General features: G+C 40.0%; 2 protein-coding genes across 11 annotated transcripts in view; both read right to left on the reverse strand.

Annotated features, from left to right (window-relative positions):
• Window positions 1-172,655: 172,655 nt before the first annotated feature.
• LOC124142022 (nucleolysin TIAR-like) lies at window positions 172,656-397,480 on the reverse strand. 10 transcript variants are annotated; one of them, XM_046510249.1, is made up of 16 exons: window positions 397,406-397,480; window positions 397,298-397,329; window positions 397,057-397,153; window positions 354,755-354,850; window positions 246,611-246,668; window positions 232,120-232,140; window positions 231,541-231,628; window positions 213,582-213,657; window positions 204,674-204,794; window positions 200,170-200,262; window positions 196,399-196,483; window positions 193,889-194,021; window positions 191,546-191,721; window positions 190,029-190,138; window positions 186,122-186,145; window positions 178,784-178,963 (listed from the first exon to the last, which is right to left on the reverse strand). In XM_046510249.1, exons 1-16 carry the CDS (start codon window positions 397,415-397,417, stop codon window positions 178,944-178,946), a joined length of 1,242 nt encoding a protein of 413 aa, XP_046366205.1. In that variant the 5' UTR covers window positions 397,418-397,480; the 3' UTR covers window positions 178,784-178,943. The 10 variants fall into 10 exon arrangements, with proteins under 10 accessions (XP_046366207.1, XP_046366209.1, XP_046366205.1 ...); XM_046510250.1 differs by having other exon boundaries at window positions 178,796-178,963; window positions 191,546-191,718; XM_046510251.2 differs by lacking the exon at window positions 186,122-186,145 and having other exon boundaries at window positions 172,656-178,963; window positions 190,034-190,138.
• A 112,124-nt stretch (window positions 397,481-509,604) lies between these two features.
• The window catches only part of LOC124142021 (conopressin/neurophysin-like), a 28,574-nt gene continuing 18,842 nt past the window's right edge, over window positions 509,605-519,336 (reverse strand). Inside the window, exons 2-3 of the mRNA XM_046510247.2 lie at window positions 511,098-511,305; window positions 509,605-510,552 (exon numbers count right to left, since the gene is read on the reverse strand). Of these exons, the coding sequence (XP_046366203.1) occupies window positions 510,440-510,552; window positions 511,098-511,305 (321 nt within the window). The 3' untranslated portion in view covers window positions 509,605-510,439. The remainder of the gene's footprint in view (window positions 510,553-511,097; window positions 511,306-519,336) is intronic.

Genomic DNA, 519,336 nt, shown 5'->3' on the forward strand with positions numbered 1-519,336 from the left:
TACTTAAACAATGTACTACATTGACTAGTTCACTTTGTTATGGCCCATAGTTGAAAGTTAGTCAGGCTTAGAACTTTTTGACCAACCCTCGTAGAATGGCTTGTTTTAGCCTTATGAGTATTAGCACACATGCAGCTATCTTCATTAATCAAGGGGTGGTCGGGTAGCCTAGTGGTTAAAGCGTTCGCTCGTCACGCCGAAGACCCGGGTTCGATTCCCTATACGGGTACAGTGTGTGAAGCCCATTTCTGGTGTCCCCAGCCGTGATATTGCTGGAATATTGCTAAAAGCTGCGTAAAACCATACTCACTCACTCACTCACTCACTCACTCACTCACTTCATTAATTAATCATTGCAATATTTCGTGATTCTATTTCAACCGATGAGGACTATAGTACCCAAGTGTAATTGTTAAATATTGACATTTGACATAATATAACGAAGGGGGACTTTCAATGTTACGTTTAAGGTCACCTGTTACTTTGGTTCTTCCAGCCTTTATGTGTCGATCGATGGTTTCCTTTAGGGCATAGATCTGTCATACATTTTTCAGTTTTATCAATCATGTTAATGCCTGTGAATGAAAGGAATGTTCGCCCATCTGCTATCTGCGAAAAGGGTGTTAGCCTTCCACATTTCTGTTTGTTATTCAATTTAATCAACACGAAACATGTCAGGCATTCTCAGTTTTAGCCTTTTAATTTTCTTTGATTGAGGGACGAGAAACTATCATTTTGGGGTTAACAGCTTGATCAAATCTTTCTTAAAATCCGATAAGCTCCCCCTCAGTGAAGACTAGTATTTGAGCGTGTGTTTACCAACGCCTAGAACACAAGTTATATCACGGCGTGTCGGCTTCATGTGGAGGGGAAAGGTTGAAACGCAGGTTTTAGACACTTTGATGTAACGCACGAACGCGGGTGTGATGCTGACAAAGGAATTATCACAATCAAGGACAATCTGGTGTTCTAACGATCATAGGATTATAGGATCATGGCACATCTAAGGGAAGCAACTCTTCTCAGCTACATGGCGGCGTGGACAACTGGGCCACTTGTTGCCCCATGACGAGTAAAACACCACCTTGGGTAATATTACAACTATTTCACATCTTGTAAGTAATCGAGCTTGGGCCAGATTTTTTGGAAAACAAAATTTATATTAAATTGCGAGTACCATGAAAAATAGGGGTAGATTTTCTTCCACCATTATTTAGCCAATATAACGTACAATACGTAGTCGAGAGAAAAATGTATAAACGTAAAGTTTGAGCTGTTGCGCTGAATTAAAATTATATATTTTGAGGATCTGAAAGCGCTAACAAAGAGGGTCGGCAAGCCCTGCAAGCTGATTGGGTGTTACAACCCGCTGAGTACAAAATCTACATGATCGTTATTTAGTTGTGTGGAGACCTCAGTTGTCTCTTTTGAGTGAGTGAGTGAGGCTTTACGCCGCTTTTAGCAATATTCCAGCAATACTACGGCGGGGGACACCACAAATGGGCTTCACACATTGTACCCATGTCGGGAATTGAACCCGGGTCTTCGGCGTGACGAGCGAACGCTTTAACCACTAGGCTACCCGACCGCCCCTGTATATTTATAATACCGGTATGTATTCCATGTATGTAAAGAATATGGCTACTGGGGGGCGTGTCAAATAACTAGATTTAATGTGAATTATATAATTTTAACATTGTTAGATATTTTCCTTTTCAACAAGGCTCCGCCTTCGCTGTATTATCGTTTCAAAATTTGAATACGAGTGAGTGAGTGAGTATGGTTTTACGCCGCGTTTAGCAACATTCCAACAATATCACGGCGGGGGACACCACAAATGGGCTTCACACATTGTACCCATGTCGGGAATCGAACCCGGGTCTTCGGCGTGACGAGCGAACGCTTTAGCCACTGGGCTACCAGACTGTTTTGAATACGATATTTGTATTAACGATCATACAATCTATCCAAATCAGCAAAGCTGTGTATACCCATGAGACCTGCACTTTTAGTTAAAATTGCCTCCTAAAAGTATGTGAACTACATACTCCCCAAATGGGGACGTGTACACGCAAAAATCACTTTCTTTTTTATTTTAAACAAAACGCAATTTTAGAATTAGTTTGTATCAGTGTTTGAAAACATACAACCCGGGAAAACCAAATATAAACATTTCACACATCAGTGACCCAACTTGTATCTGATGCAATTTCCTATTTTGTTTGAACATTTGATGATATTGTATACGATAATGTGTTCGCAGATGATATTTTCAAATTTGACTCATCAGTGAGCAAAATTAAGTGCTCAAATTCCCTATTGTGAATTTTGAATGTCACAATTGACATTCCTTTGTATCTCCACTCTCTGATAGTGATTAAAAAACACAGGCTCCTGATGTCGTCGGATTCGTACACTGGACTTCCTGTTACAGAGATTTCTTATTAATATGGAAGGTCTGTTGTCGCTTTAATCCACAGTAAATGATATCTTTATCATTGCACTTTAAATTCCATTTGATAGAACTAGTTTGGAGTCCATTGAAATGTTCATGTTAGTATATTTGAGTATAGTTTTACTCTCTTAGACTAGACCTGTTGTGGTAGCCTGCTACCAATTGGGACCACAACTTTAAAATCATTATGGATGCTGTCGAAGCATGGGCCAAAAATGGGCCACGAGAGAAGAGGAATCTGTTGAATGGCTTTCAAAGTGGGTTACGTCAGTGCGTGATGTCATTGGAAGAATGCACAAACTAAAGGAGAGGAAACAGAATAGGAATAAATCCCTTTTTTCCAGCTCCCTGTCATCCAAAGTCTGGCTGCCCTACATGCAAGGTGTGTAGTTGTTCCCACCGACAAGGCCTCAAATAACATAAACGTTAGATGTGAGCATCACTACTTTTATAGTTTGATCAAAGAAGGCCAGTATGTTAACTGATGACGAAATCTGCCCAAACCACGCATCAATACTTTTGCCTTGACTCTTAAACCTGAAGACATGTCCATTCCTCTTTGTGCTGGATTCCAAAGCTCCATAAAATCCGTATACAAATCCTTGTCTCAAAGATTAACCATGATATTACAATCAAGGAAGGACAAAAGTATTTGTGACAAGTGGAATAAATACCATGTGGATTCTCCAAAAACCTTTCAGAAAAGAACTTCATCTATCCAACATGACAAACCTAAGGAAAAACTTCATGCCTTGATCCATGGGACTTTAGCTACAAAAGGTGGTGACCATAGACAAAGTGCAAATCTATCTTCAGAGGTTCAGGACGATTTGTAAAAAAATGAAAGCAAAAGCATCTGAAGTGTACAGAGAAAACGATATGTGAAATGCTTAACTTCTTCCTTGATAACATCTATCAAACGTTGGGGCAAGACCCTTTCCAATAGTCAACTTTCCCTTTTTGTCGAGCAGTATTCCAGCAGTTCTAGCCCTTGGTGTCTCCATGTCTACGGGTGGTCCAGTCGTCTAAGGCGCCGCGAATCGCTGTGCAGAGTGGCGTCCCTTGGGCACGCCAGAAACCTATGATTGTGGGTTCGAATCCCGGTTCGGCCCGATTATGTTTCTAGGTTTGTCAGCACCATACCCGTGCTCGTGGGTTTCACCGAAGTGGTAAACGTCTGAGACCTGCATCACTTCGGGCTTTCCTCCCACATTAAGCTGACACGCCGTGATATAACTGGAATACTGTTAAAAGCGGCGTTAAACCAAACTCACTCACTCACTCACTCACTTTCTACCACGATGTCAAAGAGCATCATACGACTCTTGCTCAGAAGTTGTGTGATCAAGGTTACAACATTCAAGGCCTCAGTAAAACTTTAAGAACGTTTATGGTAGACATGTGGTGGACATTTCCATATTTGACGCATCATGCCAATCCCTATTTTGACTTGTACCATATGTACCCGTGTGTTTTTCAGGTGAACAGTTAATTTGCCTTTGCATGTGTTTGTGACGGGTGGGGCAGGATACGGTCACCTTTTCGTGAACAACTGGTATCATCACTATTTGATAGTGATTCCTAAACACGTGCTCCTGGCGTAGTCAGAATCGTACAATCAATAGTAGAGATTTCTTATGGCTATGGAAAGGGCTCTTCGTATATATTAGTTGGTTGGTCGTATATATTATTTACAACACACACCTACATTAATTTACATATTTAATCAATCTATGAAATGGTTTTTGAAAAGGTAAGTCATTAGTAATAAAATAACTGAGACACTGGAGAGATGCTGTATGTTAACCAATTGTAATTAGCCGGCTTTTGGGCTAGATGTATTTTCTCTCGAATTTTGAAGACCCTGTATAATTTGACATTCGTAGGGCTTGAACAGTTTCTAACATGAACTATTCCTTATGGGCTCGCATTACTCATTCCTCCTTTCGTATTACGAACCTAAGAAGGGAGTCATTCGTATCTGAGAGATGGAGCTTTTGATACTCTGCAGCAGTGTTTAAAAAGTCGGCCAGGATGAATCCACACATTTCTTCTTTCTTTGATATTTTTTTATGTCGCTACTCCATTTCGCCCCGCTCTTATGTCAGTACACGTTTTCTTATGTAACGTGTTTGGAAATTCGCCTCGTGTGTCTTCCTGTGAGTTTTGTCAGTTTCCTTGATCATGCATAAAACGTATGGAATACCCGAATAAGAAAAAAAATGAGCAAATCATGTCCTTTGAAACCAAATATGAATTGACTTCAGACAGCTGCAAAAGTATTTGTGAAGCCTAAATTAATGACAAGACTATGTTGTACAGTCAGCGTTATGTTGCAAATACTTTAGGAACTAATCTCATGTCTACATTATTACATGAATGCAAGGTTTATCTTAAGTACCTGCTTTAACAATGCTGTATCAAGCTATCCCAGAAGAGATATCAAAGGAACTCTCTGACATAAAACGGGTCTCCCTAGTTATCTAGAACCAATACAGTTCACCAGTACGAATGTATGAATAAGATCAGTCAAACTGCCACGCAGTGATTCCTTTGATGACAATCGTTTCTGGTCAACCTTTATTAATCTTAACTGAGCTACACGAACAAGGCCACACGAAGTTACGGCGTTCGCTTCCCTCTCTGCATACCAATGTTCTATTATGGCCTTGTGTTACGACGTAAGATAATTTGTCCACATCCAGTTGCCTTTATACCACTGGTTCGCGAGGTATGTGGACCTCTGCTAGCATCGTGACTTTCGATTCCAACAGGAGATTGGGGAAGCTGAATGGCAATCATCTTATGCTATGTAAAATTGACCAAAATGAATGGCGAATGTGGTAGTGGCAATGGTATGTGGCGGTCTCTTCGTTTATTCCCCGAACAACATCCTGATATGAGAAGAGGTTACAGAATGTGTACTTCAAACCTGTATTCTATTGGTCAAACATATTTACTCATGATCAAATATTTACACGTTATCAAACATACTTATATTGAGCAAACATAAATGCATTCGATTAGACATAAAGTCATGATCAAGTATATTTATGCTGTTATATAGCAGTGTAATTTCCTGTAATGATTATTGTAACTGTTTTACATGATTTCTGTTGAGATTCAGTAGAAGTTCGTTGCATTATATTTACACAATGGATAGCTGTCAGGAATTTACTACTATTTACTGTTAGCAGTGACGAGGAAGTTATTATATTTATATGCTCGAATTATCTGTAAACTTCCGGAATAGCATGGATGGATGTCAAGCGTTATAGAAACATGTGGAATATTCTGTGATGTTCAAGTGACACTGAACTGGTCTGGCACTGTGTAGAACGTGTTGAAAGCTGGCCAGACTATATAAGTGGAGCGACCGCGTCCCTGTCTCATCTCACATGTCATCTGACAATACATCAAGACCAGCTTTCGTGTGAGGATCACTTTTCACCCTGGTGTTCAGCCTCGGCATATCTCGGAAGCCTGACCACAGTTGCGCCGAGGTGATTATTATTCTTGTCATTGTCATTTCCACTGCTCTCACATTTCACACTGCCATTAAATATTGTACTACCACTCTATTGTGTACTGTCATTGTAATTCCTGTGCAGTACTTTGTATTGATTTGTAAACCTGGTTAATTTTGCAATACATTTCTTGATTGTATACCATTTATTTATTGTTTGTTGGTTTCACACTAAATTCTTTTTTGTACAGATTTCTGGGTTAACATATTATTTCAATTTCGGAATCGAGACGTAACAATGCATTCTTACGCAAGCATGATCTTTATCAGACATAGGTATTCATGGTCAGGCATATGCACACATGTACCTATCATCTATCAAACATATTACAGGTTAGTTAAATAGTCTCTTGATCACATTTCTATACTGAAGATAAAGGCAATGAAGACGATCTATACATAGTTATCCAATACCGATATATTGTTATGCCTAAAATGGTATATATAAAACACAAACGTCGATGGCTATCTTGATTAAATTCCATCTACTACATGTAACCCGTGAAGATCCAGGTTAGAATTGATCTTTAGCAACCGATGCTTGTCGTAGGAGGCGAGTGATGTGTTAAGTTGTAGTAGCAGCTTCACGAGGGGTACATGGAGTTTAATGCGTCCCGCGTTAGGTTTTATACCACAAGCCGGACGAATTTATCTTACCGACATGTTTTAATATGATATTGTAAAAGAATTAACACATATTCAAAATTGATAGAAAACAGCTGATCGATTGAGCTGAAATTAACATGCGGCTTTTTGCTTTGACGCGGGGTATAAGGGATGTAATCTGTCTCTCAGAAATCCACATGAAGACTGTATTGCTCGTGGCGGGCTATAAGAGATTTATTCCCCCGCTGAGAAATTTATTCCCTCCAAGGCGAGTTACACAGTAGTTTATCAAGATCACGTGGGCCAATCAGATCTCATCATTCTGACATGGATGTCCGACATTTATATTCACTAGAAAAGTGTGTCTTTAATTTCCATTTCCCACTATCCTCTACAAGCAAAAGTAAATTTCCTTTGTTGCGAATACAAATGGGTTCAGAGAATCAATGCGTCACCTTTGAAACGGTGTTCCCCATACACATTAAGCGGAACATATTTTCAATTACACATCAGTTGTTATGGATCCGTTTTCGACGATTTGTAACCACATGTCTGAGTAAAGGTTCATGTTCACGTCAGGTATCCGTTGCCATCAGCCATTAATAGTGTGACAGATTTTGGCAGTTCTGTACTTATTCTATGTGGATTCTTGTTAAGAGCCCTATGAAAATGATTTGCAGACTCTGGTATGTATTCAGTCTGAATGTATAATCCTAAACTTCAGTTGGCCAAAAAGCATGTTTTGTTTTGTTTGTTTGTTGATTAACGCCGCACTCAGCGATATTCCAGCTATATGACGGCAGTCTGTAAATAATCGAGTCTGGACAAGACAATCCAGTGATTGACATCATGATCCACGCAAATGGGATAAGATGACACACATCAACCAGAAAGCCTGACCACATGATCCTGTTAGTTGTCTGAATTATCGCTATTGCAGACTCCCCCATATTTTGAGGTACAATGGAGTATGCTGCATGTGACACGTTTAGGAGAATTCCAAATGTGACGCAGCAGTGTCACAAATGACACAAATGATATTTTATGAAATATTTCCTATTGTGAAATATTTCCGTGTTTGTTCAGGTGAAATTTTTGTTCAGGTGCATGTCTTTGGGACGAGTGCCACCGGCGGGGCAAGATACTATCATCTGTTCGCGAACACCTAGTATTATCACCATTTGATAGTGATTCATTAACACATTCAATCGTACACTTGATCCTGATTTCAGCAAATATTTCGTATAATTCTGTTATGATTATGTTCCCGAGTTTATTCAGGTGAACAGTTGACTTGCCTTTGCATGTGTTTGTGAGGGGTGTTACCGGTGAGAATACGCACACCTTTTGGCGAACACCTGGTAGCATCACTTTTTGATAGTGATTCATAAATACATGCTTGTGACATAGTGGGAAGCGCACTATGGACTTTAAGTACAGATGTCTTTATTTCTTTCATGTACAGAATACATCCTACCATTCCAAAACGTAATTGTTGAAATGCTATTTTGTTCAGAAAGAAACCATAGGTTTTATTTGTTTGTTGTTTAACGCCGCACTCAGCGATATTCCAGTTATACGACGGCGGTCTGTAAATAATCGAGTCTGGACCAGACAATCCAGTGATTGATATCATGAGCATCGATCCATGCAATTGGGATACGATGACATGCATCAACCAAGTCAGCGAGCCTGACTACCCGATCCCGTTTGTCGCCTCTTACGACAAGTCTACTCGCCTTTTACGTCAAGCATGGGTTGCTGAAGACCTATTCCACCCCGGATCTTCACGGGTCAGAAATCATAGGAGCATTTTATTGCATTTCCTTTGTTTACACGTATCACACTAACACCGAGAAGGTTATATAATTCAGATAAGTTATCTATTCCCTTTAACTGTAAAAACTGAACACATCAGAGCATTCACCCGACGGAGGAACAAAAAGTAGTTTTGAAACGTTGTGATAAAGACTAAAAGAAGTTGCCATCCATAAAAAGTCCAATGTTTTCATTTCAGAGCTGTAGCCCCCCTTACTGCAACCTTAATGAATTATTATTTTTATCCCACAACTGTTCAGCTTCACAATTGCATATCACTGGCATTATCAGTGATACACAGTCAGAAAACGGTGGAGCACATCCTGCCCCACTGGTAACAGCAGTCGTTCGTGAAGGTCGGCCTCACGTAGAAGTAATTTGTGAATGACAATATCCTCAATGATTGGAAAGCCTCTGTGCCTAATATACAGTTTTATATTGCTGTCAGGCAAAGATTTCATCCTTTTGGCTTTAGAATACTATCTTTTTGTAGTATTTCCGTGAATGATTCTTTGAATCGATTAAATTGCATCCCAATAAGAGTCAAAATATCCGCCAATAAAATTCAATTGATAACCTTGTAAATATAAAGCGTCAGAGAATAACCGATTATCCGACGAAACAGATTCCATTGCGCGTAAAAGGCAAAATATGAGACATATATGCATGAAACACAGAAAATCAAGGATGACACCAGGTGTTCGCGATTATTATGTAAAAGATGTTTATAGCACTCCACAAGCCCGGGTATGGTGCTGGCGAACAGAGAATCATAATGGGAGCAAATTTGGCACCGGAACGGATCTGGGCACGGGTAAGGATCACGGATATGTTATGTAAGGGACAACTTAACGAATCGGGTGGTCCGGCTCGGTGACTTGGTTGCTTTGCATCTCATTGTATCCGAACAAAGTAGGACGTTGCTCATGATATCTATCACTGGTTTGCCCGGTCCAGCCTCCATTATTTACAGGTCGGCGTGATAAAGCTGGAACATTGCTTACTGCGGCGTGAATCAACAAACAAACAAACAGCTGATGAATCAGAATACTTGCCAATGGTGTTTCAAGATATTTGCATCAACTTATTTTAGTGGTTTCTTCTGTTTGTTTGGGGGCGGTCGGGTAGCCTAGTGGTAGGAGCGCTCGCTCGTCAAGCCGAAGACCCAGGTTCGATTCCACACATACATACAATGCGTGAGGCCCATTTCTGGTGTCCCCCGCCGTGATATTGCTGGAATATTGCTAAAGGCGGCGTAAAACCACACTCAATCACTCTTTTTGTTTGGCCTGAATTGTTCATGTGAAACATATTCGAATGAACTTTTATCTGGTGGGATATTTTTTGCACACAGACGCTCTGGGGTATAAAGGCTCTCCGACTTGACTGGGCCATTACACTGTCTGATATATGGGCCGTAACCTATATTTATGTAATGAACAATCCTTGTATATGTGGCTTGATAGCCATTTTTTATTGTCGCCATCTTCCAAATCATCAATAAATCATGAACTATTAACAAAACCACTTTAGCATTTTTTTCTTCTTATCTATTTCTTTATATTACTTGATGTCGTTTTATATATTTTTTTAGTTATTGCCAAAGTATTAAACACGCCTTTTTTCAATTTATCGATAAATAGTCAATACTTTCGCGTCAGAAATAACTTAAGGAAATAGAGTATGAAATATGGCATGCTACCCTTTTTTATCTTTTAATAAAAGTTGAATGTATTCTGTTGATGCCTGATAGTTAATGTCACAATACGGATATATCCTGTGCAGTGTATGATTCATAACATTAGTTAATAGGTTTTATGCATGCATGATAATTACGTTTGAAGTCAGATTTTTCATGCACGACACATGACTTAAGCTTTATGAATGAATGAATGAATGAATGAATGAATTTCCGCCAAAATCACAAATAGATCATCTACAATACTAGGAGGTGAGGTGAAATGGGGTTTAACGTCGCGTCCAAGATTACTGCGCTTATACAGCGACGTGCGTGTGTGTGGCTGCTTGTTCTAGTCCGGACTGATACTGGTTTATAGTGCCAGATATAGTGAGATACCATGCCGCAGTTTAACATGAACACCCCACTCCACCCCATCTGACTCCGAGTCGACCAGTCTTTTTTTACCCCTTAATGCCAAGCGCCAGACAGGGTAACCATAAATGCCATCGTTTAACGTTTTTTTGGTATGACGCGGCCGGGGATCAAACCCCGGACCTCCCGCTCTCCGGGCGGACGCTCTACCACTAGACCACGGAGGCGGTCTACAATACTAGAAGACACAATGTTGACATTAGTAGACATAATGATATAAACATCAGATGAATATTTAGCATCAGAAGTTTGGATCTGTCATTCTAGTCAACCCCACGCCTGACTACTGTCGCGAACACCAGGTGTAATCATTGATGTTCAGTGATCCATTCATATAAATTCCATCGCTATTTTGCCTTATTGGCCCAAAGTAATCTGTTTAGGCGGATAATCAAGGCATTTCACTCTCTGTCATTGGCGCTTTATATTTCAGAATAACTTCCTCATAATTCGTATTTGTACAATATTGGTTATGTATTCTGACTCTTAATTTGAAAAAATCGAACATTTCATTTTACATACAACTTCGTATGTTTTACAAATATTCTATTTATGAAAATACATATAGTCCATCTATTTGGGGATGAGTACAATATTTGTTATCCGAAATAATGAAAATTCCATGGATTTTAGAATTAAAAAGACGTTAAATATTATTGAGAGAAATTAAAAATTATTTTATCAGCCACCTTCTCATAATACCCGACTTTGTAATGGACTGATTTATCTCGAGTTTTCATGATGATAATTTCAAGTCAAGAACATCGTGGAATCCTTCGTAAACAGTGTTAATCTATATATTGAAATAATAACAAACATCTGGCGTGTGAAAAGAAAACGAGAAGAAAGCAAAAATATCCCGACCTTAAACCTAATCCGTGATAAACACATCACATAAAAGCTATTCCACACGAACACCATAACGCCATGTTTTATAGGATCTTTCCAGTTCGCAAAGATCAATTGTTGGATGTCTTCGTTTGTGTTAATCTTCGGGTAGCGTTCGGTGCCAGAAGAATGTGCTGAGTTATGTTCCCGAAACGAGGGCTGTGTTCAGAAAACAGATGAAATGACTGCAAGATATCAATATCTAAAACGGAGCATCCCTACTTCATTCGCAGCTGACTTTGTGGCTCATTTAACAAGGCAAAGGTGACAGACATTCAATTACTAGAAAAACGCCCTTCTGAAATCGACAATCATGAAATAGAATGATTTACACCCATTTACGTCCATCCATCGAAACTTTTTTTGTATTGCATACTTAAGTTCACGGGCCGGGACTGTACGAGAATGCTGCAAACTAATGGAATCATAAAACACCCAAGGAGACACGAAGTCGGGCAATGGAAGTTCTATGTCCAAAGTTCGCGAATTGTTAATATCGAACAAAGGATGTTTCCACAGATTTCATGTCATTAGGATTCAGGCAATCAATGTCGTGCACATCTAATCGATGTAATGAAGCATCTGTGTTGATGTGATACATGCAGTGCTCCCGAATATGAAGAATCGTATTCAAGTGTTGCCATATTGGATATTGGGCATTTTGTTCTGAAACCGAAGGAATGAGTGAGTATGGATTAACGCCGCTTTTAGCAATTTTCCAGCATTATCACGGCGGGGGACAGCAGAAATGGGCTTCACACATTGTAACCATGTGGGGAATCGAACTCGGGTCTTCGTGGTGACGAGCGAACGCTTTAACCACTAGGCTACCTTACCGCCCCCTTAACCGAAGGAAGATCGCACAGATATAATAACCTTCACATAGACTGAGTAAGTGAATGAGTGAGAGTTTTTTTGACGCCACTCTGGACAGTTTTCCAGTCGTATCACGGCATGCCATCTTGTTGGGGTTGGGAAGCCAGGAGTGATAAAGGTTTTAACACTTTGGCGAAATAAACGAGCACGGGATATTTATTGTTGATATTTAATCATTGTTAAGATTCCTTTTTAACCATCTTCGTCTTACAATGTTATTTTTATATGTAAGTGATAGAAATGCCATGTTTTCTTTAAATAAATTGTCCAAAAATCATGTTCTAAAAGATAACTAAATACCCAGGCTCGCGTTGATGAGGTCTTATCTCAGTCTTCAGATGGCTGTACTTTAACATTACGTGGATGTTGTCTCATTTATTTCCTTTTAGCGACACCTGGTGTCATCACTGATTTTCAGCGATCAATTCACATAAGTGTCACTGCTCTTTTACCTCTTACGTCAAATGGAATCAGTTTTTGTGGATAATCGAGACTGGGTATTCTCTGACGCTAACGTTGTGTATTTTTTTTTATCCCTGTTCAACAAAGCAAATGCAAAACAAAGTTCTGTTCTATAACAAAAGGGCGTGTAACAAATGAGAGACAACCTCTGCAAGGTGACTAACGGTATTTCTGTTTTATCAATACGTGTGCAAGAAAGCCTAGTGTGAAACCGGCTCCATTGGAAGCGCTCGTACAATCTCCAACACCATCATCAACTGAAAGCATCGCAGGACAGCACGGATATTGCGCTGACAAGAAATCGGGATGAAAATATGTCTGGGGTTAATTAGATGATGGTGCGACCCCAAAATTTCAAAGTTAGATCTAACGTTGTCACTGTTCACAGACTGACCATTAGCATCAATACACAACGTGTGGCGACTAGACATATTTTATTTCGATTCAATTTGTCTCTGTATAATCGTAATATTAAGTTGATCAGATTTTAAATGGTATTAATTCTACGTATACATAAACTACACCGATCACACGATGTAATAATAGAAACAGCCAGTGACTCTTAAAATTAATTTACTAAATGTCGGCGATTTTTAATCAACTAAGAGGCAAGTTAACTAAAATACATAATAATAACATATTAATAAAAAACATAAACATTTGTTAAGTTTTTGACATAGTTAAACTGTATACACTCCTAAATGTTAAATGGACTAATTTAAATCCTTAATTTAAAAGAATGATCTTGCACTTGACATCGAGGTTGGACTATGGTTTCAGGTACGTTGGCACTCTCACGTTTTAAAAATTGCAAATGTCTCCAATGAAAATTAAACTCCATTACTAAAGTGACGAGAGGAGTTTAGAGTTATGTACTTCTAAATAATCACTATGTGGTCAGTCAGAATAAGATCGCAGGTTTTGTTTTTGTTTTGAGTGTATTCCATGTTAGAAATTGAACATTTAACCTACATTTGTAAAACAGTGAGTGAGTTGGGTTTAACGGCGCTTTGGACAGTATTCTAGTTTTATCACGGTGTGTCAACTTAATGTGGGAGGAAAGCCTTAAGTGATGCCGGTCTTAGACGTTACCACTTTGTTAAAATTCACGAGCACGGGTATGGTCAGTGTTCGAAATACCTGCCTGCCCGACCGTCCGAGACGGGTTGATTTCAACTCGGGCTGCCAAATTTTCAAATCCCCCTGCCCGACGGTCGGGTTATATTTCATATGTGAAAATATTCTAAATATTTCCCGATGATAAGCATTAATTCACATGTAAAGATGAATGGTAAAATGTAACCAAAAAGAAACCCCACTAGCTTTTAGACAACCTAAATTTTAGCGATGCGCTTATGCTACAAGCAATAAGTTTTCATATTTTGAGACAAGCTATTTGATTGTATTATCCCTGACACGACGACCAATCAGTGACCTTGTTTCTGTTGCTAGTGATATTGCAAATGGCGGTGCCCATTACCCACGTTGCTCTACAGCATGAGTCTTTTAAAGTTTCTTGGTTTACCTGAAGTCAGTGATGACAAGAAAAAAGAGACAGGCTGAAAGAGACAAGATCTATGATAGCACGAAGCGAAAAAGAACGATCGGTTCTTCTTGGAAAACTAAATATGAGTCCGACTTCAGTGACCTCGTTGAAGGAAGTGACAATCACAATGACACTGACAGTGATATGGACATTGATTGGAAGTCATGAGGCCCTATTTAGGAAAAAGGATATTTACATGATGTATCCTAGGATATTAAATACAAATCTGACCTAAAAAGTGTTTGCTATTTCTTTTCTTGCATTACTTCATGTTCAATGAATTCGATTTAAAGTTTTAATTAAATTATCCTGAGAAACATATGATTATAGTGGGCAGGCAGGTTTTGGTCAGGGCTGGCAAGTATTTCAGCTAGCCAGTCCTGTGGTCTGGCTGAAATTTTTGGGAGTTTCATACCCTGGTATGGTGCTGACAAACATAGGGACATAACCATCGATCTTAGGTTCCTGACGTCCCCAACGGGACGCAACTCTGCAAAACGAATTGCGGTGCCTTAGACGACTGGGCCCCGTGTATGTCCTTTGCATATATGCAAAATTATCAGTTTGTAATAATTTGAAGTCGCTATCATCATTAAGATGTACTACACACCACATATATTATTTGTACACTAACTTACATAATTCAGAATGTCAGCCCTTGAGAAGTAAGTTAAACGTTTTTAAGCTTCAACTAAATAAAAACTCTTAAAAACTTCACTATCTTTACTCATAAAACAATGCGGTTGCTAATTGTTCCAAATTACCTATGCTCATGTAATGTGTATTGTACATTTCTATTATGTCAGATTGTATACACTGTAACGTAGATTCTTCATTATCATTACTCTTATTTGCAGGAGTTCCTAACGGCAATCGTCCATGAAAACGGCTGTCCGGAATAACGGGTGTCCGAAATAGCGCATGTCCTGAATAACGGGGTCCGGAATAACGAGGTCTCACCATATCAATAAAGGAAGCAGCAATATATATTTGTTACTGTTAAAAGAAATAATCTATTTAATACCGCCGACGTCCTGCTCTCCGGGTGTTCGCTCTACCACTATACCACGGAGGCGGTCCTGAAATATACTGAAATTGTTATACGTCACTGCAGTCAGCAATATGCAGGATGCGTCATGGTGGACTATAAATAATCGAGTCTGGGACTGGAGTGAGTGAGTGAGTGAGTGAGTTGGGTTTAACGCCGTTTTCAACAGTATTCCAGTTATATCACGGCGTGTCAGCTTAATGTTGGAGGAAAGCTCGAAGTGATGCAGGTCTCAGACGTTTACCACTTCGGTGAAACCCACGAATACGGGTATGTTGCTGACAAACCTAGAAACATAATCAGGGCGAACCGGGATTCGATCCATAGGCTTCTTGCGTGCGCAAGGGACGCAACTCTGCACAGCGAATCGCGGCGCCTTAGACGACTGGGCCACCCGTGCCTCCTCAGGCTAACAAACCTGAACTTGTCCTTTTTTATAAATCCAATGAAATCATTTATATCATTGATTGTTTTCCTTTTTGACACTAATGTGATCGACAAGATTCAGGAAAAACATGGCAAATATGCGGACTTCGCTTTTCCAACTTGCATACCAAGTACCAAGTTGTCCGACTCCACATTTTTCTTGGTACCTCCCAATCCGTTGACTGACATTTGTACCTTTATTTTTCTACCAGGAAAACAGTCCTTCTGACAATCTGGGTAATGCAGAAGGCTGCAGTGTTGGGGAGTCTTCACATTCTCCGAAAAGTTCTGGGTGGGTTTGACTAGGCAGCGCTTCCTGGGAGAAGTCCCATTCGCTGTCTAGGCTGCGTCTAGAGGGGGCAAGGGCCCTGAGCTGATGATGAGCCTAACCATATTGACTAAGCCAGGATCACCCAAACCCTCTTTGCTGCATTATTTAATTTAATCTGTAAATATTAATAACTATAATTAATAGTCACATGACCATATCATCCTACCGGGTACCCATTTACAGCTAGGTGAACAGAGGCATATTTCGAACAAAGTCCCTCACGGATATTTATGCAACTCACCAAGAGAAGACAATGGAATAAATTGAACTCTGACTGGATGTCAACATTGAGAACTGGAACCGCCTCCAATAAACTTCAACTGTCGCCATGACAGACTGTATCGCTCACACTTCCTACAGACTTATCATCCATCAAGATTCAACCTCGACGGTACCACATTAATCCCTCTCCTCTGAGATCACGCGATCTCTACAGCAGACAGCAACTCTGGCAGATGAGTTTCACGGTAGAGTAACCGATAACTTAGTTCATCGGTATGTAGAGGAGTAATCAAATTACTGTCTGGAGCAGTGGTCGATGAAATTCAGGAACCATGCAAATAGACCCTTAATTTTCACTTGTATACGCTTGAATAGCACGTACGAAAGGAAACCGGGTCTTATATCACGGAATGGTGAAACCTACACTTCAAATCACAAGGTAATGTCAACTCAACTACATTATCAGAGGATTTATGCCACATGCACTGATAAACCATCTACAATATAAGCATCTACATGAAACACGCACTTTCCTGTGGGTAGCTTATATCGCATCAAGTGTGAACGTGCTTGACAGTATTCGCAAACGATCATAAACAGGCGTAGCAGACGGTTATTTGCAGACGTGGAGGATGGAGACTGGGAGGAGTGGAAGCAGCAGGCAGCTTTTGACTGTAGTAACAGACGACATTTGACAGTGGTAGAAGACGACCATTGACTGTAGTAACAGACGAGTTTTGACGGTGGTAGAAGACGGTCATTGACTGTAGTAACAGACGACATTTGTCAGTGGTAGAAGACGACCATTGATTGACAGTGGTAGAAGACGGTCATTGACTGTAGTAACAGACGACATTTGGCAGTGGTAGAAGACGACCATTGACTGTAGTAACAGACGACATTTGACAGTGGTAGAAGACGGTCATTGACTGTAGTAACAGACGACATTTGACAGTGGTAGAAGACGACCATTGATTGACAGTGTTAGAAGACGGTCATTGACTGTAGTAACAGACGACATTTGACAGTGGTAGAAGACGACCATAGATTGTAGTAACGGACGACATTTGACAGTGGTAGAAGACGGTTATTGACTGTAGTAACAGACGACATTTGACGGTAGGAGAAGACGACCATTGACTGTAGTAACAGACGACCATTGATTGTAGTAACAGACGACATTTGACAGTGGTAGAAGACGACCATTGATTGACAGTGGTAGAAGACGGTAATTGATTGTAGTAACAGACGACATTTGACAGTGGTAGAAGACGACCATTGATTGACAGTGGTAGAAGACGGTAATTGATTGTAGTAACAGACGACATTTGACAGTGGTAGAAGACGACCATTGATCGACAGTGGTAGAAGACGGTCATTGACTGTAGTAACAGACGACATTTGACAGTGGTAGAAGACGACCATAGATTGTAGTAACAGACGACATTTGACAGTGGTAGAAAACGGTTATTGACTGTAGTAACAGACGACCATAGATTGTAGTAACAGACGACATTTGACAGTGGTAGAAGACGGTCATTGATTGACAGTGGTAGAAGACGGTAATTGATTGTAGTAACAGACGACATTTGACAGTGGTAGAAGACGACCATTGACTGTAGTAACAGACGACCATTGATTGTAGTAACAGACGACATTTGACAGTGGTAGAAGACGACCATTGATTGACAGTGGTAGAAGACGGTCATTGACTGTAGTAACAGACGACATTTGACAGTGGTAGAAAACGACCATAGATTGTAGTAACAGACGACATTTGACAGTGGTAGAAAACGGTTATTGACTGTAGTAACAGACGACCATAGATTGTAGTAACAGACGACATTTGACAGTGGTAGAAGACGGTCATTGATTGACAGTGGTAGAAGACGGTCATTGACTGTAGTAACAGACGACATTTGACAGTGGTAGAAGACGGTCATTGATTGACAGTGGTAGAAGACGGTCATTGACTGTAGTAACAGACGACGTTTGACGGTGGTAGAAGACGACCATTGATTGACAGTGGTAGAAGACGGTCATTGACTGTAGTAACAGACGACATTTGACAGTGGTAGAAGACGACCATTGACTGTAGTAACAGACGACCATTGATTGTAGTAACAGACGACATTTGACAGTGGTAGAAGACGACCATTGATTGACAGTGGTAGAAGACGGTAATTGATTGTAGTACCAGATGACATTTGACAGTGGTAGAAGACGGCCATTGACTGTGGTAACAGACGACCATAGATTGTAGTAACAGACGACATTTGACAGTGGTAGAAGACGGTTATTGACTGTTGTAACAGACGACCATAGTTTGTAGTAACAGACGACATTTGACAGTGGTAGAAGACGGTCATTGATTGACAGTGGTAGAAGACGGTAATTGATTGTAGTAACAGACGACATTTGACGGTGGTAGAAGACGGTCATTGACTGTAGTAACAGACGACTATATATTGTAGTAACAGACGACATTTGACAGTGGTAGAAGACGACTATTGATTGACAGTGGTAGAAGACGGTAATTGATTGCAGTAACAGACGACATTTGACGGTGGTAGAAGACAGTCATTGACTGTAGTAACAGACGACCATAGATTGTAGTAACAGACGACATTTGACAGTGGTAGAAGACGACCATTGCTTGCACTAATAGACGCCATTTGACAGAGGTAGAAGACGACCATTGGTTGTGGTAACAGACGACATTTGACAGTGGTAGAAGACGACCATTGATCGACAGTGGTAGAAGACGGTAACTGACTGTAGTAACAGACGTCATTTGATAGTGGTAGCAGACGACCATTGATTGTAGTCACAGACAACATTTGACAGAGGTAGAAGACGACCATTGATTGACAGTGGTAGAAGACGACCATTGTTTGCAGCATTGATTCGGTCGTTGACCGAATAAGCATCAAACGATTGACAGTGACAGCAGACGGCCATTGAGTGAAGTAACATACGACATTTCACAGTGGTATCAGACGACCATTGACAGAATAAGCAGCAGGCCATTGACAGTAGCAGCAGACGGCCATTGAAAATAACAGCAGACGAGACATGTAAAATCATGCAACACCACCCTTGCCTTCAACAGAACACACGTGACCACACCTTGACTGACAGCTCTCTCACCCCAGGGCTTCCTTGCTAGCCGATGAAGAATTTCATATATCAACGCGATTGGGGGACATATGGGATCTCTGACATTTCGAGGTGGACGCTGAGCTCTGACAAGTTCTTTTAGCATCGGATATCAGAGCACCGTGTCCCCTAGTGTGATTGTTTGATTTATTGCAGTTCAGAGAGTCCGGATCAATTATAACACCTCTGGTTTTACACATCTAAGGCAAACGTATTGATGAGCGCTTGGTTCCCTGTCTCGAATTGATTTCATTAAAGCTTTGTCACAGGCAAAACACGTTGAAATCTAAAAATTCTTGTTCCTTTAATTTACTGGTCGATTTTATTCATGAGATTCAGTTCATAAAAACGCGACAGAAAGACTTTAAACATAATGGATGTTCACCAACTTGTCGTCAACTAGAAAGGTTATTCCGGTACAATTTCAAGCACAGCTCATCCCAAACCCTGTAATTCATCTCCAAGTTTCATCAATTAACATTTCCTGTCTGTTACTTTCAAGATTTTACACTCATTTCAATCACTCTCGAAATTTAATTTCTTCAAATGGACGTACGACATGTAATTGAAATCGGCTTTTTATCAATTTCGAGGCCATAGACTGTTTTGTTTCCATGAAAAGACAATTGACTAGACAACGCAACAATGCAAAGCAAGCAAGGACTAGTTAATTATCATAATACAAATATATGTTTCCTTTTGCTGTGAAATGAATGGATCTAAAAAAATAATGCTAATTTGATCACACGTTGTATATCATTTTAATTGTTTACCTTTTGAATTACCCGATTCTATTAGTTTGTTTGTTTGTCGGGTAGCCTAGTGGTTCGCTCCTTCGCTCGTCACGCTGAAGATCCGGGTTCGATTCCCGACATGGGTACAATGTGTGAAGCTCATTTCTGGTGTCCCCCGCCGTGATGTTGCTGGAATATTGCTAAAAGCGGCGTAAAATCATACTCACTCACTCTGGATTTCTGGTCCATCATGTGATTGTCTGGTTTGTTTACAGGCCGCCGTTGCCTGGCAGGAATCCTTTTGTGATGTCAGGCAGCAAACACATACTTTTACTTTTTTATGCAAACTATGTCAGTGATGAGTGCTACCGATAGAGCAGGTCATCCTCGCCCATTTCGCGAACACCCGGTGTCTGATGACTGATTGTTAGTGATCATTAAATTAGAGAGAAAGGTCTCCCTTTTTCCTAAAAGAAATATTTAAGCCATATTTAATATTCAGTGTTATTGTTACGAAATATCATGCAAGGATATCTATATTTTCAGGCTAAATAGGTCAACTATATTAATTATTTGGATATTTCCTGAGAAAAGATACGATGGAATCAAACACGCTATCCAAAACCCCGCTATTTCGACCCATGTTTTAAAGATTCATAAATACGTTCTTATAATATAGTCGACATCGTACAATGGACTCTGCTTGTAGCAGATATTTCTTGTGAGTGTGTAAATGGTTTTGTCGCCTATATTTACGTTCACAGAATCAGGGGGCACGGGTGGCCCAGTCGTCTAAGGCGCCGCGATTCGCTGTGCAAAGTTGCGTCCCTTGGGCACGCCAGAAACCTATGATTGTGGGTTCGAATCCCGGTTCGCCCCGATTATGTTTCTAGGTTTGTCAGCACCATACCCGTGCTCGTGGGTTTCACCGAAGTGGTAAACGTCTGAGACCTGCGTCACTTCGGGCTTTCGTCCCACATTAAGCTGACACGCCGTGATATAACTGGAATACTGTTAAAAGCGGCGTTAAACCCAACTCACTCACTCACTCACAGAATCACTGTATGTTTGTTAAAGGAAATGAAATAGTCGACCTGAAATATATAACAAACATTTTCTAGATTTTCTGTGTCTTAATTGTAAACAAACCGATTTGGCAATACACATGCTCTTAATAAACACTTGCACATGATAGAGTCAGAATTGTACAATCGACTTCTCATGAATATGGAACGGGTTTTGTCGCTTTTACATACTTTATGTATTCATATACCTACACTGGTATTTTTTAATTATAGTTGCCACGACATTGGATAAAAATTGCCCTTTTATGGTCCTGAAAATGGATCCAATAATAATAATTTAATTATGGATTTAGAAATGACGCATATATTGATTTCACAATTACAGAGAGATCAATTAGTTGTGCACGACATTTGCTTCTGGAATTCTGATGATATAACCTTAGGACACAATATAACTTGCTTCATTGCACCAGCTCATGAAGTGTATTTATGTGACCAATGATTCCCGACTCTCTGTCTCCTTAAGAGCTGGGTTTTATGATTTAATAATTTTACAATGTGGCTTAAATTGGCCCCCGTCTGGTAACTTAAGAATTATACAGAGATCTTTTGCTGAAAATGAACGTGAAGAGTTCTCTTTTAAAATCGTCGATTTTTGTAGAACGTGTTTAGTGATTGAATATATGCCACCCTCTGCCGTGTTAAATGATCCACAATGTACGCGGCGACTGAAGGATCGACCGCTGTGAATAATATTGATGGTGTTTTTGTCCGTTTCCCGAGCACATCCTCGTTTCATAAGCACAGGTCGTTAAAATTAATTTAGCACATGCAGAACGATGCTCAACAGTTAGGAGGAAAAAGACATCTCAGGATTGATCTTCTTCATCCGCAGATCCGACATGAGGGAGGGACACAGTACATTGGCGTGTAAATATCTGTTTTGTTTGTCACTTTGGTTGATTTGTAATACCCTTTCTTTTCCAATATTACCTATTTGGTGGGAAAGATGAAATATTATTTAATATTATACTGTATGATTGATATCGTGATAAAACCTTTCTCGCGAAGCTCAATTAGGATAGACAGCACTCGGAACATTGGGAAGTGAATATTTTATTGACTTATTGAATCAGTTTGCATGGGTTATGTATTTGTAGGACATACTCAATGGACGAAATGTTACTATCACGAGAGGCAAGAAATGTACGACCTAGAATACATGACATGTAACGTCATAACATTATAACTAATGGGTTTTTTTTATTTATCGATTTTTTTGGTAGTGTGACAAAGAGATTGCAAGTCCGCCACATGTTTATGGATGATTAATCACAAACATATAGGTAGCCGCTCCAATATATCTCGTTTTTATTAAATATCGACTCTGTCAGAAGAAAAACCGAGAAACAATATAAGAGCGAGTGAGTTTGGTTTTACGCAGCTTTTAACACTATTCAAGCACCTTTGTCACCAGAAATGTACTCATGCGGGGAATCGAACCCGGATCTTCGGCGAGACGAGCGAACGTTTTAACCACTAATCTACCTAAGAAGAAAACGTTATAAGTATAACGGACTTTGTGCCATTGTAAAATCAAGAAATAGTGCCAATGGTGTATACATAAAGGTTAAATATAACATACATCTCGGTATATAAGATGGAACATTGGACCCGTCCTCCTGTTAAATGTTGCTGAGGTGTGGTTTCTAAGTTGCTGCGTGCAATTTGATATTAACTGGTGATTGTTTTGATGTTTACATAAGTGTGTTGTCTGACAGAAGAGAAACAGAACCCTTGCATTTCTTTCCATCAAATTTCCATGATTTTGTATCAATAATACGGAACACACTATTGTATTATATACGATAAGGGGTCGTGGAAAAATGTCTAAATTTGACGCATCAGTTACAAAAATGATGTCTGATGCATTTCCCTATTCTGACTTGTACCATATGATCCCGTGTTTTTTTCAGGTGAACAATTGACATGCCTTTGCATGTGTTTGTGACGGGTGAAACCGAATTGGGCAGAATACGCCCACTTGTTCGCGAACATCTGGTAACATCACTGTGTAATAGTAATTCATAATCACCTGCTTATGATACAGTCAATGTACTCTTAGGAATGTGAATATAGAAATGGTTTTGATGCTTTTATTTACATTGGATAATTCGACGTATGTCCAAGACAGGAAATGTGATAGACCATGCCATAGTTAATCAAATCATGTTGATTCGATTGAAAAGCGCGTATTCTGGGAATCAGATCTATCAGAAGGTGTCAGTTTGTATTTTTCAAACATTTCTAATGATATTATATATAATATACTTCCATTAGCGTGCCTTAGCTTTTAGCAGACATTTCTTATGAATATGGAAAGGGTTTTGTTGCTTTTATTTATTAACGTATTGTTCATCTTGAACTTAATAATGTCACATTTGTTTGTTGTTTTACGCAGCACTCAGCAATATTCCAGCTATATGACGGCGGTCTGTAAATAATCGAGTCTGGACCAGACAATCCAGTAACTGATATCGTGAGCATCGATCCACGCAGTTGGGATCGATGACATGCATCAACTAAGTCAGCGAGCCTGACCACCCGATCCCGTTAGTCGCCTTTTACGGCAAGCATTGGTTGCTGAAGACCTTCTCTACCCCGGATCTTCGCGGGTCCGATTCTATTAGTGAATGGCACAGAATAAGTATACAATTGTAACGTATTTTCGGCTACTAACGACAGCGTTGACAGATGGAGTTAAGTAGGAGACCTCGATCCCGTTAGTCGCCTCTTACGACAAGCATAGTCGCCTTTTACGGCAAGCATGGGTTGCTGAAGACCTGTTCTACCCCGGATCTTCACGGGTCTAAGTAACTGGATATTGCTAATCAAAAGCGTAAGAAGAGCTCCACGTTAGATGTAAGAGATGTAGCTTTTCATGTTTCCATCAAACGTTGGTTTGTTTGTTGTTTAACGCAGCACTCAGCAATATTCCAGCTATATGACGGCGGTCTGTAAATAATCGAGTCTGGACCAGACAATCCAGTGATTGACAGCATGAGCATCGATCCACGCAATTGGGATCGATGACATGAATCAACCAAGTCAGCGAGCCTGACCACCCGATCCCGTTAGTCGCCTTTTACGACAAGCATAGTCGCTTTTTACGGCAAGTATGGGTTGCTGAAGACCTATTCTACCCCGGAATCTTCACGGGTCCCATCAAACGCAGGACTATGTAAAATAATACTATATTTTCTTCATGTTGACACAAGCCAGCGAACTGATTTTAACAGTTTAGATAATGTGACATTTTAGTATTTGAATTATGTTGTAAATCTTAAACTAAAACTTTCTCCATGGATACCAGAGTTTCGTTTTACGATTTGTCTCATCATGGAAACAAACCAAACGCCCGGCCATGGAATTGAGGCAAACCTACTTCGATAGCACCCTTTAGGACCATTTGAGCAAATTGGATTGTTCAGAAGGATTGACATTCCTGATAGTAAAGGTCGGATCATGCTGATTGTTGGTGCCAGAACGCTAGGTCTGAACTGTTTTTTAAAAAGGAATAGCCTGTCTCTTTGACGGAAAGCACGTGAACACTCGTTGCATTTATCGTCACGTGTTTTCTTATCGACTAGGAGCTGATGAATCAAAAGATGACAATGAGGGATAAAAAAAAATTAAGCATCATATTTATGTTACGAATTGCCGCAAGACATTCATTAAAGAAAATTGAAGCATGTCAGAGCTTTTGTCTCTATCACAAATAATTGATCCAACAAGTAGGCGAACTAGAACATTGCACTACCATATTTGAATACATGTGCGCTCCATCTGTCTGTGCTTGTCAGAAGGCAGTGACGCTTTACCGTCATCGTGGTCACATATTTCCTCTACATCCTGCTGATAAATGAGATATCCCCCCGAGTATCAGCGTGAGTCTGTATTCCAGTCAAGCATTTTATGCTTGTCTGGGGAGTTTTACAATAAAGTTACTTCAATTTGATTAAATGTTAATGACATTTCATGGATACATAAACTTTGAAACGTTGCTTTACGCGAACACCCAGTGTCATCATTGATTGTCAGTGATCCATTTATGTAATTTTCCTCACTATTTTGCCTTTAACGTCCAATGGAATGTGTTTCGGCGGAAAATCGAGACTTATTATCTGGGGTGCTCGTGGGTTTTACCACAGCGGTAAACGTCTGAGACATGCATCAATTCATTTTTAATTCTCCAACGAAGAAAAAATATTTTATATGGCTAGTTACGGGTAGTATATTTTCATACCCCTTTTACACCAATATATTTATGCTGTACATACTGTGATACATTTTATGTCTCTCGTAACCCTTAACGGGTGGCTCACTTTTATGTCCTTTTATATGTATTTATGTAATTATTTCTGAGGTGAGACTCAAATAAACAATCTGTCTGTCTGTCTGCATAACTTCGGGCTTTCCAACCACAGTAAGTTGACACGCTGTGATACAACTGGAATACTACTCAATTCGGCGTTAAAACCGAACTCACTCACTCACTCTCGCGTTGACGTTGTTTTAGTGGTCAGTGGGTGAGTGATTGTTATTTTACTGGACAGTATAGCATGCCATTTAGTAATGTATAGTCCCTTGCATCCTATTGCTTGTCGCAAGAGGAGACTAAATGGATCGGTTGTTCATGTTTAGTGATATGATGTACTGCAGGTCATCGTACGCCAACGGATTTAGACCTTGTTCATAATATCAACCACTGGTTTACTTTTTACAGACTCAAACAGTTGCCAAAAGCAGCTGCTTACATATGACAAAGAATATCAAGACTTTAATTTGCTGTCATCGAGTATTATACATTCAAAATCACAAACGGCTAGGGAATTTTGTAAAGATCAAGTCATATAAGTCAGTTATAACATATTTATTTACATTTTCATAAAATATAAATAGTCAACTACAGAGAATAACCAATCTCGAGTTTTTCTTTGACGAAACGTATTTCACTGGGCGTAAAAGTAAAAAAAGCGATGGAAATTGTGAGTGGATCACTAACAATCAGTGATGACACCAGGTGTTCGCGAAAAGGGTCAGCATGTCCTACTCAACCGGCAACACCCGCCACTATTGGCATAAAAAGTATGTGTTCGTCAGTAATAGGTGCAGCATGCAATAGGAATGTTGCAAGATACACCAATGCATGCAGGTCGACAATTACATGATGCCGTTTGTTGTCATCAAGTGTTGTGTATTGTGTCCTAGGAACGCTCCTGGTCACATAAGCGCAAGGTTTAGTGAGTGAGTGAGTGAGTTGGGATTAACGCCGCTTTTAACAGTATTCCAGTTATATCGCGGCGTGTCAGCTTAATGTGGGAGGAAAGCCCGAAGTGATGCAGGTCTCAGACGTTTACCACTTCGGTGAAACCCACGAGCACGGGTATGGTGCAGACAAACCTAGAAACATAATTGGGGTGAACCGGGATTCGAACCCACAATCATAGGTTTCTGGCGTGCCCAAGGGACGCAACTCTGCACAGCGAATCGCGGCGCCTTAGACGACTGGGCCACCCGTGCCCCCCGCAAGGTTTAGCCTCCTACCATGGGCAACAATTGCTTAGTCACTTCTTGGTTCTCCATTGTGACCTGATTGCAATACTGTTAACAACGGCATTTATACCCCTACTTCTGCTTTCGCGTACATAACCTCGTGTAGGCTATATAGACCATGAATGGCACAAACATGGATCCAGAGTTGGATTAAGACTGCCTTCTGAAATATCGGACACATATCGACCACAGTTTGTCTATAAGAATGAGGCTTGTGGTGATTTTAACATTACAAAGGAATCAATTAGTTGTGCACGGCAATGAGTACTGGAATTCTGATGACATAACCTTTGGACAAACACCATTTGCTCCATTGCATGACCTTTATTCATTCTCTCTGTCTCCTTAAGTGTTGGGTTTTATGATTTTATTATTTTACAATGCGGCTCAATTCGGTCCCCGTCTGGTAACTTAAGTATGCAGAATTATACAGAGATATTTTGCTGCAAATGGATGTGAAGAGGTCTCTTTTTTTATCGTCCATGTTTATAGGACGTGTTCGAGTGGTTGAATGCCTGCCACCTATTGCCGTGTTAAATGACCCACAATGTATACGGCGACTGAAGGAGAGATCGAGCGTTTAGAAAATGGATATGTGATGGTGTTTTCATCTGTTTCCAGAGCATCATCCTCATTTTATAATCATACCTCTTTCAGTCATGTGGCAGATGACCATGTTCAGCGGGTAAGACGAATGGAGGCATCTCGCAGCAACCTTCTTGATCCGCAGAGGAATGAACAGAATGTTTTGTGTGTGTATGCATAGTAATGGCTACTCTGTTTCACTGTTTTGTTTGTTTCCGACAATAACTCTTTGTTGGGAAATATAAAACATTATTGATCGTTTCTTTTAATGATTCGCATTCTGGTAAAAGCTTTCTCGTGAAGCTCAATAACTACAGACAAGACTCGGAAAATTTAAGATTTGAACATTTATCGACTAATTGAAGCAGTTTGTATGTTTTATGCATTTCCAGAACACACTTAAACCACGATGTGATACTATCCTGTAAAGCCTTAACTATATGGCCCAGATTCCATCACCTGTAAAGTGATTTTAATGGATTTTGAATATATCGATTTGCTTGAAGTGTGACCCAAAGATTATACATCAGCCACATGTACAAAAATGTAGGTTACCACCCAAATATCTGGTTTTGTATAAGGACACTGACTTTTTTCCACACAGTAGAGTTGAATAAAAGCGACATAGCCTTTTCAATACTCGCAGGCAGAGTCCGTTGTACGATTCCGACCATGTCATAAAAAGAAGAATAACCACGCTCGATTATACAGATTCAATTTGTATAAGGTGTCATCATGGTGTTGAAAACTGTATGAATGGATCACTGAAAATCCGAAATGACACTAAGTGCTCGCGAAAGGCGAACCCGCTGTTGGAATATTGCCCCAGTCACCCTTCTTGTCAAACAGTCATGTGGATCGTTTTTTTGTCATTCTGAATCTTTATGAAATGTTCTAAATATAAAACAGATGAGGTTTTCACTGGTCTCTTTTATTTCAGGTGGGTACATCATAGGAAGGAAATGGCCATTATAGAACAATATTAGGTCATCTATATACCTGAAGCTTATTAACAAGTTAAACTTCCATATTCCCGTGTTATGAATTTGCCAATCCGAGAATGAATTCCGATTCATATACATGCATAAATAAAGAGGGTAGCACAACTGGAGCCCATAGGCATACCCCCTATTGTAAACATGTCATGTCCTCAAATTTCACAGCGATGTTATCTATGAGGAAGTCCGTCATTTCACGTATTGATTCCCAGTACACTTCAGAGGCTTTCATTTGAAGATAGTCATGTAATTGTATCTATGGACACCAGCTGGATGCAGACAAATTGTCCTCAGACATAAATATGTGATACTTAGAAGTGTAGTGTACAAGAGACCGCCAAGAGCTGACGTCGTGAGTCTTTTGTCTGGGACATTCAGTTGAGAATGTTATGCTATTAACTAAACCAGATCGTCTTCAAACAAAACACAACCCTGATTTCATGTTTACATTTTGTCCACATGCATAGGTTTCAAAGTTGATGAACCAAGTGACGTTACTTCAAGGAGATAAGACAAGGGGCGGTGGAGTAGCCAAGATGTTAACGCGTTTGCTCGAAACGCCGAATACCCAGGTTCGATTCTAGCGTGTGCCAAGCTCGAAACCCATTTCTGGCTGTCCCCGACGTTGCTGGTATATATCAATATGTATACAGTTGTGTATTGGATTGACAGTCATATATATGATGCCTTCATAAAAGGGGATGACCCTTAAAAATGTTGCATCATTTAATATAATATATAATAATATAACTTTTACATATTTCTAAGGGTCGGACATAGCAGAAACTTGTGTGGAACATATACAAGTATATGTTGCATTTTGTATGGTAACATAAGTAACTGATAGTACCTCTTCTTGACGATTACTGTAAAACAGGAAATTAATGCGAGCAGAATATTAATGCGAAATATGCGAGTGAGGGAAGGTCGTATTAATTTTATGCGCATTAATTTTGTACCATCAAAATAAGGAAACAATCAAGAAACGAAATAAATCACTTCAGTATTATTTACTAGTATTACATCAAAAACAATGACATCAGATCATAACAAGTTGATAGCAGCCACTGACAACAATCAGTCACCTAGGTAATAGATAAATAAATTAATAGACAAAATAACAAAGTCACCTACACAAAGTGAAGTTGAGTAGTGGTCAGTTCCCATCCTGACAAGACACACACACACACAAAATGATGCTATATATGCATGATGTTTACATAACTGACAAGAAGAGTAAACCTTCTATTCATCTGGGCAGGAGCCGAGAGAGCCAGCCCTTTACCATCACATTTGCAGGAAATTAAAATTGCAACACTTTATTCATTACATGGTCTAAATAGAAAGTTACTACGGGACAAGACCGCCTCCGTCGTCTAGTGGTAGAGCGTCCGCCCGGGGAGCGGAAGGTCCGGGGTTCGATCCCCGACCGCGTCATACCAAAAGACGTTAAAAGATGGTACTTGTTGTTACCCTGTCTGGCGCTCGGCATTAAGGGGCTAAAACAAGGACTGGTCGGTTCGGAGTCAGTATACTGTGTCTGAGTGGGGTATTCATGTTAAACTGCGGCATGGTATCTCAGTGAGCTAGCACTATAAATCGGCATCAGTCCGGACTAGAACAAGCAGCCACACAAACACACACACACGTACATGCACGTCGCTATATAAGTGCAATAATCTTGGACGCGACGTTAAACCCCATTTCACCTCACCTCACCTACTACGGGACAAGAAAGATAAATAGTTCCTAAATAAACCTAATGAGTCCACCAACTATCTACAATAATCATTTCGTTCACAAATCTCAAAAGGAATGAGTTTTACTTTTGTATGCAAATTGTGTGAGGAGGCGGGTGCTGTCGGTAGAGCAGGACATGCTTACCACCACGCCCGGTGTTTCATTAATCCCTTCATTTGTTTCATCACTATTTGCCTGATACGTTCAACCGAATCTGTTTCGGCAGATAATGGAGACATTAAAGGTAATTTGTTCATAAATAGAAATAACGAGTTTAACAATTATCTGCAATCACATTTCCTTTAACAAATCTAAAAAAACGAATGAGCATAATGCTTATATAATTATGCATTTAGCAAAGAGAAGCACCTCTTCACAACGCATTGCAGCCACTTTCAATCCATTGCAATCTGTGCGCCTCTGGATGGCAAATGAAGAATATGGAAATACATAACGCCAATCTCAATTCAGCAGTAACACTTTTTAATTCCTGCTTTTAGAATCGTATACAAAACAGGTTCAGAAAATGATTCAACCACGTGCTTCATATGGCTATATTCTTGCGATATAAGCACATCGAAAACACGTTCTTTGGCACCACAGCATCAGACGTTTCTGTTTTCAACTCCATGTCCATTATGGGAGCAATATGCATTGACACAACAGATTGTTGGTCTCAAGATTACATTTCCGCATCAAACAGGTGTAATGGTTTGGCCGATACAACTAGAAGATAATATTAGAATATATCCTCCCATTATGCAGAAAGTCCCACTTACCAACCGGAACACTCAACCTCTGTCTTTGTGGTGTCGGACATGAAACAGACACAACCTCTTAAGTACTTTTCATCACATACAGGATTTTGTATCAATAATCCGACCGGGCTTTTATGACATACACTGTTATATCCTACACGGCATTTGATGAGTATTAGTCCGTGTTCTTTCATCTTGATACATGGCTGTATTCTCCATCATGGTTCACCGGGATAGGTGATGAGCATTATGCCATAACGTTTAATAGCTGTCTGGTTTCGATTTGAAAAATGGTTTGGTTTTGGTCATGATGTTATTTTGTGATTATATGATATCAGCGAAGCACCATATTATATCAACAGACACCTTGCAGTCTGTCCTCTGATAGTAACAATCTTGAAGGATGAATTATATGAAAAATGTTACATGCCACGGATTTCAAGATGCTTGACCAACATATATCATCAAGGGGTACAGTGGCCTATTGCACCGCAACTCGCCGTACATAAAACTGTTCAAGTCCTGCATTAGATCCTTTCCATGGCTCGCAGTAGCACCTTCGCCCGTGTTCCTTTTTTCAAATAGATAATGAAATCCATTATGATATTCATAAGTTACTGATGAACCCCAAATCACTCACCCACCTTTATCAAACACAGTTTCAATGTTTCTACGTTAGGTATTTCAAATTAATGTGATACACAAATTTCGTGATAGACAATCTTGAAGGATGTAATTACATGAAAAATGTTACATGTCACGGATTTGTAAATGCTTGACCAACATATATCATCAAGGGGTACAGTGGCCTATTGCACCGCAACTCGCCGTACATAAAACTGTTCAAGTCCTGCATTAGATCCTTTCCATGGCTTGCAGTAGCACCTTCGCCCGTGTTCCTTTTTTCAAACAGATAATAAAATCCATTATGATATTCATAAGTTACTGATGAACCCCAAATCACTCACCCACCTTTATCAAACACAGTTTCAATGTTTCTACGTTAGGTATTTCAAATTAATGTGATACACATATTTCGTGAAAGACCATACAATAATTCTCACCCAATGTCATTTTTATGGGCAGATAATCGAGAAGTCGACGCTTTATATTAATATAATTAAATCTTATCCATAGGGGATCAGCTATTAAAAGAAGAACTCTTGACTTGATGACTTCATATATGAAATTCTCCACACTTAAAATATCGGGCCGTTTATATCAAAATAACGCTACAACGACACAAAAACTAAAATACTGTTCAAAGCAGTGTACAACTCACGCACTAAAATTTTCCTTTTTTATATTTACTGACAAAATATCAGTTTAATAGAATAGTGTATGTTTGTTTGTTTGTTTGTTTGTATGTTGTTTAACCCGCACTCACCAACATTCGAGGTATATGACGGCGGTGTGTAAATAATCGAGTCTGGACCACACGATCCAGTTATTGACATCATGCGCATTCATCGACGCTATTGCGATACGATGATATGGAATCCGCCAAGTCACCGAGGCTCACCATCCGATCCATTTAGTCGCCTCTTTAGCATACATTGTAGGTAGATGGAGACCTATCTTACCCGGACGTCCCACGGTCCAAACAATTGTGAAAGGCAATGCCACGAAACTAGTTTCAAGGTGAATAGTACGAGTCCTTTTTAGGATTATGACCATTCCTTTTTCATCGACTGATCCCGGAGAAATATTGATTGATGGTACTGTTAGATTGGATCTGAACTTCTGCACACATTCCAGACAGATTGTTCTCTGGCTTTGACGTTTTTAAATGAAGTCTTGACACTGAAGCATAACCTTTCTCGCTGGTGGCGAGCAAACAACCAAACACTATGTTTTATAATATCTTGTCGGGTTTTCACCAACATACATCTGATGGGGGAAAAATCAACAGGGAAAAGGATGTATTAATTACTGTTAAATGTAATTCACAATGTGAACAGAAGCTCTCGTCTCTAGCATCATCATCATAACCGAAAGTTGGTCTCAATCAGAACTGAAGAGCACCGACATTCAGTGCCAACAGTTCTTGTCAAAAAGCAGAACACATTCCCTTCATCATCGGTCACATATTCCCTCCACATCCTTACTGATAAATGAGATATTCCTCCGAGTACCAGCGTGAGAAGCTTGTCAATTAAGGAGAGGTAACGTGTGCCCTACTGGCGACAGCGGGGATGCTCGATGAAAGCAAGTGAACAGTTGTCAAAATCGTCTGCTACAACTATCAGTTATGGTCAATTTTATCATATTTGTGACAATTAAGTGTGGGTAGTACCGATGTTTGCTCAAGTAGAAGCTCTGAGCATTGTGTAGAATCCAGATATTGACACTCTGGGACAGGCATGAACAGATCTGAATGTCAGTCGCCCTTCTTTGTAATTAATAACAAATGTCAGAGCCTGCGGGAAACTAATACGCGCATCTCTGATTTGATTGTAAGTGTATTTTATTGTCTAAAACATAATTGAATCGGAGATTGGAGATAAAGTGTGAAACTAAATTTTGTTTCTGGCACAATGATTCTGGTACACAAAAGAAGTGGACAGTTACGTAAGCTTACATCCACTGATCAGTTTCATAAGCCTACTCTCACTGATCAGTGTCATAAGCCTACTCTCACTGATCAGTTTCATAAGCCTACTCTCACTGATCAGTTTCATAAACCTACTCTCACTGATCAGTGTCATAAGCCTACTCTCACTGATCAGTTTCATAAGCCTACTCTCACTGATCAGTTTCATAAGCCTACTCTCACTGATCAGTTTCATAAACCTACTCTCACTGATCAGTGTCATAAGCCTACTCTCACTGATCAGTTTCATAAGCCTACTCTCACTGATCAGTGTCATAAGCCTACTCTCACTGATCAGTTTCATAAGCCTACTCTCACTGATCAGTTTCATAAACCTACTCTCACTGATCAGTGTCATAAGCCTACTCTCACTGATCAGTTTCATAAGCCTACTCTCACTGATCAGTTTTATAAGCCTACTCTCACTGATCAGTGTCATAGCGACCCGTGAAGATCCGGGGTAGAATAGGTCTTCAGTAACCCATGCTTGTCGTAAAAGGTGACTATGCTTGTCGTCAGAGGCGACAAACGGGATCGGGTGGTCAGACTCGCTGACTTGGTTGATGCATGTCATCGATCCCAATTGCGTGGATCGATGCTCATGATAATAATCACTGGATTGTCTGGTCCAGATTCGATTATTTACAGACCGCCGTCATATAGCTGGAATATTGCTGAGTGCGGCGTAAAACAACAAACCAAACCAACCAGTGTCATAGACTACATTCCCTGTTTAGTCTCATAAGCCTACACTCACTGTCAGTTTCATAAGCCTACACTCACTGTCAGTTTCATAAGCCTGCTCTCACTGATTAGTTTCAAAAGCCTACTCTCACTGTCGGTTTCAAATGTCTACCATCACCGATCAGTTTCATAAGCCTACGCACACTGATCATTGTAAAAGTAGGGTATTGACGTCATATGTTCAAAACGGACGATCACAACCTGCTATATCACTACCAACTGTCATGTGCGAAGATGTTGCACTTCGCTATCAACACTATAACTATAGAAACTAACGTAACTGTATTAAACTAGTAATACATTACCGTTTGTACGAAGGATTCTTTTTCGTTTTCCTTGTTCGCACAATGTTGGAAAAAGATAGCAATCAGTCTTAAGTGGCTTTGAAATGTACAGCACAATAATATTCTTCCATCATGGGTTCAACAGTTTCCGGCTCAAAAGTTGTTTGATGAAAGTTACAACATTCAAGGCTTCAGCAAATCTTTCAAAACTTTATATGGTGTACATGTGGAGGTAAACAATTGACTTGCCTTTGCGTGAGTTTGTGTTTGTAACGGGTGCCACTGGTGGGCCATGATGCGAACACCTTCTGGCGAACATCTGGTATTATCACTCTTTGACAGTGATTCATGAACAAATGCTAATTATTCAGTGTGAATTGTACAATGGATTTCTAAATATGGCTATTGAAATGTTTTTGTCCCTTTTCATAATTGCCAAGTTCCCGTTCTGCAACACGTTCCAATCACAAACAGTTGGTGGTTCCTGAAATTTGAAATGATGTGTATACGTTCACCTTTTCGAGTTTTGTCGCCTTGATTTCTATTAGCAAGGTCATATATTTTTCACAGAAACTTAGGTACTCATGAACTAAATTCACATCGACTCAAAAGATTGTTGTCTTGCACAGTACTAAATTCACTCAAATATTCACTAAACACACTAAAACATTCCCCAGGTGACATCCTGACAACACGTCCTTTACGACATCTTCCTGACATATTGCTGAAGAAATTTATAGGCTTTAAAAATAAACATATATTATATAATCGTTTACGACAGCTGTCAACTTTAACATCGTCGTGATGGTGTTAACATTGCACAACGCCATCTAAACCATCCATCGCTATGCATTTTATTGTTTTGTTTCTTTGGAGTTATGAGGTCGCAGATGGTTTTTCAGCTCGACACTTTTTAAATGAGCAGTGAGTCGCAGATGTCTTACACCTATTCAGCTGTAAATGTTCCATGGAACTGATAGAGATCCAGCTGGACATATGTCAGGCATAATCTCCATTATCATTAAGTGCCTCGAGGGTAGCTCTGTTTTGAATTCCGATCAGAAGGAGCTGTCGCATGCTCTGTCTTCAACCTTCGTCTGCTGTCAGAGTTGATCGTCTGCTTTGATGGTCACGTGATTTCACTCAAGAGACATTAATTTATGTCTATTAGGTGTAATTAACGATAGGATGAATCTCTTGAAAGTGGTGATGTGAGACAGGATATAATTATCAGGGATGGTGACATTTAACAATCTTGAAATATCCCCGAAGGCGATGTAATCTGTTTATGTCATTCAGATCTCCTGCACTTACCATATATTTTGTTTGGTATTTGTGGTTAGGTTGGTTGGGTAGCGCCACACTCAACAATATCCCAGCTATTACTTCGGCCTGTAAATAATCGAGTCTGGACCAGGCAATCCAATGACTGATATCATGAACAACTATCAATGCCGAAGGGTTAAGATGACACACAATCACCAAGTCATCGTACCTGATCACCCGACCCATTAGGTCGACACTTGCTAACCAAACCCACAATCCAAGCGCGGTCAATATTTATGTACTGGAATGAAGACACGTTACTGTCGTTAAAATATGTACATAAACAAAAATTGAACACATTCATGCTCTGCACATTAAACAGTGAATCCAGTACGCCTTGGTAACATACTGTGAATATCGTAACACATAGCCAATATACATTCGAGAGGAAGCTCTCAAGCTGATGTCTGATTAATTGTGCTGCAACCCACATTCACTGGTACAAAAAAAAACAAATCATTAAAACATAGATATACTGAACAACAAAAGTTTCTCTGACATTGAATAAGATTTAATGCAAAGTTATGTTTTCTACCAAATCTGAAACAATTTCGGTTTGCAACAGATAAAAGACTCCTGTAAGTGTTCAAATGGTTTAATTTGCCATACTGACTTCAGAAAATGCGTGATTTCATAAAAAAAACCATGAACATGCCAAAATGTCAATTTACAAAACAATAGCGTGTGTGTCCACCTCTGGTTGCGATGCAAGAAACACATATTCGTCTCATGGAATGGACCAGGCGTCGCACAAAGTCCTGTGGGATATCCATATCCGTATTTGTTGTTGACGTCGAAGGCGCCGATCCATCTCATCCCACATGTGCTCGATTGGTGAGAGATCAGGGGAGCGAGTCGACCAGGGGATGACATTCACGTTGTTTTGTTGAAGAGAATCCTCAACAAGTCGAGCAATATGAGGCCGGGCGTTGTCATGTTGAAAGGTAATGCCTGGGCCATGACGACGCGTAAACGGTAGAACAACAGGGCCGATGATCTCGTCGCGGTAGCGCTATCCATTGAGATTTCCCTCTACCACTATCAAACGGGTCCTCTGTCTTGCTGTAATCCCACCCCATACCATAACGCTGCCGCCCCCGAACCGATCTTCTTCCATGACACAATGATTGACGTAACGTTCACCTCGACGTCGGTACACTCGAATCCGTCCATCGCGCTGTGGCTGAGGTGAAAACGAGACTCGTCAGTGAAAAGAAATTGTCCCCACTGCATGGCCGTCCAGCGTAGACGCTGTCTGCACCACTGTAGACGACCTTGACGGTGGTTTCCTGTCAAAATAGGACGTCTGGCGTGTCTTCTGGCGACAATCACTGCACACCTGAGGCGACGACGTACGGTTTGTGAAGATATTCGTCGAAGGCCAGGGATGCTTCTTGAAGTCACTGTTGCTGGCTGGAATCGATTTCGTAGGTGTGTTGTTCGAATCTCTGAGGATGGTCTCTGACTGCATTCTTCTGTTGCCATCGTTGCCATAAACACCAAATGGTGTTTCTGTGGACGTTAAATTGTCTTGCAACATCACATTGACTCGATCTTGCTTCAAGCATACCAATGGCTCGCAGACGCTCATTTTCGGACAGGCGGGGCATTTCGTAATGTTGAATAATTGCGTAATTTTGTTATTTTTCTGAGTGGTTCTTGTCAGCACGATGCTAAACAATGCATATGGAATCCCGTTAACGCACATGTTTTTATACCCATTCTTGGGTAGTGAAATGCATGGGGCTTGCATAAAAGTCAACTTTTGCATGGGATGCATGACTTTTCTGTAGCAGTTTTTGTATGGTTTTACGCCGCTTTTAGCAATATTCCAGCAATATCACGACGGGGGACACCGGAGAATGGGCTTCACACATTGTACCCATGTGAGGAATCGAACCCGGGTCTTCGGCGTGACGAGCCAACGCTTTAAACACTGGGCTACCCCACCGCCCCGTCCACCAAAGGTAAACGACCAACTTATATGTTATTGGCATATTGAATGGCCATATTAGTGCTTTTACAATGCAGAAACTGAGAAAACACAAATTCACAGTACAATTTGATCGGTACATATCGTTAATTTCTCACTATGAACTAGTAACCTGTCTTATCCCAAATGTGTAGTAATGTAGATAAATGCGTATGCGCCACAGACGGTGAGTTCAAGTTTGGCGTCAAACATTCCATTCCGAGGTCGTCGCGTGTGTTTGCTAACAAATGTCAACACAGTCCCTTAAAGGGAATTTGTTACCATACATTCTGTGTTTAATGTTTAATCAGAAGAGATCATGCCCACGAACGCGTAACGTTTACTGCAGTGTGAGCTTGGCGAAAGCGGCGACATTCACAGTACGGTAGCATAAAAACAATAAATCTTAAGTCAAACATATTTTTTTAACTTTTTGTGCACTTCAGAAGAATTTAGGGAAGATTTTGGTTTCCGACTTTGTGTACTCAATAACAATAGTTTCAGTGACATGTTTTACGACAATATACAAACAACTTCATGCTCTGGGGCAGAGAAGCAGATCTTTATTTGGACAAGCAGAAGAAGTGAGAAACAGGAAAAAGTCAATACCATGATCACTCAATGACGTCACAAAGATGAAAGAACAACAATGTCATTTCACAAGTCAATAATGTGCGTGTCCCCCAGGTGCCTGAAAACATGCAAGGCACCTACGTCGCATTGAACCGACCAAACGTTGCATTAAGCCCTGGGGAATGGTATTCCATATCCGAACAAATCCTGAAGTGTATCTGATGCATGGGGTGAGTGTCAAAGACGTCGATCTATCTCGTCCCAGACATACTCAATGGGGGACAGACCGGGAGATCGAGCAGGCCAGTGCAGCACATTCACAATGTTCTGAACGAGATGTTGCTGTCTAGCCATGTGTAGATGATCACGCCGGGTTTGTGCTGGTTAAGGAAAGGTAGAACCACAGGCTGGATGATCTCATCACGGTAACGTTGGGCATTGATATTTTCGTCAATAACCACCAGCTGGGATCTCTGTGTTGGTGCACCATCGACAACGCAGTGGTCGGTGATTATGGGTCAAGACTGGTCGTCTTGATTGTCTACACAACAATGCCATAACGTCGTTTGAGTTGATATTCTACTCCAGGGATTGCGTTGGCAGTAACAGTAGCAGGTTGGAACCGTTGTCGTAGGTGGCACCGGTCCTATCTCATGGTGGCGGTGGCCACAACGAGGTCTGCCCATTACGTGGTTCTTTTGCTGCCATCGTTGCCAAAGGTTCGAGGTTGTGTTTCTGTGACCGTTGAATAGGCGTTCCACCTGACGTTGTGACGTTCCCGAGTCCATCAGGTCAATTGCTCTCTAACGGTTTTTGACAGGCGTGGAATCCTTGTGCAGTACTTCCAAAGAGTGAAAACGATCATAGGCGAGGCCACCAATCACTTCGGTTTAAATAGACAAGACACCCACAACAATTTCATGATTATCACATGCAGATTTTCAATTCCAACTCCTCTAATTACACTCGCAGAAAATAGATATCACAGAAACTTTTGTCGTTGAATAATTTTGGGGCGTTGTATTATGTCGGGAAATAGTGCTCCAGAGTAGCATCCTTTATTCCTCGGTCATCCTGAACTGGCACATATTCGTACAGCGAAACAGATTATCAGCTGCACATGTATATATACATTATTATTGTGAAGATTATGCTTACTTATATCAGGATTTGTGATTAAATTACAAAAGCAATATTACATCACTTTATTTTCCTCTGCGGTGTTGCATTTGCAGTGTGAACGCAACCCGTGTACTTGTGATTGAAATATGAACGAATGAATGTAGGGAAAGTAGTCCCGTTACGGTCAGGGTTAACAATCAACCAATCAAATGCCTAGAATGACTGAAGTGATGTGTGCACATTTGGCAAATGTTAGGAATATGTTTTAGCCCTTGGGTAATTAATTGGAATATGATACGGACTGGAACATCATTATAACCTTTTATGCCCTCTTTAATATAGCGGAAATTATAATTACATGACCAAACAAAATGTGAATATTAAAATAGTGGTAGCCTTGACTTCGCTTACATGATATGAAATTTGACATGTAATTGGACGTTGTCAGGCAATATAGACGATTGTTTGTCTTTGAAACTAAACTATTGATCATGCGAGTTATTCCGTCCGCACGTTTATGATTGCTTAACCTTTACGGTCCCAAATATGGAAACGTTGCCAACAAAACTGTATACTGGCACCCTGAGGTGAAGTAGTCGTCTGCTCGCACCAGACGACATTTATTCACGCCAACAAATCAATCCAGCATCGGTTTCAACCCCTCAGAACTGAGGTCATCAATACACATTTGTCAGATGCTTGCTGTCACTGACCACACTTCATTTATTATCGATCTCCGATAAGCGTGTTGCGTTTCACGGAACCAATTCCACAGACGCTACACTTGTGTATGAACTGATGGCAAATTGATGGCACGTATTTTTTACACATGACAGATGAGTTTCTTGTTAAATTGTGACTGCCGTTCCTGACAGGTGAAATGTATTGCTTGTGTTGAGAGAATGACCAAAACATAATTTGTCTCGAAAATAATTCCAGCCATTGTGACTGCCCGATTCCCATTGCTCTCGTACAAAATGTATGGGTTATTGAGGACCTTTCCCGTCCCGGAACAGCAACGGAGCCACGCATATGAGTTCGGCTTGAAAACATAATAGTTTAAAGCCAGATACATACATCCAGATTTTATATGCCTCTCATACAAATAAATAAAAGCGAAAAAGCTTTTCCATAGCCATCTCTGCTAATAGCAGAATCGATTGTACGATTCCGACTGTAAAATGAGCATGTGTTTATGAATCAACTTGTCATGATACCAGAACAATGCAACAATGTTGCTAAAGTATATATTTCGCCTGAAATATCCCAGACATTGAATAATTCAATTATTATATATAGAGTAATTATATACAAATTATAAAATGAATAATAAATAACACAATTACATTCAGAAATATTGAGAGAGAGAGAGAGAGAGAGGGGGGGGGGGGGGGGGGGGGGGGGGGCGGAATGAAGTAGGGAAGAGAGAAAAAGTGACAAATGAAACAGAATGAGGGAGGGAGAAAGAGAGACAGATAGGAAGGCAGATAGAAAGAGGGAGGGAGAGAGATAGAAAGAAAGAAAGAGGAGACAGAGAAAGCGAGGAAGAAGGTTGCAAGGTGGCAAAAGAGCGAGGCAGAGAGAGATTACACACACAAATTTGTTAATGCTGTAAACGATTAAGTTCCTTCAAACACTCTTAAAAACATAGCAATATAAGATTAAAGCCAATAAAAACGAAGGTAGTCATTGATTCGCAGTTTAAAATATTGTTTAGGAATTGCTAGTTTCCAAATATATACCAGATCCAAACCCTGAGAACCTGTATGTCTGACACTAACGGGTTCTTGTTACGTTGCGTCCCCGTGAAGATCCGGGTTAGAATTGGTTGTCATAAGAAAGCATGTACAAATAAAGTTATGTTGTGCTAATAAGTGGCCTAGTTAAAAATATGAAATGGGATGGGAGTAAGAATCTTACCAGTAGAATATTGATCATAATTTGAAGATGTGTTTTTTTATAAAATCTATCAGAAATTAGGCACAAAGATTTTTGCAATTCATAAAATATATCGTAATCACACACTCCCAGCTGTAGTTTTAGCGTCTCATTAATGGATGTTGTAGAACGTCTATCGGAATTACTTGGTTTGTTCAAACTGTGCGATTAATGATATTGTCAAACAGGGCCCCTTTATCACTAAGATACCCCATAGTTAAGCTGTGACTGAGATATTGCGGAGAGTACAGTCAATAAACCAGTCTGACGGTTGCTGTGTGAATCTATAGTGCCTCTGCTGACTAGAACAAAGCACACATCCTTCGGGAGAGGGCCTCGGAACTAGTTGTTCGCAATAAATTGCCAAGCAATATGTAAAGTGTGTAGCGTTATGTGATGCGTTGTGTAACATAACGTCCGGAGGATCCACACACTAGGATGGCGCGCTCTATTATCTGTTGGTTATACCGAGTCTTGGCAATTTCAATATGTTGCAGTTTATTGCCTATTGGCCATACTGCGTCTTTGCAAGACATTACATACAGTGTTATGTGGTGTAATGGGAAGGCAAATGGGTCCATACCAGAGACTGTTGCAGTGTATTGCCTGTTGGTCACGACGCATGTTTTCAATAACAATATGTAATGTACGTAGTGTTGGGATGAGTTGTGTGACCTGTTTCCAGCCACAACATGCGTACAGTGCACAATACAGTAAACTACGTTTATAACGAACACGCTTATAACGAACTGACGGATATAGCGAACTTACTTTTTTGTCCCGACTATTTGCTGTAGTTATGTTGTATATATGCTTATAACGAACTACGGTTATAACGAACTAAAATTAGTGGTCTCTTTGAGTTCGTTATATCCGTAGTTTACTGTACCATGGAGAATACATAATGTCTGTACCACCGCTACATCAATACACACAATATTACTCTATGGTTCTTTTGGTACGGTGAAATGTATGCATGCATATACATGACATAATGTGACATTATGATGATGTTATAATGTACTGCAATTTGTATGTGACAATATGAGGCACATGTTAATGTAAAGAAATATCTGTTGACTGTATACATATTTGTTGGGAAAATAAAAACAAATAAAAAAAGTAAAAGATGAGTTGTGTAACACGACGTCCGAAGGATCTCATACTGGGATGTTCCACTTTGTTGCCTGTTAGTCATACCACGTCTTAATCTGACTCCGACGTTTGCCACACACACGTCAATATATCATTGTCAGGACCCAAACCTAATTACACCTCACCAGTTGTCTTCTGGCAGAGATGATGCGATTCTTCAGTCAACGGCAACAGAGACCTGAATTCAAGGTGTCATAATGACCCACATGAGAAACATACTGAATTGCACTCTCTAATTAATCAGATTAAAGTGTGTGGCATAAAAGCTGACAAGCAATCATCTTTAATCGTTTCAAAACGTCTCACCGCATGAAGTACAACTGTCACTATTTACACCACCGCCTCTACAGAGGGTTCCCAGTGTCAGTCCATGAGAGCAATACGTCTCCCTGTACATACTTTGCTATCCTGAATTCACACATGGCGTTGTCAGCCGATGGTTTTATTTCTTGCCGTAGCTGCTGGAACTGTGAACATTATTTTTTGGCAATTTGGCTTAATGTTGCAGTGAAGGATTTTTTTTCAATTTACACGTAGAATTTAAGAAGAAAATCTAAATGAAATTGGAAGTTGTTGAATATCCAATAAACCGTAGATCATTTTTAAAAAAAATGTAACACATTGAAATGAAACAAAAAAAATATTTTCCAAGTTTTATATCTTATAGACTTAATATCGATCGTTGCCATATTTTAAAGCTATCATACATACAATGACATCAGATTCTTATAAAAATCTTCTGTACTATGAAACTTTCATTTGGTATACTAATTGGAATTTTTTACATTGAGGAGTCATGATTGATTTTTTAAAGAACCAATTTCCTACGTGCCCTGATGTATGTTTTATTCTCATAATGCTCTTTAACTCATAAATCCCCCTTTTTATACTCTCTACGATTCTCGAACACCTGGCATCATCTCTATGTGATAGTGATTCATTAAACAAGCATATACCATCTAAAGTATCCTGAGAAAACAATACGTGGAATGATGGACTCCCTCATTGATAACATCTATGTGGAAATTGGGGGTAAGACATTTAGGCAAGAAAAAGGCCTCCCCGATGGGCACCAACTGCGCCCCTCTTCTTGTCTCTATGCATTTGAATCAGAAATTCTGTTCGAATGGGCAAAGTCACAACAAGGTGATATGGCCAAGCAGTTTAACTTATGCTTCAGGTATATCGATGATCTGATATCGTTAATAACCATCAAATAGCCAATTCCCTTCCACTGATTTACCCATCGTAACTAGAAAATAAGGATATCAGTGAGACCGCTTCATCTGTTTCATGTTTAGAGCTCTGCATAAAGATTCAGAGTGACATGAGGGATGACTTCAACTTTCCAATGGTCAACTTTAGGTATAATCTTCTGCTATCGTTTGGTGTCTACATTTCACAGTGTTTGAAGTACAATCGAGCACGACTCTCATACGAATCTTGCTCAAACGTTTTTTAATCAGTGTCATAGCATCAAAGGCCCTAGTTAAGCATTCAAAACGTTTAATGGTACACATGTTTAGCACATTTCTAAATGTGACGCATCAGTGACAAAAATTATGTCCGATGCAATTCCCTATTTTTGACTTGTACCATATGTTCTGTGTATTTTTCAGTTGAAGTTGACATGCCTTTGCATGTGTTGTGACGGGTGCAACTGATGGGGCAGGATACGTTCACCTGGTATCATCACTATTTAATAGTGATTCATAAACACATGCTCATGATATAGTCGGAATCGTATAATCGACGCTTTTATTATAATGATATAGTCAGGTTTACACAATGGCCTCTGTTTTTACGACAGATTTCTTATATTTATTTAAATGTTTTCTTATTATTATTCACCGGTAATATTTTAGTGAGATGTCTAATGTAATAATCTATTAAGGACATTGATTTATGACCAGATTATTGATGGTATTGTTATGCAATGACGTTATTCAAAAGAGAAATCTGTTTTTATCTAAACTGACGGTTAAGCAAAGACTTTTGGGGATATACCACTTCACATTCTCGGGTGTTTTAGTGAAAAAATAAACTTCTAAGAAAATTCTTGAAACATTACAGGTTTTTAAAAACTAGTTTTTTAGCTTATCTCCCGTACAGAAATGAGGTGTGGGTCCAAAAAGAATGGTTTCGCTCCTCCTTTCAAATAAATACTGGGGCGGTCGGGTAGCCCAGTGGTTAAAGCGTACGCTCGTCACGCCGAAGACCCGGGTTCGATTCCCGACGTGGGTACAATGTGTGAAGCCCATTTCTGGTGTCCCCCGCCGTGATATTGCTGGAATATTGCTAAAAGCGGCGTAAAACCATACTCACTCACTCAAATAAATACTACGACAAAACCCTTTGCATATTCATAAAAAATCTCTGGGTCGATGCCAGAAAAATGGCTTCAAACAGATAAGGTAAAGAAAGGATATTCTGTCTCTAACATTAATCCTAGGCCCCGCCCCAAGTCCCTTAACAGTATTCACTGTCACAACAGAAGTGCAAAAACAAATCGAAACTGAAATTCAAGAACCTGCACACACGAATCCCTCCAAACATTAACGCGAGGACTCTAAAGTAACTAACTGGCCCGATCTACCGTAGCACAGCCGTATAGGACCAAATAAGGTCAACGTTCACTTTAGAAACATTAACTCAGAGAAATAAGAGGAGGATATGGGTGGCGAGACATTGGCCAATTGGCCATTGTTTGCTTGAAACCGTCGGCGACAGATGGTAATTCTTAAGAGGAACAAGTGGTTGACATCGGCAAAGTGATGGTACCCAAGAAGGCAAAGTTTGTTTCATCTGGACGTGCAAAGGCCCTAGGCCCATGGTTCACGGTAACAGTACACAAAGAGCAAGGCGGGTTTTTGTCATATCGTGATGAAGACAGGGAGTGAAATTTTATATTAAATTAGTATTTATGTTTGACAGAAGAGCGATGCCATATGGCTAGGCAATAACCAACAACCATGTTTGAATATTAATCACATGTTCCGATATCTTTTTTGTTTTACTGGAAAAAGTACCATCCAATTTATCAAGCGTTGTTATTTGGGGTGTTTTTACGAAAGAAGAATGCAAACTCAAGTTAGTTCTTGATCACCCTCGTCCTTTTCGATTCAAGGACGTGCAAGCTTTACAGAATAAATATGAGTGACAAAATCCTTTCCATAATCATAAGAAACCCAGATTATTTTGTCCGATTCTGACTAAACCATCAGCATGTGTTTATGAAGCACTGTCAGATAGTGATGATAGCAGGTGTTCGCGAAAAGGGGAGCGTATCCTGCCTCACCGGTGGTACCCGTCGCAACACATGCAAAGGCAAGTCAATTGTTCGCCTGAACAAACTGGGGAACATGTTGTACAAATCAAACCTTGGAAATTTGGAAATGTCCAAAAAACGTGTATACCATGAAACGTTTTGAATGCTTTACTAGGGCCTTGGATGCTAAGACTTTTGAGCAAGAGTCATATAAGACTCTTTTAAATCTTTGTTGAAAGAGAATGCTCTACTGTACTTCAAAGGTTGTGAAATGAAACGCCAAACGCTATTAGAAGCTTATAATTGGTAGCCCGAAAGCCCCCAAATCCCCGTAAATGTCAACTGTGATGTAGTCCAGCATCTCACATTATGTTTTCTGAGTATCCTTCAGATGACATTTGCCTTTTTTTAAAATAAAATGCTCCGAACCTTCACAGTGAGTGAGTTGGGTTTAACGCCGCTTTTAACAGTATTCCAGGTATATCACCGCCTGTCAGCTTAATGTGGGAGGAAAGCCCGAAGTGATGCAGGTCTCAGACGTTTACCACTTCGGTGAAATCCACGAGCACGGGTATGGTGCTGACAAACCTAGAAACATAATCGGGGCGAACCAGGATTCGAAACCGCAATCATAGGTTTCTGGTGTGCCCAAGGGACGCAACTCTGCACAGCGAATCGCGGCGCCTAAGACGACTGGGACACCCGTGCCCCCTGAACCTTTACAGATAGAGATGTAACTTCATTAATGGTCACCATGTTTAGTAGATAAAAGCGACCAAATATTTTCCGCATTCCACATAATTATAACATAAATTGCCAATGCAAGAGAATAACCAGTGCAGAGTATCTGCGGAAACAGATTCCATTTGGTGTAAAGGGCAACATATCTGTGAATATTATATGAATGGACCACTGATAATCACCGATGACACCAGTTGTACGCGAAGATGGTAAGATTTCATAACAAATCTCTGCTAAAAGAAGAGTTCATTGTATGATCCTGACTGTATCATGAGCACGTGTTTGGGAATCACGTTCAAATAATGATCAAAACAAGTGTTCGCGAAAAGGTGAGCTCATGTCCGTCGAGGGGGCACGGGTGGCCCACTCGTCTAACGCGCCGCGATTCGCTGTGCAGAGTTGCGTCCTTTGGGCACGCCAGATACCTATGATTGTGGGTTCGAATCCCGGTTCGCCCCGATTATGTTTCTAGGTTTGTCAGCACCATGCCCGTGCTCGTGGGTTTCACCGAAGTGGTAAACGTCTGAGACCTGCATCACTTCGGGCTTTCCTCCCACATTAAGCTGACACGCCGCGATATAACTGGAATACTGTTAAAAGCGGCGTAAAACCCAACTCACTCACTCACTCACTCATGTCCGTCGAATCAAGGAATGAAGTCTATCCTTAATATGGCGTATGAGATAGTGGTGTTGAAAATCAAATGTTATGACATATTTGAACTTGGTTCTTTTCTGAGATTGCAAAGGTTCAAGTAAATCCTGTAAGTGTTTGAGAATCCACATCGTGTGATTTCCACTTACATTTTTGTGTATATTAGGAAAGTTGTTTCTTGAAAGTATTAAGGATTATGGTGGTTTTTTGAGACAAGGATTAAGTGGTATTATCATTTCAGTCAGGTATAAACATTATAGTTCATCTCGATCATAACCACGTGACATGATTCTTCATGATGTTTGGAGTGATGCGTCTTTGTTGTGGTTAGAATCGCTCCTTTGTCCGTTATGATTTTCATTGCAATTTTCCTATAAGCAACAGATAACTATGTCTAGCTTCGTAATAACCCACTCTGTATAAATACGTCTGGAAAAAATGAAATATCTGCTTAGGCTAGGTAAATCGGTCGACGTTCTTTAGTCAACAATGTGTAATCATTGTTACACCAACAGATGATGGGCTACGGCATACACGAATCTGGTAACAGACGCAATCGAAATCTACCATAATAATTGTTATTAAGCCGATACACTACAATACAAAACGTCAACATCAGAGAACAACCAGTCCCGATCAAACATTGTTCCCAATCCAATTTTCTATGAATACCAAGAATCTGGTACGTTGCACTTGCCATTATTCTAGCATGTGTTTATATATAAAAGTATAAGTATAAATATAAGTATAATATACAGATATATAGCAGCGCTGGGGGTAAGCTGGACAATGATCTGTTTGGTAAAATCCATATAGGCCCCCATTTGTCAACTCGACAAAATTTACGATCGTCCCAAGGCCCTTGACGCCGTGAAATAATGTTGAAAGCAGGGTTAAACCCACAAAAGTTAACGAAAATATATTTTCATTGGTTCATGGTGAAATGAAATAAATAACTAAATAAATAAATAAAGTAGTGTGTGTGTGTGTGTGTGTGTGTGTGTGTGTGTGTGTGTGTGTGTGTGTGTGTGTGTGTGTGTGTGTGTGTGAGAGAGAGAGTTGCTACGCATGTGCCATGTAACTAAATGTGTAGATGTTAAATACCATGTTACTATTTGTGTTTATGTTAAATACTATGTAACTTTAGGTGTGTTTATATTTCTAACTATGTAACTGGTGCATATGTTATGTACAATATTACGATATGCGTGTTTATGTTTCGTGCTATGTGATATATGTTTATGTTAAGTACCATGTAAGTACATGTGTGTTTGTATTTTATACTTTGTAACAATATGTGTGTATATGTCACGTACTATGTAACTATATGTGTGTATATATGTTAAGTACTATGTTACTAGGTAGCCTAGTGGTCACAGTGTTGCTCGTCACACCGAAGACCTGGCTTCGATTCCTCACATAGGTACAATAAATAAAGCCCATTTCTGGTGTCCCACGCCGTGATATTGCTTGAATAATGCTAAAAGCGGCGTAAAACTATACTCACTCACTCACCATGTTACTATATGGGTGTTACTGTTACGTTCTATGTAACTATACGTGTGTTTATGGTCCGTACCATGTAACTGTATTTATGTTAAATACATGTCACGATATGCTAAGTATATGTAACCCTAAGTGTGTTTATGTTAAGTTCAGTGTAACTAATTATAAATATGTTATATGTTAACTTCTATGTAACTAAATGTGTGTTTATGTTAAATGATATGTAACTGTTGTATGATTTAAGTACTAAGTGTATATTATATGTGTGTATATGTTAACTACCATGTAAATATATGTGTGTATATGTTTCGTGCAATGTAACCATATGTGAATATGTTAAGTAGCATGTAATTCGTGTGTGTATGTTAAGTGCTATGTAACAACATGTGTGTTTATGTTTTGTTGTATGTAACTATATATGTGTTTATGTTTTGTACTACGAAGCTTCATGTGTGTTTTATTAAATACCATGTAACTACACGTCAAATTCAAATAATTCATTCAACCTTAGGTGATGGCGGGGGCACGGGTGGCCCAGTCGTCTAAACGCCGCGATTCGCTGTGCAGAGTTGATCCCTTGGGCACGCCAGAAACCTATGATTGTGGTTTCGAATCCCGGTTCGCCCCGATTATGTTTCTAGGTTTGTCAGCACCATACCCGTATTCGTGGGTTTCACCAAAGTGGTAAACGTCTGAGACCTGCATCACTTCGTACTGTCCTCCCACATTAAGCTGACACGCCGTGATATAACTGGAATACTGTTAAAAGCGGCGTTAAACCCAACTCACTCACTCATGTGATGGCACTCGCAACGTTATTGTTATAACGTAAAATCTTAGAGAAGGGTGACAATTCACATATTTCAGTGGGTATATCACTATTATATTCAATTATATTGGTGGTGCCATTTCTTCATTATATTATATTGTTATACCCACCCGCTTGACGCAGCATCGTCTCCGGGTACTCTTCACACACTGTGTGTAGTTTATGCCCTTCCTTGTAGTTAGGCATTAATTCATTTCAGGAGACAGGCGATCAACTATTTGCCAGCTACCATCTTACATCAAAGGACAATAAACATTCATCTATTATTACAATTTCAGTTGAATGGCTTAAGCACATCGCCACGAACATGAATCAAGCAATGATAAATTCTAGAAACATCTTTTGTCAGTAAGGATAATGTGATATTTATGGATTTTGACCAAATTGTAAATCTTAAAATAATCTTTCTTCGTCCATGGATCCTCTAGTTGTGTTTTATGGCAAAAAGGTTTGTCTCCTCTTGGAAGGAAAACACAATACACGGCGCTGGTATTGAGACAAACCGATTTCGATTACATGCTTTATGCGCATTTGAGCAAATTAAATTGTCCAGAGTGATTGAAATGTGTGTAAAATTCCTGATAGTAATAGACAGAAAATGTTGATTGATGTTACTGGGAGGTGAATTACACGGTTTGGGCTGAACTGTGTTTAAAATTTTACAGGAATAACCTTTCTCGTTGAAGGCAAGCAGGCGAACATTCATTTTGTTTATAGGCATTCCGTTACGTTTTTATAAACTAAGATCTCATGAATAAAATCGATTGGTTAAAATAAAGGAACAAAAAATTGAGAGCTGAAATTTCAATGTGATTTCCCTCTGACAGGACCTTAATGATAATCAATGCGAGACAGAAAACCAAATCTTAATCAATACCGTCTCTCCTACATCTGTAAAATAATTGATCAAAGCTCTCACACTTGCTATATTAGGCCGCAACTGCAATAAATTAAATCTGGAGATATTAGCTTCCGACGTTCAGTGCTAGGGCAGTTTGTCCAAGTGCAGTGCTCTGTTCCTACTCGTTCGCCCTGTGTTGTGACGTGAGCTATCCCTGCTGTTTTCAGAAATGCTCCAGGGGTAGGATTGAATTGTCAGTATATTTGGTGCTACCTGTGGTGACGGTTGTGAAGGTGTATTTCGTGAAAAGTGTGATATAATTGTCATCACTGAAACACAGCCTGGGAACATACATTGACAGTTATGTAATGCAGTAAGGCCTGTTTCTGTATGGGAGGGAGCAAATCTCTAGCAGAATATGCATCTTCAATCTCTCTTTGAACATAGGTGGGTGAAGTGTAGTTTAGTTAAAAATGTCATCAAGCGATACCCAAAGGCTGGAATACCTAAAGTGACCAATTCTCTTTCAGTACAGACACTAGTGTTATGACCACCGATTTGGACATAGGATGTAAGTCTAGTTGTAAGATTAAGCAGCGACTGGAATGAACTTTCGATGACTACCTTTAAAGTGTTAGGTGAGGTGAAATTGGGTTTAACGTCGCGTCCAAGATTATTGCACTTATATAGCGACGTGCATGTAGATGTGTGTGTGTGTGGCTGTTTGTACTAGTCCGTACTGATGCCGATTTATAGTGCTAGCCCACTGAGATACCATGCCGCAGTTTAACATGATTACCCCACTCAGACACAGTATACTGACTCCGAGCCGACCAGTCCTTGTTTTAGCCCCTTAATGCCGAGCGCCAGACAGGGTAACAACAAGTACCATCTTTTAACGTCTTTTGGTACGACGAAGCCGGGGATCGAACCCCGGACCTTCCGCTCTCCGGGCGGACGCTCTACCACTAGACCACGGAGGCGGTCCTTTAAAGTGTTAAATGTAGTAAGCAGTTTATGTTCAGCAGTAGAAGTATCCTATGATGAATGGCTGATACTGAAAAAAGTCTTTTTCTTTGACATGGATAACACGTTGGATTGTTGTTGGAAAATTATGTTTGTGAAGTTACTCAGCGTAATTGTCTCTTTATGTCGACTTATTCTTTCTTACCATATTCAATGCGTGTTATTCCAGACTGTCTGCAACAAAGCCTTGTCCGGGACTAAACACTGATGATTCAAGGAGGTTTGTTCTTTGGGGAAACTTGATAGGGGTGCCTCTTATTGTATAGAGGCAACTGTCCTTGTAATAAATTCATGTAGAAAAACGGCGTTTACGACGAATGGGAAACACATTTGCTGTAAACTGATGTGAATCCCACACATACACTGCTTACATTGCTATTGTTAGATATGTGATATATAGATGAATATGAATGACGTATAGGAATGACGTGGTGAATGATTTGTACGTATAATACGTTATTGTGGTGAAGGGTTCAGATGTCATTAGGGGTCACGGGTGGCCCAGTCGACTAAGGCGCCTTTGCTATGCAGAGTTGCGTCCCTTGGGCACGCCAGAAACCTATGATTGTGGGTTCGAATCCCGGTTCGCCCCAATTATGTTTCTAGGTTTGTCAGCACCTTACCCGTGCTCGTGGATTTCACCGAAGTGGTAAACGTCTGAGGCCTGCATCACTTCGGGCTTTCCTCCCACATTAAACTGACACGCCGTGACAAAACTGGAATACTGTTAAAAGCGGCGTTAAACCCAACTCACTCACTCACTCAGATGTCATTACAAATTCTGTCAACATAGAAGCGAGTGAATGGTTTTTTTACGCCGCGATCATCAATATCCCATCCATGTCACAGTGGATGGTAAATTATCAAGTCTGGACCAAACACGCCAGTGGCTGAAAACAAGACCAACGTTTTGGGTACAATGACGTGACACTGACTTCAGGCCAAACCAGAGCCTGACCAACTGATCCTAAGTAGTGGCCTCGTACGACCAGCAATAGGTAACGCGAGTCTAGATTAACTCGAGTCCCCACAGGGCCATCAACGGTAAAGAAGCTTCAGAGAGACCAGTAGTAAAGTAGATTGTAGCGGTGACAACTACCGTCTACCATCATTTAACGGAATGATGTCCATGCCATGGGTACAGACCTATTGAATTACACATTGGGGACTGTCTACAAGATAGACGCATAGTGTTAATAATGTCTCTGCTTGACTTCGTCAGTGTTTAGTGGTCATTAGGCCATCCTTTGGTCACATCAATGTGTCAAGTCCTTAGCATTTATTCATGTGTTGCTTATATTCTCTCAAATGATAAGGAGGTGCGACCATTTTTCTTTTCTCTTATTGGATTTTGCTGGGCGTGCTAGATGTGCTGAAAAGATTGACTTGCACAAAGAAGAAGAAATGTGCTGCTCAATAACCTCAGTGTGCTGTGCCCTGGGGAGGTCTCAGGTTAAAGCGAGGCTAATGAATGACTTGTTAGTCCCAATCTCATTTGATATTCTAGTGGAAGGGTGTTTTGTGTGGAGGCTATATTTTTGCAAAACCAGATACGTTTTTAATTAAAACTGTGTATTTTTGGTAGAAAATTTAATGTTTTCTTCAACAATCTGAAGCATAATTATTTTTTCACAATTTTGAGGGGTGCCAAATCCAAGTGCACGCACGCACGCACACGCACACACACGCAACCGATATCAAATGGTCTTAAGAGTTCACCGTCGTGCTAAAACGTAAACACTTACGAACTCATCCACGTACCGATGATATTGAAATGCCATGCTGCTAAACCACTTCCCTACTTTCTGTTATAACACGTTGTGTTAAATGTTGTTCTGATCGTATGTAAATATTTTCGTCTTACGCATTCGCTATCCACAGGGTGCAGAACAATCCAACTGTCTTCAGCTTCAAATGATCCCTGAATTGTATACCGTACAGATCGATTTCAACATCTGTCAGTGATTTCTGTTACAGGTGCTATGAGATTGGTCAGAGTGTGTACAATTGTCACTGTTTTGAATACCGATCACGATAAACTGTCGGCTGCTCCGTCGAGAACTGTCGCCTGCAGCCAGAGTTGGTCGTCTGCTGTAAAGGTCACGTGGTATCAGCAAAGAGAGCTTAATGTAGGTAGTCAAGAGTAAATGATGACAGATGGGGTCAGTGGGGTGTAGGGGAGGGATATACGACGTTGGAAATACCGGTTCCAGCATCACAGGTGGTGCCATTTCTCAATGTTGTTTGGTAATCACCACTATGATTAACCAGTGCTGATTATTTACGTGTATTTCGCACTTGTATTTAGTAGAAGAGGTCGTCTGCACTGAATTTTCAAATTCGTGGTGATTCCGATGCACATCAGGTTCCCAGTGTCCAATGCTTGTCGTGGAGCCCCCTGGTGTGGATCGGGTGGTTTATAACGTGCGAACTCACTGATTGCATGTCCCCGTGCCTCTTGTTTGCTTGGCCCAGACTCGATTATTTACCGGCCATCAGGAATATTGTTCACGGCGTCAAAAATCCTCATTCGCGCTCACTCACATCCGGGGGCACTGTGGCCAGATTGTCTGAGGCGCCCCTATCGCTGTGTAGAGTTACGTCCCTTAGGCGGGTCAGACATCTTTGATCGCGGGTTCGAATTCAGTATTCGCCCTGATTATGTTTCAAGGTTTGCTAGCACCATATCGATGCTCCAAAGTGAAGCGTCTTCTTATGAAAGTCATGTGTTAATTCGGGCTTTCTTCGTCCATGACACGGCGTGAAATAACTGAAATATTATTGTTCGTAGCGGCGTTACACAAATCCACTCACTCACACCCCAAATTCACTCATTCACTCACTCACTCAATAAATCAATCATGGAAGTTGCAGTTAGAGTTATGCAGTGTAATGTACTGCGTATCGTTAAGCGTTCGCCCGTGGCCTTGGAGAACCGAGTTTGTGTGTGTGTGAATATGTATATGTGTGTGTGCGTGTGCGTGTGCGTGTGTCCCTCGCCGTGATTGATCAAAGCGGCGTAAAAGCTTTTATATATCAATTTCTAATGAATTAAAATAATTCACAAAATTAACTCACTCACTCAATTTGAATTAGAAAATTGTGAAATTCATATTTAACACCTTTAAAGCTCTGAATATGCCAAGAGGGGTTTCGTGAAACTGATTGAAAAGTCATTTTCATTGCCAGTAACATTGCATTTACTTTACTAAGCCAACTTGTAGGATACTGTGCTTGCACCGAAATACATTATTAATGCGTTCTAATCAAAAGCGGAATAAAAGAACTGATGAAACGTATTGATGTCTGTAAACAACACCACGAGTGTTAGAGAACGGATGTCAGTTACTGACGCGACAGCTGCAATATGGCAAAACAACATTTCATTAACCATCTGCTCAATTTGCTGAATCATCAATAATTAAATCTGGTCATTGTGCTATGATTCAGTGCTGTCACTCACGGCGGGCGCAAGAGAGAAATAATACAATAGGATCGCCAGCTTAAGTGTTTTTTTGTTTGTTTGTTGTTTTATTTGATGTCAAGGATTCGTAATGTACCTTTCTACCATGACTATATCACATTTCAAATTACAATTCTTATGATACTAGCACTCAGGTGAAGGGCTTAATGTGAGAGGAAAGCCCGAAGTGATGCAGGTGTCAGACGTTTACCACTTCGGTGAAACCCACGAGCACGGGTATGGTGCTGACAAACCTAGAAACATAATCGGGGCGAACCGGGATTCGAACCCACAATCATAGGTTTCTGGCGTGCCCAAGGGACGCAATTCTGCACAGCGAATCTCGGCGCCTTAGACGACTGGGCCACCCGTGCCCCCTGAAATAGCTGAAATACAGTTCAAATTGGCGTTATACCAATTCACTTACTATACTACTATACTTTAACATTGATTTACAATAGCTGTAGCGCTAGTGTCGTTTTGTACAGTCTGGTCCTGCATATGTGAGTGACTGATTGCTGTTTCAAGCTATATCTAAGGATTATTTAAATAATCGAGTCTGATCAAACAGCAAGTAACTAGAAGCGTGCTCTCTAGAATATATAAAGGACATATCCAAATGTCAGAAACACCAAAGAAGAAAGACAAAGGGTGTGGATAACATATCCTAGCCCTGACCTGATTGGGCTTACGTCATATGACGTCATAGTCTAACACTTGTTTGTTATATGGCCATACAGTCCACAAGATTCACCAAATAACGCTGCAACTTAAAGTAAAAGGTAACATTAACCACAACATACCCCTTGAAAAACACGGTATTCATCCAAACATTTACATTGAATGGTTTGTTCAGTTCAAACTAGCCGCAAGTTCTATAAACAAATCAAAGTAGGTGAAATTTACGAGTAGTCTCCCCTGGACCAGAGCAACAATCCCTCCGCACATGTTAAATGGTCCTGTCACTGGAGTGAAGGGGCTGATATACAGATGCAAGTGAACAGTTCAAAAGTATGACGTTTGAACGCCTGGAGTTTTTTATTTTATTTTTTAAATATGATCGATAGAAGCGACCTCAAATACAATCACATGCTGTTCTACCGCCTGGAACACCATTAAAAGCTAATGTTGGTCTCGAGTATTGCCCAAGAATAAAGATGATTCTCAAAGGAAATTGTCCTTTTAAAACTAACCATACCTCATGCAAATGGTCATACCCCGGACGTTCATGACTATAACCTTTACGATGACAATTTTAGCAACACAGCACCACAATGAATCGGGCAACCTTGAGGTGAAGTTGTCGTCTGCCCTCAAATCGGAGCCAGACGACATTTATTCTCCCCAACAAATCAATCAGGTATCGGTTTCCTCAACCCCTCAGAACTGAGGTCATCAATATACATTTGTTAGATGCTTGCTATCACTGACCACAGTCCATGTCCGGGCTAGCTTCTGCATAAGTGTTTCGGCTTCGGGGACAGTTAACCGATGCTTGGATTGCATGTCGACGGGTCCATAGACGGTACGGTGTCGAATGGGTTGATGCCAAATTGATGCCGGCATTTTACTTCAAGTTTATATTTGTCGAGCTATTAATACCGATTTAACTTCACCAGACATTTCCGCAGACGGTTCAGTCTGATGGCGAAGTAAAGATAACAATATACGTTAATGTTTTCTTCCAAAAGAAACTCTTTTATTTCAACGCTTTCAATTCACTAGTCATGTGGGTTGATATTGTCGAAGCGGGTTTTTTTTTCTAATAACGGTTGTAAATCTTACTCTACATACTTAAACCAGTACGCTGCCTAAAATAACCAGACAACTTGATATAGCAAATCAATAGTGGTTCTTTCAAGGCAATTCTGTTTTCGTTGCTGTTAGACCATGCTTGAAAGCATAATGATATAGGCCAACACGTGGCGGAAAATGTCCATGTTGCATCTCGTAAGTTGACAGTAATCAACTTTATTGTCGGAGTGTATTGGCCGGCTAAGTGTGATGAGTATGTTTTAGAACATGAGCATATAGATTATAGAGTGAGTGAGTGAGCTGGGTTTAACGCCGCTTTGAACAATATTCCAGTTATATGAGTCTGTGTGAGTGAGTGAGTGTGTTCGGTTTAACGCCGCTTTTAACATTATTCCAGTTATATCACGGCGTGTCAGCGTAATGTGGGAGGAAAGCCCGAAGTGATGCAGGTCTCAGACATTTACCACTTCGCTGAAACCCACCCGTGCCCCCCAGTTATATGACGGCGTGTCAGCTTGATGTGGGAGAAAAGGCCGAAGTGATGCAGGTCTCAGACGGTGGTGACACACCTAGAAACCTAATCGGATCCGGGATTCAAACCCCCGACCTTAGGATACTGGCGTGCTCAAGGAACGCAACTCTGCTAAGCGAATTGCAAGGCGTGGCCCCATAGATTATAGAACTATATACCCAAAAGGCTAAGAAATGAAATGCTAAATCAGGGTAAGGGCCCTCGTTGGCGGAAGAAATATTTAACTTATAATAAAAAAATATTTAACTTTTATTCCAATTACAGTTACATGATGTATTTGTGTAACAAATGTACTGGTATTTTGTAATGTTTGTGGATTTGGGATTACTCTTTATAGTGATTTGTTTTAACACCGCATCGCAATAGTCCAGAATATCACGAAGGCCAGTAAAAAGTCTGGATAAGGCTGTCCAGTGCTAGATATTATTAGCATCTTCTCACCCCGTCAAGCCACGATGACACGCAATTAACCAAGTCACCGAGCTTGGCCATCGGATCCATAAAGTCGTCTCTTACGCCAAGAATAGCATTAGGCTACTAAAGATAAATGGCAAGTTGCAAGTTGTGATGAGAACATAGCTTTAAGGTAATATGAACCGTTCCCAAACATTAACAATACGTACAATTAGTTGGGTGACAAAGGTGCCATTCGTACCTCATGGCTCCTTGATTTGCCATGGGTTTCCTGAACTAAATATAAGATTGAGTATCATTGTGACGACCAACAGAACGTATATGTAAGAACTTGAAATTTGAGAAAGGACGAGGTAGGAATAACAATAATTAGTAGTGGAAACAGAAATATGTATAAATATAATTATTAGACATTTCAACTAGCCTTTTTCCTTTTCTTGACCCGTGAACATCCGGTGTAGAATAGGTCTTCAGCAACCCATGATTGTCGTAAGAGGCGACTAACGGGATCGGGTGGTCAGGCTCGCTGACTTGGTTGATGCATGTCATCGTATCCCGATTGCGTGGGTGGTCATGATATCAATCACAGGATTGTCTCGTCCAGACTCAATAATTTACAGACCGCCGTCATATAGCTGGAATATTGCTGAGTGCGGCGTGAAACAACAAACAAACCCAACCTTTTATTATTCTTGCATGTTTCCTACCTCTGGCGTGGTCAAGTTCATAAGAAGGGATAGATTTAGTGACTTCCAGACAACATATCCCTATGTGGAAGTCCGTGAACCAAGATGTTTGTTTGTCGTCTACCCTTACATCCCAGCCGTAACCATAATCCCAGCCGTGAGTTGATAGTGTCAAAAGGCTAACACACACACACACACGCACGCACGCACGCACGCACGCACGCACGCACACTACTTTATTTATTTAGTTATTTATTTCATTTCACCATGAACCAATGAACCCCGCTTTTAACGTTATTTCACGGCGTCAAAGGCCTTGGGACGATCGTAAATTTTGTCGAGTTGACAAATGGAGGCCTATATGGATTCTACCAAACAGTATCATTGTCCAGCTTACCCCCCGCGCTGCTTAATCCCCAAACGAGGCTAACATTATTGCGTCCAGCCGCAAATCCTTACGCGAGGTGTTCATAAAAAATAAATAACACTGGTGTCGTGTGCAAAACTTTCGGTCTTCCCGTCTCTGGGCATCGCTCACTGGTTGCCTTTAACAAGGTTTCAGTGTATTTATCTTTGTGATTTCGAAAGAACAATGGTTATAAATCTGGATAATTTCTTAGAATTGTCAAACAATCAATTACAAAGTTAGTTCAGCATAAAATTCAAAAAATATTTTATAACAAAAAATAGTCGAATGAAATTGAATACCAGCAATCATAGACAAATAAATTATTGATCCTAAATTGAAAAGAAAAAGTGGTTTACTCTCACTATCTGATGGTGTTTCATGTCAAAAATCTTTGCTTCAAGCACAATCCATGGATCTTGGTATGAGAAAAGAAGATACGAGGTCATAAAGGACGACTAATGGAAGGAGTGGTATTGTTTAATAACCTTGTTGTAATTGATAGCATTGATCTTGTTTGTGTTACTTTCTTAACAAAAAAATCGTGAAGCCAATCAAGGCCGCGGTCTTTGTGAAACCAATCATGGGGAGAAAATAACGGTAAAGGAAATGACTGCCTTTTTTAATCTTTCTGGAAAAGGAAGAATCAATACTTTACATAATTGCACATCGAACCATACATGCAAGTGTACTTCATTTCAATCCAAGTGAAAAGGGGAAACGGGGATGTTTGTGAAGGTGATAGGCCCCTACCAAACTGAATAGTTTGGATTTTGGATTTTTTATCTAAAATCGGGGTGAGGAAAGATTTTCCTGAAGTGTTTTTGGCTAAACACATGCAAAGGCAAGTGAATGCCATCAATGGATCGGGTTCCATTTACACACGCCTGGAACCCATTGCGTTAGATTGATTCATAGACATATGCTTTGATATGGTCGACATCGTACAACGGACAATGATTATATGGCTATTATTCATATATGGTGTATGTCATTTCTTTAACATTTGATTCTGTATTTTTGCTCATTTTGGGAACATATTAACGTACAATGTTGCCGTCTCTGCTGGTCTGGCTAAATGAGGACCAAGGCGCCGGGGTGTGAGACACCTTATTCTTTCTATATAACGTGGCAATTACATGACACTCTGTAATAACAATAAAATAGGCAATAAGTATTCCTGAACAGATCTATCACATAAATATATAAAAATTTTAATCAGTTAAATATTGCATAAAGAACAATTACAATTTCATTGTCAAGTCCCTGCATATTTATATATGATATGCAGCATTAGAATTTCATAATAAGGTAATCACGTTAACTCATAAACAAATAGCTATATATTACCTACCAGCTGAACATCACTGATAGTATACGAAACATTTATACAGGTGTAATTGAAAAAGGCATATATACATATATACATTTATGACATTTGCATCTGGGCCTCTTAAGTTGAAACAAACTATAACAAGGCATACCCTCTCTTTTTGGTCCAGTCCATTTGCCATATATATGCTGTATATATATGCTTATAACGAACTACGGTAATAACAAACTAAAATTCGTGGTCCCTTTGAGTTTGTTATTACCATAGTTTACATAATACTATGGACGTTCTACACAAGTCAAGGTCGTTATGGGGCGGTCGGGTAGCCTAGTGGTTAAAGCGTTCGCTCGTCACGCAGAAGACCCGGGTTCGATTCCCGACGTGGGTACAATGTGTGAAGCCCATTTGTGGAATATTGCTAAAAACGGCGTAAAACCATACTCACTCACTCACTCAAGGTCGTTATGACGTGGGATCCCATGGTGACTGATCACAACGATGCCATGATGTAATTACTGAAAACTGCCTCATCCTGCCTCAAGATTTATTCATTTTCTGCATGTTGTTTTACCTCATTTTACACGTGTTTTACATGTGGTTTATTTCATTCATTTGGTTCTGGTTTTTTTTGCTCATTTTGGGGCACGGAAGAATATCCAAAGAATGACCCAGACGAACAGATGTATCAACAATTGATTGCCTTGCGTTGAGAATAGTTTATTGATGCAAGTTTATAGGTCTCTTTCAAGAATAGAAAACACTGGTAGCAGGATATGTGGACTTTATTGACTTTTCATTTTAGTAAGTTTTTATCGCATCTTTGTTTACCCAATCTATGAGATTGACGCTGCTGACAAAGCGAGTCCTTCAAACAATAAAACATCCCCTAGAAGCACTTCTAACAGTGATAGTGAGGAAAGTAAGTCAATAAACCAGTCTGTCTCTTGCTCTGTGAAACATGTATGATTCTGACGCTGAAGCGTGAAATCATTCTTCCAAAATGCATTGCTTTTACAATCAGACATATGCGTCTTGGTGTGATATGTAATATGACGTCCGAAGGATATCATAATGAAATGTTTTATTGCCTGTTGGTCTTATCGCGTATGAGATTTGTACAGCGTTATGTTGTTTAATAGGAAGGCCAGTGGATCCCTGTTTCAGAGTAATGCCTGTTGGTCACACCGCATTTTTTAAATAAAAAAAGTAACGTAAATCGTGTTAAGATGAGTTCTGGAACGCGACATCCGAAGGATCTCATACTGGGATGTTCCACTTTGTTGCCTGTTAGTCATACCACGTCTTAATCTGACTCCGACGTTTGCCACACACACGTCAATATATCATTGTCAGGACCAAAACCCAATTACACCTCACCAGTTGTCTTCTGCAGAGATGATGCGATTCTACGGTCAACGGGCTACCGAGGGAACCCTGATACAATAATCTATATTGCAAGCGTTAAGTCTCATCTGAGATAAGCTTATCAAGTTGGCAAGCAACGCTTTTAATACCTTCATGACTATGAACATGCGATTGGATTTAGAATTATCGTTTCTCTGTAATGATGCTGTGTATGATCTGTGATGCATTCGTGACCACTTGTGTCATTCCCGGACATTCTGACTTGTGAACAATCATGGCTAGTTTATTAACCGGTTCTGTCAAAGCAATATTTCAGTACAGCGACTATTGATTACATTTTTCAATATATAGTCATATTCTATCACATGCATCAACATACGAACCTTGTTCAGAATGTATAAACATTATGACGTGTAAACACGCACAAACTACTTTACACGAGGAAATATTCAACGTCAACGCCAGAGAACAACCAGTCTCGATTATCTGACGAAACAGATTCCATTGGGCGTAAAAGGCAAAAGAGTGATGAACACTAAATGAATGGATCACTGAAAATCAAAGATGACCCCAGGTGATCGCGAAAAGGGTAAGCATATCCTGCGTTACCGTAGCAAACGCCACTCACACAATATGCATAAAAAGTTTGTGTTTGTTGCCTGAAATCATACAATAGTGCTCCTGTCATGCGACGAGGATATGTTATTCATGCCGTACTATTTTGTTTGTTTGTTGTTTAACGCCGCACTCAGCAATATTCCAGCTATATGATGGCGGTCGGTAAATAATCGAGTCCAGACCAGACAGTCCAGTGATTGGCATAATGAACATCGATCTAAGCAATTGCCATTATCAAAGTTCATGTAGTAAATTAAACAGTTACTGAAAATTTCGATCTGTTATTCAACGCTATGGTATAGTTATCATTCATTTCCCTCTACAAGCTCAAGCAGGTCAATGAGGAACTAGAAAGTCTATATCACGTCTGGCAACTATTTACCCTAAAAGAGATCTTATTTGGCAAATACGGGACACCAGGAATGGGTGTCATACAATGTACCAACGCGATGAATTGAATGCGACCCACTTCTTAATTAACCACTTGGCAACCACACCGCCCCTGCAGGTAGACAAGAAACATATATGATATTTATAAGAATTATGTTTCTTACTGTGTAACATTCATATGCTGTCTTTAAAGTGTGAACGGATAACCCATATACGGAACAGTTTGGAATGCTTTGCAGAAGCCTATATTTTATGTGTGTAAATTCAAATGAATTAGGGTGATATTACAATTTAAAATGATCATACTTTACTCTAGTTTTAATTTGAAGAAGCTCATGTCACATTTAAACCACATTTACTCCAGTTTTAGAATTCCAGCACATCCGAAACACCTTATCAACTGCTTATCAAGTGGAACACATTAGACCAGTTTCGACTTGACAGTATAGCTCTTGATATTGTTTTGGCCAAACCAGTCACAGACTCAACTACCCATAATTAGACAAACGACCGCATGTTTCTGAATTTGAAATTTCATTTACAAACAAGGGAATTGTTATTTTTAACTTCATTAACATCCTCAGACATAAAGGGGCGGTCGGGCAGCCCATTGGTTAAAGCGTTCGCCCGTCACGCCGAAGACTGGGTTCGAATCCCGACATGGGTACAATGTGTGAAGCCCATTTCTGGTGTCCCCCGCCGTGATATTGCTAAGAGCGGCATAAAACCATACTCACTCACTCACTCACTCACTCACTCACTCCCTCGGACATAAATCAGTTTCCCTAAATGTCCCACGTTATTTCAAATTGCAGTAACCACCAACAGTTTTCCTACACAAATACCATTTCATCCAAGTTGTTACTTATTGGAACGTGTTGCAGAAGGCGGACTTGACGGCTCACGATGTAAAAGATAAAGCGACAAAACCATTTCCATACTGATTGGTAATTTCAGGTGTTCACGAAAAGGTGATCGTAGCATGCCCCACACGTGGTGCACCTCACAAACACATGCAAAGGCAATTCAATTGTTCACCTGAACAATCAAGGGATCATACGGTACAAGTCAAATCGGGAATTGCATCAGACATAATTTTTGTCACTGATGTGTCAAATATGGAAATGTCCTCCACATGGACTCAACTACAGTAAACTACGGTTATAACGAACTCAAAGGGACCACTACTTTTAGTTCGTAATAACCGTAGTTCGTTATATGCATATATACAGCACATATACATTAAATGGCCGGGAATAAAAAATAAGTTCGTTATATCGGTCAGTTCGTTATAATCGTGTTCTTTATAAACGTAGTTTACTGTACTTGTAACAGCAAAGATTCACCATACTACAACCAACTTGTTGGTCATATAGGTGACTTCTCTATTGTCAACAACAACAACAACAACAACAACAACATCCTTCACCGTTGATTCAAATATTTTCTTCTTTAATCAGCCCCCGTTAAAAGCCTGTTAGCAATTGGAATCATCATGGAACTATCCAAGCGTATGCCACAAAAAGGCCAATAGAGATAAACCTGTACTATTGTTTTCGCGGACACATAGGTGTCATCACTATTTGATAGTGATTCATTAACACATGCTCAAGATGTAGTCGGAATCATACAACTGACTCTGCTTTTGGCAGAGTTGGTTGGTGGGTTTGTTGTTTAACGCAGCACTCAGCAATATTCCAGCTATATGACGGCGGTCTGTATGTAGGACCAAGCAATGGTACCATCAAATCCATATATCACAGGTTAACTTTAATCCTTAATGCAATAATGAGGAAACCTTATATTCACAGACACTATTTAGCACAAGTGGGAATAATACCATTTAGGTTCTCAAAAACTCAAAGGATTTGATTATATCTTTGCCACTTCAGAAACGAACCAAGTTTAATTCTGTCAAACATTTGAATGTTCAACAGTGTACACCGCTATCCCACGCGCTAAACTTAAGGGAGAACTTCATTCCTTGATTTCATGGGGCATTTGAAACTAAAACGTGGTTATCATAAATAATAGTTACATTTTCTAGATTCAAAGGATCAGGACAAGAAAGCATAAACTCTCCCTAAGTCGAGCAATATTCCAACAGCTCCAGCCTTTGGTGTGTGCATTTTTCAACTTTTGAGATACAATCGTACTTTCTACCAAGATTTCAAAGAGCGTCCTACGACACTTGCTCAAAAGTCGTTTGAATCAGGGTAACAGTGTTCCAGGTCCTGAAGGTCTTGAGTGATCTCGTACACCCGTTTATTGTACACAGATCTTCAGTGCATTTTGGTAGTATTGTAAACATGCAACCTCACCCGTTACACGTGTTATATATTACTTTCTGTTATATTATGAAGAAATGCGGTACCAGAAAAATACAGAATGTGTAAATACTGCAAGTTACAGACGAAATAAAATGCATATTCCGGCAGTTCATCCCCCAAAATGTTATGAAGAGAACAAAGAGCAGTACGTGGTTTCAGAACATTAAACCCATTGCCTTTTACCAGTGACAGCTATATCACGGTTGTCTGTAAATATATGACGTCAATGCCATAGAATAACCATCCTAGATTGTCTGCTGAAACAGATTCCACTGTAAGGAAAAGAAGTGGTGAAAGTCATATGATTTGATCATTGAAAATCAGCGATGACACCAGGTGCTCGCGAGGAGGATAGGTCACGCAGTAATATTCCAGTGACTGAAAACATCAGCAATGATACCAGGTGTTCGCGAAGAGGGTAAGTCACGCAGTAATATTCCAGTGACTTAAACATCAGCAATGAGCCACGCCATCGGGTACACTTAAATCAACCGAGTCTCCGGACTTGACCTCCTTGACCTCCTTGACCTCCTCTTTAGCGGCTTTTTTTTTTGTTATCAAGGAATTATCATCGTGTTCAAGTATACAGGATACGTATATATCATGTGTAAGGTAGAAATCACATGATACGGTCAAATGATGAAAAATAGCTTGTGTTGTTAAAGTAATAAATTATACTGCCTTTCGAAATAATCGATTCCAGTTGCGTGGATAGATGCTCATGATATCAATCACTGGATTGTCTGGTCCAGACTCAATTATTTACAGATCGCCGTCATGTTGCTGGATTATTGCTGAGTGTGGCGTTAAACAACAAACCAAACCAAAAAAACTTTCGCTATAATGAGGTCAAACCTTTGCGGAGAAACACCAAAAGGGGAACTATGTTTCAAGCTCCGTGACATCAATGATATCAATCGTGTTTCAAAGGTTGGGATCTTTAGCTTTCTGCCAGTCGCTAAATATAGGACACATAAACTCTGTAGTTTCATTGAACACTCCTTGTGATTACTTCTGTGGCGATAAATAGGATACAAAACTCGCTTCAATTTAATATCAAACTTGGAAACGCAGGCAAACTGAAAATTACATCACTCGAGACATAAAACTTTATTAAATTGTAACAGGTGTAATATCCTTTCAGTACACATCAACTTCCAATATCTTCCAGAGCATATGCAGTTATATTATCTTTGCCTTCCTAGCATTTCTAATATTAATATTGACATTTTGAAAAGAGCAAGATCATTTTGGATCCCTTGTCCTCATTTATGATGTGAGAGCCATAAAAATGAGGTTCGGGTAGAGTGAATGGGTGACCTTGCTGAAGGAAGCCACCCGTTCACGACTGCGTTAAAGTTGTTCATGCTATCAACCACTGGTACATATGTCCAATTCATTTGGCTGTCGAAATAAATGTGAAAGCACTGTCTAAGACACTATGCCGTGATAAGGGCAAAGGTCTCTTTTCCAATGGGTTTTTGAGAATTTGTCACCAGAGGGTAACTGATTACATCATAAGCTAGTATTTAACCCGTGAAGATCCGGCATGAAATTAATCTTCAGCAACCTATGGTTATCGTTAGTGGCAACTAAAGGGATCGGGCGGTCAGGATAGCTGACTTGGTTGATGCATGTCATCGTATCCCAAATGCGCACATCGACGCTCATGGTGTCAATTACTGGATTGCCTAGCGCATACTCGATTATTTACAGACCGCCGTCACAAAGCTGGAATGTTGCAGAGTGTGGCTTTAAGCAACAAACAATCAATCGGCATTACCAATGAATAATACAACATGTATGCAATATCCGTGAATGAGTGATTTGGGCTTCACGCCGTTTTGTGACAGTATTTTATTTATATAACTTCGTGTCAGCTATTATGACAGGAAAATTCAAAGTACAGACGGTATAGCTGTACGAGCACAGTGCTGATGCACCAAGGGTCCAAATCAATTGGGGCTCCAAATCAAGTGGGTAAAGCGTTTGCTCGTCAGGCCGAAGATCCGGGTTCGTTTCCCGACATGGGGACAATGTGTGAAGCCCATTTCTGGTGTCCCCTGCTGTGATATTGCTTGAATATTGCTAAAAGCGGCGTAAAATCAAACTCACTCACTCACTCATAATCAATGGAATGTTTACTCACTGACTCTTGATCTTTAAAAATCACCTTTTTAATGAAAACTCTATTTTGGGCTTGCTGTTGAGACTGTCCACGCTTAGTTTGTACGGGTAACAAGTTGTACCCCCATGGCAATCGAACTCGTCTTTTGTGCGCGACAAAAGAGCACGCTTAACATATGCCGATCATCATCCCCGATAGACCTAGGATTGTCAGCTGGCTTTTGTGAAAATACGTACACACAATGCCAGTGAAGGGGAAAATGGAACGCCGTTGTTAGTGTTAAAGGTCAGCACCAGCATCTCTGACATCAAACAGGCAGCAAGAACTTTCATTCGATGTCATAGCAACAGATTTTAATCAATCTTATCAATAAAAGTACTTATGCCGCCTGTGGATGAGCCTAATCATACGAGCTTCGCTTCATTCAACTAGAGCACAATAGCAAAAACGTTTTAAGTTAATTTCCCACGTTTGATTTGAATCCATTGACCTTTCTGGCATATCCGTCACATGTGTGTCAAGAGGTGAGGGCGTAGTTGGCGGGTTAAAACGTGCTCAGCTGTAATAGTCGTCGTGCGAGAGGGGCATGAGAAAGAGTGTGTGTGACGTCGGTACTATGATTTGGAAAACTGTCCACTGACAACCTATTTCTGTTGAATATTATTAAGACAATAAATGTCGTATGATTATAGTAACGCGTGTTTCGTTTTAATATTCCGTATTCCCTTTCTAGTATTACCCACAGGTCCGATTTTTAGGCAATGCCCTCAACTGAAACTCTGTGCAAGAATAACATATTTGAAGATACTGTGAAAGTCTATCCGGACGGTACTGTTCACAGTGGATTTGATTAAGGTATTGGTGCTCCCGAGTTACGACCTCTACAGTATGTAGTGAGTGAGTTTGTGCGATTCCATGTCAGCTTAAATATAAGCGGAAAATCCAAAGGGATGCAGGTCTTAAAATTGTACCACTTCGGTGAAGTCCATGATCAAATGTATGTCCTGACAAAACAAGAATCATAATCAGAACGAATCTGGAGTTCGAATCCCCGATCACTGGAACCTGTCACGCCTAGGGGACGTAACTCTGCCCATCACATTGCGGTGCCTTAGACGACTGACTAGGCCTTCAGAACCAGTGTGTTTGTAGCCCGTCATAACAGTCATATATTTTCATAGGTAATCTTCACAAGCATTGGGTGGAATCCATATTGGGACCAGATCCGGTAGTTTCTCTAGTTCACGTGACTGTCATGACTGTTCTATACATGCCGCTTGATATTAAGCTGTAGTCTAATTTCTATTAAGTCTTAATACAAAGTTTTCCTCACGTTTGACCGTCATGTAGTACGAACTACATGCAGAGGGAGGTATGGAGTTTACATTGCAATCCTGCAATATCACTGCTCCCCAGCTGCCCCAGATATTTTAGGTGAAGGAATAAGCCGAAAGGCCCCGAATGAATTCATAACCATGCAAGCCATAAACTGGTGCTGTGACGTACGACATAATGTGACAGTTGATCAGTAAATAGTGAAAATATAGGAAACGTCAACGTCAACGTCTCGATTATCCGATGAAAATGATTTCATTGGGCTTAAAAGGCAAAACAGCGGTGAAAATGATATGAATGGATCACTGAAAATGATTGATGACACCAGGTGGTCGCGAAAACACGTCCTGCCCTACCGGTAGCACCTGCCACTCATCCTTTTGCATAAATAAGTAAGTGTTGTTGCCTGAAACCGCACATCAGTACCACGACCCATGTAACAGGCAACATACATTATGGCAATAAAACATTTCCTTTATAATAAAAAAAAACAGTTAGTGAACATAGAGTCTCATTTACTGGACACAACTTGGTTGAAGTCGATGAACACATTTTGCAAGAGGTGAGGTGAAATGGGGTTTATCGTCGCGTCCAAGATTATTGCACTTATATATAGCGACGTGCATGGTGTGTGTGGCTGCTTGTACTAGTCCGGACTGATGCCGATTGGTAGTGCTAGCTCACTGAGATACCATGCCGCACTTTGAATACCCCACTCAGACACAGTATACTGACTGCGAGCCGACCGGTTCTTGTTTTAGCCCTTGCCGAGCGCCAGACAGGGTAACAACAAGTACCATCTTTTAACGTCTCTTGGTATGACGCGGCCGGGGATCGAACCCCGGACCCTCCGCTCTCCGGGCGGACGCTCTACCATTAGACCACGGAGACGGTCCATTTTGCAAGAATAGGTAACTGAAGGCACCATGTCAAACGCATCTTGAATGTTGATTGGCATTTCATAATAAAAACAATATTTCATGCGAAATGTATTTCACGAAGAGCTGGTCAGTTTAAATATATTTGTTTATGTTGCGTTAGGCAACAACCAAATACTTAAGTTTTATACTAATTGTTTGAGTGGTGTGTGCTACAGGTAGAGCAGTACATGTCTACCCCATTCGTCACCAATCGCCCCTTTCCGTAACCTGCATTCGGCTTGTCCCGGAATAACACGAGTTGATCACGAATGATGTCTACCCTTTTCGTGAACACCTGGTGTCTTCATTGATTTTATATATAATTTTCATCCCCATTTCCAATTTACGCCCAATGGAATCTGTTCTGGCAGATGACTGAGGCGGTTCATTCTCTGGCATTTACGTTTTATATTATATTTGATTTGCTTGGCAGAGCACGAATGCTTAAGCAAAGTAGTGTTATTGTGGTCTGTAATATCTTCAAACATGTTTTATCGGTGTATATCGTTTCAAATGAACTTGAATGTATTTTGTTCCGGATGACAATTTGAAACCGATTAAATAATACTGATGAGTAAAAGATTGCCCAGGGTTGATCATATATCACAGGATTAGATATTTCAACATGCTATTTGGCATTAAGAATGAGAACAGTTGTAAAATTGGAAGAGAAAGGGCGGAATCAATTTGTTAAATTTAACTTGACTATTTTTTTAGCATTGGGCAGAAGCAGAAGGTTTTCCAAATATTTTTATTAGAATTTTGTGTTGTATGACTGAAATTGGAGCAGCATTTTGGCTTGATGGAGTTTCAAAGGCTGGCATTTGGCATTTGTGTTGATGAAAGACTGAGGTTTTTGAAATAGGGAATATTATTTGGATTGTTAATATTCTATTTTTATGTGACTAGACGTTATACATTTTCCCTCCAAGTGCTAGATTTAAGAACCCGTGAATATCCGAGGTAGAATAGGTCTTCAGCAACCTATGCCTGCCGTAAAAGGCGACTATGCTTGTCGTAAAAGGTGACTATGCTTGTCGTAAAAGGCGACTCACGGGATCGGGTGGTCAGGCTCGCTGACTTGGTTGATGCATGTCATCGTACCCCAGTTGCGTGGATCGATTCTCATGATGTGAATCACTGGATTGTCTGGTCCAGCCTCGATTATAATATTGACCGCCGTCATATAGCTTGAATATTGCTGAGTGCGGTGTTAAACAAAGATACAAACAAAGGATATACTTATTGATGGAAAAGGTCTCTGTTACTATCACTGATTTGAAACACGGTAATGTTTCTGTTTGTTGCTAGCCGCACTCAACGATACTCCAGCTATATGACGGCGGTCTGTAAATAATCGAGTCTGGGCCAGACAATCCAGTGATTCACATCATGAACATATATCTTTGCAATCGCCTTTTACGACAAGTATGGGTTGCTGAAGATCATTTATGACCTGCCTTGGCCTGATTGTCTGTCGTGCTATTCGGGTTAACGTTTACTGACACCCCCTTATTTAGTGTAAACCCCATTTCACTCATTCACTGAGAGCACTAGGCGCTGAATGGAATATTCAGAGAACTGCTTCAAAATGAGTTGTGAAATTGTTTGTAAAGCTTTGCCAACAGAAATCGAAGTTCATGAAATGAAAGAGACACAATCCTTAAAAGGAAACTTGATTCAAGAGGCGCCGTTTAGTGATGACAACTTTGGATTGACGTAACACTCAGGAGTGGAGTCACATAGCCTATCATTGTGACAACCATCGGGTGAAGTTCACATATCAACATTGTGAAGTATGAGGCTTTGTGGATTGGTTTAAACTTAAAATGATTAGGATTTGGGCTAATGGCATATTTTATCAAGCTGGGACAATTTGAGTGCATTGAGAAAAGTCAGCAAACGGTCGGAGGGATTTCGAATGGCAGTAACATATCATTGAACTCGTTTCTCGTTGAACTCGTTTGAAAAAGAATCTTAAAGAGTTGTTTTTATCGACGAAGGAAATATAATTGAGGGATATTCGGCATTGTTTGATAACAATTCAACAAGGTGTCTAAATAGTTAAATTGTTGGTGACAAATATTAATCACATCAAATTGCGTGATTATAATTGCAATATTTAAATTATAACCAAGCCACGGGTTGGGTAAGAAATCAAATCGATTGTTTTGGCTGTCGAAGTAAATAAGAATGTGTGTATTAATTCAATGTTTTATTATTGTTCAAAAATGTGTCAATAGAGCTTCATGTTAGTTGATAAATACATTGTTTATCACATCGAATGGCGTGGAAGAATTGAAATATTACAATCATAAACAAGCCACGAGATTGGACACACAGCGCAGTTGCCAGCCAGTGTTCACTGTTTGATTTATCATAAACTGACAGTTTTTTTATTTCTGCGTGATTTTACGTTTAAATTAAATTTACTACTCGTACTGTATTACTATAAAACCCTAAAAAGTTATTTAAATTATCACAGCGTATACTTATTTGTACATAACAGCCACGATTTCATTACATCAGATCAACCCTTAACAATCAGTGTGTTTAACCAACAGAGAAGGATCATAACACATTATAACGTGCCCTCACTTACTCACTCATTCATTCAATAATATTTCACTAGTACTTAGTTATTGTTGGTTTTTCATTGAATAAATGTGTGAAAGTTGACTCAGGTTGTCTTCTGAATCGGAGCATCAGCATAAAGTTTTAAACACATGTAAAATTGAAAACATGAAAACATTGTAATATCAATTACTTCTTTAAAAATACCTTAAATGTTAAACCTGTATTCTTCAAAGGCTTCATACTTTGAGAAAAGAATTAAGTATTTATATTTATTTAAAGTATCATCCATGTCAAATAACCTTATCTGAAGCAAGGAGGTCCTATGCAATGGCTCAATGGATGTGATTGAAATGTATTTTTACAGAACAGCATTAACAGTTTTGCCAGTATGGAATGCTATCTCGGTTAATGCATGATTCACGAGAGCAATTTAAGTTAAAGTTAATAATGCATTGACGTTAAATTTGCATTAAATCTGACTTCAACTATGTGTTTCCTTTGAACCGATGCTATTTTCTTTGGCCATGTTTCACACCAGATTACAATGTGCATCATGCAGACACGGAAAACGTGTAATTGGAAACATTTTTATTCAGTATCGGTTAAGTTTATTCTCGAAAAACAAAATTCAATTCAAATGTAATTAAATTCAATGTGTGAGAAACAAGGTGTTCTCTATATATGTGATAGAGTCAGTGGTTAAATTAACTACTCTGCTTATAAAACAAGATAGGTTTCTGAAGTTACACAGCCTGAAAAATGCATGAATATTTAAACACTGAACGTTTCGAATGTATGAAAGGGAATGTCGCCAGGCCCTCGATGGTTCTACACATTGGTATGAATCATTCATCGTTAATATAGACATGTGTCAAGAAGCACAGTGTCCCTTAAAATGTTGTAAATACTGCTTTTAATCAACGTTCTTGTTACATCATGCCAACTTCAGCTTAATTTGATGGACGTTGATGTTTCCCAATATGTTCGTATTTGCACAAGCAGGTGATCGTTTGCTTTATTCCACAGGTAAGGGTTTATTCCCCCTGACAAAATATAAAACACAAAAAACATAAATTATCTTATTATTGATTTCGATCATATGAGTCGAGGTTAATAAAAAGTTTGAGTATTTCAATAAACAGAATGAATGTTCGCCTGTCCGTCATCAACAAGAAAGGTTATTTCTGTAAATTCTCAAACACTGTTCAGCCCAAACCTTGTAATTCACCTCGGGGTAACATCAATCTACATTTCAGCCCATTACTATCAGAAATTTTACACAAGTTTTCATCACTCTGGACAATTCAGCTGATGAAATGAACATAAAGCATGTTATCGGAACCACTTTGTCTCAATTTCAGGGATTCTATCGGGCAGAGGAGGTGACATTGTTTTGAAGATGAAACGAGGCAGGTGTTCCCGGAATCGAGAGGTGGAGGCGAAGGATCGTATACCATTGTGGCTATACTGAGATGAAGGTGTAATTCTGGTAGGAAGTAGTTCATGATAAAACAGATGAAAACGAGAAGTACTTCCACGGTCAGCCGTCAAAGCTTCATCACTGACTGTGGTTTGGTTTACGCGTACTTTACAGGTGTTTGTTTGAAGTTTAACGCCGCACTAAGGTATATTCCCGTTATATGACAGCTGCTTAAATAGTCTAGTATGGGTTGCTTAAGTTTGTCATTCCAGGTGTGGTTGGATTTTTCTTTTCATGTGACAGTTTAGAATGATGTATTAAATCACAAGCAGCAGTATACCAGCTCTGACACGACAGAATGTAAATAGTCAAGTGGGGGCAGACAAACAGATGGTTGATAGTATAAGCAGCAGGTAAGATGGAGTAAGATGACCAAAGAACTGAAACTCGATCCAATTTAGTTATCTCATATAACAATCCAAATAAACCAATACAAATATATCCGCAATCCAATTTAATTCTGATCTGAAAAAAAGACTTTCGGAAAGGAATACATCCGAAAGGCAGAAGTTTTTAATCAGCCATCAACGTGACAAGATTGCACGACAAGAGGAGTGACTCCAACTTATATATTATAGTAAATGTATTTTAATTATAGAAACATCGACGGTCGTGGGGCTTTCATGAATCAACCACCAGCGAATCCTGATCCACAGAGCGATCTGGTTCTGTTGTCAATCTATGTTAAAGCATGGAAACAACGACGTCCGTAGTGCTGCTCTATGTGTTAAAGTATCAATATAACCACGGTTGTGGCGAAAGAATAACGATTACCGCAGTGCTATAGTTTCTCTATGTTAAATATAGGAACAACCAACGAATCCTGAGGCACAGAGCGATATAGTGCTTAAGCCAATGGATGTTAGAGTGTAGGAGAGACGACAGTCCTAGATCTATCGTCAGTCTGTTAACGCATGGAAACACCGATGGATGTGGTGGACACGTGGTATTAACGATAAGTGACAGAACTTTCATTAGCTAAAAAAGAAACTGCAACTTATAAAACTACAAGTTGTCATATTTTCAACATTTTTAATCCAAAGAAAAAAAACAGATTGTAAGGAATTTATTTCTCAACACTTTCTTTTTTGCTCCAATCTCACATTTCCGAATAACATTAGTCTTTGGTTCAGTGAAAAAGCTATTTCACCAAACAGCATGTCTCTCCTAAAGGTAACACTTCACAAAACTTCAACTATAATTGTAGTCGAGCTGTCTACGTAGGCTGCTAAAACCAACAACTTTCATGTTTTAAAGATTAGATTGTTATTTAATCGCAGACAAAAAAGACTGTGTGATGCAAATTGGTTCCAGGCACTGGCGTATCGGTGGACAGGTGACACATAAAACCGTCCTATCTTAAACTATAATACAAAACACATCTTTACATACACTACAATAGTTCAGCTGAGCAGTTACGCACTTTTAAAATATCATGAGCCAGAAAACACGAACAAAGCAGTTTAATATTTCTATTTTGTTCTTCTTTTCAAGTGTAAGAAAAACTACATTTTCAAAAGTTTATTGAAACTCTATTGTTAGGCGCAAACCTAGGGTGCTGTGGGTAGGATAGTGGTTAAAGCGTTCGCTTTGTGACGCCGAATACCCGGGTTCGATTCCCAACATGGATACAATATATGAAGTCCATTTCTGATGTCTCCGTTGTGTTATTGTTTGAATATTGAGAAAACCTATACCTTCTACGACACTTCAACTGTGGATAGTTTGGGGTTACTTAATTACGTATAAGTTTGTATTTATTTATTATAATTATGTATACTGCGATACCATATACAACCAAAGGAAGATAGTATGTGTGTTTGGATAAAGCTTAAATCCAAGTTACGGTAGGTTAGAAAGTTTTAAATGAAAGTTCTAATGAAGTTTATGTCGACTCATTCATGATCTTAGAGGGAAGTATGACACAAACGGATAAAACATAATCAGTGCCTACAATGGATGTTTCTAAGAGCTTTATTTATAAACGTGTTCTTAGTATCAATGGTGACGTCATTTGACACAGCCCTGCAAACAAAATTTTAAAACACAAAACGAATCCAAACAAACTATCCTTCTTGAATCAAAGAACGCATCCACGTTGACCTGAATCCAAAACAGGCGCCCAGTCTTATAGGTGTACGAAGAGAAGAAAATCATGTTAACCTTTAAACCTTACAGTTAGTGAAAAAAACGTGAAACGTGAAAAATCAGTCATTCATATCTTGGTGACTACCGTGACATACTTTCTCTTTGTATCATGTTCCCAAGGTCCTGGGATCAATGGTTTGACCGAGATTGTGCTGGGCCATGGTGTACAGAAACGTTAATGTTCAGAAAACAGATGAAATAACTCCAAGGTATCAATATGTAAAACGACCCATCCCTACTTCATCTGCAGCCTGCTTCGTGGGCCATTTAACATGGCGAGGCAGAGGACGTCCAATTACTAAACTAGGGCCCGCATATCGACATTTAGCGGAGAGCATCAATCTTAACAGGACTATTTTCTCAGAAAACGATGTTTGTTTATAACAATAAAGTTTGGAAATATCCAAGGACATATTTGTTTTGCTTTTAAAAGTCAAATTGATATACGACATGGCGTCAATGCTGGTATGTGGCATAGATAAAGGGATCAATAAACAGAGTGCATTGATACAAGTTGCAAAGATAAAGTTCAGTTCAGTTTATTACTCTGAAAAACAAGCAACGTGATACAAGAGTATAATATATATGGACACCCACGTGGACACCCACGTGGAAAGGGTTTCACACACAGTAGACATGGTGAAAATCGAAACCTGGTCTTCGGCATGACCTACACGTGACAATTTTAGCACCATTCCACGCAACCTGGGTAAGACACTCAAGGTGCCAATGACGTTTTGTACAATGTGATGCTAGCTAGCGGGTGAACCCCGGACACAGCTGACAACTGGCAGTGAGACATCAAGAATGAACAACGCCAAGCAGCGGCTGTGACCAACCTACATGTATCTACATTTTCACGTCTTTCAAGACGATCATTGTGACCTGGTCTTCTTGTCTGAAAACACCATTCGGAATCTAAGAATAAAATGTCACGGTCTAAAACATTTTATAAAAGCAAACATGGTGATGTGTATTGTAAAATCAATTAGTTGCTTTAAAAACCTTAAAGTGTCAAATGTGCAGTCTTTAAAGGCTTCATAGCTTTAGAAAAAAAGGAAAAGTATTTATTTTTAAAGGTAATTATTGGTAGTTAAATAAAATTTCTCCAAACCAAGGAGATCCCATTTCTTAATAGTGTAATGACTCAGTGGGTGTGATTGAATTGTATTTTTAGGTACAGCACAGCATGAAGAGTTTCGAAAGAATGGAATGCTATCCCAGTTAATGCATGATTTACGAGAGCAATTTAAAGTTAATGTTAATAATGTATTGATGTCAAATTTGCATTCAGTCTGGCTTCAACTATGGTTCCTTAGAACTAATGCTATTTTCTTTGGTCATGTTTCACACCAGATTACAATGTGCATCGGGCAGATACAGAACATGTGTAATTGGAAACATTTTTTATTAAACACAGGTTAAGTTTATTTTCGAAAAACAAAATTCAATTCAAATGTGATTAAATTTAATGTGCGATAAACAAGGTGTTATATATGTGTGTGATAGAGTTAGTGGTTAAATTAACTACTCTGCATTTTAAACCTGGTGCGTTTCTGAAATTAACTAGCTTGAGAATTGTATGTTTCGAAAGACTGAAAGGAAAAGGCCCCTGCAGTTCAACATACTGGTATATATAATTAATGAATAAGATAGACCTGTGTCAAGCAGTGTCACTTAAAATGTTTAACAGTTTGTAACTACTGTTTTCATCAACGTTCTTGTTACATCTTGCCAACTTCAGCTTCATTTGATTGACGTTGATGTTTCCCAATACGTTCGTATTTGCACAAGCAGGTGATCGTTTGCTTTATTCCACAGGTAAGGGTTTATTCCCGCTGAAAAAATATAAAAGACAAAAAACCATAAATTATCTTATTATTGATTTCGATCATATGAGTCGAGTTTATAAAAAGTTGGAATATGTCAATAAACAGAATGAATGTTCGCCTGTCTGTCATCAACAAGAAAGGTTATTTCTGTAAATTCTCAAACACTGTTCAGCCCAAACCTTGTGATTCACCTTGGCGTAACATCAGTCTACAATTTCTGCTATTACTATCAGGAATTTTACACAAGTTTTCATCACTCTGAACAATTTAGCTGATTAAATGTACATGAGGCATGTTACCCGAACCACTTTGTCTCAATTTCATGGATTCTATCGGGCAGAGGAGGCGACATTGTTTTAAAGATGAAACGAGGCAGTTTTTTACCCCATAAAGGAGAAGTGGAGGTGAAGGATCGTATACCATTGTGCCTATACTGACATGAAGGTGTAATTCTAGTAGGAAGTAGTTCATGATAAACATTTGATAGCGTGATGGACTTCCACCGTCACTAAGCACTATTCCGGTTATTTGAAGGTCGCCTGTAAATAGTCAAGCATGAATTACTTGAACCTGTCACTTCAGTTAAGGCTGGATTATTCTTTCTTTTCATGTGACAGTTTGGATTTCGTATGATCTAGCAAGGGCAGCATTATTTCAGCTATAACGCAACGACAATTGGTTCAATTGTGAGCAGACAAACAGGTGGTTGATAGATTGTCGGGGTATGATGACAAGAAAACTGAAACTGACCTCCCCCCTCCCCCTCCCCGATCTAATCTACTCACCTTATACGACAACAATCCAAATAAACTCAATCCACTTCAATTTTCATCTGATAAACACAACTTTTGGAAAGGAATACATCTGAAAATCAGAAGGGCGTTTGACACGAATGCATGACAAGAGAGATGACTTCAACTTTCCAATAGTCCTCTTTCCCGTCATGTATCCAATGGACAGCTTTGAGGTATATTCGGGCATGCTATTTCTATGAAGGTTTCAAAGAGCATCATACAACTCTTGTTTAAAAGTGGTTTGATCAGAGACACAGCATCGAAGGCCCCCGTAAAGCTTTCCAAAGGTTTTATGGTAAACATGACATTGCAAAATTTTACGCACCCGTGGCAAAATGATGTCCGAAGCAGTTCCCTATTTTGACTTGCACCATATAATTCCAGTCTTTTTTTCAGGTGAACAGCTGACTTGCCTTTGCATGTGTTTGTGACAGATGCACCGGTTGGGCAGGATACGTTTGTCGTTCCTCGTAACGCCTGGTTTGATAGTGGTTCATATACAGACGGTTATGTTTTTGTCGGAATTGTACAATGGACTCTAATTTCAGCAGAGATTCCGAGAATTATGGAAAGGGTTTTGTAGCTTTTGTTTTTATGAGTGTGCATTCAATGATTTTTAAAAAAAGACTTGACTTGAAAAGAAATGCTTTCTTGTTGTGATGCTGCAAGGTTCTATCAGTGTGCACAGAAGACAACATCATGCGTCCTTCCAATTCAACACATACATTTACACATCAAATGTGCTTTTCATTATTCTTTTGTCGGATGCACTTGAAAGAGATGACACCTAGATGAGTCCTGAGTTTTCCTAGAGGGCCATTGGCACAGATGTTAGAGCGTCCATAAACAACCCACGTTCATTGAATGAACTGTCAAGAGAGGGCATAATCAAGTGTCACTATGTACATAATGTCTGTAAATACTACTTCAAGAGCGAGTTCTTGTGACACTAGATAAGAACATGTATAAGATCACCACTACTTTGGGTAACTTATTAATGTATTTATTTGTATTTAATTTTACATGTCATGTGATAGCATAATACCAAAATATAGGAAATATCATATTTATTTATGGTAGGATATGGTAGGTTACATAGTTTTGAATGAAAGTTCTAATGAAGTTCATGGCGACTCATTCACGATCTTGAAGCGAAGTATGACAAAGAAAACAACCTAATCACTGTCTACAATGGATGGTACTAACAGCTTTTTTTTTATACACATGGTCTTTGTGTCAATCATAAATTCAGATGATGCAGATTTGCAAACAAAATTAAAAAACCCAGAAACGAATCCAAACAAACCATCCTTCTTGAATCAAAGAACGCATCAACGTCAACCTGAATCCAAAACAGACGCCCACTCTCATAGGGGTTACACTAAAGAAACGAAAATCACGTTAACCTTTAAACCTTACAAATATATAACACTGAACATATCAGTTATTCATACCTTGGTGACTACCGCGACATACTTTCTCTTTGTATCTGGGGTCAATGGCTTGACCGAGATTGTGCTGGGCCATGTTTGTACAATAATGGTCAGAATACAGATGAAATAACTCCAAGGTATCAATATGTAAAACGACCCATCCTTACTTCATCTGCAGCTTGCTTCGTGGGCCATTTAACATGGCGAGGCAGAGGACTTCCAACTACTGATCTAGGCCCACATATCGACATAAGCATCATCCTTAATAAGTTTGCATATAGTAATTGAACTAGAATATCCTAGGTTTTGGTTTGTGGAATTAAATTGATATACTAATTGGTATCACTGCTTGTATGTGACTTACTTAAAGGGACGTTCCCTGCACTAATTATGTGACACTGCTAAAGCACTGTCTGCTTTGAAAGATGTTAGAAGTAGTATAAGCCTAGCATGAATAAAAACACATACACACATCATAAATGAGTGAGTATGGTTCTAGTCCGCTATGAGCAATGTCTAAGTCTACACCTATTATTATACTTATGTCTGGAATCAGACCTGAGTCTCCATAGAGACGAGCAAACGCCTTTTACAAACTTACTTAAATATTAGGCTTCATTTTTACAACAGCTCTCTCAACAAACAGGCACCAAGTCCGGGACGTGTGGTTGACCTCCTGTCTACACCCTCAGTCAGTTTGTTCTTTAAAATCGTCGACGAGAGAAGAAGTCATTGTTTGCGAATTGGACACATCTGGCTAGGGTTAAATACTTCGACAAAGTATGGGTAATGATATACCCTTTTCAGTTATTAGTGGCTCTTTAGCAAACAAACGACACAGTAAAACACAAAATGAAATCACCCGGCCGTAATAATATGAGGCAAATTTAAGAAACTGATCACAAAAAACGATTCTCACAGAATATCATTTTTGGTCATAACATCGTTTATGGGTCGATATTAAAAGCGCACGAACAGACTGCATGACTGAATCGAGAAAAAATGTAATAATAAAGAAGAATGGTAAAGGTGCATGTTTTGCAGTGGCATTTTGGCTGCTATTTTTTGTTTGATTTTCCTATTTTCATTGCATGAGTTTTCGCCTTCTTAAAGTTTGCCCTTTTTTAAAACTGTTTATTGTGTTGGGAAACATTCTAGAAAGCTGGTTGCACCTCTGTAAGAGCAACAAGAGGGCCATTGAAACCTTTTACGACCTGATTTGTGTACAAACCTATTTCGAAACACCCATTTCCTGACAGCTTTCAACACTACTCTGGATGCAAGAAGAGACAGGCCTATTTCGAGACATTCAACAGTGACAATATTCAACATTTGGTGAATGCGCTGATATGAATTTAGGGCCTATTACTCATGTCACCACTTGTTTGATCCACTGTATTGTACATTTTATTGTAAGGTGGGGTGAAATGGGGTTAAACGTCGCGTCCAAGATTATTGCACTTATATAGCGACGTGCATGTACGTGTGTGTGTTTGTGTGGCTGCTTGTACTAGTCCGGGCGGACGCTCTACCACTAGACGGTCATTTTATTGTAAACCTAAATCTTTGTGTTTGAATAATTTATCTATTATTCATTGATCTTTTGTGGTCGTTTACAAATAGGCAAGAAAATTTAATAAACCAGGAAAAAACTTTAGCAAAGTGTTCAAAGCGTTCGCTCGTCACGTCAAATGTTCTAATAAAGCGACAAACCCCTTTCCATATCCAACAGAAATCTCTGCATGAAGCAGAGTCGATTGTACGATTCCGACTATATCATGAGCATGTGTTAATGATTCACTATCAAATAATAATGTAGCCAGGTGTTCGCGAAAAGGCGAGCGTATCCTGCCCCACCGGTGGCACCCGCCATACACACATGCAAAGGCAAGTCAATTGTTCACCTGAAAAAGCACGGGAACATATGGTGTAAGTCAAAATGGGGAATTGCTTTTGACATTTTTTGTCACTGATACGTCAAATTTGGAAATGTCCTCCACATGTTTACCATAAAGGCTTTTACTTGAATGGTCTAACTTTGGTCAAAAAACTTCTGAGCAAGAGTCGAATAGCGCGGATTGAAATCTTGGTTGAAAGATGATGCTCAATTTTACCTCAAAAGTTGTAAACTAAAGGCTGCAGCTGCTGGAATATTGTTCGACATGAAGGGAAAGTTGAAGTCATCCCTCTTGTCATACAGTCTTGTGGAGAGTATTTTGTACATCCACGCTGTCCGTCTCTGTGATATATCTTTAGTACTGCCAAAAGCGGCGTAAAACCCCACTCATTCATTCAATCATATTTATATCGTACTTAATTATTGTCGATGTGCATTGAGTAAGTGAGTGAAAGTTGACTCACTCAAAGTTGACCTCTGTATCTTGCATGAGTAAGTGAGTATGGTTTCGGGCCGCTTTAACGAATGTTATAGTCATATCAGGGCGTGGACACTAGACATGATGAAAATCGAACCCTGGTCTTGAGCATGGCAAAGGAGTGAGTGCATAAATGAGTATGGTTTTACGCCGCTTTTAGCAATATTCCAGCAATATCACGGCGGGGGACACCAGATATGGGCTCCACACATTGTACCCATGTCGGGAATCGAACCCGGGTCTTCGGCGTGACGAGCGAACGCTTTAACCACAAGGCTACCCGACCGCTCCCATGGCAAAGGAACTCTCTTTACACTTGACATTTTAGCACCAATCCCACCAGGGTTAGACACTCTAGGGTCTAATGACTCTGTGTACAATGCTAGCTCTAGGACGGTTGTAAGTCTTTGTTGGAATATGTCTGTTCTAATGCTATGATCGCTTCGTGGACTCTGGACACAGCTGACAACTAGTTTTAACTAGTAGTGAGACATCAAGACTGACTGACGCCAAGCAGGCACTGTCTACAACCGATTCTCAATTTCAGATATTTCAAGTCGAACATCGCGACCTGCTCTTCTTGATTGGAAACTCCATTCGGAACCTAAGCAGAAAATGTCATAGTATGTAACATTTAAAAACGCAAACATGTCGGTTTTTATTGTAATTTCAATTACTTTCTTTGAACGCCTTAAAATGTTAATGTGTATTCTTCAAAGGTTTCATGCTTTAAATAAGAATTAAGTATTTTTTTAAAATTTATCATCGAAGTCAAAACGTTTATCTAAAGCAAGGAGGTCCTATTAATTAGTAGTGAAATGACTCACTGCATGGGATTGAGTTGAATTTTAAGGTACAAAACAGCATTAACAGTTTCGCCAGCATGGAATGCTATCTCGGTTAATGCATGATTCACGAGAACAATTTTACGTTAAAGTTAATAATGCATTGACGTTTAATTTGCATTAAATCTGACTTCAACTATATGTCTCCTTTGAACCGATGCTTTTTTCTATGGCCATGTTTCACACCAGATTACAACGTGCATGGTACAGATACAGAATACATGTAATTGGAAACATTTTTATTCAATATAAGTCAAGGTTTTTCTCGAAAAACAAAATCAATTTATATTATTATTAATATCTCATTAAATTCAATGTGCGATAAACAAGGCGTTCCATGTATGTAGAGTCAGTGGTTCAATAAACTACTCTGCTTTTTAAACAAGATCATTTCTGAAAGTAGCCAGCTTGAGAAATACATGAATACACTGAACGTTTCGAATGTATGAAAGGGACATTAGTTATTTAACGCCGTACTTAACAGTAGTTCAGCTATATGACGGCAGTCTGTATACATGTATAATCGAGTCTGGACCAGACAACCCAGTGATTAACATTTTGAGCATCGATCCAAGTAATGGCATCAACCAAGTTAGGCAGCCTGACCACCCAACAATATTCCAGTAATAACAGGACAGCGTGTAAATAGTGTGGGGAGACATACAGGCGAAATTTCGATATTTTTCTCGTTACTTAGATTCTATTTTTGTTATTTCAATTATTATCCCATTATTTTAAGTATATTTTAAAATACTCAAAAATTCGTGTTTTTTGTGTGGTTACTTCCATTATTTCCTCGTGATTTCAATTATTTTCCCGTAATTTCAATAATTTTCTCGTATTTGAATACTTTTCTCTTTTATGAAAAACATAAAATAACGAGAAAAAGCTCGTAATTTAGAGTTATTAAAAAATTAACGTGAAATAAGGAGAAAATAATCGAAGAAACGAGAAAAATCTCGAAATTTCGAAATATACTTGAAATAACGAGAAAACAATTGAAATGACTAGAAAAAAAATCGAAATTTAGAGAAAATAATGAGAATATAGTGGGGGTAACTAGAAAGTAATAGAAGTAACCAGAAATTTCGAGAAAATAATTTAGATAACGGACAAAAAAAAGAAATTTCGAGTTTTTTATATATTCTTGAACAAATCTCAGCCACTAGAAACAAAGAAAAAGACAGCAAGGCTCTATATAGTCGAAATGGCCATGGACTCTGCTCTTAGTACAACTATTTATGATGATAGAACTGGTTTATTTCTCTTTCATTAACACAAACTATCCTCCGTTTCTTAGACACATTAGCACGACGGTTGCATTTTTTTTTAATTCATACTATGGCCATAACAAAAATACACATCGCTGGAGTGAAGTTGTGTGCTCTGATGTCGACATTTGTTTGTTTTTCTCTGTCTGTAACATTTATTTTGTGTGGCGTTTACTCACACGATCTAGGGAACGGGGGAAATACTCTTGTTCACGTTCCACCGGAGCGCAAGCCACCTTTGTTGAACGCCAGACAGGAAGTGAAGGGTGCAAGGCGTCACTGTAAGGAGCTTGCAGAATTTCACTTGCAAAGAGCTCAAACTGTTGGAATCAGTTGATTAACATCCGTTCTGTGGGAGTCAAACGTATTGAGATGGTTTAAAAATCCATGAGATCTGATAAAGATCATATTATCGCTCTTTCGCCACATGCCCATCAAATGATTTACAAAGTCCCAAGTGACAAACACCTTTAAATTGGTTTTGTAAACACCAAAAATAACCTCTTATTTTGGAGTACCGTTATCTGCCACTCACAGACACGTGTTCACGGAAATGAAATACATGACACATTTGCCCCTTTATCTGTAACCCCATCACCCCATCTTACACACTCAGTTAGCTGCATCTTCAACTGGGATATGAAGGAGGTGAGCTGATGTGGGATAGGAAGGTACTGGGGTTGTGTGCCAAGTAGAACATAAACATACAGGTTGTTTCATTCAGAGGCTATCGGCGTTGATTTCAGTAGACATTTCTTATGATTATGGAAATTTTTTTTTGTCGCATTCATTATTGATTATATTCCACACTGAAACCGGATGCACGTGCTGAGGAGGACACAGTCGACCCTTGACGTCTAAAATGCCGTAGTCAACTGTGCAGAGTTGTGTCCCTCAACCGTGCCAGGATCCTCTTAACATTGTATCGATAACCCAGCTCTCCTTGAGTGTTTGTCGTGCCAGGATTCGCTTAACAATGTATCGATTACCCATTCATTCATTCATTACCAGACTCTGCATGGTTGTCTATTATGACAGGATCCGCTTAATATTGTTTCGATTATCAGACTCGACCACTCATTGTTATACTTGTTATTTTCGGGATAGTGTTTAACGTCTACTGACACACCCTGATAATACATTTCAAAGTGGCGTGTAACCCAATCTCACTCACTCACTCTGAACTAGAAGCATAAAGCGCTAAATTGATTATTCAGAGAACTGCTTTAACGATTGTTTGAAACTGTTTATAAAGCTCTGCCAACAGAAATCGATGGTCATGAAATGAAAAGAGAAACAATCCTAAAAAGGACTTGATTCAAGATGATGACGACTTTTGGATTGACGTAACACCGAGAAGTGGAGCTACATAGTCTGTCATTTTGACAGCCATTGGCTGAAGTTCACAAATCAACATGGTGAAGTATGAGGCTTTGTGGATTGGTTTAAACTTAAAATGATTAGGAATTAGATTATTAGCACCGTGCAACGGCATATTATATCAAGTGGGGACAACGTGAGTGGATTGAGAAATTCCAGTTATTTTCGAATGGCAGTAACATATGTTTGACTCAAATTGTTTGTCCACTGCGATTATCAATGAAACTCTGAAAAGAATCTTCTTGGAGTGTTGCTTTTATTGTCGGGGGAAATATAATTCAGGGATTTAATTAATGTTTCATAACAATTAAACAATATGTCTGAAGAGTTTAGTTGTTGTTGACAAATGTTAATCAAATCAAATTGCGTGGTAGAATTTCAATTATAACCAAGCCACGAGACTGGAAAAGTAATCAAATCGGTTGTTCTTTGTTGTTGAAATAAAGTTGAGTGATTTGTTTGATCAGAATCCAACAATTTGGGTTTTTTAAAAAACGCTCGTTGTGCTGGTCTAAATAACTTCAGGAGACATTAAGATAAAGAGTCTCTATCATGCTATATTACAACCAGATATAAATACAAATCTATTTGTAGACAAAAAATGCAACTATGCCTTGATAAAAATAAAGAAATGGCAGCAAAATGTAGTTCATCTTCAAAGGAGTCTTGGACAGCCCTGAAAAAAACATATATAAGAAAAGAAATGAAAATGGCATAGATATAAATAAATGGTTTGAATATTTAAAAGATATATTTAGTGCGCCGAATCAAGGAAAGAGCTCCGTGGTATCAAATAGAAAATGAATGCACTCCTGCCACAGATATGTTGGATCGGCCAATATCATGACAATACCATCTGCTATTCATGATCTGAGAAACAAAAGTTCAGTAAAAACGATGAATTGATACCAGAATTATTTACATCTTCTCTTGATATATTACTTCCCTGTTTGGAGACTGTATTCAATTCAAATCTCGTAACATCGTATTTTCCAAAAGAATGGAGACTTGTTGTAAATATAACTATACACAAAAAAGGACCAACAAATGATGTGAATAATAGAGGAATAACACTCTCCAGCATATTCGACCAAAAAATAAATTTAATCATAAATAAAAGAAACAATTGAGAGGATAGGCGAAGAACAAGCGGGATATAGGCGGGGGTACTTCACTACAGATAACATGTTTATCTTACAGGCTATTAGAGATAGATATATACAGGGTAAACGTTGAAATTGTATGCAAATTTTGTAGATTTCACTGAAGCATTTGATTCAGTATGTAGAAGTAAATCATAGTTTTTATTTTGTTCTCAAAAGATAAATAACAAAATGGGAAAATTACTATCTATCAAGGCGTAAAATAGTATGTTAGATATAATGGTATATATTCATAGATTGATACTTGTGAGTCTGGAGTGCGACAAGGCTGTGTGTTAAGCCCTTTTCTTTTTTAATTCGTTATTAATGAACTTGCTGAAGAGATAAAACGTAATTATGACGGGGGTATTCAAATCCCAGAAACTATAAAAAATATGTAGGTTACTCTTTAATTATGATATTGTTTTGTTCTCAAGTACAGTAAAAGACTAACAACGGTTAATAAACAAATTAGAATTATATTGTAATAATTGGAGTCTCAATGTAAATATAGATGATACCAAGGTTATTGTGTCCAGTAAAGGTAATAAACTTGCAAAAAACTGAAATATGTTATTTCAAAGGCAAAACATTAGAAACAGTTACTCCTATAATTATTTAGGTGTTACATTTTCAAATAAGCTATCGTAGACACACATCCTAATAATGTAGCGATTTAAGGGAAGACGGTACTGTTCGGTACATGATTTACAAAGTGTAAGTGACCATTTAAGTCATATTTGATTTATAGTATGGGGGCTATGTACATCGTCCCAGTCAGTTCCTCCTTGTGCGTGTAAACAATTTCTAGAAACGAAACAATGTACTTCAAATGTAATGGTGTGTGGAAAGTGCAGACGTTCACCGTTATTTGTTTCACACTATATCACAGTTATTAAATACTGGTGACATGTTACCGATTACCACGAAAATGTTACAATATGATTTTGTTGTATGAACTCGTGGATCTGGATAAATTGTTTAATAGGCATTACTTAGAAGTACACGGATGACAAGAAAGACACAATTTTATTGATAACAACTTGATCCTTGCTTGACAACGGTATAAAGATCTATACCGAAACGTCGATTTTCACAGTATTAAAGAAGTTGTTATCCATAAAATTGTGTCTATCTCGTGGATCTTGGCTTGTCATGTGAAGAACTAACGCTATAAATGTGGTGAGGGTTATGGAGGGAACACTCAATGTGTACCCAAAAATCGTACATCGTTGTGCCTATACTGAGATGAAGGTGTACTTCTGGTAGGAAGTAGTTCATGAGGATCAGTTGATAACGTGATGTACTTCTACCGTCAGTCGAACCCGTGAAGATCCGGGTTACAATAGGTCTTCAGCAACCCATGTTTGCCATAAAATGCGACTATGCTTGTCGTAAGAGGCGACAAATGGGATCGGGTGGTCAAACTCACTGACTTGGTTGATGCACGTCATCGTATCACCATTGCGTGAATCGATGCTCATGATATCAATCACTAGATTGTGTCATCCAGACTCGATTATTTACAGACCGTCGTCATACAGCTGGAATTTTGCTGAGTGCGGTGTTGAACAACAAACAAAACAAACCAACCACCGTCAGGCGAGTTCCTGGCTTCGTCGCCCACTGAGTTTCGTACACGCGTACTTAACAAGCGTAAACGTCGATGTTTAACGCCGAACTAAGCAATATCTCAGTTGTTTGACGTCAGTCTATAAATAGTCAAGCATGGGTTGCTTAAATTTGACACTTCATTTGTACTCTGCTTTTAGCAGAGCTTTCTAATGATTATGGAAATGGTTTTATAGCTTTGTTTTCATGAAGTGTTCATTCAATGTTCCTTCCAAACTTGAACAGAAAGGCTTTCTTGTTTTGTGATGCTGCCAGGCGCTATCATGTGAGCATAGTAAACAACATTACGCGTCGTTTCAACTCAACGCTTACAACATTTACACATGGAATATGCTTTTCATTATTCTTTTGTGAAACATGTCGGAAGGAATGGGATAGGGATGACACCTAGATGATTCCCCAACCTTTCCCAGATGGCTGTTGCCACAGATGTGTTAGAGCTGCCATAAACTACCCACGTTCATTGAATGGGTTGTTAAGCCTGGGCATTATCAAGCGTCACTCTGCACATAATCCCTGAAAATACTCCTTCATGAACACAACTACAGATCGCTGATTTAAAGGGGGTAACCTCCCGTCAATTTGCAGTCCTTTTATTGCTTTTTTTTTTTCTGAAAAACGGGGACAGGGGTGGGCGGCCCAGTCGCCTGATGCGCGTCCCGTGGGCACGCCAGAAAATCTCTGATCGTGGGTTCGAGTCCCGGTTCGCGTCGATTATGCTTTAAGGTTTCTCATTAACATACCCGTGCTCGTGGGTTTCACCAAAGTGGTAAACGTCTGAGACCTGCATCGCTTCTGGTTTTCCTCCTACATAAAGCTGACGTGCAGTCATACAACTAAAATAATGTTTCAAAGCGGCGTTTAACCCAACTCGCCAATTCTCTAAAACGCTATGATTGTTACTTTGGAACACTTACAGAAGTGTCATATATAGGAAAAACAGAAAGATTGGAGTCTGTAGAGTGAGTGATTGGGTTTATGCTCTAATATATCCCTCAAACGCTATTCCAGCTGTATCTCGTCGGCCTAGAAAATTTAAGTGTCTTGTCCAGGATAGCATGATCAACGATACACGCCTTCTTTCAGACACGATGACACAATCTACCGAGTGTGTGAGTGAGTGAGTCTGGTTTTTACTTGGTTTTGTACATTATTTCAATTTTCTCACGGCGTGCCAGCAAACGAAAGTGACACAGGTCTTTATTTAATCCAACGAAACAAAGATGGAAAATCAACCTTGCGAATCTGGATTCAGTGAAATGTCCATCGGATCCCTGACTGGCTGAGTGGCGAACTCAGTGCACGAATGGGCCACCCATGCCTAGACTTTTATCACTTTGGCAATGCCCACAAACACCATGCTGTGAGACCAAGAATCTTGAAAACTACGATGGTCGTAGTGCTATCGCGAATCTCTGTGTTGAAGTATGGGACGAAAGATGTACGTTGGAAATAGCGACAGAACTTTCATTAGCTTAAAATGAAACTGCATCTTATAAAACCACAAGTTATCACACTTTCATTTGTTTTTACCAAAAGAAAAAATAGTTTTGAAGGAATTTATTTCTCGACAGACATTGATTTTCTTCCAATTACAAACTGTTCCCTAACAATAGCCTTTGCTTAAGTTAAAAAATAGCCTACCTCTCCTAAAGGTAACACTTAACAAAACTTCAACTATAATTGCAGTCGTACTGTCTACGTGGGCTGCAGAAACCAACAACAAAAACTCTTTTCAAATTACATTGTTTTTTAATGTAAGTTTTAAAGGAGGTGTGGTGAACATTGGGACCAAACACGAACGGACTGGCGACACATTATATCGTGTCATTTAAAACTCCAATACAAAACCTACATTTACATGTACCATAATAGTTTTCACATTTTGTCTAAGAAAACATGAACCAACAGGGTTGCTATTTTCATCTCATTCTTGTTTTCATGTCCATAACACAATACAAAAGTTTATTAAAAGTTTATTATTAGGCGCCAGCCATCAGACAGGGGTTGTTGGTAGCCTAGTGGTTAAAGCGTTCGCTTGTCACACTGGAGACTCAGGTGAGGTTCCCAACATGGGTGAAATACATAAAATCTATTCCTGGCGTCCGCCGAAATATTGCTGGAATATTGCTAAAACCGACGCCTCCAATGCGTAATGCATGGCGTTTTTTGTTATATCTGTTTGTATTGAATTAATATTTGATTATGTATTATGTGATAGCATATATAGCCGAACTATAGGAAAGTATCGCGTTTCTTTGAGGAAAACGTAAATCAACGTTTGGGTAGGTTAGGAATTCTTGAATGAAAGTTCAGTGAAGTTCACGTCGATTTATTAATGATCTCAGAGGGAAGAATAACAGGAACGGATAAAACACAATCAGTGCCTACAATGGATGTTTCTAACAGCTCTATTTATATACTTGTTCTTTGTGTCAATGATTACGTCATTTGATAGTTTTGCAAACAAAACATGAACAACACAAAACGAATGCAAAAAAAGCAACCTTCTGAAATCAAAGAACGCATCCACGTTGACCTGAATCCAAAACAAGCGCCCAGTCTCATAGGAGTTACACTAAAGAGAAGAAGATCACGTTAACATATAAACCTTACAAATATATAACACAGAACATATCCGTCATTCATACCTTAGAGACTACCATGACCAACGTTAATGTTCAAAAAACAGATGTAATGACTCCAAGGTATCAATATCTAAAACGTCCCATCCTTAATTCATCTACAGCTTGCTTCGTGGACCATTTAACATGGCGAGGCATAGGACTTCCAATTACTTAACTCGTGCCCTTATATCGACAAAAAGCATCATCTTTATAATTTAAAGAGAAGAAAATCACGTTAACCTTTAAACCTTACAGATACAAAACAAAGAACATATCAGTTATTCATACCTTAGTGACAACCGTGACATACTTTCTCTTTGTATCACGTTCCCAAGGTCCTTGGATCAATGGTTTGACCGAGGTTGTGCTGGGCCATGTTTGTACAATAACGTTAATGGTCAGAAAACAGATGAAAGAATTCCAATGTATCAATATATAAAACGACCCATCCCCAGTTTATTTGCAGCTTGCTTCGTGACGTGTTTTCCATGACGAGGCTGAGGACTTCCAATTACCAAACTAAGGCCCACATATCGAAATAAAGCAGAGTATCAACCTTAACTATTTTTCTCAGAGTAAACGAAGTTGGAATATAATGATAGAGCTTGTAAATAACAAACATATTTGTTTTGTTTTTGGAATTCAAATTGGTATACCAAATGGTATGAATGCATGTGTGTGTTATAGTTAAAGGGACGTTCAGCGCACTCAAAATGTGACACTGTGTTAAAGCACTGGTGGATTTGAAATATAAGTGGGGTTTGTCTTAAGGACTTATCATGAATAGAAACACATACCCACATTATAAGTGAGTGAGTGTGGTTCTAGGCCGCTGTCATCAATAAGTTGCGGGGCACTATTCGTTACACTTCTGTGTGGAATCAGACCTGAGTCTTCAGCGTGACGAGCAAACAACCTTGTATACCCGGCACACCCAAAACAAACTCAACTTGCTATGCGTCATCAATTTAAATAATTAGGGTTCAGTTTTAAAGCGGTTTTCTCCACAAACAGGCAACAGGACCCGTGGTTGACGTCCTGTCTTGACACTTACTCAGATTGTTCATCAAATAGCACAACTAGTTGAGAAAAGAAGTCATTATTTTCCACTTGGGCACAGTTGGTTGGGGATAAATACTTCGACAAAGTGGGGACATATCATATTCAAGAATTACTAGCAATTTGAAAAAAAAAGTGACAGTGAAACACTTAAGGAAATCACCCGGTCGTAATAATATGAAAATGAAAAAATTAAACATTCTCTCTGAGTACATTTATGGGTCAATGTCCAGCGTGCACTAATAGACAGAGAGTCTGAATCGGGCGAATTGGCAATAATAAACTTATATTATTGCAGTGGAATTTTGACTCTTACTGTTTGTTTGATCTTTTTTTTCATTGCATGAGGATTTTTTGGCCTGTTAAGATTTTGCTTTTGTTTTTAAATGCGTTGGGAAAATTTGTAGAAAGCTGGCTGTACCTACATGTGACAAGAGGGCAATTCGAAGCCTTTTACGACCTGACTTGTGTGCATACCTATTTGAAAACACCCATTCTGACAGCTTCCAACACCATTTTGGAAGAGTGAGTGAGTGAGTGAGTGAGTTTGTTTTAAATGCCCCTCACAGCAATATTCCAGCTATATGACGGCGGTCCGTAAATAATCGAGTCTGAGCCAGACAATCCAGTAATTGACAGCATGTGCATCGATCCACGCAATGGGGATACGATGACATGCATCAACCAAGTCAGCGAGCCTACCCACCCGATCCCGATAGTCGCCTCTTACGACAAGCATAGTCGCCTTTTACAGCGTGTATGGGTTGCTGAAGATGGGTATGTTGTGGCAGACAGGCCTCTTTCAACCATTTCTTGAACGTTTGAACGTTTCGAATGTGTGACAGGGAAAGTAACCAGGCCCTCGATGCTTCTATATACAGTTATGTATTATTAATGGATAGACCTGTGTCAAGAAGCGGAGTGGCCCTTTAAATGTTTCACGGTTTGCTTCCATCGACGTTCCTGTTACATCTTGCCGACCTGTCTATATTTGATTGACGTTGATGTTGTCTAATATGTTCCTATTTACACAAGCACGTGATAGTTTGCTTTATTCTCTCTGACAAATTCTAAAACACACAAATTCCATCAATTTCACTAACTTTATCTTATTATTGATTTCAATCATATGAATCAAGTTTATAAAAAGTGGGAGCATGTCAATAAACAGAATGAATGTTCGCCTGTCTGTCATCAACCAGAAAGGTTATTTCTGTAAATTCTCAAACACTGTTCAGCCCAAACCTTGTAATTCGCCTTGGAGTAATATCAATCTACATTTTCAGCCCATTACTATCAGAAATTTTACACAAGTTTTCATCACTCTGGACAATTGAGCTGATGAAATGCACATAAAGCATGTTATCCGAACTAGTTTGTCTCAATTTCAGGGATTCTATCGGGCAGAGGAGGTGACATTGTTTTGAAGATGAAACGAGGCATTTTTTCCACAATTATCCCGTCATGGAGAAGTGGGGGTGAGGGATCGTATACAATTGTGCCTATAGTGAGATTAAGGTGTAATTCTGGTAGGAAGTAGTTCATGATAAACAGTTGATAAAGTGTTGGACTTCCACCGTCAGCTGACTTCCTGGCATCATCACTCACTGTTTTCGTACACGCGTACTTTACAAGGTCTTGTTTGATGTTAACGCCGCACAAAGGATTATTCCAGTTATATGACGACGGTCTTTTAATATTTGAGTCTCGAATAGACAAACCAGTGATTCACAGCATGAGCATCGATCTACGTAATCACGTTATGATTACATGCTTCAACCAAGTAAGCGAGCCTTACCATCCGATCCTGCTGGTCAACTCTGAACACAAGCATGGGTTGCTGGAGAGCAATTCTTACCCGATGCTTCATTGCCTCGAGGATACTTTACAAGAGATTTATGAGTGGTTTATATTGAATTTGTCACTTCAATTGTGTCTGTAGTCTGTGTGTTACTTTCCATGTGACAACACTATTCCAGCTGTAACACGACAGCGTGTCAATAGTCAAGTGTGGGAAGACAAACGAGTGCTTGATAGTATGAGCAACATCCCAAGTTATCGGGATCGATGACAAGAAAGCTGAAAGTCGGATGACCACCCGAGCTAATTTCGTCACCTCAAACCAAGCCAAAGACATTGAACACAATCCAGAGCAAGTTTCATCTGAAAAACTCCAATAACTTTTGGAAGGGAATATATACATGTCTGTTTAATTAGCCATCATCATGTAGAACGTGACAAGACTGCAATTGAGTTGCCTAAGCATGTGTTTGTGACGGGTACCACCTCTTTCTCGAACAAATGGTATCATCACTATTTGGTAGTTACTCATAAACGCGATCATGATATAGTTTTTAGCTTTTAGCAGCGATTTCTTATCATTATGGAAATAGTTTATGTCGCTTTTATTAAACACAAACTATCTCTACACAAACTTATTGAACAATTGGCTTGCCCTTGCACGTGCCTGTAACAGGTGCCACCGGTGGGGCAGGAAACGCCCCCCTTTTCTCGAACTCCAGGTGTCCTATTTGATAGTAGACCGCCTCCGTGGTCTAGTGGTAGAGCGTCCGCCCGGAGAGCGGAAGGTCCGGGGTTCGATCCCCGACCGCGTTATACCAAAAGACGTTAAAAGGTACTTGTTGTTACCCTGTCTGGCGTTTGGCATTAAGGGGCTAAAACGATGACTGGTCGGCTCGGAGTCAGTATACTGTGTCTGAGTAGGGTATTCATGTTAAACTGCCGCATGGTATCTCAGTGAGCTAGCACTATAAATCGGCATCAGTCCGGACTAGTACAAGCAGCCACACAAACACACACACGTACATGCACGTCGCTATATAAGTGCAATAATCTTGGACGCGACGTTAAACCCCATTTAACCTCACCTCACCTATTTGATAGTGATTCACAGACACATGCTCGTGATGTGGTCGGATTTATACAATCGACTCTGTTTTGGGCAGGGATTTCTTAAGAACATGAAAAGGGTTTTGTTGCTTTTATTTAAATACACCTGAGAACGACAGTCGCATGTTTCTTGAACCCATACTATCACCGTAACAATATAAATCTCTTAATTCACAATGTTCCACCGTTGGTGTGATGTTGATATCGACAACAATATTTGTTTTTCTCTTTCTGTAACATTTATTTTGCATGGCATTTATATGGAATACTGTAAGGGACATTCTCGCGATCTCGCATTCTCGCGATCTCGACCTTTGGAAACGAGGTAAATATGCCCAAAACACGAGAATGCGAGATTGCGAGATTTTGCATCATGTCCAAATGTCGCATTCTCGCGTTGTCGACTTTTGACAAAAAGTGCTATGTACCAAAAACACGAGAATGCGAGATCGCGAGAACGCGAGATTTTGGCCAAATCTCGCGTTCTCGCGATCTCGCATTCTCGTGTTTTGGGTATATTTACCTCGTTTCCAAAGGTCGAGATCGCGAGAATGCGAGATCGCGAGAATGTCCCTTACAGTATTCCATACATTTACTCACACGATCTAGGAGCTATGTAGCGACAGACAGAAACACCCTTATTCAAGTTTCACCGGAGCGCCTGCCACCTGTGCACACAAGACAGGGAGTGTAGGGTGCAAGGCGTCACTGAAGGAGCTAGCAGAATGTCACTTGCAAAGAGCTCCAACAGTAGGAATCAGTTGATTAACATCCGTTCTGTTGGAATCAAATGAACTGATATGGTTTTAAAATCCATGAGATCTGATACAGATCATTTTATCGCTCTTTTGCTACATGGCATCAAATGATTTAGAAAGTCACTATTGATAAAACACCTTGAAAGTGTTTTTGTAAACACCAAAAGTAACCTCTTATTTTGGAGTACCCTAATCTGCCAGTCACAGACACGTGTTCACGGAAATGAAATACACGAGACATGTGTCCCGTTTTCTGTAACTCCATCACCTCATCTTACACACTCAGTTAGCTGCATCTTCAACTGGGATATGAAGGAGGTGAGCTCAAATGGATTTAGCATCGCGTTCAAGATTATTGCACTATTATAGCGAAGTGCATGCACATGTGTGTATGTGTGTATGTTTGTGTTTGCTTGTACTAGTCCGAACTAATGTCGGTTTTATAGTGCAAGCTCACTGAGGTATCATGTTGCAGTTTGTACTACACTCAGACAAAGTATACTGACCCCGAGCCCACCAGGAATTGTTTTATGACCTTAATTGCGATCGCCAGGCAGGGTAACAACAAGTACCATCTTCTAACCACCAACCTTTCTTTTTCCAGGCAGATGCTCCACCAGACCACGGAGGCCGTCACTCTGATATGAAGGTCCTAGAGTTGTTGTGTGCCAAGAAGAACATAAGCATCATATTGTTTGTTTTATTCAGAGGTTATCGTCTGTGATTGCACTAGATATTTATTATGATTATGGAAATGTTTTTACCGACTCTATCATTAATTATATCCCACAATGTAATTTGAAACGGACTCGCGGACTGAAGAAGACACCTGTGACCCAGGTCACCCACAGTTGGTGTGAAACTGTTTGTAAAACTTCTCCAACAGAAATCGATGTTCGTGAAATGAATAGAGAAACAATCCTAAAAAAGAAATTTGATTATACAGGCGCCGTGTGGTGATGACTGCTTTGGGTTACCGTAACACCCAGGAGTGGAGCCACATAGTCTGTCAATGTGACATCCATTGGCTGAAGTTCACATATCAACATTGTGAAGTTTCAGGCATTGTCGATTGGCGTAAACTTAAAATGGTTAGGATTAGTGTATTAGCACCGTGCAAACATCAATGGCATATTTTATCTAGCGCGGATAATTTGAGTTGATTGAGAAAAACTCAGTAAATGGTCGGAATGATTTTCGAATGGCAGTAAAATATGTTTGTACTTAACAGGACTCAAATTGTTTGTCCACTATGATTATCAAAGAAACTCTAAAAATAATCTTCTTGAAAAGTTACTTAAATTGTCGAAGGAAGTATTATTTAGGGATATAATTAATGTTTGATAACAATTAAACAATCCGTCTAAAGACGTTAATTGTTGACTGATGCTCATTACATAAATGGCGTTGTAAGAATTGCAATATTTCAATTATAACCATGCCATGAGATTGTCAAAATCATCAAATCGGTTGTTTTGGTCGTCGTAGATAATAAGGGTCAGGGATTTAATTCAATGTTTGATCAGAATCATATACAATATGCCATTAGTGCGTCTTTTTGGTTGACATTAATACACTACTTATTACATAGAATCGCTATGTAAGAAAGTAGAATAGAAATATAACAATCATAACCAAGCCACGAGTTTGGATAAACGAGCAACCATAGCGATTTGTATTGTAATATCAATTATTTCCTTAAATGTTAAAAAGCGTCCGCCCGGAGAGCGGAAGGTCCGGGGTTCGATCCCCTGCCGCGTTATACCAAAAGACGTTAAAAGATGGTACTTGTTGTTACCATGTCTGGCGCTCGGCATTAAGGGGCTAAAACAAGGACTGGTCGGCTCGGAGTCAGTATACTGTGTCTGAGTGGGGTATTCATGTTAAACTGCGGCATGGTATCTCAGTGAGCTAGCACTATAAATCGGCATCAGTCCGGACTAGTACAAGCAGCCACACAAACACACACACGTACATGCACGTCGCTATATAAGTGCAATAATCTTGGACGCGACGTTAAACCCCATTTCACCTCACCTCATCTTAAATGTTAAATGTGTATTGTTCATAGGCTTCAAAATTTTGAAATTAAGTATTTTTAAAAATTTATTATCTAAGTCAAATAACCTTCTTCTAGAGCATGGGGATCCTATTCTTAGTAGTGCAATGATTCAACAGATGTATGTGATTGAATTGTTTCTCAAGGTACAGAACAGCATTCACAGTTTTACACGAGAGTAATTTAATGTTCTAAAACATTTACAAACTCAAACATGGTGATTTGTATGGTAATACAATTTATTTCCTGAAAAATTCCTTAAAATGTTAAACGTGCATTCTTCAAAAGGTTAATATGTTGAGAAAAGAATTAAGTATTTATTTTTATATAAAATATCTTTTGAATTGAATTGTATTTGTAAATACAGAACACCATTAACAGTTTTGCCAGTACAGAATGCTATCTCAGTTAATGCATGATTCACGAGAGTAATTTAAAGTTTGAGTTAATAATGCACTCATGTTAAGTTTGCATTGCATCTGACTGCCACAATGTGTTTCCTTTGAACCGATGCTATTTTCTTTGTCCATATTTCACGCCAGATTAGAATGTGCCACCTGCAGATACAGAATACATGTAATCGGAAACATTTCTAATCAATACCAGTTAAGTGTTTCCTCGAAAAACAAAATTCAGTTCAAATGTAACCAAATTCCATGTGCGATAACAAGGTGTTTCATGTGTAGAGTCAGTTGTTATATATACTACTCTGCTTTTAAATTCAATGTGCGATAACAAGGTGTTTTATATGTAGAGTCAGTTGTTATATATACTACTCTGCTTTTAAATTCAATGTTCGATAACAAGGTGTTTTATATGTAGAGTCAGTTGTTATATATACTACTCTGCTTTTAAATTCAATGTGCGGTAACAAGGCGTTTCATTTTTAGAGTCAGTTGTTATATATACTACTCTGTTTTTAAATTCCATGTGCGATAAACAAGGTGTTTTATATGTAGAGTCAGCTGTTATATATACTACTCTGCTTTAAATTCAATGTGCGATAACAAAGTGTTTCATGTGTAGAGTCAGTTGTTATATATACTACTCTGCTTTTAAATTCAATGTGCGATAACAAAGTGTTTCATATGTAGAGTCACTTGTTATATATACTTCGCTGCTTTTAAATTCAATGTGCGATAACAAGGTGTTTTATATGTAGAGTCAGCTGTTATATATACTACTCTGCTTTAAATTCAATGTGCGATAACAAAGTGTTTCATGTGTAGTCAGTTGTTATATATACTAATCTGCTTTTAAATTCTATGTGCGATAACAAGGTGTTTCATGTGTAGAGTCAGTGGTTGTGTGAACTACTATGCTTTTTAAACAAGGTGCGTTTCTGAAATTAATCAGATTTAGAAATGCATGAATACATTGAACGTTTCGAATGTATGAAAGGGAAAGTAACCAGACATTTGAATGGTTCCTTTCACTGGCATGTATCATTGATGAATAAGATAGACCTGTGTCAAGAGGCGGAGTGTCCCTTTAAATGTGTAACAGTTTGTTTATACTGCTTGCTAGCTTGGGCTTCATTTGATTGACGTTGAAGTTTTACAAATATGTTCGTATTTGCACAAGCAGGTGATTGTTTGCTTTATTTTCAAGGAAAGTTTTATTCCCTCTGACAAAATATAAAACACACACAACCCATAAACTTTATCTTATTATTGATTTCATTCAAATGAATCGAGTTTATAAAAAGTGGGAGCATGTCAATAAACAGAATGAATGTTCGCCTGTCTGTCATCAACCAGAAAGGTTATTTCTGTAAATTCTCAAACACTGTTCAGCCCAAACCTTGTAATTCACCTCGGGGTAACATCAATCTACATTTTCAGCCCATTACTATCAGGAATGTAACACAAGTTGTAATCACTCTGGACAATCCAGCTGATGAAATGCACATAAAGCATGTTATCCGAACCAGTTTGTCTCAATTTCAGGGATTCTATCGGGCAGAGGAGGTGACATTGTTTTGAAGATGAAACGAGGCAGGTTTTCCCGGAATGGAGAAGTTGAGATGAAGGATCGTATACCATTGTGGCTATACTGAGATGAAGGTGTAATTCTGGTAGGAAGTAGTTGATGATAAACAGTTGACAACGTGATGTCCTTCCACCGTAAGCTGAGTTCATAGCTTTATCACTGACTGTGGTTTCGTACACGCGTACTTTGCAAGTGTGTGTTTGAAGTTTAACGCAGCTCTAAGCACAATTGCAGTTACATGACGGCCGTCAGTAAATAGTTAAATATGGGTTTCTTGAACTTGTCACTTAAATTGTGGCTGGAGTATTCTTCTTTTCATGTGACAGTTTGGATTTTGTACCACAGACAGCTGTGTACCAGCTTTCAACCAACGGCATGCAAATGGTCAAGTGTGGGCAGACAAACAGGTGGTTGATAGTATTAGCAACATCCAAAGTTGTCGGAGTTAGATGACAAGATCCAATTACTCACTTCACACGACAACAATCCAAAGAAACCAAAACAAAGACATTCCATGCAATCCGTGCAGAAGCAAGTCAGTTGTTCACCTGAAAAACACGGGAAACTATGGTCCAAGTTAAAATGGGGAATAGCATCGGACAGCATTTTTTGTCATTGAGTTGGCTGGAGCTGCTGGAATATTTGTGATGCTGACAGATTCATTTGTCATTCAGTCTTGTGGAGAGTGTTTTGTCACTCTGAATCTTTATGCGTATATCTAAATATGAAAGAGATGAAGTGGCCTCACTGGTCTCCTTTATTTCTAGTTCAGGTGGGTAAATCAGTGGAAGGGAATAGGCTATTGATGGTTATTGAACGATATCAGATCATCGATATACCTGAAGCTTTAGTTAAACTTCTTCGCCAAATTACCCTGTTTTGACTTTGCCAATCCGCACAGAACTTCCGACTCATATACATAAAGAAACAGATCCGCAAGAAGGGGAACACAATTGGTGCCCATGGGGGATGCCTACTTCCTACCTAATGTCATCCCCCAAAGTTATACATAGATGTTATCAATGAGGAAGTCCAACATTTCACATGTTGTTTTTCTCAGTAAACTTCATTTCCTTTCATTTTTGAAAACTTGTCCTGAACGTTACTTATCTGTGTTCACCACGTTTTGTAACAAAAGCCACTTGGATCAAGGAATGAATATTTAGTTTGTCACGAGGGATAGTTGTGTACAAAGTTGGAAAATCAAATGTTGTGACACAATGGAACTTGATTCTTTTCTGAGATTGCAAAAGGTCGAGCAAATGTTTTAGTTTTTGAGAATGGACATGGTAATAATTTTACTTGTCTCAAATACTTTCTGTGAATATATATTAAATCCTTCCTTGACTGTGTTAAAGATCATGGTTAGTCTTTGAGACAGGGATATGGTGGTGCATTTGCTGGACCCAGAAATATATCTCTCTTTAATATGGATTTCTATGGAGCTCTTCAGGTTTGGGAGCCAAGTCAAAAGTTGATAGTAGTGGTGTATGGTTTTGGCAGATTTCTTCCTCACATACTGGCCTTATATGTGGCATTATTTGATATGTCATTTATACCAAGTTCTTTGCAAACAATTAATGTAGTGGTGCTTACATATAATAGTTGTAAAACTAAAAACTTTTCCTGTAGGGCAACCAGACTTTGGTTGACTACTGGCTGGGACAGAATGAGTTTATTTATCCTTTTTAAGTGCATTCTACCAATGACAACATCATGCACTTACTTAACCCACTCTGAAAGATAGTCAACAGGTTCCTCTTCTCTACTCGCCCATTTCTTTGTATGTTTTTCGACAGGATCCATAATGATTTTAAAGTTGTGATCCCAATTGGTTGGAGGCTACTCGCGATATTTGAATAACTGACGAAGGGAAGTATTGTCAACATTAGAGAAGTCACCTGAGGTTACATGACCTCCAGGTTGGTGGCAGGATGATGAGTCTTGGCAGCCACAAGTAGTGGAATTTACATCATGAGCTGTCAAGAAAACGTTCTGCAACATATTCCTATAATTGAACAACCTGGATGAAATGGTGTTCGTATAAGAAAATGAAATTGATGGTGGAACCTGAAACTTGAAATACTGTGTGACGTTTTGGGAAACCGAATGTTACTTAAATTAAAGGCTTCCCTTTTTGCAAATTTCAAATTCAAGAGTATGCAGTCTTGGTCTGATTTACTGGAGTCCGTTTCTGGTTCAGCCAAACGTTTCAAAGGGATATCAAGAACTATACTTTCAAGTCGATACGGTGGGCTCTTACTGTCTTGTTCTTACCTTGTGCAGCCCCAATGGTTCATGAGGGAGAGGCAGCAAGTCTTCCAAATGAGGTGAGGTGAGGTGATATTGGGTTTAACGTCGCGTCCAAGATTATTGCACTTATATAGCGACGTGCATGCACGTGTATGTGTGTGGCTGCTTGTACTAGTCCGGACTGATGATACCATGCCGCAGTTTAACATGAATACCCCACTCAGACACAGTATACTGACTCCGAGCCGACCAGTCCTTGTTTTAGCCCCTTAATGCCGAGCGCCAGACAGGGTAACAACAAGTACAATCTTTTAACGCCTTTTTTTTTATGACGCGGCCCGGGATCGAACCCTGGACCTTCCGCTCTCCGGGCGGACGCTCTACCACTGGACCACGGAGGCGGTCTCTTCCAAATGAAGAATAACTTCAACTTTCCAATAGTAATGGAGAGGTACATTCGATCATGTACGATGATTTCATAGAACGTCATACATTTTTTGCTCAAAAATTGTTTGATCAAGGTCACAGCGTTCAAGGGAGGTCGTAGTAAAAGTAGATGCAGGTTTTATGGTAGACATGGAGGACATTTCTAACTTTGATTCACCCATGACCAAAATGAAGCAATTCCGTATTTGGATTTGTACCATAAAATTCCCATGGATATTTTCAGGTGAACAATTGACTTGGATGTGTCGAATTCCCGGTTGTCTTATTTGGGAGTCCAAATTAAGCATAAAGTGTTCTTGATGTCTCGAACTCCTGATAACTCGAACTTTTTTCATTTCCCCACGAGTTCGACAAAGCCAGGTTCACCTGTACATGGTTATCGTATAATCTTTATCATACAATTGACTCTCCTTTACGCAGAGCTTTCTAAGGATTATGGAAAGGGTTTTGTAGCTTTGTTTTCTTTAAGTGCTTATTCAAACTTGAAACGGAAGGTTTTTCTTTTTTTGTGATGCTGCCAGTATCTATCATGTGTGCATCGGACACGGCATTATGTGTCGTTCTAAATCAACACTTACACCATTTACACATCAAATGTGCTTTTCATTATTCCTTTGTAAAAATGTCGGGAAAATGGAAAGGAATGACACCTACATGATTCCACAGCTTTTCCCAGAGGACTGTTGCTACAGATGTGTTAGAGCAGCCATAAACTACCCATGTTCATTGAATGAGCTGTCAAGATGGCCGCCAGGCTTGTGTCACTGTGAATATAATTCCCGTAAATACTTCTTCAAGAATAACGAGTCCTTGTGGCACAACTACATATGACAGATTTAAAGGGGGAATAGCCCCACGGAAATTGGCAGTCCTTGAATTGGTGTTGTTTTCCCTGAGGCGCCGCAATGCGCCGTGCAGAGTTCGTCCCTTGTGCACGCCAGAAACCTATGGCTGTGTGTTCGAATCCCAGTTCACCAAGATTAGGTTTTTTGGTTATTTACCTTCGATATTACATGTTTTCTAAAAAAATAAATCCTTTGAAGAATACAAGTTTAACACTTTAAAGTATGTAAATATATATTGTCAATGCCAGCCTAGATTTTCTGCCGTAACAGACTCCATTTGGCATAAAGGACAGAATAGATGTGGAAATTATATGAATGGATCACTGAAAATCAGTGATTAAACCAGGTGTTCGCAAAAAGGGTAAGCATGTCCTGCCCTTCCGGTAGCGACCGCCATTCATACAACTTGCATAAAAAGGTAAGTATTCATTGCCTGACGCAGCACAGCAGTACTCCTGCCATTCGACGTCAGCCTTTGAATTAAGTAAACTGTAAAGTGTGCGTGGCCTAATGGTAAAGCGTTCGCTTTTCACGCTGGGGACCGAGGATAGATTCCCCACATGGGTACAATATCCGAAGGCCATTCCTTGCTTGGGTCGCTTTTTATTGCATCTGTATTTTCAAAATCTAGTTTTGATAATATATCATGTGATAGCATATATAACCAAAATATAAGATATGTTTGTTTGGAAATAACGTAAATCAAAGTTTGGGGAGTTTGAAAGTTACAGTGAAGTTCATAACGACCCATTCAGAATGACAGAAACAGATAAAACACAATCCATGTCTTCAATCGATGTTTCTAACAGCTCTGTTAATATACTTGTTTTTTGTGTCAATGATAAAGTCAATTGATGCAGTTCTACAAACAAAACTCAACAACACAATACGAATCCAAATAAAAAAATCTTTCTTAAATAAAAGAACGTATCCTCGTTGACCTGAATCCAAAACAGGTGCCCAGTCTCATAAGAGTGACACTAAAGAGAAGAAGATCACATTAACATTTAAACCTTACAAATATATAACACAGAACATATCCGTCATTCATACCTTGGAGACTACCATGACGAAGGTTAATGTTCAAAAAACAGATGAAATGACTCCAAGGTATCAATATCTAAAACGCCCCATCCTTAATTCATCTGCAGCTTGCTTCGTGGACCATTTTACATGGCGAGGCAGAGGACTTCCAATTACTTAACTCGTGCCCTTATATCGACAAAAAGCATCATCTTTATAATTTAAAAGGATCTTTTCTCAGTAAACGAAGTTTGTATATAATAATAAAGATACGAATTATCCACAGACATATTTGTTTTTTGGGTTTTTTTTAGGGGTAAAATTTATCTACTCAATGCTTGTAGGTGACACAGTTAAAGGGACGTTATGTGCATTAATAATGTAACACCATGTAGTACTCGTTGATTTGAAACATTTTAGAAGTGGGGTTTGTCTTATCATTATACCAATCAATATACTTATCTGTGGAATCAGACCTAAGTCTTCGGCGTGACGAGCAAACTCCTTGTGCCAATAGGTCACACCCTCCAAACCTGACGTTGCTATGCGACATCAACTTAAACATTTCTGGTTCAGTTCTAAAACAGCTTTCGCCACAAACAGGCACTAGGTGCGGGACGCGTGGTTGATATCCTGTCAACATCCTTACCTGTTTGTTCATCTTTAAATGTGTGAAGCTCATTTCTGGTGTCCCCCTCCGTGACATTGCTGAAATATTGCTAAAAGCGGCGTGAAACCATACTCATTCACTCACTCATCTTTAAAGTCAAACGACGAGAGATCTTATTTTTAGTAAATTGGACACAGTTGGCTAGGGTGAAACAGTATGAACAATGATATATCATTTTCAAGAATTCCTGGTACTTTAAAAAAAAGAGACAGTCAAATACTTAATGAAATTACCCGGTCGTATAATATGAGGCAAATTTAACAAACTGATCATGGAAAATATTCTCTCCTGAGTACATTTTCTGTCCTAACATCATTTATGGGTCAATATTGAAAGAGAACTAACAGACAGAACGTCTGAATCGAGCAAATTTGCAACGGTAAACTTATATGTTATGCAGAGACATTTTGACTCTTATTTTTTGTTTGATCTTCTTTTATTGCATGAGTTTTCGCCTTTTAAAACTTTCCTCTTTTTTATTTTTTTTAAATGTGTTGGAATAAGTTCTAGAAAGCTGGCTGTACCCATAAAAGAGTGACAAGAGGGCAAATTTAGGCCTTTTACGACCTAACTTATGCGCATTGGAAAACACCACATCCCCGACAGCTTCTGTAGTTATGCTAGATTCAACAGTGACAATTTTCAACATCTGTGAGTGCGCTAATATTTATTTAGGACCTGTTACTTGATCCATTTTATTGTATTTTTTTATTGTAAACCTAAAGCTTTGTGTTTAAAATATATAAAAAATATTCATTATTAAGTGATCTTGTGTGGACATTTACTAATAGAGAAGGGACAAAACTGATTGGTATAAATAGCAAAAATTGTGGCCTAATGTTTAAAGTGAGTGAGTGAGTTGGGTTTAACGCCGCTTTTAACAGTATTCCAGTTATATCGCGGCGTGTCAGCTTAATGTGGGAGGAAAGCCCTAAGTGATGCATGTCTCAGACGTTACCACTTCGGTGAAACCAACGAGCACGGGTATGGTGCTGACAAACCTAGAAACATAATCGGGGCGAACCGGGATACGAACCCACAATCAAAGGTTTCTGGCGTGTCCACGGGACGCAACTCTGCACAGCGAATCGCGGCGCCTTAGACGACTGGGCCACCCGTGCCCCCCTAATGTTTAAAGCTTCACTCATCACGTCAAATGTGTTAAACACATTCACACCATACGTCTATGGTTAGCGGATTAGGTCAGAAGATTGTTATATTACACGCCAAAGCGAAATTCCTTACGCGTAAAGATTTTGATCAATATGCAATCCATGTAAGTGTACGCGTAAAGCTAATGTCTTTACGCATAAACTAAAAGTCACTACACGTAAAGCCTTTAACCAATGGAAAATCGATGTAGGTTTATGCGTCAAACCACATGGAATTCCCATTGGTCAAAGTCTTTACTCGTAACGATAAACATATGTGTCACGCATAATCATACCTTGAATTTAATTGGTAAAACTATTTCCGCGTAATGAATTTAGCTTTACGAGTAAAACAAACATGGTAAAACAACTAGCTTTACACGTGAAAGAACTAGCTTTATCAAGTACATTACTCCTGAACCTACATGGATTTCCTAATGGTCAAAATCTTTACGCGTAATGAATTTAGCTTTACGTGTAAAACAAACATGGTAAAACAACTAGCTTTACACGTGAAAGAACTACACTACTGCCTAAAAGTTCATTCCCCTAACACGCGTTGAGAACGCGTGTAACACGCATGTGACACGGGTGCTCAACGGGTTGCACACGCGATTCACACCCGTTGCACACCCGTGTCCAACGGGTGTGAATCGCGTGTGCAACCCGTTGCACACGCGTGTGCCACGCGTGTAACACGGGACCGGGTTCCAGTTGAAGTTGACAAATTTATCAAATGAATAGTGAAATAAAACAAAACAGTGAGATGTGAAATTTGAGTTAATGAGCGGCCATTGAGCTGTGTTCACCAGACCGTAAATACAAGGTCGGCCCATCTTAATTAGTGTTCGGTTGCTAGACTTTTATGGCATGAACCATTCCACTAGGGTCCAGTCTAGCCATTGTGGCTAGCCGACAGTAGAACAGTAGTGAATTTAGATGCGAGTTTATTGCTAAGAAACCCCCGTGTTGACACGATTGTCGCGGGTTGGTAAATGTTCGCCATTAATAAAATAATTGTTTGTGGATTGCGAACATATTCATTTGCCCACACGAGTCATTCCATTTGATTGCAAATATAACGTTTTTCGTTCGCCAAATTTATGCTTTAGACAGTTCAATTATGACATAGCCGTCACCACTACTAATGTCTTATTATTTCACGTAGGAATATGTCCCATTTCCCCACACCCAACTTTCTGTGTTGTATTTTGAAAAATAAATAAAAGAAGGTTTTGTGTGGGACACTTTTATACTAATTATAAGAGGATGTTGTAAATGAATATGAACAGCCATGCTGTCTGACAGTTGATAAAATTTGAGATCTTCACAATCACCGGGTGTGACCATGTAGACAGAATCTCGTTAGGGTTTGTGATTTTTACATTTGCCCAATTACCATAGTGAGTATTGCTGGGGATACCAAACGTAACAGTTTATTATTAGAGGTTGTGAGTACCTATACCACGTAGATAGGATATCTTTAGGATTTTAATCCTTCTTTGAGAGGCATTTAGAAGTTGGAGTACTACGTTAGGATAAGATTTATGGGTGACTTTAATCCTTTCTTTCTCTGTGGGTAATCCTTTCACGTTCATTTGAGGAAGTCACTCAACCAGGTCATGACAGGTCGTGAGTTTACTTACTAACTACTGTGAGCGTTTTTGGCATGACATCTTTTCTTGTATAAACATAGAAACGATGCTCACTCACTCACTGTTAATCTTCTGCAGTTTGCTGGCAAAGTGGGGATAAACCTCAGTGTCAAAGACGATCAAACTTAGTTCGAATCCTTGTTTATATGTGACATCTCCCAAATGGGGACATTTTCATAAACTTGGCAAGTGATGATGAATTTTAATATTAATATTATTATAGTTTATGAAATTGTTAATAAAACTTTAATAAAATTGTGCTTCACTCTCACGAAAAATATATTGCCTGTGAGTAAATTTATTTGTCACGTTACATCGGCATTTTTCAGTGATATTGGGACTACATGAAACATGGCTGGTTTTACATTTCTGATACAGGTGCTTGACTGACTGAGTAGTTCATGATCAATAAGATATGTTTAAATCAGTCAAGTTTGCAACAATAGATGAATAAGTTGATACATTTGGACCGCAGTTACCGATTAACAACTTAAGACATAGAGACAGGGAGGAGATATATAACCAAACCTATGATCCTGTTGAGACAGTTGACAGTTAAAACGTTGGATTAAACGACAGTAACTAATTTGAACATTCCCCAGTTATATCATAAAATACATCATAACCCATAACAGTCCGAGAGACAGCTTCCAGACATATACTAGTATTGAAGGGACAATCGCTTTTGACAGTTTAAAAATAAACTCACCTTAAGGTGCTTGGCAAATCAAAACTGACCTCCCTGAATATGTTTTTTAGGTTTGACAGCAACTATGCTTGTGGATTTCAGAGATAGACATGATTGGTTAGCTAGATGTTATTACAATAAGCGAAAATGTCTTAAAAGTCCACAGTTGGTTTAATAGTACAAAAAGTGTGTTATAGATCTATCAACGTTTTCTTTTATTGAACATAATATTTGCACTATATTGCTGTAAGCTGTAAATAATCTAGCCTCCCCATGTACGTAACTTACATATATTTATGTATGGCCAGAACAGCAAATAGAGTTCTGGTAGATAGGTACCTCGGAGATATAACGTGCGCTTTCCGACTTAAGCCTATCTCGCACACGGGGAAGCACTTGTACTATTAGGGTAAAAAAGGGTAATGATTAAATAAAGAAGTGCAATCTATTTTCTATATATATTTGTAGATATGAAGCATTCTAGTTAATTGTGGATGCACCGGGCAGACAGAATTGTGTTTATTTCCAGGCCATCCTGATCGTCGTTTACTACTATAAGGTGTATGGTTGGAGGCAAGATCAAAGGCGCCGCACAGCATTTATTAGATAACAGACGGGGTCGTCCGTTTCGCTTTGAACAACCACCCCACCTGTCTGTAGGAGTTATATAATCGGTGCGCAAATAATTGTGTCAAGTCCACTGCCGGGCTGATGCGGTGTCAGTGTCAGCGATGAACATGAATGCTCAAATTATAGACTTGTAGCACTCACAAGTTGCTTAGCCAAATTATTTGAAAAGTGTATATTCAATTCTCTGATAACAGGAAATATAACCTTAGGAAAAGATTCAACATACAAACAATCAAATGTAGAACACAGTCCTATGCTTATTATCATTTTTTTCTGGATATGATCAACCTGCGGAACCCTCTATCCGATGAAGTAACTAATGCTCGCTCATTAAAAGAAATCAAATCCTTAATTAATCGTTCTGATGCAATTATTAATAATTTTGACTTCAAATATTTTCATAGATCATGCCAAATTGTCCACTGTCGCCTTAGGCTCGGCTGCAGTGACTTAAACGCTGATAAGTTTAGACGACATGTATCAGACATACCAGACTGCACTTGTGGATATCACCTTGAAGATGCAATTCACTTTTTCTATAACTGTTAAAAAATACGATAATATCAGAAACACTGTGTATTTCTACACACATGGGTATGGTCTAAAAATTATATTACATGGCAGTAGTTAAGCAGTTCTACAAACATGACTCTTCTTAAATCAGTTCATGACATCATTGTCAAAAGCAAAAGGTTTGAGTAGCTTAAGTTTATGCATGTAGTAAAGGAAAACTGCATTACCTTATTTCAAAGACACCACTTGCTTGCTTTCATTGGTGCATTTTGTATGTTTATGTTCATCACTCTCTTATATATATCCAGCGGTTGTTAAGTTGTTACCTGGAGAGGTATTACATAAGCATGTTTTGCTTTTTTACCGATACAGATTTCTTTTGAAATAAAAATACGTTTAAGCCAACACAGCTAACGGTAAAACACATGATTGTAAACTATTCAAAAGGGGCACTAATCTCTGGCTTCTTCTCGGGTGTCGGACTCAAACTCATTTATTCTTAGAATAACATGACATACAATTATCTACAATTTTTATTATGTACAATTTAATAAAAATAGGATACGTGGATACTAATACAATTTACCAATTGTATTGTACACATTGTTAAGGAATTTAGATAGGCCTTTAAGATTTCTTACACTGTTAGTGGTCATAATTTTCTTAAATGTTTGGAAACTTAAGATATTGCTTATTTAAGAGTTCATATCGCCGTTGGTGAAAAGCTTCACATCGGATGTAATGCAATTCATCTCCCACGGCGATAGAATCACAGAGTGGACACTGGTTGTCTTCCCTGGGAATGTTCAGCCATCGACCAGTTTCAACTGGTACTCCTTGGTTAGAAAGTTCTGACTTTTAGTATTGGGAGAAATATTGATTTTGAGAGCAGTAGATATTTCGCAAATGAAGGTTGATTCTTCAGGTAGCACGACCTTTGGATTTCCGCTTGGGCTTCCTAGCTGCCGTGAGTCAATTTGCTCGTTAACGCAACCGAGCGTGACAAGAGACTGGGCTACCAGTCTGCAAGGACAGCTAAATAAACTTACGCATTTTTGAAAACTGATTGGTTACCCGTGATCTATGAAGATTTCAACAAAGGGCGCATGGTAATTAATTTCTTCAGCCTAAACAAACAGACAAATAACGGCGAAAGCTCATCGGATGTGGTCATTTGGAAATACCCCTGATTGTTACAGTTTGATAATAAAAAAGTATCCCTGAGTGAAAGCATTTGCGGATTTCGGATTGCGTGGATGATACAATTACTACTCCCTTGTTGTCATCCACATTTTCTGGTATAACCCTACACTTGTGTATTTGTCGTAATTCACTTGCTGCTCAGTTAATGAATTTATAACATGTATACTTAGTTGTAGCACAACTCAGATTACCCGATAAAGGTTCAAATTTGGTCTTTCTTGTACGTGGGGTAATTATTTAATCTAAATCCAGGTTTGAAGTGAGGTGGAATGTGAGTTATGCACGTCGCAGCCCAGCAAGTGATGTATGATCAGTTGCTTTACTTTTTTTGTAAATCAACTGATCATTCCCAGACATGAAAGGATCAACAGGAAATACGTTGATTGATTAATTACTGTTATCTTGCACAGTGGATACGTCAAAAGTAAGTGTTTACATGTGAAGGTAGGGTTACTAATCCTAGGGAATACTCATATCATGGCGTGAAGTACAGATGTAAAAACAACATACAGTCAAGTCTCGTTAATCCGACACTCGTTAATCCGACGCTCGGCTTTATCCGACACAAATGATGGGAACCGATTGATTCAGCGCTATTTAGTCCCGTTAATCCGACATTCTCGCACTCCGACTCCGACACACCTAATTTGCAACGAATTACTGAAATCACTCATTAATCAGTCTCGTTAATCCGACACAGTGGTCAGCGTACTCCGTGGTCATCTGCCCGCGAGTACACAACCCCGTGTTTTGACACGCACCGGCTGCAGAGATTAACTTTAACAGTTAACACTAGATGCCAGGATCATAAAGAATTTCAAGCTTTATTATAAGAAACAAATGAAATTACACCTCAACAATGTTGATGCTGAAGGACCATCGAATGTACTTTGTTCAAAGGGTAACCGATAATACACTGACTAGTTGTTAATTGTTATCTAACTCAATGTATGTTTTTAAGAACCGTGGACATTATAAAAATAGTTGTCACGTGGGCTTTCTCAGCTAACTTGGCACCTATGTGAAACAATTGAAACAAAATAAGTGATCAGTTAAGAAACAAACACGGGTTATACTATTCGATACATTTAAATAACGTTTAAAAACGATATATTTAAATATTTTAATATATTTCATATATATTCCAAATATTGTTTCCAAATATTGTTTCCAAATATTGTTTCCAAATATTGTTTCCAAATATTGTTTCCAAATATTGTTTCCAAATAATTATTATTAAAGTATTTGATTCTCACATAGACATTTTACATCGAATAAGTATTTTTGTACAGCTGCAGACGCAATGGATATTGTTCCTGTATGTTGATATTCCCGGATACATTATAACTTTGGTAGGTTGTTATAATGATATTTGCATTTTGTTTTCATTCATTCGCTGCAGCTTTGAACAGAATCATTCTTGTTCCTTTCCGTTTGGTTGGGAAGTTTTTCGATGCGCGATAGACGGTGTTTTCACAAGTATTTTCTTTTGTAAGCGTGTATATGTTACAGTCAATGTGTAAAATATGATTCACTCAGGCAATTTATTAAATATCTAAATATTTCAGTCATTTTACAAATTGACTGAATAATCCATTCATTTATTTAACCGACTGACTAAAAATGATAAAGACGACCAAGAGAGCTTAAACACATCACAATATATTAATTATGCTAAGAAAAGAAGCCAAACAATACAGAACTGTACTTGGTGATGGTATTAAACATATTTGGAATTCGTTATCATATTAATAAAGATGGACATATTTTTCAGTTAATTTGTGAAATAAACTGAATATTTAGGCGTTTTAATACATTTCCTTAGTGAAATCTGTTTACATTTTGAATGTAAACATATACACACGGTAAAATAAGCAATGTTCAGTGAAATATTTACTCTGTGTTGCAAGTCAAAATAGTGTACACGAAGATTGCACAATTACTAAGCAAGTGACTTATCAAAACTGCATCGCCATTACCGATGCTCCCCACAAATATACCTACATTTCAAAAACTGTATTTCATTTTTGTTGATCAGTGTGACCATACGTCCTTCTACTTTCAATTAAAATGCGCTTACGAATGGCGAGCACAGGTCGCGAACAAGTCTAGATTTCTGCTATATCATCCGGGTACTCACTGGGAAAATACAGTAATGCACAGGTAACAACTACTCCCGCGGAATTGCTTTAGATCAGTGTCCTTTGTACGTTGAAATACTATATATTGTGAAAGACAAAATGATGTATCAAGGATCAAGTAGAAGATACATTGACCGTTGCGCTGGGAGTTTATTCAACAGACCGTGAAAATAACACTGCTGTATCTTATTATTTATTTTAGATGATGCAGGCAAAGCTCACTTCTCCTGGCGGCCATTATCAAACGGCCAGCTAAAACACAACCCCGCGCTTACGTCTACAGGTCTCTTCCTGTAGTACGGTAATTAGTATTCTCTCCCTCAAGTGTATCCTCAATGATATAACCCACCCTCATTAATTACATGCTGCTCTTTTCCAGCCTCACGGCTATGGAGCTGTGATAAAGAGTCCAAGTCATCATAAAGTAATCAGGGTCTAATAAAAACAATGCGCCGCCAAACCTCATACATATTATCACTGAAAGTCGTACTACAGACGGTTAATGTCAAATCACAATAAAAGCATTTCAATTGCAATAACATGTTCCAGGACCATGTATTCTCTTAATTAACACCATCGGATTTAGAAGCAATGGTCGTATAAAACAAAACAGATCTATTTAATCGCAACAGTATTCATGTTATTCCCACAAAATCACATAAAGAAAGGAGACATTAGGAAATACATGTGTATTATCATTTTTCGTCAGGATAACAAAATTTTCTCTCCTTGTTACCACCTCCAGGTTCAGCTTAAGACGGGTCCTCCTTTGGTCAAAAGTTTGTTCCCCCTCTAATGAGTGTGTCACGCGTTGCACACGAGTGGCGGACGGGGTGCACACCCGTGTGCAACGCGTTGCACACGGGTCTCACACGCGTGACCAACCCGATGCACACTGGTTGCGTAACGCGTTGCCCATGCGTGTAAGGGGAATGAACTTCTAGGCAGTAGTGTAGCTTTATCAAATACATTACTCCTGAACCTACATGGATTCCCTAATGGTCAAAATCTTTACGCGTAATGAATTTAGCTTAAGGTGTAAAACAAACATGGTAAAACAACTAGCTTTACACGTGAAAGAACAAGCTTTATCAAGAAGGTTACTTGTGAACCTACATGGATTTCCTAATGGTCAAAATCTTTATGCATAATGAACTTAGCTTTACCCGTTAGGTTTATCACCTTCTAACCCTATCCGCTAACCATATACGTAGCTGTGACATTCCGTGATTACTGCCAAAATGGGCGAATATTTCATAATTGCATATTACAATCGAATTTAATCATTGTTGATTTTCATTGAGTACGTGAGTTAAGGTTGACTTGTAAATCATATCGCCGCTTTTAGCAATATTCCAGCAATATCACGGCGGGGGACTCCAGAAATGGGATTCACACATTGTACCCATGCGGGCAATCGAACACGGGCCTTCGGGGTGACGAGTGAACACTTTAACCACTAGGCTTCCACATCGTCCCTCACAGCTGACAACTGTTTTTCTCTGGTGGTGAGGTATCAAGAATGACCAACGCCAAGCAACCACTGAGAGCAAGTCAAGCAAATCTTATAAGTTAAAAATTGTGCCCAAGTCTTCTTGTCTGGAAACTCCATTCGGAACCTGAGAATAGATTGTCAAGATCTTAAACATTAGAAACGCAAAAATGGTTATTTGTATAGTAATATCAATTATTTCCTTAACATTCCTTGAAATGTTAAACGTTCATTCTTTAAAGGGTTAATATTTTGAGAAATGATTAGTATTTGTTGTACATTTGTATATGAAATATCATAGTTTATCTTAAACTTTATCCAAAGCAAAGAGATCCTATTTCTTGGTAGTGTAATGACTCAATGGGTGTGATTGAATTGTACAGAAGTACAGAAAAGAATTAACAGTTTTGCCAGTACAGAATGCTGTTAACATTGATGTTAAATTTGCATTAAATCTGACTTCAACTATGTGTTTCCTTTGAACCGATGCTATTTTCTTTGGCCATGTTTCACACCAGATTACAATGTGCCACCTGCAGATACAGAATACATGTAATTGGAATTTTGTTTTATTCAATACCGATTGACTGCTTTCTCGAAAAACAAAATTCAATTCAAATGTAATTAAACTAAATGTGCGATAAACAAGGTGCTTAATATATATGATATGATAGAGCCAGTGGTTAAATGAACTACTCTGCGTTTAACACCGGATCAGATGTGACATTAACAGCCTGAAAAATGCAGGAATTCATTGAAGGTTTCGAATATAGGAAAGAGAAGGTAACCAAGCCATCATGTCTATATACAGATAAGTATCATTATTGGACAGTGCAGACCTGCGGCAAGAAGCAGAGAGTCCCTTTAAACAAACTACTGCATTTATCGACGCTCTTGTCACATCTTGCCAACTCAATACTCAGTCAGCCGCAGCTTTAACAGTGATGTTTTAACAGGAGGTGTTTTGTGCCAAGTAGGACATAAACCTTTCACTTGTCGTATCTTTGAGTTTCATAGAAATCATGACTTATCATCACGGACATTTGTTTGTCGTATTTTATTATTCCTTTATCCCACAATGTAATTTGAAACCGGACGCACGGGCTGAAGAGGACACGAGTGAACGAGGTCAGCTAAAATGTCGTAGTTTACTGTGCAGAGTTGCGTCCCTCAGCTGTGCCAGGATCAGCTTAAAATTGTATTACCAAACTCGTCCCGATTGTATGTCGTGCAAGCAACCGCTTAACATGGTATCGAGTACCAAACTCGTCCTAATTGTCTAATATGTTCGGATCCACTTTACATCATATCGTTACAAGTCTCTCCCTAGTTGTCTATCATGAAAGGTTCCGCTTAACTTTGTTTCGATTATCATACTCGACCTGATCATCAGTCGTGGTACTACTGATTTTCGGGTTCGTGTTTAGTGGTGTAATACACCAACTCACTCATTCACTCTGAACTGGGAGCACTAAGCTCTGAATGGAATATTCAGAGAACTGATTTAAAGTTTGTTCTGAAACTGTTTATAAAACATGGTCATCAGAAATCGATGTTTATGAAATGAAAAGAGAACCAATCCTTAAAGAAATTTGATTCTACAGGCGCCGTGTAGTGATGACGGCTTTGGGTTACCATGTCACCCAGGAGTGGAGCCACATAGTCTGTCATTGTGACATCCATGGCTGAAGTTCACAAATCAACGTTATGAAGTTTAAGGCATTGTCGATTGGTTTAAATTTAATATGATTAGGATTAGGATATTAGCACCGTGCAAACATCAATGGCATATTTTATCAAGCGCGGACAATTTGAGTGGTTTGAGAAATCTTAGTTAACGGTCGGAGAATTTTCGAATGGCAGTAAAATATGTTAGGACTTAAAAGGAATCGAATCGGTTTTCCAATACGATTTACAACGAAACTCGAAGAGTTGCTTTTATTGTCGAAGAAAATATTATTGAGGGATAGTATAACAATTTAACAACTTGTATACAAATGTTAATCACATCAAATATCGTGGTAGAATTGCAATATTTCAATTTTAACCATGGCATGAGATTGGAAAGGCTTTGGTTGTCAACAAAAATAAGGGTGAGGAATTTAACTCAATGTTTGATCAGAATCCAACAATATGTCAATGGAGCTTCATTTTAGTTGACAATTACAGTGTTAATCACATGACCAAGCCACATAACTGGATAAAGAGAGCAAACAAAGTGATAAATATAATAATATCAATATTTCCTTATGTTACGTGTCGATTCACAAATTGAAACGATATCTTAACCCAGAAATCTGTACTTAGCAGCCTGTTAGTTAGTTTGTTGGTTGGTTTGTTGTTTTACGCCGCACCAAGCAATATTCCAGCTATATAACGGCGGTGAATATATAAACGAGTCTGGGCCAGACAACCCAGTGACTGACATCATGACCATCAATCAACGCAATTCGGATACGAAGACATGCATCAACCAAGTCAGCAAGCCTGACCACCCGATCCGTTAGTCGCCTTTTACGACAAGCAAAGTCGCCATTTACGGCAAGCACGGGTTGCTGGAGACCTATTCTAATCCGGATCTTCACGCCTCCAGTCTGTAAGTACCAGTCTTGTGTCACTGATCCACGTCCTGCTCAGCAAGATATGTCCGAATGTTTGTTGATACATACTGCTTAAAATCCTCCAGCAAAACCAACTGCCTCAAACTATCAAAATCACCATTGACCTCCTTTGAAGTACACCACCTACCAAACACTATGTTAACCCATACATCTGTAAATAAGAGAACTTGCTGTGAAACCAAATAACCAACAAGTGGTATACAATCAACAAATGTATTATACAAAATAACTAAGTTTACAGATTAGATGAATGAAAGGGAAAGTGACCAGGCCCTCTGTGGTTCTATATACTGTATCATTAATGAATAAGATGGACCTGGGTCAAGAATCGGAGTGTCCCTTTAAATGTTGTAACTAATGCTTTTATCAACGTCCTTGTTACATCTTGCCAACTTGGGCTTCATGTGATTGACGTTGATGTTTCCTCATATGTTCGTATTTGCTCAAACATGTTATCATATGCTTTATTCTCCACCAAACTCTTATTCCCACTGACAAATTCTAAAACACAAAAAACATAAATGGCCGTACCTTTATCGTATTATTGATTTCAATCATACGAGTCGAGTTTATAAAAAGTGGGAGCATGTCAATAAACAGAATGAATGTTCGCCTGTCTGTCATCAACCAGGAAGGTTATTTTTGTAAATTATCAAACACTGTTCAGCCCAAACCTTGTAATTCACCTTGGAGTAACATCAATCTACATTTTCAGCCCATTACTATCAGAAATTTTACACAAGTTTTCATCGCTCTGAACAATTTAGCTGATTAAATGTATATAAAGCATGTTATCGGAACCACTTTGTCTCAATTTCAGCGATTTCATCGGACAGAGGAAGTGACATTGTTTTGAAGATGAAACGAGGCCGTTTTTCCCGTAAAGGAGAAGTGGAGGTGAAGGATCGTATACCATTGTGGCTATACTGAGATGAAGGTGTAGGAAGTAGTTCATGATAAACATTTGTTAGTGTGATGTAATTCCCCCATAAGCTGAGTTCCTGGCTTCATCACTCACTGTCCTTTCGTACACGCGTACTTTACAAGTGTTTGTTTGTTGTTTAACGCCGCACTAAGCACTATTCCAGTTATATGACGGCAATCAGTAAATAGTGAGTGAGTGAGTGAGTTGGGTTTAACGCCGCTTTTAACAGTATTCCAGTTATATCGCGGCGTGTCAGCTTAATGTGGGAGGAAAGCCCGAAGTGATGCAGGTCTCTGACGTTTATCACTTCGGTGAAACCCACGAGCACGGGTATGGTGCTGACAAACCTAGAAACATAATCGGGGCGAACCGGGATTCGAACCCACAATCATAGGTTTCTGGCGTGCCCAAGGGACGCAACTCTGCACAGCGAATCGCGGCGCCTTAGCCGACTGGGCCACCAGTGCCCCCCAATCAGTAAATAGCCAAGCATGGGTTGCTCGAATTTGTCACTTCAGTTGTAACTTGAGTTTTCCTTCTTGTCATGTGACTGTTTATTTTGTTATGACGCCAAGGCCAGAAGTATATCACGCAACAGCATGTAAATGGTCAAGAGTGGGCCGACGAACAGGTGGTTGATAGTATGAGCAACATCCAAGTTGTCGGCGTACGATCATAAGAAAACTTATACCCGATCCAATTAAGGAACCTCATACGGCATCAATCCAAATAAACAAATACAAAGACATCCACTGCAATCCAGTTGATAATGCTGAGACCTGCATCACTTCGGGCTTTCCTCCCACATTAAGCTGGCACGCCGTGATATAACTGGAATACTGTTAATAGCGGCCTTAAACCCAACTCACTCACTCACTCGCTCACTTTATCATGTGTGCATAATAAACAACATCACGCGTCGTTCCAACTGAACACTTATAATAGTTACACATCAAAAGTGCTTTTTATTATTCTTTCGTGAGAAATGTTGGAAGCAATGAAAAGGGATGACACCTTAAGGCTAGATGATTTTCAAGCTTTTCCCAGAGGACTGTTGCTGCAGATATGTTAGAGCGGCAATAAACTTTCTACGTTCATTGAATGAGCTGTCAAGATAGACGACAGGCTGGGGAATTTTCATGTTTCATTATGTACACAATTCCTGTAAATACTACTTCAAGGACGAGTCAAACACTAACGATAGGCACTGACAGATGACGGATTTAAAGGGGGACTAACCCCAGGTAAATCGGCAGTCCTTGAATGGTTGTTGTTTTTTGGATGGCCCTGTTGTCTAAGGCACTGAAATTCGCTGTGCGAAAGTCCATCCCTTGTTCACGCCAGAAACCTATGGTCGTGGGTTCGAATTCCGGTTCGCCACGATTATGTTTCTAGGTTCGTCAGCACCATACCAGTGCTCGTAGGTTTCCACAAATTTGGTACACGTGTAGTCATATAACTTGAGTGAGTGAGTGAGTGAGTGAGTGAGTGAGTGAGTGAGGATTGCAAACCAGCATGGCGAATCTGGATTCGATAACATGACCATCGTATTCCTGATTGAACGAAACTCAATGTTCGACTGGGCCACCTGTACTTTAGACGTTTGTCACCCTGGCGATGCCCAAACACAATGCTGAGACCAAGAATCATGAGATCACGACGGTCGCAGTGCTATCGCGAATCTCCGTCTTAAAGTATGGGCGAAAAGTCGTTGGATGTAGCGACAGAACTTTCATTAGCTAAAAAAGAAACCGCAACTTATAAAACTACAAGTTATCACACTTTCAATTTTTTAACCAAAAGAAAAAAATAGTTTTAAGGGAATTTATTTCTCGACAGACATTGATTTTTTGTTCCAATTTGAAACCGCTGAACAACAATAGTCTTTGCTTTAGTGGAAAAAATAGCATACCTCTCCTAAAGGTAACACTTAACAAAGCTTCTATTACTATTGCTGTCGCACTGTCCACGTGGGCTGCTTAAACCAACAACAAACACTTTTTAAAATTACATTGTTTTTTATGGAAATTTTAAAGGAGATTTTTGCACAAAAAACAGACGTACATGTATCTTACTGTAGTAGACTAGTGACACATTATATCGTGTCAGCTAAAACTTTAATATAAAGCCTACTTTTGCATGCACCAAACTATTTCAATTGAACATTTGCATCTTTTTATGAGTAAGAAAAGACGAAAAAAACGGTTTTCAGTTATAATCTTGTTCTTGTTTTCAAGTTCAAAACACTATATATTTTCGAAAGTTTATCTAAACTTTATCTTTAGGCACAAACCTTCAGTCAGGGGCTGTGGTTAGTCTAGTGGTTAAAGCGTTCGCTTGTCACACTCGAAACCCGGGTAAGGTACCCAGTATGGGTGAAATACATGGCGTCCATTCCTGGTTTCCGCCGTAATATTGCTGGAATATTGCTAAAACCTAGTACGCCAACGAAGTCACTCCAACTGAGGTTGCTTGGGGTCGCTTTTTATTATATCTGTTTGTATTGAATTATTTTAATCATATATCTAGTGAGAGCATATACAACCAAACGATAGGAAGATATCATGGTTGTTTCAAATTAACGTAACTCCAGGTTAGTGTAGGTTAGAAAGTTTTGAATGAAAGTTCCAGTCAGTGAAAGTTATGTCGACTCATTCATGATCTTGAAGCGAAGTATAACAGAAACAGATAAAAAAAACAATCAGTGACTGCAATCGATGTTACTTATAGCTTTATTTATATACTTGTCCTTTGTGTCATTTATATGTCAATTGATACAGTTCTACAAACAATATTCAAAAACACGAACAAACCATCACTCGTAAATCAAAGAACGCATCCACGTTGACCTGAATCCCAAACAGGCGCCCAGTCTCATAGGAGTTACACTAAAGAGAAGAAAATCACGTTTAACCTTTAAACCTTACAAATATAAAACACAGAACATATCAGTTATTCATACCTTAGTGACTACCGTGACATACTTTCTCTTTGTATTACGTTCCCAAGGTCCTGGGATCAATGGTTTGACCGAGATTGTGCTGGGCAATGTTTGTGCAGTGACGTTAATGTTAAAAACACTCCAAGGTATCAATATCAAAAACGACCCATCCTTACTTCATCTGCAGCTTGCTTCGTGGGCCATTTAACATGGCGAGGCAGAGGACTTCCAATTACTAAACTAGGGCCCACATATCGACATTAAGCAGAGAACATCATCCTTAACAGAACTACTTTCTCAGTAAACGAAGTTTGTACATAGCAATAGAGCTAGAAATACCCAAGGACATATTTGTAGTGTTGGTACCATTGATATAATACTAAACAGTGTCAATGCTTGTATGTGACACAGTTAAAGGGGGATTTCATGCGCTAATAAAGTACAACTGTGTTAAAGCGCTGACTGCTTTGAAATATTTGACAAATGTGGTTTGTACCACTAGGCAACCCCGCCGACGCTGATATAAGACGTCACCTCAATTTATACATTTAGGCTTCACTTTTGCAACAGCTTTCCCAACAAACCAACAAAGAGGGACCACTTGTGGGACGCGTGCAACACGTCTGTCTGCTCACTCCTCACTCATCTTTTAAATTAAACAGTAAAAGTCGTCGACGGGAGACCAAGTCATTATTTTCAGATTTCAACTTGGACACGGGGTTAAATACTTCGACACAGTATGGACAAAGAGGTGTCACTTTCAAATACTACTGGCAATTTTTTAAAAATATATGCAGAAAAACACTCAATGAAATGACCCGGTCATACATGTAATAATATGAAGCATATTTTTTTTAAAATGAACATGAATAAGATGACATTCTCTCTAAGTACAATTCTGGTCCCAACATCATTTATGGGTCAATATTCAAAGGGCACTGATAGACAGAGTGTCTGAATCGTGCAAAGTTGTCATAATGTAGAAGGATGGTACTCTAATTTTGTGGCATTTTGACGTCTATTTTTTGTTTGATCTTGCTTTTTTTATTGTATGAAGTTTCGCCTTTTAAAACTTTGCTCTTGTTTAAATCCGTTTAATAAATTGGAGGCCAAAAGACACTTTACCAGAGATTTAAACCACTCTAGTTTAAGAACCAAAAAGATAGATGATGAAGTAAAACGTATTGAAAAGATCAAAATCTCAGCGAAATCAACATACAGCATACAGCATACAGCATACAGCATCTGATATTGGCATGACAGATGCCCGAATTGAGATGGGGTGGCAAAAACAAGCTTTCAACGTAATGGACAAAGGGCACATACATCTAAAATCGCCCAAGTTCCATGACATGTCACATTAATAGCGTGTATGACCACCCACTGCTACGAGACACGCACGAAAAAATCTCTGGCGCACAGAAAAAAATGTCGTCTAAGGACATCACGTGGGATACGTGGTCATTCTACTTGAAAGGCCTGGATCAGTTCCAGTCGGCTGGCTGGAGGTTGTGGTCGCTGTCTAACATGACGATCCATGACAGAGGTGTTCTATGGGAGCGTGCAGGCCACGGCAACACGTTAACGTTGCAAGGAAGTTCTGTACGATTCTGGTTGTATCGGGTCTGGCGTTGTCATTCTGATAAAGGACACCACGTGGCAGCTGTTGACGAAATGATTGGACAATCGGTCAAAGAATATCATCCATGTAACGCTGAGCTGTCAAATTTCCTTTGCGATGACCAGTGGTGTTCTCTCCTGCCCAGAAATTCCTCCCCACACCACAATGCCCCCTCCACCATACGGTACGACCTCCTGAACGCAACATGCCGCCGTTCGTTTTCGTAAACACGCTGTCTTCCATCAGCTCTGAACAGACAGAACCGGCTTTCATCAGTGAAGACAACCCTCTGCCAGTCACGTCGCTGCCAACGACGTACATTCGGGCCCATCTCAATATCCGACGACGATGTTGCGCTGTCAATAACTGTCCTCTGTAAGGTCTGTCAGCCTTAATGCCTTAAGCCCTGAGTCGCCTGGACACTGTCCTAAGGCATTGGTCTTTTTTGGGCGTAGTTACCCTGGGTCTTAGCCTGTCTGATGTCTGCCCGGTCTGTCTGTAACGTTGCATCAGGTTAGTTACAGCAACACGGTAGCATCCAAAGTTCTAGCAACGCCCACTCACGTTGTAAAGGTGTCAGTCTCGGCATTTCCGTGGTGATTTTTTATCAGTGCGAGTGCCGGACATGCCGCCTGTATCATATATATACCCGTATTGCACGTACAGTTTCGACTGCTCAAGCGGCACGTGTTTTTCACGTTTTCGCATTTTCTTAAACAAAATTGCCCTGGACGTATCACATTCTGTATAGAGCATTGTTGTGTTTGGACGATGTGTTTTGCATGAATTTAGTTTGAACTTCTGTTTTTAGATTTTTGCAATTTCATTTTTAAAGTGGTAAAGGTTTTTGGGGGCGCAAATAAGGCAGCCGGGATGTTGCTGGATAAATGAATACCTAAAGAAAGCACACAGTTTCCTTGCCAATTTTTCATATAGAAAAGGGTGCATACAATTTCCGCATGGGCATAATCGCGTGGCGTTTATCTTTTACGTTCCGAACTGGTCGTTTTAAGATTGTTTTTTAGATACAGAAATAATATATGCTTGTCTGAATGCTTCGCTCACTCGTACCTAGAATTTATACAGATTTGCAAAAGGGCAATATTTACAATCTCTCCCAGACAAAATGTTTATTCATGAAAATATGCCAACGATTTATATAAAAATTATACCTTTGAGAACAATGGTGCATTTGAGAACAGTAGCCATTATTAAGTATTGATGCTTCCCGTTATCCCGACATTGATTCTAGTATCGCTACAACTTACTAACACACAGAATAATTACTTTCACATCTGATCACATCAGTTTAGAAACATTGCAAAATGTTGCTATTTAATATCGTGTGGCTAATTGCATTAAGCAACATTAGAATAATCAAATGTCGAGAGTAACACTAACCCTTGTCAAATTTAAATTATTCCCCATTGTAAATATGTCACATTGTGACAAGCGAGCTTTTAGAGCACTCACGTCCACGAGTGATGAGAAAGGAAACTAATATTAACTCAATATATTACATCAAATTTCAATTGTGAATAGCATATTTTCTGTTGTCTAAAACTAATTACCATTTGCGGGAAATATTTTAAAATGCATTTTGACTATGTTCAGGAGAGATGGGTAGCGTAATGGAAGAAGCTTGTATTGAATATGCCAATCATAGCTTTGCAAAACAAATCACAATTTCAAATTGATCCGTTGAAAATTTTAGTTAAATTGTCACGTGTCTTTATTCTTAAAACCGTCAATGTAAAACGTGATTTAAATTAACAGGGGTCTTAAGTTATGAAGTGCAATGATTTTTATTTTAACGTTTCACAATTTCCTTCAAACGAAGTTTCTGAACTTTTCTGAAAATTGAATGAAACGCCACACAAATCAAACAATTCATTTTAAATTTTGATTTGATTCATTTTTCTGATTCAAAAACAAAGATTACCAGCTGCAAATTTCAATATGGCAGATTGCAACATTGGTATGCGGTAGTGTGATATCGTTGATTGATGGGTGAGTGGATGGATTGGGGGATCAGTGAGTGGGTTGATGGGTAAGTAAGTTGATGGATCGGTGGTAAGTGATTGAGTGAGTGAGTGACTGTGGGTAGGTGGGTGAGTGGGGTAGTCGGCAAGTGAGTGAGTGAGTGACGTTGGGTAGGTGAGTGAGTGGGGTAGTCGGCAAGTGAGTGAGTGAGTGACGTTGGATAGGTGAGTGAGGGGTAGTCGGCAAGTGAGTGAGTGAGTGAGTGACGTTGGGTAGGTGAGTGGGGTAGTCGGCAAGTGAGTGAGTGAGTGACGTTGGGTAGGTGAGTGAGTGGGGTAGTCGGCAAGTGAGTGAGTGAGTGACGTTGGGTAAGTTAGGATTAGTTGTTAAGTGAGTGAATGAAGCGGGTAAGTGAGTTGATTGATCGGTGGGTAAGTGATTGAATGAGTGAGTGACGGTGGGTAGGTGAGTGAGTGGGGTAGTCGGCAAGTAAGTGAGTGAGTGACGTTGGGTAAGTTAGGATTAGTTGTTAAGTGAATGAAGCGGCGAATGAAGCGGGTCAGTGAGTGAGTGAGAGATCGTTGGTAAGTGAGTGAGTGAGTGACTTTAGGTGGGAGAACGAGGAAGGGTTGGTGGGTGAGTGAGAACGTGGGTGAATGGGTGAGTATGTATAAGTGAGTGAGTGAGGGCTGGCAGTGGCGATGGATAAGTGAATGAGGGTGTGTAAGCGAGTGAGTGAGTGTTGGTAAGCGAGTGAGTGAGTGAGTGACGCTGGGTAGGTGAGTAAGAAGGTTGGTAAGCGAGTGAGTGAGAGTTGGTAAGTGAGGTGAATGAGTGAGGGTGTGTAAGCGAACGTGTGAGTGTGTGAGTGAGTGCGGGTATGTGAATGAGTGAGGGTGTGTAAAAATAAAAAACTAATCAATGTAGCCTTAAACCAACTCACTCACTCACTCACTCACTCACTTGTCAGTCGACACACAAGATGATATCAAAATTACAGAGTTATCTATTCATAGAAGAAAAAGAAAAAATAGTGATAGTTCCAGTACTGTAACAAATGACAATACCAGATTTGTTCTTTTTTTAGAAATTACTTACAGCAGAGTCTCGTTAATCCGGACATCATAGCCTCCGGGGTCGAGTGGACAGAGCGTCTGCCTGGAGATCAGCAGGTTGGTGGTTCGATTCCCGGCCGTGTTAAAGGAGGGAGCTTGTTACCCTGCATGTAAGACAAGGACTGGTCGGCTCGGAATCAGTACACTGTGTCTGAATTGGGTATCTATGTTACACATATTGTAGATAAAGGGCTAATTAGTGCCCTCTTCCTTTTTGTATAACTGTATTGATGTGGATGCAAGATCCGGGATAGAATAGGTCTTCAGCAACCCATGCTTGCCGTAAAAGGCGACCATACTTGTCGTAAGAAGCAACTAACGGGATCGGGTGGTCAGGCTCGCTGACTTGGTTGATGTATGTCATCGATCCAAATTGCGTGGATCGATGCTCATGATATTAATCACTGGATTGTGTGGTCCAGACTCGATCATTTACAGACCGCCGTCATATAGCTGGAATATTGCTGAGTGCGGCGTTAAACAACAAACCAACAAACCACATGTGCATGCATGTCGCTATGCAAGTGCAATAATCTTGACCGCGACGTTAAACCCCATTTCAACTCAACCACCGGACATACCGACCGAGGGCGACCGCTATATTCATCTAAAAGGACATCGATATGAACCTGTGAGTTGCTTATCCGGAAACGTATCGATCCGGGAGATTTCACTGGGCAAGTCCGGGTTAGCAATGTTTATTATCTCTGGTCACAACAATTATACGCCAACTTGTATCCTAACAAAGAAACGTCATTGAAAGAAAATGCAATTCTTAATCACGAGGTTAAAATAATAATTATCATTCATTAATTGATTATTTTACATATACCCCATCACTTAGATACAACAAATCATGGCCAAATAGGTTAAGTAGAATATTTGCAACTAGTATTTATATGGCGCTTCAGGAAGTATTTCTCGCGCACTCAAAACGTCAGGTAGACAACGCTAAACTTCTGACCAGGGCTTAAACTAGCGCTGTACTACAGGAATATAAATTGACACATATAAAGTATTTTCGTGCTGCATGTATTCCTATACACATGTTGTATATGTCAATGGGTGTCCACGTGACTTGTTATGTGCATCGATTTCTTTGTTGCACGTGTGCAGATGAATGCCATGATGTGTATTCAAATGTAAACAACATCACATAAATAGCAATAGAATTTATTTATAGAATCCGACGGTGTTTAGTGCAATATGCTGTAGGCGATACTCGTGTCTTTGATCAATGTGGCGCATTGGTCTACGACTACACAGTTCGTGCTTGGAGCGGCTGGGTTCGAATCCAAGGTTGGCGCCGACCATGATTCTGGTCGTTGCAACCCTTCTGGACAGTGCCAGGTCGGGCCATCCTCCCACGTGCGCGGTGATACATCGTCCCAGGAGGGGTCAACCACATTCGTGACCAACTCGTGTTATTCCGGGACAAGCCGAATAGCGACTCGTGCCCCTCTCGTGGCCATTTGTGCAACCGGGTTCCGTCTTAGCGCAAACGGGCATACCTAAAACAATGTGTCAACTCGTTGCGCAATGATTCACATATATTTCCCCATATATTATTTATATTTCAGATGCAATTTAAAGCACATCAGGACATGCGAAATTATACAGTATGATTAAATACATTTAACTGCGTCTTGGGTATATGTTTAGATGCAAGATATGTAAAAACAGAAATTATTTCTGAGGGATTCTTTGACGAAGAACTTGAAATCATACGCGCATTCTGATTGGTTTGTCGTATTTTCGCACATAACATTCATCGATAGGGGGACGAGTCTTCTTGCAGGTGACGGAAAGGGGCGAGTGGTGACGAATGGGGTCAACCACTGGACAATGGTTCAGACATGGAAAACGTTAAGTTCATTGTTTTATGGCTACACTAGCGTTAGCTGATAACCTTAACCTGATTCAATGCGGCTCCTGTAACAGAGGGGTGGTGGGGTAGCCAAGTGGTTAAAGCGTTCGTTTGCCACGCCAGAGCCCCGGGTTCGATTCCTCACATGGGTATATTGTGTAAATCCCTCTTCTGGTTTCACCCGCCGGGATGCCGCTGAAATATTTCTAAATGCGGCCTAAACCAATACTCGATCAACCACGTGTCAGAGAAGACAATTAAATACTTTAAAAAGATGAAATATGTTTTTGCTGTGCGTAAGTAAAACAGTCTATCTTTCAATGTTTTGTAATACATGTGAAAGGTTACTTTTGTACTTTTTTGTTGGGAAGAGCTCACGTTCTGGTTTTTTTCCTCACGAACGTCATTATGTAACACATGTTTATTCGGTAGAGCTCCCTTCCACACTGCATCAATCTCGATGAGATCAGCCTCATAGGCCTACAATGAAAAGAATTCCTAATGTCGTGTTTTGGTTCTTTGAAGTTATTTCTGTATAAACCTCTGAAATGTTACACCGGTCTATTCGATAGAGCTGCCTTCCAACCAGATCGTTATAAAGTCAGCTAGATTAAGAAAATGTTGTGCTCTATTCGAAAAAAATGTACTCGAACTCTTTCGGGGTGCTGTATCTGTTTACTCGGTAGTCCTCCCTGCCGCTGCAGCGAGTCAGTGCGCGTTTTATGTCTTGCTGTGACACTGCCAATGTTTCATCGGTAGAGCTCACTTCCCAGATCGTGAGGTTTAAAAAATGGATATGTTGGCTTTTAGTCTAATCTTCATGGGCGTGATGGAGATCTCTGCATCAATAGCGACTCGCAGAGATGGAACAATACTTTTTTGCATTTTAAGATTTTCGGAAAATCGATTTAATGATTTGATTGGGTTTTTTTCTGTAAGTATTGCTTGATGAATTTTGTCTACGTCATAAGTCAGTCTTCAGTATAAACAGTCGGGAAAAAGAAAACCTTTTTTTAAATGTAAAGTGTGTACGCTTTCCAGTGGAAGAAAGATCCTTCACATGACCGCGAAACTGAAGTTCATTTGGAGGCACGGGTGGCCAAGTCGTCTAAGGCGCCGCGATTCGCTGTGCAGAGTTGCGTCCCTTGGGCATGCCAGAAACCTATGATAGTGGGTTCGAACCCCGGTTATGTTTCTAGGTTTGTCAGCACCATACCCGTGCTCGTAGGTTTAACCGAAGTGGTAAACGTCTGAGACCTGCATCACTTCGGGCTTTCCTCCCACATCAAGCTGACACGCCGTGATATAACTGGAATACTGTTAAAAGCGGCGTTAAACCCAATTCACTCACTCACTCACTGAAGTTCATTTAAGAATTGACTTTCACTTTGTGTGAGTTCATTGGAGTATGAACCTTCATAGAGTAAGGGCCAAACTCCACCAACGTCGGAGCTTGCGCAGGAAATAGGCATATACACGGTGTTTACGTTATTTCAAGAAAACAGTCTCATGAAAAAAGTTTGAATGTCAAATTGTGTATTTCATACACTTATGAACGTCAATTTCGCGGTCATCTGACCGGCCTTTCGTCCAATGGAAAAGCCGTATATTGTGTTACCTACATTAAAAAAATAAAAGTGTATGAACGACAAAATTTAAAGTTCAAACGTTTTTTACGAGACGGTATTCTTGAAATGACGTAAACACTGACGGACTACTTCCACATTCCTGGGGAAACCCCTGAGAATTCCCTAGCACGAATAAATACAGAGACGTGGTTTCTTATCATTTAATCTTAAACTTAGAGTTTTAGTATACATTGGGATAAGTCAGAGTCTGATTGCATGCCCGCTGAAAGACATCCTCGCTACGACCCATCCTAGAGAACAAGACGAAGAATAGCACATCCAAACTATCGTAGTATCGACTCGATCCGTGTCTAGACACACAGTGACAGTCTACAGCAATCTATGAATTTACCTTAGTGTCTTTTAGACCCTCCTTAACAAACACCTTTCAATGATCTGCCAATTGATCAATGATGACTGGCACTTGTAATCGCCACAGGTTCATTAACAACTTCGGAAACTGTATCTCTCCCGCCACGTGTATCGTGTCCGCCCACTGTCCTACCCAGAGAATGGTTAACGTTCATTGAGAAAATATCCTAAAACGTAAAAAAAAACTATTTCCATTTGTGTAATTACCCTTTGTTTACATTGGTTGTCGAAGCTCAGAGAGAGAGAGAGCTAGCGATACAGTCACTTTGATGTGTAAAGATATATTGTCATGCAACTCTCTGTCGCAGTTCTGAGTGAGTGAGTTAATAGTTAACGTCGCTTCGGCATTATTTCAGCCATATAGCGCCTGTCTGTCGCAGTTGTAGTAATATATCTATATAATTATGCAAAACAATATGTAAAGCGTACCGAAAGGCTTGCATTACGCCAATCTGTTCTGATTTCAGAATAAGCGCGTTTTTTTTTTTGCGTGGGGGTATTGCGTATGTGTTTATGTGTATGTCTGTTTGAAGTAGGGGCGGTCGGGTAGCCTTGTGGTTAAAGCGTTGGCTCGTCACGCCGAAGATCCGGGTTCGATTCCCGACATAGGTACAATGTGTGAAGCCCATTTCTGGTGTCCCCCGCTGTGATATTGCTGTAATATTGCTAAAAGCGGCGTAAAACCATACTCACTCACTCACTCTCTCACTGTTGAAGTAATCCGGAGTAGTGCCGGTTTTACACGGAGTAGTGCCGGTTTTACACGGAGTAGTGCCGGTTTGACACGGAGTAGAGCCGGTTTGACACGGAGTAGTGCCGGTTTGACACGGAGTAGTGCCGGTTTGACACGGAGTAGTGCCGGTTTGACACGGAGTAGTGCCGGTTTGACACGGAGTAGTGCCGGTTTGACACGGAGTAGAGCCGGTTTTACACGGAGTAGTGCCGGTTTGACACGGAGTAGTGCCGGTTTGACACGGAATAGTGCCGGTTTTACACGGAATAGTGCCGGTTTGACACGGAGTAGTGCCGGTTTGACACGGAGTAGTGCCGGTTTTACACGGAGTAGTGCCGGTTTGACACGGAGTAGTGCCGGTTTTACACGGAGTAGTGCCGGTTTTACACGGAGTAGTGCCGGTTTTACACGGAATAGTGCCGGTTTTACACGGAGTAGTGCTGGTTTTACACGGAATAGTGCCGGTTTTACACGGAATAGTGCCGGTTTTACACGGAGTAGTGCTGGTTTTACACGGAATAGTGCCGGTTTTACACGGAGTAGTGCCGGTTTGACACGGAATAGTGCCGGTTTTACACGGAGTAGTGCTGGTTTTACACGGAGTAGTGCCGGTTTTACACGGAATAGTGCCGGTTTTACACGGAATAGTGCCGGTTTGACACGGAGTAGTGCCGGTTTGACACGGAGTAGTGCCGGTTTGACACGGAGTAGTGCCGGTTTTACACGGAATAGTGCCGGTTTTACACGGAATAGTGCCGGTTTTACACGGAATAGTGCCGGTTTGACACGGAGTAGTGCCGGTTTTACACGGAGTAGTGCCGGTTTTACACGGAGTAGTGCCGGTTTTACACGGAATAGTGCCGGTTTTACACGGAATAGTGCCGGTTTTACACGGAATAGTGCCGGTTTTACACGGAGTAGTGCCGGTTTGACACGGAATAGTGCCGGTTTTACACGGAATAGTGCCGGTTTTACAGTGCTGGCCAAATGAGACATCACCGAGATGAGGCCAGCATGCGGAAACACCTCCCCATGTTAACAATGAGGCTGATTATTGCGTCTTGTTTGTTTAACTCGGATAGTTCGAACAGTGTTACAAATGCACCCAAAGGATTCCACAAAACTAACAAAGACACGTGACACAGCTTACGTAATTTGAACACGTGATAAAAACAACGCAATTTACGTCAAGTGACGCCATTGTTGACGGTGATATTTTTTGGTTAGATTACAGATCTCAAGACCGCGCATGACCATGTGAGGAGTTCTCGCACACCGCTGTTCGGAGTTTAGACGGTCCAATGCATCAGAGACGCCATTCCTTCTAAAAACAACAACCGTATTTATTTATTTGCTCTAAATCTCGTAACGTTGTGAAAATCGATAGTCACACGACCACTATTGTTATTTGTCTGTGAACACGCGGGACCTGATTATGCCTTGAAAAAGTAAAGGATATGGTAGGGGTCAAAACAAGTGAAAGCTATGAAAGGCCGTATTACCAACGCTGTTATTCGCAGAAGGGGTTTCAAGTCCACTGTATACGAATACCGGAATTTTATCAAATTGCTTTTCAATAGAAAAACCAAAAAACTTAATAAACGTTATATTTTTTTTGAAGTAGTGTGACTTTTAACCTTTTTCTATTTTTTCACGTGGAAGGAACGTCGGATAGATGTACAAGTGAAACCCATTTTCTTGCTTCCTGGGAATTAGGAAAGGAATATTTTATGTGTTTTTTTAACGACGGTCTCAATAGTTGAACTGGTTCTTTTTTACAAAATTTCTCGGTGCTCAGTGGTTAATTCAGCTACGTAAACCAAGATTCCACTTTGAGGTATTTTCTTGATAAAAAGAATGTTTAGTTGCAGCAAGTAGGGGGTCGCCCTGGCTATGATATATACTTAGGGTCCTGTAGTCGACTATCCAACAGGAAGCTACCAACTATCCAAAACAGGGTTGCCGACTATACAACAGGAGGTTACCGACTATACAACAGGAGGTTACCGACTATACAACAGGAGGTTACTGACTATACAACAGGAGGTTGCCGACTATACAACAGGAGGTTACCGACTATACAACAGGAGGTTGCCGACTATACAACAGGAGGTTGCCGACTATACAACAGGAGGTTACCGACTATACAACAGGGTTGCCGACTATACAACAGGAGGTTACCGACTATACAACAGGAGGTTACCGACTATACAACAGGAGGTTACCGACTATACAACAGGAGGTAGCCGACTATACAACAGGACGTTACCGACTATACAACAGGAGGTTGCCGACTATACAACAGGAGGTTACCGACTATACAACAGGAGGTTGCCGACTATACAACAGGAGGTTGCCGACTATACAACAGGAGGTTACCGACTATACAACAGGGTTGCCGACTATACAACAGGAGGTTACCGACTATACAACAGGAGGTTACCGACTATACAACAGGAGGTTACCGACTATACAACAGGAGGTAGCCGACTATACAACAGGACGTTACCGACTATACAACAGGAGGTTGCCGACTATACAACAGGAGGTTACCGACTATACAACAGGAGGTTACCGACTATACAATAGGAGGTTGCCGACTATACAACAGGAGGTTGCCGACTATACAACAGGAGGTTACCGACTATACAACAGGAAGTTACCGACTATACAACAGGAGGTTGCCGACTATACAACAGGAAGTTCCCGACTATACAACAGGAAGTTCCCGACTATACAACAGGAAGTTCCCGACTATACAACTATACAACTATACAACTCTGAGACGACAGCGTGATAGTCTGCGTAGAGACATGGAGACAGGTGTAGCGTCTAATCAGCCAATCAGTGTCGATGCATTTTAATTCTCGAGTCTGAGCGAGCGAATCATTCAGAGCAGCATATATCTGATTTCTATATCTCGAAAACGAACATAAACGGACGGTTCGATGGCATTTTAGAAAGCTCACAGCTGATTCGCTCAATAACCAGCGGATACTTCATTCAAATTATTCGGTCAAAGATCATTAAGGGATCACCTGACTCGTCTTCCAATGAAGGGTATCGAATTAAAAGACCTGATTAAATGTAAAAGGAAGTGAACAGCTGTTTCTATCGTCCCGTGCTAAATTTATAAGCGAGTCGGGTATACCAAAATTCTCATATTTCTTGTACCCAGTCGCTTATACTCGTCAACTGACCATACACTCAATCATAGACAGTATAGGGGCGGTGGGGTAGTCTAGTAGTTAAAACGTTCGCTCGTCACACCGACGGTCCGGGTTCGATTCCCCAGATGGGTACAAGCTCATTTCTGGTGTCCCCTGCCGTGATATTTCTGGAATATTGCTGAAAGCGGCATAATCATACTCACTCATCCACAGACAAAATATCACAAGGTAAAAAATCATATTAAAAAAGTTCATTGCTTTTTTATGCAATCCCTTTTTCCCAATTTGGAGATATAAGGTAAAAAACAATATGCGTAACCTCGCAGTAGCAACGACCCGAACGTCTTGAAAGCAGTTTCCCAAAGCAATGAACTACTTATCAATTATGTATGGAAAACCGGTGGTACCAAATTGCTCCGGAAGCAATGTACTCGACTTGGCAATGTCCTGGTCACACGGTCGGTTGAGGGTGATCTCGAGGCGTCACACTGAGTGCGGCCTTAACACTTGCAGCCTACGCCTATTCAATCATTATTCCTTTTGACCAGAACACCTTCCACGATCTTTTTAACGTCTTTATGTAAGTCTAACACATATCGACACATCTAAGGAAACGTGTTTGGACTAAAACATTACTTTGTAAATATTGTGGCACCTTGACGCCTTGGATACCATTCGCCATACATCTCCACTCGCTTCGCCAGGTGGCGTTACGTTAACGCCAACATGGACGGCAATGAAAGGTCATTTCAGGTCAATGTACCATTTTTTATTGGTTGCTTATAACCATGTGTACTGTTGATTGAATTGCGTTAGAAGTTAATGTAGATGAAATGTGTATTTGCGTATGTAATTACGTTATAACAAGCCTGGGTTTTGTTGTAAAAACCACAATCGAACTTTAACGAAATGCTCATGCGTTACAGGATTGCCTACTTAATGTCTGCTTGAATAATTCTGCAAGTTTAATAAAATTATTCAAATCTAAAATGACAGACTCGAAGCTACAAAGGGTTAATTTCCCTGTTCGTTGCTTCAGTTACATGTGCGATTGATTTGCGCCTGCCTAGTGTTGAGTATTATTTGATGCTTATTTTGTAATTTTTGTATTTTTTAGGAGATGAGGGTACGGCGTCGCAGGTTAAAGGCTATAATATGACTATTAGATTTCCCAGTTAGGAAACGAATTAGCGAGCAATGGTATACCTCGATGAAACATACACCACATTTAGTTCATGGTTTATTCATTTCCAGAAGTATCGACTCGGGCTGCAGCTAAATTCGGACCAAACTATAAGTTTTCAACTTGAAACAATACTAACTTCAGGAAGGTTAAAAAACGTGTCTCAATATACTATCTGTCCCAGATACGGTGGGGTGCATAGATAGTGAGTGAGTGAGTATGGTTTTACGCCGCTTTTAGCAATATTCCAGCAATAACACGGCGGGGGACACCAGAAATGGGCTTCACACATTGCACCCATGTCGGGAATCGAACCCGGCTCTTCGGCGTGACGAGCGAACGCTTTAACCACTAGGCTACCCGACCGCCCCGGTGCATAGAGAGAGCTTGGTAGCGTGTTCGTGAATGACTTGGTGAGTGTGTTTGTGAGGGAGTAAGCGAGTCAACAATATAGGTACCGTCCATTCTCTGCATATGTTGTGAACTGAAAAGTGAGGGTCGCTCCCCCCCCCCCCCCCCCCCACACACACATACACACACACACCTCCTCCTCCTCCCAATACCCCTTCTCATTAGTATTGTGAATAGTGAGTGTGAATCTGTTCTGGAAATGATAGAAAATATATTTCCGGTGATCGCGATAGAACTTCTTAAAAGTCGAGATCGATAATTTTTTTAAAAACAAGATCTGAGAACACAAAAAAATTGAGAGCCAGGTGTCCCTATCACTGCCTACACACAGACTGACGATCCGCATTCGCATTGAGATGATTTCACATTTTAGATTCAACTTGCAGCTTGTCAGCTATTCATGTGTGTTTTTAACTGAATAAGCCGACTACTGAATTGCGAACAACCACCATGAATTATTAGTTGTGCAAACAACCTCCAAATGTGCCAGTTAGTGAGCTTGGTTTAACTCCCTTTGAACAGTGATTGTAAGTAGGGCCCATTTCGTCGTCAGGTACCACGGGTACCCACGGCTATCAGGGCCAATGGTCATGGGACCCGTGAAGATCCGGGGTAGAATAGGTCTTCAGCAACCCATGCATGCCGTAAAAGGCGACTATGCTTGTCGTAAAAGGCGACTAACGGGATCGGATGGTCAGGCTCGCTGACTTGGTTGATGCATGTCATCGATCCCAATTGCGTGGATCGATGCTCATGATATTAATCACTGGATTGTCTGGTCCAGACTCGATTATTTACAGCCCGCCGTCATAGAGCTGGAATATTGCTGAGTGCGGCGTTAAACATCAAACCAACCAACCAACCAACCAATGGTCATGGGGAGTCTGTTTGCAGACCAACGCCCGACGGCTCCTCGGCTCCTCGAGCACCGGACCATCATGAATATGATAGGTCAGTCGCAGGAAATGCGTACTGTAACTATCTTTGGAATAATGTAGTTATTGAACATTATTCTGGTCGTTATCTGGCTGGGATACTGCTGATGAAACTTCAGCCTTGGATTCACTGTTCCCACCCCCACCTGAGAAGGTACATAAGACCACGTCATTTTAATTTTCAGCTCAACTTGCCACCTATCGCCACCAGACAGAGTGAGTGAGTTGGGTTTAACGCCGCTTTTAACAGTATTCCAGTTATATCACGGCGTGTCAGCTTAATGTGGAAGGAAAGCCCGAAGTGATGCAGGTCTCAGACGTTTACCACTTCGGTGAAACCCACGAGCACGGGTATGGTGCTGACAAACCTAGAAACATAATCAGGGCGAACGGGGATTCGAACCCACAATCATAGGTTTCTGGCATGCCCAAGGGACGCAACTCTGCACAGCGAATCGCGGCGCCTTAGACAACTGGGCCGCCCCCAGCGCACGGAGTAATGCTGGTGATATTAGATGACAGCGCGGTAGCCATTTTGTCCTTTTTTTTTGTCAGACCGAGTCCGTGGTCTATTGGTAGAGCGTCCGCCCGGAGCGGGAAAGCCCAAGGGACGCAACTCTGCACAGCGAATCGCGGCGCCTTACACGACTGGGCCATCTGGGCCCCCTGTTCCCCTAGAACCCCCACCTGAGAAGGTACATAAGACCACGTCACTTTAATTTTCGGCTCAACTTGCCACCTATCGCCAGCAGACAGAAGAATCGTGTAAATCCTGCTATGGTACAATGCAAGTAGCAGAGGTACCGTTAGTCCCCATGGTCCCAAGTAAGGTGACCTACTTTTGGTTGCTGCTAGTGTTATATTGTGTGGTCGTTTTTTGTCTGTTTAAGAATTGCTTTCAAACTGGTTTTATTTAAAAATCTGGATGTCATTTTACTTCCCCTTGATGACAGGTTTTTAGAAAATATAAATGGATTAATTTAAATTTTAGACCCGTGAAGAGCCCGGGTAGAATAGGTCTTCAGTAACCAATGCTTGCCATAAAAGGCGACTATACTTGTCGTTAGAGGCGACTAACGGGATCGAGTGGTCAGGCTCGCTGACTTGGTTGATGCACGTCATCGATCCCAATTGCGTGGATCGATGCTCATGATGTCAATCACTGTATTGTCTGGTCCAGATTCGATTATTTACAGACCGCCGTCATATAGCTGGACTATTGCTGAATGCGGCGTTAAACAACAAACAAACAAACAAACAAACAAGACTCAAATTTTAACTCGTCCACTCATCCAGAACACCCCAGCCAGTACACGGAGTTTCGACATACACATTGATACAGGACGACGTGCAATCACAACGACGTCCTTGTTATTGTATGATATATTTGTATCAATGCAAAAATATTTTATCAAAGGTTAGAAGAAAAAGATATAAAACCTCAAGATCAATGATATTTGTGACAGATGAACGCTAATCTAGACAGGAGTGTTTTCATCTCTCTGAGTCAAAGGATTAACAAACACATTACCCCGCGTCCCTGTAACGGCCGCACCATGCTAACCAGTGTATCGTTGACATGCGTTCCCCGTGTGGGTGAGTTCTCGCACATGACTTTTATTCATAACCGATTAACAAATGGTTGGACTGACATTCATTGACGTTTATACTACACACGGCTATTTTTTTATCGATTTTAAGGGTTTGAAAAATCATTTTGATTTATATAGTATGCATACACAGAATGTGAACCTCGGGCGGCGATTTTTTTAATGTTTTCAAAGGGTTCCATTATCTTTGGTTATGTTCGGTAAAAAAATCGGTTGTAATGGTTGTTCAATGGATCCCGAGACTTCAAAGAAATTGTAAAATGTTTAAATAAGACGAATTCAGAGAAAAGGACCGCCCCTTGTACTGTTTGTGTACTTTAAATGTTTACCCCCTTCAGGTCTTTGGCTACTTTTTAGGCGGTAACTAAATAACCATCTTGGCCTTTATTGTATAGAAAAATGTTCTTAAACGCGAACACTGCATCTTATCATGATGGTCTTATTGCGCATGCGTACCATGAAGATCCGGGGTAGAATAGGTCTTCAGCAACCCATGCTTACCGTAAAAGGCGACTATGCTTGTCGTGAGAGGCGACTAACGGGATCGGGTGGTCAGGCTCGCTGACTTGGTTGATGCATGTCATCGATCCTGATTGCGTGGATCGATGCTCATGATGTCAATCACTGGATTGTCTTGTCCAGACTCATTTATTTATTCACCGCCGTCATATATCTGAAATATTGCTGAGTGCGGCGAAAAACAACAAAGAAAACCTATATTACTCATGTGAGTTTAAATGTTAACGTGTTAACAAACACTCTCAACAGCCTTGGCTCGCCTCTTGGGGTGAAAGACTACCCGAGTGGAGGTTTACTCCGACGTCCCCACGTTGTCGCATCTCACTTATAAAAGGTTTATAACATACACTCTGAGAGAAATTCCAGAACTTGATTCGTATGCCCGCGTTGGTCTCCCTGAGGCAAGATCAAACTGAGATATTAGTACTGACCAGTTTACTATCAGTGTTGCAAACTTGTGTATATTCGCCTGTTAATAGACGTATGTGTCAGTTCAGCTTGCAACTGCTTTCTAAAGCCATACTGCTTCACCTTGGTTAATCCTTCAACTGCAGTTTGGGTTGTCATTGTCAACGCCCCAAGGCAATCGGTCTGTCTGTTAGTGTATATTTTTTTACTTCTCACGTGTGTTTATACTCACGTATTTTCGTTATTAATCTCTTATGAGAATTACGAGTCGGTTCCTCTGTGGGTGAGCGTCGACGGCGTTTTCGTTAGTTTACAAGCACGATGACAGATTGTTTCAACGAAATTCAACAAAATGAGGATTTCATAACGTGAAGCGTTCTTTCCTATATAATATTCTAGATAAGTAAATCCACGATTAGACTTCAGAAGATCAAGTTAAAACAGATACTGTCCATATCACTCTTAGACGCCAATAGAATGTAACGGGACATATTGATTGACAAAATATACACTCTGGACTTAGGATAAGTTGAAGCAAGAGACAACACGCGCTTCCACTGAGTAAATATACACAGGCTATAGAACCTCTAATACCCCCGATCTCTTTACCATGGAGAGCAAGGTCTAATCACTTATTCCATTAATATATTATGAAACAGCTGTGATCAGTATTAGCGCGTGCCGTTGCACGTTTCAAACATGCAGTTCAATGATTTACTTTCAGCTTGGTCAGTCGCCAGGGGAGAAGCACTATCGGCTCGGGGGTAGTTTTAAATAAAGATAACAGTTGGCTGCGATCACTTAGTGCATATTTTCCATCTGTATAGAGTACATGTTGCACTGAATATAGAAGGATGGTGCATTGAGCGCGATGGTCTGAACGTTACCATTCGGCCCCTTTAAAAAAATGTTCTTGGATCTCGTCTCAGGCAGGATTTACTTCAACTCTAGAATTAACCCATATTGCTGTACATACGCGTTATCGATGAAAGGGGGCATTTACTTTGAAATGGGAACCTGTTTGAATTTCCTATATCCTTTTATTTCCACAGCAGAGTATATAGACATAGGTATCATATATTCACAAAAATTCTCATAACCATTTACTTAAAGGGTGAGTATTCTGGTTTTTATGTCGATTTGAAAAATATTTCAGTAATATCATGGCGTGTCTACTCCCTGTTGGCACCAAGCCCAACTTGAGGCAGGTTTTATACGTTTATCATATTGGTAAACCGCACGAGCAACTGTAAACCCATCCACATTAGCCAGCGTATTCCAAGAGTGGCTGAAAAGTTCTGAGCCTATCAACTAAGAGTGGCAGCACATCCTTGACAGTATGCAAGTATTAAGTACGATACTATGAACCAAATGCACAAACAAATAGCATACCTCTGCAGGCAACAAATTGACCAGGTATGCTCTGTTGACGAAAAAGGTGAGGTGAAATTGGGTTAACCTCGCGTCCAAGAATATTGCACTTATATAGCGTCGTGCATGCACTTGCTTCTTGTAAAATTCCGGATTGATGCCGATTTAGTGCTGGCTCATTGCCGCAGTTTAACATGAATACACCACTAAGGCACATTATACTGACTCTCCAAGCCGACCAGTCCTTGTTTTAGCCCCTTAATGCCGAGCGCCAGACAAGGTAACAACAAGTACCAACTTTTAACGCCTTTTGGTATGATGCGGCCGGGGATCGAACTTCGGACCTTCCGCTCTCTGGGCGGACGCCACTAGACCAAAGACTCGGTCTGACAAAAAAAGGACAAAATGGCTACCGCGCTGTCATCTAGTATCACCAGCATTCCTCCGTGCGCTGGGGGCATGGGTGGCCCAGTCGTCTAAGGCGCCGCGATTCGCTGTGCGAAGTTGCTTCCCTTGGGCACGCCAGAAACCTATGATTGTTGGTTCGAATCCCAGTTCGCCCTGATCATGTTTCTAGGTTTGTCAGCACAATACCCGTGCTCGTGGGTTTCACCCAAGTGGTAAACGTCTGAGACCTGCATCACTTCGGGCTTTCCACCCACATTAAGCTGACACGCCGCGATAAAACTGGAATACTGTTAAAAGCGGCGTTAAACTCACTCACTCACTCCTCCGTGCGCTATCTTTGGGGGATGGTTCTCCTTCATTGCCACTGTAAAGAGATGGGCAGCGCAGCTGAAGGAGAAAGGGGAAGCCTTGAAGATGATCAAAGATCTTTAACTGACACCACCAGGGAAAACATTGATAAAATACATGATGTGATTATGGATGATCGACGACTCACCACACGTCACATAGCCAATACAGTAGCCATCTCTCATGAGAGAGCTGAGAACATTCTCAGGAATGAACTGGGCATGACAAAGGTTTCAGCACGTTGGGTTCCAAGGCGTCTAACTCCTGCTCAGAAAAAAATCTAGGTTCATCATCTCTCGTGAAAATTAACGTCGTTTTGAAGCGGACCCATCTGATTTTGTTGAGCGATTTGTAACCGTGGATGAGTCTTGTGTTCACCACCATCAACCAGAGACTTAACAACAGTCAAATCAGTCAGAATTTCTGCCGTGGTGGAATGTTTACATCACGAAGAGGAAGTTCTCAACACCAGTGGGATGAAGGCACTTCAGCATCGTTTTCAGAAGTGTGAAGACATCGAAGGGGATTATGTCGGAAAATAATTTGCAACCAGTTCTATCAACGCAGTTCATCATAGGCAAAGAATTATTCGACCCGTGAAGATCCGGGGTGGAATAGGTCTTCAGCAACCAAGCTTGCCGTTAAAGGCGACTATGCTCGTTGTAAGAGGCGACTAACGGGATCGGGTGGCCAGGCTTGCTGACTTGGTTGATCCATGTCATTGTATCCCCATTGCGTGGGTCGATGCTCTTGATGTCTATCACTGGATTGTCTGGTCCAGACTCGATTATTTTCAGACCGCCGTCATATAGCTGGAATATTGCTGAGTGCAGCGTTAAACAACAAACAAACAACTCGCGACGAACTATACTTGACAAAACGGTCACCGTTCCGGTTTTCATCTATCATGAAACAGAAGATAATTACTATCGTGTGTTTTTTCAATGTTGCTTCAGGAGAGGAATATAGTTTGCGTTTGATTTCGAACAAATCCAATAATAATGAATATGTGAGCTAATGTGATTTTACGCGATTAGAAAAAATGCTTGGCTTGTTTGTTGTTTTATGCCGCACCCAAGTATGCTCAAAGGCTATAGTTTGTTATGAACGCCGTACTCAGCCCTATTCTAGTTGGACTGATAAACAAGGGGTTGATATTGATCAAAGGTGGCCATAGTAGTAGTAGTAGTAGTAGTAGTAGTAGTAGTAGTAGTAGTAGTAGTAGTAAACAATTGAGTCTGTACAAAACAATCCAGTGACTGATATTATGAGCAACGATCCTCTAACATACGATGACACACCTCTTGCGACAAGAACTCTGGGCCAACCCTAAGCCGTCTAAGAGATTTCCAAACTTCTTAACCTTAGAAAAATGGTATTCATGAACATGGCAAAGTCTTGGAAACGATCCGAGTGCCATGGACAGTTTTGAAGAGGTGAGGATTGTCTTGGAAACAAAGTGTAAAACTGTTGCAGACATAACTTTTGGAAATGTTCAGTATTACAATTGAGTTTTCAATCATAGAAATGCAACTTTTTCTTCAAGTGAATAGTCTTCACGCATGTTGGAATCCAACTGACTGCTCTGTATGACGTGCCATAACCAGGTGGCGCCTGGGATTTCTTCAATAAAATAATTTCTTCAGGAAATACAAAAACAAAAAAGTTTGCCTCTGGTTTCACCCCTTAAACAGATGTTGTTGTTGTTGATCTAGTTTGGCTCCTCCTGTGTGAATGGTTTTGTCGTTTTTATTTTCAGAGATAAAATGTATGACGTTTAAGAAAAATCAATTCAGCCGCTGAAAGTTTGATAAGATGTACTGGTACCACGTGGTATGCATGTACAATAGAAAGAAACAGGAACATTATTGATCAGGTGGTTTCATAACAAAAAGTTGAAACTTTACCTACATTAATGCATGACCTCTCAGCATTGTAAGCCATCTCTGGTAAACCAAGCCTGGTTTCCTGGGAAATAGAACTGGGAGCTAGAAATGAAAGTTTTTGCCAGATTTATTTTACTTTTTAATATTTAAAAAGCTATTTTTCAGGAGTCTGTTTCTCTGTAGTATAACATCCAATACCACTGGGAAAGAAGATTAATAAGATTCGGGATGTTATGACATGAAAGAAAGTTTTCGTTGATAAAAAAAAATACTTTTGTAAAAAACATGCCCATTCCTTGACATGACCTGGAACATTGATGGAGTAAAATGAGTGAGTGTTTGTTGTTTAATGCCGCACACAGCGATATTCAATGACGGCGAGTTATAAATAATCGACTCTTGACCTGGCAATCCAGTGACTGACATCTTCGAGCTAGGCAATTGGGACACGATGACGAACAAGTCAGCGAGCCTGACCACCGGGTCCCGTTTGTCGCCTCTTACGACAAGAATGGGTTGCTGAAGACCAATTCTATCCCGGATGTGATTGAATATAATTTTGCGCCGCTTTTAGTAATATTTCAGCAATGCCATACCGATGGGCTTAACGCATTTTACCCATGTGGGGAATCGAACCTGGGCCTTCGTGACGAGCGAACGTTTTAACCACTGTGCTACCCCACCGCCCCCTTGTAGGAGGAAAGAGTTTAACATACAACTTGGATATCCAATCGTGGCTGATTGGGGCATAGCTGGACACGAATTGATTAAGTATGCTTTTGACGGTCTCCATACAGCTTGATTTGTATACGTGATTATCTCTGAGACAATTAAGTTTCTTATCGATTGAAGCATTTTCATTACAGTTCACTGTGTGGTACTGTTGAACTCCTACCGGCAGTGTAGTATAACATCTCAAATACAAGCTGTATTAAATATTGAATATCTTAATATGCTGTAACTGGAATTATTTTATATGTCAATCAGTAACTCAAAATCAACTCAAAATATTGCTTATCTCGGTGTCTGTGTCAACTTGAAATATTTCTCATGGAAATATGTGTTAACGCGAAATATTGCTTATCTCAATATATGTTGACTCAAAATATTAGTACTGCTTCTCTGAATTGGCGTTAATTCGAAATATTGTGACTGAAATGTTTTTACACGAAATATTAAATATCAATATTTGTTTTCAATACAATAGTATTATGTATGTAATAATAATAACAAAATTAGGTGGGTGTATGGAAGTCTTAACTGTTATAGAGAAAGTAAAAGTTTCAATAAATGGTTTTTTTTCTCCCTTTAACAGCTTTTGTTTTGGTTTTTTATCCCGTAGTCACGTAGTCTATCTATCTATCTATCTATCTATCTATCTATCTATCTATCTATCTATCTATCTATCTATCTATCTATCGTTTTGTACAGAATTGGTTCACAGTAGATCCTGGCTTGGGGGATAGAGTGGCTGTAAAGGAGGACACGCTACTTTAATTACTACTTCTACTACTACTCCTCCTCCGACTACTACTACTACTACTACTACTACCACCACTACTACTACTACTACTACTACTACTACTACTACTACTAGGGGCGGTCGGGTAGCCTAGTGGTTAAAGCGTTCGCTCGTCACGCCGAAGACCCGGGTTCGATTTCCGACATGGGTACAATGTGTGAAGCCCATTTCTGGTGCCCCCTTCACGCTTCCACCTGTGCAACGGAGATTGTTGTCGTCACATGTCAATTTTCCCAGTCACCATTATCTTAGCTTGGTTTTATTTGTAGTACACACATCGTATGTTAGTGGATCGTTGTTCATAATAGCAATCACTGGATTGTTTGGCACAGACTCGATTGTTTACTACTACTATTACTACTACTACCACTTCTTCTACTACAACTTCTACTACTACTACTACTACTACTACTACTACTACTACTACTACTACTACTACTACTACTACTCCTGACAAAAAGTAGGTTCAAGTCCCTGTTTGAGTTTGTTACTGTTGTAGTGGTATATTTAAGTAAACTGTATATGGTGCATATACGACGTGTGGATAACATATTCACAAATACATCTTTTCACCCACAGACAATATACCGATGCAAACCATACAATCTATATTCCAATACACGCCACATCTCTGACCCTTTGGGAATCCTTAATTGTGTCACACCTGGCAGAATCCACATTCTAGATTGATTTATCGTCAGCGTCGTGTCGATCGTCCCTACCTCTACGTCTTCGGTAACGTGCAACCCGTCATCCTTGAAACATGAACTACCACGAGTGCGCCAATACATAACGCACACAGAGCTTGGACCTTTCATGAAGTCTTCCCAGAGGACGACATGGAACCCACTTTCAGAGGAAAACTCACATTAAATTATACTTCGTGCCAATGATGAGACTTTGGGGGATCGACGCTCCAATAAGAATTCGTATTCGGAACTGTCAACTGTCTCATATCTCTACTTTATTTCCAAGCCACGCGTGCTTACGTATGGTTTGGACGGTGCTTTGTTTTCTGAATGGTCGATTGATAACATCTTATACGATCTGTCTCAGTAGGGAAGATGGGCACTCAATAGTCTAGAGTTTCTTATACAGGAAGCGAAGTAAAACCTGAATAAAATAATATTTATGAAAATGAATTATGTATTTGGATGGCAGATATATTGTTATGCTGCCTAGTAGGGACATGTGACCCTTGGACTGAACTCGCCGTTAGTTCCCAGTAGCTTTCGTCGTGATGAATTCGTTGGACTCCGAGAGCCCGTCCCCCGTCATTACGCAATGATTTGTGCTCGTTGCTTTAGGGGGGCCACTCTCTTACACATATTAAATGGATGGTCGGTGCCCAGCCCTCCCTGTGTGTGTGTTCCGACATTCGCCATGATGGTATTAACCTATGGAATCATAGACATTGTTGTGTTGCCGCCTTAAAAGAACAAGCAAGGAGTGTAAAAAATAACCAAAGTTCGCCATCGTCGCATTGTCGCGCTTTGAAAAATACATTTGGTTGTACCCAAAGGGCGATAACGCGTCATTTTTTCACGGTCAAAGTATGTACCATTGTTGCATTGTTCCTTCATCTAAAATGCGTCAATAAGGCGTTACTCCCGTGAAGATCCGGGTTAGAATAGGTCTTCAGCAACCCAAGAGTGCGGCGTTAAACAACAAACAAGGTGAGGTGAAATTGGGTCTAAGATTATTGCACTTATATAGCGACGTGCATGCACGTGTGTGTGTGTGTGTGTGTGTGTGTGTGTGTGTGTGTGTAGCTGCTTGTAGGACTGATGCCGATTTATGGTGCTAGCTCACTGAGATACAATGCCGCAGTTTAACATGAATACCCCACTCAGACACAGTATACTGACTCCGAGCCGACCAGTCCCTGTTTTAGCCTCTTAATGCCGAGCGCCAGACAGGGTAACAACAAGTACCAACTTTTGACGTCGGTATGACGCGGACGGGGATCGAACCCCGGACCTTCCGCTCTCCGGGCGGACGCTCTACCACTTGACCACGGTGGCGGTCAAACAACAAACAAACAATAAGACGTTAAAATCCGCGACAATGTGCCTTCTACGATTCCATATTATTGTGGGAAGAAATCCCAATATGACACAGGCGGTAGACATTTACAATTTTAGTGACAAAAACTCCGTTGATTATGAATCATGGCAAATCAAACAGATTCGAACCAACGATGAGCGAAAGGATGTAATTCACCACATGTAATGTGCGGTGCTTCAAACCAATGGGCCACCGTGCTTCTTAGCACCGGAGGGCTGTCGGGTAGCCTAGTGGTTAAAGCGTTCGCTCGTCACGCTGAAGTCCCTGGTTCGATTCCCGACATGGGTACGATGTGTGAAGCCCATTTCTGGTGTCCCCCGCCGTGATATTGCTGGAATTTTGCTAAAAGCGGCGTAAAACCATACTCACTCACTCGCTTACTTACTTAGCACCGGAGGTGGTCACAGTGTCCGTTGGAGTGCTGGTATGTCAGAGAAATTTGCGTCAGGCATTCTTGCACTAAAATTATCAATCCGTGATATTGTCATTTACGCTTATGTAACCACATCACGTCAGAAGGAGCAAGCCATGACTATCTGCAACCATCGATATGATAAACATCACCAATCACTTAGCATAAGAAGAGGCTGGAAATTCGATAAGCTTTTGTCTGATCCTTTTATCATCATGTTTGTTAATAAAATATGTTTCAATTAATCGATAAAATAATTGAACATGTACTTCGGTGATTAGGTTTAGGCTGTCAAGGGCGACGTAGCACGGTTTGAGCAGGCCGGGAGCCGTAACACAAAGAAAGACGAACTTTGTTTTTTTCCAACTACAAACAATTACACGTTTTGTTCTCGTGGTTTATAACGCTTGATCGGGTGGTTTGCTCTGAACAATAGTTGCTGAGAAACACAGAAAACACATTCATGACAACTCGGGACATAACCCCCCCCCCCCCCCCCCCCCCCCCCCCCCTCCCCAAAGGAACAACCAGACAAATGAAGCTCGTGTCACGTGTCATTCTGGGGCAACCAATTGTCCATCAATGCCATTATCGGTACCGTCTTAGTGAACTGCCATTTTGATATTTTCTTCACAAAAACATACCACGTTAATTTCACTCTGATTTCAAATGAAGACTCACTGTTCGTTGTGAAACTATTCTTCCAATCCCATATTGAGTTTGAAAGTGCGACGAAGAAGTGCGTATGGTTTTTTTAAATATCCTATTTATCTTTTAGATATCTTAATATCGATGCCATCTTCCTCTATATATTTCCTTCTTGAGTAAGTTCATGGGTTCTTCACTCGAAAAAAATCAATATATTCCAATACTCCATACAGTAGAACTACAACTTTTTTATTTTATCCTAAAACGTAAGTATATTGCCAGAGGTCTCTGTTCTCATCCTGTTATAGTGGCGAGTCGGGTTGGTCTACCATTATGATTTCAGCTTTCCTGACAAAACGGTCGCTTGGGATCTTTGAATACAATAAATAAGGTCGTCCTGTGGCTAGTGATATGATACTTTGTTGGTAATCGGAAGTTACGAATGCCACTGGGTTAGATTCGTAAAATGTTTGTAACGTTAGAAATTAAATTGGAAACTTATCTCCCTGGTGATCTCGATTATTGGAGGATTCTAAATAGTCAATCGTTATTCCTAGTTGGTTTACTTTAATCTGATCCTATTTGTGTTACATCTGGTGTATTATTGCAGCAGTTAAAAAAACACACACTAGAAGGATACAATATACGGGATCATAACGTCATGTCAGAATGATGAGATCTGATTGGTCCACGTGATCTTGATACAACAATGTGTAACCCGCCTTGGAGGGTAATACATTTCTCAGCTGGTAAATAAATCTCTTATACCCCGCCACGAGCAAAGCAGGCTGCACGTGGATTTCTGAGAGGCAGAATAAATCCCTTATATCCCTCTTCAAAGCCAATAGACTTCAATGGAAGTCACGTGACATAGCACAAGTTAACCTCAGCTCGATCGAACAGCTGTTTCTATCAATTTTGAATTTGTTTTAATTCCTTAACAATGTCATATTAAAATACGTCGGTAAGATGAATTCGCTGTATCCTGCTAAATCTAAATATTCCCTTACTATTCAACGATTGTAGGCGCTTTTGGGTTTACTAAGGTGTCTCGTCAAACGTTATGCTAATGAAATATCTCACTATCCATCTAAACTTGGGTAGATCACGTGGACATGTGTACGCACTATCCACTGTAACGTAGGTAGATCACGTGGACCGTGTGTACGCACTATCCACTGTAAGGTAGGTAGATCACGTGGACCATGTGTACGCATTATCCACTGTAACGTAGGTAGATCACATGGACCATGTGGACGCATTATCCACTGTAACGTAGGTAGATCACATGGACCATGTGTACGCATTATCCACTGTAACGTAGGTAGATCACATGGACCATGTGTACGCATTATCCACTGTAACGTAGGTAGATCACGTGGACCATGTGGACGCACTATTCGTCTTTGGCATCTCATTTAATAACACTGAAACTACTATGCATAGGGATTTAAACAAAATTAATGAATGGGCTCAAGACGGGCTAATTCTATATAATCCCAGCAAAACAAAATCAATTTTTGTTTATAAAAGAGCCGCATCGAACTCAGAAATTATTTTTGGATAATGAAAACACTGAAAATGTTAAACCACATAAACACCTGGGTGTTATATTGTCGTCATCGGGCAAGTGGTCATGTCATATTGATTCAATTATTAAAACTACATCAAATATGATTCATTCCATGAGATAGCTTAAGTTTATGCTCAGTCGTAGTGTGTTGAACAAGATTAATGTAATGTTTATCAGACCACATTTTAAATATGCATGTGAAGTATGGGACGGTTATACCAAAGAGCAGTGTGACAGATCAAAAAAACTGGTTTGCCAAGCCATACGTCTGTCAAAGATTTATGTTTGGAAATTTCATGGGAACCCTTATCGGAGTGTCGAAGAAAACATAAATTGTGTTTATTTTATAAAATATATAACAATATGACACCGTCGTATCTTAAAGATCTAGCATCTCACTCTGTCATAAACACACATAAAAATCTATGGGATTGGGCGTTCTAAGTTCTATGAATTCGCGATGTCCACCTCAACGTAGATAGATCACGTGGACCATGTGTACGCACTATCCACTTTAACGTAGGTAGATCACGTGGACCATGTGTACGCACTATCCACTTTAACGTAGGTAGATCACGTGGACCATGTGTACGCACTATCCACTTTAACGTAGGTAGACTAAGTGGACCATGAGTACGCACTGTCCACCTTAACGTAGATAGATCACGTGGACCATGTGTACGCACTGTCCACCTTAACGGAGATAGATCACGTGGACCATGTGTATGCACTATCCACTTTAACGTAGATAGATCACGTGGACCGTGAGTACGCACTGTCCACTTTAACGTAGATAGATCACGTGGACCATGTGGACTCACTATCCACTTTAACGTAGATAGATCACGTGGACCATGTTGACGCACTATCCACTTTAACGTAGATAGATCACGTGGACCATATGTACGCACTGTCCACTTTAACGTAGATAGATCACGTGGACCGTGAGTACGCACTGTCCACCTTAACGTAGATAGATCACGTGGACCATGTGTACGCACTATCCACTTTAACGTAGATAGATCACGTGGACCATGTGGACTCACTATCCACTTTAACGTAGATAGATCACGTGGACCATGTTGACGCACTATCCACTTTAACGTAGATAGATCACGTGGACCATATGTACGCACTGTCCACCTTAACGTAGATAGATCACGTGGACCATGTGTATGCACTATCCACTTTAACGTAGGTAGATCAAGTGGACCATGAGTACGCACTGTCCACCTTAACGTAGATAGACCACGTCATCCATGTGTACGCACTATCCACTTTAACGTAGATAGACCACGTGGACCATGTGTATGCACTATCCACTTTAATGTAGGTAGATCACGTGGACCATGTGTACGCACTATCCACTTTAACGTAGGTAGATCACGTGGACCATGTGTACGCACTATCCACTTTAACGTAGATAGATCACGTGGACCATGTGTACGCACTATCCACTTTAACGTAGATAGATCACGTGGACCATGAGTACGCACTGTCCACCTTAACATAATGCTCACGTGGACCATGAGTACGCACTATTCATTTTAACGTGGATAGATCATATGTAAATTGCTTTGCGTGGTATTTTTGTGCAGTTCACGTTTCACATTTTAAGCGATGTGGGGCGGTACCATGATTCATCACGCACTGACACCATATTGTAATTCAAATTTCCGTGTCTGGCAACAGACAGTTTACAGCAGTGGGTTGCGAGTGTCCTGCAGCCCGACTTCCTCACATGCCACGTAAAGCTGGAGATTTGTAGAAGCGTCATAAAAATGCCATGCTTGCATGTTTTTTGTTTTCGTCAGAAAGTTTGTTTAAGTAATTTTTTTCCTTTGTTCAAATACTCATTAAGAAACTTGAAACTTGGAAAAAACGTTAATGCCTTAGGTGGTAACAAATTTGTTCATATTCGTATATTTCCCAAAAGGATATAGACAGTCCACGCGAACTGGGAGCCATAGTTATTACAAAGAAACACTGACCCTTTGGTGGTCGCGCCACGGTGGTCGCGGAACAGTTTGCGCCCAAAGCACCATTGCACGTCAAGGTCGAGGTCAGTGCAAAAAAAGTGTTTGCCTGAGAAAAAAATCCAGGAAATAGTTCTCACTCCAGTAATTTGCGGATGACGAATTTCTGAAAGTGTGGCACGTCTCTCAGGAGAAGAGTGTATCCTTGGGCCACTTAGGAAATGCTGTGTATCTACCGTAAATCCTTAAAGTAGCGCCGGGGTTTTATTTATTTGGGAAGGTCCAAAGACCTGGGGGCCAATTTGACGCAGGCGAATATTTTTTCGTTAAATATGACTACATGAAGGTTTGTTTGAATGCTATTTTAAAATGTCTTTTTTTCATCTTACTTTTGTGTTTATTCAAGGTTGGCGTTGGTATTTCTTTCGATGCACTGGTATGTTGTTGTGGGGAGGGTTTGGTGTGTAGGAAGGATGTGGTGTGATCGGTTTGTTGGAAGGGTAGATAGGGAGGGGTTGATGTGTTGGAAGGGTGTGGTGGGGAGGGGTTGGTGTGTAGGAAGGGTGTGATGGGGAGGGGTTGATGTGTAGGGATGGTGTGGTGGGGAGGGGTTGATGTGTAGGAAGGATGTGGTGGGGAGGGGTTGGTGTGTAGGGAGGGTGTGGTGGGGAGGGGTTGATCTGTAGGGAGGGTGTGGTGGGGAGGGGTTGGTGTGTAGGAAGGGTGTGGTGGGGAGGGGTTGGTGTGTAGGAAGGGTGTGGTGGGGAGGGGTTTATGTGATGGAAGGGTGTGGTGGGGAGAGGTTGAGGTGTAGGGAGGATGTGGTGGGGAGGGGTTGGTGTTATAGGGAGGGTGTGGTGGGGAGGGGTTTATGTGTAGGAAGGGTGTGGTGGGGAGGGGTTGGTGTGTAGGGAGGGTGTGGTGGGGAGGGGTTGATGTGTAGGAAGGGTGTGGTGGGGAGGGGTTGGTGTGTAGGGAGGGTGTGGTGGGGAGGGTTTGATGTGTAGGGAGGATGTGGTGGGGAGGGGTTGGTGTGTAGGAAGGATGTGGTGGGGGAGGGTTTGATGTGTAGGAAGGGTGTGGTGGGGAGGGGTTGATGTGTAGGAAGGGTGTGGTGGGGAGGGGTTGGTGTGTAGGGAGGGTGTGGTGGGGAGGGGTTGATCTGTAGGGAGGGTGTGGTGGGGAGGGGTTGATGTGTAGGGAGGGTGTGGTAGGGAGGGGTTGATGTGTAGGGAGGGTGTGGTGGGGAAGGGGTTGGTGTGTAGGAAGGATGTGGTGGGGAGGGGTTGGTGTGTAGGAAGGGTGTGGTGGGGAGGGGTTGGTGTGTAGGAAGGGTGTGGTGGGGAGGGGTTTATGTGATGGAAGGGTGTGGTGGGGAGAGGTTGATGTGTAGGGAGGGTGTGGTGGGGAGGGGTTTATGTGATGGAAGGGTGTGGTGGGGAGAGGTTGATGTGTAGGGAGGGTGTGGTGGGGAGGGGTTGGTGTGTAGGGAGGGTATGGTGGGGAGGGGTTTATGTGATTGAAGGGTGTGGTGGGGAGAGGTTGATGTGTAGGGAGGGTGTGGTGGGGAGGGGTTGGTGTGTGTGGAGGGTGTGGTGGGGAGGGGTTTATGTGTTGGAAGGGTGTGGTTGGGAGGGGTTGGATGTGTAGGAAGGGTGTGGTGGGGAGGGGTTGATGTGTAGGGAGGATGTGGTGGGGAGGGGTTGGTGTGTAGGAAGGGTGTGGTGGGGAGGGGTTGGTGTGTAGGAAGGGTGTGGTGGGGAGGGGTTTATGTGATGGAAGGGTGTGGTGGGGAGAGGTTGAGGTGTAGGGAGGATGTGGTGGGGAGGGGTTGGTGTTATAGGGAGGGTGTGGTGGGGAGGGGTTTATGTGTAGGAAGGGTGTGGTGGGGAGGGGTTGGTGTGTAGGGAGGGTGTGGTGGGGAGGGGTTGATGTGTAGGAAGGGTGTGGTGGGGAGGGGTTGGTGTGTAGGGAGGGTGTGGTGGGGAGGGGTTGGTGTGTAGGGAGGGTGTGGTGGGGAGGGGTTGGTGTGTAGGGAGGATGTGGTGTGATCGGTGTGTGGTAAGGGTAGATAGGGAGGGCTTGATGTGTTGGAAGGGTGTGGATGGGAAGGTTTGGTTTGTGGTGAGGGGTGGGATAGTGTGGTGAAGATGTGGTGTGGTGTGGCCGGGTGTGTGTGGAGGGTGAGGTGCGGTTAGTGTGAGAGGGTGTGGTGTGTTGTGGTGTGGTATGTGTGTGTGGAGGGTGTGGTGTGGTCAGTATGAGGGGATGTGGTGTGGTGTGGTGTGGTGTGTGTGGGGAGGATGACATGTGTGGCCATGAATGTTTGTATGGTTACTAAGATGGGCCCTAAACGCCTCAAAATTATTATTAGTAGTGGTCACATCCCTACCCAGAGTTCCTGGTGATAAACATAGTACCTCTACCACAGGCCGGAGAGATGTGATGATTCAGCACATCTTACTCAGTCCGTTCAACATCTGTTTTCCATCTATTTCATTTTTTAGAATTGTGCACAGTTAGATAAACATGTTTCATGAAATGCGTAACTGTCATTGAGAAAATCTATTTCCATTTGCGTATTTATCCTTTGTTAACAACGTTTGTACGGCGCCATGTGAAGACTGCGGGGACCTATGGGTAGCATCTTCCCGAGGCAAGGGCGTTAACTGACTGTAAAAGTCGAGTTTCCACCCTTGCCGAACAAGGCTGGAATTATTGAGTTACATTTTGGTTGGATAAACTAGTCTATGCATTGTCCAATCAAAATCGAGTAACGAACTAGACATCCGGTACAACATGGATTTCAACGATCTGATTTCCGTCGACTGCAGGATTTCCAAAGCATGTGCACTGGGCGTCGACGGATACTTTTCAAATTCTTTCATACTTTTAATCAAGGTGTTCGCGTGATTTGATGCACTTCGCGGGGTAAGACCCGTTGAATTACAAAACAGATATTGACTATCGACCAGATCGTCTTGACTGGGCGCCGCAGTTTTGTTTGAAGCAAATGCAAGTGATTTGAGAGATGGAATCAGATTGGTCAATAGGAGGGACATAGAAGGGACATAACCACTGATGGCGAGCCTGGTAATTCCAGCCTAGTTCGGCAAGGGTGGAACTGGACTTTTATAGTCAGCCTCGGGAAGATGGATGGTAGCTGGCGATACGGTCACTTTGAGGTTAAGTATCTACTGTCATAGTCATCACTATTTCAGTTGTAGTACTTAGCCTACATGTTATAAATATTCAAATCAATATGTAAATCGAACTGAAAGGCTTCCCCAGGCCGGGATGCACTGATATAAAAATACACGCCTTTGTTTACAAACTAGAGACATTTCCGGTCACGTGATATGCAGACTAGCTCGTGGCAGAGACGTGATGCTAAGACTGCACCGGAATGTGAGTGGTAGTGTAAGAGCGTCATGGTCCATGTCTAGCGGTTTTGACGTCTTGATTCACCGTTATTTCTCGCTTAGGCCAGAGTTATTCCCCCTGACGGTATATTATATGCAAGCACAAAATATCATTTCTGTAAATCTAATCTTTTCTAATAACCACGTTCAACATGGAACATAAACTGATTCAACCTTGAAACAAATAACACAAAACCAGTACCATCATCATCTTCACGTCCTCACCTTCTGAAAGGTGACACAAATACCACGAACAGATATCCCATAATACAAAAAAATACAAATGTAAAACGTTCACGGTCTAATGGCGACGATTATTATCGAGATATCAGAAAACGCCTGGCGGCTACATTACATCTCGCTCGTACAGCAACTCTCCAATACGGGCCCATAACCTTCTGTAGCCATCTTTTCCCGATCATTATCCGCAACTTAATGTCCCCTTCTAACTTCCATTTCTTTTATAGCACCTTTCTAACTGCCGCCCATATTGACCCGGGAGTCTCACCAGTGCATAGGAATGAAAGACTTTCAATATAAAACCTTGACAAAAACTAATCCGTTACGTATTTTCTGATACGAAAGCTGTTATACCATTGCCCTCATTTAATGAAGGAGGTGCAGTCAATCGGCCATGTTTGTATCGTCATCATACCATCCCCTTTATGAGCGTCGTTTCAGTGCATTAGGGCAGCAACGTCATCCCTTTTCGCTCTCTCCCGCGTTAAAAATTCCCGGTCGATTTCGCGGGGGTTTGATGTAGGATGTTAAGTTGATTGACAGGTGATTGATAGCAATAAATAGGTGCTAGTACATCACCAGCCACACGCAGGCGTGTTTGTCAACGTTGGCTAACGCCGCATGACTTGTGGAGCTGTATCAGTGACGTTTTCCTGTCAATATCGATCTAGACATCATATGGGATTTGGTCTCTTCGTGTGTCACCGTGGTAGTTGTATAAGATAGTAAATAATTCAGGGTCCATCTCCAGGGGGTATTGATCGTAATGTGGTCAGTTTTCAAACCCAGAGTTTAAAACAGCCCTGGTTCTTGGGCGACCCAATCCGGGAGAGGGGTGACTAGCGTTGACGTTTGAGTGAGTGAGTGAGTGCGTATGCTTTTACGTCGCTTTTAGCAATATTCCAGCAATATCACGACGATGGACATCAGAAATGGGCTCCATACATTGTACCCATGTGGGGAATCGAACCTGGGCCTCGACGTGATGCGCGAACGCTGAAACCATTAGGCTACCCCACCTCCCCGGTTGAAATTTGAGGGGATGGACGCTGATATATAAGAGGACGATGATAACTTGCCTTCTTGATAATCAACTCAAAATAATGTGTTTCTTGACTGTGTTATTAAGTCTTTGACTTAAAAGTACACATGTGACGAGTGTGTGCAATCACATGCACCACCTGGGTTTGTATGTATGCGTTATCTGCTCGTCTCGTTTGTATACGTATTAGAGTAAGTAATAGCAATATTACAGCAATATCACGGCGGGGGACAACAGAAATGGGCTTCACTCATTGTATCCAAGTGGGGAATCGAACCCGGGCCTTTGACGTGACGAGTGAACGCTTTACCACTAGGCTTCCCAACTGCCCCTGCGTATTAGACATCTTGTCTTGTTAATATGCGTATTAGAAATTGTGTCTAGTTTGTATGCGTATTAAGAGTTTGTCTTGTTTGTATGAGTATTAGACATTTTGTCTAGTTTGAATGCGTATTAGACCTCTTGTCTAGTTTGTATGCGTATTAGACATCTTAACATGATTGTATGCGTATTAGACCTCTTGTCTAGTTTGTATGCGTATCAAACATCTTAACATGATTGTATGCGTGTTAGACCTCTTGACTAGTTTGTATGCGTATTAGACATCTTGTCTAGTTTGTATGCGTATTAGACATCTTAACATGATTGTATGCGCATTAGACCTGTCTTGTTTGTATGCATAGTAAATCTCGTGACGAGCGAACGCTTTAACCACTAGGCTTCCACACTGCCTCTGCGTATTAGACATCGTGTCTTCTTTGTATGGCCATTAGAGTCATGTCTAGTTTGTATGCGTATTAGATCTCTTGTCTTGTTTGTGTGCGTTTTGGGGTCTTGTCCTGTTAGTTCGTATATTATCCATCATAATTGTACCTTTGACAATTCTTAGTGAAGTGTTAAACAACAAATAAACAATAAACACGCAAACACACTGTCGCTTCTGCTTCTGTCTGTCACTTCGAACTTTTCCCTCCCCCTAAGACAAGGTCAAAACAGAATCTGTATTAGGAAGGAGGGAAGAAAATAGTCGTCCTCCCCGTTCCTCCACCTCCCCTCAACCTCTCCTGTTTGACATTTCTCACAACGTGATGTCTCTCTGACGAACAATTTGACAGACAGAGTGGTAATAGCCGTCGGTCACTTCCGGTTTTCCCGGAAATGGTTGGCTGGTATCGATGGAGGTGAAAGTGGAACTCAGGCAGACGTCCCACTGTTATTGTCGTCATCGGGGTCGTTTTGGGATAGAGTTTGTAATATACTGGTACCGCTAGATAGGTGGGAAGACCGCTGAGAATGCCATACGAGACGGATGGTCACCTTCATTAGCGTATAGTGTGTCTAGGATACGAAGCTGAGGAGATGTCAATGGTGCAACGATGGGAGGAATCTTATTTTGGTACAAATTCTGTCGGAATTGTTCACGTAAGATTTTCAAGTTTCTGTGAATCGACAAAAGAATTTAATCGAGATGGCATTGACGCGAATATTGCATTGGATTACTGTAGTCAAACTAGCTATTTCACGAATTCATTGTTTTTTAATGTAAAAACCTTACAATATTTGTTTTTATTTTGGATTAATTCTAGGAAATTGTTTCATCAGGTTGTTTCAAATCAGAGTTAAAAACAAATTTACTTAAAAGTTATTGTTTCTCATTTAGTATGTTTCATATTTATACAGTTTTATCTTTAAATGTTGTAATTTTATCTTGATGCTTTGTTGGTAAATATATTATACCATATAACTCCTTTCTATACAAATAATTCTGAAGTGTCATGTACCATATTTCACCGTTATCTGTGAATATATAATTTAATGTTGATGTACATAGGGTAATTTAATACATTTAATAACTCTCTTCAGCGAAGTATAAACATTCTCAGCTTAGCTGGGTTTTTATGGTGTGAGTATGTTAAACAATAGGATGAAATGAAGATTGTATCATTCAGAAGTTGTGACTTTGTGGTTTCGGGCAAACATTGATGAAGTCTGATCGGGGGGATTTCCCCCGCGCGTCTGCTGATAACAAATATGTCAGCAACAGTCGATAAGCTCACATCGTCCAGTTTGGGTTACTAATTAAATTTCCAGTATCGAATTTTCATCAGACTCTCTCTTTAAAACCGTTTAGTGCCTGCAGTCTTCTCATCATACCGATATAATTCCAAACCGTTTGGTCTTAAAGGAAGCCGAAGTGGCGGTTAAGTGGTTTGTGTGGTATCTCGTTCGGGTTCGATTCTTCACGTGGGTATACGCGCGTTGCCTATTTATTTTACAGTAATATGACTGGAAGGTTTCTAAGGCAGCCCCAGTGAACATCCGGGTTAGAATTGGTCTTCAGCAACCCATGATTGAAACAAGAGGCGACTGACGGGATCGGGTGGTCAGGCTCGGAGACTTGGTTAACGCATGTCATCGTATCCCAATTGTGTAGATCCATGGTCATGATAATAATAATAATAATAATTATAATAATAATAAAAAGTGCATTTATATTGCGCCAGATTCCATTAACCAAGTGGATGCTCATAGCGCTACACTATTATTACCCCGGTCAATGGATCAGTGAGCACTCAATTTTCATTCTCAGCTCCCTGGGGAGTTTACAACCCAAGCTGCCTGTGAGGCGCTAGAAGGTTAACAGCCACATTACCATGTCATCCTACCGGGTACCCACTCACTGCTGGGTGAACAGAGGCACATTTCGAACAAAGTCACTTGCCAATGGAGACACCTCATGTGGTAGATGTGCTTCAGTGTGGGGCAGGACCGAAGCCCTAGAAACTCTCAGGAGTCAAGCTGCTGAACGTGGTCACCCATCCAACTACTCTCCGAGACCGACGTTGCTTAACTTCATCTGATTTGTGATCTGTGCGCTGTGCACATGACCACGTGCCGCCATCCATGTCAACGACTTGATTGTCTGGTCCAGACTCGATTATTTACCGACCGCCGTCATATGGCTGGAATAGTGGTGAGTGCGGCGTTAAACAACAAACAAACAAACAAACAAACCCTAGGGCAGCGGAGAGTGTGATAGTGCCAGTGGCGTCAAACGTAACTATGTTAGCTGCATGTGAGTGAACACAAATCATCGGAATGGCTGTATTGTATGCTGCTCTACAAATATCAATTTCGTATTTATCACAATGATCATATTCCCCTCATATATGAGTGAGTGAGTATGATTTTACGCCGTTTTTACCAATATCGGAACACCAGAAGTGAAGTGAGTATGGTTTTACGCCGCTTTTAGCAATATTCCAGCAATATCACGGCGGGGGACACCAGAAAGGGCTTCACACATTGTACCCATGTCGGGAATCGAACCCGGGTCTTCGGCGTGACGAGCTAACGCTTTAACCACTAGGCTACCCGACCGCCCCTCGGAACACCAGAAATGGTCTTCACACATTGTCCCCGTAGGAGGGATGGAACCGGGGGCTTGGCGTGCCATGTGACGGATTAAACCTCTGGACAGCCCCATCGCTCCCTACCCACAATATATTTTGTTTGTTCGTTGAACGCAGCACAGAGCATTATTCCACCTATATGACGTCGGACTGTAAATAATCGAGCCTGGACAAGACAATCCAGTGATTGACACCATGAGCATCGATCCACGCAATTGGGATACGGATCCATGCATCAACCAAGTCAGCCAGCCTGACCACCCGATCCCGTTAGTCGCCTCTTATGACAAGCATAGCCGCCTTTTACGGCAAGCATGGGTTGCTGAAGACCTATTCTAATCCGGATCTTCACGGGAATACCCACAAAACTTAAATACCTCTCACGTAACCTTTGAGACAAAGTAGATCACAAACAAATAATTAAGCTTTTGTTCCCTAATTGATGTAATGGATATGATCATGCAGACCGCCGTTACGTGTCTAAGAAAATATTTGTAAATTAGGAGTCTGATGTATCCGCAAACAGAGCTGTATCGCACGGGATTGTGTAAATTACTGTAATTCCGTGTGTGTTTTTGAAACTAATTTCATATTGATTTCTTGAAGCAACAAAGACCAAGAGAAAACATAGACCCGTAGAAAAAACAACGGAAGCAGGTGAAATCAGCCATTGGAATTGATTACCTAAGTTTCTAACACAGTTGCGGGGTGGGGGCAGCTAGCTGGGGGGAGTAATTTGTAACAGAAGTCGAAATTAGCGCTTTCTCAAACAAATACGCCAAAACAGAAACGTCTAATTACGTTCTTGTACAGTCAGCGGTAATGAATAATTGTCTACGTAACGCCCGATAGGCTTGGTTCGATGGAAGGTGTTAACGTATACCTAGGTGGCCAGGCGTACCGTACAAAACCGTTGTTATCTCTGCAGTGAAGAAGACGTCTTTCGGCTTCTTACCAGAAACCCGTTGATCTAATTACCGTTAACATTTTTCTTATGTGTTGTGTGAAAAAAAAGAATAAAATCCGAAAAGGACGGAATAATAATATTATTCTGTTTTTCAAGTCCTTGTGTTAAAAACATATGGCCTGTTTGCCTCGAATCAATATTCGCCATGTATTTGATTTATATTTCGGAAAGCGTATAAAATCCATGCGATTGCGTGGTTTTGGGAGTTAGGAGGTACGTCGCTTGAGCGATAATATGGGAGCGAGGAATAAGATGTCTTGTGGGCACCGTGGCCGGCAGACGCATTAATACAACGTTATATGCTCCAGGACATTAAAACACGGTACGACAAGGTTACTGCGTTTACACCTAATATAGGCAATATTCACAGTATAACGGCACCTAACAATAAATGGACATAACGTATTTCCAGTCTCCTAGCACCGGTTAGAAGACAGTTAATAACCACGCTGAGCTGCTGTATACATCAATGTTTACATGTATACATGGAGGGGAGGTTTCTGATGTCTTGTGATGCTGTTGCAGCGTACTGCAGATTCATAGTCAAGTCTGTGTTCTGGCGAAGACGTTGAGAAAACTTGAGTTCAAGAACGCGTCCCTAAAACATCTTCAAGGCTCCCCGAAATCCCTGTATGCTTTATGAAAAGCGAACTATTAATTTGAAAGTTGTGATTTTTGTTTTTTGGTTTGATATGTAACGTCACACTCAATTGTCCTCTTAATGCTGTAAAAAATCGAAGAAAACCAGTGACTGACCTGTACGATGGCACACACGCCTCGGAGAATTAGCCTAGCGGTTAAAGCGCTCGCAAAAGACCCGGGTTCGATCCCCTACAGGGGTACAATGTGTGAAGGCCATTGTTGGTATCAACCGCTGTGATATTGTTGGAATATTGCTAACAGCGGCGTAAAACCATACTCACTCCCTCGCTCGCTTGAAAGAGCGAGTAATGTGGCAACAAGGTATTGTGTGGGTTAACACATCTGAAATGGTATTTACCTATGCAGTAAGTCTTAAATTGTGTTACCAAATCTTGACAAAACTTTGATATAAAGCTTATTTTAACTATAACGGCATAATACAGACATTTTCATAAAACTACTGTCCGTTAAAACGTCATCTCACGTCGAGATCAGATGCCACGACATTACCTGGAAACAGAGTTAGTGACTAGTTGTTGGGCTTAATAGTGCAGATGTCCTTATTCCAGGTACATCGCGGCTTTTATTACAGGTGAGAGTTAACAGCGATCCAGGTGAGAAACGAGACAGGACAGTCTCTGGCCGACTTGGGGTCATCGTCACGACGAATTTGTGACGCAAAGTTTTGCGGTTCCTTAGCGGGACACCCATGCCCCAGGTTAACATATTGAGCTAAACCAGTTTGTTTGCAACAAAAGGACACAGGTGGATCATATGTTTCCACAGAAACTAGAAGTGATGTTTAATAAGTGTCGCCGCAAAAGTTAATAAATACCTCACACCAAATCGTAAATTTGCTTGTTGGACATATCCGCATAAAAAGAGTTGTTACAGAAACTAGAATTAGATAAATCAAACGTCTCTATACACCGAGGTGGGCAAAGTAACTGAGAGAAAATCGGAAATCCACGGGCGCGTTTAACATGTTTAATATTGAAGCAGAAGGTGGCAATTCAAATATTCCGACTTTGATATGATGTCTCAATATGGGGATAGTGATTCAGTGAGTATTGTTTTACGCCGCTTTTAGCAATATTCCAGCACTATCACGGCGGGGGAACACCATTGTATCAATGTCTGGAATCGAACCCGGGTCTTCGGCGTGACGAGCGAACACTTTAACCACTAGGCTACCCCACCGCCCCAGTATGCGGATAGGTAAAAATAAATATGTCTAACGATGTTGAACCATCACAGTTTCATTGATTCTTTAAAATAAAGTCCACATGCAGCTGATGTGAAAGTTAGTGAGTGGGTATGTGAATATTGTTTTACGCCGCTTTTAGCAATATTCCAGCCAAATTAACGGCGGGGGACACCAGAAATGGGCTTCTCACGTTGTACCCATGTCGGGAATCGAACCGGCGTGACGAGCCAACGCTTTAACCACTAGGCTACCCGACCGCCCCCTTATGTGAAAGAGCTCATATACGAGGTATATGGTTATTCCAAGGCGGAATTTGCCAAGGGTAGATTAATTCATTCAATGAATAAATCTTTTTGGTGCACTGGGGTTGTCTGAAATAAAACAGGGAAAAGGATGACCAGCAAGCAAGAAAAGGGGACAAATACCAAACATTGAAAGTCACAAAGCTAGACACCCTTTTTAAGAGAAATCATACGTTTGGAAATACGGTTTTATTCAAAGAACCAGATTGAATCTTGGAGAAGATTAGAACAGGAACATTGATTAAAGGTTTCCAAGCATGGGCTTGGGAAAGTTTACACAAATTTAGCTGAAGATACTAAAAGACCGTAGAGTGCTTTCCTAGCGAGCAGACATTGTCAACATGAGAACAATGAGGACAAAGGGAGAAGGAGGTTACGAACTATGTATCTGGACGAGACATGGGTCAGTGCTGCCCATACGGCCGGCAATCAATGGGTATCGGAGGTGTGAAGTAGGGAGTCAGGCAGCTACATGTACCTGTACCAAAGGGGGTCAACATGATCATTCAAGCAGGGTGGTAAGGGTTTCTCCCTGGGTGTTCTCTTAAAGACAAAAAGACAATAGGGACCAGCCCACGACGACGTGTTCCTTGAGTGGGTACAGACACATTCTGTTAAAGCTTTACCCCCAAAGTCTCTTGTTGTAATGGACGATCACCGTACCATGGCGTGCAAGATCCAATACAAAGGTACCAGTCTCAAATAACTGTAAAGGACGTATAGTGTCATGGTTACAAAGGAAGAACAGTATTGCAGTGCCTACAAAGACTTGAAAAGCACAGCTATGTGACATCAACGAAGAACAACGCCTATTCTGGCAGTTTGGGTTCGAATCCCGGATAGGACTTAACCCCAAAAAGTACTAGAATTTGTACTTTCCTTAGAGAGTGTTATCCCAAAATAACAGTGTTTCATTTGACCGCTTTCTAAATGGCATTGTGTATTCATAGCTTTTGATGATGGGAACCGTGCCAATTTGAACTTGTCAGAGGGGTACACAAAGTACGTAATCTAGACTTCCAGTCGTCGGACTTTCATTTTTGTGGAAGCCTCGATGGCTGAGTGGGTTAGAAAGCTTACTTTGTGCGCTGGCAATAAGTGCCTCACTCTGGCGGTGTGGGTTCGAATCCCGAATGTGACTGAACCTCAAAAAGTACTGGAATCTGTACTTTACTAAGAGAGTGTTATCCCAAATATAACATTGATACAATGCTTATTTAAGGTTGACGCCTGTAACAGACAGTAAGATCTCGAGGTAGTGCGTTTACCGTCATATCCTTGTGGCCTGAGTCCATTTGAAATGGTCATGGGTATTGTCTGAGTGAGAGCGTTGGGTTTAACGCTGCTTTGAACAGTGTTCCTGTTAAATTAGGGCGTGTTAGCTAAATGTGGGAGGAAAGTCCAAAGGCGTTTATCACTCAGGTGACACCCACGAGCACTGGTATGGTGCTGACAAACCTCGAACATAACGGGTCAAACCGGGATTCGAACCCGAGATCACAGGTTTCTGGCACGCCCGAGGGAGGTATTGTCAAAGGCCATGTAGGTAAGCTCAATACTAAGCGATAAAATAGTTAAATAATCGCGTGTCTGGGCGTGGCTAGAAACCTGACAGATAACGTTGAAAGCAAAGTAGAGATGGAATATAGGTCAAGGGATGGCCTAGATATGTCAACGGCAAAGCCTATTGTCAGATCTACATCTTCCCGAGGCAAGGGAGTTAACTGACTATAAAAGTCCAGTTTGCACCTCATGAAGCAGTTAATCATTATATTTCCATTACTCACTTTGCTCTTGTTTAAAGTCATTTGATGTGTTGGGCGCAAACTGACCTTTATTGGTCCTGGGCCCACTTGCACAAAGCGATCTTAGCGCTATGATAACTCCCATACTTTAACATTGGCTTACAATAGTCGTAGCGCTAAGATCGCTTTGTGCAAGTGGGCCATGGTCGCGCTAAAACACAAATGTCATACCACCAGTTTTCACCCTTGCCGAACTAGGCTGGAATTATGGAGTTATATTTTAGCTGGACTAACGAGTGTATGCATAGTCCAATCAAAATCGCGTTACGAAATCGAAATCCGCTTCGGAAACTGCCGTGCAGATTTCGGTCGATTGCGGGATTTGCAAAGTAGGTGTACCGCCAACTCGGCGTCAACAAATTTTCTCCAATTTTTTTCATGTTTTTAACCAAAGTGCTCACGTGACCAGATCCTCATGACTGGGCGCCGCCATTTTATTTGAAGCAAGTGCAAGTGATGGGAGAGTTGAAATTGGATTGGTCACTGGGAGAGACATAGAAGGGACATAACTCGTAATAGCCACTGGTGGCGTTACGACCGAGCCCAGAAATTCCAGCCCAGTTCGGCAAGGGTGGAAACTGGACGTACATAATCAGTTAACTCCCTTGCCTCGGGAAGATGTCAGATCTGCAGATCCTGACAGCAGTGATTCAGAATGTGAATTTAGTGACTAATGTTTTGAGACGACCCCGTTTTCATATCCTCTGCTCTCATAATTGCTGTGTGTAGTGACATTTGATGCAAATGTTTATGATAGTTTCGTTAACAACTTTTTAAATGCGTACATGTTACTAAATCATATTTAACATATGGGTTTGTGTGAGGTATTTATTAAATTTTGTGGTGATACTTTTCAAACGTCACTCCTAGCTTCAGTGAAAATATACAATTCTCTTGTGTCATTTTGCTGCAAATGGACACTGCGGGACTCCATCGTTCAACAAAGCGATCTTAGCGTAAGGCCTGCCTTAAATTTAGTGACCCGTGAATATCCGGGGTAGAATAGGTCTTCAGCAACCCATGCTTGCCGTAAAATGCTACTATGCTTGGCGTAAGAGGCGACTAACGGGATCGGGTGGTCAGGCTCGCTGACTTGGTTGATACATGTCATCGATCCCAATTGCACGGATCGATGTTCATGATGTCAATCACTGGATTGTCTGGTCCAGACTCGATTATTTACAAACCGCCGTCATATAGCTGGAATATTGCTGAGTGCGGCGTAAAACAACAAAACAACAAACCAACCAACTTAAATTAAGTACTTAATCTTTAGCATGTCCCCTATACAACACTGATGAATAACCATAGCATATCTTCTTATGGGAGCGTTAGGGTAGCCTAGCGGTGGAAACTGTCTAGTCATGCCGAAAAACCAGTTTCAACTCCATGGTTAAACTGTTTGTTTGTTTGTTTCTTTGTTGTTTAACGCTGCACTCCAGCTATGTGACGGAATGTAAATAATCGTGTCTGGACCAGACGATCCAGTGATTGAATACGATGACATGCATCAACCAAGTCAGGGAGACTGACCACCCGATCCCGTTAGTCGCCGCTTACGACAAGAATAGTCGCCCTTTACGGCAAACATGGGTTGCTGAAGACCTATTCTACCCCGGGTCTTCAGAGGCCATGATTACACAGAACGTAGCCCAATCTTCGTGTTCCCTGTCGTGACTGGAAGATTGATAATACATGTAGATGGTCACTTGACAAAACCAACCCAAACTATTCGACAGTCTGTGTTCATCACAATCGGGGCACGGATGCCCCAGTCATCAAAGGCAATTCGTTGTGCAGAGTTGCGTCCCTTTGGCGTACCAGAAACCGATAGAATAGTGGTTTCATCTTGGTTATATTTCTGTTTGTCACCACCATCCCTGGCCCGTTCTCGTTGAATTCACCAAAGTGGGAAAAGTCTGAGACCTGAATCACTTTCAGGCTTCCTACCACGTGAAGCTGACACGCCGTGATAAGACGAAAATACTGTTGAAAGCGGCGTTAAACCAGACTCACTCGCTCTCATTAAAATCCGAAACGAAATATCCTAAACAGGTCACCTTCTTCACATATATGGTAACAGAACACCGTCGATGCAATCTTATTCCGTCAAACTGTCAAAAGTAAGTACTCGCAGACATACAATGTTACACCAAAGACACTTACGGCTGCCCACAGCTGAAAAGACCTTTATCTTATCTGAATCTATGTGTTATTAGCTTATCTCACACAGACAGCTCAATGATAACTCACCGCGGATCCAGTTGTTGGAATGGAGAAGCTTTGAAGAGATATATTCATCTATCACTGACCCTTCGGCTCGGTCTAGCCAGCCAGTTCTTTAACTTTGTTCGGACACTTCCACATGTGTTGCGGATGGTGTAATAGATCATCTTATCAGTGCTGGCTGCATCAAAAGAGCGGCCTCTTCGCTCGTGGCATCAAAGGGTTAACAGCTGCTTCTGTAGGATAATTGTCTATAAAGAGAAATCTGGTTATTTTTTACGGGAATGTGTGTAATTTGGAGACTGAGTGGTTGTGATTTGTAGGTCATGGCGTTATTTCATAAATTGTCGGTATTTAGTATCGAGACAAACAACAAAGGTTTGTTTTAACATTCCTACATAATTATTACAATAATGGTACTACTACTGCTGCTGCTGCTGCTGCTACTGCTGCTGCTGGGCGTTAGGGTAGTCTTGTGGTTAAAGCGTTCGCTCACTACGCCGAAGGCCCGAGTTCGACTCCACGCATGGGTCAATGTGTGAAGACCATTGGTGTCCTCGTGATATTGCTGGTATATTGCTAAACGCGGCGTAAAACCATATTCACTCACTCACTGCTACTACTGCTACCACTACTTCTACTCGCAACCCATGCTTGACTAACGGGATCGGGTGGTTAGGCTAGCTGACTTGGTTGATACATGCCATCGTCTCCCAAATGCGTAGATCGATGCCCATGATGTCAATCACACGATTATCTGATCCAGACTAGATTATTTCCACTCCGTCGTCATGTAGCTGGAACATTGCTGAGTGCAGCGTTAAACCACAAACAAACGACACAGCACTGTTATGAACACAAGTACTCCATATGTACCATGGATCATTGTTTTATGAACGTTATCGAGGTCTTGTGCTATCGAAACGTAGTAACCCAATTGAAACGAAAATCTCCACACGAATCAATTCCATTCCATCTGATTCCTATTCCATTTCCAACACACCGCCCCCTCCCAACACTTCGGTTAGAATTATCACGTTCCCCAACGCGTTTCATTAGGAGGAGCAGCAATATATTTCGAAATTAATACACAATGGTACCCGGTGACCATTTTATCTTAGTCTGGATTTTATCATTGGGGATTGTGCAGAGATTTTCATTATTGACAATTTATTGGTTTGGTCAGTCGTCGAACACATCCATTTTTTATCCGTCATTGGGGGCAACTATTTATTTTTTGTTCAACAAACGTATCTTGATTACTTTTCCTGGATCCATTCTTAATTATATTTCTTTCTCAGAAAAAATAACTACTTCCCAATATAACTGGGTCCGAAACAATAAAGCTTCACAGCTTGTCAGTGAAGAGACATATCCCCTACTTCGGAAAGCACTAACATGGAAGAATCTATGGACTGTGTGAGAGAGCTGGTTTAAGGCTACCTTGAATATTGTTCCCTGCCAAAAAGGAAACAGAAAATTGATTTCAGATTTATATTTTTATATATATATCATATACAAATCAACAGATGGTAATCGATTGTTCAAAATTGGCACACATCATTGTCATTGACCCAGGTTCCATATGGCGCACATGGAACAGTAGATTTTCAAGGTGAAGGTAATCTGTTCTCAATATCTTGTATGGCCACTATTAGAGTCCAAAACAGACTGGCATCGTCGTCCCATGGAAACAAACAGATCCCGAATTGTGGCCTGGGGAATGTTGACCCACTCTGTCTGCAGTGCTTGTGCCAACTGTCGGTGGTTCTGTGGTTGCTGCTTACGTGCTCGCAGTCGTTGATCCAGTGCATCCCATAAATGTTCAATTAGGTTTAAATCTGGAGACCCGGAGGGCCATGGCAGGACCTGGATGTTGTGATTCCTGTTAGGGGCTGTTGTCAGTCTTGCCGTGTGAGATCTTGTCTTGCATAATGGGAATGGCGTGTGGCAGATGAATCAGATCTTTGAAACGTTATGCCGTTAAATTCCCCAGATTTGCACCAAGTCTGTTCTACCAGTGTAGGAGATGGCCGCCCACATCATCACACTACCACCACCAAATCTGTCCACTTCCTGTATGCAGTTTCGGGCATAACGTTCCCCGCGACGCCTGTAAACACGACGCCTCCCACACGCACGGCGAAGCATAAAACGTGACTCTTCACGAAACCAAACCTGTCTCCATCGCGATTGTGTCCATACTCCGCCCGTCAAAATGACACCTCGAACTGGTGGTCCAGCGCAAATACCGTCAGCGCGTAAACGGTTCCTCACTGTCTGGGCTGATATCCTACGCAATGCTGGTATTGTTGTAGTTGTAGAATTGGTCGTGGTGGTTCTTTCACGCAAGTGATGTAGCCGTATGAATCTGCCCAGTGCTTTAGTAGTGATATGAAATTTCATTCGGTTGAACAGAGTGAATTAGACTGAAATTGATTTCTCTTGAAGGTAAAGCCAGATATAAAGGGAGGTTATTCCCGGTAGAGGGCGCAACCGTGAGGGGTATATATAGGAATTGTAAAGCCCGGGTAGTTCAATCTCTCCTGTGGTGTCGCCGTTACAGTGCGGTCTGTTTATTTTATGTTTGTCCTGTGCGTTATGGTTATGAACATTTTCTGTTGTCAGGTGTTGGCAGTCTTGCTGCAAGACAAATGTCGTCACAGTGACGAGTATGGTTCTGAACCGCAAAGCATGGATGGTACCTGGTACATGCATGTATCTTACAGTAAGATGTTACAGTGTCGGTGACTGGCGTGGTTCTGAGATCATATGGATCAAGGCCAAGGACGCCACTGGTGTTTGTAAAAGAAAATTTCATGCAGAGTAAATGCCTCGGCGTGTGCCACTGGGGAAGCCAGATTGTGTGTTTGTTGTTTATATCTGGCTTGACGAGGTTTTGGAAGAGAAACGTGGTCGACCGGATCTGGGAAGGTCACGTGGTTTCCCGTGTGTCTGATAACAGTTCCACAGTCTTGTAATGGTACCTGGTGCTACGTGGAAATACCTGGCTACAGCTGAAGATGATTGTCCTGTTTGCAGTCGGCCGATGGCGTTGTTGCGTTGGGCTTACGTCAGTCTTGGCATGTTTTCGTTGTTCACTTACTTTAAGATTGTGATGACATGCAAATGAAAACCCAGCGTTTCAAAAAGCCCAACAAGTGATGTTGCACGTGCATGTCACGTTGGTGTGTTTCGGCGCCAGGCTCTCACGTAGTTGTGTTTTTGCGATTTTTCCATCTTTTCACCAAATTTCTGCAGTACCTCATTCTTTCCACTCAAAACAATTCCAATCTGTGCACCCTGAATGACCAATTCATTATTTTGTATTAATTTTGTATGAATGTCGGCAACGATTCTACTACCTTAGCTCTTTTTTTGTGCAGAGTATATTACATTTTTATCCTGGCATGCAAGTGATGCAAGTCTTTGACGTGTTCCATGTTCGTATACCCTACGAACATAAGATCATTTCACCCCTAAGGGAAGCAACTCTGCACAGCGAATTCCGACGCTTGTGGCCACTAGTCCACCTGTTCCCCTCTACCGAATAATACGAATCCAAGACGTTACATTTAGACATGCTTACACGGGAAGTGAACTAAACTCTTTTTTCAACCAATGTTTTCTGTCAAATATTCACGTTAGCATGTACGTATAAGATCCCACAGCTGCTTTACGCACTCAAAATAGACCCTGGAGTATTTTTCTAGAAACTCTGCTCTCACATATACGACTCCAGAGTCGCAACTTTGGGAGTTTTATTTCAGGAAAATTGACATGCTGGCCAGTCTTGCACTCACATGCCCCCAGTGACTTCCTGCTATGGATAAATGTGGCTACCACCTGCATAGCGCAGGACATCAATCAACAATCTTGTGTTTCCCAATGTTTGGCACCCTGACGTCACGATTCAGCATCAGCCGCCGTTCGGCTGGAGGAGGGGATGGCGCATCAGACATGAGGAAATATCACACCGCGCGTCATTGCACTCAACTGACATATAATTGATATCCCATGAATGAATCCATAACACAACAAGGCCCATGGTGGGATCTACTTTCACAATTTAGTGGATCCTCTTTTGTCGCCAATAGAGTAAAAGCCTCTTTTTTCATTTATTGTTTAACGCCGCCCGTGTGTTGATTAATTTCTTTTTTATTCCAGCCGAATAAGCCAAACCCACTGAATTTGAAGCTAATGACGATAAAGAAGAGTTATCATACCTCTATGTCAGAATGATAAGATCTGATTGTCCACATGATCTTAATAAAATACTGTGTAACCCGCCTTGGAGGGGAATAAATTCGTCAGAGGTGGAATAAATCTATTATACCCCGCCACGAGCAATACAGGCTGAACGTGGATTTCTGAGATGCAGAACAAGTCCCTTATACCCCGCTTCAAAGCAAAAAGCCGAACGTTTTTTCCGAGTCAATGGAAGTTACGTGACATAGCACAGGTTAACCTCAGCTTAATCGAACAGCTGTTTTCTATCAATTTTGAATTTGTGTTAATTATTTTACAATGTCACTTTAAAACATGTCGGTAAGATGAAGTCGTTGTAGCAGGATCATTTGGGGTATATGGAGTACATGCGTACTTCGTTAGGTTTTATATCACTCGCCTCCTCGTGGCATAAAATCTAACGCGGGTCGCATAAAACCCCTCCGGCTCGTGGTTTTAAACCTGACGCGGGACACATGAAACCCCATGTCAGCATCAAAGTCGGCCGTTGCTACGATGAACGGGACTCTTGTTCTTCAAGGGGAAACAGGTCCTGGAAACTGGTACCTGTCACTTGTCTTCTCAGTGGAATCACTGGACAGAACAGGTCGGTAGCACTTTAAACTTCTCTTCTGGTCAGGTACTGGTGGACAGTACCCCATGTTTGTCTCTGAGGGGAGCTCCTTGTTGAAACATGTCGACAGTACCCCGTGTTTGTTTCTAAGAGGAGCTCCTGGTTGAAACATGTCGACATTGGCCAACATATACATACAAACTGAGTAGTTGCTGCGAAACCGAATTTAGAATCAATAATGTTACATAAATAAGTTTAGATAACATATTTTTCGTTTGTCTTTGATGTATGTCTCGTTGGATGAAACTGTTTACCGACAGGCAATAATTGTATGGAGTCAGGAGCAATGTTTTGGGGGTTGAATACGGTGCCACATTAATATGCATTTATTATGTTTATTGTATATTATATCACACAGCTGAGGAATGGTGAGGTGAGGGAGGTGGCGCCTGTCCATGTGTCATTCATTCTCGACAGCCACACTGGCCACTTGGGTCCTTCTCGCGCTGTCCTGGTGATTCAACTATTGAACAACTGCATCAAGGACTGATGCCACGAGTCGTAAACAATGAGACTGCTTTGTGAAGATCGTTTTACTTGCCCTTTACAAGTCCAGGACATAAAGTTCTTCCACCACCGAATCCCTAGGGGGAAAGGCAGAAGAAATACCGAGTGCGTTAGTAGGGTTTAAGGCTACTTTCAGCAGTATTTCAATTCTATCTCATCCTCTCAGCTTTCTGGGAAAGGCTAGCCCAAAATGACACAAGCACTGGACATTTACGCTTGCTGAAACCTATGGTGATATGAAAAGCGGTTAAACGTCGCGTTCAAGATTATTGCAGTTACAAAGTGACGTGCACGCACGTGTGTGTGTGGCTGCTTGAACTTGGTGGCTGGTGTTGGTTTTATAGTGCTAGCCTACTGAGATACCATTCTACAGTGTAACATGAATATCCCGCCATACACAATATACCCACTCGAGCAGTTCTTGTTTTATCCCCTTAAGCCGAGCATCAAGCAGGGTAACAAGTATCATCTTTTAACGTCTTTGGTATGACATGGCCTGGGATCTAAACACCAGACCAGGAGGCTGCGGTGAAACCCGTGACCAAGGATTTCCTGCTGTTACTTTAGTTTTATTCTCATTACAATATGAGTAGAGACCTCCAATGTTAACTTTGATCATGTTATTCTTATCCTGATCTTGGGGTGTTTGGGAAGCAAATTACTTAAGCTCCTTGTCTATGAATCTTATATTTTAAACTCAACTCATTTTAACTGAAGGTTTTAGGTGTTCAGTACAGGTGATCCATTATTTTCATGTTTACAAAACTAAAATTTAAACAATGAATGTTAAAATTCTAAATATCTTATACTTTATTCTTTACACAAGTTGTGAAAATTTCCCCATCATAGATCAGCAGTTTCAAAGGGATAATAAATTAGGCGGGGCAGCATCAAACTACCATATTCTGTATTTGTAGCTAGTTACATACACAGTGCTGATCAATTTATATTGCCAAAATGTAGTCCACATCATAATTACTTCAGTTATGAAGGACCAAATGATCTTTTGCTTTTAAGCATCTATTGTGAAAATGCATCTGTGACTCAATATTTCTGTTTGTTTTATGCGTGTGATGACCTATATGTTTTCTTCAGATGTCACATGTACCGTGCTTGTTGAAGTGCACCCACTGTGTGTGTGCTCGTTCAGAGATCGGCCACATGGAAAGCTGCCTGTGATAACATTGATTCAAGTTGTAGGCACTGAGTGGAAGGGGTCATAAATACCCCTTTGAACTTCACAAGCTGAAGTTACAGTTTAACTTGGTAAAGCTAAATTGGGCAACCCCATCATCTTTACATGATACAAAGCCAAGAGTTAACATGTAGTTGGAGATTTGTTTTCACTGTAAACATGATTATGGCACATAGTGCAACACAACGATCTCAGCTGATGGGGTTTTCTGGGGATGCAGCAGTGACATGAAGCCACAAGCACTTCAAATGATGCAGAACTGAATCAATTCTTCAAAGGAAAAAAAAATATATTAAAAAATGTAATCCTCAGCTAATGGATAGGTTAAAGAAGCGCAGTCTTTGGTGTCTCAAACAACAAACACGTTCATTTACAAATCAGTCTTCTTTATTTTCCAGTCCAAAGTGTGGATGTACAAACACTTTATTCTCATATCCAACAGCCATGGCCTGACATATCTAACACCTACAGCAGAGTGACAGACAATGGCTCCATCTACACACCACAGTAACACAGGGGAGGTAACTGAGGCTGGCTTGTCTTGTGGCAGGGTCCCAGGTGGAATCCATTTTGACCAAGTACATTAACATCTACATCTAAAGATTAGATAGTTGGTCGTGAAAATCCACAGATCTTTTTCCCCCCACATAATACAAATTCATGCTGGATCAAACAGTGTATACAGATGAATTATGAAACATGCATACAAAATGAACTGAGTAAACAACAGATGGTCCATCAAGATTCATGGCATTTTCGGAATCTCCAAAAGAACCCTAGTTCACATCACCTGGGCAACAGACCAGATACCATAGACAAGCCAGTTTGCAGTAGTACCTATCCGCGTTCCTATGACTTGTTAGACAGTCTCCATGGGTTCCACCTAATACCTACATGATATTTATATATGTATATATACTTATCTACAATAGCAGCAGAAATAGCAGCAGATGCTGAAAGAATGAAGGGCTGTCTCCTCTCACAGTCAGGAGGCAGCAGCATGTTACATAGGAATGAACAGGTTAGGTCATTCACAGAAAATAATCCCAACTTCAATTTAGATTGGCAGCAAACTTCCTGTGTTCAAATCGGGCTGAATCCGTCAAATCTCCCCACGAAATAAGGCTCTGAACTGAAACTGACTTTGACTGAACCAAACTCTAATTGGTGGTTTAACCAGAACATTGGACTTGATATGGCAAGATTCAGACTGGTTTGGGCTGGTTTGAACCAATTTGAAGTGGAAACAGTCAGAATGAACAGGATTTGACAGGATACAAACCGACATACAAGGCGATCATGAAACTGGGTCTGGTATTCGAATTTACGATAAGAAACTGTTAGTAGTTGTATCACATGTCAAAAACATTGATGTCAGTTTGTATCGGTCAACCACGAAAGAAACATTTTCAAGGAAATTTGCAGCCAACTATTCCTTATTGTATTCAAACCTCTGATGAAGTTCATGGTAGGACCTTAGGCTATACTACATCAACAATCACTTTTATTCGTTGCAAAAATATTACTTTAAACAAAATACTTACATGTCGTGAGACGAATTATTTCATTAGTTATCCATAAAATGGATGTAAAATGTAGAACGGACCTAAGTACTGATCTCAAAGGAACATTACTGAACCATGTAAATACATTTGAATACACTAAGGATGTGTCAGATCAAAGGATGTCTTGGAATGTATATCAGTTATATGCTGTGCAAAAGAATAGTACATATGCACATAAAAATAAACAAACTGACTAGAACCTTGCAGGGATGGCAATATCTTCAGCGTGTATGCATCTACATAGAGAATTTCAAATCATGTCAAGCAAACATACATATTCACTTCATAGGCAATTAATCAATCAAGTACAAAATGCAATTCTTAGCCATAAATGGACTTGTGTCTGTTCAAAGATAATAATCAACTTACTGATAATATTATGATTATAAAATGATCGAAACAATAAAAGTATACGCTAGAAAACTCACATAAAAAAAGATCTATAAAATAAACTTTGACATTGCCTATGGGGTAAATATGTAGATAAATTTCATAAATAAAGTATATCGATATTAAGCTAAACATTTTGTCTCTGATATGTACAGCATACGCCTGATCAAAACGTGAAGTGTAATAAATAGGAAAAGTGATATTTCATATGAATAGTATCAATGTTATGAAACAATACACTGTATACAAAATGGTGGTGACTGTATTGGGACTATTTTCTGTTGAGGACTCATGACGATCAGTGCTTATCATACCTACATATGAAATATTAACGAAAGGACATAATGCTTAATTTGTTAAAATAATGATTTGTTTACTCTCAACCTCACAACAACAGTAAATACTAGAGTGTGTGGGACTGCGTTGGCTATTGAACCCATTACACAATTCTCTCACCATCACATCTCCTGAGAGGGTTATAACGTGGAAGCAAAGCTTGTCATAAACACATTACAAAAATTGCTGGGTTGTTTTAATTTCAAACACTGACCTTAACGAATCATCTCTCAATAACATGATATGCAGATTTAATACTTTAAAAAAAATCAACAGCAATTCTTGGTGGGTAGTGCTTTCTCAAATTTGTAAAAAAGCCTAAAGAGCCAGGAAAATATAAAGAACACTTAATCCTGGGGTCTTACTTTATTTACATCCCTGATATAAACTTTAAAAAAAAATAATTAAAAATTGATCTTAATTCCCTTTCTGTATTTCAATGGGCATAACAATCTTGCATGAAGCGTTTCCCCATCAACCTTAGAGGTGTCTCATCTCCTTCCTCCCTCAAACATGATTGGCCATTACTGCCAGTCCATACTGACATCCAAAAACCAAATGATGCGTAGAAAACGAAAATTTCGCAGGACATTATATTTGTACTATCCCAAAACTACCTGAGCTTTATAATGACAACAGCAGGGCAGTATGTTGGACAACCATTTAACCTTATCTGTTGAGTCAATATCTGCTTAGAAAAGAAGGTATTCTCGGTTCAGAGGCCGAAGGAATATAGGCGTCACAAAATAGTTGTTGTTACAACCATCAACAACCAATGGTCGGTCAACAACGTCGAAAATTATGACTTTTATACTTTTATACAAACAACAGTAGTGTGGAATTCAAAAATTCAAATAGATAAAGTTCGCTGAGATCGTCACTCCGACGCGGAGTGTTTTACACGATTTGCTGGTACTCTCCTGAAAACTAAGCATATGTATTTATGAAGGTATTAATGTCACATATAAAACTGTACAATGTCACGTGTTTGCTTGTGATAATACAATACTTACAAATGGTTAGGATAACACCAGGTTGCATTGATGCATACAGTTGCACCACAAAGCCATAACAGAGGAAACAAAGGGTTCTAGGATAATATCATAATGTGCATTCACTGCATCAATGTTTGGGAAACTTCTGAGTGTTAAACTCTGCTAAGCAGGAAACAGGAATGATGGGTAGCCACATGAGGAATCGCGAAAAACTTGTACACTTATTTGGAAAATTCTTACCCACGACTACTGTCGATGACCTATAAAAGTATCGCAGTGTCAGCTGGTCTATCGTACCACATTGATCTTAAAACAGTAAAACACATTCTAAAATATTGCATTATGGGAATCTAGTTAATGACCAATCAAATGCAGAGATTAAAAACTTTCTATCATTAACACATGCCCCCCCCAAAATTTTCAAAAAGAAAAAAGACGGGGATTGTCGTCTGCCTGATTTAGGAAAACGGAAAATAAATCGGACCATTCTTTGACTATTCTGGATAAGAATGATGCATGCATGTGTACGAGTTTGACCGAGTTAGATAGTAAGATATTTACATTGTGGTGATAGGTGTGATGGATAGCCCCCAGCGATGACACATGACCCAAGACAAATACCGCCCTCTACAAGCATCCACGGACACTTACAAAAGTCTCAACTTACGAAAAGCTGCGGCAAATAAAACCTGCAATTTGTACAGAGCTGAAATTTGGCACAGAAACCAACTTGCTAAAACAAGGCAGACATGTAGGTTTATAAGCGAATTGCGAGACCCCTTAATACCACGCCAACCAATAGTAGAGTGTATATATATATATACGTCGCACATTGGGAGACATTTCGTAGACAAAAGCTGAGTTGTATTTACAGTATCCTTTCACCCACAGACAACATGAACATTAAAATCATTGACTTTTCTACAATGGACTAATATTTATTTCACATGCAACAACATTATACACAGAATCTCAACCTCACGTTGTCACTTTCATATATGCCTTCAATCAAACAATATTCAACAATCCTAATAATGATATTAATAATATATATTTTCAACATCTTTGTACAGAAACCCCGTCTGTTGATGGTTGGTCGGTGGTGTAGTGATTTACTTTCTATTGTAGGGCATGTCACCGTTAATTGCTGATATTTTCTCTACTTAGTGAGCATGACCAACCTAGCTTGGTAAAAACAAACAATATGAATACTATGTACATTGCTAGATACATGGTACAGCGTGGTACTCTCATCAATTTTACTGTTAAATTATACATCATATCAAAATATAGAGAATTGGCTCTCTTTCGTGTTGATGTCAATACAGACCTTTAAGATGAAATAATGAAGTTTTACAAATGAGTCAACAGTGAATAGAATAATAGCAATAATAATAATAATCATCATAAATTGTTGGTAACAAAACCTATCATACCGTCACGTCTAGATGGTGTGGACTCTTATGAAGAGTAACTGGGTTTACCAACAAAACAAAACAAAACTGATTTATCATGTTTAAGCAAGGAAAGAGGAATTACCGTAATTGACGTGATTAACGCCCTCCCCTAACTGCCACGAATACCTCTCCCCTCCACCACTGGAAACTAGACATCAGAACCCCTCTCCTCCAACACTGGAAATTGGCCATCAGAACCCCTCTCCTCCAACACTGGAAACTGGACATCAGAACCCCTTCCCTTCCAACACTGGAAACTAGACATCAGAACCCCTCTCCTCCAACACTGGAAATTGGACATCCGAACCCCTCTCCTCCAACACTGGAAACTGGACATCAGAACCCCTTCCCTTCCAACACTGGAAACTAGACATCAGAACCCCTCTCTTCCAACACTGGAAACTAGACATCAGAACCCCCCTCCTCCAACACTGGAAACTAGACATCAGAACCCCTCTCCTCCAACACTGGAAACTGGACATCCGAACCCCTTCTCCTCCAACACTGGAAACTTGACATCAGAACCCCTCTCCTCCAACACTGGAAACTGGACATCAGAACCCCTCTCCTCCAACACTGGAAACTAGACATCAGAACCCCTTCCCTCCCAACACTGGAAACTGGACATCAGAACCCCTCTCTTCCAACACTGGAAACTAGACATCAGAACCCCCCTCCTCCAACACTGGAAACTAGACATCAGAACCCCTCTCCTCCAACACTGGAAACTGGACATCCGAACCCCTCTCCTCCAACACTGGAAACTGGACATCAGAACCCCTCTCCTCCAACACTGGAAACTTGACATCAGAATCCCTTCCCTTCCAACACTGGAAACTGGACATCAGAACCCCTTCCCTTCCAACACTGGAAACTAGACATCAGAACCCCTCTCCTCCAACACTGGAAACTGGACATCCGAACCCCTTCCCCTCCAACACTGGAAACTAGACATCTGAATCCCTTCCCCTCAATCTCTGCTCTTGCCCTAGTCACATATTTTCAGTATCTGAACAACTTGACAAATGGAAATTTCCAATTAAAAGTATTTTAGATGAAGTGTCAAGTTTACTTTGTTGAGGATGAAGTCAAAACCTTTGTTTTCCCGTATTGAGTGAACTATGATGTATAAGTAATGATAATTGATCTCTGCCATCCTTGAAACTATCTAAATAGCCACCCACTAGGCTCTGAGTTGCTTAAATACCCAGGACGCTAATTACGTCAATCACAGTATTCTGAACCAAAATGTGCACCATGGGTAGCAGGACAGTAGCAGCCATATTGGCTATTTGGTACAAGGTAGTAAAATGGAAGGTTGACATCCGTCCAACCAATGGTTTGCTACGGGCTCTGCGAGCTAACGTACAAAATAGATCAAAGGTCATTCTGACCTTTCTCGCACCACATGATCACAGAGGTTGGTTTTTCACCAATAAATATTAATGAGCATTTGTCAATCATACAACACTGTACAGGGTCATAACTGACAGGGATAGAAGATATCTCGCTGTGACTTTACCAACTTCCGTATAGACTTACACTTTACACAAGAAATACTTGGAAAAAAAATCAAATTTTCTACCTCATGGACAAAAAACAAAACAATTTTTTTTTAGTACGTACATGTACACATGGACTTTACCACAGACATACAAACACCTGGATGTTTCAACCACTAACTAAGCTACCTATTTGGACTATGTACAACGCATGTAAAGACGCCGTCTCTTAGTTTCGCTGGATCCCCATCGAAGCTGCGTCCATCCGTCTGTCCATCTGACTCGTCTCCATCTTTAGACTCAGGAACAGATGGACATACAGACGGCTGGTGATAGTCGGCGGTCAGTTTCCGGTCACTTGTTTCGTGGACAAGGAGTGCACTACTGGGTGTTGACCTATCCTATATGAAGGTTACTGTGCTTGCTGGTAACCTGGAACAAACCATCTCAACCTTAGACAAATCAACGTTCAACGTCACATCTTAACAAGGATAATAAAAAATTAAATTAAAATCACAAAAAATCATTTTTTCCGTTTTGGTCACATAATTGATTACTTCAGATATCAATGCTGCCATTATTTTTGAATGAAGCATTTTATGTGTATGTGTTGAATAAAAAATTCAATTTATAAATGACAGACTTTTCGACTCTGTTACTATCATGATATATTTGTATGTTACCAGGTGTAAAAAATTAATATGACCAGGAGGTATGAGCAAATTATCATGATTATTTGCACAGATATTAATGATAACGTTCCCTTAAAGGAGCACTTGTCTCGGAGGTCTGGCACTTGGACTCGACCAATATGATCGTTCCATATACACCCTCTTGCCTTCAGCTGGTGTTGTGCTGGCTCACATGTTGTTGCCAAAACTTTAACAAAACAGGCATTCAAGCCTTTTTTCAAGGAGACAAGCGCCCCTTTAAAACCAGTCCTCCACAATAACTGCTTTCAGGATAAGTAAACAGCATATAAACATATGCAAGCCTAAAAGACCATGCAGTGTCTAGGTAGCCATGCTGTCAGCTTAGTCAAGCATATATCTTTAAATTCTGAGTGAGTGAATAAGTGAGTTGGGTTTAACGTGGCTTTAAACAGTATTCCAGTCATATCACGGCGTGTCAGCTTAATGTGGGAGGAAAGCCCGAAGTGCTGCAGGTCTCAGACGTTTACCACTTCGGTGAAACCCACGAGCACGGGTATGGTGCTAACAAACCTAGAAACACCATTAGGGCTGCGACGATACAGGAAGGTCACGGTACGATACACATCTCGATATTCTGGTCACGATACGATACATATCTCAATACGCAATGATAAATAAAACAAGACTTAAAGCATGTCAAGATTTTGGAACAGTCAAAATTATTTTATAATAACGAGACTACTGAAGTTGTTGAGCTTCAAAGTGGAACTTTATCTAACTTTCCTTAAAAACAATTCAAAGTTCAAACACCAGAAAATAATTAATGTACTCCACCAGTGATACAACTTCAAAGATATTTGATGCAATGGTCGAAGAAATTGTATCTGAAATTATTGTTTTATCAGGAATGATATATTCCAATATCGTGTTACCTTAGTTGCAGCTTTTACTATATATATATTTCAAATTATAAGAACCACAAGTACTGGTACTGGTGATTGCTGTTGCAGGATATTTTTATGTATGGAACAATTTGATCAGTCACCCTAGGGACTTCCCGTGCTACATATATTTCGATTGCGAAAATGTTATGTTGACATATATTTGCGAAATTGACACAAATATGACTTTCAACGAGTCAAAGTATGGCATTTTTAATATATGTATCCATTCTCTAGCAACTAAAGTTCATTTCAATGTGTCAAAAGCGGTAATCTGCTGTATCTCTTCACACACGATTTCACATAACTTAATGAAAACAATATTAAATGAAACTTTGAATAAAATTAATAAAATATATTACAAACACAAGTCCAGATATATAATGAACACGTTTTAATAACAAGATAGTATAATAATGGTATTGAATTGCATACTTCAGTTCGGATTTGCTGACAGGTATTTCCGGTGTTATGTGCTTGCGGGGATCAGCTGATAATGTTTTTTGAGATGGGGAAAAACATCAGTCGGTGTAAAACCTGAGCTTATTAAAACTGTAAGTACGTTTTTGGGAGCCATGCGTTACCGCGCGCTATAACCAAGTTAGTGGTTTACTGAAAGGCACAATAGCGAGGAAAAGCTGTACTTAAGATTTGCGTTCCGTATCGTGGCGTATCGATAAATGGGCCCACGTTTATCGTATATCGTAACGTGGGTCAAGTATCGCGATGCATCGGAATATCGGTGTATCGTTTCACCCTTACCCACAATCATAGGTTTCTGGCGTCCCCAAGGGACGCAACTCTGCACAGCGAATCGCGGTACCTTAGATGACTGAGCCACCCTTGCCCCCCTTCAAATTCTGAAAGGAAACAGGAAGGGGGTTGGGGAGGAGGGGGGCTAATAAGCAGCATGCAGTGCCTAGATGGACAGACAGATGTACAGACAGATGGTTAGATAGTGCAGTATATAGAGTGACAAAGTCCTCAAACTCTCATATGTTGTTTAAATCTGCAGTATTCAAGATATATGAAATCTCCCTTTAAATAATCCGTCCTGGAACAGACAAACCAATGGTTCTTATCACATGTAATGTGCCATGGTCGTTATAAGATCACATGACACCGCCAACCCGGTCCACTCCATGAACCCGAATAACACCAGGAACACGACACCTGACCACCCGGTCCACACCAGGAACCCCGAATAACCCCAGGAACACGACACCTGACCACCCGGTCCACACCAGGAACCCCGAATAACCCCAGGAACACGACACCTGACCCACTACATTAACCCAGAATAACAGGAAGACGACACCTGACCACCACCTCCCTGTATATATGTATGGCATAACTTTCTTCCTTGCTAACAGAGATAAGGGGCCTTGAACAAAACTGATGTCTAAAGTGTTTTATGAAAAATGAATCTTATACTATGCTTTTTTGCAACGATTAGTCATCATACCCCTGACCGATAGTGAAATTAATTTGACTCTGAAAAACAAACTTCAAACAAAATATTTTCACTCAAAAAAATTGGATTTCAACAGTGTCAGACATATTATCGACCTGGTCAAAACATTTGACAGCTGAAAATATTCAAAGCTCTGACAGGGGAAAATTTTCACTTAAAAAAAAACAACATAAGTTTTTCTTGCCATTTTTCACAGTCACATCTGATTTGTGAATCCCAAGCGAAATCATTGCCAAGTCCATTGTCACATCCCTTCTATTAATAGTCTTTATGTCATTAAATGAGAAAAACCTGTCCAACACTTACAAAAGAAAATCTATTTATGCAAGGGCATATATGTTAACTGGAAAGTTCAACCATTTTAATCTATCAGATTAACTTTTTGTTGATCTGCTTTCGACATATTAATCTCTTATTCTCTGATCTTCAAGGAAATGTAGGACCAGAAAATTATGTTAGAAAGGACCACAAACTAGGAAGATTGGGTCGTCAGCCAACCGGCCACACGGGGGATTCCAAGACCCATCATTACGTTCGCGACAAGTTTTCCGAAAAAGATAATTACCCTGGGGAAATAATGATTAAAAAAATCCTAACAGGTCACATTAAATCAAATTTAAGTTGTACGAAGGGCAGTGAGAACACTAGAGGTTCCTTTGTGGAGATTGGTAAGGTTAACAAATCGTATGCGGATGGAATTCAACATTTTTCAAGAAGTACCAATCTTTCAAAAAACCAAACAGAATGAAGTTATGAACATCAGAAACCCTTCATTATTCATTTCTTCTTTTTTTGTGACCGCTGTTTTACAGGTTATTAGTTACATCCATTTGTCAGAGAAATGTGACACGATACGCTTGTAATTTGTTTTGACAAAAAACCATCATCTAGATTGAATTCCGAAAAATTCTCATAAATATCATTGACATTTTGCAGGGTTCTTAAGTCGTTGATTTTAACAACCTCTCATATCATCAATACTTAAATGAAATTAAAGTATACCCTGCATTCAAAATGACTATAACAAATAAGATTTTGAAATTAGCTTCATATCAATTCAAACATATGTGTCGCTGTATCTGCAAACATTTTGAAAACCTTTCCAAACTTTTATCGACTTTAGAGGCATAAGTCTAATATTACTTTCAGAGCCCACTTAAAACAAATTGACAGTATAATTCATAAATACTGTCGAACTTCCTGCCTTTTACTGCTATCATGATGTAATAATAACCACTATAGAGAATAGTGAATCTCGTTAAATTCTCTATCACCATTCTCGCCCAGTGATTCAGGACAATTATTATTTTATGAAGAGGGAGCTGATGAAAACAAACATATTGGGACTGGGATACAGTCTACATGGAATCAGTAGACTGGTGTTTCTAGACTGGTTGCCTGTCCAACCTCACTCAGCTCAAGGCAATAAACTAGGTGGGGATCGATATCCGATGAGACGATAAATGTTATAGGGAGTTTAATACTATCTGATGCACAATAAACCTAGCACACTGAGTTGGGGCCACTCTGCAAGATTTAAATGTCACCGAGATTGATGGCAGTTGAGAGGGGATGGCCACGCCTGGACAATCTCCACCAGCTACCACTCATGGTCATTTCCAGAAAACCCTTGTCCGGAAAAAAATAAACTCGCTTACTTTTTCATCGATTTCTAAGTCTAGCATAGCTTGTAGCACAGCTGCTATCTTGTAAAGTGACGTTTATTTGATATAATGTATTAATTGGTTCTGTGTATTGTATACACCATTTTATTAGTTTATTCAATGTAGTAGAAATCTGGATGAGTGGTAACAGATTACTTTTCGAATTTATGGAAATGACTTGCCACGCTGTTTCTTTTGTTTGATGTTACTGTTCACATCGTTACCTATGTCATAACTATGCTGATGGAACTATTAATTGGCAGTTGTTTTAGCCTCATATGTGGTAGTGACATGATTGATAAACGAATAATAGCAATTTGAATAGCCAATAGATAATTATATTAAAGTTATAGCATAATCAAATGCATTCATCAAGCAATTACAATTGTTGGATGTATTTTGAGAGACTGCCACATTATGTCAAGAAAAGTTTTGAAGTTATTTAATGAAATAACTTCTCTTTCAAGTCAAAATCTTAGAGCTAAAACTGACGTAAAATCTTCAGAAGTTATATTGATTAATTTATTGACTTACAATTTAACACCTCCCCCATAAACTTGTAAGGCACCTTTTAACTCTCCATCAGTGAGTGAGTGAGGCTTTAACTCTGCTATTAGCAATATTCCAGCAATGTCATGAAGGATACCAGAAATGGGTGGAATTGAACCCAGGTCTTTGGCATGATGAGCAAACAGTTAGGTTACCCCCCACACCATCAGTTTCAAATTGAGGATATAGGTAATAATTACATGTTGACTATTTATGACATTGACAACTGTAGGACCAATTTTAACAATTATTTTTAAAAAAAAGTTTGAATTCCATTTCTCAATATTTTCTTCAAAACATCCTCCAACTTCATAAGTTACTTCTCTGCATAAAGAAATCTTGAAATGGATGAAATATTTGAACCCCAAAATGTTTAATACGTCATAGACGATCACCTAACTTCAGTGCTGGATATACTGTATTCACTGTAATAAGTGCTCTGGCAGTTTAAAACATTGAGAAAGGGGACGCTTATTATAACAATACATGAGGAGTCAAATATGTTTTCAGAGGTAGAGTGGCAGTGACCCAACTAAGTTCAAACGTAGACAAAAAAATATTATTTTGATAATACCTACTAGCATATAATATACCCTGGTCTGGCGCTGGCCTTAAAATGTCTACCATTTAGGCTACAACCCCCCAAAAGTATGTACTTGGTGACCAAGGATCATAACTTGAGTGAGTGAGTGAGCTGGGATTAACGCCGCTTTTAACAGTATTCCAGTTACATCACAGCATGTCAGCTTATGTGGGAGGAAAGCCTGAAGTGATGCAGGTCTCAGACGTTTACCACTACGGAGAAACCCATGAGCACATGTATGGTGCTGACAAACCTAGAAACGTAATCTGGGCGAACCCACAATCATAGGTTTCTGGTGTGCCCAAGGGACAACTCTGCACAGTGAATCGCGGCACCTTAGACTGGGCACCTTAGACTGGGCACCATAACTTGTGTGCACCTGGGAATCAAACCCAATTTACCAGCTGATCCTGACGACTAAGGGGCATAACTCAGTGCAAGCATTTCCCCCCTTGAGATATTAACCGGAGACAGCTCAACCCAACAAACTCTTGCTCTACACAAAGTCAATATTCATATTCTACAATATTACTAAACAACATGTTTTGAAATTCTCCCAAATCACAAATAATACTTTTCTCCTGGACGTGGACAAAACATGTTTTGCAGCCTTTTCATATTACATATTGCCTTTTCATAAATGGTTCTCAATTATTCCACCCAAAAGCAATCGCCTGTTTCTAGTCCCCCAATGAGAGAGTTGAAGCAGACGTAGAACTGCCTGTTGTGGCAAGGACAGAGATGATATCGGGCAGAGCCGAGGAATAAAACTCCTTGCACAATTTGCATTCATTTAGAGGAAAATTCATTCCATTTAATTCATGCTAGTGCAGAAACAGAAGGACAGAGACTAACCAGAGCAGGAGAAGCGTTTCCGCAGCCATGTGCTGGACCAGAATATGAGGCTACACACAGTACAAGCAGCTCTATATGTTACACAAAGCAGACTTCTACGGGACGGCAGACAGATGGAGTATGAGACATGAGTTTCTATATCAAGCACTTGCGACTAAAATTGTGAAAGTGATAAAAGTGTTTCGTGCAGAGGGAACAAATTGTAAAAATGTAAAAATATAATACTATGCAATAAACCAGTGAGATGGCATAAAAAACAGCAAACTGTTGCTCCTCTTCCAAGTGAAGGGAAGGGGGGAAAAAAGTCATAGGCATTTGAAAATATGCCATGTTAAAGAAGCTTTGATCACAGATGTCAGTATGGAAACTAATATTAACCTGTAGCATAACAAGATTTGGAATGTGTTGATACAAAATAAACACTGGGGTGAGAAACCTGATTATGAATCTTTCAACAATCAAATGAACATGGTGTTCAAAAGCAGTTTTGTTTGCATCATATTTTCATTGATGAACCATCATATTTTCATTGATGAAAACTGTCTAAAATCTTCGGTTTCAGACACGCTGACACATTAAAATAAATTCCAAAATCCAAAATTTGAAAAGTTTAAAACTTTTGAAACCAAAATAAAATTCATTTGAAGGTTTTCCCAGGCAATGAGATGTGAACCAACCAGACCAGCCAACTGACTTAGTGGAAGCGTTGTACCCAACATGATGAAAAAGCATGTACCCTTAGGTGCCACTTGAACACAGCACACACTCGCAATAGACAAACAGGGGCGGGATATATATCAGATTATACACTGGAGAGATATATCAATATGATATGTATATATTTTGCACACACACTAACTACACAACAAACCTAGTTGGGGCATATCCTGCTCATCTGGAGAACAAAAACAGTATATATAACAAACAACCTTGGGATATATGACTGTTATAACATAAGTCCTGACCATAATGCTCCAGAAATATATCAAATAAATACAGAAAAGAATAGTTTTGAAAGCATACAACTTAAAAATATACATATATGAATTTGAAAATGCTTAACTTAATTAAATGGTTAATTTATTCAATGTATCGATTACTTAAGTGGGAAAAGCTGTTATACACTATAATTGATTTTTTTCAGTATCCTTTGAAATACAGCACAATGAACAAGAAGTTGTGATTACAAACAAAAGAGCAGAAATAAACAGTATCATCCACTCATAACCAAACCACACAGGAGTACATGTTTAGATACAAGATTCCACACTGCATTCTAACTTTCAAACCAGCCAATCTGCCCAAGGCACCACAGAAGTCATTAATAGGCCTACAAGAAGTAGCAACGATTGATATTGACAAACTGATATTGGTGTTTAGTACGCTCAATGGGGGCACAACTTAAGTATTGACAATCTAATACTGGTGTTTAGTAGGGCTTATTGAGATCATGTCGTGTTAGTTAATGTGCAACATGCAAACCAAACTGTTAACTAACTACGAACAAGTTGTAGCTACGCGGCCAGGTGAAGCCTGTCTCTGTAAAGCTCTTCACAAAATGTTACGATGACGCAAACAATAAAGGCAGCCCTCCTGGCTGTAGCAGAGCCTGTATTTGCAAATGGTATCGAAATGCCTTCTGGTTGAAGGGCCAAATTTGATAATTCTTTGGGGACAGTTTGTTATAGATTTTTCCTTTATCAAGATTCCGAGCAGATCACTCAATGTTGATACAAATTAAACATACAGTGGGAATTGCTGGCTATGCTTTGTAGACTGAATTGTCATTGGGGAAAGTATATATTCTAAATGGTTGTTTTACGTTTGATGTTGATTGAGCTTTGAAGAGGAAGCATGGGGTTAAGCTCCACATTTCTTCTGTGAAGGCTGGCTTACCAATCCTGAGGGATAATTTCTCTCATTTATCCTTAATCTAGTTTGTGTTCCAAACAACCATCAATCCAAGACAACATAGCACTAAAGGAGAGTTACTTTGACACAGTGTAGAAGTAAAGGTAGCATCCTAATCACAATTAACAAACCTTCCCTGATTACATGTTGATGACTTAAAAAGTTTTTAATTATTGTTTTTCTTCTGCCCAAGCAAAACTGTCATTCCAGTTGTGTGTGTGCTTGCGCATGCGCGAGTGTGTGTGCGAGTGTGTGCTTGCGCATGCGAGTGTTTGTGTGCTTGCGAATGCGCGAGTGTGTGCGCAAGTGTGTGTGTGAGTGTGTGTGCTTGCGCGAGTGTGCGTGTGCGCGAGTGTGTGTGCATGCATGCATGTTTCTGTTGTTTTTGCACTCAGTAATATTTCAGCTTTATCATGGCAGCCTGAAAACAATAAAATCCCTACCAGACAATCCAGTGATCAATATTGTGTGCAATGATCCTTGCTGCCTGCGTACAATGACTTGCCATCAACCAAGTCACTGAGTCTGACCACCAATCCATTTGGTCGCCTCTTACGACCAGCATCAGGTAGCTGGGGACTTCCAGTGAATGAACTTATTTAGTATGTAGTCCTTGTCATAGACCCAATGTAATAAGACTGGCTAAGAAGGTCCTATGCCCCAATACAACAGCAGCCCGTCTCAAGGACCCCAGACCTCATACACTGACCTCTCTCCCCACCCCACCTTCCTTTTACTGGAACATAATAGAGGTTGTGATATATTCTTGCAGGAACTTAAAGAAAGTGGGATATATTTTCTTCACATATCGAAATTATGGCATACTTTTGCAGGAACATAAAGAGATTCTTACATGAGCGTCTGTGTCACATAGATTTAATTAAATGTGTGTCTGAATGTATTTCCAGAACCAGTGTTATAGTACCGATGCTCCATCTATTATACTGTGTATATTCTTCTGACTGTTGGCTTGTTTATTTCATGATATACTGCATGTACTACCAAGGTAGGCATGTATAAATTTCACTCACAATTTATTCCTAGTGTTTATTCTGAAAAGATAATTAAATCTGCTTGCCCCCATTTGTAGCGAAATTGAAGCCTTGAGGACAGGTTCAGATTTGCAGCCCTCAAATGCTACGAGTCAATGAGGACTACAATCACACGGTTTTCACTTGTCCTCACCACAATACAAAGGTCTCGGGCAAGCAGACAAGCATGAATTTCAAAGGCTGTAGTCGCCTCTACGATTCCAGCAGTCATCAAGCTTCACAGTACACAAGGTATCAATAGAACTTTAAGAAACTACTCCAATTAAAAGGTATTCCTATCTACATCATGACAAGGACAACTAAGGGTTAATGGATGGGAGGGTGGGTTTGTGGACGCTAAGCAGACCAGAAGATTTATCCGTGGCTCAGGAGCAAGCCAGTGGAGAGATTCCTTATCAGAATCAATGGTTACACAGCTCCTGGCTGGCAGAACAGGAACACCCTCATACAGTGTAAGATTTGGTTATAAAGTATGCTTTAAGAGAGATTGCTAAACGAAAAGGTTAATTCTGAACAATATGTAGCTCTTCTGTATCCTACAAGACTAGACACCGCTCGGCTAGACTGAGTAATGAGATTCATCTATGTCACTGGAGAAAATTGTTGAAGATTTGAGACAGAGTAATATAATATCCTACCAGATATAGAGCTGGGTTATTTGGGTATGTCATGTCAGTGATTTAGGGAGTTTTCCAAAGGACAATATTTGGGGCTGTGATCTACAGGCCGCATACCCTGAGATAATAAGACAGACTCAATTAAATGTGCATCTGAATTTATTTCCAGAACCAGTGTTATAGTACCGATGCTCCAGCTAATATACTGTGTATAATGTATTTCCAGAACCAGTGTTATAGTACCGATGCTCTATCTAATATACTGTGTATATTCTTCCGACTAATAGCTTGTTTATTTCATGTGGTAGCTTCAGGCTATACATGATATACTGCATGTACTACCAAGGTAGGTATGCATAAATTTCATTCACAATTTATTCCTATTATTGTCTAGTGTTTATTCTGAAAAGATCATAAAATCTGCTTACTGTACCCATGTTTATCCACCTGTGACACACAGACCCTGTCAGTTGACTAGGCACTGTACATTGAAACAACCAAGTTTGGTTCTGCAGAATAACATATTAAAATAAAACCAAATTGTGTTTTACGTATTAAACTGGAATTTGGGTGCTGAATACACCAGAAATTTATCAAACTGCTCAGATGCATAACCTTGATAGAATATATAATGCATAGCCAAGTGGGGCATATGATGCATAACCTGGATAATATGTAATGTATAGCCCACACAGGGTATATAACGTATAGCCTAAACACCGCAAATAATGTATATTCAAGGTATATATTGGAATAGGGGATACTGAACAGTCTAAAGATATAATACTGAGCAGTCTAACTAGGGAATATACTGATTAGCCAATACATGAGGTCATACTTAATGGCAGAGATGGGGAATATACTGCAAAACCAAGGTAAGGAATATTGAAGATCCCAGACAAGGAACATTCAAGGTCTATAGGTTCCTGCAAAGGCCTTTAGTGTATCAAGTTAACCAGCCTGGCTACATCCAATCCACTAGAAAGGGTAAACAGCACAACATTCCTCTTATGATACAATGCAGATAATATTAGTTTCCTCTGTACGTGGTAGTAGCGAGCACCAACATGTGTTAGTGTGGTAGTCGCATACAAGGGGGCGAGTCACTGCACGCACGTCAAGGCAGGCACGTGCGCACACGGACACACCACGGCCACTCACTGACTTAGAGCACAGTATCTAAAAATGGTAATCTCACCCTGCTGCATAGGGTAGCCGACCACACCCTGCTGTTGCTGCCCGTTGAACTGCTGTTGTCCTGGCTGCATTGGCACTTGACCCCACTGCTGTTGCATCTGCATATTGCCGCTGAAACAAGGACGACCACTGATGAGTGAGTGAGTGAGTATGGTTTTACGCCGCTTTTAGCAATATTCCAGCAATATCACGGCGGGGGACACCAGAAATTGGCTTCACACATTGTACCCATGTCAGGAATTGAACCCGGGTCTTCGACGTGACGAGGGAACGCTTTAACCACTGGGCTACCCGACCGCCCCGACCACTGATGAAAACACCTCTGTTTCGGGTAAGTGGGTAAGTTTTGTTTTAAGCCACTATTTGGTAGAATTCCAGCAATATCATGGCTGGGGACACAGAAATGGGCTTCACATATCGTACCCATGTAGAAAACTGAATCCAGGCCTTGTGTGATAAGGAAACACTTTAATAATTGGGCTACCTCATCGAACTACCTCATCTAACTTAAGATTACATTTTTGTTTTGTTTGTTGTTTAGCCCCACACTCATCAATATTCCAGCTATATGTCAGTGGTTTGGACCAGACAAACCAGTGACTGACATCATGAGCATTGATCCACACAATTGGGATACAATGACATGGATCAACGAAGTCAGCAAGCCTGACCACCCGATCCCATTAGTCGCCTCTTACAACAAGCATCGTCACCATTAACGGCAAGCATGTGCTGCTGAGACCTAATCTCGCCCGGATCTCCACGGGTGACAAAGTGAATAGAGTGAGTGAGTGTCCAAAGGGGTGGGAGGTGTGGGTTTGGATTGGGAGAGAACAAGGTTGAGGCCACTCCCCAATTTCAGCAATTTTAATTCAAGTACAGTAAACTATGATTATAACAAACTCAAAGGGACAACTAAATTTAGTTTGTTAAAACCGTAGTTCGTTATAAGCACATATAAAGCACATATACAGGGGACTAAAAAACAACAGATCGGTATATCCACCAGTTAGTTTTGGGCGTGTTTGTTATAAATGTATTTTACTGTAGTTCAAAATGCATTGGTTCATCATCTGTCAACGCATCATATGATGAAGGTGACAACCTGTGAAGCCCAAGTCTAGAAACACTTCTTTCTGTCTGATAAGCTCAGCCATATCCCATATATTAACATCAAACACTATTAATAATTTTCCCAGGAGATGAATTCATGCAAGTAGACGCAAATGTTTGGCACAGACTGTGTTTATTAACACATCCTCATATAACATGTACACGCTAGGTTTTGAAACAGTTTTGTCTGCACTGTTTAGCTGATCGGACACCATCATGAACTCGACACAGAATGTCTGATGGGTGCAGCTCTCAGCCTTTGTCAGTACATGTGTCTCATACAAACAGAATCCATGACACTCCTGGGTTTATACATTTTATGGATACAATGATTGCGATACACAGAACACAAAGATCGTTGTCTCCAGCAAAATCAATGCTGCTATCTATCTCCATTACGCTTACCCTGCAAACTGATAGTTATACTGGGGCCATTGACTCATGCTGGCTGCCTGAATATAGCCTGCCTGGCCCACGCTCTGGTAGGCGCTGTTGCCGGGGTAGTTGTAGTAGCCCATGTTGAAGTACTGACCGTACGTGTTGGGCGATGTCGCCTGGTAAGGCTGTTGTTGCTGCTGCTGCTGTGAAATAGAAATATACTTGTATTTGTAAAGGAATACATGACAAAGTTAATGCACAGTGTCCTTGAGTGAGTGAGTGAGTGAGTGAGTGAGTGAGTGAGTGAGTGAGTGAGTGAGTGAGTGAAAGAGAGAGTGAATCTGAGTGAGTGTTTGTTTGTTGTTTAACGCCACATTCAGCAATATTCCAGCAATATGATGGCAGTCTGTAAATAATCAAATATGGACCAGACAATCCAGTGATTGACATCATGAGCGTTGATCTACGCAAGTAGTATACAATAACATGTATCAACCAAGTCAGCGAGCTTGACCACCCGATCCCATTAGTCGCCCATTACGACAAGCATAGTCGCCTTTTACAACAAACAGTCGCCTTTTACGACAAACGTGGGATGCTGAAGACCAGTGAGTGAGTGAGTGGGTAGATGAGTGAGGTATCAAATCACAATAACCACCTTGTTGAAACAGTTGATTTGATGGCAGCGTCACTGCAGAGGCTAATATACTACTCAACATCTGCTAAGGACCAAATAGTCATCTTCAGTGAAAGGTGTGGTCCTCAGCAACATTGAGCAGTGTATTTATGTCTGTATTTAACACAATAACATGCCCAGAGAAGTGGACTCTTGAAAAAAACTAAAAGAAGAAAAGGAACTGAAGCTGCAATAAGGATGATGATCTGTTCATAACACTTAATTAACCTCAAATAAATTAAAATGAATGCTTGCACTGTCAGAATAATGGACAAAAAATTTCAGAAGTTACATCAGCATGAAAACCATAATCTTCTTCTCAAAATATCAACAGAACCTAATACTATAGCTTGCGACGGCCTTGACATTTCTTGAACATAGTTATTACCTATTTAATGCTATTAAGATGACATTTTTTAACATGCTCAACTGAACACTTAGCAATATTGTTTTACCAAACACACAATGTCTGGGATTCTAAGCAATTTGACTTTCACAAATGTCTTCACCAAAATATCATCTGTCTTCATACCTTCAGAACCATCTTTATCAAAACGACAGAAATGTTTAAACCTTCATCACAGACTTATGTCAGCCACAATCAAACATTCATCAGACCAAAATGTCAAGAGTACTTGATACGTCAATTCTTCTCAGCACACTTCTATACATTAGCTATTGTCAACATTTCAGGCGATCAATTTTTTTACACAAAACACTCAATCTTTTAGGAAATCCCATTCCATTCTTCCGATGTACACTTGAACACATTACAAGACAGTGAACAAAGAATATATAGATCTTGTAGTGACTTTCAGGCTACATCCTCTTCTCAAACATAGACACTAAGTCAACACGTGATGTTAACATTTGCACGTTTGAAGATAATGGTACGTTATGCCACCCAAAATATATCGATTCTGCAGAATGTTTACCTCTTACGCCATGTGATACGGACAGATACAGTCCGGTAATAACAGAGTGAGAATATCAGGGTTAACAAAGATTATATAAACACACATATACTTCTCAAAAGAAGTTATAGAAGACTGATTCTTTCATATTACCGTAGTGACAGATTAACTATCGAAATATGAAAGAATCAGTGTTCCTTAACTTCTTTTGAGTAGAATACATAATAAATCGAAAAATGGGACGAAATAGATGGACGAATGGGTTGATGGATGAGTGAGTGGAAGGATTGGGGAAAGCGAGTGGATATGAGGATGGGTAAGTGAGTTGATGGATGGGAGGATGGGTGAGTGAGTTGATGGATGGGAGGATGGGTGAGTGAGTGAGTGAGTGGAAGGATTGCTGAAAGTGAGTGGATATGAGGATGGGTGAGTGAGTTGATGGATGGGAGGATGGGAAAGTGAGTGGAAGGATTGGGGAAAGCGAGTGGATATGAGGATGGGTGAGTGAGTTGATGGATGGGAGGATGGGAGGATGGGTGAGTGGAAAGATTAGGGAAAGCGAATGGATATGAGGATGGGAGAGTGAGTTGATGGATGGGAGGATGGGAAAGTGAGTGGAAGGATTGGGGAAAGCGAGTGGATATGAGGATGGGTGAGTGAGTTGATGGATGGGAGGATGGGAAAGTGAGTGGAAGGATTGGGGAAAGCGAGTGGATATGAGGATGGGAGAGTAAGTTGATGGATGGAGAGTGGCTTGATGGGTGGGAAGTTTGTACGTACATTTACCAATTGCTGTGTTGTCTGACTGGGGTCATTCGATTCTTTACCCCAGGAGCACTTCACCTGTTGGTCGTTCACTGTTGACCCATGTACAGATACAATTGCAGTTGTTGCGTTTTCTTTTGAAGCAAATCTGAAAAATTAGGACGACGTTAAACAAGATTGTCGAACAAAACGAGCATCATCCCAAATATAATATTGTAAAACAGACAAACAATTATTTCGTTGTTCCAGGCAAATAACATGAATTAGTTTTAATGTAGAATACCTGGAAACTACAGCAATACTTTTGTTTATATGTGTCTTGCTTAAAAGTATGAAATCTACTCGTTATCAAATAAAAAATTCGAGAAAACAAGGTTTTCACAAATTAAGTCTACTTGCAAGCACCGCCATGTGCACATCTGCCAAAGATATCCTTCAAGTAGGCATGTTACTTGAGCAAGTTTTTACATGTAGTTATTAGCAACAAAGATAGATCATATTTGATATTTTCTCATACAGATGCATATTTGCTGCAGGGGATGAATTTTACACAGCTACTGTCTCATAAGAACATGAGTATGTCTGAACTCAACAGATTCATACACAATGGTCTTTAATAACTGGTTGCAAGGAAAGCAACAACTGAACACTTTGCAAATCTATAATAGAAATGTGTCAATTTGCTGGCATGCATTTGTGAACAAAAGATTTTAACCATTTAACACATTCTGCATATGAATTGATTTTTGGAGATAAAAATGTAATATATCATTAGGTTTTGTGAATGGTGGAAAACCACTTATTGTTTGTTCAGGTTTTTTTCTGTGGCACAGTGAGTGAGTGAGTGTGAGTGAGTGTGAGTGAGTGAGTGGGGTTTAAATCTGCACAGCGAATTGCATCACCAAAGACAGCTGGCCTGCATATAATCAAATCTGGATCAGACAACCCAGTGACTGATATTATGTGAAACAATCCACGCCGTCAGCGTGCAATGACATGGATTCAACCAAGTTTAAACAAAATAAACATATATAACCATCTTCTTTTAACGAATATTTCTTCATAAAAAGATTAAAAAAAATTACATCATAATTCATTTTCAAGAATTTTCTTCTTTTGGGGAAGAATGGAAATGGAATTTGAGTTTGGGCTGCAATATGTTTGAGAAGTGATTTACACTTCCAATTAAAGATATCTGCTAGTGTTGTGTTCACTTTTAACGACATATCACCAGTCATTCTATTGGCTACAAAAAGCAAAGAAGCCGACAATAAACTAAAGGCCAAATCGTCAGATATATGGGGTGATATACCATTGAAAAACATGAAATGGAATATGAGCCTACGATGCATTATTGCTCTTTTTGAGAAGCGATTTAATACTTGTGATTTCAGTTGCATATTAATGAGCATTTGTTGAGCAGATAGTGTATCTATCATTGTTTATGAGGTCGTTCAGATATTTTTCACCATAAAAAATATAGTGTTTATATTCAACTGGATTTTTTGTTATCGAGATGTTATGATGTTTGGTCCAGTCGACTGCTTTTGCATTTCTGCATGTTACTTTACACTTGAGTTTAATGGGTCTCATAAGACTTAGGTCTTTCTGAAGAGGATTCATAATCTCAGGGCTTGATTTAGCTCTATAAAACATGCATGAGTACGACCTATTATAAATTTTTTTCTGACTACCGGTAACCTTTACTTGTCCACACAACAACGATCTGTGAACACACTCAATACCTCTAAGATTAATGTACCGAAGTACATTACAAATCGTTGTTATGTGTAATTCAAGACACCTGACACACTCCTCTGAGATTTGAGACTTTACTTATTTAGACCAGTTTATGCATCTAAGCTTCAGCTTTATTGGACCAGGGGGCAACCTGTTTTTGTCTGGTGCAACCAGCTGTTCATGTCAACACGCACATGGTGCAAGTTTAAGCAAGTTCATTAAATCAAGCCCTGAATGTTGCTGATAATGTTTCCTGTAAATAGACTGATCTCATTTCAGATACGTGTATACAGTTTATGGTAGGTTAAATTTGACAAAAGTTTACTTTTGAGTTTCTTTTGCAAATCCATCTTGCCTTTTAACAGATTTTTCAAAACTGGCTAAGCAGGTCGACTAAAATCTCAATTTCAGATAAGATACTTCTTCATAAAAGCATTGATTTATTAAAAGCCTCTGCTTGAGAACTAAATGTCTTGATTTCTTTAACCTAATGTCATAACACAAATTCAACCCGTGAAGATCCAGGTTAGAATTGGTCTTCAGCAACTCATGCTTGTCGTACGAGGCGTCAAACGGGATCGGGTGGTCAAGCTTGCTGACTTGGTTGATGCATGTCATCATATCCCTATAGTGTAGATCGATGCTTGTGATGTCAATCACTGGATTGTGTGGTCCAGACTCGATTATTTACAAACCACTGTCATATAGCTGGAAAAAAGCTGAGTGCCACGTTAAACAACTAACTAACAAACAAACAAACAAACAAACAAACAATCGAAGCTCACCTTACAAAAGCATAACCTTTATCTTTAAACACCCTGATCTCTTGTATAGCCCCATATGGACTGAATGTCTTCTTCATCAATTCCTCTGGAAAAGTAAGAAGAGAGAAATAAATGCACAATTCTCATGGGAACAAAATAAAGGAGACCCAACACAAAATAACTAACAAATCTCACACTTGAAATCTGCCCCGTCCACTTGCTCTCACACGATCAAGATAATGGACTCGGGCTAACATTAACACACAGTGACAGTGAAACAATACTTGATAAATCAGGAATCTGGTCGACTTATAAAAGCTAAGAGCTGTTTCATAAATAATTTGTTCTGCCATACTTATCAAAGACACCTTATCTGAAACCGGACTCAATCTTTTGTGGAGGGATGATTTATTGCCGAGTTTGAAAGGAGGGCTGCGTGAAAAAGGATTACAAATATCTGACACACTTGTTTCGGTATGAAGGATGGTGTGTAAGAGTAATGCCAATTCCAATTTTTCATCTGACTGTACGCCATACATCTTGATATTCCCTGGGTAGTTCTATCTGGATCGTGTACTGGTGGCTACCCAGGTCGACCTGGACATGACAGTATGGACCCATAAGCAGCCTACTGATCACAACCTTCATCAATCAATGGCTTGGAGACTGACTGCTTGTACCCAACATAGGTTCATGCTTTTTGATGTGAATTTAGTATTTGCCAACAAAATCAAAGTGATCAGCGGTATGATTCATCATCAAATTAGCTTTGAATATCACCTTATTACAACTACTTTTGCCCATTCAGGGTAACCTTAACATGATTTTTATTTTTCTGTCTCTGTTAATTCAGTAGTTATGTGTGTCAATATCGATCCATGTTGTGGGGGTAGGATGAACTGCTAAATTAGTCAGGTCACAGGTGACAGTTGGTCCCCAGATCCCATTAGAACTGCTAAGCCAGTTGGGTCACAGGTCACAGGTGCTCCCTAGATCCCATTAGAACTGTTAAGTAAGGTCACCCTTGGACTCCAGCTCTCCATTATACCCATAAATCAGTCAGGTCACCAAAATCCCATTTCAGTCTCCACTCCCATTGCTTACTAGGGACCCATTCTGCCCCGGAATCCCCACATGCAGAATTAAACCTTAGCCTCACGTGTTAAAAGCTAACACATTACCCACAAGACTCCTTGATTGTTCCCTTAAGATCTGTGCAGCTCTGATAAATCTCAGATTTGAAAGAACACAACAATCCCTAAAAGGTTTTAGACTAAGCAGCTATTGAGGGTAATTGCTCGTTAAACTTTTCAACAAAATGTTGGATGAAATGAATGAAGAACGGAGCTGCACACCAGCAAGCCATCGTTCTAATGTTGTAGTCTTCTCTCAACGAGTCAAATTCTCATATCAAAGTCTGAATCTGCATTCACTACGGCTTTCTCAGACTCCATTTAAACTTTAATGTTATACAAGGCTATCCATGAAATCGTCAAGTTGACTTTACACAAGAGTCAAGAACATCCTTGACCTCCTCGTCTACCAGACCAAACCTGGAATTGAAGTTAGCATAGAGGCACCAATCAGAGCCAATTTGAGCAATGTTAAATGTACCTGAAGAGCCTGTAGTGATAAGTCCAATTTTAGTGGTTTCTTATAGATTACCATTACGAGGGTTAGTACACTTTGTGGTCATGTCCATGTTCATGGGTCTTCCTAGGCCTACATCAGCCTATTGGAAATTGCTCAATATCTTCACTGAGAAATAAATCACGACTTGTGTTTTTTTTAGCTTGTCTGCTTGGAATTTGACTTCGGACATTTTTTTCATGACTGGTTGTAATGTCGGTGAAACGAGATAGCTTGAAAGAACTATCAGTCAGTCGTTGATTAAGTATAATTTGAAAGAAGGTAGACTGTGTCTTTGGAAAAGATGAGGCTGATATTGTTTTTCTTAGACTCACAATCAGTGACAGATCTGTTTCTCAAAGAGACCATAGCGCTGAGACTAGTAATTTTATGTCACCAGATATAAAATTTTAAACCACAGACATTTGCAGTCCTACCACAAACACTATTACAAGCATCTGTGTAGGCAGACAATGGAAACACACTGAACGGACCTCCAGGAGCAAGTGAGTGAGTGAGTGAGTGAGTGTGGTTTTATGCCACTTTTAGCAATATTTCAGCAATATCACGGCGGGGGACACCAGAAATGGGCTTCACACATTGTACCCATGTCGGGAATTGAACCTGGGTCTTCGGCGTGACGAGCGAACGCTTTAACCACTAGGCTACCCGACCGCCCCGAGTGAGTGAGTGAGTGAGTGGGGTTTAATGCCACTTTGAACAGTATTCCAGTTATATCATGGTGTGTCAGCTTAATAAATGAGTAAGTGAGTTGGGTTTAGCGCCGCTTTTAACAGTATTTTAGTCATATCATCAGCTTAATGTGGGAGGAAAGCCCTAAGTGATGCAGGTCTCAGACATTTACCACCTTTGGGAAACCCACGTATGGTTCTGACAAACCAAGAAACATGATCGGGGCAAACCTGGATGCAAACCAACAATCATAGGTTTGTTCCAGCCTCGAGGGACAAAACTCTGCACAGCACATCGGCCACTTAGACCCACATACCCCAGCAGTAGAAACTAACAGTTTCAGTCCACTAGTCCTTATAATGATAGCATATAGCAAAACCTTTAAAAATGTCAAAATTCTACTAGTCCTTAGGATATCTTTACTATTGGGCAGTTTGGCAAGGCCTATAGGACTAGCGCCAATTTCTAACCCTGATACCCCCTCTGGGTTTGAGACCCTAGTTAGGGAGTTGAACACTGATTTTATTTCACACATTAGCAAATACACTAACAGTGCTTATCAAGACCTCATATCCACTTTCACACTACGCAACCCAGTTGTGGATGAAAGCTCAGTTAAATATCTGGTTTCTATATCCGCTTGCCTCTTTCAGATAATTCAGAAGTCAAATTAGGGCTAAAAACTATCAAACATAACATGTGCATATCATATCTAGTTGTTGTAAAGATCCCTCAGATTTTGTATTGCCCATGCCTGTAATATGAGGTGGTGAGTGGGTAGGTTTCATGGCCTTTTTGCACAATACTACTTTCAGCAGCCAAGTCACAAAATGGGCTTCAAAAACCATATACAGAACTGACAGTACCAAATTTGGCAAGTCCACTGTCTTTCAACATCCTATTCAGCACATATAACTCAACATATGGACAAATATTAAGCAAATGTTACCTGACTGACAGGCATTTTACTTGACTTTGGCTAGATGCAAATCACAGACTAGAAAACAATAAATGAACACTGCTTTGGTGTGACACGCATACACAGCGTTAGAAATTGGCCTCTAGTCCTGTAGTCCTTGCCAAACTGCCCAATAGTTAAGGTATCATAAGGACTAGTAGAAATTGGCCATTTTTAAGGGGTTTTGCTATATATTATCATTATAAGGAGTGAGTGAGTGAGTACTGTTTTACGCCGCTTTTAGCAATATTCCAGCAATATCACGGAGGGGGACACCAGAAATGGGCTTCACACATTGTACCCATGTCGGGAATCGAACCCGGGTTTTGGGCGTGACGAGCGAACGCTTTAACCACTAGGCTACCCGACCGCCCCATCATTATAAGGACTAGTGGACTATAAATGTAAGTTTCTACCACTGATACACCTCAACCATATGGCTAGCCAGCCCTGTCTGTGGCTCTAGTACATACTGACAGGCCTTGCTTAAAGGAATGCTATTGTTTCAATACCTGTGAGTCCATTTGAAATTCCTCCACAATACACTGTACAGTTTGTGGCGCTGGACTGGCTGAACACTTCATCATAAGAGAGCGGTTTTACATCTGGAAACAGCAAACAGAGAACATTAGTGTTAATACATCTAGGATTTATCAAACAGGGCATAGAGTTATTACTTCCAGGATTTATCATTTTGTTTGTTTGTTGTTTAATGCCGCACTCAGCAATATTTCAGCTACATGACGGCGGTCTGTAAATAGTTGAGTCTGGACCAGACAATCCAGTGATTAATACCATTAGCATCAATCCACACAATTGGGATACGATGACATGCATCAACCAAGTCAGTGAGCCTGACCACCCAATCTCGTTAGTTAGCATGAGTTGCTGAAGACCTATTCAATCCCGGATCTTCATGGGTCTCAGGATTTATCAAGCAGAGCATAGTGCTAATACTTCCGGTATCTATCCAGGCACTCTCAGAGGCCGATATTCGGCCCCAAGTCAACCTCAATAATTGTTTGGCTGTTTGTTGTTCAATGCTGCACTCAGCAATATGACAGCAGTTTGTAAATAATCATGTAGACCAGACAATCCAGTGACTGATATCATGAGCACTGATATGCACCATTGGGATACGAGGACTTGCATCAACAAAGTCAGAGAGTCTGACCAACTGATCCCGTTAGTCGCCTCTTACGACAAGCATGGTTTGCAAGAAAACCAATTCTAACCCCGATCTTCATGGATCCTACATCAAACATTAGTTACGGCTCGTAAATTGGAATTCAAGCATTCCAAATTGATGTTAGGATATATAGAGATATGATAGTATTCCAGCTCTGCAAGCGTGACATGTATATTGCACATAATAGGGGCAAAAAAGGGAGAAATACCTCTAAAAGGAATAAGAAAAACAACAACTTCAAAAAATCCCAAGTTTCAACCTAACACTGCTTTTTTCCCTAATTTGCCTGCCAGGGACCTTTAAAGAACACTTCACACCTTTCTTGTGCTGTCATTATGTTCCTAGAATCTGATAATGGATTTGAAAATCAAGCAAAATTCATGTTTGTGTTTTTCTTCGTGTAAAAACAAATACTCCATGCCAAAACATATTGGTATAAAATCCAAAATAACACAAAACATTTTAAGAAGCAAACTTCAGAAGACTCACTGAAATCCAGAATTGTGAAAAAAACTAATATTTTATCAAAACAGAAAAATTCTGAAATAAAACTAAAACTTGTCTGCTGAAACAAATGTTCGATGAAATAACGGGAGTAGCTCACGTGATCATCACAGCTAAACACTCATAACATTTGATCAGATCCATTACAGTTTCAAAGCTGACGTCTTACAATTCAGCAAGACGTGGTCAAATGTGGCCACCTTTCCCCTTTCCCCTAGATTGACCTTTGACACTATCCCCATATCCCTTGAACCAGCAAAGCCAGAAGATGGCCGCCCCATGTCGAGCCATTAACCCTTCCTTCCTGTCATCTTTCCGATGCCATACTCACGATGGTGTCTGATCACCTTGGTGGGGAATAATCCATTGCCGATGAGGCATAAACGTGCATCATTAATCCCCATAAAAATGTGATTATGATAAACACATGTAAATGATCATGCTAATAGTAGACTATCGAACGGTAGGGGTGAACATCGGTCGACTTGGGAATGGATTACTGTGAAAAAGTGGAAATCTGTTTTGTGTTAAAAGTGACGAGATCAGTCTCACAAGTTTCCCTCTCTCACCTTGGTGCGGAGTCGGAGAAATGTGATTTGACATGTGACAACTTCATAAGATGAGGAACTCCCTTAAGAGTTCCCACTCATTTAATTGCTGCGCAGTAACTATATCACAGTCTATTTTTTCCATCTTTGACTTGACAACTTTGGGTAAGGGAACATATCCCGTGGTACTTTTATGTTTCATATCATATTGCATTTCCCTACACTTACAAAGTGAAAAAATGTTCAAAAATAGTTTTGACAAATAGTTTAAAACTAGATATTGAAAGTACTTGACAGAAGTAGTGCATGTTTTTTCTCTCAGAATTATTCAACTGTCTTAACTTCATGCGAGTTGGGAAAGACATATACCCACTTTGGATGAGTTTACACAAGAAATTGATAGCTGTGGATCTTGTCTCTGAAACAGGTTTAATCATTTATGATGCATTGCTAGCAAGCCTGAACGAAAGGTGAAACCCAAAAACCTTGAAGTGAGATCCACAAACTAGGGGAAATGACAAACAGGCCTTATTATCATAAGTTTCAGGTACTGCAAACATATTCCGACTCCCCCTTCCTCTCACACACCTTACGCGCCAACCAATATTTTGTTTACTTCACAGTGATTTTGCTCAAGACAAATGAAATTTACACTTGTATCACCTTTTGATAGGAAATTATTCTATCATTACCAAATTTGAAAAAAAAAGAAGTTTAAGGATATTTTGGATTCAAACTCCTGGTAAATCAACTAATCTGACCCCTGCTTCATGACATGGCCAGAGTGTGCACCCCCTTTTCAAAATCCAAGATCTGCTTCTGACAGTTATTACCCGAATTAGTCCTACCGCAACACCCACTCCATCCTCAAAATTCACCCAGCCCTGCGGACATCTTTAACATTAGGTAACTGCTCACTGTAGCACCAGGGCTAGGCCTAATTCCCCTCCCTGCTGTGGAGAGAACCAGCTCTTTGTGCTCCTGTACATGCCCCTTAATGTGTGATTACATTAACGTGACTATATAACTTCCATCACCTCTAATGGAATAAAGGGCACATGGATAGCCATCTATTCCCATGACTTTCTAGCATACACTCAATCCTTCTACAAGTGTGCCTGATTAACTGGATAACACGCCCTTCAGGAGTTCCATCAAGTACATATTTGAACATTATTTTCCAACTGTGCTCTTCATTTGCATAATAAGTTATTAATCTTCGCAGTAATTAAATGGCATCTGACTGGCTACTCAATGTCTCCTGGTGCAGATTGACAACAGAGATATAACACGTGCATATTTACCTAGCCCTTCAAATTCCCATTCCTGACAATGTCTCATTAAAACATGGTCACTCAAATTTTCAGCAATGCCATTTGTTGGCAAACTTCCTGAAGCTAAGAGTATCAGCATATTTACCCTGCTGTCAATATTCTAAGAATTTCGTGTGTGAAGTTAAAATTTTAAACGCAATCAATACAGCTGATCCTTTCTAATTTATTATGTGATAAACGTCTGGCATATATCAGATTCTCTGCCCTCGTCTCAGTCTGGTGAATAGGGATTCGAGTTGTAGTTACTGGATTCAATAACTGATGCAAACACACCAGACAAACCAGACACTGAGAGCTACACTACCCAACTACAATGACACATTATGAGCCAGGACACATGTAGATCCGGGGTAGAATAGGTCTTCAGCAACCCATGCTTGCCGTAAATGGTGACTATGCTTGTCGTAAGGGGTGACTAACGGAATCAAGTGGTCAGGCTCGCCAACTTGGTTCATGCATGTCATCGTATTCCAATTGTGTAGGCTCGCTGACTTGGTTGATGCATGTCATCGTATACCAATTGCGTGGATCGATGCTCATGATATCAATCACTGGATTGTCTGGTCCAGACTCGATTATTTACAGACCGCCGTCATATAGCTGGAATATTGCTGAGTGCGGCGTTAAACAACAAACCAACCAACCAATTGTGTGGATCAAGGCCCATGATGTAATTCACTGGATTGTCTGGTCCAGACTCGATTATTTACAGACCGCCATCATATAGCTGGAATATTGCTGAGTGCGGCGTTAAACAACAAACAACAACATGAATGTGAGCGAGTGTGTGTGCATGTGTGTAGACTACTGCTGGTTTTATAGTGCTAGCACACTGAAATACCATGCTGCAGTTAAACATGGATGCCCCACTCAGACACAGTATACTAATTCCAAACCAACCAGTCCTTGTTTTATCCCCTTTATGCCAAATGTCAGGGTAACAACAAGTACCATCTGTCAACCTATTTTGGTATGACATGCCCAAGGATCAAACGACCGACCTTCCACTCTCCAGAATGACATTCTCACCACTACACTACAGAGCGACATGCTGTACAATAATGAAGAGATGCAGTATGGGTAATTCCCTTAAAGCGTAACTCTTCTAGTTTCTTATACAATCCTCTGGAGACCCATCATAAAACCGATATACAGATAACTTTCAATAACTTTTTTTTGTCTGCAAGCAATGAGTTTTCTTTTTCTATTCTGAAGGAACCCTCTTGAAAATAGTCCTTCAATGAAGTAGGTTCTGTTGAGGGGTCATAATTAGAACCTTAACCTAGAGTCAGCAAGAGTAAAAGCAATTTTTTTCAAGCATTTTTTAACTCGAGACAGCAGACAGCAAACTGAACCTTCCCTGGAGTCAAAATGAGGACAAGAAGCAGACAGTGTTTGATTAGAATTTTTTTATGATTTTGTAAAAATTTCAACATCTCACCTGACGACCATCTGTTTTCTTTCTGACTTGGGGCAGGAGGTTTTCGTGTAGCCCAGTTGGTTCTGATTGGCCGGGAACCTAACCACTGCCCGTTCATATTGGCGATTGCGTTTTCTGCATCCTGAAAAAAAGATTGATTCAAAGTTATGAAGTGCTACTTTATTCCAATCACTCTGTGGCAATAAATCATGTCAAAGGGGGAGAAAAAAGCGGGAAAAAGTTAATAGGAATGGATGAAATCAGGCTGCGTTTTTCGACAAAGTAATCAGAAAATGGCTCTAAGAATAATTTTCTGAACACAACTGGCTCACGTAAATGAAATTCATTGCTGACGTTTATTTAATACAAACGCAACAGGCATGTTTCTGTCCCTGTGAAACTGCATAAATCGTGCGACACTCTTGTCCTGGTGACAGAAAAAAACCTACACCTTCCTCCCAAAAATCAATAAAAGAGCAAAGAAAACAGTAATGAACTCAGTTTTTTGCTCCCTAATTTACATGGAACGGCACAGAAAGCCTGGTGTTGGGTATCTTCACAAGAACATCCTAACACATACAGGAAAACAGTGTTCAGAGTTTAAATTGCAGGTTGTATTGATCAACACATGTTTTTCACAACTGTCTTCGCAGAGCTCAAAGATGGGCCCGAACAGACGTGAAGATGTGAAGCAATCTCAAAAGCAGCAGGGGATCGCGGCAGAACGGAGACAACTGTTGTCACTCCGCTAGCGGCAAGGATTCCGCACGGCCCAAGTATGTCCCCATCAGCTCAGCTTTTTCAGTTTTCTCCAAGGTGTGACAATTACTCCGGCTTTGTGAAGTTGAAATTTTCCATAAAATATCGCCAGTTTGCTTGTCTGTTTCAGGGACACACGTGATATGGCAAAAAGCTGCTGCTCCAGGCAAGGCTGTGTGGTCTTGATTGAACACTGACTTAGAATTAAGGCTTTATAGGAACTATCCTCATCACACTGAAGCACACAGAAGAGATTTTCTTCTGATGAGATTTGTTGATATATTTTCAATGAAGTTTGTCAGTGTGGGGTGGAAGAATAATGGTACAGACAAACACTGACTCCATTTGTCTTTTTGTGAAAGGATAAAGGTTTATCTCCATCACAACACACTGGTAGGAACTCTTCAGAGGTGAGAGAGTGTATTCATCTGCTTTAGTGGCAGATAATGGACCATTGCAGAAAGAATGAGGATGAATGAGTGAGTGAGTTGTGTTTAACACCTCTTCAAACACTGTTTCAGTTAAATTATGGCAAGTCGCCATGGGGAGGAAACCCCAAAGTGACAGAGTGTAGGTGATTACCACTTTGTTGAAACTCAAACTGTTTTTCAGTAACAGACCAGCACTTGTGGGCTTCAACAAAGTGCCAAACCTATGAGATCTGCATCACTTCTAGCATCCCCCCACATTAAGCTAACACACTGTTATATAACTGGTATACTGTTCAAAACGGCATTAAACCCAACTCACTCTCTAAAACAAAAAAGGAGTGAGTGAGTTGGGTATAATGCTGCTTTTAACATAATTCCAGTTATATCACAGCATGTCAGCTTCATGTGGGAGGAAAGCCCAAAGTGATGTAGGTCTCAGACGTTTACCACGTCGGTGAAACCCACGAGCATGGGTATGATGCTGACAAACCTAGAAACAAAATTGGGGCGAACCGGGATTCGAACCCACAATAATAGGTTTCTGGCGTGCCCAAGGGACACAACTCTGCACAGCAAATCGCGGCGCCTTAGTCAATTGGGCCACCCGTGCCCCCAAAACAATATGGTGCTGACAGACCAGGGGGCGTAAGAATAGAAAGTATAGGCACGGACAACTGGGCTAACAACAGCCCCTTTTTATCTGAGGATGAAGAATGAGTATTAACATCAAACCTGGTTTGGCCACAAACGTAAACACTGCCCACTAGGCTAAGTCTCAAAATTATACAGACCTTGGAATATTCTAGCAGAGATTTTAACCAAGGACATTGGCACTGATACAAATGCACTGCAACCATACTTCCTATTCAGTTCAAGCTACCACTGTCACCACCAGACTACCACTGTGGCACCATCCTTGGACAAAGTGGAATGAATTATTCTACAGTAAAGAAGCAATACCAGGACACCAGAATACCCTTTCTTTGTAACCTTTATGACAAATGAACCCATTTCTGCCATCTGGTGTTTTTTATCTCCTCCTCCCCCCCATCCCTGGGGTAACAACTGATCTTTTCCAACATCTTAAAAGCTAAAAGCAAGGTCAAATCATTTGACATTTCGGGTCCAGAAATCTATCATATTTCTCAAATCTGTCCATACAATAAGCTCATGAATTATTCACAACAGACTTCCCTGTAAAACACAAGGAGTGAGTAGTGGTAGGCCTGATGATCACCTTCAACAGACAAGTGACCATAAAGCAGACACGATTCTCAGCTAAATGATCGTGTTCTAGGTGAAATATTCATTAATAACATTAAATATGGCTGCAATTAGAGGAGATTTACTTCTCTATTTCATTACCATACCACAATTAAACCTAATTACCCCATGTTTAAACTGGTTAGGCTTGAGACTGCACCTTAGTGCAGTATTACCAGTATGCAAAGTTTATTTGTTCTTTCCATTCGGTTGCCAAACTTGATCCATCCTATCTGATAACAATGTCTCTTCCATGACGCGACCGAACACAATACACTTAATTGTCACAAAAATGCTGTTTCTCTTCCATATTCTATCTATTAATCCTGCAAATGGGAGAACAAATTTGCCCTGCTTGATAAACAATAGTCTGTATGCGCGCTGTGCGGAGTAGGGGCGACACGGTGCATGATGCATCCGTGTCATGGCTCTGGTTTGTGTGTGAGGAGGACAAGCCTCACCTTCTTCTACCAAATGGAATTACTCCCCACCAGACAGTTCTGATTTTTATCGGCGCTCTCGGTGAAGCATGGAATCGGTAAACAAACGTGATGAATGGGACAGTTAATGAAGGCATATCATTTAGAATTACCACTATTCTTTCCATGGGTGCAATCACCAAAAGGAAACAAAACCATTTTCCACACGACTGCTTCAATATGATTTGGCTTTTAAGTGTAAGTTCAATGATTTTTGCCGAGATATTTGACTAGCCAACTCGTGTAAAAGCTTGCGGGAAAAAGTGTAATTTATTCAAAGTAATTTGACAATACGAGACACATATACCATCCAGGGAAAGAGGAAAAATTACTACCTTTGAGACTATTTATTGACAGCGTGTGGAACTAATTGCTGAATGATACACATCTCTTAGGGAAGCTGTACCTTGGGACCATGGAAAATGACACAATTTCTCCCGATCCCCAGCAATCGTCATGGTAACTGTCGGGATAAAATACTGGCGTGTTCGAAGCCTGTCATTAATCCCCAATATTTGGGTTGCCTTCCTTTGGCTTGCTTTTTCCTGTCGTGGATACTATCCATAAAGCAAGGCCATTGTCCACTTGGAGATGTTCGAATGACTGCAAACTTTCTGTTGTGGTATATTCAAAGAACGTGTTTAATACTTTAAGGAATAAACACATATGACCCACGATGCGTGCAACCAAGACAATTGTCCCCCTTTACATACTGGAAATATCAACATGAAAACCAGCAGGATAAAATGAATTATTCAACCATTTTCTGAAGTCCCAAAGAGAAAATTCTCTTGCAGAAAAAAAACAACACTTTGACTTGCTGATAATCAGTCGGAATAAAAACTCAAGGGACATTTCGCCTGAGTCATTTTGTACAAAGAGAAATCTATTACATGTTCTCTATTGGAGAACTTCAAAGGCCATTTCCTACCCCTGCCTTCCATTCTGCGAGCTTTTTCACTTTCTTGCTGCCAATGTAAGTTGATTAGAGACCTATTACATTTTTTTAAAAACATATAAAGAGAGCATTTATGCAAATTTGGATCTCTCCTCAATGTTACTGAGAGTGAATTTGAACAAAACTGTTTAAATAAATATCAGAAAACATTGACATGATATCAGAACATTGGGCATGGACAGTGTAGCATAATGGACATTAATCTTGGTGCTTCTGTTATGACGTTTGATAAATGTAAGACCTAAATGAAAGTTACATTTTAGTTGAACGGTAATCATTCATGGTGACTGCTTTGTCATTTAAAGTCACACTGCCCATTTTGATACAAAGAATCAAACACATCTGTCAATATTTGATTCTCTTAAAAAAATGAAGATAAAATTTCAGAGATTTCATGTATATCTGAGTGCGTCAGTAAAGGGGATTGTACGTCATAGTCCGTGAATTTTCAGCTTTATCAGACCATCGTGTGCATTAACTTCAGCGAGATAAAAAAATAATATATGTATGTCGCGTCAGCAATTTTTCAACTTCATGAAAGTAACCACAATATTTCATTCATAATTGTTTGGCGCAGTAGAGCAGAGGATTTATCTTAAATGGACTATCATAAATATATCATCTTTAATCAGTCTTCCCCAAAGAAGACAAACAAAAACAATATTCATGGATTTAAACGAAAATCACTGGGTTTTTTCAAAAGTGACAAAGATGGACACTTTATTTCATCCAAAATAAATGACATGGAATATTTTAGTTTTTAAATTTGAAAATGATATAACAAAACTTACAACTTATTTTGAAAACTTTTTACAGCTATTGAAATAGAACCATCAATCTTATCCTTGACAACCCTCTTCCAACAACAGCAAGTGCAATACAAGATATTGGATTTCATCCCACTGACTACAATGTGTTTGTCAGTCCATTTGTTATTGCTGAAAACATGTAGCTTCATCTCACTACCCATAATGCAATTGGGACAATATTAAGTGAAAGCGTGACCCTAAGTAGATCTTTACGTTCAGAAATACTGGCTTTTCGTGAGCGGTTTAACAAAGCATGGAGCACTGTTGCCTTAATTTGGAACGAACATGAAAGAAAGATATTTGGTGAGAAAAGGGGCGTCTAGGCAGCTATTACTTTCACAATAAAATGACCCGTGTATTACATGGTTTCTCTATATTCAATCCCTCAAAGCCCGTTTGCAGTTCTATCAAGTCCACAATGACACTGAAACATGCACACTTAAGCACGTGCCACTATTGTTTAAGTAGGGACAGAACCAAATGAGGGTGATTGCACTGGGTCCATTAATGGCCAATGAAGAAGAATACAAAGATCATTTTGTTACCAAAGTGACTCCATTGTCATTATCTATCTCACTTCGCCTCTGATAATCTCAGACGTGTCAATATTTGTATTTACTTAGGTATTGAATGAATGATAATATTGTGCCGAAATATTGCCATTTGCGTTTTTTACCTAATATACTGATATTGTTTGATAACAAAACAGAATACTGTTTACACAAATTTATACCCTGTAAGATATTAATTTATTACTATTAATAAAACGATGACAATGAGAGATTATTTAACGGTTAATAAGGAGACCTTTGAATCTCAACCTGGTATAAAATATAAATGTTTTTAGTTTGATATTAATCCATTCTGCGAACAAATGACCTTACTTTAAGCACATAAAAATCAATATAAAATGGTTCAATATTACATGCAAAGACATTAATACTAAAGAAATGTTCATCTTCGCTATCGTCTAGTAAGCTGAAGTGTGTGTTATCTGCCTATGAACCTGATGCAAATATCTACATAGTGATGATGAATCTATCAAAAGTCCTATGTTAACAACTGTTGAGTCGGTTGCTAGGCGAAACATCAATCCTGGCAAAGCTAATGATGGAACGAAATACAAACACCAAGAGCATGGGTATAGGCTGTCGGTGACACAAGGAAGAGAAATATTGTTACTTAGGTCATAAGTTGTCTTGTGTCTATGTTAACCTGTGGATCAACAAACCTTGGGTGAGAGAGTGTGACTGTAGACAGTGTGACTAGGTGTAACGTACCTATGTTAGAATGGACCCGCAAGGATTCTAGGCAAGAATATTGTACCCCACCAACACATGCCTATCATAGGAGACTAAACGAATCGAATGGTCAGGTTAAGTGACTTTGTTGATTGCATGTCAGTTGTGTGGATCGATGCCAGTGTTATCACTGGATTGTCTGACAGATTGCCGTCTTACAGCCGGAATATTTGAGTGTAATTTTGGAATTGGTACCGATTTGCTGCAGATTTTGTTCCTAATATTGGCCTCTGAGAAGTTCTAGATACTGGTGGAGTCTCAATTCAATTTCACTTTGGAATAAATTGTGCTGTACCCTTACCCATGAAGAAATATACCGGTATATCAAAATCAATGGACTGAAGCAGGGTCTGAAACATCTCAATTTAGCCACTATACTTTATGATGATGATGATGATGATGATGATGAGTCTAAATATATCTAAATATATATACATATACACATATATCTATAGATTTTTGATTTTTTTTCAAATTTTATCATTTTCTACTACAAATGGATACTTTTACCAGTATGAATATTTGTCAAGGCTATTGGTCAAGTTCTATTTTCTAACTCAGAAGTACTCCTGCACAAAGGTCAAAACAAAATCTTGTTGATAAAATTGGGATGAAAACAAAATCATAAATGCTGATGTCAAATTCCTTGGAGCAATCCACAAATCCAGGAATAAAGAATTATCTCTTGAAAGAGATTGGTAGGCCACATTTCAATACTCCAACGGCAAATACATCATGCCATGAATTGACCGATTTGGAACCCATTGGCGTATAAAAAGGCTTCTCCAATGATCTACAACCCTGATGGGAAAATTGATGTAAATATGGTAGCCATTGTTGTAAAGCGAGTTGTAATAGCAATAGTTGTGTGTGTACAACTCTGCTGAACAAAGCCACCATGACCTAGCAGGCTCATTAAGAGGTCACCGGTCGCCACAATGTCTGCAAATATCCAGCATGAGATCCATAGCTTAGCTTAACCTGCCGATATTTCTCTAATGATTGGGAAGAACTTGGGACTCCATGATCACAGAAGTTCCCTGACAACTGCGCCTTCCTTGATGCATTCTTACCGGGATACATAAGACGCAGATCAAGGGCAGGATGAGATGCATTCGCACATCAGACAAATTTCCTGAATATATCTATGGTATATATACTGATGGAAATGAAAGAGGGAATACTTCGTTTTAGACACAGTAAAATGATATGCTATCATGGGTTGCCAGCCTTGTCTACCAAATACGTGCTGGAAACGATGCACACAAACACATCTCAACATCTAATTCTGACGTGTTGAATTTGTATGCACACTATTTCAAATGTACTGACAGTAAAGCTTATTTCCCTATATGTTTCATTGTTCCCTTATACATGTTACAATGGCCATGGCCAGGTCCACAAACAAACAAATATTTAAGAAGTCAGATATTTTATTAATTTATATCCCTTCTCTTATCTTTTAAAAACAAAAACACTCTGACTATGAATATAGAGGGTCTTCAAGAGGCAAGTCAGTAAATTGAGGCACTAGAACATACTTAGCAGCGCCATGTGACCATGTGGCCATGATGGAACATGTTTCGTTTGTTTAACGATGCACAAGGCATTATTCCCGCAGCCTGTTCATTATCTAATCAGGACCAGACAATCCAATGATTGATATTATGGGCAACAGTCCACGCTGAGGTACGATGACAACCTTTCAACACTGTCATTGAGCCTAACCACACAACCAATTTGGTCACCTCTTACAGTCAGTACAGGGTGCTGTGGCCTAACTCTAACATGTACACCAAAGATATCATTCAACATGTGCATTTCTGTCACAAATGCAGCATTAAAATTGGCACTAGTCCTGTAGTCCTGCCAAACTGGCCAATATCATAAGGAAGACCCTTGAAGATCCGGGGTAGAATAGGTCTTCAGCAACCCATGCTTGCCGCATGTCATTGATCCCAATGGCGTGGATCGATGCTCATGATATCAATCTCTGATTGTCTGGTCCTGACTCGATCTTTTACAGACTGCCGTCATATAGCTGGAATATTGCTGAGTGCGGCGTAAAACAACAAACCAAACCAAACCAAACCAAACCAAAAAAACTTGTAGAAATTTGCCATTTTTAAGGGGTTTGCTATATGTTATCAGTGTAAGGCCTAGGGGACTAAAACTGTTAGTTTCTACTGCTAAAATACCAACAATCTGCCAATGACAATCATCTTCAACTAAAGGTTTGATCCAGACATTATATAGTCACGTGACAAACGAGAAAACAGTCCCCACTAACTGAGGATGCATCTTCCCCAAGATTGTAGAAGCATTGGGTGCTTGGTGACCTATTTTTGTGCCCACAACCTAAGCGGCTGTCCAAACTGTAAAGGTCCATGATCACTTCTACGTAATGAATCTTCATCACCCCAGTCAGGGATTACACTAGCTTACATCTGCACACAGCCCTTGGTCTGGGGCCCAGGGAGGATTACACTGATGCAGGGACACATCCCAGCTGGCTTCCAAATCCCAGGAAATAGGTGGAGGGGAGGTGGAATGGGGCTTAACGTCTTGTTCAAGTTTATTGCACCCTTACATAGCAACAAGCACGCACAGATGTATGTGTCTATGTATTTGTATGTGGCTGCTTGTACTAGTCTGGACTAATGCTGGATTCATAATGCTAGCGCACTGAGATACCATGCCAAAGTTAATGATATATATCCCATACAGACTCTGTGCCGACCAGTTCTTGTTTTAGCCCCTTAATGCCGAGCTCCAGGCAGGGTAACAAGTACCATCTTTTAACAACTTTTGGTATGTCGCAGCTGGGGACCAAACCCTATCCACTCTATCCACTACACTACACCATGGAGATGGTCTTGAAATAAGTGGAATCTCATCATCCTTGACATAGGGAGTAAAATGTACTTACCACTTTGTTTACGAATGAGACGAAGCCATAGCCTTTGGATTTCATAGTTTGTGGGTCTCTGATGATCTTGCAATCTCTGAAAGACAAAATAGGATATAACGTTTTTTCATGTGCTATTTTTCCATGGTAGAAACATGTAAAAAGACAATTTGATCAAGGAATGATACACTGCTTCAACAACTATGGAAACTTCCTGTCATATTCCCCATCCTGTCCTTATAGGTAACACAAGTTTCAATATCCCTTTACTAGTGTGGGTTACCCAACGTTCCCTTGTTCAAGATTGGATGAATTCATTTATGGATTATACTATATCTTTATTCTCCACATTTCGTATTTTGACACTTTCCCCAAATTATCATTAGGATAAATGATGATTTACTTGTTCTCCTTTCCTGAATTTGACTATGACAAGACAACCTTGACCTCTGTAGGGCATGTAGTTTGCATGAGCAGTTTGCATACTGTAGACTGTAGACTTATTGGAATTTTACAATAACTTTTTCAACTTCAGCCACAAAAAATTACCATATTTGACAGTAAATCTTTTGGAATTATGTAGTCCCGTCAAATTTGACCATTACTAATGACACCTCAACTCTCAGCAGAGATTGACATTACCAGAAACATTCAATCTTGGTACAATAATCTAATTGATACAACCTTTTTCTGCTTCAACATGTGAAACAGACTGTGAATACCAGAACAATATTTGCCCTAAACAACATTTAAATTGGATTTTATTTCAAGGATAAGGCATGACACTTTTTCAAACCTACATTTAGAACATTCTCCCCAATAAATTTACCATCCAATTTTCTTTCACCCAATCATAAATCATGGCTCCTTCACTTCTTGCTGTGACGTGGGAAAAGCCGTTTTATGCGGATTTTCACGATTATTTTTAGCATCCATGCACCCTCATAATTCATATCTAATATCCGACATTTTGGGAAATCATCTAAAACTAATTGACAAAGGAATAAATAATTATGCCCAAGAACAAGCTGCCTTTTGAGGAACTTATCGTCCCGGCATCAGCTCCATAAACAAGAGTTGGAGTTGACCATGTATTGATTGATCTCTAAAGACCAAGGAATGCATGTGTAGGCTCCCCACACAAGCGTATCATCCACCAGTGATAATATCAACATTTCAACAACATCATATCAGAGAAAATCTCACAACACATGGCCAGCTTGGTTTCAGGTAATAATGTGTAATTTCGGGCTCCGATGTCTATCATGGGGCTGTAGGCAGTTCTAATACAATGTAGATAGCGGGTTAATTGGAATAAGACCAGATTTCCATGAGAAAGTAGGGTCGACAGGGAAATGACTTATATCTGGTTGTCATGCCATGATAAGGACCCAGCATTCCTTCGATAATTAAGTTACAAGAACAGCCACAGTGGAACTGAACACTCAGTGATGACATTTGTAGTTATGTTGGCTGAATTATCATAACCTCGGGTGGGTATTAAGACTAACGGGATATTTGTGTTCATCATTTTGAAAATAGAGGAAGGGGGTATACATAAAAAAGTAGGACAATCATGTAGCTGAGTGGCCTCATGCTGTTTTAGTCTTTATTTTGAGATTTAATCCTGATAGCTAAACAGCAGGGCATTTGGTAATCCATGGGATCAGTTTGATGTGAACGTTCTTCCATCTTCTTATGTTTTCTAAACACCAAGTATCACCCACAGGAGCAATTACGAAAAAAAGAAATTCAACTGGTTTCTATTTTAGTCTTGTTCTCTCATCAAGAAAATTACACTGGCATGAAATTTAACAACAATCTTTTTCAAAGCCATTTTTTGTAAACATAATTTCTTAATTCAACCATAAAAAAATTGTTTTTATACGGAAAGAAACAGCAAAAATGTTTTTTCAACACAGGACTAGGAGGGATTGATCAGTAAATGAAATACAAACTGAGAGTCTGATGGCAATCAGCCCCAGATGCTTCTTCCACATAAGACCAACTCAAGTGAATCAGTTCCCCATCACAACAGATTGGGCGAATTGAAGAGTAATATTGATGCAATGGGAGACATCCCAACGTTTTTCGGAACCTACAATGAGACGACGTGAACGGAAACATGTGAACACTGATGTGAGTTCTCCATGTTGACCATAAACACCCAACAATGGCCTGCCCGGCCTCGGCAGTAACCCACCACTTTACAACCACCTTTCAAGACGGGCGGAGTGTAAAGACAATTTGCAGGGGCCTAACCGAATCAAATATAAATAAAAAGAATTGTTCTAGAGCGAACTGCCATGGCAAGGAAGCATAATAGGATCAATCATACAAGGTTATGTCATATTTTCCCCTCCACTGTCACATGAAAAGGTTTCACCGAGCAACACTCGTCCAGAAGTGTAATGGAAACTTCTCAAAGACAGCACATCAACCCGGGCTTACAGACTGAGCCCCTGACAGCAGGCATTAATACCGGGAGATAATAAATGACGAAAACCGCTCAGCTTCGATTGGACTTTATGAAAGTGTGCTGTGTCTTATTTCGATATTTTTAGTGTAATTGCCAATATGAAAACTGCATAAATGGAATTGATGTTAAACTTTACAGCTCCGGCTCAGTTCTGTAATCAAATTTTTAACAATATTTCGCGAGTTATAAAGTAAATCTGAATGGCATTAGGTTAATTCAGAATATGATAAAATGTTGATAGATTGTCTTCCAAGTTTGTGGAGAGGAAAATACGGACCGCCATTCCTTCAGGTGATCTGTTCCTATTAGGTAGCATGTATCATGTGACTCAAAGCCCTCCAGTCTCGGGAACAAGACGTTCTATTGTTCAGGAATGTGGTGATTTGAGTCTGGTCGGTTCCTAATACACTGTGCTTGACTGTAAATGATTAAACACTGAAAGAATCGATAGTATGCTGAGGTTCCAAAATCTTGTTTTCAAATTGAAAGAAATAACAACGTGATCATCATCTTCCCAAGCATCCAAAGTCCTCTTGGGGTCTGGTGATGCCAGGCTTGGCTCACTATGGGAGTATTGATTTTGGACTGGGCTGGCTGAGTGAGTGAGTGAGTTGGATTTAGTGCCGATTTGTACAAGGATTGTTCATACACCAGGGTGACCCAAGTGAAAGTTAGGTCCAATCCTGCTTTGAACAGTATTTCAGTGATATCACTGCATGATAGTTTTAATGTGGGAGGAAAGCCCGAAGCAGTGCAGGTCTTTGATGTTTATGAGCACAAATGTGTTGTCGACAAACCAAGAATCATAATCAAGGCAAATTTGGGATTTGATATGACTTAGGAAGGCATCTGTATTGTGATTTGCAGCAGTGATGACTGGTCCACCTCTGACCCTTTTGCTACCAGTCACATGGCATACAGATGGAGCCGATAGTGTCTGGATGATGAGTGCACCCATTAACCTTTGCGCATGCTTCTGGAAGGAGGGAGGGAGGGAGGTTCCATACCCTTTGCATGTTTGGGACACAGGGAGGGGCACATTGTACCCACATGGGGATTCAAACTCTGTTTTCAGTTTGATAAGGGAATGCTTTAATAGCAGGCAGCTTGAGAGACAAATGGTTGCATGAAAATCACCAAGATGGTGGGATAATGATTTGGAATAAGATAAAAGCTGACTGATAGGCAAATTTGTGTGAAAATAGACTTAACGTATTCTCTTTCTGGTAATATCTTTATTAAACCAAATTTTATGCTACAGGACTATGGCTCACTGGTGAGGACTCCTTTCAAATAAAGATAGACCTGTCTCCATGGTCTGGTGGCCATTCCTCGTCTTGATCTAGACCCTGAAATTAGTGCCCTGATGAATCTGAAATGCTGTCGCTTTGATAAGGGTAACTTGATCGCTCTCAATCATCATATTGCACAGTCGAGGAGTTAACTTTGGTTAACCATACAAAGGAGTCATGATACGAAATGTATGTTCTGGAATACACTGAGCAAATTTATACGAACAGTAACACACTGCTATAATTTTTCTTTACAAGTCCCTTTTTGATGATTGTTACTGCAAGTCACCGCCAATACATTATCGTTGACGGAAAAATGGTTGATGAGTTGTGTTAATAGTTCAGTAAGTACCAATTTATGAAATGATATGAATTGTTTAGCTGAATATTGCTAGTGGGGACGGACAGCTGTGGGGTGAAAACATTCTTCATGCCAAGCACCCACGATCATAGGTTTCTTGCACGCAAAGAGTAGCAGCTCAGCAGAGCAAAGTGTGGCACCTTAGATAGTTCGGTAACCCTTGAGCCCCCAAAACATTTGTTTGTTGTTTAACGCTGCACTCCGCAATATTCCAGTTATATGATGGCGGTCGGTAAATTCTAACCCAGATCTTCACTGGGTCCCAGTAATATGATGATGGGCCTGAGCACAGCTGTACACTCAGTAAGTGCAGTAGGAGTCCCTTCTGAGAATAGCACTCCGACCCACAGCCTCCAGCGTCCCACACATGATTCACCATGAAGTCCAACAGCCCAGCAGCGAGCAACTATCCTTGAAACAACTGCCAACTACTTTCCATGACAAGAAACACTATCCCAACTTTTTGTCATCAAGGAATACAAATGTGAATACTTCATGAGTTTTGTTCCAATAAACCCCAAAGATTCAATCTGCAGTTGTTGCCCCATGGTTAGGCAATATTGAGATGAAATATTCATCACAATTCGCCAACGCATCCTGCTGTAAAACAACCTAACATCAAAAGAGTATTCTGTGATTACATATACTTTTTCCAGCTGTTACTAGCGGAACAATAGCCCTGCTTGTATTGTCTCATGAATAAGGGCAGGACAGTAACACACTCCACCATCCATCATCAAATTCTCATCTTCTTTTGTTTTTATTTCCTTTTCCTAGTTTTGGTTCAAGAATCTACACCTCCTGAAAAAAGCTGTCAAGATGGGGTCCCCAGTGGATTGTCCTTTCTCAGCGTAACGCCTACTGCACGAGCAGCAAGATACAAAAGCTTGTTCATGTTACTTAAAAATAATCCCTTCCGTATTTGAAATTAACTTTTCTGTACTTGCTTCAAAAGAGTCACAAATAATGATAACAAAAATGACTTACAATGGCAAGAAAACAAGGGTCAAAGAACATCATCAAACAGATAGATTTTGTACAGGTGATGAATAAGACTATATAGACATATAACAACAGTTTATCAATGATACATAACCAGGAGTACATCTTCTAAACCCTTATCCCCAGTTGTCTGAGGCGCAACAATTCTCTGTGCAGAGTTAAGTTCCTTGGGAATGCCAGAAACCTATAATTGTGGGTTTAACGCCTGGTTCACCCAAAATATGTTTCTCGGTTTGTCAGCACCATACCCCTGCTCGTGGGTTCACCGAAGTGGTGAACGTCTGACACCTGCATCACTTCAGGTTTTCCTCCCATGTTAAGCTGACATGCCCTGATTTAACTGGAATACTGTTAGAAGCAGCATTAAACCCAACTCACTCACTCACTCTCAACCCTTTTAGTCTATGCCTTGATCCAAATAAAACGAAGCATTGAACCTTTGAAGATTCAAGCATTATTACCTTTTGGAAAAGAATGCTACAGCCACACAAGTTCCTTCTCCTTGAGGGCATTGATGTATTCAAGCGGATATTGTGGGATCAGTGGGACTGTAGTGGATAATAAACGACTCAACTTATTACAGGGATAATCTAACACGTTTTTTGTTTGTTTGTTGTTTAACACCACACTCAGCAACATTCCAGCTATATAATGGTGGTCTGTAAATAATCAATTCTGGACCAGACAATCCAGTGATTGACATCAAGAGGATCGATCCATGCATTTGGATACGATGACATGCATCAACCAAGACAGGGAGCCTGACCACCCAAACCCGTTAGTCGCCTCTAACGTCAAGCAGTCACCTTTTATGGCAAGCATGCTTGCTGAAGATCTATTCTAACCAACTTTTTCATAATCTCACTTTTCATTTTTCTGTTATGAATTTCCAAGTAATAATTTTCAGTAAAAACAGCAATAACTTAGCATTACTTCACAAATGGATAACTACTATCACCGAGAAACGTTTGCCAATAGAAAGCCTCTAGGACAACCAACAGCCAAATATGCAGTTTTGCTGTATCTTATCAAATATTCATACTGAACTGACAGCTGGTTCCATTTATTAGAGATGGCTTCTGGATGCATCTATATTCATTTCCCACAAGAAATCAAGTAAATTTCATTTCATATTGCTAAATGATGTGGACATATTTCAGCTTCCCGATGGACCTGCCTCTATCCACTCAAATAACATTTGGACAAAAACACAACACGTTTTCCTCTTTCATACGGTATTGAAAATGCTCGACACCAAATGACAAGTGTGATATTGCTTCCAAATGGTCACAACATATTTGGGATCTAAGCACACTGGCTCATATGTCAAGAAAAATGTGTTTTCTTTGTGTACAGTTTTGTATGAACAAGATGTTTTTTATCAACTGGGAACATGACGAAATGTTATTTTAATTGTTACTACAATCACATCAAATTACTGTTTACTTTCATCTGATAACGCTTCAAAGCTGTCTTGTCTAAGAATCTCATGCAAAACTGATCACATCTAGTCATTTTTATCGCCAAAAAAATCCAATTTCCTTGGACAAGTAAGGCAAAAATACCCCTTTGGAAATTCATTTGATTAAATCCTTCAAATTATGGCTCAATGGAAAAAGTATCTGCCATGACTTGCCCTGGTTTTATGAAGTGTAGAGACTCCTGTGTGCCAAGGCTGACAAACACGATCACTGGCCTAACTCTTTTTTAACTTGTCAGCAACCATTGTCCCAATACACCAGACCACAAAGACAGGAGACATATAAAATGCAAGCCATCAATACAACCAAAACCATTTCTTTAAAGATACGATACCATATTGAATGGTAGGAGATTAGTTTTTCCTGTTTCGTTCATGTTGCTCGATTAAAATATTTTTTTCCAATCATATTCACTGCTCCCTCACAGACTCGTAGCAAATTTGATAACATCAGCCATACTCTATCGATGAAAGAGCTGAAATTCACACTCGTGCATATCAATCATTCATACATGAAATAAAATATGATTTTCACACTGTTTTATCGTCAGCTATTCATCTCGACCAAGAATATGGAGCCAACTCAAATTTGCAACAATCAGTTGTTGGAAGGGGTCGAAATCAACCATTCCTTTAGGTTCAATGACAAGGCAGCACAAGCCAAATTTTATAGATTGAGGACTGCAAACCTGTATGAAATGAGGAAGCCATCACTCAGGCCTGCTTTTGTTCATTGCTTTTTGTAAATAATTCGCAACCATTCGGCTACTTAAACTTAATTAAATTTGGCCAAAAACTAAAAATGATCTATGCATACATTTTTTAAGTTTGAACTGATCCTCTTTCAAAATGTGTCACCTGAGGGAACAATTTGTTGTAATGAAATTCCTTACACTTTGAAAGGAAAAATATTGGAAGTTAACGATAATAATTTTCTTGTATTGCGTGTAGAAACTTCTGCGCAAAGTGCACAAACTTGCTCTAAAAACTGAAAGGGATAAAAAAACACACCAGAAAACCATCTTGTCAATTCAGAATTTCTAAGTATAGAACAAGTAAGCTGCTCCTATGTATGCCTGGAGTACTTCTGAACTGCTTGCATGGTGCATCAATATCGTTAATAAACCTTTGAAAGGCAAGTTTAACTTGTTTTTGTAAATAACTCTTAAAACCAGGACTTTTCAACACATTTTCACATTAACCAGAGCTCAATAAGCCATTCATAAGTCATTTTATTTGGTAGATTTCTTTACAGATTCTCGAAACTACAGCCGGTTTTCTGAATAATTGCAAAAATTAATCATATACCATATTTAAGTTTACAATGATTAAGAAGAGACATTCCTTGTATTGTCTCCTTGCTCTTAGACTCTGTGATCTTTCAGATGGATTAGCTTTGTAATATGATCATTGCAAGGGAGAAAACAAGTCTAAAAATTTGAAGAGGAAGAAGTAATTTTGAAGGCGTGTGCCATGTTCAGCAATACTGAAGCAACAGAGGGTTGGAAATCACATGTCTTGTGTGACAAGCGATTGAACTAACTATAGGGTAACCGACCAAAAAGAAGATACAATCTCAAATCTCACAAGTGATCCTGTTTCAATGAATTTATATATATAGCAATATGGCATTTCATTGAAACCACAAACTTCAAAGGAGAAAGGGGCTGGCACATGTCAGTCAAGAATCTGACAAATTCCCTGTCTAAGTGTTCTCTTGCCTAGCGCCAGATCTGCAGCTGGTTAGTATCTGAGAAGACTCAATAAAAATATCATCTAAGTCTACTGCTACCAAACACTCCGTTTTCATCCTCTTGCTCGCTATTTTTTGTCTTCAGGAACATAATGACAGTACTTAGCTTGTCAATCACAGACATACTTGCAAAGACATCATCCCTTTTATTCCAACCTCTTGGATGGGTTGTTTTCTACTGGGTCGTAAGTTCAGATTTCATCCTGTAGCAAGAACTCATTTGCTTTGGATGCCAGCTGCTGAACTGGCAAAGGATCAAAATATCATTGCTTTACCAGAAAGTGAAGTGAGTGAGTGAACCATGTTTCTTGCCATTTTCAGAAATGTATGGACATGAAAATAATTTGAGAATGAATGTATTAACCGTTTGTACTGTATGTGGAGTGAGTGGTAGTCCTGCATCAGCACCAGCTGTATGTAACAGAGGCCAGTGATTGCTGTGTTTCAACAATTGTAGCTCAACATAGGAAAATTTAAGAGTTGTCCCCCTTGCCCGTCTACCACCCAGTACCCTTTAACCTCATCTTTAATTGGGAACCCGCTTCACCGATCTATCCCTTTAAATGTGTGATCATTGGGACACCTTAAACCCACTTCACCGATCTATCCCTTTAAATGTGTGATCATTGGGACATCTTAAACCCACTTCACAGGTCTATGGTGGGGGTGGGGGTGGGGGTGGAGGAGTGGGGTTTTGGGAGGTGATTGATAAACAAGACTATTTTGCAAATATATCTTCATCCACCATCTGAACAAACCCAAACACTGTTTAATATGAACTATCACAGGTATTGTGAAACTGACTTTGCAAAATAGTAAACTTAAGTCATAGATTAAGGTTTTATACAATATTTCAACCAAAAGCTACTGACACTGATATTAACAATGCATCACAATATACTGAGAAAGAGAATCCATTCAAAGCATGGTGACCTTGTGTATTCAACTTGGAGAATACCAACCTTTAACGAAACCATTTAGTTGTCAATATAGAAACAATTAAAATACATGACACATACAAGTTTTTCTTTTCAAAAACAATCAAAAAGTGATAAAATAAAATGTGTTAGTAATCTTAAATATTGAAATATTAAAGAAAACATGCTGACTTGTCTGAAGATAGTGACAACATTGATTGGAAAGAGAGTAGATATTAATATGACCCAGTAAAAGAAATGTCCTCTTGATAAACCTACACATGGTCTAAAGTCCACGTCCCCTTCAGTTTCATGGAAAATTGTTTAGATCTACCAAATATGAATAAACGCAAAAGAAAGAGTGAGTGACTATGGTTTTACCCTATTTTAAGCAATACTGCTTTTACAGCAAAATCATGGCAGGGACACCAGAAATGGGCTTCACACATTGTACCCATGTGGGGAATTGAACCTGGACCTTCAGCATGACGAGCGAATGCTTTAATCACTACGCTAATCAAACCGCCCGTTAAAAGAAAGAGCATAATATATCAAATTTGAAAAGTCAACTGTGATACAAAAAGTATTTTGATTTAGTCAAACATAATCTACCCAAATAGAATCAAAGAAGAAGTAAAATATATATCCAATTTAAGTTGAGTGTTAAATTTGAGCAAAGTAGGATTTTGGCAATGCAAATACTTTAAAAAAATAAAATATGAAAAAATGACAAATTGCTAAAAAAAATGTTAGTAGAAACAAGACTATTCACAGGACAAGTTCATCCTGATTTTATATTGCATCAATCGTCTGACACTGAAGGCACTCAAAAACAAATTTGAATTCGACACACGGAGGTTGGCAAGCACTCTCGCAGCATGCTGTGCCGCAACGTAAGTGGTCCTTCACAAGACAAGGCGACTTCATCTACCATGAGGGAATATTGAGGTTCGACTGGCCTTTGTGCTTCCGGAACCCGCATCATATTGCCAAGAAAAATATGACCAAATCATGCAACAATGTCTCCGAGGAACTTATCAGCCATTCGGAACTGTAAGCTATGTGTGTGAAAAAGAGGTGGCGATCAGTAAAAACACTGCATCACGTTAGGGATGGGAAGTCATTTCTATCAATGCTGGTTATTCAAAGACCCCCATGGGAAGAATTACCCAAATTTGTTTCTTCTCTCGCTCATGATTCTGACAAGTCTGATGTCAGCATCGAGGCTTGATGTGTTTTATGCTGACGAACAAAATGGACTCAATGGACTCAATGGACGAAACCTGACACACTCTCTACATCCTGTTTCACCTCTATCAGTAGGTTAGTTGTGAAATCTTAAGGTGAACTGTTTTTCAAAGAATAGTTTCTTTTGTTAAGAGGCCTGAACTTGTGGCCTATTTGCACAACTTCAAGTCACTTTTTGAAGTGATTGTGACAACTTTCAGTTTTAAAGGGTAACATAATGTCATTCCTTGACAATGAGTGTTATTTTTTATGTACGCAAAGTCGTACTTATATTGTTCCTGTTGGAGGCTGGTAATAAAAACTAGGAAAAATTCAATAAACTTATACGTATTGTCTGTTCAGTTATGATATATCTACAGGCAATACTTCCAAACTAGGAATCCTTATGAAAAACAAAACTTTCCATTTCATTCCTACCAATCAGCAATCTCATCAGTCGACCAATTGATTATGACGGGAAAGAAGACGCATTCCATTTGCAATCGTTGCAGGAATATCTTGAACACAGAACGCAGAACTCCACTGAGAATACCTTACGCCTACTACCAAGTTAGAAAGCAGTGTTGCAATTCCCACTGGCAATGGAAAAGAGTTGCAATAAAATTTTGACCTTCTTAGTAGCAATAATTACTAGATCTATAGATCTAAAGAAGAAAATTAAGAGAATTTGGTGTTTGTTAGTGACATAGACTGAAGAAAGAATGTTTTTTCTAAGTGAACACAGACTCAGCTCAATGTGTGAGGGTTGAACTGAATTAATGTGTCTCATAATTACAGCCTCTCAAGCCTCTGAGCCAAGTCTTATGTATCAAAGTTTTACAAAATAAGAAGTGGAATGGCTGACATTAAAAGCTCCAGTCAGGATTTTTATTTTCCAGCAATCAAAACATAATAAAGTTTTATTCAAATATTCAGAATTGATTTCCAAAGTTTAAGTTTTTCTTAATGTCAGCCATAAATATTCGGTAAAATAACAAAAAATAGGAAATTGGAAAAAAAGTTAACTTAAATGATGTATATACATTTTCAAAAAACACTAAAATTGAAAAGAGGAATAATAAAGAATATATGGAAAAAAGAAAAGGAGTGAAAGGCATACATGGCCGCGGGAACAAAGTAGCGCTTTTGGGGTTGGTAGTAGACAGGGCCAGTTCACGCTGGGGAAATCTGTTAAGTCAGGAAATAATCATTAACACCTCACTGAGTGAGTGAGTGAGTGAGTGAGTGAGTGAGTATGGTTTTACGCCGCTTTTAGCAATATTCCAGCAATATTACGGCGGGGGACACCAGAAATGGGCTTCACACATTGTACCCATGTCGGGAATCGAACCCGGGTCTTCGGCGTGACGAGCGAACGCTTTAACCACTAGGCTACCCGACCGCCCCAACACCTCACTGAGAGTGAGTGAGTGAGTGAGAGTGAATTGGGTTGAAAGCAACTCTTAGCATTATTCCAGCCACATCACACAGCATGGGACACTAAAAATAGGCTTCAAACCCAGGTTTTGGCGTGAGGATTCAAAACTATAACAATCAGGCTATTCAACTGCCCTTATAAGTATCTCAGTCATTTGATGGTAAAACCTCAGGGTGTAATCTGTAGCTGCTTATTATACTTAGAGTTCCTTAACAACACTTGGTGAATTCCACCAAGTTGTCTTTGCTACGACAGTCGCAAGTCAGAGCTGTGAGTTACGGCAGTCAAAGCAGGTGTTTGTGGAGCTGGGCCATGTGCGAAGAGTGTATTTTGTAAGTTGGCAGTAAATATACTATCAAAACCAGTTAAGGACCACCTGATTCTTTCATATTACCATATATACTACCGACGTAATAAGCGCCCACGGCGATATTTGCTAATATATTGGCTAGTGAAAAATTCCAATTAGCACCCCTTCCGATTGATCAATGTACACAACACTTAGTTATTCGCGTATAATACGCACTCGTGTCTTATATGCACCCTTAATTATGGGCAATTAAATTCTGGAAAAATGTATCTCTCGTATATAAATATTTCAGACTGTAAGCATAAACCACAAAATTTATCTTTCAACTCTGTTTTTTCCCCACCAAAATAATATTCTAATAAGAGCCCCCTATTTCTAATTTTGAGAGCACCCTGGGCGTTTTTTATTTGAATACGGTATATCTGTCATGGCATGACAGATTACTTACAGTAATAAGAAAATATCTGGTGATCCTTAACTTTTCTTGAGTAGCACATTAGAATGTCATTTTACAACACTGATGCATGGGTCTCTCAGTACATCTCGTAATCTTTGGTTGATTTAATGCTGAAAGAACGAACAAGACATCTTGTATATGGGAGCCTTTACTCAGGCTTTAATTGAGTTTAATTGATTGTTGTTTAATGATGCAGTCAGCAATATTCTAGTTTTATTCCAATGCCTTTATCTAATGAAGAGTGGATGAGGCCAGCCAATCATTGAAAGCATGAGCATAGATCCACATCATCACGATGCCACAATAGTTAGAGAGCCTGACCACTGATCCAAGTTGGTCATAGGTTATTAGGGAACAACTGTACCCTAGAATCCACACATTCTGCATTGAGACCAAAAAAAATAAATTATGCTCTTTAAAAAAACAACATAACTATTTTAATTTTGATAACTGCCCATTTTGAAAATATCACCATCTGAGAACCAAATGTTCATCCATTTTTTCATCCTAATATAACTATCTCACTTTTCCTAAAACAGAATTCATATCCTTTCGGTACAGCAAAGGCTAAATTCCCAATCAATACTTGGAACACATTGTATGTTCACCAAGACCATCGGTAATATACAGTAATATACAGTAATATACAGTAACATACAGTAAAATTCAGCAAATCGATACATTCTGCTAAGGTGGGATATGTTATTTATACACTAACTGGGGCTGCTATTTGCTGTAATTTTGTCCCCGTTCAAGAAATGGACTCCAATGAAAAAAATAATTCATGAGAGGTTCTCAAAATATGAAAATAGTGCTGCCGTCCGACATATGTGCACAGGGAACATTTACTTCCTTTGATGTACCCCATTATCTCTACACTGTGTCATGGACAGAGATTAACAGCAAGGAAATTGCTTAATGCTGGAGACAAGAGTTGGAGATGATTTGCCTCTGTGGGAAGACATGATCTGGTTACAGTATGTAGGACATCACCTTTGCCAGCCCAAGGTCATCATCATCTTGCAAGGTATCCCAACTCAGAACACGGGTGCTGCAACCACTTGAACTGTAAGCCCTACGCTCAGTGTATTTCTTGGTAATGTGCACATGCTTGGCTTAAATATTATCCTGATTACCAGTGGTCCCTTCCCCACTAAAAATCAATGGCAAGTCTATTTCCAGGAACATAGCGGAACCCCCCGAGAAAGTTTGGAGGATCGGCGCTCATCAGCTAAAAGCAAAGATCGCGCAAGTCTTGGGAATACATCGCATTCTCATCAAACTTTTATTTCCCTTGTGCTGAACTAGTCTACCGAGTGGTCTGAAATTATGACACCCTGGGCACCGAAATTGATTATGCTCGGACTACAATTAAATCCACACAAAAGAACAAACTCATGTCACTTGTTGCCAACTCCCTGGTCTATGGAAAAGGTATCTGCAATTTTGGTCATAATCGAGCTTTGGGATCTCGAAAAACATCCTTTAAGTCTCAAGGGAACGATCAGGAATAATTTTCATTTTATTTGCAGCAATTTCTAAGAGAATTATAAAGTGCGATTTTCAGGATAAATGACCCCTGCCTTTAGAGCTCTTAATGTCTATTATATAGACTCCCCTTTCTATCAACTTTAATTAAATTTCCTGCAAACTTGTGTGTGACAAAGACTAGTGGTAGTCACAAGGTGCATGGGAGTCTTATGGAACAATTCCTTCCTTTCAGACACAGTAATTTGGTCTTCACCTTTGCAATACATGCTGTACTTGATAATGGAGTCATATGGGATATACTAATGGCCCCATGGGTAAAGTGTTTGCTCGTCACACCAAAGACAGGGTTCAGCTCCAAAAATAGGTTCAATGTTTGAAGACTAATCAAAGTAGATAATAATGATAGCAATGTCAAACCTCACTAACTAGTAATAAAGGGAGGTCCCCCAACATCCCCCCCAATTTTCTTGTTTGAATCTCTGAGGATTGATCTTGTTAAATGTATATTCTTTCATGGATTCCTAAGTATACATGTTCAAGATAGGAAATTTGTGCAAAATCTAGCAACTTCAATGACATAAATGCCACAAAGAGTGAGTATGGTTTTACGCCGCTTTTAGCAATATTCCAGCAATATCACGACAGGGACACCAGAAATGGGCTTCACACATTGTACTCATGTCGGGAATCCCACAAAGAAGCATAATGTGATTATGAGATGTTTGCTCATCTTATAAATTGGTACAGTATTCAGTGTATATTATTCAACAGAATCATTTTTCTGGTCTTCAATATTCGGCTTATCTACGGTCATATACAGACAGTATACTGAACTTTTGAAGAAAATTTCAATTCTTCTTCAAAGCCACAACTATACCTGGGAACAATAAATTCTATATAGTCTTTAAATTCAGTTTTATAATCTTGGTATTCAGAAACACAGCCTAGTTAAACCCAACTCAAATAAGTAGGTAGTCTTCAATAAGCACCCACCAACATCAGGTAGGAATTCCAGGTTTGAATTGGTCCCAAGCAACCTATGCTTGTTGTAAAATGCAACTTAATGGATTGGATGGTCAGGTTTGGTGACTGTGTTATCATATCTGGACAATGTGGAACATGCTCATAATATCAATCCCTGGTTCATCTGGTACTAACTTTGATTATTTACATGCCACCATTAAACAGCTGGAATATTGCAGCATTAAACAACAAACAAACAACCAACCAAAAAGCACTTTGAGCAGTCAGGCGTTTATGGAAATCAGCTTCATATCTCTACCCGTCATCACCCGAGTTAAATGGGCATTGTAGATGCATTGTAGCTGAATGATGGGAATCACAACAATTTAGGTGTCACTATCTTCGGGTGTTAATACACTAGGCGTCTTAATAATATCTTTAACATTGCACACTGTCCTTAACTAACCATGATAGATAATGTTGGAAAAATTCCTTTCCTGCCCCTGAGATCAAGACAATCTGACTCAGTTCCCCGTTCTCATAAAAAAACAATAAGGTTGACTATTTTGGTAACCAAATACCCTAATTGGCAGTGTCTTTGCCGCCCCCTTCTGGAAATGATAATCTTTGTAAAGGAATTAGTTGAATGCTGAAAGAATCTCGTAGCATTACTGTCAATGTACACCAATTTGCATGTCTGATGACGAGCTATCAAGGGACACATACACACAGACAGGCCCAACCACAGGTATCACAAACTTGGTATCTGCCAGACTGCATTGTAAATACCAACTAAACTCCTTGACAATTCCCAGAGGCAAAGATCTCCGCCCCTTGATGTGACCAAATCGTTTTGGATTAGTACAAGCCCAAAACAGGCAAGGATTAACATTATCATTTTACTAATGTGCTTCAATCATTATCCAATGACTGTTTTTGTAAAGATGTTGCCAAAACAGATTGATCCAGTAAATGAAATATAATCTCCATTTACAAAAGTATGTATTTTCTAGTTTAAACTACCATGATGCGATGAAAGCAAATTTAATCAATTTAATTCAGGTTTAATTCAAATGTCAAATGTCTATGCAGGAATAATTCTTCTTCAAGGATTAACTTCAAAAGGTTAAAAAACATAAATTTAACAGGAAACCTAAAATGGTGAATAAATTGATTTTATAAGTGAAAACAATCACTTCTAAAGTACAGTATGTTTATTTTTTGGGTATAATTCATGTTTTTCCGCATTATTAAATATTCCCAACATATGCACCGTTGGTCAACAGTCGTGTCCAATTTGCATCCAGATGTTCCCTCCACAGCATGAAGCTATTTAATATCTGGTTCTCGACTTGAAGCATTGATCAAAACACTTCCAACATACATTATCCAGCAGTTTCCATTGTCCTACTGAGAGGAAGTAGATGAGAAAGAGACCATGAAACATGTTCAATTTAAATAAATTATTTTCTCATTGTTGGTGAATTTCAATTTGCACTGTTTATTTTGATAACTGGTTTCTCAATTCTGACTATTATTTAGGTCAATTCAAATTAAATATTAGTAAACTGGACTTTCCTCAAATGTCTGGCTTTGGAACATATAATTAATGTTTGTGTCCTTGGCAAAATTACCTAGTCAACTGATGGAATGTTAATGACTGAAAAAAGTTACATATTAGTTTTTAGCTTTGCATTGATGTTTTTAAACCAATGGGTTTTCTGAAGCGAATGTTAAGCAAATAAAGTACTTAAGTCCCTATTTCTACACTAATCTCTTGACAAAATAAATCCCCAATAACAGGACAAATTGTACTATGGAGATTTCAAATGGCATTCATCAATTTGTAGTAGCCTTAGTTAAGATGTGTCCATTATTTTTATTCCTGCCTGCTGACGTTTATATACTTCATTACTTTTCCTTATGCAGCCATAGAAATTTGATGGTTATTTTTAAGACTAGTCCCCATGACTAGTGTCAACCTTAAGTCTCAGACTTTGTAACTAGTACTGCTTGTACAAGAAAATAATGATTACTATGTTTACATTTTATCAGTTTTGTACAGTTTCAATTTGTGGCAAAACTTCAGCATTGAGAACTGGCTCAGAATTATAGCCCTAAAATGCTTTCTGGACTATCACCGTGGACTTTTACCCATCCTCAGCACAATTTTTTGTCTTTGGCTAGCATGAATTTCGAAGGCTCCTTATAAAGGTTATCTCTTTCCTATGCATGTCTTAGTAGGCCTGACAGCTATTCACCAAACTTACCCTATCAATGAAAGATTTAAAAAGGCCCTCATTAACCCAGCTGTTCAAGACTGATTGACCACAGAAATATTTTTGATACTTCACGAACTCACATCAGATCTCTGTACTAAACTAACCATATCATCAATGAATTGAGACTTACCTTTCCTGTAGGACTATACTGCTCTACATTTTCTAAGGACCAAGATAGTCATCATTAGTTAAAGATGTGATCCTTAGCAAATGTTGAGTAGGATATATGCCACTTAAACCATCTGAAGCTTGGGTCCCAAGACAATCCTACCTTAGTACATGCAACTGTCGTAAGCATAAGACTTACGATAGTCGTAGTGGTAAGATTGCAATGAGGCATAGGTCCACGGGTAAGAGGTGTATGAATAGATTGTAGCAATGGTTAACATTCAAAGATGAACAGTTTTGACATCCAGTGTACATTTCAGAATCTTTTGGTTTTTTTCAGTTTGCAAACAATCTTTGAAAAGTGAACACATTGCATTTTCCCGCCTTCATGTCTACACCACTCCCGGGATAAATACTTACGAGATTTCTCCAAATACTTTGAAAGCTTCACGTAACTGGTGGCCCTCAATATCTGGACTCAGATCCCCGACAAATATGTGAAAGTGTTCTGGAAGAGAAAGGAAATCAAATTATGGAAACCGCACACCTTGACTCACGCCCTCTCATTTACCAGAGGGAACGTTACCATTGTCAAATCAGGATAAGCAGCATCCTATCAAACATGTCCCTTCCCCCCTTCAAACCTCCCCCATCCCGTCCCCCAAAGTTACCCACAATCCATTTCTTCTTTTGCAGACCCACCTTGTCCTGGGACTGTAATTTGTTTGCGCCACCATGTATCAAGTCTCTCATGGAATGAAGTTCACTTTCAAAATCTGTACTTATCACAAAACAGAACTTGGTTCTCTTACTCCAACAAAAAAAAAAAAAAAAAAATTCTCTCCCCGTTTTGGCTACTGGTAAATATCTGATTTCTTTTTTCATTTTTAAAAATTTCTCTCCCTGTTTTGGCTACTGGTAGATATCGAATTTCTTTTTTCATTTTTTTTTTTCATAATTAGGTGGGCAGTATTAATGAAATAAGTAAGACACACATACCATACGTTGATCTTAACCACTCTGAAATGCAGGAAAGAACCTCATCAGTCAAGTAATAAAATGTGGAAACAACAGAATTAGTACTAACTAGTGCACGAACATCCAAAGGACAACACTGTCCCAAATTTCAACACTGTTTTGTAATTCTTTTTCCGGAGAAAAACAATTTAACACAAAAATTCCCTTTTTGAGTTTCCATGTTAATTTGACAAAACAGATCCAAGTATCTCCCTCCATGTGGAAGTGTTCATCAGCATCAAAAGTTGTTGGGAGTATATCCTGTGTCCAGATCTATAAACTGAGTGCAGTTTATAACACTTTCATCAGGTCAAATTTCCACAATGTTAACTCAAACCATGGATTAAATTGATGTTCAATTATAATGTTGGTTTCATTAGTAGGTAAACAGTTTAACCAAATTAGGGCAATTTAAACATAACAGATGGTCCGATATTATGGGCACAGAAGTAGAGAAACTGTGCATCTTCTGTCATGAGATGACTGTCTTTCAAGTGTGAGTGAGTGAGTATGATTTTACGCCACATTTAGCAATTGTCCAGCAGTATCACAGCGGGGGACACCAGAAATGGGCTTCACACATTGTATCCATGTGGGAATCGAACCCGGGTCTTTGGCGTGACGAGCGAACGCTTTAACCACAAGGCTACCCCACCATCCCTTCTCTTTCAAGAAACCAATGCGGATCCTTTATCTGGAATAAAACTGCATTAAAAAAACATAGAACAAAACCAGCATCACAAGATATCACGCTGTAACTAAATCCTGTATTTACACACAAAACATCAAAGTATCACTGTTCAATGTCCTTGTCGACTACTATGAAGTAATCTGTCACATTCAGACCACACTAACTATAGACGACATTTAACGCATCTTCAGCTTCACAGAGTACCTCACTTGCATATGTTGGTTGGTCCAGCTTCCCTCCCCATCAATCTAACGCCCGTGAGCAGATTGGCTCTTGGCAAGGATCGCGACCTTGTCTGTTCAATATTAACTCACTAATGGCACTAAACAGTCTAAATGTTTGGACACAAAGATCAGTTGAGGCGCAGGTGAAAGCTATTGGTGACAGAATAACCTCCGTGATTCCAGACATAGCTGGACCAATATAGACCCATCACTGCCAAGCTACATGTTGGGGATAGATCCAAGGCAATCTTAAGCATGTTGTCGAGAGTCCTTGAAGTCTGACTTACACACATGGCTTCTTCAAACACTATCACTCACTTTCTTAACGTGGTGTAGCAATGCATTCAAGATGTTAGGTGATACAAAGAAAAATCTTGAGAAAAATATTCGGAAAATTCAAATTGAAATTACATCCCAATTAGGGTAGCCGAATCGTATTTCCACTGAAAGACATTTAAAGAAGGTTCTGTGTATATCAGCTTTATGCAAAATCACTTAAAGCTCATCACATTCGGCTCCCGTAGGAATACCGATACACAAAAGATTTCACAAAACTCCCGTTGAAGATAATTTTTGACACTTAAATATTTCTACTTTTATCCAGCAACTTCTTCCAGATTTCTTTTAATTCAATTTATTTCAAAACCACCAGTTTTCCTTTACACCTTTAAGACTCTAAAAGGTTAAGAACTTGCATAGTGCAATCAATTACACATGATGTTAAAGCTTAAACGTAATCTGCCAAATAAAACAGTGGTGAACTGTTTGCTGACGTGGTTGCAACACCCACTATGATCACTGCAGTTGATAATGAGGTGGTCAAAATGCTTATAAAGAAACAATTTGTGATTATTGGACTTGACATTCACAGAAGTAAATTAAACTCTGCATGAAGCATAACTGGGGTGTTAACCAAATTATACCATTATTTGCCAAGTCTGGTTTGACATCACACGAGTGCTCGTACTTGCTGATCAAAGTAAGTGCACCTATTGTTTTACAACAGCTACTGTTAACTGCAAATCAGCCACATCTTCTTTCATATAACTGTGTTAAAGTGAGTGAGTGAGTGAGTGAGCATGGTCTTACGTCGCTTTTTGCAATGTTCCAGCAATATCACGATGTGTTGTTGTTTAACGACAGGGGCCTCAAGAGGATCTTGGCGTCCTTGCCGTTTTTAATCTTAATTTGAACATGGGATCCCCAACATTTGTAATTTCCAACAGTGAGTGAGTAAAAACTTCAGGAAACATTGCATCAGCATTATTTCAGCCATTTAGCAATAGTAATTTTTAACCTTAAGGTTATAAGGAGCCCTTTATTTTCATTCTTAATTTTGAAAATATTGAAAATAATCAGTTATGATGACGGGAAAAGTAGGCCACCATTTTGAACCAGACACAAGAATGTTGCTTCCCTTGGCAGAAAAGAATATATCAATCTTACAAATTACACCGAAATGAAGAGATGAATTCAAGCATCAATATTTAATTTAAGTAATTTGTTGCAAAAAGAAGACATGGGAAAAAATCTCAGCTGGATTTAGATTAGTAGCTGGATTGTCTGCTTGCGTAACAGTTTGAAATTGTTGAACACGAGTTTCCACCATATTCGTTTAAAAGTTTAAGTGTTTCAAATCAAGTCACCAAATATTGGGCTGGTTTGATGGCCGGACATTGCAGCTATGCTAAGAGTGTGACTCTAGTTTCCACTGTACGAGTACTTTAGAGGCCTCTTGGGTTTTAACTGCTTAAAGTGTTCGTTTGACTTCTCTGATGCATACTAGGAATGAGACTGTCTCCCTCGTTAATTCAATTTGGACGATTTTCGACCCTATAATCAACAGCAATCTTCAGAAGGCAGATTTTTTTTTACAACATGTAATAATGTTATAAATACTGATAGACTTGAACGAGAGAGTTCGCAGGAAAGAATTGATTGACGACAGATCAAAGGTGTTATTGACAAGCTTATAAAACAAACTCCAATCTGGCTTCATCCTATTGCATTCAAACATTACGGATTAGGGGGATATGAAAAACACGCGATACAATGCCTGGGTAATGGCTAGGACAACGAGCATTCACACACAGCTACAACAGACACTACGAATTAAATGCAGCTGTATATTCCTTAACTGAATCAGACTATGACCCTCAAAGCCTGCCGCGAATTCAGAAAAGCTGTGATGAAAGATTACCCTTAGAATAAAATCTACAGGAGAACTAGATCTAATTGGTGATCAACTAAAGGCTAGGGCTGACTGCATGGTGGCTGTGTTTCAAATCACTTCTAACGCGGATGTATTGGCAGGCCAGTCCAATCGCCTGCTCTCCAACTCTCATAATTGAAGATAAGTTACTTTCCACAAGGGAGAGATAAATCGTAATGTATGGAGGACAAGGGTTTTATTACTCCCTCTATTGGTTATTCTTGGAACTGAAAACCCCTACAATGCAACGGTACAAGTAATCATGCTGGATTACCATATCTGCGAGTGCTTGGTGACCAATCTTTGGCTCACATACCATCACCTCCAGAAATCCCCTCTTAATGACTGCCATAAGCCTGATATGCAGTCACTCCATTGGAAAAATGAGGAGCTTTTAACATGAAATTAGCATGGCAAATATTTTGGTCAATCTAAAAAAGAGTGACAATAATTCTGTTGCTAACAGCAGAATTAGGAAGTGTGCTGATCACATAATGACAAAAAGGAAAATTTCAAAAGAATTTGAATATCCTGGAGCTCTCTCTTGAAAGACAAGAGTTTATTGCGATTCTAGTCAAGGGAGGTAACTCTCCTTCAAACTGATCATTGTAAAGGCTTTGGATTTCAATTGTCTTAAAACCTGTTTAGGAATCAAATGAGTTGTCGACATGATTGGAGTATAAATGAAGAGACGTCTTAGAAATAAAAACAGAGCATCAGGAAAAGCAGATTTGGAGCGATTTGAATAGAATTCACAACAAATTGAGAATGTGTTAATCAAACTTTACTCTTCATTTCAAAATTGTCACCTTTGTCATGTTTTTCAAGAAATTTTCGTAATCTTAGTGCCGTAGGCTACTCTGAAATTCAAATTAGAAAAACACTTTTTTGAGCATGAACCTCTGAGCAATTTGTTGACTTTAATTAGCTTTGCCTTAGGCTTAAAGAGTGAGTGCCTCAGCAATAATTTATAAGACAAACCATTTCTCGAGGGGTAGCCAAATTCTACAGTTATTTCTTCACTTAGTACAGAATACGACAGGCCAACACCTTGCTGGGGATTTCCAAAACTGATTAATGAATAATTAACAATCAATCAATACACCCATCCTGACAGCTACTGGAAAATTTTGATAGTGAAAAATTCCCTATGGTGCGAAATGGATAAGTTATGCATCGGCCATCAGAACGAATGGCAAAGCTGTTGAATTTCCCCCGCCAGTGGCAATCTTCACGTGTCAATATTTGCCACGTAATAGATTATATTTAACTTCCCAAGTGTCTCCGATCTTGGACGGAAAACACAATTTGGGATTTGAAAAGTGAGAATTTGCAAAATCATCTTTGTAATCACAAGACTGTGTAGCGCTGGAGTAAAGTGTGAATCAGGATGCGAGCCAATTGTATCCTTTTTTCAAAATGATTAATGTCTGCCAACATTTCAATTGATATTTTCCTTCTATAAAACATTAGATATATGTGATAGGGAAAACCCCATAGATATTGAATTTCCTCAGCCATAAACTATACCACTTTAATTTTTGTCTTGAAGAATCTAGAAATACAACTCACTAACATTGCAAATATTTTAACACACTGAAAATCCATAAAAACATTATTTCCAATAACCATGGATAGAAAATCATTATTCTTTAAATACCGTAACAGAATTGGTAAAATAAATTAAAAAAATATTCCTCCAAGTGATGACATTCAATCTGAAAGATTTCCCAGCCATCCAACAACAATGAGATGCTCTGGTTAATCTAACAGCAGAGGATTTTTCTACTGATTTTTACTTCATCAAACAAAACTGTGATGTAAAATTCCAAAATACCAAAGTTGTGCTAAAAGCAGCATCAAAGAAAAGTGTATCATCTGTTGTAACTTTATCAATTAATGAAGCCTGGAGAAGAAACTACTGGCTTCATCAGCTTGTCCGGACCACCGGCCAGAAATAACAAGCGCTGATATGGAAATCAATGCATTCGGTGGTTGAACCAAGTGCGCAAACGTGAAACTTCCGTTTCTGGAAGTAGACAATGTTAACATACAACCTACTTCCTACTTACAATGTTCAAAGCACATGTCTGACCACCGGTAAACACATGACGTACTGGTTCCGTCACAATGGTGCCAGCATGCACCAGAGTACACTTAAAGGTAATTTAACAACTGACTTTAAAACTTACAAGTTTTGGTGGGTTTGTTTTTTTATCCAGTCCAGTGATGAGTGAGTGAGTGAGTGAGTGAGTGAGTGAGTGAGTGAGTGAGTGAAGGGGTGAGTGAGTGAGTGAGTATGGTTTTACACCGCTTTTAGCAATATTCCAGCAATATCACGGCGGAGAACACCAGAAATGGGCTTCATACATTGTACCCATGTTGGGAATCGAACCCGGGTCTTCGGCATGACGAGCGAACGCTTTAACCACTAGGCTACCCGACCGCCCCAGTCCAGTGATGAAGGGGGTCATGGATCATTGTGGTCTTCTCTTAAAGTATTTGAATCTGGACCTTATAATGTTAATATTTAACATTAGAGTTATGATAAAGAGCCCTCACTTTCAAGCTTAATTTTGAACACTGGCATCAATATTCAAATATTCAAATTTTATCGCTAAGAAAAACAATTCACTGATGCTAAATTATCTTGTTTGTTGCTAAATGCCACACTCAGCCATATTCAAGACATATGAAGAGGGTCAGTAAATAATCGTGCCTGGACCAGACAATCCAGTGATTGACATCATGAATATCAATCTACGCAATTGTGATACCATGACATGCATCAACCAAGTCAGCGAGTCTGACCACCCGATCCCGTTAGTCACCTCTTACAACAAGCATAATCCCCTTTTATGACAATCATGGGTTGCTGAAGACCTATTCAATCCCGGATATTCAAGAGTCCACTGATGTTAAAAGATGGAGAGTAAGATGTGGCATTGCCAAGCAGTTCAACTGGGATTCGAACCCCCAACCACTAGTCTGATCCAACAAAGGGATAACAATACAGAGAATAACCAACAGTGCCACCTCTCCACAGCGTTAGTCATGGCTTACCTGGAAGGGCAAACTGTTTTCTCAAAAACTTGAATTATGTTAAAAATACACACTGGTTCAAATTGAGCCGTGGACAAGTTGGATTGAACTACTACTGCCATTGTACCCTACAGATATCTAAGGAACAATTAATCAGTCACTGTAATATAAAATGATATGTGATCATTTTAAGAAGGTAAATGCAGCATCTATGCAAGGTGACATTTTTAAGATAAATGCAGCACCTGACGATATGCAAGGTGACAATTTTAAGATAAATTCAGCACCTGACGATATGAAAGGTGACATTTTTAAGATAAATTCAGCACCTGACGATATGAAAGGTGACAATTTTAAGATGATAAATGCAGCACCTAATGATATGCAAGGTGACAATTTTAAGATAAATGTAGCACCTTATAATATGCAAAGTGACAATTTTAAGATGATAAATGCAGCACCTAATGATATGCAAGGTGACAATTTTAAGATGATAAATGCAGCACCTAAGTTTGGGTGGCAACTCTGGAGTTATAATGATGTAATGACCTGTTGGAGGACTCCTCAAGAGCCTTCGGTCTAACTGTAAAGTGCTATAGGACATAATGAGTATATTATTCTCCCAGCTTCACAGACTTGAAACAGCTCGGAGGATTCAGCTGTTGATGATCCTACTTTTCCGGCGAGAAACGTCTGAACGCAAACTGTAATAAGGCGTAACTATGTCTTAAAAGACAGATTTCAAAAGGTCAAGTCTCCAAGATGAAAATGAGTCCTGTGTATAGCAACAATTCTAACTGGCGGAATGACAGAACCGTCTCGTGAGACACAGCCCCGCTCCAATGTGCATGCAGGGAGCCACCACCAGGTGGCGGGTGACACTGAGCCTAATTACGCTGGAGATGCGTGGAATACCAACCAAGACACCTCAGCTCATCAGGTCCTTGGCCAGACACGCCAAGATTTGACCTAACTGGACACAAGGCCTACACATTCTGCTGACCATTGACAATGAAAATCTGATTACATTGCAAAAAATATCCTTTGAACCTTCCAGGATGCATTCATGGCTGAGTTTGTGGAAAGAACAGGATGCAAGACAGAATCTAATTTGAAATACACTTGAGAAAAGCCAGTTGAATATCGTACTGTAGCTATGTACGCCTTTCCTTTCAGAAAATACAAAAGAAATGAAATTGAACGGCTCAATACTTCTTCTGTACTTTCTTGTCTAGTCATAAAATACATTTGGGTTGAAGATTTCCAGTAAACTTGTCAGTCAGGAGGAGACCCTATTCATTCAAACCCACGCAAATCTACAACACACCGATATGATAAAAATATTTACCATTCATATTAAATTACTTGCCAGGTTTTGACACATAACCTCAATGATAGTTCCATAATAAACAGTAATTTAATTCAACAGAAATCAAGCAACATAAACTGTTAGAACTAACAAATCAGCCTTGTAATTCACCAAAATACAATTTACATCCGGCTTCAATAATTTGTGGTGAGAATGTAGGAATTAAAGCGCTACTTGTGACAACAAATCAATGGATTGGAAGAGTGGTGATAGGATAGCCACCGAGAAGGGAACTCATGACATACTAAACAACCCATGAAAGCTGCCTTGCACAAAATGTCCTTTCCCCTGTAACAGCTCTGAACAGATTCCAACCAACAAAAGACTTGCCAGCCCCAACGTCTTTGTTGTAGAGAGATGTCGAAACCTCCTGCAAATGATAGACTCTCTGGAGGCAAGCCTTACAAATGGCCACACTTCGGAATTTTTTGTCCTTCTCTGGGTACTCGTAAACTTGTCCGGGCTGAGATAAAACTCTGACATGAATTCGTTTTTTAATTTCACCTGCTGCTTATATTTCTTCCATTGGGCTTCATGCAGCACAGGGGATTAAATTATGAAACAGGTCTTTTATGGAAATTGCCAGTTTGGGAAAAGACACAAAGTTCCGGAACTGAAGTTCAGGCACTGTACAAATGAGGCAACCTTTCGTGCAGGGTGACAAAGATGAAGCGTTTAGCATGCACGTTGCCCATATGATTTGAAGCAATATGTTATCCTCAAAAACGTCCCATGATGAGAGATCCAACTGAACCCATGAGATAGGTTTCTTAATGCCTCCTTTATCCTTATGTCAACAACATGCAATTCATTACGTTAAGCTTTGGTCATAAGAAACTAAAGGGAGACCATAAAATAAATCACTCTTATCTCTATTGATGTGTTTTCTAATCATGTCACTAATTCAAACAAGGGCAGGAATAATGAAATTGATGGTTGTTATGCTAGAGGACCATGAAAACACTTTAATGTTGCCATGAAACTGAGCTCTAAAGATTCAAGTAGCGCACATCTCTGCATTTCAACTATGGACCTGGACTCTGGCCTCTGGCACTCCTAATGATGCGACTATCTTAACTCTAGGTTAAAATGAGTGAATATGGTTTTATGCCACTTTTAGAAATATTCAAGCAATATCACCAGGGGCGACACAGATTTGGGCTTCACAGATTGTACCCATGTGGGGAATTGAACCCAAGGTCTCCGGAGTGACAAGCGAATGTTTTAACCACTAGACTATCCCGCCTCCTAACTCCATGTCAAACTTGAGGTTAGGATAGTCACAGAGCAAGGATTACAGGGAACAAGACCAATGCCCTTTTTTCCTCCCAAACACTTATAATAACACCTTTGAGGTAATTTGAAAACGGGTGTTCAAGAACAACTTACCAATTAACTCCTTATCCCTAATCTCGTAACACATAAGGAACTAAGTAAGTAGAAATAGTGCAGAATTTCTGACAAGTGTCAAATTGAATCCATTAACAAAAAAAAAAGATTGAAATGATGAGGAAATGAATTGAAAAGATTTAATTTTCCAGACAATCTGCTTGAATAAGGCCAACTCCATTGAGGTTTCTTCCTGTCCGCGACAATACAGATAAATGGAAAAGATTACTTGCCAGCGTGGAAAAAATCTAATTGAAATAAAAGAATCCAGGACTCCCGCTCCTGGGGAAAAAACAGCCTCTGTGAGGCATTGGCGGGCAATTTCCTTAACTTCATTAGAAAGAGATCATGGCCTAAGATGCAATTCATCATTATAGTAACAACCTGAGCATGGAACATGCTACAAGAAAGCATAGTAATAGTTCTTGGCAGTCTGGGGGCACAATCAATCTCCTAGACTAGTTCTACAATGCCCTCCTGCAGGGAAGCAGCCACAGGCAACAGTGACACAACCAAATTAAGGGTTGTACCTTCAAAATTACTACCCTGTCGACACTTGTTGACCAAGCTTGAGTTTTCTTAGGGCAGGAAAAAACAACAGCTAGTTGTTGGGCTGAAAGCATGAGAAACTGATCTAGGTTCCAGGCCTTAATTTCTATGTTTTTGTTGACACATGGTTCAAATGTTCAAATAAGCAGGTGTCTCATGACTCATTGACAACTGGGGTCTGTGAGGAGACGATAGCATGCCATAGGGTTAGTTTTTATTCATTATTGTTTGAAATCCATATGGAACCTTACTCCATTTTCTTCTGCTTCTGAGACTGACTTGAGATTGGTTTGTGGACTCTCCTATTCTAGAAAGTCATTATCATCATATTTGAGCAGTGCCTTAACCACTAACCTGAAATGCTTGCCTTTGAAAACATCTTGCTCACCAAAACAGACCACATGTAATGGATCAAAATTAAACATTGATCCTGAAACACTGACTGGGACTTTGGAGTCAGTGTCGGAGAATGTGGATTTACACTTCAAGTTAAGTCCCTAAATCCTCTATTGTGCACAGTCTCTTTCCAGAAAGCAATATTAGTTAGTATGACTTCATTACATTACCACACACTTACTCCAGTCACTATACTGAGGTGGGCCAGAACACCTCATCCTGTGGATAGTCATAAATTCCCATTCTAGGCAATACTAGTCCGTTCTACCAGCATGGTATAAATTATTAAATCAGTCAAATGATGCTGGACACGGGGGTCATTGTAATACAATAAGCCTGTGAGTATTGGTATGTTTTTGTCTGTGGCTACGGTTGTGTTCAATTACTATTGGCATGTAACAGCACTGAGTTCCAGCTCCTGCAATACTTCCTGCTGAGACTCCTGACGAGGGCTAATGAGATGGACATTCAATTAACATCCAACCAAGGCAATAGCTCCCAGCTGTTGTCTACTTTCCCCATGTTTTTCCAAGCCTAATTTATTAAATACTAACGAGATGTAATCATTACACCATACAATAGAGCAATCTACAGAGAATTCAACATACTGGTTCGTTTCCACTCAACCGTGTGGCATTTTAATGTGAAAGAAAAAACAGTATGATCAACTATGAAGAACATTTATAGGACTTCATATTAACTTTTTTGCATTCAGCAGAATGTCGACTGAGTGAGTTAGGTTTTTTGCTGCTTTCAGCAATATCCCAGCAATATCATCACAGGGGACCCCAGCAACGGCATCACACATTGTACAATGTTGGGAATCAAACCTGAGCCTTCAGCTTGACGATGCTACAACCACATGGCTACCTAAAACCCTTTCAGCAGAATAAAAAGCACAAGTCACGGAGCGTCTACCAAATTTAATTTGTTCTGATTTTAGATTTTGGGGATTCATGAGAACCAGTAAACCAATGAACTCCCTCACCTTAGGTTGACATTTCAAAAACATTAAATACTGTAACACCGAAAATCAATAAACATAAACAGTGTTATGGTTCAAACTTTGGACTATGGGTTGTTTGTGTTGAATGCGATTCATACAAACAGCTTAGAATGAGGAAGTGGATGCCAGAAAATACTTTTCTATTGAGGACCCTCCATCATTACCTTCACCATTGTGCAGCCACCGAATCATTGTAGAAGTTAGAAGCATTAACTCTGATTTGAACAGTGTGTGGCAATGCATTGTAGGAGGAATGCCTACGTAATGTATACCTGTGAAACCTCAGTGCTAGAGTGTGAAATTACACAGAAAAAAAATCTTCATCAGGCCAAATTTGGGAATAAAACCTACTGGCAGCAAATTCCAGCACAGCTAAGGGAAGCAACTCTGAACAGTGACTTGGGGCAACTTAGACCTCTCGGACCTTCGGCCACTCAAGCCTCAAGTTGGCTATAAAGACTTGGTATGATAAAGTAGATGTGGAGATATATGGACAGGTTGCACCAATCTGTGTCAGAACTTCACCCAATTCCATGTCATTTATGGAATCATGGTAATCACTTCACTTAAGAAGCAGATTATGACAAATATATTCTGTTGCATTCAAATGACACAAAAATGGCCCTTTTGGAACAAAATGATATGCATGGAACTCCATAGACATCAATACTATGAATACATACACTCAAAGAAAGTCAGTTGAGATTGAATGCCACAGAAATAGTCATTTTCAGACCAAGAGCTATCAATATGAATGTTCGGGGAAGTAGACCATGAAATGTCCAGTATACGTATATACCTCTTTATGACCATCATCGGAACAAAGCCAGAGAGATTCCGAAGCGTTGGCCTTGAAACACGAGGTAAGTGAATACCATGTCCAAAAAAGCCAGATATAGAACCAGCACTTTAGATTTACTTGCTGCATGCTAATTATAGAACTCTGATTACTCTTGTGTTCCTGGATTACAAATCTCATCGTAAGGAATAGCTCCGAGGTCGTAGTCATGCCCAGAATAATCAATAAATGAGAAGAAAACAAATAAGCTCAACTAGTCCACACCACTTTTTCTTCAGGAAAAAATTCGGCATTCATTTTAGTCTGACTGAACCGTTCAATTCACACCTCCATGAAATGCAGGAGGGTTGACATGGATTAAAATTGACACAGAAAAGCATGGCCTAACAGAGTCCGGGCTAAAAAAGCCGTGAAAATTTTCCAATATCTTTTCACCGAGAAGAATGATGGATGTTGGATAAAAATCTTCGGAAATCACTATTTTTTGTAGGGAAAAGTGATTTAAATGTCAGTGACATATTGCGCCAATCCATCAACAGATGACTGTTTGGTCGGCCACTGATTGCTTTCAAAATCTTTCTATCCATAGCCAAGTCCGAACGTTGGACAAAAAGTTGAAATTAATGCTGAACAGGACGCTTCAAAGCAACACAGAAAGCATTATATTCAATGATTGTGTTTCTCTCTCTTCCTGAATTCTGACACGTATTGGCACCTATAATGGAATATGGCTGGCAAATGTGTAGAATTTGGAGACGGACTGGTCAGAATTAGACTCTTAACCAGAAAATCTGTTATGAACAGCTCAGAAAATAAATTAAGGTGAGCGGTATCTTTTTTGTCATGCATCGTCCATTATGTAAAGTAATAATTTCAGCAATTGAAGAATTGGTTATTGGGAATAATGGGATACGCTGACCAATAAGACTTGATGAAATACACCTTGAAGCTCTTCAGAAAATTAAATCATGAAAGACTGACTGCTGCAGTTGAAGCCAGATCGTGCTTTCAAATATTGTTTCCTGCACGAGGACAGTCGCCTGATACACGCTGGAACATCAGGTGTTATCTCGGGAAATAGATGTTGATGTTTTCACATCACAGGAAACATATATTTTACATTGTCCTTCAAACAAAACACAGGACATGTGAACCTCGACCAAGAAATTGTCAGGACACAGACAAAGTTAAAAAACCGTTTTCAGTTAGTTACACAAAGCTGACGAGAAACATGTTAGATTTTGGATGAACATATGTTAGTATCATGTAGATGTACACTTACAAGACATGTCAAACAAACTAAACACAGATATAAGTTATATATATATATATGTAAGACACAGAAATATGACAGCAGTGAGGCCATGAAAATTCATGAATGTTTCTCATCATGTTGGTCATATAAAACATTTTAATACCTGTTTTTTCCAAAGAAATAAATAAAAAAATTATATCAAGATTTCATTGATGTAGGTACATATTTCCCTTGCCAAAACAAATACTGCTATTGTTGACAGGCATATGTTTTAATTGTTCGAGTTTATATGCTCCACTGCCTACTGAAGAAGAAAAAAAAGCAAAATAAACTGACAGAAACATTTCACTCTTTTTCATGGCCTTATACATGATCTAATATAAGCAACATGAAAGGAATTGGATCAAACCTGCAACATTTTATAATCAATACTTAACCATTAACACATTGCACAACTTGGAGACACTCATTTAGCTTCCATAGCAACAACAGGTTTTAATATTGAGAAACTATTTAAAATTATTAATATATCATAAGAAAATTACCCAAAAAGTGTCACAAAATTTAAGGTTTCCATGGAAACCTTGAGCACTGGTGCTCACAACCATTTCAAACATTGAAACAAGTGTAAATTGGATTTTCTGAATTTCCCAAACAGTATGAATAATAATATCCTCTTCCAGCCATAAAACATCTTGTAAACAAGTTAAGTTCTATTATACTGGTGAAGTACAGTGTTGTAATTTATGTATGAAAAGAGGTCCACTGAGAACAGCTTTGGGCCGTCAGAATCAGCTATTTCCTAACAGCCGTTTTTCTTGTCCTTATGTGTCAATTCATTCAAGAACCAGATCCTACACATATCCAAAGTAGCAAGCTTTGAATTTAGCATGTTTTCATGAAAAAGCAACACTCTCCAGTGTGCAATTACCCTGAGCATTTTCAAGCCTTTCTTATCAACATAACAAGAAGTATTTTCAGTTCGTACTAATGAGATATGAAGTTTTGTGTCCGACTAAATGTTTCCCTTTTGTTTTCTTCTATTTATAAACTAAAAATAAACTGACAGTTAGATTTTTAATTACAATCAAACCAAATATTGAAATTAATATGCAAAAATAACACCGAAATTTCAGAAGATCTCACTGATTGTCTTTCTGTATGAATCGTGATTGAAACTCTCACTCTGTGAGTGTCTGATTTCTAGAGACAGAAACACACAATCTCACATGTTAAAGGTCAAGCAATGATAAATCTGTATCAAAAACATTGCAGATTTTACAGGAACAATGATGCTGAAACTAACACAGAAAAAAGCATCCTTGGCAGGAAGTCCTCGGAACTAAATGGCTAAATAGCTGATGCCAATAGCAACAGACATATGACAGGTCAAAGTTAATTATTGCTTGAATTTTCCTTTTTGGTCCCTCCTAACAGAAGCCCCATGTGTGGGTTGTCGTGGAATTGCCCATAAATTGTGAGTGCCATTTGCAGCCAGAAGAGCCATTGGTAATAGCCATTGGTAAGGGGAGATAACTTACTGCTTGTGTCCTGCTTGGGCTGGCTACTTGGAGAAGTTGCCCAGTTAACTTTCATCTCCTGAAACAGAGAAAAACGTGTTAAGACTCATCTGTAAAAAAACAGGCTTGGGATTGTGGCCATAATGTTCCTGCTATGCATAGAGTTTAAATGTGATGTGAGCGCCTGATATTGGCTTGCCTAAGCTGCTTGCTGATATTCCACAAGCGGACGGTGTTCCTCCAGATCGGGACGGCGATAGAGAAAGATGGGAGGCATGAGGATGAGTGCCACTCACGGGTACAATCACTTGTTCAAGTGCCAAATATAATGCACATTAGAAAAACATATTAGCCGTTGATTTCAGGGCACTGAGCACACCATAGCCCATGCTTTAATCCTGGAATTGATTTGAAGAATATCATTCCCTGCTCAATTCAACATTTGTCACATATCAAAGTGAAGCATAGTGTAAAATCTATAACTGTCTCGAGACTGAACAACTTGGACGAAAGAAAATGGTTATAGGAAGATTCTATCACGACAAAAGCTAAACCAGAAATATCTTGATACAATCTTCACAATTTCAATAATATTGATTATGTTTTCAGACAGTTATTATCATTTTATTTCAGGCAAAAGTTACACGTTTTTATGTCCCGTTATGTGATTTTTTATACAATCAGTGTCATAAGGCTTACAACATTTCTACAAAGGATGTATTTTGCATTTCGGATGACTTAACTAGGCAAATCATACAAATGAACGTAAGCTGGAATTATCGAAAATGAATAATTCATCCAGTTTGGATAATCAAAAATGTCATAAAGTACTCATTGTGAAACAAATACCACACATCTGGTTCACAATGTAGAACAAGGACACATGCATATAGATTAATATTGACCCAACGTTCCCAACAACATGTCTGCTCTATGATACAGACGACAACTTGCCCATGGGAGACCTGACCAGTTGACTGAAGACTGTCGCCCTGTCTTACGTCCTATGTTACAGACCAACTAGGTGACTTGTGTCACCAGTGTGAGAGTGTGAATGTTGTATACCACAGGCAGTATTATTCAAGCAATATCATGGAAACTAAGTCTGGGCAAGGTAGAGGTTCAAACACAGCAACGCTCCACTCTGTTGTGGCATGTTGACCCACAATCAGCCATGTCACACACTGTAATTAAGCACCTCATCTTTATGAGTTGGTTCTCACACAAACGTGGGGTATATGAAGTCATTCTGCCCTACCCTGTGAGGATCTGGGTTAGAACTGGTCTTCAGTATATGATGATTGTCATAAGATGTGCCTAACTGGATTGGGTGGTCAGGCTTGCTGATTTGGTTGATGCATGTATAATTATGTAGATCGATACTCATGATGTCAATCACTGGATTGTCTGGTCCAGACTTGATTATTTACAGACTGCCTTCATATAACTGGAATATTGCGGTGTTAAACAACAAACAAACACAGTTGGTTGTTATTCGTAACTCTTTCTGCTTGGTGGACTGCTGTGACCGAGAAAAGAGTGTTGTGGTATTACAGACGAGCAAGGAGACACGTGTTACCTGAGGCCTACTTGGCTCGTCTCTGTCACCAGCGTACAGATCGATTTGTTTAACCATCAAATCAGGGGAACAATCTCTGACATACAGCTGTAAGTCCACAATTGAATAAAAGTCCCTACTACTGATCCCACTTGGGTAATGCCCATACCAAAATAAGCACCAATAATGCTACTTTGGGGGAAATCAAATTTGGGAAGTCAACAAAGGAAATAACGTGTCCAAGTTTCAAATTGCCTCCTCTAGTCCATAGTATTTGTTAATTATAACACAAATTCAATCTGCCATTATCTCCATGGACAAAATCGATAAACTCTGCGGGTAAAAAAGCACTGCCTTAGATGTGAATGTAGCACAGTGGTCCGGCTCTTTGGGAGGCACCAATTATGACCACAAACTAACTCGGTTTGATCGCTCCCTTATGGAAAATTTCCTCCATGCTAGACCTAAGGTCAAGTCATTTCCATTTTATCTTGGAAAAAAAATCAATTTTAAGTGGAGGCAATCATATATTTGTAGCCAACAAACAGTAGCCACAGTCTTTGAGTCTTGTCCCCTGAATTTTGCCCCTTTTGGATAGTTTCTACTGAAACTACACTAACAATTTTTTACACAAAGCAACATAATTTGTGGACAATTGATTTTGGTTCTGTTCGCAATCACTTCAATAAAGCTGTGTAATCGCAAGTCGGAGGCAGCCATGAGGTGCTAGGAGAGATTATCATACAGCAATTACCCAACATGCCTCTGCTTTTAGAAATTGGAGCAGATTCAACCAGAAATTGGAGCAGATTTTTCCACTTGGCTTTCGCAGGCAGTCGGCACCTCGTCTTGATGAGGTTACTTCCACAAATCTCCCATTCGTAATCAAATAAGCGATGACACTTGGTCGCTTTCTCTCCCACAATTCCCGGTCATAACGTACTCATTTGCCTCAGACCGGCATCGACCCAATCTTATGCCAAGCCTTGGAATTCAAAGCTATATCAAATGATTAGCTGTTGATCAAATACTTCACAAGCTCTTAATCTAATTCAAACAGTCTTCACGGTAGACATTTCATTGGTGCTAAAAGCAAGTTTTAACATATATAATTCTGAGTTGCATCATTGGAACTGTGACCTAATTTTTAAATGTCCCCCCATCTCAAGACTTGATTTTATTGATTTGCATATCAAACATTTCGGATTGAACAAGACTTTCAGACATGAAACTGTTCTGGTACTTAATTCATAAACTCCAATAAATTTAACCCTTGCATGTTCATACCTTCAAATATGTACCTAATTTCAGCAGGGAACAAATCAATACACTCTTCAAAGGACTTCACAATATAACATAAGATAACGATTAGGCTCCAAGAACATGGTGGTCAATATCAATTAATCATCATTATCTCTTGTGAACACACTTCCAAATGTCATATTATGTCAAAAGGCAGCATACTGACATTATCAACAACGGCTGAAGCGCTTGATCTCCTAGAAGTCCACTAATCTAAAACAAATAGCAATTATCCATGTTGGCCATAGCTGATTATGGGATAAATAGCCAGAAGGAACAATATGAACAATTATATCAAATTTCTCCACTGAGAATGCCCTTAATGACAAGCATTTATTAACACAACTATCCCATCGTTAACTGATGTAATCAAAGAGGTAATTAAGGCCTATTAGTCACTGAATTACTGGTACTGCATTACTCACAGTAACCACTCAGGATCCTATCTTGTAATAACATCTAATGGGTAGCTTGGCTTATACGCCGTCACATACGGTACTGCTTTGGACAGTATTTCTGATATATCAGAGCTTTTTCTTGGTGTTTTCTCTAGGTGTTTGTTTCCTCTTTCACTGTAGAATAATAATTGAAATAGTCAAATTTATTCCATACGTGAATTTCATGTTACTGTTATTATCAAGGAAAATAATCCTTGACTTTGATAAACCCTTGTCCTTTCATGAAGCAGAGTGATTTTGTATTTTGTAAATTACATGGTATACATGATTTTAAACTTTCCTTTTCCAAGACAAACAGACAGCCATTCCTAAATAGGATAATTCCTTTGTAATGGGTTTTACAGAAGTCCTCGCCATCATGAAGTTTTTTGATAAAATTAATACGTGCATGTATCATCAAATATCATTAAAACTCTCCCCGAGGACTTCATGTATCGATCAAGTAGAACATATCAAGCCTGAATGTGATTCAACAGTGTTTGCGTAGGTGATGGCAAAAAAGTGGAGTTAAAGTCTGAACCTTCTGATGTGTGGCAGACAGTACATGTAGAATGTAATTCCCCTTTAAAGCAGAAAATATCATTCCAGACTTGAACAAGTTTCAGACGAGACAAAGAAAACCACCGAAGTGGATTATGCTATTCTTATCACCCCGTGGGCTTCGGCTATATTGCAAACGATAATTTGATGGATCTTCGTGACCAGGGTTTGATTGAGAATGATAATCCTTTATAGGAGAACAAACATCCTATCATGACACAATGAACGCCTGACGTAGAAATTTAAACTGTGTGCATCAACATTGGTATTTGCCTCGTTTGATTCGCCGAACCGAAAATCAACTTTGAAGACAATCGTTCTTACCCTTAATGATTAACCAACTGAAGATCTGAATAAATATGCTAAATGGGAGAAAGACATTTTTGATCAGTGCCAGGGAAAATGCTTTTACTGGTGGCATTAGGCATCTCTTGCAAAAACATTTGCCTTGGAAAAATAGCTTCATCTAACAGCCAACAGGAGACGTTTGGAACATCTCTGATTCTCAACTACTTGAAATTCTCACGTGCCCACAACTGCTACATGCCGAGGGACGCAAATAAGCGAACATCGGCCGTGTAAACCCTTTCGCCTGCACGATTGCCACACATGATACTTCCCAGCTCGATTTCCTCCAAATGTCCACTATTACAGGCCCGCAATGAGTAAACAATGGCTGGAAAAGCATTCGGCTGCAGTTGAAACGTATTAGAGACACGCTGGTCAATTAGCTAGTTTGTGTGGTCGACAAAAAACCCATGTAGTATTTGGATCATGATTGAATTATTAACCTTCCGAGGGAATAAAAAAAAGCCAGTTTTAAATAGCGTTGTCAAAATGGCTGCAATGAATATATTTCATGTGGTATATAAAAAATAAACGCCATTCTTAATGATTTCAAACAAATGGCCACATGATATTTAAAGAGATTAAAACATAATGGTTCCAATGTGGTTTCAGCTCCTGAATCGCTAAAGCATGAGACACAGAATTTGGGAGCAATGAGATAGATCTGGACTTTGTAACTGTTGAAAATTTCTTCTAAACCTCTGTTAAAGAGGTTGCTGATCAATAATGAGAGTCAAACAATTGCAACAACAGCATCAAAGATAGCGGCTGAACGGACACCAAGAAAGAAAGCCAATCAACCAGGACAGACAAGTCAATAATACATGCGATACAGGGCCCTTGTGAATAGGCAAAATAACGATAGCAGTAAATGCAAAAATGAAAATGTCCCACAAGGCTCTCTGCATGCACATAGACAATAGGCACCCACTAATGTGTCTTGCCAAATATGCATGGAGTGAATAATACATTGCCTTTACAACTGAGAAATTATTTTAGTGGATAAATGTAAATTGTAACTTGGAGCCTTCATCTGGTAGCAGGTGACCTCTAAAGGTTCGGGTCTGTAGTCAGAGAATGCCTAGGACACTGAAAAGATATTCAGATATTCTCTGTGCCGGGGAAGTGGGTAGGAAAATAATTTCTGATCATGCAATAATCTCATTCATAAGACAGCGACTGTGAGCGATTTGAACATAGAACTAGAGGAATCGTGCCCAGTCACAAGGGAATCTAATGCTGTCCGATCCCACTCCAACTAATAGCTTCCTTGAACGACCATATTGACCATTTTTACCCTAACCTCCATTTTGAACGACTCCCACCAACATTCCAAAGTCATCAGTAATATACATATATTTGTCAGTTTGGTAAAATGATGAATATTTCGGTCACGTCTGATGAAGGGAACAAAGATGCTCCAGGTTATTTTCTCCTTCCTTGCTATGTTCAATGTAACCATGTCCAAATGTCAAACGTACATCACTGTCCGACAGAAATATGCGAAATACAGTCATAACGATAGTCTGTACGCTCTATACTTGAATACAGCGATAGAAAGCAAAAAATAAATAATTCAAAACGTCTTAATGTTTTTATGTACTTTCTACTTTACAATCCCTGTATCCTGACATTTGTCATTAATTCAGATAAACTTCACGTAAAGCGGCTTGATCTGCCTTAAACTTTAAACCCTTAACTGACAACTTTAAAGACAGCATAACCAATTCAAGTGTGATATTAAGATTATTTGAAGATGCATCTGTTGCTGTAAACATGAAAAAATGCTCATGAAGTTTAGCATCCATCTTGTAAAAGAATTCATTTCTCTGTAGAAATGAAACATTCAACTGATTGATACAGTTTATCAATAAATGGCAAGCATATAGTCGATAAATATCTCATTCTAGATCACGATTAATTCCAATGATTAAACACTGATGTGAGAAGGCTGTGGGTTTTGATGGATTACAGTCATATGCCAATGTCAAAGAAGCTACAGACAAGAACATTACATTCCCAAGAACTAGAACAGAACAAGGCATTCTCCCGTTGAGATGACGACACATAAAACAAATTCTGACCCCTGCGTCCACAAAGAGCAACAAACGTGAAATTACAACAGAATCATTTATCAGCCTTCAAATACATAACAGGTTCGGAATATTTCTCATAAAACTAGTACTGATTAATGATGGGTTGCTATTATGAGATACACCATTAATTGCGTTGGAGAGTATTTTCCTTTCTCCGAGACGAGTGAATAAATCGTACTAGGAGCGATAAAAGCCAAAGAATATCACATCACAGATCAATGGGAGAGCAACCAGGAAAGCTCCCATCACGCTTTTAATTGTCAGTGTCATCTTCATAGCCCTTGATAGATGATATTCTCCACTACAAGGACGAAGAATTTTCACCAGACATGGAAGTATGGTTCCTCTTATCGGTTGCCACGATACTGTAACAGGATTTGGGCTTCAATACAGTGTGACATTTTAGATGTTTGTCCACTTTGCGACATGCTTACAGGAAAGGTGCAAAGAGAGCACACGGAAGGCAAACTAAATGTCACAATTAGGGTTCCATTACAAAGGCTTTTAAACGACTCTTATGGCATTTAAAGACTGACCTATACCAATTATCACAAACAAGTAAAATGTTAATGTAGGAAGATTGTTAAAATTTGGTCAAATGGAGTTATTTGTGTGAAACAGATATTCTGAAACGCTTTTTGTCTACCACATGTGTTCTTTGATCAAATTTGAATCAATTACTGAACTGAAAGTCAATTGTACAACATCTGTATTGTTATCCAAATCTCCAAACAAGCACTACAAATTGGATGCAAATTCAATTCAAAACCCTCCCTTTTTCATAAATATTTCTTTGAATACTGGAAATTTGGACCTGGATCATATAAAGAGGCACATGTAAGATTTGCCGGTCTATTAGCAGATAATGTAGTCTTAATTCAGCTATAAGGGACGTGTCAAGAATTCATGATTCAAAACCATGACTAATAATAGCAGCAATTGGAACATCAGGTATTTCAACCCCCTAATAAGCAACTATTCCAATACCAGCACACTTCCATGCTTTCTTCCACAACGTTAATTATTCATCCCGTGAAATCACAAGTAACACCGCCTTGAGTTGCACCCAGTTCATGCGAGCATATTGTGTTCAAGCAGCACAAATGGATACCGGGACAAAGGAAAGTGCTTCATGTTTCATCAGTACCTTATGGTACACATAAAAAGTACATTTGACAATCTTAACCATAAAGTTCTAAGCCTCGAACCTGAAGCAGTATTGATTTTATTCCTTTCATTGGATATCAATACAACTTAAGCGAGTCCCTCACAGATACAAGTCAAAATATCCCATGCATTCCACACCAATATTGAAATCACTTTTTGACAGTATCCCAAATCTTAAAACGAATTTCTTCACAATTACGTTAAGTCTTGAAATAAATTAAATTTTCTGTTGACGAAGTTCTATTCCAAAATGAAACTTTTTCAAAACGTTCTATGAAATGAGTGAGTGCGATACAGTCAGAGAAACCTAGGGCCTGAGTGAAAACAGATTATCCAATCAATGATACATATAGACGAATGTATGCTGTGTCAGGATTTCAGCCATGCTTGAAATACTCCGAGTACCAGAGTGATGAATAGACCAATGGTGTGTAAAATGACATGAATAATCTAGCGTATGTGATTGAATGCCGGTATCCAGGGGAGTGATGCCAGACCCCTAGTGGCAGGTCAACCTTGACTCTCGTGCCAAGTGTCTCGGGAGTATTGGATGACAAGTAAAAAGAGATTTAACTGTCAAATATCAGAAAATTGTTCTATTGTCCCTTCGATCAGGAAGAAGTGTTAATCCGAAATACTAAGGATATTTGGCTCCTCTTGGGTGAAGACTGCAGGAGGATGATTAGGATAATTGTCCCCAGGAGGTCAAGTGTCCCGTAAGAAAGGAGGATGATTGTCCTGTCTGACACTGCCCATTTTGGAGTTTCTCATTATTAATTAGTTCAGACAAAGAAATTGATGCCCTTGCTCAAAACAGAATCCTTACGATTCTCTTCATTTTACAAAAAAAGACTGAATAAAGGTCAAGCTGTCATAGGCCTGCCCAATGTCCCCAAATGAAAGTAAATGAATGTGTGTGAGTGAGTGAGTGGTTTTACGTCGCTTTTAGCAATATTCCAGCAATATCACGGCAGGGGACACCAGAAATGGGCTTCACACATTGTACCCATGTCGGGAATCGAACCCGGGTCTTCTGCGTGACGAGCGAACGCTTTAACCACTAGGCTATCCGACTGCCCCGTAAATGAATGTGTGTCTTTGCAGAGGTTGGAAAATATCAGTAAAAGTTCTAGACAGTCATAGGTTAAACACAGAACCATACAACTGCCCCCTACCATCAAAGAAATGAATGCGCTGTGTAGGAGCCTTTATGGACAACTCATTTTCTTGGTGCTGGTCCCTTCAATAGAATATATAAACAGAGCCTGTTGTCTCCAGAATGTCCAGAGTCTGTAGTTCCATTGTCAGGACATTTCTATAGTTATCAGTAGCACTGCATGAACTCAACGTTTGCAGTGAGTGGCAATTGAGCAGTAATACATCTCCTTAATCTTCACACTCATCAACAACAGCATAGGTCAAAATAGGAAGAAGCATTGGATAAAAACAGATATCAGTACTTTCATACATGTGACAATAGCCATCTCATATACCACAACGATGGACACTTGAGTACCATTAAGGAAGGAAGGAAAGGATATATGGATTTTCGAAAACAGATCCATCGCATGAATGTGGCACACCAATCGTCACCAAATGCATCACAGGAAGACCAGATTATTTAACTCACTGTTTGGCTTGATATTAAATACATTACCATGACGATACAGATGAAGGCCTCAGTCAACACGCAGCCAGAATTCCATTAGGCTACTGACTGAGTTCTCATGCCTCGATGCCACCACAATGAACGACCAAACAAGCATTTTCAAACCTTTCAGTCTGTCATAAAACCTATGGCAGACTGAAATCCTGAAAATCAGTTAAGGATGCAATCGGAATTCATCGCAAATGTTTTGATAAAAAGGAGCAATTCTGTAACCTTTCAAGTGTTATAGACAGGGGGTGCATATTTCTATATCATGTGGGAAACTTCAAAAGTTAGTGACGATTAAATATTTACATGTGAGTAATTCTTTTTAGTTCTTCATCTTTATAGGAAATTGGTCTTCAAGCAAGACTTACTTGTATCCAAAGGACTATGAATCCGATCGAACTTTACAGATAATTGACTTATCCTCAAGAAAACTTCATTGATAGATTGGTCTAACTTATTTCTCTTAAGCAAAATCATTTGTGTGATGCCTCATTTCATGCAAAAAAAGAGAATACTGAGATGTAAACAGTACCCAGTAAGTGCATCAGTTGTGAGAATTATACAGTTTCAAGAGTGCCAATACAAGCAGTGTGAATCAGAATGTGTTTTTTTTGGCCAGTCAGCAATATTCCAGCCTGATCACAGCAACCTGTAAACAACAGAATCGGAGATAGCCAATGACTGGGTGATAGCATGAGAAAGGTTCCTGCCATTGGTGTACAGGTAACAATGACATATACTTCTCAAAAGAAGTTCAAGAACCCCCCATTATTTCATATTGCTATAGTTAAACTGTCATGACAGATTAACCATAAAAATAAGAGTGAGTGTGTGAGTGAGTGAGTGTGTGAGTTGAGTTAAACATCGCTTTTACCATTATTCCAGTTATATCATGGTGTGTCAGTCTAATGTGGGAGGAAAGCCCGAAGTGATGCAGGTCTTAGACGTTCACCACTTCGGTGAAACCCAGGAGCACGGGTATGGTGCTGACAAACCTAGAAACATAATCGGGGCGATCCGGGATTCGAACGCACAATCATAGGTTTCTGGCATGCCCAAGAGATGCAACTCTGCACAGCGAATCGTGGCGCCTTAGATGACAGGGCCACCCGTGCCCACCATAGTAATAAGAAAGAATCAAGAGTTCTTGAGAAGTGTATAATTAATCAGATGACACTTAATAACCTTCCAATCCTCAATTCAGTTGGTTATTATGACAAGCTTTAGGTACAAGGGACCAATTCTGTTCCACAATCCCCATGGGTGCCAATATACAGAAAGAAGATGAAGGTAAAACTGGTTAGAATCCTAACTGATAATCAACTTGTTGAGCATCCCATAAAAAAATGCTGTTATGACAGATCAGTCAAATCTGGACTATGCCAGTTCCATTCAATCAACCCCCAGGAGGGAAAAAACAACGGACATGAGTTTTAACGACCTGGAACTACAGGAATTTGATGTGACAATGCAGAAGATTTACGACTCGAAGACATTATAAGAACTGTCCCCTTACACTCTACCACACCCCCTTACGACCGGGATCAAAAACGTTGGAGAAGTTGACCTACAATGTTGTCCGTCTCCTGGGCATGGCCATGGAACAACAAAGTCTGGGAAGAGAACAATAAAGATATTATCTCTCAATATTGGGGACGCTCTCTTAAGCAATCCTTAAAACCATAGCAAAGATGCTCTTGCCATAACTCCCATGGGAAGCAGACACAAAAATCCAATTGCATTATCTGGCTAAGTCTCTCGCTTTCATCACTGTCTAGGTAAAGGAGACCGAGTCAAACTGCAAACTCTTTTCATGCCATTGGCTTCATCATAATTCAAGCAAGCGCCCACTTCATCAAAGAGGGAAGCAAGGCGTGAAATGGCAAATTTACAGCATTTAATCATTCACTGGCAGTTTGAGCTTCCAGTGTTGGTGGGCGAAGAGGCAAAGCACATTAGATGACGAACATAGGACTCTGAAGCAGCTATGTCTGAAAGGCCTGCCTCCGAGGAACTGAAGGTGAAGTTAGGATGTCCAAAGGGCGTTCAGGTGCTACAGAACTCATATGTAGGTCTCGACCATCTTAAATTGATTCTGTAAGTAGCTGTGGAGGTGTATACCATTGTGCTTGTCTGACCCACAATATACAGTGTCCCATCAGGAAGATTCAAGCCCATTATCTGCCACCATATATCAGGGGGAAAGGGACAAGAAGAAAAAGTATGGCTTTCGCCAAAGATGTAATAACAAGTCTTGTCAGCTTGTGAACATAAAGGTTAAAGCAAGGCAACATATATCTGTCTGTCAAATGAGTGAGGACATTGGCCACCAAGAATTGCCAAGCAAGATCCTGTTCGGCTTTAATCAGAGATTTCTGTGAGACAGACACACATCCCCCTTCAGTCAATAAAAGATTGTGTAGATTGAGATGGGCTGCATCACTGTGCCTCAACCATGGGATGAGCCAAGCAAATTGGAAGAAATTACTTTTGGTAGTGCTTCCACCCATCTTTGAGCCCAGCCTCTAGCAGCAGACGGCTCCTGCCTAAAAATGTCCACAGGCAATGTTGTGTAATCTTCACACTCGAGTTCTCATTAAGTCAAGCCTGCTATTGTTCTTCAAATCGAGGGCTAAAAGAACAGGATCAGGCCCTCTTGCCAACTTACTCCATGTCAGGCCAAAAGATAATACTCAAATCAAATCAAAACGTGACACTCTTGAGCAAAACCAATAAACAGAACGGGAAATTCAATCAGAATTTCGTCTTGTACAGCTACACCTCATGAATGTCAAACTATATATGGTATGTTTTTTGACAGGGAATGACTCCATGATTGAATATGTATCCTGATATTATTGTCCCTTATAATTCACTTCCCTCCATTCCCCATTTCAAGAAAAATGTCTTAGAGCATAACACTTTTTTTTTCTTCAGACAATTTCTTCAAGCTCTGACACTTTCTAAATTCTGTTCTCTCTGATGGACTGTCGATTTCCATGCCTGTCTCACACCAAACTCTGCCTTGCGTCTCACAAGATAATGTGCACAGCAACAATGGATAATGCAACTTTGATACACTGGACCAGGTAATTTGATTAGCCGTGAATGCATCCATAAAGATATTACCAACTCGTGGATATCAGCACTAGTAATAAATTCATGAATGCAAAACCCTGGGGTGATGTTTATGATATTAATCAAGAACTGGACCTTCCGTAGGGACCTCCTGCTTCTGCCAAGTGGCTTTGAGTCAGCCCTTTTCATCATACATGGTCAACCTGGCTCATCAAACTGTAGCCATGGAATTAGCCACTCTTCCTGGGATTTGGGCATAATCAATACAAAAGCAAGGTCAATTAATGCACAGGCAGTTTGTATTTTGGGGCATTTATTTGGATATCATCAAAACAGAAATGTCTGTACCACTGAGATTAACCTTTACAGAGAGGCAGATAAAAATTAAAAAGATTCAGAAATGACATCTTGATACGTATAAATCTTGACACACACACTCACACACACACCAAACAAAACACCAGGCAATTCATTTGTTTTTTTCATGCCTCAACTTGCAGCTCGGTACAGAAAGGGGACTGGCTGCTAGTTTACATAGTGTGATGTCAAAGATGGTATGGAAATGACACAGGCTTAGGCTAAGGATTGACAAAGAAAACAGCTCAATAATGGTGTGACCTTCACTCTTTTACTCTCCAAATGGTGCTGAGAGGCGAAGACCAGCAGTCCAAACATGGTTTTAGAAACACCTTCACATAGCAGGTTTACTGAGGAACGGATAACAGCATTGGAAATGGCATCTTAAATCAACAGTGAAAACACTATTAGATTCTCCAATCTAAGGTAGACATCCACCTTTCCTTGGCACCTGCCATTGATGTGGAATAGTAACAACATCAAATAGACATTTCCACTAAAATCAGCAAATAAATCTCAAGTGCTGTCAGAGGCTGAAACCAGCTTAAGGACATGATTGAAAAGCATCTATCCTGAAGGCCCACTCCCTTGTCGGAGTGGTCTAGCCTGACATCCACTAATGCATCTCGAGTGATCTAATGGCTGATAATTGATTCTACCTGCTGATTTCAAAGCATTTGTTTTCAATTACACTTTTGTTTGGTTATGTCATGCTCTTCATTACCATTAAAACCTTTGTTATCCTTGGTTTCCAACATGTATGTTCCTACGCAAGATCCTGAAGACTGATAAACAAACGAGAAGCATGGGATCTTGATCCAAGGTCAGCGTCCTTAAAGTTAACCCCACATGCAGATCAGGTCGGCCTGCCATGCAAAGCAAACAGACATGGTTTCATGCAAGGCTTGTTCTTGGTGTGACTTCACATGCTTAATTTGCAGAACTTCTGTCAGAGCAGTTGAGTATTTGGAAATGACAGAATCTCTTTACTGGAAAGTTGTTTAGCATGGCTGGTTGTGCTTAATGGATCGAAATTGAAGTGAAGGAATTGTGTGTGAGGCCATGAACTAACTTGACCCTCCAATGTTTTAGGCTGTTAGGAGGTGATTATGACTTAGACGTCAGAGACTGTTGTTTGGGGAATATGATACAGGCGACAAGCTCCTTAAAGTCCTTGACCTTCGGAAACTTGATACATGATGTTTGGGCATGGTTAAAGCCATTTCCTTCAATTCCTTAATTACATTTGTTTGTTTGGTGTGGAAATAAATTCCTGCGAGAAAAAAGAACTGATTATTCCAAGACACAAAAAACAGAGAACGAATGCCATAATGTCATGACAGCAAGGCTTTAACTTTTTGTAATGTCCTTGTCACTGTCAAGTAAAGCCATTTTCCACTTGACTTAACGGAATCTTACTGTATCAATAATACTAAAACATTATGATGAAAAAATTAATGAAATACGATTCTCAAGATCAATGGACCACTCACTCTACAGGAGAATCCAGTCCTCTAATCAATAGTTTAACATCGCTGCATGGCTGCAGCAGGTTACTTTCTCTCCACACTAGTCTGTGTTCAAGTCCTGCAATATTTCCTTTGTCATGGAAGCTACACTGACAGTTTCCATAAATTTTCCGTTTCATTACAGATTCAAAATAACAGACTTGTTCCTCACAGACAAAGACCATGTAGAGAATGAAGCTTTCCGTGCCGGACTGCTAACATTTCAATGGCATCAGGCAAGTACTATTATCAATCTGAGCCGATTATTACAGCCAGTGCAATCAACCTTTAAGATACAAGAACCCCAAAAGCAGCTGAAATTACAGATAATAGAATCCATAAGTAGATTACAGTTAATTGATAAACAGTGATGTGATATGGTTCTTATTCACTGAGCAGAGCACCAGTGAGCAAGGGCCGTGGAATAGGTCAGGAGATAGGAACAGCGCCATAACTCTTCGTTCTAACATAAAAAGGTGGGAATCGCCTAAATAACATCAACATGCACACCTAGGTGCAGTCAATACAGCCCATTATGGGATTCCTCAAATACAAAGGAAATTTCCGTGTTGCTTTTTGTGCAAGAGATCCAGCATGCTTTTTCATTGGGTAATCAATTTTGTGGAATCAATACAGACAAGCAGTTCAATATCCGCCGTTGAGCATGTGCTGTTGTACGACGACGGCATGAGCGCATCTCTCTGTTGCACCAAGTGCTTCAGTTCTATGTCACTGCATTGTCTGCACTATCTGGATTTTTCTCAGAAGACATTAGAACAAAGCATCCATCAAAGGCAATTTCTCAGACTCCATACAGTACTGACAACTTGGTCAATGGACCTTTTTTTCCGACCATGTTGTTCTTAGTTTTTCAAGGGAATCTGATCCAGATAATCTTTAACTTCATCTCCATTAATTCCTCCATGAGTTAATAGGCAAAAACAGCCTCACCATCCTCACAGGTGTTAATCATGCACTCCACTGGCTCGGCCACCAACACAGTTGCATGCTCTCCGAATCCTAACCTAATTCCACTGAATTTTCCTCCCTGGAGTACTAAATCTGAAGGCCCAATGGAATATTTATAGGCCTTCAAATCACCTTAAAGTGAAACTGAATCGAAAATGCTCTCTCGAATTTAACTCAAAATGGTTAGAAGACAGCAATTTCTCAGTCTCGATAACACAAAACCTTTCTGCATAACGCAAACAAACTATGTAGTATTATCATAATAACAACAACCAAATCCTCAGGAATATTTTCGGTAAACACCGGCGCCTGGTGAAATCTATGGGGCCATTCTACATGAAAACTGTCATAACAAAAAATTAATCCTGAATTATATTTTTTTTCACACACCACAGACACCAGTTAATAGACAAAATCAGCGAAATGGATGTAATTTAATGGCTTCTTGGGCCACTACAAAGTCGGCCCTTATTACCGTCACACAAAGCTTCCCTGTCAACAAAGATTCCAAGGGAGGTTATTACTTCTCGTCATTTTCACATCGCCCAAACAGGCCACAGATCATACCACTTAAGAAACCAGCTTTTAACCTTTTGAAACGACTCTCAGCTAAAATGGCTGACTAGATTGTGGCCGCTGGACGCAGCCATTTCATGAATGTAGGCAGCTGGGGACACAAACCTTCCTATTACCACGATGAAGAACACTACTACTTGGCTTCATCTCATACAGCAGGTAATATATTGTGAAAACAAGCCAGCTTGCTAAGGTCATGCGGAACAATCGGGGAAAGAAAGTATTCAAGGTAATATACATTATAGAAACAAAGCAGATCTGGAAGGTTAATTGGTTGTCTGACAAGAAATTGTACAACAACATGGCATTAATGACAAACCTTTGCCTTGGCTTTTAGTGTATTATAAAGATCTCGAATCCATGTTTTCTAATATACCTGTAGCTGCCATAACTTCTTATTTTGCACTAGAGATCAGTTAAATGTAAAATAGTCTCACATACAGTCACTATTTACCATTGTCCACTCAGGGACAAGTGTATGGATTACGTTATGAGCCACAGAAATCGGCACTGGTCCTATAGCCCTTGCCAAACTGTCCAATAGTTAAGGTATCATAAGGACCAGTAGAAATTTGCCTTTTTTTAAGGGATTTGCTCTGTTATCATTAAAAGGACTAGTGGACCAAAACTGTTACTTTTAATCGCTGATTATCTCTGAATGTAACATAACAGTTAAAGTCTACATACACAGATTCGGAAAGAAAACAAACAAACAATGGTATAAAATAAATCAATAAAAGAAAATGTTCGGTTTCCGTTCCCATTACAGGGAACATATGGAACCATTACATGATGAATTTGCTGTGATTCTAGATCAACAACTCAAGGGCGGTTTGACCTCAATCACATCATAGTCTCCAGATTTGGGGCCAGACTGCTGTATTTAGAAGCTCTGACCCTGGCTATTTTAGAAAGAGTACCTTGCTGTGAGTGATCATTAATGAACAGTTCATATGCGACAATGCATAATTCTATCATTCATAAACACACATCATACCGTCACAATTATCCAGACCAAGTGGTCCTTGTCTGGAGCCTACGAACTCCACACATTGCATGTGACCAAGTGGTCCTTGTCTGCAGTCTACATACTCCACACATTGCATGTCTACAAGACATAATATTCTACCATTACAAAGTCTAGCCGAACAAGACAATGGTGCCATGTGACCCCAATCCTGGCAGTATCAGAAATAAATAGTGCTGCCTGGGACACCTCCAGCCTCAACAAAACAACTTGCACCCTTCTGTATGCAAGATCCATAAATGTTTAACGAACATTATATGATGCTTGGAGCTCAATTAACACATCAGATCTGTTTGAGGTTCCATGGCAAGCTTACACTCGTATCCTATTTCATGACTGGTAGAAATAATTTGCCCTCATTAACAATATTGTATTTTATTCCGGTGAAGCTCCAGCTTATTTGACCTTCATTTTTGTTGAAGACTATCAAATGATCTGCTTTCTTGGCAGTTCTGGTTTCAATTTATAAAGCAATTATCAATTCTGCAGTCATGCAGATGACACAGTTGTTGTTTGATAAACGAGAACCAACAAAGTAAATTAAAGAGTACTTTAGAGATTCAGTGAAGGTAAAACGAACCCTTTTCTTTAAACCATCTGATGTCACAGGCGTACATGTTTTTATATTAATGTGTTTTCAAACAAGTGTACCAGTACGATAATAAAAAATGTCAGTAGTGTGATGAAAGAACAGAACCATGGATCCAGTTTAAGTGACAATGTTATTATCTTCACAAAAACTATTGCTGCGTTGTTTCCAATTCAGACTGGTGGCTACAAACTAATCTGATATTCAATATATGTTGGGGAAAAAATCTGGTGGAAACTTTCAGTTAATGTACTAGCAAATTCATGAAGTACAGTATGATCAAAGTTCCTGATTGTTTTTTTCTGAAACTTAATACATGTACCATAATTTGAAACTGTTTACTTCTTGAACAAGAAATAAGTAACTTGTTTCAGACATTTACCAACAATGGTGGATGGGTTTTGCACTGACTTTTGATCAACAAAACTTATTAGGATAATTTGCAAAATTGGTTATACCTTACTCTTAGAAATATCATGGCAGAGAACACACACAATTATTTCTGCCATATTGTACCCAGAATCAAATCCTTGAGAGAGAGAGAGAGAGAGAGAGAGAGAGAGAGAGAGAGAGAGAGAGAGAGAGAGAGAGAGAGAGAGAGAGAGAGAGAGAGAGAGAGAGAGAGAGAGAGAGAGAGAGAGAGAGAGAGAGAGAGAGAGAGAGAGAGAGAGAGAGAGAGAGACACACACACACAGAGGAAGATGATAACTAGACCGCCACTCATAAGTCAAACAGGTTGCTACCCAAGGAGATGGATATCAACGACTTAAAACTTGAAAAATAGGTTAAGGTTACTTGAAGAATGACAACCATGTCATCTAAAACTAACTTCTCTTTCCATATTACAATATGGCACTGAAATGTTAAAATGCCATTGCACAATATCTACCTCAACCTGACTCTATTGATCCTCTCTCCATATGTGATTTATAAATGCTGGGCTGTAGATTTCTGATCGATGGAATCAAAACTAATTGAAAGAGTCTCTTAAACATATCAAAGACATCTCAAGGCTTCGTAATTCTTTTTAGACATTTGGGTTTCTTTGACATATAAGCCTGCACTGTCCTACTATAGACCTGCTCAGTCTCAGGTTATCGTATATCATTGTCATCCTATATTGTCTGAACTATATCAAGGTACAAGGTCTACTGTGACATGCTCGTTTCATCGCAGAATCTTCCCTTGCCTCTTCCATCATGTTTTTTGTCCTAAGAGCCCCGATTTGACAAGACCTACAAAAATAGTCTGATCATTGGCAGCAATGTCAGGGACCCATTCTTCTTCTACTCAGGTTATTATATTTCTCATCTTGACAAGACTAAGGAAAGTACGGGGCACAACCTTGCAATGAAATCAGACGAATGAGGATTTGTTAGAAGGTTCAAAGACCTTGGCAGCCATTTGATCTCGATGGTGGGCCTTCTCCCATCGCTGCCACCAATGCAGATTGCAGATGAGGCGAGTCTGATGGCCATTCATTGGAGTGTCCAGCATCGCAATGATGTCTCCTCCACCTACAGGGTGGCATCTCCTCCATCAAATGGGTCCCCATGTCACAGTTCAGACCTCAAGATGCTCCTGGTCCAGCTGGAGTGATGGGACCCAGTCCAGTCTCCAACACCAGCCTATTACCTAGTTTGATTGGCCACCAGGGTCCATTTGTTCGCCTATTGAGGCATCTGCTCAAAATAAACCCCATCAGCATGAAAAAGCACATCTCAATAGTGTGAAGGGAATCAACCCAATTTTCTAACTTTGAGATAGTTTCATCAGTGTTGCATTAGCTGGGAAGCGGGAAGGAAAAAAAAAAATCAATGAGATGGTCTGCTTGTAACAACAAACCTAGGAGCATCCAGCACGAAGGAAATTGTGTTACCTGCTTTAGTTGGGGGGTTAAATTGCAGGAAATTTGAAATCGGACTTTTAAAAGAGTGTATTACAAAGCACTGGTTGACAAGGTGGATAAACCATCATTTGGGTCTACAGTAACAGGAGGCATTGATGTATTCATTAAAGCCATCCTTCCCGAAGCAAGAGGGAATTCAATTAGTATGGCAGTACAAACTCCTAGCTCCTTGATGAACCTAAGCCCAATCCAGACAGTGAATATTTCATAGGAAACCCTTGTTCCTCGTGATAGTCCTCCGAAGGTGACAAATTATTGACTGATGACTACGATCATGCCATGATGCAATGATGCTCCCATCCAATTACTGATGGTGTACTGACAGCAACAAAAACAATGCCGGAGCTGTCAAACTGAGCCATATACACTTCATGCGCAAATATTTATCATTAGTGACTTCATCAGGCTAAGGTAATCAGGCAAGTGCAGACATAGCTACCTCGCTGCTGTCTAATTGATGAAGGGAGGAGAAATTATAGTGCCGTGGAAATCAATTGAATAACACTCTGGGATATTTTTAGGCACACATCGTAGATATGAAAGTTGGTTTTACCATGGTTCAAATCAAATATGAGTAATTGACAAAAAAATGCTTTGCGAAAAATGTTTCGGAAACTAACATAATATTCAATTTGTCTGGTGAAATATTTTTTTTAACAAAATCATATTACCATTTGGGAAAATAAACACGAAAAAGTGTTCAGCTTCTGAATCTAATTTTTGAATTTATCATTTGAAAAAAGCTGCTCTGATTGGATCCCAATTTCTTGCTCACCAAGTAACATGCCGAAATAGAACTTACAAGTATGTATCCATGTTGATTTAGATCAAGGAATTAAGTGGTAGTGATACAATTAATACACTTAGCCATATCAACTCCTGCTGGGATAAGAGATATTATTTATGTATATATGCACAGGACAAAACAAATATACACTGATTCATCATCCTATTTTTTCTCCCAAACAACTGTCAATCACTTATTTCACAAATTTCGGATCAATGACACACAAGTCCTTCATAAGCAATAAGTAAAACTATTTACGTCATTTGGGCCATGTCAAAACCATTCATAAATGCTACCACTTGCTGATGTCGAATATGTGACCAAATCATGTATTGTTGGTGAGTGAGTGAGTGAGTGAGTGAGTGAGTGAGTTGGATTTTACGCCACTTTCTTTGCAATACTCCTGGAGTATCACTCCTTAAATGGTCTTCACCAATGTAATGATGTGGGGAATTGAACCCAGGTCTTTGGCATGGCAAGCGAATGCTTAACCACGAGGCTACCCAACTGCCCCTTTACAAATCTTAGGGAAACCTATTAGATATAATTCAACAATGTACGCCGACTAAGGAAGTAATTAACCTTGCCTGCACAGTTCAACAATGGAACCAAAACTATAAGTAACAAAACTTGAAACATCAATAAATATATAACGTCAACACCAGAGAATGAAAATCTTGCTTATCCGCCGATACAGATTCTATTGGGTGTAAAAGGCAGAATAGCGGTGTAAATCAGTGATGACACCAGGTGTTCGCAAAAATATTAAAGTTTGTAAATATGTGGCTGTATTATGACAATACAACAGAGACACACCCTTCACCATCAGGGAATCAGGTGAGCTAACTCATCAGCGCCTGACAGAATCTTCCACAGCAAAATAATAATCAATATGACAATGAATACATAACTCCTGATTCAACCATAAAGACCCTTCAGGAAATAAGTTCTTAGTCGCACTATTGATATATTGAACAACAGACGTACATAGATTTATTAAAAAAATGTAATACAGAACGTAACACTCCATGATCAAACCGTCTAACAGGCTCTTTCCATTAAATACCTGGTCATATTTGAACTGTTAGCCAATATATTTGATCCAATCACACATGCTTACAATGAAGCAACGTAAAACTGTCATTCTTCTTGTAAGCAAAGCACATCAAAGACAGAAACGTCTTGGAAGCTTCTACTGCGAGACACTGCTGCAACACGAGTTCTTCAATCCTTCTCGTCCAAACATTTTGCCGTGAGATAAAATACACATTCATTAGAGGCTACTTGAGCTTTTGTTTACAGTACTCAGCTCAAGGTGTAAGAAAATCAACAATCTTAATGTCAGATACTTTTAGTACTTTCCTTCAACATGTTTAGTGATAAAACAGGCTTTGTTTATTCGGACATTTTTATGCAACGGTTGTTGGAAACCATGCAATAGCTGAGGCATGAGTAAGGAAAGGTGGGATTGTGTTAGTCTATTCCTAGTGGATTTAAGTTTTATTTTTATCAAATGTATAGGAGATGAACAAAAGAATGTAAGAATGAATAAATGAACCAGAAATGAAGGAGAAAAGGAAAGACAAAATAAGAAAGGAATAAACGAACCACCTACGAATGAAGGAATAAACGAACCACCTACGAATGAAGGAATAAACGAACCACCAATGAATGAAGGAATAAACGAACCATCAATGAATGAAGGAATAAAAAAAACCACAAACGATGGAAAGGAATAAATAAACCACAAACAAAAGAAAGGAATACATAAACCATCAATGAACAAAGGAAGAGTGAGTTCGAGTGTATGGTTTTATGACGTTCGTAGCAATGTTTCAGCAATATCAGGGCTGGGGACACCAGAAATGGGCTTCCCACGTGGGGAATAGAACCTGGGCCTCAAATGACGAGCGAACGCTTTAACCACTAGGCTACGTCAAAACCCGAATGAAGGAATGAATGAACCACAAATGAAGGAAGGCATAAACATATCAATATGAATGAAGGACCACAAACAAATGAAGGAATAAATAAGCCAATGATTGAAGAATCTATCAACTACCAATGAAAGATTAATTAATCCACAATCGAAGGATAAATGACCCTCAAATGAATGAAAAATGAACAAACGAATTGTCCCTGAACATGTATGTATTATATAGCCCTTGTGTCTCTACAACCATTTATCAAGTGAGACAGCCATATCAGATATATCTACACAGGTATTCAGAAAATGAATAGCTGTAAGTAAATCCCTTGTCCCCTGCAGTTTAAATAGCTCAGCTGTGAAAGAAGCAATGTCATTTTCTTATAGGTAATGATCACAGAACCTCGGTATAGGAAATCAGAGACTCAATCAAAAGCAAGCAACAGGTTTCAACTTCTCACACATTGCTTCAGCCATCAGATAGACATTCCTTTACACAACACAACCTCATTCAGGCAATGGAGTGCTGTTATTTTCCCCACTATCACTCATTTCAAAAGGATGTCAATCGACGCACAAGATCAACCGTTGCTCAGAAAATGGGAAATTATTAGATTCAATTACAGGGGATAGAGATTCAACGAGCAAGAGGTCTCTTACAGCCAAGCAACTGTCTTGAGCCAGCATTCATGTGTGACGATAAGCGACACACAAAGCCTTTTCAACTTTCTCTTTAGGGAAAGAAACGGGACAAGCTGTTCTTGAGTACACAATAACAATAGCAAACCAGAGCTGTCCATTCATGTTTCTCTCATTCACTGGGTGAATGGTGTTCCGCTGGCAGGGGTCATGAGGTGGGGTGTGTGTCCTACACCGTGTGCCATGTCGACACATGGGGTGCGGAGACGGAAGAGAGAGACAGACAGACAGAGCTTACCGGTGGCGTCTGGGTGGCAGTTTCCATAAGCATTGGGGATTGGAGATGGGTGGGCACCGGTAGCCTCACTGGTGTCAGAAGTACAGATCCCGGACTACGGACTACACTGACCAGAGAAACGGGCGAGCAAGGATCCGATACTCCAATATGAAAATACATAAATTATTTAGCACGGAGCATACACAGCGAGAACCGACGCTAGCTACATCAATAGAGGAAAGAGAGCAGTGAACAGAATACGATTGGCCTGGCCGTTCTACTAGTTGATTGCACGTTGGTTTCACAGCAATCATCGTTTCCACCCAGCTCTCATTAATGGTTTGTGCAAGTCCCCCGGGAGGTGACAGCCACCGCGGTCCATTCCAACGGCTTATTGGCAGATGCAACAACGGGCTGGTAGCTGGAGATCAGCCAAACTTACGCTGATGGATAGAACCTGAATGCAAATTGGGAGCATACATTATTAATACCCAACTCTTTTCCCTTTGATGGCATGCTACTGTTGTTTGATAGCAGAGCAGAGGGAGAATGGGAAGAGAGGGCAGGGTGATGAAGGAGGGAGGGACTGGAAGAGGAGGATGGAAGGAGGAAGGGAGGAGGGATGAACTAAGAAGGATGGACCTAACAAGAACAGCTTCCTCGGTCGTGTCCAAACTGTTCTCGAGGGTGGATGGGAAGATGAATGTCATCGTGGGTGGAACAGTGGCTGCTTGGAGGAAACAAATGCTTCTTGAACCAAAGTTGTTGTAGACGATCGGAGTGTTTTAAATACTCACAAAATTATTTTGAGAGCAGATGAAGCCTGCCTTTCATGTTGTGAGGGTTTCAAAGGCATTTTGTTGATACTTAATGAACTCTCATAAAACTTGTTAAAAGGCATTATCACTGAGTGTGATATGATATCGCCTGAACCATTTCTTAACAGCCATATAATCTAATTTTGACATGTTCAAATTCAAATGCAATGACATGCAAGCTTACACAGAACATACCACATTAACACGTCATTAACATGATTCTCTTTTATTTTAACAACTTGTGTTCTATTATGCATGATCAGACCTGGATATCTCATCCAATCTGAAGCAATTTTGTCTGTGAATATCTAATTCCCTGTGGTAACGTGATGTCAGCAAAATACCAACTTGACAAAACTTCCACAAATTGGAAGAGACAGGCCATCCTTGAGAGCTTTCTTCTTCTTCTTTAGGGGATTAAATAACCAAACAAAGACATAAAGGTCAGCAAAATGGACTTGCTGGACACAATAATTATTTACCACCAATAACAATCATCAACAGGAGTATTTCCGAGGCAGCTGATGCTTACTGCATTTCCTCTGATACTCTGATACTCTGATAGTCCTTAATCACATATCAATTCCTCAGAATTGCCACCCAGACCAAAGTATCTCGGGATCGGATAAACCGTATAAAAAATAGTTTATATGTTTTGGTGTAGATAATTCAGACTTTTTATTGCCACAAATGGATTTCTGTGAAGATGACCATGGAATAACTATGGATATGATCTTAACACCAAACTTGCAGCATCCAAAGGTTAGGCATGGAGGATAAGTGCGGCCTCCGCTCCCACGAGACCCTTTCTAAGTGAACACGCATATAAGACTATTACACATACTATTAACAGACAATGGTGAAGTATGACAGGCAACACTAACCAGCTGTCCCAATCGGCCGCTGGATGACGTCAAGTGTAGGGCTGTGTTGTTCAAAGAGGGTATAGATAAATGCAATCAGAACATCAATACTCAGTGAATCCTATTGAGAGTCCAAACACAATCGGCTGAAAAAAAGTCTGCTCCTTCCTTTGGATATTATTCATCAAGATGCCCCTTTAATTTCATTGCCACTCTACCATTTTGACCAGTTGGAGTTGCACATGTGTTGTTTTAAGTGCATTGGAAAGTTGGCAATTGAATGATGTATTTTGATGCATATGTGATCAGACTTCCAGAGAGTGTCTGATAAGGATATACACATGTACTGTTGAAATTTGTTTTGGCTGAGACACAAACCAGCTACAGATTACTTGTAAAAACAATTTCGAAAAACACTTAAATCTTGTATAGTTATCCCATATTTCCATTTTTTTATATCTCGCCAGACAATATTTTCGTTACCACCTTGTACTACTGAAACATTTAGTGTTTTCAGATAGACGAGAACTCTGTGATGCAAGCCATACCATAACATATTGTCTGTTGTGAGAATCATGTGTAATTTAGTTCCGGAAACATAAATTTGGTTATTGGTTATATTTTAACATATAATGTTCACACACCAACATTTTCCAAACAAAAATGTCCTAAATTACTTATCTGCACTGGTCTTGGTCCCTTCAGATCTTTTAAGAACCTGATTTAGTGTTCGTTCACCATATTGCCTTCGAGATCATTTCACCCCAGAACGGCCAATTCGTCACAAACCGACCCTCACAAACTTTCGAATACAATAATATTATACCATTTCATTTTAGTCCAACCTTAAGATTCTGTCAGCAGAGGGTCATAAAGCATAAAGAAGTGATTTTCGTTGCACATTCCAAGCAATGTTTGAACTCCTGGTCATCAAAATACATCAGGGAATCATGTTTAGGTTGTAAAACCATAAACCACCATGCACCTCCTGTGAGTCAGTGAACCAACACCACATATCTCTCACCTATATTCTGGCATCAAACCTTTCCCTTGATTGAATTTGGGAGAGAGCAGGCACACTACACACCGCCGCGACCTTCAACCATTAATACAACGCCTCAATTTGTTCAACCAGTAGAGACGTCAGCTCCAGCATGTCATATGTGACAAAAAGCACACGATCCAAGGGGATATAATCAAGTACAACGACAACCTACAGAGTTCGTTCTAATTTCATACCACTGCTGTCATGCAAAAAGCAATTCCTCGGTAAATCAGGGAAACGAAAATTGAGAGGCAGGAAATGAACGTGCGCAACCAGAAATTTTAATACAAATGCCAAACAAAAAATAAACCTCTAACTACTTCATGGAGACGCAGGTTTTATCCGTGAAGAAATGGCGGCACTATTCTTAAAGTAATTAAACAGTATTAACATTCCTCAAAATGCTTATCTTGAACAAATATGGGATCGCAATATGTGCAGAGAACTTAAATTCCACTTCAAAATGAAAATATTCTCAGTCAACCATCCAGAATCACAATACCTGCAAACTTATATCAAACATTGAGTTTATAAGACACAAATCATGAACTTTCTCATACATATCCAGTAAACTACGTTCCTAACGAACATGCGCATAACGAACTGACGTATATTACAAATATTTTTGGTCCCAACCATTTGCTGCAAATATGCTGTATGCTTATAACGAACTACGGTTATAATGAACTCAAACCAGCGGTCCCTTTGAGTTCATAATAACCATAGTTTACTGTAGCCTTATATTGTTACCATAACGTAACATAACAGTTCCTTTTAAAAAGCTTCCCGTCTTCCCGTTACAATAATCCTATGTACTGTTTGTTTGTTGTGTAATGACGCATTCAGCAACATTCCAGCTATATGACGGCCCTATGTCATGACAATCTGACACCAACTGTCACCTTTGCCACAAGTGCAGTTTTTAAAACTCTCCAGATGCAATAGAAATGCCACCGAAATGCTATCAATGATTATCTGAATACTGCTTCCGCATAGACCAGATCCCAGTATAGCCATTATTATCACTTAACCGATCCAACTCCACCAAAACTCCACCCACCGCAAAACTAACAGCACCCATATTACTTCAACTGTGTCACTGACTCAATGCCTAATGACCAAAAAACAGTCATTACCAATCACAATGAATGCAAATTTAGGTCGAGAAAATTGACCACCAAAAGTCTGAACTAATTCCTTCCAGAATTATACATGATAGCATCGGCAACAACAGAAGGCTTGAGAGCTGTCACAGATATCGGTACCGTTAATGAATACTAACAAACACTAAATACTCGTTTGGGACAAAAAAAAGCAACAACCTTCAAATGTCGTGTTTTCTTGATGCATTGCACTGATTTTGAATTTTTTTTATTTAGCCTCCCGACCAGAAATAAGAGCATGAGTGACAAAGAAATCACAACTATTTACCAAATGAGAAAAAAGATGAAGAGCATTTTTTCCAAAAGTAAAGACCAATCTAAAGATAGACCAAGGTCTTCCAAAACTGTGTATAAACACACACAAGTGGAAGCTTGGGTTCCGAGGACAAGCGGCAAGGAATCTCTATGGATGGAAGTGATAGTGGAATCACATGTCATCTAAGACAGAGGCAGAATCAACAAGCAGTCATGTTGCAGTGTAAATTACTTGTGACACTCTGAAGCAGAAGCACCCTCGTGGTCTGCACCTGTCAAATCTGTGTAATACGGAGATGAAGGTGGTCACACAATTTCATATTGCTGTCAGGAACACAGGATGTTCATCATGGAGAGAAATAATTATTTTAGTTCCATCGATTTCACAATGGGAGAAGAACTTTGATGCCTTGAGTATGTTTGTGTAACTGTGTTGTAGAAGTTCATTGTGCATGGTGAGTGCGAGTTTTTTGTGTGCTTTTCAATCGCATTGTTAGAGGGAGACAGTAATAATGGCTTCACATGTTGTATGTGGGTAATCCAACCAATGTTCTAGATAAGATAAGCAAACATTTTATCCGTCAGTCGAACCCATCGCCTTTAGCCAATTTTTTATATACATTTCTTGGACCAGGAACAATAGGCTCTGCTTTCAGCAGACATTGCTTAAAATTATGGAAAGGTTTTTGTTATTCTTTAATTTGCATATTATATGGATCTAAACAGGTTAACATTATCTTTTGAGATGTGTTAGTCCACTTCAGTTTGAAATTAAAGTACATACAATACTCAAAGGAGGAGTGAGTGAGTATGGTTTTACATGGTTTCGGCGTGACGAGCGAACGCTTTAACCACTAGGCTACCCGACTGCCCCACTCAAAGGAGGAAAGGACCACCCAATACTTTCATATTACAATAGTTAATCTGTCATTGCATGGCATGGTCATGGTCCTTAACTTCTTTTGAGTAGTATATTACACCCTCTGCCTGGTGATAAAGGGCACTTGCAACTCTAAACATATCACACTGACGCAGCATGTGCAAGTGTCATTAACATGAATACTCTACAGAAATACCAAGAAGTTCACATTAAAATTAAGCAAGAAAACGCAAAAGTCTTGACACAAAATCTACTGAAACATTACAAATAAAGAAAGTCAGAATTACATGACAGCTACGCTTCAATCCCATCTTCTTTAAAAGAAATAATTCAAAAGTTATTTTTGTTAACAGTACTTCCAAATCAAAGAAAACTCTTTCAGTTTAATTCATAGTAGGCAACTGTTTTTATTTTAACGTTTCTTATAAGATATGGGTCTGTTTGATGTCAGATGACTATAATTGCAATTATTTTCAATTTAGGCACGAGTGTTTTTTATGTATATCATGTCATCACTGACAAAAATCTTTAGAAATCTTAATTGGATTATTCTCGCAACACGCCAAGAGAAGCTAATCTCTGTAGTTAGAAAATGAGATTATTACAGTGGACAAGATAATATAAAAATGTTAGATCGGGAGAAAATTCCTGCAAATATTTTTGTCAATTTTCCATGCGATCACTTGATCTTATTGAGACAGTTATTGACAGAAATTGCTTAAAACTTAGCAGCTGCCATGAAATTGTATGCTGAGGATGAAACAATTACCCTTTTCTCTACAGATATGCCAGAATTGCCATAGAAGACTGGCACTTTTGTTGAAAATTTCTCTTCAAAATGTTCAGAATTTTTTACGACTGCATATATTTGGGAAAGCTATTCTGTACATAAAACTAACTAGGCTATTCATGATTCATTTAAAATTGAATTTAACTGCTGCAGTTGTCAAATGATTTATCATCCTCCCTTAAACTTCTCATGAAACCCTTCACACAGAGGTGTGTCTATCACATATTTCCAAGGCCTCATTATCATAATGTTTTGCTCATGTGACGCCAGAGTTCTTCGGAAACTCTTAATTGAACAACGGTTCAGTGTGAATAGTGTCTTCAAGTACAGCATGTTCAATAACTTACATACTATACTCAAGAAATATTTACACCCATTTTCAGCACCAGAATGTTTGAGTGAACAATTGTAATTTCTATTTTTTCAAAGTACAATTTAATAAAGTGTGCACATACAACAGACAATTCGTTAGCATCAACGAAATTAGTTTAATCAGACTGTGCAATCAGGAATCCAGTGCCATGGTAACAGTATTGTATGACTAAGATCCTTATATGGCCTTAATGTATGTTCCAACTAAAATATGTCGTCATGCATAGCAGCAGTCAGTGTGAAATGTGAAAACATTTAGATTCAGTGAGTGAGTGAGTGAGTGAGTATAGTTTTACGCCACTTTTAGCAATATTCCAGCAATATCACGGCGGGGGACACCAGAAATGGGCTTCACACATTGGACCCATGTCGGGTATCGAACCCGGGTCTTTGGCGTGACGAGCGAACACTTTAACTACTAGGCTACCTGACTGCCCCTTTAGATTCAGAATACGAGAGGCATACTGAATGCATGCTAATCCCAATCTCTGAATCCAGTAAGTTATTTGATAATTCAAAACGTCAATGCCAGAGAATAACCAGTCTGGATTATCTGCTGAAACAGATTCCACCAGGCAAACAAGTCAAAAGAGGGGTGAAAATTACATAAATGGATCACTGAAAATCAGTGATGACACTAGGTGTTCGTGAAAGGGTAAACATGCCTACTCCACTTGTAGTGCCCACCACTTGTAGTGCCCACCACTTGTATTAAAAAAACAGACTTTCTTGTGAAGCTTAAATAAGAGTGAGTGAGGGAGTGAGTTGGGGCCACACTGAACAATATTTCAGTTATCATATCACAACACATGGAAACAAAATTGGAGAAAACTCTGGCTTAAATCTAGAAGACAGAACTTCAGCTCTGGCTTGTGGATAAATTAAGACGTTTACAATATGTGTCAAACTTTAACTTCAGTCATGACATTTTCCAAAAATCAGAATGACACATAAATCTTCAAATTTGATAAACCTCAATAAAATCTGTGACATCTTACATACACAGTGACAAAAATCAATCAACATATTGTCAATGCAGGTTACATAAATAATGATATATTACAATACTTAATATATTCTAGCATAGATAAACTGCATATTAAACAAACCTAACAACTTATTTTTTTAAAAAAAGAAGACATTTATCATTCAATATATCATGATATTGACCACACTCTGAAGGAATTCTAGGTTTGAATTATCCCCCAGGAACTTCTGTTGATAATGAGAGACGACTAAAGGGATGGGGTGGTCAGGTGCAGTGACTTGGAAGATTGCTTGTCAACACACACCAATGGCATGGATCTTTGCTCACAATATCAATCAGTGGATCATCTTGTCCCAACTCAATTAATTACAGACTCGGGCGATATTGCCCAGTGGGGCATTCAAGACACAGACACACAGACCTGATATTGACAACATGACATGTACATATTTCTGGCATGTACATTTCTGACATCCAAAAGACAACACCGACTGTGCGGGGATGGAAATTAACCAAGACTGTCTACAAGCCCGAATAGTGATAACATACAGCAATACCCTTCCCCTCCCAATGTCTGCAATTCCACTAGCCCTTAAGTAACCTTCAACATTCAAAATTGTTTCAGCAAGCTGGCTAGTGCTAATTTCCATCCCTGCTACGTAAGGTGTACGTTTTAGTCTTCCAAGAAGAGTATATTGAAAATTCATTTCTATTTAGAACCCGTTCCCCTCATAAATATGCCTCAAAATGGTTGGAATGATCCATACACTGAAAATTGATAAGTGCATTCACTGGGTGGAGACCAAATGGTCTGACATACTTTATGGATAACTATAGGAGCCATGTTTTCTATTATTTTCACAAAAGGACAGTGGTACAATATCGACTCATACAGCAACACACTGCTGGTTATGTGCCTCGTATATGCATATGCCTACAGTGTTAAAGAGTGAAGTGACAGTTGCATAAAATTGAATAGTGTCTAGACTAATCGATAGTGTTGAATAATCTGTCCTAGCTGTGGATAGGGTTAAACGAGCTGAAATAACTGTAGGTCCTATCTATGAGTGTACATTCATATCCTACAAAGCTGAAATGTATGTTCAAATATCTGTAGAAATAGGTTTGCCATAAACAATTCCGCATTGCAAAACTGATACCATGTCACTGTCTGGCCGATAGCAGAACCTGTTTCAATTTACTAACAGGGTTGAATTCAAAATCAGGACAATTTAAGGTTTAGTATTGACACTAACTAATTTAGGAAGGAACCATCAACATTATTGATTCTCTGAGTAGATCAATTCAGGGCCGCCTTGCAACCAAATGTTGCATTTTAAGTCCAACAGCGTAGCAAGAAACTCCCTAACGAGCTTGCACCTGGAAACCTGCATACCTGTCAGGTATAATGATATGATCCAGCAGCTCGCAGCATTAGCTAGACTTGTAGGGCAGCTTCAATGAATTTCTTCAGCATCTCCCAATTCATAACACAGCTACAGTCAACACTTCTCATTTCAACACTCATAACATGAATCTATTCAACACTTCTCATTTCAACACTCATAACATGAATCTATTCAACACTTCTCAGTGAGTGAGTGAATATGGTTTACACCAATTTTGGCAACATTCCATCAGTATCGTAGCATGGGACACCAGAAATGGGCTTCACACATTGTACCCATGTTGGGAATCGAACCCGTGCCTTCAACATGACGAGCAAATACTTTAACCACCGGGCTACACCACAGCACCCTTATGAATTCTTAAGGAAAATTATTCTTATATGTATTATTCAACATAAAGTATGCCAACTAAGAAAATATTAACTTTGCTTGCACATTTCAACAATGGAACCAAAATGATAAGTAACAAGATATGAAGCATCAATAAATATAAACTTAAATGTACAACCATGTCAATCTACAGTCAGCACATAGTTTGGGAACAGGTTCATGAAACTTAAAGTGTAGAAAATTGTGAATTACTGAAGAAATCAGACCAGAAATGCTTGTTCTTTAGAAGGTAAATAGTTTTCTTAGAAACTGGAGTAGCCAGCAGAAATAATGGGCCTTTGTTATTTGAAATGTTATAAGCAGTGTGTCACAGCACCTAAATGTCATGTGTCAAGGCAACTGCTAGTCAAGTGTAGATGCACGTCCAAGTCTTGGATCAGGTCCCACAGGGCCACACAATCAAAAGTCAACATTCAGGTCAAGAAATAAATTACTGTCAATATTTGCGTTATAGGTCAAGCAGGAAATCTCCCACATCCATAAAGATCATCGGCAGCCAACACTGCAACCTCCACCATCATTCTCACTATACAAGCTAGCTGGAGTAAACACCGAATTAAATCGGCTCAATAAGGACTTAACCATTCTCTCCAACAATAATTACAAACTGATTGCTTGTGCCCAATTTTCTTGTCGACTCTTGACGATGACCACCCTTTGTGTCAGATATTCAAAAATCTGTTGTGAGGACATACCACAGTCTCACTGATAGATCATTAATCCGACTTAGCGACAGCTAATAAGTTATAATTTACTACCAATAAGAGATCCATCAGTCAGGACAGAGACGGACGGCCTGCCAGTTGAGCAAATCACAAGCATGCTTCACCCCACCACTTGCCCTACCCTCCACCACTCTAATATCCGCATTCACATCTCAGTAAATAAATTCCAGTACTCACACAAAATGCCACTTCGGACATGAAAATGTTCGGTATTTGATTCGTGATGAATGGGAGTGTGTGAGTGAGTGAGTGAGTGAGTGAGTGAGTGAGTGAGTGAGTTGGGGTTCAACTGCTGTAACATTAGAGAGTATGCAGTGTTAGGAAGTAAAGTATGGACGTCAATGGTCGTCATAACCCCAATGTTGAAAAAGGGAAAGATTTAAGGGGTAGCATTGGAAATAAGGTGATGTCAAATGGGGTTTAACGTCACATTCAAGATTATTACACTTGTACTAGTCTGGAAGTCTGCCAGTTCCATAGTGCCTGTCCACTGAGATATCATGCTGCAGTTTAACATGGTCACCCCACTTAGACAGTTTACTGAATCCGAGCCAACAAGTCCTTGTTTTATACCCTTACTAACGATTACCAGGCAGAGTAACCAGTAGCACAATATTTTAACATGGCCAGGGATCAAACCACTGTCCAGGCAAACGCTTTATCCACCGGACCAGAGATGGCCTCAGAGAATACCCTTATAGTCAAAAGGGAGACATCAGTCAGCAGCAATGCAAAATACAAGCATTCAAAACTGTTTTCATGGGGCTCAAATCTACATCACTACACCAGGTAACCTGCTGCACATCACGCTTTTACAAACTTAATGAAGTCTGAGAATTTTCAAATTATTAATAATTTAAGCTTCAGTGTCTAAATTAAGGAACTTTGGTGTTTCTGTTTGAGTGAATGAGCGAGATGGATTTTAAGCTGCCTTTAGCAATATTCCAGCAATATCACGGTGGGGTACACTATTGTTGGGCTTCAAACATTGTACCCATGTGGGGAATCAAACCCAGGCCTTCAGAGTGACGAGCAAACGCTTCACCCACTAAGCTGCACCACTGCCTCTTCTGTTTGAGTGGTAAATATTGTAATATGTTCATGCAGGTGAATTATTGTATGATTGTATTATGGGCCAGTGGCCTTAATCTGCAGACTATAGTCCTTAAGGCAAATGCACATGCCTAATCCTTTTCCTGTACAGTCTATGTAGAGGTATATGACCAATAGAACTTGGTCTTGGTGCTGCGAAAGTTCTTTCTATATTTTAATAATCTAGAGAAACCCTGTCTTAAAGTTGTAAATTAGGGTCATGAGTGTTTGAAATTAGGGGCTCCTGGGTTCCTTGAGGTTAGGTGCATAGTATTTGCATCTAGGGACCCCCAAATCCTAAATCCTTAACATTAGGGTAGGAAAAAGGCCTCAGTTTAATGCTTCACATTTAACACTGTTACGGGTATGTCCACCATTGTGGATTTAATCTGCTTCAATTATTTGTTTGTTTGTTGTTTTGTTGTTCTGTAAACAATCAAGTCTGTACCAGACAATACATTGATTGAAATCATGAGCATCGATCCACGCTATTGAGTGAGTGAGTATAGTTTTACGCCGCTTTTAGTAATACTCCAGCAATATCACGGCGGGGGACACCAGAAATAGGCCTCACACATTGTACCCATGTCGGGAATCGAACCCTGGTCTTAGGCGTGACGAGCGAACGCTTTAACCACTAGGCTACCCGACCGCCCCTCCACGCTATTGGGATACGATGACATGCATCAACGAAGTCAGCGAGCCTGACCACCTGATCCCGTTAGTTGCCTCTTACGACAAGCATAGTCGCCTTTTACGGTAAACATGGGTTGCTGAAGACCTGTTCTACCCCGGATCTTCACGATCTGTGCCAGGTTGTAACAGTTTAGATGATGTTGATAAATATACCGTCACTAGACATACAGCTCCAACATACCTCCTAATTTATTCCGTAACGTGATGAACATATATGCATTAAAAACTCAACACATGAAAGTATTATTTGGCCATTTTCCTCTTCATCAATTATTGCATTTACAATTAGAATTCAGCCTTTGTGAAAATACAATACAGTGAACATACAAAGAACATATGCTGGTTCGGCTGTACAGATGGTGCCTTAATACTGTTTTTTTTCTAGTTTTCATATTAGTTCTCACACATGGCTGCACCCAGGAATTACATGTAATGACTAGCCCTAGGTATCTGGGAAGTATTACATGAGCAATGTTCCAGTGATATGTTGCCAGGGCTGCTAGGCTTCACACATCATCATTACATGGGATGGTATGACCGAGAGGCGAACACCTTGACCACTAGGCCACCCTAACAACCCACATGAGAACAATACTTGAGTACAGTCTGTGACTTCAGCCACAAGTCCAAAACCAAAGTCCAGTAAAATACTGTTTAGTCTGGTAAGCTCATCTAATAATAGCTCATATACAAAAATAAATGTATAGAAAATGAGTAAAAGCCAAGCTTGCTTCAGCAGACACAAAAAGCTTTTGGCACAGACTGGGAAACTGCATACATTTTGGATTTGTGTCTGGATATATTGGTACTTGATATGAAACATGAAACATTGTAATATGTCCTTTCATTTGTGTTCCATTATCATATTAACCCACCATAAACGCAGATCATCTTACAAAGGCTTCTAATTGTAATCCCAGTTAAAACCGTCACGTAAGCTTTCTGTTTTTAACATCAACTTGACACAGTGGTGATATACCGCGGCAGTGACAATTACAGTCCAACAAGGACGTCGATATTCCTGACTGATAACATCAATATCTGTGTGTTAAAAGTATTTGTGGTGTTATTTACCACAAGTGTGTACAATGTTGTTGTTTTTGTGAATGTTATACCTATTATATCTATCATGCATACATGACAATGCTGAAACTTTATCAACACAATGCTCTAAAAGACGTATCACAAAAAACTAGTTAAAAAATGACTCATGTGCCACTCATTCTTCCTTCCTCATACTCTACTCTACAAAGCTCCACTTTACCCGTTATGATTATCCATGGTTTATAAGAAGCTAATTCGAGGCCAATTCGAGGCCTTGACAGCCTTTTCCAGGCAATATTCATGCTTCTCAAGGCTAATGAAAAAATAGTTCTTATAATTATATCTTTCCATGCTACATAAACTGATTCTCATAATGACATATCTGATTATCCCTATCAAAAGTTGCATAGATTATACTAATTTAACAGCTGAGTTCACAATGGTTGCCAAATTCAAAGCCTTTTCTTGCCAAAGTTTTCAAGGCCAAACTGTCAAATTCAAGGTTTTTCCAGCCTGTGCAAACCTGGTCATCTATCACAATATCTTTTGACATTCAACACTCTAGGTTTGCTGGTGGTCAGAGCCACACACTTGAGGATTGGTTGGTTGGTTGGTTGGTTGGTTGGTTGTTTTACGCCGCACTCAGCAATATTCCAGCTATATAACGGTGGTCTGTAAATAATCGAGGCTGGACCAGACAATCCAGTGATTGATATCATGAGCATGGATCCATGCAATTGGAATCGATGACATGCTTCAACCAAGTCAGCGAGCCTGACCAGACGATCCCGTTAGTCGCCTCTTACGACAAGCATAGTTGCCTTTTACGGCAAGCATGGGTTGCTGAAGACCTGTTCTACCCCGGATCTTCACGGGTTACTGGAACACTGCTGAGTGCGGCGTTAGGCAACAAACTTCTTCAAACATAATCATCCAGACTCAAAACATACACCATCCCATAACAAACAAAATTGTATCATTCATAGATAAGGGTTTCTACCTAATCCACCATCAGTCATTTAAATATTCATCTATATATTACTCATAGCAACTCTATGTTACAATTCCCAACAAACAGCTGTTACAGGCTAAAGATCACAATCTAATCACTCGTATTTCGATCAAGGAGAAAATTACATCAATTCTGTACATAACCTGCATGAATTACTTATACAATGTTATTCGAACATCCCAACCAAAAGCATAAGGATTAAATATTAACTGCTTTAGAAGAATCTATTGATCAAGCAAATGTCATTAGAAAGGAACCCTGAGATTTACTTCATAATGTACTTCCACATAATACCTTCAACATGACAGTTCCTGCTGTCATTACCATTAGACAATTAGGCTCCACAATACCAATATTAGGTCACTAGCTTCAGCTTGGTAGAATGGAGGCTGCTTCTTTGGAGGAGAGGTGAAATGAGGTTTAGCGTCGCATTCCAGATTATGGCACTTATAATGCGACGTGCATGCATGTTTGTGTGTCTGCTTTCACTAGTCCAGACTAAAGCTGGTTTTATAATGCTAGCCTAGATACTTGTGTCAGTTTAACATGGATACCCAACTCAGACACATCATACAGATTCCCAATCCAATCCTTGACTTATTCCCTGAATGATGAGGTGAGGTGAAATGGGGTTTAACGTCGCGTCCAAGATTATTGCACTTATATAGCGACATGCATGCACGTGTGTGTGTGTGTGTGTGTGTGTGTGTGTGTGTGTGTGTGTGTGTGTGTGTGTGTGTGTGTTTGTGTGTGTGTGTGTGTGTGTTTGTAGTAGTCCGGACTGATGCCGATTTATAGTGCTAGCTCACTGAGATACCATGCCGCAGTTTAACATGAATACCCCACTCAGACACAGTATACTGACTCCGAGCCGACCAGTCCTTGTTTTAGCCCCTTAATGCTGAGCGCCAGACAGGGTAACAACAAGTGCCATCTTTTAACGTCTTTTGGTATGAGGCGGTCGGGGATCGAACCCCGGACCTTCCGCTCTCTGGGCGGGCACTCTAACCACTAGACCACGGAGGCGGTCCCCTGAATAATGAATGCTAGGCAGTGTACAACAACTACTGCTGGATCAGAGGGAATCTAGAGGGCCACACTTCCCTTTTAATTAGATATGTTACTGATACAATTGAAGCTTGTTATGCATATAAATTTTTAAACAGTTACAAATATATATAAGGGCCTGAATTTGTAATAAATGGTACATGTATATTTGGAGGATATAAAAAAATCAATATACACGTGAAATTTGATCTCGAGGACAGTCTTCACATGTTCAAACTTTCTTATTCTGAAATGCTACATGTCCTGAGGCAAGTGATTTGTGAAATTAGAGATAACAGCTTTTGGCAATGTCTAGGAATGAGTGAGTCATTGTTCAACATCAATTTGTTGTCCTTGGCACAACCAGGTAGGCTGGTTAAGTTCAATGCTACTGCAAAATACACAACTGATCTATTTTCAGTCGTGACCACTGTATCTGGATACTTTCTGTCACTTAATTGCTTGAAAGATCATCACAAAAGGAAAATCTAGATTTCTTATGAATAAATAAACCTGGAGCCATAAATGTAAAGTCAATCTTTATTTATTTTATTTTATTTTTTGAAAGGTTACAAAAATGTAGTGTTTGAGATTGTAATTGGTTATGGAAAATTGTTAATTGGTCCAATGATTTTCCTGTTGCAATAGGTTTATTGGTTGCCTGATAAAATGAGATGTAAAGCCATTCTACATCAACTAACATATTGGTCCACTTGAAGAGTGAGATGAGGTGAAAAGGGGTATATCATCACGTCCAAGATTATTGCACTTATATAGTGCGTCTGCTTTAACTAGTCTGGACTAATTATTACGGCCAATTTTATAGTGCTAGATCACTGAGATACCATGCCACATTTTAACATGAATACCCCACTCAAGACACAGTATACTGACTACGAGTCGACCAGTCTGTTTCAGCCTGTTAATTCCGAGCACCAGGCAGGGTAACAAGTACCATCTTTGAATGTCTTGGTATGACGCGGCCGGGTCAAACGCCTGACCTTCCGGGCAGCTGCTCCACCACAAGACCCCTTGAGGCGGTCCTTTGAAGAGTGACAATTGTCAAGCGGTTCTAGATTGCTTCACATCACCAGTCTTCATTCTTCTCACATTGTTGCACAATAACAATTTACTTATTGGATCAAAAAGTGAAAACACTTTTATGTCAAATTAAGCAACTACCACCTGTCTTCTTGTGCAAAATAAACACAAATCTGGCTAAACAAAAGGCTCTGATAGACTCAGAACAACGTCTATCCACATGATGAGCCAGTGAAAGAGCTGACTAGAAACATGCAGATGAATGTCGCAACATATTACAAACGCAACAAGCAAAAAACTAGGTTTCATAGCAATTGCTGATAAGGATTACTGACAAAAACAAAGCATATTATAACCTTTTAGCAGCATTTTGTGCCCTCGGAAAAAAGGCTCCAAGTGTGTTCAGTGTATTGGCCTTTGACAGCCTGGCTTCCTACTATGTAGCAAGTTTTTGCCAATCCATAGTGTAATTTCTCAAGAGAATTGCCTCCAAGCAACGAAGGCTGGCAGCCAACCCCTGTTTGGCTCTAGTCGGCCTCATTGCGACGAAAAACACACAAAATATTGAATTTATTTTGACAGACGCCAATCAGCTATTCTGTCTGTCACAGAGTTGCCTTTTTCATAAAGCTTGTCCTTCTTCAAATGTATATGTAGAGGCTCTGGGAAGTGATTAACTTGATTCCACAAATATTAGTAATCAATAGTTAAAACAATGATAGCTGGAATGGTTTCACTGCCACCTTCCTCAGTGCCATGTGTTTAAGCAGAATATGCACGCATTACGAATTAACGTTATAACGAGATACGACACGACAAAATCCTATTACTGCACGCCAGTCCTGCCGAGAACATATCATTATAAAATTTCAAAGAGGAGGAATACTGAAGGGAGAGTGTCACAGCCTTGAAGGGGATTCGTTGAAATGGTTGGCTGAAATGAGGAAATGGTGTAATATCGAGGGATTTGAGAGTTAGGGACGCTGTGACAAGATCAGGTGAGATGAGGTGACATGTGACATGCTCCACTGAGAGAGTCGGGAAATACCATCAAATATTAATGCACAAAGCACAAAAAATACAAACTGCCATTGGCATTGGGAGCGGCATTACCAAGCTCGATGTTCAATCGTCATCATCTTGCTATTGTTATCCTCAAATGAATCCTCTTGAATACCTTCAGATACAAATAAGTTAAGATCTTAACAGAAATGTCAGTTTTACTTCAATAACCGCTTTAGTTAATATATAGTAGACGAGATTCAGTTATTTTAAGCATTCACACCACATCATGAAATAGACATGAATAGTGTGATATATACTGAACACAAAAGGTAGGTTCATGAATATTTTGGGGGGATATTATTATCAAAACGTGTGTGCAGTCTTCACTACAAAAAATATCCCAAAAAATATTCATAATACAGACTCTATTTTGTTCAGTATATATATTATATAAAACATGTCTATTTCATGAAGTTGTGTGAATGTTTAAAATATATGAAAATTATCAATTACAATATATTCACTAAAGTGATTCAGTATATGTTTTTAAGAATTTTTACCAAAATGAAAAGGTCCTATTTTATCGGTATTTTTAATTCATTGAATTTGGTTTGAAATATCGTTCCATGGTTATGAAATTATGTCCATGTGCTGTCACAGCATGCTGATAAAACAGAGCTGAGTTGTCATTATCAGTACCAAAACCATACATCAAAATCTGGGAACTGAATTTTTCGGAATAATTTCAAATTCCAGCTGGACTTGTAGGTTCACAATGTAACTATATTCTAACTAGCAGTCAAGATGTTGCATGTTTCAGCAGCAAACTGTCATTCAGTGTCACATATTGGCCCAAAAAATCTGTTACGCTTCACATGCATCTGTTGACAAAACATATGTTCTGAACAGCGGCAATCATCAGAATTGAACACTTGTAATATTGATTCTAATATTCATTTTACCACCAAACCAAAAATAATGACCCTATTTGAAAAGTAACAAATGAAACTAATTTCATTTTAAAAGAACACAAAGAGCCTTGAGGACCACAACACAAAGTAAGTGTTGCCATGAGTAACTATTTCAAACACGAGTCAAACAGAACTAGCAGCATCCAATCTAGACTATCAACACTGTACACAAACATATACAGAGACTGTCTCCGTGGTCTAGTGGTAGTCTAGCGTCCGCCCGGAGAGCAGAAGGTCCGGGGTTCGATCCCCAGCCGCGTCATACCAAAAACAAGGACTGGTCGGCTCGGAGTCAGTATACTGTGTCTGAGTGGGGTATTCATGTTAAACTGCGGCATGGTATCTCAGTGAGCTAGCACTATAAATCGGCACTAGTCCGGACTAGTACAAGCAGCCACACAAATACACACACACACACACACACACACACACACACACACAATTCTATCAATAAACTCACACACACACACACACACACACAATTCTATCAATAAACTAAGTGCAACAATCATTTTATTTTCCTCAGGTATTAACACTATGGTCATCTAGCATCAACACCTCCGTGTTTTTAACATTAAGACGCTATCGATGTCTCAGCTGGCTTGTGACATTGTATAACCTAGTTGCTTGTGGTTTAAATTACATCACATAAATAACGTTACATGGTGCAGAGGGGCAGAACATCTGTTGACAAGCTTTTGTCCCCGACACGCTTGGCTACCTTCAACACAATTTGCCTATTACCACCAATTTCAGGTGATTGCCGTGTTTTAGAGCATGTTTACATGGGACATGTGATGCTGACCCATTACCCTGACTTTGCTCAAGTGAGGGCGGGAATGATAGCTTCCGCTACACATTGTGTGTCAGGCTGTGTTTGGTTATTAGTTTTTCATCTGATTTTGAAAAAAACCCAGACAACTGAGTATGTAACTGGTTGAATATTTACCTGCAGTTTAAGTGAGTTCGTAAGGTATAATATCTATCTATCAGCAACATCATGGAAGGGACATACAGCTTGAGAAGGAATAGAACTCGACGAACTCTATGCTAACATGAACACCATGGTGGCCACACCGCCTCGTTTAACTGATGTATATGAAAGCTGTGGGAATGACAGCCATAAGACACCTTGATACCTGTGTGTGACATATCACCTCAGATATATGCTTTGAGGTGAGGTGAAATTGGGTTTAACGTCGCGTCCAAGATTATTGCACTTATATAGCGACGTGCGTGCACGTGTATTTGTGTGTGTGGCTGCTTGTACTAGTCCGGACTGATGCCGATTTATAGTGCTAGCTCACTGAGATACCATGCCGCAGTTTAACATGAATACCCCACTCAGACACAGTATACTGACTCCGAGCCGACCAGTCCTTGTTTTAGCCCCTTAATGCTGAGCGCCAGATAGGGTAACAACAAGTACAATCTTTTAACGTCTTTTTGTATGACGCGGCCCGGGATCGAACCCTGGACCTTCCGCTCTCCGGGCGGACGCTCTACCACAAGACCACGGAGGCGGTCATATATGCTTTGAACTGGCTTCATAAGCAAATGGCCAAAGGGAGGTAATTTCATACAAAAACCACCGTTACCTTACATAACTTGCGAAAATGCTTTCACATCAAGAGAAAGACTCAAGGTCTTAAATCTAAATGGTCAAATGTTTGTTTGTTTGTTTGTTTGTTTGTTTAACGCCGCACTCAGCAGTATTCCAGCTATATGACAGCAGTCTGTAAATAATCAAATCTGTACCAGACAATCCAGTGATTGACATCATGAACATCAATCCACGCAATTGGGATACAATGATATGCATCAACCAAGTCAGCGAGCATGACCACCCGATTCTGTTAGTTGCCTCTTAAGACAAGCAGTCGCCTTTTACTGCCATTGAGCCAAGGATTGCTTCCCTCATCTATAAAACAGCAGGTTATATGTGTAACTCTGTTACTAACTCAAGGGAGACTTGTTGAAGAGTTACCTGTCATTAACACCTGTTACATGCCATTTGCTGCTGTTTGATGCTGCTGTTTGATGTTGACGTCTGGTGTGTAACAAACTCATTCATAAGTAATATCCCTGAACGGTACATTGTTCGTGCTGTTTAATGCCACAAACGGCAGTGTTCCAGTAAACTGATAGCAGCCTGAAAACGATCAAGTATGGACAGGACAATCCAGTGATTGATAATATGAGCAACAGATCACCTCATCGGGGTATGACATGCAATCAACCAAGGCACTGTGCATGAGCATCCTTCCTTACAGTCACCTCTTGGAACCAACATAGGTTGCTGGAGACCAATGCTAACCCGGAATCCCCACAGCAGCAACAGTGTATACATATTCCTGACTTCTGATATAACAGTAACCATGACAATGGACATGTTTCATTTCGTTGGACAGTTTCCTACCATTCCCATGGCTATATAGCTACTAAATGTTTAACTTTTATTTATCAGATTCAGCCAGTTAGAAATTTGATAAAACATTCATAAATATTAATCAGCTGTACCTCTTTGAACTTCTTGGGAGGGTATATCTAATGCTGCATCCATATCTGTGTGTGTGTGTGAGTGAGTGAGTGAGTGAGTGAGTGAGTGAGTGAGTGAGTGTGGGAGTGTGGGAGTGTGTGAGTGAGGTTTAGCAGCAGTTTTATCACTGTTTTATCACAGGAAGCCTCAAGTAATGCAGGTCATGGACGTTTACAAATTCAGTGAAACTCAGGAGCATCTGGATTTCATAGGATAGTATCAACAATTATCAGTTTGCACTTTAACCATACAAAGTCCGAAAACCCTGAAACCTGAATGTTGTGAAATTTGTGTCAGTTGTGTTGATTTATTCAAAATAAAATCTACTGAAAGTCATATCCAACAAGAAGTTCGAGCATGACTAGTTTCAAATATAGCATTGAGAATTTTGGTTCAAACCCTAGTCTGTTTCTAACTGGTGTCATTCCTTCAGCATTTTTTAAAACATAACAATCTGACCAGAAATATTTCAGTATCATAAGTAAATAAACCACAGTAAAGTCTAACATCTCGACTCACCTTTAAGGAATCTTTCATCTAAATGTAAATCACATATATTGATGAATATTTAACAAGGTATTTCTAGTCCAGTGCCAATGCTATGCAAGTGCTAAGCAGCCGAGTATTTTCTTACATCCCAGCGACATAAACTATACATGTGCCTTACCTTGACATGCATTAAACATAACACAAATCTAGAAATGCTACGTCAACACCATTTGTCCAAGGCAACATACGAAACACAACTCAAACATGCACAATAACCATTAATGAACAGTGTCGTTCCTAGAGGTTATTTGAAGGTCAACAGCATCAAGTGCCAGATACACAATAGTCACAAAATGTTTTAAAAGCTAATGAGAAATTGGGTCGAGTTCTCAAGATCCTAAACAGCCAGTATCTAATCACTTTTAGCTACGGTTGCTGTGAAACACGATACTGTCAGGCTTTCATCGTTTCTAACTGTTCCCATTTCAACCTTGCTTAAAACGAATATTGTGATTCATAATGTGCAAAATTAATTTCAGGAATTTGAGCCTCGCTATTAAGGAAAGAGGGTACTGCAACTAGTTGTGTATTTATTTGATTAAAAGAATATTGCGAGCTGAGAATAAAGTACATGAATCGCTATCCGAGTCCCAAGGGACTGAAATCAGGCAAGTATTCCTCCATCCTCACTGTCTGTCATTGGGCTCACTGTTGTGGTGGACCTGGCATCGTCAGGCATAACATGCAATTATCATCTGCGCTGAGATGTTTGTGTATTGAACAAACCAAAATATGGATAATAAATTTGAAAATATTCTTCCCAAGGGACCTTTCTGCAATGACCCTTCCTACTCGACTTGCAGCTAGTGACACTAAGCAAGCCGCCATCATGGCTGTTGTGCAAGCCAAATTCATATTTGATCGGTTGCAGGAATTTACAAGTCATCAGAGACCAACGTAGTCTCGAAACTTAGGTCCCAAAGATGATACATCAACAGGCACAGCAAATAATAGGTAGGGAATTATTGATAATATCATCTCCTGGGAGCAGGGGAAGAAAGACCAATTCATAGGAAGCAACCTGCATACAACATAACAACATTTTCAACAGGCTTGCTAAAGTTGCTATGTTTTGCAGGTTTTGCCCCTTGTGTTTTGACCAACTACACTTCAAGAAGACTTTCCAAGGTTTTATGGGAACCAATTCCTTCAAGGCTAGAGCCTTGCAAATAAACATATAGCCTTTTTTTGGTGATAAAGCACATTCAATTTCACAGTCTGACTGTTATTATACTATTTCTGCTCAAGCGAACAGCTTGTCCAGCTCTACCAATGTGACCAAGCCCTCTGGAAACCTTTGACCTAGATCTAACTGGCCGAGAAGGAGGTTAATAACTTCAAAATTCTGCATTCAACTTCAGACGTAACAAGACTGATTGTTCGCAAAAACATGAATGCCAAAACACCAACTGCATGATAATATAACTACAATTACCTTTCTTATTCAATAAGGAGCCCATTTCTGACATAACAGAGCAATACAAACCCCGGAATGAACATCCAGATCTGAAGGTGGCCTCTGAATAATTTTTTTTTTTTTTTTAAAACTAAATACTTGTCTACTGGAGAAATAAACAAGAACCCATTTTCTTACGATGTAAGAACATTTCCCAAACATTACAGGTCCAGCAAAATGAAGGTCAGGCTGTATGTAAACCTTCTAAAATTTTGCAGTCAATTCGCAACTGTGTCTCTTCTCCCCAATTTGAGCTTGGTAATTCATTACATAACAAAATCAGCTTACAGCTTGCACACCCACTGTGTAGCAATATTTGTGAAACTGCTGCAGCATCTTGATGAGATTCACCTATTTGTTATGATAAGCAGGAAGAGCTGCAGCGATTGCTGTGGGTCAAGCCTGAGGTGGTTGTCACAGACTGGTCAGCCCTCAGGGAGAAGCTGCTCTAGTCGTGTGTGTATTCAAGCCGTGTTAGGATTACCGAGACGGACCCAGACGTGACGCTATCAGACCTATCATCCTGGGACACAAGCCCAGAGATGTCTGCAGACCAGGGCCGGATGCACGAGACTCAATCCACTGAAGAACGAATGTGTATAGAATACAGCTATATCAACGCTCACTTTGATTTAGACTAGGAAGGGTCGATGGCTGTGTGTATATATAATATAAGAATCTTGAGAATAGTAGAGTCTTTGACAAGATGTTCAGGAAGTCTGGCATACAAGATACCACATCCTCATAATGGAATGGTCCGCTTGTTGATATTTGGGTTAGATCTGTATCAATATTTTACTGCTTAGTGTTAAGAAGTTTGACAAACTGCTCAAGGGCCAGCAGATTGATTTGGTTGGGTTTCACACTCAAACACACTCCTTCCCACCCGGACATACACTATTTTCAAACAACTTCTTTACAATAGACCAGAACAGGATGGGATGTATGCTCCACAAAAAAATATGTTTGCTTTGAAGGGATGATCACAATTAACAACACTGAGCCATTCAAGTTGCGCTTTTTTTAAAGGTTGTCCCGAAAAAATATGATTGTTGGACCTTGGAGATTCTGTTCTGTTTGGTGCAGAAGCATCAGAGGCCTGACAATGTTTTGATTGGAACAGATGCCAACACGAACAATTACCGAGATTCAACTTTGGCTCCTCGGAACACATCCCATCACGAGGCTATCATTTCTCCATTAGCCTCAGGACACCAGTCATAGGGCCAACAGAGGAACACACACTTCTTGTAGGTTGTATTAGAAACAATACAAATACAACAGGTTTTATTAACCTTTACATTTCTGCCAATTTTTTTCAACAAATTTTCTCCCAGCCTGTCGTGTGTGATATTTTCAAACATCAAACATAATTTTCCTTTTATAGTTTTAGAGCATGATAAACACAATACAAAGACGACCAAATGCTCAATTTACTCTAATTGGAGGATTCCCTGGAATCAATGTTTCTGCTTTAAACATATTGATTAGCCCATGGCAAGCTCCAATGAAGTTTACTTTGATTTCAATGAAAATATTGATAGAATGCCTCTGTTCCGACCATTAAGAGATGCCACCCTGCCATTCCATGTAAAAAGGTTGCCGATTCTGCTGTTCAAAATTCAAGATCACTTCCTTTCATCCACGTGTTTGTTAGAATCCTTTTCAAAAGAACAGCAGGTCTAACGTTCAGGTATGGTAGATTGTCACATTTCATTTTTATATTTTCAACGATCATTTTTTATTTTTTACATTTCAGATTGATGACCAAAATAACTCTGTTAATCATAACTGGATGATTTGAGTTCTGCCAATAACCAATCTAAACCTTTAGATTTGTGTCTAGCAATTATATTAATCATATTAACCCTTTGTGGGAGGCTAAAGACAGCATTCACACACTCATTAAGAATAAAATAAAACTGACATCCATTGCGTAGACACCACAATCAATTTCAATCACTCAAGTTTCAGATACTTTCAAGATGGGACATGTGGATGAAATTTACAAAACACTTACACCTAACCCAAACACAATCATTATCATTTCCCTAGATACAGGCGAACTGTTTTTCAAAACCTTGACAAACGTGATCAATTTCACGAGTACTTTTTCTTCAACTCCTCAAACATACAAACTTTGAAATTTGTCAAGACTTTTTTTTTGCACATTTCGGTGGATCGATAAATTTGCGTTTTCAACCACTTTTATAATCAATAGAACTGGAACAAAGAACAAACACAGCAATAGATTCAGCGACTGATACACCACACTAGTTACATCTTCTTCCCTCAAATGCTGCGTTGTGTGATTGCATAACCTACATCAGAAAAAACGTGCATGATCTTTGTACTTGTAGCTAGGATTCAGCAGGTTTTGTTGATATAGCTAAAAGTGAAAGATATTAAGGCAGAGGGCTCTGCACACACTGGCATTTATACTCTAATTGATGCTACCGTGGTTATATCGATCATCATCTAAATTAATGCACACTTCTCTCCAGCATTATCTCGAAAATCTCATCACGGGAGTTATCTCCCCGCATCTAAATTCACAGTTTTCAAACTGTTTGTGTACTAACGTACCTTTAACGTGAAAAACAGCTGGGTGATAAACTTATGGCGTGAAGAGGAAGTTTTTATCACAGAAACCCAGTTCTTAAAATGGATGTCTAATATTTAATTGAACTGTTCAGTGCACGGTATGTGCCAAAATGTCTGGATGTGAACAGCAACATTTGTGCTGAACTTGGGTATTTGTACAAGTAAATTATGTAAGCATTGGCACCGTTCTCGTATATGCGTTGGCAACCAAATACAAGATTATTGTCAATCATAAGCTGTTTATCTATGCATAATTCATTTTGAGAATCTAAAGACATCCTGTGTCAAGGAAATTAGACATGTGGTGAACATAATGCGTACAAACATCACTGGGGAAAATAATTCATGTTCTTGGAAAACTGAGACAAGTCATAGTTTCTAGTCAGCCAAGATGCCATCATCGTTCAAACTATTCTGACAATATGAATACTGAATATAACTATGTACATGATACTGAAGCACCATTCTTCTTCTGATGCTTGCTACAGCCTTCTTCATCTCTCCAGAATGCATTTACATAACCATGCATCTCGTCCAGGTAACATTTGGGAATAGTATTCATGACAAAGGTCAAAGTCGGATTCACATTTAAATTGCAAAATCTGCTCGTGTTGTCACAGTGCAGTTACTTATCTCATCTAAAATTGAAATTTGCTATTTTCCAAATCAAAACAAGGACATTTTCACTTGCACTTCAAAAACAATATATTTCTGGGAAAACAGAGAGATGTATCATAATTATATACGGAGTCCTTGCCGGTTGTAATGCTATTGTGTGTTATCAGTGAAATAGACAACAGCGACAAACTGCATTGTCTGGCACTGGGGCGAGATGAAATGGAATTAGAAATTGAAAGAAAAGACGACAAAATGGCGTGACAATGATAAATTAACAGCCACTTTACCAAATGAATACCAAGCCAGCCAAGAGGCCTATAAGGACTTGTGCAACATCCCAAATGGCTTCATGTGGCATTTTCTCCTTAGCATGAGTGTCTCCTTTGTTGAAAAAGATGTAGATTAAAATGACATACACGCCTGTTCTGAAAACGAATATGCCACACTGTCTGTAGCAAGAATGGCCAAATCTCACTTCCTATAACACACAGAAGTGGATGTGACAGTTCACTAGACCAGTGAGGCACACAAAAACTTACCAACTTTTAAACTTCCAAGAATAGATAGACAAAAATCCTGTCACTGTTTTTTTCCTAAATTGTGCTAGTCTTTCGAGTTTAACGAATTAAAATCACCTTGTCATGTGAGCTTGGAGTCAGGATCCAAATTAAACATTTACAGCACCCCGATTTCTACCTTTTTTCTTATTAAAACCCTTGAACTTGTAACTAAATTTAAACTGAAATTCTTCTTGATGGCGACAACCACAACTCTGCACCAACACCACTTTATAGAGACCGTAGAAGCTTACTGGGCCCACCACATTTGATCAGAATGTCAATGTTCTCTTGCTAACAGCTAAAAAGCGAAAACTACAGAACCTAGACTTGTGTCTCTATTCAAGGGATTCATATTTGAACAGTTCCTGATCAATTCTCAATCTAAATACAGATGAGTTTTAAATATGCCCACTTTCTATGGAGTCAGTCCCTGGGTTGAGGCTGTCTACCCACGATACCAATTGATGCAATTCTATCCTCCAATGACAACCCTCTGGGCCAGCCTTGCGTTGACACAATGGCAAGGGAAACTGCTATTCATACAAGTGATTATGGAATAGTGTGAACATGTCAGGAAAGTGCATATGTTGGTTTTATGCAAGTGCATGGCTGTGCATGGAGCTCTCAAGATCAGTTTCCCAGCAACTGCAGAGGCAGCAAACAGACGCAACGGACGACGGGGAAGAAGAGGGGTAGTGATGACAGGTCTGTTGACATGGGGAGAGGTCCATTAATGCTTCTGCCTGCTCAACCCACTAAGTAAGAAAGCTAGAAAAGAACTCGGAAGCTATCAGCAAGGATCAATGGCATGGAGGACAATCCCACGACTCAAATGCCACTGAAAGGTGTGTGAGTTCCTGGTGTTATGATGCTGAGCCAGGCCCGGCCTCACAGATATTTCGGCTAAATATCGGATGGCTTTGCGATGAATCCTGCATGCTTTTAATGGAGCTTGTCTTCAAATCGGCAATGATGCTTCAACGACACTTGTGACCAACTTATTGATTGGCCAATAAACCTTCAGTCGTGAGGAGTATTTAACGAGTTGCTATTATCAGCCACAAGTATGAGGAATGCAACACTGCAAACCCAAGAGAGGACAGAGATGTGAAATTCGGTGGACGAGAAAAGAGCACTGGCTACTCATAAAGACCCTGGACATATTGCCTGGACCTTCTCCAACCATGCGTCCATCTTTACCACTGACAATACACAATTTATGCTCATTTGCTCTTAATCATACAATACCTAAATTAACTTCTTCATATGTACTTTGAGTTATAGTCATCAGTTGGAGCATTAACTGCATTCTGTTAATAACCAGTTTCCCAGTATGTCCGTTGTACAATAAAACCCACATTGAATTCACAGTCAGCAGGGATCAATATTGAAGATTAAGCTTACTCGGTTAACATTCGTTAACATTGACATGGAATTTACAGTGGCACAAATCCTGCCATTCCTGGTAAGGATCGGATGTCAGATAAGTTACTTGGTGCAAAGGGGTCATTCACTTCACCAACATGCTATTAAACGGCAGAAAATCTGCAAGAGCAAACCCTCTTGTATTAGTTTCAAGTGCTCAATGAGACAAAATGGCTATGATTTGCAAAAAATAAAATAGGATAAAGTTGATAGAAATTATCTTAAATTGGAAATTTGAATGCAAGGGCACGGTGTGAGAAAGGCTTTGTGTTCAAAGATAATTGCTTCAAATTAGAATTAATTATTTACAGATAGCGAGTTTGGTTTTAGAGATGGCAGATGTTTGGTGAAATTGCAATGAGGTATCCAACAGCTCATGAATCTTGATGCTCAGCATCTTTCAAACAGCACAATGTTATATTATCTTCAAATTCAATCATCTTTAATCAATAAATTATTTCATAATTCAGCAACTTCAAATAAAAAATATGAATCAGTTTCATAGATCATAGTGAATATTGCTGGGCCCCATGAAAACTATTCTAGTTTCATCCCTCAAATACAATTTAATGTGTTCATTTTATTATTTGTTTGTTGTTTAACGCCGCACTCAGCAATATGACGGTGGTCTATAAATAATCAAGTCTGGACCAGACAATCCAGTGATTGACATCATGAGCATCGATCCACACAATTGGGATACGATGACATGCATCAACCAAGTCAGCGAGTCTGACCACCCGATCCCGTTAGTCGCCTTTTACGTCAAGCATAGTCGCCTTTTACGGCTACATGGGTTGCTGAAGACCTATTCTACCCCGGATATTCATGGGTCTTCAAAGTGTATGAAATAAGTTAAAAGTGTTTTCAGTTGCTGAATATATTATTCAGTATTTCATACACTGCTGTGTGTACTCACAACAACTGTAAACAAAAATGTCTTCACCTTGAAATACAGTGACATCTTTAAACATGGATAATATCCTCTGCTTCTGGAATAAGTGATTCATCACATAAATAGAGTGAGTGAGTGAGTGAGTGAGTGAGTGAGTGAAGTGAGTGAGTGAGTGAGTGAGTGAGAAGTTGGGTGTAACTCTGCTTGTAACAGTATTCAAGTTAAATCATGGTATGTGAGCTTGATGTGGGAGGAAAGGCCGAAGTGATTCAGGTCTCAGACAATTACCACTTTGGTGAAACCCAGAGGTAGAAAGAAGTGAAAAACAAATTCAACGAACAAATTCAATATAATGAACATATAATGAGAAATACATTATTTTTCACTTTGAGCCTGAGAAAACTGAAACAACTTTTCCAAAACATATTCATACATTGTCTGGACTATTTCTAGGCTTTAATCTGATCACCCTATCATTCAGTCAGTGAAATAGTTTTCCCATGTAAATTGCAGAGATTAGTTAGAAGATACTAATTAAGCACCATAACTCTTCATAATGACAAAAACTGTCATTCCCATATGGCCCCGATCAGAGAAAACACTCCAGTATGTAGATCAGGTGAGTCAGGTGGTCATTTCTCCAAGGACATTACAATATATCTCCCTGACCATCACACCCTACCATCAGTTACTGATACCAGTGATGCATGATTAAATGACCACCCTGCCCTGTGCTAATTTAGACAGATGGGGCAGCATGCAAATAGCCCAATACAAATTATGCCCCGAGGTGGACCTTGTGATGACCACAGTGACCTCATCGTAAGGCCTTGACTCTTGTGGTTCTACCTGGTGGTCAAGTCAAACTTTAAAATAAACAACTTTATACGACAACATCTGATAAAAATAATGATGTACTGCGTGAGCAGAGGAAGCTGAGATATATGCAGGATTGATGTGATGTTTTAGTTGAATAATCTGGGATAAAATCCCTTTGTGTTAAAGAAGCTGAGATGGGTTGAATGTCCCTTAGGGGATTTCATAAAGAGGATTCAGTCTGGGGCAGAATAGGTCCCCTATGTTTGTTTTAAGAGATGCAGTTTAGAAATTGGCACTAGTCCTGTACTCCTTGCCAAACTGCCAGTGGTTAAGGTATCATAAGGACTAGTGGAAATTTGTCATTGTTAAAGGTTTTTCTATATGTTATCATTATAATTGAGTGAGTGAGTTGGGTTTAACGCCGCTTTTAACAGTATTACAGTTATATTACGGTTTGTCAGCTTAATGTGGGAGGAAAGCCCGAAGTGATGCAGGTCTTAGACGTTTACCACTTCCGCGAAACCCACCAGCACGGGTATGGTGCTGACAAACCTAGAAACATAATCGGGGCGAACCGGGATTCGAACCCACAATCATAGGTTTCTGGCGTGCCCAAGGGATGCAACTCTGCACAGCGAATCGCGCCGCCTTAGACGACTGGGCCACCCGTGCCCCGTTATCATTATAAGGACTAGTGGACTAAAAGTGTTAGTTTCTACCGCTGAGATGGTGAATGAGGATTGGATGGTTACAACACATCATGATCATTATGTGTCATTGTTTTTGATTTTATTACAATATATGCATCCCATCTTGGATCCAAATGGGGCATCAAACCCAGGCATTTTGCTCCAACACTCTAGCCACAAGGCCACCTCACTGACATCAAATTCATCTTCCACTAAGTGGTCATCCCTGAATGCTCTCACAAAGACCGGGATCAACAACGGGCAATAGCCATAGAGAAGTACATCAATTCACAGTTAAACAAGTTATCTAAGTGCTAAGTTTGCCATAACCCGTCCACTTCAGCAAAGACTCATGATAATTGTAGCACTAAGATGGCTCTATGGAGTGAGACCCTTGACCACATATTAAGCCTCTGGAAATACAAACAAGGCTATAGGTTTCGAGAAGTCATAAATATTGACCAGTAGACGATATCACTCATGATGTCTTCAATAAGGATTGGTCGAGGATTCAATGTCTCCAGCTCAATGGCTGTTGCAACAACCCCAACCATAGTATACACTGCCAATAGCATTATTGCCTACAGCTGCAGTATTGAACACAGAAACAAGTGGCAACACCTGCTGCAAAAGGGAGGTAATTTGAATTAAAACTTGACATTTCTTGTAACAAAACCAAGTCAACTCTACAATGAGGACAGCCAATTGTATTTCCAACCTCATACTTGTCCTAAAAACTATTTTTTAAGCACAATGGTCAAAATACACAAATATCAATTTAACTATGGGGCTTGCCATGTTGCATCCGTAAATTACTTGAAATAGCTCTTTTCTGGAACGGAAATAATCATAAACATTTTCTAGGCCATTCAAACACACTTTGATAATAACATTTTATGAAGCACATCCATCCAACAGTTTATACAAACTATAATCATTATAACACATATACTTTGTTTCAAACCGGGCATGAAATACAAGAAATGGACTCCCAACCTGTTATAATGTATGGCTGCCATACAACAAGTGGTAGTGCCATCTGGTTGGACCGAGGCATCCCTACTGTCATTCAAATACCCAGCAAGCTGTGCCACAAGCAAATATAAGTGTACTCCATGACTGTTTCTCCGTACAGCTTACAGTGCCATTGATCAAAACTCTTCACAAATTGCCCACAAGAATTTTCAAACAACAAAAATGTTACCATGGATGTTGATGTTTTTTGTCCATGCAGCTAAGAGATATAAATGACGACTATGTGGAATAATTAATGGCCTTGCCATGCTTCATTCATTCACCAAGCTGGGTTTCTTCGGGAAAACAGATTAATAAGGGTTTGTGCCATTATTGAAGATTTCGACATGTTTTGTTCAAACTATTTTTAAGACGCACTGGTGTTACCTGAAAAAGGGATGAGGTTGTTTTTGCCAATTCATCTTGTTAAAAGTAACAAGATACTGAATTAACAAATTTGCTTCAATTAATCTTTGACACATTTCTCCACGAACATGAACCTTTTTAGAAATGATCTCAGTTCCACCCCAAACCATATTTCAAAGTCCGATATCTTGAGTCACAAACGGTATATATCACCATAATCTAATAACATCAGCTCCATATTTCACATCTTGTCAATGGGGAGAACAGCATGATTGTTTTTCACAGCAATTACTACAGGCGGATTTCAATTTCTATTAGAAAGTAAGGGATGATTGTTCTCTTGACCTGTGATCCTTCTGAGGAACAATTGACCAGTGTCCAGCCACGGCCACAGCTCCCCCTGGTGGCCACTGCAATGAAAGGAAGGCAGGGGTTCCTGGTCCTCGTTTTCCCCACATTCTGGCTTATCTCAATGCTAGATTAGTACACTGCCAACTCTTGTGTTCAACTGGGAAATTATCCTTAAATTATTAATGTGTTTGCGTGCTTCCTGGCACAAGCTTTGTTGAACTTTGAGATCGCAAACATAGATCCTCATGATGACTTACCCGGCAGATCCGCACACCAGATAAACTACGCGAATAATACATTTCATAGATCGATACGGCAAGGTGTAGTTTTTTTAAAGTTTGATTGACAGTTATTGTCTTTAGGTAATCAATAGCCAAGATGGATGGGCGAGTCTAATGAAGTCCAACCTCTTTAGGAAATAAAACTTTCATTAATGTCCCCATTTTCTACTCAATTCTGTTTGGTTCAATTTGGTGAATTTTTTCATGCTGATCTTTTAAGTTGTGCCACAGGAATTCTGCCATATCTGTGATTAGGACTGTCTGTCATATATTAATGGCTGTAGCAATCTATATGTCATATTTCCATTCCCAAATCATTGATCCGTCATTTCACAAAATACAACTTTAGGCCAGCTCTGATCATGGGGCATCCAGGATGGTTACCATGCTGTAATTGAAAAGGAGATAATCCATGTGTTTTATGTAGACTGGGAAAGTAATACTTATCAACCGTTCTATTGACATCAAACTGCCTGTAAACATACCAATCTGTTTCCACTGGACACCCAACACGCTGCAATCTATCTGTTCCATACCTAATGTTGATACAGTTTCTAGGCAAGCTTGGCAGCAGGGAGATAGCCCAATCTTATTCCAAAATATGCAGTGAGTTGAAAAGTATTCAAGTTATATCACTGCGTGTAAGCTTAATGTGCTTAAAGTATGAGTTTAGAGATGCAGGTCTCAGACGTTTACCACTTTATGAAGCCAACAAGATTTGGTGCTGACAAACCTAACAGGGGCGAACCGGGATTCAAACCCATGAAAATAGGTTTCAAGGATCACAACTATGCACAGCAAATTTTGGCGTCTTAGACCACTGGGCCACCCCTGCCCCTCCTCACATGCAGACAACCTATTAAGGCCACTGTTCACCACTCCGTGGTATGGCTCGAATTCTGATGTAAAACCCGATTCTTAATCATTTGATGAGCTCACAAGGTGCATCATTAGTCAGATTAAACTGTATTCACAAATGTTTAATTTATTCATATCCTGAGGAGAAAAACAAAAGAAAAAAATACACCTCCAACATGTTATGTCATACATCATGAACTTTAGTTATCACTTTCCAAAGTAGAAATTCCTATATGAAATTCCATGGCCTGGGGACAATACAGCGTTGAATCGTGTGCCACATCTGAATAGTAACCATCTAATATACACAGAATTTCACCCTATATTAAACATAATCTATAACAGCTAATTTTGCATAATGTATCTGACTTTGTTTATCGGCCATCTGTTGCATGAGGCCTCCATGAAAAGCCCAAGGCTTACCCAGTACAATACCACAAGTCATAAAAGTCAACTATCAGCTGGTGTTCCACCTTTAGCTGCGATCAGGTGTTTGTGTTATGGCCGCTCTGCCATAACCAGTACAACACAGACCTGAAAGCTGTCTTCTCTGGCCCTACATTCTGTAGTTTAATTGATAATCAATGATTTTGGTGTATTCATGTGACATAAAGGCCAAGGGAATAGGAAATGTATTAACTGTTTCCAGACTAGTGTTAAATATTAATACGGCTACTTGTAGGAGGTGTATGTTGATAGATTTTATCGAACCTTTTCAAAACGTCTCTCCAACTTCAACACAATGAATGGCATAATATCGAATAATGTTCACACATTCGAACATTTATAACGAAATATATATACAATATGACAGTTCAAAAGCTACAAAAACTCCAGTCAGAGATGTAATTCTCGGACCAACTACAAAGAAAATATGAATATTTATACAAAACACGAAACCACCGCTGAGAAAATGGACACCAAATAATCCAATGCACAGCCATATACAATCCCTATGAATAAAGTGACTTAACCTGAAAAGTTCGGCCGACGGTTCATGAACTCCTTTGAAAATATATCATACATAATTCACCATAAGTCTTTACCCAAGTAAAACGTTGGTTACACTTAAGTCCCATAATCAAACGACTTGCAAGTGATAAATGTTTGATAAAGAGAGCATAGGTCCTTCCGACTCTCTCAAAAGCCACAGACAGGGATGACTGCACGTCTGAGAGGGAACTTTGAAGACAATTCAAAATTTATACCGTTTTCCTAGCTGATGGAATCCCTATCAATTTGCAGACAATAGAAGATGGGCAGTCCCAGCCAGAGAACACAGAGTCATTCGTTTACTGCTAGGAAATGGTTTACAGTCAATTGACTGAGTGAAAACAACTGTGCATCAAGTCGACAAGTTTGCAGAGAACAATGCAGCCACATATGGACAAAAACCAGTTTTAGGGAAGACGCTGTTTAGCTGGCGAATGTATTCAGCTGGACAAAAGCAAGACTTTTACAGATGAGGTTGAAGTTAGGTGATGTTCTGTAGATACTGATTACAGAAATACTTTGTTCTTCCATCTGAACCATGTTTGCATAGACTTGAAACACAAGTCTTATAAAATGTTTTCGTTCATGCATGTAACAATGAATCGATTCTTATTGTTCTCAGCATGGAAAACAACACAACCTGGCCCACTTGTAAGTAGGAATGTCATGTATCGGTAGTTTTAATGTTGATGCAGTATTGATACAAATGTATGAATATCGCTTAAAATTAATAACTCACTGCCACAGAAACGTTTACATTTATAAAGAGCACTATGGCTAGAATGGAGAATCAGAAAGCAGAAAATTCAAAATTCAATTTTATACATTTAATGGATCAGCCTTGTTCATACTAGGTATCAATTGATTAATTGCAGGTCAATAATAGGTAATTTTTATCTTTACACTTTCAGAAAAATTACTTTTATTACCAATCAATATATCGATATACATTGTGATACATTTGAGTTGACATAACATTACTAAAATTTCCAATCGAAGACACCCGTTTGTTAGTTCCATAGAAATCATTTTATCAATACAATGTCTTTACGGACCTCACCAAAAAAAACCATCCCCACCTGCAACATCCCCACCCCACCAATACCACCCTGAAAGGCTTGAATGGTGGAAAATGTTATGGAAATTGAAGATTTTCTTTCAGCCCTGTCACTCCTGATTCAACCAAGAGAGCAGAAAACAGGTGTCACTTGTCTTGACTTACAACCATCTGCAACCATTACAGAGGATGTAACATGGATGGCACTGAAATTTCATTTAACACGTCAAGTTATTTATTTGATATACAAGTGGTTGGGAAAATGAAACATTTAATCACAACTGAAGATGAACTATGACTTTATGAGGTATTAGCTATTTCTCCAGCCTATACCTCCTACTAAACACAGCATTAATTGTGAAAGAACCCATTTGCAAGTTCAAATGAAGGTATTTTTGGGAGACTGGAAATGAACCATGGCTGTAGTGAGTGAGTGAGTATGGTTTTACGCCGCTTTTAGCAATATTCCAGCAATATCACGGCGGGGGACACCAGAAATGGGCTTCACACATTGTACCTATGTCGGGAATCGAACCCGGGTCTTCGGCGTGACGAGCGAACGCTTTAACCACTAGGCTACCCGACCGCCGCACCATGGCTATAAGTGTCCCTATATATCAAATATCAAAGTTTCCCACTTGCCTAGAAAAACTGGCAATCAACAAGATACTGACAACAAGATTTGACATTAACATTCTCTGTTGATTGAAACATGTTTTAACAGTGTTCGAAATTAAGGGGGGTCCGGGGTACTTGAATATTTACGAACCTTTCACATTTTTAATTTTTAACATGAGAGTTGTAATGAGGACCCTTTGACTTTCATGCTAAATTTCAAACACTGTTAAATAAAATATATACATTTTCTATTTTAGAGCCTTGGCTGTACTTGCGAGAACTATTACTAGCCTAAAAATATCTCGCTGATGCATTGAAAACATGAAAGGTATTTTGGATGAAAATCACCTCAAATATTCTGACTGCATGTGATACAAAGAAATCTTTTGCACCACATAATTGAAACAAAGATACTGATCAGGGTTTCGTTGTACAAAGCGATCTTAGCGCTAAGACGATCGTAACTCCCATACCTTAACATGGACTTACAACAGTCTTACTACTCTTAGTGCTAATGCTGTTTTGTACAACGGCACCCAGGGTTTCGTTTCACAAAACAACCCTAGCGCTACGACTGTCGTAAGTCTATGTTAAGGTATGGGAGCTACGTTCACCTTAAAGTTAAGATTGCTTTGTACAACGGCACCCAGAAACAGAAAGGATATCACAACCCTTTACAAAATAAAAATTGATGACACCAAGCTATAAGCACAATTACTGAATTAAAAGCTTCACACATATTTGAACAAGAAATATTTGTAGTTAGCAGCCCATTTCCTAAGTTCAATTAATTATATCGGTGGTTTTCACAATCCAAGGTACATAATGGATTGATGACGGGCAAATACCATCCTGATGCCTAATCTATATAACCAAGATGGGATATAGGTTTGTTTATCAACCAAATGTATCAACGTAGTTTAATGAAAGCTGGAAACCCAAATGCTCTGCACTGCCTTCTATGCTATGCCTATATCTATTCAAGCCATGATGAATAATTTACAGCGGATTGCTTGGGCTTTGAGTGTGCCTGCAGTTATGGCCGACAAAGAGCCACCCAGTTCATCGTTACCTTTGCATACAAAGCCGACTGACAGACAATAACTATGACAATCAACTCAGAATAAACCACCTGGGAATCGGTATCTCGATGGAAACATGTTCCAGAGATGGGAGGGGAAATAACAATATTTGATGATCGCTCGTCCTCGAACTGAAAAAGCGGCTGATATCTGGTCGTGTAAATGCTACTCATAACAGAACCACAATAAATCATCATGACACTTTATACTGAGCTTCGATCCACCTTTACACAATGCTCCTCAGACACACTAGGCATATCCGGGTAGTTGGATTTCATAATAGAACTTGCAATATTGTAATCAATTTTACGGAACGAAAATTAGCACAAAAAGATAGCCTTTCACAAGAAATGATAATCGTCCATTGTCGTGAATACCTGTTGGGAGTTTATTTGATCATGTGATTGTACTTTGACGGTTCGTGATATTTATCACCAGTTTCTTCAATCACTGGACACATATATACTGACTCATTACTGACATCGTCATGGTAGCTATTCAGGTGATGAAATGCACCACAAATTGAAACTTCTGTTCAATTGTTGAATGTCACAAGAAAAGATATGATTATGACATGGTAATACATTCAATAATAATGACATTGTTCTCATAACTGCTCCAGTTACAATCCATGCATAATCCATCGCAGGAATATTAGGACATGGAAGAAGCATTCCGCAGTGAACTCGGGAATCCACATCTAGTATTCACGTTAGACTAACATATAGTCAGTCCCTCAAATAAGATGTGAATAAGGTCAAATAAAGTTAATAAGGGAATCCTCAAGTCTCTTCATTTCAGGAGTGAGTGAGTGAGTGAGTGAGTGAGTGAGTGAGTGAGTGAGTGAGGTTTAGCAGCAGTTTTATCACTGTTATATCACAGGAAGCCTCAAATGATGCAGGTCATGGACATTTACAAATTCAGTGAAACTCAGGAGCATCTGGAGCAGTAATCCAGCTATACCAGGGCGGGGACACCAGAAATGGGCTTCAGACATTGTACCCATGTGAGGAAATCGAACACCTGACTTCTGGTAATTGTTTTTATATGCTCTGGGGACTGTAAAAGTGACTGTATTCAACATCTAAGCACCATTTGCAAATAAAAACACGTCAAATAAGTTAAAAACAAAATTTAAAGTGTCCTTTATTGACAACACAGATCTTCTTGCCATATTCACTAGTTAAAGGTGAGGTGAAATGGGGTTTACCATTGCGCACAAGATTAGTTCATTCATGTAGTGCCATGCATGAATGCATAATGAACAATGTAATTTCAATGTAAGAAGAACAGGACTATACACATATATATACCTTACATCCAGAGCTCAATAAAATAATTATCAACTGACAGACAGTTTTTATTGAACTCTCCACAACAGCTAACATGTATCTGCACAGTACGTGTGGGCTTGGCCTATGGATGTTGATTGTTGCTGGAAGCTTGCATCAGGTCGGGGCTCCCCAGACTCCATGCAAGGTGCGACATGTTGGTGTCATAAAGCGGCACAGATGTACGCTTGATTGCCATGTAATGCACACTCGTGCTGGGTAGATTGGTCTATATATCCACTATCAAGTTCAAGTGAAATGGGGACTGTTTTATCCAAATGTACAACAATCCCGAATCGCCAAGTCCAGTGTTCCTGCTGGTTTTTGAAACTGCCAGTCCAATGGGACTGGCAACTCTAAAAATTACCAGTTACACCCAATTTATGTCAGTCCCAACTTTAAACAAATAAAAATTGTATGAAATTTACCTGGTTTTAATTCTTATAACATTAATTCCAATGCAGTGTACTTTCATGGCTGACAAAATTCAGTAATGTCATTTCTGAAGTAACTTATTTAGATCTACACGTCATTCACAAAAAGTTCAATCACAATTTTCTCTTCTTCTTTTTTTCTGAATATTTCATTTCGATTCAAGACTAAGTCACTACAAAATGACACTTAACCTTGAAGCAAAGCAAAATATTATTTCCTTGCACTAAAAATAGACAATGGGAAACCCTGATGATATCAGATAAGCTGACTTTGTTCGAAAAGCATACTTTTTGGACAATCCACGATGTTTTGTTCAACAACAAAGATTTAGAAGGTACTTTACTTGCCTGTCTACAGGGACTGGCAGTCACAAGAATTACCGGTCCAAGCCTAATTTTACCGGTAAAAAACTGGTAATTACCAGTTAACGGGAACACTGCAATTTCAAGTCAACTGAAAGTACAAGTGTGGTGTAGTATATGGCAGAAAACAATAGCATTGACTTCTAAATTTTATTATCATCTACAACGTAGTTTATTATTCTGAATTTCATGAAAACTATATGAAACACAATCTATGCAGAACATCCTGGCAATGGTCATGATCTGCAGATCAAAGGATAAATATGCAAATTACTTCTGCAATTTTGCAAGGTCGACTGGCCATAAATTACAGGGTTTTTTGTTTTTTAATTGCAGAAACAAGTTAGGAAAAGAACATACTGTGTTCTATTGAGTACATACTTGTTCAGTGCTTTAAATTCAAGGGACATAACCAAAATGTCAAATAGTAGGACTTTGGGGTACCAAGATTTATACACCATAGAATACCTAAAAAAAAACAAATTTCTACCACTACTGTTTAAAAATTATCTCAAACTGACCTTGTAGCTCTGGTGATTCATTGGCTTACTGTTTAAAAAAGCACAAGTTACTTCATCAACAAGCTTGTTTGTTCGTTTGTTTTTAAGTTTTAACACTCATATCAAGTTAAAGATTTATCTATATACTGGTGGGGTGGTTGGGAAGCCTAGTGGTTAAAGCGTTCGCTTGTCATGCCGAAGACCTAGGTTCGATACCCGACATGGGTACAATGTGGAAGCCCATTTCTCGTGTCCCCTGCCGTGATATTGCTGGAATAGTGCTAAAAGCGGCGTTAAACCAAACTCACTCACTCACTATGTACTGTCCAGAGACCATTCATGGTTTGTGCTAACATAGGAATCTGTCTGTTAACCCCTTCACTGTTTGTTAGCCTACAGACTGATGTAATGGCTAAAAGTTTGAAATATGACCAGCCTCGTTCCACTCTCAATCTACGAAGTGGACTGCGCAGGTCAGGATATGTGATATATTCAAAAACTGTTCAAATCAATATACATGAATATTTCCTCTCCTGCTATGTGTCGGAAAGTTATGTTAATGAGTCTTTTGTAAGTAACATGCTGTAATTAGTCTAATGAGTCTATCATAGAGCGCAGCAGAGCTAGCACTGGTGGAAAATCATTACTAAATGAAGAACAATTCATTACGTTCATTGCCAACTTGACAGTTGATATTTACAAGGCTATACCATATGCAAAGACCTGCCAATCAGTTTTTATGACATGAAACCTGATCACTTTTGTTCAGCATTCATAAACCAATATTTATCAACACAATGGAAATGATTTATAGGTCACATTTCAAATTCCTCATGGAAAGTGTGTACTGGTTTATGTGGCAACACAAATTAGTCAGCATCTGCTACTCTAGTTAGTATTCATAATCTAATAGAAGACTTTCAACATTATTAACGAACTTATAACACAACTGGGAACATGGGACTTTACAAACTGTACTTTGTCACACCAAACTGCAACCAATCCATATGCAACAGTGCATCCAAGAAATTTGAAAACCTCACAAGCAAAAACTCAAGTACAAACAATCTTGATTTCAATTTCAGCGGAGGAATTACTCAACCTCAATCCCTAGATTAATGAAGCATATTTACAAATTACAACTATATTGTGATCCAGAAAACATCTTCAGTGATGATCAAGAAAAACACAATGACAATAACAATATTAACAGTTAACTAAGACCCAGCTTGATGCCACTGTCTAAAGATAATCTGCAGTGTGCCATTATCAATTATTTGATCGGCAGATACAAGCTCAGACACCGTTTCCATAATGTGTTTATCATGCTAAAATCATCACATGAATATTGATAAACTGTCTTATCAAATACCAAATCTAATTGTGCTTTTTTTCCCAAAGAAATCAACATGTTTTCATTCACCATGCTGTCAACTCCCTCAGATGTAGATAGGGAAATCGTCACATGCTTCATAGTGGTACCAAAGCGAATATGGATTCTATGCTGACATTTCACCTAATTAGATTCATGGAACAATTTGTTAAATGCCACTTAAGCAATGTGTAAGATGTATGCAAGGGAAATTGTGAGTAAATGTATTAGACCTTGTAGTAAACCGCCATATCTGCAGTACTTCTCGGGATAATTGCATTATTTCGCAAACCGCCTATATTAATCGCTGAACAATTTGCCAGCACTATAAGGACAGTTGTTAAGTGTGATTCTAGCAAATGTAGCTTCCACTGTTCCTGTTAGCTCTGCAACTGACTGTACACAATGAATGAGTGAGTGAGTGAGTGAGTGAGTATGGCTTTAAGCCGCTTTTAGCAATATTCCAGCAATATCAAAGAGGGGGACACCAGAAATGGGCTTCACACATTGTACACGTCGGCAATCGAACCCGGGTCTTCAGCGCGACGAGAGAACGCTTTAACCTCTAGGCTACCCGACCGCCCAGACTGAACACAATGAAAGTTTCAAGATCATCATCACAAGGGGATACTTCATTCATCAAAACTCAAAGAAAACAAAATTTTGACCCATAATTCAAACTTTTTTAGACAGTTTCCTTAACATTTTTGGATATCAAACATTGAAAACTTTACAAACTTCAAATCCTGAGTCAACAGTAGGCATATCCAACTCTTCTACCTCGTAAAACTGCACTCTATTGGTTCAAAATTGGTCACATGCTATACCATTCAAACCCCATCAAACGCTTATCAAAGCTTCCTCATATATTTTAACTTCGGAATGAAAAGCAAATAGTCAATTCAATCTGATTCAAGTCTTATCAGTGTAATCAAAGCTAACTTGGTGAATTTTATTCCTGGTAGTGAATAGGCAATCGCAAAACATGAGTGAAATACAAAAGGTTAGTCTCTGAACGATTAGTATTCAATTCACTCAACCGGCCCACAATTCTACCAGAATAACAATCAGCTATTGGGATTTATGTGCACATATACCAATGAGCCACATACATACATTTACATACAAACTGTTATTAATAGATGCTTTGAATACATACAGATGTGAACATTATTACACATTCAGCACACTCATCCAATCATAAGCTGAAACTCATGTTGCCAAGTATCATATGTTTCGCCTTTGTTCAAAATTTCAGCACAAAGTGTAGCATCTACTCTAATTGCATAAGTATGACCTGCACAAATACCATCACTCTCTCAGTGTAAGTGAGAGAATGGCACCAAAGTCATTTCAGGCAACTTCGCAGTCACGTAAATGCAGGGTTAGAACGTAACACTAGCCTGCTAACCCGGGGATAGTACAAATTCCTGCAGGCTAGTACAAATTTCCCATCTCCCCATTGTTTTAACATTCTTCGGCACTTTTATCTTTACCCGGGCTAGTCAAGCTTCTGAAATGGGTGTACTTGTCTACTAGCCACAACCTGTTACTAGACATCATTTCCAGTTGATCTTAGTGTTAATGTATGGCTCTTAACTCAAAAGCTTACTTGACCAATGAAATTTGATTCCTCTTTGGGCTACGTACTAGTGGATGAAATCTCACACTGGTGTACTAGTAATTGTAAGCACTTCTGCAGTCATTGAAATGGATGTACTGGTAATTTTAGGTAATTCTGCAGTACCTTTACGCTTTATACACAGAGTATAGGATTTTGGGTTGATTTCGAAGGCGTGTACAAGAGGGTCGTCTTATACGTGGGGTCGCTTTATACAAAGCGATATACGGTAATTGAAATGGATGTACTAATATTTAAGAACATTCTGCAGTCAAATGTATGTCTACTCTGTGTGTGTGTGTGTGTGTGTGTGTGTGTGTGTGTGTGTGTGTGTGTGTGTGTGTGTGTGTGTGTGTGTGTGTGTGTGTGTGTGTGTGTGTTCTGCTGTCAAAAAGATCTACTTCCAAGCCATTTTAGGCAAATTTGCTATCCAATGAATGAACTTACTGAGGTAGAGCCTAATGTGCATGAGAAAACTGTGTAAATGGCATATAGTAACTGTCACCAGTCATACAGATACCTCATGAATCGAATTGTCTTGCCTGACTTACCAATATTTGCAAGAAGACCTTTGTCACATTCAAACCATACATTGTAACTTCCATTACCTTAGTTTAAGGGTATTGTAGGTAGTAGTAAATAAGTCATGTGTTCGTTCATCCGTGCAAATGGCCCAGGGCACTTTTGCACTTAAATCTCAACAAATAACATTTCTGTTTATTAACCCCTGAAATGTTGCTACAGATGAATGTGGATTACAACACCAAATCCATATTTTCACAAGTTGAGACAAAGTTAAAAAGAGTCATGAAATATAATCATGTATTTTCATGTCTGTATCCGACTCAAGACATGGCTGAAATCATGCCGTAAGATACGTAAACGAGCGCACATAAATCTTTTATCAAGGAAACATATTTGAATGGAATGGTATAGAGGACTTCATAACTGAAGAGAGGCGATAAAGCGAGAAGAAGTAATGTTTCTTTTCACACAAAGTTGACTTCTCAATAAAGCATGTTACTTTCTTTTCAAATTTCAATAGTTCATGCAAGGGGTGTAGCGCGTCTCTCCATGCCTTCGCACTCCCTCAACAAGTGACCCAGTATTGAAGAGCACCAACGTCAGCCTTAAACTTGTATCTCATTACAGATCAACAGCAAGCCTTTCCACTTTACAGAAAATAGCTGTGCAGCAATTCAGTCTCAAGTCGTAGCCTATTTAATATCAGAGTAAACTTACTCCCCATAGGTTTGCAAAAAGAGTGAAGAGGCTAACTTTATTCAAAACGCTTCCCACAGCAAAACACCACACAAAAGCGTAATGGTTCTGTAAAATTTTGCCTGCATGACTCAGAGAGAAAGGAGGCGATATTCAAACTGCATGGCTGTAGTCCACTCTCGGGAAAAACTTTAGCTTTTCAATGGCTGGCCAAAGCTGGGACATGGGACAGCAGATGGTTTAATTCTTGACACATTAAACGGGGAAATACTGGCAAAGTCAGCGCCTAATTAACATCAGCTGGGACTGTATTTCTCCAACCTGCAACAGGTTTCAACCTTATTATTCTCTGGTCTCCTCAAGTGCCACTGTTTAATACAGTTATGTATTCCAATAGCTTTGTAAAACCACGGTCAATACTGTCAAAGCCAATTCCAAATATTTTACAGAAACGTGTCGGCCTTTGACTGCAGTTTCTTAAGGCTTATACTCACTTTTCCCTATGGTTCTATTCAAGCTGTATTAGTTTATATGCTCTAATAAATGTGAGTGTGTGTCACTCCGTGTTTAGTATCATTATCAAATTGATTTCACCACAACTGTTACACGGTATCCAAATCATACACTACCTGTATAGAAACATTGACATTTTTTTTCTGAAATATTAACAGAAAATGCAACATGTGTCAGCATGCAAACTGAAATTGAATTAAAAAAAATTTCCAAGATAACTTAGCTCTTCCTTCATCGAAACTTAGGCACATGACAAACATGATGCATGCTATTCTAACAGAAAATACCATAAAATCTAAATATCAATATGCTTTTAGTTGTTGTTAATTTTAAATAGTCTTTGACCCTACTTTAAGTCTCCTTTGTTATGGTGCTGTTTCAGTGATCTTAGTAAATGTTTATGGCATGGAAAGCTGTCAACATCAAGTTTCAGATGCATGTTTGGGATGGACAGATCTCAGTGCCATTTATTATCACAAAAACAGCCAAACTGCACATACTTATATGCGGAAGTGTGAGACCAGCAAACACTTTACCTACTTGGCTCCCCAACAATCCATATCTTGGTCAGGGCTCAAAAACCTGTAATAAGGGGAGGCTTTCAAAGAGACAAGAATCACATGTGAAGCTTTGAAACCGATGAAATTACTGATTTGGTTACGCCCTCATAAATTTCAACTACCTCAAATCAAAGGGTCAGGCCTGTGAATTTCGGTGGATGTTTAATCTCAATTTAAGTGTTTCTGTTTCTTTTGGGGATCCAAAATGCTCTGGACAGAAACAATACATGGTAACAGTAAGCAGATGTCTGTCAAAGTAAGGTGATATTACAGGCAATAAGACACCAAGCATGATTCAAGAGGCATCAAGTATACAAGGAAGTGCTGACAAGATCCCCATCACCACTACTTCCTCCCTGTTGGTATGTGAAAATATTCAACCACTGTCTGGGCACACTGTATGTCAAATAAATCCACACATACCGTATTCGACGTAATAAGCGCCCTGCTCTAATAAGCGCCCACGGCGATATTTGCCAATATATTGGCTAGTAAACAATCTCAATTAGCACCCCTTCCAAGTGGTTTACGTACATAAGACTTATATATTAGCGTATAATACGCACTCGTATGTTATATGCACCCTTAATTATGGGCAATTAAATCTTGGAAAAATATTTCTGTCGTATATAAACATTTCAAGCTGTCAGCATAAACCACGAAATTTATGATCTTTCAACTTAAAATAATATTCTAATAAGAGCCCCCTATTTCTAATTTTGAGAGCGCCCTGGGCGCTTATTAAGTCGAATACGGTAGTATGGCCAAATCTTACAGCATAGACTAGGAGTGGTATTTCATCAATGACAACTCACATCATAACCTGTTTGCAAACTTCCTATTCCCCAGGGCTAATTAGTCAGGTTGCAATTTTTATAACCAGTGTTATCCTCGACTGAGATATATTTTCAAGTGAAATTGTTCTAGATAATTTACAGGATAGTCACTTAAGTATCATCGTCATTTCAAACGTATCTTGAACTAAATCATATTCTAAAAATAAAATGAGTTCCATGCAACAAGTTTCAGGATGAACACTTGACTGCAACTTCCTCCTGTCCTAAGTAATAGCTCACTTTGTTTCAAGTTCAGCTGATGGGCGACAGATTACTTTGCAAGTATTTCAAATTTAAAATATTTGGTATTTTCCGGTTTCTTATATATGATATACAACCATGACGTACATCAAAAATACTTTATCAACTCAGGTCATATATCACATAATATCTTTCCATCAACCCCGAACAGGTTTTGAAATATCACACACCTTAAAGCAGTAGAGCAGTATTTATTGTTAATAATCAACACAAGCAAACCAGCGTTAGAAATTGGCACTAGTCCTATAGTCCTTGCCAAACTGCCCAATGGTGATGGTATCATAAGGACTAGTAGACATTTTCCCTTTTTAAGGGTTTAACTGTATGTTATCATTATAAGGACTAGTGGATGAAAACTGTTAGTTTCTAACCCTGCAAACCAAACCTTACCAAAATATAGGACTGTTATTACTAAGCCAATAATGTTTTTGAATAATTCCATTTAAAAAAGAGCAGCACTACAAGATGTTTCTGGTTAATTAATGAAATAAATTAAACTAAAAAATATTCAAAATGCACACGTTTGATCAGGTTTTCACTGAAAATAATTATCACATGGTTGATTGACTTAATAGATTTTATAATGGAAGTTTATACCATTTGAAATTAAATGTACGCAACGACTCAAGCTTGTATTTTAATTAAATGATTATTTCCATCATTTTTAAGTGATATTTTCCTAACAGCAATACAACATAATTCGGGTTGGACAAAACATGAAAAAATCCCATGGGTAATTAAACAGTGAAGTGATAGGACATGTGCCAGTACGCTACCACCATATTCAATGCATGTGTACATATACGAGCACACTACGCATGCTGAATTCCTGAACAAAATCAAAATGCATGGCAAGCAGGCCACAACTTGAATAACCCTGTTCTGTCCTAGATAGTATATAACCAATTATCATAAAAATCTTTCACCAGAAAAGCACATGTATAGTAGAGGAAAATGACCTGCATATTTAATAGTATTTGTTTAGCAATGCGAGCAGGCACAGTGAGCCAATCATCCTGATGCAGGTTGTATTGGACAACTGAGCTGATCAGGATCAGATCATCCACAAACTGTACCACATCCTTTGTTTTGTTACAAATACTTGTGAATAAACGAAGTATATGAATCTCGTTTCCATACCAACTGTTACTGACAGCAACAGATTCTCCTGATCATTATTGTACGAGTACTATCAAGTGAAAAAAAGTAATCGTGTTAAACAAATATTTGCGATTTAAATTCTCAGCCACCTGTTTTCAGTTTTTACAAACTATCCTAATTGTAGGACAGTGTCGAAATATAGCGCAGTAGGAAAGAATAAACTATTTACACTGGATGACATCACGCTCATATTTTCCCTATGAGGTATTGATCTTGTAGGTATAAATTTTTAACTATCCCAGACACAATATACGTGGTGACAAGCTGCACAGGCTGACATCACAAGAAACAAATACTAATCAAACAGCCAAAGCCACTGACTCAAATCCACAAGAACGACTAGTTTTTTTAACAACATTGTGAGTCAACCTCAGGCGGCCATAATGCGTTCCGCTTCACTACACATTCAAAGTTAGCATGTGGTCTTATCCTTACTTTCATACTATTGTTCATGACACGCACACAAGCCTAAACAGGAAAGTTGTTTTCACTTTACAAATGAATGTGGGTGAGAATCCACATTGTACATAATCCATTTGCCTCAGTCAAGATAATCTATCTTGTGTCAATGGCACCTAAATGGTCATAAATTAGTTTCATGTTTCTGCAACTCTTTGTGAAAGTGGTTCCATTCCTCTAACCCACCTGTTGAATTCAGACTCTTCCACCTTATGGGTCTTTTCCATTCCAATATGGCTCCAGCCAAAATTGAATTTCAACCCCTGATATGCTCCCTATTAACAAAGCATGGATCTGTGTGAATTCAATAAATCTGACAATTCCTTCACACAAAACGGAGACTCGGAGAGAGGCAGAGGCAGAGGCAGAGAATTTCATTTAATGGTGTAATTTTGCCAGCACATCATCAAATGAGAAGCATACCATTAAACATGCCGGCTTCTACTGAAGCAGACGACATCGCCAGGCCACGACAAAGGCCCACAGTCAGACTGACAGCAAAAACCACAATTCATCTAGCATGTATTCTACACAAGTAAGTGAACAAATGCTGTGGGTACTCACCATATCCTGTTTGAGAGAGATAGGTATGTACTGGACATAGTAGTAAGGGTGCATCCTGGCTACACCGCGTAGTCGTTGGCGAATCGTGGTGGCAGACGGAGAGCGGCAACACTAACGGGAAAGCTCAACGACAGTTTGTAATGGTACTCGTACAATTAACGAGTGAGAAAGAGACACTGACTGCAGAGTGTGGACAGCGATTCACCTAGTTCTGTTGGGACACAGTCTGTGTGACTGTTTAAACCATTCCTCTCATTGACTGAGTGTCTAATGCTGCTTCTCCAGTGTGGGACAAACTACCGACAGCAGCCTAGGTCCTATTGACAACAGCCTCAATACTGCCTTTTGTTGTGCTTACTACACTGACAAAGCCAGCCACAATTATTGCACGTTTTTTGAATTGGGAAAATTGCCGACTTGAAGCATAGTCATTGGTTACTATTAGTGCGGCTAGTATTGTGACTGAGCGAGTGTAATCATAAAAGCGTGCAAGCAGGCTGTGGTGTGTACGGGTATCGCACGAGTAGGAGTGTCTATTTCCATGTCAATTCATCAATCAATCAAGCAGATCGCTGACAGGGCGTCATATTTCATGTCTCCCCCATTCGTTCCCGACTCTCACTGGCTGGCAATGCCCACAGGTAACTCTTCACTAATTACACGTAAATGAGGCTTTGATCTCCTCTCATCACTTACACCTGAGGGGAGGGGGAGCCTTGATAGCGACACGGTCTGCGTACCTGGCCTCTTCGGGGGAGGAACAGGTGTCACGTCCGAGTCAGTACAGGTGTCGTTTAGCATGTGGCCATGGCAATTTATCAATTAAGCCGATAGGTGAGCAATAGGACATGTGATAACTACAAAATGATACAGGGAGCTGTACAAAGGAATTGAGAGGCTACAATTAGGCTTGATTACGTTAGGATAGGCTTGGTGGAATTTAGAATGTCACATGAACATATGTTTAAGATGAAGCATTTGTTCATGTAGCACCTATTTAACAGCGACTTATTAGAAATAGATATGCATATTCATCACACTAGTATATATAACTTTTCATACAATTTTCCAGATAACAATTATGATACAGCTATTGTAATATCAAAACAAATACCAAAATATTTACTATTAGGTACATCAAGAAAATAATATATAATTATTTTTTTGCAATATTTTTGAATACATATGAAAATATTTTTAATTGATCTTTTTTTTTTCATGAGAATTATCAAGAACACAATATATTTAATTAAGTCCTTATGCAAAGAAAAATATCTACAAATTGTATGTGTAAAAGTCAAAATTGGAATAAGAATCAAATGACATATCAGAATATTGGTGTCATTGATCTTGGCCAAGCTTATAAAAGGGAAGTAACTCTGCACAACCTGACATGGGAAACTCAATCTATGATGAAGAAATAGCATTTGACATATGTCAGCTACCACCAAGGGAAATGAGCGTGCTTGTGTAATATTGGGAGCCATACACCTTGGCTTCATGTATAAGTCTCATTATGCACTCTACCAGAAACCAGTACACAGACAGCAAATATAGATTGCCTTCAGACTGTGTTTGAACTGGGCAGAGAAAACAATTCAAATGATAATCTCAATTCAAATGCTTGAATAATGGGTGATTTTTTTTATTCAAATCCTTTGATTAAGATGAACAGAGAATTATTCAGGAAAGGCAGCAGAACAACGGAAGGTAGATGAAAGCCTCTATGTTGAGTTGGAGCTCAGGTAAATGCTCTCATCCAATGGGTGGTCACTATTTTGGTCAGGTGGAGTATATTGTTATGCTGATATAGTACTGTAAAGTATACAGTTTATAAAGGCCTGAAACTCTTGTGCTTCGAGGAACATTTCAGCAACAAATGACTGCATGAAGAGTACAGTTTATATGAAATCGTGCAAGGTATGAATGGTGGAGTTTGTGCGACCTGCAGGGTAGACTCTGTTGTATTTGCAGTACACTAAGATAGACTAAGACAGATAGCAAATAATTCTGCTCTCCCTTGCCCTTTGGCTCCATCAGTATGTAATTATCCTGAGAAAGTACTGGCACTCATCTTCTATTACATATTACTCTAGTATTGTTGGATTTTTCCAAGATTTGCATACTTCATGCTGAAAATCTGAAATTTATATCCTGTAATAACTATTATTTTTCACTATTTATTTCCTTGCAAATAAAATCTATGATACCTAAATACTGTTTAACTTACTGCCCTAACCTATCATATATGTAAGTTTATCACTGTTGTTAATGTATATATATTATTAATGTATACTATTGTTAAAGAATAATCAACCATATACAACTCAAATGAGGTTAAGAGGATCCGGTTCTTTTACATGACTTAAGGTCATGAGATACTTTAGTCATTTGAAAAAATGGGTGTTCTTTATCTTCTTTTGAGTGGTATATATCAAATGAGAGGATATTACTTCGTTGCAGAGATGGGTCCCCTAGTGTTTTAAATAATGTGTTAATTTAAAGACCTTTTCTTACATCTCTAACAGAAGGGTTATGACAAAGATCCTTTCAAATGTCATACATACACTTAGAATATGAAGCCATGTTATGTGTCATGGATAACATCTTCTTCATTGTTTACAACATTTCGGGTCTACTTCCTGCTGCTTTGTCAGGGGAATACACTTAGAATAAACTCAAACTCTTAATGAATGTTTCACGTCAACTTGTCTGTTTAATTGAGTATGTTGCAACTTCAGACAATGCCAAGTGGTGGTCCACTGCTAGTCTGTCCTACAGACCCTGAAACAAATACATCAAATACAGCCCATGCAAGTCTATAATTAGTGGGCAAGTCTAGATTACTGCAGTATCTGAAAATGAAGAAAATCTGTCCTTTTTATATTTTATAACTATAATTTAACAACTATTTTTTTCTGTAAAATATGTTCATTTCAGAGACTGGATGTTAGTCTAGTCCACTGCGTGTTGTTCACTTTTTGTCTAATTCAATAGATTTGAGTTTGCAACCGGATCATATTTTTCAATAATTGTAAAGAATACAAATGACATGGTTGAGTCAAGAGGACATTTATATAGATCTGTTGGTTAAATCATCATAGAAGTGGCTACTATTTCTTACAATGAAAAGGGGAAAAAATATTAGAGAAATAACGCCTGTTGGAACAAGACTGGGTGGGAACATGCGAATCTCATGTTCGGGTTCCAGATCACATTGCGACAATTATGTGAGACAAGAACCAACAACAAAACTGTACGGCACTGAATTTTAATGGCGACACTTTAATAGACCCAATGCTCTATTGTTATGTACCACTGCCACGGTACAGATATATCCAATACCTCGAACCATTGTTATGCTTGGCTTTGTCGTCCTTCATGGCAAAGCAATTAACATTACTGATGTACTTTATGATTTGAACTATTCAACATGTTTCACGATCCATCTATTGCTGAAATGGGGTCACTTCAGAACACATTCTAGGACATTTAACAAGTGCCATCCAAAATATCAGGATATCTATATTTTAAATTATGTAATGATCTGGACGACTGGTATGTCTTATCAAAAATTGCCAAATTCAGGAAAATTTGTCTTCAGTAAGATCACTGAACATATCATTTTCAAACTAATGGGCCTTGTTTTTACAAAACAATCGTAGCATTATGACTGTTGAAAGTCTGTGTCAGGTTACAAAGATCATTGCTATGTGATTTCCTTTTGACACAGTTACCAGGGCCCTGTTCCACAAAGTCAGTGTGCCCCGTGAAGATCTGGGGTAGTATAGGTCTTCAGCAACCCAAGCATTGCAGTAAAAGGCGACTAACGGGATTGGGTGGTCAGGCTCCCTGACTTGGTTGATGCATGTCATCGTATCTCAATTGCGTGTATCCATTCTCATGATATCAATCACTGGATTGTCTGGTTAAGACTCGATTATTTACAGACCGCCGTCATATAGCTGGAATATTGCTGAGTACAGCGTTAAACAACAAACAAACACACAGTGTGAGGCAAAGAGTTATGATAGTCGTAGCGTTCCAATCGCTTTTTGAAACAGTGCCCTAAACATGTCTTTCTAGCCCTAATTGTGTCTTTTTCGCCCTAACCAACTTGAACTGAATACACTTTTACTCAACTGATGGCAATGTCACTCTGCTCCCAAACTGCCTCATTTATAATCTACCATAACTTGTCTCGTTTTCACCCTTTTATCTCTTCCTAGTTTACAAAATATACCCCAACATGTCATGGGAAAGTGACTTTCATGTTCAGGCAACAAAACGGGAAAACCATATTTGTCAGCAAGACAGCAAACCTAATTGGGGATGGCCAAATAAGCAAAGACAAAAATAAAATAGAATGTCTCGGCAACAAAGATCCATTTCTCTTCCAGTATATTCCCGTTTTTCCCTTAAGAAAACCACACATACTAAACGAGCCTATGGAGAGTCAGCGATACATTATTCCACAGGTCTTGGTTGAGGCCATAATGTTGATGCTCTCCCTCCATGAAAAATTAATTTTAATTACACTGCCCACTTGTAGACAACATCTGAACTACAAGTTTTGCCATGTCACATCAACCTCCACAAATGTAATTTCATGTTTCATAACAATTTCATTAGGCCATATAATGCATTTGAGTTCAATTATGAAGCAACTTCATAACAGAGTACATGCCATGGTATCTGCTGTACGAGACCTAGCTTGTTTTAATTTTTCTATATATATCACAGCAGTATACATGCCACGGTATCAGCCAGTATCTGCTGGTTTGTTAGAGATCTAGTAGGCAATATCTGTTTGTTTGTTGTTGTTCAACACCACACACAGCAATAGTCCAGCTATATGACAGCTGGCTGTAAATAATCGAGTCTGGACCAGACAATCCAGTGATTGATGTCATGAGCATCGGTCTATACAATGTGGATACGATGACATGCATCAACCAAGACAGCAAGACTGACCACACGATCCTGTTAGGCGCCTCTTACAACAAGCATCGGTTGCTGAAGACCTATTCTACCCCGGATCTTTACGGGTGGGGCAATATCTGACAATGTATCATTGCAGTACACATGCCACTGTATCAGCCAGTATCTACTGGTTTGCTTATAAGAGATGGTTAAGTGAGTGAGTGAGTGAGTGAGTGAGTGAGTGAGTGAGTGAGTGAGAGAGAGAGAGAGAGAGAGTGAGAGATAGATAGACGATTATCACTTTGGTGAAACCAAAATCATGTTAGGCTGTGTTGAACCAATGAAACTCTGCACAGCGAAGACTGTACCATCTGTGTCCCCTCATTTTTTAAGACGCATTTGTACTTGAAATACACATGATACCAATATGATTACTGCATGCCAAGCTTTCTAAAATATTATTCAATTTTAAAAAACAACAACAGTGCAACTATTTGTCTGTTCCAACATGTCTTCTTGTCACTGGCTTTGAGCACATGGCATCAGTTGAAACACGTTAAAACCAACCAATCATAGTAATTGACCAAATACAATACAGTTTTCCCCTGTGGATCATTTTGACAAGTTTGTAATTTATGAGGCTTTTCTTAAATTGCACTCATCTCAGTAACAGCTGCAAGGGTGTAACAATACATTGTAGTCATGTATCGAAATATCAAACGTAGCAATACGTAGCACAAAAAATGATGTTAGTGTAGTTTGTGTAGAATGGCTATTTTCACCAGTATCAATTGTATGCAATTAGTTCTGCAAAACAGTTCAGGGACATGTTCCTCAAAGCAATCTCAGTGCTAAGTCGATCATAACTCCCATTCTCTAACACTTGACTTACGACAGTCGTAGCGCTAAGATCGCTTTGTGGAACGGATCCCATTGCTCCACTCCACAAAGCGATCTTAGTGCTAGGATGACTGAAAGTGTATGTGAAAGTATGCAATCTGCGATCCACTTAGCTGTAAGATCGCTTTGTGGAACAGGGCCCTAGAATCAGTTGTGTCATGAGGCCACACTTTTTTTTAAATTGCTTTATGGATTTAATTATTATAATTTCAGAATTTGCTATCTTTTTTCATCCCGCCGATAAACTGTTTGCATATTGCACTCAAAAAATATTGTCTAAACATAGTTTATCCAGCATCTGATAGGATACATAGGTGCACAAAAGTATTTCTGCTTGATACATCAGGTTTTCATTGTTTACAGGAACAGCTGTGTTGCAGGCTATGCTCCAATATTAAACCATTTCTATATTTTTATACCAGCCTGTAGTTGAGCAGAAAACTTTTTTTAAAAATCTAATTGCTTTTCTTTCTTTTCTTTTTTACCCACCTACCAACAGGTATTATCCTGTGAACAATTGATAGAGCAAGTTAAAAAAAAAGGTGTGGACTAACAATTTAAAATGATTGATTCAATTAACTATAGTTGACTTCAACATTTTTTCTCTGAAAGTATTTAATTTAACTTAATTTACTTCTCAACTTCTCGGGTTAATTGTCTGTTTGTTTGTTTGTTTTTTAACACCGCACTCAGCAATATTCCAGCTATATGACAGCTGACTGTAAATAATCGAGTGTGGACCAGACAATCCAGTAAATGACATCATGAGCATCAATCAACACAATAGGGATACGATGACATGCATCCACCAAGTCGGCAAGCCTGACCACCAGATCCTGTTAGTCGCCTCTTTTGACAAGCATAGTCGCCTTTTACGGCAAGTATGGGTTGCTGAAGATCAGGTTACTTGAAAGTATTACAATGTTAGCTGAGACATACAACTTCTCAATTTATTACAGCAGTAGGAAGTCAAGTTTTTGTTAGCATAATGTCTTATTTATTTGTGAATTATCTTCTGCTCCTAACTTGACAAATCATTGACTGTGACATTGAGTATTTTTTTCAAAATAAATGATTCCAGATTTTTAGGATCAAATGCTATTCAACAATATTCAGTTTTCAGGATATTACTATTTTTCATGACTTGTCTTGTCTGCCCAGTGAAACCTCAGCTCGAGAGAGCAGCCAGATCAAAATCATTAATATGGAGTTATCCACAGTTCTAGACAAGTGCAATACCAATATTTGACCATTACGCCAATACAAATTCTGTTGGTACCAGTACTTGAAACTAAGGGGAGCTGTGGGGTCTAAAAGGTTTGCTGCTAGGCTGCTTGGATCTAGAAACCATCAAAACATTGACTTTTAACAATGGGATCATGACTTGGACCCCTTGACTTTCACAATAAATTTTGAATATTGGGTACCATGACGAACATTGTCTCAAATGGCGAAGTGAGTTGAAATAGGGTTTAACGTCGCGTTCAACATTATTGCACTTACATAGCGACATGCATGCACGTGTATGTGTGCGAGTGTGTTTGTGACTGCTTGTACTAGTCGATTTTATAGTGCTAGCCCAAGGAGATGCCATGCTGCAGTTTTACATGAACACCCCACTCAGACACAGTATACTGACTCCGAGCTGACCATTCCTTGTTTTAGCCAAGAGACCAAGAGAAGAGTTTAATGCCCAGCTTGTTCAGCTTTGTGTCACGATCCTACACTTCCTACAACCAACACAGGTTCCTGGGCACCTATTCTCACCCGGAATCCCCCAAGGATTTCTGATGTCCCCCGCCATGATATTGCTGGAATATTGCTGGAATACTGCTAAAAGCAGCGTAAATCACTCACTTTTTATAAAGGATAAATTTCACAAGTCACCGTTTTGAGACCAACCAATCAGAAGTTGAGATGAGGGATTAAGCGTTCCTGCTATTTCAATTGCGAAAAAAATACATTGACATACAATATCAAAACAACAAATAAGACTTTTTGTAGGTCCCAGGTTTTTGTGTATTTTTTATCCATTCTCTGACAACTATTGTTTGTTTCAAGGCATCAATAGTACAAAATATGCCTTGTCGTAAGATGTGTTTTTTAATATAAATATGTAGGCTCATAGTCTTAATTTTTCTTAAAATATCTGGTTTTGCAACTGTAGCTGAAACATATCCATTCTTCATACAAAATACATTGTACCTCCATCCCTTTCTTCATATAGAAATCACTAGGAGCAAGGAGTTATTACAGTTGCATCATTTCTCCAGGTTGTCTACTCCTACTAACGTCCCGTGAAGTATCCACGTTAGAACTGGTCTTCAACAACCCATGCTTGTCGTAAGAGGTGACAAGCGGGATTGGGTGATCAGGCTCACTGACTTAGTTGATGCATGTCATCGTATCCCAATTGCATAGATCGATGTTCATGATGTCAATCACTGGATTGTCAAGTCCAGACTCGATTATTTACAGGCCGCTGTCATACAGCTGGAATATTGCTAAGTGCTGCATTAAACAACGAAGTCCCGAAAGATCTCTGCTTAGCAAGACAGTCTGCGCCAAAAACAATTGAGTCTATTGGCCCGAATATGTCTCTCAGCGTCATTTTTAGTCCATTTTAGTATTTTTCTTTGGACCATATGCTGAGTTTACTTGACCGAACAGACATTTACTACACTCTGATGTCGTAGTAGTAACTAAGTCGCAGATTGCAATTACAGATGCAATGCTAAATTAAACACCGTTTCCAAGCGGCTAGTAACAGGGATGGTCTTCTGATGAATATTTATATAGAGAATACATAGCATATATATCAAACGTTTTTTCCATTTGGGCAAATAAATTGTATGTTCAACAGACCAACTGGCTGTAATACCTAATACATAGTCAGGTGACTACACAGCTGGGTATCTTGGTCAATCTTGTTCCATTTTGTTGAACCACACTCCCACCAGTTTCAAGGCAAAATCCTGGAGAACATAACAATAGCATAAATATACCTCCTCCATATTTATGTCTAAAAGAGTAAATGACAATCAGCCTTTATTGTGTGTATTATTTTCCTCCATTTTCTAATTGTGCATCAGGAAAATTTGCAATTTGACAACTTTGCATTGATTAGCAAAAACAATTAAGTCTGAATCATTCATTTCAAGACTCCAACAAGCACCTGGTGTTTCAATTACCCAAAGAGACTGCAATGCAAACAATAATATTGACCAAGAAAACACAACATGTATATTGTTGTTCCTTCTCATCTATAAACAATGTCACAGGTTTCACAATGAACATTGAGTCAAATGTCCCATTCTCCTGGCCCATTGTCACACTCCTGTCATGATAATGTATGTTGGTTGCTCATGATATTGGTCAGAACAGCAAGTCATTATACTTTCATGAACTTGTTTCTCCCTATTACAGATACACAGCCTATTTGTCCTTGAAGTCTTTTGTTCATTATGGATCTGCATATTTAAACTTAGTCTCAGCATGCTGCAGCACCTGGCAAGATGCATAGGAAGACCCTGGGGGGTGGGAGGGGTATTGTACGTGAGGGTGTGTCCTTTTGAAAATTACATAAGACACATGTCACTTAAGTTAATAATGAGATAAGATTTAACATGCTGTTACCAGGGACATGAAATTCAAACTTCATCTAAGAACCCTCAACATTAGTGTCATTACAATGTATCCTAGACTTTAACTCTAAATTGTGAACACTACATATATATACAGGATTTTAATTTGACTGCTCTTTTAGGAAGGTTTGTTCTTAAGAAAAGAGATTAATTACTTTCAGAAGGTAATCCATTAATATTTAACTCTGTGCATCAATATGTGATAGGTACAAAAAGAGTTGAAATGGGGCTGTTTTGTCATGATTGATATGACATCATATCACTATTTGAAACGGTAAACACTCCCCCGCAAAGTAATTCATCAGCAGGCCTAACAACTTGTCAACTTGGGCCTAGTTTGTTTTCAGACATTAACATATGTTTAGATCAATCTTAGAAAACACATCCCCACTCACTACCCTATAACAGCAATATTCCAACTAAATGAAGTTGGCCTGTAAATAATCAAATCTGGACCAGACAATCCAGTGATTGATATTATGAGAAAAATCCCTTGCAGCCAGGGTACAATGTCACCATCAAACAGTGAGTGAGTTCGGTTTAATGCCGTGTTGAACAGTATTCCAGTTGTATCATGGCGTGTCAGCTTAATGTGGGAGGAAAGCCCGGCGTGGTGCAGGTCTTAGACATTTACATTTGGTGAAACCCATGAGCACAGGTATGGTGCTGACAAACCTAGAAACATAATCGGGTGAACCAGGATTCGGACACACAATCCATGGGATGCAACTCTGCACAGCGAATTGTCATGCATGAGATGACTGGACCACCCGTGCACCCCAACCAAACAGATCACAGAACCCAACCCCTAGATCCACGTGGTCATCTCTTAGTCTTCACCTGTATTTCTCAAACTGGAAGTGCTGGCATAGAACTTATCATGATGTAATCTTTATTAAAGTAGTCTTGCATGTCCAAATCACCAAACCACAGAAAAAAATTGTCAACAACACTAACCTAACAATTTCAGCACACAATCAACAATAACATTTCCACATGCTTCCAGAATACCCTTAAAATATGTCTGCTTCCGTCAAGCAGAAGTGTGATCCTGATATTCTCCACACAAACTTTATCTCTTACGAGTAATTGGCACTGAATACCCTTTTAGAGCGTGTCCAATCAATAATCATGTATTTTCTGCGGCAAGTCATATATGGCAAGTGAAGGCAAGAAGCAGGTGCAGCCATAACGTACATGGAAACTGAACAGTATTTCGAACCGTGGCAATCAGAAAAGGGAGATAACTGTCAAGTGAAGGTCACATTTATTCAGAGTGATGGAGATCTGAGGCCATTTCCGATCAGCAAGTGGTGTAATTGTATAATACAGAATATACATAGAGTGACAGCTCTATGTGTTTGAACTGATAAACAATGGAAGCACAGATGAATGGAAGTGTAACAATAGCCATGCCAAGTCAACATGTCCGAAGCACATTGACGGACAACATGTCAGCAGTGCAAACAATTGCCCTTTGCGTTGTTGGTAGTAAGGTCATTACAAATACTCTGGCCAGGCATCTATGCACAAGTAAAGGAGCATGAACCAAAAAGAATTAGCTTTTTCACAAACTATTTACTTCTTAAACAAAAACATCACACCATCATTATTTTTGCCATGACTTCTGTGTGCACTTCTCCCAAGATGATACTCTGTCACTGTACAGCTTTACTTCTCCATCCCCAGGTCAGAGTTCACCTTGCTAAAATGAGAAATCTCTCGATCGCACTACAAAAAGAACATTCATTTTGTTTGGTCTTGCAATTACAGTCAAGATTTGAAATTGAGTATTTTTTATCCAATCTCTTTTGGATTCTCTGGAGAATTTGATAATTGAAATCATTAAATCTTGTCTTAAATTGGAGACTTGGATGCCAATTGTTACATACCCATCTTCAAAGTGAATAATGTCACATGTTGCATGGAGCAACAATTTCAAACAGATTTAAGCGCATGTGAATTTCATATAGATATCATATCGTGTAGCATAGATATAACTACAGCAAAACTCAACAGGAAAATTAGTTTTCAAACTTGCACAAATCAGGAGTACAAGAAATGAATGGATATATACATGACCAAAAGCTGTTTGCCAAAAAGCTTGAGACTGCTGTTGGAAATAGCTCATGCAAGGGACCTTGAAATTCACACAGGTTTCAAAATTGGCCACAAATACATGTATAGATAAAAATAGACTTACACAGTGGCACTCCCTTCTTAGCTGCCCCAAACTGGAAGAATAAAAGTCTTCAATGTATTTTCAGTAGAAAATAATCATTGATAGCACAACCTATAGAAAAGCCAATTACAGAAAGACGTGTCCATGATGGACTTTCCATTTTGTCCTCGCAAGTCAAAGCCGTGTTTTCGTTGCATGACACATTGTTGTCATATTCATAACAAAAGTCTATTACTGAATTAACTGCTTATAATTACACAGCAAATATTTTGAAAGATGCATTGTGACTCTTCAATCATTTTCATACTTTGAACTTAATTTTCTCCAACCTCAAACTGTATTTATACATGACCTGAATGGTTTCTAATTTTTTTAATTACATGCAAATGTTACTGTTTTCACCTGTAAAATACAAATACTCTCAAAATCAGAAGAAAAAAATTAATAACGAAATATTTAACAAATATTTCTTACATAATTCCACAATGCCCTTGAAGTCAAACCTAAAGCAAATATTCAAAATGCAGTTCTTTAAAGGAGCAAAACTTTTTTGTCCATCAACTTGGAATGTTGGTACTTGGAATTAAACTTCAAATTTGTCAAGTATCATTGCAAAAACATGTCAGAAAAATTCATCGAACGAGATAAGTCTTGTGATGGATGCATAACAAAAACTGAAAAGTAAATACATGTTCAAGAAAACAATTTTCCTTCACCTACATGATATTTCACATTTTTTTTCAAACACAATCAGTTAACATAAACACTGCAGATCAGAATACGGGGAGAAAAATATCTCCATCAATTCCACTCCAATATCTGAGGTATAAAACAGTTGTTTTTCCCCTTCCGACACTAAGAACTAAATGATCACCAACAGAGAAGGAAATTGTTCCATGGTTCTTACAGTTTTGTAAATTAGGTTTATAAAACCATAACATTATTCTTATTGCATGTTTTTAAACAACACATTATAATCAGTATGATCTTATAGGAACAAAGGTTTTCAGTGCCAGGCCAATGAAAAGTGCAAAGACTGAACAACTGAAAAACTCTTGTATATCCGTTTTGCACAAAGAAAATCATTAAATATAAATGAGAGGACTGGGGTCTTTCAACAACATTGTTTTTTTTAAAGATATTTTTGTAAATTTTGACACATGATGAAGTAATATACGAGCACAATTGCTCTCATCGAGAAAAAGTTGCTAGTGCTTCGGTTTTCTTGTCATATGAATAACAATGTTTTTTTAATTAATAAAAAGAAAAAATGTACTTTAATAAATTAACAACAAAAATGCATGATGCTGCTGCAAAGTGACACTCTCAACATAAAGAAGCCCTGGAACCAACCAAATGAACCTACTCTTCTCAGACATAATTGCATTGGTAGTGGTTAAGGGCAAAAAGAATGGAAAACGGATTTCAGAGACTTTGGGAACAGTTTGCAAAATCACAGGTGGTTGTATTTATGCATGTACTCTTTGATGGGGCTGGCATTCCCATTGAAACTTGTCTTACTAAATCATGTGATATGCATTAATGTTTTAAATGTCTCTCTAAATCGACTTGTCCATCACTTCATGTCATGTTGGTATAGGTGGCTGTGCCCTGCCGGTATAAGGGTGTATATAAGAGAGGTACTGTCAATCCACTCCAGAACCACTGAAAGTGCTTGTGAACAGAACAAAGCATTTACTTCCAGCCCCCAAGAATCCTGCCAAGGAACTTCAACTTCGCACTCAGCAATATTCTAGCTATATGACGGCGTTCTGTAAATAATCGAGTCTCGACCAGACAATCTAGTGTTTGATATCATGAGCATCGATCCACGCAATTGGGATAAGATGACATGCTTCAACCAAGTCAGCGAGCCTGACCACCCGATCCCGTGAGTCACCTCCTACAACAAGCATAGTCGCCTTTTTACGGCAAGCATGGGTTGCTGAAGACCTATACTACCCCGGATCTTCATGGGCCAAAAACCCTAAGAAGCAAGGAAGCAACCAAAAAAACAAAATTTCTTACTGACTTGTCTTGAACTTTTGCAAAGTTTGAAAATCCTATAACTTAAGCAAACAATGAAAATACTATTACAAAGAAGTTAAAGAACACCTGAATTTTATTTCATATGACTATAGTAATATGTCACGCCATACTTTTTTTTTTTTATATACTACAAGACAAAGACCACTAAACGTCGCTGCAGTCTTATTTACCAAGTGCATCAAACCTATAGCAATTTCCCGGAGTAATTATTAATACATATCTGATTGTAATTAGTGATGCTTCCATGGCTACAAATTGAAAACTCTATAAGTATAGATGTGATCCATATATTCCATATTTAACTGGATATTTGATAATATTATGCAAGTAGGGTTGTTACATGATAGTTAGGGCATTGAGTACCTTTATACCATACTTAGTGCTAGTCTTTCTTTCTTTCTTTCTTATGTTCCTTCTTTCTTATGTATGTTCTTTCTTTCTTCTGTATGTTCTTTCTTTCTTATGTTCTTTTTTATGTTCTTTCTTTTTATGTTCTTTCTTTCTTATGTTCTTTTTTATGTTCTTTCTTTTTTATGTTCTTTCTTTCTTATGTTCTTTCTTTCTTATGTTCTTTTTTCTTATTCTTTTTTCTTCATTTCTTACATTCTTTCTTCATTTCTTACTTTCTGGCTCAGAATCAATTGTAAGAATAATAGCGTGAAATCATTATAATGGTCTATTTGTTTGTTATATTCAATATTCAAGCTGTATGACGGCGGTCTGTAAATAATCAAGTCTGGACCAGACAATCCAGTGATTGATATCATGAGCATCGATCCACGCAAATTGGGATACAATGACATCAACCAAGTCAGCGAGCCTGACCATCCGATCACGTTTGTCGCCTCTTTTACGACAAGCATAGTCGCCTTTTACGGCAAGCATGTGTTGCTGAAGACCTATTCTATCCTGGATCTTCACAGGTCGGTTTAATTGTCATGATCCAATGGTGAAAAGTTAAGATTCAAGAGGTCCTCATATATAAGAACACAAAAACAAAAAGCTGAAAATACCTCATATTGTTCTCTCATGCTGGTAGCAATATTACTGGTCCATTCTATTGAAAAACCTTAATTATTTAAAGAAAATCTAATTTCATTGATTTCTTCCATTTATTCCAAAATATCTATGAACATTTGTGTGCTTAAGATTTCCAACCCAAACATTGTAAATAATTACCATATTTTGTTTCTGATTGTTGGTGATTAAATCCGAATAACGTCACTGTGAAATTCCCTGTAGTTATGCCAATGAGCTTAATAAACACACCTAATGAGCCACACGTCATTATTCTGACTTCTCATGGTGTTGGTACTTAGTAACCATTATCTGACCCAATGCATTGCTTCTGCCGCCAACAAATTCCTGCAGCTTAATATTCTAAATACCATATATAACACTGATGCTGGCTGTGACGGGTTAAGGATAATTAACTACAAAAATTGGCATTACAGAAATATGGGCGGGGTCTGGGTGTGATAACCTTTAGATGCTTAATAAGTACAGGGGAAAATAGCCTCTCAAGTTAAAAACCTTTGTTTCTATCCTTTTGGGGGTAACAAGTTGGCGTGCCTACTTTGGTATCGGGAACCTAACCCCCATGTTTGACCTCTACACTTGGAACTTCAGATTCTTTGGCACTATCCCCCATTTTTGTTACTCTTCCATCAAACCAAACCATATGTAGAAACTTATTCAGATAAGTCAATAGGCCTTATGCTTGCTTGTTTGTTGTCTGAAGCAACCCTCGGCAATATTACAGTTATATGACGGCAGTCTGTAAATAATCTAGTCTGGGGCAGAAAATCTAGTGATTGATATCATGAGCATTGATCTACGCAATTGGGATCAATGACATGCATCAACTAAGTCAGCGAGCCTGACCACCCAATCCCACTGGTCGCCTCTTACAACAAGCATGGTTGCCTTTTATGGCAAGCATGGGTTGTTGAAGATCTATTCTTCTGGATCTTCAGAGGTTCAATAGGCCTTATGATAGCCTTAACATTTTTTGCAGTATCACTACAGGGATTGGACTATTAAGAATTTTTGCTAAAAATTTCCAAGCAAAAAAACTAGGGGTGAACAATATACATTGGTGCAGCATATAATTTCATGCAACAATACGATTCATGATACATTTTTTACGGTAACAATACACTTGCCAAAATAAATAAACTAAACGCTTAATGACCCCCAGCATTTTTTTCAGTCAGAAATGGCAAAATGTGTTGTAATTTGCGTTTCAAGTTCACGACCAAAAATAGCCGCTTTCAACATGTGTCTACAGCCAGCTTTTCCTTTTAAACCAGCTCTGAAATATTTATGGCCAAGAACTTTCCATGTGATTTGCTGTGAATTTATAGTATTGTGATACATATATTATGACCTATCATCATGATACGTACAATATCACCACCACCACCATCGTTTCACCCCTAAAACAAACATGACCATGTAACAAAACTGACACCCTTCAACGGCTTGGAATCGGCACAACTGCTGAGATCTACGACCTATTTGTGTAGGTGTGAGTCTGCTTGTGTGCAGGGATGGTAGACACAAACTGATACACACATCACAAGTAACAGTGACAGTAGCAGCGCCCAACAATCCCGCCACTTCCCACATCAGAGCCCCATCCTCTACTCGACCAATACGTTCTCATGTAACTAATTAACATGATAAGCTCAGATTGCAACATAAATCATAAATGAAGCAATAGTGTAAAACTGACTCCCAATCATCAAGAGTGATATCTATGCTCCAGCAGCAGAGGGGATTATTAGCCAGTGACAGATGCCTGCCTCTCCCACTACCAGGGGTGAAACGATTCATCGGCGCACCGGTCCATCATGAGTTTTCATGCGATGATATGATACATGTTACATTTTGTTTCTGTATCGATACAAGTTCAGCCCTCTAAGTAGCCACCATTTTGGTGGCCAAATGTGACTAAAATCTATGATTGGCAACCTAAATTTATCTACTGCTCGCCACTTGGCTACCTAAAAGTAAACATAATTGGTGACAATATCTGTTTAAGATATCCATTGGCTCCTAAAAACTGAGGTTTGGCTCCTAAAATATTCATATTAGGAGCTGCTCGGCTCCCTCACTAAAAAACGAACATAGAGGGCTAACAAGGTGAGACACTTAGTGAAATAGATTACTTACTACTCGTTTAATGACACCACCCACACACCCCAAGCATTTTGGTCAGTAAAATATTGCAAAAGGTGTTTCAAGTTCACAACTAAAATAGCCGCTACGCAACATGTGTCTACAACTAGCTTTATTTTAAACCTGCTCTGAAATATTAAAAGCCTTGTATATTCCAGTTATATCACGGCGTGTCAGCTTAATGTGGGAGGAAAGTGAGAAGTGATGCAGGTCTCAGACTTTTACCACTTCGATGAAACCCACGAGCACGGGTATGGTGCTGACAAACCTAGAAACATAATCGGGGCGAACCAGGATTCGAACCCACAATCATAGGTTTCTGGCGTGTCCAAGGGACGCAACTCTGCACAGTGAATCGCGGCGCCCTAGACGACAGGGCCACCCGTGCCCCCGATGTAAATATTAATATCGGGATACCTATCACAGAAGTAGAAACTAACATTTTTAGTCCACTAGTCCTTATAATGATAACATATAGCAAAACCCTTAAAAATGGCAAATTTCTACTAGTCCTTAGGATACCTTAACTATTGGGCAGTTTGGCAAGGACTACAGGACTAGTGCAAATTTCTAACACTGCTATCATATCATGACCTTGCTGTGTCGTTTCACCTCCACCCACAACCCAGGATTTTAAGTCTCATGTGCATATAATCATAAATTTGCAATTAAGTAATTTTTCTCCATCATGCATAATTTCTTAATGAATATCTGACTAGAAAGTCAATCATGTAAAATAGAACACCAAACTCTATTGTTGTAGGGGTTTTTTTAACGTTATGATTTCATTTCTTCTGAACTGGGATCTGTTCCTCAGTCTTCAGGTGCCAAGAAGATATTTTCAAGCCCATGTTTGAAAGAATGCTAATATTTCCATATTGGTTCCTTTAATAGAATAACAATAAACTTGAAATGAAATCTGATGAGAGCACTATCCTGAAAGTCTAGTCAAGTGAAGCCAAATGTCTTTAAGATCGGCAATCTACCATCCTGAGTGCCCCATTTCCAACAATACTTTCATGTAAAATATAAAATTTTCAAGCAACTGAACTTGGGACATTGATATAATGCCAAATTTGCAAGGAAAAATATGAACCAGGTCTTATTTTGATATCCCATAATGGTGATATGGGATGATCGTTTGTTCCATATCTTTTTCCCTAATTCTAATTTCAACTTTTCTGGGGACAAAACCAAACCGCTAATCTCATGGAACATAAAAATCTCCAAATTAACAAAAATATTGAATTTATCATTAAACCAGTATTTGTGGTCTTATTCCAATTGCGTGATTTCCACAGCAGCAATTTACACAGTTTGATCTTGTGATGTAGGAGAAATTGGCCATAAGCTTTACCCAGCACGCCGCACAGGAAGCTGCTCATGACATGCGCATTCTACACCAAGCATTGGCCAGAAGGCATTGGTTATACAATCTATATTCTTCTTGATCAGGACAAAGCCCCAAAAAACCAAACCAACCAGCATCAAAAAATAATTTTCAGCAATCAGATATCAGTCCTGCTTTGACCGACATCTCTGTATTCCTTGAGGAATGCATTTCCCTTTGCAACGGTTCTTTTAACCATTTTTCCACGATGCGCTCGATTCAATAACCTGCTTAGTGTTCAAGCACAGCAATTTTTTAAGACACCAGATGAAGTGCATGATGAATGGCAGTAGTTATTGGCACGATACATGCATATTCTCAGGTGTCCGAGCTGTTTCCGCGTGGCTCACAACACACACAGTTATCTCCGGCCAGCATGACCACATACCATTACAACAGAATCAATTGACAATGCCATGCAAACAGAAATACATCAAAGGCTTCATGTAGCTAGAGACCAGCTAAATCAATTATCAAACATTACTAAATGAGTCCTTTTCGCCCCTAATTAAAGACACGAAAGATGATTCTCCACACCCAGCATTAACAATAAACATATTGTTCACGAGTCTCGATGCTGAGAACACACAAACGGGATGAAAAGAGTTTTGAAAATAAATTGTGTGTGTGAGGATATTAATAATGTTGAACAATGTATTGAAGCTTCCGCGTAACATCAGCGCCAATCACTAATCATTGTCATAGATATTAATGGCCTGACAACATAAACAAACAATTTTAGCTCGGGGAGACAAAGCACGGATAGACAGTAGCAATACATCATGGCATGATTGTGGGGTGACGAGGGTCAGGGTGGTCATTTTGCGTACACGAACATGTCAGGCCGATATTTGGTGGCAGCAGTAATACAGTTGATCATTCGGTAGATGAGGTCCCTCATGCCATCCAGGCCACGCTAACTAGTACCAAGCAAGGAAAGGCAAAACCATTTCCCAAAGGAACAGCACCCCCTTTTTCCGTGACGAAACAATTTGGTGTCTATTGCAACGCAGCTCGGCTGAGTGACAGTCAGTGATCATGATCTACAAGTTTAATCACCAATCATGGGGCAAGGGGTTCTCAAAAGCACCATGCAAACTCTGAAAATGCCTCTTATATTGCACATTATGACTCGGACTTCCTTGTTGCAACACAAACCCTGAACTCGGCGCCCATAGAGTTAGGCAAAGAGCGTGTTATCGCCATGGGGAGTAGTTTATTGTCTGTCACGTCTCATTATACCTCCACAAGACCTGGCCATTCTTTTAAAACATAAACACCTCTTCCAAACAGTGGTGCGATCAACTGCCGGGTGGAATTATCCCTAATTGAATCACTAAACAAACCCTTTTACAGCAAACATTATCCTTCCTGTGAAAGTGGAAGCATACCAACCGGCCTTCAGAGGCTTGACTTAACACTGAAAAATAGCCTGGGACAAAAAAAACTCCGCATTATCCTCAATACGATAGATTTTCCTCCTAAAAATGTGTCACATTTCCCACTCCTTTTATTCTTGTCTGGAGAAATCAAATTAACAGTTTGCCTTGCATTGCACTATCAGAGTTTTTTAATTCCTGTAAATACAACTTCACATGAAAATAAACATCTCCGTATTTGCATATGAACCAGATCAAAATAAGCATGGTATTAAACCTTGATTATTTATGAAGAATAACATGTTTTCATAAACACCATCAAGTCCTAAGTTAGCTTGGGGATTCCATATCGCCTCAGATACAGGGAACTACCGTAATCGTAGTAATTAGTGCACCTGGCATTTAACAAAGTCAGCTGCCAAAGTGGGTGCTTATTAGGACATTGCTAAGATTGGTCCCTCTTAGGGCCTTGTTCTCAAATACAATAATTTAAGTTCAGCTTGAGGATGAAGTTCACTGAGTTTGTTTCACTTATAGTCTTGTTTCATGGCAATTGGTAGGTTATTAGCAGAGGGGCAGTAATTACGTCATTTTTATAATACCTCATAAATGACGATCAGAAAAAGGTTTCATAGGCTTTCCAACATCAGGACATTTTGTATAAGAAAAGCCAAACTACAGTTGACGCCAAATAATAGGGTCTACTAGTTTGTCATTATTTTCTGTAGATGTTAGTCTTAACGTTTGAAATCGAATAAGCTGATCTTTCTAAACCAGAGAATTTGTAATTTGTAAGCTTCGGCTTTGGTGGCTAAAATCAGATGGCAGATATGAAAGAAGAAGCTCATGGATGTATGGATGGATGGATGGATGGATGGGTGGATGGATGGATGGATGGATGGGTGGATGGATGGATGTATGGATGGATGGATGGATGGATGGATGGATGGGTGGGTGGAAGGACAAAACCCAACAGTGCTACAAACCATAATGTTCCAAAACATACATCCGCAGGGATGAAAATCAGCCTACGATTTGAAATTTTGTTACATTGGAAACTTAAAGGGGGAAGGGAACCCTACAAAAAAATACCTCCCAGTCGGTCTATGTACATTACAGGGGAACATTCAGATCTAATTCCAATCTAAGGAGCTTGAAAGCCTTCTGAAAACCAGGAACAGTATAAATTATAGGAGCAGTAGTATTGACCCCTTGATATCTCTCCCTTAAGGGCCAGGCCTGTGTTGGCAGCAGCCTGCAATTCCGATTAGCTACGGAAGCTGACTGGGTGCATGGTGAGCCTCAAGTCATGAATTTGATACATTTCTTAATCAAATACAGAATATGGTGTCTAAATTACCTCAAGGTACTTAAAGTGGCATATTGAGTTCTACTAAAACACATCTAATGCTCAATTAGCTGTGATCTAAGCATTCTAATTCCTTGGTGTATTGGAAGATGACTATCGCTGTGGTAGAGATGTAGGAAAATTCTGGTCGACATGCCTAGCCTCCTCAAATCCAAATAGTAGTTTCAGGACCATAAAATAGTAGCGGCGCCATTCATCACAGCATAGTTGGATCTGTTTCAAGATTTTGAAAAAGATACACAAAAATATTAAACATTTCTAGACCACAACGCAGATAAAACTGAACTGACAAGTAAATAAATAAGTATTTTTCTAATATGCTGTATGAAATAGAAACTGATGATTTACTTCAATTCGTTTCTTCATTCAAAAATACTGCTGCACTGTCACAATTGGGAAATGATAGCCTCCATAAACTGTATCAAGTAAGGGAATGGGTTGTTTGCTTTCCACACCGCTTTGCCTACCTTATGTTAGCAGAAAGCCGAAAGTGACAGAGGTCTTAGATCTTGTTCACTTGTTGTTTAACATGCACTCAGCAATATTCTAGCTATATGATGGTGGTTTGTCAATAAGTAAGTCTGGACCAGACAATCCAGGAATAGACATCATGAGCATTGATCAACACAACTGGGATATAATGATATATGCATCAACCAAGTCAGCAAGCCTGACCACCTGATCCTGAGTCCCCCTTACGACAAGCATGGGCTGTGAAAGACCTTTCTGACACAGATCTTCATGGGTCAAATGAGCAACCGAGTGAGTGAACATTAAACCTTGTATGAAAATCAGAAAGGGAGTGTTCTTCTTTTAAGCAATCCAGCAAAATGACGGCAGGGAACATCAAGAATGGGTTGTACCCAGTTGGGCTTCAAACCCAGGACTTCTGCATGATGAGCACATGTTTTCATCACCTGGCTGCCTAGTTGTCCCTTACAACAAGCATGGGTAGCTGAAGACCAATTCGAACCTGAATCTTCACAGGAGGACAAAGGTTGTAGACATTTATTACTTTGAGTGAAACAGTTAAACCTATGAACATGGATATGGTGCCGACAAATCAACAGATATTAATATGCCAATAAGGGATTCAAACCCATCATCAGCAGATCCTTGCAACTAAAGGAGAAAACTTAGCACCAAGTTTGTTTGTTTGTTTGTTTGTTTGCCACACTCAGGAATATTCCAGTTATATGATGGCGGTCTGTAAATAATCAAGTCTGGACCAGACAATCCAGTGACTGACATCATAAGCATCGAAACATGCAATTGGGATACGATGACATGCATCAACTAAGTCAGCAAGTCTGACCACCCGATCCCGTTAGTCGCCTCTTACGACAAGCATAGTCGCCTTTTCCGGCAAGCATGGGTTGCTTAGCACGTAAGTGATCCAACAGACTAATCCCTCTCATATGAGGGTTTCTTATTCTAACCAACTTCTCATCAACGCGGAAAAAAACAAGTTCACTTTGTATTATTACATTTCCTTATTCCACCACAGCACTGCAGCGTTTCAGAAAAGGTTAAAAGCACCAGCCTTATAACAACAGGACAAGTCCATGCAGCTCCCACCTCGTTCAGTGCATTTGACCGATTACCTGTTAACATGTAAACATAAGCCTGTAACAGAATGATATGCAAATTAGATATGTTTCATTTATAGGCCTAATACCGCTGTGTATTCGTCATAGTTCAAAGAAAGCTTTTGATATTTAAGCAAGCATTGCAATCCATTTGCTCTTTCATCCATGACTTGGAAGTATATTTTTGATCAATTATTTTGACAATCTCCTTCGTCTTCTTTTGTCCACTTGCTACTGTTTGAAGCATTACAAAAACATCATTATGATCAAGAAATACAATAACACCATGCAAGATATGTTGATTCTTCTCCTGTATGTAAATAGAACACCAAAACGTGTGGACTTTCAAGGTGATCCAGACCAAAATCTATACTGATGGTTTGTTAAAGTGTATAATGCTCTTGTGCACGTTTAATAACCCTGACAGCATCCCTTATAAATCCCATTCATAATTGATACATATCGTTACACAAGTAAACATCTAACTGCAAACACTGATAATTGAGTGAGTATGTGTGTTGTCATTTTTTGTCAATCAGTCTTTTGATGTTTTTCCCCACATGTTTTAACACAAACATCAATAATTAACATTATCGGTGATATCAAAATCAAATCAAGGCACAGTACATAATTGAAAGAAAAAAAATAATATATAAGGTCTTGCAGGAGATAGTGATTCACTCTTGCAGAGGGGGCACGGGTGGCCCAGTCGTCTAAGGCGCCGCGATTCGCTGTGCAGAGTTGCGTCCCTTGGGCACGCCAGAAACCTATGATTGTGGGTTCGAATCCCGGTTCTCCCCAATTATGTTTCTAGGTTTGTCAGCACCATACCCGTGCTCGTGGGTTTCACCGAAGTGGTAAACGTCTGAGACCTGCATCACTTTGGGCTTTCCTCCCACATTAAGCTGACACGCCGCGATATAACTGGAATACTGTTAAAAGCGCCGTTAAACCCAACTCACTCACTCACTCACTCTTGCAGACACACAGTTTTTTTAAAAAGACGTTTGATACCAAATATTTATTTGATTTCCAACAGTAGTTTAAAAGGAAAACACAAAAAATCAGGATTATTGATGAGTGGTCAATGTTAATGAGAATGAGTAAAAGTGGATTCAAACACTACATTGCAAAATCTCAAATGGACACTTTTTTCAAAGTGTTCAACTGATTCAAAGCTGAAGCTTCTTGAGGACATGTTCGACATGATCATCCAGCCTCGCTGCCCTCCATTGTTCAAATAGTCTAATGGCATGAAATGAAACAGATTATAAATTTTTCAGGACAGTTTGCAAAGTGTGATCCGTTATTGAGTGTGGGATGTTTTATAAACACCAGTAATTTCAGCATCCTGTGGGAGACTTGTCAAGCCCAGCAGCGAGGAGCATGGATCTTGTTACTGGTGGCGATCGTGGAAATTTACTGGTCCTGTTCATTTCCTTTGTATGTCATGTGCAGATGCAACACCATGGCTGGGATCTGCTTGGGATTGATGGCAAGCTTTGTGCACCAGAATGGAACCAAAGCTAATGGAGTCCCTGCCTCAACCCAAGGAGTTTTTGTCCCATTTTCTTGTACAGCGAGTTTAGCTTAATGAAGGCTGTCATTGTCTCAACAATTGGTGTTCTGCTCGCTTGATGCGGGTCAACTTGTTAGTATCAAGCATTCACTTTAATTGTTTGTGTAATTGAAAATGTTGAAGTATCATCTCCATTGTGAATCGATGAGATTCTTGCACTGAGCTAATTTCACTTAGCTAGTGAGTTAATTGATAATCTGATTGCCTTTATTGAAAAGCCATGAATCAAGATTTTTTTTGTGAAAGGCCGAGTAACGCCCTTCCACATACAAGTGACTTAACATGCGTTTCAAAATTGACAATGAAGAATTATTGGTATTAATTGATTTTTAAATAATGCAGAAACATTCCTATGAACCCTGTTTTGCTAGAATTCTTGCAAAAAGAGCAAAGTAAGCGTTTGTTTGGAATGAATGCTTAATGATAGGATCATGCAGAGAAGTCATGTGATATTCAGTTAATCATGTATTTGTAATGCTGCCAATCCTCTTAAAAGACTTAACTGAATTTCATCAAGAGTTGGGCTACTCATAAAGTATTTAAGATGTATTCTGTGGTCGTGACTTGCTTCTCCAGGGTGTTGAGATACATGGTCAGTTCGCGCCTTGTTGCCCCTATGTCAGCTCTTTAATGCCAGCAACCACAATGTTCATTAAGCTGAAATTGTGTGAGGAGAAGCCGCCTGATAGCACTTAATAATTTACAAGTCGATCGTCTTTGAGGCACAGTTTCAGTGGCCAGGCACATTAGGCGCCACCAAATGTCTATGACCAAAGTTGATCACGCCTACCTTTAGTCTTCACGTGTTTACACAAACTAAACGAGTGAATTGGATCAGTTATGTTGACATGCCACTGATTATGATAATGTTTCCACCCTTGATTCTCATTTTTCATATTTAAGTGGACATCTTTTGGTTTGACAAATATGACAGTTTTGTTTTTTATAACATTCGTAATTCTCAACTAAACTGCTTTATCAACTGAGGAAGCTGTAGCGTGAGTGAGTGAGTGAGTGAGTGAGAGGTTTTACGCTGCTTTTAGCAATATTCCAGCAATATCAAGGCGGGGGGACACCAGAAATGGGCTTCATACATTCTACCGGGAATCGAACTCGGGTCTACTTCATGACGAACGAACGCTTTAACCACTAGGGTACCCGACCGCCCCGAGGAAGCTGTAGAGTGAGTGAGTGAGTGAGTGCCCACGGTCAGTAATATCTGTCATATCAAAGCAGTCTGTCAGTGAGTGAATAGTATTTAATGCTGCAGAAAGCATTGCCATAAAACTACAGACTAAGGATACTCTAAAAGTACAGATCGTGTGTATAAAGACAGAAAGTCAAAACAGAATTTTTATTCTATTCTTTTTGCACTAGAATAACTGAAAAATTTATCATGGGCTACACATATGCCCCCAGGGCTACAAATATGCCTCATCTCGTTGGCTTCAACTGACTCTATTTTTATTTTTCAGATGTGCTACACAGTAAATGCTGTAGCCCGCCCCTGAGGTACATTTCAAACTCAAAGAGAGCAGTGTTGTCTACTGTTGGATGAGTGGAGTAAGATCGTCCAGCTGATCTCACACAGTTTAGATTGTGTTCACAAATGGAGGAACAAGTGAATTCAAAACACACAATCATGGCACATTTTCTCCACACTATGAACCAACAGTTAATTGAAAACGTCAATGCCGAAAAACAATAATCAGTCTCAATTATCCGTCTAACGCCACTTTGAACAGTATCGAAGTCATATGACAAATTAATCTGGGCAAGAAGACGGTCATGCAGGCTGGAGAGGATATCTATTTTGGTTTACTGACATGGATTCCAACCATGGTCAGCACATCCTGACCGCCAAGGGATACAACTCCTGGGATTCCACAAAAGTGAGTGAGTGAGTGAGTACAGTCTTACACCACTTTTAGCAATATTCCTGCAATATCACTGCAGGGACACCACAAATGGCCTTCACATATTGTACCCATATGGGGGAATCGAACCTGGATCTTCAGCTTGATGAACATATGCTTTAACCAGTAGGCTACCCCACCGCCCAAATTCTACAGAAGAATAGTAAGCATGCAAGTAAACCAGTCAGTCAGTCCAAAGTAAGTATCTCTTGCATTTTCTTACAATGGAAATAGCATATTCATACTATGGAATTGCTTTCTTGCTGGCCACTCTGATATTGCTCTCAATAGTCCACAACCGTATTCACTCGCTCAAAATGATGAAACGGACTTGTTCTGTTGGAATTACATTAATCATACAAAAAAAATTGGTCTTTCACACCATCAGAACCCTCTCAAAGCACCATTTCCTGTGAGATTTTCAACAAAAAAAAGTCCAATGTTCCAATATGTTCCAGCACATACATGTAATTAATTACTCCCATCTATTATGACTTCTACATTTTTTCCATTTTCCGCTTAACGTTTCCCCAAGGTAGTGATCTATTCTTTGACGTTGATAAGTAATTGGTTGCAGTAATGTAATGTCTCATGGGAGAAGGGGAGGAAACTCCTGTTGGAGCTACTGCCAACACATAGAACACTACATGAAGTAATCTAATTGAATCAATAACAATTATTTATCAACACTGCAATTACTCCCAAACTCTGATGATTCTTTATAAATAACATCATATACTCATCCTACTGAGAAAATACACAATTCTCTCATCAAGTCAAGACATACTCTCATATGGAACTGGAAGTCACACACAAGGGAAACCTGTCATGCCCTTCTACACTGTGCTATATGACGGCGTTCTGTAAATAATCAACTCTGGACCAGACAATCCAGTGATTGACAGCATGAGCATCGATTTACACGAATTGGGATACAATGACATGCATCAACCAAGTCAACAAGCCTCACCACCCGATCCCGTTAATCGCCTCTTATGTTTGTTTGTTTGTTGTTTACTGCTGCACTCAGAAATATTCCAGCTATATGACGGCGGTCTGTAAATAATCGAGTCTGAACCAGACAATCCAGTGATTGACATCATGAGCATTGATCCACGCAATTTGGATCGATGACATGCATCAATCAAGTCAGTCGCCTCTTATGACAACATTAAACCTTACAAGAAAATCAGAAAGGAAGTTGAAGTACTCCAGCAATATGAAGGCAGGAAACACCAAGAATAGGTTGTGCCCATGTTGGGATTCAAGACATACAGTAAATATTTATGATGAACACGCTCATAATGAACTGACGGATGTAACAAAAGGGTGTTTTTTTTATCCCAGACATTTGCTGTAACATGTTAAAACGACTTCAGTTATAACAAACTCAAATTAGTGTCCCTTTGAGTTCATTATGACCGTAGTTTACTGTACTTGACAATGTCCCTCAGAAACAATAGGTTCTCCGGAAATGTAACAACATTCTTTATTAGACGTATGCAGATTATTTTTTTTAAATACCAATACATGTTGATGACCAATTCGTCCCTATTGTTGGGGGCGAGATTAACTCTAACGATAAGTTAATTCTAACCCGGAAACTCAACAGGAAAGTGGTAAACCACTCTTTTTTGTTATCTCATAGTCGAAGAGCTTTCAAGAGAAGAACAAAGGTTCGGTTAACGGAGGAGACACTAGATATTTTCGACTTGACACTGACTATGAGAACAAGACCTCTCTGCCGTCATGGTTTCGATCAGAGCTAACAGTAGAAGCGGCTCTCAAACAAAACACTGTACTGGCATTGCCATTCATCTCGATTATCACTGCCTTCAGTAGGTTGTCAATCCAAGATTCCTTCCTGTGACATTCAAGTCAAATGTAATTTGAGTGATAATCTAGTTTGTTTTCTATTAAGAGTGTTATCCATCATTCAATTACACATGACCAAAAAAACCAAACCTTACGAATGCATGGCATAGCCACGAACCTGTTAAACGTGGATATAGTGCACTCTGTCCTTTCATCATTAGCCATAAAGGTTAAGATGTGTTGAAACGCCAACCATAAATTAGATGTAAGTGTATATTCTGCTCCCACTTATCCAAGACTTGAATTTAAACACGTCATTTGTACATACATATATTCCCATCTTCATGAATAAATGAGATTTTATACATGAAGAGAGAAAAAAAAACAATAAACAAATACAGCAAACCATATTAACCCAGTAAATTCATTAATGAGTATTAGAAAATGGATTCAATAATGCAGTCAGTATGATGACTTGGCGTCAGAGCGCCACATCGCGGACATACATCCAGAGGTTCCCAGGTGGCAGGGCTACACATACTAATGTCCACATATCTCAAGACGTCCTCTCTCCTGGGACCAGGGCCTGAAGAACAATCTCACCCTAACACCATTGCCTGCCTTGGAATCAAAGTGCTTGTTCAACCAATCAAAATTTCTCCTGTGTGTCCATTTTTGCTGCAGATAATTTGACAGAATTCTCATCTTTTACTGCTAGTGGCTGCGCATCAGCTGCATATTAACTCAATCACAAAATACGATCACATTGCTGAATAAGTTCGCTAAAAGCCCACAGATATGTATTAAATGCCACGACTTCGGTGCTGTTTGTGGGTGGCAGGAAGTCTTTAAGTGTCAAAGACATGATATGCCACACATTAGTCAGATTCCAACGAGTAACAAAGACTGACTCAATCTAATTTACAACCTGGCATATCAAGACTTTTTACCACCCATTCGAACACGAACACTCTGATCTGTACAAATTTCACAAGTAACTTCAAATGTTCTCCACCATCGTCTCAATGCACTGTTTAAAGTGGACTTTCATTGGATAATGAACACACCAAAGGTCAAGAACATCAGCTAAGCCAACAAAGAACTTCCAACGGTTTAACTAAATGCTTGTCATTCATCAAATGAAAGAAACAATGTTTTTCACACAAAAACCAGCTTTAATGACAAGCAAACTTTTTACATAAGTGTCTTAAATGCATTTTAAAAGACTTCAGAACGAATCACAAGAACTAACAAGGTACAGAATTCAAATTATTCTCCAGTTATTTGTAATTTATTATTTGATCACGACTAATCTTTAAGACATTTATTAAGTCTTCAGCCCAGACCCGTGAAATTGCCTTCATTTCAAACCTTTTTAAAGCAAAGAATACTTTTTATTCCATAGAAACTCTCAACTCAAAGGGAAATAACCACAGCATTTCATCCTCAACACCAAGTGTAATATTCCCAAAACTGATTTCATATACACCAGCAACCAGTAGAGAAACAGTACCAAGTATTTGGTTCAAAGCCCAAGTGGAAGGCTTTCCCTGTTTTGGATCAAAGATCATAATGGCTTTTTATACCTTTTCCTCTTGACAGATGATAAATAACTCGGGAGTGGTTGTGCGAACACGATACTTTCAATGGAAGTTGAAGGAAATGCATAATTGACAAGAGTGTCACTTTGTTATTGACGATGGGTTCATTATCAATTAATGTACTTCAACATAAACAATCAAAGCGATGGATCTTCTCTGTAACATTAGGGTATTATTTTCTGCTTCGTTCCGTGCCAGGTATTGATACCTGAAACTAGGTATTGGATACATGGCCTTGGAGAAAAAGAAGCATTTGTAGTAGACAATCAATGCAGGCGTGTTTCTGTTCATAAAGCTGGTCAATGCTCCGATGATCCCCTAATGCACTTCCATTTACTAGTATCACTTTTCGATCTAGGTGAACAATGATTGCTCACATAGGCATGATGAGATAGCAACCTTCAATTGTCCAAGTTTATTAAGATATTTTTTCGTTGTGTAAGATTAAATAAATTATTACTCTTCCAAAACTATCATCTACTGATGGGAGATTAGCTTATATCCTTGATGACCCCAGAATGATTTTGTTTGTTTGTTCGTCCGTTACTAAATGCCTCACTAAGCAATATTCCAGTTACATGAGGTCCATCTGCAAATGATTGAGTCTGAACCTGAAAATCCAGTGTTTGTTTGTTTGTTGTTTAACGCCGCACTCCGCAATATTCCAGCTTGAAGATAGCTGTCTGTAAATAATCGAGTCTAGATCAGACAATCCAGTGATTGACATCATGACCATCGAACCACACAATTAGGATACATGATATGCATCAACCAAGTCACCTTGATTGCCAACCCCAAGCCGTTAGTCACCGCTTACAACAGATGGAGAAGACAGACCAAGGACAACTGGGATGAACCTAGGATTCAAACCACATCTAGGGCTAAGGGACACAACTCTGCACACTTTTACTTTCTGAACATAATAAGATTACACAGGCGAGATGTGTAAGTTTGCTACAGATTCAGGTAACAGTTTAGAGGGTAAAGTCAAATTTAATAATTGTTGTTTCTCAGACTTAGGTTTTGAAATACTCTGGCAATAATTTGACTGATATTTTATACTGATGGAAATAGATAAAGGAACATAAGTTCCCATCCTTTTGTACCATATACGTGTTGGGAACAATGCACACAAACACATCTCAACAAAATTCTGACATGTTGATTTTGTATGCATGCTATTTCAAATATACTGACACTTAAGCTTACTTCCCTATATTTTCCATTGTTCCCTTAATTGTTTCCATCAGTACATGTAGCCTATGAGGTGGCAGTGTTTTTACTAGTGACAGTGGCATGTTTAATTTGGCCTTAATACAAGTTAATGTAATGCCAATCGACTCAGCTGATACTTAACCAGTCCAACACACAGGAGTCTCTTAAAGCCGACCAACACATGTTGATCCCAACAAAGTTTCATCCCAACATCTAATACATTAACAGACCTTACAGCTGACAGATAAATCATGTATACACCATCTTGGAATAATTAAAACTTTAAAGCCTCTACGTTGTCTCACTAAGATCCTTAATCACATAATTTAACCAAGAATAGTTCCAATACAAATCTAACATCCCCCTATTCTGTCCAGCTGCTGTTCAAAGGGAACTGCTGTATTCCCTTTTGCCTTGAAGGCAGAGTATTGGTTGTTAATGGTCTAATCCAGCATACAGGCATTAGTGTGTTTGTGTTTGCATGATCTAAGCTCAGAGACAAACATCAAGCTAATACAATAAATACTGATTAGAACAGGGAGACAGCAGCAGGATAAAGCTGTAGCGATTTCCGTTAATGGAGGGGATATTTGGACGAGGTGAACAACTGTCCCGACTCGCAGCAAGAAGACCTCCATTGATAAGTGACAAGTTGGTTTGTATGCGTCTGAGTGGAGGTACAATCCAGACTCCAGTCATTGCCCAGTTGTTAGACTAGGACTTCCGTGGTGGCCGCGGTCCAACTACCAACACGCATGCGGTGCTTGACAGGATATCCTGCCTAGAACGCTGTCATTGGATTTGAGGTGATGATGAGACATTCTGCCAGATGAAGCCGAGCTTGTCGCTTCCTTTGATTCAATTTCATCGATGAATGCATCCTAGAGTAATTGATTTTTACCTCTACCATGCATATTGGTCTGAGCTTCCATAGGGCTGTGCTCAAAGGGAGGTAACTCTAGCCTACAGCCTCTGAGACCCACCTCAGTGAACTACACATGGACACAAGAACAGATGTTAGTATTGATTCAGTATGTTAATCTTGTTTTTAATGTCTCTATAAAAGACATTTATCAGGTTGTAAAATATCATGTATAGCAGGGCAATCAAAGTATTTCGCCCAAGGTTGTATTCATATTTTTCAAATTTATGCTTTTCCATAAATCCTATTAAGCACGGCATATGAAAAATCCTTAACAAAATAACAGGTTACATTAGAAAATGTACATTTCCAAGTACACAGGAAATAAAATATCATCAAATATTTTCCACCGTTATATTTCTAAATAGCAAACAAATGCAATTTACTTCCTTGTGACGGAAACAAAATACCCTCCAACCAAACAGAACGTGAAGCAAAAAAATATCAATGCAAACTGATATTCCCGGCCAGAATATTTTCAAAACACTTTTGATGTGAGTGTGGAGGAAAAGAAGAGGGAAGTCGACTCTGGTATCAGTACTTCCTGAGAGTAAAGGTTACAACATGACTTTGATAAGAGACTGACATTCGGCTTTCGATTTCTCAGGGTTCAGGCAAGATCTGGCTGCTTTTCACTCCCCTCTTCAATGGCAATGCAGTTTGATTGACCGGCTCAATTCAGCATTTCCCCATCGAAGGCCGTGGCCCACTGACTGGCAGTGATGTCGTGGCCGAGACAGATATTTTAACGCACGTTTCACAGCAAATGACAGAGCTGCGGCATTAAGGACATATTCTGTCAGATTGACGTTGGCCCTTCTCGCCCCGCCAACCCCGTGTCTTTCCAGCTCGCTTGATTCCTCTCAGTGACAGTTGACAGAACACACTATTACCCGGGCTATTGTTAGAAAACACATTATTGATTATTGTAAGTGAATTATTCCTCATGTCTTCATGGCTACAAACACCTCGTGGATTAAAAGACAAATGCTCTTAGTACCCAAAACCACCAACATCTGCGAAAGCACGACGAAGCTGTCATACTTGTCCCTTCCTATATCTCGTACCTGATCAATCGTAATACAATAACGATTTCATTGTGCGATAATGTTATTCACCAATGTTGTTTATCCTCACGATTACACAAAACATTAGCCAGACCAGCATATTGTTTCACGGCTTTTGAATCTCCTCGCGCCTCCATCAATTTATTTTGAATAACAATTGAATAACGCTGAAAATATTCTCCCTCATCTTAAGATCTTCTGTTCATGTAAATCATCACTCCTTGTCCCGAAGAGGGCATAGTGTATAGATTTGTATAGATTTGTGTAAATATATTTAAATAGAAAACACACTGGTGGGTAAACTCAATATTTTGGTGACAAGAAAGCTGCTACAGAGGTTATACTGAACATGAAAGTTTATATGATGAGATTTCACATCACAATAACACATGAACATTTTCGCCCCCTCTTTTAGCTTTACTCCGGCACTTGGTTTACAAAGAAGCCCTAATAGTCCTCATGTTCGAAAACCAAACAGATGTCACATTTCCATTACAACCTGGGAATCTTACTTATTGTAAAACAAAAGGCTGTAATAGTTTAGCTGAGCTGAGGAATTTCATCACTGTAACCATGGAAACGGACCCATTTTACTCTTAAACTTTCCTGTCAGCAGGTGGTTGAAAACTGGGGTAAATATTAACTATTTTCTCCTACATGTTCAGAATAACATTCAAGTATAAACCATGTAAAACGTCAAAATAAAATATTCCAAATTTTCAACAAAAGCGATCTAAACGATGCACTGAATGGGAATCGATGCCTTCAAACAAGCTCTGCATCAGCCCCATGCGCACAGTGATTAATGGGAGATAATCTGCCAGGCTCACAATCAGCAAGCATAGAAATGGGAATTCTCCAGCTTTTGGAGAACAGAGTAGAAAAGAGGCCTCTCGGAAGAAGATCCCACACATTTGACTTCTTTCTCAAACCATTAACGTACAAGCACAGCTCATGTCCGACTAGCTTCTAGCAAAATCTTATTACATGATTTCATTTTGCATGACAACACGTTGTGGAATCCTCTTCTTGAGGATGATACTTCCTTTCATCTTCATTACCATCAACAGAAGCAGCACATGGTTGCCATGGCCCAGTGGTGATGCCAACACACTGAAGTTGCTAGTCCTTATTTGGGACAACCTTCCAGTTCTGGAATATTAATTAGTCCTATGGATACATTAAACATTGAGCGTATGAGAGGACTGCAAGTTTATAGGATTCTGAATAAATAAGGTTTGGTTTGTTTGTTTGTTGTTATTTCTTAGCATTATTCCAGCTATATGATGGCAGTCTGTTTATAATCGAGACAATCCAGTGATTGACATCATGAGCATCAATCCACACATTTGGGATACGATGACATGCATCAACCGAGTCACTGAGCCTGAACACCTAATCAAGATATTCACCTCTCACAACAAGTATGTCACCTCTTATGGTAGGCATGGGTTGCTGAAGACCTATTCTACCGGCTAAGGTTTGGTACAGATGCCAGTCTTTTCAAGACTATGGGCAAACACTATGCTGATATGCATTGTGGATGAGTCGTATGTGAGTGTATGTGAGTCGTATGTATATCCTGGTGCAACAGTACAGGAACAACTACTTGTGTGAAGATCGATCCAATAATGAATGAATATGGTTCTACCCAAATTTTAGAAATATTCCTGCTATAATACAACAGGAAACACCAGAAACACAGGTAACACAGGAAACAGAAATGGGCTTCACACATTGTGCCCATGTGGGGAATCGAACCCTGGTCTTCAGCACGGCAAGCGTATGCTTTAACCACTAGGCTACCCCACCACCCCTTTAATGTTACAGAATAAAGGTCAAGGGTACAATGACACACGATCACACATGCACCTGACCAACTGATCCATATGAGTCCACTGTTACAAGTGGGGAGTAACTGTGATCAATTCTACACTGTATCTCCATGGATCCATATCAGAGGTAATGTGGAATTCAAAACAATAAGCAGATCCTGGCACACGAAGGGTTGCAACTCTGCACAGCAAGTGAGTGAGTGAGTGAGTGAGTGTGGTTTTACACCGCTTTTAGCAATATTCCAGCAATATCATGGCAGGGGACACCAGAAATGGGCTCCACACATTGTACCCATGTCGGGAATAGAACCTGGGTTCTCGACGTGACAAGCAAACACTTTAACCACTAGGCTACCCGACCGCCCATCACTGGTGTGAGTTTGAATAGCTATAATACTCAAATGAAGTTCAGGAACACCCTACTCTTTCATATTACAATAGTTAATCTGTCATGACAACAATCATACAATCATAGTAATATGAAAGGATCCGGTGGTCCTTATCTTCTTTTGAGTAGTATATCTCGTCAGCACCACATCAGAGAAGTCATAGCTCCGCACTAAGGCTCCACTAGCCTTGTTCTCAGCCATGCAGTCATTCATTGCCTAAATGATAACTATATTTCCTGGCCTAATAAATTACACTTATCAACCACACCATATTCTTTTCCTTATTCATTTCCTCTAAAGTCAGAATGCGAAAGACTTACGCTTTTATCTTCCTCCCCACCAAATACCTATCTCTGAATCCTTGGTGCAAAATGGCCAATTGAGTGGGCTATTTTTGTACCTTAACTGGAAGAAATTAAATAACTTCTCCTTTGATCAATTATTAACCCATGTTCCACTCTGTGCCTAAACCCAAACACTGACAGGTTCCCGGAATAATGTAAGTTTAGACAGTCCAAACCAAATTAAATGGAGAACACAAGAGTTTGATAGTGATTCCTGCAGGAAGCCTAGACATGGCATCCTGCCTGTTCTCCTTACGGGGTCAGCTCCCACAGAAGTGAGTGGACATCACTAGACAGTCTCCAATAGTTGGAGCAAGCCAGCCATTCTGTTGGAACTCGGATGTCCTGTTAGAGTCAATGCAATACACACATCTGATATAAGGGTTGAAAGATCAAATCAAATTTAATATGTGCGAGCATTTTAGAGATACTGAAAACTGATTGGTTTGTTAAAGTAATGATGTCCTGCATTGCTAGGAGAGTCAGTTCAGAGAGAGTTCAGTCATATCATTGGTGTCAGTTTAAATTTGGCAGGAAAGCCCGAAATGACACAGTCTTGGAAGTTTACCACTTGGATGAATGAGTGAGTGAGTGAGTATGGTTTTACCCCACTTTTAGCAATATTCCGGCAATATCACGGCGGGGGACACCAGAAATGGGCTTCACACATTGTACCCATGTTGGGAATCGAACCCAGGGTCTTTGGCGTAACGAGCAAAAGCTTTAACCACTAGGTAACCCGACCGCCCCCAACTTGGATGAGTGAGTGAGTGAGTGAGTGAGTGAGTGAGTGAGTGAGTGAGTGACATAGGTCTTTGACGTTCATAACTTTGGTGAAACCTGTGTTGACAAAAAAAAGTACCATAGTCGGGGTCAATCTGGACTTAAATATATACCATCATATCCTGGCGTAGATAAAGAATACAACATCAACAACCTGTCAACAATGGAACATACACCCTCGTTTTTATTTTATTTGTGTTCACTTACACCACTGTATGACAACTATGTCATATGATGATGAGTCAGCATAAAGTCTGAAGTGATGCCTGACCCAAGCAGGGACATAGGGATATGGTGCAATCAAACCAACAATCCCAATCGGGCAAAACTCTGGGATTTCAACAGTCAATCATCAGATATTTGCATGACTGAAGAATGACAATGATTTGCACTTCCTTCGACAACTGGTTATTCAAAGAATGAATACAGTCCTATACTGTTACAGCAACAATTCAAAATACCACTGCCGCAGATACCATCACTAGGCTTCACACATAATACTCATTTGGGAAACAGAACCCAGATGGATCAGCTTGATGAGCAAATCCTCTGTCCACAAGTCTACCAACTACCGGTGATAATTTTACTTTCTCTGGCTGTCCACATACTTTCATTACTTAAATTGTCACTGGGAGTGAAAAAATGTTTTCTCCTTGTCACACTCCCCCACCAACAAAAAAAATCCTGAATGAAATGGGAAAGATTCAAACAACATTTCTTGTGAACATCCACAAACAAAACACTTGTTTTTGTTTTTTTCCCATGAATGTGTAATAACTATGAATAATACACAATAGATTTAGGTATTATGTTCATCCAAACATTCTTTAATGCCCTCCGTGTATGACTATAAAGACTACTGAATCAATAACCGAGAAGACCAAAGTGAATTTGATAACAGGCCCAAGCCCTGTGTCTCTCATTTAAACCCGAGTACACATAATATTTGCCTTTCTTGAAACATTTTGCCACTTGAGCAAAATATGTATTATTCATTTCGAGAATCTGTAAACTAATCACTGTCACCACTGCCTCAGTGGCCAAGTTAAACTGCATACACTATCTTCCCAATGACACACAATTGTTATTGTTGCTGCAAAAGAGCCATTAGTTTTTTTGTTCCAGGAAAACTTTGACATTTCTGTATCACGGATATGGAAGCATAGATGAGTCCATTACAGAATTTTATTGCCAACAGCTTTTTTGACAGCTATCTCACAAGCAGACACGAGACTCGGAATAACTTGGAATACATTTTCTCAAAGATATTGCAACTTTGGGGAAATATATTTCAGTTCCAAATGTGTCTGAAAACTGAAAATAATTTAACAAAAGAAAGCATTTATCACAACTGAAATGAAAATTGTAAAAACACAAAGTGTCAAAGAGCGTTTTTCTTCTGAATGAAATAAATCAAATGATTACATTCTGAAAACTGTTTTGATACTGTTAAAGGTTATCCCAGGCTTCTATGTTCCCTGTTTAATAAAGCTGTATGCATAGGAGACATGTACAAAGAGTACACATGTACAAAAATCAAATCAAAACATTTGAAAAATGTCACATAATAAGGAGAGAATCCTGAAAAGAATTGTACATGTCATAACGCTGCAAAAGAAGTGTTGATTAATATGTGGACATTCAATGAAAAGAAACCATCTACTGAAAATCAAAACAAGTATCGCAATGTGAATGAGTCCTATCAAAAAATAAACATGGCATCAATAGTTTAATATGTCTACTTACTCGTCCCATACAGTTCCGCTTGTTCATTGCCGCTAAGGCTGACGCAGCTGCGCTGTGCTCGTAGAATTCTACGAACGCATAAGGGTCGTTTCCAGGCTGCAATAGATACAAAAACATCAATGAAAATCGGAAAATAATTTCTGAAAAGGACACAATCAAATATATGTCTACCGCCAAAAAATCCATTCCCTCACCTTTCCAAATACACGGAATGGCTGCACGATACCCTCAAGCAAGGACAATGTTGACTCTTTAAAGTCAGTCACAATGCCAGACCAATTGGGCAATGTCTGAACCTGCACAACGTCTAATCAGCCGATTACCTGGGGTTCTAGTGCGAGTTTCAAGACCTCCATTTGCTAAACGGATTGGGCATGTGTACCTCCAAATGGGGACGTAGACAGGAATCCTAGCATAGGAATAACGGCAGGGACAATTTGATTTGTCTTGATTGGCAAGATTGTTGTGTCAGCTAACAACCTATTTAGCCTCTCATGACAGCCAGCCCATCACTAAGAAGCTCAGTCCTGACTTGAGCTGACATTTCCCTTACAACATAAATCTTTATTAACTTTACCAAGCTTACGACACTTTCAATAAGTATACAAGTTGGGCAAAAAATTGAAAGTGGAGGAGGCATTTTTCAGCATCTTGAGTACACATCATTGCTTGAGGCTACTGCAGCAGTGGTGCTTCAATATACCCTTCTGTTGTTGCATGATTTGATCAATGTTACTCGCACAAAAAGACTACATCACCATATTTACTTTACATGGGGTTTGAAGATGTAATTGAGACTATGATATTCATATCAAAAGGAAAAATAGATCTTTCTGACAACCATTAGAATTTATGTCACAGTCAATCATATGAGGCGTCAGAGTGGATGAGTGTGGTTTTAAGCCACTTTCAGCAATATTCCAGCAATATCATGGTGGGGACACCAGAAATGAGCTCATACATTGTACACTAAGGTGTTGGAAAGTGACGTTTTCTGCTGTAGTATCATAAACAAAGGATGCACTTTTGTTTGTTTGTTTGTTGTTTAACGCGGCACTCAATATTCCAGATATATGGCAGCAGTCTGTAAATATTTCAGTCTAGACATGGAAATCCAGTGATTGACAGCATGAGCATCAATCCGTGCAACTGGGATACAATGACATGTATCACCCAAGTTAGCGAGGCTGAACACCCAATCCATTAGTCGCCTCTTACAACAAGCATAGTCGCCTTTTACAGCAAAACAAATGCACAAAACATTAGGTTTAACAGTTACAAGTATGACAGTGTATCAGCTCGGTGTACCTGATTAACGCAGCTAACCTCAAGCATCATGAAATCCAACATACAGATGAATTTTTGCAAATAGAGCGAGTGAGTGAGTTGGGTTTATATTTTGCAAATATATCCACATTATTAATTTCAACAATCAAATTACACAATGCTTGAGGTCTGCTGTTTCATTAAAGTGATTTACCTGAAAACAAAAGTGTGCAAAACATTTATGCAATGGTTTGACAAGGAAGATATTTGGGCAATTTGACCTTTCTCGTTTTCAAGTAAAACAAAGATTTTGCAATCATACCATATTGTATGTGACCAGTTCATTACAAGAATAATAAATTCATTTTTGGATATTAATAATTACATATCTATATGTACTAGTAATTACACATGTTGACTGTCATTCTTTGTTCACAATTCATGTGTTCATGTGTTGTAGAACTGTGTAACAAATATACTCAAGGAGAGTGAGTGAGTGAGTGAGTGAGTGAGTGAGTGAGTGAGTGAGTGAGTGGCTTAACACCAACTCCATAGGGTAATAAAGATTAAGTTATGTAGGTCATAGAGAGAATCAGATGGGTTAAACTCACAAAATCGTGTACAGTGCCCAAAACCCAAGATTCATAATCAGAGAAAACCTCCCTTGAACCCCCCTAAAGTGGATCCTGGCATTTAAGGGGCACAACTCTGGAAGAGGTACACCTACACAATCATTTCAGAGTATCAGACATTTTTAGCTGAGTGAAATTTGTTTTCCCTGCAGCCAAAAATAATACAACCCTTGTCCTCGTGGTCTGTAAATAATCAAGTTGGGAACAGACAAATCAATGGTCGATAGCATGAGCAACGAGACACATCTTTCAGATATGATCTTGTCAGTTCAAGGATTAAAAGTCCACTAAAGGAGGGCTCAGGGTGCGCCCAGAGAATGGAAGGTCGTTGGTTTGATCCCAAATCGTGTCAAACCTGAAGATGTCAAAAGGTGGTACTTGTTGTTACCCTGCCTGGCGCTCAGCATTAAGGAGATACTCTGAGTGGGATATCCATGTCCAACTGCACAAAGGGAAACAACTCTTCACAGCGAAATGCAGCACCTTAGAGGACTAGGAGACCCGTGAACACCACAACACCACCGATATATCCGATATGATGCAGACAACAGTGTAAAATAATATTCCTTCAGTCATTATATGCACAAAAGCATAAAACCAGTGCACGAGGAAGCCGAGCTACTCAACCCAAGGTAATGTGATAAACATGCTCTGTGGGTTGGGCAATAGTGTTTTAATCTAAGGACCCTTCAAGTCCTTTATTCAAAACATTAGGATCATTTGCTCGTCATCCTGAACATTCGAAGATAAACAAAAAAATAGGTCACTTTCTCTTTGACACTTCCACTTGGGCATCTGAGACTCAATGAACCAAGTGTTAAGAGGTGCCTTGATTCACAGATTAATCAAATCAAGCGAACCTGGTTCAATTTTATTACACAAAACACTTCAATTTTCAGTGAAATGATTTTCAAAATGTCAATCCTCAGCTAAAAACAAAAACTCTTGTCATCATGATCACAGGAAACTGGGCCAAGATGACCCCAGTTCACACATTTGCCAGCAAACTATTCCAGGACGATCAGAGTCATTCCTGCGGCACTGAAATACTTTCTGCTACATGTCAAATTGTTAATATCAAGTCTGTGTTACTTGCCACACTCTGAATTTCTACAATTTGAAATTTATATGACCTTTCAAAGATATCATTTTATGTTTGGTTAACATAAAACACATTGTGGCAGAAATTGTGAGATTTTTTTCCCCATGTTATTGACATTATTTGCCTGTTAAACAATAACCAGACCTTGTAATTCTTTTACCCCATTACCTTTGGGAGTAGGAAGAACTTTTGTTTGACATGTGCTTTTATGTTTCTCTGCGGAATCAGGTTTTTGCAAAAATGCTGATAAACATTTTCTGGACTTGGTATTAAAACAATATCTATAAATCTCATGAGATGAATCCTGTGAGAGTCAGTGGATGGCTTTTTATGTCATTTCACCGTTCTTTCAGCTCCACCAAACTGAACCCATAACTACAGTCTCCGAACACTTTGAAATCAAATAGTCGGAATATATCAAATTGCATATTTTCCGCTGATTTGAGTGCTAACATATGGCCGAGTTATAACAGAGAAAGACTCAGACAAACAACATGCAGTTGAATAAACAGACTATTGGAGTGAGTGAGTGAGTGAGTGAGTGAGTATTGATAAAGGCATCTTTAAACAGTATTTAAGTTATATCACAGCACATCAGCTTGATGTGGGCGTAAAAACCCAGAAGAGATGCATGTCTTGGATGCGTCACAACTTCAGTGAAACCCACACGTACAGAGATGGTGCTAACAAACCAAGAAGCAATCAGGTTGAAAATCTCAGATTCAAACCCTGGATCATACATTTCTGGCAAGCCTAACTCTGCACTTCAAACTGCCGTGGCTTAGACGTCTGAGCCACAGTTGTCTCCAACTATGAGTGAGTGTATATTGTCAGAGCTCCAGATAAGCTGCGTATCTGCGTGAAATACGCATCAGAAATGCAGAAATACACAGTAAAATATAATCCAAGCGTATCAAATACGCAACGAACATTACAGATACGCTACAAAAATAAAACTTGTGCGTATCATCAAAATATTGTGAAGTAACCCTGCGTATTCGATTAGCAAATTAGCAAATTAGCAAATCAGCAACTTATTTTGAAATTATAAACGGGCATTCCGTCAACCTTGCCAAACTCCACGATGACAGTTTCATCATGATCATTTGCCATCACACTTTCTTGTGGAAGTATCGTGGTATTTTTGAGTCCTATAAAGCTCTCGAACCCACACGACACCAGTTTGCAGGGACTAAATGAATAGTGTTTTTAAATATTTAACTTAAATACCCACATGTGTAAAAACAAGTGGGTAACAGAAATTTGAATACGCAGATAGAATTACTGATACCCAATGATTTTAAAATGCATGGGTAAAATACCCACAACACCAAAAGCTTATCTGGAGCTCTGATTGTTGTACACTACCAATACCATGACCATGAATACACACACACTAACCATGAAGAGTAACAAACCTGGACTTTGGCATGTTAAGATTTTGTTTTGTTTGTTTGTTGTTTAATGCAGCACTCAGCAATATTCAAGCTATATGATGGCGGTCTATAAATAATCGAGTATGGACCAGACAATCCAGTGTTTGACATCATGAGCATCAATCCACGCAATTGGGATACGATGTCATGCATCAACCAAGATCTGACCACCCGAACCCATTTGTCGCCTATTTCGACAAGCATAGTCGCCTCTTACGGCAAGCATCTTCACGGGTCAGCATGTTAAGTGAGTAACTGAGTTTGGTTTTACGCCGCTTTTAGCAATATTCCAACAATATCATGGAGGGGGACACCAGAAATGGGCTTCACACATTGTACCCATGTCAGGATTCGAACCCGGGTCTTCGGCGTGACGAGTGTACACTTTAACCACAAGGCTACCCGACCACCCCGTTGGCATGTTAAGACTGGCCACTTGGCTACCACATCACCTATTTGACAAGTTACTTAAGAGGACGTAAAAGATACAGCTTATGGGTATATATCAATGCTGCAATTGACAACAGCACAAGGTCAACTGACAAATCTGGTTGAAATTGGGTTCTTATCTGCCCAAAGTGTATACAGCTGATTTACCACGACTGCTATAGGCGAGATTCACATGCAATGCTGGAGTGTGTCATGATGGTGTGCAGGCTTTAATGCTGCTTGAGCAGTTTTCCACTTATATCATGGCATATTGGCTTGATGTGGGAGGAAATCCCAAATGGATACACATCTTAAACATTTACCATTTTAGTGAAACCAAGCAAGCTTGGGTATGGAGCTAACAAACCTAGAAGTGAGTGAGTGAGTATGGTTTTACACCGCTTTTAGCAATATTCCAGCAATATCACGGCGGGGAACACCAGAAATGGGCTTCACACATTGTACCCATGTTGGGATTGGGAGTGAGTATTACTAAATACAGCATCGGGAAGTTCAGAGCAAATAGAAAGAAAATTTTGAAGAGCAACATTTTACAATACAGTCAAGTCTCGTTAATCCGACAATCGGCCTTATCCGACACTCATGGGAACCGATTAAATCAGTGCTATTAAGACCTGTTAATCCGACAGTCTCGCACTCCGACACACCTAATTTTCAAAGAATTAACGAAATTACTCATTAATCAGTCTCGTTAATCGGACACAGTGATCAGCGTACTCCATGGTCATCTGCCATGAGTACACAGCCCGTGTTTTGATGCGAGTCAGCTGGTAGCTGCATATAACAACGGCTGTAGAGATAAACTTGCTGAACAATGAACAATTAATATTTGTATCGTTATCTATCGTGTAGTTGCCAATTTTCGATCACGAACGTTGATACTTAATTTCGTTTATCCGACATACTCGTTAATCCGACATATTCACATGCAACCAACCATGTCGGATAAACGGGACTTGACTGTATATCAACTCTACCTACTCTAGTGAGTGGTAGCGAAGGCAAGCATTGGAAATTGGCACTAGCCTGAGTGTCTGAGTCAGTCTGTCTAATGCTCAAACGTAACCCGAGGACTAATTGAATTGAGTTTTTTGGGGAGGTGACCCAGAATGTTATCACTATTGAGGCTAGAAACCTTCTCGTGTTAATTTCTACCACTGTAGCCCACTAGATCTTCAGTATTTGTCAATCACACCCAAGGCAAAGTTCAATTCCTCACAGGGGTAAAATGTTCCGACTTGGTATCCACATCATGGTATTGCCAAGAGCAAGCTTCTTTCAATACTCCAACTGTGTTTCAGGACCAACCACGGCAGCATCACAATGAAATGTACAACAATGCTGCTTTCAATAACTATTTACAAGCCTTCTCACCACTGATCACTAGTTGGGCTGGATGTATAAAAGATAATGGTTCGATCAATCATCCCCAACAGGACTGTCTTTAGCCGGGGCCATTATCAATACAGTGCGTAATTTCCGTACAAAACTGAGAATCAATCAAATACCGACTTTAGTGACCCCCATAAAAAAATATTCGCAATTTTCCTCATCCTGTGTCAAAATGGAAATGTCCAAGGCCCTCTGTGCTGAATGCACCCAATGAGAAACCGAGCCGAGCTGATTTCGGCCCTACGTTTACAACACTCTCGCTCTTGACGATACCTAATGTTGTTGTAATACACTCGAGATCAAACCCTGTTACACTGCAGTTGCTGTTTGACCGGCTAAAACAACAAGGTTCATGGGACTCGCGAGATCTCCTTAGAATATCATGTTTCACTGTAATCATCCCTTCGGCAAACATTGAAGACAAGATTAATTATTAAACTTTACTCTTGACGATTTTCATTTCACCAGACAGTCACTGAGGGGATTGAATATTAACTTACTTTGCCACAGGCAAAGAAATGCCTCAGTTTGTACTTGGTCAAATGAGCTGCTTCCAGTTATTTCTGGATGTATCAGCTTAGGAGGAGGTAAAGAGTGTACATGGAGTGGCCAAAATACATTACTCATGACCCAATTCTGACCTATTAATTCCAAAGTCTATCAACACAGTAGCCATGTATGTCCATCATTGTCACAGTGTTTGACCTTCATAGTATTAAAGTACTAATGACACGGTTCATTTAACAATGACAGAGTTTAAATACGGTCAAGGCTACACACAGAAATTACATTTTGTTTAATTAATAAACAAAGTGATTATTGTTGATGGTTAAATGTACACGTAGAAATAACATTATGTTCAATAAAAATACTATCGAACTATTGTTGAAATGGTTATATTCATTTGTTTATTACCATACTTAGCAATATTCCAGCTATATGACGGCAGTCTGTAAATAATCAAGTCTGGACCAGACAATCCAATGACATCATCGATCTACGAAATTGGGATACAATGACATGCATGAACCAAGTCAGCGAGCCTGACCACCCAATCCCGTTAGTCGCCTCTTAGGCCACACTTTTTTAATTTTATGTTTCACAGATTTATTCCAGCATTTCCACACAAGGTCGGTCAAAATAAAAATAAATATAAATAGCTATGTCAATCATGTAATTATTTATATGAAGGTCATTCTGCTGTGGATTGACAGTGGTGTAGACATAGAATTTATATACAACATTTTTAATTGTATAAGAGTGAGTGAGTGTGGTTTTACGCCGCTTTTAGCAATATTCCAGCAATATCACGGCGGGGGACACCAATATGGGCTTCACACATTGTACCCATGTCGGGAATCGAACCCGGGTCTTCGGCGTAACGAGCGAACCCTTTAACCACTAGGCTACCCGACTGCCCCTCATTGTATAAGAGGGACTAGGTTACAAGCAGGGAGAAATAATGAAAATAAATAGCATTTTTTGTTCAATTTTTTTTTTTTTCCAGGCGTTTTTCAGAAGGGGTGGCAGGCCCATGAAACGAAAAATAAAAAATGTGTGGCCTTGCGACAGGCATGGGTTGCTAAAGACCAACTCTAACCCAGATCTTTACAGGTTTGTAATAGGATACCAGTGTTTAAAACACTTTCACTTAAGTACGCTGGTCAAACACAGGGAATGTGATGAATAACTCACTAACGGAATTTCAAATTTTCCTTTCTTTATTCATTAAAAAGTATCTTCTGACTGGCATACTTCTATCCCAAAAGACACAGCTCAACATCAATACAAATTCCCCATGGCACACTTGAAACAAAATAAAATATTTATCCCAGGATTGTCACTGCGTCTATGCACTAACACATATCACATATTTCATTTGATTGTTTTTCAACAACAGATGTTGGGGCATAATTTAACCTTTCGGTCATTAATATCTAGAAAATTGGAGTTTTGATTTATTTGTCATCGTGGCAAAAGGACGGTTCCCTCAAAGAATGTGTGTCAACACAAAACTTTACAATGACACAGCGTGGCCTTGATATTAGCATGGTTAGCAAAAGGACTTGTCATTTATCATAAGCTTTGTTGGGCTAGGGCGAGTGAGTGAAGAGGCACCTCTACAAAAACACTTTCAGGGCAGAGTCAATCATTCACAGTTTCACAGGATGCAGGAATCCTGCATATTATTCACCCAATCTTCGTCTAAAATACTCAAACACCACTCCATTTTTATAAGGATTTTTTTTTCTTTCCATGATACACAAACATGACTCTCAAATTTTATCAAGTGTATATACATATAACATGACATCTGATTATCCCTATCTATTGTTAACTATTATATCTCATGCCCCATATACATGATATAGCTATCAACCACCACAAGTTCCCATAAAAACATCCAAAGGACTGAATACAAATAAAAAAATATTTTTTGTTATATAATATGTTCCACACAAAAATGTTTACGGTGTTACTTTTTGTATCAATTTGTGTCTGAACGTTACACTCATAACTGACTGAATTGAGGTCATGACTCTCGCAAAAATATCCAGAGTCATTTATGACTAACACGTTATTGTTCATAAGGACATTTCAAGGCTACTTCTTGTCAGTCATTAACAGCAGACTACTTGCCTATCCAGTGTATACTCTACCGTGCTGTAACCAATCATTACTCGCAAATGGACAACTTAATTGTTTAAAGTTATATTGTTGCACTGCTCAAGATCTTCATTTTCACACCTAGACCCATGATTCTCTTTTCACTGTACTTATTTGGCCTCTCTCTCTCGCTAATACCATTGTTCCCCTCGTTATACCGTTATCTTTGTATATCAAACCTACCTTGTGTCAATGAACATTGATCAGTGTGAATATACAGAAAACGTTTATAAGGAAAACGCTTATAACAAGCTGACAGATATAACAAACTATTTTTTGCTGTATATATGCTTATAACGAACTACGGTTATAACAAACAAAAATTAGTGGCCACCTTAGAGTTCATTATAACCATAGTTGACTGTACCAAACAAACAAAAACGTTAGAGATCATTAATACTTTGGGGATATTTCTTTTTTTGTAGAGAAAACTGAGCACACAATTTCAAAGAAATATCCCATAAAATATTCATGATCCCTAACTGTTTTTGTTGAGAATATATCAACTCACTTCACTTAAGATAAGATAAAATAACACTTTATTATTCCGAAAGAAATTTGGGTTACATCAGCACAAGGTCTCCGCTTACTGATGAACACACATACAAATAAATAAGAGCATCACATTTAATCAACATTTAATGTGGCATAAGCGAATATATACTTAACAATTATTTATCACAAAACTTAATAAACCTGGTACTAGCTGGTTTTAATGAATTCTGGTACCTGTACGTTCTCAACATCGGGAATCGTAGTCGATCCCCCGAAGAAAGAAGGTGATACTCCGAATGTAAAACATGCAAGATATTGCCTAATATTTTATTTGCTTTATTATTTGTTTTGTTTGTTTGTTGTTTAACGCCGCACTCAGCAATATTCCAGCTATATGACCGCAGTCTGTTAAATAATCAAGTCTGGACCAGACAATCCAGTGATTGACATCATGAGCATCGATGCATGCAATTGGGATAGATGACATGTATCAACCAAGTCCTCGAGTCTGACCATCCGATCCAGTTAGTCGCCTTTTACGACAAGCATAGTCACCTTTTACGGCAAGTATGGGTTGCTGAAGATCTATTCTCCCCCGGAATCTTCACGGGTCTATTTGCTTTATTAACTATTTGCTGTTCCTAAATACTGCAGATATCCTGGAGAGAGATGCCAATGATTTTATTCGCTGTTACAGATTTTGAAGAGTTTGTCTTTTTTGCGAACATACAGTTTTTCCATATCAGCTAGTGAAGTTGAAAGTCAGAATACTTCAGAAAAATGTTTTAGAAAACATTGACACAATGGCAGTGTCAGATTGAAAGTGTCTGAAACGAAACAACCACAGATATTGGCACAAGACCTATAGTCCTTGCCAAATTGCCCAATTGTTAGGTATCATAAGGACTAGTAGAAATTTGCCATTTTTAAGGGTATTGCTATATGTTATTACTGCAAAGGACTGGTGGCCAAAAAATGTTAATTTCAATTGCTGACAACAAGATAGCTTGCTATATGAAAGCTTTCTGGAACCAACCGTGGAATTCTAAAGGTGGGCTGTTGTATGGTATTAAATTAATATGTGTAAACTTTAGACATGTTTGAAGTAATATTCTGTTAAACTTAAAATTGGATAATGCCGTGGATCAAATAGATGTCTGATTATTCACACAAAACAGTGATATTATGTGGTATTCTATATATATAATCAGAGACTGATTCAAATTACTATCGAAAATTAGTCTACCAAAGTTGCTCTTGGATATTTGTGGAATGTTTATTGAAAAAAACTACTTTGATGCCACAGACACATACATGACTGGAAAGTATAAACTGATCAAAACAAGTTAAAGAACACCCGATTCAAAGTTGCTCTTGGACATTTGTGGGATGTTTATCGAAAAAAACTACTTTTATGCCATAGACACATACATGACTGGAAAGTATAAACGGATCAAAACAAGTTAAAGAACACCCGATTCTTTCATATTACTAAAGTTAATTTGTAGTGAGTATAGTTTTACGTCACTTCTAGCATTATTCCAGAAATGGGCTTCCCACATTGTATTCATGTGGTAATCGAACCCAGGTCTTTTGCGTGACAAGCAAACACTTTAACCACTAGACTACCCGACCACCCCGACAGACAATATGAAAAAATCAGTATTGTCTAATTTCTGTTTAGCATATTTGTTTATATAGGTTTTTTCAAATATATATACAACAAGTTAGATATACATACTTTACTTGCAAATCAATAAATATTTACAATGTAGATTCTCTGTACATATTAGTATTTTTAAAAAAGGGTCCAATGTATATACACCTGTGTCACATCACATGTGTGCTGGTATGCTGTAAAGAATTTAATTACATCACAATCGCTCAAGTTACAAAGCCTGACCACACAATACCAATTTTTGTTTGCTCTTACAAGCATGGGAGGGATGTGAGGGACATAATTTACCCCAGAATACCTATTGGGAACACTGCAGGATGAAGTGTGACTTAAAGACATGCTCTACAAGTGTAATATTTACGTGTTTATGTACAAGAAGATTTCTGTTGGGAGTGTTACGGTCTTAACCTTGATTTCTATGCATAACACAATAAAGATTAACAGAAAACATCTTGACATTTGAATTATCTTTTCTTCCTGGTACCTCCTGGGAACTAGATCAGTATTACCCTATGATAGTTTAGAAGCAACAAAAACTGAATGTGAAAACAAAGGACTGAAACACTTCATTCAGGAAGATATCCGGAGTGCAGAAAATAATATGTTCAAGTTGCACTGTTACTCCGAGTCAGCTCTCTTGAGGACAATTTCACTAAGCTGCTATTCAAGGAGATTAGTAAACTGGTACTTTATCTCCCTTACCTAACAATAGCAAGCAGCGAGGCAGCTTGGTAGTCACACCACAAACACCTCAAATCCTGTGACCCCTCCCGACTCTTACTGGTTGTTCAGTTGTTACTCTATTTCACGAAATCTAATGAATGCAATCAACAGCCAAGGCCCCTTCCGTCTTCATCTCGTCCCCCGGTCCCCATCTCGTCCCCCGGTCCTCATCTCGTCCCCTGGTCCCTATCTCGTCCCCCGGTCCCTATCTCGTCCCCATACACCTTGGGAACACTCAACATCCCTTATCAGTGTTCAAAAGTAAACATGAAGGTTTAGGTTTTTGTGATAACCATATTGTTCAATATTCGAGATTTAGAGTGCCTGAGATTTAAATACCATTGAAGAAGACCTCAATGACCCTAGGGCCCCCCCTTAATTTCGAACACTGCCAATCACGTGGACTCCTCTTTCATTTCCTCAAATTAAGCCAGTGTTTGTAATTAACCATCCAAGTCAATTGGTCCTTGTCACAAGTCCTGTGTACACAATACAAACTTAAGGGGTCGCTAGATTCAAACGCTACAGCAGCACACCTCAAAGACGCCAGATCACCCTTCATTTTGAGTGAGTCACCAGGCTGCTTTCGTAAAAGGCAACAAAACTGTATTGGGTTTATGGTTGTGTGTCGTTGTACCCTGTACACATATGCATTACTCGTAATATCTGGACAAGACATGTATTGTGAGTGAGTGAGTGAGTGAGTGAGTGAGTGAGTGAGTGAGTGAGTGAGTGAGTGAGTGGTTTTTATGGTTGTGTGTTGTTGTACCCTGTACACATATGCATTACTCGTAATATCTGGACAAGACATGTATTGTGAGTGAGTGAGTGAGTGAGTGAGTGAGTGAGTGAGTGAGTGAGTGAGTGAGTGAGTGAGTGAGTGAGTGAGACCACCCACCCCCTTATTTTGAACTGAAAACAATTCACCATTTCCTCAAACAATTCCCTTTATCATTTCTTCAAATTCTCTTGGCCCCACCTCAACTAATTCCGATACATAATAGTGGTGGGATCATACACCGATGCACTGGTGGATCGCGATATTTTTATTCCCGATGCAAGTATCAATCACAGTTGTACAATAAGTTTGTTTGTTTGTTTGTTTGTTTGTTGTTTAACACTGCACTCAGCCATAATCCAGCTATAGGACAGCGGTCTGTAAATAATCAAGTATGGACCAGACAATCCAGTGATTGACATCATGAACATCGATCCACGCAATTGGGATACAATGACATTCATCAACCAAGTCAGCGAGCCTGACCACCTGATCCTGTTAGTCGCTTCTTTCGGCATGGCTGCTGAAGGCCTGTTCTACCCAGGATCTTCACGGGTCCGCACACTTTGTAACAAATATTGAGTTATGCCTTAAATGTTTACTTTAATGGCTGTTACACCGAACACTAATTAGTAATGAAAATTAGTAGTGAATTCACTGCGTCATACTTGACACTGCCAACAGTAACTCAACGGTCTGCCAGGTATTTGACTATCATGTCTATGAAAAAGAGGGCTTACACACCACAGATAAGAGCATATACAAGAATCGTGATATGTATCAGATCGTGAACAAGGTATCATAATACGTATAGGATCGTGAACAAGGTATCATGATACGTATAGGATCGTGAACAAGGTATCATGATACGTATAGGATCGTGAACAAGGTATCATGATACATATCGGATCGTGAAAATGGTATCATGACACGTATAGGATCGTGAACAAGGTATCATGATACGAATATAGGATCGTGAACAAGGTATCATGATACATATCGGATCGTGAACAAGGTATCATGATACGTATCGGATCGTGAACATGGTGAACAAGGTATCATGATAAGTATCGTATCGTGAACAAGGTATCATGATACATATCGTATCGTGAACAAGGTATCATGATACGTATGGGATCGTGAACAAGGTATCATGATACGTATCGGATCGTGAACATGGTGAACAAGGTATCATGATACGTATCGGATCGTGAACATGGTGAACAAGGTATCATGATAAGTATCGTATCGTGAACAAGGTATCATGATACATATCGTATCGTGAACAAGGTATCATGATACGTATGGGATCGTGAACAAGGTATCATGATACATATCGGATCGTGAACAAGGTATCATGATACGTATGGGATCGTGAACAAGGTATCATGATACATATCAGATCGTGAACATGGTATCATGACACGTATCGGATCGTGAACAAGGTATCATGATAAGTATCGTATCGTGAACAAGGTATCATGATACATATCGGATCGCATAGTTGGTGTATCCTCCCAGCCCTAATACCTAACCACAAAAAACAAGACATTCAACTAACAAAACTTTACACAAAATTATAAATTCAATTGTTTCTACTTGAAGTACACTTTCCTTTAATGTGACACGCTTTTTATCAAACTAGTTGAAATTTCAACCTTAAACCACACATATAAACATATCATAATCATATGATAACCACTACACTGAATCACATCAACAAAGCACAAAGCATAAATTACTCATGGGTCAAGGGTCAACACAAATACTGCTTGTGTGACAAATAGGTATGCTAAATATGGAACACAGGATTGTCAATCTAATTATTAGAGGCATCCACAAGCTGTGACATAGATTCTCAGTCCAAAGGACATGGCTGTGGATTTAGCATGTATCCATAGGCGATGATCACTGAAGTCAAAGCAAATCCCTGTGTGGCGAGGGTCAAATGGTAATTTTAACATTGGTTTCAATTGAGTTGCACCAGCGAAAAAGAGTGGAATAACACTGAGGTCAGGCTGACATGACAGAAGCCTTAGGCCACACTTCTTTAATTTTTCGGTTAACAGAGCAACCAACATAGGCATTAAAGCTTCAGGACGAAAAAAGATAGAGAGAAATTAAGTTAATTTTCAATGGGTTGGGACCAAACAAGACAAAATAAAAATAAATATCTCTCAAAAGAGGAACCGAAAATTCAACACATATTTTTCAGGCTATCCAGCATGTCTGGTGACAATTTTTAATATTTTTTTTTAAAGATTATTTTTTCAGAATATTATGGAACAAATAATTGGTTTTGAATTTATAAATGCAACCAAATGATCTGTACTGGTACAATACCAAGAATAATTTACAAAGAAAAACAATTCCAATGCAGCATTAAGGCTAAGTCAAACACACATTTTTCCCTGGAGGAATATACACAATGTAGATTACCATCATGGATCAAAACTCTTTACTTCTTGGGGCATTTCAAACGAGTTCATGAGTTATATTACTTTCTACGTGAGAGGCTGGACTTGTTTGCCTTATATATCTTCCATAAAGATCTTCATGGAAATTTAATCGCTGTGGATAGATAAATCACATTTCCTGAAGAATTATCTGATAAGCCTGACTGTAAACACAGGAGTTCATTCCCAAGGCAAAGTTTGGAGGCTCTTCTCTGCAGGGTAGTTTCACGGTGTTACTATTTGGTACTTCATCAAAGCAAGACAAGAAGATGAAATAATTAGAATACAACTTCCTATATCAGGGAAGGAAGGGAAGGATGGATGGAGGGGAAGGAAGGAGGGATGGAGGGGGAGGAGGGATGGAGGGGGAGGAGATATGAAGGGACAGGAAAGCAGGAAGGGATAGACAGAGTGAAAGAGCAGATAGAAGGGAAGAAAGGAGAAGGGGAAACCAGCGGGAAAATGGAGACAAAACAGTGAGGAACGGGGAGGGTGGACAGAGAGGGGGAGGGAAAGACAGGAGGCCAAGAACGGTGATGAGAAATAGGAAGGAGTGGGAGAAGGGCAGGAGTATGGAATCGAGCTACCAATGAGAAAACTATTAAGTAACACCGTATTCGACGTAATAAGTGCCTAACTCTAATAAGCGCCAACGGCGATAATTGCTAACATATTGGCTAGTGAACAATCCCAATTAGCACCCCTTCCGATTGATCAATGTACACAAGACTAATATAAACTCATGTGTTTTATGCACCCTTAATTATGGGCAATTATATTCTGTAAAAATATATCTGTCGTATATAAACATCTCAGCCTGTCAGCATAAACCACAAAATTTATCTTTCAACCCTGTTTTTTCCATCAAAATAATATTCTAAGAAGAGCCCTCTATTTCTAATTTTGACAGCGCCCTGGGCGCTTATTACGTCGAATACAGTAATCATATTACCAGATTACTAAAAGTGACAAGGTCACTGACAACACGACACTGCGAAAGTGCAATCAAGATGCTGACCACATGTCTGACTAGCGGCTGTGAAACCTACATGCTAAGAGCAAAGCGGAACATATCTATTTTTACCAAACACATTTCAAATCAAGTGAATAAATTCACCTACATGAAGGAAGTCCCAAGTGTAAATCCATTCCACCTTGTTTTCCATTAGTCAGGAGGAGCCTAGAGGAAGCGTATGCACCACTGCTGATGAATCAAGACTAGCCGATAACGACAGTAGATATGTAACCTGTCGACTTCACAATGAAATTGACAATGAACCTACAAATGACTCATCAGCTGCAAGGGCAATCGTTTTTATATTCATTATCCTACACCCCAGTGTCACTTGGGCACGTGGAGTATTGTTAAAATAACATGGTGTGGCTAGGAAAACATCAGGCTGGTTGTTGATAGCAGTGTAGTTTCTAGGGAGGGGTGCATGAAGAGCAATGAGTGTGTATTGTGGGGAGATGGGAGGGGAGTGAATTACATGGTTTGTGTCGTTAGAGAGACCTTGGGGAATAGGAGGAAGGGAGGCAAAAATGGACAAGAGCTGTGGGAGGGAGAGAATGTGAAGGGGGTTGGGAACATGGGTGATGGATGGATGGTGAGGGGGTGCATGATGGTGGTAAAGGGGTGGATGATGGTGGTAAAGGGGTGGGTGATGGTGGTCAGGGGTGGATGATGGTGATCAGGGGTGGATGATGGTGGTCAGGGGGTGGATGATGGTGGTCAGGGGTGGATGATGGTGGTCAGGGGGTAGATGATGGTGGCAAGGGGTGGATGATGGTGGCAAGGGGGTGGATGATGGTGGCAAGGGGGTGGATGATGGTGGTCAGGGGTGGATGATGGTGGCAAGGGGTGGATGATGGTGGCAAGGGGTGGATGATGGTGGTAAAGGGGTGGATGATGGTGATCAGGGGTGGATGATGGTGGTCAGGGGGTGGATGATGGTGGTCAGGGGTGGATGATGGTGGTCAGGGGGTAGATGATGGTGGCAAGGGGTGGATGATGGTGGCAAGGGGGTGGATGATGGTGGTCAGGGGATGGATGATGGTGGTCAGGGGTTGGATGATGGTGGTCAGGGGGTGGATGATGGTGGCAAGGGAGTGGATGATGGTGGTCAGGGGGTGGATGATGGTGGTAAGGGGGTGGATGATGGTGGTCAGGGGGTGGATGATGGTGGCAAGGGAGTGGATGATGGTGGTCAGGGAGTGGATGATGGTGGTCAGGGGTGGATGATGGTGGTCAGGGGTGGATGATGGTGGTCAGGGGGTGGATGATGGTGGTCAGGGGGTGGATGATGGTGGCAAGGGAGTGGATGATGGTGGTCAGGGAGTGGATGATGGTGGTCAGGGGGTGGATGATGGTGGTAAGGGGTGGATGATGGTGGTAAGGGGGTGGATGATGGTGGTCAGGGGGTGGATGATGGTGGTCAGGGGATGGATGATGGTGGTCAGGGGTTGGATGATGGTGGTCAGGGGATGGATGATGGTGGTCAGGGGGTGGATGATGGTGGCAAGGGGGTGGTTGATGGTGGTCAGGGGGTGGATGATGGTGGTCAGGGGGTGGATGATGGTGGTCAGGGAGTGGATGATGGTGGTCAGGGGGTGGATGATGGTGGTAAGGGGGTGGATGATGGTGGCAAGGGGGTGGATGATGGTGGCAAGGGGGTGGATGATGGTGGTCAGGGAGTGGATGATGGTGGTCAGGGAGTGGATGATGGTGGTCAGGGGGTGGATGATGGTGGTAAGGGGTGGATGATGGTGGTAAAGGGGTGGATGATGGTGGTCAGGGGGTGGATGATGGTGGTCAGGGGGTGGATGATGGTGGTAAGGGGGTGGATGATGGTGGCAAGGGGGTGGATGATGGTGGTCAGGGGGTGGATGATGGTGGCAAGGGGGTGGATGATGGTGGCAAGGGGGTGGATGATGGTGGCAAGGGGGTGGATGATGGTGGTCAGGGGGTGGATGATGGTGGTCAAGGGGTGGATGATGGTGGTAAGGGGATGGATGATGGTGGTAAGGGGGTGGATGATGGTGGCACGTGGTGGATGATGGTGGCAAGGGGTGGATGATGGTGGTCAGGGTGTGGATGATGGTGGTCAGGGGTGGATGATGGTGGTCAAGGGGTGGATGATGGTGGCAACGGGGTGGATGATGGTGGCAAGGGGTGGATGATGGTGGCAGAGAGCAGATTGAATCACAGACAAGAAGTAAAAAAGTCTACAGGCGAGTGAGAAAACTGACATAGATCATGTTATTATATATCGTACACAAACAACCAGTATAGACAACAGATACAGAGAATGGTTGTTTGGAGGGAGACGGTGTCAAATACATTGAAAATATCAAGTTTCTGTCATAAACAGATCCAAAGATTGTGTCACAGTTTCTCACACTCAGTTGAGCAGGATGGATGACTCATGACTCATGTAATTCTAGAAATGTTTTGAGGAGAGGAATTAAGGAGACAACGTATAACAAGGACTTACGAGTCTTACAACTGTGAGCACAGCTAACAAGCAAAAAATGATCGCTAACTGCTGCTGACTTCGCATGATCAGTTAAGTAAACACAAACGTTTCTAATATATCTCACCTTTCAAGACAATCCTTCTTTTTTTTTCACAAGATTCAAATTCAAAGTAATAGGGCATTGGACTGACGTAAATACTGTGGGGAAAAGTCACTGCTAACCTGTTAAATTGACCCTGGTGTGGATTCCGGGTTAGAGTAGGTTCCCAGTAAACTTCGCTTGTCATAAAAGGCAACCAAATGGAACAGGTGGTAAGACTCGTAGACTCATTTGATATTGTGTCATCGTACCCCATTGGCATAGGAGACTGCTCATAATGTCAATCTGGCCCAGTCGTCTAAGGCGCCGCGATTTGCTGTGCAGAGTTGCGTCCCTTGGGCATGCCAGAAACCTTTGATTGTGGGTTCGAATCCCGGTTCGCCCCGATTATGTTTCTAGGTTTGTCAGCACAATACCCGTGCTCGTGGGTTTCACCGAAGTGGTAAACGTCCGAGACCTGCATCACTTCAGGCTTTCCTCCCACATTAAGCTGACATGCCGTGATATAACTGGAATACTGTTAAAAGCGGCGTTAAACCCAACTCACTCACACATAATGTCATTCACTGTTGGGATATTGCTAACAATATCAACAACTGGCTCTGGACATGCTCATATCAAGGGGTGCAACTGAAAGTTTAGCAACGACGTATCAATTCCAAAGTATCACAATATTTACATAAATAACAAAAAAAATATTAGGGGATTTCCTTGCTAGACCAGCAATTAATGAAATTAATATTAAATATGAACATGGTTGAGCCATTAAACGTTAAAAATTGAATTATCTGCCTTCTATTTTCTATCAGCAATAGAAGATATTTAGTCCACTAGTCCTTATAATTATAACATATAGCAAAACCCTTAAAATTCGCAAATTTCTACTCTTCCTTACGATACCTTAACTAATGGGCAGTTTGGCAAGGACTACAGGACTAGTGGCCAATTTCTAACATTGTTCTTAGCCATGGTAATCTTAACAAATGTAATAGTTTCTATGGCAGTTAATTATTAATTTGTATCACTATTCATAAACTTCCATTGATACAGTATGAACACTCAAAGCGTAATGATACTGTGATATATAACGACATCCCTCATAATATCAATCACTGTTTTTTTCTGGAAGTTTATTATTTGCAATTTGCTGTGATAAAGGGGGATATTGATCCTGCATAACAAACAACACAAACTGCATTTGTTTATGTTGTTGTTGTTTAGCGCCGCAATCAGCAATATTCCAGCTATATGATGGTGGTCTGTAAATAATCAAGTATTGACCAGACAATCCAGTGATTGACATCATGAACATCAATCCACGTAATTGGGATACGATAACATGCATCAACAAGTCAGTGAGCCTGACCACCTGATCCCATTAGTCGCTTCTTACGACAAACATAGTCACCTATTACGGCAAGCATGGGTTACTGAAGACCTATCCTACCCCGGATCTTCACAGGTCACACAAACTGTGAAATTGATGGGTCAGGTATCAGAAACATGAAGACCATATTGCTCATATGTTTTCTGTTTATTCAGCAGTCAGCTGACAATCTATTTCTGGGACCAAGTGTCAGTCTAACCAGATCTTCTGCCTGAAGAACACCACCATTCTTAATAATTTTTATCAGCTTACATGTGTCAGTTTGCTTCGAACGATCTGTAAACCAGGTCATAAAATGAAAACTAAAACCATGCAACACAACATCGTTAGAGTTAAGTTAAAGAGTGAGAGTGAAATTGGATGAGTCATTTCCGTGAAAATACCACATTTGGTAGCACTATTGACGGATACCATCAAACAACATTAGGCCAAGTGCTAAATTCATCCAAGAACAAAGAGCAAATTCATATTAAATGAGCTCATCTTGTGATCTATTTTCAAACACCTATCGTGAATGTCATCATTCTACATGCCACAGCCACACAACATAAACCAGGGTGACAAGCTGACATGCTGTTTTTATAGAACTGTCACAGCATCATTCTTCACACTGACGCTCAGGTGAAAAGTGCTGAGGTTGCATTTAAAATGATGAAAAATGACAATGCAGGCTTTTTATGTTGAGTAATATATTTCCTCATAGTTTACCTTCTTTAAAAAGAAAAATGACAATATTTGAGTCCATGCAGGCTTAAAGATTCGCATAGTTCAAATGAACTTCATTTTTTCCACCGAAATCCACAGGTTAGATTCACTCGATGGAAGCTTGGGAAATGGGTTTAGCATCGCCTTCAAAATAGCCTTATCCCTCTACAGTTACACCGAAGAAGAGCCTGAGCATATATTCCTGCAGTTAAAGGTATCCTTAGGGTGAGTAGAATTTAGAAACTGTTTCATGTTACACTTGTTTAGGATAACAAAGTTTCTACGTTAACTTCTGTATCGGATCAGGGTCCAAGGGCAGTCAGCCCTACCCTGGCCCCCTGGGTATCACCTAACCAGTTCTATCCATACCAAACGCTTCTATTCCTGTGCTCTTAGGGTGCATATGAATGTTGTATAACAATGAAGTCAGCAGTATTACAGCTATATCACAGCTGTCAGTTAATCAAGTTTAGACCAGGCAAACCAGTGAGTGAAAGGGGTAGAATAGGTCTTCAGCAACCCGTTCTTGCCGTAAAAGGCAAGTTGCCAACTATGCTTGTCGTAAGAGGCAACTAACGGTATCGGGCGGTCAGACTCACTGACTCGGTTAATGTCATTGTATTCCAATTTCGTGGATCGATGTTCATGATGCCAATCACTGGATTGTCTGGTCCAGACTTGATTATTTACAGACTGCCATCATATAGCTGGAATATTGCTGAGTGTGGTGTTAAACAACAAACAAACAAACCAGTGAGTGAAAACATGAGCCATGACCAACGGTATGCATCCAACCTAAGCCTAACTCTAACCAAATCGGGCAGCAGTATTTTACAACTGTTATACAATAGTTTAGGTCATGATCTCATTGTCCATAATCCTCCTCTGTCATATATTTTATTTCTGAGAAATTGGCAGTACTTTGCATTGGGCAAATGACAAAACAAGGGTTGCAACTCTGTAAAACAAATTTTGAATGATGGCTTCCGATCAAATTATTTATCCCTTAATGATATTTGCAAAAAGTCATCCTTGTACCAAAAGAAGTTTCTAGGTAAGCATTATATCTAACCCAGGGGCCACTGCACAAAGCTATCTTAGCACTACAACGATCGTAACTCTGATACCATAACACAGACTTACGAAAGTCGTAGCGGTGAGACTATTTTGTGTAAGTGCATACATGTCCAGGAGTGATGAGTAAATGCTTTAACCACTACAGTGTTGGAAAGTAAAAGGGTCCGTGCCAGACCTGGGGCCATGTGGGACCTCATATGATCCTTGAATCAAGAACTCCCACTTACTTTTAACACGCAGTTGTGACAAGGACATTGACTTTTATGACCTTGACGTTCACTCTAAATTTGACCAAATGCACTAGGCTACACCACTGTGCTTTGGGTTAATGAAATGCAGTCAAAATGGCAAATCAGATCTAATAAATTTTCTTGTATTCCCGAGTTGCCAAACCAGGAACACATCATACAGTTTTTCTTAATTTATTGACTCTTTTGACTCCAAAGCTAATCCATCTGTTTCAGAGAGCAATGTATACTACAAGCAGCAGTACACAGTGGTCGACACCACTGATCACAGTCTGCATCAAATATCGGACTAGTAGCTTATGCAAAATAACTGGGAGAAAACTAGTCCCTCTCGATTTTCAGTCTCTGACTTACGGACTAATGGTGGTGTCTGTCCCTCAGTACGGAAGTCCGAATTACGAGGGATTTATGCAGGATTTCAAACTAAGCGCCCTTGGCAGGCAAATTTTAAAAATCATTATTTTGTTCAAAATTGGTATATTAGTAAAATTCAGAGGTATTTTAACATTGAATTAAACACTGCATTCCATGCAATAATGTTAAACTAAGCATCAAAGCCTTACAAAGCCATAACATTAGTTATAAATATAACAGCATGTATTCTGAAATGTTTAATTCCAATTTGTGAATTTTTCCTGATATTTGCTGCAGCTTTGGGCTGAATATCGGCCTCTCATCAGGTCCAGATAAATCCCTGGTCATTATGTTTTTTCACAGCTCTCATCACCATTCAATCAATATCAGGGGACACCAAGAATGGTACTTAACACACTGTACCAATTTGACAATGGAACCAGGACATTACAAGTCTGACCACTGGGCTAAACTACTGCTTTTAGCTGCTTAAACAAATATTTTACTGTATTATCTTTCTATGATGATAATCAATCTGTATTTCTTAAAACTGAAAAGGCCTAAAGAACATGGATACAAAGTAGTTTTGTTTTGTTTGTTTGTTTGTTTGTTTGTTTGTTTGTTTTTAATGCCACGCTCAGCAATATTTCAGCTATATGACAGCGGTCTGTAAATAATTGAGTCTGGAACAGACAATCCAGTGAATGATATCATAAGCATCGATCCACACAATTGGGATACGATGACATGCATCAACCAAGTCAGCGAGCCTACAAAGTAGCTGAATATGGTATTGAATATACACAATTGAACCAAGTCATTTGGTAAGTGAATGCTTTCTAAAATTCATAGCATGGAAAATGAACTTTGACAAATCATTTATTGTGACAGTATTTTTTGCCTTCATTAGTAAGTAAAATAAAATGAGGACACTGAAAGTAATCATGCTGATATAAATAGACAAACAAGTAAAAAGTGATATTTAATTTCAATATTATAAAAACTACATGGTTAACAAGTTCTGTCTTCTCATTGTATTCCACAGTGTTTCAAGAAGGAGATCATGAGATAATAACAATAAATCACTTGTAAAATATTCTTGAGGACAATGATTAAAGAGTTATTTCCCTTGCACGAAGTTACTGAAATGTGAACATATGGATATGTATTTATTACTTCAGACTCACAATACTGTCTAAATAAGCTTAGTTGACATTGGATCAGTGACCTTTCTCTCTTCTGTCTGGATAACTTGTGTGGAAGGAAAATTGTGTTTCATTTAATATCCCAGGCAAATAAATGGAAAATCTCACCCGAGCGCCTTTTGACACTTGTTGATAAAAAGTTTAAAACTCCTCAGCAAGCCAGAGTAAGAACCTTTTATTGATTCGTGTTGATATACTTGACATCAAAAGACACGAGGGAGAGATTCTATTCATCATCGAAAATCATTCTTCAGTTAGTAAATAGTCATGACGTTACGATACGTACCCCTATACCATTGGGGCTATACGACTCATATCCCGAACAAGTACATTGCAGGTGAATCACAACCCTGCATCAATTGTTGTTAGTATTTAGAGAATGAAGATGGGATATTGTAGGGCAGAAACATATAGGTTAGAGTGAGTGAGTGAGTGAGTTTGGTTTAACGCCGCTTTTAACAGTATTCCAGTTATATCACGGCGTGTCAGCTTAATGTGGGAGGAAAGCCCAAAGTGATGCAGGTCTCAGATGTTTACCACTTCGGTGAAACCCACCAGCACGGGTATGGTGCTGACAAACCTAGAAACATAATTGGGGCGAACCGGAATTCGAACTCACAATCATAGGTTACTGGCGTGCCCCAGGGACGCAACTCTGCACAGAGAATTGCGGCGCCTTAGACGACTGGGCCACCCGTGCCACCCCCATATAGGTTAGAGGAGACAGTGAATCTATTTATAGCCAACCTTGAAATACTAGAGAATTTGTGTAACCTGGTTGCTGAATAGTTTCTGTTATTATTCACATGGTTTTACACCAATACAGCTTGTTATGTATCATATGTATCATGATACAGGGGGTTGTAAATACATGTAATGTATCATGGGTCTTGCATCACGACATAATAACGACATAACATATTGCTATATCTTTACACTACTAGTAGTAACCAGTGTCTGCAGTGTAAGTACAGATAACCAGCCTCAGTGGCAGAAAGAATGGACAAATAGTAATGTCATTTGATTGTGGTATTGTAACCGATGACATCACAATGATTCACAAACCATTGTGATGTCATTTTATTGGGACATCTCCAATGAGTGAGTGAGTGAGAATTGTTTTATGCCGCTTTTAGCAATATTCCAGCAATATAAGGCAAGGGACACCAGAAATGGGCGACACACATTGTACCAATGTCGGGAATCGAACCCGGGTCTTCGGCATGACGAGTGACCGCTTTAACCACCAGACTACCCGACCGCCCCACATCTCCAATGAGATATCTCTTGATATTACCCAAGCGATATCTCCTGTAGAAGTCGGCTTTGGATGGTAAAGTCAGTGGCTCAGATGATAAATTCAGTGACCCAATAGGCCAGCTATACTCGCACACAATACACATGTAGAAGTTTATTTAAATGATAATAAATATTCATACCATGTATTTCACAAATAAACTGCCCGGGAGAGAATTTGCATATTGCTGTTTGCTATTGATTTTTTAAAGTGACAATGTTTTTGCAACACAAAATGTCCCTACTGGCGACCACTTAGGCTTAAAAAATATATAAAAGAATTGGTTCTCAGGCAATGACTTTTGAAAATATAGTGTGGGTGGGCAGTGGTTTTTCAAACTAGTATGTAACCAAATAAACTGTTGTGTACCACCAACCTGGGAAAGGGCCTCCCTACATAAACAAGCATACAAACTCCTAGGGCCGCCATGACCATAACACGAGATTGTGCAGTAAAGCAGTGCACATGCAAACGGAATTAACTGCGTGCTATATTGGATTGCATAGTTTTTAAGTATTAGGATTTTTTTATATTTTATTGGAAAATAGAAAAAAAAGGAAACGTGCGGCAGACTTTATGATGATGCAAGCGGTGCCTGAAAACCAAGACTATTATTTTTTTAGCCTTAAATTGTTTATGTCTTAAATCTACCTTCTATGCCAGATTTTTTTCTAAATTTGGTCTATGGATTGGCAACCCTTAACAATTGAAAAGTGGAAAAGAGTTGAAATGCATTTTTTTAAACTGTTGATTACACACATACTTACTGACCACATGTACATTTTGCATACAATCAATTAATCTGTAAGAGTGATGAATCAATGCAACCCTGGTAACATTCAAATTACTTTTGAGAGAATAAAACAGAAATGTAACCAAGTCACCAATTCTACGATCAGCATAGGTTGTTAGGGACCTATTCTCCCGAGCAGAGTGGAGCGGAGTGGAGCAGAGAGGAGTGGAGGGTTTACAAAGCTTTTAGCAATATTCCAGCAATATCATGTCAAAAATGCGCTTCACACATTGTACCCATGCCGGGAATCGAACACTGGCCTTGGGATATAAAGAACTGAATTTCAAGGTCACTAATTTGCTATAATCACAGTTGATTCAGATAATCCATCAGAGTCGAGGTAAAATTTGCATTAACTTTTAACAGCCCATCATACAGTTTTCCATTCTTTCTTTTGAATAGAATGCTGATGGAGTTTTGAGGCAACGCAGTCCTTTATGAAAAAAAATCAATACTTCTCAAAATGGAGCTAAATGCTTATTTCACACAGTTAATTTTCCATCAGAACTTGTAACAGCCTTAAATGTCCACTGGATTTAAAGCAAGTGGCCTTACTTTGGGACTTTCTGCATTTTCAGGAATAGTCTAAAAAAATGAAAATATGTTATCTCCCAGAATCCCATACTAAATCCAATTTGGTATCGACCCTAACAGTTTCCAACGAACTGACATTTAAACTGTATTTCTGCCGCATTTTCTTGAGGAAATATAAACCAACATGACTGCATACCGGTAAATGTTAGCGTTAATTCCACATAAGAACATATGTTTAGGACACATGCTTTAAATGCATTAAGGCATTTATTACAAATATTACTGTTACCACTGCCACAACAAACTGAGTATTTTATAATCAAACTTTTCTGGGGGGGGGGTGGGGGGGAGGAGCACTAATGACAATGCTGTATATAAAGACTGACACTCAAAGTCTTAAGAATGATATTTGCAATCACATAAGTAGTATTCAGCAATATATGAAGAAACAAAATTATGAAATCTGTGCAACTGATTGTCAATTTACAGTCGACATGTGACAAATAAGTAAACATTATGAAATTCCTTTAACCCAGGTTGGACGTCGCTAATCGTTCTCCAGCCCAATAATGTATTTTTCAGTGTAAAAATATCATTTATACTTATCCCGACTCATACTAAGTGTTTACCTCTCTCTCTTCCGAAAGCTAGTGGAAACTTCCTGAACTGTGTTCCCAGAGAACAGAAAAAAGAGGTCACCCGAACGCAACCCTTGAGTTGCACATGTGCACCGGAACCATGTGACCAAGAAGGTTACTCAGCACTCTTTCATTCTCTTACCTTATGGCCGAAACACAGGGGAAGAGGGAATGGCTGGGTGGGGGCTTGAGCGCATGAGTCAGGATAAGGACAAATAATATTTTTTAAAAAAATAAAAAAATATTTTACCTTATCATGCTTATCCTGACACATACTAATTGCTTGAACTCTACGGTTGGTGGTGGTTTCCACCTGTGTGCATGATTCTGATCGAGGTCTGTTCAATTAAACCTTTGGGAAAGGGATAATTCTTTATATCCATGCAGAGTACCACCTCCTTGTAAAAGAGAGGAGTAAATCTTATAGATTTCATGGTTTTGGTAAAGTTTGTGAAAGAAAATAATTATTCCCGCTTACTTTAAACGATTATAGTGTTAAGAGAAGGTCTTAAAAATAATAATTCCCGCTTACTTTAAATGATTATAGTGTTAAGAGAAGGTCTTAAACTCAACACAATCGTTTTCACTCATGCTCTGAATTCAGCAGTCAAACGGGAAGACTCTCGGTCATGGGACAGTAACCTGACTTCAGTAAGTCTGCGTGATAGTGGGTGAGTACTTGTAGGAAGGTCTATCTTCTAGCAGGCACTGTCAGTTGTTGTACAACTACTTGTGGTCCAAACTGGTGAATTCCAGCAACATCTTGTGTGGAGAAACCTCTGAAATAATGATTAGCGAAGACAGTGTCTGATCTCCAAAACTAACTTCCTAATTGGCAGTTTGGGGCAGTTGCCCTGAAGTGCTGGAGGAGACGCTCTGGCTCTCACTTCATGTGGTTTGAATGCAGATGGTGGATCAAGACCTTCTGCCTTGCAGGCTCTGAGGATGATCCAGAAGGAAATGAGTGTTCTGGAGACTTCTTCCGGACTATTTCTGGATCACAGAATGGACAGTCTTCTCAGCCTTTGTCTTCTGAAACTTGTCCTCTGCAGGTAGATGCGTAAACTGCACAAAACGACAAATCTTCAGCGACCTCTGATCCAAGGATGGATGCGAGTGGAGGGACGTAAAGCTGTCTTGTCTGGTTGATCTGGTAGCTGATTCTTAGCAATGAAATCCCATCTCAGTCCAAGATGCGATGATGCATGTTCAATCAAATCAAATATCAAATCCAGTATGGGAGAAAATCACATGAATTTCTGACATCCTGGCTGCTGTGGCTAGGGCCTGTAGAAACTACGCCTTCTGGGTTAGATGTTTAAAATCATCTTGTTGTAATGGTTCATAAACATGACTGGTGAGATGGTCCAACATCACATTCAAATCTCAGGCTGGGACTTTGAATTTCTTTTGCTGATCTTCAAGCCTGTATGGTTTCAATAAGGCTACCAATTCTGGAACCTTGGTGACCTCGATTCCTTAACCCATGGTTAAAACGAAGCTGATTGTACATCTAAGGTAACACTCAGGTGAAGTGGCTTTAACTGCTGTGAACCCCTTGGATCTTCAAACTGGTCAAAAACACTTCCATTTATCGCCATATAGACGTCTAGTAGATCTACGAAAACAAGGGATACTGCCTTGGCTGCTCCGATTTGGTGAGGTTGAACTTGATAGGTTCTAATCGTGAAGCTTGTAGAGATCTAGTCTTTGATGAACTTGCTTGGTGTGAGGATTTAGTAGAAGTTTTGGCCAGTTTGGGAGCATTAGGGTTGTTTTCCCTACCAATGCGATGAGCTCTGGCATCCAGGTTTTGGCCGGGAGCGAATGCCGAATCAATGTCTCTATTTTTACCAATTCGCGATCATCCAAAGTGAGTGAAGACTTGTCCTTCCGGGTTGATCGTTGCTATGCCGACATGTAGTTCTGATAAAGAGACAATAGATTCCATCCCCTGGATGTAGTATATATATCCCGTTCTTATATCGAGGTGATGATGAAGGGTGCTCCACATGTTGTCTTCTGAGGTGAAATGCTGTGCGTAGCTATCTCCTCGCAGTAGGCTTCATGGACACCTTCTGGCTTAGTCACGTGGCTCCGGTGCACGTGCTGGTTCAGGGGTTGCGTTCAGGTGAGGTCTTTGAGGAAGAGAGAGGGAGAGATAAGCAATTGGTGCGAGTCACAAGCATAGTCACCTTTTGCATGGGTTGCTGAAGACCAATTCTACCCTGGATCTTCACCACACAAAGTGGATGATAAAGATTTCAACATTATATTGATGTATATCTTGATGTACAAACATGTCTTATTGTCTTTAAATTGCTTACAAAGCGTTCTTACAGGGTAAAAATATACATGAACAGATTCTATTATTTAATGTTTAAGTCATATGACAGAGTTGTATTTCCAAACAATACAGTTTTAACATCTAAACCCTTTACATAAAGAAATACCTTGATCCACTTGTTGGCCAAGTTTTTACATTGAGATAAATATTAATGAAGCTTATACCTCCATGTCAGAATGATGAGATCTGATTGGTCCATGAAATCTGATTGGTCTTGATAAAATACTGTGTAACCCACCTTAAAGGGAATAAATTTCTCAGCGGGGGAATAAATCTCTTATACCCCGCCACGAGCAATACAGGCTGCACATTGATTTCTGACAGGCAGAATAAATCCCTTCTACCCCGCTTTAAAGCAAAGAGCAGCAAGCTTTTTCCAAGTCAGTGGAATTCACGTCACACAGCACAAGCTAACCTCAGTTCAACTGAACATCTGTTTTCTATCAATTTTGAATCTGTGTTAATTCTTTTACAATGTCACATGTTGGTAAGATAATTTTGTTGTAGCAGGATTATTTGGGGTACATGGGGTTTTATGCATCATGAATAAAACTTATATTGCCTTCCTAATCAAAACTACAAGTAGGACTAAGATAAAATGCTTGAACATTAGGGGTGTAATGATATGGTGATACAGTATTGTATCCTGATGTGAATTCCACGATACAATATATTGATTTACGACCCCAATATCACAACACATTAAATTACAAATATTATAGGTGTAAAAACACTATTTTTTACATTTGTATACTTATCCTGCATTACTACGCATTCACAGTGCCATATAGCTTCTATGTTTCTGCCCTACAATATGGTAATTCATCTTCATATTTCTTAAATTTAAAACCACATGATTCAGTTCTGTGATTCATCTGTAAAAACAAAGAATATCAACTGATCAAATAAAACTACTGTCTGAATATGTAGCATTCGCACCCATAGTCATGGGATACATATCACATCGCAATCCTCCATACCGTTACACCTCAAACAAGCACTAGCATTATGTTGAAGTCCACAGTGAATTATCTGATTTGTTCTTGTTCCAAAACATTAAATATGTGTTAGGCTAAAAAATATAATAGTCTTGGTTCTCAGGCACCGCCCACATCATCATAAAATTCACTGCATGTTTCATTTATATTTCCATTTTTTTAAAAAGCCCCCCAAAATACTTAAATATTCAAACTCCAAGGGAGGTCGAATACTGTATTCCAGTAATTGTTACTTATCAAGGAGGCCCTGTTGGGAGGCCCTTTCCCAGGTTGAGTGTATTTTGTTACATACTGGTTTGAACAACTAAGAAAAAACTCCGCCCACCCGACCGCACTATATTTTCAAAAGCCTTTGCCCGAGAACCAATTCTTTTCCTCTTTTAAGCGGGGCGGTCAGGTAGGGTAGTGGTTAAAGCGTTCGCTTTCCTGGGTTCGATTCATGACATTGGTACAATGTGTGAAGCCCATTTCTGGCGTCCCCCGCCATGATATTGCTGGAATATTGCTAAAAGCGGCGTAAAACCATACTCACTCACTCACTCCTCTTTTAAGCCTCAGGGACATTGCTGATCATTTTTCTATTAGACTTTTAATACTGTGATAAAGATTCAGTACACCTTCAAGCATGCACTGCAGAAAGTAGAAATGATGTGTATATTTCATTTTGACAAATAGGTGCTTGGGGTACATGGCACATAATTATAAGGGTAGCTAATCAGCAACATTGTTTATCTTACACAGCTCTCTGGTCAATGTATTTAACAAATTATGACCAATTGTGTGAGTGAGTGTGAGTGTGTATGGTTTTACGCCGCTTTTAACAATATTCCAGCAATATCACGGCGGGGGGATACCAGAAACGGGCTTCACACATTGTACCCATGTCGGGAATCGAGCGCTTTAACCACTAGGCTACCCGACCGCCCCTATGACCAATTAGAAACCATTTAATTCTAACAGGCAATCTGATTCCCTTGAACATCACTCAATGATGGCGTACAAATACATCGGTTGAACATTGTCTGTGTTTTGTCTACTTCAGGTACATCACAGTGATCCTGCTCAAGTGCCAGCAAGGCAGGTCAACCTGTCGAGAAAAGACACCCACACAGAATGCAAGAAAATCAGTTTCTAATATCTGAGCTACTGCTATCATAAAATCAGAGTCGTAAATTAGCCAGTGCTCGAAATTGCAGGGGCACTTGGGGACGTGGAGGTTTTCAGCTTTTGTATCCTGATCTAGGCCATCACAAATTTCTCTTTTCAACATTAGGGTTATGCCAAAGACCCCTTACCAAAGTGTTAAATATAGAAAGTGATCAACTATTTTGCTCCCTTGGGTTAAATCTTAAAACCCATTACAGGACCTGAGCTTGAATATATCAACACTTGCCTCGATTACATGAATTCAAAATTCCAACTGTCTTTCAAGTAAACCATGAGTTTGTGTAACTGCCTACAATTTGGATGTTTCAAATCCAACTATTGCAAAAGGATCTTTGAAAGGATCTTTCACATATGATGGGATCCGTGAAGATCTGGGTGGAATAGGTCTTCAGCAACCCATACTTGCCGTAAAAGGCAACTATGCTTGTCATAAGAGGCGGCTAACAGGATCGGGCGATCAGACTCGCTGACTTGGTTGATGCATGTCATCGTATCCCAATTGGGTGAATTGATGCTCATGATATCAATCACTGGATTGTCTGGTCCAGACTCGATTATTTACAGACCGTTGTCAAATAGCTGAAATATTGCTGAGTGCGGCATTAAACAACAAACAAACATATGATGGCCATTAGTTACCACTGGACTAACTCAGTCTACAAGAAGTGAGTATGGTTTTGCGACGCTTTCAGCAATATCACAGAGGGACACACCAGAAATGGGCTTCACAAAATATACCCATGTCGGGAATCGAACCTGGGCCTTCAGTGTGACGAGCAAACACTTTAACCACTGGGCTAGCCAACGCCCCTGTCTACAAGGAGAAATGATCTATTATACATGTAGCCTATCACTATGATACAAATTTTAGTGAAATAACAAATCACAAGACGACATTCCAAACGAGGTAATGGATTATGTGTCGTTTCTTAAAATGACTGAAATCAGGCAATGGAAATTTTGAGCCCCTCTTGCTTCTTTACTACTCGTCCGTCAAGATCACCCTTTAGTAAACACACAGCTGTATTAGACATTGTGCAAAACCCAAACGCATGCTTATGTACTGGGGGGACAAGTTTCATTGACAAATATTGAAAACTCCCAACATCTCTTGGCTTATTCAACATTGCATTTTGAGATGATAGATCACTGAGAGGAGCTTTTGCACACCCAGTGACCCTACAACCCTGTTTCTAGGCTGACGTCTCATGGCATTGTTTCACTGGTGGATCTTGCAACAAAATTCGACAAATCATGTCATTGGCTATTGTAATCTCATTAAAATCAGATCTTTGTTCTCGCTGTCGCTAAACAAAGATCTGAGGACATCCCATTAAGGGTCATGTCAGAACGACCTTTCTTCCACCCAATCAGAGCGTCGCTTACCAGATCATGAAAGTGACAGTCGGAATGTGTTTTCTAACCATGCAACACGAAATATTTAACAGAGGGTATTCCGACCGACAGTTACGGGTTTTATGATTATACCCATACAATCTAGGCCACCTGTAAGCCATTCCAGAGTGTTTTTCTTATCAGTTTTAATTTTTTTAATCGAGAATACGTCAAAATATGTTTCGAAGCCTAGTCGCCAGTTTGAAACTAGTGTCGTAAAGCTCGAGAAAGCTGCCTTCTGATTGGCTAATGTCGATTTCTTGTCAGTTATTTCATTGGTCGGTCAAAATTCACAAAAGGTCGTTCTGACGTGACCCGTAATGGGATGTCCTCAGATCTTTGTTTAGCGGTAGCGAAAACTAAGATCTGATTTTAATGAGATTGTTTGCTATTGTGACGTGTTTGTAATCTTTGTGGTGCAGGGACACTTTAAGATCTAGGGTAGAATAGGTCTTCAGCAACCCATTCTTGTCATAGGGGGCTTGTCAAAAGAGGCGACTAACAAGATTGGGTGATCAGACTTGCTGACTTGGTTGATGCATGTCATCGTAATCCAATACATGGATCCATGTTCATGATGTCGATCACTGGAATGTCTGGTCAGGACTCGATTATTTAAAGACTGCCGTCATATAGCTGGAATGTTACCGAACGCGGTGTTAAACAACAAACAAAACTTTATGGTGCAGGGGCCCCATTCCACAAGGCGATCGTAGCACGAAGACAATCATAAGTTGTTGTATGGGATAATCTTAGGCTGTTGTATGGTATTAAATAATCTGTGTCAAATTTTGACGTGATTGAAGTATTATTCTGTTAAATTCAACTGTATTATCGTGTAGATGTCTGCCTATTCACACACGATAGTACAAAAAAATGTAAAATGTTAGAAATGGCAAGTAATAAATGAAATCCCAAACTAGCTCCTGTGTAATACCAATTTCATATCGCTTGTCAGATACCAGAACTATTCACTTGTTTCATATAATTGGTATGACATGGGAGCTGGTTAAGTATTCCATATTCATATACTGTTACATTGGAAAAATGAACGTCACAAATTGGAGTGGCCATTGTGTTTGTGCATAAAACAAGCGGAGTGAGTTTCAGCAATATCACAACAGCTTGCATACAATTATCTGTCACCTCGTGGGGGGCCCAGGTTAGAATAGGTCCCCAGACTGCTTTCGTAAAAGGCAACAAAATTGTATTGGGTTTATGGTTGTGTGTCGTCGTACCCTGTACACATATGCATTATTTGTAATATCACCCTTGGGTTTGTCTTGACAAGAGTGTGAGTGAGTGTGGTTTTACGCCCCTTTTAGCCATATTCCAGAAATATCATGGCAGGGGACACCAGAAATAGGCTTCACACATTGTACCCATGTCGGGAATCAAACCCATGTCTTTGACATGACGAGCGAACACTTTAACCACTAGGCTACCCGACCGCCCCTTGTCTGGACAAGACATGTATTGTGAGTGAGTGAGTGAGTGAGCATTAAACCTTACATGAAAATCAGAAACACCAAGTGAGTGAGTGAGAGTGAGGGAGCAAGCAAGTAAGCATCATTATTGCTTGATGACAGTAATAATGACGTTAAGTAATAACTGCCACAACAGCAATTTTGCATGGCCCTGTTTTACAAAGCAATCTGCGCATTTATAACTTATAAGGTGATCATAACTCCCATGCTTTAACATAGGCAATGACAATGATATTAGCGTTAAGTTGGCCTTGTGCAACAGGCCCTTGTCTGTAACGCGAAACTCTCGTCACAACGTTATTCATATGTAGATAGCAGAAATAGCGCTGATCAGCATACAATACAAGGTACATTAACATACATGCTACTTGGGGTATTGTCATAATGTGCAATATAACTAGAAATGTATTTCTCACTTGAATTAATGTGATACACGATACAATAAAACCTGCCATGTCATGGTATAACCAAAGGGAATGACTACAGAGATCAAACTAACAAATAATAATAGTAACAATAATGTAGCTTCCGCAAAAAGTGTCAATAAGTCATCGTCATATTACATTACTCATGTTTTCATAACATCATACATTTTCCGTTTTCGTTGTTGCAGCCTGACCAACTTCTAGTCCAATATGTAAGATATTTGAGCACCCCTACAAAGACCCAAAATTTACAAGACCGTCCATATTCTTTTGTGTATATTATAAGGCTGGGACGATACACAAACTGTGCGATCTGATACGTATCACGATACCTTGGTCACGATCCGATATGTATCACGATACTTGCATGTGCTCTCATCTGTGGTCCTTAAGCCATATTTTTCTTGGCAGGATAGACCCGTGAAAAGCCGTGGTAGAATAGGTCTTCAGGAACCAATGCTTACAAAAAAGGCGACTATGCTTGTTGTAAGAGGCGACTAATGGTATCGGGTGGTCAGGCTCGCCGACTTGGTTGATGCATGTCATCAATCCCAATTGCGTGGATCGATGCTCATGATTTTAATCACTGGATTGTCTGGTCCAGACTCGATTATTTACAGGCCGCCGTGATACAGCTGGAATATTGCTTAGTGCGGCGTAAAACAACCAACTAACCAACCAGCTTGGCAGGATAGTCAAATACCATCCATTCAGGTAAACATTTCAGGTATGAATGGACATTTTTTACTTTGTGTGCGACTGTGATCTATACTTGTATCGTAAAGTAAAATATTATGATCCACCGATGCATTGGCGTATCGTCCCACAACAAGTATATTACAGAGTGTTTTAAAGTGAGTGAGTGAGTATGGTTTTACGTCGCTTTTAGCAATATTCCAGCAATATCACGGCGGATGACCCCGGAAATTGGCTTCACACATTGTACCAATGTCGGGAATCGAACCCGGGTCTTCGACGTGACGAGTGAACACTTTAACCACTAAGCTACCCGACCGCCCCTTGACAACAGAAAAAGAATAACTCTAATGACTGATGTTACTGTTCTGTTTCATCATCTATCCTTAATTGCTTTTTGAAGCCAACGATCAGTCTTAAATATTTAATGGGTTCTTAACACTAGCTTTAACTTCAATGACTGTTTTTTCATGTGACAAGCTAAAACAAGAGTCAGGTACACTGTGCCATTCAGCCATAGTGCCTTTGGTACCAGTGATGTAAGCATTGTAATTGTAACTTCTTTTCTTTGTTTGTTGTTAAACTCCACTATCAGCAATATTCCAGCTTTATGACAGTGGCCTGTGAATAATCAAGTCTGGACCAGACGGACAAGAGATTGGTATTATGAGCAACATTCCACACCATTTGGGTACAATGACACCCAGCCAACACTTGATCCACCCGAGTCACCCACTACAACAAGCACTGGTTGCTGGGTAACTAATCTTACCCATAATCCCAACAGGGATGGATGTTGTAGCTCACATACGATAGCATAGATTCAGGGTTTTACCTTGACTTACAAAAATGGGTTAATTAATTTAAAGGGTCCTTGACGGCAATACAAGTGAGTGAGTGAGTTGGGTTGGGATTAATGCCGCTTTTAATACTATTCCATTTATATCACGGCATGTCAGCTTAATGTGGGAGGAAAGCCAAAAGTGATGCAGGTCTATGACATTTACCACTTCGGTGAAACCCACCAGCACGGGTTTGGTGCTGACAAAGCTAGAAGCATAAATGGGGAGAACCGGGATTTGAACCCACAATCATAGGTTTCTGGCATGCCCAAGGGGCACAACTCTGCACAACAAATTGTGGCCCCTAGGTCGACAGGGCCACCCGTACCCCTTATGGCAATATGAGGGTGCATGAATATGAAATGGTGTCGTGTGCTGTACATTTTGATAATAATTTGAAAACCTGAAATGAATCAATGGTAAAGTGTTCAGTGGTCATGATTGATGGATGAAATGACAGATAAACATAACTACTGATGCACTGTGGGTACAATGAATATTACTGTGTTACTCGGGACGCAGTATATTTTTTTTGTTCATCCATTCTCTACATGTTTCACTGCCCAAAACCCTGTAGATTCTACCATGAATTTGTAAATTACTTGTTTCTAATTGGTTAATTAGAAATTATCAAATCGCAATACAAACCCTCCGAGTGAAACAACAATTCAGCTGCACTATCGCCACATAAGCTTATATTAAAGAACAGAACTTCTTTTTCAGTCACTGTCGGTAGACATTTGGTTGAAATTATATGCACAGTTATAGGTTACAAAATGCAAAGTTGCCATTACAATAACATTCAAAGGATGTGTGACAATACATTTGAGGCAGAAAACATGATAGACATCTACAAAGAGAGTGAGTGAGAGTGTGAGTATGGTTTTACGCCGCTTTTAGCAATATTCCAGCAATATCACAGCAGGGGACACCACAAATGGGCTTCACACATTGTACCCATGTCGGGAATCGAACCCGGGTCTTCGGCGTGACGAGCGAACGCTTTAACCACTAGGCTACCCGACCGCCCTCTACAAAGAGAATGTATATGAAATTGAATTTAATATCTGAACTGTTTTAAACGTACCAGGTTGACTACCTGTTACAGCTTTACAGTGTCACTCTCACTCTCATATTGATCATAGTGTTCATTTTCGTTGTTTTGCATCCTTATAAAAAAAGTACATCATATGTGGCAGTGTTCCCGTTTACTGGTAATTACAAGTTTTATACTGATAAAATTAGTCTTGGAGTGGTAATTCATTTGACTGCCAGTCCGTTGAACGGTAAATAAAGTATTTATAAATCTTTGTTGTTGAAGAAAACATGGGCGATATTCATATAAGTATATTTTTCCAACAAAGTCATCTTGTCTGTTACCATCAGGGTTAACATTTTGCTTGACTTCAAGATTAAGTATATACTTGAAGCGACTTAGTCTTGAAATATTCAAAAAGAAGAGAGAAAATTATGACTGAACTTTGTGGGAATGACTTGTAGTGTATGTAGATCTAAGTAAGTTACTTCAGAGGTGACGTAATTGCACTGAACATGATATTGAAGGAATTAAAACCAGGTAATTTTCATACCTTTTTCGTATTTGGCGAAAGTTGGGACTGACAAAAATTAGGGGGGACTGGTAATATTTACAGTTGCCAGTCCCAAAAGCTAGCGGGAACACTGTGGGATCATGTCACATGTGGCCCAATTGGGTAATGACAGGTAACGTACAAACACAAGGTTATGATGATTGCTAAAACTACCCTTGAGAGGGACATGGCGAAAGTTTATCAAGGTCCGTTTTCACTCTTTTAACATGTCGCTGTTACTAGTTCGGTTCATGTTTGATTTCTTCAACTACTACTACTCAGGGATTATCCTGGAATTACCTATGAAAGAAAATCTCCCCTGGTCCAAAAGCAATGAGAATTTTTGGCGTGATGATGAGATTTGGCTAATTTTTAGAGATATATCGTCTTCACACTGTGGAAATTATTTGATTTTTGGTACTTGTAACTCGAATAATGTTGCAATTAATGTTACAAGATTATATGGATATATCCTCGGATATTCTATTTTCGAACATTAATTATTCCACTGCGATTATTGAAAAATATTAGCATCAGTATTAACAAAACATTACATTAGTACATATATCTCTGTTGATTGTCTACTTTAGGAGACATTACACTTATATTTATGTATTTCTGTTCATTGTCGACTTTGTGGGGAATTATTTGTGAGGTCAATTATTGATTGTTGAGGAGGCATGTTTACCACCATCAGCAGTTCATTTCATTGGCATGCAGGAGACAACAATCTGCAGTGATCAAATTTCAACAATGTGTGTTTAGATCATAACTTAATATATTCAAAATGATGGAATAGCAACAGTTTGTTGATAACAAAACACATTATTTCCATTCCAGTGCTTTCGTCATTTTCGCTATCTGTGGTGTGTACCGTATCAGAGACCAGGGTGCCATTGTACAAAAACAACCTTAGCGCTGTAACTGTCGTTAGTTAGTCTGTGGTAAGGTATGTGAGTTACGATCACCTAAGCGCTAAGGTCGCTTTGTACAACGGCACCCGGGGCTGACTGTATCAAATTAAATCTTATCCATATAGACTTTTCAATTAATTAGAAGTGACAGTTCAGTATTTGCACCGGCAGAAATGTCACCGGAAGTTGAAAAGACTGTTGACATTCACAATGTTTATGAATTACAATCGAAAGATTAAGTCACAGTTTTCAAGTCTTATGGACAACTCTAAAAGCAGAAAATTTTACCAGTGATTGCCTTTTTCTCTCTTGATTACTGCACGGATGCACATACATGAACGTCTTTGATTTGTTTAATGACTTGGTGTTGTAGATCATGGAATAGGATTTTTGTGCTACCAAAGGGATAAAAAAATGTTGCGCGCTCCACCATTGTCAGCTTATGCAAAGCTCCATGCAGTGATATAGGAATCAGTTATGCACAGTAAGAGATAGCATGCAGTGTTGTCGAGTGTGCAAATCACCGTTTCAATTGACAATGTTTGACGATTAAATAAACTACCTGTAAGTTTTTTACTGACATTTTTAAGGTCTGGTAGATAATTTTATTCAAGCAGTACGACATTTTCGATTTTTGTAGGTGAAAATGAGAGTGTCAATGTAGATAAAACAACTGAAAGATGTACGCAATTGAATCTTGATGCGATATCTACGACAACTATGCGAGAATATCGCAAAATCGCGGCCTAAGTCAATCCCTGCTACTACTACTAAAGTCAATCCCTGCTGCTACTACTACTACTACTACTACTTATTTATTTATATAGCGCTGAGTATATAGGCTGATCATGGGTGCTTTTACATTATTAATATGCTAGTTAATGGATCATTGGGCACTCGATTTTCGTTCTCTTCTGTGGGGCACTGGAAGGTTAACCATCATTATCTCATCCTACTTTGTACCCATTCAATGCCGGGCGAATAGAGGCATATTTCAAGAACAGTCAGGAGACGGAGAAAGCAAATGTGTTACATCTGCTTCAATGTGGGGCAGGACCCTAGAAGCTATCAGGGGTAAAGCTACCACACGGTCACCCATCCAACTACTCTGTACAACCAACAATGCTTAATTTCACCTGATTTATAACCTGTGCATTGTACATAGGGCAATGAGTGAGTGAGTGAGTGAGTATAGTTTTACGACGCTTATAACAATATTCCAGCAATATCACGGCGAGGGACACCAGAAATGGGCTTCACACATTGTACCCATGTCGGAATCGAACCCGGTTCTTCGGCTAACGAGCGAACGCTTTAACCACTAGGCTACCCGACCGCCCCTCATAGGGCAATGTACTGCCACAGTCTTACTACCATAGAGTACCCTGTTTTTGAACAGCCATATTGATTCTGTTGCGTTAAAATGAGAAGTTTGACTTCATCAAAGCTGCTGACTTGACCGTGCACACATCTGACTTGTCAACACTGAGTTCATGATGGAAAGGTCACAACCTGAAAGCATTATGTTGCCGACTACACCATACAAGGTGAGGTGGGGTGAAATTGGGTTAAACGCTGCTTCCAAGATTATTGCACTTATATAGCGATGTGCATGCACGTGTGTGTGTGGCTGCTTGTACTAGTCCGGACTGATGCCGATTTATAGTGCTAACACACAGATACCATGCCGCAGTTTAACATGAATACCCCACTCAGACACAGTTTACTGTCTCCTAGCCGACCAGTCCTTGTATTAGCCCCTCAATGCCAAGTGCCAGACAGGGTAACAACAAGTACCATCTTTTAACGTCTTTTGGTATGACGCGGCCGGGGATCGGACCCCGGACCTTCCGCTCTCCGGGCGGACGCTCTACCACTAGGCCATGGAGGTGGTCCTACACCATACAAGGCTGTTTATTCCTGTAAACCATGCTAACATGCCAACCAATCAGGCGTCCGATAACAGGCACAATTGTATTGAAGACATCACCTACCGGTAAGTACATGAATTAATGTTTTGATACTTTCATCCCTCAATACCTCCGCAATGTTGTCTTAACCGTTCAAAAAACAGGGTATGTAAGGAGACAAAGACATGCCTTACTTCCAGTACATTACAAATTAGGGTGGTTCAAGGGTTCCTTGAAGTTTTCTGCTTCCATATTATTATCGTAACATTAGGGTTATTACAAGCTATATATTCCAGCTATATGACAGCATTCTTTAAATAATCAAGTCTGGACCATACAATACAGTGACTGACATCACGAACATCAATCTACACAATTGGGAAAAGGTGACACGGAATTAACTAAGTCAGTGAGCCTGACCACATGATCCTATTAGTAACCTTTTACAAGCATGAGTTGCTGAAGACTAATTCTAACCCGCATCTTCACAGGGGACTGTGTGGAGTAATAAGGCTGTGTGTTACCTTGTGAAAAGCTGTTACATGAATTTTACAGACAAAACAGGTATAGCCTTGACTGTTGGAACTCTCATATGGTTCTCAGTAGGGGTGAGTATTGATCTGGACATCACTACTGCGATAACTATTGATACTGAAAGAAACATTGCGATAAATATCTATTGTTCTCAGGGTATCATTTGGACTTTCGGCATCCAACACGTTTCTTGTCAAGCTCGTTGTTTTCTTTAACATAGCCAAAAGACTTCTAAACACTTGATTTTCCACCCAAGTTTGCCACAAACTCCACTTGACTGTCACCCTCCGCCATTTTACTTTAAGAAAGAGCAGTTGCTAAGCATCAAGGGCAGTTATCTCTAGTCTGAACTCGGCTGAGTTTGCGAGCGTGTTTCGGTGACTCAATCGCATGATATGGTAAATACAATCGAAACTATCGATATTCCTTATTGAAATTGATACTATTGACCGGAAACAGATTTAACAAATAGATTTATTGACATTAAGTGCTTACGAATAGCCATATAGCGATTTATGGAGACACCCCTAGTTCTCAGCTACAAACTGCCTAACATCCACAACACCATAATATTGTATACCCATTACTGACAAAATAGTAGTGGCATTTATGAATGTGGTTGAAAATGTTACAGTGATTTGATTTGAGATATAAAAAGAATAAACTGAGAGCAGTTATTATGGTCAATATTTTTTTTATGATTCAAATCTGCCATACAATATGGAATCAGAACAAAAGTTCTTTCACAACGATTTGAACAATTTAAGTTGTGGAAAGCAGTTTGGATGATGGTCTGACCGTCTGTTCATTACAACTGTAATTGAAGAACAATAACTGGAGGATATTCTTGTCATAGATAACTGATATGCATTGAGACTTAAACTACAATACATTTTCAGAGCACTGATTTGAAACAAACCCTAACGTTAGCCAAACTAAATGTCAGTTGTTGTTGTGTATTGTATGTATAACATGATGTATCGACAACCCATAAAAGTGTCTCAAGAGGCAAACCCGTGTCAATATCTTGTCTTATGCACTGAAATAAAAAGTCAAATAATATGCCCTCAATAACTTCCTTCTCAAACTGAAACATGGTGTGCACTCACCTCGCTGATAATTTTACAGCTTTTGCAGGGTCCAATCTGTCCAAATAGGGCCATAATAAGGGCTTCTGAAACTGAGCTGTCCAGGTTGCCTACATATCTATTAAAATACAAACACATGAACAACAACAACAAATCAAGTTTTATTTCTTTTCGATTGTTCTGCAACTCGATTACGAAGCGGAAATAGATTTGACGCCTCTAAAGATAGACAGATTTGAGAGAAAAGATACGGTTTACTTACAGGGTCCTGGGCTGTGACTCTTCACTATGCATCTGGAAAAGAATACAGACCATCAAAATGTGTCAAATGTAGTGAAATAATATTAAATGTTTGAAGAAATAAGCTTACCTGTTTCGACATTATGGCGACTTTACACACGCGATTCGGAAACTGCGCATGAACGGAAGTTGAATTGTGGGAAGGACCGCCAACACGGAAGCGGTTTCAATGTTGTTTTGTCAGCACTATTTATATGAGCGTTACAGCAATAAATATGTGCAAGTGCAGCGGTAATATTAAAGGTGTCCTTCAAAAGTCTATATTCACGATTTCCGAACTGGTGTCCAATGAATCAGACTTGTAACACAGTTGACAGTACTTTTATTGACCAGGGAGAGGGAAATTATCGATCAGACAAAAGATCAAGGATCAGACCAGCCCGCGAAAACTTCAAACGAAGTTCCGGATACGCTTTACCAATGTCGATGCTATCACCACCGAATGCAATGATGACATTTAATACAATTTATCATATTGGATAAAATGTATCGGTTTCAAGAGTTTTTTATATGCTACACCCTAAAGATCTATCTCCGTAAATAAACTTGTAAAATAAATGTTTTATATTATTCTATTATTGAGCAGAGGAAATTATCATAACTATTATTATTATTAAGAAGAAGAGAGATGAACCACCATTTATTTGTTGACATGTAAATAGAAACATGATAGAACTTATTGTATACTTGTAAGTCATTCAGGACAAGGTAGTACAGAGTTTGACCAATATTCCAGCTATGTGACAGAGGTTTGTAAATAGTCAATGCTGGATCATACAATACAGTGATCAACATCATAAGCATCAATCTACTCAATTGGTATACAATGACATAGTCAACAAGCCTGAGCACCCATTCCCATTAATTGCCTCTTACAAGGCTGAAGACCTAATTCTAACCCGAATTTAGTACAGAGAGAAGTGATGGTCCTGCACATCTAGACCTTATTAATACACTTTCTATAAATATGTTGAGGGGTGGTGGTGTCATACACTATAAATATGTTGAGGGGTGGTGGTGAATCTTACGATGGTGATAAACCACACACCCTAATAAATTACCTTTCCCTAAAACCTTTGAGATTGAAGAGGAGTTGTTTAATTCGTGTCTTCCCTTGTCTATCCCTGACCTGATTTCCCATATGTTTGAACCAAAAAATGTCCTGAAAAAAAGAGTTGTGTGTGCCCAAGGAAATATTTTTGATTCTTTCAAAGAAAGGATATGTATGGATTGAAGTAGTTACAGAAAAACTGTTCTGGTCTCCAACAAACATCACAGGCCCCTAAGGTTGTTCAATAGTAATTTTGTTGTTAAGATTGTCAGGGTATGAAACTCCCAAAAATTTCAGACAGACCACAGGACTGGCTAGCTGAAATACTTGCCAGCCCTGACCAAAACCTGCCTGCCCACTATAATCATATGTTTCTCAGGATAATTTAATTAAAAATATGAAAACTGATTGCTTGTAGCATAAGCGCATCGCTAAATGTTAGGTTGTCTAAAAGCTAACGGGGTTTCTTTTTGGTTACATTTTATCATTCATCTTTACATGTGAATTAATGATTATCATCGGGAAATATTTAGAATATTGTCACATATGAAATATAACCCGACCGTCGGGCAGGGGGATTTGAAAATCTGGCAGCCCGAGTTGAAATCAACCCGTCTCGGATGGTCGGGCAGGCAGGTATTTCGAACACTGAGATTGTTGGTTGATTACTCTGGAATAGGTTCCCAGTGTGAGGGAATATTTTTGAATGCATTCAGATCTACTACTCAAGTTAAAGAATACTTGATTTTTAACTATAATTAATCTGTCATGTCTTAACATATTAACTAATGTAGAGACATTACAGTTAAAATTTGGCTGCCTAATGAAATCAAGTCTGGATCAAATGGTAAAGTGGTTGAAAGCATGAGCAATTATCCACTCTAGGTACAATGACACAATTTGTCCCACTGTAACCACCCAAACTCTGTCTCCACACTTGCTCACCGGGTTGTTTGATACTGAAAGTGCAATGTTTGACTTGGGCTGATCCACTTGACATATTAATCTTAGTTCCTGTTTGATCCAGGCAGCTAATTTGAAACTTGGGGTCACTGGTTCCAAGGGAGGGGGGGGCACGGGTGGCCCAGTCGTCTGAGGCGCCGCGATTCGCTGTGCAGAGTTGCGTCCCGAAACGCCACGCCAGAAACCTATGATTGTGGGTTCGAATCCCAGTTCGCCCCAATTATGTTTCTAGGTTTGTCAGCACCATACCCGTGCTCGTGGGTTTCACCGAAGTGGTAAACGTCTGAGACCTGCATCACTTCGGGCTTTCCTCCCACATTAAGCTGACACGCCGTGATATAACTGGAATACTGTTAAAAGCGGCGTTAAACCCAACTCACTCACTCACTCACTCACTCACTCACTCACTCACTCACTCCAAGGGAGGGAGGTTGGAAGGGGTTATACCGTGCCAGTTTGTTGTTCTGTTTTTTCATGCCTGATTTGGGTACAGTTCACTTCCCTTTTCAAAATCCTCGAGGGGGGCACGGGTGGCTCAGTCGTCTAAGGCGCCGCGATTCGCTGTGCAGAGTTGCGTCCCTTGGGCACGCCAGAAACCTATGATTGTGGGTTCGAATCCCGGTTCGCCCCGATTATGTTTCTAGGTTTGTCAGCACCATACCCGTGCTCGTGGGTTTCACCGAAGTGGTAAACATCTGAGACCTGCATCACTCCGGGCTTTCCTCCCACATTAAGCTGACACGCCGCGATATAACTGGAATATTGTTAAAAGCGGCGTAAAACCCAACTCACTCACTCACTCAAAATCCTCGATCTTCCTGTGGCCCCAACTTGTCTTTTTTGTATTTTCATGATCAGTCATTCTTTTCAATAGCTTTTCTGATCTTTGAACATGTGGGCTACAGTAGGCTAATATGTTAAGTGTGCTAGCCCAACAAACACCTTCCTCGACCCGGCCTTCAGGATAGCCAGGTTTGCAAAAGAATTTAAAGGCCATAAATTTGACAGTCTAGCCTTGCATAGGCCTTCTTGAGGTCTTAAAATGCTGTAAATAGGCCTTGAATTTTGCAACCATTGTAACCCAATGTTGAAAATGGATGCTGAAAAAGGATATACTGAGTCCCAAGGGACCTGCAATAATATTCATAGGACCTAAAGCACATCAAGAGTTATTGTGGGTGTCGGTCATTTCATCCATCAATCATGACCACTGTCCACATGATCATTGATTCATTCCAGGCTCTAAAGTAATTATCAAAACGCACAGTACACTACACCATTATATTACTTTACAGGACCCTCATATTGCCTTCATGGACACTTAAAACTAATTAATGGGGTCCCCTTTTGTAGACCTGTGAAGATCCAGGGTAGAATAGGTTTTCAGCAACCCATGCTTGTCATAAAAGGCGACTATCAGGATCAGGTGGTCAGACTCGCTGACTTGGTTGATGCATGTCATCATATCCCAATTGTGTGGATTGATGCTCATGGTATCAATCACTGGATTGTCTGGTCCAGACTCGATTATTTACAGACCGTCGTCATACAGCTAGAATATTGCTGAGTGCGGCGTTAAACAACAAACCAACCCACTTTTGTAAGTTGGGGTAAAGCCGTGGTTACCTATGTTGTTAAATATATTAGTTCTTGTCACTGATAAAGCAAAGTGACGTGCAGCAAATGATCAGTCTGTTTGGAAATAGGTAAGTCAGGTGGACTTGAATATTTGTATATTTTGTTTGAATGTACAACAGGAGCCACGATGACAATGAAATAAAATAAGAATGTCCATTTCAAAGATTTGGGTTTTAATGTTTTATTTGAAAGTTTTTATCATTGCCTTGAAAAGGACTTACATTTGATGTCTTTATGGCCAGACAGGAAGTTAGGACTCTGCCTTCTCTGGACATTCTGAAAAAAATGTGTTGCAGGTCAGAAAAGATTAGATCCTAGCAAATAATACATTGTATATTTTGAAGGGCTGATTGAATAGATGTTTGGTCTTAAACATGAACACACCCACCCCTACACACACTATACATGACACTAGGTTGGATGTTTGACTTACAAGTACACAATCAGTTCTATCATGTTTCTATTTACATGTCAACAAATATATGGTGGTTCATCGATCTTAATAATAATAATAAGAAGAAGAATAGTTATAGTTATGATAATTTCCTATGCACAATAATTGAATCTTTACCATACTCCTGAACATTTGCTAGGGACCAAAATGGTCATCTATAATCAAGTGTGTGGTCCTTAGTAAATGTTGAGTAGCATATTTGAATTTTGGGCTAGGACAAGCACCCTTGACATTTGTGCTCCATTTAAAAGGCTGGTTGCCCCAGTTATCAACCACTGGTTTGGCTGCTCCAGAGTTTAGAGGCATTGGTAACCCAATCATCTAATGCAATGCAATTTGCTGTGCAGAGTTGGGTCCCTTGTGCAACTTGAAACTATATGGTTGTGGGTTCGAGTAAGTAAGTGAGTGAGTTGGGTTTAATGCTGCTTTTAACAGTATTCCAGTTATATCGCGTTGTGTGGGAGGAAAGCCCGAAGTGATGCAGGTCTCCAACTTTTTTTCACTTCTGTGAAACCCACGAGCACTAGTATGGTGCTGACAAACCTAGAAACATAATCGGGGAGAACCAGGATTCGAACCCACAATCATAGGTTTCTGGTGTGCCCAAGGGATGCAGCTCTGCACAGCGAATCCGGTTGTGGGTTCAAATCTTGCTTTGACCTGATTATGTTTCTAGGTTTATCAGCACCATACCTTAGTTCGTGAGTCCCATCAGGCTTTCCTCCCACATTAAGCTGGCAGCTGATATAACTGGAATACTGTTGACTGCCAGATGTGTCCCCACCAGTTTGCATGAGGCGATGCCCTTTAAGTTTGTGAAATGGTAACATCACCAACCCAAGAACCATAGATGAGAATAATGTTGAAATCTTGAACAGGGAGACTATAAGAAAGAATCATGAGGCCTTGCCTTGAAATATTCTACATGGACAGGGGCACGGGTGGCCCAGTCGTCTAAGGCGCCGCAATTTTCTGTGCAGAGTTGCGTCCCTTGGGCACGCCAGAAACATGATTGCGGGGTCGAATCCCGGTTCGTCCCGATTATGTTTCTAGGTTTGTCAGCACCATACCCGTGCTCGTTGGTTTCACGGAAGTGGTAAACCTCTGAGACCTGCATAACTTCAGGCTTTCCTCCCACATTAAGCTGACACGCCACGATATAACTGGAATATTGTTAAAAGCGGCGTTAAACCCAACTCACTCACTCACTCTACAAGGACACCTATTTGCATTCAAGGCACCTATACCTTCGGTTCCCACGATTGTAAAATCCTGGAGGTAATTATGCAAGACTATATTAGTTTTGCAATATTCTTATTATTTATCAAAGTAACCAGTTTTATTTTGACATCCATGATACTCTTAAGATCTGCTTTTATAAAGCTCTATATTATACTAATCCGAAAGATGAGAGGAAAATATGTATTTTACATAGTTATTTTTTTATTTGCATAAAGATTCTGGAATCTACAATTGGCTAAAGGACCACACAACAGGGATTAAAATATAGGACCTGGGTGAGTGAGTTGGGTTTAATGCAGCTTTTAACAGTATTCCAGTTATATCACCGTGTGTCAGATTAATGTGGGAAGAAAACTCGCGTGATGCAGATCACTTCATTTACTGTTTACTCCCAGTTGAACAGTCCTAGTTTTAGCCCAAATCCAGGCTCAACTTGACTACATGTTTCTAGGTTTGTCAGCACCATACGGTGCTCGTGGGTTTCACCCAAGTCTGAGACCTGCATCACTTCCGGCTTTCCTGCCACGTTAAGCTGACACTCGTGATATAACTGGAATACTGTTAAAAGCTGTGTTAAACCCAAATCTCTCCCTCACACTCACTTGAGTGAGGCAGTTTCGTTTGCCATTTACGCCTAATGGAATCTGCGGGTAACAAAGACTGGTTATTCTCTTGCCTTGACGTTTTGTTAGCTCAAAGTGACTAACGGACTGGGTGGCAAGCCCCGTGGTGATTCCGTGTTAGAATGTCCTCAACAAACAAGATGCTGATTGTAAGAGGCGACCAAATGGATGATCGGGTGGTCAGACTCGGGGACTTGGTTGGCGCGTCATCGTACACCGACGGCATGGATCGTTGTTCACGAATCGATCACTGAATTGTCAGTTCGAGAATCGTTAATTTACCACGACTGCGAGTGCGAATCGGACTGACGAATGCAGTGTTTTTTCTTTTGACTAAGTTTTGACAAACATCTCTGTCGCTATTTTGAACAAATCGAACTGTTATAATGTAGTACCCTATGTCAACTGCGGGAGGGAGAACTGGCCGCGCAAACTTGCTGGACAATATAATCATCTGAGACAACACAACAGAGTCGGACCAAGAATAGCATCTTTCATTTCACTGACCACGTATGTCGGACCGTCCTATTGATGAACAAACCGGTGACAGACAGCAACCGTCTCCCCCTTAAGCTCTCTTCATGGCGTTGGAATAGTTAGAAGCAGTCATTGGTCAGCAGACTTGAACGACAAAGCTTGTGATGAAGGTGATTGTCTGCGCGAAGACCGATGAGCAGCTGATCGACATGAGGACTACTGGGGACATTAATCATTGTCGGTGGTCATGTTTGTTTTAGACACTTACAACACCTGCTAAAGAAGACAGTGTAAAAGATAGTTGAGAGCCTAAGTAACGACCGTTTCGCGGACACCTGGTGTCACCAAATCGATTCGTGCATGACGCGGATACAGCATTGTGGAAACGGGGGAGCACTGACAACGCAGAATTGCTCTGACACGCTTCGAGTTACAAACAGCGTTTGGTAGCCCCAAAGTAGTCAATTATTTATGACCCGTGAAGAACCGGGGTAGAATAGGTCTTCAGCAACCCATGCTTGCCGTAAAAGGCGACTATGCTTGTCCTAGGAGGCGACTAAAGGCATCGGATGGTCAGGCTCGCTGGCTGGGTTGATGCATGTCATCGTATCCCAATTGCGTGGATTGATGCTCATGATATCAATCGCTGGAATGTCTGATCCAGACTCTGTTATTTAAAGACCGCCGTCATATAGCTGGAATATTGCTGAGTGCGGCGTTAAACAACAAACAAACCAACCAATTATTTATTATTACTATTAATAATATTATTATTAATGTATTAATATTGGTCACCAAATGAACTATAATTATGTTTTATATACGTCAACATTATTAGTGTGCTTCAACAGAGACCATATAATAGAGGGATGGCCCTCCCCAACAGTTTATCATTAACCATCAGTGCTACGGTCTGGCATGTAACTGATACACCCCAACACCCTGCTGTTAACCTCCCTGTACCGCTGCAGATGCGCAACAGATGCGCAGACATTCACGACTGACCATTCTGGTAACCACGTAAACAATATTACATAATATCCGGGGCTAGAGTTAATTCCATCAGCCGAGATTTCTCCGACTGCGACCAGCGACAATCCAATAAAAGGACGTCTCTTAGCGGATTACATAGATTTTTTTTATCATATTCTCATTAGCACATGTCAGTTGGCTGCAAATTATTAGCTGAACATGTGAGCTTTCCGCGACATTTATTTCAATTTTAATTCGCCACAGCCATGGATGACTTCATTCACTGGGACGATTTCGTCTTTGACCTAGATATACCACTTGAAGAATTCCCACTCTACGACCAGGGGTTGGTTTCGGATGACTCTTGGTCTGAATAGAATGACTGATGTTACCGCTACCAAACCGTCGGTAATACCTCCATAAAAGTTTCACTCAAAGAAAAAGACAGAAAATGAAAATATGACGGCTGTCTACGAGCGTAGGTTTTCGAGGGCGTGTGAAGAAAAAGAGCATCCGATATCATTTTTTAGGACTAAATTCTATTTGTTTTAAAAATCAGTTAATATATATCTCATTTTATGCTACAATTGTATAACTATTATTAATAAAAAAATATACCAAATCTTCTACGAACGCCACAGAAAACTACGATCCCGTAAATTGCACAGGAACTCAGGAAGTGTAAATAAAACTCACCCTGACGCAAGGAAGACACTTGCAGCAGATCACCTTAATCCCGATGTTCACAAAATCTCCAGATTATCTTCATATCATATGATAAATAAATCTAGGCTAGATTTACTTGCAAAAATGCATGATCACCAGCTGGTGTAAATGTTTTAATATTAGCCAGAAAAAAACGACACCATATTGATGTCTTTATTTCATGTAAATTCGCTACTATTTTATAATGCTAATAGTTCCAATGAATTTAAAATACACATTAAACTACGAGCTTCGCAAGTAATCAAACGTTATTGGTTAATGCCAGTTTGGGGCTAGCAGTGATAATGAGGTTGCCGGGGCGAGATATGTTTTTTCAAAGGGGGGCTACTGTTAAATTCCAAAGCAAAGAGGACGATTGTAATTTTACAATCGTTATTTAAGTTTACCCGATTAGTTTGATATTTCAGCATACAAATAATTAGGTATTTCAGGTATAACAGTATAGCTTCAACAAGCATGGTGCCAGATATATATATGTACTAGTATACGTAAGCTGTAGTTCCGTTTGTAGTTTTCTAAATTGTTTCATCATGGTTTTCTATTTATATCTGATCAATCAAAAACAAACTTTAAACTCTAACCCGGAACGAGGCATGCAACTATTACTGTTGAAACCAAACAAAATATCACAAACTCTGACATATGTAGATGTATTTATCATAGAAAAGGACAACAGACCATCTATATATTTTACTTGAATAATTTTATAATACAAATATTTCACATAACGGATTTTTATTTTTGTATGATGTTTTCATTGTTGTGTAAATACACAAAGTAAGTAGTACCTTCATCATATTTACTTTACTATGATTGTGTTTAGGCCCAGATCATATAACTCATAATTAATATTTACACGGCATAAAATAAAAAAAAGATTAAACGCAGTCATAATAAATAAAGTTAAAATCTACAGATGATAACAAATATAAATCATCGTCAAAATATGAAGTTTTCTTCAGCGCAATATGTGAAGCCTAACTGAAACAAAATTAACAGGTATGTTAAGTTACGAAGAAATGGCGAAAACAATGGTTAGAAAAAATACGGATCTTACAGAAAATAATTCTAATATAAATTAAAATTAGACTTCGTAGAATGTTTCAAAAGATATATTCACAGACAAAATGCATGTTATGTCAACTTTATTCAACTTTAAATATATTACGTAAAATATGGGTTTGCGCCAAAAATCATACAAAAATAACTAGCGATGGTACCTAAATAGCTTTGTTACCAAGCGAAAGGGGAAATCGTGATGAATGTAACAATGTTATTTCAGGACCGATAATTGGAACACATTCGTCTGAAAGCATGCGAAAATTAAGAGTTGTGGTGTAATTATTTCGGAAAAATACAGATTTAGTCGCATTTCCGGAGTCAAAATAAAAAAAATCGCACCCGCCCCAGATTTGTTAATGGCACGAAACTAATTTTTAACATATCTCCTTTTTACACATCTCGGTAACCAAGGACTTTCATGGCGAATTAGTGGCCGTTATTGAAAATCACAATCTGCATTTTTGGCGATTTTACATGTGCGCCATTTTGCTCCCTCGGACAAAGACAAGGCGTGATCACAGTCAGAAAATACAATGACAACGACATGCTTTAGGGCACCAACAAATATCAGGTGTAATGTTGACAATGTTAAGAAGTACATGAGTGTACATATGTATTGTGAGATATATCTTTTGCATGAAAAAAAATGCGACAACGACGACTGCAGTGAACGTTGGATGGTTGGTTTGTTGTTTAACGCCGCACAATATTCCAGCTTTATGACGGCGGTCTGTAAATAATCAAGTCTGGACCAGACAATCCAGTGATTGATATCATGAGCATCGATCCACGCAATTGGGATCGATGACATGCATCAACCAAGTCGGCGAGCCTGACCACCCGATCCCTTTAGTCGCCTCCTAGGACAAGCATAGTCGCCTTTTACGGCAAGCATGGGTTGCTGAAGACCTATTCTACCCTGACCATCCGATCCCGTTAGTCGCCACTTGCCTCCGGCATGGGTGGATGAAGACCTATTCTACCCCGGATCTTCACAGGGGCATCCTGTTACAGAATCACTTACAGTTTGGCGTGGGCTATGATGTTCGCTTGGTACAGGGCACCACTATTGGGCTTCAAGCATGTTTTCCTATATACGGGGAATCTAATCCGGATACTAAGTACGCTTAAGACTCTCGTCCCGCTAGACCACACCTCTGACCCATTTGTGATAACACGCGAGTACCAAGGATTCCGTGAAGATTCAGGGTAGAATAGGTCTTCAGCAACGCATGCTTGTCGCAAGAGGCGACTAACGGGATCGGTCGGTCGCTGACTTGGTTGAGGCATGTCATCGTATCCCAATTGCGTGGATCGATGCTCATAATATCAATCGCTGGTTTTGTCTGATGCAGACTCGATTATTTACAGACCGCCGTCATATAGCTGGAATACTGCTGAGTGAGGCGTTAAGTAAACAAACAAACAAACAAAAGAAAGGATTCTTGAATCTTATTGATGATGGCAGAGATCGTTGCTCATGTTATCAACCCCTTGCCCGCCTGGCCGAGACTCGGATAGTTAGACGCCGTCGTGATTGTAGGAATATTGTTACTGCGGCAACACTATTTATTCACTCCTAAGAGGCGACTAACGGGATCGGGTGGTCAGGCTCTTTGACTTGGTTGAAACATGTCATCGATCCCAATTGCCTGGATCGATGTTCATGATATCGATCACAGGATTGTCTGGTCTAGACTCGATTATTTACAGACCACTGTCATATCGCTAGAATATTCCTGGGTGCGGCGTAAAACAACAAACCAAACAACCAACTTAATATCAGTCTGTCTGGTAGTCAATACTCGGGAAGATATGAAGTCCTTTCCAGATTGAACCAAGCTATTCCAACAACACTTAGACTTTAGGATGCAGTTTCGCTCGCCGGTAACTGGCTGTCCTAATTGGGAACAATTGCCCTCGGAGACAATGTCTCAATTCCCCACAGAGTTCTAATCACCATGGTAACACCTAGAATGGAAACGGACACCAGACTGAGAAGCACAGACTCTCTTTAAAAGATATTGTTGCACAATGAGTGAGTGACTTGGGTTTCAACGCCACTTTCCGGGATTTCAGTTACATCACGGTGTGTCAGCCTAATGTGAGAGGAAAGCTCAAAATGAGGGAGGGTGACGTTGTTTACCACTTTGGTGAAAGCCACGAGCACGGGTGTCGTTGCAAAGCGTTTCGAACGCACTTGGGGGCAGTAGGAATGAGTTTCAAGTGCACTGGCCATGAAGGGCTTGTTAACAAAATATGTTGCAAGCCCTCATCATATTTTACTGGCCCTGCATTATGGCAACAGCTTAGAAACTTGGTTTTACCCTAGATGTGCGTTTTGACACCATTACGCTCTATAACGGCGAAGCTGGTTGGCTTCTTGGTACTACACGTTTGTTTGACGTTTGTGAGGGTTCTTAGACGTTCGAACACGTCGCATGTTAGACTGGTTCCCGGATCCTCCGCTTGGTGTCGCTGCTCTTGCTCCGCTTTTCAATGGCGGAGGAACGAACAGGAACCAGTCTAGTCGCATGTACATGTCATACAGTGAACAGAAAACATACAGATAAACTACGATATTAAAAGAAAATGGCAACAGACTTTGACATTTAATGACGCCTTAACTGACTTGACGATTCGAAGACATTAATATGTTTTGACGAGAAGTTTCAACTAGACTAGGCCAGTTTTACGAAAATGTTACTAGCCCAATTAAAAAGTCACAGGCATTTGCATAGGGACGGTGCTTGGGGGTCTGGAACTAATTCTGTTCAGAGAGTTGTGGAGTGGTTTCATGCTGACCTGGAACCTGTTCCACAAAGCGATCTTAGCGCTAAGTTGGTCGTAACTCCCATTCTTTATCATAGCGAGACACGGGTGGCCCAGTCGTCTAAGGCGCCGCAGTTCGCTGTGCAGAGTTGCGTCCCTTGGGCACGCCAGAAACCTATGATTGTGGGTTCTAATCCCGGTTCGCCCCGATTATGTTTCTAGGTTTGCCAGCACCATACCCGTGCTCGTGGGTTTCACCAAAGTGGTAAAACGTCTGAGACCTGCATCACTTCGGACTTTCCTCCCACATTAAGCTGACACGCCGTGGTATAACTGGAATACTGTTAAGAGCGGCGTTAAACACACTCACTCACTCACTTTACCATAGGCTTTCGATCAACGTAGCACAAAGATCGCATTGGGGAAAGGGGCCCTAGCCTGTATGTTTCAAATTATATGCAATAAATGATTTCGTGGAGTGGCCCTAGATACGATATGGACCAAGCGCTTTTTGCAAAATCCAGTAGTTGAATGCAAAAAAACCCATTATAGCTTTAGCACCAGTATCATTAGTTGTATGAGAAGAGCGATGTTGTGGGAAGTTATGGTTAGAGTCATCAAACGTTTCGACAAAAGTCGATCGATACCGCTGAAATTATACAGTTCGCTATCAGTCGCCTTTGTATGTAGAACAGGGTGTGGTGGTATTGTGACAGATCATTGTTTTAATACGCTTCTATATAAAAACCTATATTGAATTTTTTGTTGTTGTATTATTGCAACTTAAAGTGGAAGTATTCCAGCTATACCACTGCGTGCCGCACCCAGAATGTGCTTCACATAAAACAGTGACCTGGGTATTCGGCACGATGAGCGAACGATTATCAAGTGCGGAATCGGGCCCGCCGGAAGCGCTCGTTAAATCTCCACCGCCACCATCATCATCAAGCGAACGATTTAACCACAAGGCTACGAACATGAGTTCAGCCATATGGAGCCGAGAACAAAGTAAGTAAATGTTGATTTTTTTTTGTTTAACGACTCACTCAATAATATTCCCACTATATGAAGGCAATCTGTAAATAATCGAGTCTGGACCAGACAATCCAGTGATTGACATCATGAGATGAATGTAACGTGCGATGCTTGCGGGGAAAAACATTAAGTCACAGAACGGATTAAAACTACATTCTGACAGTATTCGCATGCAAAACTGCGGTTCGAATGCATCACATGTCAGAAAAAAAATTAACCAGGTTTGGAACTCAAGTTCTCACGTGAACAGGCCTCATGGCATTAAATCCGAAAAATGCGTTGGTTGTAAGAGTGAGTGAGTGAGTGAAGGGGTGAGTGAGTGAGTGAGTATGGTTTTACGCCGCTTTTAGCAATATTCCAGCAATATCACGGCGGGGGACACCAGAAATGGGTTTCACACATTGTACCCATGTCGGGAATCGAACCCGGGTCTTCTGCGTGACGAGCGAACGCTTTAACCACTAGGCTACCCGGCCGCCCTGTTGGCTGTAAGAAGGCCTATGCATCTAGGAAAGATCTCCATCGGCTTATCAAGTCTGGTGTAGCTGCCCCCCTAAAAAGTCCTCGTCGGCTACTACGTGTAGTATCTGTCAACAGGGGCGGTCGGGTAGTCTAGTGGTTAAAGGTTAAAGCGTTCGCTCGTCACGCCGAAGACCCGGGTTCGATTCCCGACATGGGTACAATGTGTGAAGCCCATTTCTGGTGTCCCCCGCCGTGATATTGCTGGAATATTGCTAAAAGCGGCGTAAAACCATACTCACTCACTCACCATCTGTCAACAGAGTTCTTTTAGCTCTACATTTGTGTTCATATGAAAAGTCATCACGACGGAAGGATGTAGCATGAAAACCATGAAATAAGCGTGCGGTCATTCTCTTGCATTGACAAACTTTATTTATTTAAACTGTGTCGATGTTTCTCCTGATGGACTGAAGTCCCGAAGTTTTATCAGAACCTCCGGGTAAACTACAAAAAACATTAAAACGTGAACAGTTTATTCATTTATGTCGTAATGTATTTATTTTTTTACTAAAAAGAAAGGTGACTACGGACGAGTCGGATTTATTTATCATTGTTATTCTCAACTATACTCTGCAAAAAAACAAACATAAAAGACGTAAAATCGTAAATATCTGACAAAGCCCGCCATCAAGACAAACTTAATGAATTGGTTTGAATAAGTGGAACGAATTAGGTACTGCAGAAAGTTGGTGAATAGATGGAACAATCGCAAAAACAACAACACCAACATGGCATGCACGTGCAGCATAACTTGTTGGGCTATAAAAAAAAGTTGGGTTTTCATTTGCATGCCATCACATTATTGCAGCAAATGAACGGCGAAAACATGCCACGACTGACGGAGGTCCAACGCAACAACGCCATCGGCCGACTGCAAACAGGAGAATCGTCTTTAGCTGTAGCACGGACTTGTTATATAGGTCCATGGCTGTAGCTAGGTTTTTCCACGTCGCACGTTATACAAGTCCGTGGTCGCACCAAGCACCATTACAAGAATGTGGAACTGTTATCAGACGTATTCTTCACTTTTTAAATGGCATTGTGTATTCATGTTATCAGACACAGAGGACCTTTCCAGGTCCGGCAATACAAGGATTGCGTAGGATATCAGCCCAGGTAGTGAGGAACAGTTCGCGCGCTTAAGGATATTGGCGCTAGTCGCCTAGTTCAAGGGGTCGTTTTGATGAACCTGCATCGTCGGCAAGGTCACAGAGTATGGCCACAACTGCGATGGAGACAGGTTTGGTTTAGTGACGAGTCACGTTTTATGTTTCGTCATGCGGATTGTATAAAGACGTGGTGTTTACATGCGTCGCGGGGAACGTTATGCACGAAACTGCACAAAGGAATAGGACATATTTGGTGGTGGTAGTGTGATGATATGGGCGGGAATCTCCTACACTGGTAGAACAAACTTGCTGCAAGTTCTGGGGAGTTTAACGGCACAACGTTGTATACACGGATACACGGATGAGATTTTTCGGTCATACGTCTTTCCATTATGTAACAATCGAAAGTCATTTTCCAACAAGATAACGCCACCCCCCCAACCCCCCCACCCCCCCCCACCCCCCCCCACCCCCACCCCACCCCACCCCACCCCCTCTCCCAAGATGGTCATTAGCAGCAAGTACGTGAAAAGAAAAAATGCTTGTTTTTAATTAATGCTAATTTTAATAAGTAAATACATGTATACATAATACCGAATTACAAATACATTAAATTGGATTGGCCGCCTGAGAAATAGCCAAAACTTACCTTCAGTAAAGACAACACGTTGCAATCGGAACTGTACTCGGAAGAGTTGTGTACAGGGGTTTCCTTTGGTGACTACGACGATGCTGTCACACGTGGACCTTATGTACATTTTCGATTAAAGAGAAAAATGTGTAAATACATCATAGTCAGTGAACGCGACATCGTTACAGTTAATGGTCTTAAATCATGCAAACCAAACAGGAGATTAACGATTAGTTATGTTGTCCTTTTCGTAATCATACTTGCATCAAATTTGCCCATGTCTGGTTCTTTAAGATGTGATGAGAAAATATGTAGAAGCAACAATTCTTTCTGATTTCTTTTCCTGTTGTGACAGTGCTTAAGACAATTTCTCATTAATTTCCGCCGAAACAACTACATGTGTATACGGAACTGACATGCCATAGGATACCTTCTCACGCGTTTGTTGGCAAGTGAGTACATCAGACAGCTATATCATGGCGCGTCAGTACATGCGGGAGGAAAGATAATAGTGGCATGGGTTCATCCTGTGTAGGGCACCGCGAACGTACGAGGCGTCAGTACATGCGGGGGAAAAGACAATAGTGGCATGGGTTCATCCTTTGTAGGGCACCGCGAACGTACGAGGCGTCAGTACATGCGGGGAAAAAGACAATAGTGGCATGGGTTCATCCTTTGTAGGGCACCGCGAACGTACGAGGCGTCAGTACATGCGGGAGGAAAGATAATAGTGGCATGGGTTCATCCTTTGTAGGGCACCGCGAACGTACGAGGCGTCAGTACATGCGGGAGAAAAGACAATAGTGGCATGGGTTCATCCTTTGTAGGGCACCGCGAACGTACGAGGCGTCAGTACATGCGGGAGGAAAGATAATAGTGGCATGGGTTCATCCTTTGAAGGGCACCGCGAACGTACGAGGCGTCAGTACATGCGGGGGAAAAGACAATAGTGGCATGGGTTCATCCTTTGTAGGGCACCGCGAACGTACGAGGCGTCAGTACATGCGGGAGGAAAGATAATAGTGGCATGGGTTCATCCTTTGAAGGGCACCGCGAACGTATGAGGCGTCAGTACATGCGGGAGGAAAGATAATAGTGGCATGGGCTCATCCTTTGTAGGGCACCGCGAACGTACGAGGCGTCAGTGCATGCGGGAGGAAAGATAATAGTGGCATGGGTTCATCCTTTGTAGGGCACCGCGAACGTACGAGGCGTCAGTACATGCGGGAGGAAAGACAATAGTGGCATGGGTTCATCCTTTGCAGGGCACCGCGAACGTATGAGGCGTCAGTACATGCGGGAGGAAAGATAATAGTGGCATTGGTTCATCCTTTGAAGGGCACCGCGAATGTACGAGGCGTCAGTACATGCGGGAGGAAAGATAATAGTGGCATGGGTTCATCCTTTGTAGGGCACCGCGAACGTACGAGGCGTCAGTACATGCGGGAGGAAAGATAATAGTGGCATGGGTTCATCCTGTGTAGGGCACCGCGAACGTACGATGCGTCAGTACATGCGGGAGGAAAGATTATAGTGGCATGGGTTCATCCTTTGTAGGGCACCGCGAACGTACGAGGCGTCAGTACATGCGGGAGGAAATATAATAGTGGCATGGGTTCATCCTTTGTAGGGCACCGCGAACGTACGAGGCGTCAGTACATGCGGGAGGAAAGATAATAGTGGCATGGGTTCATCCTTTGTAGGGCACCGCGAACGTACGAGGCGTCAGTACATGCGGGAGGAAAGCAAATAGTGGCATGGGTTCATCCTTTGTAGGGCACCGCGAACGTATGGTGCGTCAGTACATGCGGGAGAAAAGACAATAGTGGCACGGGCCCCTTTCTGTAAGCCACGGTACTCTATATCCCGTCGACGTGAGTTCAAAAAGTATCGACATTGGTTGTTTGTTTTGAATTAATAATTAACTACCCACGCAAATGAGAACAGGTGTATAATTATGTGTTGATGTTGATCTAATTACCATGTTTCTGTTTTATTTATCGCTTCATTTGGATTCGGGACGGTGGTAACCGGAAAGTTTAATAATCACCCGTTCGTGTGTGTTCTATTAATGAGGTGATGGTGCAAGTTACACTCATCAATAGTTAAGAGGAGACCCAATTAACAATCACGTCAACAGGTTTGTAAACATCAAACGCTGACATATATTTTCTCTAACATATTTGATACATCATCCATGAAAGTATAGATTTTGTCCTATGGTGTTGAAAATATAACGCTTTATGCAGCTAGCTTTGGTTGCCATGCAGCCATTTTTACGAAGGGTATTGAGTTTTATAATTCCGCTTTCGTTAAATCAAGCATGTTTACTCCTCGATCCAGAATTTGTAATCAATTTGCTATTGAATTGGGTTCTAATTTAGCGTGAAATACCATTTGTCAACGATCATTGACTTAGTACGGTCTCTGAGTTCAAATATTTGGGACCAAGGTGTGTATGCCTGCACAGGCGTGCGTCTATTGCATGATCAACAGGGAACAGACAGTCTCCGGTGATTTTACTGATATCTCGAATAGTGTGTATATTTCGATGTGAAACTTAGTGTGTAATCCTTGCACCAACAAGCAATCTGAGAAAATTTCATTTACGTCTTTCAAAACCTATTTGATCGCTCCCACACATTTCATAACTTTGTTCAAATCATATAGGGGCGGTCGGGTAGCCTAGTGGTTAAAGCGTTCGCTCGTCACGCCGGGTTCGATTCCCGACATAGGTACAATGTGTGAAGCCCATTTCTGGTGTCCCCCGCCGTGATATTGCTGGGATATTGCTAAAAGCGGCGTAAAACCTCACTCACTCACTCAACTCATATATGATTACTATAATTAGGCAGACCTCTAGCCATCATGTAACCATGGAAACAGGAACATATGCACTCTTTCTCACTTTCCATGCAATAGGCGATAAAATGCACACCCTTTTATGTTTGGCAGATGCAATTATAACCTTTACTGTGATGTAGTGGAAAGAGCGTCATGTCGGGGAGCGGGACGTCGGTGGTTCGATCCCCTAGCTGCGTCATACCAAAAGAGGGTTTGGAAGATGGTACTTGTTGTTACCTTGGCTGGCGCTCGGCATTTAGGTGCTGAAAAGATAAAAAAAAACTAATTTCAGGGATAAATTATGAGTGGATAATGCATGTTAAAACTACGGCATGGTATTTCATTGGGCTTGCGCTATTTAACCTGCATAAGTCTTACAGGAACAATTAGCTCCCCTCCCCCCTCCCCCTCCCTCCCCCCCTCCCCCTCTCCCCCCCCCCCCCCCCCCCCCCCCCCCCCCCCCCCCCCACACACACACACACACACACACACGTACACGCATGTCGCTGTATAAGTGATATAATCTTAAACATGAGGTTAAAACCCATTTCACCTCACCGTACCTGACACGAGTGACTGAGTTAAAATTCAACATCGGCATTATATAAGCCATATAGCGACGAGACTACGACACGAAAAACTACCTGCCTTTTATACAACCAACCCCTTTTTCAAACAGCCTTCAGATTAATACACTACTCATATAAAGCAATCGTTGTGAAACCGACACTTGACATCAGACTGCATAGTTCTCTTTAAACTCAGACGGGGATGCAAAGTCCCCCTTTAAACCGAGACCGTGATGCAAAGCTCCCTTTAAACTTAGACCGTGGTGCTGGACCAGGTCGAGGCCAAGATGCAAAGCCTTTCAAACCAAAGAGCACAGGTATGGTGCTGACAAACCTAGAAACATAATCAGGGCGAACCGGGATTCGAACCCACAATCATAGATTTCTGGCGTGCCCAAGGGCATGTATTCGGAAATGTTTAATTCCAATTTGTGAATTTTTCCTGATATTTGCTGCAGCTTTGGGCTGAATATCGGCCTCTCATCAGGTCCAGATAAATCCCTGGTCATTATGTTTTTTCACAGCTCTTAACACCATTCAATCAATAGCAGGGGACACCAAATGTGAGTGAGTGAGTGAGTTTGGTTTAACGCCGCTTTTAACAGTATTCCAGTTATATCACGGCGTGTCAGCTTAATGTGGGAGGAAAGCTCGAAGTGATGCAGGTTTCAGACGTTTACCACTTCGGTGAAACCCACGAGCACAGGTATGGTGCTGACAAACCTAGAAACATAATCAGGGCGAACCGGTATTCGAACCCACAATCATAGATTTCTGGCGTGCCCAAGGGACGCAACTCTGCACAGCGAACTGCGGCGCCTTAGAAGACTGGGCCACCCGTGCCCCCGTTCCGTTAGTTGTCCCAGGAAAAGATATGAGTCATACAGTTCCACGTTCCCACACATGAAGATAGATTCAGTCCTTGGAACTGTTTGCCCTCTAAAGTAGACGGGGGCACGGGTGGCCCAGTCGTCTAAGGCGCCGCGATTCGCTGTGCAGAGTTGCGTCCCTTGGGCACGCCAGAAACGTATGATTGTGGGTTCGAATCCCGGTTCTCCCCAATTATGTTTCTAGGTTTGTCAGCACCATACCCGTACTCGTGGGTTTCACCGAAGTGGTAAACGTCTGAGACCTGCATCACTTCGGGCTTTCCTCCCACATTAAGCTGACACGCCGCGATATAACTGGAATACTGTTAAAAGCGGCGTTAAACCTAACTCACTCACTCACTCTAAAGTAGACTACCTTAGACTCATCTTGATTGATGCTCATTGTATTGTATCCACAACAAAGTGTTTTGTAAGTCCAGTAGAGACTTCAGGTCTTCTTCATTTTTGGCTAGTATAACAATGTCATCCGCATTAGCTGAAACACCAACTTGGTCTTTTCCGAGTTGAATACCAATTCCTAACGCATTGATTGTCTTTCACAGATCGTTGATATACAAGTTGAACAACCATGGTGAGACCTCTGTTGACTCCCAACCATCATGTGTGTAAATGGTTTATTCTCAAGAACACTAAACATTATCGTATAGGGACTGGATAGCTTGCAACATTCTCCATTCACCTCAGTCTTGGCGAAATTCGATGTTTGAGGAAAGGATGTGGGAGGAAAGCCCGAGGTTATGCAGGTCTAAATCCTTTACCACTTCGGTGAAACTCACGAGCAAAGGCATGGTGCTGACAAACCTAGAAACATAATCCGGGCGAACCGGGATTCGAACCTACAAGCATAGGTTTTTGGCGTGCCCAAGGGACGCAACTCTGCACAGGGAATCGCGGCTCTTAGACGACCGGGCCACCCGTGCCCCCCTAAACAGATGAAATATGAGTGAGTGGTGATTGGCGACCTTGTCTGATATGAGCATGGGTTGAAGTATGTTTTAAAGGAGAATAGGGTAATTATTGTTTTCATTTAGTTTGAGAATCATTTCCTTCAGTCAAACTTTATTCCCCTAAGAACCACCCAAGAACCACCACAAGATCGTATCATAATATCATAGATGTATTACATAAAACATATAAGATTATATATTATGTACAGTATTAAATATCATTTGAATACATTTGGACAGTTTGTTCTGTAACTTTATATTCTGTGAAAATGAAAGTTGTTTATATATACATAAATTTGGCCATAAATAATAATATTCAGTACATCTAAATACATTATTCTTTCATTATCGAGGGCGTTACATTTAAAGAGAAAATGAAATTCGTCACCAATAGCTGGTGTGCAGAGATAGCACGTTCAATCTCCCCGGGAAAGACCATGCTAGGTTCTACAGTGTGATTTGATGTTCTACATTCTACATGTAGGGGATTTTGAAATAACTTTAGGGAGACATATGTATTTTTCAAAAGAATTCAAAATACTTAAAGGAAAAATATTCTTTTTCCTTTGAGTTTTATCATAGAGTACCATTCCTTGATCGAGAAGTGATCTTTCAATGTTATTTCTATAGTTGATGTGAGACATGATGTGTTGAAGTCCTCGGGGTATAGAACACTTCAATTAATCAACAGCGATCAAGTATATTTTCAACCTTATAAAGTCAGCCATTTTAGAATTAAAGAGAGTATTCAAATTTAAAGAAAGACTCAGAAACATTGAGATTTCTGCCATGGAATACCAAGATTCTGTTGCAAACTTGCTGGGCGTGTGAGAGTTATATGAATGTGCGAACACGCTCTTTCATAGATGTTGTTATCAGGAAATGTATGCTATTCACTTGTCATGAATAAAACAGTACTGGCATTCAAATTTTCTTTTCGGTTTTTACACTCCTGCTTGATCAATATTGAAATGCTCTGTTTTGAGATTGTTAACCGCCAGGTACTGGTCCGTGGAATATGCTTGAATACACAGTGCTGATCGGTCCAGCGCTCCTTTCTTATTCTCAACTAGATATTCGACCGATCGGGATGATACCTTGCGATAAGACGCTCCTTTCAGGGTCAGTGGTTTTCATGGTGACATAATTTGAGTCTAGGAATATGAAACAAACATAATACGCTGACAACCATTCCGTTACCGTAAGGTAGTTGTCGATGTTGCTTTTTTATTACGTCCTCTCTGCAGGCAGCGAGGACGTACCTAGGACGTAGCAGGACATGATCGTTTATCTTATGATATTGGAAGGCAATTAGCGAATCACGTAGACGTAATATATTGATTGGTATAAATACTCATTTTTATACCAAATTACCTCCTGGGAACTTTCGCATTCCTCCTATTTTCAGTGATTTTACGTTGTGAAAGTAGATCCCCAAAGGAACAAGGACGTAACGGGGCGTAATTTCTCCTAATTTGATTGGTTGAAAACAGACATGTGACCATTTTCTCACACCTATAAATACGATGAAATCCAAACTGGGTCATTTTTACTTTGGCAGTATACAGGTCAGTTTCATTCCAAGGGCAGATAATTCAGCCCAAAATATCCCCTTGTCCTTACATATTCATTTTAATTACCCGAATCTTTAAATAGACAGCATTTTTAGAACAGAAACAAATTGCTGTCTAAGTAACCGCCAAAAGAAGCCATCTGTTTATGTGTAAACTATCATTATAGTTACAGGCAATAATTATATTGCCCTGATTATATCGTCCATGCACAATAAACCAGAAACCTCAGAGAGATCTACTGAAAAGACATTATGTTACCCATATGAAAGCATTGTTATACCCACATGAATAAAGGGCAATTTATTCATTGAAAAGAAGTGTTGACTCTTGGTGACATCCAGACGGGCCCGGGCCCGTGAAGATCCGGGTTAGATTAGGTCTTCAGCAACCCATGCTTGTCGTAAGAGGCGACTAACGGAACCGGGTGGTTAGGCTCGCTGACTTGGTTGATGCATGTCATCGTATCCCAATTTCGTGGATCGATGCTCACGATGTCAATCACTGGATTGTCTGGTTAAGACTCGATTATTTCAGACCGCCGTCATATAGCTGGAATATTACTGAGTTCGGCTTAAACAACAAACAAACAAACAAATCAGACAATATTCCAATAGTTTCAACACATAGATGTGCATCATTTCGGGATGTAGTGATATTGGTATTTGCACACATTGCTTTGGGAGTGAATAATTTGGACAAAATAAAACGAGACATTTGTCAGTATTTAGTAAATGCAATGTCTTCCCATCCATTGACTTCGCATTCATACATGCTCTACAGCGTGGTGAGCAGATGAAGCTCAACAGCTGGTGTTCCTAATGATACAATCTGGAGCTCTGAACATCCCTTTTGACACAAACTACAGTGCAAAAGATCGATACATGGAGTTTGCATTATTAAGCAGCGCGTGCATTCGGCTTTCCTCGCCTCTTCCGTACGTCTACTGCGACGTGGATTGTTGTGTTTATGTTGGGACTTTGATTGTTTGTGATGAGAACTTAACGGTTAGAATGGATAATAAAATGCCAGAAAATGTGTCTCTTTGATGTCTAAATCCTGCATCTTGAAACGGGAGGGTCACACAAATATTCAGCTGGTTTCCACGCCCCTGAGAGAGCAGCGGTAGTGCAGTATGGCAGGTCCTGAATGCTGGTTGTGCTTTGGGTGACGGGTGAGTGAGTGAGTGAGTGAGTGAAAGGTTTTACGCCGCTTTTAGCAATATTCCAGCAATATCACGACGGGGGACACCAGAAATGGGCTTCACACATTGTACCCATGTTGAGAATCGAACCCGGGTCTTCTGCGTGACGAGCGAACGCTTTAACCACTAGGCTACCCGACCGACCCTTTGGGTGACGAACATCACTGATATTCAGAACTCAGAACATGCCGGATGTACTAGTATCTACCCTGCTAGTATATCTATAATAGAAAGCACGCATACTGACATCAAGGAACATACATTTCTTTAAGTATTTATGGAAGTGGATCTTTTCCATGCCACACGACGGCTTGACTGGTGATTTTATGACGTCCGTCTTTCAATCTTTTCGAAATGCCTGTGTGAGTGAGTGAGTGAGTGAGTGAGTGAGTGAGTGAGTGCGTGCGTGCGTGAGTGAGTGAGTGAGTGAGTGAGTGAGTGAGTATGGTTTTACTCAACTTTTAGCAATATAACAGCACTATCACGACGGGGGACACCAGAAATGAGCTTCACACATTGTACCCATGTGGAAAATCGAACCCGGGCCTTCGGCGAGACGATTGAACCCTTTAACCATTAGGCATCTCCCCTGAAAAGTCCTCAAACATGTTATCCCGTAGGTGTTGCATTTCCTCTAAAAAGAAACCCGGCCTTTTTAATCTTTCGCATCTCTCTTCGGATAGACTAGCTGTTCATGCCGCCTTATAGATGGCGACACTGAGGTGCGTATTAGGTGCTCAGTCATCTTGAATCGTCAGCGTCGTTGAGGTAAAACAATTCTGATTTGAGTTTCTTGTTGTTTCAATGGAGGTGGCAGAGTTTAATCACGCCCTGACACTGACGTCTTCAACCGTTACCAGCGACGGTGTCAGGGGATTTACTTGATGGGAGCCTTCGGAAACCGCACGAAGAATTAAAACAGTGATACAAGTCATTTAAAAACAAGGAACGGAGACAATATGTTTGGATTTATACAGATCCCCGTGAATGTCTCGGTTAGAATTCGTCTTCAGCAACCCACCCTTGTACCCCTGTGAAGAATAGGTATTCGCCAACCCATGCTTATCGTAATAGGCGACTAAAGGGATCGGGTGGTCAGGCTCGCTGATTTTATAGATGCATGCCATCGTATACCATTTACGTAGATCGATGCTCATGATGTCAATCACTGGGTTGTCTGGTCGAGATTCGATTATTTACGGACCACCTCCAATGTGATAATATTGCTGAGTGCGGCGTTAAAAACAAATAAACACACAAACAAACACACAGCGAGACCGTTACACGAAAGTCTTCACCAAACTTGCTTGTGTCCACGGCATTGTCAAAGTTCGCCATGGACGACCGGTGAATTTGACATCGACAATGGTTTGGGCGATGAAGACTTGACCAGCATCTGCAGACCTTATATCAATTGCTATCATCAATTATCCCCGTCCTTCTATACTTCGACCGCCTCCGTGCTCTAATGGTAGAGCGTCCGCCCGGAGAGCGGAAGGTCCGGGGTTCGATCTCGGGCCGTGTCATACCAAAAGACGTTAAAAGATGGTACTTGTTGTTACCCTGTCTGGCGCTCGGCATTAAGGGGCTAAAACAAGGACTGGTCGGCTCGGAGTCAGTATACTGTGTCTGAGTGGGGTATTCATGTTAAACTGCGGCATGGTATCTCAGTGTGCTAGCACTATAAATCGGCATCAGTCCGGACTAGTACAAGCAGCCACACAAACACACACACACATACACGTGCATGCACGTCGCTATATAAGTGCATTAATCTTGGACGCGACGTTAAACTCCATTTCACCTCACCTCACCTCAACTCACCTTTTAAACTTGAAAGGGACACGGGTGGACCCAAATTCGCTTTGCAGAACTGCCTGACATATAAGCGCAAGGGTCCTATAATACTGGGTTCGAATCCCATAACTCCCAAATTACGCTTCTTCGTGATGAGTTATTACGTGTCCTGAATGACTGTTTCTCCCTTCCTATAGATTTCCTCGATGTTCACATTACAAATTGTATGAATGTTGGACTGACATTTAAAATGTACTGTTATCTTTGGTAATAAGCTCGATAATATTGCATTGTATGTAATGTATTGTATTGTATTGTATTGTATTGTATTGTATTGTATTGTATTGTGCATGTTATTGATGTTTATACGAAACTGTTTTATTGAATGTAAGGATCTGCATGATATATTTCTACAGAAAGTGACTTTAATATAAATTCTCTCTCTCGCTAAAAACAACAACAAAACACCATATGCACCCACTACTTGATTCAGGGTGGGGAGGGGTGGTCTAGTGGTTAAAGCATTTTCGTGTTCGGGTCCCCATATAAGTACAATGTGTGAAGACCATGTCTCCTGTCCCTGGCCGTCGTAAAACCATACTCACTCACTCACTCACTCACATGTTGATCCCCATCATTTATATAGGAAAAGAAACTTTTCATCAAAACGATTAAACGCTTATGTACGTTAATATTGCCCTGACGTCTGTTTTAAATATATACAATTATGTTATCTTGATATCAACATGTCTTGACTTGTGACAAATAAATTATTCAGAATTTAACAGACATTCAGTATCCGAACCTCTTAAACCTGTTATTTACCCAAGCGAATGACCAGACTCAATATACACAGGCAGAAGCAAGAGGACAATATAATTATTGCCATGGGAATATTACCACGTGTCGTCTTTAATGGTCTATTTTGCTGTCATATTACATCCCAATCCATGTTCACAGAACACACACGTAAGAAGACACCTACGACATATTTGAAAAATAACTAGTCGTCTCAGATGAGTCATATAAACATGTTGCATCATAACAATCATAACTATGTTGATAGGTGACCGATGCTTTGCAAATGCCGGTCCAACGCTTTGGAACAACATTCCCGTCAACATCAAACGTGCCTTAGATATCAACCAATTTTAGAGACTGTTAAATAGTTATTTGTTTCAATCCGCCTACAACCAGAGACCATATATCTGCTACAACCACCAGACTCATGCCAAAGCGCCCTTGAGCAGATTAATCTGGAAATTGGCGCTTTATAAATGTATCCGGCTATAGCTATAGCTATATGACGGCGGTCTGTAAATATACGAGTCTGGACCAGACAATCCAGTGATTGGCATCATGAGCATCGTTCCACGCAATTGAGATACGATGACATGCATCAACCATGTTAGCGAGCCTGACCCTTCAATCCCGTTAGTCGCCTTTTACGACAAGCATAGTCACTTTTTACGGCAAGCATGGGTTGCTGAAGACCTATCCTACCCCGGATCTTCAGGGGTCGACGACGCAGTACATGCATATCCATAGGAGTTACTCCTACAACCATGCATGCATATAAAAGCGACAAAACCATTTCCCTAATCAAGGTGAGGTGAAGGTGAGGTGAAATTGGGTTTAACGTCGCGTCCAAGATTATTGCACTTATATAGCGACGTGCATGCACGTGTGTTTGTTTGTTTGGTCCGGACACTTGTACTAGTCCGGACACCTGTACTAGTCCGGACACTTGTACTAGTCCGGACACGTGTACGAGTCCGGACACTTGTACTAGTCCGGACACTTGTACTAGTCCGGATTGATGCCGATTTAAAGGTGAGCATGTCCTCACCGCGGCACCCGTCATAAACACATGCAAAGGCAAGTTAATGGCTTAACTAAACATTCCACTTTATCTTAGCTTTAACACCACACCTATATGGCTGAGTAGTTAGCGTGTCCGCTCGACCGACATCCTCTTTCTGGGTTCGACTCCCGCATTATGTTGTTATTTGTCTGTTACAGTTTCAAAAACATCGAAACAACCTCTCATTTTCAGCGGGTGAGCGACCACGAGGCTACGACATCATCAAACTTCTTTGGGGTACACGGGTCTCCCAGTCGCCTAAGGCGTCAGAATCGGCTATGTAGTTTCGTCCTTTAGGTAAGGCTGGATCCTCTTGCCTACGCCCGAATCCTGGATTCCTTCTGATTTTTGGTTAGGCGAGAACATACCCCGTAGGATTCCCGTGATATAACCAAAAAACTGTTCAAAGAGGACTTAAACTCACTCTCACTCACTCACTCACTCAATCACTCACTCAAACACGATGTTTAGTCGTCGGTGAGTGAGTATAGTTTTTCGCCGCTTTCAGCGAAATTCCAACAATATCGAGGAACACCAGAAATAGAATCCTCATAGTGTACCCATGTGGGGAATCCAACCCGGGTTTTCGGCGTGACTATCGAACGCTTAACCTCTTGGCTACCCCACCGCCCAAAACGATGCTTAGGAAAATTTATGACCAGACAATGGTGATGCCTCAATGATGAATGTGTCAGAGTTCAGAGCAAAGACATTCATACTCAGTACACATTCCAACAAAGGAACCTGAAATGAAAATCCATGCATTAATCTGCACCGTTTATTAAGATATGGCCACGTGCAGGAACAGTCGTTGAATTCCAACGAGAATCGATTCTAAACATAATTCGGCAGAACGTCAGCATTCGAAAAAGTGAATCCTTTCAAGTACCCGAAAGGAGAGGCCTACCTCTTCGACTTCCGACGCAGTGACACATAAATCTAGTCCTGAAGGATTCCGTGAGCTTCGTGGCTCTAATCAGTGTTTTCTGGGGATATTCTCTCCCATTCGGGTCTTCATGCACGTGCCTTTGAGCCAGCTTTCAGTTTCAACTCAAAAAGTCAAATTGAGAAATTTGAGTGAGTGAGTATGGTTTTACGCCGCTCTTAACAATATTCCAGCAATGTTCACCCTCCAGTAAAAATGGGTACCCGGTAGGATGCAATGGTAACGCGATTGTTAACCTTCTGGCGCCTGAGGTGAGGTGAAATGGGGTTTATCGTCGCGTCCAAGATTATTCACTTATATAGCGACGTGTGTGTGTTTGTGTGGCTGCTTGTACTAGTCCGGACCGATGCCGATTTATAGTGCTAGCTCACTGAGATACCATGCCGCAGTTTAACATGAATACCCCACTCAGACACAGTATACAGACTCCGAGCCGACCAGTCCTTATTTTAGCCTCTTAATGCCGAGCGCAAGACAGGGTAACAACAAGTACCATCTTTTAACGTCTTTTGGTATGACGCGGCCGGGGATCGAACCCCGGACCTTCCGCTCTCCGGGCGGACGCTCTACCCCTGGCGCCTGAAATGCTACGTGTTGTGAATGAAAACTGAGTGCACATTGACCCATTGACCGGGGTAATATGAGCGTTTTGAGCAAGCACCGGGTGCGTGGAGACAAGTGCAGTATAAGCACACACAATATAATAATATATAAATATATGACAATTTCTCAATCAATTCATTTTCCCTTACACAAGTACAAATCCACACCAGTATTTATATTGACATCGATCCCAATAACTGTATTCACTCTGGCCACCTCCACCTATTGCAACAGCTGGCGGGTCTATATCAGAGCACACCTGCTTACCAGCTATCGCTTAGCGTACACAAAGACACCAGTTCAATATTTTCATCAGTATTTGCCATTTTAGAACGCAAATCAAACCTCTGAGCAAAATGCTAATGTAAATATACTGTTCACAAAATGTAAGGAATCTTTCCTGAAGCAACGATCAGACTTACGTATAGTTAATGTGAGCGAGAGGCTCATTCTTAAAGCCGCATCCGCAGTATCGAAACTGTTTTGCGGCCTTTGATATATATATAGGGGATTCCGGAAAGGTGGACTGTGCTCAACGATTTAGTTTTCATTATGACCAGGGGTGCGCCACCGCAATAAGCTGTGCAGAGTTGTGTCCCTTGGGCTTGCCAGAAACCTATGATCGCCGGGTTGGATCCCGATTCGCCCAGGTTAATTCTACGTTAATCAGTGCCCTTCCCGTGTTCGTGAGTTTCATTAAAGTGGTAAACGTCTTTCACCAGCATCACTTCGGGCTCCTCCCCATTAAACTGACACGCCGTGATATATCTGAAATACTGTTAAAAGTGGCGTTAAACCCAACTCACTCCATCGTTTGTGTCACTTGTTATCACTGTTGTCAAAGTGCAGAGCCAATGAGTATAATACTGTTAATTTCATCACATGAAGCAATTGTTCCATTCAATAAGTCAACGTCTTTGTCATAGATTTCTTGATACTTTTAGTGTACTTCTTCAGATAACGATTTAAATACGACTGCCTCCGTGGTATAGTGGTTGAGCGTCCGCCGAAGAGCGGAAGGTCCGGGGTTCGATCCCCGGCCGCTTCATACCAAAAGACGTTAAAATATGGTACTTGTTGTAACCGTGTCTGACGCTAGGCATTAAGGGGCTAAAACAAGGACTAGTCGGCTCGGAGTCAGTATACTGTGTCTGAGTGGGGTATTCATGTTAAACTGTGGCATGGTATCTCAGTGAGCTAGCACTATAAATCGGCATCAGTCAGGACTAGTACAAGCAGCCACACAAACACACACACGTACATGCACGTCGCTATATAAGTGCAATAATCTTGGACGCGACGTTAAACCCCATTTTTCACCTCACCGATTTAAATACATCAGGCTGAAACAAGTACGACCAATTAGGGAAAGGTCACACAAGGTCATCTGATGAATCAAAAGCAGTGTCCTTGACCCCTGTCAACGTTATTGACGTGAATTGTGGATCCTTTCAGAAAACGTCACTCTATCAAGTACATGTTGAATACAGCACAATCCAAGATGATGCAGTCTCATTCAAATGATAGTGCTCTCATAGTGCTCTCATAGTGCTCTCATAGTGCTCTCTAGCAAATACAACGATTTAAGGACATCCCATTACAGGTGAAGTGTTATGTCTGAAATACGGTGTGAAGCCTCACTCACTCCAGTATTGTCTTGTGTAAATTTTGTACGTTTTCTCTCTTTAATTAAGGTAGTGGTTACCATTCTAAGATTTGACAGATTTTCTATATCGGTATGTTATCCCACGACCACAACACCGGGTGGTGTGAGGCGTCGCAACTCGCCGTGAAGATATATTTGTTTGTTTGTTGTTTAACGCCGCAATCAACAATAGTCCATCTATGTGAAGGTATGTAAATAATCGAGTCTGGACCAGATAAAGAGATAAAGAAGTGACTGACATAGCAATTGGGAAACAATGAGAATATATCAACGACGTCAACGAGCCTGACACCTCCCAAACAACCACCCACCCACCTACACACAATATCATAACACCCCCCCCCCACCCCCCCACCCCCACCCCCCCACCCCACCCCACACACACTCAAGGCAAAGGTGACATGAGTTAAAAAAACCACCTAAATAACCAATGTTGGGCTTGCAAACGCATATTGACTACCGAATTATACCAGCATTTTTTTAAACGCTCCCAGTCCTCCTTTTTTAAACAGAAAGCAGTATCCACGCTACGCAAACCTTAGTCCTGTAGCACCAGACTCCATGTTTTTCCTTGACGGTACATGTCTATTACCTGCGTCACTTTTGCCTCTGCACCAAGCTGAGATGATCTTGCCTTGACATAACACGTGAGAGCTGTGTGGAAACCACGTGGACTCACGCCAAAATCCATGTGGCGTGATGGTGCACATGTACATGTAGCGTTAAATCAGTTGATTTGTGCCGTGATGACTGTTATACGCACTAGACAGGATAATAATCCGTTTTGCAATGTCATATTGTCACATTTCATTGCAACGTCTTCTATATACTCTTAATCTATGTGTTCTGATTTGGAACACTGGACTCGTCCAAAGGTTCAACCACAGAAGACGAATGTTCTTTTTCCGACAGCACGTGTTCTATTGCTGAACGCCTGTGATCTGTTGTGTGTTCTCTTCTGGGAGAAGCCCGTGCACATTAGCAGAGATAATGTGCTGAATATTGTAAGATAAATTTAAGTTCGAACATATACATGTATTTGTGTTTTTGAAATATTTATTTTTGAGAAGAGGAGAGGTTTATAGATTGGTAAGTCAAACAGAAAGTATGTTTAAGAAGGGGGATATTTTGTATGGAATACTCCAAGGGACATTGTCGCGTTGTCGCATTGTCGCCCTTGCAAAGAGAGGCAAAAGTGTCAAAATTAGCCAAAGCGCGACATTGCGACCATGCGACAACGCGACATTTTGGCTTTGAGTAATCTTTTTTATTAAATGCGACAAAACATTTATTGGTCAAAATATGTCGCGTTGTCGCATCGTCGCCCCATCAAAAATGTGTAAAATAAATGTTAAAATGCGCAACAACGCGACAATGCAACAACGCGACATTTGATAAAGTCGCATTTGCGCCCTTTTCGATTTTCGCATGCGTAGTAAGTGAATTAAAATACGCATGCGCCGAAACGGTAATACTCCTTTTGACTCCAATGGTCTTTTGTTAGTTCCAATGGTTCTAAAACCAAAGTAGCAAAGGCAATGTGGATTGCTGTTCTAAAAATAAAAACAAATCGTTCATCGTTGCTTTAGAAATTAGTTCATATATCGTTTTTGTCTGTGTCGGTTTACATAAACCAAACGGTTTTTTTCACAAAAACAAAACAAAAACACTTTGCATTTCTATTTAATTTAATTTCGGTCTTTTTTTTTTTCAAATGAAAAACGGTTGGCCCTGTCGTTGTAGACGGCGCAGTTCGCTGTGCGTCTCCTTGACGCAGATTCTTGTTCCTTCATCAGGTGAAAACTGAGTAAGTGCATAGGTGAGGTGAGGTGAGGTGAGGTGAGGTGAAATTGGGTTTAACGTCGCGTCCAAGATTATTGCACTTATATAGCGACGTGCATGCACGTGTATGTGTGTGTGTGTGTGTGTGTGTGGCTGCTTGTACTAGTCCGGACTGATGCCGATTTATAGTGCTAGCTCACTGAGATACCATGCCGCAGTTTAACATGAATACCCCACTCAGACACAGTATACTGACTCCGAGCCGACCAGTTCTTGTTTTAGCCCCTTAATGCCGAGCGCCAGACAGGGTAACAACAAGTACCATTTTTTAACGTCTTTTGGTATGACGCGGCCGGGGATCGAACCCCGGACCTTCCGCTCTCCGGGCGGACGCTCTACCACTACACCACGCAGGCGGCCGAGTAAGTGCATAGAGTTAATATATGGATATATAGAAATCTTGATGTGGTATATGTATATCAACTGATGAAGGAGCAAGAAGTAGCTCTGAAACGTCGTGACAAAGAATGAAAGAAGTTGCTTTCTATACAAGTATCATGCATGGAAAGTCAATGTTGTCTCGATAATCTGTCGTACATATGTTACAAATACTGGTACACAACATTGTTTAAATACACCCAGATCGTAGCCAGGAGGTTGAATATACGTGCAACTATATTTCTGTATTATCAATTTCCGCCAACATTCCGCAACATACAATCGATGTTGCTCTGCCCGTCATGTAGCGTGAATATATATATATATAATAAAATAATAAAGTCCACGTTAGTCCATCATCTTCTTTATGATGGACTAACGTGGACTTTATTATTTTATTATATATTACATGTACACCGAGTGAACATTTACCTCATTTTTGTATATATATATATCTCTCTCTCGCTCTCTCTCTATATATATATACACACAGAGAGAGAGGGAGAGAGAACATTAATCTCATTTTTGTATATATCTATATCTATATATCTATATATCTACATATAAATATATATGTACAGAGAGAAAGAGAGGGAGAGAGAACATTAATCTCATTTTTGTATATATATCTATATATATATATATACAGAGAGGGAGAGAGAGAGAGGGGGGAGAGAGAACATTAATCTCATTTTTGTATATATCTATATCTCTCTCTCTCTCTATATATATATATATATATATACACACACAGAGAGAGGGAGAGAGAACATTAATCTCATTTTTGTATATATCTATATCTATATATCTATATATCTACATATAAATATATATGTACAGAGAGAAAGAGAGGGAGAGAGAACATTAATCTCATTTTTGTATATATATCTATATATATATATATACAGAGAGGGAGAGAGAGAGAGAGAGAGGGAGAGAGAACATTAATCTCATTTTTGTATATATCTATATATCTATATCTATATATATATCTGTATATAAATATATATGTACAGAGAGAAAGAGAGAGGGAGAGAGAGAACATTAATCTCATTTTTGTATATATCTATATCTATATATCTATATATATATATACATATATATATATATATAAATATATATGTACAGAGAGAGAGAGAGTGAGAGAGAGAGAGAGAGGGAGAGAGATATTTTACACCTGAAGGGCCTTTATCTTGTGTGGATAAAGGAGTTTTGACAAGGACGGATATCTGGAATATCTCTCTCTCTCTCTCTCTCTCTCTCTCTCTCTCTCTCTCTCTCTCTAGAATAGATATAATTCAGTTCAGCATATGATGGTACATATTCAGACATGAAACTGTTGGCTAGTTCGGGGTACAGGACTTGCAGGCTTTATTTTCCATGCCTATTGGGGTCATCGTTAACTAGGTGTGAAGCTAAATACTTACAGCACATTAGTGGGAACTGTTCATGCTCAACAGATGCAGATTAACGAACATTTGATCACCTGTGAGTGACTGAGTGAGTGAAATGGGTTCACGCCGCTTATCATATCAACTTATACCGAGATATAGGTGAGGTGAGGTGAAATTAGGTTTAACGTCGCGTTCATGATTGTTGTACTTATTTAGCGACGTGCATGCAAGTGTGTGTGTGTGTGTGTGTGTGTGTGCGTGTGTGCGTGTGTGTGTGTGTGTCTGTGTGCTAGTCCGGACTAATGCCGATTTATAGTACTAGCCCACTGAGATACCATGCCGCAGTTTACAACATGAATATCCCACAGTATACTCCGAGCCGACCAGTCCTTGTTTTCGCCCCTCAATGTCGAGCGCCAGGCAGGGTAACAACAAGTGCCATTTTTAACATCTTTTGGTATGACGCGGCCGGGGATCGAACACCTGACCTTCTCACCGGGCGGTCGCTCTACAACTACACCATGGAGGCTGTCACTTCATATGGGAGTTTGCTGGAGGCCATTTTCTCCGAAACACTTTTGGGGGACTCAGTTATTTGTTTAAATTTATTTCTAAGGAATTGAAAAATAATATTCTCCGGGGCCCCTAACCCACATCAAGATGACACTGAACGGCTAAGGGACGCAACTCTGGAGGTGGTGTGTAAATTCGGAAATTGCGACATTAACTATGAAGTGAAGAATAGAGTGAGTGAGTGGGTGGGTGGGAGGGTGAGTGAGTGAGTGAGTGAGTGAGTGAGTGAGTGAGTGAGTGAGTGAGTTGGGGTTTAAATCCACTTGCTGGTTTCTATTTATGGAAATGGATACAATCAGAATTTGATCAATGCTTTAATATTCAAGGAGTGAGGGAGTGAGTTGGTTTCAACGCCACTTTGAACAGTATTGCAGTTGTATCATGGCGTGTCAGTGTAATGTGGGAGGAAAGCCTGAAGTGATGCAGGTCTCAGACGTTAACCACTTCGTAATACTCCGGACTAATGCCAGTTTTATAGTGCTAACCCATTATTCTACAGCTTGACATGGATACCCCGCAGTATTCTGACTCCGGGTCGACCAGTCCTTGTTTTATCTTATTAATGCAGGCAGGGTAAAAACAAGTTCCATCTTTAAGTGTTTTTTTTTGGTATGACGCGGCTAAGGATCGAAACAACGATATTTCGTTCTCCGTGTAGACGCTCTATCCACTAGACCACGGAGGCGCCTACAACGGTAGAGTGAGTGAGTATGGTTTTACGCCGCTTTTAGCAATATTCCAGCAATATCATGGCGGGGGACACCACAAATGGGCTTCACACATTGTACCCATGTCGGGAATCGAACCCGGGTCGCTTTAACCAGTAGGCTACCCGACCGCCTCTACAGCGATAGAAAGACTGTGTGTAAGAACTCTCAGATATTTCAACAAGTGCAGTTCAGCGATTCTTAATACTGATTGTAGCGATTCTTAATACTAATTGGTCAGTTTTAGCGATATGACGTCTCCTTGGGTCTTTAGAACAATACGAAAACATGTCATCCATTGCTCGCGACGTCACAAATTGATAGTAATACGTCATCTCTCTGTATAGGAATGATGTTTCATTTTTATTATACTATTTACATCCTTGAAATGACAGTGTGACATAGAAAAATCTCGAAACTCCATAATTCCCCCGTACCTCGTTTTTTTTATATCTAATTATTGTCCATATTTTTGAAAATAATTAGACGTGCTGTTGACGTAACGTTGAATGATAGAGCATTGAAAACTAGAACCATTATTGCGAAACGTGGGCAATATAAATAATATTAACTCAGTATAACAAACTTTTATGATGACGTCATGCAATCGTTTTTGCAGTTAATTCTTAGCCAGGAATTCACTGGCAATTTTGAACGAACATTTAAACAAGTAAAACAGAATAATTAACAGATACAACTATTATGCAAAATTACAGAGGTTGGTTGGTTGTTGGTTTGTTGTTTAACGCCGCTCTCAGCAATATTTCAGCAAGACGACGGCGGTCTGTAAATAATCGAGTCTGGACCAGACAATCCAGTGATTGGTATCATGAGCATCGATCCACGAAATTGGTATCAACCACGTCAGCGAGCCTGACCACCCGATCCCGTTAGGCGCCTCTTACGACAAGCATAGTCGCCTTTTACGGCAAGCATGGGTTGCTGAAGACCTATTCTACCCCGGATCTTAAAAATTACAGAGGAATTATAGGTCAACCATAGGTTTATGTCGCTGAGATAAGCCGATTCTCATGATTCCGGAAGTAGACTCGTTCTGAGATCGTTGACTCTACTTCCGGAATCAGCTGAAATTCTCCATTCGTGACCAAATCATGTTATTCCGGGACAAGCCGAAGAGCGACTCATGCCCCTCTCGTGGCCATTTTTGCGACCGGGTTCCGTCTTAGCGCAAACGGGCATACCTAAAACAATTGTCAATTCGTTGCGTAATGGTTCACATATATTTCCCCATATATTATATATATTTCAGATGCAATTTAAAGCACATCGGGACGGGCGGAATCATACAGTATGATTGCACACATTTAACTGTGTCTTGGGTATATTTTTAGATGCAAGACATATGTAAAATCAAAAAATATATCCGAGGGATTCTTTGACGAAGTACTTGAAACCATACGCGCAGTCTGATTGGTGTATCGTATTTTCACACATAACATTCATCGATAGGGGGACGAGTCTTCTTGCAGGTTACGGAAAGGGGCGAGTGGTGACGAATGGAAATTCTCATGATTTCTCCATTACCTATCCCACTGATGTTATGAAACGCGTTTGAGAGTCCTTTTCCGAAAAATGCATTTGTTTTCTTTCTTTACAACACATTCAGTAACAAACACAATAAGATATTAGTCTCTATATACGTAAAACAATAAGATTACCCATTTGATTGAGAAAATTCTTCTTTCGTCGCATCAGCCTTACATTCAATGTATAGTTGGAACATCAATATTCCAAGTGAACCTATAGATGTATATACAGCATCATGCAGTTTACGTCTCAAGAAATATATTTGACTGAGATAATAAAAGGAAATTACGGTTAATACCGAGGCGCCAAATATTTGTAGATACTCTGTCGACTGTATCCATCACAAACAAAATCCCGGCCACCGGTTCTCCATTATACGCTCCAGCCCGGATCGAGCGCTATTGAATAGGGTGTCTAGTAAGTGCACTTAGCTAACGAATTATCACAATCATTGAAAAGGCCAGTTCACGAAAATCTAAGTTTTTAAGCAAACACATAACCAAGTTATTTTAGAATTAATCCCCTAGAAATGCCGTATTTCTCGTTGTTATGATCCATTAAGAATGTCTTCAAAGTGGAAAACCGCACTTGATCAATCTTTCCTCGGGAAACAGGTACAAAAACCACGCAATTTTCGAGAAACCCAAAGAGGATTGGAACAAAAACCTGTGCGAGATGAACGCGGGGAAAGTCCCCGAACGGCACTTTATTTTTACGGATAGGGTAATGAATCTTGATATCAAAGACTGCCAGGGGTTTCTAGGGTGTTACTTGGTATAACCCCATCACACGTTTGAGAGAAGCGTCTGTTCGTCCGTGTGATGGGAGTTTTACTTTCTTCGTCCATGCAGGTAATTGCTGTTACGTAATTATCATATTGTTCATTCGTCCGTGTGATCGGTAATTTAGTCTGTCTCTCCTTTCAAATAATCGCTGTTGTGTAATTATCATATTGTTCATTCGTCCGTGTGATCGGTAATTTAGTCTGTCTCTCCTTTCAAACAATCACTGTTGTGTTATTGTCATAGTGTTCATTCGTCTGTATGATCAGTTATTTAGTCTGTCTGTCCTTTCGAGTAATTGCTGTTTCGTAATTATCATAGTATTCATTCGTCCGTGTGATCGGTAATTTCGTTAGTCTGTCATTTCAAACAATCACTGTTGTATAATTATCATAGTGTTCATTCGTCCGTGTGATCGGTAATTTTTTTTCTGTCTGTCCTTTCAAATAATCACTGTTGTGTAATTATCATATTGATCATTCGTCCGTGTGATCAGTAATTTTGTCTGTCTCTCCTTTTAAATAATCACTGTTGTGTAATTATCATATTGATCATTCGTCCGTGTGATCGGTAATTTAGTCTGTCTGTCCTTTCAAACAATCACTGTTGTATAATTATCATATTGTTCATTCGTCCGTGTGTAATTTCGTTAGTCTGTCATTTCAAACAATCACTGTTGTGTTATTATCATAGTGTTCATTCGTCTGTATGATCGGTTATTTGGTCTGTCCGTCCTTTCGAGTAATCGCTGTTGTGTAAATATATGTGTTTTGTTTGTCTGTACTTTCAAATGATCGTCATTGTGTATTTACAATAAGTTTCATTCGTCCGTGTGACCAGTAATTTATTCTGTTCTGTTAAATGATCGCCTTTGTGTAATTACCACCATTCTTCGTTCGTCCGCGTTGTCGGTATATTTAACCCGTCCTTTCAAATAACTGCTGTTGTTTTTAAGTTAAATAATCGATGTTGTGTAACTATCATTGTGTTCAATCGGACGTGGGTCGGTAATTTAGTCTGTCCTTTAAGATACCCGAAGACAAGTAATTATGATCGTGTCCATTCGTCCATGTGATTAATCTTGTCTGTTTATCTATCCATTTAAGTTATGTTTATAATTAGTGCCCCAAATGTTCGTCCGCGTGAATAATAGTATAGTGTGTCTCGCAATAAAGAAGACAATCACGTCTGTGTTATTATAATAAGTGTGTAGTCGTTCGTCTGATGGATATTTTGGTGTTGGTTGTTCACAGTTGCGTCCCTTAGTCCTTCCAGGATTCGCCGATGGTGGTTTCGACTTAGAACTAATTATAATCCTTAGTTTGAAACACGATACTCATCCTCGTGGACACATGGACACAATGCGTGAGACCACTGATGGCGTCCCTCTACCTTGATGGCGTCCCTCTACCGTTAATGGCGTCCTTCTACCTTGAACCCGTGAAGATCCGGGATAGAATAGATCTTCAGCAACCCATGCTTGCCGTAAAAGGCGACTATGCTTGTCGTAAAAGGCGACTAACGGGATCGGGTGGTCAGGCTCGCTGACTTGGTTGATGCATGTCATCGATCCCAATTGCGTGGATCAATGCTCATGATGTTAACCACTGGATTGTCTGGTCCAGACTCGATTATTTACAGACCGCCGTCATATAGCTGGAATATTGCTGAGTGCGGCGTTAAACAACAAACCAACCAAACCAACTTAACCAACCAACCATCTACCTTGATGGCGTCCCACTACCGTGATGGTGAAATAATGCTACAGCGGCGTTAAATCCATCCCATTTACTCAATCACAACTAGGGCAAGAGTTACACAGGAATATTGTTTCATACACCCTTCTAATCTTATTCAGGATGTTATTCACTTACTATTGTTTCAAATGCATATCTCAGATACAGAAAATCGACCTGTATGTGGGATTTTATATGTGTTTCTTGAGTTTGTTTAGACAATTAAGTGACTGACATCATGACCATCGATCTACACAATTGGGATACGATGACATACATCAACCAAGTCAGCGAGCCTGACCACCCAATCTGCTACCGGTAGAACAGGACATGTTTATCCTTTTCATGTCATTTTTACCGCTATTTTGCATTTTACGCCCAATGGAATCTGTTTTGTGGATAATCGAGACTGGTTATTCTCTGGCGGGTCTTTTTATATTCTGAAGACCAATTCTCACCCATATCTTCATGGTGCTAGGTGGGAAAATGCGGACTGTACTGTCCTTTCATTCGTGGCCAACTCGTGTTATTCCGGGACAAGCCGAATAGCGACTCGTGCGCCTCTCGTGGCCATTTTTGCGACTAGGTTCCGTCTTAGCGCAAATGGGCATACCTAAAACAATTGTCAACAATACCACGACGGGGGACACCAGAAATGGGCTTCACACATTGTACATACTGACACGTTGATTGACGTTCATCATTACAGGACCGCCTCCGTGGTCTTGTGGTAGAGGGTCCGCCCGGAGAGCGGAAGTTTCGGGGTTCGATCCCCGGCCGCGTCATACCAAAAGACGTTAAAAGATGGTACTTGTTGTTACCCTGTCTGGCGCTCGTCATTAAGGGGCTAAAACAAGGACTGGTCGGCTCGGAGGCAGTATACTGTGTCTGAGTGGGGTGTTCATGTTAAACTGCCGCATGGTATCTCAGTGAGCTAGCACTTTAAATCGGCATCAGTCCGGACTAGTACAATCAGCCACACACACACACACACGTGCATGCACTTTGCTATATAAGTGCAAAAATCTTGGATGCGACGTTAAACCCAATTTCACCTCACTTCACCTCATCATTACAAAAAGCCATTCGGTTAGTATGTACATTTTTAAAACTTGATACAAAATAATTACTTTGTTTACAGTTTTAGAAGATGTGTAATGACCAAAGGGTCGAGTATTATGTCAGTCTACTAATTCCATGCAGTGACTACATTAGCTTGATAATTTCATTCATTGCACCACCATTTTAAACTATCCTTGGGGATTGAATCCTGGCGTATACCTTCAAGTTTGTTTTCTGTTATCCTACTGAACATGTGTCATTATGATAAAGTCCTTCAACGGCGTCCTAATATAATTACAGCCCCGGCAATATTGGCAAAATCTACGTTCTGTAGCGAGAAAATGACCATTTGCTTGTGACGCATGGAGATAGCCGTGGTATTTTATTACTTTCAACCCTTTTAAGACGTTTAAACCGGAAACGCTGGGAATTCCCAATGGAAAGATAACCGAATGCGTTAACTTCACAATTTCATGTGCTCATTTTTAATATTTTGAATCCTCTTCTGGTCAATAAATTCATAGGCGTCTTCGTTTCTCGGTTGCTGTGTGATGTTGAGGAGACAGAATCCACATCCCAGTACATCACAATGGTGATATCATGCAGAGATTGCAAACAATACAGATCCCAGTACATCACAATGGTGATATCATGCAGAGATTGCACAAACAATACAGAATGACTGCCTTTTTTTACGTATCAGTTTTATGGAGATGTGCGTTTATTATTTTAACTAAGTTGCAAAGAATTGATAACGCGGATCATAATGCATGATTTCTTTTAACTGGATCTTTTACGCTGATTGCCAGACAACCACATGTTTGGAATTCTATATTAACCTTTCAACAGTATTTCAAATATATGTGTAACAGAGAAAATTATTGTCAGCATTTGCGTTATATAAAAATCTTGACTCTATATATACAATTGCGAGATGATCATTTGAACTTTGATAAATAAGAGTATACGAGGTTCTTCGTGCATGACGTTTTCTGGAATTTATTGTGTTTCACTGAAGATATATTTTAGATTTGTACATGGAAACACTCATGTTTGCCTTAAATAGAATACTTCCACAATAATTCGGCCAGGATCTCAGATAATATGATATAATTAACAGTAACATACCTTCAATTGTATTGTCAATTCACCTCGTATGATCTTTAAGCATTTATTAACGACCTATATGCACTTGAAATAAATTAGCTTCATCACCAATCTAAACTTTGAGAGAGTAACTTTAAATCTGACAAGTATTTTGTCAAGTTGATAGGACGAGAATGTATGTCCACAGTATTACACTTATACAGAAAGGCAGACAGACAGACAGACCCACGCACACACACACACACACACACACACACACACACACACACACACACACACACACACACACACACACACACACACACACACACACACACACAGAGAAAGAGACTCACAGAGAGACACACACATAGACAGAGAGAGAGAGACACACACACACACACACAGAACGTACAGACACATCACAGAGAGAGAGAGAGAGACACACACACACACACACACACACACACATACAGACACAGCACACACACACACACACACACACACATGGTGGCGTGTTTGGCAAAGCCCATTAAAGGTACATAACCAGTTAAACAGTCGTCAGGACCATATACTAAAACCTATACGCTACAGGAAACCTCTTAAGGAAGCACGGTGGCTCGGAGGTCTTGTGCGAAGAGTTACGCCCCTTAGCTGACAGGATCATTTGATCTAGAGTTCGAATCCTAGCTTTGCCTGGAATCAGGATATTTGGTTTCTCAACACTGCCCTAGCGGTATCATGAATTGTGGTAAATGTCTACGACCTTCATCGCTTTGGGAATTCCCCCAACATTGAGCTGACATGTCGTGATATAACTGAAATGCTGTTCAAAGGAACGTTAATTCCCAAGTCCCGACCACACTACAAGGCGATGTCGTCATTATCGAAAATTAAGCGTTCTGTGCATTCGGGTTAAATTTGTCCCCAACTTACAACGCTTCCATTATGCAGTGTAACTCAATGTATTCTTTATGCAGAAACAGTTTTTTGCTGGATTGTAATTTTATAATTGCTGGTTGGCTGAGAAACGAGTGCGCCCGTAATGTAATGACCTGTTCTCAATGATCCAATGTCAATCATTTCGAAATTAACCGTAGGTGAATCCACGACACGTTCATAGCAAACGAATTATATTAGAATCATAAAACTTTAAAGAAAAACAAATTCTAAAATCGATGTAAATTTCATTTTGTGCCATTCATTCAAATTTCTGGGGGCATAGATTTTCTTCTTTGATGACGAAATAAACATTTATTGTCGCATTTCTTTACTCTTTTTCCGTTCAAAGTGTGTTTAAATTTTCGATAATGTTACTAAATGTATCCCCTGATGTATACAAGCCTCTGATAATGTGTTGATAAGAATTCGATAAATTACATTTAGAATTCATGCCAAGAATAATAGCGATATCAATAAAGAGACTCCCGGTTCGTCCTAATTTAAGTTTCTGCAATATCAGTTTTAAAACTTAAAAACAATATTATACAACGTCATCCTTGGGACGCCATTACCTAAATGACGTTGTTCATCTTTAAACAAATAATTTGGAGCTTTTTTATAATTGGATTTATGATTAAACATTTTGATATTTTACAGGAATCCTACACTGTTTCTGTTTATGGTGAAACATAATTAGATGACGTCACATTCGCCCATTGCAGAGCGTTGATGCTACCGGTTGTGTTTGGATGTTATGTAACGCCCCGCCCAGAAATGTTATAGCCATACGAAGGCTTCCTGTAAAGTATCTGACCAGACAAACCACTGATTGATATGATAAGCAGCCCTCCACACAGTCAACGATGGCGCCGACCTGTCATTTATTATAGGGGTAGTGGGTCAGAGGGAATCGGGGAGGGTCAGCAAATAATATGTCGGTCTCTTGGGGAGGGTAATTAAAAAGTAATGCACATATTTTGGGAGGATCATTAAACAATGGACTCTTTATAATAAAATACAAGGTGTTTTGGCATTGAACCTCCCCATGTCCTTGTATATTTTTTATGACCCTTGAAAAGTTATTTCAGAAAAGGTCATGAAAAAATGTACACGGACATGGGGAGGTTCGTCCAAAATTATGACACGCATTAGGGGAGGCTTTCTTTGGACCTGTTCTAACCCGGAATCCCCACGGGGGCATGTGCGTTGTGACGTCATGTTCTTGTCCCCCCCCCCAAGCAGTACGGGGTGTTTGAAGGTATTGTCCCCGGGAGTTTCAATGAAGCGAAACACGGGGCTTATCTCACATTGTCCCCTTGAAAAAACAAACACGGGGTCTGGGAAAATATTGTGTCCAGAACTAAATCAACCAACCAAACAACCAACCAGATACTCACTCACTCACTCACTCACTCACTCACTCACTCACTCACTCACTCACTCACTCACTCACTCTATATTTCTAAATAGTGAGAATGCCATAGGTCTACAGTACATTTATACAATAGAATATACATCAATAGTCATGGTAATCAAGTCGTTGAGTTAGTGCATGATTTCTAAAGTTCATAGTATGGAAAATGACCATTGGCACATTTTTAATTGTGACAGTATTTTTACTCTTCATTTCTAAGTAAAATTTAAACAAGTGAGGATGCATTTCAAAATCCTCTCACGGATAATGTTACTGCCTACAACTTACTACATTTAGTTTTTAAAAAGTTGTGTATGAGGACCCCCCTCTCTCAGATAATGTTACTGCCTACAACATACTACATTTAGTTTTTAAAAAGTTGTGAATGAGTGAGTGAGTGAGTGAGTGAGTGGGGTTTTACGCCGCTTTTAGCAATATTCCAGCAATATCACGGCGGGGGACACCAGAAATGGGCTTCACACATTGTACCCATGTCGGGAATCGAACCCGGGTCTTCGGCGTGACGAGTGAACGCTTTAACCACTAGGCTACCCGACCGCCCAAGTTGTGAATGAGGACCCTCCTCTCTCAGATAATGTTACTGCCTACAACATACTACATTTAGTTTTTAAAAAGTTGTGAATGAGGATCCTCCTCTCTCAGATAATGTTACTGCCTACAACATACTACATTTAGTTTTTAAAAAGTTGTGAATGAGGACCCTCTAGGTACCCCCTCTCTGGATCCGCCTGTGAATCAGCTCCACGCTCCCCTGCGTCGTTTCTTCCTGTGTTTGTCTGGACATATATCGGGATTTCCTCCCCAAACACACAGAAAGTAGAAACTGGACATTTGAGAACTCCGTGAATTGTTGTCCAACAACCGTGACGTTAAGACCAGGCGAAACTATTCTAGCACCCGTCAGCTGTTGGAACAAGCCCGCCCAGTCATATACAAACAGTGTCGGGTACCGACATTACAGCGCCCATCTACCTCAACCCACAAAATCAAACCGAAATCATTATAATACAAGTTTCAAAATGATTAAACCCATTTAACGTGAGGTGAAATTCTTTCAGTAAAACTATTATGAACCGTGTTTATAAACGATCTTCTCAAATCTGTGAACTGACTTAACGTGAATCAAGATGACCTTCGCCATCACACCGACATGTGCATTTATCACACTTTGGTTCTGACGAAGCTTTCCACACGACTTCCCGATAATTTTTTGCCAGATTTATGAGAACTTTCTAAATTGATATTTTTTCCCCATAAGCATACACGGAGATGACAAAATGATAGACATGGTTTCGTGGAGATTCGTGGTGATTGCGCATGCGTGTTAAATCACAAAGGCGTCATATGGCAAATAGAGGGAAATTGCTCTCTTTCGCCAATATCTATATTTGGGAGACAGAAGACGCGCGTAGAACTGATAGATTGAGCACTTAATCACATTTAATCGAAAATCGCGTTATGAATGGAATATGAACTTATTATAAAAACGTCGAGGAAAAACTGGTCTAGTTGAAAGTTAATTGGAGAAAAATCATAAAATCCCAGCGATATGACTTTGCGGATAGACAGTATTTTCAAGACAAATCTCCCCTGGTGGTTATAAAAGGAAAACAATCACTCCTTGATAAAATGTAGTGCGTAGGCCATGTCAGGGCGGATGGACACAAATTAAATGGAGAGGTGAGAAGTTTCCCTTATCTGAAAAACGGGGAAAGCAATATAGTGGAGACATATTACACAGATATTTCATCGTTGTCGAACGAGGAGTTATATAAAACTGCATAAGTGATGACAAAAAGCTGCCTGGATAGGGATTATGGATATTTTTACTTCTTCTTTTTTATCAAATTCTGACTCTCATAAAACAGAGTTCGTTTGTAAAGAAATGTGAAATGAAAAACTGATGTCCTCGCTGCCTCCATAATCGTATATTTCTCAGTCTAACGCGAAAAGCATAATTCAGTACACTTTGGGCAGTGCATATATCTTGTCTTCCTTTCAGCGAGTCGTGCAAGCGGAAGGAATAAATACATACAACGTCAGGGAATGCATCAAAGGAGACGTTTGTTTTATTTCGGATAAAGTTGACCTGTCTAAGTGTCTATATGTGTTTGAATGGATTGTTTGAACATCAGTCGTAACGATCTTGTTGCTATTGATATATTTGGCATGTAGTACCATCACGTTTTCTGTGCATTTTGATTTATATATTGTTTTTAGGTTTCAAATGGTTTACTTCACATATTGAATGACACAAACGGTAATATAAGTGAATACTCTTTTTTCCTTTATAATCATTCACCGATAGAAAAATAACTTAACTCAATAATTACTAAGAAAAGTTCCAAAAGAACTTAGGATAGTGTCGGATTACAAGGAGGGCGGTTTGAAGAGAGAATGGGCTTACAAAGAGGCCGGTTTGAATAGTGTGGTCTAACAAGGATGTCGGTTTGTAGAGTGTTGTCTAACAAGGGGGCCGATTTGAATAGTGTGGTCTAACAAGGATGCCGGTTTGAATAGTGTGGTCTAACAAGTAGGCTGGTTTGTAGAGTGGTCTAACAAGGAGGCCGGTTTGAATAGTGTGGTCTAACAAGGATGCCGGTTTGTAGAGTGTGGTCTAACAAGGGGGCCGGTTTGAATAGTGTGGTCTAACAAGGATGCTGGTTTGAATAGTGTGGTCTAACAAGGATGCCGGTTTGTAGAGTGTGGTCTAACAAGGAGGCCGGTTTGAATAGTGTGGTCTAACAAGGATGCCGGTTTGTAGAGTGTGGTCTAACAAGGGGGCCGGTTTGAATAGTGTGGTCTAACAAGGAGGCCGGTTTGAATAGTGTGGTCTAACAAGGAGGCCGGTTTGTAGAGAGTGGTCTAACAAGGGGGCCGGTTTGTAGACTTGAGCCTAACAAGGATGCTGGTTTGTAGAGTATGATCTAACAAGGAGCCTGTTTTGTAGAGTGTGGGCTAACAAGGATGCTGGTTTGTAGAGTGTGGTCTAACAAGGGGGCTGGTTTGTAGAGTGTGGTCTAACAAGGAGGCTGGTTTGTAGAGTGTGGTCTAACAAGGAGGCCGCTTTGTAGAGTGTGGGCTAACAAGGAGGCTGGTTTGTAGAGTGTGGTCTAACAAAGAGGCTGGTTTGTAGAGAGTGGTCTAACAAGGAGGCCGGTTTGTAGAGAGTGGTCTAACAAGGGGGCCGGTTTGTAGACTTGAGCCTAACAAGGATGCTGGTTTGTAGAGTATGATCTAACAAGGAGCCTGTTTTGTAGAGTGTGGGCTAACAAGGAGGCCGCTTTGTAGAGTGTGGGCTAACAAGGAGGCCGCTTTGTACAGTGTGGGCTAGCAAGGAGGCCGCTTTGTAGAGTGTGGGCTAAAAGGAGGCTGGTTTGTAGAGTATGGACTAAAAAGGAGTCCGGTTTGTAGAGAGTGTTCTAACAAGGAGGCCGGTTTGTAGAGTGTGGTCTAACTAGTAGGCTGGTTTGTAGAGTGTGGTCTATCAAGGGGGCCGGTTTGTAGAGTGTAGCCTAACAAGGATGCTGGTTTGTAGAGTGTGGTCTAACAAGGAGGCTGGTTTGTAGAGTATGATCTAACAAGGAGCCTGTTTTGTAGAGTGTGGGCTAACAAGGAGGCCGCTTTGTAGAGTGTGGGCTAACATAGGGTCCGGTTTGTAGAGTGTGGGCTAACAAGGAAGTCGGTTTATAGAGAGTGTCCAATTACAATTAGGTCAGTTTTAAAAAAAAGTGTCGTAAAAAGAGGATGTTTGTTTGTAATTTATTTAAGTGTTTAAGAGGGTAAAGGAATAAATATAAAAAATTGACTTCTATCTGCAATACTCTGATTTCACTAAACAATCGTTTAATTCCTTGTTCTGTCAACATATAAATAATGTATGTGTCAGTATTTCGTGATAGGCACACGTCCGGCAATTATTAGCCGAGTGTATGTTTCTTCAAAGCTTTAGTTACAATAATTGCCACAACAGTTTGCCACAACAAAACAGCATCTGTCGATAAATTGTGAGTGTTAACTTTCAAATGTCGACGTTTTGACTTCATGTATTACCGAGCCGCTACGCTCAGCGACTGAAATGAGGATGAATTGAGCATTAAACCCAGTAGGATGTGTGTGCATCAATAACGTTACGTCACGTCACGTCACGTCACCTAAAGGCTGTAAGTGAAACTGTATCCACCGCTAACTGTGCCCGGGTATAGCTAGAAGAGCATACAGTTTTATGTAGATATATTTCAGTTGGATGAAACGTTCATTTTTGTCCAGTTGTATAAAATGAAGTTATTTGGATGGCAGTAGATCGACTTTCAAAGGAGACATTTATCGCTACTGGTGGCTCTGGTTTATTTACAATAACATATTTGTGGCGTATGCTGTTTATCGATCGATGACGCGACCATGCAGAATACCGTTGTATACTCTTTGAAACATGCTGGCTTTTTGCCTCTATCATTATTAAGAGCGATTGGAACGTGATGTTAGTGATCAGGCCTGGCTGTAGAAGTGATTTCAAAACACTCAAATCGTTATTTTTTGTATTCCTGACACTATTACATAACGCACTGACAAAGACCACAAGTCCAACTTCATGAGTTAGTGAGGGAGCGTTAACTGCGCATGTTGATATACTACTCAAAAGAAGTTGAGGACCACCCGATTCTACCATATTACTATCATGCCATGGCAGATTAACCATAGTAATATGACATATTACTACCTGGCCATGGCAGATTAACCATAGTAATATAACATATTACTACCTTGACATGGCAGATTAACCATAGTAATATGACATATTACTACCTTGCCATGGCAGAATAACCATAGTAATATAACATATTACTTCCATGTCATGACAGATAAACCATAGTAATTCAACATATTACTTCCATGTCATGACAGATAAACCATAGTAATATGACATATTACTACCTTGCCATGGCAGATTAACCATAGTAATATGACATATTACTACCTTGCCATGGCAGATTAACCATAGTAATATGACATATTACTACCTGGCCATGGCAGATTAACCATAGTAATATAACATATTACTATCATGTCATGGCAGATTAACCATAGTAAAATAACATATTACTATCATGTCATGGCAGATTAACCATAGTAATATGACATATTACTACCATGTCATGGCAGATTAACCATAGTAATATGACATGTTTTTACCATGTCATGGCAGATAAACCATAGTAATATGACATATTACTACCTGGCCATGGCAGATTAACCATAGTAATATGAAATAATACTAGCATGCCATGGCAGAATAACCATAGTAATATAACATATTACTTCCATGTCATGGGAGATAAACCATAGTAATATGGCATATTACTACCTTGCCATGGCAGATTAACCATAGTAATATAACATATTACTTCCATGTCATGACAGATAAACCATAGTAATATGACATATTATTACCTTGCCATGGCAGATTCACCATAGAAATATAACATATTACTTCCATGTCATGACAGATAAACCATAGTAATATGACATATTACTACCTTGCCATGGCAGATTAACCATAGTAATATGACATATTACTACCTTGCCATGGCAGATTAACCATAGTAATATGACATATTACTACCTTGCCATGGCAGATTAACCATAGTAATATGACATATTACTACCTTGCCATGGCAGATTAACCATAGTAATATGACATATTACTACCTTGCCATGGCAGATTAACCATAGTAATATAACATATTACTATCATGTCATGGCAGATTAACCATAGTAAAATAACATATTACTATCATGTCATGACAGATTAACCATAGTAATATGACATATTACTACCATGTCATGGCAGATTAACCATCGTAATATGACATATTATTACCATGTCATGGCCGATAAACCATAGTAATATGACATATTACTACCTGGCCATGGCAGATTAACCATAGTAATATGAAATAATACTAGCATGCCATGGCAGATTAACCATAGTAAAATAACATATTACTTCCATGTCATGGCAGATTAACCATAGTAATATGACATATTACTACCATGTCATGGCAGATTAACCATAGTAATATGACATATTATTACCATGTCATGGCCGATAAACCATAGTAATATGACATATTACTACCTGGCCATGGCAGATTAACCATAGTAATATGAAATAATACTAGCATGCCATGGCAGATTAACCATAGTAAAATAACATATTACTATCATGTCATGGCAGATTAACCATAGTAATATGACATATTACTACCATGTCATGGCAGATTAACCATAGTAATATGACATATTATTACCATGTCATGGCCGATAAACCATAGTAATATGACATATTACTACCTGGCCATGGCAGATTAACCATAGTAATATGAAATAATACTAGCATGCCATGGCAGATTAACCATAGTAATGTGCAAGAATCGGGTGGTCCTGAACTTCTTTTGAGTTGCATATATTCTGATGACATCACAGGGGAACAAGTATGGTGGTGGTGTGTGTGTGTGTGTGTGGGGGGGGGTCTCGAATCTTTGAGGCTGGGTTGATCAAACCTGTGGTTCACTGGGCTAACTAACGCCCACCCACTTACCCACTAACACACTGTGTAGCTTTAAACGTGTTCAGGGATTGTGTTGAAATCCTAAACAGAATCGAGGTTTTGCGTTTAAAAAAAGATTATTAAACACGTTTAAGATCTAAACAGATGCCAGAGCTTGGTTATCAGTACTTACATGTAAACACACCATCCCTAAACATGATTGCCCCGAGAACTCAAGAAGCCTCTGCTGTGTGGTCAGGCTCGCTGACATGACTGATGCATGTCGCCGTATCCCATATGAGTAGATCGATCTCTCATGGTGCCAATCACGGGATTGTCTGGTCGAGACTCGATTAATTACCGAACGCCGTCATATAGATGGAATATTGCTGAATTAAACGACAAACAAACATTCCTAAAGATGACGAGTATCCCTATAACAATTATAACGTGTTTACAACTTAAAATGTGTAGTGTGTACTTATTACTGGTTACAACCCCAGTTAACAGGAACTACGTAAGTTCAAACAGATCTACTGTCATGTGTGAGTTAGTGAGTGAGTTTTTCAGTTAAGAAGCGGACAATCAAAACATGCACACGACAGGAAAGAAATATTGATAAAATTTTCTTCATGTATAATCAGTCGTATACTTATAGTTTTCTAATCCAAATAAATTTACACAAGTAAATACGGGGATTCGATGGTGTTGAAAGTGTCCTATTGTAATTATATTTCTATTTGACTCCAGTACCTTCGACCAGTAACTACACTGACAGAAATAGTTTGCTTAAAAAGTTTACTAACTTTGTGAATTTCACTGTCCACTCAGACACTAACGTGTTAGTAGACTTTACAGATCAGTTAGTATTTTTTTTACTAGGTGGACTATCGTCACTAACTAAAAAAAGTTAAATAGTAATCTGATATACTTCATTTTTACCTTCCTGTATGAGAGAAACACGATTAGATTAAAAACGGTATTTGAAAGTGACAAGATAAAAAACCCACATGTATTTAAAGTTCTGCAGACACGTTTATCATGCTGGGTGCACTGTCCAGTATTCAATCACAGAGGTGGCACCTACTCTCGTCGCTGAAGATCACTCTTCGCCAATTTCTCTGCTGCCACTGCTGTACAGTCCTTGCCCATCTCAGTCTGTGACGTCGGTGTAGAAACTTTAATGTCATGCCCTTGAAAGGTCGATAGGCACGGATACCATACGGGCGGAGTCGTCTACCAACGGTCCTTCTGCTGACTGGATGTCCAAGGCGCTTTGCGGACGATGACGTCACAGTTTAGGAATCTGGACGTTAGGTGAAGCACCCGTAAATACCGGTCCTCCTGTGGGGTCGTGACCTTGGGTCTTCCACTCCTCGGCCTGTCTGCAGTACTGCCAGTTTGCCTGTGACGTGTGACAAGTCTGGCGATGGTGCACTTGAAGCAGCCCATGATCCCGGCAACGTGCTCCGGCATCGCTCCCATTTGCAACATACCGATGGCTCCCTCCCTCTGCTCTGCGGTTAGTCGAGGCTTGTTCGTCGCTTTAAACGGTTCCATGTGATGAGAGAGTACCGTCCTGCTCATGGTTTATACCAGAATTTCCTACGGTAACTTTGTGCACATTTTGCAGTTTTTAGTGATTAAATTCACTTTTCACGTAGGTTGCATTCCAGCTATGTGTTCCCAACTGTTTTCGTGCTGTTTGGCGAATTTGTTTTGAAAACTGACGACCATTATTTATTTGTTGGCTTTTCTTTTGCCCGCTAGTTTATATTATGGAATTCATCTACATTTGACTTATGGCCTGTCGATATGCACTTATTTAAATCTCTAAGCATGTTTGAAGGTGTTTAAATTCTAAACATGTTTGGATTTTGGAGATTTTGTGTTCAGGTTGCGTTTAGGTTATGAGCCGATAGCTGATTTAATGTGTTTAGACCCTGAACGTGTTTAGATACAACACACCAAATGTGCATACCGTTTAGGATTGAAACACATTCCTAAACATGACTTGTGTGTGTTTACATTCTTAACACATTTTTACAGTGTGGTTTAAGTAGTGAGTTATACTAATTTAATAAGTGATATTTACTAATCTTCAGCATTTTCGTGCAATCTACGTACCAGGATAGTGAAATCGCTGTTTACTAACCTTCTGGCCGCTGTTACTAATTAAGTTAGTAGAATTCACTCGACTTTTTTCTCAGTGTCATACGAGGTAAATGTCTTGTTTAAACACCTTGAATATGCTTCTAATCCTTCCCCATGATTAGTAAACAATGTAGGACAATGAACGTGTTTTGCGTGGAAAGATGCTCATGATGTCAATCACTGGATTGTCTTGTCCAGACTCGATTATTTACAGACCGCCGTCATATAGCTGGATTATTGCTGAGTGCGGCGTTAAACAAAAAAAACCCCCAAAAACCTTCGTTCTGAACATATCCGTCTGCAAAAACTTGCCTCGACCCACACCCACCTCTCTCACCCATCCCTACCCATCAATACCTTCACCAACACCCACGTCCCTCATCCATCCCACCCCACCCTTACCCACACCCACATCCCTACCCATCAATACCTTCACCAACACCCCCCGCCCTCATCCATCCCACCCCACCCTTACCCACACCCGCCCCATTCACCCATCAATCCAACCTATCCGTGCCCTAACCGACATATTAATGTAATCCACCCCGGTGTGTGCAGAGCATACAGTGGGATAACGGATCACGATGCAAGGGAGGTAACGTGTTTAATGAACACCGCTGAAGCTTAAATGAATGATTCGTTGAGGGTTGTTTATTATTACTATGTGCACACATTGTGTACTCCACAGCTGCCGGAGTATTGTGATAAGTTGGCAGTAGAGGGTGAACCTCGCGGGAATGTCCACGACATACAGGACGGCATCAGGGAGGCTTATTTACAGGGACGGTCATTTTACTGCTCACCTTATGGAACTATGTGCGTGTGTGTGTGTATGTGTGTACGTGTGCGTGTGTGTGTGTGGTTAATACGGTGTTGGTATGTTGGTGGTGTTTTGTGTACGTGTGTGTGTGTGTGTGGTTAATACGGTATTGGTATGTTGGTGGTGTTTTGTATGCGTGTACGTGTGCGTGTGTGTGTCTGTGGTTAACACGTTGTTGGTATGTTGGTGGTGTTTTATGTGCGTGTGCATGTACGTGTGCGTGTGCGTGTGCGTGTACGTGTGCGTGTGTGTGTGTGTGTGTGTGTGTGGTTAACACGGGGATGGTATGTTGGTGGTGTTTTGTGTGCGTGTGCGTGTACGTGTGCGTGTGTGTGTGTGTGTGTGGTTAATACGGTGTTGGTATGTTGGTGGTGTTTTGTGTGCGTGTGTGTGTGTGTGTGTGTGTGTGTGTGTGTGTGTGTGTGTGAAGTTATACGGTGTTGGTATGTTGGTGGTGTTTTGTGTGCGTGTGCGTGTGTGTGTGTGTGTGTGTGTGTGTGTGTGTGTGTGTGTGTGGTTAATACGGTGTTGGTATGTTGGTGGTGTTTTGTGTGCGTGTGTGTGTGTGTGTGTGTGGCTAATACGGTGTTGGTATGTTGGTGGTGTTTTATGTGCGTGTGCGTGTACGTGTGCGTGTGTGTGTGTGGTTGATACGGTATTGTTATGTTGGTGGTGTTTTATGTGCGTGTGTGTGTGTGGTTAATACGGTGTTGGTATGTTGGTGGTGTTTTGTGTGCGTGTACGTGTGCGTGTGTGTGTGTGCGTGCGTGGTGTTGGTGTGATGTGTGTTGACGAGTTTTACTTGTATTGGTGTGTGTGTGTGCGTGTTTGTGTATGTGTGTGTACGTGTTTGTGTATGTGTGGGTGCATGTTGATGTGTGTATGTGTTTGGGTATGTGTTTGTGTGTGTGCGGGCTGATGTGTGCGTGTGCGCGTGTGCGCATGTGCGCGTGGGGATGTGTGGATGTGTGCATATGTGTATGTTTGTGTATGTGTATAGGTATGTGTGTGCTGATGTGCGAGTAATGTGCGTGTGTGTAATGTATGTATAATCATAGGAAATAACACTATATGTACAGCTAGTTATCACCCGACACCCCGACTCCACCCCTTCCACCCAGACAAGGGGTGTATGCCTAACGTGAGATAAGTTACAACTGCGATCTCAGCTTATGAGTTGGTAACAAGGCACACATATGTGGCAATCAGAGTGAAGCCCCCTAAATCACGCACGAAGACGAAAACCACAAGCCCACGAGCACGACCCCAACCTAGTCTTTATCTTAAAGCAGCTTGCTTGCCAAATGATATTTAAATTGATTAAATTCTTTTGCATCATTTCACTCTATACGGAAATTGCATATCTCAAGCTCCCCAAACGACCACGGTACTGGTTTCAAATCTCTTTCATCTTTAAATATTGACTCTTACTATTCCAGTTTCTCAGGTATTCGTGCAGCCAGATCTTTATAGTTGCCGCGAGAACAAGACAGGTGTGAATGAATGTCTAGCTCGCCTGACTATGGAACATTTTACTGTCCATGGTCTAGGCAAGATCTTAGACCCAACGAGGATCTCATTACATATCGGCGATGCAGACACAGGTTATCTATAGCGTCGCTGACGCGTTGACATGTGATGCGCACGTGTCACGGCCGTCACGCGATGTAGACATTAATTTGTAGTTACGGGGTAAATATCGACCAGGTCAGAACTAAAGGATGAAAAAATATTGATTAATGATATGATATTGTAGTTTGGATCCACTTGGAATATTGTGAAATGAATTATTCACTCCGAAGAATTCAGAGAATCGACACAGCAATGAGAATGTCAAGGATAGTCTCTAAGGAATTGCATTCTTTAAATAACCTCTTAAACAATAGCAGATTGGAAAAGATATGGCACCGCCTTTCATGACAATTATACACATGTGAATTACACAAAGGAATGCATAGTAATGTATCGAAGGTTATGAACACAGCCGTCATTTTATGTAGTCCGTGTTTGAATTATTAAACATTTTAAGAATAATGGCTTGGATACCTCTCTGATAAGAAAATTTCAATTTGTGAAAATTTGTTTACTATGCAAATATTGACAATATCGGCTTTGGGGGAATGAAAATCATTTGCCGGTAGAATAAGCGTCGCCAAATTGGACTGCAAACACACTGACCTTTGGAAATCTCCATGACACCGCGTCATTTAATGTTAACATCTTCATCCCTCCAGCATCTGTGCAGAGATGTAAAACATGTTCAGTCTCTTCATCTTACAATGTAAATACACTGTGTATATATTCTGATGCAGAGACAGATATTCAAATGATATGATAGGACGTTTATCATACTTCTATGGTTGTCATAATAAAAGATTATAAAATATTGCCAAGTTTTAGCTATATTAAACCTATTTCAAAGCGGTATTGTAAAAACCTTTAACCTATTCGAAGGCGAAGGATGATGTTCTCGGTAGATGTACCAAAAAAAGTATTTCAGAAGTAAATAATTTATGATTATGCAAAAAAGTTATTGGGCGTGATTTGCGATATCCATAGTTATAAAGTTTTGAATATTACGAAATTATTTACTGAAAGCACATATATTTCCAAATAGGTTATCATCCAGCCATCAATCTTTAATACAGCAACAAAACACCAGAGGCGTTATGGTGTGGTCTGATTTATCCCGTTCTTGTATTAAAGGGGGAACTGGTGGCCCAATCGTCGACAGCGACGTTATTCGCTATGCAGTTGCGTCGCTTAATCAGTGGTAAACATCAAAGACCTATATCACAACCTCTCACTTCCAAAATCAAGCTGACACGCTGTGATATGACTGAAATACTGTCCAAAGCGGCGTTAAACCCAACTCACTCACTCACTCGTGTGTATTTAATGCATATGGTATCTGCTTCCATCACTGTTACAGGTATATCCCGGTATATGTTTGTACTGTAGGAAACCCTATACAGTAAACTACGGTTATAACGAACACGCTTATAACGAACTGACCGATATAACGAACTGATTTTGTAGTCCTGTCCATGTGTTGTATATATGTTGTGTATATGCTTATAACGAACTGCGGTTATAACGAACTAAAATAAGTGGTCCCTTTGAGTTCGTAATAACCGTAGTTTACTGTATTGAAGCAGGTCACAGTAACAACTACTTGGCTGAAGCCAGCGAGAAGGGTAATGGTGATGACAGATCAAGGGTCATAATCGGGATGAATTTCGGGTTCGAACCCGCACCGGGTTTATCCTGACCTGCCGGTAGCTGTCGTACCTCTTTTCGAGAAATATGATTTGTGTACATGTATTTACAACACGGGAGAACAATATCGTCAGTAATTATCTTTTTTTATGTCCATATAAAAGTTCACCTCTTGTTTACCTTACATGAATAATTCAATTACCTAACATTGCAGAGACCAAATCAGCCACACATACAAAGGGACCCGTTAAGATCTGGGGTAGAATAAGTCTTCAGCAACCAATGCCTGCCGTAAAAAGCGACTAAGTTTGTCGTAAGAGGCGACTAAAGGGATCAAGTGGTCATGCTTGCTGACTTGGTTGATGCATGTCATCGTATTCCATGCATCAATCGATGCTCATGATGTCAATCACTTGATTGTCTGGTCCAGACTCCATTATATACAGACCGCCGTCATAGAGCTGGGATATTGCGGAGTACGGCGTTAAACAACAAACACACAAACAAAGGACCACATAGTGACACCAGGTGTCCAAACGTCATGTGATTGTGTGTCAGGTAATATGGAGTAAGAACATGTTCCATACATAATAGCAAACACGAAGAAAGCGCCATGGGATTGCTTTACTGTACAAGTGGCCTTTAGAGACGTTAAATGAATAGAGGATATTTATCTTTTCTTGAACTGTTTCATGGGCGTTTCTTTGAAGTTGACGGATGATAAAGTAGACAAATATTTAAAGATAACAACTTCTTTAGTAAACTGTAAAAGCGGCGTTTCAGTCTTGCTTGACAACCCTATAAGGATCAATACCGATACGTCGCCATTACAGTACAATAAACATGTAGCTGTCCATAAACTTGTGTCTACTTTGTCGTTTCTTGTTTATCTCATGGAGTTATAAGAAGCAATTGAAACTTTCATGAGTTTCTCTGCTGAGAACATAAATGTCATCTTTGTTCCGGTTACGAGATGAGATAAGCATATTATTTGACAAAAGATAAATGTACTATTTATAATGTATTTCCTGAAAGTACTGAAAGTTGTTGCGGCATAAATTGATGTTTCACTCGAGTGAAATATTGATTAATATCTGGGGATGGAAACTGAATATATCACTTAATACATAAACAAATGTTTATTATATATTTTCTCACTGACCTTAAAAAGCATTTACGTCAAAAGTGTTATTTCGTTCCAGTGAAATATCGATTTTATATTTCAGAGTATAGTGAGGTGAGATGAAATTGGGTTTAACGTCGCGTCCAAGATTATTGCACTTATATAGCGAGGTGCATGCACGTGTGTGTGTGTGTGGCTGCTTGTACTAGTCCGGACTGATGCCGATTTATAGTGCTAGCTCACTGAGATACCATGCCGCAGTTTAACATGAATACCCCACTCAGACACAGTATACTGACTCCGAGCCGACCAGTCCTTGTTTTAGCCCCTTAATGTCGGGCGCCAGACAGGGTAACAACAAGTACCATCTTTAAACGTCTTTTGGTATGACGCGGCCGGGCTCAGAGTAGAGTAATGCCTTCTCTAAATAAATATGTGAAAGTCATATCTTGTGTACAAGAGCCACAGTCGTGCGTTAACAACTACACACAATGTGTTTAGCTTACTGATCACGTGTTCGTGACCATATCAAACGTGTCTGTATACACAGAATGTATAAATTGACGTTTAACTCGAGTGAAATATTGATTAATAATCGGGGGAAAAAATAAATATTTCATCTCTAAATACATAAACAAATGTTTATTGTGTATTTTCTCACTGATCTTGAACAGCATTTACGTCAAATATGTTATTTCGTTCCAGTGAAAAATCGATTTTATATTTCAGAGTATACCAACGTGTTCGTGACCATATCAAACGTGTATGTATACACAAAATGTCAAAATGTTTTGGTTTGGTTTGTGTTTTAACGCCGCACTCAGCAATATTCCAGCTATATGACGGCGGTCTGTAAATAATCGAGTCTGGACCAGACAATCCAGTTATTGACATCATGAGCATCGATCCACGCAATTGGGATATGATGACATGCATCAACCCAGTCAGCAAGCCTGACCACCCAATCCCTTTAGTCGCCTACTAGGACAAGCATAGTCGCCTTTTACGGCAAGCATGGGTTGCTGAAGACCTATTCTACACCGGATCTTCACGGGTCATAAATAATGGACTACTTTTGGGCTATCAAACGCTGTTTGTAACTCGAAGCATGTCAGAGCAATTCTGCGTTGTCAGTGCTCCCCCGTTTCCAAAATGCTGTATCCGCGTCATGCACGAATCGATTTAGTGACACCAGGTGTTCGCCAGCCAGCCTGACCACCCGATCCCGTTAGTCGCCTCTTACGACAAGCATAGTCGCCTTTTAAGGCAAGCATGGGTTGCTGAAGGCCTATTCTACCCCGGATCTTCACGGGTCGGGTAAGAATATAGGCCCCCGACAACCATTTAATCTCTTGTCACCCAGTGGGGATTCCGGGTATGAATATAGGTCCAGAGTGACCCATGCTTGTCGTAAGAGGTGACTAGATGGTGGTCAGATTGATTGTGTGTCATCGTATCCCAGTTACGTAGATTGATGCTCATGGTGTCAATCACTGAATTGCCTGGTCCAGATTCGATATTTACAGAACTCAGTCATATAGCTGGAACATTGGTAAATGAAGCGTTAAAAACCCAACCAACCAACCAACCAAACAAGACAGTAGACAGGTCAGAACAGGTTGAAACCACATTCGGGCGAAGTGATGACTCAGCATAACACCGCTCCCACAGGCTATTTTGCATATCACGTGATCGGATTTTTCTTTTGTTTGTAATCATTATTATATTCTGAAACCAGAACAGACTGGCCTGATGCCAGCCTTTCGATGCGGTTTACATACTGATTTGCATAATTATATAGATATACTTCCACAACTGCAACAGTTGGGTTCATGCCAGCTTAACACATCAAAGTGACTTCATCGCCACCTCTCCGTCGGGCTGCAATGATAGCACGTGTATACAAAGGATAAATACACACATGGAAATAATTGTTCACGTTTTAAGATATTTTCATAATAAAACTTAACCATTCTATTACATATATTTATCTAAATGTGTAGACTCGTAAAAAATGAAACCGATGACAAACACATGCAGTGTCTTGATTGGACAAGGATACTGGGCTGGCCGCATGGAACTCTGGGAAGAAGAGTGGGTTGAGGCCACACCCCGGCGCAGTAGCATCTTCCCGAGGCAAGAGAGTTAACTGACTATTAAAGTCCAGTTTCCACCCTTGCCGAACTAGGCTGGTATTATGGAGTAACATTTTGGCTGGACAAACGAGTCTAAGCATAGTCCAATCAAAATCGCGCACCGAAATCGAAATCCGGTTCGTAAAATGTCGTGCAGATTTCGGTCGATTGCAAGATTTGCAAAGCATGTGCACCGCCAATTCGTTGTCAGCAGATATTTTCCAAATCTTTTCATGTTTTTAATCAAGGTGCTCACGTGATTTGATGAATTTTGCGATGTAAGACCCGTTTTATCACAATATAGATCTTGATTATCGATCAGATCGTCCTGACCGTGCGCCACCATTTTGAGAGAAGCAAACGCAAGTGATACGAGAGGTGGAATCTGATTGGTCCATAGGAGAGGCTTAGAAGGGACATAGCAGGTAATCGCCACTGGTGGCGCTACTATCGAGCCCAGTAATACCAGCCTAGTTCGGCACTTTTAAAGTCAGTTAACTCTCTTGCCTCGGGAAGATGGCGCAGTAGTGACTCAGCATAACACCACTGCCACAGGCTAATTTGCATATCACGTGACGGGACGTTTCTCTTGTTTGTAAACAAACGCGCTTTTTCAGAAATCAGAATAGAAGGGACTACTGCAAGTACTTGGGGGCGCTTTACATATTGTTTTGCATGATGATATAGATATGCTACTACAAGTGCGACTGGGTATTGCATGACAATATATATTTACACATCAAAGTGACCGTATCGCTAGCTCTCCTTCGGGCTTCGATGGCAGCACGTGGAGCCGTACAACCAATGTAAACATAGGATAACTACGAAAATGGAAATAGTTTTTTCACGATTTAAGACATTTTCCAAAAGAAAGTTAACCGTTCTATGATATATGTTCATCTAGACATGCTGACTTGTCAAAAATGAAACAGATGAAAAACATGCAATATCTTGAATGGACTGTGTAAGATGTGACAAACCGTCCCGTGGCGCTGGCCTGTGGCAGGGGTACTATGCTGGTCGCATCGAACTCTGGTTTGGAGACTGGGGTGAAGCAACCGTGTAAACCTGCCATCGATTGACGTCGCTTCCTGCCCGACAAATGGAACCGCACCCCACCAGGGGGTAATTATTGAAGCTGAATTATCTCCCGTGGATGGTGATTGTCCAGGAGTAGTCAATGAATAATACAAATTACAAAGAAAGAAATGATTGTTTTCTCGTGTTTGATGAACTGAAGCTGGAGGCGTAAATTAATAACGGTCGATATTAATATAGTGTTGTAAATTATTCACTTTTGAATGATGCAGTTCTGACAGGGACATCATCTGTAACAACAGTATTCATCTATAATGCATTTCATCGTAGTCCTTACTCATCAACGTCAGCGGAATGATGACGGTGACCTTGACCTATTGCATGAATAAATGAAATCGAAAAAACTAATTATATTGGTTTATCCTATACGATGACAATATACACTGAGGGGCAAAAGAAACTATACGTCTCAGATGATTTTATTATGTTTCATTTTCAATTGAAGATACCTTTAGTTAGCAGTGTTATATAAAAAATACTCAAAAAAAATATACTCAAACGTAGTTTTAATTTGATTAAAAAAATAATGATTAAAAACATAGCATAAAGCACAACTGCTCATGGGTATCTGAAACATCCTATCTTTGAAAATCAATACATTTCCTTTTTTTCAGAACAAATTTACAAAATTTCAAACATGGTATGGGTCCTGTGGTTGCAAATTCCTTCATACCCCAGTCTTCATTGAACTATTTTTTACCCCCCAAAATACCCAGTCACAGAATATTTTTTACAAACTGTTGCAGGGGCGGTCGGGTAGCCTAGTGGTTAAAGCGTTCGCTCGTCACGCAGAAGACCCGGGTTCGATTCCCGACATGGGTACAGTGTGTGAAGCCCATTTCTGGTGTCCCCCGCCGTGATATTGCTGGAATATTGCTAAAAGCGGCGTAAAACCATACTCACTCACTCACTCACAAACTGTTGCAGGAATCAGTGATGGTTAAATAGACATAATAAAATTTAACAACAGTTCTTTCAATTTTCAACAACATGTACTTTTTTTGGCCCTCAGTTTACTTAAATGCAACTGAACAAAATGTTAGTATCCTCGCCTCTTCAAATAGAATCACGAAACATCGCGATTATTATTAAGCAAAGATACCTGCACGAGCGGCTATATTTAGCAGCATGTGCAGTGTACGTTCATTACCAACACGAACAGAAAGAAAAAAAAAATTGCACATGTTAAAGCACAACTGACCTAGTTCCAGCTGCTTTGTTTGTTTGTTTGTTGTTTAAGCTGCACTCAGCAATATTCCAGCTATATGTCGGCGGTCTGAAAATAATCGAGTCTGGGCCGGACAATCCAGTGATTGACATCAAGAGCATCGATCCACACAATTGGGATACGATGCCACGCATCAACCAAGTCAGCGAGCCTGACCGCCCGATCCCGTTAGTCGCTTCTTACGACAAGCATAGTCGCCTGTTCTACCTGGATCTTCACGGATCAGTTCCAGATACACACATTGCTATAACTATAACAGCTTGAAACTTGCATTTGACACTACCAAAGAATACAACAGCCACACACACACACATGGAAGTGCATTTGTATTGATTTCACGACCAAACTGTACGTCATTTGAACATTATCGCTCGTTGTACAATGCACTGGTGTTCATAAATAAAATATTTTGTTATTCCCCACGGCTTAAACTTAACGTTAAAATACATTAACTAGATGTTTGCAATTAGCTTGTATTTGCCCTCAACATATATAAGTAAAATAGACTTCTACCATTTCGTCAATTCTCTTGAGCGAGACCAGGACAACACATGCCACACGCTGACTTCCGCCATGGATGCTTGAAATAGAATTGAAACGGACTTTGCTCAGATTTTAGAAATTACATGTATTATGAAAAGCTGACTATAACCCATAATAATCCCTAATATAACTTAGTGATGGAATTGTGTGTCGTAGTGATGTTAACAGTGTTCGAGTTATTACTATAATTTGAGACACAGTGAAGCAGGTCTCATACGTATTTCATGACCCGTGAAGATCCGGGGTAGAATAGGTCTTCAGTAACCCATGCTTGCCGTAAAAGGCGACTAATGGGATCGGGTGGTCAGGCTCGGTTGATGCATGTCATCGTATCCTAATTGTATGGATCGATTCTCATAATGCCAATTACTGGTTTGTCTGGTCCAGACTCGATTATTTTTAGACCGACGTCATAGTGCTTTCAACAGTGTTTGAGGTATATGACAACGTGTCAACATTTTTTGGAAGCAGTGACGCAGTTCAAAGACATATATCAGTATTTTAGTTACACGTCCAAATGTGAAGGGAAATTCCAAAGTGAAGAAGGTCATTGGTCTTTACCAATATGGTGAAACCCACGACAACAAGCATGGTGCTAACAAACCTTTGATCAACTCGAGGAGGATCTTAGTTTCGAACCGTCGACCTATGGTCCCTCGCTGGTAGCGGAAAGCAAATCTGCACAGCAAAGTGCAGCGTTTTAGACCACTGTGCCACCTGATCTTGTCATGACCTACGTTAAGCAACACCGATGTAGCGATGATGTTTAGTAACTGAGAAGTATTTAGTGGGTAATATAATCGCCACATTCAGATACTAGTATTCATAATGTTGATCTCAAGATTATCCTGATGGCTTTAGGGGCGGTTAGGTAGTTTAGTGGGTAAAGCGTTTGCTCGTCACGCCGAAGTCCAGGGTTCGATTCCCCACATGGGTACAATGTGTGAAGCCAATTTCCCGTGTGACCCGCCGTGAAAGTGCTGGAATATTGCTAAAAGCGGCGTAAAATCATACTCACTCACTCCTGATGATATTATTTCATGATTGTGTGCTTTAACAAGAACTAGCAGTTCATACAATACACGATAACACAATGAAGGAGACGCTGTCCTTTGAAAACAGCAATAAAGCCTATAAAGGCCTCCTTTGTAAAATATCTCACTCATAAACGACGACAAGTGTAATTATCATTTTCTAACCAAGAGGCTTCACAGTTGTTGACCGACTGATTAAACATTAAAACTGACATGCTTCCTTCCAAAGGTCCATATTAAGCGCAGAGCATACAAGCATGGAATTTAATTCCCACCACCCGGAGTTAAAAAACCCCTGAACAATGAACTATAAAACACTTGGGATCTAAACTACGATGAACATCACACAAATTGTACGGGACTTCAGAACGATACTGAGACTTCTCGTCTCTCAAGCTAATATCACACAATGTCAGCCTGACGCTTGTTGAGACCCCGTGTCCCTATCAATAAATTAAATGGTTCTATATTTAGAAAATATTAGTTCATCTGGGACTGAGCTGTAGGGTGTGATTAACATCCTTTTTGCTTCATACGTGAGCCAATTTCTGAAGGGATCAACTCTGCCTGATGTATTTAAAGGAGAAAAGCTCATCTGTATTGCTTGCGATAGCGTCAACGAAATATCTTTTTTTATAAGACAGTCAGGACGGTGAGTCTGATTCGTGACGCCGAAAAAAAACGAGTTCGATTCCTGGAATGGGTACACTGTGTGAAGATCATTGATGATGCTCTCCCGTCGTAGTATTGCTGGAATGTTGTCGAAAGCGGCCTAAACTTAACTCACTTACAGTCGTCATCCAGACACGTTTGCAGAATAACCGCAGTGGGTCAGACATGAACCGTGAAGATCCGGGGTAGAACAGGTCTTCAGCAACAAATGCTTGCCGTAAAGGGCGACTATCAGGATCGGGTGGTCAGGCTCGCTGACTTGGTTGATACATGTCATCGATCCCAGTTGACGTGGATCAATGCTCATGATGTCAATCACTGGATTGTCTGGTCGAGACTCGATTATTTACAGACTGCCGTCATATCGCTGAGTGCCGCGTTATACCACAAACAAACCAAACCAGACTTGCAATGAGTTAAAGGAAATCAAAGCATAACGGTGAAAGGTTCGGAAGAGATTTTATTCGTTTTGGGGTCAATAGGGGATTTCTGTGTAACTTCAGACACCCTTCCAGTGATGAATATAACTACCTTTCACATTTCGACCTTCATTGTTTATAATATAACATTTCCTCACTAATCAAGACACCTCCCTTTCACTCCAACTCATCAAGACACCCCCCTTTCACTCCCACTCATCAAGACACCTCCCTTCCACTCCCACTCATCAAGACACCTCCCTTTCACTCCCATTTATCAAGACACCTTTCTTTCATTCGCAGTCACCAAGACAACCGCCCCCCCCCCCCCCCCCCCCCGTTTCACTCCCACTCATCAAGACTCCTCCCTTGCACACCCATCCCTCAAGACACCTACTTTTCACTCCCATTAATCACGAAACCTCCCTTTCACACCCATTCATGAAGACACCACCCTTTCACTCCCACTCATCAAAACACCCCCTTTTCACTCCCATTCATCAAGACACCTACCTTTCACTCTCACTCATCAAGACACCTCCCTTTCACTCCCATTCATCAAGACAACCCCCTTTCATCCCCACTCACCAAGACACCTCCCTTTCATCCACAGTCATCAAGACACCTTCCTTTCACACCCATTCATGAAGACGCCTCCCTTTCACTCCCATTCATGAAGACACCTCCCTTTCACTCTCATTCATCAAGACATCTCATTTTCACTCCAAGTCATCAAGACACCTCCCTTTCCTCCCATTCACCAAGACACCTCCCTTTCACTCACACTCATCAAGACACCTCCCTTTCACTCACACTCATCAAGACACCTTCCTTTCACTCACACTCACCAAGACACCTCTCTCTCATTCCCATTTGCCATTTTCATTATTTACATTAAACCCTCGTTCGTGCTTCGCAAATACCAGTATTCATCCACACATCGCCCTTTGAACTATATTCCGTGTAAAACTCGGTCAAATAGCTCTGCAATATTTAAGACTTTCCATCCGATTACCGCTGAGTGTCAATCAGAGCACTAAACTCGAAATAACCCTAGCGGATTAAAGCAGGCACACAAAACTGTTTTATTTCCTGGACATATTCTTTAGAATTCTGGTATACTCTAAGGCATCGTTTAGTCTCTTCGTCCATCGTCGATGACGCAGACAACCTCTTGTGGGACGTCTTTGATGCCGTCTTTAAGTTGACGTAATCACGACTGTAAGCGGGTTAAGAGGGTCGCATATTCACTCTTCATAGACGACAACTTCACTCCTGCAATAGTCACAGCTAAAATCAATAAATCCCAAAACGTGGTGGTACTGGTGGTGGTACATTCGGGGACGTCGTCACTGTCGATATGAACATCATTCACTTTCTGACAGGTTTGACGTTATTCACCGGTTTGATTTTACTTATCCGACAAGGAAAGTAGGTATGTAATTGATGCCATGTACATAATCTGTGATGAGTACGTACTTGGAGATGAGTACGTAATTGGTAATGAGTACGTGATGAGTACGTAATTGGTGATGTGTACGTACTTGGTGATGAGTACGTAATTGGTAATGAGTTCGTAATTGGTAATGAGTACGTGATGAGTACGTAATTGGTGATGCGACGTACTTGGTGATGAGTACGTAATTGGTAATGAGTACGTGATGAGTACGTAATTGGTGATGTGTACGTACTTGGTCATGTGTACGTAATTGGTGATGAGTACGTAATTGGTAATGAGTACGTAATTGATGATGTGACGAACTTGGTGATGAGTACGTTATTGGTGATGTGTACGTAATTGGGGATGTGACGTACTTGGTGATGTGTACGTAATTGGTCATGTGTACGTAATTGGTGATGAGTATGTAATTGGTGATGTGACGTACTAGGTGATATTTGCGTAATTGGTGATGTGTGCGTACTTGAAACGCAGTACGATACGTATTGCTGTCGATTAAATTCTGTTTGCATCTGCATTAATGGTGTAACATTCGATGTCGTAAAAGGAAATAAAATCACCCAGGCGGTAAAGCGGGTACTTGGGTGGGTAGGCGGTAAAGCAGGTATTGGGGTGGGTGGGAAGTTGTGTAGACGGGTATTTGGGTCGGCGATTTGACAAAGGGACTCCACAAGACATGCATTCACGTGAAACCACCCTCGTCATGGTTAAACATCCGCTCTTCACGCCGAAGGCCCGGGTTCGACCCCCTATATGGGTACAACCAGTGAAGCCCATCTCTGGTGTCCCCCGCCGTGATATTGCTGAAATATTGCTAATAACGGCGGGAAGTCTAACTCACTCACTTATTTCTTTCTTTGTGAAACTGACACGCTGTTGAGACACATGATATACAGGGACTGCAAAGGCAAAAATACGTTGCTATTGTTAAAGAGAGACGCTTTATGGTCCACTGCCTCTCTATACAGTGTGTTCTCATTCGTCACCACTCGCCCCTTTCCGTAACCTGCAAGAAGACTCGTCCCCCTATCGATGAATGTTATGTGCGAAAATACGACAATCCAATCAGAATGCGCGTATGATTTTAAATTCTTCGTCAAAGAATCCCCCAGAAATATTTTTTGATTTTACACGTCTTGCATCTAGAATATACCCAAGACACAGTTAAATGTGTTCAATCATACTGTATAATTCCGCACGTCCCAATTTGCTTTAAATTGCATCTGAAATATATATAATCTATGAGGAAATAATATGTGAACCATTACGCAACGAGTTGACAATTGTTTTGGGTATGCCCGTTTGCGCTAGGACGGAACCCGGTCGCAAAAATGGCCATGAGAGGGGCACGAGTCGCTATTCGGCTTGTCCCGGAATAACACGAGTTGGTCACGAATGAGTGTGTTCTGGCATTGTTATTAGTGTACAGGAAACTAGGACACTGATTCTGGGTCATCAGGTCAATCATTAACTGTCAGATCGATAGACAAATCAAATTTGAGTTAGCAGACAGGCAAAGAGGTCTTTGAATGACTTGCTAGGTCTGCCAATTTGCCCGCACCTACACCGCATATATATGTTTCTTATTACTAGTAAACCCCAGTTATTCAGATACTATATTCGCGTATAATACATTATTTACATTACGTTGAGACAATTCGGCCGCTTAACATATTTCATAAAACATCGAAGTAAGGTTAACGGTATTTCGTTTTCCGAATTCCTAGCAACAGGCTGATCAACAGCGGGCTATGGCAAGCGGTTGGTCATGTCGACAGTGTGTTCAACACTAAGGGCACCGAGTAGATTTGTCCATTCAGAGTTCATACCCATGCTGGGTGCACGGGTGGCCTAGTAGTCTTATATACAATACCCTGTTCACATGCACATTTACTCACGTATTACAGCTATATGACGGCGGTCTGTAAATAATCGAGTCTGGACCAGACAATCCAGTGGTTGACCACCCGATCCCGTTAGTCGCCTCTTACGACAAGCATAGTCGCCTTTTACGACAAGCATGGGTTGCTGAAGACCTATTCTACCCCGGATTTCACGGGTCTTTGCACATGTCTATTTATACACATGTTTGTATATGTAAATGTACTATGCGTTCACATGAAAATTAACCAAAATGTGTAAAATATAATATAAAATGATGCCAAGGACAGATATTCATCAGTCTTTTTCAACCACGGAAAGTTGTTTTCCAATCAAAGTCAAATGAGAAGAGAGTGACCTTACAAAAGTCTTCGCATGAACCAAAGTGTTTGAATTAATCTGTACATAACCCAAAGAAAATACTGTCTGTCCACCTCTGGATGTCTCCATAAATGTTGGTATTGTTGTATACTGAATAGCGTCAACTTCAGAATACAGAACTGTTGCCAATTTGTTTGGTGTTGGCAAATGAACAGACATAATAATTAGATCATCCTTTGGCGTTGGCATAAACGTTCACGTTCCAACATATACATACATTGCAAATTTGCAATTGTGTAAAAATATACTTGCTCCTGGGGTAAATATGGACACATGTTACTCGTCAACATGACACGTATAGTCATGTGTGTATATCTATACACGCATGCAAATATACTCACATATGTGCAGAGGAGCATATGAAAGGGGTATATCAAACGTCGCAATGTAGTTGTACATAGTTGTCTACCTTTGGTGTTCCAGGATCCGCTGATTTTCGGACATCAAGATTTGCCCTGATTATGATCCTTTTTTTCTTGACAGCACCATATCCTTTCTCGTGGGTACGGCCGCCTCCGTGGTCTGGTGGTAGAGCGTCCGCCTGGAGAGCGGAAGGTCCGGGGTTCGATCCCCGGCCGCGTCATACCAAACGACGTTTAAAGATGGTACTTGTTGTAACGACCCGTGAAGATAAAGGGTAGAATAGGTCTTCAGCAACCCATGCTAAAAGGCGACTAACGGGATCGATCATCGGGTGGTTGATGCATGTCATCGATCCCAATTGCGTGGATCGATGCTCATGATGTCAAGCACTGGATTGTCTGGTCCAGACTCGATTATTTACAGACCGCCGTCATATAGCTGGAATATTGCTGAGTGCGGCGTAAAACAAAAAAACCTGGCGCTCGGCATTACGGGGCTAAAACAAGGACCGGTCGGCTCGGAGTCAGTGGGCTAGCACTATAAATCGGCATCAGTCCGGCCTAGTACAAGCAGCCACACACACACACACACACACACACACGTGCATGCACGTCGCTATTTAAGTGCAATACTCTTGGACGTGCCGTTAAAACCAATTTCACCTCACCTTCACCTCTCGTGGGTGCAGACAAATGCAGGTGATCTTTAGATACAGTTGGCACAATGCAAAATTATATGTAAATTTAGTTACACCTTTGATACTTCCTCTGACGCCAATCTGTCACATCGTGGTGTAAATGATATATTGTTCGTGACAGTCTCACTCATACAGGGGCAATTTGTTTTACTAAACGACAAAACTTGTATTGGAAAAAAATAGCTGCAATTCAACCAAGTAAACATCTAACATTACGAAAATAAACAAAAACTAACACATGTATAATTAGAAATAATTATATTCACGGAAATTCGTTTTTGCCAATTTTCCTTAAAATAACTATTGCGATGCTTTTGTAACGCTATAAATGTCATTTTACAAGCTAAATATCCAATTCGCTTCAACGCGTATGCACCATATACCTTGCCCCAAGCAAACAAAATTAACAATAGTAATTCCAGTTTAAAATATTACAAGAACGCCGTTCAGAAAAACACATTTGGAAATACTGTCTTCTCATTGAAATGAGATTTATCCTATGTTGGAGCCCTTCCTTGTTACTTAATAGCGTAAATCGGAGTATTTGATTACATATTAGCATTCAAAAGTTAATCTTTGTAAGATACAATAAGATTGAGGCGAGATAGAACCAGATCATGAAAAAGGTTAATTCCCAGCTTCAATATCAGGCCGTAAAACCACAACGTGTTTTTAGGTGATTTAAGCAAAAATTCAATTCCCCGCGCTGATAACCCGAGCTTGGTCCCTGCTACCGAGAAGACGAAGGCTCATTTACATAAAGCGAAAAGCCGTCAACGCAGCCATTCTTATTATGGAGCTTATTATCTTCAAGGCTTTAAACAGGCCTTTGGAATTAGGAAACAAAACGAATTGTCCCATTTCAACAAACGCTCTTCCTCTCTGTTCAAATAACTGTCTCAAAAAACAACTTTTCAATCGATTTGTCATTAGGATTATAATGCGCATTGCTCTTTCAAAGAGAAAACCCGCCCGTAATCACAGCACTGTTGCCAAACGGCATCCTGTGACGATTTCGCACAATTAAATAACCCTTCAATTTCAAACACTCGTCTCCTTGCAACAATATCATAGTCAGGCTTTTCCATTTAAAAGTAGAAAAATTTCCAAATGCTATTTTCCTGAAGTAATTCCAGGCAATTAAAATTATAATGTGTTAAGCTAGATTGTTTTTCGCCGTTAAGTCGGTGTCAAGACGATTCTCTCAAGTTGTTAGAGTAAGACCATTTTCTTCGCAAAAAATACAAAACAAACCTTTGATGTAGATTTATTCCATTTTTTGTTTCAGAAAGTTTAGTCCAGGAAATGTAAAATTCTTACTTGTGATAAGTTTTCGTTATTGATATGCAAATTTAGTGCGGTGCATTCGGTACACACGAAGAAAAAGCCTTCTGATGGTAAGAAGCTTTCAAACATCAATCTTAACTGGTGATGCATTCAAAAAAATATATTTCGTTTCTTTACAGTCTATTTTTGTATATACGAATGACGTATTATGAAACACATGGTGATCTATTTCATAATGCGGCTCATATGATAACAGTTTTCACGGCATAGTTGACTATTTGTCGGTTCCGAAACGCTACCAGTTAGAACAATTCGTAATTCGCTTTGAAGAGACGCCAGGATCCTCTGATTATGAGTTCGAATCCCGATAATGAGACTAGTTTTATTAGCATAATTTGCTGACTTGTAGGTCAAGTAGTCTAACTCGCAGAGTTGCGACCTTCAACCATGCCAGGGTCCGCTTGACGGGGATACGAACCAGATATTAGCTCCGATTATAAAACTTTGTCAGCATCATACCCGATTATGGGTTCGAATCCCGATTATGATTCCAAGGTTCGAATTCCGATTTCAGTTGCACCATTAGCTGACTTGGGCGCCTTGTTCGCCGCAAATTGCCATGAAAAGTTGCGATCTTTAAACATTGCAGGATCTGCTTCGCGTGGATGCGAACCCGATATTCGCCCCGATTATAGAACTTAGTTTGTCAGCATTAAACCCGATGTTTCGTTTGCAAAATTGGTGAATAATTTCATTATTTTCGGCCTTCATGGTGGTTCCGGGGTACAATATGTTTCAAATGCCCCATATTTGCCCGTTAGATCGACAGCTATGGATACCAAAATGGTTGCAGTGTGTCATATGGCTGCATGCCCTTCGTTTCTGAACCGTCCTGACACAGGTATTGTTTTGTCCGACTTCCGACGCAAATATGAGTGAAATTCTGTTGACTGGTGTTGTCAAGATTATTGCACTTCTATAACGACGTGTGCGTGTGTGTGCGTGTGTGTGCTTGTACTAGTAATGCCAGTTTCATAGCGTTAACCCACTGAGAAATCCTGCCTCAGTTTAACATGGATACCCCACTCAAACACAGTACCCTCCGAGCTGACCAGTCCTTGTTTTATCCCTTAAAAATCCGGGATAGAATAGGTCTTCAGCAACCCATGCTTGCCGTAAAAGGTGACTATGCTTGTTGTAAGAGGCGACTAACAAGTCTGGGTGGTCAGGCTCGCTGACTTGGCTAATGCATGTCATCGATCCCAATTGCGTGGATCGATGCTCATGATATTAATCACTGCATTGTCTGGTCCAGACTCGATTATATACAGACCGCCGTCATATAGCTGTAATATTATAAAAAAATACAAAATGACAAAGAAATTTCCGGTAGTCACTCCAGACCATTTACTGGCAGTGTCTTATTTGATCGTCATACAGGCAAATGCAAGGCGACACATGGAACAATCATTCGTGACCAACTCGTGTTATTCCGGGACAAGCCGAATAGCGACTCGTGCCCCTCTCGTTGACATTTTTGCGACCGGGTTCCGTCTTAGCGCAAACGGGCATACCTAAAACAATTGTAACTCGTTGCGTAATGGTTCACATATATTTCCCCATATATTATATATATTTCAGATGCAATTTAAAGCACATCGGGACATGCGGAATTATACAGTATGGTTGAACACATTTAACTGTGCCTTGGGTATATTTTTAGATGCAAGACATATGTAAAATCAAAAAATATTTCTGAGGGATTCTTTGACGAAGAACTTGAAATCATACGCGCATTCTGATTGGATTGTCGTATTTTCGCACATAACATTCATCGATAGGGGAACGAGTCTTCATGCAGGTTACGGAAAGGGGCGAGTGGTGACGAATGATGGCACAATGTCAACACACGGACAGCACTTGGTTACATAAAAAAGTATAAATCGGGTGCATATAATGTTTGAACCGGCAACGGAATGGCAGAAAAACGAAATTACACCCCATGACATGTACACAGCATCGGCAAAAGGTGGCGCGTTACTATTCTTCATATTATTCAGCATTTATTCCATTACTTTATGACATAGTTATCACAGCAAATGGTATTCAATGTGTTTATATGTTTATAAGTAGTTTTTCCAAAATACAGGTTTCCACGCGTCCGGATCACATCGATGGCGAGAAATATAAATTACCTAGTAATTACCCTATGTTATATTAGAACCATACACTGCATTGAGTTATGTCTAAGGTTAAAGGGGAAGTGGGTAGCCTAGTGGTTAAAGCATGCACTCGTCACGTCGAAGACCCGGGTTCGATTCACCACATGGGTACAATGTATGAAGCCCATTTCTGAGATATTGCCGGAATATTACCAAAAGTGACGTAAACCAATATTCACTCAATCACTAAGTATAAAAGGAATAATTCAGCATGCTTTTGGTTGCTCTCAGCTACATTTCACTTAAAAAAATAATGACGAATATGTGAAAAAAATAATATTCGAGGTACGTACGGATACTACCACTGGATATAAATTTCGTAAATTTGAACAAAACACAAGGAAATAAATACATTGTCCTGTTTGCTACTGGGCGAAACACCGACAAAATCAAAACGAACAACAGCGACGCGTAATATATATTTTACAGACGCTTCGCTTGACAATGTACGTCTTCAAATACAGTCGAGTTAATGTTTGACAAAGCTTGGCTCCAAGAAGCTTTTAACACTTCCCCTGTGACTGTTTGTTAGTTTGCTTGTTGTTGTTTTTTCACACCGAACCCGGCAATATTTCTGCTATGAAGGTGACCCCACGCCTCTAAATCCCGAATACCTATAGTCTAATTTTTCACTCTGTGTCCCATTGCTCAGCTCTGAGCAAACACAAATCACAACACACACACCTATGTAGCATTGTGAAAAGATAAATCACTGAATAGATATGGAAAAAAACCACGATATAAACGAAATATTTACGTACATCATTATTTAAAACAAAATGTTGAATCTGCGTACCAAATATGACTATATATATTTGCATCCCACGTCCCACCACACTGGTGAATCCCGAATGTCCTCTAAATCCTGCGTCCTGCGTCCTGCGCATCCTTCGTACCAAAAGGGGGTTGGCAGCCTCAGCTTGACGATTGCGTTTATAAATAATTTAGTCTAATTAGGCCCCCATCCCCACCGCCCCCACATTTTTCACGGCCACCCACAAACACATGAAACATTATTTCGTGACACAGACACGCACGCACGCACGCACGCACGCACGCACGCACACACACACACACACACACACACACACACACACACACACACACACACACTCCCTACAATAAATAACCGGTTCCTAAGTAATGTTACAATTTATATCTTTTAATTTTATTTATTTATTTGAAAATATAGAAATGTTTCATTTTTTTCACCTCTCTAAATTCCTATTTGGAAGTTCACACTTAAGCAACGTTACTGCTTATTAAGCTTTTTTTGTGATGATTGAAACTGAAATAAAATTGGCAAGGCAGAATTATCTTAGAAAACTTTATAACCTAACAAATGCTTTATTTGGAATTACACTTTCTCAGTAAAGTACAAATCCTTGCACTTTTGGGGTGTTGAGTCCAATCCGTGATTGGAATCCACACTCTCAGAGTGAGGCACCTAATGGCTAGCACACAAAACACACGATCTTACCTACTCAGCCACCGAGGCTTCCACGAAAATGTAAGACCGACAACTGGTAGTCTAGATCACGTACTTTGTGTACCCCACTGACGTGTAAATTGGCACGGGTCCCTTGTCCGAAGCTATGAATACACAGTGTCAATTAGAAAGCGCTGAAATGTAACAAATGTTAAACTTGGGATAACACTTTCTGATAAATATACTGTTACGTATTTTCCGTGATGGTTACCTTTAGATTTAATTTGAATTCGGCACCGTACGTGCAGCGCAATTTAAATCTACCACTGCCAAGTCAGTTGTTTCAATCAAAGGTAGTTATTGTGATTTGAAACCTCTGACTGACCAATCAAAACTGAGTATTTCCCAAATTCATAAAGTTTACACGATATACGGCTTTTCAATTGGACGAGAGGCCGGAAACATAACTGCGAAACTGACGTTCATAAGGAACATAATCATCGACGGACTAAAGTCCACATGCCTGGGAAACCCGGGGACACCCGGGGAAACCCAGGGAAATCCCAAGTAAGCCCCAACGTTCATTCAGTTTGTTGACACTCGCTCTATGAACGTTCGTACTCCAATGAACTCACACAAAAGTCAATTCTCTAATGTGACACATTCATGGATGAGTTGAAAGTATGTGGGGGGAAGTGTTTACCGTTTGGTGAGCGCGGGGGTGGAGCTGATAGATCAAGAAACCTAACCAGGCAGAGTCTTGTATTCCAGCTCACGCTCGGCGATACCGGCACGGTATTAAATTTCTCGACCCTCCATATAGAAATGCAAGTACATGGATTCCCTATTAAGAAGACAGCCAGGCTAAAATAGCGGGGAGAATGCCTTGACACATGATCACTGTTTGTTTGTTGTTAAGCGTCATCCCACAGAAATATCCCAGCTATATGACGGCGGCCTGTAAATACTCGAGGACCAGACAATCCAGCGGTTGATATTGTGAGCAACGATCCACGACGTCGGGGTACGATAACACGCTATCAACCAGGTCACTGAGACTAACCACCCGATCTGTTTCGTCGCCTAAGACCTATCCAACATTGAAACCCCATGGATCCATAGTATCACCTTTTCCCGGCATATTAATAGAATCTGTAAAATATGTGATCTTAAACAGAAACGTTAACGATCAACATACACAGAAACTAATTCCTGAAAGACATTCCTTTGACAGACATTTCAAATTTTAAAATATTTTGTTTAACCCCCTCACATGACAGAAACTGTAACAACAGTTAATGAATAAGTAGTTTAATTTGATATGTGTCCTCAAACAACTTGCCCTTTAATATCGGTCAAACCTTAATATAAGCACAGAGAACAAGAAAGTTGACAGATATTGCAACAACAACAACAACAACAACAACAACAACAACAACGGAATATGCTTAAGTATGAGTGAGATGTAGAACTTAACGCCGCTTTGAAATATATTTCAGTCGTATCATGACGTGGTGTGGGCGTCAGTTGTCTATTCAAATATCGGTGGCTTGGTTACTTAGTGCTTTTAAAGGCCGACACCCACGGCGCGTCAGCTGCAAATGAGGCAAACAGTTGCTCAGCATCGGCGTATCTGGTCCAGATTGGATTATTTAACGATGGCCTCCATACAGCTAGAATGTAGTGAGTGAGTGTGGTTTTACACCACTTTTAGCAATATTCTAGCAATACCACAGCGGGGGACACCAGAAATGGGCTTCACAAACTGTATCATGTCGGGTATCGAACCCGGGTCTTCGGCGTGACGAGCGAACGCTTTAACCACAAGGCTACCAGACCGCCCAGCTAGCGTAAAGTTCGGCGTTGAACAACAAAGAAAGAAACACGAGCATGACATTAAACTAGCAAGTTGAAAATCTAGCAATAGTGTCCTGCACACCACCTGTGCTTTAAATGTCAAAATATAGTAAATCACTTTAACAAGTGAACCTTTCTGACATGTTATGGTCCACGTGTGTGTCCGCCTATCTTTTTGAGCTGGAAAGAATAGATTGACATAAAATACGACTTAACATTGTTTTCACTCCAGGGGAGTTGTTTCAGATTGTAGGAGCGCTTCATTTAATATGGCAATGTTTCGTCACAGCAGAGACAACAAAATCAACTTGCGCCGTGAACCAAAAATACAGGAAATAAAGGCAACTCGTTTCAAACGTATATTACATCTTTAAATTAAATGTCGTGATCAGCTACTGTATGAAAAACCAAATCAGTAATTACCAGTGTTGCCTCAAACGTCGTTACAAGCACCTGTGAGGTCAAGACAGACAGACAACCAGATAAAAAATGAGCGAGTGAAGTTCGTTTAACGCAGCTTTCACCAAATTTAGTATGTAAGCCTTATGTTGAAGAAAATAATTGAAGTTATGCAGGTTTTAGGTGAAAGTACAGTACAGATAAACCAAGGGAAAATCGGTGATTCGAACCCACGACACGGTAAGTGTCGCAACACAACACAGCAAATTGTGGCGGCCTTAGAACTTGGTGGCGGACAGAATACTTAAGGACCCCAAAATATCCAGAGCGGCTGTCCCGTACACTTATAGAATGTGTGCGTCTTTGGGGTGTACTCCCAATGCTACATGTCATGTCTTATCATACTTCAGTGTATATCATTGTTGTTTGTTTGTTTGATGTTTAACGAGGCACTATATTCCAGGTGTATGAAAGCCACCTGTACATAACCGAGTCTGGACCAGACAATCTAGTGGTTGATATAATAAGCATGTCCCACGCCGTCGGGGTACGATGACACGCAAACGACCAGGTCACTGAGGTTTATTCCAGTCCACGGTCAGCGATACCGGCACGGTATTACATTTCACGACCCTTCATATGGGTGAGTGAGTGAGTGAGTTGGGTTTAAAGGGGCACTGATCTAACGGACTGGTTGTTGCCTTTGTTATTGTTTTTCCCCCGTGAGTACCCGGATGATACGCAACGCAACTGAGCGTGACCAGAGACTGGGGTACCGTCTGCAAGGACAGCTAAATAAACTTGGAGGCTGGAGGCAATATTTGTTTTACGCATTTTTGAACACTGATTGGTTAACTGTGATCTATAAAGATTTCGACAAAGGGCGCATGTTAATTCATTTCTTCAGCCTAAACAAACAGACAAAAAAGAACAAGGGAGCTCATCGGATGTCGTCATTTGGAAATACCCCAGATGGTTATAGTTTAATACTAAAAACAGTATCCATGCAGTGAAAGCATTTTCGGATTTCGGCTTGCGTCGATAATACGATTACTACTCCCTTGTTGTCATCCACGTTTTCTCGTATAACCCTACACTTGTGTATTTGTCGTCATTCACTTGATGCTCAGTTAATGAATTTATTACAGGTACAATTAGTGGTAGCACCACTTATATTACCTGACAAAGATTCCCATTTGGCATTTATTGTGTCTGGGGTAATTATTCAATCTAAATCCAGGTTTGAAGTGAGGTGAAATGTGTGTTATGTAATATGCACGTGGCAGCCCAGCAAGAGATGAATGATCAGTTGATTTCCTTTTTTTGTTAATCAACGGATCGTTCCTAGTCATCAAAGGATTAACAGAAAATACGTTGATTGATTAATCACTGTTACCTTGCACAGTGGATATGTCAAGAGTGAGTGTTTACATGTCTAGGTTTACTAAAACAAAGGGAATACACGCATATCATGGCGCGAAGTGCCGATATAAAAACAACATACTTTGTTCAAAGGGTTAACTGATAATACGTTGATTGATTGATCATTGTTATCTATCACTCAATGGAATTTTTAGGAACCGTGGACGCTATGAAAATAGCTGTCACGTGGGCTTTCTCAGCCGACCATTGAGACTTGACACCTATGTAAAACACCTGAAACAATCCAAGCGATCGCAAAATTACCGTGGGTATAGACCATACGCTATCGGACCAGTGTCCCCTAGAAAATGGCACTCCCCAGGGCAGCATTCTCAGCCCAACCCTCTTCAATATAATGATAAATGATCTATTCGAGGGCTTATCCCCTAAACTAAACACTTCAAAATTCGCGGATGATGGAGCCCTATGGATCCGCACTAAAAGCATTAAAATGGCAGAAAACTTAATCCAAAAATCTCTAAATAAAATACAACAATGGACAGACAAATGGGGCTTCTCCCTTAACTCAGATAAAACAACAGGAGTAGTATTCAAACATAAAAAACATGAAACCTGCCTACCCAATCCTCCAGCTAAACAACCAAACAATCAAATTCCAAAAACAAACCAAATTCTTAGGACTTATTTTCGATCAACACCTCACCTGGGAGGCTCACGTCCAAAACCTAAAAACTAGATGCAGCAAAGACCTTAACACATTAAGATGTCTCACCGGCTCCAACTGGGGAGCCTCCAAAGATACCCTCCTCTCACTATATACAACACTAATTAGATCAAAACTAGACTACGGCTGCGCCATATACAATACCCTAAACAACTCTCTAACTAAAAAACTTGACTCAATACAATACCAAGCCCTTAAACTAATTACACGCACCCAACATGGCACCTCCTACACCTCACTTCAGGCCCTTACAGGAGAAATGCCACTAAATCTACGCGTCCCAAACAAACCCTCTCATCCAAAACCTAATTAACCAAAACATTAGCCCAAGAAACCAAGCTCTAGCTCGCAAACACCCCTTACTCACCCCAATATCCCAAAGAATAACTAACTACCTCAATGAACACCAAACTCAAAATCTTAAACAAAATTGCAAAAAATCAAATATCTTCACCCCTAAACTCAAAATACCCCAAATAGACACAACGCTAACTAACCAAATAAATAAACAAACCGACCCAAACATAGCTAAAACCACCACACTTTCATACATACACGAAAATTGGCCAAATTGGTGTCACATATACACTGACGGATCTTCAGACCCGATCTCCAACCACACAGGTTTCGGAGTCCATACCACACAACCAGTTATATCCACACAATCTTACCGACTCCCTAACAACCAATCTATATTCACGGCCGAACTTATGGGCATGGCCTCAGCCCTGCATAACCAACAATCAAAAAACAACAAAAAAATCCTAATTCTCACTGACTCGCTTAGTGGGCTACAAGCCCTCCAAAACAAAAATGCCAAAAAACGACCTAAATTAATAAACCAAATACTTAAAAGCTCCAACGACCTAACAAAAGCAGGCAAACAAATAACCTTCTTGTGGATCCCCGCCCACGTAGGAATTTACGGCAACGAAAGCGCCGATAAAGCAGCTAAATTATCCCTCAAAATACCAGAAATAAGCCTAAACCTACCCATCTCAAAATCAGAAATTAAAAGTGTAAACAAACAAAAAATAACCAAAAAATGGCATAATCAATATCAAAACTCAAATAGCCAAATCCAAAAAGAGCTCAGAAAACCACTAGCCAAACCTAAAATCCTACACCCCTAAAAAAAAATTGACAGATTAATTACAAAACTCCAAACAGGACACACGAACCTAAATAACCACCTAAAACAACTTAAAAGACACACTACAGGCAACTGCCCCCACTGCAAACAACCCGAAACCACAGAACACGCACTCATCCACTGCACCCACTACCAAACACACAGAACCACACTACAAACCAACCTCAATCTAAATAAGGTTCCTACTCTAGATGAAATACTAAACCCTCAAAATAAACTAGAAAACTTCAAGGCCCTAGGCGTATTCCTAATCAAAACAGGCCTAATCAAGCGCATCTAAAAACTAATTAATCTACCAATCCAAAATCCAATAAACATACATACACCCACCTCACCCGGCTCCCTTAGTTCCCTCCTCCACCATACCTCGGCATTGATTCCAAATTTTAAAATTTCAAAAAATCGATATAAGCAACCCCTAAAAGCCCCCTCTTGTGTTGCACACACCACTTTCACCCTTCTCGGAATACACTAAATGGTCTGGCCAGGCCCGTGTGCGAAATACGCTGCAGTCGGAAAGCGCACGTTAAATCTTCTATATCAGTCAGTCAGTCATCCAAGCGATCAGTTGAGAAACGAACACGGGTTATAATATCCCGAAACGATATATATCTTTTAAGATATTTGATTGTTACTAAGCCACATGACATCGAATAAGTTTCTTTGTACAGCTGCAGACGAGTGGGATATTGTTCCTTTGTGTGGATATTCACGGATACATTCCTCGAACAAGGAAGCTGCCTAAAACTTATACACATAAATTTGGTAGGTTGTAATTATGATATCGCATTTGTTTTCCTTCATTTGAACCGATTCGTTCTTGTTTCTCTACGTCTTGGTTGGGAAATTCTTCAATGCGCGATAGACGTTGTTGTCACAGGTCTTTTCCTTTGTAAGCGTGTATATATTACCGTCAATTTGTAATATGTGATTCTCTCAGGCAATTTATAAAATGTGTAAATATTTCAGTCATTTTGAAAAAATCTGTCCAGATTGATCAAGACGATCAAAAGGGCCTACAAACATCACAACAGATTATTATGTAGGATTAAAAGCCAAACAACTTAGAAATGTACTTTTCAACGTTACATTTTCAGTCTCTTGGTGATGACATTAAACATCAAAATGTTTGGAATTCGTTGTCATAATAATACAGATGGAAATGTTTTTCAGTCACTTTGTAAAATAACTGAATATTTAGACGTTTAATAAATTTGTTACACATTTGACAGTAAAAAAATATACACACTATAAAAAAAGCATATGCTCAGGTGAAATATATACTTTGTGTTGCAAGTCAAAATAGTGTAAACGAAAATCGCAAAATTACCAAGCAAGTGACTTATCAAAACTTCGTCACCATTACCGATGCTACTCACAAAGATACCTACATTTCCTTATTATCTCGAAAACTGTATTTCATTTTGTTGATCAATGTGACCATACGCCCTTATTACTACCCATAAAAGTGACTAATGCGCTTACGAATGGCGCAGCAGAGGTCGCGAACTAGTCTAGATTTCTGCTATACATCCGGGTATTCACTGGGAAAAAACAATAACAAAGGCAACAACCAGTCCCGGGGAATTGCGTTAGATCAGTGCCCCTTTAACGCCGCTTTTAACAGTATTCCAGTCATATCACGGCGTGTCAGCTTAATGTGGGAGGAAAGCCCGAAGTGATGCAGGTCTCAAGACGTTTACCACTTCGGTGAAACCCACGAGCACGGGTATGGTGCCGACAAACCTAGAAACATAATCGGGGAGAACCGGTTTCTGGCGTGCCCATGGGACGCAACTCTGCACAGCGAATCGCGGCGCCTTAGACGACTGGGCCACCCGTGCCCCCTCCTTCATATGGAAAGTACATGGATTAAGTAGACAATACAAGCTGGGAGAATGCCTTGACACATCATCACTGTTTGTTTGTTTGTTATTTCACGCCACATACAGCAATATCCCAGCTATATGACGGCGGCCTGTAAATACTCGGGGACCAGTCAACCCAGTGATTGATATTGTGAGCAACGTCCACGCTATCAACCAGGTCATTGATACTTTATTACACAGTGGTTTTTGTTTAGTAATATGATCTCTGTTATATGTCTTCAAAATAAGCCATCCCCAGCCCTAGGCCTCTCTGCACAAGGACCAGCACTGAGCCTGTTAATGGAATGTCATTTTGTAACTTGAAACTCCACAATCTCTGGTCAGATCCGAGCACATTCTGCCCACTGGAGGATATAGTATTGAGGCTAATCACCCGATCTGTTTCGTAGCCCACTTCAACAGCATGGGTTGCGGACCTATCTAACCCGGAATACACATGGATCCACATTATAACCACTTACGGCAAATTTATAAAATCTAAAAGATATTTGACAGTGTATCGTTCCTCATAATCATAAGTGTTTTGATGTAGTTGTCAGATGATGCTCAACGTACCACAGTGAAACAACGGGCAAGTCTCTTTCAACGGGACATCGTACGGATTTACGCATTTCCAAAGTTTGAATCGATGTTATGAAGATATTATCCTTTGTATAAGTATAGACGTTCCCCATATACACAACCCGCCAGAGTATCAATTTTTTTCAATATAATCCCCAATCAGAAAATGAAACATTATGTGGGAAGACATTCGTGACCAACTCGTGTTATTCCGGGACAAGCCGAATAGCGACTCGTGCCCCTCTTATAGCCATTTTTGCGACCGGGATCCGTCTTAGCGCAATCGGGCATACCTAAAACAATTGTCAACTCGTTGCGTAATGGTTCACATATATTTCCCCATATATTATATATGTTTCAGATGCAATTTAAAGCACATCTGGACATGCGGAATTATACAGTATGATTGAACACATTTAACTGTGTCTTGGGTATATTTTTAGATGCAAGACATGTGTAAAATCAAAAATTATTTCTGAGGGATTCTTTGATGAATAACTTGAAATCAAACGCGCATTCTGATTGGTTTGTCTTATTTTCGCGCATAACATTCATCGATAGGGGGACGAGTCTTCTTGCAGGTTACGGAAAGGGGCGAGTGGTGACGAATGGTGGGAGGACTGACAGGAGCGATGTATATGGTGACGTCATAATATTTATTAGATACGGAGATACGGGTATCAGTCTCTGGATAATCGAAGAAGATTTTAACAAAGGCACAGCACGTATTATTATATGCATATATATATATATATATATATATATATATATATATATATATATATATATATATATATATTTCACTAAAAGCCTTGGCAAGTCTAGTTTCCTTGATTCCACATATCAAAACAGCGGAAGAGTAAAAGGTTCTTTTGAAGAAACAAAATATAATTATTTTAAGAAATGCCATTTTTTTAAAACAGCAGAAGAGGAAAGGTTCTTTCGAAAAATGAATTACAAATATTTTAAAGAAATGCTTTAATAGGCTGAGTGTTACGCTAATCATAAACACCTAGTCGGCCCTATATCACTCACTCATTCACTCAAATGCTCACTCACTTACCCATTCGCTCACTCACTCACTCAAACACACTCTCAGGCACTCACTCAAAACACACTTTCACGCAATAATTCACGCACATTTTAACAACGGTTACTAACAATGAGATCCAAATGAAACACATTGTACACACATCCTTTACAACGTCCAAACATCTTCAACGTAACAATCAGTTTGCAGAACCGGCGATGACAGGATGCTCATTGAAAATTAAACATCTTCAACTGACATCAAACTCGAGTTTGAAGTGAGCGATCCCACCGGGTCACGTGAAATTGGAAACAAATTGTCAGCGGCTGAACAATGTTCCTTAAAATGGTTATTTCTCTAGCCGCGTGATGCGTCACATTCTTTATACAGAACAGGCCCACCCCATTGATTTTGTGTCAGCTTTCTTTATCAAAACTTTTGAAAATATTACCATTACATTCCAATAATGGAAGCTGGTTTATTATTTTGATCAATGGTCAAGAACTTGCGCCAAGTATGTTAAGCGTCCAAATAAAGCGATACGCGTTACCTCTCTTAATTTATCTATTACAGTATACCAGTCAGATGAATTCCTCCGCGCGGAAGCATAACGGTATTTGCGTAGCACAAATGAATCCGTTGTCAAGCGTGATAAAAGGATATGAGTACCTCATTCGAAAATACAGTTTACATTGGATTTACAGCTTATTTTAAAAAAAAACTTCCAGATGGCTTCACTAGTTAGTAGTTAACAACGCCATTAAAAGTAGCCTGTTGCTGGGATATGCGTTTTGCGCATGCGCGTCGATTTTTGTGCCAAGTGCCCGCGTGCGGCAGATTGAATCGTTTTGGACGTAGGTTGTATCACTGACGCCAGGCAGGACACGAAGCACCGTCATAAATATGTCACGAGATTTACTTTGTAGCTATCGCACACAATGCAATCGTTAGTGTGTGCGTGTGTCAACTTATGAATGAACTGTTGGCAGCTGAAGCGGCTCTTTGAGCGCCAATAAAGCACTCCCACTATCTAAACTGTTCTATCGAGTCGTGGTGAAGTGTTCTGATTGGACACATACTCCGTACCGATTTAGAAGAATGACGAATGAGTTGCTGTTGTTGTTGTTGCCCTGCCTTGCGCTCGGCATTAAGGGACTAACACAAGGACTGGTCGGCCCGGAGTTCATATACTGTGTCTGAGTCGGGTATCCAAGTTAAACTGCGGCATGGTAACGCAGTGGGCTAGCACTACAAAATCGGCATTAGTCCGGACTAGCACAGGGGCTTGTAACGCAAAAAAATAGCAGCTACAAGTTGCACACACAGTTCACCAAATTCGTTCGAGGACGAATTTAACAATGTCCACTGTAAATACCCCTATAAAACGTACACTCATTTCAAGCCAATACATTTAGATTCACAATGAGACATAGATAAAGAAAATCGAAGCCGTTGTTTTGGAGCTCGCGTCTTCAGAAGCTCAAATTATCGTGATTTTTCGATGCCGAGCCAAAATCCCTGCTCAGAATTTGTACCGCTACCTTACCGATTGTTTTGTTTATTGGATCGTGTACTCAAATACCACGCGCCAAAACACGTTCAATCGATGACACCTGTCAGCCCGTCCATAGTCTTTCTTTCCGCGACACATTAACTTGATGGAATAATGAGTTTACGAACATTTATTCGTCTCGATAAACCATTTGCCGTGCTCCGTCCGCCATAGACGACCTTGGCCTTGACAACAACTCATTCCGCACTGAAAAAATGTCAGCGATCTGATTGGCTATAAAGAAAATATTTTTTCCTCTACATCGTCTGCTGAATTAATGGCGGGACTTTTTCACCTCACCTCACCTCACCTCACCTCACAGATCTGGAGATCGAACCACCCAAATTCATTTTGTGTAAGTATCTTGGTTTTTCAGCACAATATACAAAATGGTGTGTTTCACGAAAGTACTAAACGTCTATGAAATAAAAACGTCATTAAAAATACATGTCAATCAAAAGGACAATACAAATGGCGGTGGAACAGGTCAGAATAGGTCCCCAGTACCAAATACTTGCCTTCAGAACCGACTCGCATTGGGGTCAGGCAGTTGCAATGAGGGAAACCCCATGTCGGGGATCGGTTCCATCTTGTCAAACCATTCTAGCCATCGGGGCACCAGAGCACGAAAATCCCACCCGATCTAATATCGCCGCCTCTGGTGACCAGCCATAGACTCCTAGCCTTGGTTCAGGGGTTTCAGCATGTAGGGGAAAGATACACGGATTTCCGACCCAACCTATCGCTGAATAGTACACACAATTTATGGATAACAACTTCTTTAATACTATAAAGGCGACGTTTCGGTATAGATGACAACAGTATAAGGATCTATAACGAAACGCCGCCTTTACCGTATTTAAGAAGTGGTTATCCATAAATTGTGTCTACTTTGTCATCCGTCACCTCTAAGTTATGCGGGGCGGTCGGGTAGCCTAGTGGTTAAAGCGTTCGCTCGCCACGCCGAAGACCCGGGTTCGATTCCCGACATGGGTACAATGTGTGAAGCCCATTTGTGGTGTCCCCCGCTGTGATATTGTTGGAATATTGCTAAAAGCTGCGTAGAACCACATTTACTCACTCTAAATTATGTCTATCAAAGAATTCAATCGCTATATGTTATAAAAGACGTTACATTAACATGATATTTCATGATATCAAAATTCGACAATCACAGGTCATTCAGCCGCGTTTCCTATTCTATTACGGTCCATCATATATACACTCGAAGAGGCAGTTTCCCATGACGGTAGATCTGTCATCTTTAATGGTTTCCATTTTCCGATTTCCCCAGACTGCGGTCTAACATAAACTACGTGAAAAGTCTATTAGTCCCCTCTACCTTTCATCATCCTACGTCGTATATTCCAGGTCTGCAATGAACGGATGATAAAGCTGTAGAGATACTTGACCTTTACCATCTCAGTGATAATGGAGATTTACGACTTGTAAAAACGATAAAATAAGTTATATGGTTGTCAATATTTTATTTTGAGAAGTGACGATGAAATTGTAGTTGACGTTTTTGTTAACCCCTTAACAGCAGGTTGCTACAATAAGGAAAAGTAACGACATAAGCTTTCACTGCACGCGGGGATAATCCTTTTTTTGTTTCCCCAAAGGACCGACGCCATCTTTGAAAGACTTGTGATGACGTCATTAATTAATTATTATACAATACCACGCCCGCCGTACTAAATAACACGAGAGGGTTATTTGTCCGCGGAAGTGATTCATACTGTATCACCTGTATAAACAAACTGGGGTTATCAGAGAGCGATACAGGTATAAATTACAGGTGTGTTATCATTCGAGGCCAGAGCACACACGATTCTAGTGCAAGAGATTGCATGAAAGGAAATGTCCTATTTTTTTCTAATACCTTCATTAGTGATTGTATCGAGTCGTCCACACGGGTTCCCGCTTGTATTTCGTTGTTTTTTATATAGAACTTGATATAACTTTTCGAATTAATATAATATCAAATACAAAAGCAATCAAATACAACACTTAAACAAGTGAGTCTGTGAGTGAGGTTTCAAGCCCGTATAGGTTAGGTTATATTTATAGGTGAGGTGAAATGTGGTTTTACGCGGCGTCCAAGATTTTTGCACTTACATAGTGACGTGCATGCACGTGTGTGTGTGTGGCTCCTTGTACTAGTCCGGACTGATGCCGGTTTTATAGTGCTAGCCTACTGAGATACCATGCCGCAGTTTAACATGAATACCCAAGAATAACGTCTGGTATGACGCGGCCGGGGATCGAACCCTCCGCTGTCCGGGAGGACGCTCTACCACTAGACCACGGAGGCGGTCTTTCAAGCCGGTATAAATAATATTTCATTTATATCAGTGCGTGGCAGCTTAATGAGTGAATGGTGAAACCACAACGTCACACTAGTACTTAATCGATTTAACTTCTTTCGTGACACGGCAAGGATCATTCTCAGGTCAAATCTGGGAATCGAATCTACGATAAGATGATCCTGGAGGCACGCAAGGGACGCAACTCTGTACACCAACAGATATGGAAGATGCATCAAAGTGACCGGTAACTTCCAGCAGTTGTAACTGATTGACAAAGTCGATGTGAAAAACACGTTTCTTTAAATTATCTTTAAAATATTCACATTTCATGTCAATCTCACGTTATGGTCGATATTCACATTTGTTAACAGCATTATCAGCAATACTTTGTCCTTAAATGAAGACCGCCACCGTGGTCTAGTGCATAGGGCGTCTGCAAATAGAGCGGAAGGTCTGTGGTCCCAGGCAGCGTCATATCTAACGGTGTTAAAAGATGGTACTTGTTGTTACCCTGCCTGGCGATAGGCATTAAGTTGATAAAACAAGGACTGGTCAGCTCGGAGTCAGTATACTGTGTCTGGATGGGGTATTCATGTTAAACTGAGGCATGATATATCATTGGGCCATCCCTCCAGGATGAACAATTCATACCGTCAGGGTCTGACGACACAGTAACAACCAAATCCATTGGTGCCCTAGTGTGGTTACCTGTCTATACTCAATAGAACTCCTTGATGTGACTGAAATAATGTTCACAGCAGCGTACGGGGCGATGGGGTAGCCTAGTGGGTAAAGCGTTTGCTCATCACCCTGAAGGCCCGGGTTTGATTACCCAGATAGAAACAATGTGTAAAGCCCATTTAAGGTATCCCCCACCGTGATATTGCTGGAAGATTGCTAAAAGTGACGCAAAACCAATATGTCGCATATGTCCTAATGACCCTAACCTAGGCGTATCTTACCCACAGAAAACACATCGAGTGAGTGAGTATGGTTTTACGCCGCTTTTAGCAGTATTCCAGCAATATCACGGCGGGGGACACCAGAAATGGGCTTCACACATTGTACCCATGTCGGGAATCGAACCCGGGTGTTCGGCGTGACGAGCGAACGCTTTAACCACTAGCCTACCCGACCGCCCCGAAAACACATCGAACACAATCAGGAAATATAACTTTGCAATGACAAGTGCGGCGTCTTAAACACATAGCCACTCATGCTTTATTATAGAATATCCTGATATGATATTTGATTTAACCTTAAAGTTTTGATGTACAATTTGATTTCACAAACTAAACTGAGGGGGAAAAGTATACCGATTTATTCAATGTAATTGAAAATTGTACTGTTGTTAAATTTGATGATGTCTTTTTAACCATCACTCATTCCTGCAATGGAGTGTAATGTTAATAACTGTCTGGGTAATTTTGTGTAAAAATAATTGGTTCAATGAAGACTGGGGTAAGAAATGAATTTGCAACCACATAATCCTACCATGTTTTAAATGTAAATTCAGCGAAAAAAGCAAATTTATTGATTTTCAAAGATAATATGTCTAAAATACCCAACAGAAGTTGTGTATTATTATTTATTCACAAAAAAAATTTAATTATACTTTTAAAAATAAAACCACGTAGAAGTATTCTTTGAGTTCTGACTAAGCGCCGCTACAGTTTATTTGTATGATGTAATATCGTTAACTTAAGATATTTTCAGTTGACAATCAACCATATGACAAAAACGACTGAGAGGTATAGTTTCTTTTGCCCCTCAGTATACATAAATAATCCAAACTATTTCCGAAACCCATCCATGACTGCCGTATCAATGAAACCATCAACGCTTAGATAATCAAACGCATTGGGATAGAAGCTTAAATTTAAAAAATGAATAAACGTAAATCTTTGCTTAATACAATGAGTCATGTCAGAGATAAGGAAGCGTCGTGGGTGTCATGCTAGCGATAAGCGTCGTGCTAATACCTGATAAACACGCCTGGTGGTGTCATGTTCCTAAATTTACTCGGTATTTCCGATTAGTTGCACTAAAATTCTTGTCGGTATGAATGTTTGTCGGTGCTATCAAAGACAAGCTCTCATTTGTAAGCCAGGTTAGATCGCTGTCAAGTGGTCTGTCTGTTCTCTTGGTGACTGGCTCAGACTAGTCTCTACCCAGTTGCACGATTGTCGGTGACGAGAAGCTGTTGTTGATCAATAGCCGTGTCCTGTACAGAAAGTAATAAATACTAACGTCATTCCTGTCTTAGATCTGTGGCTATGCACGCTGTCGCGCATGGGAGTGGACAGTGTTTGTCATTCCTGCAGCCTTGTCACGATGAGAAGGTGTTTCACTTAGAAGAAAACCTCTTTTATCTAGACACCCCTCGCCATTCGCTCGTTCGGATAATCCGTACAAATGTCTTTGACACGGTACCGTCAGGGTCCAAGCGGATCCCTTGTACATGTATTAAAACCGTGGCATGAGATAGGGTGAAATGAGTTTAAACGTTGCGTTCAAGATTATTGCAGAGACGTGAATGCACGTGTGTGGGTAGCTGCTTATGCTAGTCCGGACTAAAGCCGGTTTTATAGTGCTAGCCCACTGAGATGCCATGCCGCAGTTTTAAGTGACACAGTATTACTGAGTGAGTGAGTGAGTTGGGTTTAACGCCGCTTTTAACAGTATTCCAGTTATATCACGGCGTGTCAGCTTAATGTGGGAGGAAAGTCCGAAGTGATGCAGGTCGGAGACGTTTACTACTTCGGTGAAACCCACGAGCACGGGTATGGTGCTGACAAACCCTAGAAACATAATCGGGGCGAAACGGGATTCGAACCCACAATCATAGGTTTCTGGCGTGCCCAAGGGACGCAACTCTGCACAGCGAATCGCGGCGCCTCAGACGACTAGGCCACCCGTGCCCCCCACAGTATACTGACTCCTGGTCGACCAGTCCTTGTTTTAGTCCCTTAATGCCGAGCGCAAGGCAGGGCAACAACAAGTATAATCTCATTTGTCATTCGTCTAAATCGGTACGAGACTTAGATGCCCATAAAGGGGTATGTGTCCCATCAGAACACTTCACCACGACTCGATACAACAGTTTAGATAGTGGGAGTGCTTTATTGGCGTTCGAAGAGCTTTAGCTGCCAACAGTTCATGCATAATTTGACCAATACTGCCACACTTAAGGTTGTTAGAGCGAGCGCCAGGCAGGATAACAACAAGTGCCTTTTCACGCCTTTTTGGTATAACGCGGTCGGGTTTCGAACCACCGATCTTCCGCTCTAGCCACGAGACCACGGAGGGGTCCCGTGATATGACGGCCATTGTTGGCTCATTGAAATTGACGAAAAATCTAAAAAAAACCATTGACAACATTATGCCTGTAAAATGGATTCTCTGTAAGCACATTATTTGTTAACAGTTTAACTGCTCAGTTTATCTCGTAATAATAATTCCAACTTACTTGACGTAACACATAACAAGGTTTAGTGCGTTTTCTTTTAGGACACATGTGAAATACTGTGTTTGTCTGCTTTTGTACAGTATAAATAAACACCTAATTCAAGATGACATTTATGTATTAGATGTTTTTAGAAATTTCTCTCTTGTAAACCGAGTGAATGAAGGGGCGACACGGGTTTCAGGCCGATTTGAACAGTATTTCAGTTATATCTGCGTGTCAGCTTCGTGTGGAAGGAAAGCCCAAATTGATGTAGGACTTGGACGTTTACCACTTCGGTTAACCCACGGACGTGGGCATGGTGCTGACAAAATAACAAACATTATCAGGGCGAATATATGATTCAAACCTGTGAACAGAGCTTGCTTCCACGTCTAAGGGACGCAACTCTGCACAACGAATTGCACACCGATGTTCAATTTACCCTTTCTCAATGTAGATTTGTACAGATGTGAAGTGAGATGAGGTGAAATGGAGTATAACGGCGTGCTAGATTATGGCACTTATATAGCAACGTGCATTCACGAGTGTTTGTGGCTGCTTGTACTAGTCCGGACTGATGGCCATTTATAGTGCTAGCCCACTGAGAAACCATGCCGCAGTTTAACATGGATACCCCACTCAGACACAGTATACTGACTTCGAGCCGACCAGTCCTTGTTTTAGCCCCTTAATGCCGAGCACCAGACAGGGTAACAACAATTACCATCTTTTAACGTCTTTTGGTATGACGCGGCCGGGATCGAACCCCGGACCTTCCGCTCTCCGAGCAGATGCTCTACCACGAGACCACGGTGGCGGTCTGATGTGAAGTAGCTAAATGTTGGTATAATTACCCGATAGAAAGTGTTACACCTTTAAGCATGAATGAATACATGATCCAGATACTTGAGTCACTAAATTCCCGCACCGACCTGCTCAATTAATGGCTTATATTAAATTTCTAATATCTTACTTTTACACAATTCAGTAATACATCTAGATATGTCCCAAGTAGATGTCAGTCATATTGACACAGCTACATAAGTCTTCAAAGTCACCAGATTGGCTTCACGTTATCTGAGCCGCTTTGAACAGTATATCAGTTATATCACGGCGTGTCACCTTGATGAGGGAGCCCGAAGTGATGCAAGTGACATTGTACCAATGTCGGGAATCGAACCCGGGTCTTCGGCGTGACGAGCGAACGCTTTAACCACTAGGCTACCCGACCGCCCCGGTTTAATTTGGCGCGAGTAAAGGACGCATCTCTGTAAGTCAATCCTCGTCAATTGAAACCAAAACTAAACCATATTCAACACAGCTATGGATTTTTTTTTTAAACCAGGAACCTCTTCTCACCGCGAACACCAGGTGTTATGACAATTATTTCAGTAGTGCATAAGTGATGTTACTGCAGTTTCAAAACACAAATAACACTTTCAGTTTCAGTTTATATTACAGAGACATAAAATAAATGGCTGTGTAAACACGTCCTTTCTTCGTTTCTTTAAAGATGTGTCACACTGTGTTGACTTCGGTTTGAGAAATGCAATTTATCGCGCCCTGGGGAAATATTTTATCGACTAATATTTGCCAGTTAGGTTTTAGTGTTGAAGAAAGCATGAGATTACGCGGGTCTTAGACGTGTTACACTTTGGTCATACAGAGTAGGGACACAGTGCTGAAGGAGGAGCTTGCATGCTCAGGGGTGAGTGTGTGTGAGTAAGGTTTTACGCCGCTTTTAGCAATATTCCAGCAATATCACGGCGGGGGACACCAGAAATGGGCTTCACACATTGTACTCATGTCGGGAATCGTACCCGCATCTTCGGCGTGACGAGCGAACGCTTTAACCACTAGGCTACCCGACCGCCCCTACTCTGGGATGAGCGGTGTTGTAGTCCAGTGATTGAAGCATTCGATGGCCGTATGACCGGTATCGTAGTTGCCATTGTCACGTGTGTTCTTGTTTTACGCCGCATTCAGCAATATTCCAGCCATATGACGGCAGTCTGTAAATAATGGAGTCTGGACTAGACACTCCAGTGATTGACAACATGAGCATCGATCTACGCAATTGCGATATGATGACGTCAACCAAGTCAGCGAGTCAGATCATTCGATCCCGTTAGTCGCCTCTTATGACAAACATCGTCGCCTCTTAATTATTTAAGTATGGCTGAATGTGCACACGCGCGTGAAGAACAACAATTAGCATTTCTAATAACAAATTAATAATTAAAAACTTTGATCATAACAACAATTGTACAGTTATGCTTTGATTATGTTTATTGACCTACTGTGTGTACATAGTGTATGTGACGTGTTGGTCAATACACCTCCAACTGTCAGTACATAGTGTGTGTGACGTGTTAGTGAATACACCCCCAACTGTCAGTACATAGTGTGTGTGACGTGTTGGTCAATACACCTCCAACTGTAAGTACATAGTGTATGTGACGTGTTGGTTAATACACCTCCAACTGTGTGTACATAGTGTGTGTGACGTGTTGGTTAATACACCCCCAACTGTGTGTACATAGTGTATGTGACGTGTTGGTCTATACACCTCCAACTGTCAGCACATAGTGTGTGTGACGTGTTGGTTAATACACCTCCAACTGTGTGTACATAGTGTGTGTGACGTGTTAGTTAATACACCCCCAACTGTCAGTACATAGTGTGTGTGACGTGTTGGTTAATACACCCCCAACTGTGTGTACATAGTGTGTGTGACGTGTTAGTTAATACACCCCCAACTGTGTGTACATAGTGTGTGTGACGTGTTAGTTAATACACCCCCAACTGTCAGTACATAGTGTGTGTGACGTGTTAGTTAATACACCCCCAACTGTGTGTATATAGTGTGTGTGACGTGTTAGTTAATACACCCCCAACTGTCAGTACATAGTGTGTGTGACGTGTTAGTTAATACACCCCCAACTGTCAGTACATAGTGTATGTGGCGTGTTGGTTAATACACCTCCAACTGTGTGTACATAGTGTGTGTGACGTGTTGGTCAATACACCTCCAACTGTCTGTACATAGTGTGTGTGACGTGTTGGTTAATACACCCCCAACTGTGTGTACATAGTGTGTGTGACGTGTTGGTTAATACACCCCCAACTGTGTGTACATAGTGTGTGTGACGTGTTGGTCAATACACCTCCAACTGTGTGTACATAGTGTGTGTGACGTGTTGGTTAATATACCCCCAACTGTGTGTACATAGTGTGTGTGACGTGTTGATAAATACTCCCCCAACTGTGTGTACATAGTGTGTGTGGCGTGTTGGTTAATTTACCTTTAACTGTGTGTACATAGGGTGTGTGACATGTTGGTTAATGTACCTCCAACTGTGTGTACATAGTGTGTGTGACGTGTTGGTTAATTTACCTCCAACTGTGTGTACATAGTGTGTGTGACGTGTTGGTCAATACACCTCAAACTGTGTATACATAGTGTGTGTGACGTGTTGGTCAATATACCTCCAACTGTGTGTACATGGTGTGTGTGACGTGTTGGTCAATATACCTCCAACTGTGTGTACATAGTGTGTGTGACGTGTTGGTTAATTTACCTCCAACTGTGTGTACATTGTGTGTGACGTGTTTGTGAATGTACCTCCAACTGTGTGTGTATATAACGTCATAAATTGATGAGACTCGTTAAGTCTAATATACCGACGTTGTCTCTGATGTTGATGCGTTGATCGCGTTTACGTCATCCACGAAGCTGTGGTCAATGAGCACTAAACCAACTCAAAGACGTACACCTTATACCGAACACCGGAATGAATTAGCATCTTAATTGAGATAAAATTAAAACCAAATAACTTTCTAAATTAACTCCGGACTACAAAAAAACACGTCCTGCTTCCCATGATTGCCTAGGAGGAGAATTTTGATGAGTATAATGTGAAAAACAAGTCTTCAAAAGGGTAAATAACGTAGGTAATCCTGATGACTTGATGTACACGAATCTGATCCCCATAATGGGCCCACTGTGGGCTATAGTTGATGGTATTCCATTGAAAGCGGCGGTTGATTAGGTAACGCAGGTATTTCTCTAGATCGCGTCCAGGGAGGAGAGTTTGATTGACAGATATTCACAGTCGTGCCAACAGTGTCATGGCCATGGGAGGCTGTTGAGGCATTTAAACAGCCACGCATGCTCCTCGGGCAATTTCTTAAATGACGAATATTATGATTATATTTGTATTATCCATATTATATCCATATTTTATCCGTATTAAGTCACGTTTCTCATGACATAGTGGGATTTTAGGACCGAATAGGATCTGATACCATGTGGTTATTACTGGTGTGATGTTCTCTTTATAGCAATGGTACAACGTTTAAAGGACATCTTGTATAGACACATGCGCAATCAAACCATAGGGAAACGAAAGTATACATCCGTGTTTCGATGGTGGCTAAAAATAAACAAACATGAAATGGTTATTAGATGGTGATACTGGTATCTTAATTATGGTTTGGACCTTAAGTTTGTAGTGTTTCGGCGACTCCTTTCTGCCTCGTAATGTTTTGACAACGTTTGTAAGTTTTGGGTCAAATACAGTTTTTAAGTGTATATTTTTTCTTGCCGGGCGGTTTAAATAATATTGTGAACGTTATAAAATAAGTGATATGATGCTAGATCGATATGGTGAATGTAACAACGTGATGCTAGATCGATACGGTGACTAACAATGTGATACTAGATCGATATGGTGACTGTAACAATGTGATACTAGATCGATATGGTGACAGGAATAATCTAATGCTAGATCGATATGGTGACTGTAACAATGTGATACTAGATCGATATGGTGACAGGAATAATCTAATGCTAGATCGATATGGTGACTGTAACAATGTAATATCATGCTAGTGCAATATGGTGACTGTAACAATGCGATACTAGATCGATATGGTGACAGGAATAATCTAATGCTAGATCGATATGATGCCTGTAACAACGTAATGCCAGATCGTTGTTGTGACACTGCCAACGTAATGCTAGTTCGAAATGTCGACTGTCACAATGCAATTTGATGCTCGATCGATGTGTTTATTGTAACACTAAACACTTCGCTCCTATACAAATCTGTCTCCACGAAGTCGCACTTGCTTAAAGATCCTTCACACAGCAGCATGTCGCCCCAAAGTGACAATAATGATTTGTAGAGATAAATTCTTTTGGTCATCTTTTTCGACGCCCGCTGTTATGCCAATAACTTTGAACAGATAATTTTAACAGAAACATTTTGGAATTCTAAATAAACATAAACAATCGGATCTTGTACTCACCGACATAAATCACAGTGTCAGTAATCAATAACGCCGCTTTTAACAGTATTCCAGTTCTACCACGGCGTGTCAGCTTAATGTGGGAGGAAAGCCCGAAGTTATGCAGGTCTCAGACGTTTACCACTTCGGTGAAACCCACGAGCACGGGTATGGTGCTGACAAACCTAGAAACATAATCGGGGCGAAACGGGATTCGAACCCACAATTATAGGTTTCTGGCGTGCCTAAGGGACGCAACTCTGCACAGCGAATCGCGGCGCCTTAGATGACTGGGCCACCCGTTCCCCCGACTCACACTGTCACACACGTATGTGAGATTGTTGAGAAATGTGACCTTTTAGTTTTGGAACAGGTATTATGTTTCCTACTGCACATCAACTGCTCAACGGCCTGGGTGAAGTTACTGCTTTAAATGATGTCGCCTACGGACGTACTAGCTTGCCGTAAACATCTTTCTTTGGGCCAGTAGCTATGTCATTTGGCGGTGCTTAAATCAAAAGTATTCCCACGATTTTCTGTTTATGAGGAATAAAACGATATTTTCCCTGAGTGGTTGTGCAGGCCCGTAACAGATAATTGTCACTGAATAAGTGATAATTTCAAAGGTTTTAGATTTTCCTTGAGCTTGTAGTTTACAAGTATTGTCGTTTAAAAAAACACTTTTTTCTTGTTAATTTACTGAGGTAGTGATACGTCTTTGTTTAAAGAAACTGCTTCTCAAGGATCGTTCTCAAAGCCCCAGAAGAACCTGCGTAGCATTGTGCTGTTTAGCATTATTGCCAAGAATAAGGGTTTATATCATTTCTGAAAGAGGGAGTGAACGAGTGAGCCTTGAGCCGGTGCTGGTAGATCAGGGAATGCTTACCCTTTTCCCGGACACTTGGTGTCCTCACTGAGTTTCACTGATCATATAAGTTTCATCAAGTTTTGCTTTTAAGAGGCAAGTTAAGTCAACACAGCGACTTTGCAGATTTTACTTCTTTATGGCATACTTGATCACAAATGCTTGACCAAAATTAAATTTTAAAATTGCAAATAGTGTAAAAAAACAAAAAACGATAACAATCGTCCTCAAAAATGAAAATTATCCTCCAAGCGTGGTGATGGGTAAGGCAATAGGGGATTAAAGGGGGAATCTCAGATAAGAAAAAATAATTGGTGTACTCTATTGCCATGCACTGTACTCAGTGAAAACGTATAAAATATATATCAATCAGTGTGTGAACATATTAATCATGTACTACGATTTGGGCTATTAAAGGAATTACAGACAAGAAACATTATTCTTACTGTGGCAAATGTACAGGTTCATTTACAGTTTATTCCCAATCTTAGAGGGATCGGCACTTGAATTTTGGCGGATACAATTTCACGATTAATTGAGTGAGTGAGAGTGAGTTGGGTTTAACGCCGCTTTTAACAATATTCCAGTTATATCACGGCGTATCAGCTTTATGTGGGAGGAAAGCCCGAAGTGATGCAGGTCTCAGACGTTTACCACCTCGGTGAAACCCACGAGCACGGGTATGGTGCTGACAACCCTAGAAACATAATCGGGGCGAACCGGGATTCGAACCCACAATCATAGGTTTCTGGCGTGCCCAATGGACGCAACTCTGCACAGCGAATCGCGGCGCCTTAGATGACTGGGCCACCCGTGCCCCCGACTCACACTGTCACACACGTATGTGAGATTGTTGAGAAATGTGACCTTTTAGTTTTGGAACAGGTATTATGTTTCCTACTGCACATCAACTGCTCAACGGCCTGGGTGAAGTTACTGCTTTAACTGATGTCGCCTACGGACGTACTAGCTTGCCGTAAACATCTTTCTTTGGGCCAGTAGCTATGTCATTTGGCGGTGCTTAAATCAAAAGTATTCCCACGATTTTCTGTTTATGAGGAATAAAACGATATTTACCCTGAGTGGTTGTGCAGGCCCGTAACAGATAATTGTCACTGAATAAGTGATAATTTCAAAGGTTTTAGATTTTCCTTGAGCTTGTAGTTTACAAGTATTGTCGTTTAAAAAAACACTTTTTTCTTGTTAATTTACTGAGGTAGTGATACGTCTTTGTTTAAAGAAACTGCTTCTCAAGGATCGTTCTCAAAGCCCCAGAAGAACCTGCGTAGCATTGTGCTGTTTAGCATTATTGCCAAGAATAAGGGTTTATATCATTTCTGAAAGAGGGAGTGAACGAGTGAGCCTTGAGCCGGTGCTGGTAGATCAGGGAATGCTTACCCTTTTCCCGGACACTTGGTGTCCTCACTGAGTTTCACTGATCATATAAGTTTCATCAAGTTTTGCTTTTAAGAGGCAAGTTAAGTCAACACAGCGACTTTGCAGATTTTACTTCTTTATGGCATACTTGATCACAAATGCTTGACCAAAATTAAATTTTAAAATTGCAAATAGTGTAAAAAAACAAAAAACGATAACAAATCGTCCTCAAAAATGAAAATTATCCTCCAAGCGTGGTGATGGGTAAGGCAATAGGGGATTAAAGGGGGAATCTCAGAAAAGAAAAAATAATTGGTGTACTCTATTGCCATGCACGGTACTCAGTGAAAACGTATAAAATATATATCAATCAGTGTGTGAACATATTAATCATGTACTACGATTTGGGCTATTAAAGGAATTACAGACAAGAAACATTATTCTTACTGTGGCAAATGTACAGGTTCATTTACAGTTTATTCCCAATCTTAGAGGGATCGGCACTTGAATTTTGGCGGATACAATTTCACGATTAATTGAGTGAGTGAGTGAGTTGGGTTTAACGCCGCTTTTAACAGTATCCCAGTTTTATCACGGCGTATCAGCTTAATGTGGGAGGAAAGCCCGAAGTGATGCAGGTCTCAGACGTTTACCACCTCGGTGAAACCCACGAGCACGAGTATGGTGCTGACAACCCTAGAAACATAATCGGGGCGAACCGGGATTCGAACCGACAATTATAGGTTTCTGGCGTGCCCAATGGACGCAACTCTGCACAGCGAATCGCGGCGCCTTAGACGACTGGGCCACCCGTTCCCCCGACTCACACTGTCACATACGTATGTGAGATTGTTGAGAAATGTGACCTTTTAGTTTTGGAACAGGTATTATGTTTCCTACTGCACATCAACTGCTCAACGGCCTGGGTGAAGTTACTGCTTTAACTGATGTCGCCTACGGACGCACTAGCTTGCCGTAAACATCTTTCTTTAGGCCAGTAGCTATGTCATTTGGCGGTGCTTAAATCAAAAGTATTCCCACGATTTTCTGTTTATGAGGAATAAAACGATATTTTCCCTGAGTGGTTGTGCAGGCCCGTAACAGATAATTGTCACTGAATAAGTGATAATTTCAAAGGTTTTAGATTTTCCTTGAGCTTGTAGTTTACAAGTATTGTCGTTTAAAAAAATAATCTTTTTCTTGTTAATTTACTGAGGTAGTGATACGTCTTTGTTTAAAGAAACTGCTTCTCAAGGATCGTTCTCAAAGCCCCAGAAGAACCTGCGTAGCATTGTGCTGTTTAGCATTATTGCCAAGAATAAGGGTTTATATCATTTCTGAAAGAGGGAGTGAACGAGTGAGCCTTGAGCCGGTGCTGGTAGATCAGGGAATGCTTACCCTTTTCCCGGACACTTGGTGTCCTCACTGAGTTTCACTGATCATATAAGTTTCATCAAGTTTTGCTTTTAAGAGGCAAGTTAAGTCAACACAGCGACTTTGCAGATTTTACTTCTTTATGGCATACTTGATCACAAATGCTTGACCAAAATTAAATTTTAAAATTGCAAATAGTGTAAAAAAACAAAAAACGATAACAAATCGTCCTCAAAAATGAAAATTATCCTCCAAGCGTGGTGATGGGTAAGGCAATAGGGGATTAAAGGGGGAATCTCAGAAAAGAAAAAATAATTGGTGTACTCTATTGCCATGCACGGTACTCAGTGAAAACGTATAAAATATATATCAATCAGTGTGTGAACATATTAATCATGTACTACGATTTGGGCTATTAAAGGAATTACAGACAAGAAACATTATTCTTACTGTGGCAAATGTACAGGTTCATTTACAGTTTATTCCCAATCTTAGAGGGATCGGCACTTGAATTTTGGCGGATACAATTTCACGATTAATTGAGTGAGTGAGTGAGTTGGGTTTAACGCCGCTTTTAACAGTATCCCAGTTTTATCACGGCGTGTCAGCTTAATGTGGGAGGAAAGCCCGAAGTGATGCAGGTCTCAGACGTTTACCACCTCGGTGAAACCCACGAGCACGGGTATGGTGCTGACAACCCTAGAAACATAATCGGGGCGAACCGGGATTCGAACCGACAATTATAGGTTTCTGGCGTGCCCAATGGACGCAACTCTGCACAGCGAATCGCGGCGCCTTAGACGACTGGGCCACCCGTTCCCCCGACTCACACTGTCACATACGTATGTGAGATTGTTGAGAAATGTGACCTTTTAGTTTTGGATCAGGTATTATGTTTCCTACTGCACATCAACTGCTCAACGGCCTGGGTGAAGTTACTGCTTTAACTGATGTCGCCTACGGACGCACTAGCTTGCCGTAAACATCTTTCTTTAGGCCAGTAGCTATGTCATTTGGCGGTGCTTAAATCAAAAGTATTCCCACGATTTTCTGTTTATGAGGAATAAAACGATATTTTCCCTGAGTGGTTGTACAGGCCCGTAACAGATAATTGTCACTGAATAAGTGATAATTTCAAAGGTTTTAGATTTTCCTTGAGCTTGTAGTTTACAAGTATTGTCGTTTAAAAAAATAATCTTTTTCTTGTTAATTTACTGAGGTAGTGATACGTCTTTGTTTAAAGAAACTGCTTCTCATGGATCGTTCTCAAAGCCCCAGAAGAACCTGCGTAGCATTGTGCTGTTTAGCATTATTGCCAAGAATAAGGGTTTATATCATTTCTGAAAGAGGGAGTGAACGAGTGAGCCTTGAGCCGGTGCTGGTAGAACAGGGAATGCTTACCCTTTTCGCCGTCACTTGGTGTCATCACTGAGTTTCAGTGACCATATAAGTTTCATCAAAGTTTTGCTTTTAAGAGGCAAGTTAAGTCAACACAGCGACTTTGCAGATTTTACTTCTTTAGGGCATACTTGATCACAAATGCTTGACCAAAATTAAATTTTAAAATCGCAAATAGTGTAAAAACCAAAAAACGATGACAAATCGTCCTCAAAAATGAAAATTATCCTCCAAGCGTGGTGATGGGTAAGGCAATAGGGAATTAAAGGGGGGATCTCAGATAAGAAAAAATAATTGGTGTACTCTATTCACATGCGCTGTACTCAGTGAAAACGTATAAAATATATATCAATCAGTGTGTGAACATATTAATCATGTACTACGATTTGGGCTATTAAAGGAATTACAGACAAGAAACATTATTCTTACTGTGGCAAATGTACAGGTTCATTTACAGTTTATTCCCAATCTTAGAGGGATCGGCACTTGAATTTTGGCGGATACAATTTCACGATTAATTGAGTGAGTGAGTGAGTTGGGTTTAACGCCGCTTTTAACAGTATTCCAGTTATATCACGGCGTGACAGCTTAATGTGGGAGGAAAGCCCGAAGTGATGCAGGTCTCAGACGTTTACCACTTCGGTGAAACCCACGAGCACGGGTATGGTGCTGACAACCCTAGAAACATAATCGGGGCGAAACGGGATTCGAACCCACAATTATAGGTTTCTGGCGTGCCCACGGGACGCAACTCTGCACAGCGAATCGCGGCGCCTTAGACGACTAGGCCCCCCGTGCCCCCAGTTCACGATTAAGACTAGACGTCAAACATCCATTCATTGAAAATGTTTCCAAAAAGAGGATGTCCAACCATCATTAACGCCAAAGAGGACTTTGTCAGGAAGCACAATTATGTGTCTCTGAGCAGTGGGGCAACGCCACATATCATATCGAGGTGTGGCATTCAAATATGTACAAATTCATTGAGGTGGTGAAGGTTGAGCAGAATAGTACTGCGATCACAATCCAGGTGGATTCACGCCATCCAAGAGGAAGAAGTATCGAAACCTTGACCATGACCTTGAGATGGAGAAGAGACAACTTCTCGCCAACCAGAAACCAGGGAACAATTATCAAAATGCTGTTTCACATCTGGACTATGAATTATGAAAATGGAAAGGTTAAATGTACTTTGTTTTAATGTAACAGTGTGGGGGATATAACAGTGTTTCAGTTATGGGGGATATAACAGTGTTTCAGTTAGGGAGGGTGGGGGTGAATCAGTGTTGAAATTGGACAAATGAGACAATATCTAATACCGTGATCATACTTTTTTTCACCAATTGTTTATTATTTATTTTGAAGTAAACGAATGCTGGATGTTCGGATGTATTTTGCTAAAGGAAACATTATCCCTTGGCCAGGTGCTAGACGTCACCGTTTATGGTACTCAAACAGGATGTTTGTCCTAAAAAGCTCGTTTCAGACATTAATATTTTAATTATTCAATTAATTATGTCAAGATCGAAGGTAGTTTCACACACCCAGCAATGCATGCAATGTTATTATTGTAGGATTAACAGAAACAGCAACACATTTAGATCGACCGATTCCTGGCGTACCCGTATCCACCAAGCATGACAAGTCGGCCAAAACATCGGCCAATGAAACACTTGTCACGCATCGCTGCACCGTTAGGCCACGCCCCCAAATAACTTTGTTTTGGAATCCGATTACGGACCGTGTGATTTCAGCATTTTCACTTGGACATTTAAATACTTTCTACGAATGTCATTTAGATTTTTCTCTGGGAAGTTGACTTAATTGCACCAAGAAAAGTGACTTACGTAGCAAATTCGAAATCACTTTTTTCACTTTAGTTAGAATGTAATCAAAACGTTGTCTATGTTTTATGTCACATGTGTAACAGCGTTTCAGTTATAGGGTGTGTGTGTAACATTGTTTCAGTTATGTCACGGGTGTAACAGTGTTTCAGTTATGTCACGGGTGTAACAGTGTTTCAGTTATGTCACGGGTGTAACAGTGTTTCGGTTATTGATGGGTTGAGGGTAACAATGTTTCAGTGTATAACCGTGTCTCAGTTATGGGGGGATGTGGTGGGTGTAATAGTGTTTCAGTTATGGGTATGTGTGTGACAGTGTTTCAGTTATTGGGGTGTTACAGTTTCAGTTATGGGGGGTATGTCACTGTGTTTCAGTTATGGAGGGTAAGGGTGTGACAGTGTTTCAGTTATGCGTGGAGGTTTGTAACAGTGTTACAGTTATGGGTGTGTGAGTAACATTGTTTCAGTTGGGGTGGGGGTGGGTGTGGGTGTGGGGGTGGGGGTGGGGGATGTGGTGGGTGTAAGAGTGTTTCACTTATAGCGGTGTTATGCGGGTGGTGGTGTAAGAGTGTTTCACTTAAAGCGGTGTTATGCGGGTGGTGGTGTAACAGTGTTTTAGTTAGGGGGTGGAGTGTAACATTGATTCAGTTATGGGGGTATAACATTGTTTCAGTTAGGCGGGTGTGTTTCAATTTTTTTTGGGGGGTGTAACTGTGTTTCAGTTATAGGGGGTACGTAAGTGTGTTTCAGTTATGGGGTGTAAGGGTGTAACGGTATTTCAGTTATGGGGAGGTGTGTAACAGTGTTTTAGTTAGGGGGGGCTGTAACTGTGTTTCAGTTTGGGGGGACAGTGTTTCAGTTATGGGGGGTATAACAGTGTTTCAGTTAGGGGTGGTGGGGATGAATCAGTGTTTCAGTTTCGGGGGGGGGGGGGGGGGGGAGGTTATGTAACAGTGTTTCAGTTAGGGGTGGTGGGTGTAATAGTGTTTTCAGTTATGGGTATGTGTGTGACAGTGTTTCAGTTATTGGGGTGTTACAGTTTCAGTTATTGGGGGTATGTCACTGTGTTTCAGTTATGGAGGGTAAGGGTGTGACAGTGTTTCAGTTATGCGGGGAGGTTTGTAACAGTGTTACCGTTATGGATGTGTGAGTAACATTGTTTCAGTTGGGGTATGGGGTAGGGGTGGGGGATGTGGTGGGTGTAAGAGTGTTTCACTTATGGCGGTGTTATGCGGGTGGTGGTGTAACAGTGTTTTAGTTAGGGGGGGCTGTAACTGTGTTTCAGTTTGAGAGGACAGTGTTTCAGTTATGGTGGTGTATAACAGTGTTTCAGTTAATGGTGGTGGGGATGAATCAGTGTTTCAGTTTCGGGGGTGGGGTGGGGGGGGAGGTTATGTAACAGTGTTTCAGTGATGGGGGCTGGTGCAACAGTGTTTCAGTTAGGGGTGGTGGGGGTGCATCAGTGTTTCAGTTGGGGTGGGTGGGGTGTAACAGTGTTTCTGTGATGGGGGCTGGTGCAACAGTTTTCTGTTGGTGAAATCCTGTGGGCATGTACAGTGCTGGCACACTAAGTATCATATATAGGTCGATGCTTGGATTCGAACACGGGATGCTGAAGGTTACTTGTTGTATAGTGGGCGTAGTACTTTAAGGCTGAGATTGTTTCTCTGCTTGGTTTTAAATCTAAATGTCGTGTAATTACTTTGCTTTGTATTGTGCGTTAATTCCAAGCTAACGGAACAAACCACGCTAATAATAGACCGAAACTAACTACCAGCAGATTTGGTTTCAAAGCCATGGCTTGCAAACTGAAAACAAACACTCATCTTTTGATGGGCAAAGCTACAGAATAGAGCTTTCAATGATTTGTTCCTTTGATCAACAATTTAAACGATAATAATAAAGACTCCAGGATAGATTTTCGGATACATCTAAGGTATTGACACAGACTTCTATCTTTAATGATTTTATTACTTTGATGAACAATTTAAACGATAAATATAGGGACTTCAGGATAGGTTCTCGGACTTTTGACTTGGACTTGGGATATTAAATACGGTAAAGTGGACCATTCGCACTGTTATCGGTGGATTTGCAGTGTAATCAGTGGGTCTGTGGGTTCGCAGTATTATCAGTGGGTCTGTGAGTTCGCAGTGTTATCGGTGGGTCTGTGAGTACGCAGTGTTATCGGTGGGTCTGTGAGTACGCAGTGTTATCGGTTGGGCGATCGGTTCGCAGTGTTATCGGTGGGCGATGGGTTCGCAGTGTTATCGCTGGGGAGGTGGGTTCGCACTGTTATCGGTGGGGCGAAAGGTTTGCAGTGTTATAAATGGGGAGGTGGGTTCGCAGTGTTATCGGTGGGGAGGTGGGTACGCAGTGTTATCGGTGGGGAGGTGGGTACGCAGTGTTATCAGTGGGTCTGTGCGTACGCAGTGTTATCGGTGGGGAGGTGGGTTCGCAGTGTTATCGCTGGGTAGGTGGGTTCGCAGTCTTATCGGTTGGGAGGTAGGTACGCAGTGTTATCGGTGGGGCGATGGGTTCGCAGTGTTATCATTGGGTAGGTGGGTTCGCAGTCTTATCGGTTGGGAGGTGGGTACGCAGTGTTATCGGTGGGGCGATGAGTTCGCAGTGTTATCAGTGGGTAGGTGGGTTCGCAGTCTTATCGGTGGGGAGGTGGGTACGCAGTGTTATCAGTGGGTAGGTGGGTTCGCAGTCTTATCGGTGGGGCGATCGGTTCGCAGTGTTATCAGTGGGTCTGTGAGTACGCAGTGATATCGGTGGGGAGGTGGGTTCGCAGTGTTATCGGTGGGTAGGTGGGTTCGCAGTGTTATCAGTGGGTAGGTGGGTACGCAGTAGCTGAGATATTGCTGAGTGCGGCGTTAAACAACAAACAAACAAACAAAACACGAAGCCAGACCCACCAAGTCTGCACATTGTCAAAGAGAGTGATTGAGTTGTCCACAGTTCAATTTGTGCAATATTTCAGCATTTTTTTTACGGGGACACTGCATACTAAAGGGAAGGTAAAACCCGGGTCAAGGTCTGTGTTAAGTCCTTTTTATTGTTTGTTCTGAAATTTAAGACTGAACAGTTCTTTTTTCACAATACCCCCATTACAAAAGTTGAGTTGCGAAACTCATGCCAAGTCATGAAAACAGCATTAAGTTGACAGGGAACCCATTATGCTTTCTCGATCATAATATATTCATTTTCGGGTTGTTTTCTATGTTGATTTTATTCAATTTTTAAGATAATGGATGTATTAAAGACATTATAATGATTTTATTTCAACATTTAACAGTGCATTCTTTTACGCTGGTGATACTTGTTCTTTGTTACCTAAATATTTCAGTCTTTGGTCTTCGGCGGCAGACTGGCTGCGATTGGTCCCATTAGCGTTCATCTATCTACGGGGCGATCGGGTAGTCTACTGGTTAAAGCGTTCTCTCGTCACGCCGAAGACCCGGGTTCGATTCCCGACATGGTTACAATGTGTGAAGCCCATTTCTGGTGTTCCGCGCCGTGATATTGTTGGAATATTGCTAAAAGCGGCGTAAAACCATACTCACTCACTCACTCATCTATCTACTGTTCTCTTTGAGACAGCCTTCCTGGTCTAGTGGATGGAGCGTCTGCCAGGAGAGCGGATCCCCTGGCCGAAACATACCAAAATACTTTAAGTGGGATATCCATGTTAAACTGCTACATGGAATCCCCGTGGGCACGAATTATTATTCCGGACTAGTGCAGGCAGTCACACGCACGCACACAGACAGACACAGACACACACACAGACATACACACACGCACACAGATAGACACGCACACAGATAGACACAGACACACACACAGACATACACACGCACACAGATAGACACAGACACACACACACAGACATACACAGACACACAGATAGACACAGACACACACACAGACAGACACAGACACACACACACACAGACATACACACGCACACAGATAGACACAGACATACACACAGACATACACACACGCACACAGATAGACGCAGACACACACACAGACATACACAGACACACACACAGACAGACATATACACACGCACACAGATAGACACAGACACACACACAGACATACACACACGCACACAGATAGACACAGACACACACACAGACAGACACACGTACACAGATAGACATACACACACACACAGACATACACAGACACACAGACATACACACACGCACACAGACAGACACACGTACACAGACAGACATACACACACACACAGACAGACACAGACACACAGACATACACACACGCACACAGACAGACACAGACACACACACAGACATACACACACGCACACAGATAGACACAGACACACACAGAGACACATACACTCAGACGTGCAATAACATACACACGCACGCACGCACGCACGCACACAGACACAGACACATACACTCAGACGTACAATAACATACACAGGCTATATAAGTGCAATAGTCTTGAACACAAGGTTAAAACCCCATTTCACCGCAACTCACCAGCTGATTTTGAGAGTAGCTACAACGTGACAATACCATCTCGTTTTCTCACACAGCTTTTGAACTTTTTACCATCTAAGTCGGTCCGTGGGGAAAACTAGCTGTTAAACCTTATGATTTGCCCAAACAGATGGATGAAAGCCGTAGAAGTCGTGGGTCACTGACGCTTACTACTTGGAAATTTAAACGTCAAAGACAGAGAATAACCAGTTTCGATTATCCGAAACAGATTCCATTGGGCTTAACAGGCGAAATAGCTGTTAAATAATGTTAATGGATCACTGAAAGACATGGCGCTGATAAACCAAAAATTATAGTCATTTCAGATTCGAACCACCGATCACCTGATACTGGCATATATAATGGATTCAGTTTGGTACAGCGGGTCAGGTGCCTTAGACCACTGGGCTGTACTTTAATGTTGTGGTCACGGGCAGCGTAGTGTCAGCACAGCAAGTTAACACTGACGTGTTATTACGCAAGGAGGTTAGAGTGTAGGAGTGAGTGAGTGAGTGAGTTGGGTTTAATGCCGCTTTTAACAGTATTCAAGTTATACCACGGCGTGTCAGCTTAATGTGGGAGGAAAGCCCTAAGTGATGCAGGTCTCAGACGTTTACCTGAGCACGGGTATGGTGCTGACAAACCTAGAAACATGATCGGGTGGAACCGGGATTCGAACCCACAATCATAGGTTTCTGGCGTGTCCAAGGGACGCAACTCTGCACAGCAAATCGCGGCGCCTTAGACGACTGGGCCACCCGTGACCCCTATATAGTGTAGGAGCATCCTCGTTGAAGAGTGAGTGAGTGAGGCTGTTTTGTTTAACGCTGATTTTAACAGTTTTTCAGCTTGGTGTGGGATAAAAGCCAGAAGTGATGCAGGTCTTCGTAGACTGCTTTATTGAAACCCACAGCACAGGTATAGTGCTGACAATCCAAGAAACATGACTTGGGTAAATCTGACTGCTTTATTGAAACCCACAGCACAGGTATAGTGCTGACAACCCTAGAAACATGACTTGGGTAAATCTGACTGCTTTATTGAAACCCACAGCACAGGTATAGTGCTGACAACCCAAGAAACATTACTTGGGTAAATCCGACTGCTTTATTGAAACCCACAGCACAGGTATAGTGCTGACAACCCTAGAAACATGACTTGGGTAAATCTGAAATTCAACCCCACGGTTTCTGACGTCTCCAAAGCGTCTCATGTGGTTAAAAAATGAGCTAAACTGTGCTTCATGTTTGTTCTAAGCATTTGGGGCTGTCATAAAATGAGATTTAAAAGTCGTTTGCTGTGACGCGCTGAATCGTTGACGATGTGACAACGAATCCCGGCTGCATAGGTTACCATCGACGAGTAACAAATGACGTCAGAACACACCAACGCACCAGTTTCACAGCCAACTGAAAACAAACAGGCAGATATCCTTAATCCTAAAGCCTGGTAGTACGGAAGCCAATCATTCGGATGGACGGTGGTCGGGCTTATTCCCATTCATTTTCCCAAGTCATCGTTTCATTCTGTTGTAAACTAATTCCAAGAGCGAATTAAAGTCGTGACACATGCACGGGCATTTAAAATGCCTAAACACAGAACTTCCATAGCGAAATTAACTGACAACAGCGTTATATCTATTTAATTACACGAATGGTTGGAAAGCTTTTAAACTGTCCCAACTCACAGATCGAGGAAAGCTCGTAAAGTCTCATTAACTCGGCGAGAACAAGCGTGACTCTATAGTGGGGTATCCCCATTGGAATAAACACTATGGTTGATTATATACATGTTACCCAAAGTGACAGGCTATTCGGCAGTAAAGGAAAGCAGCGCTCTGATTGGTTTAATGGCTTCTGGTCGGTGTCATATATGGTCACATGCTCTCTTGACCATCGGATTATATATCATCGTCTGTGATGAAGGACTAATCATGCTAGTAGACAACTAGCTTTCAAGTAGACGCTTCACCCGTCTATAGTTTGACCTTTTCCCACTTGTTCTCAAGGAGTTTATATATAGCACTGTTCTTTTGTTAAACTTCATTAATCGGTGTTTATTCAGTCAGACGTTTGTCAATGACAATGTTATGGTCTTTTTGGGTATTGTCCATCATCATTTGTTGGGTGTTTTGTATTAGACGTGTGGAGGAAATTTCCAGACTTGACGCACCATTGACTAAAGTGAGTGAGTGAGTATGGTTTTACGCCGCTTTTAGCAATATCCCAGCAATATCACGGCGGGGGACACCAGAAATGGGCTTCACATAGTGTACCCATGTCGGGAATCGAACCCGGGTCTTTGGCGTGACGAGCGAACGCTTTAACCACTGGGCTACCCGACCGCCCTCCCATTGAATAAAATGATGTCCGATTCAATTCCTTATTTCAACTTGTACTGTATGTTCCCGTATTGTGTTCGGGTAAACAATTGACTTGTCATTGCATGTGTTTGTGTTTCGTGAACACCTGGTATCATCTAGTGATGGTAATGTCGGAATCGTACAATGGACTCTGCTTTTAGCATGATTTATTATGATTATAGAAAGAGTTTTCGTCGCTTTTATTTAGGAAATAGATATGAGGTGAGGTGAAATGGGGTTTAACGTCGCGTCTAAGATTATTGCACTTATATAGCGACTTGCATGCACGTGTGTGTGTTTGTGTGGCTGCTTGTACTTGTCCGGACCGATGCCGATTTATAGTGCTAGCACACTGAGATACCATGCCGCAGTTTAACATGGATACCCCATTCAGACACAGTATACTGACTCCGAGCCGACCAGTCCTTGTTTTAGCCCCTTAATGCCGAGCGCCAGACAGGGTAACAAGTACCATCTTTTAACGTCTTTTGGTATGACGCGGTCGTGAATCGAACCCCGAAATACCACTAGACCACGGAGGCGGTCGGAAATAGATATGACTGTGATCAAAGACTTTTGAAGGAAACATAGAACATTAGTTTTGCAAAACTTTAAAAAGTGACATTTACATGTTTGAAAAAGAATTGTATGTATATGCAAATATTTTATTTACATACGTCGACAATGTTGAATTTGTCGAATGTTGTTTTGATTGTAATTGTATTTTAACGCCAGTACAAGTACAATATGTCTTCAGTTTGAAATCTTCATTGTTAGTGGTAACTATAAACACGAGTTCAAAACATCCAGTTTATCTTTTTAGGAAAGGGTATATACCACATTGTCCAGCTGTATCTTATATTCGCCAGGATTAAAGAAAGCAACGATGTGAGATACGGTGTTAGTCATTTGTTTCAGTGCCAAAATCTTCTCGAAAGACACCAAGGGTCGATTATCAAAAGGCACACCAGATTCCCCCAAATATGGACAGGACACATTGAAAATCTTTAACTCAATTATCACAGTTTAGTTACCATGGTTACACCAGGAGTACGTGGAACGGGTGAGTGTGTCGTACCTTACCGATATGTACCAGTGAGTGAAGGTCAAGGTCATGACAAAACTCCGCAATCGCCTATGATTGATATACCATGATAGTCTTGGAATGTTCCTGAATGAGATATAGTCACACGGATCGGCACGTCGTAACGACCTGCCGATTTCCATACTGTGTACAACATGTTCGGTGGTTGTAACGAATATCGACTAATCGATTTGCTTCCACTCACACGATTCGATCTGCGGATTGAGTGTCGATCTCATAATATCTCGCGGTAATTTGTTTCCATTGTATCAAAATGTCTGAAGCAGACGATTGATATTATGTGAAGAAGACGGCAATGCCAAAGCCAAGAAAAAGAGAAGTTGTCTCCGTCGCGACATTCATGGCGCATACACCAATCCAATTCAAGAATTTGAAATTGAGGATGAACAGTCTAATTACAATTCGTTTTGTAAAGTTTTGACGATCTATTACCGAAAGTCCAGCCAAAGATCCAAAAGCAGGAAACTAATACGCAAGAATGCCATCCAGCCGTATTGAAGCTGGCAGTTAAACTTCGTTTCCTGTCAAGTGGTTCGTATATTTTGCTATACAAATATCTGAAATGATTTATTGATTTTTGCGATTATAGCAAAACACGTCTTTAACAATCACGGACGCTGAAAATGTTACTGAAAGATACCTCCATACGACTCCTGAAGGTGTGTTCTGATCAACCAATAAGATCACTGCGCTGACCTAGCGACCTTGCCCCCAAACATGCCATTTCCTGTGTTGGTCCCGTCACCTCTTGACAAAGTTTATTTTGGAACGTGGGAAAGTGTGAACAAAGTTCCACCTTATTTAAACCATGGAAAAGATTGTTTTCACTGACACGACAATGTTGATTAATCTGTGATTAGACAGGTGTAGATTACTGCGCCTTCGTGGTTTATTCTCCCGGCAGTGTTTTATTGTACAATAAAACTCGGTCACATGTCACAAATGAGAGATATCAACATTATGTAAAGCCTCTTGGACGTTAATAAAATGTACAAGCTTTAAAAATATATATCCGTATTTAAATAATGATGACTCCCTGAATAAAACCCGACCTCGGCAATGTCGGACAAGTCCATTTTATGAACAGGGGTTTTAAATTTGGTATTTCCCGGATATTCTCACAATTATCACGTCGATTATCTGCACCTTTTCTCCCAATACCGATTGTCATATCTCCCCACTTTTGGACGCGATTGTTCGGCCATTGCGGTTATCTACGAAATCCAGCTACATCTGTGGGAACAACTCACTAGACACTCCCCTCTCAAAAATAATGGCGTCCAATTTACGACGTTATTAAGTTGCGAGGGCATGTTCGAATCCCCAGAAATGACGTCATGATAGAACGATGTTTTATCGTGAAATAAACCATGCTTCGCTCAATGTTCTTTGCGATTTATAACAAAGCCATCTAATATGTAATAAATAAAAACGTGGGCTGCTTCTATAAAGAATCTTTATTGATGCTGTATGTTAAACACTGTATGGTTCGGACAAAACACTTTTTTTTAAAACTAAAATCATCACGTCTTAATATTCGCTTATCGCCGATAATTCTCTTGACCTTGAGAGCTTGTAGTAACATAACCTGCGTGTTACAACAAATTTCATATTCTTATCAGTCCATATGATAGGGGGTCTGCTATCGTCTTTGTGTAGGGTTCCGACAACAAGTCCTTGACGGGGTCATCTCAAATACGTTCAGTACAGTACAACCAAATACAGATTATCTAGGGGCGATATAATCTACTGGTCTGTAGAGAGAAATAATGCGCATGATTCATATGTGATGTATGTTTGGTACCAAAAATCAAGGAAACATAGGAAGGCTTATACACGTATTTTTTATCCTGGGATATCTAGTATTCGGCGGTGCCTTTTTTTTTCTCATCACAAATACGTCATTAGTCTAATAAATGAAAACAAGATTAAAGAATCCATCCACTATAAATATAAATAATGTATACAATTTTATTTAATATATGAATTTAATTATTTTACCCTGAAACATTCAATCAAAAGCAATTAATACTAAAACAAAGCAATGTGATGTAAGCTGTATATTTCCTTGATTCAAGAATGCCATCTATATGATAACGCTTCTTTAAATATATATATTAATCTCCATCGTCACACATGAATGATGTAAATGCAGGGGTACGCCAAGGCGAGCGTGTAGGTGGTTGTCTTTTCCTGTGTTTGGCAGTATACGCGGAGTCTTTGTCACTCTCTGTTCTCGAGCTCGTCACATAATATAGCGACGCAGCATTATTTCTCTCAGTCGTAGTTTTTTGAGCGAAGAAGTTGTTGAACAAGTTTAATCAAATCTGCTTTGGACGTCTGCCGATCACTTGCTCGAACATCACATCGTGAGTTAAAGGAACACGCCTCTGTAAAATGAAATCAAATCATGAGGCCACATTAGCAAAGTTTCAAGGCGGTTTTATGTCGCTTTAAGCACAATTTCTGTTATATTACGATATTTCGACCTGATGGTTGGGTGGTATTTGTTACCACTTTGGTGAAACCCACGAATGCGGGCATGGTGCTAACAGATCAATACTAGGGGTGAATCTTGGGTTTGAACCCACGACCAACTGAATCGGATAGCAAAGGGATGTAATTCCCCTTTATCCCACTGAGCTACCCTTTTTCAAATATTATATAGATGAATTTAAACTCGGATTTTGATAAGATTGGACGCAAGAAAATAATTTCAATGTAAAGACAAGGAACCGTAACTGTTGCCAGTGAGTGAGTATGGTTTTATGCCGCTTTTAGCAATAGTCCAGCAATATCACGGCGGGAGGCACCACAAATGGGCTTCACACATGGTACCCATGTCGGGAATCGAACCCGGGTCTTCGGCGTGACGAGCGAACGCTTTAACCACAAGGCTACCCGACCCCTCCTAACTGTTGACAGAAAAACTCACCTTCATCACAGCACACTCCATCGGTTACACAGTGACCTTGACCTCTTGACCCACAGGCTGACCCCCGTATTACACATGGCGTGGTGCTTTCGTTTTCCTTTTGGCAAATACTGGCTTCTTGGGTTCCAAAATAACATCCAATGTCACTCCCACAGCAAATGTTCGGTCCTACACATTGCCCGCTACCACCGGGACCACAAGCCATACACTGTAAACACAATGTTATTATTATGAGCGACATCAATGAGTGAGTACATGTTCTTTTACGCACAGTCAGTAATATTCAGACACAATAAATAATCAATGAGTCACAGAGAGAGAGAGAGAGGGGGGGGGGGAGAGAGAGAGAGGGGGGGAGAGAGAGAGAGAGAGAGGGGAGAGGGAGAGGGAGAGGGAGAGAGAGAGAGGGGAGAGAGAGAGAGAGAGAGAGAGAGAGAGAGAGAGAGAGAGAGAGAGAGAGAGAGAGAGAGAGAGAGAAATATAAAACGTCAACGCCAGAGAAGTTTAGTCTCGCTTATCGGCCGAAACAGATTCGACTGGGCTTAAATGGCAAAATAGTGGTGGAATTTATGTACATGGCTCACTTAACATCACTGATGACGCCAGGTGTTCCCGAAAAGAGTCATTTTATGATGTCATCAATCTAATAGTGAGTTAGTGAGTATGGTTTTACGCCGCTTTTAGCAATATTCCAGCAATATCACGGCGGGGGACACCAGAAATGGGCTTCACACATTGTACCCATGTCGGGAATCGAAACCGGTTCTTCCGCGTGACGAGCGAACGCTTTAACCACTAGGCTACCCGACAGCCCCCATCCATCTAATAACTAGTGTTAGAATAAAAGCGACAAAAAAAACATTTCCATAATAGCAACATAACAGATTTGAATGTATAAATTCCGACTATATCATGAGTATGTCTTTCATGATTTGTTTGTTTGTTGTTTAATGGCGCACTCAGCAATATTCAAGCTATTGACGGCGGTCTGTAAATAATCGAGTCTGAACCAGACAATCCACTGATTAATATCATGAGCACTGATCCGCGCAATTGGGATACGATGGCGTGCTTCAACCAAGTCAGCGAGCCTGAACACCCGATCCATTTAGTCGCCTGTTACAACAAACATAGTCACCTTTTACAGCAAACATGGGTTGCTGAAGACCTGATCTTCATACCATGTCTCTTATGAATCTCTATCAAAAAGCGATTATAACAGGCGAAAAGGTGAGCGTGTTCTATCCCACCGGTGGTACACGTCACAAACACATGCAAAGGCAAGTCAATTATGCACCTAAAAAAACACCCCATGTACTTGGTCGTAGGCCTAATACATGACAAAATTGCACGAGCTTCGCTCACTTCTCCCCGAATGTTGATGGTGGTGTAGTTATGGTGATAAGTTTGTTTACACTGACACATTATATCTGGGTTATTAATTTATGTAACTAATAAAATATTTACCCCATAGAACGAACTGTGCAGCCATGATCCAAAAATGTTAACATCATCATGTTACGAGATGAGTTGCACATGATATTTACAAATTGGCCAATTATTTGTGTGGAAATTTAGTCCCGGTGTCAGAATTTCCGAAAGCGGTTAATATTTCCACACATTTTCACAACCCGCATTTTCAGTAATTATATATTATTTTTAAATGACACCAACACAAAAGTGTTGTTTATGATGTATTGACGACGCAGTTTGACATTTGGAAAGTGTTTTCAGTTGCATGTCATATTCACAGAGTGAAAATGGTAGCTCCTTCAAAAGGCTAGCCCATTGTAAGGTTGTGAGGGTCATATTATTAAATGATAAAGTACTAAACCCTCGTTGGATTAATTTAACAGTTTTGTAACTATGTTGATATTATATATCGGGAACAACTGTGGTATTTTACTATTATTCTATTTTAGTATTTTATATATTTTATGCTAAAATTTATTTTATTTTTTTATATTTATATTTATTAAATTAATTAATTTTTGTATGGTTAAAATTAACAAACAATACATACGTCCCTTTGCGCACGAAGTCTTGTTTATTTTATAATATGTATTTCAATAAAGTTCATTTTACAGCTATTATTATGCGTGCATGTATGCACGCACGCACGCACACACACACACACACACACACACACACACACACACACACACACACACACACACACACACACACACACACACACACACACACACACACACACACACACACACACACACACACAGAGTGTATGTCTGTCTGTCTGTCATATTAGCCGCCCGATCATCATTAGCTGAGACACGGCGAGGTAGCTAATTCGTGACGTCGAAGGGCGTGGTTCTATTTCCAACATGGGTACAGAGTATGAAGACGCATCTGTTGTAATCCATTGTGATGCGCCTGGCTTGATATAAAAAGCTCACTCGCACTTTGCAATAAATATGGAGTATACGGGATGCTGGGAGTCCCTAGGGTGACGCGATAATAAGGTTAAGTCAGTGCTACCTTTAACTCAACGTATTGTTAATGCCAAGGATTTTGGTGCGATATTTGATTTAAAGTATCAGATCAAATGGTCGTATAAGGAAATGTGCCATGCTTTCAAGGGGAGTAAATGCTTAGGAGTCGATCCAAGTCTCTACATAAGCCATTTATTTACCCTCAATATGCTTTTCACTTTACAAATGAGCAGCCCACACTTTTGCTAATGCTATTTTATGTCTGCTGGAAACTACCCAAATCTAATACTTTCCAAAGTTGCTCTTTTGGTAAGTATGTAGAGGTGTTATGGCTCTAGGAACCGCAGATGCGCCACATTAAGAGAATACATTATGTGTTTGTAAAGTGTACGTCGTTCATGTCAAAATGCTATCAAGCAAAGGATATTTAGAAAGCCTTCGTGATGAAATACGAATGCATCTATTTGTAGACCAGGCTTTTGGATTTGGAAATGTTATTTAGTTAAATATCTATCTTATACTTCGAGGGAACAGTGATGATCACTTATCTCAGGGCAGTCAAGATTTGAGTGACAAACATGTAATGACATTTTGGCCTGATACATTTGACCATTTCACTTTGTATGTGTTTGCAGGATGCATTGACCCATGCGTTTTCAGATACACTGTCAGGTAGAACAAAGGGCATTGTAGAATATCACTGTTTACCGCTTTGGTAATCATAAACCATCAATGGCCAAACATCACCAGTCTCGATTATCCGCCCAAACAAACTCCATTGTGCATAAAAGGCAAAATAGCGGTGAAAATTATATCAATGGATCACTAAAAGATGTTCGTGAAAAGGGTAAGCATCCTCATCCACAACTCTCGGGTATGGTGCGGACGAGGAACGTTGTATAGAACAGTGTAATTTGATTCATTTACGGTCGATGGCTTTAACACGTTTTACTTATATCATGCTGAGGATAGGTATACCTACAACATATGTTAAACGACAATTAACACTGCGATTTCAATGATTAACCTACAGTAAACTACGGTTATAACGAACTCAAAGGGACTACTAATTTTAGTTCGTTATAACCGTAGTTCGTTATAAGTACATATACAGCATGACTACAACAAGTAGTCGGGACCAAAAAGTAAGTTCGTTTTATCCGTCAGTTCGTTATAAGCGTGTTCGTTATAACCGTAGTTTACTGTATAAGAATATTGCCTTCAAATGACGATTAAGCAGTGTCGCGGACACACGAGGGTTCGATTTCCCACATTTATACAATGTGTGAAGCCCATTTTGGTACCCCCACCATAGCGTAGCGTGGAACCAGACTGTTAACTCACTGTTATGTCGTACCAGACTGTTAACTCACTGTTATGTCCTAACGCTGTGGAAACATTTTGCGAAACATATGTGTTATGAACTGACAGACCACTTCGCAGCCGATACACGACATGCCCTAACGGTAAACATCAAATGTCATGCAGCAGGCATGTTCACGAAACTCAAAGATAAAAGGCAAATGAAGAGGTTCAAGCGTATGCTTCTAGGAGAAGGAACTCTTTGAGCCCCTGCAAGCTGGGGGACATCGGATCCATCTGTGTCGAGTATCTGTCTATGACCCGGAGAGAATCATGTTATGCGAATATAGGACAGTTTGACAGGGTACTCGGACATGATGTAGTAAACACTCAGATTCAAAACGTCAACGCCAGACCAGAATCAGTCTCGACAATCTGCTGGAACCATTACCTGCCGGTTCCATAGGGACTGAAAGGCAAACTAGTTGTGAAACTTATATGAATGGATCACAAACGACAATGATGTGTCATTTTTGGTAATTTAAGCGATTTGGGTTTAATATTAAAAGAAGTCCATAATCTTTTAAAGAAGAAAGATAAACTATAGATGTTGCTTGTGATTTCCATTATTGTGTCCATTTGTTAAATCAAACACTCATTAATCCAGACGATCATCTGATGGTTCGCATAAGTGTGTTTCCATCATATGTTTTCGATATTTTTATGTAACAGATGCTGTAGGAATCAATTGTCTTTTTTAAAAAGGATGAAAAGCTTTTTTGTACACATATTAGGTCGCGTAATTGTTATCAGGTAAATGATTTCACGTTCAAAACTCTTCAAAAATTCAAAAACTAAATAGGTAGGTAATATGGCAGAAGTCAAGGCATAACATTAAATTAGAAGTTGATTTATTGATTTTATATGAGGACATTTATACCTTTTTGAATTTTTAAGTATTTTATGTCTCCGATATTTCAAGTAGAAGGAACATTAATTGGAATAAACGATATTCAATGAGCACCATTTACATCGAATTCAACAATTTTAAAATGGCATAACAGTTTATGGGAAGATGAAAGTTTGAAAGTCACACACACAAGCAGGTCAATATGAGCAAAGATTAGACTATCTTTGCCGATGAATACTATCACCTAAACTGTAAAATATCGATTGGGAATCATGTTCTATTTCCTGTAATGTTATCAAATCCACGCCCGATTAGAACCATCATCTGAAATACGTCACCGCTTGGAAGCATCAATTACTGAGAAAATATTTGCAAACATAATAAAAAGTTGCCTTAGCGAATTCAGTGTATCGGTTTTAATTTGTCTCCCTTTTAAAACAGTTAAGAGGTAGCCATGTCAACTCAACTGAAATCATCGCGAGGTCTCCACTAGCAACTGACAATCTTACAGGAATGCCGTTTTTGCGGTAAAAGTATTATATTTATCTTGCACATTAATGTGTCAGTCAGCAAAAGCAAGCGCGGACCTGAGAGGAGACAACGTGTAAGCTCACAGGTCATCAACCAATCAGCGTCCCAAGTGAGATGAGCGACTAATCGCTGTGACGTTCATTCCATTTTGAATGGATTAAGAAAAGCGAAATTGACAATCCGGTCCAGGAGAAGAATAGGGGTTTTCCCATTAAGCACCTAAAGTCATCAGCTCGCGATTCATATCCAAACATGCGGCTGCTATTGATTAAAGTGAAAATGATACGGCAATGACAAGGTGAAATTAACAATAAATGGACGTTAAGCACGCGCCTATGTCTCGTGCTCTTCACGTTCAACTGCCAATCAAGGCATTAAGTTGGTTTAGCCTCGGTTTCGTGGTTAGTGGAAAGGTTTGGATATTATTTGGCTTTTTGGTTGGGGAGCCACCAGGGTCATGCTTAAGGGGGTGCACTTCAGAAGAATTGAGAGGAAATTTGTTAGCATCTTGTGTCTACTTAAGACATGTAAATGTCCTCCCTTCTGACAGGGTCTGTTTTATGTAGCCTAGTGCAGTAGAAAATACATTACCTTTAAAAATGAACGCTTGAAAAATGCATTCTTTCTTAAAAGTTCATTTTAACCATGAACAGGACTGATGTTGCTTCTAAACACCACTTAAAGCACATCTTCACATTTTCAGCGAGACAGGCCTCTCTGTCTCAAAAGCAATACGTTATCGATATCTGTGTAAGAATTCATAAAGTCGACCTTACGGCAGTAAATAGAACACGTTTTATTACTTAAATAGAACTTCGAGGTGAATTATTGTTTCCTTGAGAATTAGTGTAACTTCACTTGAGCATTTCTTAATTTTGCCATCCCTGAAAGTCTAACCATGGAACCTTTTCCGATCCCCTCCCATCTTCATCCATCACTCTGACACATACTGACAAAGGAGATAACAAGTATAACCTTTTCTGTCTATACCTGATGTGACGTACACTAGAATCATGCGATAAACTAAAAGCACCATTCTTCCTCTAATAAAAGAGCCCGGCACTTAAAAATTGAAAGCTGCAATACCCGGAAGTGAGCTGTCAGTCATGGGTATCAAATGTGAGACCACGTTGCTCTGTCTCTTAATCCAGTTTGGCTTGACATGTCTGAATTTTGGTATTGAGTTGTATAACTACAGACAAGATGAACGAATCGTGATAAATGGGTATATAAATTCTCTTTTACATACTTTTCGCAACGTTGCATATCTTAAACAACTGAATAAGATAACACTTTGAGTGAGCTGGGTTGCTATAACGTCCCGGTGTTGTAGTTATGTCACGGCGAGTCAGTTTAATGTGAGAGGAATATTCAACGCGACACTGGTCTTAGACGTTTCCAACTTCAGTTGAAGGGACGCTATTTGACCATTATTGAACGACACAGATCATGGACATTCCTGAAGCATAAGTTAAACTTTTTGGCTCATTCCAATATTTTAAATTTGCCAATCAGAGCAGAAATGTGATTCATGTGCTTAAAGAAACCGATCAACAGATGTGCAAACAATGTTGAAGGGGATACCAACTTCCCATCTAAAAGCCTGAAGCGGCTTAGTTTAATTCGGGTGCCCTCTGTAAGTTGGCTAACGTAGTAGCTGATACACCTTTCTGTGCCTGTAATGTGTGTGAGTGAAGTATTACGATCTTAACAAACTAAGCCTGGGCATATAAAACACTCTATTTTGTTTTAAGGCTGTCGGTGGTTCCTTAATTCAGAGGGGGTACGGGTGGCCCGGTTTCACCGAAGTGGTAAACGTCTGAGACCTGCATCACTTCGGGCTTTCCTCCCACATTAAGCTGACACGCCGCGATATAACTGGAATATTGTTAAAAGCGGCGTCAAACATAACTCACTCACTCCTTAATTCAGATCGACAACACAATCAAAAGACTGGACTGACGCCACGCCACTGCACTTAATATCTTTGCTAATACCACAGACTTTAAATTTATAACCTCAAATATTCGGGTCCAAGTTCAGTTTAGTGTAGATTGATCTACAGATAACACAGCTCTACATGGAAAACACAGTATACCTTTCTTCTAATGAACCACTATCTATGCCTATCTATATTTATCCAGACATAAACAACCCCTACACGCTACTCAAACACAAGTACCGCCACCCCCACCCCCCACCACCACATCACACCCCCCAAAACGTCACTCTAACCCTTCACAGCACCCTAATCCCACTCCACAATAATTAGGAGACGTAAATACGTCAATGACGAAGCGCGTTATCAGTATCAGGTTCGACACAAATCTTCAAATTTTGACATGCAAGGATCAGACAGTCAGTCGTCAGGTTAAAATAACACTCAGCCGTCACAGCAATCGGAGATAAATGTTGCATATGAAATGCTATAATCCACCGAATATTTGCTGAAACGAGAACCCTAACAAACAAAAACAATCTGATTAATGAAAGCGTCCATCATATCATCCCTCCAACATTGTTAGCCTGGGTTTGGTTGTACGGAAGAATTTTCTGTCTATGGATATGTCGCATGTATTTCGAGGTGTGTAGGTGATTCCTCAGTTCCCTGAACATTTACATAGTTTATTGAGTGATTACAAACACAGATTGGGGCCTACCGTCACCATCAGTCCCGACGGTGGATGGTGTAACAAGCGCGGTGTCATCTTCCAGGAGGTCACTTGAGCCTCCCGATGTATAATTCTGGTGATTTAGTCCTGACTATTTGTATATGAGTACTGCTTTTTATCTATAACTGAATACCTGATACGCTGGAACGTCATTGATATAATTCACATACAAATCATGTATTGTTCTTAATTTCGTGACAAGGATGATTAAAAAATGAATAAAATGTTCCCAAAACGTGCATTTTGTGTAAAATGTTTCGTGTGTATAATGCATATTTCCCGTTTATAATGCATATTGTGTACATATAGACTTTTATCAACGAGTGATGATATAAATTTATTTGATATCAAAAGTCACGAAGGTATATTTCTCT

This window comes from Haliotis rufescens, unplaced genomic scaffold, assembly GCF_023055435.1.
Source record: "Haliotis rufescens isolate VD_foot unplaced genomic scaffold, xgHalRufe1.0.p SCAF_12, whole genome shotgun sequence".
Taxonomy (NCBI): domain Eukaryota; kingdom Metazoa; phylum Mollusca; class Gastropoda; order Lepetellida; family Haliotidae; genus Haliotis; species Haliotis rufescens.

Bases quoted from the DNA above. Each gene is read 5' to 3' on its own strand.
- LOC124142022 (XM_046510249.1), bottom strand. The intron at 397,154-397,297 runs GTAAGTAAACCG...GTATTTTAATAG, and splicing joins GAGTCACAGCCCAGGACCCT to ATATGTAGGCAACCTGGACA. The intron at 231,629-232,119 runs GTATGTGTGTCT...TTTCTCTTCCAG, and splicing joins GTGGTTAAGATCAACGTATG to AACACTTTCACATATTTGTC.